Source organism: Pinus tabuliformis, chromosome 1_1 (genome assembly GCF_031772625.1).
Source record: "Pinus tabuliformis cultivar Carrire ecotype Pingquan chromosome 1_1, CPIR1, whole genome shotgun sequence".
Classification (NCBI taxonomy): Eukaryota; Viridiplantae; Streptophyta; class Pinopsida; order Pinales; family Pinaceae; genus Pinus; species Pinus tabuliformis.
In genome coordinates this window covers 36,207,302-36,784,017 of record NC_142297.1, presented here as the reverse complement: position 1 = coordinate 36,784,017, position 576,716 = coordinate 36,207,302, and the positions used below count along the sequence as shown (strand labels likewise).

Here is a 576,716-nt window from a genome sequence, read left to right as displayed (position 1 = left end):
AACCGAACTTTGACCATCTTCTTGGGATTCTCGCCTTATCCTTCGCCGTTTCCCCATGGTTGCTGATTTAGTAAACCCGTGCTATTTCTGATATTTTAGCAACTGTGTTTTGCCCTTTTTGGACAGTTGCTGATCATGCTGCGTTAGCGCGGAATTCCGGCGATCTTCAGATAGTTTCCGTTTGTTATTTCCAATTGTTGCAAAATAGCATTCCCCTGCTTTAGATAGTTGTTGTTGCTAGTTGTAGCAATTGCGTAGTTGCTGCTTCTGGTGTTGCAGCAACTACGTAGTTGCTGTTTCTGGTGTTATAGCAACTGCGAATTGTAATTCCTGCAGACTTTAGACAGTTCCACGGTTACTTGGCACTTAGTTAGCTTTTCCAAAGATAAATATAAAGATAATCATGAACATGTAATGAACAATTAAACATATAGATATGCGAAGAATTATTTCATACCTTGGGGTGATTAAGTCATCATGTAATCAAAGCTTACAACTATTGAACTGAAAAAGGATAATATTATGGCCAAAATATAAGGTCAAAAATGGTCAATTCTGAATCCTAACATCCCCCCCAACTGAAGAGATTGCATGTCCTCATGCAATGCTTACTCTGAGTCTGAATCGGAGTACTGGGATGAACAGTGTAGATTACTGAGACAATAGTTATAGGAAGTGACATCAAACTTATCTCTGAACCCACAGACAGTCTGTATTTGCCTCCATGCTGCTGCTTCTTCCTTTTTGGATGATCCAAATTGACCCCTGTATTGTTCACCAGATAACCATAGAAGTGGAAATTTAAATCTGTATCCAATCCAATTCTCAGCACAGTATTGCATGCATCTAACATAGTAAGGTACCCTTGAGAGTGTTGCCTGTAAATTAGGTGGATTATAAGGGTGGTATTCCTGCCTCTCCTTGGGGCAGTTTTCCCAGAACAAGTTATTTGCCTTCACAGCCAATGGTGCCTTAGTTTTCACATAATGTTGACAGTCTCTCAGGACCACTGCTTGTAGTTGCCTGACGTGGTCCTTCATTTCAGGATCACTTATCATTCTTTGATGTTGTGTAATGAAGGTGGCTACGTTTTGAGGTTCAGCCCTAATCCACAGAAGGCAATTCTGTTCATTATGTTGAGCTGAGGTAAAAGCGTTCTGCCATGTAAGTTGGTTTGCTAAAAACGAGATGAAAGCTCTCAGCTATATGTCGCCAACCACAGGTAGCATATTCATGTTTCTTTCTTCGGTCATGGCTTCATTATGGAGATAAAGCTCACATAACAGATTTTGATCATTTTTAGGTGCCTCAGCAAAGGTTTGCATAAATTGCTCTGATGTAACCACCTGATGAGGTCTACCTTCCTTAACAGCCTTTATCTGTAAGAATTTCAGTCTTTCCCTAAAAAATGTTGCATAATTGAAAGAGGGTTTCCTTGTGGCAAGTATTCTCTGGAATAATTCAAACATTTGGGACAATCTGGCTTTTAGTTCCTTAATTTCTTTGTACTGAGCTCTACACTGCTCAAGTGCTTCCCAGTTCTTATATGCATAATTGAACCAGGTCCCCTTTTGCTGTTGGAATGCTTTGCCTTGTGACAGCTCAAATTCCCTCCACCATTTTCCTTTTAGTTCTTGAAAACTATCTGTTTCTGTGCATGCATCACTAACAGAGGGAAGTTCTGTTTGTGTAAAGGCATCAACAAGGGTAATCTGCTCTGTGATAATTGGAGTAGGCCGGGATGATCCAATGTCTCCCTTTCCATTTCCAGCTACTGTTTCTTTTTCATGTTCTATATTCTGTACTGATTCTTGTGTATCTGCTTCCTCTTCTTGTTCTGTGGCAATTTGGGTAGGCCGGGGTGAATCTATGCCTTTTTCCTCATTTCCTCCTGTTTCCTGTGTAACTGCTTCCTCTTCTTGTTCTATGGTGATTTGGGTAGGTCGGGGTGAGTCTATGCCTTTTTCTTGATTTCCTGCTGTAACTTCTTTTTCTTCTTGTTTTATGGCGATTTGGGTAGGCCGGGGTGAGTCTATGCCTTTTTCCTCATTTCCTTCTGTAACTATTTCTTGCTTTTGGGTAGGCCGGGGTGAGTCTATGCCTTTTTCTTCGTTTCCTCCAGTAACTTCTTTTTCTTCTTGTTCCATGGCAGTTTGAGTAGGCCGGGGTGAATCTATATTTTCTTCTTCATTTTCTTCTGTAACCATTTCTTCCTTTTGGGTAGGCCAGGGTGAGTCTATGCCTTTTTCCTCTTCTTTATTCTCTGTTACCTCCTGCATAGTTTCTGGAGAACTTGCTGGTTCTTGTGTTTCAACAAGTTCTTCTATTTGCTCTGGTGCAGTTTTTGGAGAACTTACTGGTTCTTGTGTGTCAGCAAGTTCTTCTGTTTGGTCTGGTGTAGTTTCTGGAGAACTTACTGGTTCTTGTGTGTCAGCAAGTTCTTCTGTTTGCTGTGGTGCAGTTTCTGGAGAACTTACTGGTTCTTGTGTGTCAGCAAGTTCCTCTGTTTGCTCTTGGTGCAGTTTCTAGAGAGCCTATTGGTTCTTGTGTGACAACAGGTTCCTCTATCTGCTTCTGCACCATTTCTGGAGAGCCTGTTGGTTCTTGTGTGACAACACATTCCTTTGTTTCAACCACAACAACAGGGACTTCCTTCATTGGTTCTACCACTACCTTGTATCCTGCTTGAGTATATATGTCACCACAACTAGTACACACATATTCATTATCCTTACTCTTCTCTGCTGCAGATGCTACTCGTGCTAAAATATGCAGGCTAAATTCATTTTGATAGGCTTCCTTGACCCTTATAATTTCCTCCTGGTAGTCCTGAATTTGAGCTTTTAGAAATTCAATTTCTTCCTGCAGAGCAGATATGGTGGGCTGAGCTTGTGGAGCAGGAGGTTCCAGTGGAGGCAAAGGTTGTGCTTTAACATTGATTTGATCCCTTATACCTTCAACAGGTGGTTCTTGTGTGTCACCTAGGGTAGTGGATTTTTCTTGTGTTGCAGCTTCTTGGCCAATATTACCTTGGGTGTCGGTAGCTGGTTCTTGTGTGTCAGCTGCCTTAAAATATGATGTCACGAAACTGTGAACACTCTGCATCTCAGCCTCCGAGGGTGAGGGAGAGGAGTTTCGAGGGTTGGTGGGAATGCGGGTTTTTAAGGTAATGGGTGGTGAACTGGGAGGGGTGTGGCTAGGAGATTCAACTATTGCAGACGATCGAGTCCTTTGCTTGGGTAGAGAAGCAGGGAATTCACGCATTTTTCTTTTCAGACTGGCTTTCTTTAAGATAGGGACAGTGGTAGAAGTAACAGCTGCTTTAGCCGAAGCCCCAGTTCTTCTTCTTTTTGGTGGGGTTTCTATTTTCCTCTACATTTTCCGTTTGAGCAAGGTAATAGGGATGTTATCATCAGAGTCGTCAGTAGAAATAACAAGTATAGGAATGGATGGATTGGTTCTGTTAGGGGATGGAGTTGTTTCCGTGGGTATTTCTACTGCTGATTGCTCATTTTCAGCAACTTGTGGGGGTGTTTGCTGGAGGACTTCTTTAGGAATGTCGTCTGCTTGCTGAGGGATTTCTTCGGGTATTTGCTCAGGAATGTTCTCTGTTTGCTGAGGGATTTCTTCGGGTATTTGCTCAGGAATGTTCTCTGTTTGCTTAGGGATCTCTACATCTGGCTAAGGTACGTCTTCAGCTTGGTGAAGAATTTCCTCTTCCTGATGAGGAATTTTCTGTTCCGGCTGTGGAATTTCTGCCTCTTGATGGGGATTAATGGGGGGTGGAGGGTTATTTAAGGCGAGGCCTCTATTTATCAGCAATTGAGCTAAACGGTGATGTTTCAAGGAAAGAAGCGGACGCTTTGCATTAACAGTGTAACGTGACATATTTTTAAGACATCCCAATAAATAATATGGCATGTTTATCAACTGACGATTTCTCAAATGATTCAACAAGACGAAATCGTGCTAGTAAATTACTTGGTACCGACCTTCGCACGTCAGGTATTGCTTCACAAATTCGGCAACTTTCGGCCACGGTTGAGGCAATGACTGAAGTGCTACACCTCTACCCTTCGGTTCCACCTGCTCGCCTGGTTGAAGAAAATCCTGCTGCGCATTAAGGATCAAGTGCTTCCTACTAAACCACCGTATGCCATTAGCTGGTAGCTCGGTAACTTGGGCTATGACTTCCTCCGTTACTGGGATTTGGACTCCTTGAACAACAGAGAATCCTTCTCTTAAATTGCATGCAAATTCGAGGACTTGCTGCGCGTCGAAGTCTGGAAGTCTCCTGAAATAATCTAGCCATCCCGCTTGCTGAAAAATTTGTAAACTTCGGGATAGAGCTCAAGAAGTGTTGTTGTGCCAGGTTCATATGTGATGAGATTTCCTCCCATAGCTGTTGTTTCAGTGAATTTCACAGTTCAGAGCCGAGTTTCTAAATTCAGTTCAGAGTAAACCGTTGCAAATGGTAACATGCCGTGATAAGGTGACTTTTACATATTACCAGGAGAGTTAAGGGTGGCGACAGTTGGCGTAGTATGCAATTATGAGAGCGCTTTGGTAATCCCCCCCCCCTTATGTGTAAGTGATATGATTGGAAGTACAATTATTTGGTAGTCCTATCAGCTTCTCCACATTAACTATCATTTAATGTCCATACATAATCATGCGTACCTTTATGTTTTACCTTTTTGGTTGCTGCATCAAAAAGTCTTGTCTTATCTTTTGCTGGATCATAATGATTACCGCGGGTCTAAGAGCATGAGAATACCAGCGATTTTTGATAATAATGACGGGAAGTGATATTGGAGTATCGTAATCATCACAAGGAGTGGTGTATTTTATAAAAAATTCGTTTCTTGGGGCTGAAGTGGAGAGACTGGTGTTTTTATAAATGAGAGAATTGCTAGAAAGGTATTACGGGATCGGGAAGTGGTGTTGCAGCAACGGGGCTTGGTGTTGCGGCTACGGGAAGTGATGTTACATCATCGGGAAAAGATGTTGTAGTAACGTGAAAAGGTATTGCAGCGACGGGAATTGGTGTTGCAGCAACAGGAATTGGTGTTGCAGCAACGGGAGTTGGTGTTGCAGCAACGAGAATTGGTGTTGCAGCAACAGGAGTTGGTGTTGCAGCAACGGGAATTCCAAGTCCGCAAAGTGATTCCTTTAAAGCTTTCATTCTCATCTATTTTCCACAGCTCAAATCTGCAAAATACTGAAATATAATATGGTAACCCTTGGCATGGATTATTAGTAATTAAAAAGAATATCTATCCTAAAAAAAAATGCATAAATAAACAGAAATTTAAGTGCTTTGAGGAACAGCAAGTTCCCCTGGAAAAGAATACTGTTTAATTGCCATGCAAGTGGCTTTAAAATCTTCTTTAGAAACAGGCCTTTGATATAAACGGAGTCGATAGCCATTCACTAGTAGTGGTGTTCTGCTTCCATCAATTGTTAAAAGTCTAACTGTCCCATTTGGAAAAACAACATCTACTTCATAAGGCCCTAACCACCTTGTTCTTAACTTACCTTGGAAATTCTCGAAACGGGAATCATAAAGTAGAGCCCAGTTACCTTTCTGGAACTGCTTTTGCTTGATGGTTCTGTCATGCCACTTGCTTCTTTGTTGCTGTATCATGGTTGTTTGATGGATGGCATCCAGTCTTTTCTCGTCCAATTCTTGAAGTTGCTGTAACCTGGCTGTCTGTGCATCAGTCAAATCAAGGTTAACAGCTAAAGCAGCTCTTAAAGTTTTGATCTCAAACTCTACAGGGAAAATAGCATTCTTTCCAAAAACTAATTCATAGGGTGAAAAGCCTGTAGTATTCCTCCAAGTAGTTCTATAGGCCCATAATGCCTCGGGAAACCTTTGAAACCAGTCCCTTCTATTCTCCTTTATTGTTTTTGTTAGGATGGCTTCTATGACTTTATTGGTGCTTTCTACCTGCCCATTTGCTTGGGGGTGATAAGGTGTAGTCATTTTGTGCTTAATATGATATTTCTGAAGCGTATTTTTGAAGCCATGAGAGTTGAAAGGAGGTCCTCCATCTGTGACTAATTCTCTAGGCAATCCAAATCTAACAAAGATTTATTCAAATAAAAATGTTAGTACTGCTTCTTCATTAGCTTTAAGGAGTGCCTTAGCTTCTACCCATTTAGTCATGTAATCTGTGCATACTAATATGTACACTTTTTGATTGGATGGAGGATTAATGGGACCTATAAAATCTAATGCCCATTTCTCAAAAGGTTCAAGAATTACCTGGGAATTGAGTGGCATTTCATCCCTGTGATTAGGCTGGCCCATTCTTTGATAGCTATCACAGGCCTTGACATATTTTCTAGCATCTTTGAAGAGTGATGGCCAATAATAACCCATTCTAAGTACCTTGTGTGCTGTTCTTTTATCTGCAAAATGTCCTCCACAAGGGCCATCATGACAAGCTTTTAGTACATCATAAATTTCATCTTCACCAATGCACCTTCGGATTTCCTGATCGATTCCTGTATGGAAAAGACACCTGCTTATCCAGCTGTACCTAGCACTTTGCTGAATGATCTTTCTTCTTTCCCTGTGTGATAGGTGTGATGGTAATTTTCCTGCAACTAGATAATTGGCAATGTCTGCATACCAAGGTGAGTGAGCAGATACTGCAAATAAATATTCATCAGGAAAAGAATCATCTACTGGAGCATTTTCATCAGTTTTTAATCAAGAAAGGAAATCAACAACTACATTTTCTTTTCCTGGCCTATCTACAATTGTGATGTCAAATTCTTGTAATAATAACAACCATCTGGTGACTCGGGCATTTGTAACTGATTTATTCATCAGATATTTAATGGCCGAGTGATCAGTATGCACAAAAGTAGTGTAGCCAGTGATATAATGTCAAAATTTATTGATAGCATAAATAACTGCTAGGAATTCCTTCTCAGTGACTGTATAATTCAATTCAGCTGGTGTCATATTCTTACTGATAAAATAAATGGCATAGGGAAGACTATTTTCTTCCTGACCCAAGATAGCTCCAATTGCAGTGTCTGAGGCATCAGAGGATATATGAAAGGGGAGTGCCCAATCAGGTCCTCTCAAAATGGGAGCTGCAGCCAAGTGATGTTTGAGTTCATTAAATGCTTTTTCACAATCATCAGTCCACTTAAATTCAGCATTCTTTGTTAATAACACAAATAGGGGAGAAGCTATTTTGGAAAAATTCTTAATAAATCTTCTATAGTATCCAGCATGTCCTAAAAAGCTTCTTACATCAGTTTGTGTTTTAGGGATAGGGAGGGTCTGAATTACCTGTATTTTAGCTGGATCGACTTGAATTCCTAGGAATGAGACAAAGTGACCCAATACAATACCTTGATTCATCATCATATGACACTTTTTAGTGCTTAAGGCAAGGTGTGCTTCTATACACCGCTTAAGTACTTTTTCAAGATTCTGCAGTGCATCCTCAAAAGTCACTCCATAAGGAGTAAAGCCATCCATAAATATTTCTAATGAATCATTTAGCATATCAGAAAAAATCCCTATCACTGCTCTTTGAAATGTTGCTGGAGCATTACATAGTCCAAATGGAAGTACCATGTAAGCAAAGGTCCCCCATGGGCTAGTAAACGCGGTCTTGTCTTGGTCTTGGGGTGCAATCTTAATTTGATTATATCCACTAAACCCGTCCAAGAATGAAAAGAATTTCTTACCTGCCAAATTATCCAATACCTGATCAATGAATGGTAAAGGAAAATGGTCTTTCTGGGTGGCTTTATTCAGTGCTCTGTAATCCACACATACTCTCCATTTGCCATTTTTCTTGGGTACAATCACAAGTGGGGAAACCCACTCACTATCAGATATAGGATATATAAATCCCGCATTCAAGAGTTTTTGAAGTTCCTCCTTCACAATTTCCCTTAGATTGGGATTCATTCGCCGCTGGGGTTGACAGACTGGCCGGGATCCCTCTTTAATATAAATACGGTGAGTGCATAGCTCAGGGGAGATCCCTTTCATATCTGTATAGTCCCATGCAAATGCTTCTTTATTTTCCTGGAGTAACTTTATTAACTACTGTTTTTCATTATCAGTTAAGTTATGATTTATATTTAATGTTTTTCCAGGCTTAATTTCTATTGTTGTACTTTTGGAGGGGCTGCCTACTGTTGTCTGAAATAAACTTTTATCTTTCAGGTTCTGCTGAGATTCAGATTCTAAAATTGCAGTGAAGTGATTATACATTTCTGGGCTGACCGAAGAAGGTTCAGAAATGAAACTGCTGATTAATTCATCTTCGGTAGAGTCTTTGAAGGTTAAGGCTTGTTCGATAGTCAATATAGGTTGGGTCTCTTCATCCTCATAATCTACCCATACAGAATTATCATTATTAATCATGGGTGTAGCATGAGGATAAAGGGTAAGCTGTTTGGTTTCCTGCCCATTAGAGATGGTCATTGATCTTGATCTACAGCTGATGAAAGCATCTGCTATAGCCAGCCAAGGTCTTCCTAGAATCAGTGGATGACCCCCCAACTTTGTTTTAGTTTGTAACACCACAAAGTCAGCTGTGTAATTCCAGGATTCTACAGAAATTATTAAATCTTCAATGACCCCTTCCAGTTTAATTGTAGAGCGATCAGCCAATTCTAGGATGGTTGGAGTTTCCCTAATAAAGTTTTTTAACTGAAGAAATTGTGTTGTTTCAAGTGTCATAATATTTATTGCAGCACCTAAATCTACTAGAACCTTAGAGACAAAAGTTTTTCCAACCTGGACTGTTACTGTAGGGTGACTAGGGTCACCATATTTCACAGGATGATCTTTTTCTGTCATTAAAGCAGTCAGTTCTCCCATCACATGAACTATGGGGGGGTCCTTAGCTTTTCTTCCAGGTTTTTTTATGCAAATATCTCTAACAGTCCTAGCATAAATGGGAACATCTCTTAATGCTTGCAATAATGGGATTTTAACGTATAAATTCTGTAGCTCGCCTAGAAGGTTAAAAGCAGGTTGCTCAAGTGTTTTAGTGAGGGCTAACCGTTCAGGAAATGGTGGATCTGCTGTTTGATCATGGTTGTTCGATGCTGCCTCTACTGTTTCAGCATTAGCTGATTTTTCTTTTGTAACTTCCTCTCTATCAGAGTCAGTAATGTCATCAATGATTGGTTCAACGATTCTCCCTGAGCGAAGGTGGATATCGTTACATTGCATGGGGGAGACAGACTGATTTTGAATATCAATTGCTTGCAAGGCTTTATTATTATTTGGGTTAGGATTGGGTTGCACAGGCAGCTGCGGTCTAATTGCCTGGTTATTTGAAGGAGTATTGGATGGTAAGGAAAGAGACTGTTGATGTTGAGGAAATGAGATCTGTTGGGCTGCCCAGCCTGGGTTCCATTGATTAAGATATGGTTGCTGGGGAGCCCAAGGATTCCATATTGTAGGATCAGGAAAAGGAAGATTTGGTTGCTGCATAGGTGGAAAATTCATTGTGTTAAAGGGTGGGTACTGCATTTGGTTCATAGGTGGGTAATTTGTTTGAAAAGGAGAGTGATTATTCCAACGACTAAATGTTGTGTTAGAATTCATACCTTGTCTTTGTGGCCACTGCCTCCTTTGTGTCATCAAGTACACTGCTTCAACCTCTTCTTCAGTTGACTGCAATGCTGATTTAATTCCAGGCAGGGAAGGGCATTGCTGGGTCTCATGGTCCTTTTCACAGATTGTACAGATTGGTACCTTATCTAGTGGGCATTCCCTGAGTGGGTGTTTTTCTCTGCATTTGGAACAAAAAATAGCTAGGGCAGCTTCTGCTTCAGCCTGTTTCTTTTTTACCTGCAGAGCATCAATTTGTGAAGCAAAAGAACTTAACATTTCAGTTTTAAATTCTTCTAATAAATTACCTATTTCAACCCTTGTTCCTCCTCCACTTGCTGACTTCTGAACTCTTGAATATACATAGTCCCTGCTTTTTGATCTGCTCACTGCTCCTCTTGAACATCTCATGCAGAGGTTAACAATTTCATCAAATGGCTCTTTAGAAATATCTCCTTTTCCTAACATATTCAACATGTCCAAGCAGTCATCTCGGACCCCTTTCAGCAATATTGTTTTCAGAATATCCTTACTCATGTTAGGGTGGTCAGACCGCTGTAAATTATACTGCAGTCTTTCCACAAAGTCTTCCAGATTCTCATCCTCCTTCTGAACCATTTTAAACAATTCTTCTTTCCTTTCTCTTGTCCGGCAGTAATCCTGATATTTGGCCAGAAAGCTTTCTTTCATCTAATCCCAGGTAGTGATTTCCTGAGCTCCTAAGCTCATAAACCACCTTAACGCATTTCCTTTCAGTGTTGCTGGGAACAGTTTTAGTTTCTGATTAGGGTTCACATAATCATAACTTCTACATAGTATATCGAATTCAAAGAGGAATTCATCTGGGTCTTCAGAGGATAACCCATGAAAGTTGGGTAATGCTGAGAGTGGAATGTTCTTCATGGGGTTTGCTCCTCTTGGGAGCTCCCCAATAGGGAATTCCAGGGTAGAGAGTGAATTTTCCCCTCTTCCTTCTGTTCTGTTATCCTCCATTGGTCTTTTCCCCGAATCACTTGCTTTATCTTCTGTATCTTCTGTTTCTTCAGGTTCTTCTACCGGTTCCTCAGTATATTCTGGTACTTCCAACTTTCTTTCAGGTCCTAGTACATCCTCTGTCTGTCGATCTGTTTGTGAGGAATGCTGGATCTGAGGCCTTCGGGAACTCGTCCTCTGTGATGTCTCCGCCTTGGAGATAATTTCGTCAATAAAGGTTTTTCTTCCTCCTCCGCCCTTGCCGCTTGTGAAATTAGGTTTCCTGCGTCCTCTCATGCACATGTTATTCTCAAAAAGAAACCATCAATGCTTTTAGAAATCTCTAGTCGCCTTCCCCGGCAACGGCGCCAAAATGTTGGCTAGTTGATTTGTTTATTGATTAACAATCAAGTACCACATTAAATTGTCAACCTGGGAAAGTCTTTTATTTCAAAGGCTACCGCGTACTGTATGTACTTAACTCTAAAAGCATTAAAAAGCTGTAGTATACATAATTCTCACGTTATGTGATAACAGTGTACTGTAAAGATAAAATGGAAGCAATTAATTTAAGATGACAAATCTGAAAAGAAAAGTGATGGATGCTCTGTTATCAGAGGATCAGGACCCTATCCTCCAAACAAGGACGTTCAACACCTGCCCCTGTAACCAGATTGCTAATCAAGGAAAATTTTAAGGATGGAAATTTTTTTTGAAGTTTAAAATATTGGCGAATCTCACTAATCCCTAATATGCAAATTATAAATGTTTATTGATATATTTGTAAAATTAATCAAATTTATAATTATTTTATATATAGTCTCTCTATAATGTTGGCAATTTTTAAGGTAAAATAATTTTATATTCTAAAATTTGGGCGAATCGTCTTTTATAAAATTGGAAATTGGCGAATCTTTTTTGTGGAAAAATCATGGAAAATTAGCCCACTGGGCGAACATTAGCCCCTAAAATTTTCCATGTTGCTAATACACACTGTAATTCTAATTCACCGGTGAAGTACAGTTCAAATGATTAACAAAACAGAGTGCCAACAAAAAGGAAACTATTAGAGATAATGCTACAGAATCCAAAACAGAGTACTAGCATAAAGAAATTACCAAACACACTTACACACTTGACAGAAAAGTAAATGGGTGAATCTTGTGAGGAAGGTGGGCCCAGTCCCTCTCACAAGATTCCCCAGAACACAAATGCTAAATTAGATGCTCAGAGCAATCTTCTATTCATCTACCAAAAGATCTAATTACAATGAGAGTTCAGACTTTGCTATTGTCTTTCAAAATTCCCTTTACAAAACTATTTTCCCCCTCTTCTCCAATGTAGATGTCTCCTCTTTATAGAGGAGACATCTATTACAATAGATTATCACAGTTCATTCAGTTAGATATTTCTGTCAAAAATAAGAGTTACAGGATACTCTTACAATAATGTATTCTTTCTTGGGCTTCTTGCTGTTACACGGCTGGTAACCGAACTTTGACCGTCTTCTTGGGATTCTCGCCTTATCCTTCGCTGTTTCCCCATGGTTGCTGATTTAGTAAACCCGTGCTGTTTCTGATATTTTAGCAACTGTGTTTTCCCCTTTTTGGACAGTTGCTGATCATGCTGCGTTAGCGTGGAATTCTGGCGATCTTCAGATAGTTGCCGTTTGTTATTTCCAGTTGTTGCAAAATAGCATTCCCCTGCTTTAGATAGTTGCCGTTGTTGGTTGTAGCAACTGCGTAGTTGCTGCTTCTGGTGTTGCAGCAACTGCGTAGTTGCTGTTTCTGGTGTTACAGCAACTGCGAATTGTAATTCCTGCAGACTTTAGACAGTTCCACGGTTACTTGGCACTTAGTTAGCTTTTCCAAAGATAAATATAAAGATAATCATGAACATGTAATGAACAATTAAACATATAGATATGCAGAGAATTATTTCATACCTTGGGGTGATTAAGTCATCATGTAATCAAAGCTTACAGCTATTGAACTGAAAAAGGATAATATTATGGCCAAAATATAAGGTCAAAAATGGTCAATTCTGAATCCTAACAATATGGATAGATCAGACTAGTGAGGAGCTAAGGAGAGCAAGAGAGTCTCAAGAATTCTCCTTAAATAGATAAAAACATGAAAATTTAAACAAATTCAAAGGCAGAGCATAACAGTTATGGATTCTACCTTAAACAATCATTTGTTCAAATTCCGAAGAAGAAGCTCGAAAATGATACACATAACACTAGTAAACTTACAATTCCTTAGAGAAACACACCATCAAAAACATAAAGCCGCATGGATCCCAAACAGTGTTGCAAAACCCTGGTCTTTCCTTAGCCAAAAATGCAGAAGTGAATGTACAATAGAGTGCCAAACCTTTCATAAGAGTCCAACCTTGAAAATGACTTAGGAATTACATGACATAGACTAGCCCAACCCATTCCCTTACCTCTATGGGTCGAGCTCATCATTCTAGGAGCTGTTTGAACTAATTCTAAACAAGGAACTGAAATCTAGGTAGTCAAACAACTTACCCCTATATGGTAGGAAACTGATTCATTCACTCACATTTGACCTTTTGGTGAATGAATCTTCTAGAACAAGTAAAAATGTGCCAATATTACATCATGGTTGTCAAATTAAATCATGACAAGTCAAGAATAAATTCAAGAAGAAAAACTGGTCAAAACTGGGCGAATTGCTGAGCTGAACAGTGAAAAACAAGCCAAAATTCTCTGTGCGCCACGCCAATTTCTCTGTGTGTCGCCCCACTTTGAGGTTGAGCTTGAGGCACTTTCTAAAGTCCAAATTGAGCCTAAGTATGCTTGTTGGTGTTGGGTGTGGAGCCTGATTATCTTCTATATTCAAAGGTATCGCCACATAGGTCCCCAGCTCGAAATGGGGGCGGCAACGTCGCCCGTAACATGTTCGCTGCAGGGGGGGTCCAGGGGGGGCGGCTGCCTTGTAAAAGTATAGTAATTTCTAGTCAATCTGGGCCGTTCATTAGGCGGATGATCTGACGGTAGAACTTATGTTTATTTTAGGGTTTTTTGCCCTAGAAGGCAACCCCTCTCTTTGTATGAGGGTATTGTATTTGAGGTTGTGTGATAGATGTGTATTCTGTGAGCGAGAAACAGAGAGGTGAGACTGTGAGAGAAAACAGAGGATATCACAGCGGATTTGTTGTAGGTTGTGTCTCTTCATTTTGCTAGATAATAGAAAGGAAGGACTGGCTGTTCGGGGTGGACGTAGCCCAAACTGGGTGAACCACGTATATCTGTGTCTCTCTTGTTTTGTGCGTTTTCTGTGTTTATATTTCTGCAATATTTTATGTGTTCCATTGCTCCATAATATATAATTTTCTAACAACTGTTATCAGAGCTGAAGGTCTATTTGGCTGATAAACTCGCAGGAAAGAAGGGTTCCTGGTTCGAGTGGGAGCAATGGCGGAAGATGGTAAGTTTAGGGTCGAGAAATTTAACGGCCAAAACTTCTCGCTGTGGAAGATGCATATGGAAGATTATCTGTATCAGAAAGATCTATACCTACCATTGGGCGGAAAAACAAAGATGCCGACGGGTATGAAAGACGAAGAATGGAACCTTCTCGATAGAAAGGCACTCAGAACAATACGGTTGTGCCTTTCTGCATCAGTCGCCTTCAACATTTCGAAGGAAACCACGACAGAGGGTTTGATGCAGACGTTGTCGAAACTATATGAAAAAACCTCGGCCTCAAACAAGGTATTTCTTATGAAACGATTATTTAATATGAATATGTTGGAAGGTGGATATGTTGCAAACCATTTAAATGATTTTAATACAGTTACAAGTCAGTTAAGTTCTGTAGGGGTAAACTTTGATGATGAAGTTAGAGCTCTGTTATTCTTGTGCTCATTACCAGAAAGTTGGAATGGTTTGGTAATGGCCATTAGTAACTCCGTTTCTGGATCTACTACTTTAAAGTTTGATGATGTTGTCGGTGCTATCCTTAGCGAGGAAATGCGACGGAAAAGCTCCGGTGAGACATCGAGAAATGCTTTGAGTGCAGAGTCTAGAGGAAGAAAAATGGAAAGAGGAAAGAGCTCAGGATATCGCAGTAAATCAAGGAAAGGCAGATCCAAGTCCAGATCGGGGATAGTGTGCTGGAAATGTGGAAAGAAAGGACACCTAAAGAAAGACTGTAGATCTCAGAAGGGAAAAGAAGGAGATGCACAACAAGAAAACAATCATGAAGCAAATGTGACAGGTGAGGTGTTACAAGATGCTTTGATTCTTTCTTTTGAAAATATTACTGATTCCTCGGTGGTAGATTCAGGGGCTTCATTCCATGCCACACCTGATAAGAAATACTTTCATGACTATGTTCAAGGAGATTTTGGACAAGTTCGTCTGGGTGATGATAAACCCTGTAAAATCGTTGGAATGGGTAAGGTTCTTGTAAAACAGCAGAATGGAAACCAATGGCTATTAAAGGAGGTAAGGCATGTTCCAGATCTAAAGAAAAATCTGATTTCAACAGGGCAGTTAGGCGGTGAAGGTTGTGTGACAACTTTCACAGATAAAGCTTGGAAGGTCACCAAAGGAGCCCTGGTAATAGCAAAAGGCGAAAAGGTTGGTACATTGTATTTATGCAATGGTATTTCTAACTCTGTTAATGCTTTAACTTCCAAAGGAGCAGATGCAGCATTATGGCATCATAGGCTCGGACACATGAGTGAAAATGGGATGAAGATTCTTCACTCAAGGAATTTGTTGTCGGGTTTGAAGAATGTTGATTTGGACTTCTGTGAGAATTGCATTTATGGAAAACAGAAGAGAGTCAGATTTCTCAGAGTTGGGAAAGAAAAGAAGAATGAAAAATTAGAGCTTGTGCATACAGATGTATGGGGACCTGCTCAGGTATCATCTCTTGGTGGCTCTCGTTATTATCTTACTTTTATTGATGATGCAACTAGAAAAACTTGGATTTATTGTATTAAGAATAAATCTGATGTATTTGATACTTTCAAGAAATGGAAAGCTTTGGTTGAGATTGAGACGAGGAAAGAAATTGAAGTGTCTTAGATCAGACAATGGAGGTGAATATTGCAGCAAAGAGTTTGATAGGTACTGTTCAGAGCATGGAATTCGCAGAGAGAAGACAGTTCCAAGAACACCACAAGAAAATGGTGTGTCAGAAAGGATGAACAGAACAATCATGGAGCGTGCAAGGTGCATGAGATTGCATGCAGGATTGCCTTTACAGTTTTGGGCAGATGCTGTAGATACTATTGTTTATCTAATAAACAGAGGGCCTTCAAGTTTCTTGGATGGTGGTGTTCCAGAGGAAGCATGGACAGGTAAAAAGGTAAACTACTCTATTTTAAAGCCTTTTGGTTGTGAGGCCTTTGTCCATATTGATAAAGAAAATAGAACAAAGCTTGACGCAAAGTCAAAGAAATGTACCTTTATTGGATATGGTGTTAATGATTTTGGTTATCGCTTATATGATTACGAAAATCACAAAATCATTAGGAGCAGAGATGTAATATTCAATGAAAAGGTCTTGTATAAGAATCAGTTGCAGGAAAAGAAACAGGAAAAGGAAAACAAGGAATACGCAGTTTTTGATGAAATCACTGAAAAAGTAAAGGTGCCTGAAAATAATAATAATCAACAACCACAACAACAGCAACCACCACAACAACAACAGGCACCCGAAACACCTGAAAGTGGTGTTAGAAGATCTACCAGGATAAGTAGACCCCCTGAACGATACTCTCCTTCATTATATTATTTATTGCTGACTGATTCCGGTGAACCCGAATGTTATGAAGAAGCAATGCAGGTTGAAAGCAGGAAGAAGTGGGAGGTAGCCATGGAAGAAGATATGGACTCCTTAATGCATAACCAGACTTGGGATTTAGTCAGGTTGCCTGTAGGAAAAATGACATTGAAGAATAAATGGGTTTACAGGCTGAAGGAAGAAGATGGAGGAAAACAGAGGTATAAAGCTAGACTTGTGGTGAAGGGGTTTGCACAGAAGAAAGGTATTGATTTTGATGAAATATTTTCTCCTGTTGTTAAAATGACTTCAATCAGAATTATTTTAAGTCTTGTAGCAGCTGAAGATTTGCATCTTGAGCAGTTAGGTGTAAAGACAGCCTTTCTCCATGGGGATTTGGAGGAAGAGATATATTTGCAGCAGCCACAAGGATATGAGGTGAAAGGGAAGGAGAAACTAGTGTGCAGGTTGAAGAAGAGCTTGTATGGCTTAAAACAGGCTCCAAGGCAGTGGTATCTAAAATTTGACAAGTTTATGTCTGAACAAGGTTATACTAGATGTCACTCTGATCATTGTGTTTATTTGAAAAAGCAAAATGATGTCAGCTATATTATATTGTTATTATATGTAGATGACATGCTTATCGTAGGATCTAACATGCAGGAAATAAATTTGCTCAAAAGAAAATTGGCAAATTCATTTGCAATGAAGGATTTGGGAGCTGCAAAACAAATCCTTGGTATGAGAATAACTAGAGACAGGAAAAATCGTAAATTAACATTGTCTCAAAATGAGTACATACAAAAGGTGTTGAAAAGATTTAACATGCACAATGCAAAACCAGTTAGTACACCTTTTGCTAGCCATTTCAAACTTAGCAAGGAAATGTGCCCAAAGACCCAAGAAGACATGGATTATATGTCTAAAGTTCCATATGCATCAGCAGTTGGAAGCTTAATGTATGCAATGGTCTGCATAAGGCCTGATATTGCACATGCAGTGGGAGTTGTAAGCAGGTACATGAACAATCCAGGAAAGGAACATTGGATGGCAGTGAAATGGATTCTCAGATATTTGAAAGGTACCACAAATCAAGCATTATGATTTGGTGGTTCAAACATCTCCCTACAAGGATATGTTGATGCAGATATGGCAGGTGATAGAGATAACAGGAGGAGCACTACAGGATATGTATTTACTGTTGGAGGAACAGCTGTCAGTTGGGTTTCAAAAATCCAAAGTGTTGTTGCACTTTCAACAACAGAAGCAGAGTATGTTGCTGCTACAAAGGCTAGTAAAGAAATGATTTGGTTACAAAGGTTTATGGGTGAATTGGGTAAGGAGCATGATATGGGCACGTTATACAGTGATAGCCAAAGTGCCATTCATCTTACAAAGAACTCAGTGTTTCATTCTAGGACTAAACACATACAGCTCAAGTATCATTTCATACGATCAGTGTTGGAAGATGGAGAGTTGAAGCTGAAAAAGATACACACTAGCCAAAATCCTGCAGATATGCTAACAAAAGTTGTAACCAGGGAGAAACTGAGAATATGCTCAGTTTCAGTTGGTCTTCAAGGATGACGATGAAGATGAGAAATAGCCAGGTCCAAAGAGGAGTCATTGTCCAGCAAATGGAGCAGCGGTGGAGTTGCTACAATCAGTCTCCAAGTGGGAGATTGTTGGGTGTGGAGCCTGATTATCTTCTATATTCAAAGGTATCACCACATAGGACCCCAGCTCGAAATGGGGGCGGCAACGCCGCCCGTAAAATGTTCGCTGCAGGGGGGGTCCAGGGGGGGCGGCTGCCTTGTAAAAGTATAGTAATTTCTAGTCAATCTGGGCCGTTCATTAGGCGGATGATCTGACGGTAGAACTTATGTTTAGTTTAGGGTTTTTTTCCCTAGAAGGCAACCCCTCTCTTTGTATGAGGGTATTGTATTTGAGGCTGTGTGATAGATGTGTATTCTGTGAGCGAGAAACAGAGAGGTGAGACTGTGAGAGAAAACAGAGGATATTACAGCGGATTTGCTGTAGGTTGTGTCTCTTCATTTTGCTGGATAATAGAAAGGAAGGACTGGCTGTTCGGGGTGGACGTAGCCCAAACTGGGTGAACCACGTATATCTGTGTCTCTCTTGTTTTGTGCGTTTTCTATGTTTATATTTCTGCAATATTTTATGTGCTCCATTGCTCCGTAATATATAATTTTCTAACAGTTGGAAATACCTGCCTGTCTACTTGCCAGCCCAAGTGGAATTGCTGAATTTGATGCCCATGTGCCCCTCCAAAACCTCAATCTCCCAAGACTGCTTCCTGTGTGTGAAATTAGGGGCAGAGAGGTCATTTTTAGGGTGTTTTGACCTCCTGAGGACTCAAAGCTTACCCAAACTTCTTGGCCATGCACCAACAGTCATGATTTTTCTTGAAAAATCCAAAAATAAAAAAGTTTTTGTATTTGGACCCTCCTATCATAAGAACGCACTACGTGGCGTGGCACACAGGGAGAAGGCGCAACGCACTGGGCTTGAGGCGCGGCACATAGAGCTTGTGCGTGGCACGTTTTGCAGGAGCGTTTTGGAGGCCTTCTCGGTGTCCATATTGGGCACAGGATAGCGCGTTGGAAAGGTGTTTGAGTCTAATTTCCAACCCAACTATAATTTTTCAATTTTGAGTTCATTTTCCTTGTAAAAAATCAAATCTCCCAAGACTGGTCAAAATGTGCCAAATGAGGTTGCCTAAAGGCAGAGTGCTGTTACAGTCAACGTTTGAATGCCTTCCTCAACTCCAAATTGAGCTCATGATAGCTCATTGGAAAAATATTTGTGTCTAGTTATCCTTTGACTCATCATGCAAGTCATTTGGCCAACCAAGCTAGGAGAAAACGAGATTTTCCAAAGGTCACTTCAGAGGTGCATCAATTCTCCCAAGGCGACTGTATTTTTGACATTTATCCTAAACCATGACACCTGTGTAAAAATTGAAGGAGTTTTTTATTCCTTGGCCTGTTTTGGAAAAAAATCTCTCTCGGTGTTTCCAAAATCATCTTTTATTGCTCAAAAACATCATTGAAGTAAAACCTATCCCGATGTGTGGAACAGGAGATTTGTCAAAATGAAGCGAAATGAAGGGGATAAGGGGCTTCTAAGTTCTTGAGGAAATTTTGAGAAGTAGGGAGGGATGTTAGGAAGTAGGGGAAAGTGGAATCTCATAAATTTAGTGAGGGGAAGGGGTCCAAAAGGGCAAAACACAGGCCCAGCCTAGAAACGAGGGTTTATGTGAAAATGAGGAATTTGAGGGATCTCAGTGATTGGAAGTGTTTAATAAGGTACATTCAGGATAGGTAAAGGTGTATGAACATTAGGATACAAGTTTTGCCGATGATTTGACCATTTAAGAGAAATTGCTTTCAAAACCCTAGGAGAGGGAAATGGCCTTACCTAGGCGCAACTGAAGCATGAACAAGGTGTAAAATGACCCATTCGAACCTGAAACGATGATGAAAACCCTCTGAATGATGGTACACTCAGCTGAATGGTGACATGGACCAACATTTGGACAAATTTGGAAGGAGAGAAAGAAAACCCTAGACCTAATACCTAGTGACCAAATTTTGCTTGAAGACTCACTGAAATGACAAAATTTGACCTTGACACTTCAAAATCACTTTGTAAGAGCATGTTTGATCACTGAAGGAAGGCTGCAAAGACTGACACTAACAAAATAAAGGGTAGGTAGAAGAAAGGTTGCAAATGTACAAGGTCACTGAGTCAAAAACACATTTATTATGCTTAATCCTATGTTTCATGTGTAGGAGCATTTGTGAGAAAGAAAAGATGTTTACAAGTTGCTTTAAATAATTTTCCCTCATTTCACTATGCCCCCACATGCTTATTTGCTAATTTCCCCATTATCCCTTTATCATTTATAAGTCCCCTTTTCCCCTCATTTTGACCCTTACCCCTTGGTTTCACACATTTCCCTAGTAATTACCCTTCAAAAATCACCCCTTACCCAGAACCCCTTTTCCCTAGTGTGAAACCCATTTCCCATTGCAAATATTACCCTCCCCCCTTATTAATTTCCCTATTTCCCTTCAAAAACCCATAAACCCCCTTATCCTAAGTTTTTATCCCCTCGCATTATTTAATTAACTCCCCACTTCATAATTCCCCTGACAAACCCTTTTAACCCACCAAACCTTGGTACAGTTAAAAAACCCCACCACATAACCCCTGGTCCCACTTTATTAAACTCGCTGCTTATATTTAATCCCTACCTTATTTACTAATTAATTGCAATTATTTGTAATTAAACCCTGGGCCCCACAAATTCCTTTCCTGATTTCCTCCGTGCATCTTAACCATGCGACAGCTGTTCGTTCTCTTACCCCCAGATCTGATGGTGCACATCCATATCATGTCGGTTCACTGCCCAACCAATAGCAGCTCGAGAGCACACGAGATTCCCAGTTTTTCCTGGTCACTATTTTGCTACGTGGCAACCCCAGGTGAGATCGCATGGTCATGAAAAATACCACTTGCCCTCCAAAAGCGGTGCGATGGCCCAAAAAAACACCTCCACACCCAGACCAAAAACTGCCCACTATTCATTTATATTTTCCGCGCCAAAATGTTACCGTTTCCTGTTAATAGGACAGAAAAGCCCCAATTCACTCTTTTCGCTCATTTTCAATGTAACTGCTGCTTAAGCCATTCTGTGACACCCTGAACCTCTGCGACCAAATTGACCACCATCTACCACTTGAAGAAGCTCCAGACACCTAATTCAAGCAACTAGTTGACAATTCAAGCTACTGTACCCTCTGCATTCACCATTGAACCCAGTTTGCAAGCCAGACCGCCAAATTCTAGGTATTCTTGAGAAAAATCGAAATGAACCTCTCAATTTGAAAACGTACAGTCCAATTGAAAGCTTAATTGATTCAAATTAATTAATAAACTTGCCTAAATTGAAGAGAAATTTACTTCTATACCCCAAACCCTTCTTTTACAGACTATAACTACCATCCCACTGTTCCAGGGTTTCCAAACCTCACTTCTACAACCACTACAGGCCTAATTCATATCCATAAACTCAGTCATGGCTTCCCAGACCTCTCTGGACATGAGACCTCTGTCAACCCCTCACCTGGACATCGACCACCTAGCATTAGTAGATAGATATTTTTAGATAAAGGATACTGCTTCCCCAGCTTACCTTCTAAAGCTCCACTGCTAGAGTAAGGACAAATTCCTAAACTAGAATGATGACATCCACCTTTGGGAATCTAATTTACCCAAATATTTATTCCCAGAAGTACACTCTTTCCCATACATCATCCATTTCTGTCATGCTTGTTACATTCTTAGCCAAAGGGCTATTATCACCCCTAACCCGTAGTTGTTATTTACCATCACTGCAAAATCTATCAACCAAATGCTGCAGGTCCAACCAAGCCCTAATGAGACCCCACTGTCTATTGGTGACTTGCTAGACCTATATGTTAAGTTAGACCTAGCCAAATAACCCAAATATTCCAGACTTTCATTATATAGGACCACCATACTCCCACAGATAGTCCCCCTTATGCTGCCACAATATTTTCAGAGAGAGGCAGACATATTATTACCATGCTCTATTGCATCCTAGGATATACCTCAGATGAGCATGTGGATGAAGCTGTCTTGGACTTTCTTTCCATCTTTAGCACAGGCAAGCCTCCTGATGTCATTTACAACTATGCTTAGTTCATTGCAGACAGGATGCATGAACAATTCACAAGACTAACAACTGAGAGAGTCTTCAAGTACTCCTCTGTGTTATTTCATATGTTTTTATATTGTCAATCAGACAAATTAGCATCCAAAAGTTGGATACCAAAGGGAATCCAAGGTCAATTATTTATTGGACACCCTTGATACAGGAATACTCCACTGCATTCACCTATAAGGACTTCATAGATTCATTTTTCCATTCAGTCATGAACATGCTGACCAGTAGCCCTTAGCCCAGAATCAGCTAAGAAATCAAAAGGGTGTTACAATTTGCCAATAATAGTAAGGTGGGAGACTAGTATCTGTACCAGAACCACACAGAGATTATAATTTATAGATGCCAACGAGAGCGATGTCATATGCCTTTCATGATATTAAACAAATCGTTCCACCTTATTTAGATGACTTACCAACTCATTCTGTGAAGCATCGTGACCATCCTGACCACCTTTGAGCAATCTTTCTACGTTGTCGACACTATAATATTCATCTCAATCCACATAAATGTGTTTTCTTCATCAAATTTGGTTAGCTCTTGGGTTTTTTTTTGTCCAAAGAAGGAATATGAATAGATCCTCTGAAAGTCAATGCTATTGTAAATATACCCCTTCCTTCATCCCTGGACCAATTGCAGAGTTTGCAAGGGAAGGCCAATTTTCTTGGTCACTTTGTCCCTAATTATTTTGAGCTTGCCAAGGGATTAATCACTTACTTTAGAAGGGGATCCCATTACTTTGGGGTGAAATTTAACAACAATATTTCAATGCTCTAAAGCAAACACTCATTAGTGCTTCTTTATTGCATCCCCTCTATTACCACAACGATTATTTCTTGTACTTGGATGCGACTGATAATACCATTGCCATGGTACTAGTTTAGGATGATGACAATGGCCATGAACATGAGGTTTATTATTTGAGTTGAAATATTATTAACATAGAAAATCAATATGCTCATGTCGAGAAGCTTGCCTTGGCAACAATCCCTGTTGTTCAATAATTTCGCCATTATATTATTCTACAGAAGACCATGGTGATTTCTGACTGTAACCCCATGACTTATATTCTGACTCATTAGTTACTTGGGGGGAAATACTTTAAATGGATCGTTATCATGCAAGAGTTTGATTTGGAGTTTACCACTGCCAAATGAAAGAAGCCACTATTTTTTACTGAATTGATATGTGCCCTTCCTTCTACATGTTGGGTTTTGTTATATTATTTCCATGACTACCCCACGCATAGGGGGTGGTATCCCCCCCTGCACGTTGTGTCGGGCACTGCCAGAGGGTCACAGGGCGGCAGTAGTCCCCCTGCATGAGGTCTGGGGCAACGCCCTAGCGAAAATATTTTGGACCCTATATTAGGTGGGTGGACCTACCTATGATATTTTGCATGGATTTAGCACATCGTTTTGGGCATGATGGTTTTCTTTCCATGGTATTTTGTAGATCCGGTCAAGGGAACTATGATTATGTTCTAATCCAAGGTTAATGGATTGGGGTTTATGGATGCTTCGACATGTATATATATGTATTGTAATATTGAAAGGAATATAATTAAAAGTCAATCTGGTAGTCCTGGTTTTTGGGGGAAATATCTATGTATATATGTTTTATGTTTTATGCTCTCTCCATTGTTTATTTTCTGTTTTTAGAATTCGTATGCAAGTAATTTCTATGCAGGGTTTAAACCTACATTTGGTATCAGAGTTGTTTTGGCTTCAAGGGGACGCCTTTGCTGCTGAGGGATTTTTTTCTCAGACCTGTGGTAGACCCTTTTCAGTGGGAGATCTACGTGATTGATTCTTGTGGTGAAAGAAGATGGCGAGAAGTGGAAAGATAGAGATTTAGAAATTTAATGGTCAGAGTTTTGAGTTGTGGAAAATCAATATGGAGGATCTGCTGGTGGATAAAGATCACTGGATTATAGTAGATCCAGGTACTAAAACAACAACAATGTTAACTGAAGACTAGGTGAAGTTGGATCGGAAGGCAAAGAGCACAATACGATTGTGTGTCTCAGATTCAGTATTGTTGAATGTATCAAGGGAATCTTCGGCGAATGCTTTGTGGGACAAGTTAGGGACTTTGTACCAATCTAAGTCTTTCATGAATAAATTGTTCCTACGGAAAAAGTTGTATAACTTGAGAATGAAAGATGGATACTCAGTGATAGAGCATCTAAACACATTTAATATTGTGGTAAGCCAATTATTATCTATTGATATTGAAATTTCAGATGAAGATAACTACATCAGTTTGTTGTGTTCTTTACTAGATTCATGGGATAGTTTGGTTGTTGCAATAGGTAGCAATGTAACTGCCTTGGAGTTTGATGAAATAGTTTCATCCTTGTTATTGCAGGAGATGAGACGGAAAAATATGGAGGGCCAGAATGGTGATGCCTTGTCTATAAGAGGAGAACAAAAACAAAAATAAGTCCTCGAGTGGGAGATCTAAATCTAGAGGGAGATCTAAATCTTCAGGAAATCCTGTAAAGGTGTGCTGGAAATGTAGAAAGGAAGGGCACTTCAAAAGGAACTATAAATCTAAAGCTTCTAAGAAAGGAAAGGGATTTGATGATACTCCTTCTTTAGAGGTGAAAATGACCTTAGATGAAGGTGGGGATGTGTAATTGTCTTCTTCTTCAAGTACACATGTTGATCATGAGGCATGGTTGATTGAATTAGGTGCATTCTTTCACTTCACTCCCCATAGAGAGTGGTTACGCGAGTATGATAAATATGATGGTGGTGAGATCTTCTTAGTGATGAAAGGAAGAATAGAATCATTGGTCGCGAAAAATTCGAGATGAAGTTGCAAGGTGGAAGGATTAGAACACTTCTGGGTGTTTTGCATATTCCTTCATTGGCCATAAATCTAATTTCTGTAAGCATGCTAGATGATGCAGGTGTAAAAACAGTGTTTGAGAAATATACCTGCAAAATGGTTCAGGTAGCATAGGTATTGATGCAAGGAGTTCAGATTGGAACTCTATACAAGCTTTAAGGTATCACTGCTATTGATGGGTGCAATATTCCTATGGTTCCTGAAAGTGGAGCAGAAAATCTATTGGTATCTAGAGAAAAGACAATGCTATGACATCAAATGCTTGGACATATTTGAGAGAAGGGCCTTCAAATACTTCATGGTAATGGTATGATAGAAGGAATGTCTTTCTCTTTTGATTTTGATTTTTGTGAAAATTGTGTATATGGGAAGCAAAATCTGGTGAGTTTCCCCTCTGGTGCTAAGAGGGCAAAACAAATATTAGAGCTTGTGCACAGTAATGTGTTTGGACCTGTGTCGATTCCATCACTCGGTAGGTTTGTGTACTATGTATCATTTATAGATGACTTCTTTAGGAATACATGGATATATTTCCGCAGGAAGAAATCTAAAGTCTTGGACAGGTTCAAAGAATTTAAGGCTCTAGTGGAAAACTAGACAGAGAAAAAGATAAAGGTTTTGAGGATAGATAACGATGGAGAATTTTGCAAGAAGGAATTTGAAGAGTTCTGTAAGAAGTGTGGTATAGCATGGTAGAATACTACTCCATACACACCTCAGAAAAATGGAGTTGTAGAAAGAATGAACAAGACATTGATGTAAAAGGAAAGAGGCACGCTCAGTGGTGCGAGGTTAGGACAAGAATTCTGGGAAGAGGTGATGGAGACTTCATGTTACCTGGTCAACAGATCACCTTCATCAATGTTGGATGATGAGACTCCACAAGAGGTATGGAATGGTAAGAAACCTTCTCTTTCACAGTTGAGGGCATTTGGATGTGATGCATATGTACATGTTCTAAAGGAGAAAAGAACAATGTTGGATAGTAAATCTAAAAAGTGTATCTTTATTGGGTATAACGATGGTTTAAAAGGTTATAAGATTTGGAACCCAAAAACAAGGAAGGTTGTGTAAAACCAAGATGTGGTGTTTAGAGAGGTGAAAGATGTTACTAAACATGAAGTCCTACCAAAGGAACATGAGAAGATAGAGTTTGAGCTAAAGGAGGAAGAATCAAACTCAACAGCAGAAGATGAAGAGCCACAAACTTCGGCTGTGAGAAGATTAGTTCGAGAAAGAAGGCATCCAAAAAGGTATAGTCCATCTACTTTCTGTTCAAATTTTCCTTTATCTAGTACTTATGATGATCCTGAAACTATGAGGGATGCAGTAGATTCAAAGGATGGAAAACTTTGGAAAGAGGCCATGGTTGATGAAATGGCATCTTTGCACAAAAATGAGGCTTGGGATCTGGTGGAGTTGTCGAATGGAAGGAAACCCATTGGCATAAAATGGGTGTTTAAGAAGAAGATGAATGCAGAAGGAAAGGTGGAGAAATACAAAGCTCAGTTGGTAATAAAAGGTTATTCCCAGGTGTCGGCAATTGATTTTGGTGATATTTTTTCTCTTGTTGCCAAGGTAGCTTCTATTAGATTACTTTTATCTATTGCTGCTACTTTTGATTTTGATGTAGAATAGATGGATGTGAAGACACCATTTCTTCACGGGGCTCTGGAAGAAGAGATCTACATGAAACAACGTGAAGGCTTTGTGGTGAAGTGTAAAAAAGAACTCATATGAAAGTTAAAAAAAATATTTGTATGGTTTAAAACAATCACCAAGTATGTGGTATCAGAAATTTGATACATTTATATGGGGAATTGGCTTCACTAGAAGCAAATAAAATCACTGTGTGTATTTTAAATTAATTGGTGACCATGTTATTTATTTGGTCTTATATGTGGATGATATGTTGCTGGTTGGAAATGACAAAGAAATTATCTAGGATTTGAAGACCCCAATTGTGCTCCAAATACGACATGAAAGATCTTGGTATTGCAAACTATATTTTAGGCATGGGAATTAAACGATATCAGGTAAAGAGGAAGCTTTGGTTAAACCAGAGGAAGTATGTTGAGACAATACTACAAAGGTTTAATATGTAGGATAGTAAACCGGTGAAGGTTGCTATTCTTGTAGGTGTAAAGTTATCTATTGAACAGTGTCCCAAGACACAAGAAGAGGAAGAGGACATGTCCCATGTTCCATATGCAAGTGTAGTCAGTAGCCTGATGTATGTAATGGTCTGTACTAGACCAGACATTTCACATGCAGTGGGAGTATTGAGCAGGTTTATGTCAAAATCAGGGAAGGAGCATTGGACAATAGTGAAGCAAGTTTTCAGGTATTTGCGTGGAACTAGTGATTATGGTTTGTACTATCAAGGAAGATCAAGATTGGACAGGGTTTTGGACATCCATGACTTTGTTGATGTAGATTGGCCCATAGATCTGGATCAGAGAAGATCTACAAGTGGGTATGTGTTTAAGCTATTTGGAGGTGTAGTTAGTTGGATGAGTAAGAGACAGTCTGTAGTGGCACTTTCAACTACAAAGGTAGAATATATGGCACCCACTCATGCAAGCAAGGAAGCAATTTGGTTGTAGAGATTGTGTTCAAGTATGGGGTTAGTACAATGAGTTATAAGGATATACTATGACATCCAAAATGAAATTTCCTTGGCAAAGAACCCTGCTTATCATTCAAAGATAAAGCACATTAATGTTTAGTATCACTTTATGAGGGATATGGTTGAGTACAAAAAGGTGTTGCTGGTAAAGGTGGACACTTTGAAGAATATTACATATGCATTGAAAAAGTCTATGAGCACTAAGAATTTCTCTTGGTGTAGAGAAACAATGGTCGTTCCAGGGCTGGATCGATGACTAAGCTCTCCTGTGGCCCCCTACAGAAATAAAACATCAAATGGTAGAATGTTGGGTTTTATTATATTGTTTCCATGACTACCCCACGCTTTAATTATACATTACGATGGGCGCTGTTGAGGGGTTAGCAAGGGGCGGGAGCTCCCCTGCTCGGGGTCCAGGGTAACACCCTGGGAAATGTTTTTTGGACCCTATATTAGGTGGGAATACCTACCTATGGTTCTTTGCATGTATTTTGCACATGGTTTTGGGCATGATGGTTTTCTGTCCATGGTATTTTGTAGATATGGTCAAGACAACTATGGTTATGTTCTAATCTAGGGTTTATGGATGCTTCATCATGTATATATATGTATTGTAACATTGAAAGGAATATAATGAAAAATCAATCTGGTAGTCCCAGTTTTGGGATCTAGGGGACTATATCTGTGTATATATGTCCTATGTTTTATGCTCACGCCATTGTTTATTTTATGGTTTTGGAATTTGTATGTAGGCAATTTTTGTACATGGTTAAAACCTACACTGCAAACACCTCCACTAATTTTACTGAGTATATTCCTGATGAAACTTTGTTTCTCATCAGCACTTTTGACCCATGGTATGGAGATATTATTATTTATCTTCATACCCAAACTTTTTGATCTAAGTTGTCTTGATCTGACCATCATCGCATCTGAAATTAGTCTCAACCTTATTAGATTATTGGTGATACAGTGGACTGAGTTAGTGTTGATTTTGTTCTTCACATATGTTTAACACTTGAAGAAGTTGAATGAGTCTTAAATGATTGTCACTCCAGGGCATGTGGTGGTCACATGTCAGGCTCTGGCACTGCTTAGAAGATCCTTCGTGCCAGTTATTTCTAGCCTTCTATTTTCAAAGATTGTATTTTGGTAGTTCAAAAGTTCCATGAATGTCAGATTTATAACCGTAAATAACGCACCCCATAAGCACCCTTACACCCAGTTGTTACCATTGGCCCATTCGCTAAATGGGGAATTGATTTCATGACCTCTAACCCTCGCTCGACCAGGGTGCATGGCTATATCATCGTCATCATCGACTATTTTACTAAATGGGATGAGGCGATGCCCACATATAATCTAACAATACAACTTTTGCTGGGTTCCTCTTTAACCATGTCATAGCCGGGTTTCATGTCCCTTAGGCCATTGTCACTGATCACAGATCACATCATGAGTACATGATGGCAGACCTTACTACTTAGTTGGGTCTTCACCATGACCGCTCAAGTCCTTACTACCCACAGGCCAATGGCCAAGTTGAAGTGATTAATAAAGTCTTAATTACTGTGCTTCAACGTACCATTGAAAAGCATAAAAAGGATTTGCATTTCATCTTGTTCTCGGCTCTTTGAACTTACTGAACCTTAGTTAAGACAACCATTGGTTTCACTCCATTCCAGTTCGTATATGGTTTAAAGGTGACACTCCCTATCGAGTGTGACATTCTTTCATTAAAACTATCTATCGAGCTACTCCCCGATACCTCACCTAGAGAGGAATGGTTACTTTATCTTGAGAGGCTTGATGAAACCCATGGTATTGATGCGATGGTTATTGAAGCACAGAAAAAATGAGTTAAATTTCATTATGATCAAACTATTTCTCCTTGATTTTTCACTGAAGGTGGCAATCTTGCTGTATGACCAAGCCGATGATATATAAGTTGGGAGCTGGGAAGTTCAAACCTATGTGGCATGGGTCATACGTCGTTAAATGTGCCTTGCAAAAAGGCGCATATGAGTTGGTTGATTACAAAGATAATGCGTTATCATAGCCCCGCAATGAGCTTTATCTAAAAAAGTATTATGCGTGAACTCCATGTAAATACTTTTGTACATTAGTGTGTGAACTCATTAGTGTGCATTTTTTATTTTTTCGTGGGATTGTTTGCTTTGCAGACATGTTTCCTCTGCTTACCTTGTGTTCCACTCGGTTCATAGATTTCATCAAACCATTATGTTGGTTTTGCTAATGGTGCTTGTCATAGCACATAGAAACTATCTTCTGCAGCTTGTGCATTTTTCACCCTTGATGGTGAGTTCATCAATTTACAAGGTATTTCCTGGGACGAACAACGAATAATATTTCCCAATATAGTGTAGTTATTGAACTGTTATCAGAAGTAGTTTCTCTCAAAATTAGAAATTTAGTTGTTAAGCTAGATTCACAACTCATTGTGCTACAATTAAATGGTCATTATTCAGTAAGAAATCCACACTTTTTTTACATTAATCTACGTGTTTGATTACTGGAAAGAAACTTTGATTACATTACATATCAACACATTCCATGAAATTTGAATACATTAACAGATGCATTAGAAGTTTATGTTTTAGATAGACATTTGCGTCACTTATAAAAAACCGAACACATAATCATGACATATGAACACATAAGTAGACAATAGAAACATTCATGTGTATATATATATCGAGTCTGTCAAAATTTGTTATATCAAAATATAAAAAATAGTGTTCTAAGACACATGGCTTTCAAAGCTTAGAATAGTGCAGATAACACAATTAGGAACAGGCTATTCGCCCACATGATGTTCATGATAGCACGAGACCACTCTGATCAGTCAGCCTAACAACCGATGTAGTCGCGCGGATACTCCTATTGTATGCCTCTGGTACCGTAGTGCCACGTCATCTATAGTCAAGTATTCTGGGATCCCCTGAGTAATCACTTCCATATTTCGCTCCATTTCCACTATAGAATCTTCTCCTTCCTCGTATGGAGCATCTTCCTCTATCTGGCATGCTACTCATCGTGCTATTGGGTACATTCCAGGAGGTCTTTCTGGTCCCACATCTGCAAAATTTTCACAAGTAAACTCTCAAATACGCTTCAAAAAAACATCTTAAAACTTGAAAATTCCAAGAAACAAGTTTTACCTGCATCGGTCCACTATGCACCAGGTGGTAAATGAAGATTTGGATCTCCTCTGAAGTTTATGTCAGCATAAGCATAGTCATCCACGACGATCATTTGTTGGTATAGCCAACCAAATAATGGCGGAGGGAAATGCATCCATTGACCTCCTCCCCCTTGAGGCATGATCTCACTCCATCTAAGCAATCTCATATCTCATGGAGTTGGATCATCCACCTCTACCCAATGGTATCGAAATAGGGGCACACGCTCCAAAAAAAATGTAACCAAAATCGATCCAAACCCGAACTACTTCAAGAATCCTAATTTACCCTTGGTCAGCTATCTTTTCATGTTGACTAATAGTCCTTTGCACCAGTTAAATATTGTTGGAGCAAGGCAATCCACTGCATATTGGAATTGTGATTTCGTTGCCTCATGCAATTCCTATGCCCTAGCTATATGGGCCATGGTGTGTAGAATCATCCTCAAGGGAAGGTTTTCGATGGTTTCTATCTTCACGTTCTTGCTCATAGTTTTCTATGCACCCAGGAAATGCCCTCTAATCAAGGTATTAGTGCTCTCTCCTCTGGTACGAGCTCCAAAGAGTTGGACCCTCTCCCCTCTTCTGGACAATCCAATGATGAAGTAGATTTCTGCTACTTCTAGTTCGAGTTCTTGATCTATAATGATGAAGATCTCAGAATCAACATCCCATAGTCCAATGAGATACTCTAAGATCTTATTATGAGCTTTGAGTCTCGGGGTTTGGAAGAACTTCAGTAATCCACAGTCCCTCAAAACATTGAAATATTCATCTCTTTGGGCATCGTGGTGAACTTATGCCTCATGGCCTCTTTCTTTCCATTCGATGGCCATGTCTATCGAAATCTCCTGCAAATAAACCATAAACCATCTTTAGAAGCCTTTCCATAGATCAAAATTTCGAAAAAAACAATTGAGAAAGAGGATTTTTCATTTTATTTTTTCGCTCTGCACCAAGCGCGACTACTGAAATTATTTCCGCGTTGGAAGCACGAGGGCCTTTTGGGCTAAGGGGTGATCAACACATATCCAATGATCAGGCTTGCACTAATTGCCCCCGATTATAAAAATGAAAATATTCCCCTTCAACAACTAAAAATCATATGAAATGGAGTGAAAATAGTATGAAAATCAAGAGAAAAGGAAGATCTCTTACCTACAGCTGACAATTCGTGAAATGGTGCCCTAGATCTCCCACACCACTTGCCTGAAGAATCAAGAAAAATAGGGTAAAATGCACTCTCCAAATTACTCACAGTGAAATGGTAAAATGTTTTTTACTTTTTGTCTACTTATAAGTTTTTAAACACATTTTTACCAATATTTTATTATATTTATTGATATCAATGATGTGTGGTTGTCTTTGTCCAATTACAGGATCTTTTGGTGGCAACGATGATCATTTTTTACCGATTCAACTAGTTTTTGTTTTATTTATTTTTTGGACTCATTAAAAATAAACAAAAAAGGAACCCCCTTGGAGTCATCTTTAAGCTCTTTTATGACTCTCGAAATATGAAAAGATTGTCGAGTACTTGTATCTTTGAACTCATTAAATTAAACAAATTGACGTCATCTCAGTATACGTTTACCCCTTTTTGAGGTTGGGATTGACTATTTACAAAAAAGGAACACCTTGGTCAACATGGTCAAGAGGTTCTCTCGAATATTGTTTTTGACCTTTTCAGGTTCGAGAGACAAATTACGAAGAGGGACCTAATGTTTTTTTCTTTTTTGTCTCTTTTTCAAACTCTCTAAATATGAAAAAGACACCGAGTTACTCTTCAATCAGACTTATAAAAGATTAAACAACGAAAGACTTGTCACCATGACGAGACTGAGTTTCTCCTTCCTAGGACTTGTAAAACTTACTATGAGGGATTCATTCAAATAATGAACTTATACAACAAGCATATGCATCCCGTTTAAGCTTATGATTAAAAATAATTGGGGTACTCGCTAGAAATAGTGGGTAAAAATGAAAGTGAAACATCTCTTGTACAGGAAACATGTCGCTCTTGAACATGACACTCATTTGTTTCTTGTGTCAGGTTTGGGATATCCTCACTCAATCACTTGTCCTTCCGAGTTTGGGTGATCCATTTTGCCTCTCATCTAACTATTCCACTTCATCCTCATGACCCATGGTCCTATGTTGAGTCAAGTGTTGCCGCACTCCAGATTCGTGTCGTAGATATGTTCAAGAGAAGTCCTATTTGCAATTTACTACCTATACATTATCTAACCTTTTTCCATAGTCCTCAATCGTACTCATTTATTCCACTTTATTCCTTGTTTCATGTCTATGATGAGGGAGTCATTATTGACCTCCTTTGACAGGTCACTTCCTATCGAATTCAGCTCATTATCCAGGAATATGACTTAGAGACTCCCTTTTAGTACCTTACAGCTTGCATGCCTTAATGGCAAGTTCTTCTCATTCGATGACAGGTTTTCATCATTGGCCTTCAATCGAATGATTCCACAAGTGTTTGACTTCAGCTTCATTTTCACATTCATGGATTGTATTGTCGTACCTTGAGGGCCATTGTCATTATTGGTAGTTTCCCTTATGCCTGTTAAAATTCCACATCATTGGTCGGTAATCAGGTGGTTTTCTAGCATGTTCAACTTTGACACATTAATTCACATGCTATAATTCGTACTTTGATGGGGTTGGGATGGAGCGTAAGACCCTGAGTTTTTTCTGATATAACTTAGGCTACATTGAGTTATGTATTATTCATGATTGTATACATGTTGCCTCTATACAGATGGTTGTGACCATACTATGGGACCTTATATCTATAATGATGATGATCCTTCTACTTCGATTAGCTGCATCCATACCTTGGATCTTAGAATTCCAGGCGATCCTTTTCACTCGGACAGTTGTGCCTTGTTGAAGCCTCAGATTTTTGCTACTCCAACATGGGGGATAACCAACCAGTCTGGACCTTAAGACAACTCCTTTTCTGTTTGAAGTGGTGGCTCTGACTGGGGATAATGGGACTAGTTTCCCAGTGTGGGTTTTAAAATTAGAGTGGCTGGTTTTCAAGTGATTACAGTAAGGATAATGATAACTAAATGGCCTATTCTATCATGCAAATCTCTAGCTAACTTAATCTAATATAAACACGGTATTTCTATGTGATATGCGATCTAAAAAGATATCTATTTGACATGTGATAATTAAGATCAATCACGCTTTAAATAGAGGTGATAACGTGTAAAGATAATTTCTTTGACTAAATAGTTAGTCAGAGAAATGTATAAAATATATCACATATATCTGATGATTATATATGAAAATAAACAATTTCAGCTAGGCATCATACAATAGTGCAATTAACGTGTAACAGAAAGAATATATCTCATATACAATTCATGAAAATGAAGTGTTATCACTAATTAAAAAGAAACATAACTAATCATACAAGCTAGAAGTACCATATGTGTGAATTTATGCTAGAAGTAGATAGATCAACTCCTTTCTTCAGATCAAATTATCTTCCAAGTATACAATAGTGCATCAACAAAGGAAAGTAGTCTGATATTTAAAAGAAATGACCATGTTCCATAATTTCATCAAGGAATTCACAAACTTATGTTCGGTGCGGGACCCCCGAAGGCAGGTTTTGGGGCTTAAAGCCCAAGTTTTGACTAAGTCCGATGTAAAGACTCTGTGAATTATGGGCGTGGAGCATGAAGTTTTAATTGAATCATAGGGTTGTCCACCCTTACTCTTGTAATGTAATGTCAGCTTGAGAATTCTACCCATGGTCCATGGACCATGGGATTGTATAAATAGAGTGAGGCTCTAAGTGTAAAGGGAGATATATCCATGTAAGATCTAATGATGAAGCATTGAGTCTTGGTAGAAGTGTAAAGTTGTGTTTTGGGTCGTAGAGTAAGAGAAGGCTCTGTAGCTGAGTGCGTAGAGGCCTAGTACTCTGCAATTGAGTGCACAGACCCCTGTAGCTGAGTGTGCAGGTGAGTCGAGTCTGTAATTGTTGGAGAAATTAATAAAGAGAATTTTCTTATTGTTATATGTGTCTTTTTTCCTGTTTTATGTATTGAAGTATATTGGGTATGAATTGCAAGTTTATTGTTTATTTGTTGTGTGAAATTATATGAATGTGTTGAATAAGCGAATATAAGATAATCATCAATTTATGCGAAGTTAATTAATAGTCATAAGAAGATAAGTAAGATCCATAGTGTAACTAAGGAAAAGAGCATAGATTGCTGCTTTAGCAATGTGAAATCACCTCAGCCCCTGATTAGGGCTGTGTGAAGGCGAGTATAATAGAGAGCGAAGGCCTCATAGGCTAGGAAAGTGCACGAAGTGACTTGCACAAAGGTATCCACAGTTGGACTAACCTGACCCCTCATACATTTGAAGGGTGCGGAAAATTGGTTCAACCATCCCCCCATACTGCTTCGGGTGAGACCTTTGTCTGCGATCCATGGGCTATTTCCGAAAGGGCTAGTAGTACAAGGATTTGTTTGGCTAATTAACTCTGAACCTGGGTCAGGCCCCCTCAAGCCAACAACTTATAGAAGTGCATTCTTTGCAAATGTTTTTGGTAAAATTTTGGACCAGTAGTACAGGGATTTGTTTGGCTAATTAACTCTGAACCACATGCAAGAAACTGACAGGACAAATGCCTTTTATATTGTTCTATGGGGTGGAAGCTATAATGCTGACGGAGTATATCATGCCTAGTCTGCGCATAGCAGCGCTCATAGGTATGACGAACTGCAGAAACCTGGAGGACAGGCTTGCGTATCTGGAGGAACTTGAAGAAGAACGATTTTTGCAGGATTCCATCAGCAGGTACAAAAGCAACATGAAAAGGAATGGCACGATCGACGTATCAAGATGCGTGCTTTTAAGGTGAATGATTTGGTGCTGTTATACAACAACAAGTTTGATAAACTCCCAGGGAAATTCCAAATGCATTGGATGGGACCATATATTATTAAGGAAGTCACAAATGGTGGTGAGGTGCAGTTGGTGAAACTGAATGGTGAACTCTTCCCAGGAAAAGCAAACTGTAGTCTATTGAAGCCTTACACAAGTGGCCCAACCATCTGACTAGCCATAGGAATTCTAGTAGGCAATGGCTCTATGTGCTACCAACCTCGCAGTGGTCTGAGCAAAGTTGGGAGGTCTCCATGCAAATATCTCCGCACCGACAGAGTGACTCGAGGGCAAGTCACAATGTTTGTGTGGGGGGCCTGTTGGGTGAAAGATCCCCCAAGGCACGTTTTGGGGCTTAAAGCCCAAGTTTTGACTAAGCCTAATGTAAAGACTCTACAAATTGTGGGCACAGAGCGTGAAGTTGTAATTGATTCATAAGGTTGTTCGTCCTTACTTTTGTAATGTAATGTCGGCTTAAGAATTCTACCCATGGTCCACAGACCATGGGATTGTATAAATAGAGCGAGGTTGCAAGTGTAAAGGGAGATATATCCATGTAAGATCTAATGATGAAGCATTGAGTCTTGGTGGAAGTGTAAAGTCATGTTTTGGGTCATAGAGTAGGAGAAGGCTTTGCAGCTGAATGCACAGAGGCCTAGTAGTCCACTGCTGAGTATGTAAGGTGAGTTGAGTTTGTAACCATTGGAGAAATTAATAAAGAGAAGTTTCTTATCATTATATGTGTCTTTTTTCTTGTTTTATACATTGAAGTATATTGGGTATGAATTGTAAGTTTACTATTTATTTGCTATGTGAACTTATATGAATGTGTTGAATAATTGAATATAAGATAAGCATCTGTTTACATGAAGTTAATTAACAGTTATAAGAAGATAAGTAAGATCCGCGGTGTAACTTAGGAAAAGAGCATAGATCGCTACCTTAGCAACGCGAAATCACCTCAGCCCCTGATTAGGGCTGCGCAAAGGTGAGTATAATAGAGTGCGAAGGCCTCATAGGCTAGGAAAGTGCGCGAAGTTACCTGCGTGAACGTATCCACAGTTGGACTAACCTGACCCCTCAGACATCTCAAGGGTGCGAAAACTTGGTTCCAGCATCCCCCCATACTGCTTTGGGTGAGACCTCAGTCCACGCTCCATGGGCTGTTGCCAAAAGGGCCAATAGTACAGGAATTTGTTTGGCTAATTAACTCCGAACCTAGGTCAGGCCCCCTCCAGCAAGGAAATGGTTTTGTTGCTGGGACCAGAATTTGCATATAGATGTCTGATGTCGCATCATTGGAATCCAACTAAGAAGGAAATTGAAGGGTGGTTGGACAGGAAAATTCACGAATTCGTGGCACAGGAGAACAGGAACCCACGACTATTGAAGGAAGAGTCATTAGACTGCTACCTATGCACATAGATCCACAAAATTTTCTTCGCATCTTTCCCCACTAAGATGTATGAGTAGATTGCAAAGGCAGATAGCTAAGGAAGGTGGAAGCTCGATGGACCTATTGTGTGGACCCCAGAGTTGGTGCACAAATTGGAAGCATTGGAGGATAAGATTGCGTGTGCTATTGATCACTAGCTTGGTCGGATTATAGGAGGATTCATTACTGAGTTCGCAGTAGATACTTCGATCAACTATAGCGAGTCAGAGCGACATTTTCTCAAGGGACCGCGAGGTAAGTACGTAAATTTTTTGAACACTTTGACTAAAATTCTATTGTTTGAAAAGAGAATTATGCAGCTACATTGATGTTCGGGGCTACGTGAAGTGGGAGAATTTACAGAAACAAAGGAAGTGCGGGACTAGAGACTAGCCCCTTGATTTCACCTCTGCGAGGGGACGAGGAAGAGATCACGAAGGTATCTCTGCGAAGTGCGATCCATTTGATAAGGTAGAAGATTCCACGCATACCACCTCCACCCACACCACGTCCAGTTTCACCGTCATCACCTCTATATTTACCTATACCACCTCCGCCACCACTGCATTTTAAGATGGCAAGCTCGATAAAGTTACCTGTGTTCAAGGGAGTAGGAAATGTAGATCCATACCAATTTTGGTTCGTTGTAAAAGCTGTATGGGAATCGCAGGGAGTTATAGATGATAACATCAAGAAAGTGACATTGGTTAGTGCTCTGCAGGATCACGCGTTAACCTGGTACATCAAGCACTCAAGTGATAATCCGAATGTGGGAATCACGGTTATCCAAGCTGCGCTAACTAGGGAATTTAGCAGGCCGAAGTCAAAAGTGTAGTCGATCATTGGTTTCAAAGAGATCCCAGGTGAGACTCCTTGGGAGCTGGATCAAAGGCTGAACTGCATGATTCGCGAGGCTAACATGACTCTAACAGATGGACAACACTGCGAATGGTTTGTAGCATCACTATCGCCGCATTTGAGGAATGCGCTATCGCAACAAAGGTTAACAACTTAGGTAGAGGCTTTAGATATCATGGTGAGGCTGCATGAAACCCCAATACAAGATCCTAACTTGGGAGTTTAGTAGATCCATGCGCAGTTGAGAAAATTATGCCTCGAGATGCAGAGTCTAAAATAGGACAGAACAGTCCAACCAGAAGCACATGAAGAGGTGTGGGGTGTGAAATGCAAAGGTCAGGGAAATGATAAAGACCATTGCTTGGTATTCGTGAATTACCTCGCAGGAGGGGGACCAATGCCGTTAAGACCAGAAGCACAAGTAGAACCAAGCGCAGCACCTAATCTGTGGCACACGATTTGTAAAATAGGGGGAAAGCATGCTACATACAACTGCCATTTGTTGCAAAAGTACATGCAAAAGTCGCAACAATTGTTCTGTAATTTTTGTAGATCGGTGGGACATGATGAGAGAACATGTAGAAGTTATGAGCTAATGATGGATAGAACTCCCACCTACAGGGTTCAAGCTGAAACATGGCCCCTATACCAAGGAGCAGGGATGGCGTGAACTATATTCCAGGGGCGTAGATGAGGCCGAGGTGGATGAGGACGTGGGAGAGGTCGTGGACAACTGATATGTTATAATTGTGGAGGGCCAGGACATTATGCCCATGATTGTATGAATCTAATGCGTCCATCATCTCTGTACTCTACCTTGTTTAATCATGAGACAGAGGATTTTCCTACGCTGATAGCTAGGCTACGTGACAAGGGAGCACTACCACCTCCCCCGACTCAGAACCTGCAAATGATGAGGTCTGAGCCATGCAAGGATTTTCCAAATGTGAATATTGTGCTCCAAAGTGGAATTATGACGAGGGATGATAAGGGCAAACAGCCTGAAGGAAGTATTTGGGTTCGCAAAGCTACAGTGAAAGAAGTGGAGTTTGATTTGGAGTGCACTCGAGAAACCTTTAAGGAAGCTAAGAAGAGCTCCACTGATGCCTCCACTTCAGGAAGCAAAGATAGAATGGACCCAGAAATGGACCCATTGATGCTCAAAACATTCCTGGAAATGTGCATTAACCTACTACGTGACAGTAAGGTTGTAAAGGGATTACAAGAACTCATTAACAGATGCGCGGGGACCGCGGAAGGAGAACTGCGCGTAGTTCGAAAGATTGGAAAACACAAGACAAGAATAGGAAGAGAAATGAGGTTAACCGCGTAGATTGGAGAATATGAGATGGACCAAGTAATTTTAGATTTAGGGTTGGACACGAATGTGCTGCTCAAGTAGACATGGGAGCGCATGGGGAGGCCTACGCTGTAGTGGTCTCTTATTCAGTTGCGCATGGAAAACCAACAAAAGATAATACCCCTGGGGCGACTGTAGGGAACCACTGTGGATATTGAGGGAGGGAGCATGCTAGCAGAATTTGAAGTGATAAAGATTGTTGATGACAACAATCCCTACCCCGTGCTCCTAGGAATTGATTGGGCGACTGTCATGAATGGGGTGATTAATCTAAAAAAGCGCAAGATGATTTTCGAAAAGAAATCTCTGCACATAGTAATACCGTTGGACCCTACTGAGGGACTGCGCTACACTGAGGCAGTGCGCGACTATGAAAGTGATGACAATTTGGACTGCATCTACAAGATAACCGCGTGAGAGCAAGACTGGATAAATCCCACCGCAGATGGATGAATTTCATGGGAGCGCAAAAGCTCTTGTACTTCAAATTCAGATGAGGAGATAGAGCGATGGCAGAACCAGTTACATGAGGTAACCACATTGAACTATAACATGATGACAAGATCGTTGCACTATGTATCAACAGAAATGAGAGATTTACCTACTTACGATGGATTAGGAGAGGTAGATGCTTTCCTTGACCAATTTCAGAGGGAGGTACCAGAAAAACAATGATTTGAAGCCCTAAATTGGGTACTACGCACTACACCTACGAGGTGCTGGGGTACGCACAAAAGAAAATTTTATGACTGGTGCACATATAGGAGAATGATGCGCACAAGGTTTGGGAAGCCTAGAGTGTGATTAACAGAAAAATACAATGGGAAAGATGATTTGTGCATGCATCTGGCTAAATGGACACATGCCTATGGGGAAAAGCCACAACCTTAGTGGATGCATCTATTCTGTCACACCATGGATGTTATACCAATGAAATGGTATATAGAAACAGAGCTCTGCCATGAAAGAAATGAGTGGGATGTCCTACGCGAAGGGTTCATGCTGACTTTCAACATTGAGGATGGATGGGATAGTATTGATGAAGCACTACAAGAATTAAAAGTAGCCATCTTTAGGATCCCACAGGAGTTAGTAGACATGATTCAGCCTGACTGGGCTACTCAGCTAAGTTGTGCATTAGAGTGTTATAATGTAACTACTGAGGAAGAAGATGAAGGTCTGAGGAACATCGGTATTCCAGAGACAGAAGGCCAGTGCGAGGTTCAAGGAACATAGATCGAGAACCCCAACATAACCATGCCAGTAAAGACCAAGCAGCTAAATATTGGTACAGAGGCAGAACCTAAATTCACGAAAATTGGGGACTACTGGGAGATCGCAACAATGGATAAAGTCGCTAAACTACTCCGCAAGTATCAGGACTTATTCCCAACCAAGTTCATGGACATAAAGGGAATAATCTAAGACTTAGGGGTAATGAAGATCACGTTAAAACCTGACGCGAAGCCAGTAAAGCAGAGTCCGAATCGTCTAAACCTAAAATACAAGGAGAAGGTCCATGTAGAACTAGATAAGACACTTGCCACAAGCATTATCGAGCCTGTCGAGGAATCCGATTGGGTATGTCCAATGGTGGTACAAGAAAAGAAGTAGAAGGATGAAATAAGAATATGTGTGGATCTCAGGAAGTTGAATGATGCATGTGTACATGATCCATTCCCAACTCCATTCACCAATGAGGTGTTGGACAATGTAGGCGGTCAGGAAGCATATTCTTTCACCGATGGGTTCTCAGGGTACCACAAAATCAGAATTGTATCGGAGGATAGGAGTAAGACAACCTTCACAACATAGTGGGGTTTCTTTCAATACACTGTTATGCTGTTTGGATTAAAGAATGTGCCAGCTATCTTCTCCCACGTAGCTGTTGCAGTGTTCAGGGAATATATTCATAAATTCTTGGAGGTCTATTTTGATGATTGGACTACCTTTGGGTTGGCTAGGAACCATGTAGCGAACCTATGCTTGATGTTGGATACATGTCGAAGATATCAAATCGTGCTCAACCTCAAGAAATGTAAGTTCCTCGTTCCTTTTGGGAACCTGCTGAGGCATGTGGTTTATAAACAAGGTCTCATAATAGACCCTGCAAAAATTACAGTAATTCTAAATTTGGAAGGATCGTGCAGTGTGAAGCAGCTACGTGCTACCTTGGGACATATAGGGTACTACAAAAAGTTTATTAAGAGTTATGCCCAAATCACCGTGCCGACGAAAAGATACTAAAGAAGGATGTCATGTTCTGCTGGGACGATGATTCTAAGAAGAGCCTAGATATATTGAAGCAAAAGATGGTTGTTGTGCCAATTATTGTCTTCCCTAACTGGAAGAAAGAATTTCATGTTCATGTTGATGCATCGTGCATTGTGTTGGGAGCAGTTCTCACATAGGACGGTGGAGAAGGCTTGGATCACCCTATCGCATTCGCGAGTCGTATCTTATCTAAAGTAGAAAAGAACTATTCTACCACTGAACATGAAGGAATAGCTATGGTGTATGTCCTCCAGAGATATTGACACTATTTGCTAGGGGAACACTTCAAGATGTATATAGATCACTCAATGCTAAAATACTTGGTCAATAAGCCTATGTTGGGGGGGCGCATATGCAAGTGGCTCTTATTGTTCCAAGAATATGATTTTGAAGTTGTTGTGAATCCCGGGCGATTGAATGGGGGATCAGATCACTTGTCGTGCATTGAGATAGGGGAGGAACCTACTAGTTTGGAGGAAGGACTACCCGACGCGCAACTTTTCAAGGTGCGCATAGCAGATGGAAACTTTGAAGATATAATCCACTTTCTAACAACTGGAACTGCGCTAGAAGGTTACTCTGTCTAGCAGAAGAAGGAACTAGTGGTGCATGCAGTAGACTTTTCTATGATTGCAGGGAATTTATACAAAATGGGAACTCATGAGATACTGCGAAGGTATGTACTAGAATTTGAATGAAGTAGCATCCTCGCGGACACTCATGGGGGCCCCACAGGAGGTCATTATGTAGGGAGAGCAACTACATATAAGATTCGTCACGCAGGGTTGTGGTGGTCAACCCTTCATCAGGATTCAAAAGCACATTACAAGGCTTGTGATGTATGTTAAAGAATGGGCAAGCCATCGTAGAGGGATGAGATGCCTTTGAATCTACAAATGACATTGCAGCCCTTCAAAAAGTGGGCAATCGACTTTGTAGGACCTATAAAACCTCAAGGAAAGACAGGTGCGAGATATATTATTACTATGAAAGAATACCTAACATGATGGGTAGAAGCGCAGCCAGTAAAATATTTCACAGCAGCAATAGCTGCAAAGCTCCTATTTGAACACAGACTGACATGATTCAGCTTTCCAAAGATCTTGATGAGTGATCATGGTACACATTTCTTGAATGAAACGATCAGCATGTTACCTGAATAGTTTCAGGTGTATCATCAGAAAAGCATGCTGTATTGTCCACAGGCTAATAGGACTGTAGAAGAATCTAACAAAGTGTTGGAGACTGTGCTGACAAAAGTATGAAACACACAGCGAAACGATTGGGACCTGTGCGTCCCTGCAATATTATGGGCTTATAGGACCACATGCAAGAAACTGACAGGACAAATGCCTTTTATGTTGGTCTATGGGGTGGAAGCCATAATGCCAATGGAGTATATCATGCCTAGTCTATGCATAACAGCGCTCACATGTATGACAGACTACTGAACCCTTGAGGAGAGACTCACGCAGCTGGAGGAACTCGAAGAAGAATGGTTTTTGGCAGGATTCCATCAGTAGGTACAAAATTAGCGTGAAAAGGCATGGCATGATCGACATATCAAGCTACACACTTTTAAGGTGAATGATTTGGTGCTGTTATATGACAGCAAGTTTGATAAATTCCGAGGGAAACTCCAAATGCATTGGATGGGACCATATGTTATTAAGGAAGTCACATATGGTGGTGTGGTAGAGTTGGTGAAACTAAATGGTAGTTGATTGAAGCCTTACATAGGTGGCCTGACCATCTGACTAGCCACAGGAAGTCTAGCAGCCAGTGGCTTTGCATGTTACCGACCTCGCAGTGGTCTGAGCAGAGTTGGGAGATATCCGCGTGAAGATCATTGCACAAACAGAGTGACTCGAGGGCGAGTCACGATGTTTGTGTTGGGGACCTATTAGGGGTAGGATCCCCCAAGGCAAGTTTTGGCGCTTAAAGCCCAAGTTTTGACTAAGTCTAATGTAAAGTCTTCGTGAATTGTGGGTGCGGAGCGTGAAGTTGTAATTGTGTCATAGGGTTGTCCACCCTTACTTTTGTAATGTAATGTCGGCTTAAGAATTCTACCCATGGTTCGCGGACCATGGGATTGTATAAAAAGAGCGAGGCTGTAAGTGTAGAGGGAGATATATCCATGTAAGATCTAATGATGAAGAATTGAGTCTTGGTGGAAGTGTAAAGTCATGTTTTGGGTTTTAGAGTAGGATAAGGCTCTGTAGCTAAGTGCGTAGAGGCCTAGTAGTCCGTAGCTGAGTGCGCGGACCCTTGCAGCTGAGTGCGCAGAGAGAGTCGGGTCTGTAACCGTTTGAGAAATTAGTAAAGAGAAGTTTCTTATCATTATATTTGTATTTTTTCCTATTTTATGCATTGAAGTATATTGGGTATGAATTGGAAGTTTACCATTTATTTGTTGCACGAACTTATATGAATGTGTTGAATAAGAGAATATAAGAAAAGCATCTATTTACGCAAAGTTAATTAACAATTATAAGAAGATAAGCAAGACTGTAGTGTAACTTAGGGAAAGAGTACAGGTCGTTGCCTTAGCAGCGCGAAATCACCTCAGCCCCTAATTAGGGTTGTACGAGGGTGAGTATAATAGAGCGCGAAGGCCTTGCAGGCTAGGAAACTGGATGAAGTGACCTACATAAAGGTATCCATAGTTGGACTAACCCGACCCCTCAGACATCTCAAGGGTGCAGAAACTTAGTTCCAGCATCCCCCCATACTACTTTGGGTGAGACCTCAATTTGCGCTCTGCGGGCTATTGCCGAAAGGGCCAGTAGTAGAAGGATTTGTTTGGCTAATTAACTCTGAACCTTAGTCAGGCCCCCTCAAGCCAACAACTTATAGAAGTTCATTCTTTGCAAATGTTTTTGATAAAATTTTGGACCCTTCTCTAAATGCATGACAAGGCTATAAATATTATTCTAACTAATGTTCAAAAATAGACTATACAAAAATTTGAGGAGGTTTCAAACAACCGTCCTCCTAACTAGTCAACTAACTCTAAAAGTAAAAGTGGCTTGATGAGCAGAGGCTATGATGATGACTTTTTGTCTCCCAACTTCTATTTTAAATCACGTATATCGACCATCGGTTTCACTTGAGGAGGTGCCCAAAACTGTGTTCTGACCTGTCCTGTGAAAATAACATCTGTGAGAGGTGGCATCATCCACTGAGTTGAATGGAGTGAGTAGTTGAGGGTCATGATTTGGCTGTGTGGCTTGACAAGGTATTGCCAATATGCCTCCGAGTCAGTCTTTGTTAACTTTGCAATTACTTCCCTTTGGATTTCCGCTCTTTCCTTCTAGCATTTATGCAAGTCATTTAAATCAGGGAATATTTTTGAGTTACCTTATTTCACCAGGTTGGTGGCATGAAAAGTGTGGTTTACCACTTTTACTGTGTTCTTTGACACCCTTGCTACTCTTGCCACTGCCCATTCAACTTGCTTGATCCGTGCATCCCAATATGTGAATAGAATGTCCTTATGTGTCTCCTCAATCTCGGGCGGATTATATCTCCTTCCCTCTTCTGTTTCTTTCCACTCGATGAATTATGAGATCCTTGTGTTTAGATCAGTAAATTTAGTTCTTTGGTCAACCGCCTTATCTGTGAGTTGGTCACTGGTGATTAGATAAGAAGCGATATGTGACATATTTTGGAAAAAATATTCTTTCTGATTCGATAGGAGGGAGTTTAGCTCTAGTGCCTCTTTGATGAATTCCTCGATATTAGGGACATATTCATATTTTTCCATGGCCTCTTGCAATTCTTGAACTTGCATGTTCTTCACAGAAATGTCTGCTTCATGGCTTATCTTTAACACTTCCATATTCTATTGCAATTGAGCAATTTGTTCAGCAGCTTGCTGGTTCACATTTGCTTTTTCAACTTGCAGTTGTTGCTTGAGCTGCGCTATCTTCTTGTCCTTTTCCCTTAACAAAATAGATATCTCGGTAGCTTTATCCATGGTGGCAGTTGCATATGCCCCTGTAAATTGCGGCAATATGGTCAAGTTTTCAGTTGGATTGGAAGGAATATCCTTACAAACTATGTCCGTCGGCTCATTCCCAAGTGGGATCTCGGGTGTCTCTACCCTCCTTCTTTTCCTCTGTCTCCTTATTACAACCTTGTGAAGTGGGCTTTAGAACACATCTAAAGGAGGAATTTTAGTCACGTTTAGGACAATTTTTAATGTGGGCAAAGCAGGAATTATTTCTGTCTGCTGTTATCACTAAACAAATTTCAAAGGAAAAGGGTAAGGTAATAAAGATTTGGTCTTGGTTCTTGTCATGCTCCTTTCATGCATAAGAAGCACTTGGCAAACTCAGGGTCAGCATACATAAAAGTTCTTTGAAGGCTCAAGCAAGGCAAGCAAGTTTCAAGGCAGATGAGAAGGACATTTCAAGATAAAGAATCTCAAGACAGTCAAATTTGGCATGTAAGCTGTGTTTTTGAAATTACACAGCAGTTTCGTAGCACGCTACGAAACTGCTGTAAGTGATGCCTAATGCACAACAGTTTCGTAGTGCGCTACGAAACTGCTGTAGCTACATATTGTGATTTGATGGACCATTTTTGTAAGAAAAAGGGAAATATTATTTGAAGAGGAGGGTCTGAAAGGGAGCATTCATGAAGTATAAGTGTCTAGCAAAGGCAAAACAAGGAAAGGAAAGACTTTTATGAACTCCAAAGTTTTATGTTATGAAAAGAGAAGTCGACTTCAAAGGGGATTAACAAGCAGTTAAAAAATCATCTCTGAAAAGTGAAAGAGGTTTTCATTCCTAAGATTCTGAAGTACAAAAACCTCTTCCACTTTCTTCAAATCCATTATTATTTGAGAGAAATGAATGATAAAACTTGCGCTACGAAACTGTTGTAGGTGCAGTTTTTCACAAGCATATTTTTACACCTGTTTTTCAAAGACTCATTCTGGGCGGTAGGAAATATGTTTCAAAAAACCAAGAGAGGTTTTTGTTCAGAATGGATTGGTTCAAAAAAGCGTCCTTCAGTTTTTCGAAATACATTTTTTATGAGAAGTTATGAGCTCTATCCCAAGACCTATTTTTCAGCCAGAACAGAGCAAGGGACAGTCTCCTAGTTTCTAGGAACAACAAAAGGATGAGTCATCAAGGGCCAGCTGGAAGGTTATGAGCACCATCAAATTCGAATTCATGGAGTTTTAGGTGTCAAATAATGTTTTAAATGTTTAGATAAGGTTGTTGTAATCATAATAAGGAGTTACACTCCTAGTTGTATTAGGTCTCTAGGACTCCTAGTTAGCTGTCCTTTGTATTAAATAGTTAGTTTTAAGTGTCAATAGGTGTCAAATTAGGAGGAATTCGAATTCCCCTCATGCTGGAGGAAGGAATCTACATGAACTCTATATATGGGAGAAGAAATAATGTATTAGGGGTTGGAAAATTTATGGAAAAGCTTGTATTTGGCCTATGTAAGACTCATTTTCAGTAATACATGCTTGACTTTACTTCTCAGGATTCATGAAGGATTTTTTATGTTCAGAATATGTGATGTTGTCCTTTTCTTAATTCTTACAGTGGTATGGATGTATAATCACTCAGAATTCACTGAATGTGCTCTGACTTCCTGTATACATTTATAAACTGTGTGGTCCCATATGAGTTTATGTTCTGAATGTTTAAATGCTGAATGCCCTGACTTCCATGTAAGGTTGAGTTTATTGTTATATTGAGGTGTTGTTGACTCCATAAGCCCAATGGATAGTTGTTTAATGTGTTTCCACCATTCATATTTTTCACAGTTGTTCTATAAGAGTTAGCCATCGTATCTTTAATCAAAATCATTAATCCATCAAGAGAGAGCCCTCTCAGGTTGAGGAGGCTAAGCCTCAGCCTAAAGTAGGTTGAAATAGTTACTTAGAGTCAACCTGACCAACAGCCTATCAGGATATGATTTTGAGATAACATTTTGGTGCGTCTGCCGGGAGCCTGAAGTCTATTCATTCCCGAAATTAAGAGACTGAACTTCTGAAGGTAGCAAGAGCTCAAACATCTTTTTGAGGCTGCAAAACTACCTTGGCGACTCCACACATCAAATAAGAAATTGGAAGGTGACTCCACTGCTAGAAGATCAGTAGCTTGATGAAGTTTCAAGATGAGTTCCACTGCAAGAATGAATGCCAGGTATGCTCCTATGAATCGGTCTCATATCCCTGGCTTTCCAAATCCTATGCCAAAGGTTGATTGGTTAGATGATCTTACAATATTCAAAGATGAAAAGAAGGACAATGCTGCTCTTCATTTGGTTAGGTTCCATATGCATGTACACAGTCTTAAGGTTCATTTCCCTGAAGATTGTCTCATGAAGATGTTTATGACCACTTTAGAAGGAAAGGCATGGTCTTGGTATAAAGGTTTGGAAAATGGTTCAATATATTCGCTTGCTAATTTTCATGATGAATTCTATGAGATGTATAAATAATGTCATCCTTCCTTATTGTTGCTCAAAGATTGCTGTAGACATTCTTTAAGTCTTATTCAGTACTTGGAGGATTTTTATGATGATGATGAATTTATGGATGAAGAAATTTTAGAGGCTCTTCATAACAATGCATTTCAACACCAAGAAGAAAGTATAACATCTCATGAAATGCAGCATGAAGATCAACAGGGGTTTACTTATGAAAATCATATTAAATCCTCTGAGATTGATGTAGAGATGCAGCAGATTTGTCAGGCTTCAGATCATTATGAGTATGAAATTGATTGCAAACAGCAAGAAGAAGTACTGGAAAATAGCTTTTATAGCCCTCAGGCAGAGGAAAAGGTTGTTCAATTTTGTAATTCCTTGCAGCAGCTTACTTCAAAGAATGATCACAATAGTGAGGAAAATTACATTGTCTATGAGAATCATGCAGAAAGGCAGTTGGATAGCACATCAAAGGAATTTTGTGTGGCTGAGGATCAGTTGTCTGAAGAGATAGAATGTTATGATGATTATCAAAATAACCATGTTTTCTTTGACCCTATAAATGAATACATGGCAAAGTTTTGCACATCAGTATTTCATTTTCATTTGCATTATGAAGATCATATACATTATAAGTTGATTTGGTCATCTCACTATCATGGTTATTTTGAGGTTGAATGCAATCAAGAGCCTCCAATATCAGAAAGGACAATTGATTGGCTTTATTGGAAATATCATGTTGCTTGACCTAAACTGGAAATTGCAGCTAGTAGGTAGGTAGGAAAATGCAAATAAGCTCAAAGTTGACTGAGCATTTTTTCAGTAAATATAGATTTCTTTCTCCTACAGTGGTCATCAAGCTTAAGCCCGAGGTGAAGGCTCAAGAAGCTTAAAGGGAACACTTGTCAAGCAAATTTTAGTTTGTCATAAAAGGATAAAGCACTGGACCTGCGAGTTCTTAGTGTACTACAGGAGCACACTATCCCAAGTGGAGCCACTGTTATCACTAAACAAATTTCAAAGGAAAAGGGTAAGGTAAGAAAGATTTGGTCTTGGTTATTGTCATGCTCCTTTCATGCATAAGAAGCACTTGGCAAACTCAGGGTCAGCATACATAAAAGTTCTTTGAAGGCTCAAGCAAGGCAAGCAAGTTTCAAGGCAGATGAGAAGGAAATTTCAAGATAAAGAAGCTCAAGACAGTCAAATTTGGCATGTAAGCTGTGTTTTTGAAATTACACAGCAGTTTCGTAGCACGCTACGAAACTGCTGTAAGTGATGCCTAATGCACAACAGTTTCGTAGTGCGCTACGAAACTGCTGTAGCTACATATTGTGATTTGATGGACCATTTTTGTAAGAAAAAGGGAAATATTATTTGAAGAGGAGGGTCTGAAAGGGAGCATTCACGAAGTATAAGTGTCTAGCAAAGGCAAAACAAGGAAAGGAAAGACTTTTATGAACTCCAAAGTTTTACGTTATGAAAAGAGCAGTCGACTTCGAAGGGGATTAACAAGCAGTTAAAAACTCATCTCTGAAAAGTGAAAGATGTTTTCATTCCTAAGATTCTGAAGTAAAAAAACCTCTTCCACTTTCTTCAAATCCATTATTATTTGAGAGAAATGAATGATCAAACTTGCGCTACGAAACTGCTATAGGTGCAGTTTTTCACAAGCATATTTTTACACCTATTTTTCAAAGACTCATTCTGGGCGGTAGGAAAGATGTTTCAAAAACCCAAGAGAGGTTTTTGTTCAGCATGGATTGGTTCAAAAAATTGTCCTTCAGTTTTTCGAAATACATTTTTTATGAGAAGTTATGAGCTCTGTCCAAAGACCTATTTTTCAGCCAGAACAGAGCAAGGGACAGTCTCCTAGTTTCTAGGAACAGCAAAAGGATGAGTCATCAAGGGCCAGCTGGAAGGTTATGAGCACCATCAAATTCGAATTCATGGAGTTTTAGGTGTCAAATAATGTTTTAAATGTTTAGATAAGGTTGTTGTAATCATAATAAGGAGTTACACTCCTAGTTGTATTAGGTCTCTAGGACTCCTAGTTAGCTCTCCTTTGTATTAAATAGTTAGTTTTAAGTGTCAATAGGTGTCAAATTAGGAAGAATTCGAATTCCCCTCATGCTGGAGGAAGGAATCTACATGAACTCTATATATGGGAGAAGAAATAATGTATTAGGGGTTGGAAAATTTATGGAAAAGCTTGTATTTGGCCTATGTAAGACTCATTTTCAGTAATACATGCTTGACTTTACTTCTCAGGATTCATGAAGGATTTTTTATGTTCAGAATATGTGATGTTGTCCTTTTCTTAATTCTTACAGTGGTATGGATGTATAATCACTCAGAATTCACTGAATGTGCTCTAACTTCCTGTATACATTTATAAACTGTGTGGTCCCATATGAGTTTATGTTCTGAATGTTTAAATGCTGAATGCCCTGACTTCCATGTAAGGTTGAGTTTATTGTTATATTGAGGTGTTGTTGACTCCATAAGCCCAATGGATAGTTGTTTAATGTGTTTCCACCATTCATATTTTTCACAGTTGTTCTATAAGAGTTAGCCATCTTATCTTTAATCAAAATCATTAATCCATCAAGAGAGAGCCCTCTCAGGTTGAGGAGGCTAAGCCTCAGCCTAAAGTAGGTTGAAATAGTTACTTAGAGTCAACCTGAACAGCAGCCTATCAGGATCTGATTTTGAGATAACATCTGCTACGAAGTTGTCCCTTGCTTATCCATCGGCTCAGACTCTGTAATTTTCTAGGTATGCAGAGGAGTGTCATATTCCATGACTTCCTGGGCATCTGTTGTCTTAGGAGTGTCTTGTAGTTTTTTATTAAATTGGTCCCACTCCTGCTCCAAACTGCTGCTTTTGATATCAGAAATGATATCTTTAGTTAGGTCACTTATAACTTGCTTTTCGGCTAACCTCCTGTTGGATTCTGTTGTATTCTTGGTGTCTTGGGCTTTCCATGTACCTAGTGCTTTCCTTGTGTCCACTTCAGACTCTATGCGAGAATTTGGTCCCTCGTTCTTGATAGTCACACTACGTGTAGGCTTGTCCTCGGTTTTTAACAAATGCAGTGGAATTATTTCAAACCTTTTGTTTCTGAATTCCTAAAAGCTTTCAAAATATTTAGGACTCATATTTTCCCTTGTGCACTCGAACACTTGTGTGAAGTATTCAGCTGATTGTTTTATCAAATTTGAACTTGTTCTCTAGTACCCTCCATCCCTAGATCATCTTGAAAGGTTCTTCATTTTTTTTTGCAAAGTTGGCTAGGTATATGGTACATTTGCTTTAGGTCTTCAAATTTGAATGACCCCATGAGCTCCATCCTCAAGTTCATGAATTTCCTGTCTTCAATGTTGAGATTTTACACCACCCACCTAATCATATCAGTATATGGGAGTATTTTTGCTCTCACTCCTATTCAATGAAAGAAGGAACATGCAACATCTTTGAATTCGACTCCCGAAGGTTTTATTGAGTCATTCATTGCCTTTATGACAATAATTTTGGGACGCTTCTCCTCAAGCCTATTGTATATGACTTCCCATGATGTCACTGCCCCATTTATGCTGCAAACTGTATCAGAGAATATAATCGACATTTTTGATAGCTCAGACTCTGTAGTGCTCTACTTTTTCTCCTTTTTCATCACCTTTTGGAATGACAAGTCTTTTAAAGCTTGCTTGGAATGGAAGTGTTGGGCACGAGATCACCCAAGGGAAGTTTTGGGGCTTAGAGCCCAGATTTTGGTCCAATTTTGTAATTCCAATGCAAAGACTCTACATTTTGTGGGCGTGGAGCGCGTAGTTGTTAAAGAGTCATAGGGTTGTCTGCCCTTATTTTGATCATGTAATGTTGGCTATAGAAGATCTACCCATGGTCCGCGGACCATGGGATTGTATAAATAGAGCTAAGATCTAAGTAGTTTGAGATCATAATCAACAATGGCTAAGCAATGAGGATATATGCGAGATAGCTCTGAAGTGTAAGTGTAGTTTTGGGTCATAGTGTAGGTAGAGGCTCTGCAGCTAAATGCATAGAGGCCTAGTAGTCCAGAGCTAAGTGCGTGGACCCCTGTAGCTAAGTGCACAGGGAGAGTCGAGTCTGTAACCATTGGGAATCATTAATAAAGAGAAGTTTTCTATCATTCTATGTATTTATTTCTTGTTTATATGTCTATTATATTGGGTATGAATTTCACTTATAATACTTAAATGATGCGTGAATGTGTATAAATATATTGGTTAAGTGAACGTAAGTAAGAACATCTGTTTACGTGAAGCTAACTAATATATGTTAATAAGATAAGTAAGATACTTAACCTAGGGTGGGAAATAGCACAGTTTGCTGCCCTAACAGTGTGAAAGGACTTAAGCCCCTGGGTAGGGCTGCATGGAAGCCGAGTGTAACGTTTCGCAAAGGTACTAAAGGGTAGAATAGAGTGCAAAGCAACCTGTGAAAAGGCAGGTATAGTTGGAACAAACTGACATCACAACCATTTCAAGGGTGAAAAAACTTGGTTCTAGCATCCCCGCATAATACTTTGGGTGATACATCAGTCCGCGCTTCGCGGGCTGATGCCGAAAGGGCCAGTAGTGTAGGGATTTGTTTCTCTAACTAAAGTTGAACCTGGGTCAGGCCCCCTCAAGCCAACAAATGGTTCGGTTGCTAGGACTAGAACCTGCATAGAGAGGTGTGATGTTGTATCCTTGGAATCCAACTAAGAAAGAAATTGAAGGCTGGTTGGATAGAAGAATTCACAAGTTCGTGGCACAAGAAAACAGAAACTCGCGATAGTCAAATAATAGTGATTAGATAGCTACCTTTATACGGAGATCCACAAAATATTTTTCGCTTCCTTCCCTATTGAGCTATACGAGTGGATCACGAATCTAGCAGATAGCCAAGGAAGGTGGAAACTTGACGGTCCTATTGTGTGGACCCCAGAGCTAGTCCAAAGGTTGGAAGGATCAGAGGATAAGATCACACGCATCGTCGATCCTTCACTTGATCTCATTATAGGAGGATTTGTTACTGAGTTCGTGGTTGACACCTCAATTAGCTATAGCGAGGCAGAGCGAAACTTTCTCAAAGGACCATGAGGTAAGTACATAAAATATTTGAATACTTGGGTTAAAATGTTGTTTTGCAAAAAGTGGGTTATGTAGTTACCTTGATGTTTGGGGCTACATGAAGCAGAAAGGTTTATAGGAATGAAGGAAATAAGGATCCAAAGAACAGCCCCTTGATTTCACCTCCGCAAGGGAACGAAGAAGGGCTCATGAAGGTCTCTCTACGAAGTGCTATTCATCTAATAAGACAAGTATTTTTGTGAATACCACCCCCACCCACACCACCACCGGCTTCACCTCTATCACCTCTAACTTCACTCGTACCACCTCCACCACCACCACGATTCTTTATGCCAAACATAGTGAAGTTGCCTTTGTTCGAAGGCTTGGAAAATGAGGACTCGGACCAATTATGGTTCGTAGTGAAGGTTGTATGGGAAACTCAAGGTGTTACAGATGACCATATAAAGAAATGAACACTGGTTAGCACCTTGCAGGATCACGTGCTGACCTGGTATATTAAGTACTCCAATGATAAACCGAATGCAAGAGTAGAGGATATTGGAGCAACACTGAATAGGGAATTTAGCAGGCTTAAATCTGAAGCACAGTCGATCATTAGATTCAAAGAAATCACGATGCTACTAGGAGAGATGCCTTGGGAGTTAGATTAGAGGCTGAAATGTACTATCCATGGAGCCAACATGAATTTAACAGATGGACATCATCGCGAGTGGTTTGTGGATTCACTACTACCACACTTAAGATGTGCGTTGTCGTAGTAGAAGATAATGACTCAGACAGAAGCCTTGGAGATTTCCATGAGCTACATGAGACCCTGATGCAAGATCCTAATCTAGGACATCAGTAGATCCACACGCAGCTAAAGAATATGTGCCTTGAGATGCAAAGATTGAAGCAAGATAGGATGGTTCGACCAGAAGTGCGTGAAGAAATATGATGCTTGAAATGCAAGAGTCATGGTCATGACAAGGACCACTACCTAGTCTTTAAAAATTACCTTGCAGGAGGAGGACCAATGCCTCTAAGGCCAAATACTCAACCAAGACCTAGCACAGTGCCTGCCTTGTGGTGCGATATTTGTCAAGTAACCGAAAAACATGCCACAGATAACTGCCACTTGTTACAAAAGTATATACAAACTCTGCAACAGTTGTTCTGTAACTTTTGTAGGTCGGTGGGACATGACGAGCTTACTTGTAGGAGTTATGAATTGATGATGGATAGAACTCCCGCGTGCAGGGTTCAGGCCAAAATGCGGTCGCTTGACCAGAATGTAGGGCTGGTGCAAATAGTATTCCAGGGGCACGAAGGAGGCTGAGGTGAAGGAGGACCCGGTAGAGGTCACAGACAATTGATTTGCTACAATTGTGGAGGGCCAGGGCACTATGTCCGTGATTGCACTAATCCAACGTGTATGTCGTGCAAGTATTACACACTGTTTTATCATGAGAAAAAATATTTTCCTACGTTGATAGCTAGGATCCATGACAAAGGAGCGTTACTACCTCCCCCAACTCAGAACCTGTAGATGATGAGGTCTAAGCTGTGTGAGGAAGATCCAAACGTAAATATCGTGTTTCAAAGTGGAATCGCAACAGGAGAGGACAAGGGGAAACAACTGGAAGGCAGTACTTGGGTTCACAAAGCCCCAATGAAGGAAGTTGAGTTTGATTTGGAGAATGCTTGGGAAACCTTCATTGAAGCTAAGAATAGCTTTGCTCAAGCCTCCACTTCAGGAAGCAACTACACTGGAGATGGACCCCTCCATGCTCACAACTTTCCTGGAAACCTGTATGAAGTTACTGTGCGAAAGTAAGGCTATGAAAGGGTTATAGGAACTCATCAACAAATGCGCTGGGACTGCACCAGGAGAACCGTGCGTAGTCTGGAAGATCAGAAAACATGAAACAAGGACAGGGCATGAAATGAGACTCACCACACAAATCAGAGAATACGAGATGGATCAAGCCATTCTGGATTTGGGATCAGATACGAATGTTCTACTGAAATATACATGGGATTGAATGGGAAGACCTGCACTAAAATGGTCTCTGATTCAGCTGAGAATGGAAAACCAGCAAAAAATCATACCCATGGAGCGATTGCAGGGAATAACCATGGATATTGAGGGAGCGAGCGCACTAGTAGATTTTGAAGTAATAGAAATTATTGATGACAACAATCCCTACCCCATTCTCCTAAGAATTGACTGGGCCATTGATATGAACGGGGTAATCAATCTGAAGAAGCGAAAGATGATATTTGAGAATAAATCCTTGCGTGTAATAGTACCCCCGGATCCTACTGAAGGATTGTGCTATACGGAACCAATCTGTGACTGTGAGAGTGATGATGATCTAAACTGCATCTACAAGATAACAACGCGAGACAAAGACTAGGTAAATCCCACCGCAGATGGGCGGATTACATGGGAGCGCAAGAGTTCCTACACTTCAAATTCCAATGAAGAAGTAGAACGCTGGAAGAATCGGTTACACGAGGTAACTACGCTGAATTGCAATATGATGACCCGGTCACTACATTGTGTGTCGTCAGAAGAAAGAAATCTAACTACTTATGATGGTCCAAATGAGGTAGATACCTTCTTGGATGCATTTGAAAGGGAGGTTCTGGAAAAGCAATTCCTCCAGGCCTTGGATTGGGTGTTGCATGTGTTACACAAAAATATCATCACCATGATTATTTGCAGTCAGTATGGGTCTATCATCACTTGTACTATCCTCCTAAGCAAGTCTCAGACCTCAGCTCTTCAAGTCAAGCTTTGAAAATGAGAGAAAGACATTGAAAATCAACAAAACTCTGGTTCCGCACTTTCTCTCACTGTTGCCTACGGTCCCGCACCTCCTGTTTACAAAAACTGCAGACCTGCCCGCTCTGTCCCTAAAGGTGTGGGTGCGGACCCCTGTGAAAGTAAAAAAGGCGCAAGTTTATTCTAAAAACTCACTTTGGGTTAATTCTAGATGATTCTAGAAGGAATTTTGACGTGGATTGGCCGCTCTTAGGTGGTTCATGCATCCCAAAAGAGAAGGAGCTAATCCCTTGATGAGAGGAGCTATCCCTTTGAAGGAGGGCTTTATCCCTTTGAAGGAGGACCTAGTAACTTCCCTCCATTACACTATAAATTAAGGCATTGGGCTGGTTGCTAGGGAGGTTATAAGCGAAACAGTTTTAAGGGTAAATGCTGGTGAAATTAAGACTTCCTAGTTGAGATTAAGAGGAGAGATCACATACCTTTTTGGCTTCATTGGGAAGAGAGTGAAACTTGTCAAAGTAGAGGAGACTTCTTGCTGGACCCTGGGAGGAACTTGTACAGCGTCAAGGCACAGGTTGTAAAATTCTTCTTGATTTGAATTAATACAATCAGAGTCATTTTTCTCAACAAATTGTCTTATGTCATTTGTTTCATGAATTCCTTGACTTTCATGTTAAATATGTTTTATGATATTAGCTTTTCAGGTGCTATTTAATTTGTTTGCTTGTTTATGTTTGCAAATTCGCGACAAGGGAGCTCATTTGGACCGAAGGAGCGAAGGCTTCCACAAACTTGCGTTGGACCTAAGGTAGGCCTAAAACACTTGTTTGCCTTTGTTTATAAAAGCATATTTAGAGAAAGATAGTGTGTGATTGGTTTGTTTGTCATTAGGTCTTCGTTAGATTCTCGGAAGGTCTATCTTGTCCGCAAGATCGACTCATTCCTTGTGACAAAATGGAGACCATACTGGGGATTTAGAACTATAACATCCACATTGTTGAGCGGCTCAGAACTATAACATCCACATTGTTGAGCGGCTCAGAATCCACATGTGAGAGCGGCTCAGAACTATAACATTGTTGAGGATTTAGCTGTTTCACCCTCAGCAATGTTGGCTTTGGAAGTGTTGTAGTCATGTCCAGCACAGCATAAATTACTTTTGTCGGCTATAGGAGCTGTTGACGTTCAAGACTCGAACCTAATAATTTTCGATCTAGAAAATAGTACACCATGCTTACCTCATCAAATGGCTTTCCAGATTCCAGTGATAGTAAAAAACAGGCCTATTCATCGGACTGTGATTGATGAGGGAGCCTCAACGTGTATTATGTCGATACAGCGTTGGAGATCGCTTGGTTCTCCTTCGCTAAATCAATCCCCGATGATTCTAAAGGCCTTTGATGGCCGTGGATTTCATCCTTTTGGCATTCTATAGGATTTGCCCATAGGGGTTGAAGGAAAAACCGTTAATATAGATGTGGAAGTGGTTGATGCCCCTCTAGATTACAACCTTCTCTTAGGTCGAAGTTGGTCTTATGCTATGACAGCTGTCATTTCATCGGTCTTTCGGGTTATAAAGTTTCCTCATAATGGAAAGATCATAACAATAGACCAGTTGGCTTACTTTTCATCCGACCCAACCTCTTCTGAAAGTATTCAGCATGTCGGTAAAACGACTATCCCGTATAAGGATGTTGGAGTAGGACTAGTTAAAGATGCCGGTTTACTGGGAACTTTTCCTTTTCCTCCGATCAATGCATCGCCTTCATTTGCAACCATTCATATGATTACGTCAGACACCATTGTTTACGATGATCCTTGGATTGTTCCTTCTGAATCTAAGATAGACTCATTTGGTGATGTCATGCCTTTGAGTCCATATGAAATTGCGTATGAGGCCGTGCAATCGTTTACCGACCCATCTTCAACCGAATTGACTTAATGAATGTGGTCCATGAAGAATCACTTTTCACATCAAGCTCGGATTTAGTTACATCTTCTGAACTTGTTCACTCTGATGAGAAAATTCGTGAAATCCTATGTGTAGATGATTTACCATGGGAAGATCTCCATCACAGATCTTTGTTTTTACCCGAGAATGATCGTTTTGAAAATGATTTTTCATCAATCTTTACGACTGAATATGTCAAGGAACCTCAGAATCCAATGAAACATCCTGATTCAGAGTTAAATTTGGGAAACATCTCTCGAACTATTCCTATTGACATTTCGGTTAAGCCTGGAATTGTTGAGAACATTCATATAGGTGCCTCATGCACAGAAAATGAAATTCAAATATATAAGGCCCTATTTCAAGAATTCTGCGATGTGTTTGCCTGGTCCTATGAGGAAATGCCAGGAATTGATCCTGCAGTTGTTGTTCATGAAATAAAGACTTACCCGGACGCTAAACACGTCCGGCAACGTTTGCGTTAGATTCACCCAAGAAAAGCTGCTGCAATTAAAGCAGAAGTTGAAAAATTACTCAAAGCAGGTTTCATTTATCCGATCCCTTTAATGGATTGGGTATCGAATATTGTTCCGGTTAACAAAAAGTAAGGAACAATAAGAATATGCATCGATTATAGGGACATTAATCGAGCCTGTCCAAAGGACAATTACCAAACTCCCTATATCGATCAAATCACTGATGATTGTGTTGGCAGCGAAATATTCTCCTTCATGGATGGTTTTTCTGGATACAATCAAATCAATATTCTACCTGCCGATCAACCAAAAACGACTTTCATTTGTCCACGGGGGACATTTTCTTATTGCAAATTACCTTTTGGACTCAAGAATGATGGAGAAACTTTTCAAAGGGCCATGTCTTATGCGTTTCATGACATCAAGCACAATGTGCAACCCTATCTCGATGATTTGCCTGCTCATTCATTACATCGAGCTGATCACCTCGTCCATTTACGAGCAATATTTATGAGGTGTAGGCATTATCGGATTAGGTTAAATCCACACAATTGTGTTTTCTGTATAGAAACGGGTTGATTGCTGGGGTTTGTAGTTTCGAAAGCCGGCATTCACGTCGATCCCTCGAAGGTCGAAGCTATTGTCAAATTGCCTCCTCCTTCGAGTTTTCGCCAACTCCAAAGTTTGCAAGGGAAAGCAAACTTTTTACGACGATTCATTCCTAACTACGCCGAGGTTACAAAGGGTTTTACCTGGTTGTTGAAATAGAATACTCCTTTCTATTGGGATGAGATAACTCAGAAATATTTTGATGCATTAAAACATGCGTTGACCCATGCACCGTTGTTGCATCCTCCCAACTACAACCAGGATTACTTCTTGTATCTCGCCGCCTCTCATTCCACCATCGGAATGGTCTTAGTTCAGGAAGATGAATTTGGTACTGAGCATATGATATATTACCTTAGTCGCACTTTAAATCCAACTGAGCTAAAATACTCACATGTGGAGAAATTGGCACTGGCAACTGTTCAAGCTGTCCAACGTTTTCGTCACTACATTTTACTACGTAAAACTACTGTAATTTTGGATTGCAACCCTATGATCTACATTTTGACCAAGCAATTGCTAGGGGGCAAGTACTCTAAATGGATTGTTATCCTGCAGGAGTTCAACTTAGAATTTGAAAAATCTAAGTCTAAGAAATCTTTAGTTTTTGCGGAGTTAATGTGTGACTTCCCGCGTGCTGACACGGAGACTGTGGCGGAAGAGCCCATTGCGGATGAATCCTTGTTTCTAATCAACACTTTAGATCCATGGTATGGGGATATAATCATTTATCTCCAGACCCACTCCTTTCGGCCAGAAATTTCAAGGTCAGAACGTCGGAAAATACGATTCCAGTCCCAACAATTCAGGATTATTGGAGATACGCTTTATCACTGTGGGGCTGACTATGTTTTTCGACATTGCTTAACTCACGAGGAATCTGAAAGGGTTCTAAATGACTGTCACTCTGGAGCGTGTGGCGGTCATATGTCTGGGTATGCCACAGCCCAAAAGATATTGCGTGCTGGCTACTTTTGGTCGTCTTTGTTTAAAGATTGTGTTACTGCGGTCCGAAAATGTCACAACTGCCAAATTTTTGATCGAAAGATGCATGCTCCACCTGCTCCTCTCCACCCTATAATTTCCGTTGGTCCTTTTTCCAAATGTGGTATCGATTTTATTACATGTAACCCTCTCTCGGCCGGGGGGCATGCGTATATCATCCTTGCGGTAGATTATTTTACCAAGTGGGCCGAGGCGATGCCTACATTTGAGGCAGACGACAAGACAGCTGCAATTTTCGTGTTCAGTCATATAATTTCTAGGTTTGGTGTCCCACAAGCAATTATCACTGATCATGGGCGTCATTTTTGAAACGTTATGATGACCGAACTTACAGGCCAGCTTGGGTTGCATCACGATAGTTCAACTCCTTATTATCCACAAGCTAATGGTCTGGTTGAATCCATCAACAAAGTTTTAGTCATCATGATCCGACGAATCATTGGGATTCATCGGTCGAATTGGCATAACATGCTATTTTCAGCGCTTTGAGCGTATCGAACTTCAGTAAAAACATCAACAGGGTTCACTCCTTTCCAACTAGTTTATGGTCTAGAAGCTGTGTTACCCATTGAATGCGAAATCCCGTCATTGCAAATGGCCATCGAGTTACTTCCAGCCACTTCCGAAGAGGAAAAGCGTTTGTTATACTTGGCTCAATTAGATGAGAATCGACGTGATGTTGCATTGGTGATTGAGACTCACGCAAAACATATGAAAGCTCAGTATGATCGAAATGTGACCCCTCAAAATTTTTCGGAAGGAGATCTAGTCTTAGTTTATGATCAAGCTAATGATAAATTAGGCACTGGAAAATTCGTTCCTATGTGGCATGGTCCCTATGTTGTCAAGCAAAAGCTAGCAAAAGGGGCCTATGAATTGGTAGACTTTGACGGGGACTCTTTAGGTAAACCCAGAAATGGTCTTTACCTGAAGACGTATTATGCTTAAAGAATGGGTATGGAGATTTTTAGTTAGGATAGTTTTTTCTTTCTAGCTGGTGTGTTTTAGTTTAAACAATGTGCTTAGCTTAGAGAGTGTTTTTCGTCATTATTCCTACTTATCTTGGTTTTACTCTTAATATTGCAGATGTCGATGCCTCTCCAAACATACATTGGTTTCGCTGATGGTGCTTGTCGTAATACATAGAACATTTCTTCCGCAGCTTGGGTTATCTATTCGCCCTCTGACGAGTTGGTATCTATGCATGGGGTAAGCCTCGGTCAAACAACGAACAACATTGCCAAATAGTGCAGTGATTGAGTTATTATCTGAATCTATTTCATTTGGGATTCGGAGTTTGATAGTGAGGTTAGATTGTGAACTCGTTGTATTACAGCTTAATAGAGTGTATGCCATTAGAAATCCAGTGTTATTGAGATTATTTTTGAGAGTGCGTCTCTTGGAACGTGAATTTGATTATATTGAATATTAACATATTCCAAGATCTTTAAATACATTAGCAGATGCAATTGCTTCTCAAATGTTAAGTAGACATTTGCAATAATCATACATGTAAATTTAAAACCATTCCATTACATGATTTACAAGATAAGCCAGTAATAGTGATATATATATATATATATATATATATATATATATATATATATATATATATATATATATATATATATATATATATATAGGAGTGTGTCAAAAAATACATCGTCCTCGATCATAGGTTGAAAAATATCTTATGATCAGCAAAAATGATAAGTGCAAAAAACAAAAATGTCATATGTGCCCACAATAGGCAATCATCCTATCCCTGGTGATGATCTCGATAAGAAACCACTGCATGGGCCACCTTGCAAAGGAACCTCCTAAAAGGTCCTGGGACCCCAATCACATAGCGCTGAAGTCGACAAGGAATGTCATCTATAGTGGTCTCTGGAATATCTCCTATCAAGCGCTCTAGATGACCCTTCAACTTGGCCAAAACCTCTGTTGATTCGTCCTGTGGGGCTAGTGCGGATGCAACTGGTTGTTTCCTCTCGTAAGGCCGGAGAGCGGCTGGTCGCTGTGGACCCACATCTGCATTTGAAACTTTTACTATCAGTTTTGGGACGATAGAAAAAAAAATAAAATTAAAAAATTAAAATAGGAAAAATGTTGAAATGATTTTACCTGAGTCATCCCATTGCTCTCCTAGTGGAAGAGCCATGTCTTGGTCACCACGAAAATCTACCCCAGTGTAAGGGAAGTCCTGAATAGAAAAAACCTGATTTTCCAACCATTGGAAATACTCAGGTTTGAATTGAACAACCTCTGTCCCCTCGTCCGGATGACGGGCCATAACTGCGACCCATCGCATAAGTTTGGGCTCTCGAGGAAGCCTAGCTCTAACAGTAAGGTGCTGCGGGATCAACATGGGAACCCTCTTCAGACCAAAACTCACAACCAAAGCCCCATAACCAAAGGTCTTTAGTTGTCCATTCTTGGCTCTGGTTAGTTGGCCTTTCACATTGGCCAACACAGCATCGCACCAGTTGAAGATGGTGCCTCGAAAGCAGTCAACTGCCATCCGCATCTGGGATCCGGTGGCAATATGTAATGCGGCACTCCCACAAAATCTGGTGACAGTAAACGCGATCACCATGAGTTCAGGAATGGATATGGTTTTTATGTCTATCCCTTTGTCTCTAGCCTGGCTGTTGCAGAACTCTAGCCGGAGGCTATCTACAGACTGGCCACCTGGCCTGGCCCTGAATAGAGTCAAGTCTTCACCTCTCTTAGGCAAACCAGTCAAGAAATATCTGTCTTCCGGCTCAATTTCGAGCTGGTGGCAACCAATGAAGAAGCACCGGTCCTGTATGCTCCATCTGTCAACCAGCCACTGTAAGAAATCCACCTGGGCCCTCATGCCAGGTATGGCCCAGAATTTGTACAAGCCGTAGGCCTTCAATGCATTGATCAAAGGTTGGTGATTCAACGTGGCTAGATCCACATCCTCATGCTCTCGTTCACGCCAATCTAGCATGATGTACTCTCTGCATTAAGTAAAAAGATAAATTAGAATGCTAGAAATTAATTTGTTTGGGCCAAATTTGAGAATTTTTGGATTAAAAACCCTTGCGGCGGGGACCGCACCCTCTGGGTTAGACACAGTGCGTGGCTCCACACCTTGCCTACATGGAAGGTGCGGAACCCTGACTTTTTCCCCATTGAGAAAAAGTCGGGGTCCGCGGCTGGCAGTGTTGCACCTGCGGGCCCCCGTGCACGGGTTTTAAGCCTAAAAACCCTCCAAAAAATGAAATAAAAGCCTAAAACAAGAAATAAAACGGTTAAAAATGAAGAGTGGGACGATGCGGATTACCTGGAGAAGACGGCGTTCGATTCCGACGGTTGGATTTTCCGCAATCTTCACGGAAAGTTTTCTAAACAAAAGCACTATTTTCTCACCCAAAACTCAAACGGTAAAAATGAATTGACGAAATCCCTTTTTATAAGTTTTTTGAGTAAATAAATTGCAAATTTGTTTATGTTTCACTTTGGAAAGGTATTTTTGCAACATTTTTATCCATTTCAAACAGGTATGAGTAATGTTTGCGTTTTGTTCAGGATAATAGATTATTCAGGCAAAATCAATCATTTTCGACGGAAAAACATTTAGAGTCACCTTTAAGCTCTTTTCTGACTCTTGAAACATGAAAAGATTGCCGAGTTTTTCTTTTAAACTCGTTAAAGAGGAACTAAAAGATAATCCACTTACAGCTCTTTTCTGACCGTAAAAACATGAAAAGATTGCCGGATTTTTGTCGTTTCAAATTCGATATTGGTTATAAAACGACGTGTCGTTGATCACTTTTTTTAATTTTTCGGATCAGGGGCACTAATTACAAAAAGTACTACTTGGTCGTAAAGATCAAGCGATTCCCTCAAGTATTATTTTATACTTTTTCGGGCTTGGGAGACACAAATTTACGAAAAAGGTCAACCCTGGAGTCTTCTTAAGTTTTTTCAGACTCTCTAAAATTAAAAAATGTCGAGTTTCTCCTATACTGGACTCGTTAAAATTTCACAGTAAAGGACTTGTTCAATTACAAACAGGAACGAACCACTCCTTCTTAGGGTTCGAATTTAAACTAAGTTGGACTCATCCGACGGATGAGCTTATAATCAAGCAAATTTTATCCTCCTCAAGCTTGTCAAAAATAAAGAGGTACTTGCCAGAAATAGTGGGGGAAAAGAGAGAAAAATGAGCCTGTTTGTCATACTTTGTAACTACTCTTGAACACCACACTTTTATTCACCTGGGTTGGGAAATCCTTTGCCTAACAGTTGATCAAACCACATTGAAAGTCTTTAGCCGGTTTCTGGGTATTAACTTTGGGTCAATTATCACCAAGCCATCTGTCGTGTCGTTATGTGTTCAAGAGGTCACTGCCAATAAGCCATTCATTTGCAAATGTCTGTCATCGATTTTGACCATCCCTGAGTCAGTCCTTGCAACTAAATTTCTTCAACTTGATCTATGATTTCGTGTTGTGGGCTTGCCTGCGACGGATCACTTTCTATCGACTTCAGCTTATTATCTAGAAATATGATCTAGAAATCGTCAGTACCTTGGGATCTGCATGCCTCAATGGCAGGTTTCTCGCCTTTGATGATAGGTTGCATCATTGACCTTCGATCAAGGGATTCCGTGAAATGTTCGACATCAACACATTTATTCACATCTCATGGATTGTACTGGGTACTTTGAGAGCCATTGACATCACTGGTGGTTTCTCTCACACTTGTTAACATTTTACATCATTGACTAGTAATCAAGTGGTTTCTACCATGTTCGACATCAACACATTCACTCTCATGGATAGAATCGTACTGTTTCGGGAAGTAGAAATTAAGACCCTGGATCTAGTTTCCACAATCCAGGCTGCGAGGAATTTTGTATTCATTATATAATGGACTATTCATAAACAGATGGCTGCATCCATACTGTGTCGACATGAGTCTATACTTGTGATTTATTACAAGATCATTCCTGTATCAGAGTAGTATTTAGTTTTCTAAGTTAGTTTTGATCTGAGTATGGGAATGCCTACCTCAGCGATGATATGATCTCATATATATATCTTTCATTGAATGCTTTTACAGGTTCAAACCAGGCTCTCCACAAGATGATCCTCGAAATGATAAATTACTTCACTCTTCCTAAATGATAAATGAAATCCTCATCTACTACAGACTTCACACTTTAGGGGGCAATCTGTTACACAAAAATATCGTCACCATGATTATTTGCAGTCAGTATGGGTCTATCATCACTTGTACTGTCCTCCTAAGCAAGTCTCAGACCTCAGCTCTTCAAGTCAAGCTTTGAAAATGAGAGAAAGACATTGAAAATCAACAAAACTCTGGTTCCTCACTTTCTCTCATTGTTGCCTGCGGTCCCGCACCTCCTGTTTACAAAAACTGTGGACCTGCCCGCTCTGTCCCTAAAGGTGTGGGTGTGGACCCCTGTGAAAGTAAAAAAGGCGCAAGTTTATTCTAAAAAACCCACTTTGGGTTAATTCTAGATGATTCTACAAGGAATTTTGACGTGGATTGGCCGCTCTTAGGTGGTTCATGCATCCCAAAAGAGAAGGAGCTAATCCCTTGATGAGAGGAGCTATCCCTTTGAAGGAGGGCTTTATCCCTGTTACACAGTAATTTGTCACCATTTGTCACCATCCCTGTTACCCCTCATCCACACACTGGAGGACTCATTCCGGGACCTGTGAGAAGTGACATGACCTGAAACCACTTGCATCATATTCCTCTAAGTATGAGCTTCATATGCCCTGAAGACATCTCCTACAAAAAATTCATGAAAACAACGCTTTTTGCGTTACCGCGGGTCCGCAGTGTAATGCCCGCGCCAATGAGGGAAATCCTCTAAAGAGGGCGCTCTGTCTCAGAGTCGCACTCGCGCAAGTCAACTTGAGTAAATTTTTTAACCAACAAGCTTCCGAAGGTTCTCTTCAACCCATTCACCAACTGAATCTATGTTGAGCTAGGATGGTTTGGCTTCGAATCTCCATAGAAGGGAAGTGGTTTGCCACCTTTCATGGAAGTTTCCAAGTGATAAAGCCAATCCCATGAATAATGTGGTTGATCCTATCTCTTTCCTCTCCTATCTATAAAAGATTGCCTCTATGCCTTGAGCAAGCTGGTCAGTGATTCCAGGAGTTCAAGAGTTTGAAGCTGCAAGAGCCTTCTTTGCACCCATAAGGCCAAATCTAAGTAAGGAGATTCTTGTCACCCAAAGAGAGAGAGGCTTGTTCCCATCCCAACAAGCTTTGCAAGACTTGTGTAGCTGACGACCCAGCCAAAGGAGGATTTGACGTCAGAACAATGGTTGTATTCTTCTTTGTTATTTATTAATAATAGATGACTATCATTATGGTTCCACTCTCATTATCCTATGTTTGATGTTGATTTATATCTTTTCTGACCGATATATAATTGCATCTACTAGATTTTATGCTTGTATTCGTGTTGTTCTTTGCATGTGCAGGTGTCCAATCACGGAGGTCATGGGGATCGTGACCGGCCGAGGCAAAGGAATGAGAGCGACGTCTCTTCTATGAACATTAGCGTTGGAATCCAAGTAGGTTCTCACCATCCACTTTTTATTTGAAATTAGGAACTTGCGTGATAGCATTGTGTGATTGTTGCTAGACCCGGTCTGGGCTAGTAGGGATCGTCTCTGTCCGCAGAGAGGATTTACCTCCACAACAATCCCTTTGAAGGAGGACCTAGTAACTTCCCTCCATTGCACTATAAATTCAAGCATTGGGCTGGTTGCTAGGGAGGTTAGACGTTGAACATTTTTGAGGGTAAATGCTAGTGAAATTAAGACTTCCTAGTTGAGCTTAAGAGGAGAGATCACATACCTTTTTGGCTTCATTGGGAAGAGAGTGAAACTTGTCAAAGTAGAGGAGACTTCTTGCTGGACCCTGGGAGGAGCTTGTACAACGTCAAGGCACAAGTTGTAAAGTTCTTCTTGATTTGAATTAATACAATCAGAGTCATTTTTCTCAACAAATTGTCTTATGTCATTTGTTTCATGAATTCCTTGACTTTCATGTTAAATATGTTTTATGATATTGCCTTTTCAGGTGCTATTTAATTTGTTTGCTTGTTTGTGTTTGCAGATTTGCGACAAGGGAGCTCATTTGGATCGAAGGAGCGAAGGCTTCCACAAACTTGCATTGGACCTAAGGTAGGCCTAAAACACTTGTTTGCCTTTGTTTATAAAAGCATATGTAGAGAAAGATAGTGTGATTGGTTTGCTTGTCATTAGGTCTTCTTTAGATTCTAGGAAGGTCTATCTTGTCCACAAGATCGACTCATTCCATGTGAGAGCATGCTACGCCCGCAAGATGGTGGGGTACTGACAAAGGAAGCTTTGATGATTGGCGTGAATGTAGGAGAATGATGTGAGTACGATTTGGGAAGCCTAAGATGCAATTGATAGACAAGTATGATGGGCAGGATGATCCACGCGCATCTAGCCAAGTGGAAGCAGGCCTATGGAGAAAAGCCACAACCTCAGTGGGTGCACCTATTCTATCATACCCTAGATGTTATACCAATGAATCGGTATATAGAAAGAGAACTCCACTGTGGGATAGGTGAATGGGATATCCTATGTGAAGGATTCATGATGACCTTCAGTTTTGAGGATGGGTAGGACAGTATCGATGAAACACTACAAGAGGTAAAAGCAAGCATCTTCAGGATACCACAGGAGCCTTTAGACCTGATTCAGCTTGAATGGGCTACTCAGCTGAGTCACACGCTAGAATGTTATAATGTAACTATTGAAGAGGAGGATGAGGATCTGCGAAATATTAATATTCCAGAAACAAAAGGCCACTGCGAGGTTCAAGGACCACAGATGGAGAACCCTGATATAACCTTGTCGGTGAAAACTTAACAGGTGAACATTGGTATGGAGGTAGAACCCAAATTAGCGAACATCAGAGACTACTTGGATGACGCGACGTTGGATAAGGTCATTGAATTACTGCGCGAGTATTAGGACTTATTCCCAACCAAGTTTACGGATTTGAAAGGAATAGTTAGAGATCTAGGTGTAATGAAGATCACGATAAATCCCGACGTGAAGCCAGTTAAGCAGAGGCCTTACCGCTTAAATATGAAATACAAGGAAAAGGTCCACATAGAACTAGACAAAATTCTTACAGCAGGCATCATTGAGCCTATGGAAGAATATGATTGGGTAAGTTCGATGGTGGTACAAGAGAAGATGTAGAAGGATGAGATAAGTATATTTCTGGATCTCAGTAAATTTAATGACGCCTGTGTGCATGATCCTTTCCCAACTCCATTCACGGATGAAGTGTTGGACAACGTAGATGGTTAGGAAGCGTATTCTTTCACTTATGGGTTCTCTAGGTACCACTAGATCAAAATTGCACTGGAAGATAGGAGCAAGACAACCTTCACGATTGAGTGGGGTTGCTTTCATTATATTGTCCTGTTGTTTGGATTGAAGAATACACCTGCTATCTTTTCGCGCGTGGTTGTTGCGGTATTCAAGGAATATATTCATAAGTTCTTGGAGGTCTATTTTGATGACTGGACTATATTTGGGCTAGTTTAGCACCATGTTGCAAGCTTGCGCTTGATGCTAGATACCTGTTGAAGATACCAAATTGCGCTCAACCTCAAGAAGTGTCGGTTTCTTGTTCCTTTTGGGAACCTATTGGGGCATGTGGTTTGCAGAAAAGGGTTGATGGTAGACCCCGTGAAGATCGTGGTGATTCTGAACTTGGAAGCACCAAGAAGTGTGAAATAGTTGCACGCTACTCTGGGACATACGGGTTATTACAGAAAATTTATCAAAGGCTCTGCCCAGATCAACACGCCGATGGAAAAATTGTTGAAGAAGGATGTGACGTTTTGCTGGAACGATGACTGTAAGAAAAGCCTGGATATATTGAAAGAAAATATGGTTACTGCGCCAATTGCTGTCTTCCAAAACTGGAAGAAAGAGTTTCATGTACATGTCAATGCGTCATGTATAGCACTGGGGGTAGTACTAACACAGGATGGTAGAGAAGGCTTGGATCACTCCATCGCGTTCACAAGTTGCAGATTATCCAAAGAAGAGAAGAACTATTCCACCATTGAGCGCAAGGGGCTAGCTATGGTATATGCGCTCCAAAAGTATCGACACTACTTGCTAGGAGGCCAATTTAAGATGTATATAGATCACTCCATGCTTAATTACCTAGTCAATAAGCCTGTGTTGGTGGGGCACATCTGCAAATGAATTTTATTGTTCCAAGACTACGATTCCAAAGTTGTCATGAAGCCTGGACGATTGAATGCTGGACTAGGCCACCTATCACGCATCGAGATAGGGGAGGAACCTACTAGTTTATAGGATGGATTACCTAACACACGGCTCTTTGTGGGGTGCATCACAGATGGACATTTCAAAGACATCATACACTTTTTAATCACTGGAACTGCACTGGAAGGATACTCTATCCAACTAAAGAAGGAATTAGTGGTGCATGTGACAGACTTCTCTCTCATTGCTAGGCATCTATACAAGATGGGGAATGATGAAATACTACAAAGGTATGTACCTAAGTTTGAACTAAACAACATCCTCATGGAATCTGATGGGGGCATCGGGGGAGGACAATATGCAGGAATAGCAACCATGCAGAAGATTCTACGCACTCAGTTGTGCTGGCCAACCTTTCATCAGGATTCAAAAGCATATTGCAAGGAATGTGATGTATGTCAGCAGACAAGAAGGCCATCGCGGAGGGATGAAATGCCTTTGAATCCATAAATGGAATTACAACCTTTTAAAAGTTGGCAATAGATTTTGTAGGATCCATTAAAACTCAAGGAAAGACAAGCGTGAGGTAGTGACGGAGTACTTGACCTATTGGGTAGAAGCACAGTCGATGAAGGATTGCACGGGCATGACTGTCACGAAGTTTCTATTTGAACATGTACTGATGCGGTTTGGATGCCCGAAGATCTTGATGATCGATTGTGGTACACACTTCCTGAACGAGATGATCAACAAACTAATGGAGGAATTTCAGGTGTATCAGCAGAAGAGCACACATTATTACCCGTAGGCTAACGGGACAGTGGAGGCATTCAACAAAGTGCTTGGAAACATGCTGACCAAGGTATGCAATATGCAGTGAAGTGATTGGGACCTATGCATACCTGTAGTTTTATGGGCTTATCGAATGACATGTAAGAAACTAACGGGACAGACACCTTTTAGGCTTGTCTATGGAGTGGAAGCCGTAATGCCTATGGAATACATCATGCCTAGTCTGCGCATAAGAGTGCTCATAGGTATGATGGATTGCGGAGCCCTAGAGGAGAGGCTCGTGCAGTTTCATGAGCTCGAAGAAGAATAATTTTTGGATGGATTTCACTAGTAAGTCCAAAAGCAGCGTGAAAAGGCATGACATGATCGACACATTAAGCTGCGCACATTCAAGGTAAATGATTTGGTTTTGTTGTATGATAGTAAGTTTGATAAATTCAACAGAAAGTTCAAGATGCATTGGTTAAGGCTGTATATTATTAAGGAGATTACCGACGGAGGCGCGGTACAGTTGGTCAAGTTAAATGGAGAACCCTTCCCAGGAAAGGTGAATGGCAGTCGCTTGAAGCCATACATCGGTGATCCAACAATGTGACTAAATGGAAGTAGCACAGTCTCAGTGCTCTAGGCAATTGAAAGGAGGCGCGGGACTATAAACTACTTTTCCTGGTAACTATGCGATGTCAGGAGTACACGCAGTAGCGAAGTGTCACAGGGTCCACGATAGTGCGAAGACAGTTGCGCTGGCACGCAGGTTTACAAAACATTAATCGTTAAAGTCACTATTCGTGATTTGATGGTTAGTTTGAGGAAAAATGGAGTGGGCGACAGACATTTAAGGCAAAATTTATGGGCTAGATCCTTGAAAATATGTCACTAATCTAATATTAATGGACCCAATGTGGGGGGAACGGTTGAATTCAAATTCAAAAGGCACTATAAATTACAAGTGGTTTTCCAACAAACAACACTTGAAAACTTGAGAATTGAGTTGTTGCATACTAAAGTATTCATAAACCAAGACTTATTCGAGATTGTTAGTGCCTAGATTTACCTCAGGCGGAAAAGGTAGGATCCAAGTCCAACATCAAACCATGCTTAGCCTCGTAGCTAGCCCTACGAGGACAGGAGAGGGCTCTCTTCGGGTCAATCTCAGCAAATGATGATCTATGGGGCTTGAGATGACTGAAATATCTTCTGATTTTAGGCTAGGTATCTGTGCAAGAGAGTTTGATTTGATTTTTTAGGGGTTTTGTTGGAATCAAAGGAAAGGCAGATTTTGGGGTGCGGGGATTGAGGCTCAGTTTTGCAGAGATCTCAATGGGGCAAGGTAGGAAATTTTTTTGGCACTCAAATTTAAGTGAGATGGAGGGAAAAGATAGGTGAGGTGTTGAAGAGGGCAAGGGAAATCAAGAATCCTCCCCAAACAGCTGAAAACATCAAACAACTAAAGCAAACTTCAAGTAGAGCATTGCATTTTCAATGAATTCTACTTACACTCTTGTTTGTTTAGTTAAGAAGAAATAAGAAAGATGATGGATACATAAACAAAATTCAAAATTAAAAAGAGAAGCACTGTCCCAATACATATTGCCACATGAATCCCAAAGAGTGTTGCAAATCCTGGTCTTAATTCCTTAGCCAAAATACTGATAATGAATGTACAATGAAGCTCAAGGCTTTCTCAAGAGTCCAACCATGCTAATGACTGAAAAACAACATAATATAGACAAACATATCTCATCCTTGTCTATAGGGGTCAAGCGCATGAGTTTAGGAGCTGATCCAACTTATTCTAAACTGAGAACTAGAAACTAGGCAAGATAACATCATGCCTCTAAAAACAAGGGAACTGATTCATTTAGTTTGAAACAACCTCTAAAATGATGAATCTAACTCTACAAGTGAAAACCAAACATATTTACATTATAATACATCAATGTTCATCAAATTACATCATAAATTTTCCATTAGGAAAGTGAAAAAGTCAAACTAGGCAAAACTGGGCGAAAAACAAAGCAAAACTTGGTCAAACTGGCAATTTTTCCTCTATGCGCCACGCCTGATTCTCTATGCGTAGCACCTATTTGGATCCACTTTTGAAGGCCTTCCCTATGTCCAAATGAGCTCCAGGTGTGCTTGCTGGAAAGGTCTACTTGTGTACTTTCTAACCCAAGTGGAATTTTTCAATTTGGCCTCCATTTGCCCACCCCCTCCCCCCCAACCCCAAAAGTCCATTCTCCCAACACTGCTTCCTGTGTGTCAAAATAGGGGCAGTGAGGTTATTTTTTGAGTGTTTTTTGACCTTTTGGGGCTCAAAACCTGCCCAAATTTCTTGGCCATAGGTAAGCAAGCATAACTTTCCATGAAAAATCTAGAAATACAACGTTTTTGTGATTTAGAGCCCTCTAGCAAAAGCGAGCGCCATGTGGCACGGTACATAGGGAGGAAAACTCTGTTTTTTGTGCCAAAAACTTTCAAAAATACAAAAATTGCTCCAAATTTCTTGAAATTTGTGCTGAGTCATCTATATCAAGTGTTGTGATGGGCCAATGAAGCCTTAGCCACGATTTGAAGTCCTTCATCCACTTTTTGCCTCTTTGATGCTCTCTTTAGCTTTGCTTTCAAATTCCTGATTTTTTCTTGGTATACCAAGTTTCGGGACTGTTACACAAAAATATCATCACCATGATTATTTGCAGTCAGTATGGGTCTAACATCACTTGTACTGTCCTCCTAAGCAAGTCTCAGACCTCAGCTCTTCAAATCAAGCTTTGGAAATGAGAGAAAGACATTAAAAATCAATGTAACTTTGGTTCCGCACTTTCTCTCATGGTCACCTACGGTCCCGCACCTTCTGTGTACAAAAACTGCGGACCTGCCCGCTCTTTCCCTAACGGTGTAGGTGCGGACCCCTGTGAAAGTCAAAAGGTGCAAGTTTTATCTTAAAAATCTCACTTTGGGTTAATTCTAGAGGTTTCTAGAAGGAATTTTGACGTGGATTGTTCGCTCTGAGGTGGTTCATGCATCCCAAAAGAGAAGGAGCTAATCCCTTGATGAGAGGAGCTATCCCTTTGAAGGAGGGCTTTATCCCTTTGAAGGAGGACCTAGTAACCTCCCTCCATTGCACTATAAATACAGGCATTAGGCTGGTTGCTAGGGAGGTTATAAGCTGAACATTTTTTAGGGTAAATGCTGGTGAAATCAAGACTTCCTAGTTGAGCTTAAGAGGAGAGATCACACATCTTTTTGGCTTCATTGGGGAGTGAGTGAAACTTGTCAAAGTAGAGGAGACTTCTTGCTGGACCATGTGAGGAGCTTGTACAACATCAAGGCAAAGGTTGTAAGGTTCTTCTTCTTTTGAATTAATACAATCAAACTCATTTTTCTCAAAAAGTATCTTATGTTATTTGTTTCATGGACTCCTTGACTTTCATGTTAAATATATTTTATGCAATTGGCTTTTCAGGTGCTATTTAATTTGTTTGCCTTGTTTTTGTTTGCAGATTCGCGAAACAGAGCTCATTTGGATCGAAGGAGCAAGGGAATTCACAAGCTAACGTTGGACCTAAGGTAGGCCCTAAAAACACTTATTTGCTATTGTTTATCAAAGCATATTTAGAGAAAGATAGTGTCTGGTTGGTTTGCTTGTCATTAGGTCTTCTTTAGATTCTAGGAAGGTCTATCTTGTCCGCAAGATCGACTTATTCCATGTGACAAAATGGCGACTTCCTTGGGGAGCATGCGTATATCATCCTTGCGGTAGATTATTTTACTAAGTGGGCCGAGGCGATGCCTACATTCGAGGCAGGCGGCAAGACAGCTGCAATTTTCGTGTTCAATCATATAATTGCTAGGTTTGGTGTCCCGCAAGCAATAATCACTAATCATGGGCATCATTTTCAAAACATTATGATGACCGAACTTACAGGCCAGCTTAGTTTACGTCACGATAGTTCAACCTCTTATTATCCACAAGCGAATGGTCTGGTTGAGTCCATCAACAAAGTTTTAGTTATCGTGATCCGACGAATCATTGGGATTCATCGGTCGAATTGGCACAACATGCTATTTTCAGCGCTTTGGGCGTACCGAACTTCAGTAAAAACATCAACAAGGTTCACTCCTTTCCAACTAGTCTATGGTTTGGAAGTCGTGTTACCCATTGAATGCGAAATCCCGTCACTGCAAATGGCCATCGAGTTACTTCCAGCCACTTCCGAAGAGGAAAAGCGTTTGTTATACTTGGATCAATTAGATGAGAATCGACGTGATGTTGCATTGGCAATAGAGACTCACGCAAAACGAATGAAAGCTCAGTATGATCGAAATGTGACCCCTCGAAATTTTTCGGAAGGAGATCTAGTCTTAGTTTATGATCAAGCTAATGATAAATTAGGCGCTGCAAAATTTGTTCCTATGTGGCATGGTCCCTATGTTGTCAAGCGAAAGCTAGCCAAAGGGGCTTATGAATTGGTAGACTTTGATGGGGACTCTTTGGGTAAACCCAGAAATGGCCTTTACTTGAAGAGGTATTATGCTTAAAAGAATGGGTATGGAGATTTTTAGTTAGGATAGTTTTTCTTTCTAGCTGGTGTGTTTTAGTTTAAACAGTGTGCTTAGCTTAGAGAGTGTTTTTTCGTCATTATTCCTGCTTATCTTGGTTTTACTCTTGATATTGCAGATGTCGATGCCTCTCCAAACATACATTGGTTTCGCTGATGGTGCTTGTCGTAATACACGGAACATCTCTTCTGCAGCTTGGGTTATCTATTCGCCCTCTGATGAGTTAGTATCTATGCATGGGGTAAGCCTCGGTCAAACAACAAACAACATTGCCAAGTATAGTGCAGTGATTGAGTTATTGTCTGAATCTATTTCATTTGGGATTCGGAGTTTGATAGTGAGGTTAGATTCTGAACTCGTTGTATTACAGCTTAATAGAGTGTATGCCATTAGAAATCCAGTGTTATTAAGATTATTTTTGAGAGTGCGTCTCTTGGAACGTGAATTTGATTACATTTAATATCAGCATATTCCGAGATCTTTAAATACATTAGCAGATGCAATTTCTTCTCGAATGTTAAATAGACATTTGCAATAATCATACATGTAAATTTAAAATCATTCCATAACATGATTTACAAGATAAGCCGGTAATAGTGATATATATATATATATATATATATATATATATATAAGAGTGTGTCAAAAAATACATCGTCCTCGATCATAGGTTGAAAAACACCTTATGATTGGAAAAAATAATAAGTACAAAAAACAAAAATGTCACATGTGCCCACAATAGGTGATCATCCTATCACTGGTGATGATCTCTATAAGAAACCACTACACGGGCCACCTTGCAAAGGAACCTCCTAAAGGGTCCCGGGACTCCAATCACATAGCGTTGAAGTCGACGAGGAATGTCGTCTATAGTGGTCTCAGGAATATCTCCTGTCAAGTGCTCGAGATGACCCTCCAACTCGGCCAAAACCTCTGTTGATTCGTCCTATGGAGTTAGCGCGGGTGCAACTGGTTGCCTCCTCTCGAAAGGCCGGAGAGTGGTTGGTCGCTGTGGACCCACATCCGCATTTTAAAATTTTTACTATCAGTTTTGAGACGATGGAAAAATAAAAATAAAAATAAATTAAAATAGGAAAATGTTGAAAAGGATTTTACCTGACTCGTCCCACTGCTCTCCTGGTGGAAGAACCATGTCTGGGTCACCACGAAAATCTATCCCAGCATAAGGGAAGTCCTGAATAGAAAAGACCTGGTTTTCCAGCCATTGGAAATACTCAGTTTGAATCGAGCAACCTCTGTCCTCTCGTCCAGGTGACGGGCCATGACTGCGACCCATCGCATCAGTTTGGGCTCTCGAGGAAGCCCAACTCCAACAGTAAGGTGCTGTGGGATCAGCATAGGAACCCTCTCTAGGCCAAAACTCACAACCAAAGCCCCATAACCAAAGGTCTTTAGTCATCCGTTCTTGGCCCTGGTCAGTTGGCCTTTCACATTGGCCAACACGGCATCGCACCAGTTGAAGATGGTGCCTCGAAAGCAATCAACTGCCATACGCATCTAGGATCCTGTGGCAATATGTAATGCGGTAGCTCCGCAAAGTCTGGTGACAGTAAACGCAATCACCATGAGTTCAGGATGGGATATGGTATTTATGTCTATCCCTTTGTCTCTAGCCTGGATGTTGCAGTACTCTAGCCAGAGGCTATCGACAGACTGGCCACCTGGCCTAGTCCCGTGCAGAGTCAAGTCTTCGCCTCTCTTAGGCAAACCAGTCAAGAAATATATGTCCGCCGGCTCGATTTCGAGCTGGTGGCCGCCAATGAAGAAGCACTGGTCCTGTATGCTCCATATGTCAACTAGCCACTGTAAGAAATCCACCTGAGCCCTCATGCTAGGAATGGCCCAGAATTTGTACAGTCCGCACTCCCTCAAAGCATCAAGTGAAGGCTGATGATTCCATGCGGCAGCATCCACGTCCTCATGCTCTCGTTCATGCCAATCTAGCATGATGTACTCTCTGCATCAAGTATTAAGATTAATTAAATTGCTAGAAAATATTTTGATTGGTCCATTTTTTAGAATTTTTGGGTTCCTATGCTAATTATTCAAGTGAAATCTATCATTTTCGACAGAAAAACATGTCGAGTCATCTTTAAGCTCTTTTCTGACTCCTAAAACATGAAAAGATTGCCAAGTGTTTCTTTTAAACTCGTTAAAACGAAATTAATAGACGGTCCACTTACAACTCTTTTTTGACCGTAAAAACATGAAAAGATTGCCGGATTTTTGTCGTTTAAAATTCGATATGGGTTATAAAACGACGTGTCATTGATCACTTTTTTACTTTTTTTCGGGTCAAAGGCACTAATGATGAAAATTACTCCTTGGTCGTAAAAGATCAAGCGATTCTCTCAAGTATTATTTTATACTTTTTCGGGCTTGGGAGACACAAATTTACGAAAAAGGTCAACCTTGGAGTCTTTGTTGGGCCATTAATATGCCATTATTATTATCACTTTTGAACACTTATTCCACCCATTTCTATTATTCTTCATCATGTCATTTATTATAATTTATTATATAAATCCATTTTATAAATGATTTATGCTCTTATGGATGAATATTATTTATTCTCTTTTATTTATAATAAATTGATGATTATGCATGATTTTATCAATGATAGTTTTAATAAATCAGTTGTAACATTATTCACCATTTTTAGCCTCCAAGATAATTGTCAGATTGAAGATTTGATCATTAAAAGTGCCAACTCAGAAATTCGCCGGAATAAGAAGTGACAGTTTTCCGGTTGAGATTTTGAGCAAATGAAGATGAATCTAGAAAATCTGGAACATGGGTTTTGTCCAGAACGGACCCAATTAACTTAATTAAATAATGGTTTGCCCAAATTCGGCTTGTACTGAGAGAAACGCAGGGTTCTTTGAGCAGGATTTTCTGAGATTTGTTGTTGCGGCCGTCCTCCAAATCTCAGCTGCAAAGCCAAAATTCATCTTGCTCTTGTTGAAAGCTGGATGGAAATATATCTTCTTGTTTATCAATTGGTTGGAAACAATCCAATTTTTTAATGTAAATCATGTTGTAGTTATCTCTATTGTAACTGCTCTCTGATCTCTCTCTATTTAAATGAAAACAGAGATCAGAGATGGGATGATTTATAGGATTTATGGGATGATTTTTGGGGATGAAAAATGATGGAAAAATGATGAAGAATGATGGTGGATTATTCATGATAGGATAGGGATTGTTGCATGTTGTAATTCGTAAGCTTTTGTTGTTGTAATGATTCCACAATTGGCTGATTAATACATGATTTGGGAGTTGTTGTTCGTTCTTTTCATTTTGAAGTAACCCAGCATCATCTGCTGGCGGCTAAGGGCCCAGCCTCTGGTGGAGTACGCTGCTGCTGCTGTGTATCATATCTTTACAATTGCTTTCGTGTGATGGCTTGATGTCTTTTTCATTTCTTTAAATTGTTTTGTTCAGTAATCTTTTGTTTATGAACATTTCGTTGAAATCATAATTGGATTGCGTCAGTGATAGAATTATTAATTATAACTTGAAATGTCCTGTTGATAATTCTGATCTAATGTTGTGCTATATAATTAAGACTATGGTTCATTTAATTGCTGCTCATTTATAATTGCAATGGTTGTTCAATTAAGTTACTATTCAATTATAACTACGATTGCTGTTGCTTCAATAACTGCGATTAATGTTCATGCTGATAGGTTGCTGATTCAATTACATTTATAGTTGCTGTGTCTTTCTAATTACTTAGTTTTGTTGTTCGGTTCCATTCAAGATTGCTGATTTGTTGTTTCATTTACTTGCCATTTCTTAAAGACAGACTCAGGCTGTAGTGAGTGTCAGCTTCTGCTATTAGGCTCCTAGACCTCTGATTTGCTCCCATCAGTTATGAAAGGGATAGGTTATTGCCACCAAACCCTTGGCTGATGTGTTGTTCTATTTCATTGTTATTTCCTTTACTTGCCATTTCATTTATATTCATCAAGGATGATCTCAGGCTGTAGTGAGCCCCAGCATCTGCTACCTAGCTCCCAAACCTCGGATTTGTTCTCATCAGTTATGAAAAGGATGGGTTATTGCTACCGAACCTTCGACTGATGCAATGCTTGGTGTGATTTAGCCTTTTGAAGTAGTTAAGTTGTAGACATGCACCCATTTACTTTGTTGTTCATTTCTATTGATTAATTGTACTAGTTGCTTTTAAAGAGTTTTCCTAGTTTACTTTCAATGGCAGCTTTAGTTCAAGTTCGATTTCCTTTTGATTGCTTTAAAGCAGGACTGTCAACTATAGAGAACATTGGTTATTGCTTCCTCGTTCCCAGATTGATTGTCTTGTTCCAGTTTGATTTCAATTGCATCAATCTCTAGAGGAATGAGTTATTGCTACTGTATCCTCAATTGATGTTTGCTGAGTGAATAGTTGGATTTCAGAGCATTTGAGTTTATGTTATTGTTAGATTTCTTCTTCAAGCATTCATTTACTTTTGTAGCTTTTAAGCACTATACTGCAAAACATTACTCTTGAGTAAATAGCCGCCTCAGACTGAGTACACTCTTGAAATAAAAAGTCGTCCCTGGGTTGATAATTAATGTGAAGGTAATTAGGAGTTCAAAAGACACCTTTTTATCGCTCCACATTTTGGCACCGTTGCCGGGGAGAGTGTAGCCATTTCTAAAGAGTAGTGTGAATCTGATGAGTGCCTGCTAGGGAAGAGTTGGATCTTAAAAACGGAAGGTAAGAACCTGCGTGCGGAGCATGTAAAAGCCCTGCTCCATTGTCCGCTTTCCTAACAGATTTGCTGTTGCTTTGTTGGGTAGAAATAGATGTTTGAATTTTTGTGTGAATGACTTAAAAGAAAAAAAAAATAGAAATTTTGAAAAACAAATCTCATGATTTCTTTCAAGTGGTGATGTAAGCACCACCCATTTCATTAACCGATTGACATGAACATTTGAAGAAGGAGCCTCGAAGAAACACATGAAGAACATCTTCTATTATGGTAGGAAATGGCTCACATTTTTACTTTTGAATTTCCTATCAAAGATCTAGGAGGAGCGACAAAAATGCACATAATTTCCCCATCTTTACCAATTTTTCATGGTTTAGCAAATGAAGATCCAGATACATTCTTATTTGAGTTCGAAATACTTTGTAGAGGATATGATTATTGTAATAATGATCAAAGATTGAAAGTGTTCCCTCTTACTCTAAAAGGAGCAGCTCTCCGATGGTTCATGAGCCTAGGTGGGAATTGCATCCAATCATGGGAGGACATGAAGAACATATTCTTGAAGAAGTACCAAGACTATTGCAAACCCAATGAAGATATTTTCGGTATGATACAAGGGGAAGATGAAAGTTTGGAGGACTATGTAGATCGATTTCAATACAACCTTCAAAAATCAAAATATAAGCATTTGGAAAAAGAGATCTTAAAAACACTCATTCTTAAAGGAATCAAAGATAAATTTTTAGAACTCTTAAATCTGATAGGAAAAGGTGATGTTTTTCAATTATCATATGATGATGTTTTTGATTTGTGCATAAGGTATTCAAGAGGAATCTCCAAGGCTGGTAAGAATTCTAGAGATGTTTGTTCTTTCTTTTCCAAATCTGCTACAAGAATAGGAGACATAAGAGCTGAAATCAATGATTTACTTGAACATTTTAAAGTTGATTTTATTACCTCTCTAAGCTCAAAATTGGATGCTTTGCAGGTTCATAAAAATCAAGAATTTGATGAAGTGTTTTTCACTCATAACCGAAAGGAGCATACCATAGATGGTTACTCTTCCTTATCTAGGATGGAAGTATCATATCAAAGAGGTGAGGAAGCTGCAACAAGGTCAAAACCATGGAAATCATGGCCTACAGGTATGGTTCAAAACACTTCTTCTCCATTCTCTTACTTGCATAATCCATTATGGAATACTCATGTTCTAGGGCAGCCATGTCAATTTCAATATAACCACCAATCTTATTTACAAGCTTGGCATGGTTCACCTTATGATTGCATGACTACTCTCCCTCACCTTGTAGCACAAACACATTCTCCATATTCTCCACCAGCTCTTCCACAACATCCTCCTTGCATATCAAATTTATCCACTCAACCCAACCAACCACATCATCACAATGCTCCATTCCTTACACATTTTCCTGCTCAACTAATTCCACACCCTCACCACAATAAACCAGTACAACATGCTTACAATGTTGAACTGCCAAATTTACCCACCCTTCCCACCCATTCTATCTCACATGCGCCATTAGAGAAAACTTACAATGAGATTCAGAATGTTTCAAATTCAAAAATTGTAGAAGCTATGGAAGAAAATGAGGTTTCTTATAGTATGTATCAACAAGCTATTTTAAAAGCTCAAGAACTTCATGATCTGATGGATATGAGAAATCAAGAAAGTAACGGATACATTGAAGATTGGTTTCACTCCATCATTTGTTTGCAACATCACTCTATGCTTCAACAATTTTTGATATCATTTTTTCAAGGGAAGTTGGCTTCTCATACCCTAATATCCATTAACATGCATTTTTCAAATTTGGGTATGTGCATACATGAAGCCCTATTTCGAAAATGGTTCCATTGGAAGTACTCCTATATGTAGTCATATTCATTTTTCAAATCAAAATAGGTTAGTGTAGAAAATAAAATAAATAAGGGAATAAATAAATGCATTTTGTTTTTTTTTTTGTAAAACTAGTTGTTTCTTTTGTTGCAACATGCTATTGAAATCAACATCGATGATAAATGTTTCAATTCATTTGTGTATGTAGATGATTTATAATAGAAATAAAAATTCTACAAACACTTATATTCATCTTTATCATCAATATGAAAAAATGGTTGAATATCATTTTTTTGGCTTGCGGGCTTGATAAGATTTCTGGAAAAACAGTCGGGACAGTCATGTTTTGAGGGACCAAAAGTGAATATTTTTAAAACCTGTTTCTACCCTAAGTAGCCCTTGATTTCTACTTTCTAACCCAATTTGAACCACTCAATTTGGATTTGAAACGAAAAAGTTAGAGCCAAAACATTGACTGGATGTCTAGCGGGCAGCTCAGGAACAGAGTTGGGACAGTCGGTTTTTGGAGGCCTAAATGAATAAATTTTTAAAACCTGCTTCTATGGTAGATTCCACTATGAATCTGGTCTACAATGCAATTGGAATCACTCATTTTCGATATCATATGGGGAATTTATGATCAAAATACTGACTGTCTATCATAAATCAGCACTCTTAAAACTCTGTCTTTTCGGCTGTTCCTTACAATATTTGACCTATCAATTCTTCTTGTCTTCAAAACCTGTTTCTATTGGAGATAAATAAAATAATCTATTTTCATTTCCAATTTGGATCATTCAAATCTGACATCAAACGAAAAAGTTACGCTTGAAATATCAACTGTTGGTCTAAGCCGGGTAATCAACAATGACTCTATTATGCAGGTTGTTCTAACTAAAATTGACATATCATATCATTGAATCTTTAAAACCTGTTTCTACTGGAGATAAACCTTTGAATTAGCTCTCATTTGGCTTTGGAATCACTCAATTTCGACGAAAAACAAAGAAGTTGTGATTAAAACACTGCAGGTTAGTATGATTGGCCACTGCTCTCCCGCAGGTAACAAATAAATTTTACTTTGTTATTTTCTCTGTGGATTTGTTCTACAGAGTAACTACTTGTTAGTTTTTTTACATAATTCTTGGATTAGGGGAGCCCGCGCACCTCTCTTTCTCCATGATTTAATGTTTTATTGCAGGTAGATACTCGTTTTTTGTAGGTCTTGGGAAAATAAAGAAGGTCAATTTATGGACGAGTGATTTTTGAAAGAAACTTTAAATGAAAAAAAGGAATTTCATCCAACTCATTACCCAATGGATTCATAATAGAAGAAATGAAGAATTGATTTCCATTTGAAGATTCATGTCTTGTCACTGTTGCCAAAACATTTTTCAAAGAGATCATTTTTTTTACATAACATCATAGCTGTTGTAACTTAATTTACTTATTTACATACTATTTTTTAAATAAAATGTTGTTTCCTTTCTGATTTCTCTTATATTTTGTGTTTCAGGTGTTGCTTCATTCAAACTGTGACCCATCCTCAGCATCAATACAGTGAACAACTAATTCATTCTTTGCGTGCTTGCATTTCATGCTTGTGCATTTTGCCGTTCCTTTTCCACCGTTCATTTTGCCGTTCCTTTTCCACGGTTCATTTTGCCGTTCCTTTTCCATGGTTCATTTTTGCTGTTCCTTTCCAAATGGAACAACACTTCTACACTTTCACGTTTTGTTGTTCCTTTCCGAATGGAACAACACTTCTGCACTTTCACTTTTTGCTGTTCCTTTCCAAATGGAACAACACTTTCACGTTTTGTTGTTCCTTTCCGAATGGAACAACACTTTTGCACTTTCACGTTTTGCTGTTCCTTTCTGAATGGAACAACACTTTTGCACTTTCACGTTTTGTTGTTCCTTTCCGAATGGAACAACACTTTTGCACTTTCACGCGTTGCTGTTCCTTTCTGAATGGAACAACACTTTTGCACTTTCACGTTTTGCTATTCCTTTCCGAATGGAACAACACTTTTGCACTTTCACATTTTGTTGTTACTTTCCGAATGGAACAACACTTTTGCACTTTCACGTTTTGCTGTTACTTTCCGAATGGAACATCACTTTTGCACTTTCACGTTTTGTTGTTCCTTTCTGAATGGAACCAGGGAAAATTTTAAGGATATAAATTTATCTTAAAGATTAGAAACCTTGGCGAATCCTACTAGTCCATAATATGAAATCTATAAAATGTTTGGAGATATTTTTGTAAAAATATTCAAATTTATAATATTTTTATATAGTCTATATATAATGTTTTGGCGATATTTAGGGTAAAATAATTTCATTTTATAAAATTTAGGCGAATCATTTTTACAAAAAAATGGAAATTAGCGAATCTTTTTTTTAGAAAAAATATAGAAAATTAGCCCATGGGCGAATATTAGCCCTTAAAATTTTCCTTGAATGGAACAGCACTTTTGCACTTTCACGTTTTGTTGTTCCTTTCTGAATGGAACAACACTTCTGCACTTTCACGTTTTGTTGTTCCTTTCTGAATGGAACAACACTTCTGCACTTTCACGTTTTGTTGTTCCTTTTTTAATGGAACAACACTTCTGCACTTTCACGTTTTGCTGTTCCTTTCCGAATGGAACAACACTTCTGCACTTTCACCTTTTGTTGTTCCTTTTCTAATGGAACAACACTTCTGCACTTTTCATTTTTGCTGTTCCTTTTCCAAAGGAACGACACTTGCGTTTCTGCTATTCCTTTTCCAAAGGAACGACACTTTTTATTTTTGCTGTTCCTTTTCTAAAGGAACAACACTTTTAGTTTTTGCTGTTCCTTTTTCCAAAGGAACGACATTTCCATTTTCACACTTTTTTGTGTGTATTTTTGCTTTTTTTGTGTGTATTTCCTTTGTTGTTCCCTACAAGGAATAACACTTTTTTGAGTGTTTTTGCTGTTCATTCAAAAGAGCAACACTTTGGTAATATTTTTGAGAGCAACCCTTTCCTTCCTCTTGTAGGATTACTCCTAGTTCATCTCAACCACATTTTACTGATTCCTTTTCATGGCATGAAGTACACTACTTTTATGAGGACAAGAATTATGGATTCTTTTGAAGCAAGTTAATATCATTCACGTTATGATCTTTAACAGGACAACTCCTTGATGATAGCTTATTTTCAAAAGGGACACAATTATTTATATACTACTTTACTGCATTGTTTTCTGTTGAAAATGATATTGATTGATCATCTTAATACCATGCTGGTTCCACCCTTCCTGGTTATAATCCTCTCTGTCTGTAATAAATGAGATTATGGGTATAATTTTCTATTGACTTGTTCAACTTCTTCCACCATCTCTACTCTTAAGGAGTACTGAGCCTCCCTCATTTTATCATAAAAATATGTAATAACAACAAAATTTTGTTCGCAGATGAAGGATAGGGGGTCTCATTACGAGCCAGCCTACCATGTTCATAAGGTTGTAACAAAGTGACATTCCCATTATGGCCACCACACCAGGGTTATGATCCATTGGATAGCCAAATTATCCTTGGAACAGGAGGTCTCATCACGAGCCGGCCTGATCACTTTTGCTACATCCCAGTGAATGGCAGTATGATTATCTGGTTACCACGCCAGCACACTGATCTCTTCTGTAGAACAACACTGTAACTCTCCATTTATAAATTGAGGATCCTGGCTCATATGGGTTAAAAAACAACCCTGCTGAGGCTATGGACGCCTGCTGGCAGCAGCGGCTCTGCTTATGGTATTGAAGTTATATCTTATCGTCAATTATTATTATAATACCCTTTTCTTATTTTTTCTTTTTATCAGAGAATTTATTTCCTTAATTTTCCCTGTTTTGAACCTTTATGCATGAGAAATTGTTTTATGATCATTCACATCATTTTCAGCTAGAATATCGTCAGCAAAGCATCTTTTTAGCATATTGTTGTCCTTTTTCGTTTTGCATAAACTATCATCAATCCAAAGTGTCCTATCTCTTATTCATAACTATCTTTACACACTTTGCTCTCAATATAACCATAACTTTCGCCGTCCTATTATTGATAAGTGTACTCTGCTTCATTTACTGATATATTGTTCATTCCATTGCCTTGCCTCAGCACCACCCCTTTCATATGCTTTATGGTTATGGAACCCATTTTCCAATTAGAGGGGGGAATGTATGCATTATGGGATTGCATGCGATATGATTACTGCACTTTTCCATACCTTGTTGATTTGACAACATATTAGTATTGCATGTATACATAAGTTTTTCTAATTAAAATTTTGCATGCATCTTATCTGTTGCTATTCAAAGCTAACACTATGGATTCAAGAACATTGTATGCAAACTAGTGCTTTATTTACAGGAGAACAACAAGTATGGGCAGAATTCAATTCGTCGCATGACCACACTATTGCACTTAACAGAAGAGGCTCGCGAACGTGAACAATTCTTCAGACATGATGTGCTTACCTGGATCCCACCTTTTGCATCACTTTTCGCACCAACTCAGCTTCAACAACTGCCAATCCATATATGTCATTTCACATTTTTCTTTTTGGAGGTAAAACTCGAGGTAAAATAGCATAATTTTCTAATTTATTACGAATTTAGGAGAATTTAATGAAAATCCATTTTGAGCATTATTTATCATCCTTCATTCCACATCTTTACCACTTCCCCTTTTTCAGCAACATATCATTTTCGAGTGTGGGAGAGTGTTCCTTCATATCTTTCTTATGACCACGTCATTCATATTATTTATCATCCATTGCTATTCTTATTAATTCTCAACACCTCCCTTATTCCATGTTGTTTTACACCAAGCATAGAATTCAACCAATAGTAGCTACCACCTCTATTTGTTTTCTAGCATCGCATGAGGGCATGCTAATTTTTCAAAGAGGGGGAGGAATTGCTACGCATGATGGATGTTTTCTATTTTCTTTCTCATTTAAGGCATACAATTTCAGTGTAGAAATTGATTTCCATAATATTTTTAAAACTATGAACTCAATTCTTGTGATCTCTAGGAAACACAGACATACTATTAAAATACACATACCGAGATAAATTCAAGATAAATTGGTTCATATAATTTCGGAAATCATGCACTCTCACCTACAGCCATTTTGTTTATATCTTATGATCCGTGCATCAAAACAGTCTGATTTTTTGGATTATAAAGGAATTCATATATTATAAATTTACTTGCCAAATTTCAACAAAAGTTGGTTTGTAGTTTTTGAGAAAATGGTTAATGAAGTTTGCTGTTACTTATATCATATTTTGTTGCAACTTCATATATACATATAGTTGAATGTCAATGTAAAAATTGTTATGCCTTCATCAAGATTACTAAAAGTGAATATTCATTAATTAAGGAAGAATTCATTTGTTCTATCCATTTCATGAGCTGAGATGAACATATTTTTTTTTATTGCTTGGTTAACACGGGTTTTTGTCTTTGGGTTGCATGAGGACATGCAATATATTCAGTTTTCGTTGCATGAGGACATGCAACATATTGAGTGTGGGGGTATGTTGGGTCGTTAATATGCCATTATTATTATCACTTTTGAACACTTATTCCACCCATTTCTATTATTCTTCATCATGTCATTAATTATAATTTATTATATAAATCCATTTTATAAATGATTTATGCTCTTATGGATGAATATTATTTATTCTCCTTTATTTATAATAAATTGATGATTATGCATGATTTTATCAATGATAGTTTTAATAAATCAGTTGTAACATTATTCACCATTTTTAGCCTCCAAGATAATTGCCAGATTGAAGATTTGATCATTAAAAGTGCCAACTCAGAAATTCACTGGAATAAGAAGTGACAGTTTTGTGGTTGAGATTCTGAGCAAATGAAGATGAATCTAGAAAATCCGGAACATGGGTTTTGTCCAGAACGGACCCAATTAACTTTAACAAAGAACGGTTTGCCCAAATTCGGCTTGTACTGAGAGAAACGCAGGGTTCTTTGAGCACGATTTTTTGAGATTTGTTGTTGCGGCCGTCCTCCAAATCTCAGCGGCAAAGCCAAAATTCGTCTTGCTCTTGTTGAAAGCTGAATGGAAATATATCTTCTTGTTTATCAATTGGTTGGAAACAATCCAATTTTTTAATGTAAATCATGTTGTAGTTATCTCTATTGTAACTGCTCTCTGATCTCTCTCTATTTAAATGAAAACAAAGATCAGAGATGGGATGATTTATAGGATTTATGGAATGATTTTTGGGGATGAAAAATGATGGAAAAATGATGAAGAATGATGGTGGATTATTCATAATAGGATAGGGATTGTTGCATGCTGTAATTCTTAAGCTTTTGTTGTTGTAATGATTCCACAATTGGCTGATTAATACATGATTTGGGAGTTGTTGTTCGTTCTTTTCATTCTGAAGTAACCCAGTAGCATCCGCTGGTGGCTAAGGGCCCAGCCTCTGGTGGAGTACGCTGCTGCTGCTGTGTATCATATCTTTACAATTTCTTTCATGTGATGGTTTGATGTCTTTTTCATTTCTTTAAATTGTTTTGTTCAGTAATCTTTTGTTTATGAACATTTCGTTGAAATCATAATTGGATTACGTCAGTGATAGAATTATTAATTATAACTTGAAATGTCCTACTGATAATTCTGATCTAATGTTGCGCTATCTAATTAAGACTATGGTTCATTTAATTGCTGCTCATTTATAATTGCAATGGCTGTTCAATTAAGTTACTATTCAATTATAACTACGATTGTTGTTGCTTCAATAACTGCGATTAATGTTCATGCTGATAGGTTGCTGATTCAATTACATTTATAGTTGTTGTGTCTTTCTAATTACTTAGTTTTGTTGTTCGGTTCCATTCAAGATTTCTGATTTGTTGTTTCATTTACTTGCCATTTCTTAAGGACAGACTTAGGCTGTAGTGAGTGTCAGCTTCTGCTATTAGGCTCCTAGACCTCTGATCTGCTCCCATCAGTTATGAAAGGGCTAGGTTATTGCCACCAAACCCTTGGTTGATGTGTTGTTCTATTTCATTGTTATTTCCTTTACTTGCCATCTCATTTATATTCATCAAGGACGATCTCAGGCTGTAGTGAGCCCCAGCATCTGCTACCTAGCTCCCAGACCTCGGATTTGTTCTCATCAATTATGAAAAGGATGGGTTATTGCTACCGAACCTTCGACTGATGCAATGCTTGGTGTGATTTAGCCTTTTGAAGTAGTTAAGTTGTAGACATGCACCCATTTACTTTATTGTTCATTTCTATTGATTAATTGTACTAGTTGCTTTTAAAGAGTTTTCCTAGTTTACTTTCAATGGCAGCTTTAGTTCAAGTTAGATTTCCTTCTGATTGCTTTAAAGCAGGACTGTCAACTGTAGAGAACATTGGTTATTGCTTCCTTGTTCCCAGATTGATTGTCTTGTTCCGGTTTGATTTCAATTGCATCAATCTTTAGAGGAATGAGTTATTGCTACTGTGTCCTCAATTGATGTTTGCTGAGTGAATAGTTGGATTTCAGAGCATTTGAGTTTATGTTATTATTAGATTTCTTCTTCAAGCATTCATTTACTTTTGTATCTTTTAAGCACTATACTACAAAACATTACTCTTGAGTAAATAGCCGCCTCAGACTGAGTACACTCTTGAAATAAAAAGTCGTCCCTGGGTTGATAATTAATGTGAAGGTAATTAGGAGTTCAAAAGACACCTTTTTATTGCTCCACAGTCTTCTTAAGTTTTTTCAGACTCTCTAAAATTGAAAAACGCCGAGTTTCTCCTATACTGGACTCGTTAAAATTTCACAGTAAAGGACCTGTTCAATTACAAACAGGAACGAACCACTCCTTCTTAGGGTTCGAATTTAAACTAAGTTGGACTCATCCAAAGGATGAGCTTATAATCAAGCAAATGTTATCCTCCTCAAGCTTGTCAAAAATGAAGAGGTACTTGCCAGAAATGGTGGGGGAAAAGAGAGAAAAATGAGCATGTTTGTCATACTTTGTAACCACTCTTGAACACGACACTTTTATTCACCTGGGTTGGGAAATCCTTTGCCTAACAGTTGATCAAACCACATTGAAAGTCTTCAGCCGGTTTCTGGGTATTAACTTTGGGTCAATTGTCACCAAACCATCTGTCGTGTCGTTATGTGTTCAAGAGGTCACTACTAATAAGCCATTCATCTGCAAAATATATGTCATCCATCTTGACCATCCCTGAGTCAGTTCTTGCAACTAAATTTCTTCAACTTGATCTATGATTTCGTGTTGTGGGCTTGCCTACGACGGATCACTTTCTATCGACATCAGCTCATTATCTAGAAATATGATCTAGGAATCGTCAATACCTTGAGATCTGCATGCATCAATGGTAGGTTTCTCGCCTTTGACGACAGTTTACATCATTGACTTTCGATCAAAGGATTCCGTGACATGCTCGACATCAACACATTTATTCACATCTCATGGATTGTACTGGGTACTTTGAGAGCCATTGACATCACTAGTGGTTTCTCTCACACTTGTTAACAGTTTACATCATTGACTGGTAATCAAGTGGTTTCTACCATGTTCGACATCAACACATTCATTCGCATGGATAGAATCGTACTGTTTCGGGAAGTAGAAATGAAGACCTTGGATCTAGTTTCCACAATCCAGGCTGTGAGGAATTTTGTATTCTTTATATAATGGAATATTCATAAACAGATGGCTGCGCCCATACTGTGTCCACATGAGTCTATACTTGTGATGTTTTACAAGATCATTCTTGTATCAGAGCAGTAGTTAGTTTTTCTAGTCAGTTTTGATCTGAGCATGGGAATGCCTACCTCCGATGATATGATAAGAAATCGTCATCTACTACAGACTTCGCACTTTAGGGGGCAATCTGTTACACAAAAATATCGTCACCATGATTATTTGCAGTCAGTATGGGTCTATCATCACTTGTACTGTCCTCCTAAGCAAGTCTTAGGTCTTAGCTCTTGAAATCAAGCTTTGGAAATAAGAGAAAGAAACTAAAAATCAATGTAACTTTGGTTCCGCACTTTCTCTCATGGTCACCTGCAGTCCCACACCTTCTATGTACAAAAACTGCGGACCTGCCCGCTCTGTCCCTAATGGTGTAGGTGCGGACCCCTGTGAAAGTCAAAAGGCGCAAGTTTTTTCTTAAAAAACTCACTTTGGGTTAATTCTAGAGGTTTCTAGAAGGAATTTTGACGTGGATTGTTTGCTCTGAGGTGGTTCATGCATCCCAAAAGAGAATGAGCTAATCCCTTGATGAGAGGAGCTATCTCTTTGAAGGAGGGCTTTATCCCTTTGAAGGAGGACCTATTAACCTCCCTCCATTGCACTATAAATACAGGCATTGGGCTGGTTGCTAGGGAGGTTAGAAGCTGAACATTTTTGAGGGTAAATGCTGGTGAAATCAAGACTTCCTAGTTGAGCTTAAGAGGAGAGATCACACATATTTTTGGCTTCATTGCGGAGTGATTGAAACTTGTCAAAGTAGAGGAGACTTCTTGCTGGACCTTGGGAGGAGCTTGTACAACGTCAAGGCAAAGGTTGTAAGGTTCTTCTTCTTTTGAATTAATACAATCAAACTCATTTTTCTCAACAAGTATCTTATATTATTTGTTTCATGGACTCCTTAACTTTCATGTTAAATATGTTTTATGCAATTGGATTTTCAGGTGCTATTTAATTTGTTTGCCTTGTTTGTGTTTGCAGATTCGCGAAAAGGAGCTCATTTGGATCGAAGGAGCGAGGGCATTCACAAGCTAGCGTTGGACCTAAGGTAGGCCCTAAAAACACTTGTTTGCTATTGTTTATCAAAGCATATTTAGAGAAAGATAATGTCTGGTTGGTTTGCTTGTCATTAGGTCTTCTTTAGATTCTAGGAAGGTATATCTTGTCCGCAAGATCGAATTATTCCGTGTGACAGGGACAAATAATGATATGACAAGTTTCTAAGAATATTCTTCTCATTTATTGCCTTCTCCGACTTCCTCTCCAAGTGGATATTGACTCTCTCGAGCCATGACTCCCTATTGGCATTAATCTCTTGCTCCAAGGAAGTGAACTCTATCCTCCTCCTTTGGGCACTTTAGCGGTTTTGCAAAATGTTCTATAACTCCATCACCACCTACTGATCCTTGAGCTGCTTGTTCCTCTGCTCCAAATACTGTATAGTCCACTGGGCTCTATCCAAGTTGGTGGACGAGGCATCAATGTCCGCCTGCTGCTCCTGAATGATCTCTCTAAGTTTTGCACTCAGTGGGCCCATGTCAGTGTCATCACTCTCAATAAGGATGAAATTAGTCTCTTGCTCACCTGATGGTCCTTCCTCCTATAGAGGCCTCTTGCCTCTGTCCTGAACCTGCTGTGCTGATGAAGGAAGCGAGGCCCCTTCCACCCCAGGTGGAGATAAAACTTGCTTTGTTGCTGCGAACAAATGTCTAGTGCCCCTCTGATATGTGATGAATACCGGCACACTAGCAGTCTCATGGCCCTCATACTGATGAGAAGGTCCACCTGTCTCATGTTTAACCTCTGATGGTCCTTGTGAAGCTCTAAAAAACTCACGTGAGATGAAGTCATCCCAAGTGATGCCCTATAATCGAAGCTGATGAACAACCACAATCTTGATGAGAGCAAAATGATAAACATTGTTAAGCTGCTGCTGAGGGGTCTTGTGCTACACAAGAGTGGTCATCCTTTCTATGTTTTGGCATATAAAATAAGGAATATTCATTATCCGTACCCAAGTGAAATGCATTAGCAGCTTGATGTGATAAGCATACAAGTGGGAGAACCAACCCTCACAGGTGAAATACTTCATGATGAGTTTCAGTAAAGGATCATACTCATCCTTAAGAAACCGAAAAGGAAACACTCTCCTAAGATGCCTCAGAAAACCAGGTTTGATGTATGGTTCATATTGTTGTCGGTCAATCTTTTGTCTCTTATTCCATGGTTCTCCAATGTTTGGTATACCGGTTGCCAATGAAATGGTTTCTGTTGTTAATATGAAAGCAACACCAGCAAGAGAGGCTTGATCACCATGCAAATGCAACACAAATAAGTGGGCCAACTCACGATGAAACTGAATATGAGCAACCTTCTCGCAAAATTCATAGCATGACCAATGCTGGAAACAAAACATGGCAAGAGGACAGGCCTGCAACTCGGTAAGAGTGGTAGGTTATTCTCTCATATGTCTGCCACCTCTATGATGTCTCCTAGGTGCATGTCCCACCGTGTGTGAGTCACTTTGGGTCTCCTCTTCATAATCATATGAAGGATCTGATGCCATAACTGTTGGTGGACAAACTGCCTTGAAGGCATAGGTGTTGATATGTCAAACTGTGTTTGGATTGCCTTTGAAGATTATTTGACCTCTGCTACCAAGGGAAAATAGTGAAACAAGGGACTGTTAGGAGAGGGAAAAATAATGGGAATTTAGGGACTGTTGGGACAGAGTTAGCTAGGGAAAAATGGGATATTATGGGAGTTTTGTATAGGGTTCGGGTTTGGGATTTTATAATAGGAAATTTGGGAAAGGGAACTTGGGATAGGGGATTAGTGAATTTATGGGGTAGGGGAACTTAGGGAACCATGAAAACAGGGAAAAAAGTGGTAAGGGAATGAGATGAACTTGGTAGCAAAATATTTGATCAAACCCTAGGCAACAATTTTGTTTAACAGTTTTGAAATGGTAGGGTTTGATTATTTTTTAAAAAACTCACCACATCAACCATCGTAACATAAACACCAAACTTTGTTAAACAGTAGAGGTGATGCTCAACCTACTTGGAACAAGGTGAACTCATGCGATTTTGGCGATTAGAGGTCGTTCTGGTGTTTTTTGGGCTTCCTGGCTGTATGCACCATGGAGCACGCCCAATGCGCCACACCCCACCAGTGCGCCGCGCCCGTGCAAAAATACACTATGTCCTGAGGCCCAGTGCGCCGCGCCTCACCGATGTGCCACATCAGTCGAGTTGGAGCAAATTTCACCCAAAATTCCCACAATCACTTTGATTTATTTTCTCTTGGCTCTTGGAGTGCAAATGAGTTTCAAACGCTTGAAGGAATGACTTATACATAAGCTTTTCAAATTTAATTTGCCCAAAACCCACTTTCATAATGTTTTGCATTTGACTTTATTTACAAACTCTGTTTTTGGACATTTTTCACTGCTTTTTGACTTTGTGATGAATTTAATGACCTGAGATTGCTTGTTTTTGCAGGTGTTGGAGCTTCTGGGCTAAGGAAAGAAACCAGGATGCTGATGAATGGATTTACAATGAGGAAAACAGAAACTTTGATGATTTGTACAATAAATGCTAAATACTCTGGAAACACATTTTCAAATGCTTGATGATAAAATTTATTGATGTTGAATCATCCTCATGGCCTACTAGCAATTATTGAACACTCTGACACATTTTTTGATGAAACCCTAATAAAACCCTAGACCTAAGTGACCATAAAACCCTAAAGACAACTTTTGCAATTTTCAAGATAAAAAGACGGTATATGTTTCTAAATGAACAAACATGAGCCAGCAGGTAGATAACATGAGGGAAACTGGAGGAACGCCACTGCCATCAGATGAGCTATGCACCTAATGGAATGCAAATGACTGGGCGGGACACCTAACATGAAATGCAACAAGAGGATTTGATCTCTGACAGAGGGATGACAACACCGACTCTAACATTGGCTCCAATAGGGATGGTAGCTCCTTGGAGGTGCCAAGAACTATAGATCTCTGGGAAAGCAGGCAGTGCCTTCGTCCATTGGGCTATGGAGTCAATAATTTCGAGAAAACAAATCAGAACTCTTGACTGAAAGACTCAATTTCAGGACTGAAAGTGACTCAAATTGACTCGTTTTCAAGACTCGAATTGACCAAAAGACTTAACTCAAACAAACCAAACCAAAACTGAAAACAAACTTTAGCTTTATAGCCTTCACCTCGGGCCCCAAGCTGAAGGATGAGGACAACACATTCTTGCAATGGAATTTAAACGAACCGGTATGTACAATGATGATAGGACAAAAGAAAACAGTTTACACAATATACCGTTTGAGAAGCTGACCATTGATCGGCCCACCAGGATAGTCTTCACCATTCAGCTCTTGCAAAAGGAAAGCATTCTGGCCCCGATGTGCAGCAATCTTGTACGGCCCTTTCCAAAGATTTTCAAATTTGTCGTGCTTACCCTTCTCTTCATTCCTTGCATCCCATTTCAACACTATATCTCCAATTTCAAACCTGTCCGCCTTTCCTTTCCGGTCATATATCCTCTTAATTCTTTCCTGCAGCTTGGAAGTATGCTGAAATACCTCTTCTCTAGTTTGTTGCAGATGTATCATTTGGTTGATTCTCCACTGCAAACCATCCTCCTTACCTCCAGCTTCTTGCAACAATTTCACCACCGGGACAGCCAAAGAGGTCGGGAAGACTGTATCCACACCGTATATAAGCTCAAAAGGAGACATGCCAATGGATTTCTTTTGACTTACCCTATCTGCCCAAAGTGCATTGATCAGCTTTTTGTGCCAGCTCTTCTTGTTAGTTTCCAGTAGCTTTTTGATGATGTTGACAAGAGATTTGTTGGAGGATTCTGCCAAACCATTACCTTGTGGGTAATAGGCTGTCGAATGCCCCAAATTGATTTGATACTTATGACAAAAATCAATCATTTGTTTGGATTTAAAAGCTGCTGCTTTTTCAGTGATCAACTTATTTGGACATCCAAAGCGAGACAAAATGTTGTTTTCAAGAAATGAAATAATTGTCGAATCGGTTGTTTGCCTTGTTGGAATTGCCTCAATCCATTTGGTGAAATAATCCGTCGCAGTGAGAATCCACTTATGTTGAGCCGAAGAAGAAGGATGGATATCACCAATAAAATCCAAACCCCGCTGCTGAAATGGAGTGCTCACCTCAATGGGCTTGAGTCGTAAAGGTTGCAACTTCTGCTTACCTTGGAAAATTTTACATTCGTGACAGCTGGCCACTTTTTTGTACACATCAGAAAATAGACTTGGCCAATAATACCCCGTTCTCAAGATTTTATTGGCTTTTATTTTCCAAAAAAGATGGCCTCCACAATCTCCTTTGTGAAAATCTTCCATTGCTTGTTTCACCTCTTCTTCTACCAAATAATTTAGCTGGACACCACCGGGATATTTCCAATAAAGTGCACCATTCATGATACAAAACTTTGCAGCCTTCAACTTCAATGTACTACTTTTGTTCTTGGCCATTCTGGGAGGTGATGACAAATTTTGGAGTACATAAATGATGTCCGAATACCAAGGAGAAAGGAGGAAAATTTCTGATACCTGAGTGGGCAGATTTTCTTCATCTTCCTCAGACATAGCAGCAATTAAATTAATGTCCAAAGCATGCAGATTTTACTTAGCCATAATTTTTTCCAGCCCCTGTCCTTTAATGAGCTTTGTCGATTTGATTTCCACATCATATTCCAGCAAGGGAGCAATCCATTTGCCTCGCTGTTCCTCCGGATCTATTTGCACTAGGACATCTTTGACAGCAGCATTAGGAACATAAGCAAGAATGTGAGAGTGCAAAATATAAACCCAAAAATATTTCAATGCTTTAACCAATGCAAGGGCCTGTTTCTCAATAATATTACACTTCAATACCGCATCCCTTATGGTTTTGCTAAAGAATGCAATTGGTTTTTCGAGCTGGTCTCTCTTCTGCATCAAGACCGCTGCCATAGTATGATCCGAGGCAAAGGAAAACAAAATAAAATCCTGAGTATAGTCCAGACTGGTCAAAACCAGAGCTAAAGAAAGAGATAATTTCACCAAATTAAAATACTTAACCGCTTCCTTGGTCCACCTTATTGCACTATCCTTTTACATCATGTTTGTGATCTCTCTTAAGTGTTCTGCAAGATTGGGAACAAAGCGACGTAGGAAATTTATCTTACCATTGAAGGATTGGATTTCTTTCTTACTTCGTGGGAGATCAATCTTTTGAATGGCCTCCACCTATGCTGGATCAATTCGGATGCCCTCCTTTGAGATTATATGCCCGAGAAGTTTGCCTTCATCCATGGAAAACAAACTTTTCTTTGGGCTGAGCGAGATGCCATACTTCCTACACCGTTGAAAGACAATCTTCAAATGATAGAGGTGCTCTTCATCTGTATTGGAGAAAATTGTTAAGTCATCAAGATAAACAACTAGAAAACATCTTTTTCATTGGCAAACGCTATATCCATTGCTCGCTGAAAGGTTGCACCAACAATTTTCAATCTAAACAGCGTCTTTGCATAATGAAAAGTTCCCCACAGAGTGGTGAACGTTGTCTTGTCATGATCATCCTCATGGACCAAAATTTGGTTATAACCTAAATAACCATCGAGTAGTGACATACGTGATGCTCCAACTACTCGCTGAAGTATGTGATCCATCTTGGGCAATGGATAATTGTCTTTCAAGGAAACTTTGTTCAGATTTCTAAAATCAATGCATAACCGAATCTCACCTGTCTTCTTGCGGACGAGAACCAAGTTTGAAATCCAATCTGAAAATCTGATAGGGACTATGATACCAGATTTATGCAACCTGTTCACCTCCTTTTCGATTGAGGGTTGTAGCTTTGGATTTATTCTTCTTAGCTTTTGGCGAAAAGGCTTTTGTTTTGGCTTGATCGGGATCACATGCTAAATTGTGCTCGTGTCATAAGGCTTCAAATATAAATAATCCCAAGAAAATACATTAGTAAAAGAGGATAAAAAACTGATATATTTTGCCTTTACCTGTGGGGGCAACGCCTTCGATAATTTTACCATCTTGGGATTTTCAGCTGATCCAATGTTCACCTCTTCAACTCCCTTTTCGGTTGGCATCAAGGTCGGTTTTTTAGCCACATCGTCCTGATCAAAGAGCTCCTCTAAAGGTATCAGACCATTTGGAATGATGTTGTCTTTGAGCTGCAAAACTTCCATTTGATTGACTTCCATATTCTCATCACCATCATCATACTCCATGTCAATAGAAATGTCCTTGAATTTACCTTTGTTTTGCAGAAATTCATCGATCTCATCATCATCTTGGAACACTTGCCAATACCTTTGATTGTCGGGGATAGCCGGGCGATGCTTCACGTGAATCTCAAACTTGTTGTTTGAGTTCATAGGAATCTTCAAATTTCTTTCTGCTATTGCAAGTGAGTCTGCAATGACATTCTGAGCACGGGGCACACAAGTGATAGTATAATCAGGAAATACCTTCAAGATATCCAACATTGCATTTCGGTAGGCCCGCATTCGAGGATTCTTAGCTTGATATTCGCCTTGATGACTAACTCAGAGTCACCATACACTGAAATCCTCTTAGCATTTAATTTCCTAAGCACTTTCAAACCAGCAATCAACGCTTTATATTCAGCCTCATTGTTTGAACAGTCAAAAGCTAATTTATAAGAGCAGACCCTTACATTACTCGACACTTTGTTTGGAGTGAAAACCGGGCTACGTATCCAAATGCCAATTCCAGCACCTTCCCTTCCTATAGCGCCATCAAAGTCCATACTCCATACGCCTGTTTCATCTTCTTCTAAATGCTGAAACTCTTTTTCCTTACCTTGTTGTCCATCATTATGTTGTTGCTATCGGACTGCTGATTTTTCAGTGGTGCCATCAAGTCTTTGCCGCTCTTGTCTCAAGACTTCTCTAAAATTTTCAGTAATCTCAGGTATGTCTTCTACTTCCACTAGCTGACTATTTACATCATTAAAACTATCTGAATACAAAAAAAATGACTCTAGATCAGTATGTACATAGTTGATCGAATGATTTACCGGTTTCTCCTTGTTAGTAATCATGTACTTCATTTTCTTTTCCCAGTATAATTTCCTCAACTGACCGAACATGAGAATCGTAGCATAGGAGAAGTCAAGTTGCATTGTCCCTTTAATCTTTGCTCCTTAAGATCTGGAAAGAAGCATGCCAAATCTAGGAGGTATATCCACCACCACCACGTCCATCAAAACATTTTTAGCCAGAATCTGATCCAAATTGACCACCAAATCTTTGATGAGCCTAATGCACCTTACTCTACCGGAATCAAAAGAGTAAAGGTCATGCTATTTTCTAGTGATTTCCAATCCCAATTTCTCCATAATGGCTTTCGGCATAATATTATGAGAAGCTCCGGAATCAAACATAGCATTATGCAAACAAAGTCATGCACCTTGAGACTAATATAGAAAGGAGCAACATCAATATCTTGGGACTGACCTTCCAACGCTAGCCCAAAGATCAACTCGGGACTGTCATCCTCCACATTAATGATGTCTGATGATGGATCTAAGCTCAAAATTTTAGACACCTGACCTTTATAATTGTTGTTCTTCATCAACTCGGTCAAAGGAATGGATATTTTCAACTTAGCAATTTCATTTTCTAAGTTAAAAAATGAAACCTTTTCTACCTCTTTTGTTGGAACATCCTTCTTTTCCATTTTCTCCTTTGACACATTGGGCTGGGTTGGTCTTTCATTCATTGATGTTGTTTTGCTGCTGCTAGGATCAGCTGTCTCTTTTCCCTTTTTCTGCACATTAGGAGGATCATTCTTTGACGCTGCTGCCTCCTTCCATTTCTGAATTGGATTTACATGCACATCTCTATTTCGAAGTGAATATTTCCACTGCTGAAATGAAAAAGCATTCATATATCCTCTTTGGTAATCATCGGACTCTTCCTCAAGCACTGTCTCATTTGCCAAAATAAAATTTTCATCCCCTCATTCATCCGGATTCTCGGAGTACTCCTCATCTTCAATGATGTAAATTGGCATGTCATCGAGCGTAAAAAAATTATTTTCTTCTCCAATAACATTCTCCTCCTCTTTTGATTCTTCTGTAAAGGTGTTTGCACTTGTTTCTGCGTTATTTGATCTTGGGCTCGCTACTCTCTTTGTTTGATCCTATATTGGGGTTGCTGCTGGCCATGAAAGTTAGGATTTTAGATCTGTGGTTTAGGCTTGTCAAGTTTCAGTCGATCCAGCATATGTTCCACCTTTTGAAGCACTTGATCTGATGAGGAAGACTCTTCTTTAATTGTGACCTTCTTTTCAGCTCTTGCTCTAGCTCTTTTGGCCAGCAGATTTGCTTCAACGTTGACCGAAATCTTTTGCATGTCTTCTAAAGTAGTTGGATCTCTTTCTCGTAATTGGTAAGCCATATCAGTGTCAAAACCATCCGAAAACTTAATCAAGGCTAGCCCCATGGGTGGCTTTATGTGATTAGGGATTGCATTGTAAACTAAATTAAATCTAATGCAATAATCCTGAACAGACTCACCGGCGTTCCGCTTGATGTGCTCATACTCGAAAAGGATCTGCAAAGGATTTTTCTTCACTTCCCAGCGATTTAAGAATTGTCTCTGCAGATCATCCAATGAAGTGACGCTTGCAGCCAGCAAGGCTCTGAACCATTTCCTTAATTCACCACCAATTTTTTGTACAAATAGTCTCATGGTTACATTTTTTGCATCAATCTCATGAAGATCGCAGAAATCTATCATTTTGTCCACATGTTGCTGAGCTATGACACCATGAGGAGTGCCATCAAACAAAGGAATTTTTCTTTGATAGTCAGCCAGCGTATCATCCAGATTTTGAGGTAGCACAAGAGGTGCAAAATGAGCAGCCATTGCTCTTGGTGGATTTGTAATCGGTCTTGGTGGTGCTGGGGGATTAGGTGGGGCTGATGTATGGGGAGTATGAGGAGGTGTATGTAATGGTGAGGAAATCCTGGCTATTTTAGGAGTAGAATGAGTGGATGGAGGGGATACAATTGCAGAATTTTGATCAGAGATAGTAGGCTGTGGGGGAAGGGTAGGAATGAAAGGCGGTTCAGTGGGAATTCTTGAACTAGATGCAATTGTGGATGACCCAAGGGTTGCAGAAGCAGTCTCTAAGAAATCGGCAATATTAGAAGCCACAATTGAAGTCTGGAGCTAGTTCAAAATATAATCATCAATGGATTTATTAGCCCTCTCAGTTTCAAGATTTCGAACAAACTCAGGATTTAAGGCAGTCGAAGCAACAACACTTTCAGATTTGGTTTCAAACAAAGACAACTCAAACTACTCATCAAACTCAAGATCTTCGATGTACTCGAAACCAACAGGACATGATTGAGCTTTGAAAATTGGAATGATAGAACTTCCTTGGGAAATGATTCTTGGAATCAGATTGGGATTTTCATAGACAAGAGGAGGATCAGTATCTGGATTTGCTCTGTTGTGTCTTCTGGAACCCAGTGTGCTATTATTTCCAAGAAATCAAAAGGACATTAACAACTTGTTCAACCTATCAAATCCTAAACTTATCATCCAAAAGCTTAGAATTCTCAGATGTACTAGGGTGATATGTAAGTTAGATACTCTGTTTATAAGACTAGACTGGAGATTGATTGAAGTAGCATTTATCCACTTGTGCGGATGCAAAGCAAAAGCATTTCGAAGGCTACCTGGCTAATCTTCAGGCTCCGTTTTTAGTTTATAAAATGAAGAATACCAACAAACAAATAATTTAGTTCCCCAGTATGGTCACCACTATGTTAGTGCCTAGATTTACCTCAGGTTGAAAAGGTAGGATCCAGGTCCAACATCAAACCATGCTCAGCCTCGTAGCTATCCCTACGAGGACAGGAGAGGGCTCTCTCTGGGTCAATCTTAGAAAATGATGAACTATGGGGCTTAAGATGACTGAAATATCTTCTGATTTTAGGCTAGGTATTTGTGCAAGAGAGTTTGATTTGATTTTTTAGGGGTTTTGTTGGAATCAAGGGAAAGGCAGATTTTAGGGTGCAGGGATTGAGGCTCAGTTCTGTAGAGATCTCAATGGGGCAAGGTAGGAAATTGTTTTAGCACTCAAATTTAAGTGATATGGAGAGAAACGATAGGTGAGGTGTTGAAGAGGGCAAGGGAAATCAAGAATCCTCCCCAAACAGCTGAAAACATCAAACAACTAAAGCAAACTTCAAGTAGAGCATCACATTTTCAATGAATTCTACTTACACTCTTGTTTGTTTAGTTCAAAAGAAATAAAAAGATGATGGATACATAAAAAAAATTCACAATTACAAAGAGAAGCACTGTAACAATACATATTTCCACATGAATCCCAAAGAGTGCTGCAAATCCTGGTCTCAATTCCTTAGCCAAAATACTGATAATGAATGTACAATGAAGCTCAAGGCTTTCTCAAGAGTCCAACCATGCTAATGACTGAAAAACAACATAATATAGACAAGCATATCTCATCCTTGTCTCTAGGGGTCGAGCTCATGAGTTTAGGAGCTGATCCAACTGATTCTAAACTGAGAACTAGAAACTAGGAAAGGTAATAGCATGCCTCTAAAAACAAGGGAATTGATTCATTCAGTTTGAAACAACCTCTAAACTGATGAATCTACCTCTACAAGTGATAATCAAACATATTTAAATTATAATCCATCAATTTTCATCAAATTACATCATAAATTTTCCATTAGGAAAGCGAAAAAGTCAAACTAGGCAAAACTGGGCAAAAAACAGAGCAAAACTTGGTCAAACTGGCAATTTTTCCTCTATGCGCCGCGTCTGATTCTCTATGCGTAGAGCCTGTTTGGACCCACTTTTGAAGGCCTTCCCAATGTCCAAATGAGCTCCAGATGTGCTTGATGGAAATTTTTACCTATCTACTTTCCAACCCAAGTGGAATTTTTCACTTTGGCCTCCATTTGCCCCCCTAAAAGTCCATTCTCCCAACACTGCTTCCTGTGTGTCAAAATAGGGCAGTGAGGTCATTTTTTGAGTGTTTTTTGACCTTTTGGGGGCTCAAAACCTTCCCAAATTCCTTGGCCATAGTTAATCAAGCATAACTTTCCATGACTCTAGAAATGCAAAGTTTTTGTGATTTAGAGCCCTCTAGCAAAAGCGAGCACCACGTGGCGCGACGCATAGGGAGGAAAACTCTGTTTTTTGTGCCAAAAATTTTCAAAAATACAAAAATTGCTCCAAATTTCTTGAAATTTGGGCTGACTCATCTCTATCAAGTGTTGTGATGGGACAAGGAAGCCTCAGCCAAGATTTGAAGTCCTTCATCCACTTTTTGCCTCTTTGATGCTTTCTTTATCTTTGCTTTCAAATTCCTGATTTTTTCTTGGCATACCAAGTTTCGGGACAAATAATGATATGAAAAGTTTCTAAGCATATTATTCTCATTTATTTCCTTCTCCAGCTTCCTCTCCAAGTGGATATTGACTCTCTTGAGCCATGACTCCCTATCAGCATTGATCTATTTCTCCAAGGAAGTGAACTCTATCCTCCTCCCTCGGGCACTTTGGCAGTTTTGCCAAATGTTCTGTAACTCCATCACCACCTGCTGATCCTCAAGCTGCTTGTTCCTCTGCTCCAAATACTATATAGTCCACTGGGACCTATCCAAGTTGGTGGACAAGGTATCAATGTCCGCTTGCTGCTCCCGAATGATCTCTCTAAGTTTTGCACTCGGTGGGCCCATGTCAGTATCATCACCCTCAATAAGGATGAAATCAGTCTCTAACTCACCTGATGGTCCTTCCTCCTATAGAGGCCTCTTGCCTCGGTCCTGAACCTGCTGTGCTGATGAAGGAAGCGAGGCCCCTTCCACCCCGGGTGGAGATAACACTCACTTTGCTGTTGCGAACAAATGTTTAGTGCCCCTTTGATATGTGATGAATACCAGCACACTAGTGGTCTCATGGCCCTCATACTGATGAGAAGGTCCACCTATCTCATGTTTAACCTCTGATGGTCCCTGTGAAGCTCTGAAAAACTCACGTTAGATGAAGTCATCCCAAGTGATGCCCTGTAATCCAAGCTGATGAACAACCACAATCTTGATGAGAGCAAAATGATAAACACTGTTAAGCTGCTGCTAAGGGGTCTTGTGCTGCACAAGAGTGGTCATCCTTTCTACGTTTCAGCATATAAAATAAGAAATATTTATCATCCGTTCTCGAGTGAAATGCATCAGCAGCCTGATGATAAGCATACAAGCGGGAGAACCAGCCCTCACAGGTGAAATACTTCATGATGAGTTTCATTAAAGGAGCATACTCATCCTTGAGAAACCGAAAAGGAAACACTCTCCTAAGTTGCCTCAGAAAACTATGTTTGATGTATGGCTCATAGTGTTGTCGGTCAATCTTCTGTCCCTTATTCCATGGTTCTCCAATGTTTGGTATACCAGTTTCCAATGAAATGGTTTTTGTTGTTAATGTGAAAGAAACACTAGCAAGAGAGGCTTGATCACCATGCAAATGCAACACAAATAAGCGGGCCAACTCACGATGAAACTGAATATGAGCAACATTCTCACAAAATTCATAGCATGACTGATGTTGGAAACAAAACATGGTAAGAGGACATGCCTGCAACTCGGTAAGAGTGGTATGTTCTTCTCTGATATGTCTGCCACCTCTATGATGTCTCCTAGGTGCATGTCCCTCCGTGGGTGAGTCACTTTGGGTCTCCTCTTCATAATCATATGAAGGATCTGATGCCATAACTTCTGGTGGACAAACTGCCTTGAAGGAATAGGTGCTGATATTTCAAACTATGTTTGGACTGCCTTGAAGATTATTTGATCTCTAACCAAGGGAAAACAGTGAAACAAGGGATTGTTAGGAGAGGGAAAAGTAATGGGAATTTAGGGACTTTTGGGACAGAGTTAGCTAGGGAAAAATGGGATATTATGGGAGTTTTGTATAGGGTTAGGGTTTGGGATTTTATAATAGGAAATTTGGGAAAGGGAACTTGGGATAGGCGATTAGTGAATTTAGGGGGTAGGGGAACTTAGGGAACCATGAAAACAGGGAAAAAAGTGGTAAGGGAATGAGATGAACTTGGTAGCAAAATATTTGATCAAACCCTAGGCAGCAATTTTGTTTAACAGTTTTGAAATGGTAGGGTTTGATTATTTGTTAAAACACTCACCACATCAACCATCATAAGATAAACACCAAACTTGGATAAACAACAAAGGTGATACTCAACCTACTTGGAACAAGGTGAACTCGTGCGATTTTGGCAATTGGAGGTCGTTCTAGTGTTTTTCGGGCTTCCTGGTTGTATGCGTTGTGCAGCATGCCCAATGCACCATGCCCCACTAGTGTGCCACGCCCGTGAAAAAATACACTGTGTTCTGAGGCTCAGTGCGTCACGCCTCACCGATGCGCCCCGCCTCCTGCCCAGTGTGCCGCGCCTATTGAGTTGGAGCGAATTTCACCCAAAACTCCCATAATCACTTTGCTTTATTTTCTCTTGGCTCTTGGAGTGCAAATGAGTTTCAAACACTTGAAGGAATGACTTATACATGAGCTTTTCATATTTAATTTTCCCAAAACCCACTTTCATAATGTTTTGTAGTTGACTTTATTTAGAAACTCTGTTTTTGGACATTTTTCACTGCTTTTTCACTTTGTGATGAATTTAATGACCTCAGCTTACTTGTTTTTGCAAGTGTTGGAGCTTCTGGGCTAAGGAAAGAAACCAGGATGTAGATGAATGGATTTACAATGAGGAAAACAAAAACTTTCATGATTTGTACAATAAATGCTAAATACTCTGTTTTTTCCTCAAAACAGAGTTTTGAGGAAAAACACATTTTCAAATTCTTGATGATAAAATTTATTGATGTTGAAACATCCTCATGGCTTGTTGGCAATTATTGAACACTCTGACACACTTTTTGACGAAACCCTAATAAAACCCTAGACCTAAGTGACCATGAAACCCTAAAGACAACTTTTGCAATTTTCAAGATAAAAGGACGGTATATGTTTTTTAAATGAACAAACATGAGCCAGTAGGTAGATAACATGAGGGAAACTGGAGGAACGCCACTGCCATCAGATGATCTATGCGCCTAATGGAATGCAAATGACTGGGCAGGACACCTAACATGAAATGCAACAAGAGTATTTGATATCTGACGGAGGGATCACAATACCGACTCTAACAGAGACTCTGAAAGTGAATTCGTTGTTTGAGCAACTACTAGAGACACTGAAAGAACTATGGAGTAGCGCTATGTCAGCACCTGAAGAAGCCATGGATACAGGAGTAGTGGCAGTCGAGGAAGCCGTGTAGGAAATTGTGGAAGTGGAAGCCCCAGAGAGCATCAGAATAATCATTGAGGTCCCTAAATCACCGCCAACACTGAGACCCAAGAAGGATAAGCAGACCATGATTCCGATGCGTGTCGCACCCCAAAATCAACTAAGGACCAAGTTCACATTGTAGGAAAAGGGGAAGTCCATTTATCTGGAGGTCGATGAGGAGGAAGAGTTTGAAGAAATCCTGGTGGAGGAGGAGGATGTAGAGATGGACGTTGAAACCCAGCTTGCAAACCCTATTACCTGGTTACTTGAATATGTTCCTCCACGAAAGGATAAAGCCAAGGTGTTGAAGGGTATAGATGAAAACAAGAGATCTTTGTAAACTCTGTTGCTCCCAGACGATATTATTTTTGAGGGAGCGCACTTGGGATGCGTTCCCGTGTTGAAATTTGAAGATTGGGACCTCGCAGACCATGAGAAGTTCCCGCACTTAGTGACTACAAAGCTAATGCACCAAAATATGGATGCGAAAACTAGAATGATTGAATTGGATCTGCGTAAATGGCTCAGAGGTGTAGAGAAGGCAAGGTTTCTAAACCTGCTCTGGGTGCCACATTACCACCACGCCCTAGTGATTGTTTTCGTCATCAGGCAGCTGCTTTGCTTTGTGCATGATGGGTGCTTGTGGCTGAAGGAGCCCATTTCCATCACAAACCATCTGATTCACTGGATTACATAGCTACCTTGCTCAGAGGAGGATCCAGTAAAAATTTCAGAGGGAAAGGGTGGCGAGTTGGCCTTTGCAGAGGCAACGAAGAAAACATTTAAATTGGAGAAGAAGAAGCGAGGATATGCCATCTCCAGCATCAAATACCTTCCAGTTAAGGTCGCGACACAAATATTGGCAGGGAAGGTGATGCGGAAGTGCCACGCAGATGAGGTGCTTGCGCTAGTGGTTGCACTAGCGACACAATGTGTAGAAGGAGTCTAGTTCAACTGGGCGAACTATATATGCATCGAGTTCCTTGCAAATTGTCACAAGGCACAAGAGCATGAAAAAAAATTTCATTACGCATGGCTCTTGTTGTCGATAGTACTGGTGGCATGGGAGTTTCCTAAATATAGCAAGTTCCCCTCGGTCACGCAGGACCGTCCAGAGGTAGCGAAGTATGCTTCACTATGGGTAACCAGGGACGCGTAGTGGATCATAGAAAGCAAGATATTTTGGGTGCTAATGGAAATGAACATCCGGATGGGGATCAATCATAAGCCATGGTTATCGCTCATAGTCTAAAACAATTTGCAGAGCTTTGCAGAGTTCAAAATAGATTTCCACCATGTCTTCATCAAGGCGTGGAAGTACCTTATGAAGAAGTGGCATGATTTGTCATATTTGGTGACTGACGATGTGATATTCATAGTCCTTGAGTCTTGGCGACTGGAGTGGCATGCTCCAGCTGGCTCCGTGGTTGAAACAGAGAAGTTTGTCATGCAATGCAAGAAGGAATAGACAAAACTTCGGATGGCACAGCTGGCGAAAAAGCACAGGAAAGAAGAAGCATTGGCTAAGGCCTAGGCAGCGCGCGATGCTGTGAAGTTGGTGAAGTAGCAGAAAATAAAAAATGAAGAGCACGATGGACAAATGTCACCTTCACCCGAATAAGAGATAGACACAGAACAAGGTGGTGTGGACCTATAGATGACACCCACCCAACTCAAGCATCCATGACCACAAGGGCAGACAGAGCCACGAAAGAAGACAAAAGCCTCAAAGACTTCTTTTAACCCAATCACCCTCACTGAGGGGGATTTACATGATATCGGTGAAACAGTGAGGGATGTCACCGCGGAGGCCCTCAAACAATTTGAAGAACGACAACAACTGATATTGGGGGCTCTTTAGACAGAGTTGCAGCAGTTGCAGGTTCACAATCCATAGGCTAGCACAATGTCCACCAACCTCAAAGTCAGCACTTTAGCTGCCGACAAAATGTTGCGCGCGAGGGTGACCAACATGATAGTGCTACCAAATGGGGCACTTACTACAGAGAAGGTGGTCGACAGACCCACGGTGAGTAGTTTGAAATGGGTATGGTTGAACATGGCTACACTCCCTCAAGAGACACTCTACCTCTTGTAGGATGGGGTCACCGCATAGCTTCAAGCCAGGGCGAGTCGCACATTGTCGTTGTTCAATGTCACATTGAACAGTTGTGCCTGCAGCGCAATGAGGCACTAGAGCAGAACAAACAGATAATGCAAGTTATGGAGGAAGCCTGCCAGATGGTCCTAGAGTTGGCCATTCAAGCATAGGAACTGGTGGAGGCGCGCATCCGCAATTAGCCACAGTGGTGCACGACTCAAGAGAAGAAAGGGCCAAGGTTCAGCTGGAGTTGAACCTGCAGATCGCAGAACTGTAGTTGAAGGCACATCCCTCAACTCCACCAGAAATCAGGGAACAACAAACCACTGTTGTTACAACAGCAACAGTGGTGGTTGATAGCGTAGTGGCAAACTACATGTAGCTGTTCGAGCAGTCATTCGAGGTCCTAACCACCCTGGAGGAGGACCCGAATGTAGAGCACCTAGAGACAGAGGCACGCGAGCTACAACAGAAGTATGACAAAGTAAAAGTGATCGTGCAGATGATTTCCCTTACACAATAAAATGTAAGGATACAGGATGCAAAGGCACTCAAGGAACTGGTGGGTGCCGCTCAGCATAAGGAAGCAGTCTTAAAAGCAAGCCTACAGCCATGGATCGATGAGGCTTATATAATGATAGCCTCCATTGAAGAAAAGCTTGCGCAACCACAAGCAACTCAGCAGAGGATTTAGGGCAACAATTCAGTAGCAGTAGTCATCGACTAGCGCGTGGAAGAAGTCCAGCAGGTTCCCGCTCAGTGTGTTATCGAATTTGCAGGGATCCAAACAAATCTTGGAGGTCTTCGCACTAAGATCTCTGCACCTGCAGAGTGACTTGAAGGTGGGTCACGATGTTTGTGTTGGGGGCCTATTGGGCGTGGGATCCCCCAAGGGCAGTTTTTGGGCTTAGAGCCCAGATTTTTATCCAATTTTGTAATTCCAATGTAAATACTCTGCATTTTGTGGGCGCGTAGTCGTTAAAGAGTCATAGTGTTGTCTGCCCTTATTTTGATAATGTAATGTCGGCTGTAGAATATCTACCCATGGTCCGTGAACCATGGGATTGTAGAAATAGAGCTAAGCTCTAAGTAGTTTGAGATCATAATCAACAATGGCTAAGCAATGAAGATGTATACGAGATAGATCTAAAGTGTAAGTCTAGTTTTGGGTCGTAGCGTAGGTAGAGGCTCTACAGTTGAGTGCGTAGAGGCCTAGTAGTCTGCAACTGAGTGCATGGACCCCTGCAGCTAAGTGCGCAGGGCAAGTCGAGTCTGTAACCGTTGGGAATCATTAATAAAGAGAAGTTTTCTATCATTCTGTGTATTTATTTCCTATTTATGCATCTATTATATTGGGTATGAATTTCACTTCTAATGCTTATATGATGCGTGAATGTGTATAAATATATTGGTTAAGTGAACACAAGTAAGAACGTCTATTTATGCAAAGCTAACTAAGATCTGTTAATAAGATAAGTAAGATACATAACCTACAGTGGGAAATAGCATAGTTCACTACCCTAACAATGCAAAAGGACTTCAGCCCCTGGGTAGGGCTGTGCGGAAGCTGAGTGTAACGTTTTGTGAAGGTACTGAAGGGTAGAACATGTTAGCCTCCTGTTGCAACAGGTATTCATCTTTCATGATTGACAGTTTTACATGCCAAATATGTCATACTTTGCATATTGCAATGCTCCATATTTCTTAAAGAGGCCAAAGAAGAGGCCATGAAAATGTGCCAGTCTAAATGCCACTGTTGTATTCCAATTTTGATGACTTAACCATTTTTGAAGAATGTTCTGTAAAAGGGAAGTCCAAACAGCTTAATCTTGGCTTCCTTAGGTTTCAATTTCTTGTTTTAGAATGTAGAGAATTGATATATGTCCAAACAGTTTAATCTTGGCAGATTTGTAGATAGGTAGAGAACCAAAGGAGCCCAACTGCTTAATTTGGGCCCTTGGCAAAAATAAGTGTAGATTTAGATAGGAGGGCAGTCAAAAGAAAAATTGTAAAGCAGGGTCTGCAAGTCTAAGTGCACCCAAACCAAAAAGAAGAAAAAATGCTAGGTAAGTAGGCTGGGTAGGTAGTTTTTGAGGTTGCAGAATGTTGATATGTGATCAATTTTGTGTTTTAAAGTGATATTGTACTTCAGATCACATGTACAAGGCAGCTTTCATTTGGAGGAGCTCAAACTGGACATCTCTAACCTCCCCTTCTTCCCCTTCCCCCAAATCACTCACTAATTTCCCTGAAGAGGTCAAGATCTACTTCATTCCTCTTAGTTTCATCATTTTCCATATCATTTTCCTGGTGAAGATCTGCTTCACTCAAAGATTTCCATTCTTCCTCTATCAGTCACTTTTCCCCCTTTGATAGCCTAAGATCCACATACTTAGCGCTTTCTTGTCATTTCCATATTAACTACTGACTCTATTATGTAAATCCCTATCTGTGTTCCCCTTCCCCTACTAAAATTATGTTAATAGCTCCCCTATATACTTATCCCCTCCCCCTAGTTGAAACATAACCATAAGTTCATTGGGAATTGCTAAGTTTATCTGATACTCAGCAAGAACCCTCATCTCCACCCTCAAACTATCTTTTCATGCATATTACTCCATCACACAGCATAAAATTCCTTTCATGTGTATATAAACCATCTTAATTGACTTATTTTCACCTCCCAAGGCATAAACCCCTTGTTTTGCCTTAAAACCCTTCTCAAACGGCATAAATCCATCTTTCTAGGCTTTCGGACCCCTCCCGATGCCTTTAAAAATCTGTTATAACCCATAAACCCGCATTTCTAATGTTTAAAACCCCCCTGCGTTTAATAAATCATTCAAAAGGCACCGTGGGCCCCGTCCCTTATCCTTCAGCCGCCTTGTCCGCCCTACCAACCGTCAGATCTGGCGCGCCCAAGATCTACGGTGGGCGGGTGTTTTCACGCCCGAACATGCTGACGGTTAGCATCCGGGAGATCGACGGTTTTCCCGTCGTACTCCCGCCATGCGTCACCTCCTCGGCTGTGGCAGAGCCCCCTCCTCCCAAACCACCCAGGTGCTAAAGCGGTGCGCCATGAAACCGCTTACCGCCCTCGCCTGCATGACATCAGCGCCATGTTCCACCACACATCACCTTTCGCGCCTCCACTGCTGTTCCACGATTGCTGCCACCTCATCCCTCACAGCCCCTCGCCCTGCCACCATGTCCTTGCCACGTAGCTGCCTCCGTACCGCCACGTCACCTGGTCGTACTGCTGATGTCATCCTACCACGTCACTGTCGTACTAGGACCCGCTGCTGACGTCATCGTCAAAAAGTGCGAAAGGCGCAAATCGCAGCCTAGGAAGCCCGGAATCAGAATTTGAGGCAGTTTTTCATGCGCGATTAGTGCTAGGCGCTAATCGCGCATGGCTACAGGAAATAGGTCAAAATGGAAAGCCCCTCACTGCGCGGCCCCCAGCAAGCCCAAAAGGCGCAGAATGACCCGATTTTCTTCGCGAAGCATTGAGAAAGTGGAAAACACGGTTTTTAAAGCAACAAAGGGCCGAACAACTGCCAAAAACTCCAGGATCAGCGCCAAAGAGTATCAGAGGGAAGATGAAGCGGAAAAGAGTATCAGTTCAGCAACATCAAAGTAGGTGAAAATTAAAAACCTTCATCAAAGTCAGCAAAGCAGTTAAGGCCATTTAAAAGCCTATCTAGTCGAGATTAGTGCACATTAATGCCAGCAAATAGCAACAAAACCAAGTTAGAGGTGGAGATAAAGAACAAATCACAGTTATTACAGGAGGATTGCACCGAGCCAACCAGGAGAAGCATTAACTTAGTTTTGATACAGCTTCCCTCAGCGCAGCTCAAAGATATTTTCATGCATTTATTTCTGGATAAGATTAGGTTAAAGTAATCATTTTCTTTCAGACCTGTTTAGGTCGGCTGTAATAGATTAATTTTTGGATAATTTTCCCTATTTATACTGACCCTCTGTATTGTTTAAAGGGTTGGTTGGTTGATAATCCTCATTAGAGACTCGCACTGGATATCTGAGATGTTTTACTTAATCAAAGATTGTTGAAAAGCTTTGGAGGAATGACTGTCTACTCTGTGTCTAATGGTTTGAAGAATTGAATGCGGAATTCTTGTGCTGCTATATGAATCAATAAGTTTTCCTTACCTCTGTTATTTCAATTTCACATATGCTCAAGTCACAGAACAAAGGATTGGTTTAGAATTTGCTTGGTTGCACTCTATGCTCAGTTTCTGTGGCTTCTTAATGTTTTCCTCTTGAATTAGGCATAAATATGAATTCTGTTATGGCTCATGTTTGACCTATTTTCACATATGAATGACTGTTATCTAGGAATTCTTAACTTCTCCTAGATAGGGCTCATTTTTCTTCTCTCTGCTAACCTGAATGAGAGATTCTTAATTTCCCCTCATTCCTTAGCCTTTAATCCATCTCTTTTACCTTGAATGATTGTTTCATATGCAGCTAGCTTGCTCCATATTCCTTCTTGTGACCAAAAAAACGCACCAGCAGTCCTACTCCTTGACTCCGCCCAATGGTTCTAAAACTTTCATGCTATCCCTGCCTCTTTACTTGAAAGTGTTAGCCTCCTATAATAATAGGTTCTCATCTCTCATGATTGACAGTGGAAGTGCCAAAAATGTCTACCTTCCATGCTGCTAAGGTTCCATTTTTGTGAAAGAAACAGACAATTTAAAAAATGTAAAGAGGGTATGCCTTAAAAGAAAAATCAAAGGGCAAGAAAATGAATTGGTCAAAGAAAAAATAAAAGAAATGAACCCCAAACAAAGACCATGAAAGTGGCTATTTCAAATTGCCACTGCTACTTTGATGGGTGGCCCAACAACTCAAGCTGGGCCTCTCCATGTTTTAAATTTTATGTTGTAGACTAGAGAAGAAGTACCTATTCAAACAATTCAAGCTTGACATATGACTAGGTTGATAGAGAAACAAAGGAGCCCAACTGCTTAATCTGGGCCCTTGGAAGTCATAAGGGTAGACTTAGATAGGAGGGCAGCAAAAAGAAAGAAAATTATCAGGGTTTGCAAGACCAAGTGCACCCATACAAAGTAAAGAAAAAATGTTAGGCATAGTAGACAGGGTAGGCAGTTGAAGGTTGCAGAAAGCAAAATCCAAGCACATCACTTGGAGCAAATCAAAGTGGCCATCAGCAGGAAAGGCAAGAGCAATGGCCTATATGGCAAAGTGCCAAATCATCACTAACTTCCCTCATCCCCTTCAAAGTTTCTCACTAACCTCCCATGGGCACTGCAGGATCTGCCTGGTCCGTCCTCTTTATACTCTTCATTTGTACAAATTTTATGTCATAAATGACTTCTTTCTTTGAAAAGAAGCCACATTTCTTGTGTAAAAATTCTTTTCATTTTGATCTACTTCCTAACTAAGTTTGATTCGTGAAAAGCTTAGTAACTACCACTTCCCATTCTCATTCCCCCCCCAGTACTAACTACTAACTGTATTTACATCAAATCCCCTATGTTTCCCTTTCCCCTACTATTATAACACCATGGTGTATAAACCCCAAGAAATGTATAAATATCCCCCCCTTTAGCACTATAGCTAAATAAGTTTCTCTAAGGGAGACATTAGTCCACCAGGGACTATGGTCAACCCTGCTTTGGGATTTCTCTAACCTCTGGTCAGAGTGATAACCTACCCTAAACCCTCATTTCCCCTTTTTTCCTAAAAAATTTCACAAAAAACCCCTTTCCCTCTGCTCAAACCTAATTCTAACCCTTTTTCCCCCGACAGATTAATTCAAAAACCCTCGAAAACCCCCTAACCCAAAGTTCCGACCCCAAATATTAAACGAAATATTTTAATCCGCTGGCGGGTCCCCCCCCAACATGCACGACAAGTTGCAGCCGCCCGCCAGCCGTCCATCATCCGCCGCCCCCGATCCAATGGTGGGCGGTCTTTTTCAGATCTCGACCCATCTCCCTTTAACGTCCGGGGAGATAGTGGTATTGGTTCCCGTACACGGGATGCGTGGCGATCGGCGGGGTTGTTCGGAGCCCCCCTCCCCGATACCGCCTTCGCCCAAAGGTGGTGCGGGGAGACCGCTTACCACCTCCCCGATACCGCCCCTCTGGCACCACGTCACCCACACGTCATCATGACGTCGTGCCGCCTCCGCCCGCCCCCGTGTCCAGCCACGCTGGCCTCCAGCTCAGCGTCCACGTCACCCTCCGTACCCCGGGCCCGCCATGACGTCATGCTGACGTCATCGGCGGAAAAGCGCCAATGACCCTTTTTGTCCAAATTTGTTATTAAAAAGCGCGGTTTTGACCGTTTTATGTCATTTTTGAGCGAAAGTGACCGAGCCGTTGTTGCCTCTTCATCGCAAAATTGCCTCCCAACCTCCAAATTCTCAGTTGCAGCCGTCACAACTCGTCAATTCAGCTGTATTGAGCACCCACTGTTCAACCCGAAGGCTTTCCGTGCTGTTTATCCAGGTATTCACCATAATTCTCTTGTTTTGCCCCTATGAATGTCATTCTCTGCAAATTCTCCATTAAGTACTTGTCAAATCCCAAAATTGAAGCTGTCTACTTCTTAAATTTGAACTAAAGTAACCTGCATTGCCCCAACATCATAAATTTGATATTAAACGATAAACTCACGGCCTAAAGTCACAAATTTATCCTTGAGCTACCTGGCATTGTTCCTTTTGCCGGGTGCATGCCCAAAGCTGCATTTCACCAGCTTGAATCCTACATACCCTCTGCAATTCATCTTCATCAATTCACAATCTCTGTAAATTGACCCAAGCAAAGCAGAGACAGTCCTGCATAGCCTGCCTATTCCATTTGGAGAGAATTTCTAGCATCATCTACATTGAGTCTGTCACTTGAATTTGGAGGATCCTTGCAAGCTATTACACTTACCTTATTCAATTCAAACTACATAATGGCTTCTCCTGCACCCACAGCCCTCAGTGTTGCTCCCATAAATGCACCAAATAAAGACCTGGAGTCCTTGCCTCTTGCTGATAGGGACTACCTCATCCAAGACTTTGTGGGTAACAAGGACCATTTGCAGACCTTCAGGAAATTGAGAGATGACTACCTGAATGGCAAGGATACATATGGGATATGGGAGTCAAATCTGCCATACTACTGTCTCCCCTCTGTCAACATTTTTCCAGAGATTATTCGCCTATGTGCTGAAAATTATGATGTGCAGCACAGAGCTGTTAAGTCTCCATTTGGGAGCATCCTCTTTCACATTAATGCTGAATCCATCAACCAGATGCTTAACTTCAATCAAACTGAGCTGTTGTTCCCTTTCTCCATGAACTATCTGCTGGACACAGGTGCCAAGATGTCCAGTGAAGACATTCAGAAAATCACCAAGATATTTATGAGGCCTGACTGCCAGCCCACAGGGCCACCTCCCTACTTGGATGTCTATTTTACTGATATAGGCAGACTTCTGTTGGACATGATTGCTTATGTGTTGGGATACAGAACTAGTGAGCATCTGGATGAAACAATGCTTGTATTTTTAGCTGCTTATAGCCCAGGCCAACCCCCTGCCCGCAAATATAATTTTGCCAAATTCATAGCTAACAAGATTCATGATCAGCTGTGCAAAGTAGACAGAGAGGGCATCTTCAAGTATTCATCTTATATCTACCACCTTTTCATGTACTATCAGTCCGAGGCTTTTCCATGCTACATCAAAAAGCTGGACTCTAAAGGGGAAAGAAGATCTGTTATCTTCTGGACATCTGTCTATCATCAAGTGCAAAAGTCACCATATTCATATTGTGAATTCATTGATCAGTTTGTTTATCCAGTCTCTTGTTTATTAATGAGGTCCCCTCCTCCCAGAATATCATTTGAAATACAAAAGGTCCTGCAGCTCTCCAAGAATTACAAAATAGGTTATTGGTACCTATATGAGGATCATACAGTCATCAGAGTCTATGGCTGTGAGCTCTATCCATACAGGCTCCCAAAATATGTGCCCATGAGGCTATTTGCCTTGGAGTATTATAGGCAGCTAATTCACTCTGACCTCACTCACTTTCACAGCTCCAAAAAGAAAGCCCATCTCAAGTTCAAGCACCACCTGGGCCCCTTCATAATGAATAAAAAAGCGGGATTGCAAGATGCTGAGCTAATCCTTAAAGATAAGTACATGCTCTCAAAAAGCTTCCGTTGGGTCCCCTATGACCCTGAAGGCTTCATCACTGCAAGAAGAGTTAAGTACAGGCAGTTAGGCTATGAGCATTGCAAGTACCCACATATTGAAAAATATGCCAATCAGCAAGAATGGCTGCAAGACACTTTAATTGAAAAATTAACTGAAGAAGAGATAATGCAAAAGAATGTCAAGGATTTGGAAAAGACTCTTGACTTGGATTCTGTGCAGCAGGTAATCTTCAAGCGACCACACCCAGTGGGAGAAGGAACCTCGGGCACAACAACTGCACCAACAACACAGACATCTTCCACAGCAGCACCAGGTACAGACAAGGGTAAAGGAATAATGGGTGCTGAAGAACAAACAGTCAAAGAACAGCCTGCCTCCTCAATAGGGCAGCAACAAGAGCACACCCCTCCTCCACAAACTGAGCCACCAGCAGCACCAATTTTGCAGACCCCAGCACATGAGGAGAGGGGTATGAAAAGAGACAGAGAAGAGTCCACTCCTGCTAGTGGATCCTCCCAGCAACCCCAGGCCAAGAGGCAAAGGGTTGATTCTCCAGAGATAGAAGAAATCAGTGAAGAAGTCCTTGACAGTTCAAGGAAAGATGGAGAAGGCAGCCAACATATAGGTACAAGCTCCTTTCAGCAGGAGCAGGGATTACAACTTGGTTTGGAGGTGTCCTCCTCCTCTCAGCAGAGCAAGAAGCCCAAAAGCACTAAGGCTTCTTTCAAGCAAATCAAGGCCCAAAACAACTTGCTGAGAGTAGAAGTATATAAGCAGTTTCTAAAGGCAACACCAGCCAAACAAGAAAGACTGATGTCTGTATATGACATCCAAGAGGAGAAGATGATCCTCAGTCATTTCAAACCCAAGGTGTCGCAGCCTCAATCAGCTGCGGATTATGTGAGGACAAGGGTGGAAGTCATGGCAAAAGACATTCACCCCATGGACCAAATAGAACTCCACAAGCAGACTGGAGAAATGGTCTATGCCACCTTGGTGGACAGGGCATCCATGGCCCATGAATTAAAAGAATCATTGAAAAATACCAACATTCAGTTGGATTTTGAGAGAATGTCCTCCATGGCCAAAGATAACAGGATCAAGTCATTAGAGGACATCATTATTGATCTGGGACATGATCCCTAGGACCCAAAGGGCATGAGGGCCCTCATGAAGAAAAAGGAAGATGACCTAAATGCATTGAAGAAAAGATTAAAGCTGCTGCCCACCGAACACCCTCAAACAACAGAGTTACAGAAGGAAAAGGAAGCCAATGAGCAGCTGGATCTTATAATGCAGCTCAACCAGAAGGTCCTTGATTTAGAGAAAAAGCTTGAAGGCTTACTACAAGATAAGCAGGGAGAATCTACATCCCAAGCTCCTCCAACCACTTCAACCACTACAACAACTACAGAGGCAGCAGTAGCCCCTGTAACAACAATACCAACAACAGAAGCAGCAAAAACAACAGCTCCAGACTCCAGCACAAGCATGGAAGAACTGACTAAGGCCATTAAAGAAATGGAGCTCCAGGCAAATGAGATAAAGCAGGCCAAGGAAAAGTTGGCAGAACTAGATGCCAAATATGATAAATAAAAAATGACTGTGGCAGAACAAGGCAGAGAAATAAAGGCCTTGAAAGAGAAAATAAAGACTTTGGAAAAGGAGCTCAAACTAGAGACTGCTATGACAGAAATCAAAAGAATTTTGTGGGCCCGCATTGACCAATCGATCACCAAGCAATGGAAATAAATTAAGACTGTGCATAAGCAGATGGATTTGATTGGCCAAGCACAGACAGAGATTCAAAGGGCTAGAATAGTGCTGGGAAACAGGCTGGAGCTGGCCAATAGATTGATAGGTTTTTTGAACAGGCAGACAAAGGAAGAACTGGAAGCCATCAATATTGTCAACAGAACAGAGGCTGTCCTTACAGTTAAAAAGGTACTCACTTTCAGAAATTATGTACAAACTGTGGAGAGGGAGTGCTATGAAATTCAGGCTGAGGTGGATGAGTACAAGGCCAAAATGGGAGCACTGCAAGCCAAGGGACTGCCTAGCCTACTAAACAGCACGGGAAGACTGCTCCCCCATGAGCAATATGCAAACAGGATGTCCACCTTTGTGGAAAATCAAATTACTGCATCTGGCAGTACTTCTGAGGAGACAAGGCCTCCAACAGGGCAGAATCGTCTACAGAAACTTGAGAATATATTTTTTATTGAAAATGAAATCCACCACCTTTTTGAGGTTCCTCCAAATTTTTACAGATATACTGAAGCAGATGAGACTTTGGTGAAGATCCGAAGACACCAAATGCCCAAGGAGGATTGGTGGCAAGAAATGCTTCAAATTTTGCCACAATAACTTCAGATGTTCCATCCCAGTCAGCTACAGCTCAGCAAAAGTCAAACAACATTAAAGACATCATTAAAGGCAGCTGGAAGGTGACTCAGCAAAAGACGGTGGCAGCAAGCAAAGAATAAGATATACGCACTTTTTGGACAGCATATCCTCAACCGACTCCAACCAGCCACAAAGTCAACACCTTCTGACCATTTTGGACAGCTAAGGCACTGAAGAGTTACTACAGCATTTACTCCCTCAGGTACAATGCTCCAGGAGTTGGCATGACATTAATGAAGCATTTACTCTTCAGCTAGATATTTTTCTTATATAAATTGTGTATATATACCTCCCCTAGCAACGTATGAGGGGTTGGTGATTTTCACTCTGAGGCAAATGTATTGTATATTTTCAGATTATCTAATGCAAAGGGCTGGAAAAGCTCAGTGATTTCCTGAATATTTGATGTCTTGCTGATGCCATGCGTGCTGTTGCAGAATTCTTGTGCTGTCTGATGGAATAATAAGTTTTTCTCAAATCTCTGTTTTGTCTTCTTATGTTTATTAAATCATACTCATGTTTCACTGATCTAGCAGTAGAGAAAAGGAATAGTGCAGGATATGTTTGGTTACACCTTGTGCTCAATCTTTACTGCTATAAATGTTTTCTTCAGAATTAATCATGGACATGAATTCTTGATTGCTCATGTTTTCACTAATTCTATAAATATGAATGTTATCTAGAAATTCTTCACTGCTTCTAAATAATATTCTCACTATTTCTCCATATCAGTTTATTGGAAGATTCTTATTTTCCTTTCATAGCCTGGATACATCACACTTAATCACAATTTCAAAATATTGTTTCTCAGACACTTATTTGGCTCTGCAGCATCACTACTGTATCAACACAGCATATCAAACAACTAAAGGACCACTGACTCCATGCCCAATGGCCTAGAACACTCTGGTGAGCACATATATATCTTGACTGAAGTCATCATCCAGCAAATTCCAAAAACAAAACCTTGAGCATCATAGCTAGCCTAAAATACTATACAAACAAAGCTAAAACATAAAGAGAGAGCCCTCTCTGGTCATAGGTAGGCTAGAACCTGTGACCCAAAGATTGGTTAGTGGTTACCTCGGCCGTATTCCCTTGGGAGTCAAAGGGAACAACTTGAGTGGTAACATAACTGGCGACTCCACTGGGGAGAGAGCGTATTTTTCAACTGTTGTCTGTCATTAGACAGTGGTTCCAGAAGCTTGAGCAGTCCCTTAAAATAAGTTCTAAAAATATCTTCAAAAATACCAAAAAGAAGTTCTGAAGCTGGCTCCTAAGAAGAAAACTAGGCATACCAGGTCAAATCCTGACCCAAATCCTCCTCCTGTTTTCGAAAACCCCAATTTGATCCATAAAACTCATAAGAGCCAAAAGGAACCAGAGCAATCTCCTGAATCTAGCCCTGAGGCAGTTCAACATAGTTTTATTCCCACCCCTTCTAAGCCAACCGTTCACCTTCATACAACTCATTCTTCCCCCTCTTCATCATCCACTTCACAAAACATATTGTCAACACCTAACACACAAACTACTATTGTTGTCCCTGTTGTTCCCGTTGTTCCAGTTGTCCCACTTATCCCACCAAATATGGCTAATCGTTATGCACCCCTTCAGTTGCCTAACAATCCTGGGGCCATGCCTCAGGATTACCAAGGCAAAATAACTTATTTTGATGGAACCAGTACATACACTGCCTTACAGCATACTAAGAAAATGCAAGACTACTTCGAGAACTATGAGATAGATGATGATGATGTAAGGATGAAAATCTTTGTCCAAAGTCTGACAGGTGAAGTGAGAACATGGTTCAGGGCACTGGTTGCAAACTCTATAGCTAATTCGGGTGCCCTGTATCAGTCCTTCCTGAACAGATGGGAAAAGAAAAAGGACCCTCTACACATTCTATCTGAATATAATACCATAAAAAGAGGTCCACAAGAAACTGTCTTGGACTATTGCACCAGATTTAACACTATTTACAATGCCATTCCTCAAAATCTTAGACCCCCGCCTGATTTAGCATTGATTAAATTCCCTGATGGATTTGATGCTGATATGGCATATCAGCTAAGAGAAAGAGCCCCTGCAACTCTAGCAGACATGCAAAACATAGCTATGAGTGTAGAGGAAAATCTAATTGCAAAAAGGAACCAGGAAAGAACTGAACGGAGAACTACTTTCAAAGAAGAACCCTCATCATTTGAGCAAAATCTAGATGCAATCATCAAGGGGATGGATAGACTTGGAGATAGGGTGGAAACCATAGAAAGAAAATCATCTTGGGAAGGTCAAACAAGCAATATTAGAAACACAAACTTCAGAAAGAATCAAAATCCTAATGTTGGAAGGACTGATCCTGACCAACATGTCAGACCTCCTTTTCAAGAGAATTATGCTGAGGCTTCAACATCTAGTGAACCTAGTGAGGACCCTCACATCAATCTAATGGGTTTGGATGGTGAAAATCAAGTCTTTTTGACACAGGAAGACCAAGAGGTTTACAATGACAGTCAATTCCACACTAAGACAGGTGAATCATTTGACTTTAAAGAAGGTTATGATGCAGCTGTGTACGAAGTACATAAACAATATAAACTGAGAACTAGAACCATAGATGTACCTCTACTTCCTAAACCAAAGGACAGCAAACAACCAAAAAAGATCAATGAAAATGCTACTCCTCAACCATCAGCTGGCAGCTCGAACCCACCTAACACAGAAGTGAATGTGGAAGATATTTCAGAACAACAGTCCTCTCAAAATCAGCCAAGTACACCCCATCTATTAAAGACAAAGGCCAATGCTCCCCTAGGAAACAAACAGGGCACCAGTTTTATTCAAAATAGACCCAATTATGAACAAAGGACCCCTGATAATACAGCTGAAAAGGAAAAAACTGTTGCAATGAATGCCAAAATTCAGATGGAAAAGCCTTTTAACATGGAAACAGAGATAAGCAAGTTAAATATATCAGTTCCTCTTTCGGAATTAGCCAAACATGACATTTATAGACAACAGATAAATAGATCACTCCAAATATCAGACAATAAAGATGCTGTGAATGTCCTAGATGACCAACCAGAACTGTTGTTTGGGCCTGAGGTTAATGGAAAAACAGAGAACGGAGGGATACCACCCTTTTATGTCAGTCTGAACATTCATGACAAGGTCCTACATAATGCAATGTTTGATTCTGGTGCCTCACACAACTTAATGCCCAAATCTGTAATGGAAAAACTTGACTTAGACATCACAAGACCCTACAAGGATCTATTTTCATTTGATTCAAGCCAAGTCAGATGTTTAGGTCTGATTAAAGACTTATGTGTCTCCCTAGTCCAATATCCAACCAAAACTATCTTAATGGATGTAGTCGTAGCTGACATACCCCCTAAGTATGGCATGCTCTTGTCCAGATCCTGGGGGGCCAAACTTCAAGGATCTCTGTAATTGGACATGTCCTATGCAACTATTTCAGTCTTTGGACAACCAAAGAGATTGTACCGGGAAACTCTGATGAAATATGTGGTAACCAGTCAAGACAAGCCCCAAAACTTTCCGATCTATTCCATACACTCAAACATGGATTCATTCATTCTCTACAATGCTGACATATGTCACAAAGCTTATTCTGAATTTTTAATGACAGTAGAGATCAAGGAGTCAGATGAACAATCTACCTACAAAGACCAAGGGACCATGGTGATGGCTAATAACAAGATAGAAGGAAATGATGTGCCTAACAACTTCCAAAAGGCAAATATGCCCATCATCCAAGTCACTAAAAATTTTAATCCGGATCTTGATCATGAAACTTTATGGTATCTAGAATTTGATGGCTCTGTAAACAAGCTGGGAGCTGGGGCAGGAGTATGGATCCACAATATGCACAACGACCAAGCTGAGGGCCATGCATATAGACTAAACTTCCGATGCACAAACAACATGGCTGAATATGAAGCACTTCTGTTAGGATTGAAACTCCTAAAAAATCTAGGTGCAACCAAAATCTCAATTTTAGGAGATTCAGACTTGGTCATACAACAAATGAAGGGAAATTTCACCACAAATGATCTAAGGTTGAGATCATACAAGGGGGCAGCTATTCAAATACTTGATAGCTTCTCACAATCACAATTGACTAAGATTTCCAAAGAACTCAACCTACATGCTCACAGATTGGCAACCTTTGCCAGCACTTGTAAACTACCTTTCAAAACCGATCATACATTCACAGCTGAAATCAAACACAAACCTTCAGTCCCGGATAACATCAAGAATTGGCAAGTCTTTGACAGTAACAAACAGATAAAAAACTTTCTCACTTTAAAGGAAGAATTTTCGGGCATGAACATTGACACTAGTACCAGAGAGGATCAACCAAAAATATGCACAGTTACACAGAAAATATCAGCTGAAGCAGCTGATCTGGTTTTACATCCGACCACCTTTGACAGTGAAACTATATGGGGGTTGAAACAATCAGAAAACGCAGAGGAAATGGCTGAAGCAGAAGATGAGGTAATTGAGCTAAAGGATAATTTTCTGCCCATAGGTCTAACCCCTTTGGAGGATCTGTTTGACTCAAATGATATCTCAAGAAAGCCAAAAATCCAACCACTCAACGCTGAAATAGAGGATTGTAACATTGGGACCCCTAAACATCCCAAAATGGTTAAATTATCCAAAGCATTACCTCCTGAACAGAAACTAAAATACATTGAGTTATTTAAAGAATTTCAAGATGTCTTTGCCTGGAGCTATGAGGACTTGAAGTCTTATGATACATCAGTCATCCAGCACACAATACCGTTAAAAGAAAATCAGAAGCCTTTTAAGCAGAAACTCAGGAGAATCAATCCAGTCCTCCTCCCCCTCATTGAAAAAGAAGTCAAACGTATGTATGAAGCAGGGATCATTGCACCAATCAGATTCTCAGAGTGGATTTCAAACCTAGTACCTACTAGGAAAAAGACAGGAGAAATCAGATTGTGTGTTGACCTTAGGAATCTGAACAAAGTATCTCTCAAGGACCATTATCCTTTACCAAAAATGGATCATATCTTGCAAAGGGTGGTGGGAGCCTCAAGGATCTCCTTACTAGATGGTTTCTCAGGATTTAATCAGATTCTAGTACACCCGGATGACCAAGACAAAATGGCCTTCGCAACACCTTGGGGAACATTCAAATATGTTAAGATGCCTTTTGGGCTTAAAAATGCAGGGGCTACATTCCAAAGAGCAATGGATATCGCCTTTGCCAAGGAACTTCATGATTTCCTAGTAGTCTATCTTGATGATCTAACCGCCTTTTCAAAATCAGATCAAGAGCACTTAGAACACTTAAGGCAGGTTTTCACAATTTGTAGAAAATATGGCATATCTTTGAACCCAAAGAAATCATTGTTTGGATTGGAGGAAGGCAAACTCCTGGGGCATATAATCTCAAAAGATGGTATTAGGATTGATCCTGACAGAATTCAATCTATCCTACAAGTACCACATCCAAGAAACATCAAAGAATTACAAAGTTTTCTAGGGAAGATCAATTTCTTGAGGAGATTCATTCCCAATCCGGCTGAACTCATTAGACTGCTAAACAATATGCTGAAAAAGGATTCCAAGGTCAAATGGACTATGGAAGCTAAACAAGCCTTTGAGGATATCAAAAGAGCATTGACAAACACACCAGTTCTAACAAGCCCTAGATTTGATCAAGATTTTATCATATTCTCTTTTGCTTCTGAGCATACAATTGCTGTTGTTTTGCTACAAAAGGATGATCAAGGCTGTGAGAAACCCATTGCATTCTTCAGCAGAGCACTTAGGGATGCTCCCCTGAAATATCAGATCATGGAAAAACAAGCTTATGCATTGGTAAAAGCCATCAAGGATTTCAGAATCTACATTCTTTACTCTCATATAATTGCCTATGTTCCTAATGCAGTGGTCAAAGATATTCTAACCCAAGAGGGCCTTGAAGGAAAGAGAGGCAAGTGGATTGCTAACATCCTAGAATATGACATTGAGATCAAACCGACCAAACTGATAAAAGGACAAGGCCTAGCCAAATTAATGACTGAAACCAATTTCCAAGCCCTTGACATTAATGAACTGGACGACGAACAGGAGATGGCGACTCCACAGATCAAACAAGCCTTTATGCAATCCCCATGGTATGCTGATATATGTTTTGTATTACTAAACCTGCAAGCTCCTCCAGGGTTGTCCAGAACTAAGAAAAGATTCTTGAAAATGAAAGCATCAAAGTTTTGTATTATTGACAATGTTTTGTTTTGGAGAAATCATGAGGGAATATTACTCAATTGCTTGACCTTAGAAGAAACTGACAATGTCCTCAAAGAATTTCATGCAGGTGACTGTGGAGGACATTTGTACTAGAAGTCCACAGCTGATAAAATCCTAAGGGCTGGATTTTATTGGCCCTCCTTGTTTACTGATGTAAGGAAATTTGTAATGTCTTGCCATAAATGTCAAATTTTTGAGGGCAAGAGGAAGCTGCTGCCTTTACCACTCAAACCAATTTCAATTGAGAGACCATTTCAGCAATGGGGTTTAGACTTCATTGGTGAAATTCACCCTTCATCCTCTGGCCAGCATAGGTGGATTCTCACTGCTATAGACTATTTTACCAAATGGATAGAGGCCATCCCTTGTAGGCAAGCCAATGACTCCATTATTATACAATTTCTAGAAACCAATATCTTGTCCAGGTTTGGCTGTCCAGACAAAATCATCACAGAGAATGCCGCAGCTTTCAAGTCCAAGAAAATGATCAATTTTTGTCACAAGTATCACATGACCCTAGGTCATTCCACTGCCTATTATCCTCAAGGTAATGGCCTAGCTGAATCTTCCAATAAAAGTCTCATCAACATCATTAAAAAAGTTTTGGAAGAAAACAAAAAGAACTGGCATAAAAAGCTGGTAAATGCACTGTGGGCAGATAGGTTGACCACCAAAAGATCAATTGGCATGAGTACATATTAATTGGTTTATGGGCTAGAAGCAAAGTTTCCTACATCTCTAGGAATTCCTGTGATTAAGTTGCTGCAAGAAATACAAGCTGAGCCCAATGACATCCAAAGAAGAATTAATCAAACAATTCATTTACAGCAAACAAGAGAAGAAGTCTATCAAAGAACTCAAGTTCTACAAGAAAAGATCAAAAGAATATTTGACAAAAGAACCAAAGCTGAAGATTTATTTATTGGAAATAAAGTGTTAAGATGGGATTCCAGAAGAGAGGACAAAGGCAAACATGGTAAGTTTGATTTTCTATGGAAGGGACCCTATGTCATTTATGCCATACAAGGAAATAATACTTATTTTTTGAGAAGTGTGGATGGTTCAGACACTGAGGAAGGCCCAGTTAATGGGAGAATGCTCAAGCATTATTTTGACTCCCTTGATTAAACACTAAACAGGCATGTATTGTACATAAATATTTGTATTCCCAGTATTTTCAATTACAGCAAATAAATAAAGAAGCAAGTGCATCACATTTTTTAGAAGACCAGGATGCTATACTATGATATTTTTAGGAAATATGGATCCTGGCATTTGGGCAGCAAGGAAAGCAAAGGGTAACTATCAAATCATGAAAAGAAAGCTTGAGAAACAGATGAAAAACAGATCTAAAAATTCACAGCAAATCAGCTCACTGGGTGCTGCCTGCAAACATCCAGGATCCTAAGCATTGGTCTCCAACAAACACAAAAATTCAGCCAGCAACAGGGAAGCAAATTCAGGCAATCTGACCTGCTGTTCTTGGCTTTTCACCTGGAAAAGCCATCCCCAAGTGGAGCCACTGTTAGCCTCCTATACCAATAGGTTCTCATCTCTCATGATTGACAGTGGAAGTGCCAAAAATGTCTACCTTCCATGCTGCTAAGGTTCCATTTTTGTGAAAGAAACAGACAATTTAAAAAATGTAAAGAGGGTATGCCTTAAAAGAAAAATCAAAGGGCAAGAAAATGAATTGGTCAAAGAAAAAATAAAAGAAATGAACCCCAAACAAAGACCATGAAAGTGGCTATTTCAAATTGCCACTGCTACTTTGATGGGTGGCCCAACAGCTCAAGCTGGGCCTCTCCATGTTTTAAATTTTATGTTGTAGACTAGAGAAGAAGTACCTGTTCAAACAGTTCAAGCTTGACAGATGACTAGGTTGATAGAGAAACAAAGGAGCCCAACTGCTTAATCCGGGCCCTTGGAAGTCATAAGGGTAGACTTAGATAGGAGGGCAGCAAAAATAAAAGAAAATTATCAGGGTTTGCAAGAGCAAGTGCACCCATACAAAGTAAAGAAAAAATGTTAGGCATAGTAGACAGGGTAGGCAGTTGAAGGTTGCAGAAAGCAAAATCCAAGCACATCACTTGGAGCAAATCAAAGTGGCCATCAGCAGGAAAGGCAAGAGCAATGGCCTCTATGGCAAAGTGCCAAATCATCACTAACTTCCCTCATCCCCTTCAAAGTTTCTCACTAACCTCCCATTGGCACTGCAGGATCTGCCTGGTCTGTCCTCTTTATACTCTTCATTTGTACAAATTTTATGTCATAAATGACTTCTTTCTTTGAAAAGAAGCCACATTTCTTGTGTAAAAATTCTTTTCATTTTGATCTACTTCCTAACTAAGTTTGATTCGTGAAAAGCTTAGTAACTACCACTTCCCATTCTCATTCCCCCCCAGTACTAACTACTAACTGTATTTACATCAAATCCCCTATGTTTCCCTTTCCCCTACTATTATAACACCATGGTGTATAAACCCCAAGCAATGTATAAATATCCCCCCCTTTAGCACTATAGCTAAATAAGTTTGTCTAAGGGAGACATTAGTCCACCAGGGACTATGGTCAACCCTGCTTTGGGATTTCTCTAACCTCTGGTCAGAGTGATAACCTACCCTAAACCCTCATTTCCCCTTTTTTCCTAAAAAATTTCACAAAAAACCCCTTTCCCTCTGCTCAAACCTAATTCTAACCCTTTTTCCCCCGACAGATTAATTCAAAAACCCTCGAAAACCCCCTAACCCAAAGTTCCGACCCCAAATATTAAACGGAATATTTTAATCCGCTGGCGGGTCCCCCCCCCAACATGCATGACAAGTTGCAGCCGCCCGCCATCCATCCATCATCTGCTGCCCCCGATCCAACTGTGGGCGGTCTTTTTAAGATCTCGACCCGTCTCCCTTTAACATCCAGGGAGATAGTGGTATTGGTTCTCGTACACGGGACGCGTGGCGATCTGCGGGGTTGTTCGGAGCCCCCCTCCCCGATACTGCCTTCGCCCAAAGGTGGTGCGGGGAGACCGCTTACCACCTCCCCGATATCGCCCCTCTAGCACCACGTCACCCACACGTCATCATGACGTCGTGCTGCCTCCGCCTGCCCCCGTGCCCAGCCACGCTGGCCTCCAGCTCAGCGTCCACGTCACCCTCCGTACCCCGGGCCTGCCATGACGTCATGCTGACGTCATCGGCGGAAAAGCGCCAATGACCCTTTTTGTCCAAATTTGTTATTAAAAAGCGTGGTTTTGACCGTTTTATGTCATTTTCGAGCGAAAGTGACCGAGCCGTTGTTGCCTCTTCATCGCAAAATTCCCTCCCAACCGCCAAATTCTCAGTTGCAGCCGTCACAACTCGTCAATTCAGCTGTATTGAGCACCCATTGTTCAACCCGAAGGCTTTTCGTGCTGTTTATCCAGGTATTCACCATAATTCTCTTGTTTTACCCCTATGCATGTCATTCTCTGCAAATTCTCCATTAAGTACCTGTCAAATCCCAAAATTGAAGCTGTCTACGTCTTAAATTTGAACTAAAGTAACCTACATTGCCCCAACATCATAAATTTGATATTAAACGATAAACTCATAGCCTAAAGTCACAAATTTATCCTTGAGCTACCTGGCATTGTTCCTTTTGCCGGGTGCATGCGCAAAGCTGCATTTCACCAGCTTGAATCCTACATACCCTCTGCAATTCATCTTCATCAATTCACAATCTCTGTAAATTGACCCAAGCAAAGCAGAGACAGTCCTGCATAGCCTGCCTATTCCATTTGGAGAGAATTTCTAGCATCATCTACATTGAGTCTGTCACTTGAATTTGGAGGATCCTTGCAAGTTATTACACTTACCTTATTCAATTCAGACTACATAATGGCTGCTCCTGCACCCATAGCCCTCAGTGTTGCTCCCATAAATGCACCAAATAAAGACCTGGAGTCCTTGCCTCTTGCTGACAGGGACTACCTCATCCAAGACTTTGTGGGTAACAGGGACCATTTGCAGACCTTCAGGCAATTGAGAGATGACTACCTGAATGGCAAGGATACATATGGGATATGGGAGTCAAATCTGCCATACTATTGTCTCCCCTCTGTCAACATTTTTCCAGAGATTATTCGCCTATGTGCTGAAAATTATGATGTGCAGCACAGAGCTGTTAAGTCTCCATCTGGGAGCATCCTCTTTCACATTAATGCTGAATCCATCAACCAGATGCTTAACTTCAATCAAACTGAGCTGCTGTTCCCTTTCTCCATGAACTATCTGCTGGACACAGGTGCCAAGATGTCCAGTGAAGACATTCAGAAAATCACCAAGATATTTATGAGGCCTGACTGCCAGCCCACAGGGCCACCTCCCTACTTGGATGTCTATTTTACTGATATAGGCAAACTTCTGTTGGACATGATTGCTTATGTGCTGGGATACAGAACCAGTGAGCATGTGGATGAAACAATGCTGGTATTTTTAGCTGCTTATAGCCCAGGCCAAACCCCCTGCCCGCAAATATAATTTTGAAAAATTCATAGCTAACAAGATTCATGATCAGTTGTGCAAAGTAGACAGAGAGGGCATCTTCAAGTATTCATCTTATATCTACCACCTTTTCATGTACTATCAGTCCGAGGCTTTTCCATGCTACATCAAAAAGCTGGACTCTAAAGGGGAAAGAAGATCTGTTATCTTCTGGACATCTGTCTATCATCAAGTGCAAAAGTCACCATATTCATATTGTGAATTCATTGATCAGTTTGTTTATCCAGTCTCTTTTTTATTAATGAGGTCCCCACCTCCCAGAATATCATTTGAAATACAGAAGGTCCTGCAGCTCTCCAATAATTACAAAATAGGTGATTGGTACCTATATGAGGATCATACAGTCGTCAGAGTCTATGGCTGTGATCTCTGTCCATACAGGCTCCCAAAATATGTGCCCATGAGGCTATTTTCCTTGGAGTATTATAGGTAGCTAATTCACTCTGACCTCACTCACTTTCACAGCTCCAAAAAGAAAGCCCATCTCAAGTTCAAGCACCACCTGGGCCCCTTCATAATGAATAAAAAAGAGGGATGGAAAGATGCTGAGCTAATCCTTAAAGATAAGTACATGCTCTCAAAAAGCTTCTGTTGGGTCCCCTATGACCCTTAAGGCTTCATCACTGCTAGAAGAGTTAAGAACAGGCTGTTAGGCTATGAGCATTGCAAGTACCCACATATTGAAAAATATGCCAATCAGCAAGAATGGCTGCAAGACACTTTAATTGAAAAATTAACTGAAGAAGAGATAATGCAAAAGAATGTCAAGGATTTGGAAAAGACTCTTGACTTGGATTCTGTGCAGCAGGTAATCTTCAAGCGACCACAACCAGTGGGAGAAGGAACCTCGGGCATAACAACTACACCAACAACACAAACATCTTCCACAGCAGCACCAGGTACAGACAAGGGTAAAGGAATAATGGGTGCTGAAGAACAAACAGTCAAAGAACAGCCTGCCTCCTCAATAGGGCAGCAACAAGAGCACACCCCTCCTCCACAAACTGAGCCACCAGCAGCACCAATTTTGCAGACCCCAGCACATGAGGAGAGGGGTATGAAAAGAGACAGAGAAGAGTCCACTCCTGCTAGTGGATCCTCCCAGCAACCCCAGGCCAAGAGGCAAAGGGTTGATTCTCCAGAGATAGAAAAATCAGTGAAGAAGTCCTTGACAGTTCAAGGAAAGATGGAGAAGGCAGCCAACATATAGGTACAAGCTCCTTTCAGCAGGAGCAGGGATTACAACTTGGTTTGGAGGTTTCCTCCTCCTCTCAGCAGAGCAAGAAGCCCAAAAGCACTAAGGCTTCTTTCAAGCAAATCAAGGCCCAAAACGACTTGCTGAGAGTAGAAGTATATAAGCAGTTTCTAAAGGCAACACCAACCAAACAAGAAACATTGATGTCTGTATATGACATCCAAGAGGAGAAGATGATCCTCAGTCATTTCAAACCCAAGGTGCCACAGCCTCAATCAGCTGCGGATTATGTGAGGACAAGGGTGGAAGTCATGGCAAAAGACATTCACCCCATGGACCAAATAGAACTCCACAAGCAGACTGGAGAAATGGTCTATGCCACCTTGGTGGACAGGGTATCCATGGCCCATGAATTAAAAGAGTAATTGAAAAATACCAACATTCAGTTGGATTTTGAGAGAATGTCCTCCATGGCCAAAGATAATAGGATCAAGTCATTAGAGGACATCATTATTGATCTGGGACATGATCCCCAGGATCCAAAGGGCGTGAGGGCCCTCATGAAGAAAAAGGAAGATGACCTAAATGCATTGAAGAAAAGACTAAAGCTGCTGCCCACCGAACACCCTCAAACAGCAGAGTTACAGAAGGAAAAGGAAGCCGATGAGCAGCTGGATCTTATAATGCAGCTCAACCAGAAGGTCCTTGATTTAGAGAAAGAGCTTGAAGGCTTACTACAAGATAAGCAGGGAGAATCTACATCCCAAGCTCCTCCAACCACTTCAACCACTACAACAACTACAGAGGTAGCAGTAGCCCCTGTAACAACAACACCAACAACAGAAGCAGCAAAAGCAACAGCTCCAGACTCCAGCACAAGCATGGAAGAACTAACTAAGGCCATTAAAGAAATGGAGCTCCAGGCAAATGAGATAAAGCAGGCCAAGGAAAAGTTGGCAGAACTAGATGCCAAATATGATAAATCAAAAATGACTGTGGCAGAACAAGGCAGAGAAATAAAGGCCTTGAAAGAGAAAATAAAGACTTTGGAAAAGGAGCTCAAACTAGAGACTGCTATGGCAGAAATCAAAAGAATTTTGAGGGCCCGCATTGACCAATCCATCACCAAGCAATGGAAATCAATTAATATTGTGCATGAGCATATGGATTTGATTGGCCAAGCACAGACAGAGATTCAAAGGGCCAGAATAGTGTTGGGAAACAGGCCGGAGCTGGCCAATAGATTGATAGATTTTTTGAACAGGCAGACAAAGGAAGAACTGGCAGCCATCAATATTGTCAATAGAACAGAGGCTGTCCTTATAGTTAAAAAGGTACTCACTCTTAGAAATTATGTACAAACTGTGGAGAGGAAGTGCTATGAAATTCAGGCTGAGGTGGATGAGTACAAGGCCAAAATGGGAGCACTACAAGCCAAGGGACTGCCTAGCCTACTAAACAGCACGGGAAGACTGCTCCCCCGTGAGCAATATGCAAACAGGATGTCCACCTTTGTGGAAAATCAAATTACTACATCTGGCAGTACTTCTGAGGAGACAGGGCCTCCAACAGGGCAGAATCTTCTACAGAAACTTGAGAATATATTTTTTATTGAAAATGAAATCCACCACCTTTTTGAGGTTCCTCCAAATTTTTACAGATATACTGAAGCAGATGAGACTTTGGTGAAGATCCAAAGACACCAAATGCCCAAGGAGGATTGGTGGCAAGCAATGCTTCAAATTTTGCCACAATAACTTCAGATGTTCCATCCCAGTCAGCTACAGCTCAGCAAAAGTCAAACAACATTAAAGACATCATTAAAGGCAGCTGGAAGGTGACTCAGCAAAAGACAGCGGCAGCAAGCAAAGAATAAGATATACGCACTTTTTGGACAGCGTATCCTCAACCGACTCCAACCAGCCACAAAGCCAACATCTTCTGACCATTTTGGACAGCTAAGGCACTGAAGAGTTACTACAACATTTACTCCCTCAGCTACAACGCTCCAGGAGTTGGCATGACATTAATGAAGCATTTACTCTTCAGCTAGATATTTTTCTTATGTAAATTGTGTATATATACCTCCCCTAGCAACGTATTAGGGGTTGGTGATTTTCACTCTAAGGCAAATGTATTGTATATTTTTCAGATTATCTAATGCAAAGGGCTGGAAAAGCTCAGTGATTTCCTGAATGTTTGATGTCTTGCTGATGCCATGCTTGCTGTTGCAGAATTCTTGTGCTGTCTGATGGAATAATAAGTTTTTCTCAAATCTCTTTCTTGTCTTCTTATGTTTATTAAATCATACTCATGTTTCACTGATCTAGCAGTAGAGAAAAGGAATAGTGCAGGATATGTTTGGTTACACCTTGTGCTCAATCTTTACTGCTGTAAATGTTTTCTTCAGAATTAATCATGGACATGAATTCTTGATTGCTCATGTTTTCATTAATTCTATAAATATGAATGTTATCTAGAAATTCTTCACTGCTTCTAAATAATATTCTCACTGTTTCTCCATATCAGTTTATTGGAAGATTCTTAATTGCCTTTCATAGCCTGGATACATTACACTTAATCACAATTTCAAAATATTGTTTCTCAGACACTTATTTGGCTCTGCAGCATCACTACTGTATCAACACAGCATATCAAACAACTAAAGGACCACTGACTGCATGCCCAATGGCCTAGAACACTCTGGTGAGCACATATATATCTTGACTGAAGTCATCATCCAGCAAATTCCAAAAACAAAACCTTGAGCATCATCGCTAGCCTAAAATACTATACAAACAAAGCTAAAACATAAAGAGAGAGCCCTCTCTGGTCATAGGTAGGCTAGAACTTGTGACCCAAAGATTGGTTAGTGGTTACCTCGGCCGTATTCCCTTGGGAGTCAAAGGGAACAACCTGAGTGATAACAGAAAGCATCATCCTTCCCACCAAAAATCAAAACAAAACCCCTTGAACTCAATAACTAGCCTAAAAAACCTTATCAACAAAGCTAAATCAGAAAGAGAGAGCCCTCACTGATTGCAGGTGGGCTAGAACCTGCAGTCCAAAGATTGGTCTATGGTTACCTCGGCCATATCCTTTTGAGTCGACCAGAAGGACAACCTGAGTGATAACATAATGGTGACTCCACTGGGGACATCCTCAGATATTTTCACAAATCAAGTTGGAAAACTCCATAGGAACAAAAATCAGTGCTGTCTATTCCTTAAAACTACAGATGAAGTCTGAATGTCGGCCAGGAAGCCTTTGAAATTGTTCTTGCTTTGCAGTTACAAGAGTAAATAAATGTTGCTTCATTCAATCTTCATGCTAGTTTTAAACTACAGATAGTTGTCCCAGAAATTTGATCAGTTCCTTGCTAATTCTAAAAACATTCGCAGAAAATACCAAAACAAATTCAGAATCTGGCTCCCAAAAAGAATTCTCGTTATACTATGTCAAATCCAGACCCAAATCCACCAGCTGATTTTGAAAATCCAAACTTAATCCCAAAAATCTTTAGGAAGCAAGAACAAAGAGAAGATTTTGCTGATAATAGTTCTGAAGCAGTTCACCCAAGCAGTGTTCCAACCCCTGTCAAAGTTTTATTTCGTTCAACCCCTGCTTCCCCTTGTTCATCATCTACTTCCCAAAGCACTCCTTCCACACCTCCATTCACTGCACATACTACCATTACCACTACTGTTGTTCCAGTTGTCCCAGTTGTTCCACTTATCCCTGTTGTTCCGGTCGTCCCTGTAAACATGGCCAATAGATATGCACCCCTGCAATTACCTGCAAACCCTGTGGCTATGCCTCAGGATTATCAAACTAAAATCACATATTTTGATGGAACTGGTACTTGCACAACCCTTCAACATACAAAGAAGATGCAAGACTACTTTGAGAACTACGAAATAGATGATGATAGTGTGAGAATGAAAATTTTTGTTCAAAGTTTAACAGGTGATGTAAGAACTTGGTTCAGATCACTTGCTGCAAATTCCATAACCACTCCGGATGAGCTTTACCAATCCTTTACCAACAGATGGGAGAAAAAGAAATACCCCTTGCACATACTTGCTGAATACGATACAATAAAAAGAGGCCCTCAAGAGTCTGTCCTAGATTACTATGCAAGATTCAATAATGTTTATAATGCAATACCACAGAACCTAAGACCTCCACCTGACCTTGCCTTGTATAAATTCCTTGATGGATTCGACCCAGATATGGCCTACCAGTTAAAAGAAAGAGCCCCTCAAACCCTTGCAGACATGCAAAATGTTGCTGTTAGCATAGAGGCCAACCTAATTGCCAAAAGAAATAGAGCTAGAATGGAGAGAAGAACCACTTTCAAAGAAGAACCCTCAGCCTTAGATCAGAAACTTGATGCTATTATCAATGGCATGAAAAGGCTGGGAGACGGAGTAGAAAGTGTCGAGAGGAAATCATCATGGGAAGGACAACAATCCAATACTATAAGGAACCCAAATTTCAGGAAAACGCAGAACACAAATGCTGGTAGGTCTAGTCCAGACCATGATATAAGACCACCTTTTCATGAAAATTATGCGGAAGCATCTACATCTAGTGAACCCCCAAAGGACACTCACATGAACCTGGTGGATTCGAGGGTTGAGCAACAAATTTTCCTAACTCAACAAGACCAAGATGAGCATGACTTTAATCAATTTCAGACTAAGTCTGGTGAGTCTTTTGATTTTAAACAAGGCTATGATACTGCTGTGTATGAGGTCCACAAACAATATAAGCTGAGAGCTAGGACCATTGACATTGTTATATACCTAGGGGGGATAATATGGGGTACCAAGGGAGGTACCCAAGGTAATAATGTAATAATGGGATGGGCCATAGTAATAAATAAGATGGTTAACCCATGTCATGTAAGGGACCACAAGTAGTTAATAATAATGTAATGGGCCCATGGTATTAGTTTGATGGTATGAGGGAACCATGGTAATGATCCATGGTATTGTATGTATGAGGCCTATATAGAGGCTAGAGACTCCACATGGGAGAGAGTCAAGGATTATTGTATGAATAGGCATATGGCTTGTGGAGTGCTCTCCTTCCTTAAGGAGTGAATGTATGGTGTTGCCCTACCATAAGGGTTTTGATTAATAAAGAATCATTTCTATCTATTTCTCTCTTATTGTTTATGGGTTATTTCTATTATCATAATATCTTTCGGTTAGAGCTATAACAAGTGGTATCGGAGCTATAACAGACATTCCTGAACCTAACAAACCAAAGGATGGAAAACAACCCAACAAGATTAAAGGCAAGGCTGTCATAACAGAACCAGCTGATATACCTGTCGCAAACCCGCATCAAGTGACTGTAGAGGACATAACACAAATGCATCCTTCTATTGACCAGCCTCTACCACCTTCTTCCTCGAAAGAAAATTTGAATAGCATTCCAAAAAGCCCTCCTAAAACAGAAAAACTGCAATCAAACACTTCCCATAACACTGATAGACAAGACCAAGTTGCTGATACTCCAATGGAAAAAGGGAAACCTACCTCTCACATTATTAAAACCCAATCTGAAAAATCATTTGACTTAGAGGTAGAAATAGGTAAATTGAAGATATCCATCCCCTTATCCGAACTGGCCAAACATGATGTGTATAGGCAACAAATTCAAAGGTCACTTCAAATGCTGGAGGTAAAGGATGATGTGAATGTTCTTGATGATCAACCTGAGCCGTTGTTTGGTCCAGAAGTTAATGGAAAATCAACATATGGATCTGTCTTTCCCTTTTATGTCAGTTTACATATACATGACAAAGTCCTCCACAATGCCATGTTTGACTCAGGTGCCTCACACAACCTTATGCCCAAAGCTGTAATGGAAAAGCTGAACCTTGATGTTACAAGACCCTACAAATATCTATTCTCCTTTAACTCAAGTCAAGTCAAGTGTTTAGGCCTCATCAAAGACCTATGTGTTTCCTTAGTCCAATTTCCTAACAAGACAATCCTCATGGATGTGGTGGTTGCTGACATTCCACCAAAGTATGGCATGTTATTGTCAAGATCTTGGGGAGAAAAACTCCAAGGATCCCTCCAATTAGACCTCTCTTATGCCACTATATCTGTCTTTGGGAAACCAAAGATACTGTATAGAGAAACACTGATGAAATATGTGGTAACTAGTGAGAGCAAGCCTGAAAATTTTCCCATTTACTTAATCCATTCTGATATGGATTCTTTTATTTTATTTAATGATGAAATAAGTCCTCCCATTGATGACAAGTCGTTGGCTTTAGAACTGAACACACACATCAATGAAGAATCGGTTGCCCATACTGATAAAACTGTCAAAACAATCAAGGCAACCAGCTTACAAGAAGAACCTCCTCAAACAGAAAATTCAAATCTGTCCGCTGCAAGAATGATTGAAACTCTTGACACTAACCACAAGCAAGAAATCACATGGTATTTAGAGTTTGATGGCTCTGTCAACAAGTTAGGAGCAGGGGCAGGTGTCTGGATTCACAATACACATAATAATGATGTAGAAGGCCATGCCTACAGACTAAATTTCAAATGCACTAATAACATGGCAGACTATGAGGCTCTCCTCTTAGGCCTTAAACTGCTCAAAGCTCTAGGAGCTACAAAAGTATCCATTTTAGGTGACTCTGATTTAATCATACAACAAATGAAAGGTAATTTTGTTACCAATGACAATAGAATGAGGGCCTATAGGACTGCTGCCACTACTATACTCAATACATTCACTAAATCCAAGCTTGCCAAAATTTCAAGAGAGTATAACATTCATGCACACAGCCTAGCCACTTTTTCTAGTACATGCAAGCTTCCCTTTGAGCCAAATCATCATTTTACTGCTGAGATAAAACACAGGCCTGCTGTCCCGAATAATGTTAAAGATTCGCAAGTTTTCAAGAATGATGTCCAGATTAACAATTTCCTCACTCTTGAGCATGAGTTTTCAAATATTAACATTGACATGGATGCTATGACGGATGAACAACAACAAACGAATGAAAATCAGCAGGCTGCAACACCTATAATGGCCAAACGAATGTTGAACCCAACTGTTTTTGATAATACAAATATAGAAGAGCTGAAACTGATGCATTTGGAGGAAATAGCCGAAACAGAGGCCGAGATCGTTGATCTGAAAGATAACTTACTCCCTGCTAGCCTCACTCCATTGGAAGACATGTTTGATGCTAATGATGTTCCCAAGAAACCAAAAATGCAACCCCTAAATGCTGTTATAGAAGAACATAACATCGGGACAACAGAGAAGCCCAAAATGATCAGATTATCCAAAAAATTTCCACCTGATCAGAAGTCCAAATATGTTGATTTGTTCAAATAATTCCAAGATGTATTTGCTTGGAGTTATGAGGACTTAAAGTCCTATGACACCTCAGTAATCCAACACACCATTCCCTTAAAACCAAACTAAATGCCCTTCAAACAGAGACTGAGGAGGATCAATCCTATGCTTCTCCCTTTGATTGAAAAGGAAGTGAAAATAATGTTTGAAGCAGGTATCATAGCACCCATCATATTTTCTGAATGGGTATCCAATATTGTTCCTACAAGAAAAAAGACAGGTGAGATTAGGCTATGCATAGAACTAAGAAATTTAAACCAAGTCTCCCTAAAAGACCACTACCCATTGCCCAAAGTGGATCATATTCTGTAGAGAGTAGTGGGATCATCTAGAATTTCTTTGCTAGATGGCTTTTCAGGTTTCAATCAAATACTGGTTCACCCAGATGACCAAGACAAGACAGCCTTTACCACACCGTGGGGAACATTTAAGTATTTGAAGATGCCATTCTGACTTAAAAGCGCTGGTGCTACCTTTCAAAGGGCAATGGATATTGCATTTGCCAAAGAAATACATGATTTCCTAGTTGTATATCTAGATGATCTAACCCCTTTCTCTAAATCTGATCAAGAGCACCTGAAACATTTGAGGAAAATATTCATGACATTTAGGAAATATGGCATTTCCTTGAACCCCAAGAAATCCCTCTTTGGCCTTGAAGAAGGCAAACTCCTTGGCCATATCATATCAAAGGACGGGATTAGAATTGATCCTGAAAGAATCCAAGCCATCCTCCAAATCCCATATCCAAGAAATATAAAAGAGTTGAAAGCATTCCTGGGAAAGATCAACTTCCTAAGGAGATTTATTGCAAATCTAGTTGAGCTGATAAGACTGTTAAGCAACATGTTAAAAAGGGATGCCAAGGTAAGATGGTCTCTTGAAACCAAACAAGCCTTTTAGGGCATAAAATCTGCCTTAACCCAAGCCCCTATCCTCACAAGTCCACAATTTGATAGGGACTTTATCATATTTTCTTTTCCATCTGATCACACCATAGCTGTTGTTCTTTTGCAAAAGGATGATCAGGGAGCTGAAAATCCAATTGCATTTTTCAGCCGAGCCTTAAGAGATGCCCCTTTGAAGTACCCAATCATGGAGAAGCAGGCCTATGCCCTGGTCAAAGCAATCAAAGATTTCCGAGTGTACATTTTATATTCACATGTGATTGCCTATGTCCTAAATGCTGTTGTAAAAGACATATTAACCCAAGAGGGATTAGAGGGCAAAAGAGGCAAATGGATTTCAAATATCCTTGAGTATGACATAGATAAAAACCAACCAAGCTCATAAAGGCACAAGGTTTAGCCAAACTGATGTCCGAAACAAACTTTCAAGCCTTAGACATTAACCAATTGGACAATGAATAGGAGCTGGCGACTCCACAGATCAGTGAAACCTTTTTGCAATCCCCATGGTATGCTGATATATGCTTTGTATTGTTAAACCTGTTTGCTCCCCCAGGATTGTCTAGAACTAAGAAAAGATTTTTAAGAATGAAGGCTTCAAAGTTTTTTGTCATAGATGGTGCTTTATTTTGGAAAAATCATGAAGGTATATTGCTTAATTGTTTAATCATGAATGAAACTAACAATGTCATGAAAGAATTCCATGCAGGTGACTGTGGAGGGCATCTCCATTGGAAGTCCACTGCTGATAAAATTCTAAGGGCTGGTTTCTGTTGGCCCTCTCTTTTTGTAGATGTAAAGAAGTTTTCCATTTCATGTCACAAATGCCAAATCTTTAGGGCAAAAGAAAGATGTTGCCCCTACCCCTTAAACCCATCTCAACTGAAAAGACGTTTCAACAATGGGGTCTTGACTTCATTGGAGAAATCCATCCCTCTTCCTCAGGCCAGCACAAATGGAGTTTAACAGCCACCGATTATTTCACCAAGTGGGTTGAGGCCATCCCATGCAGACAAGCCAATGACACCATCATTATCCAATTCCTTGAGTGCAACATCCTTTCTAGATTTGGCTGCCCTGAGAAGATCACTACTGATAATGTCGTTGCTTTTAAATCCAAAAAAATGATCAAATTTTGCCACAAATTTCACATCACCTTGGGGCGTTCCACATCCTATTACCCCCAAGGTAATGGCTTCGCTGAGTCATCTAATAAGAGCCTGATTAATATCATAAAGAAAGTGTTAAAAGAAAACAAGAAGAACTGGCATAGAAAGCTCACAAATGCCCTATGGGCAGACAGACTTTCAACAAAGAAATCCATTGGGATGAGCCCTTATGAGCTAGTATATGGCATGGAAGCCAGGTTTCCTTGATCTTTGGGCATCCCTACTATCAGACTATTACAGGAGATTCGGGCTGAACCAAACGACATTCAACGAAGAATCAACCAAACCATTCATCTTCAGCAAACCAGAGAGCAAGTTTATGACAGAGCTCAGATTTTGCAAGAAAAGCTCAAAAAGATGTTTGACAAGAGAGCTAAGACTGAGGATTTCTATATTGGTGACAAAGTTCTAAGGTGGGATTCACGAAGAGAAGACAAGGGAAAACATGCAAAATTTGATTTTTTATGGAAAGGGCCATTCGTTATTTCTATTGTTCAGGGAAATAACACATATTTTCTCAAATCTGTAGAGGGCAGCACGACTGAAGAAGGCCCTGTAAATGGTCGAATGCTGAAGCATTACCATGATCCCTTTTAAAGGGATATAATCCAGCTCTGTACATATCTCTTTGTACATTGATATTTGTATATATCAGCACTTTGTTTTTAGTTTTTGTATAAGCAGTCTGAGTGTTAGAGGAGCAGCAGCAATGTTTGTGAAGACACAGCCAATTGCCAGTATTCCATTTTTAAAGCTCTGTCTCTGCATTACTCTCGGTAAAACAACAATAGTAGCATTGTTATATCACAGAAATTCATGGTAAAAGCAAACAGTGGGCAGCTTGCAGTCTTCAGTCAAACAGTATCAATAAGAGCGGAGCATTTTTTAATTTCACATCAGCAACTGTTTCTAGACCAGAGCTAAAGGAAACACATCAGTTTTGATCTATGTTTTTCAAAGGCACAATGCTCAAGCAATACTTTACATAACATCAAGCACGCAGAAGAAAGCAGGTGATGCTATACAGTTCACAGTAATTCAGTTGAGGAGGGAGCTGTTCATATTTCAAAGTTTCACACTTTAACAGCCAGCATAAAGAAGTTTTTCAATCTACAGCAACAATAGAAGTGTTTTCAGGAAAAGTGTCTATTCAGAATGACCCTATCCCACAGCGTTGTGACAGTGACCTCAGAAACAAACAAGGAAAACTACTCTTGTATTCTTCTTTATGAACTATAAACGAAGATGATTAAGATGAACCGACCTGTGTCTTGCGCCAGTTGTTCGATCCAATCTATCCTCTCTTTGCCAGCTTCCACTGATCTGCTCCCTCACTCACCCAGCGTCATCAAGTTCCTGCAAGTTCACAGAAGAGAGAAACTACACAAAGACATAGATTTATGTTCATAAAAAGCTTAGGATCAGATTTAAGCTAAACATACAAATATAACATACATCAGATATACAAGCATGTAGGAGAAACTCAAGTAGTTTTATTGATAAAACAAGAAGATTCAGGAGGAGTTACAATCGATGAGTCCTGATCCAGCATCAGCCTCCCAACATAGAATCCCTTCTTCACCTCCAACAAAGCATAAATCACCCAATACTCTGATATCAATCACAAAACCAACAGCAATTCTCTGCAATGTACAAAATTCCAGCCTCCCTGGATCTCTTGGTGAGGGATCCATATATAGATGTATGCAAAGGGGATGAGTCATCCCATGAGTTGATTAGTGGCTTCTCTTTGTCAGTTCTTGCTTCCACTTGGAGACTGAGAGCCTCTTACTCATCACTGGTCGAATTCAGTGAGGCAAGTGTCATTGGAGAAGATTCTGGAAGCTTCGATTGTCTCTCCACCTCGTTGAATGACTCTGCCACTTGTCATTTCCCGCTCAACGCACCCTGGTAGTGCATTCAAGTGCGTTGCAACGCACCTAGCCAGTGTATTTGGGTTCTTTGCAATGCAGGCAGCTAGTGGAGCATCTGAATTGATCCTGATTTGACTAGTTTTGAGCAGTTTTTGGTGGAGAACTTTTGGGAGAAGCTGTAATTTGTTGACCTTGTTTCTTTAGGAGCTGGAACAACATCTTTAGGGACTTAGGATCCCTTGGTTTATGGACATTTCATGCTTATAGCTGTAAGGCACAAAAATGTCTATAACAGTTGCCCCCTAAAGTATGAGGCCGTTTATCGGGTGAAATGCTTTATTAGGAGGATCCGAAGTTCTTCTAATGCTGGAGAGGAGACCTGTAATGAGATACAATACAATACATTATTTTCATACTGTTTTCATGATCTAGCTGAGGCGGGCATTCCCATGCTCAGCTTTATAAATTCATTTTCATGTACATAGGACAGACAATCGTCTGATGGTAGACTGATGATTCTGGTGAAGTCATCATCCTTTTGGTAGGATGATTATCTGTGCTGCAATGCTGTACATTTCAATGTCTTTATTTTTTTTTAATATATATCGCAGCCCGGATGGATGAAACTAGATCCGGGGTCTTCAATCTCGTCCGATCTTCACTCTAAGTACAAGTTGATCCATGTGAGAAATGTTTTGAAGTCGAACATGGAAAGACATCGCTTGATTACCAGTCAATGATGTAAACTGTTAACAAGCGCGAGAGGAATCACCGATAATGATAATGACCCTCAAGGTACTGCAGTATAATTCACGTGGTGTGAATAAAGGACTTGGCGTTGAACACCACGCAAAATCTTTCGGTCGAAGGTCATTGATGTATACCTGTCGCCGGAAGTGAGAAACTTGCCATTGAGGCATGCAAGCTTCAAAGTACTGAAGGGGTGTTCCTAGATAAACTGCTTGGATAATGATCTGATGTCGACAAGAAGCGATCCATCAAAGGAGGGCCTTAATGAATCCCACATCAATGACATGGAACGGAGCAAATGATTTTGACGGAGGTGAAAACGATCTGGTGACATACGGTTCAGGGTGGCGGCCATGAAAGAGTGAAGTATAATGTATGGTAGTGGATGGGACATGGGTGACTTCTCTGGATGACTTCTCTTGAACATGTCGGCGACACTTATGTGATGGATCGATAGCATTTACCCCAAATGTGGATGGTATGGCGTGACCATGGTGATGTGACCGGTGAATGAAACAACCCAACCCGACTCTGGCATGGAGTGGAAGTGTCATGTTCAAGAGCGACTTGCTACTAATAAAGTTTCTTTGAGTTTTCTTCCCAATTTTTCCCCAGTCATTTCTGACCAGTACCTCTTTATTTTTGTCAAGCTTGAGGAGGATAACATATTCTTGTTCTATAATTTGCCCTTCGGGCAAACCCATCGCTATGTTTTAACGAGCCTAGCGATAGTGAAACTCGTTCTCGTCTAAAGACAAGTTCGTCGCTATTAATCTTTTTAACGAGCCTAACGACAAAGATAACTCGGTCCTTTTCCTTTTTAGGGAGTCTGAAAAGGTACGTAAAGATAACTCTGGAATTCCTTTTTCGTCATCTAATCCCTTAAGTCCGAAAAAGTATAAAACAATACAGAAGGGATGAATTTTCGATAGTTTTAACAAGCCGAACAAAACAAGCGCTCGATCTTTTTGTGCAATAATCCCTCAGGTCCAAAAAGATTAAAATCTAGAGGAGGGATAGCACTTCCGGTCGCTTTAACGAGCTGGAAGGCCAAAACTCGGCAATCTTTTCATATTTTACGAGTTAGATGAAAAGAGCTTAAAGAAGACTCGTCTTTTGAGGAACAAGTGATAAAATGGGTAGCAGGTGATTCCAGGTAAGGTTTGGAATTCTCCAATCATGGCAGTGTCACAAGGATGGCTAGTGAAATCACTCTTCGCAGCTGTTCCTCAAAATGGGTAAACAATCAAATGGAGGTGAATGATCAGCCAATGAAAAGTGGAGGTGACTGTGCAAACACGACCAAGGCTTTAATGGCTGATAATGCTTCATCCACGGTGGTTATTTACCGGAGGATATTTCATTTTTTAACGAGCTTAAACACGGGTTGAAACATTTGCTCGATCTTATGTTTATTTTTTAACGAGCATGAACTATGCGCTAAAACTGCTCGATGATAAGTTTGCATGCCCCCAGCATAATAACGTAAATCGAGGTGCATGCCCCCCAAGCTTCAATGCATTCAACTCGGTGGTTGGAATGAAGGTTTACCTTTGAGATTTGGAAAGGGGATTTGTTTCATTTTTTAATGAGGTTGACATAGTAAAAGAACTATCCTCATGACTCCTTGTTTCATTTTTTAACGAGGTCGACACGAGATAAGAACCGTCCTTGGAGTCCAAATCCATTAAATATAGAAGGTTTCATATTCCACTGTGGCCACTTCCGTCAGATTACTCGGAGGCGGTAGGGCAAAAGTACCCATTAAGGCAGGGTCTTTTAGGAGACCTACTCCGATATTTTGGAGCGAATGATTGCTTCCATGGATCATTGGAATGCTTCCAGTAATCCCTCCTTGAAAGGGAAATGCAATCTTTCTGAAATAGGTCGACACAACAGCTGCCATGGCATATATCCATGGTCTTCCTAGTAGGATGTTGTAATCAAGATTCCCATCTATGACTTCAACATCTATTTCTACTGTTTTCCCTCCTAGTTCAACTTTCAAGTTATTTAGGATACGATATGGGGTATATGTCCTTTCGTCAAATGCTTTTAACGTTGTTGCAGACCGTGACAAGGTTGGAGATCCTAAAGTTTTCCAGCAACTCATTGACATAATACATGTAGATGCCCCCTCATCAATAATTGTTTGATGAACAGTTTTGTTGAGGGATTTCACTTGAATAAGGAAAGCTAGTTGAGCTGGTAACTGAGGGTCATATCCTTTATGATTAAAGGCCACAAGATTGGAATCCATTGGGTCAATCCCACCTATTGTTGATAATAAAGCTTGCTCTTGGGAGAGGCAATTTTGCGGTACCTCAAGTGTTGACATAGCGGACGGCGATTGGGCCAGGTCCTCTATTATATTATAATTCTATGCTATTTTTGCACGAGGATTAAATGTCGATTTGTGCACTACTCCCTTTGGACACTTTATCATTTGTTCAGGAATGATGGGTGGCACAACTTTGGTCAAAGTTGTTGTCGAACTACTAGGTTGTTCGTTAGCCTTGTTATTCGACATCTGTGGATTCCCGTATTTTTTTTTCCTTGCCAAAGCATCATTTTGCTGCTTTGAGATAGACAACATAAGCACTTGGGATCGGGAAGCATTTTGATTAGCAACCAGTTTGGTTCCCGGGCTTGGAAACGTATCAGTCAATACTGCTGAGGTTTTTGAACTCTTAAAGAGTTTCTTAACTTCAGCTTTATGTGGACAATCTCTCGTCCGATGATCCTCATCGCATATATTACACCCCGCAGGGGGTTTCCTTTGCCCAGAAGGGTTTGTAGAAGGCTTTTCAGGAGATGACTCATCATGCTTCCTTTTTCTCCCTTTCTTTTTCTTCTTGCCCCCTGGTTGCTTCAGTTGTTTTCCCTTGTCAGTCGACACGGCATTTACTTCCGAGGCAAGAACTTCCTCATTTGCATTTTGACTAGAAATCTTACAGTCCTTTTTAGATGTAGCCTTTGTCGATTTCGTGTCTGTCGCGCCAATCACACCATCGATGGCATGAGAGTCATTGTTTGATTTAGGAGGAGGAGGAACTGAGAATTCCGGTCTAGGGGCGTCAGGTATTTTATCATAGAGCGTGCCGGACTGAGTGTAAATCAAGTCCAAATATTGCGCACGAGCAATAACTTGCTCTTCTGTGATGACTCCCCCTTTTGCCACATCATCCGTAATGGAAGGTAGTAATGACTTAATAAACCATTCAGCTAAAAGCTGATCGGGAACATACATTTTCACCATTCTACGACGACATCGCCATTCATGTATATGATCAGATATGTGAGTGGCCGTCGTTTGTTTGAAGTTGGTAAGATGTTTGGTTCCCGTTTCGTACCTTATCGGTAACTGAAAATGGGTTAAAAATGTTGTGGCTAGGGTACTGAGGTTGTCGAATGAAGCTCTAGGAAATTCGATATACCATTTTGCTGCCGGACTAGTTAACGTCCTCTGAAAAAGGCGAAGCCTAATCGAATCATCGTTTAGGGTGTTTGATGAACACCACAAATGAAATGTCATCACATGATTCGATGGATCTTCACCTGGATTTCCATTAAATTTAGGAATATCTGACGGAAGTTTATGCGGAATCACTGGCCACCAAGGGGCATAAGCAATTGGATCATTCGTCAGCCGGTTTAGATCTGGTAATTCTAGAGTTGCTACAAAGGGCAACTGTTGATTCAGGTTAGGCGAAGCATACCCAAGATAAGATGGAATCGCCTGAGCAATGGGTCTTTGCATACCAGCATCATTTATTTGACGTTGGCAACTTTGACAAGGTTGATGGGCATAACCACTATAATATGGTTGTTGATAACCGCTTTGGAAATGTGGTTTCCCATTACTTACAAAGACTTGTTGCTCAGGTCCTTGATATGATTGTTTGAATGGCAGTTGTTGAGATTGAACCAGCCCTGGTTGTTGGACCATTTGCTGTTGTCCAATACTGGATGATTGACCAAGATGAGGAGTCATAGTACTTGTTTGAGCCTGAGTCGCTCCAGATAAGGAGGCACTAACCTGAGGTTGTGATTGAGTCATTGAGACAAGAGGTTGTTGTATTGCAACCTGAGAAACTTGGGGTTGACATACAACAGGTAATGCTTGTACTTGTGATGCAGTCACCATAGCAGGTATAGTGGGAATATCCGACACAAGGTGGACTGGTTGCATTGAATATACAACCCTTGGTTGTTGAGGCAGTATTGGTACCCAACCACTGGACGTAATTCCAGTTTGACCTGAATTTCGTTGTAAACTCCCACATGGTTGTTCTCCGGGAGGGAACAATGAAAAGGCATACTGCCCTCCATATGGTGGCAATCCAGTACTTAAAGGGTAGATTGGCCTTTGAAGACACATTGGATCAATTTGTTGAGTTTCAACATAAGAAATATTAGATGATAATCCGGATGAAGAAATAGGAACTAACCATGTCGTCGAAGCAGTCCCTGATTGGACTCCGGCTTGTTGTTGATAACTTGCCGGGACAGATGGTATACCATTGAACATCATTGGAGTAGTAGTAGGAGGCTGTGCCACTGCTGTATCGGACGACACAGTCCTGGATGTCGACGGTTGTTCAGACATATCTAGTCTATCCAAAATATTTTCTAGCGATTCTACAAGAACTTGCGATGAAGTGAGACTAACTTCAAAGATCAACGAGGGAAAGGTGATGATTATTCCGTTTAAAATAAATTTTAGACGCTTTGACACAACTTGTTTTTTCAGTTTTTAAGAGTCGAGAAAAAACAAAAGATGACTCTAGTCTCCTTTAATTTTTAATGAGCCTGAAGTGACAAGTGCTCAGATGGACCTTTTCCGTTAAGGAGTCTGAAAAGGAACGAAAGGGACTGCTCTGGAGATCTAGGTAGAGGGTGTGCCAAACCTATCGCAAAACCGCAGAATGCTTTTTAGGGTACGGGTGGTCAATCTTCCCGAATGTTGTGTTCAGTGCATTGCGATCAGTAGGGCGGCCGACACGGCTTCTTATGGATAAAGGTTTTATGCCTATAGGGGTCTCCCAATATATACTCGACGGTACGTGGGAGCACAATCTGTACTGGCACTTATCGTCTCACAGTGGAGGAATCACCCAACCAACAGTGAGGACAATAGTTACCAGGCTTTACAACGCCGGAACACGTCTCTAGCCTAGACCTCTATGTTGTGCGTTAAGTTACAAAGCGTTGTTAAGTTCATTCAATTTATTTTAGGTTGATCTTTCTTAGAAGTTTTCCTTTTTGGATCAGCACGAGATGTAGATGTAATTCCTAAATGCAGTCTAAAGATGATAAGCAAGCTTTTATCTCTTTTCCACAATGAAAATCCTAGCTACAAGGGGAAAAGAAAGACATAATCTTTTCTCAAAGAGCAAAGAGCACACTGTAAATGCACTTTTCCTAAATCAAGCCATACAAACTATCAATATGCAAATGCACTTGTGCATGTATTTGTTTTTCACTTTCTTAATATTGATGCCTAAAAAGAAAGTTGTCGTACAAATTTGAATTCGATTTCAAGTGAAAAACACAAACAAGCTTCTTTTCGAAATCAAAAAAGTAGAGACGATTACGACACTTTATGATTTTGAAGTAAACACTTGTTTCGACACTAGAAATTCACAAATTCAAACCAAAAGGAAAAAGTAAAAGCGCAATCAACTGTCAACAACAAATAAACTTTCTCCTAAGATCAAAACGACACTTACGACAGATCTAGATCTAAGGGCGACAGTATGATTAGTTTACTTTTGCAATGGGAATTTACTGTAAATGACGTAACAAATACACAAAAACAAATACAGTTTCTTTTATACAACCAAGGTAGAATTAAGGCAAAGAAAAGGGGTTTTCAGATAGGTACACACACTGATAACAGGTTGCAAAAATCAGAGGCAAAACTGGAAAAAGTGAGCAAAGAACCTCAGCTAGGCAGGGCTAGGCTGATCAACACACCTGCCACACAGAGAAACTGAATTGCAACGCAGGTAGCCCTCTCGGGAACTGTGCTGAAATGTAGAGTCTCTTCACAGAGCCTGCGCTGAAGCAGAAACGAGAATTTATTTTGGGTTCTGGGTCACGGTTTGCAGTTTAATCTACGGTTTTTGGCCGAATAAAAGCAATCAAATGTGCACAATCAGAGGGTTGATTTACAAGAGGTTTGAGAGCTATCACAAAGGGTAATCAGATCATTTGTGAGTCAATGGTTCAGATCATAAACAGGCCCAGTGAATGGAATAGAGTAGCAGATCTCTACTTTGCATTTGTAAATTCCAAATGTAGTTTGATTCGCCACTCCTGAGTTTATGAGATGAACAACAATAGAAACACAAATAAACTAACTAGACACGATCCCCAGTGGAGTCGCCATTTTGTTTTCGGGAAAAGTGTCTATTCAGAACGACCCTATCCCACAGGGTTGTGACAGTGACCTCAGAAACAAACAAGGAAAACTACTCTTGTATTCTTATTTATGAACTATAAACGAAGATGATTAAGATGAACCGACATGTGTCTTGCGCCAGTTGTTCGATCCAATCTATGCTCTTTTTGCCAGCTTCCACTGATCTGCTCCCTCACTCACCCAGCGTCATCAAGTTCCTGCAAGTTCACAGAAGAGAGAAACTACACAAAGACATAGATTTATGTTCATAAAAAGCTTAGGATCAGATTTAAGCTAAACATACAAATATAACATACATCAGATATACAAGCATGTAGGAGAAACTCAAGTAGTTTTATTGATAAAACAAGAAGATCCAGGAGGAGTTACAACCGATGAGTCTGATCCAGCATCAGCCTCCCAGCACAGAATCCCTTCTTCACCTTCAACAAAGCATAAATCACCCAATACTCTGATATCAATCACAAAACCAACAGCAATTCTCTGCAATGTACAAAATTCCAGCCTCCCTGGATCTCTTGGTGAGGGATCCATATATAGATGTATGCAAAGGGGATGAGTCATCCCATGAGTTGATTAGTGGCTTCTCTCTGTCAGTTCTTGCTTCCACTTGGAGACTGAGAGCCTCTTACTCATCACTGGTCGAATTCAGTGAGGCAAGTGTCATTGGAGAAGATTCTGGAAGCTTCCATTGTCTCTCCACCTTGTTGAATGACTCTGCCACTTGTCATTTCCTGCTCAACGCACCGTGGTAGTGCATTCAAGTGCGTTTCAACGCACCTAGCCAATGTATTTGGGTGCTTTGCAACGCAGGCAGCTAGTGGAGCATCTGAATTGATCCTGATTTGACTAGTTTTGAGCAGTTTCTGGTGGAGAACTTCTGGGAGAAGCTGTAATTTGTTGACCTTGTTTCTTTAGGAGCTGGAACAACATCTTTAGGGACTTAGGATCCCTTGGTTTATGGACATTTCATGCTTATAGCTGTAAGGCACAAAAATGTCTATAACAAGAAGATCAAGGCAGTCTGACCTGCTGTTCTTGGCTTTTCACAAGGAAAAGCCATCCCCAAGTGGAGCCACTGTTAGCCTCATGTTGCAACAGGTATTCATCTTTCAAGATTGATATTTTTACATGCCAAATATGTCATACTTTTCATACTGCAATGCTCCATATTTCTTAAAGAGTCCAAAGAAGAGGCCATGAAAATGTTCCAGTCTATATGCCACTGTTGTATTCCAATTTTGATGACTTAACCATTTTTGCAGAATGTTCTGTAAAAGGGAAGTCCAAACAGCCTAATCTTGGCTTCCTTAGGTTTCAATTTGTTGTTTTAGAAAGTAGAGAATTGATATTTGTCCAAACAGTTTAATCTTGGCAGATTTGTAGATAGGTAGAGAATCAAAGGAGCCCAACTGCTTAATCTGGGCCTTTGGAAGAAATAAGTGTAGATTTAGATAGGAGGGCAGTCAAAAGAAAAATTGTAAAGAAGGGTCTACAAGTCTAAGTGCACCCAAACCAAAAATAAGAAAAAATGCTAGGTAAGTAGGCTGGGTAGGTAGTTTTTGAGGTTGCAGAATGTTGATATGTGATCAATTTTGTGTTTCAAAGTGATATTGTACTTCAGATCACATGTACAAGGCAGTTTTCATTTGGAGGAGCTCAAACTGGACATCTCTAACCTCCCCTTCTTCTTCTTCCCCCAAATCACTCACTAACTTCCCTGAAGAGGTCAAGATCTGCTTCATTCCTCTTAGTTTCATCATTTTCCATATCATTTTCCTGGTGAAGATCTGCTTCACTCAAAGATTTCCATTCTTCCTCTATGAGTCACTTTTCCCCCTTTGATAGCCTAAGATTCACATACTTAGAGCTTTCTTGTCATTTCCATATTAACTATTGACTCTATTATGTAAATCCCTATCTGTGTTCCCCTTCCCCTACTAAAATTATGTTAATAGCTCCCCTATATACTTATCCCCTCCCCTTGGTTGAAACATAACCATAAGTTCATTGGGAATTGCTAAGTTTATCTGAAACTCAGCAAGAACCCTCATCTCCACCCTCAAACTATCTTTTCATGCATATTACTCCATCACACAACATAAAATTCCTTTCATGTGTATATAAACCAACTTAATTGACTTATTTTCACCCTCCCAAGGCATAAACCCCTCGTTTTGCTTTAAAACCCTTCTGAAACGGCATAAATCCATCTTTTCAGGCTTTCGGACCCCTCCCGATGCCTTTAAAAATATGTTATAACCCATAAACCCGCATTTCTAATGTTTAAAACCCCCCTCCGTTTAATAAATCATTCAAAAGGCGCCGCGGGCCCCGTCCCTTTTCCTTCCGCCGCCTTGTCTGCCCCGTCAGCCGTCAGATATGGCGCGCCCAAGATCTACAGTGGGCAGGTGTTTTCACACCCGAACATGCCGAGGGTTAGCGTCTGGGAGATCGGCGGTTTTCCCGTCGTACTCCGGCCACACGTCAGCTCCTCGGCTATGGTGGAGCCCCCTCCTCCCAAACCACCCAGGCGCTAAAGTGTTGTGCCATGAAACCGCTTACCGCCCTCGCCTGCATGACATCAGTGCCACGTTCCACCACGCATCACCTTCCGTGCCTCCACTGCTATGCCATGATTGCCGCCACCTCATCCCTCACCTCCCCTCTCCCTGCCACCGTGTCCTTGCCATGTAGCTGCCTCCATACCACCACGTCACCCGGTCGTCTTGCTGACATCATCTTGCCACGTCACCACCGTACAAGGACCCACTGCTGACGTCATCGTCAAAAAGTGCGAAAGGCGCAAATCGCAGCCTAGGAAGCCCGGAATCAGAATCTGAGGCAGTTTTTCATGCGCGATTAGCGCCTAGCGCTAATCGCGCATGGCTACGGGAAATAGGCCAAAATGGAAAGCCCCTCACTGCGCGGCCCCCAGCAAGCCCAAAAGGTGCAGAATGACCCGATTTTCTTCGCGAAGCATTCAGAAAGGGGCAAACACAGTTTTTAAAGCAACAGAGGCACGAACAACTGACATGAAAGATCGATGGGACAGTCTAAACCACTCAGAAGATATTAAAGACTCCAGGATCAACACCAAAGAGTATCAGAGGGAAGATGAAGCGGCAAAGAGTATTAGTTCAGCAACATCAAAGTAGGTGAAAATTAAAAACCTTCATCAAAGTCAGCAAAGCAGTTAAGGCCATTTAAAAGCCTATCTGGTCGGGATTAGTGCACATTAATGCCAGCAAACAGCAGCAAAACCAAGTTAGAGGTGAAGATAAAGAACAAATCATAGTTATTACAGGAGGATTGCACCGAAACACCTAGGACAGGCATTAACTTAGTTTTGATACAGCTGCCCTCAGCGCAGCTCAAAGATATTTTCATGCATTTATTTCTGGATAAGATTAGGTTAAAGTAATCATTTTCTTTCAGACCTGTTTAGGTCGGCTGTAATAGATTAATTTTTGGATAATTTTCCCTATTTATACCGACCCTCTGTATTATTTAAAGGGTTGGTTGGTTGATAATCCTCATTAGAGACTCGCACTGGATATCTGAGATGTTTTACTTAATCAAATATTGTTGAAAAGCTTTGGAGGAATGACTGTCTACTCTGTGTCTAATGGTTTGAAGAATTGAATGCGGAATTCTTGTGCTGCTATATGAATCAATAAGTTTTCCTTACCTCTGTTATTTCGATTTCACATATGCTCAAGTCACAGAGCAAAGGATTGGTTTAGAATTTGCTTGGTTGCACTCTATGCTCAGTTTCTATAGCTTCTTAATGTTTTCCTATTGAATTAGGCATAAATATGAATTTTGTTATGGCTCATGTTTGACCTATTTTCACATATGAATGACTGTTATCTAGGAATTCTTAACTGGCTCCTAGATAGGGCTCATTTTTCTTCTCTCTGCTAACCTGAATGAGAGATTCTTAATTGCCCCTCGTTCCTTATCCTTTAATCCATATCTTTTACCTTGAATGATTGTTTCATATGCAGCTAGCTTGCTCCATATTCCTTCTTGTGACCAAGAAAACGCACCATCAGTCCTACTCCTTGACTCCACGCCCAATGGTTCTAAAACTTTCATGCTATCCCTGCCTCTTTACTTTAAAGCATCATCCTTCCCACCAAAAATCAAAACAAAACCCCTTGAACTCAATAACTAGCCTAAAAAACCTTATCAACAAAGCTAAATCAGAAAGAGAGAGCCCTCTCTGATTGCAGGTGGGCTAGAACCTGCAGTCCAAATATTGGTCTGTGGTCACCTCGACCGTATCCTTTTGAGCCGACCAGAAGGACAACCTGAGTGATAACAGAACAGAGCGTGAAACGACCTGCACGAACGCAGCTATAGTTGGAGCAAATCGACATCACAATGATCTCAAGGGTGTGGAAACCTGGTTCCAACACCCTCCCATACTGCTTCGGGTGAGACTTCAGTCTACGATTCACAGGTTGATGCCAAAAGGGCTAGTAGTGTAGGGATTTGTTTGGCTAACTAATGCTGAAACTGGGTTAGGCACCCTCAAGCCAATAGGAAGAGATATATCAACATAGACGATATATGGTAATTAAGGCTGAAAGCTCTCTGAAATGAATTTTAATCATTGGAGGATTTCAAATGAGATATTCAGCGTTAACTAGCCATAACTTGAAACATCATTACCTCTCTTGGGGATACTAAACATTAATTACCTTGTCAAATCATTAATTATCATATTAAAACATAGTAACTTAAGACGCTTGGTGCTTTATTCGTGGATCACAACTTTTAAATTTTGTAATCTAGCATTTCATGCATTTGATACAAAATATGATTTTGAAAATCGCAATAACGCATTTTGCAAATCGTTAAATGATGACACAATGACATGCCTTATTTATTTGCGACTCTGGGAAGTGTGATTGCGAGTTCTCAAGGTGTTCTGATCATAATATCCTAGCATGGGGTTTCATCGCATATCACAATTTGGGATTTACTTAAAGATGTTTATAATTATCACATGGGAAAATTGCGAAATGCGATTTGCGACAAAGATCCTAAACTTGGGTTTTTTTCTAAGAGTTTTCAAGGCAATTTCTTAGAGTTAGGATTTATTTTTCAAAGACTAAAAAATTTAGAAAAGGGTCCCCATTTATATGTCAAATATCAACTATTATTTCTATAAATGGGGGGGGGGGAGGGTGGTTGTTACATAGTAAAATAATTTGCGATCCACTTGGGAGAACCACCTATCTCTGATTGATCTTTTGAAATTTCTAAAAACTTTTAAAATAAGAAACGTTATAGGGATGATAATTACAAGAGTTATAACTTCAATAATATTTCTCTGAAATCATATTCACTTACTAAATCTATCTATTCAACTACTTTACTCTTGTAGTGATAAAAATAGAAATGTTTGCATGAGTCAATTCTAATATTTTAAAGAGATATAGCATGTGCCTTCTACAGATTAGTTTTTTGGTTTTCTCATTTATCACAGGTAGAGCCTCTACTACCAGTAGGTTTTCATAGCCTCAATAGGGTTACCTTTTAACCAACTATGATTCATTGTCCCATTTGAATACTTTTTCAAAATTCAAAATGATATTCATTTGATTTTTCTTTTTCCTTAGGACCTTTCTTTTGTTTTCATGTAATTTTCTTTTGAAATTTAAAAGACGTTGTCTATGTTTGGTAACCCAATAATGACAATGCCATTCACCAGTTGTAACTAAACTAAACAAGCTAGCTCTTGATGAGATCCCTTGTCCTTTAATTGATTAGATCATTGGCTCTTATCTTGTTTTATTATGCAGTTTTGGTAATATCAGTTTAATTATTCCCCTATGAACATGGTAAACAAGCTTGTGATGAGACTTATTATCTTTTAAGTTCTGTATATTTTAGAATTACACTGTGAAAAAAGGAAAGTCTTATCTGATGGGGTGAATCATTGGCCCTTTTAGAGAGTTTTGGATGATAATATAGAGTTTTGAGATACTCATCTGTAGAAGGTCCTTACGAGGTTAAAGATTATTTTCTTTGACTGATAACAAGACATCTATACTTTATAAAGATAAGAGCTTGTTCATTGAACAAATGCTTTTAGCAAGGTCAAGTTTTTTTTCAAAGAAATAAGGTTCATTTTGATACTCAAATGCTCTAATTATTTCTTTAGCTTTTCCTACTTATAGAAGCGAAAAATCAAAATACTATCACAGATTTTATTTTGAGAAGAAAAAAGTAAATACTACATTAACATTTATTTTCCTAAGAATCTTAAAGGCAATATGATACAAAAAATAGAAGAGGTTGTCTTTTAGGAAAAGTATTTTTTCAGAATTTTCCCATTAACAGGAAAGGAATCCACTTTACCTGACAAATCTTGTAGAAGAAATGTTGATTGACCAATTTTCTCAATGATTTGGAATGGTCCAAACCATAGTCTTTGGAACTTGGTATGCTTAGCTTTTTCTTCATGTGTTTTGTCCCATTTCAAAACCAGATCACCTGCTTCAAAAGTTTTATGACTGACAAAGGTTGTATCAAAAGAGGCTTTGACTAACTGTTGATGATGGGAATGGGTAGCTTTAGCCTTTTCTCTTTCTTCTTCGAGTTTGAGGATTTGGAACTGTCTTGCTTAAAGAGAATAGGAAGGATTTTCATTAATAAACTGCACTAGGGCGAGAGATGGGATTGTTATGTTTGTGGGGAGAATTGCTTCTTTTCCATAAACTAAAGCATAAGGAGAAGAAACAATTGAGGCCTTCTATGTTATTCTATCTTCCCAAAGAGCAAATGTCAGTGCTTTGTGCCAATTCCTATGATTTAGGTCTATAGTCCTCTTTTATTATTCTTATAAGGTTTTTGTTTCTTTATTTGCCTAATCCATTACCTTGTGGATAATAGTTGGATGAATACTTCAAATTGAAACCTCTTTTCAAAGAAAATTCTACCATAGTATTTCCAGAAAAATAAGATGCAATATCAAACATTAAAGTTGTGGGTAAGGCAAACCTGGTAATTATGTACTGATCAATCAAAGTTGTAATACTTTCTGTATTAGCTACCTTTAGTGGGATAGCCTCTACCCATTTTGTGAAATAATCAGTATTTGTAAGGATGTACTTGTGTTGCTTGGAAGAGTTAGGAACAATCCCACCAATTATATCTAATCCCCATTGTTCAAATGGTTGTTGGATATTGACTGGATGTAAAGGGAATGTTGGTTTCTTTTCTCTTCCAGCTGTAGTTTGAAAATTTTTGCATTTTATTACATAGTCAAGTGCATCCTTGAAAAGTGTTGACCAATAATAACTTGCATGTAGGATTTTATGGGTTGTGGTGTTTCCTACGAAATGACCTCCAACTAGTCCATCATGTAACTCCTACATAACCTTTTCAGCTTCAGGTTTCTCAAGGCATCTTAATAACACTAAATCATAATACTAGTGACTCCCCCATTACTATTTTCATTATAGCCCTTATTGTTATTATTGTGCCCCTATTGTCCCCATGTTGTTATTAGTGTGCCCCATAGAAACCCACTATTGTTATTGTTGTGCCCTTATGTTATTACTGTTATGTCAACTTGATTATATTGTGACCCCTTAGACTCCTATATATAGAAGGGAGGTTTAGTCATTTGTATCATCCAAGAATTGTTCATTTGTGTAACGTAAAGGAAGTTGCCCCCTCGAAGAATCTAAAGTCTAAGGCGTTGATATATATTTTCTATATTTTTGTGAGTTGGTTTCATAACATTTGGTATCAGAGCTTTGGATTCTAGGGTTTCGCTACTCCAAACAGGTCATTGTGGGATTTTCGCTATAACATTTTTTCTGCAAGGTTTCAAAAGCTAAAAAAAACCCCCATTTGAGCTGAAATCGTTTTGAACTTTGGGTCTAGATTTTCGAGCTTGTCACACTATATTTTTGGAGATATGATCTGAGCATGTTAGGGTTTTTGCAGACTCCCGAATTACATTCCAAACAGGTGATCTGGGGAAAATCGTCATAACTTTTGTTCTAAGCATCAGATTGAAATTTCATAAGTTTGAGAAAGAGGATGGCCTGTAGTTTTCTATATATCAGTTTTAGGTACTAAGGTCGAAATAGTGACACGTGGAACTTCATACAAGTTCGCTCTACTGAACTGGTCTATAATCAGGTCACCGTGGGATATTTGGCATAACTCTTCCTTGGAGAATCCAATATTTATTAGACTTGTGGGGTTGGAAATAGGACTCAAATTACTACTGCAAGACATGATTCTAGATATTTGAGATCCATAATTACAAAGATACAACAGATTCAATATCGAGCTCTTACAAAGTAAACAAAAGGTGTGTAGTTTTTTTTTTTAAGTTTTCATAAGATTGGTTTGAAAAATTAGTTTGAAGGAATTCAAAGGGAATAGTGAAGAATTATTAGCATTAATTGATTCCCAAAAGAAAGAAAATGGAAACACCTAATAAGTGATCTAAAATCTCTAGCATGACTCATGAAGAAGAGGAAGAAATGCAACATAATATATCAAAATTACAAGACCAAGTACAACAAATTTCACTCTTACAAAAGGTAACTAAAGCTAATACGGATGGCATGGAAGCCAAGATGAATGGCATAGATGCTAATATGAATGCCATGGATGCTAATATGGAAGAATTGAAGATAAATTTGAATACGTTTATACAACAAATGGTTACTAATGGTGAAAGGGTAGTAAAGGAAACACATGGTGAGAACAAAAGAAATTTTAATCATGATTTCATAGACTCTAATGTTGGATTGAAGACCCACCATGTTCCAGAAATCGATATGAGGAAGTTTGATGGCAAGGATCCCGGAACATGTATACTACAGATGGAGCAATTTTCTGAGTGTGCAAAACACACAAAAGGTACGTATTGCAACTTTATATTTGGAACCAAATCAGTTTGTATGGTATCAATGGCTTTTCGCTCGTAAAGAAATTGTCACTTAGGCAATTTTTATGGAAGAAATGATAGCACAGTATGAGAACACAAAAAGCAACACCTTTTCTAGCTAATTGATAAATCTCAAACAAAGGGGTTCAATGATGGAGCACATCGAGGACTTCCAAAAATTGAACATAAGGGTAAACGATATTCCAGAGGAGCATAGGGTTGATGTTTTCATAGGGACTTTAAAGAATAATATCCAACATGATGTTTTCATGAGGTTAGCAAGAAAAATGGAAATCAAAATTATGGCAACTAGGAACCTTACCACTCACAACTATAAACATGGAACTATTGTTGCCCCTAGTCTTCCACAACCTACAAGGTTGACACCACAACAATTGGAAGAAAAAAGAGAAAAATGGATTTGTTATAGTTGTGATAGAAAATACACTAAAGGTCATAAGTGTGTTGAGAAGAAATTATTCTACATAGATTGTGAAGAGGAGGAAGAAAAGGAACAAGAAATGTCAAAAGAAGAGGATATACTCCAGGAACAAACCCTAGATAAAGAAGAAATGAATCTGACCATATCTTGTAATGCATTTGCTGGAATTACCACTCCTCAAACTATCAATATAGAAGGACATATCAAGAAGAAAAAGGTAATATTGTTGATTGATTCGGGAGTACCCATAATTTTATTCATTGTAAGATAGCCAAGGAATTGAATTGCTTCTTATATCCAGCACCAAAGTGTCAAGTGATCGTTACAAGTGGAGGAACCATAAATTTCTCTGGAAAGTGCCATAATATCAAGCTATCCATGGGAGAATATGTATTGAATAGCCCAATGCTTTCCATTCCAATGGGTGGTGTTGATGTTGTACTAGGAGTCCAATGGCTACAATCTTTGGGTACAATAGCTTTTAATTTTCAAGAACCTTAATGGCAGAAGTGTCCTCAGACACGTAATTTTATTAATCAGAAAAAAACAATTACATAATTGATTTGCAAGAGTTTACACCCGAACAACAAAACACTCTTGCAATGAGCTATTTATAAGCTCCATGTCCTAACTACCTCTAATTATGGATCACTTACAAGTGTCTATTTACAATAAATGCTATTCAAACCAACTAGCTAACTAATCTCCTATAATAGAGCCTAAGATACGACACATTTGGAGAGTCATATCTAGTTACAACAATATGCTAATTCTAAAAATCTCCATTAAATAATTAAACATTCTAGAATAATAATTATTAATTTAATATCTTAAATTAATAATTATTTTATTCTAATTTTATAACCTATGATAAAAATTGTATTTTTGGATCATCTAACATTCCCCCCTATGATCCAAAGATACATTACAACAAATACCAAGTTCATCCCTGAACTTAGTAAATTTTATTCTGCCAAGCGGTTTGGTGAAAATGTCGGAGATCTGATCTTCGGAAGGACAATAAATTGGTTTGAGGACATCTTTGGCAATGAGCGACCTGATATGATGATACTTGGTGTCCACATGCTTTGTCTTTGAATGAAAAACTGGGTTCTTGGCAAGTTTGATGGCTGACTGGCTGTCAATGAACAATGATGTAGCGTCTCCCTGAGAAATGCCCAAGTCCTGCAAAATTCGGCGCAACCAAACAATTTCACATGCTGCTTCCCATGCTGAAATGTACTCTGCTTCTGCTGAAGAAGTGGCCACTGTAGCTTGTTTTTTACAACTCCAAGATACTGCTGCTGACCCCATATTCATTAAATAACCTGATGTTGATGCTCGATCATCAATACTCCCAGCAAAGTCGGCATCAGAATATCCACCAAGTACAAAATTTTTAGTCTTTGTGTAAAGAAGACCAAAACCTTTTGTTCCTTGGATATATCGAAGAACTCTTTTGGCTGCATTCCAGTGGCTGTCTCGTGGTTCCTGCATAAAACGTGAAAGAATACTGACTGCATAAGATAGATCAAGACGAGTATTGGTCAAATAAATCAAGCTGCCAATCAACTGCCTGTAAGTTGTACTGTCCACCTTTCCCCCCCCTTCAAATTTTGAAAGTTTCAAGTTTTGCTCCATGGGGGTGAGAACGGGCTTGCAATCTTGCATGCCAAATCGCTGAAGAACCTCTGTGGCATACTTGCTCTGAGAAATGAAAATATGATGTGGATGTTGGAAGACTTCAACTCCAAGATAGTAGTGAAGTAATCCCAAATCTGTCATCTTAAAACCTACATGTAACTCCTTTTTTACCTGCGCAATATGATCATCATGATTGCCAGTGATGATCAAATCATCTACATACATAACAAGAATGACCAAATATTTTCCCTGTTGTCGCACATAGAAAGTATCATCAGATTCACTGCGATGAAAACCAACTTTCTTAAGGTAATCATCCATCTTTGCATACCAGGCTCGGGGAGCTTGTTTTAACCCATATAAAGCCTTGATCAATTTGCAGACTTTATGTTCTTGTCCTTCCACTTCAAAACCGGGTGGTTGGGTCATATACACGTCCTCCTGTAAATCCCCGTTGAGAAAAGCACTTTTCACATCCATTTGATGAACTTTCCATCCTTTTTGAGCGGCCAATGCAAGTGTTAATCGGATGGTGTTCCATTTAGCTGTTGGAGCAAAAGTTTCTTCATAATCAATGCCTTCCTGCTGCGCAAAACCCTTTGCGACAAGTCGTGCTTTATACTTATCAAGTTCACCCTTCTGATTATACTTGATTCTGTAAACCCATTTGCATCCTATGGGTTTAACATTTGCTGGACAATCAACAAGTTTCCAAGTGTTGTTATCAATTACTGTTTTATATTCGTCAACCATAGCCTGTTGCCATTCTTTATGTTTTACTGCCTCTTTGTATGTGGAAGGTTCAGTAAAATCATTTGCTATCAAGGCAAAATTGCCTTCACTTCTATGTGCCCTTCGGGTGCCAGTTTTATTCTGTTCATCAGGCTTTACATCTTTCAAAAGTTGAACTGCCCATTTCGGAAGTTGGTGCTCACTTGTTTGCACTTCTGTAAAGTCCCCATCATTGTAAAGAGGATTAATATAAACTGATGTTCGTCGTTCAGGTGAAGAATGTGGAGACTCACTGTCTGAAGAACTGCTACTGCTTGGAGATGAGGATGAACTGCTAGAAGACCCAGATGATGTTGTTGATGTAGATGGACTGGTTGACTCATCTTTAGAGGAAGGAAAATCAAGTTCATACCAATTTGGTGAAGTTGGTTGACTTTGCATTTTGCCATTTCTTTTACTTCCCTTAGTTTCTAATTTGTAAAGAAGACTTTCAATTTCTTCAGCACTCTTACTCTCTGTTTCATCAAAAATGACATCCCTGCTCACAATGAATTTTCCATTGGTCAAAAGACGATACCCTTTCTTCTCATCAGAATAGCCAATCATTGTGCATTTTAAACTTCTTGAGTCAAGCTTAGTTCGTTTTTCTTTCGGAACTAAGGCATAACACACTGACCCAAAAACTCTAAGATGTTTAACTCGAGGTTTGAAACCAAACCAAGCTTCATAAGGTGTGATTCCGTCTAAAGAAGCAGTTGGAGATCTGTTTCTTAAGTAGACAGCTGTATGTATTTCTTCCGCCCAATATGTTGGACTTAACCTCTTGAAGGTTAACATGGATCTCGCCATTCCTAACAAAGTGCGATTCATTCTTTCTTTCGACTACTCCATTTTGCTGTGGAGTGTAAACATTAGTAAGATGTCGTCTTATGCCATTTTCACTGCAATAATTTTTGAATTCATTTGAAGTGAATTCTCCCCCATTATCCGTCCTGCGAGTACCTATCTTTTCTTTGACTTCATTTTCAACAAGTTGGCGAAAAATTTTAAACTTATCAAATGCTTCTGACTTGTTCTTCAAGAAGTAAACCCAAGTCATTCTGCTGAAATCATCAATGAATAGTAAGAAATATTTGCAACCACCAAATGAAGTTTGTAGTGGACCACAAACATCACTGTGAACTAGTTGAAGCCGCCTGTTTGCTCGCCATGAACTTGTTGGAAAACTTTCTCGGTTTTGTTTGCCATAAATGCAAGCTTCACATTTTGCATTTTCCTTTTTGAATGTGGGAAGTCCTTTAACCATTCCTTGTTTCTGCAATTGAGAAAGACTCTCAAAATTCAAATGTCCATATCTTACATGCCATAGTCTGAGAGGTGAAATACCTGTAGTCACTGCCCCTGCAAAATCAGAATTCCTTGGAATAACTGTCCCTTTCATCCGTAACAGTTTTCCATCTTCATAACCTGTCATAACTGTTTTCAAGTTCTGTTTCACTGAATTAATCTTCACTAAACCATCTTCCATAATCACCTGATGTTCTGCTTGTCGAATCGTGACTAAAGAGAGCAAATTTTTCTTGAAACTGGGTACATACCATACATTGGAAATCAACTTTTCTCCAATGTCAGGGAGAAAAACTTTTACGACTCCTTTTCCATAAGGAGTATGTTTTGTATCATCAGCAAGAAAAATGGAATTAAGTTGGCATTCTTGAAAATTCCAGAAAAAATCACGTCGACAAGTCATGTGCTGAGTTGCCCCAGAATCCAAGATCCAGGCATCTTCATAGTCACTTCTAAGATGAGATGAAATTTGTGATGCTGGTGAGGAAGTAAAGACATATTCTGAGTTATCTTCATCTTGATCATTTGCAAATTGTGCTGAATGCTGCTGAAACTTGGGAATTCTACTAAGTGAAGTTCGACAATCTTCAGCATAATGGCCAACTTTGCTGCATCTTCGACACACAATTTGACTAAAGTCTCTTCCTCGTCCTGAAGATTTTCCTCTACCTCTGCTTTGACCTCTATTTGGATATTGTCCTCTACCTTGACTATTATATCCTTGCGCTTGAAAATTGCCTCTTCCTTGGTTGTTTCCTCTACCTTGAAAATTATTTCTTCCTCCTCTGTTAAAATTGTTGCCTCTACTTTGGCTTCGACCTCGATTTTGTGTTGCTTGATTGTGATTCCATCGGCCTCTTCCTCGAGAACTATCTGCTGAAGACTTACTTGTGCTAGCTTCTGTGAGAAAAACATCTTCACCAACTTTCTTCTTCTTCCCAAAAGTTTTATCATGCTGACTTAACATTTCACAAAGTTCATCAAACTTTAGTTTTTCTAATTTCCCAGTTACTTGTAAAGTTTCTAAAAAATGCGTATAGGAAGAAGGAAGCCCAGCAATTACAATTGTGACCATAAAGCTATCATCAATTGCGGGAAAACCAGCATTAATAATTTCCTGCTTAATATTCTTAAGTCTGGAGAGATATTCAAGAATATCACCATCTTCAGTTAATTTTTGTTGCAACAATTTTAACTGTAGATCAACCTTCTTTGATTCAGGCTGAGTATCAAAGAGGTCTTTAAAAGTTTTTAAAGCAGTCCATGCATCTGTGGCATTCTCTATATGTACATACATTTCATCATTCACAGACGATTTAATAAGAGCTAAGGCTTTAGCATTCTTGATTTCCCATTTTGCCAGTGGATTTGCATCTGTGGGTTTATTCGGCTTTACATCTCCATCACATATTCCTTGCCATAATTCATTGTAAATGAGTGTGCTTTCAATAAGACGATGCCACGTTTTATAAGATTTAGTGCCCTCAAGTTTGTCGGAATCAGAAAATAAGTTAATCAACTTAGACATTTTTAGCAGTGAAGAGACGCACCAAGAAGCAGAACAGAAAGGACAAGATAGTCAACACAACACACCACGCAAAAAAACACGATCTATCGGGGCTTGTCCTTGACCCTCGAATATTCGTCAAAACAGGAGAATATTGACTGAGCTTTGCACTTGGCTCTAGTCAATTTCTCAAATTTTTACAAGGCAACTTTCAAAATTTGACTTTTTACAAGGGTGCTTTTGCACAATCTGGTAAAAAAAATTTACCCCCCCTCAAAGTAAAATTACTTTGAGTTACAAATATGATGATCCCAATTAAAAAATAGCTTCAAATTATCAAACACACCTTATCTCTCCAAGTTACAAATAAAACTCCTTATTACTCCAAAAATCATAAATTTCAAAACACCATCCTTATTACTCCATGACATGACTTTAAAAAAAATACTTTTAAAAACCTCACTTATCACTCTATTACAAAGCTTTTAAAAAAACACTTTTCTCCACACCTTATTTCTCCACACCTTACATACTCCCCAATTTCTTCACACCTTATCGCTCCATTAAAAGACCTTTATAATCACTTTTATATACTCCCCATGAAAACAAATTAATATTTTTTTATTAAATTACTTTATAAAAGTAATTTAACCAGCGTTAAAGTTTTTAAAACATGTATGTATGTAAAAGTGACATTTTTATGTTCTCACGGTAGTGAGTGTGGAAGAATTTTGCAGCGATAACCATACAAAGTTGTGAACCAAAGGGGCTGGCAAAGTTGTGAACCACGGCGTTCGGCTTACGTTTCTCCCACGTTCCTCGATGTTTCTCGGTCCATTCCACTCGCTGGATCCAGCCCTGTGATGACTGAATGCTGTAAAAAGACAACGAGCAAAACAAGAAACAGACAGATGACTTCAGTTTGAGGCTGCTGCGAATCAACAGCACACTGCCCACGGTGTAGAAGTTAGGCCAAGACTTGCACGGGCTGGCATCTTTGGAATGGTGCAAGCGACAGTGCCCCCATTGTTTTTATAAGCCAGATTTTCCATCTCTCACTGGCAAAAGCTTGACACCAAAACTCAGCACAGGAAAACAGTCATTTGGATCGTCATCGTCACGTCAACTATCAGCTGGTTCTGTCAAATTCCAATACCGTAGACTCCCACTTACACATACCTTTATTACAAAGTCAGCAAAAATCTCGCTCTGACTACAACGCCCAAGACTGACAATGAAACGGTCTCATCGAAAGCACACTGGTTTTATGGTACAAATTACAGTGCCAATCCGACTGGAGCCAGAAACAGAACCCAGACCTCTAGCAACCGATGCCGTTGATGTTGATGAAGCCAGAATGCTCAACGCAGGGTATTTGAGCATAAACAGATGTCAACCATTCTCATAAAAAATGCAGAATCGATTTGCAGAATCGATTGAATGTTTGGAAACAATTAAAAAAAAATCAAATATACAGCGCTATCATACAGATTTGCATTTGCAGTTTTTTTAATTTTTTTTTTTAAATGATTTTAGAATTGGCAGATCTAAAATCAATAAAAAAAATTGTTGCAAATTTCATACCAATTTTTGTTGATCACTTCTTTTTCCACGATCTGATAGAGCTGGAATCTCCTCCTCAAATCAACTGCTGGAATCTCTTCCTCAAATCAACTGCAGCATTACCATAGCTCTGATACCACAATAATGGCAGAAGTGTCCTCAGACACGTAATTTTATTAATCAGAAAAAAACAATTACATAATTGATTTGCAAGAGTTTACACCCGAACAACAAAACACTCTTGCAATGGGCTATTTATAAGCTCCATGTCCTAACTACCTCTAATTATGGATCACTTACAAGTGTCCATTTACAATAAATGCTATTCAAACCAACTAGCTAACTAATCTCCTATAATAGAGCCTAAGATACGACACATTTGGAGAGTCATATCTAGTTACAACAATATGCTAATTCTAAAAATCTCCATTAAATAATTAAACATTCTAGAATAATAATTATTAATTTAATATCTTAAATTAATAATTATTTTATTCTAATTTTATAACCTATGATAAAAATTGTATTTTTGGATCATCTAACAAACCTTTCATGAAATTTTGTGCGGAAGGAAGGGAAGTTGAATTAAGGGGTAGTGTAGGGAAATCAGGAAAGATAATTAGCTCTAACGGTATGACAAAGCTTCTAAAGAAGGAAAAATGAGGCGTAATTGCACAATTATGTTCGCTAGAGGTTCACACATCGAAATCATCTATTTCTACAGATCTCAAAAAATTCTTGGACAATCATTCCAAGGTATTTGAGACTCCCAAAGGCCTCCCACCTATTCGTGACCATGATCATGCTATTCATTTGATTCCAGGAAGTGTTCCTCCAAACATCAGGCCGTATGATATCCCTATGCCCAAAAGAGCGAAATTGAATGTATGGTTGTAGAAATGCTATGATATCCCTATGCCCAAAAGAGTGAAATTGAATGTATGGTTGGTATAACTCAACCTAGTCAAAGTTCTTTCTCTGCTCCAGTAGTATTGGTGCACAAGAAGGATGGATCATGGTGCATGTGTCCAAATTATAGGGAGTTCAACAAGCTCACTATTAAAGAGAAATTTCCCATACCTGTCATTGATGAATTATTGGATGAATTGCATGGATCAATTTACTTCACCAAGTTGGATCTTCATTCAGGATATCATCAAATCAGAATGAAGATTGAAGACATTCCAAAAATAGCATTTAGAACTGATGAGGATCATTATGGATTTTTGGTCATGCCTTTTGGCCTTACCAATGCACCTTCTACATTTCAAGGTTTGATGAATTCCATTTTCAAGCCCTTCCTTAGAAAATTTTTGTTAGTATTTTTTGATGATATACTAATCTACAACAAGTCTTGGAAGGATCATGTTCAACATGTTGACAGGTTGCTCAAACTATTGGAGGAGAAACAATTATATGCAAAAAGCTCAAAATGTTTCTTTGGAGTACAAGAGGTGGAATATCTGGGTCATATTGTGTCTCATGAAGGTGTTAAGGTGGACCCTAGCAAAATTAAAGCCATTAAGTAATGGAAAATCCCCACATCCATAAAGCATCTGTGAGGATTTCTTAGGTTGACAGAGTATTATTGCAATTTTGTTAAGAATTATGGGAGAATAGCAGCACCTATAACAACATTTTTGAAGAAAGATGCATTTTCATGGACTCCAGAAGCAACAAAGGCCTTCGAACATCTTAAATAAGAAATGTACCAAGCACCAGTCTTAGCCATGCCAGACTTCACAAAAAACTTTATTGTGGAATGTGATTCTCCAGGAAATGGAATTGGCATTGTTTTAATGCAAGATGAAAGACCCATTGCTTTCGAAAGTCGTCCAATCAAAGGAAAGTATTTAGACAAAGCTATTTATGAGAAGGAAATGTTGGAAATACTACATGCACTTAAGAAATGGTGACCCTACCTAATGGGAAGACACTTCAAGGTAAAAATGGATCATGATAGTCTTAAATACTTTTTAGAACAAAGATTATCCTCTAAAGAGAAACAAAAATGGGTCATAAAGATGTTGGGTTATGACTTTGAAATCATCTACAAAAAAGGGAAGGAAAAAGTTGTGGTAGATGCACTCTCAAGAAAGGATGAGGATGTGGAAGAATTTATGTGCGTCATTCCTATTATCCAACCAGATTAGGTAAATGAAGCAAGGGATGAATGGAAGAATGACGAAGAAGTATGGGCACTCATTAAAAAGTTACAACAAGATCCAAGTACATCTAATATATTTAGCTGGAAAAATGATTCGTTATATTAAAAAGATCACTTATACCTATGTAAGAATTCCCAACTCAAACAAAATATTCTTATGGAATTGCACACTTGTCCCTTAGGAGGGAACTCTAGATTTTTAAAAACTTACCACATGATTAAGAAGGAGTTTTTTTGGGATGGCCTTAAATTGGATATTCAAAATTTTGTGGTAGAATGTTTGGTTTTCCAACAAAATAAACTTGAAACAATTAAGACCCCAGGTCTATTACAACCTTTATCCATTCCAAGCCAATGTTGGGAGGAGGTTTCAATGGATTTTATTACAGGTTTACCCAAGTCCGAAGGAAAGAGTGTCATCATGGTGTTAGTTCACAGACTTACCAAGTATGCACACTTTTGTGCATTATCACATCCATTTAAAGCCAGTACAATTTCCACTACATCTATGGAAACAATTCAAAAGCTACATGGAAACCCAAAGATTATTGTAAGCAATAGAGATCCCATTTTCACTGGAAATTTTTGGAAAGAATTATTTTCTTGTCTCAGTACTCAGTTAGCTCATAGCTCATCTTATCATCCTCAATCTGATGGGAAAGTTGTGATAGTCAAAAAAAAAATTGGAAGGATATATTTGTTACTTTGTATTTGATAAATAGACACAATGTGTCAAATGGTTGCCTCTAGCTGAATGGTGGTATAACACTTCCTTCCATACTACAGCAAAAATGACCCCATTTATGGCACTTTATGGATATCATCCACCCTCCATCACATCATATTTAAGAGAAAATTCTAAGGTTCAAGCAATGGAACATCACATCAAGCATCAACAACAAGTTCTCCAACTCTTAAAGGATAACCTCACGTTGGCTCAAAATAGAATGAAACAACAGGAAAATCAACATCACAACGAAAGAAGTTTTAATGTAGGTGACTGGGTATTCCTACGGCTACAACCATATAAACAAATGTCCCTCAAGCAAGTTAAGAAGGATAATAAGTTATCACCAAAGTATTATGGTCCATATAAGGTGTTGCAAAATATTGGTACTATGGCATGCAAATTGGAGCTTCCTTCATAGTCTTTGAGTGCACCTAGTTTTCCATGTTTCATGTTTAAAGAAGGTTATAGGTGACAAGCTCCTAGTTCAAACAATATTGCCAGAATGTGATGAGGAATGAAAAATCATATTGGAACTAGACATATTCAAAGAAAAAAGAACTCGACAACTACAAAATCGATCAATTTCGGAGTATATCATCAAGTGGAAGAACTTATTCGTTGAAGATTCCACATGGGAGAATGAGAATTTCATACATAAGCATCCGGAACTACTCAAGCATTGAGGACCATGCTTTTCGGAAGGAGAGGGGCATGTTAGGTCCCCATAATACTAGTGATTGCCCCATTACTATTGTCATTGTATCCCTTATTGTTATAATTGTGCCCCTATTGTCCCCATATTGTTATTAGTGTGCCCCATAGAAACCCACTATTGTTATTGTTGTGCCCTTATGTTATTATTGTTATGTCGGATTGATTATATTGTGACCCCTTAGACTCCTATATATGGAAGGGAGGTTTAGTCATTTGTATCATCCAAGAATTATTCATTTGTGTAATGTAAAGGAGGTTGCCCCCTCGAAGAGGCTGAATTCTAAGGCATTGATCTATCTTTTCTATCTTTTTGTGAGTTGGTTTCATAACATAATACATCATCAACCAATTGATACAGATTTGATTTCAACCTTAAAGCACGTTTTGTTTTTTGTAATTGAGATGCATAGGAGCATATCGATTCTTCAAATATAACTTCAAATTAGCATACTGTGATTGTGCATTGTTGAGGCTTACCTCTGATATTTGTACTTAATTACCTTGGTATTATTCTATTGGTAAGTGGGAAGCTCCAGTTAGAATCCTGCAAAAACCTTGACCCCTAACAATTTTATCTGGTCAGATTTCTACATCGTATTCTTGAAGTACAGTGACCCAATTGGCTCTTTTCTCCCACACTTCTCTTTGAATCAATAGTTTCCTTACTGTGGGGTAAGGTACTATTATTTTTGTATGAGTTTTGAGGAGAAAAGGTCTTCATTTTTTCAAGGTTCTGAAAATAGCAGAATCTTGTTTCTCGACAGTTGAGCAGTTTAACTCGACACCTTGTAGATTTGAAATGAAAAAAGAGATAGGTGCTTCTATGTTTTGATCGTTTAACTATGTTAAAACTACCACATATGATGTATCAGATGAAAACGTGTACAACACAAAAGGTTTGAGAAAGTCTCAAGTGGTTAAAGAAGGAGAATTGATGATGGCCTTTTTGATTAACTCAAATGACTCTCTTTCATTCTTACCCCATTTTAAGACTACATTTTTTCTTATCAATGATTGAAGGGGTAAAACAATCTATGAGAAATCTTGAACAAATAGTTTTACAAAATTGATCTGGCCTAGGAATGATTGCATGATCCTTTTGTTATGTGGGAGAGGAATCTTTTCAATTTCTTGGATTCTATCACGATCAATATAAATTCCTTTCTTAGACACTATAAACCCAAGGAGCTTGCCTTTTGCTAAAGCAAAGTATGAATTTTTGGGATTCAAATAAATGCCATATTTATTGCATATTTCAAAGATATGCTTTAGGTTATTCAAATGATTATTTATTTCCTAGAGTAGGCTATGATGTCATGTAGGTAAATAACAATTGATTTATTAATTAGACATTTACAAGAAATATCCATGGCATGTTGGAATGTAGCACCTGCATTGATAAGTCCAAAAGGCATCTTCTGATAAGAATATGTCCCCCACTTGGTCTTGAATGTTGTCTTTAACCTATCATCTGGATGTACAAGGATCTAATTGTATCCTCAACATCCATCTAGAAAATACATTAACTCAGAACTTGCAACTGATTGCAGTATTTTCTCCATGGTAGGCAAAGGGGAGCTATCCTTTTGACAATCTCTATTCAGGTTTCTAAAATCAATACAAATCCTAATATCGCCATTCTTTTTTTTGACTGGAACCATATTTGATACCCATTTTGAGTGTCTAACATGAAATATTATATTTGATTTTAGAAGTTTGTTGAGCTCATATTTGATTTGACTTTCAAGGTTTGGATGAATCTTCCTCAGCTTCTGTTGGACTGGTTTCTCATTAGAAGTCATTGGTATAGTATGTTGAATTACAGAGGAATCATAGGTCTTGAGATCTGAATAATCCTAGGCAAAGACACTTTTATATGTTTTCAACAACTTGATGAATGATATCCTTTGTTCGAGTGACAAACCAAGACCTAGGTTGACATTTTGAGGTTTCTTAGTTGTACCTAGGTTTACCACTTCAAATTTCAGAGTAGAACTCTGAGTCTTGGAGTTGGTAATCTTATTAAATCTATCTTTAAAATCATAGAGATCTTCCATCTAGACTACAAATTTTGGAATTGGGTTTTGATCTTGTTTATTGTTGATTTGCAAGTCATGCTCGTGTTCATCTATGATTTTTTCCTCATAAGATCCTTCTGATGTAAGGAAATCAATTATATCAGCATCATTATTAAACACTCTCCAATTTATTACATTATCAGGAATGGATGGTCTAAAATCTAACTATATGGAAATCTATCTCGAATAAATTATTTTGAAGGTATAAGTCTGGATGCTACATTGGCAAGTAAGTCAGCACTTGTAGTTTGTAATCTTGGGACTGAAGAAATGTTAAAAGCAGTGAAATAAGAAGTAAGATTCTGGGCTAAAGATTGATAATGTTTGAGATGCCCAGACACACAATGGATTGTGTTTCTTACCTGTTTAATAACAATTTATGAGTCTCCATATACTTGCAAATAATTGACATTAATGTCAATGGCTTTGTACAGCCCTTGAATCTAAGCTTCATATTATGCAGTATTGTTAGTGCATTGAAATTCAAGCCTGCAAGCTAACATGGTTTTTCCTCCTTGCAGGTTGATTAAGATGCATCCTGCACTTGCATCATCTTCAGACTTGGAACCATCAAAATAACGAGTCCAAAATAGTGAATCATTTATAACTTTATCAACTACATTTACACACTCAGAAGCATATGTTTGTGAAAAAATTTCTTTTTGAGATATTATAGCATTATCTATAAATGGAGACTTTTGAGCATTAAAGGATCCCAAGAATGACTCAGTCAAGTAGTTTCCATAATGTTATTGGTGAAAGATACAGGTTTGTTGCTTCCTTCGAGATCAGTGACTATGTACTTCATGAATTTTTCATGATCTACTCTAATTTGGTTTGGTTTTCCATTATGTGGCAACCACGTGTGAGACCAATCAGTTGCAAAGTATCTATGTAAATTTTCAAACCAATCCCTACTTATAATTAAACCATAAAATTTAGGTATATCAGCCACTAGAATATCGATTATATGCGAAAATTTTGGATTAGAGGAAAGCCTGATTGAAACTGATTCTATCTCTCCAAGTACCTCTAATTTAGTTCTATCCAGTTAAAATATATGTACAACATGTTTTTGAGTTGTAATATTCAATTTGGTGCACACAGTTCTTGGCATAATATTTGAAGAGGCTCTTGAATCAACATGGCAATTATGGACATTTCCGTTGAAAATATCATATGTAAGAAGAAATGGATGTGTATGAGAGATAGATCTATCACCTATCAAAACTAAATCTGAGGGATTTACTTTGTTTTAAGATGAAGGAGGCTTTCCCATATCCTAAGTAGCTTGAGTGACCACGATGGATGGCAGAGGGGCTACAGGAACTGCTTTTAAGTCTCCAAGTAGAATTTTTTGTTGTTGTTTGAGTTTAGTTAGATCATATAATGAAGTATTTTCTCTCGTATTTTTCATATCTTCGACTATGTTATATTATATTATATCCGAGATTACTAACGTTTTGGAAGCAGTCAAAGGATATAGTGGAATAGAATCAGTTTGAGTAGTCTTTGATTTCTTACTTACTGTCTTCTACTTTATAGAGCTAGTAGTCTTCTGTTTCTGAATTATTGTAGACATATTAGGAGATTTTTTACTTCTTGTAGTTACTGGAATAGCTTGTGCTTCCTCTTCAGTGGGAAGAATGAAGTCCCACATTCCGTTTAACTCGAGTTCTTCTTAAGTTTCAACTTCCTTTTCGGTTGGTGAGTCTTCTTGTGTTTCTGAATCAGACTTAACATTAGAAATAGCACTTGGTGGCTGAGGTGTAGAAGAAGGATTTCTTTTAAATGAGTGAAATGGTTTCTTGGGAGCAGATGATTCCGCAACCTATTTCTTGATTTTTACCATTTCATTGGATATGGTCTTTAACACTTTCTGAAGGCCTTCAAGGTCAAAAGGGTCCTTTGGAGTTTTCTTTCTTGAATCATCCTTGAATGTTACTTTCTTTGATTTCCTTTCATCTGTCTATGACCTCTTTTCTAAATCAATGATTCTTCTTTCTATAGACAAATCTTCCTTCATGTTTTCTACAAGGGTAGCCTTATTGGATGTATCTACAACAATTGGATTATTAGAAGGGAGGGAGGATATGTACCATTCTATTTGTACATCCACTACAGGTTTTGAGGCAATTGGTATTTTGTTTAGTAATTTGTTAAATATGGAGTTGAAGTATTTGATCCTTTCATCTGAATTTGATTTTAAGTTGGAAATATCATTGATTAAGGATGCTATAGTCCTGTCATCACAAAATTTTGCAATAAATACTTCTTGAAAAGTATCCCAGTCTCTTACTGAGCCTGCTGGAAGGGAAAAATACCAAGATTCGACAGATATTTGGAAAGTATAAGGAAAAATTCTGATTACAAAATCTTCATGTGCAACTCCATTAATATTCATGGCTAGCATAAAGTTATTTAGATGTTCTTCAATAGGAAGCCCATCATCTGGATTATACTTTGGTAACCATTTTTCTGAGTTTGATGGGAGAGAATTTGGATTAGGAACTAGAACAACACCAAGATTTGTCCAAGGTTGAGCGGGTTGATTGGCCATAAGTTGAGTCAGAAACTAGGAAGATGGGAAGGCTTGTCCAGAAGTAGGTATAGATGGTGAAGAGCTTACTATTGGGTTAGTACTACTAGTAGCAGTACTAGTTGGAGAAGTGGATTTTTGAGAAGAGGTGGATTGAGTAGAAGTGAATGGAGAAGTGAATGGATAGAAAGGTGAAGGATATCGCTAGTATATGTCTTAGATCTTGATGTGATAACTTTCTTACATCGTGGAGGAATGGGAAACTCAAAAGGAGTTACTCCAAGTCTTTCACTTTGTAATCTAGTTAACACACCAGTTTCTCGTAATAAGGAAGTGACACTTTCTTCAAAAGCTTTGGGCCTCTCTCATTTCTCAGAAAAAATGAATATATGTTCCAATTTCTGTATCAAAGAGTGAACTTCGGGAGACTCGGGAGTGTAATTTGAAGGAGGTGGTTGTATTACTACATTAGGAGACAAGGAAGATGTTTCTACAACTTCATATTTCTGATCTAGAGATTTTGAATGAGATATAGAAGGTGTATAAGTTGTGGAGGTGTTTTGACTCTTATGAATGTTTTTCAATTGATATTTAGGTTTATATTCCATTCATAGTTGGATGGCCCTCCTTCTAGTGCCAAAATGTTGAAGCATCATATTTCTACTGCTCAAACATGGGGGATAACCACCCAGTCTGGAACTTAAGACATCTCCTTTTCCATTTGAGTTGGTGGCTTTGACTCGGGATAATGGGACCAGTTTCCCAGTGTGGGTTTTAAAATGAGAGTGGGTGGATTTCAAGCAATTACAGTAAGGATAGTGATAACTAAATGGACTATTCTATCATGCAGATCTATAGCTAACTTAATCTAATATAAACCCAGTTATTTCTGTGTGATATGCGATTTAAGAAGATATCTATTTGACATGTGATAATAAAGATCAATCATGAATTAAAAAAAGGTGATAATGAGTAAAGATAATTTATTTGACTAAATAGTTAGTCAAATAAATGTATAAATTATATCTCTTATATCTAATGATTATATATGAAAATAAATAATTTCAACTAGGCATCATACAATAGTGTAATTAACGCTTAATAGAAATAACATATCTCATATACAATTCATGAAAATGAAGTGTTATCACTAATTAAACAGAAACATAACTAATCTTACAAGATAGAAGTACCATATGTGTGAAGTTATTCTCATTTAACTAATGGCATAGATCAACACGTTTCTTCAGATCAAATATCTTCCAAGTATACAATAGTGCATCAACAAAGGAATATAGTCTAATATTTAAAAGAAATGACCATGTTCCATAATTTCATCAAGGCATTCACAAACTTACAGAAGTGCATTCTTTGCAAATGTTTTTGATAAAATTTTGGACCCTTCACTAAATTCATGAGAAGAGTATAAATATTATTCTAACTAATGTTCAAAAATCGATTATACAACAATTTGAGGAGGTTTCAAACAACCTTCCTCCTAACTAGTCAACTAAATCTATAAATAAAAGTGACTTGATGAGTAGAGGCTATGATGATGAATTGTTGTCTGCCATCTTCTCTTTTAAATCACATATATCGACCATCGGTTTGACTTAAGGAGTGCCCCAAATTGTGTTTTGACTTGTCCTACGAAAATAGCATCTGTGAGAGGTGGCATCATCCGCTGAGTTGAATGGAGTGAGAAGTTGAGGGTCATGATTTGGTTATGTCGCTTGATAAGGTATTGCCAATACGCCTCCTAGTCAGTCTTTGCTAACTTTGTGATTGCTTCCCTTTGGATTTCCACTCTTTCCTTCCAACTTTTATGCAAGTCATTTAAATAGGGGAATATTTTTGGGTTACCTTCTTTCACCGTGTTGGTGGCATGAAAAGTGTGGTTTACCACTTTTACTATGTTCTTCAACACCCCTATTGCTCTTGCCACTGCTAATTAAACTTGCTTTATCCGCGCATCCCAATCCATGAATAGAATGTCCTTATGTGTCTCCTAAATCACGAGCAGATTATCTCTCCTTCCCTATTTTTTTTCTTGCCACTCGATGAATTCTGAGATCCTTGTGTTTAGATCTATAAATTTAGTTCTTTGGTCAATCACATTATCTGTTAGCTAGTCACTGGTGATTAGATAAGGAGTGATATGTGACATGTTTTGGAAAAATTATTCTTGTTATTTTGATAAGAGGGAATTTAGCTCTAGTGCCTCTTTGATGAATTCCTCAGCAGTAGGGACATCTTCATATGTTTCCATGGCCTCTTGTAATTCTTCAACTTACATGTTCTTCGCAACAACGTCTACTTTATGGATTATCTTTAACACTTCCATATTCTGCTGCATTTGAGTGATTTGTTCAGCAATTTGATCGTTCACATTTTCTTTTTCAGCTCGCTGCTGTTGCTCGAGCTGTGTTATCTTCTCATTCTTTTTCCTTAACAAAATAGATATCTCAGTAGCTTTATCCATGGTGGCAGTTGCATATGCCCTTGTAAACTGTGACAATCTGGTCAAGTTTTTAGCTGGATTGGAAGGAATATCCTTCCAGATTATGTCCATTGGCTCATTCCAAGGTGGGATCTCGGGTGTCTCTACCCTCCTTCTTTTCCTCTATCTCCTTACTACAACCTTGTGAAGTGGGATGTAGAACACATCTAAAGGAGGAATTTCAGTCACCTTTAGGACAATTTCTGATGTGGGCAAAGTAGGAATGATTTCTATCTGTTGTGAGGTTGTCCCTTCCTCATCCATTGGCTCAGACTCTGTAATTTTTTGGGTATGCAGAGGAGTGCGATATTTCGTGGTTTCCTAGGCATCTATTGTCATAGAAGTGTCTTGTATTTTTTTATTGAATTAGTCCCACTCCTGCTCCAAACTGCTTCTTTTGATTTCAAAACTGATATCTTTAGTCAAGTCACTTATAACTTGCTTTTCAGCTGACCTCCTGCTGGATTCCGTTGCATTCTTGGTGTCTTAGGCTTTCCCTGTATCTAGTGATTTCCCTATGTATACTTGTATAGAAGAAGGAAGAGACCTGGAGACTTTTTATTGACTATCAAACAATGAGCAAGATCACTATCCAGAATAGGTATCCAATCCCATAATTGATGACCTTCTGGACCATCTCAAGGGGGCCAAATATTTCACCAAGATTGACTTAAAGTCTGGTTATCACAATTACCTATCGAACCCTCTGATGTGTGGAAGACTACCTTCAAATCCATGGAGGGCCTGTTCGAATGGTTGGTCATGCCTTTTGGTGACGAATTCCCCTGCAACCTTCCTAAGGTTGATGGACGACATCTTGCAACCCTTCACCAAATCATTTTTGGTGGTGTATTTGGATGAAATTTTGATATTTAGCCAAATTTGGGAAGAGCACCTCCACCATATTTGACAGATCCTCCAAACCTTGCAGCAACACAAGTTCTGTGCCAATTTGGAGAAATGCACTTTTCGTATGACCCAGGTTCAATAGGTCGGGTACATCATTGATGAGCGAGGTGTGCATGTGTAGCCAACCAAGATATATGTCATTTGGGATTGGCCATCCCCAACCACTCTAATAGAGCTCCACATATTTCTGGGTCTTGCCAACTTCTATTGCAGGTTCGTGTTGGGGTTCTCTCATATCACTTGGCCTTTGAGTCAAGTCACCAAGGGAGGGACAAAATAAATGTTCTTTTGGTGTGAATCCTAATAGAAGTCATTTTTCGAGTTGAAGCATCGCCTCTGCTCTACATCAGTGCTCACAATTACTAGACCTACAATAACCATTTGAGATTGAGACATATGCCTCTAACTATGTTATTGGTGCAGTTCTTACTTAGCAAGGGCTTCTAGTGAAATATCATAGTGAGACACTTTCATACACAGTCTGAAAGTATCCCACCTATGACAAAGAGATGTATTCCATTATGCAATCCTTCCGAAAATGGAAGCATTACATTCTGTGGAAGGAAATAGTCGTCCACATAGACCATCGACCCCTACAATTCATACAGACACAAGGGAAGTTAAAGAACGAATTCCATCTGAAATGGTCCAATACCTACAAAAATTCCATTTGAACATTGATTACAAGAATGGAAGCACCAAAAATGTTGCAAACTACCTCAACCGATAGTCAATCATGGCTCTAACCACTATGCTCAACTCTTGTGCGCAAGAGACTGCGGGGTGGCCGCATATTTACAAGAGTAATCCAGAATTTTTCAACACATACTAGACACTCCTCGAAGGCAAGCAAGTTCCAAATTTTCACCTCGAGGATACACTATTATGCCACCTGGGACACCTCTATGTTCCTTCAAGCAATCATGCCAAGATGATTTGGGAGGTGCACTATAGTCTAGTCCCTAGACATTTCATGGTATATAAAACAATGACAGTGTTTCAAAAGCATTTTTATTGGCCAAACCTTCGACAAGATGTTGGGAAGTACATCAGATCCTACACTGCTTGCTCCATTTCCAAACCGACCATCAAGAATCAAGGTATATATACTCCTTTGGCTACTCCTAGTCGACCTTAGGAATCCATCTCCATGGATTACATGTTGGGCCTGCCTTGTACAAAGCCTCAGGGGCCTCACTCAATGAACCTCTGACATATCATGTGCATTCATCAAATATTAAACAATATCCTTAATTTGACTATATATTGGAAAATACCTCTAAAAATCACATTATTTAAACCCCTACCAATACGAACTCAATACACCTTCCCAATTTAAAAAACCCCTACTTTCACTAGATATTGTAGGTATCCATTTTTTCATTAACATTTTTAATACCCCTTTATATTTTTTCATTAACTTTGAACTCCATTTTTTATACCTACAAATATAAAAACTCTTTACCCCCTATATATATGCCCCAATATATTATGTCATTTTTTCTTCAATATATATCCCCCAAGATGAACCCACGTGATATGGTATTTTTACCCCAGTGAAGCCCATGTGTACTCATCATGGCAATGATTGCATTTTCGTGGTCGTTGATAGATTCTCTAAGATGGCCATTCTAGTGGCCTGCAAGAAGAGTATCATAGCAGAAGGCACCGCTAAGCTCTTATTTGAATGAGTGTAGGTACACTTTGGGATCCGATAGTCCATTATCTTATATCAAGATAGTAGATTCCCAAGTACATTTTGGTCAAGTCTCTGGTCGATGTTGGATACCAAGCTCACTAAGTCCACAAATTTTCACCCCAAAACTGATGGCCAAATAGAGGTCGTCAACAAGATGATCATACACATTCTGCGCATGTACAACTCGAAGCATCCACGCACATGGGATGAAAGCATCCCCTATGTCCAGCATAGCTACAACAAAGCTCTCCATAGCTCAACTGGCCACAACCTCTTTTAGGTGGGATTGGGGTTCCGACCACTATGTCCATTGATGTGGTCATACCATTTGTAGCTACTTACGCAGATTCGTCTCATGTCCAATATGAAGTTGACAGGGCTAACAAATTCATTGAGTGAATTCATCACATTCGCGAGTAGGTCCATGACATATTGGACAAAGCCAATGCAAAGTAAAAGTAGTGACATGATCAACATCGGGTGCCAAACAAGTTCGAGGTGGGTGACAAAGGTTGGCTACATCTACAGAAGGAATGCCTCGTTGGGCCCCACCACAAGCATCACCCACTCTCATATGGGCCATACAACATCACCAAGGCTATAAGTGACAATGATTTCAAGCTTAGCATTCCATCATTCCTCGGCCTACACCCAGTATTCAAGGTGGACCACCTTCGGCGATACTTTCCACCATTGTTGGACACATTCGACATTGTAGAACCACTCACACTAATGAAGCTAAAACCAGACTGCATGGATGAGGCCACAATTGATTAGATCATGTACATGTAGATCAAGAACACTCGCCAATAGAGGATCCATCTATATTGAGTTGTCAAAGATGGCCAACTCCTTCACTAAGGCAAGTGGTTCACAAGGGACCAAGTTCAATAGAAATGTCCTCCCGTCATGGAGGGTCTGAATGCAATAGGGACCATTATTTCCTAAGGAGGGAGGAATGATCTAAGTGAATATTGGTGACCACCTATCTATTCCACCTAGACCTCCAGTTGGTTCCATCAGTTTCCTTTTTTATAGGAGCATTTACTATTTTTAGCAGTTTTTCGACTCTTGAACTTTCAGATCCATTTTGAATCCTTAAACAACATTTTTTTGAGGTTCACAATAGGCCTATAGCGATTGGCATGGTCCTATGGCAAATCATGTAGTAATGAGAGAGATATTTACAATGAGGTATTGTACACACCAAACATAGATAATATGACCAAGTTACGATCTCGAGAAGTTGGCTACCCAACTAACCCCAACGGGCCCACAAACTCTTAGCGTTCCATCTCTTGGGGTTTGGGTTTTGGTTGTTTATGTTTTTCCCTTGTTGTTCAATAATAAAAACACCCTTGAGCCTCATCACAAAATAGTTTAGAGGCATGTAGCCACCACATCTCTTCTCAGAGATAAGCTACCATCACCCGAGCTAGTTTATTTCCATTTATGTATGTAAGCATATTTCAGTTCTTTGATATTAATGAAATGAAGTTTTATTTTTGTTGCATCTTTGTGTTTATGTGTATATATGTATTTTGTTGCATTCCTGCATAAGTCTGGATCAAAGAAGGTGAGAAAGGTTAGGAGCAATTTAAAGAAATCAACAAGGTATTTCATGATGATTTTATAAATTTCATTGTAGAGTGAATTAATCTAAAATCTAATTATGTCCTTAGCTTTATTCTCTCTGGGGACAAGGGTAAAGAAGGTAGAATTAAGAAATGGTAAAATTGTTGCAATTTTGCAAGAATATTCAACTAGCCTTGATCGATAATATGCTATCTTGCATATAAGAAGTAAAAAATAAATCCATCGAGCACAAGGCCTTTTCCTTTTAGAATATCCATAATTTATTTCTCTATGTCAATGAAATTCCCTAAGGAGGGCATTATTATTCTCTAGAGTTATCAATCCAGGCATGTGTTGCATTATCTTATGTATAGCTTCCCCACTATCAAGTTATTTTTCTGAGAATAGATATCAATAATAGTTCACCAATTCATGCTCAATATCTTCATGGTTTGCTATTTTATTCCCTTTACCATCCTTCATAACAATTTTGAATCATATTTTTATGAAAGAACTTAGTTGTTATTTTCACTCCCTTTCAATGATCTTGTATGGGTTTTTTGCTTCCATAATAGCTCTTCTTGTCCATTCCAAATCTCTATTCGAGTATGAAGCAGTTCTTCATCCTCCTCTAGGAGGATATTAGTTCTCCCTTCCAAGATTATCCTTTGTTGAACTTGCTCCATTCTGTCTTCTAACTCACATTGGGCTTTGAAAATATCACCAAACTCTTCCTGGTTCTAGTTTTTGAATCTTCATTTGAGATGTTTTAATCATTTTTGAAAATTGAACATCAATGAGCCTATTCCAATTTTTTCTTCCCTCCACCAAGTTGCTATGTTGTCCTAAAAATATGGTTGATCACCCAAAAAGCTTCAAAGAAAAATGGATGATTTTTGGGGCTACCTTGCATATTTATTTCTAGGAATATTTGCTAGTGATATGAACCTATGGTTGGCACTATGTTTGCTTCAAATGTGAGTCCTAACACCATAAGGAGTCTAAAAGGGAAAATTAAGTGATTCAAAATAGATGCTAGCTAGTGGTTGCTGCTACACTTGTTGTTCCAGGTATGCAGACCATTACTAGTGTCCAAGTCAATTAAATTTAGATGTTGAATAGTTTCCTTGAAGTGAGTTGAGTCTAGATCTAATTAGTGCATCCCTCCTTGGCTTTTCTCTAAATATCCAATCATGTTAAAATACACTTCCATTATCCAAAAACAATCATTGAGGATTGTGTTGATGCCCTGTAGAGAGTACAAAAAAATGATCTTTTATATAGTAGAGTGCAACTTGTAGACATTAACTATAAAGCTTGTCTCATATGAGCCAATCAATTGAAATTTTGCTCATAGTGTTCTTTGAGTTGAAAATAAGTTAGAAGGAAAATTTACAAACATCTGCAAAGCAATGCTAGTCCTCCTATTGTTTATTGAGCATTGAGAGAAATTGATTGACATCATTTCCAAATGGAAGAGGCTATATTAGAGAGTAATTCATTGGAGCATTTAGTCTCCTTGATCATAAGAATACTCGGTTGTTCCTTAAGAATATCTTTCCAGAGAAGCTTGTGCTTTCTTTTCTTGTTCAAGCCTCTAATTTTCCAATAAATAATCTCCATTTAGAACTTGGGGGAATGGGTTGAAACTTATTCATCATTAGGGCGATTCTCCATAAATTTACCAACAATTTTCCTATCTCTTGAAAAATTTGCTTATTGCTTCTTCATCCCCTTTTCTTTTCCTCTCTAGAAACTTTGGAGATTTATTTTTGGATATTTTCCTGAACTCCTAGGGATGAAGATGAAATATTTACATTTGGTCAATGGATCTTGCAATCCATGACTTTTCGAAGATTAATTTTCAAGACTTGCAATTGTTGATACAGTATGGGTTAAGGATATTGCTTCTCCCAAGCTAAGATTATTAATTGTAGATCTAGATCTAGAATCTCCATATCATCAACATATTTTGATTTTCCTTGATCCCTATCATTCAAGATCATTTCCCCATCACCATCCTCTTGGTTTTAATGACCTACTCATCCATTTTCACCACTTAGACTATTTTTTTGAGTCCTTCAAGTTTTCAAGAATGTTAAGTTGGGGTCTTTTAGACCATTTTGTACCCTCCACATTACTTAGGCCCTCTTTAGTATTCTATGTAAGAATGTCATAACTATTGAGATTCTATACACCAATAGAGTATTGTTGAGCAGTTGGCTTTTTCCAAGCTATTTCTTAGAAGAATCCTCTCAAATCCCTCTAGACCAGTCTCCATATGGGGCTTAGGAGGAGGAAGGAGTGAGTTAACTAGGAAGTCTCTGAAAAGATACCCATGCTCTTGGGATTTATGGCACATAAAGAGGATATGCTTATAGTCAATAGTCGAGGGCCAATTTGAATCTCTAAGACTTCAATAATGGAAGTCCGAAAATATTCAAATTGACTCAAATTGTGCATAAGAGGTGTATAGAGCCTGCCTAGTGACTCTTGAGATCTTGACAAAGGATCCCAAGGTATTGCCAATTCCTTCCAAGATTTCGGTATCTCAAAACTCTTGGGGCATTGAATATAAACCATCCACACAAGGGCCATTGTGAAGCCCTCCTTCTTGAGAGTAAATTTCATCATCCATATGTGGAGGTTGAGTCCCCTTAAGTTGAAGAAGTATGGGCACTTTTCAAAAACACACTCTTGGTCTTTTGTAAAAAATTCTATGAAGCTTAGTTTTAGACCAACATGTTCGTTTTTCTTCTAATATGCTTTTATTCACCAAATCAATGCTCATCCAGTTGGGCAAATGCCCATGAATTTTCCAATGATCACATGATTTGCACATATTTTATGTATTAGCTTACTTTTGTGGAAGCTATTTTGGATTTGGGAGTTGTGGTTGCCTTGGAATGCATTTTCCAATTTATGCTCTAAGATTCCCTACCCCTCTTAATAAGCCATAATAGTTGGTTTGAAATGGACGTAAATCTACCAATATAATTTCTTCAGAAATTAGTTTCAAATATAAAAAAAAAAATCTTCAAGTAATTTAGCTTATTCTATACATAGCCTCAAATACAAAATACAATGGTGCATTGTTTCGATCACCACATTATTGAAGCAAGAAACAAAGCTCCCCTAATAAACCACCATAGCTTAACCTCAATCACCATAATTTAATCTCAATCAAAACCTTAAAGAGATATCTATAATTCAAATCTTATGCCACCAACTTAATAATTTATTACAAAATTATTATTAAAATGTTAGAAAAAATATGTTTTTGATTTATTGAGAAGAACTTGAATAATGGTTGCACACTTAATTTTTTTAAAGTTAAGAAATGAATAAAGTTTTGTTAAACTTCTTAGGGATGAGAAAACACAGTGTTGTGGATTATAATATTATTTCAGATGTGGAATTTTACTAAACTAAATTGATTGAGAAAATCAAATTGGATGCCATTAAAATTGATTTTTTTAAGGAAGTGGGTTGGCTCAAATTTCGAAATACCAAAGTTTTTTTGACGATCATTTCGATGCACCACGTATTAAGTAAATGGTTGGTTTCATACCCTTTCACGTATAGGTATTAGCTACCTCTCTCTCTTCCCATTACCATTAGTCTACACCAACACATTTGAACTTTGATGTGACTTGGTTTTACTGTTAAAAATATTAAATATAATTGGAGCCGGTACAAGATGTAATTTGATTGTACACTTCAATATATAAATTTTAATTGGAGCAGTGCCATAATGGAATTGTTGTAGATTTCTTGCCGAACATGATTTGAATAGAGAAAAAAATATCTTTATCTTTCTTCTACGCGTAAACATGATCATACCTGGTCCTCTCAGCAGTTGAAACCTTCCCCACAAGGTTTGGATGGAGTAAACCAATCCTCTTTCACTCACCAATCAAATAGGTATACAGCTGAATTTTTGAGAAAAAATGATTGAGAAAATTTATTTTCTCGACTGCCATTTGGATTACAGTTGGCGCTGAGTTGGATTCTAGCTGGAGTGGATTCTTGCGCACATGATCTCCATCAAGAAAAATATCTTACTTCTACGCCTCTTGGAATTTCCAGACCATCTCTCCAACAGCAACTTCATCTTCCATTTGCTAACAGTGAGAGCCATGGCCTATAAAATGAGAGGGCTCCTTTTCTGGATTCATTCAACCCAAAATTTCAGGACCTCCTGGATGAGCCAATCTGTAAAGTTTCATTCTGTCTGCCAAGCCAGGAGGTCCAGAAAATTTACTTTACTTTTCTCTTAGTCAATTCCATTGAGAGGAAGAACAGGATGGAGAAGGATCATATAAGGCTGGCTGTTGGACTCCTTGGTATTTGTTTCACCCTGCTCTGTGTTTTCTTAGTAATAAAGCAAACAGAAAGCCATGTTTTTTCAATATCCAGTTGTTTGTTTTCACTGAATAAATATGAACATCTCAAAATATATGTTGCAGGAAACGCTACCTCTCTACTTCTGTATGGAACACCTGTGTAAGTGATTATATATTCATTATCTTGCCTACAGGTTACTTCAATTAGCATTACGGTATTATAAAGTATGATATAAATCATGAAATTTAATGTTCAAATTCCTATCGAGCTATATATATATATATATATATATATATTTTTTTTTTTTCAGCCATCAATGGCTTTCTGAAATGCTGAAATTATTTATTTGCTCCATGCAGACTTACATTCATTACAGTGATAAAAGAGAAGTCAGTGGGGCAGTACTCGTGCACCCCATACATAATTGCTCTCTTCAACTGTTTAACCTATACGTGGTATGGATTCCCTGTTGTTAGTAATGGTTGGGAGAACTTCCTGGTCTCCACTGTTAACGGCGTCGGAATTGTTCCAGAGTGTTTCGCCATTTGCACTTACATTGTTTATGCCGCACCCAAGTTGAAGGTATATTTCAGAAGAGAGTTTCTTATTTACTACTACTCAGATTTTGTAACAATTTTGTAATTATATTCCATTCAGAGTGAATTTCTCTTTTGATTATTTTTTATATTCTTTAACATTACATATCGCTAACTTACCTCAACGTCTTGTGCAAGTCTCGTTCATTTAAAATATTGTTTATTCATGATTTCAGCAAAAGGTGGCAAGCATGGTTGTGTGTGTCCTGGTGTTGTTCGGTGTAATGGCAGCAATATCTTTCTTTGCTCTTCATGACCATGAGAGTCGCAAGTTCATGGTAGGAATCGTGGGAATACTGTCCTCTGTTGCTTTGTATGGTGCTCCATTTGTTGCTATGGTGAGTAATATATTAACGTTTGAATTGAGGTTTTTGTGATCGATAATAGTTGAAAGAATAATTTTGGGGTAAATTACATGTAGATAAACATTTGTTGACTATGAACTACACTAGTTGGTTGGAAACTCCTCTACTAATGTTTATCTACATGTGATTTACGCCCAAATTATTCTTTCAAATATATTAATGTTGTTGAACATATTTTATATAATACATTTCATGCATCCTCGTAGCTCAGGTTTGATCTTATGTAGGTTGCAGATTTTGAATATTTATATGTGGATGGCAGATTCATGAATATTTTTATTTGGATTGCAGATTCTGAATATCTTTATGTCTATGGCAGATTCTTGGATATCTTTATGTGAATTGCAGATTCTTCACTAAATTAAAAACTTGAAGCAAATAAAACACGTGAATTTAATTAAATAACTTTAATGATTCTATGCAGAAACTGGTGATCCAGACAAAAAGTGTGGAGTTCATGCCTTTCTACTTGTCATTTTTTGCTTTTATGAACTGCAGTGTGTGGATGACCTATGCTGCTCTGGGCCGAGATATCGTCCTTGCGGTAAGGACCAATTTGTATTATCCTGCAATATCAGCTACTATATATCTCTTTCAAAATCTTATATTTCATATGGTGGCTGTGATTGCAGACTCCAAATGTGATCGGTTTTCCCTTGGCATTGGCTCAGCTAATAGTGTACTGCATATATAGAAAGAAAACAAGTATACAGAACGAGAATAATCTGGATCCAGAGGAAGGAGTGCAAATCAATGGGGGACAACCAAAAAGTGGAGGGGTAGTAGACATTAAAGCCGCAGAAATCAAGACCATCCTGGTCAGCTGATAAATTTTAGTTGGCAGAATTCAGCAAGTGTGCTATTTTTCAAACAAGTTTTGAAAAAAACACTATATGTTTCTCATTTATTTCGCAATTAATTTGACCGAAGTAATTGCAACGCAAAATATCGTTTAAAAACTAATTCACGTAAGACAAGTTCTCTCACACTAATTGCCAAATTCCATACCTCAGAACTTATCGAAGGTTGAATATGATATAATTTTAGGGTTGGATTATCTCAAAGACAGGGGTTTACACACTTGAACTTTTTTGAATGGAATATAATCACAAGGTTTGAATTATATTAGATATGGTGGGTGGGAAATTATGTTGAACTATGTTAGAGATGGTGGGTTAGAAATGGGTTGAAAATGACGTTTAACTATGATGAAGGTTGAAGTTTCGAAATAAAGTGATGGAGATTGGTAGGTTGGAAATAAAGTAAAATTCTATATTTAACTAAAATAAGTTATTTTTCAAAATTAAATAAATAAATAAATGAAATTGTAATTTTTGTAATTATGAAGCTATATTAATAGGGCAGGAGTGACTATTTAGGAGTGTATTTTTCAGAACACTATTTATTCAATGAGCTTTGAACCAATAAATAATTTTTAGAATTATTAATAAATAAAATTAAAATATAAAATTTTAAATATAATAAAATATAATTATTTGAAAGAAAATAAAAAACAAAAACAAACATTAACATCTAAACTAAAAATAAAAATAAAAATCAAATAAAATAAAATTTCAAAGCAATTTTGTTGTGCATTACTCATTATAAGATATTTTGTAAATTACATGGCATACCTATAGTAATTATGAATAAGAACTTTAAATAAACTATAATATTTATGAAGGAAAATCAAAATATTATTTTTTTGTCAAGTTGTTTGAGTTAGGTTTGATCTATGGCTTGAGAAACCACAACTTAAGGGGTATCTAAGCAGTCAAAATAACCCAAGATGGCACCCAGCCTAGTCCACAACAACTTCATGTAACCTTCACACCAGGCAAGACTTAACAGTACACCCCATCATCATGTAACCTTCACATCACCCATAGACTTAACATCATCGTCTATTCTACTCAAGTGGGCCAAAATATTATTATTTTTCATATTTTTAAATATAATATGTATTTTTAAACTTCTAAAATAAAAATTAACTATATAAAGTAGTTTTAAAATAAAATGAAAAAATTGTAAATAATTTTAAATATAATAAATATTTATTATAAATGTATGCAATTTAATTCATGAAAAATTTCAATTAATTTTGATAGATATCAAGATAAATAATTGGTTGGATTGTGGTTGTTGCCTTTAAGCTTCTAACACCTTTGGAACCACTTAAGGACCCATCCAAGGTCCTCTAAGCATTTTTCCACATAATTTCATAGCATAGAAAATAACACATTTCAACATAATAAGTTTCTTTCATTTTTTTTACAATAACATATAAAAAATATATAACATAATTGATTTACAATAATTTACATAATTCAAATAAAAATAAAAAAAGTGCATGGTACTATGGTTTTGTTGGGACCACGTGAGTGAATATGCCACCCTACAAACTAGGTAGTTTATTTAACTTCCTAGCCCAAGGAACGACCACAAGTTTCCTAGCCCTCTGATCCCAAGTCCAACCATAGTTGCAATGTGTCTGAAACTATTCTAACACCCTCCCAACTACAAACTCCACCATCCAAGTCAAAGTTCTCCCTCTTCCAGTTTCCTCCCTTCATTTCTCCCTTCTCTTGACTCCCCTCTTCCCCTTCCTTGTGCATGACCCAAAATCAAAACGAAAAAAAATAATCCCCCTTAACCTCCCCACTTCCTACACACTTATGCCTCCCCTCAAAACAAATTCCAATCACCCTAATAATTATCACCCACTTCATTTATTTTATAACCCTCCCCCCATGCCTCTCCTCAAGCCCCTCCCACTACCCCTTATCCTTGAATTAATTCGAGGAACAACCTTCTAATGCCCGAGAAATAATAATAATAATAATAATAAATCATGTCATTCAAGCTTATGTATTCATAAGTATCCAATCAATTAAATATTAAATAATAATGTTAAATATAATTTATTAATTATAAGTCAACATTAAGGGTTAAGTAATCACTAATCAAACTTAAGGCTAACCATAAGCATGATCATTAATTAGGATTAAGGTTAATCATAGCTTATTCACTAATCAAGCTTAACCATTAATTAATTATCTAGCATAATAAGCTACAAGATGCTTGTGTATTTTTGTGAGGTGTGGGTATGTAGCTAGCATATGCATACCTCATACATATACTAATAATACTTATTGAAATCAAGCACAAATAAAAATCATTTAGATGGTAGGTTATTAACACATGTAAGATAATAGGATCAGGTAGGGGCATTACATACACCCCTTCTTTAAGAAAAATTCATCCTGAAGTTAGAGTCAAGAGGATATAAGCACTAAGGAAACATTATGCAAATAAAGCATGGAAAATAAGGAGAAAGATGTAGTAGTCAAATTAAGTAAGTCATGCGAGGATACCACTTACAATTTAGAGTCTTCATCTAACCTATAACCTCATATCCCCCCTAACCTACTTTCGCTCCCATCATATTCATCCTTTGTTGCAATATACTACATATGGCATCAACTATACATATCTAACCATTGATAGAACCAATATGGTAGAAGCATCAACTATATCAACCTAACTTCCCCAACAAGAAACTAGCAATTGTCATCACATGTCTAGGGGAGCATGTCCATCACTCACCTCCCACGAAACTAGGCTTCGAGATCACATGGTGGGAAATGCCTCCCCTCCTCAAAGAACTAGGGTCAATAGTCTAACATGGACCACACTACAACATGGTTTTGATGATTTTCACCAAATAATCCAACTCAAAAATCACATCACCTAGAATCTCCATGTTACTCCATGTCATAATAGTGCATATCAAGTAGATAAAAAATATAATAGAAAAATATACATCATACCATTCCTCCTTGGATGTCTCGACATCCTCTAGTCACTAGCATGGAACTTTGCTATCACATAGTCCCTTCCAATCTATAGGTTAGTTCTCATCCAATCATATACATAATAACAAAAAATATATAAACACGAGGATCATAATCGTCACATTTTTAGGTTTGGTATCCACGTAGCCTATGTTTTTTCAATTTATATTGGCATGCTAGAAGTAAATCATAAATATGATAAGTAATAACTAGATACATCATAACACATAAGCCACACAACAGATAAATCATACATGAGATAATTCATGCATTGAATACTTTAATAATAAAAAATGTAATCCATCAAGTGTTTTATATTACTAAGTTCATCTTTCCAACTAAAATGCATCAATAATATTACATAGTAGTCATAGACAAAACAACATGAAAATACAAATAGGGCCTCAATATAGGTAGCTATCTAAGTCAAAATGGGCATCATAAATGGTCAAAAAGTGAGGGGTAGTCACAACGTGTAGTCTCTACATCCTCTCAAGTAGTAGACTCTAAGCTATACTTGTCCCATTGGACCTTAACAAGTGATGCATGAGTTATCGAACCCTACAATCCAATATGCATAATGGTTCAACCATTATGGTTCCCACGTCTGAGACTTGCAATTCCCTCCAATTTAGTTTGTGAGATTCATTAGAAGCATAATTTTGTAGAACATCTACATGAAAAATTACATAGCATTCATAAACAAAGCAACATGAAAATAAAAGTTGGACCTCAACATAGGTAGCTATCTAGGTTAAAATGGGCATCATAAATGGTTAAAAATTAAGGGGTAGTCATGGCATGTAGTCTTTGCATCCTCTTAGGTAGAAAATTTCGAGCTATACTTGTCCCACTAGGCCTTAACGTGACCCAAAAAGTGATGACTAAGTAGTCAAACCCTATAGTCCAATATGTGTAATGGTTCAACCATTATGGTTCCCACATATGAGACCTGAAATTCCCACCAATTGAGTTTGTGAGATTGAATAGAAGCATACTGTTGTAGAACAGATACATGAAAACAATCATGAGTTTTATGCAAGTGGGGTGGTAGTACAAGACGATCGAAAATTGGTTGAATTTTCTCTCTAATTCTAAAAGGACCTATAAATCAAGATGAAAAATGCATCCCTTTCTCGAACCTAATGGTTCTCTTGTTGGGTCATATACAAATAAAAACTTGGTGTCCCACTTCATAACTTCGATCACTCTTACATGCATCAACGTGACTATTTTTTCTACATTGTGCTTCCTTTAACCTTTTTCAAATCTATCTTACCCATTATTCCATTTATTATACTAATTCTGACCCTACGATTACTCTATCCTCCAACCTTTACTAACTCAAGGATGTCCTGCATGGCCTCCCATATAGAGCTTGATAATGAGGCATCCCAATCAAAATGTGGTAATTATTATTATAGGAAAACTCTACCAATGGTAGCTACCTTTCGCACTAAGTTTGGTTGTCCATAACATACATTCTAAGCATGTATTAAATAACTTGATTTACTCTTTTACTCTTCCGATCTATTTCGAGATGATATGTAGTGCTAAAGTTCGACTTAGTCCCCAACACTAACTCTAGACTTATCCAAAACATAGATGTAAAGCGAAAGTCTCTATAAAAAAAATTATCTTTATGGGTAACCCATGTATCTAGATAACTTTTCTTATAAACAATTGTGCCACATTGGTAACATTGTAAGTGTCTGTCACAATAACCCATGTATCTAGATAACTTTTCTTATAAACAATTGTGCCACATTGGTAACATTGTAAGTGTCTGTCACAAGGATCAAATGGGCACTTTTGGTCAATTTATCAAATATAACCAAGATGGTTTTGTGCCTCTGTGATGTGAGTGACAAACCCACCATAAAATCCATAGAAATGACATTCCATTTAGACATAGGGATGTCATGCTCTGATGTCACATGTGAGGACTCATCATGTGGTCTTCTAACCCTTTTCATAATTCCATAGCATTAAGAAAACACATTTCAACATAATATTTTTCTTTTCTTTTTTTCCTTTGTTTTTAACAATAGCATATAAAAAATATGTAACTCATTTGATTTACAATGTAATTTACATAATTTAAATGACAATAAGAAGAGGATATAGTATGGTGGCTTGGTTTTGGTTCTCCTATTGGGACCATCCAACTAAATATGCCACCCTTCCAATTAGGTAGTCTATCTAACTTCCTACCCAAGGGAACCTCCGCAAGTTCCCTAGTTGTTTGAGCCCAAGTCCAATTGCAACCTTAGTGTGTCTGAGACAAATCCAACACCCTCCATACTACCAATTGCATCATCTTAGTCCAAGTTTTCCCTCTCCTGATTTCCTCCCTTCTCTTGGATCCCTCTCTCCCCCTTCCTAGTGCATGACCAAAAATCCCAAAAAAAAAAAATTCCAACTTAACCTCCCCACTTCCACTACACTTATGCCTCCCGTAGATATAAATGACACCCACCATAATAATTGTCACCCACTTTATTTATGCCATAGATCTCTTCCCATTCCTCTCCTCAAGCCCATCTCACTCTCCCTTATCTTCAAATTAATTGGAGGGAACAACCTTGTTAGAACCAACAAGGAATACATAGTAAAATAATAATAATAAAATATTAGTAAAATATCAATAATTAATCATGTTAGTCAACCTTATGGATTCACATGAATCCAATCAATTAAATATTAAATAATCACGTTTAAATATAATTTATTAATTATAAGTCAAGATTAAGGGTTAAGTAAGCAATAATACGGTTTAACTATTAAGAAAGATTAAGGTTAACCATAAGCTTAAACATTAATCAAGCTTAGGGTTAATTGTGGCTTATTCACTAATCAAGCTTAACTAGTAATTATTTGTCTAACATAATAGGCTATATGATACTAGTGTATTCATGTGAGGTGTGAGTATGTAGCTAGCATAAGCATACCTCGTATATATGGGCCCTAATAGTACTGATCTGTAGGTTGGGGTTGATGTGCTCAAATGGATTTGTAACAGTTGCCCCCTAAAGCATGAAGTCATAAATATGTATGTCGAGTGAAATGCTTTATCATGTGGAGAGGAGGTTTCGAAGCAGAAGGTGACATGCATCAATTACAATACATATATCATGATAATTTGATTTTTTCTCATGAACTTACTAAGGGAAGGCATACCCATGCTCAGTTTATAAACTTTCATTACATGTACAAATATAGTCGTCTACAGATATAGACCCATGAATGGATGACCATGAATGTAAGGCCATTATACATTTGATTTAGTACTACATCGTTCAATATTTCGCTCAAGTACAACTCTAACCATGTGAATAGATGATCTGAAGTCAAACATGGGAAGACATAGTCTGATTACCGACCAAGGATGTAAGTCGTTAACAGATGCGAGAGGAATCACCGATAATGATAATGACCCTCACAGTACTACAGTACATTTGGCATGGTGTGAATAAATGATTTGATGTCGAACACCATACAAAGTCTTTCGGTCGAAGGCCACTGATGTCAACCTATCACCGAAAGCGAGAAACCGGCCATTGATGTATGCAAGACTTAAGGTACTGAAGGGGTGTTACTAAGTCAACTTCTTGGATGATGTGCTGATGTCGACAAGAAGCGACTCGTTGCAGGAGGGCCTTGATGTATCTGACATCAATCACATGAAACGAGGTAAATTATTTTGGAGATGAAAAATCGATTGATGACAAAAGGTTCAGGAATGGCGGTCATGAAAATGAAGGTTTACAGTATTACAAAGGATGAAGTTTGAACTCAATGACTTCTCTTGAACATGTCGGCAACACTAAGATGAATTGGTAGCATTGACTCAAAATAAAGTAATGGATGGTATGATAGACCAACGGTGTGATAACCATCAAGGTTAATGACCCAACCCACATTGTTATAAATCTAACCCATAAATATTATAGATCTGATATAAAAATATAAGACAATGCAAATAAACCCAGAAATAATATGAAATGATTCTTTATTGATCAAACCCTTAAGGTAGGGAAACACCATACATTCACTCCTTAAGGAAGGAGAACACTCCACAAGCCATATGCCTGTTCATACAATAATCCTTGAAACTCTCCATGTAGAGTCTCTATCCTCTATATAGATCTCATACATACAATACCATGGATCATTACCATGGTTTCCTCATACCATCGAACTAATACCATGGGCCCATTACATTATTACTAACTACTTGTGGTCCCTTACATGATATGGGTTAACGACCTTATTTATTATTATTTCCCATCCCATTATTACATTATTACCTTGGGTACCTCCCTTTGTACTCCATATTATCCCCCCTAGGTATATAACATTCCACCCCCCTTAGCATGTTTCGTCCCCGAAATATGGGAAGAACACAAATAATAAGATCTACTCAAAAGAGTAGTCCACTGGTACCATGAACGTGCATCTAGCCATCCAAGAGAAAGGTGAACCCTCAATCTCGCTGGTGCCTCTCTTGCTTGAGATGGAAGTTGACCGTGGCAGCTCTTCTGTGTTGATGTGTAGTAGGTGGATCGTCGCTCCTCGCTATCCGTCATACGGGGATTGTTGTTCTTGTGGCTAATTGGTTGCCATCTTGTTGGTTGTTTTCTTGCGGGGTGATGTAGGTGATGATATGTTGAAGTTTTAACCCACAATATCTTTTTCTTTAATTCACCCTACTGTGGTGCCTGTTGTGGTGTCTTCGTTTCCAATATGACTTCAACCACTGAACCCTCATCAGATGTGTTCGCACCTGTTACCTTTTCGGCTTCAGCCTCGGTTTGTGTTTGATTTTCGACCATCATCTGCTCATCATCTGATATGTCAGTCCCTGGAACATCTTCTGCGTCAACCTCCGTGGACTCTACATGTTTATTGATGGAAATATCCTGTAATGTAATTTTTTTCTTTTTATACCAGAGCTTCAGGAATTTCTTCTGCACATTAATATTTATAGTACCCACTGATTCCATCCAAGGGTATCTCAAAACAACATCCATGTTATCCATATCTGAAGCATAAAAATCACCATGAAACACATACTTATCCATAGAAAGCTTCAAATCCTTATAAATTTGAACATCCTTATCATCAACCTGTGTATTTTCAATTTGTTTTGCTGGAACTTGCATTTTTTTGCCAAGTTGATATTTATGAGATTTTGCTTGCAACTCGGATTTATAGACACAATGATTTTCTCCTTCTGAATCAATCCCTGAACCTGCAATACGGAGATACTAGCAAAAAATAACCCTTTTGGTTCCTTGGTTTCCTTCTTTCCTGTAAAAATAAAATCTTTTCTAGGCTGTGTGTCTGTCTGTGTGAGCTTATCCACAAGATTAGATTTATGGTCAAAGCGCTCTATAAGGCTTTTTTGAAGGTATCCCAAGTCAAAAACCTTCCATTGGAATGTTGATGCTCTTGCCTCCATTGTCGTCTTTCATTGTCCAAGTACATGCTTCCCACCATAAGCTGAGTCTCATTATCATAGACGTAATCCAAATATTTCTCCATTTGTGCTAGCCATCTAGCTGGATGAGAGCCATCAAATTTATACAAGTCCCTCAAATTTTGATCTAGGCCTGCCATCACAAAAAATATTGGCGAAAATTTGAAATGGTCACAATTCTGTCAATATTGCTCAGAATCCCTATTATAACCTGTTTTTAGAAATGGAACAATCATTCTTCATCTGCCCATGTGCTAGAAATCTAGATCCAGGCACTTGGAATTTTAGATTTGTGCTGCAACTCTCTTGTCGTCACCACAATTTCTGCAAAAAAGCACTAATTTTAAATCAGCGATATCTCCTTTATCCGGACTCCGATTCGACTGATTTTTTTTTGAATTTGGATATTTTTTCACAAAGAATCTAGATCTACAATTAGATTTTGCATATGTTGCACTAGGACGTCCAGATCTGCGCCGCAAACTCGCTGCCCTAAAAATTGTCTACAACCCTACTGATTTTTAGATCAACGATATCTCCTTCATCCGGACTCCGATTCAACTGATTTTTTTTTTTTGAAATCGGCTATTTTTTCACAAAAAATACAGATTTGCAATTAGATTTTGCAGATCTAGCACCAAAACATACATATCTTATCTGCAACTCGTTGCCCCCGAAACCCTGCAAAAAATAATAAAAAAAAAATCTCCACTTTTTCCCAAGAAAGTGCTCTGATACCACTTGGTATAGCTCTAATACCACTTGTTATAGATCTAACCCAGAAATATTATAGATCTGATATAAAAATGTAAGACACTACAAATAAACCCAGAAATAATATGAAATGATTCTTTATTGATCAAACCCTTAAGGTATGGCAACACCATACATTCACTCCTTAAGGAAGGAGAACACTCCACAAGCCATATGCCTGTTCATACAATAATCCTTGAAACTCTCCATGTAGAGTCTCTAGCCTCTATATAGACCTCAAACATACAATACCATGGATCATTACCATGGTTTCCTCATACCATCGAACTAATACCATGGGCCCATTACATTATTACTAACTACTTGTGGTCCCTTACATGATATGGGTTAACCACCTTATTTATTACTATGGCCCATCCCATTATTACATTATTACCTTGGGTACCTCCCTTTGTACCCCATATTATCCCCCCTAGGTATATAACACACATAGTCACAGTGATGAGGTGAAAGTGTCATGTTTAAGAGCGACTTGCTACCATAAAGTGATTTCCCCTTTTTCCAATTTTCCCCAGTCATTACTAACCAATACCTCTTTATTTAACAAGCTTGAGGAGGATAACATATTATTTTTGTACAATTTAACCCTTCACGTGAATCCATCACTATTTTATGCTTTAACAAGTCTAGCGAAGGTGAAACTTGGTCTTGTCTAGATGGACAAGTTTGTCGCTATTTGATGTTTTTAACGAGTTTAACGACAAATATAACTTGGTGCTTTTCATATTTAGAGATTTTGAAAAGGGACGAAAAGGAAACTCCATAAGTTCTTTTTCATAAATTAATCTCTCAAATCCAAAAATGCATTAAATAATACAAGAGAGATATCATTTCCAATCCATTAATGAGCTAGAAAGGATAAGTGCTCGAAAATCTTTTCTTATTTAGAGAGTCCAAAAAGAGCTTAAAGAGGACTCCATTTTGAGGAACGAGTGGTGTCTAGGATAGCAACAGGTTCCGGTGATGTTGGAACTTCTCATAGATTTATGGGAATAGGTTGTCTAATAAGACCACTCATTGCAACTATTCCTCAAAAAGGGTAAAACAACCAAGTGAAAGAATGGGATGAAAACAACCAAGGCTCGTCTAACAGAAGAGGCTAATAAAATGGCAATCACAAGGGTTAAAAAAAATGGAAATGGGTTTATTTTTACACAAGCTTGAACCATAGGGAACTATGCTTGGGTTCAATTTCATGTTTACACAATCTTGAAATGAAAAACTATGCTTGATTTCAGTTTCATTTTTACACAAGCTTGAAATGAAGAACTATGCTTGAGATTCGTTTACATGTCCCCAGCATGATGAAAGGGAGAGTCTCTTGTAACCAGATGGAAATCGTTGCGATGAAGCAGGACAATTATCCAACACATTTTTGGCTTCGTCCAGATAGGGACAAAGGTGAATGGAGTGATTCCCTTCACATGACCTACAGGGAAACTTAACTTTACCACTAGGTGCATGCCCGCCAAGCTTCATTACATTCACCTAAGTAGACTACTTGTGGCTATCAGGTGGATGGAATGAAGGTTCATTTACGAGATCAAGTGTAAGACTCGACTAGGATTTTACGAGATCTAATCAAAGACTTGACTTAGAACTTGGGACCTTGTTTCATTTTTTAATGAGCTTCACACAAGACAAGGAACTCTGTTCAGAGTCCTTGTTTCATTTTTTATCGAGCTTGACACAAGACAAGGAACTATGCTCATGGGACTGTTTCATTTTTTAACGAGGTTGACATAGTAAAAGAACTATCCTCATAGACCCTTGTTTCATTTTTTAACGAGGTTGACACAAGACCAAGAACTATCTTCGTACTCTTTGTTTCATTTTTTAACGAGGTTGACACAACACCGGGAATTGTCCTCGTACTCCTTGTTTCATTTTTTAACAAGGTTGACACAAGACAAATAACAATCCTCATAGACCCTTGTTTCATTTTTTAATGAGGTTAACACAAGACCATGAACTATCCTCATGGACTTGTTTCATTTTTTTAACGAGGTTGACACAAGACCAGGAACCGTCCTTGTATACCTGTTTCATTTTTTAACGAGGTTGACGCGGTAAAAGAACTATCCTCATAGACCCTAGATCAAAACTCATAAGAAGTCATGAAGGAGAGATCCAGTTCCAATGCCCCCAATACATGATGTACAACATCACTGAATTGATCGTCAGTTGATGTAGGTATGGAACGGGTTGCCACATAATTAACACGTGGCAGGGATGATACCATTGGTACAAAAGGAGCATTTAGGGAAGATGGTTGACTAGGAGCCATATTTGGACAAGGAAATGAAAGTTGGTCAACAGTGACAATCCTTCCTTCATGTGGGAAACAAATCACTCGAAAGAGTGTTGAAACAATAGCTCCCATGTCATAAACATAGTCACGCCCTAGAAGTAAATTGTAATCTAAAGGGCCTGGGACTACCATCACGTTCAGATAAACGATTTTTCCTCCCAAAGTAATAGGTAACTGAGGGAGGATCCCTAATGGTTGACTGTGTTGTAACATGATTATTTTTTATAATTTAAATTTTCTGATATAATAGGTTTTAATAGTTTAGAAATAATAAATGGGTATGGAAGAGTAAATGTGCCCTCAAAATGTAAATTTAAGTTTCCTTAGCTAGTTGATTTAGTTAATCATGCATTTAAACATGATTAAGATGATGTAATAAAGTAAATTCAAACATGGTTTACAAACCTATGAGAACAAATTTTCACAAAATGAAAGAGGTTTTTGTTGATAACATCCTCATGTACAAAAACGTCTCTCAGTTTTGTAACATCTATTAGGGATTGGGAGATGCAAATGCATATTTAAAGGAATGTTTTAGAGAAATTTCATGTTTTAGTCACCTTTTTGGAGAGGATAGTGTGACTAAAAAAAGATGAATATTTGGAAACTGGAAGAGGTTTTGGTTCATAAAGTACCAGAATAGAAAAGCTTATCTCACTTTTCACACAGGTGTTAGGGGTTGGTATATGGACTCTCATCATGTTTAGCCTATTTTTTTGACTGTGTAATGTCCTGTTTAAGCCACCTTTTTGCAGAAAATATTGTGGATAATCATAGATGATTCTTGGAAAATGGAAGGAGGTTTGTGTTCCTAAGATGCTAAATTAAAATAACCTACCTCATATTTTAATCAGATATTGCATAATAATATATACAAGTACATCTTCACAACCTATTGTTCGGACAATGTAAATTCCTTTTTAGACATCTTTTTGCAGAAAGTAGTGTGAACAGCTGGAGATGAATTTTGAGAAACGGAGAGAGGTTTATCTCAAGAATATATTCATCTACAATGAACTCTCCCAAGTTTTATAGAACCATCTCGGATTTAGATATACAAAGGCATGAATGGACCCTATTTTGCAGGATTTCGGGAGGAAAATGCTCAAAGACAGTTTGGCCACCTCATCAACTAAGAGTTGCAATTCAATTCAAATTTATATTTTTTGTAAATAGCAATGCATAATTATAGTGCCAAGTAGATACATTACTTTTTAATGTTTTATATTTCAGTTCTATTTGTGTAAAACAATTTAAGATATTTGTAAACAAATCTTGATATTCTTTCAAAATATTTTAGTTTAGAATTTGTATAAATACTTCATCAATTGAAGTAATTGGTGTTGGATTTTGATGCTAAGAATTTTCAATCTGTAATAAGGCTTATGTTGTAGTTTTTCTAATGAAATCCTTACAGCTCTAGTTTTGACAAAATTTTGTGCTTCGAGTATGTTTTTCCAGTTTTTCATATCTTATTTCTACACATGATAAAAGTGTTTATAGGAAGGTCTACAAAATCATTATCTTTAGAAAGAGATTTGTTTATTGGATTGTTTGTTCATCATAACTCCTCTTTAACTGTTTTTTAATTGTGTTTTCTAACAGCCATTAAAAGTGATTAGCTTATTGGACTATTTTTTTGAAATAGCTCCTCTTAGAATTGGTTTAAGTTTGGCCTTATTGAATACTCTGAATATGTTTTGTTGGGCTATAGAAATATTCTACATGCATCCAAATTTCCCTAGTTGTAAAGTAGTTAGTTTGACTGCTCAATTATTAGGAATCCCCTTACATTCTTCTACCATAATTCTTGAAAAATCTAAGTCATTCTATCAGGCTGGAAGCTGACACTTTCAGAAGGGACCTTGTGAGAGAGGCTTTTAATCATGATTAGGGATTTTCATTGATCACCAACCACCCCCAATTAAAACCAGAAATCTGGCCATTGTGCTTCAAAGTTTGTTGTTCAGTGACAGGCGAATAGCGTTAAACAAAGCCCCGTAACAACTAAGGGAGCCCCCTCTGGTTCAAGGGCCAGCTTGAACCTAAAGGTTGGTTGAGTTGGTTTCCTGGCGTAGTTTTTCAACTAAGGACTACCTACAGGAAACAGGTACAACATTTGGCGCCGTTGCCGGGGAGCAAAGTAACAAAGATCTTTCTCCAGGGAATGATAAATTTTAGATCTATTTCTTGCTGGTGAACAAGGAATAGGAATTTGTATTGGTTGCATTATTTTCACCTAGCAACTCCACTTTGTCGGATGGTGATTCCACTAGATTATCGATCCCACTCTTGTTTTGAAATTTCAACTGCCTTTATTTCTATGCAAGGTTCATTGAAACTTGCAATCAGAAGTATATATATTTCCCTCTACAGAGGATGCAGCTTTTAAAGTACATCTATGAGTATAACTTTTCCATGGGATTTCATGTTCACATTGTATATATTCTTCAAATTTTTAGCTGCTAGCAACTTGGCTTTTCAATAAATCCACTCCGCACTTGGTTACATTGTAAATAATATTACACCTAATAATGTAAAGTTTTTCAGTTCAGTTAGATAGAGGTGTGGGATTGATTAGCTAGATTTAGATTCAAGTTGTAGTAGATCTATAATTGTTTCAGTTATATTTCAGATTGTAGTATTAAGTTTGGTTTGGTTGAGTGTAATGAATTCCAAGGGATTAGCTGATTAACTCCATAGCTCGTGAATTAGGCACTCTTGTGCTTATTTCCACTTACATTGTCAGTTGTTTCACTTTAGCAGTGTTCAATTTTCAGATTCCAGTGTGAAAGAGTATCTGAATTAGTGCAGGCATATGGTTGCATTTTACAGTTGTAGGTTGCAGTGTGCAGTAGTAGAGTATTCAAATGACAACATTGATCCATGGGGATTGGCTATATTTATACATAACATGGAAAATCAATGGTTGGTGGTTTTATGGTGTGACTCCATGCCCAACACTAAAGGCAACTAGTCTACTAGCTCTCTGCATCCCATAGGGGGAAGCAGTCCCCATTGGAGCTGATGTTGTAACATGATTAGTTTTGATAATTTAAATTTGTTGATATAATAGGTATTAGTAGTTTATAAATAACAAATGGGTTTGCAAGAGTAAATGCACCCTCAAAATTTAAATTTAAGTTTCATTAGCTAGTTGATTTAGTTAATCATGCATTTAACATGATTAAAATGATGTAATAAATTAAATTCAAACCTGGTTTACAAAACTCTGAGAACAAAGTTTCAAAAAATGAAAGAGGTTTTTGTTGATAACATCCTCATGTACAAAAACCTCTCTCCATTCTGTAACAACTATTGTGTATTCGGAGATGCAAATGCATCTTTGAAGAAATGTTTTCCAGAAATTTCCTCTTTTAGTCACCTTTTTGTAGAGGATAGTGTGACTAAACAAAGATGAATATTTGGAAAATGGAAGAGGTTTTGGTTCATAAGATTCCAGAATACAAAAGCCTATCTCACTTTTCACACAAGTGTCAGGGGTTGGTATATACACTCTCATCATGTTTAAACTATTTTTCCGACTGTGTAATGTCTTGTTTAAGCCACCTTTTTGTAGAAACTATTGTTGATAATCAAAGATGATTCTTGCGAAACGGAAGGAGGTTTTTGTTCCTAATATGCTAAAGTACAATAAAATACTTCATATTTTACTCATCTATTACATAATCAGGTATACAAGTACATCTTCACAACCTATTGTTTGGACTGTGTAAATTCCTTTGTAGACATCTTTTTGCATAAAGTATTGTGAACCGCCGGAGACGAATTTTGAGAGACGGAGAGAGGTTAATCTCAAGAACCTATTCATCTACAACAACCTCTCTCAATTTTTATAGAACCATCTCAAATTGAGATATAAAAAGGCACGAATGGACCCTATTTTGCAGGATTTCAGGAGGAAAATGCTCAAAGACAGTTAGGCCACCTCATCAACTAAGAGTTGCAATTAAATTCGAATTTCTCTTTTTTGTGAACATAAATGCATAATTATAGCACCAATTAGATACATTAGTTTTTAATGTCTTATATTTCAGTTCTATTTGTGTGAAATAGTTTAAGATATCTGTAAACAAATCTTGATATTTTTTCAATGTATTTTAGTTTAAAATTTGTATAAATACTTCATCAATTGAAGTAATTGGTGTTGGCTTTTGATTCCAAGACTCTTCACTCTATAATAAGGCTTATGTTGTAGCTTTTCTAATGAAATCCTTACGGATCTAGTTTTGACATAATTTTTCACTTTGAGTATGTTTTTCCAGTTTTTCATATCTTATTTCTACACATGATAAAAGTGTTTATAGGAAGGTCTGCAAAATCATTATCTTTAGAAAGAGATTTGTTAATTGGATTTTTTATTCATCATAACTCCTCTTTAACTGGTTTAGTTCTATGCTTTCTAATAGCCATTAAAATAGATTAGCTTATCAGACAATCTGTCTGAAATAGCTCCTCTTAGAATATGTTTCAATTTGGCCTTCTTGAATACTCTGAATATGTTTTTTTGGGCTGTAGAAGTCTTCTACATGCATCCAAATTTCCCTAGTCGTTAAGTAGTCAGTTTGACTACTCAATTATTAGGAATCCCCTTACATTCTTCTACCATAATTCTTGAAAAAGCTAAGTCATTATGTCAAGCTGGAAGCTGACACTTTCAGAAGGGACCCTGTGAGAGAGGCCTTTAATCATGAATATGGATTTTCATTGATCGCCAACCACCCCCAATTGAAACCATAAATCTAGCCATTGTGCTTCAAAGGCTATTTTTCAGTGATAGGTGAATAGCGTTAAACAATGCCTCGTAACAATTGAGGGATTCCCCTCTGGTTCAAGGGCCAGCTTGAACCTAAAGGATGGTTGAGTTGGTTTCCTAGCGTAGTTTTTTCAGCCAAGGACTGCCTACGGGAAACATGTACAACATTTGGCGTCATTGCCAGGGAGTGAAGTAACAAAGATCTTTCTCTGAGGAACGATAAAGTTGAGATCTATTTCTTGCTAGTGAACAAAGAATAGGCATTTGTATTGGTTGCATTATTTTCACTTGGAAACTCCACTTTGTCAAATGGCGATTCCACTGGATTACCGATCCCACTCTTGGTTTGAAATTTCAGCTGCCTTTACTACTATGCAAGGTTCATTGATACTTGCAATCAGCAGTATATATCTTTCCCTCTCAGCCATGGTCAGAAATCTAAAATGTCTACAGAGGATGCAGATTTTAAAGTACACCTATGAGTATAAGTTTTCCATGGGATTTCATGTTCATATTGTATATATTCTTCAGATTTTCAACTGCTAGCAACTTTGTTTTTCAATAAATCCACTCCACACTTGGTTACATTGGAAAGAACATTACACCTAACAATGTAAAGTTTTTCAGTTCAGTTAGATAGAGGTGTGGGATTGATTAGCTACTTTTAGATTCAGGGTGCCATAGATCTACAATTGTTTCAGTTATATTTCAAGATTGCAGTATTAAGTTTGGATTGGTTGAGTGCAATGACTTCCAAGGGATTAGCTGATTAACTCCATAGCCTGTGAATTAGGCACTCTAGTGCTTATTTCCACTTACATTGTCAGTTGTTTCACTTTAGCAGTTTTCAAGTTTCAGATTTCAGTGTGAAAGAGTATCTGAATTAGTGCAGGCATATGGTTTCATTTTACAGTTGTAGGTTGCAATGTGTAGTACCAGAGTATTCAAATGACAAAATTGATCCATGGGGATTGGTTATATTTCTACATAATATGGAAAATCAGTGGTTGGTGGTTTTATGTTATGACTCCATGCCCAACACTAAAGGCAACTAGTCTACTAGTTCTCTGCATCCCACAAGGGGAAGCAGTCCCCATTGGAGCCGATGTTGTAACATGATTAGTTTTGATAATTTAAATTTGTTGATATGATAGGTTTTAGTAGTTTATAAATAATAAATGGGTTTTCAAGAGTAAGTGCACCCTCAAAATGTAAATTTAATTTTCATGAGCTAGTTGATTTAGTTAATCATGCATTTAAACATGATTAAAATAATGTAATAAAGTAAATTCAAACATGGTTTACAAATTGCTGAGAACTAATTTTCAAACAATGAAAGAGGTTTTTGTTGATAACATCCTCATGTACAAAAACCTCTCTCAGTTTTGTAACATCGATTATGGATTGGGAGTTGCAAATGCATATTTGAAGGAAGGTTTTCCAGAAATTTCCTGTTTTAGTCACCTTTTTGCAGAGGATAGTGTGACTAAACAAAGATGAATATTTGGAAGCTGGAAGATATTGTGGTCCATAATATTCTAGAATAAAAAAGCCTATCTCACTATTCACACAGGTGTCAAGGGTTGGTATATACACTCTCATCATGTTTAGCCTATTTTTCTGTGTAATGTCCTGTTTAAGCCACCCTTTTACAGAAACTATTATGGATAATCAGAGATGATTCTTATTAAATTGAAGGAGGTTTGTGTTCCTACGATTCTGTAGTACAAGAAAATACTTCATATTTTACTCAACTATTACATAATTGGAGATACAAGTACATCTTCACAGCCTATGTTTCGGACTGTGTAAATTCCTTTTTAGACATCTCTTTGCAGAACATATTGTGAATAGCTAGAGATGAATTTTGAGAAAAAAAGAGATCTTTATCTCAAGAAAATATTTGTCTACAATAACGTCTCTTAATTTTTACAGAACCATCTCGGATTGAGATATAGAAAGGCATGAATGGACCCTATTTTGTAGGATTTCGGGAGCAAAATGCTCAAAGACAGTGAGGCCACCTCATTAACTAAGAGTTGCAATTCAATTCGAATTTCTCTTTTTTGTAAACATCAATGCATAATTATAGTGCCAAGTAGATATATTAGTTTTTAATGTCCTATATTTCAATTCTATTTGTGTAAAACAATTTAAGATATTTGTAAACAAATCTTGATATTTTTTCAAGATATTTTAGTTTAGAATTTGTATAAATACTTCATCAATCGAAGTAATTGTTGTTGGCTTTTGATGCCAAGACTCTTCACTCTATAATAAGGCTTCTGTTGTAGTTTTTCTAATGAAATCCTTATGACTCTAGTTTTGACAGAATTTTGTGCTTCGAGTATGTTTTTCTAGTTTTTCATATCTTATTTCTACACATGATAAAAGTGTTTGTAGGAAGTTCTACAAAATCATTATCATTAGAAAGAGAGTTGTTTATTGGATTCTTTGTTCATCATAACTCCTCTATAACAGGGTTTGTTGTTTTCTTTATGATAGCCATTAAAAGAGATTAGCTTATTGGACTATCTGTCTAAAATAGCTCCTCTTAGAATTGGTTTCAGTTTGGCCTTCTTGAATACTCTGAATATGTTTTGTTGGGATGTAGAAATCTTCTACATGCATCCTGTTAGTTCCAGTCTTCGCAGCCTGTCACCAGGGATCAACATGAGCTCTTACTATGTCTGGTTTTGTTATATGTTTTGCACATGATGTTCAACACAAAACATGTCACAAGTGTTTCTATCAGAAGGATCTCGGAAAAATCTTTCCAACGGCATATCACACTCCTGTAACCAGTTCCTGGATTAGAAGAAATGAATGAGTGATTCTTGGTTATGCATGTTTTGAGGTCAGTTGCTGCACACAATGATAAGTTTAGTTCAAAATCAGTTTCTAAAAGAATAGTAAGGAATTTTTTAAAATTGAGAGAGGTTTTTGTTCATCATATACCAAATAAAAAAAACCTCCTTCAGTTTATGCCCAGGTGCTACTATGTGGGAGATATACAGTGATATTTGGATCTTATAATAAAACAAAGCAAATTTTTCATATTTTTTACTGTTTTAGTCATTTTAGTGCGGGACCATTTTACAGCCGATGGAAAATAATTTTGCAAAACCCAAGGAATTTTTTGTTAAAAACGAGCCATATAACAAAAACCTCTTTCATTTTATCCATAGGTGTCATGGATTGGGATGTGTGACTAGATCGTTACAGCTCATTTTCACAGAATTAAATTTTTAATGATTTTCTGTTTTAGAGATGATTTTGTGGAACAGATTATGAGCTAATGGAAACGAATTTCCCAAATTTGAGAGAATTTTTTCTCCAACACTACCTTATATACAAAAAACTCTTTCATTTTTGCAAGAGGTGTTATGTTTTAGGAGATACGAGTTCATCTTCAGCACCTATTTTCAGAAATTCGGCCCAAGTTTAATGTAACTAATTCTATTTTGAAGAAAATGTTTGAGCTCAATCCCTTAGTACAAGGATGAGAAAATGTATATATTCTATGAATTTCATAGTGTAGGGGTTGGATTTTGGTAGAGTGTTGGACTCTTGGGAAGATTTTGGCACATTATTGTACATATTTTTCATATTTTGGCTAAGGAAAGATTAGAGGTTTTGCAACACCTGTTGGGATTCTTGTGGCTTTCAGTTCTTGATGGTGTTATCTCTCAGTTATTGTAAGTTTATTCATGTTTAAATGTATGCCATTCCCTTCTTATACTTCTGAAACTAAATGAATGAGTAAATGAGGTTGAATTCATTGTTTACAGTGCTCTTCCTTTAAATTGTTTAGTTTTACATGTTTTCGCCAGTTTGGAGAGGATCCATGTTCTCCTTTGCCCTCTTCAGCTCCTTATCGTTCTGATCCATCCATACACCTGATTAAAAGCATCAAGACTACTTCCTACCTCACCCCAACTCGAATTATGCAAAGATTTGACCTCAATCCCCGGACCCAAAATTGGTTTTCCCTTTTCTCCAACAAAAAAAACTCAAAAATTTAAATCAAACTTTCATATCTCTTTACTAGCCTAAAATCATTATTAATTTTGAGTCATCTCAACCCCTTGAAGACCTTTTACTGAGATAGACCCAGAGAGAGCCCTCTCCTGTCCTTGTAGGGCTAGCTACGAGGCTAAGCTTGGTTTGATGTGGCCTTGAGTTTTGCCTTCCTTAGCCTGAGGCAGATTTGAGCGCTAACACATCCAAATTTCCTTAGTTGTTAAGTAGTCAGTTTGACTGCTCAATTATTAGGAATCCCCTTACATTCTTCTACCATAATTCGTGAAAAAGCTAAGTCATTCTGTCAGGCTGGAAGCTGATACTTTCGGAAGGGATCCTGTGAAAGAGGCCTTTAATCATGATTAGGGATTGTCATTGATCACCAACCACCCCCAATTAAAACCATAAATTTGGCCATGTGCTTCAAAGGCTGTTGTTCAGTGACAAGTGAATAGCGTTAAACAAAGCCTTAGAACAACTGAGGGAGACCCCTCTGGTTCAAGGGCCAGCTTGAACCTAAAGGCTGGTTGAGTTGGTTTCCTGGCATAGTTTTGCAGCCAAGGACTGCCTATGGGAAACAGGCACAACAGACTGGTTCCTCTATTAAAACCTAATAGTTTTTGGGTAACAGACACAAGAGGCGGCGAACTAAGCACTTGCTAAGTAGTTGACAAATGAATACTCACTAATGCACCTTCATCTATAACAGCCCTAGATACAATCATATTACAAACTTGTATTATGATTTGGAAAGGCACATAAGAAGGAAGATGGAATCTAGCCAATCGATTTTAATCAAAGGCAATGACTAGACTACTTGGAGGGGGTACCGTAGAAACAGGAGAATTAAACCCTTAAGTTATGAGAACTGGAGGATTTTCCTCTTGTCTTGATGGAACAAGAGGACTGCCCCCAAGCTCATTAGAATCTGAAGAAACAAAAAGAACTTGAGTGGTATCATATTCACTCTCTTCGGGAAAGGTACAATTAACTGAAGGTGAAATTGGGTCAACTGTTACCTCGACCTGTTGATTTGGGTCAAGTATAGACTCATAGGATTCACTTTCAAAGAGAGTGGTTTCGACCGACGGTTGATTTTGGTCAGTCAATTCATCAACTAGTGAAGGATTTAGGGAGAGTTTCTTGTAACCAGATGGAAGTCGCTGCGGTGAAGCAGGACAGTTATCCAACACTTTTTTGGCTTCATCCAGATAGGGACAAAGGTGAATGGGGTGATTCCCTTCACATAACCTACATGGAAACTTAACTTTACCCTTATTTTCATGAACTTTACTACCACTAGTTGATGGTGTGTGACCAACATAATCTATAGAAGTTGATGACACAGGATGATGTGAACGAGAGACCATTCCTCTAAGATTTGAGGAATATCAAGAAAATTTCTAAGAACATGGTCTCCCACACAAAGTTTGCATGGATATCAAACTTTGTGAGGCTTGATGGATGGTTTCTCATCTGATGTTGCATTCAAAGGAATGGTTGCATGGTTGCCCCTCCATTGAATTTTCTTCTTCTTCTTCTTCTTCCCTTTCTTCTTCTTCTTAGCCACCTGGTTACTAGTACCAACACTTTCACCAGGCGAAGAGGAAGAAGCGGAGGAAGAAACAACCGAGGAAAAAGGCAAAGGGTCAACTTTAGGATCAACTGGAGGTCGATTTTGTCCAATTGGAGGTGTAGTCGATTGCGGAGAAATCATGAAATTTTGAACCAAGGAGTTTGAAAACAACCATATTTCCAAACCAATGGTAAGTCTCGAAAGGGACAATGTAGCCATATAAGGAGCACCAATATTTCGGAAAGAAGGAAAAGGACTAGGATTACCATCAAAAGGAATTCCTTGATCGACGGGCTTTGGATTTGTCGCCATATGCTTCAACCTAATATCAACTAAAGAGTGAGCATGAAGGATGTTATTCGTGGTAAATTAATTTAATTTTAATCAAAACAAAATAAAAGAGGGATGTTCTAGGAATAAGGATTACCAAGTAATTGTGAACTGCAGAATACCTCCTGGCGAACCAAGAAGTACGGGTAGGCAATTTCCCCGAATGCTGCGTTCGGTGTATCATAGTGTATAAGGTGGCTGACTTGGTTACTTAAGGATGGATAGCGACCTAGTGTTGTCCTCCCATATATACCCGAAAGTACGTGGAGGCCCAATCCATATAAGCATTGTCTAATGGAAAACCGCACAGTGAGAGCATTCCTATATACTTTATGTACTGTAACACTACCCTATATACCTGAAGGGACGTGGACGAGCTATGATATACTCATGTACGTGGAACGAGGTATCACATTCGGAATGTATTGTAGACAAGTTAGTAATAGCTGCTTTGTTTTACGACGCCGGAACACATATCTAGCCTAGACCTCTAAATGTCTTTCGTTAGGTGACAATGGTCCATTAGGTAAATTCAGATAAATTTTAAGTTGATCTTCTTTAGGATTTTCCTTTCAAGGTTCACCACATGATGTATTTTTGCAATTCCTAAAATGCAAATAATATGATAAGAATTCTTTCCATTCAATTTAACAATGAAAATCCTTAGCTAGTAGGGATAGAGCAATTAGATATTTGACAAAGAGCAAAGAGCACATCTAATGCAATTTCCCTAGCTATTCCTTTCAAGCATTCACAAACTACAATATCTATAATGAAAAATGCATGTATTTCTTTTTGATTTCCCTTAATGTGAATGAACAAAAAGGAAAACTAATGCACAATCGATCAATAAACTTTTTTTATAAAAGTGACAATTTTGCAACAATTTTTTTTCAAGGAAAGGAAGACTTTACGACACTTTTGTTTTGAAAGAAATGAGGAATTATGACACTTTAAATGAAAATACTAATCATATGCATACATCAATCAATCGATCTTTCATGAATGAAGATTTGACGACAATTCAATTTTCGAAGGAAAAGACGATTTAATGACACTTTCTTTTGGTAAGATCAATCGACCAAAAACTAACTTCCAACTATAGATTGAAAATGACAAAGTAAATACATAAGAAACATTTATTAATCCTAGTCTAAGTAGGACCAGGTAAGGAGATGAGACACTATTTTCAAAGACAATACCCCATTAACATTCAACAAATCATTCAAATAGGAGAAAATTAGCTCAAAAACTTTAGCTCCTAGATGGGAAATTGACCCTCAAGGGATTAGCGTAGGAAGCAGTGAGATACAGTGCACTGAAGCACACTGGATCTATGCAAGAAGTGAATTGCAGTGCATTGTGTCCTTCATTGGGCTGCACTAGTGACAGTAAGTAATTTTGAAGGCAATTTGGCACAGTTTTGGCTCAATTTTCAATGAAAGAAGATTGAAATTCAATCAACGACCACAAGTACAATATGTAGAAATGTCTTAAGAGCCTGATAAGCTACTAAGATGGATGATCGCTCCCCAGTATGGTCGCCAATTTGTTTTGGGAAGTTTTAGTGTCTACGGATAAACACTTAAACCCCTAGACTAGTAGCTATGTCTAGAACAACAGTGCAAAGCAGTCTTTACTTTTTCTATGACCAATAGATTAAATAAGAGGTAAAGAGGCCTACCTGTAGCTTTCACTTACTCCTTATCTCCCTTGACCAATTTTGTCGCTCCTATCCATACTTAATTCTCTTGAAGAGTACCTACACACAGACAGAAGAAAAAAACCGATCAAAGCATATGATAATGATCTATTGATTAAACATAGCATGGAATCAAGTACATAGTACACATATGAAAGCATCAATGAATAATGCAAGCATATGGAAAAGGCTTTGAACAATTTATTAGTGAAAGGAAGAGTTACAACCAAATTTGCTTGATTCAGCATCACTCCTCCAGTTCAATCCCATCCTATCATCATAATAAGCAAGACATTTTGACATCATTGCAATACTTGAAATCAACTCAAGTCTCATACTAACAACATCTCCCTATAATTCAATAATTTCCAGCCCCTGATCACTTAGATAAGTGATCTTTTTATAGGTGAATGAAGGAAGTTATGCCATAAATGATGATAGTGAATTCCATCCCAAACTTAGGATTTAGTTCCATGGAGGAAGGGATAAAGGGATTGATGTTCCTTAACTCCCTTCCTCATCCAAATTTGAGCTCAAAGGAGTAGATAAACTTGGGAAACTTCTAGATGTATCCAATGGATAAGAATATTCCCAAACCCCAATGCAATTTCGCTCAAATACGCCCAGCGCAGGCCAAAGAGGGTTCAAGTGTGTTGCATAGCACCATATAAATGTATGGTCTACATTGCAACACACCCTAATGAAGGCCTGCCTATGCTGATCTTCTTAAAGGAAATTTTTGGATTATTTCAGTCATGGAACTTCCTGGGAAGCTAGGCATTCTGATGGTTGACTTCTTTAGGGCATGTAACAACTGAATTAGAGTTTGATGGGCCCTAATAGTACTAATCTGTAGGTTGGGATTGATGTACCCAAATGGATTTGTAACATATGGGAAGCACAAGGCGTCGTGGATGAAAATATTAAAAAGGTTATGGTGGTGAGCATGCTGCAAGATCACACATTAACGTGGTATATGAAGCATTCTAATGACCACCGAAATGCAGGAATTGCAGAAATCCAAGTCATGCTAAATAGGGAATTTAGCAGGCCAAAATTAGAAACCCAATCAATCATCGGGTTTAAGGAGATCGTGATGCTCCCAGGTGAAACCCCCTGGGATCTGGACCAAAGGCTGAAGAGTATGATCCATGAAGCCAATATGATCTTAACAGATGCACAACATCATGCATGGTTTGTGGCCTCACTTACGCCACACTTAAGGACGACGTTGTCACAACAAAAACTTTCCACCCAGGCTAAAGCATTGGAGATGGCAATGAGATTGCATGAGACCCCTATACAAGACCCTGGGTTTGGAGTCCAACAAATCCATGCACAACTGCAGAATCTGTGTCTGGAAATGAAAAGTTTGAAACATGACAGGACACCTCAACCAGAGGTACGCGAGGAAGTATGGTGCATAAAATGCAAAGGCCAAGGGCAAGACAAGGACCATTGTCGAGTATTCGCAAACTACGTGGTAGGAGGAGGGCTGATGCCACTAAGACCGGAGGCACAGGCAGGACCAAGAGCAGCATCTACTTTATGGTGCACGATCTGCTAGATAGGAGGAAAACACACCATGGATAATTGTCATATGTTGCAGAAGTATACGCAGACGTCCAAACAATTGTTTTGTAATTTCTACAGGTCAATAGGCCATGACAAATGCACCTTCTTAAGCTATGAACTAATGATAGATCGGACTCCTGCCTACAGGGTGTAGACTAAAACACGAGCCCTTGACCCAAATGCAGGAATGGCGCGAGCTGGGTTTCAGGGGCGCGGTCGAGGTCGGGGTGGAATAGGACTAGGAAGGGGTTGCGTACAAATAATTCGTTACAATTGCAGAGGGCCAGGGCACTATGCTCGTGATTGTACAAGCCTGAAAAGAATATCATGTTGTTACTGTACTTAGTTTGATCATGAGGCAAAAGAATTCCCTTCGTTGATAGTGAGGATGTGCGAAAGGGGGTACTCTAGCCACCTCCGACTCAGAATTTACAAATGATGAGGTTTGAGTTGCGCGAAGAAGACTCGAATGTAAACATGATGCTCAGGAGCGGTATGACCATGGGAGATGATAAAGAAGAATCCAGACGAAAGTGCGTAGGTTCTTAAGGCTCCTACAAAGGAACCCGTGTTTGATTTAGAACACGAGAAGGAGAAATTCATGGAAGCTAAGAAGAGCTTCATGGAGGCCTCCACTTCAGGTAGTAAGGATCAACTAGAACGAGGGATAGATCCTTCAGTGCTCACTACCTTTTTGGAGACATGCATGAAATTGCTGCATGACAGTAACGCAGTCAAAGGATACAGGAACTTATCACTAGGTGCACAGGGTTAGGAGAAGCATGCGTAGTCTAGAAACTTGGAAATCATGCATTGCGCACAGGAAGGGAAATGAGGTTGACTGCACAAATAGGTGACTACGAAATGGATCAGGTAATCCTAGATATGGGTTCGGATGCGAATGTACTACCAAAGCAAACATGGGAACACATGGGCAAACCCACGTTACAATGGTCCCCTATTCAGTTATGAATGGCAAACCAACAAAACATTTTGCCCATGGGAAGATTGCAAGGGGTAACAGTCGATATTGAAGGTGCGAGCATGTAGGCAGATCTTGAAGTGATAGAGATTGTCGATGACAACAATCGCTATCCCACGCTACTAGGAATAGACTAGGCCACTGATATGAATAGAGTCATAAATCTGAAGAAGCGCAAAATTATCTTTGAGAAAAAGTCACTACACATGGTTGTACCGCTAGATCCAGCCGAAGGAGTGCGATACACTGAACCGATGTGCGATGAAAATAGTGATGACAATCTCGATTGCATTTACAAGATAACTGCACGAGAAGAAGATTGGGTGAATCTGACTGCAGATGGAAGGATTTCATGGGAGTGTGAAAGCTCCTACACTTCAGATTCAGACGAAGAGATAGAGCAATGGCAGAATCGGCTGCACGAAGTAACAACGCTTAATTGCAACATGATGGTTAGATCACTATGTTACGTGACAACAGAGGTAAGGGAGTTGTCGACATATGATGGATTGTTAGCGGTAGATGAATTTCTGAGAAAATTTGAAAGCACAGTACCAGAACAGAAGCAGTTCAATGCCCTAAAGTGGGCAATGTGTGCAACACCCGCACGATGGTGGGGTACGCATCAAGGAAATTTTGAGGACTGGGGTGAATGCAGAAGGATGATACACCGACGTTTTGGAAAACCCCAGCTGATTTTATATATTTTGAAGTCCGGCTTGGTTGGATTTTCCGTTGTTTTTAGAGTATTTCCTGTGTATTTATCTGTGTAAACAGAGAAGCGATTCTTTGGGATTTTCACCCACGCTGATCCTTTCCATTTGAAAACAGGTGGCCACCATACCTTAGAGCATTTTGCAATGATTGTTTAACTTTCAATAGGGATTTGAATGAACAGCGGCTGAGAGCCAGAAAGCCCAAGAATGGTGCTGAATAGACAATGCTGATAAGCTTAAAAATCCATACCATAATAGAACAGAGACAAGTAAGAGGTTAGAGATAGAGGGGATATAAAGAGTCAGAGAAACCACACAGCTACGAACAGTTGATCAGAAGCACTGAGAGGAAAAGTCTGTACTCTATAGACTCGAGGTTTTCGAGTGGAATCCTTGTGTAATATCAATGTTGTTGTGTTATGGCTCTGATTGAGCTCACACTTGTAAAATTTGTTCATGAAGACATAATATAGAGATCAGCACTGAAAGCGGGACTAGGAGACATAGGCAGGATGTCTGGTGAACTCCTTGATTATTTTTTTTGCTGATGTGTGTGTCTGTTATGTTTTCTAACTGTTAATTGTCTATATTATTCGCAATCTTTTCAATCCATTATATTAAGTAATATAGGCATTCCTACACATGAGTCTGTAATACCTTAATATTGATTAAGATCTCATTTTCAGATCATGTGGTATTAGAGCTTAAGGTTTTGTTAAGGTTAGACAAGCTTGTGTTGGATATTGAGTGTTAACTAGATTAAAGATCAGACTAGGAGAAGGAGAACTTGTTGAGGCTAATCCAGAGATTGGAAGAGTCTATTCTCAGAGGAGAATGGCAGAAGAAACTCCATTGGGATTAGAATCTCAATTTATAGAGAGTTTTAAGACACTCCAAGCCATGGTGGAAGCGAGGTATCTGGAGTTTAAGAAGGGTCGAGGTGAAAGCACTTGAACATCGAAACCAAACAAAGGAGCAGAGGAACATTTTCTAGTTGCCCCTCTAAAAGTCAAAGGGAGAGGGGAAATGCCTCCTCCACCATCTCCTCCATCATCACCTTCATCATCCTCATCATATTCTAACTCTTCTAAGAAGAAGAAGAGAACTTCCTTAACCAAATTATATGTGAAGTTTGATTTGCCAATTTATGATGGAGAACTCAATGTAGAAAGCTAGATAATTGGATAATACAAATTGATGTATATTGCAGGGTATAGAACGTTGATTTAGAAAGGAAGAAGATTCAGCTGGCTAGCCTTCGACTTGGAGGAACTGCACTAGTATGGTGGGAAGGCAAGACACAAGCTAATCTGCAAAAACATGGTAAAATCATTTCTACCTGGAATGAATTTGTTTCTACTATCAAAAATAAATTCTATCCTTTAGCTTACATGTAGCAGGCAATGATGAGTTGGCAAACTCTTCGTCAATTGAAGGGTCAAAGTGTACAAAGTTATACTCAGGAATTCAGAAAGAGAGCTTTAACTCTAGGTATATCATTAGATTCACCTGAGACTTTATTGAAGTATATAGGTGGTCTTCATAGCTATTTAAAGCATACTATTCTCATGTTTAATCCCACTAGCCTAGATGATGTATCAGTTCAAGCCACACATATAGAAGCTAGAGGTAAGAATGTAAACCCAGAGCTTGGGGGATCATCTAAATATTCTGTAAGAAAGAGCAAGGAAAATAAGAAACTAAAATGGAAGGAGAGGAAAGCAAACATTGTAAAGAAGGATAAACCTTCATGCACTCATTGTAAAAAAGAAGGACACAATGAGGCACACTGCTAGTTTTTGTATCCAGAACTGAAACCTAAGGAGTTCGGTGGTAAGAAGAAAAAGAATGCTGCTGCTATTCAGCGGGACTTGGGATCAAATTCAGGCAATGAAACAACAGTTACAGCCACAAGTATTAAAGGTAAAGATTCTGAAGCATCAACAAGTAATTATGCACAATTTGTTGTTAATGAAAGTAATGAGAGGGAAATAAATGAGCTTTTTCGTATTAGAGTAATTTCTAAGAACAATAAGATTGATACTTTGTTGGATAGTGGATCACAAGTAAATTTGATTTTTGAATAATTGTAAAGAGGTTGGGATTACAAACAAAACCTCATGAGAAGCCATATCCATTAGGTTGTGGTCCGAATTGGATCCTAAAACACTCTTAAAAGTTTCGTGAAATCTATAAAACTCATACGAAAGTTTCAAAATGCTATGGATGTCGAGCTTATTAGAAATAACCTCTAAACAATAGAAATTTGTGGTCAGCGCGAGCAACGAGGACCCTTGGTTAAAGTGCGCAGTCCGTTGGCCCATGGTAACTGCGTGCTAGCTCAAACTGGAAAAATGGGAAGTTAGATCCAGAAACGGAGGCAGTTTTTGAAACGAGATTAAGGCTAAGTGCTAATCGCGTATCGCAGGGTGTCCCCCTTAGTGAAGGAATGCCCTGAGTGCTTGGTCATGGGGAAAGGCATAAAACCGTATGGAAATCACCGATTCCATTAGAAGGCGGGCCCTGCACTAAAACCAGCATGATATCGAAAGGACCTCACGCGGTAAGCAGGTTCGATCGCGTCCCACTCGATTCCATACAACGGGTGACACGTGTCCAACGGATGAGAGAGAAAACTGCTCTCATCGTGTGAGTAAAGGTCATGCTACTTACCCACGCGATATGGATGGAAACCGTAGGATCTAGAGGCCCCAGATCAATGGCAGAGAAGCAATCCGATGGGTGACTGGATTCAACAGGGAAATAGGTTGAGGTGGATAAGATTTGAGATCTGGCATGACCAATGAGTTGGCAGTGGAAGCAGTTTCGAGGGAAATCTTCGAGCAACGGAAAAAACGACTATTCAACAAGTGTTGACACTCAGTTCGTGAGGAAACAGGTGGCCACCTCTCTATGAAGCATTACAGTGATGATGACACAGAGCATGAGAATTCCAGCGGATAGAGGCAGGAGATATAGAGAGCTGAGAAGTAGAAACAAACAGTCAGGGAGCAAATTGGCTTTAAGCCACAAACGGACAGAGAAAGCGGAGGGAGGAAGAAGCAGTAAAAGAGAGTAGAGAGAGAGAGAAGCAAAAATTATAGAGAACAGAGAAGTTGAGCTAACTTGCAGAGCAAAGGCAACATCGAGCAGACAGAGACAGAGAGAGCCCGAGATTCTGTGAACTCCAAAGAAGGCTTGAGAGGTTCAAGCAACTCCTCTATGTTTACCTGTCAGGTATTGAGTGCCAAATTGGACTCATACCACTGAGACCAGTTGAGGTCAAGTTTCAGTAAGGGGAGTCTATGTACTCTAGAGACTTGGGGGATCCAAGTATAGCCCTTAATCATTATCTATTAAGTGAGACTCAATTTTAGCTCACTGTTGTAAAACTCTGCTTTTGAAGACACAATAGAAAGGCCACCACTGAAGGCTGGACTAGGAGATGTAGCCCAGGAGAATTGGGTGAATTCCTTATTAAATTTGTTGTTTTTATGTGTTTTCTTACTGTGTTCTCTTACTATTTCAGTGTCTGTGTATTTCACAATCTTATTGATCCGTTGCATAAAATAACATAGGCACACCCCAGCACTTGAGTTTGTAATATCTTCATTAATTAACTAATATCATTCACGAGTGATTTCAGATCAAGTGGTATTAGAGCTCTAGGTTGTTTAAGGTTGGACAAGATTGTGCTAGATTTTTTTATTGAATGCTAACTAGATCAAAGCTTAAATTAGGAGGAGAGTTGGTCAAAACTAACTCGGAAATTGGAAGAGTCTATCCTAAGAAGAAAATGTCAGAAGAAAGTCCCTTGGGACCAGAACCCTAATTCATAGCTAGTTTCCTGGCCATGAGGTCCATGGTAGGGGAAATGTACAGGGAGTTTAAGAAAGGTAAATATGAAGATTCATCACACTACAAAGAAAAAGGAGAAGAAGAATCTCTCCTCTATGACCACTCAAAAGGAAAAGGGAAAGAAGAAAACTTTCTCACACCTCCTAATAGCCTTGAACATAACAAGAAGACATATTTGATTAAATTATATGTTAAATTTGATTTACCAATATATGATGGAGAGTTGAATGCAGAGAAGCTGGATAATTGGATCAGACAAATTGATGTTTATTGTAGAGTGCAAAATATCGACTCAGACAAGAGTAAGATTCAGCTGGCCAACCTACGCCTCGAAGGCACTGCCCTGGTATGGTGGGAAGGTAGGACACAAGCTGACATGAAGAAACATGCTAAGATTCTTTCTTTATAGAGTGAATTTGTTTCTGCAATAAAAAAGCAGTTCTATCCACTAGCTTACATGCAGCAAGCCATGATGAGCTGGCAAACTCTTCACCAATTGAAGGGGAAAAGTGTACAAGGTTACACCCAAGAATTTAGGAAGAGAGCTTTGATTCTAGGAATTTCATTAGACTCACCTGAGACTCTTTTGAAGTACATAGGTGGTATACACAGCTACATGAGGCACACTATCCTCATGTTTAATCCCACTAGTATAGATGAGATATCTGTGCAAGCTACACATCTAGAAGCTAGAGGAAAGAATGGGAACCCAAAACTTGGGGGATCATCCAAACCCGCTACAAGCAAGAATAAGGAGAAAAGAAAACAGAAATGGAAAGAGAGGAAGGCCAACACTGCATAGAAAAGCAAGTCTTCATGCACTCACTGTAAGAAGGATGGGCATGATGATGAGCACTACTAGATTCTGCATCCGGAGTTGAGACCTAAGAACTTCGATGGCAAGAAGAAGAAGACTGTTGCAGCTATTTGGAAAGATTTGGGGTCGGACTCAGGAGATGAAACAACCATTGCAGCCACAGGTATAAAAGGTAAAAATTCTGAAGCATCTATTAGTAATTCTACACAATCTATTAATGATGAAGAAGAGAGAAAAAGACACGAGCTTTTCCATATTCGAGTTATTTCCAAACATCAAAAGATTGATACTTTGTTTGATAGTGGCTCACAAGTAAATTTAATTTCTGAAGCAATTGTAAAGAAGTTGGGATTACTGACTACACCTCACAAGAAACCATACCCATTAAGTTGGTTAAGTGATAAAGCACAACTACAAGTGACTAGACAATGTAAACTTAATTTTTCTTTTGGGTCAGCATTTGTAGATGAGGTTGAGTTAGATATAGTTCCTTTGGATATCTGTGGAATTGTTTTGGGAAGTCCCTACTTGTATGATAGAAAAGCTATTTTCTATAGAGCTGAGAACAAGTATCTACTGGCTAAAGATGGAATCGAATACTTTGTAAAGGCTCATAAGCTCAAGAATAATTATACTCTCAAAAACTTAGGGCGGATGAAATGAATTGTAAATTCATGCAAACAATTTTTACTGATGGTTGTAAAGGAAAAGAAACCTGATAAAACCAATGTATTTGAGGGCTGTGATGCTAAACAACAAGCTAATTTAGAAAAAGATGTTTTAGAATATGATATCTTGTTTCAAGAACCTAAAGGTCTGCCACCCAAAAAGGAAATAGTTCATGATATTAATTTGCAGCAAGATGCTCCATTGCCTAACATCGAAATGTAAAGGTTGTCCACTTTAGAGAATGAAAAAATCAAGAAGCAGGTGAAGGAGTTGCTCGAGAATGGGTTCTTCAGACCTAGCACATCACCATGCGGGTCTCCGATTGTTTTGGTAAGAAAGAAAGATGGCTCATGGAGAATGTGCATTGATTACTGAGCACTGAATAAGATAACAATAAAAAATCGTTATCCCCTTCCTCGCATAGATGATATATTAGATCAATTGAAAGAAGTTGTTTATTTTTCCAAGTTAGACTTGCATAGTGGATATCATCAAGTTAGAGTTTTAGAAAAAGATGCATGGAAGACTGCTTTCAAAACAAAGTAGGGATTGCATGAGTGGTTGGTTATGCCTTTTGGCTTAAGTAATGCTCATGCTACTTTCATGAGAATAATGAATGATGTACTCAGACCTTTTCTTGATGATTTTGTTATTGTATATCTAGATGACATTCTTATATTTAGTAGAACGTGGGAAGAACATTCAAAGCATGTTAAGTAGACACTAGATTTTTTGAGGACAGAAAAACTTTATGTTAAACTCTCAAAATGTGAATTTGGAAAAACATCTTTGAATTATCTGGGACATATAGTAGGGGGTGGTGAATTGAAGATAGATCCCTCTAAGGTGCCAGTCATTGTAAACTGACCTAAACCCAAATCTGCTATAGAAGTTAGAAGCTTATTAGGAGCAGCGCAATATTGGAGAAAGTTCATTTCTAACTTTTCCTTAATTGTAGCTCCCTTACATGCTTTAATAGGATTGAGCAAGGTGTTTTAGTGGGGAGGAAAACAATAGAAAGCCTTCAACACCTTGAAAGAAATGATTAGTACAGCACTAGTACTAGCATTGCCTAATCTTCAAAGACCATTTGAGATCCAAATGGATGCCAGTGACCATGGGAGCAGTGTTGATACAACACAGTATACCCATATGTTATCATTCTGAGACATTTAATTATACAGTAGTAAAATAACCCACATATGATAAAGAATTGTATGCATTAGTACAGAGTGTGAAAAAGTGGAAGAATTACTTAATGGGCAAAGAGATAGTTATACATACTGACCATCAACCACTTCAATATCTACACTCCCAAAGTAAGTTGCAGCCATCAAGACACTATAGATGGATGGGTTTTCTACAACAATGTCATTTAGTCATCAGATATAAAAAGGTCATACACAATAAAGTTGCAGATATGTTATCTAGACCCATTATAAATGCATCCACTATACTTAAGCATAATTCAGTACTGCATGAGAGCTACATTGAACAATATGCTCAACATATAGATTTTAGAGATGTATATGCAACTTTAAGTCAAGGCAAACGAGTAGAAGAATTGGATTATCACATTAAGGACCAACTCTTGTATCATTGTGGGAAGCTATGCATTCCACAAACTAAAAGAGTAAAGATAATTTGAGAAGCACACACTTGTCTAATATCAAGTCATTTTGGGGTAAGTAAAACAATTTCATAGCTGCAAAGGTTTTGTTATTGGCCAAAAATGAATGAGACATTTTCTAGATATATAAGAGGGTGTACCATGTGTGCTAAAAGCAAGCCTAGCAATAGAAAACTACGCTTGTACACTCCACTTCCAGTTCCTTCTCATCCTTCGGAAAGTGTTTCCATGGACTTTGTTGGAGGATTGCCTAAATCTAGGAAAGGTCATGACTCTTTATATGTTGTTGTGGATAGGTTCAGCAAAATGTCTATTTTGATACCTTGTAATAAACAGATTACAGTTGAACAAACTGCAAAGTTGTTCTTTCAGCATGTATGGGTTCATTTTGGATTACCCACTTCCATTGTATCTAATCGAGACACCTAATTTGTTGGGAATTTTTGTTTGAGTTTGTGGGAACTGATGGACACCATACTAAAGAAAATCACAACCTTTCATCCACAAACAGATGGCCAGACATAAGTGGTCAACAAGACAGTGATCCAGTTGCTCAGAGGCTATTGTAGCAAGCATCCCAAACTTTGGGATGAAAATTTATGTTATGTGCAGCATGCTTACAATAGAGCAAAACATTCTTCTACACAAAAATCTCCTTTTGAGACCTGTTTTGGTTTCACACCAAGGTCTCCCTTGGATTTTGTCTTTGGTAAAGACATATCAGTTGATGGACACAGTAATGTGGACAAGGAAACCAATTTCATTGAACAAATCCAAGAGATTCACCAGGCAATACAAGGACAACTAGAAAAGAGCCAAGCCAAATACAAGGCAAGGCATGACAAGCATCAGATGGAGCATAGTTTCCAAGTTGGTGATCAAGTATGGTTGTATATTAGTAAAGACATAATGCAAGGTGAAGGTAAAAAGCTAAAGCCAATAAGGTATGAACCTTTCAAGATACTTCAGAAATTTGGTGAGAATGCTTTTCACCTTGATTTACCAGCTTACATGCACATCTACTCAGTCGTTAATGTAGACAGCTTGAGACTATTTGAACCTTCATTAATTGAAGATCCCAAAGAGTAGAGTAAATTGCCTTGTATTGATGATTTGTTACCTGAATATCTCAATGAATTTCCAGAAGATACAATTCTGGATAGGAAGTTGAGGACGACACGTAGGATAGATGTCGAGTACCTCAAGATTGGACTCAAGGGTTCAAAGCCAAGTAGTGCAAAATGGATAGAGATTGGACAAGTGAGACAACTATACCCTAACTTAGTCGATGCTTGAAAAACAACTTTTGGTGGTCCAAAAGCTTTTTTAGTGGGAAGGTGTTATAGACATTTTTGGGCACTGCAACCCCAATTAAACATTTCCATAAATCAAGGGCTCCTATGTCCCTAAAAGTGTTGTTCCATCCCCTAAAAGAATAAGGTCAGCTGATTACATCATCTCCTAGAAGTTCTCCATGAAAAATTACTCAGAATTGGTCAAAACTGGACCATCTCACCTGCTCCATGGTCAAAGTGTGATGAATCCCACCTAAATGCACACGGGAGGTGCGATGCATACTAAAAAGCCCTTCTATGGGGTGCGATGGGTGAGAGTGGACAAATGGAAGAGATAGTTTGCGAGGTGGATGATCATGGAATCTTCCAGAAACTTCTCCTGTGACACTTGCCTCTCTAAATTCACCCAGGGATGAGTAAGAGATCATCAATCTCCAAGTGGAATCAAGAACTATCAGAGAGAGGACACTAATAAAATCCCAGAATCTGACTCATCGCCCTACAATCATCTATATATGGATCCCTCATCCCAGAGATCCGGAGGCTGGAATTTTGTATCTTGTAAGGAAGTGTTGTTGGTTTCTTGTTGGACTATGATAGTGTTGGGTGATCTAAGCTTTTCATGAGGTGAAAGAAGGGCTTTCATGCTGGAGGATGACACTGGGTCAGAACAATTGGTTGTAATCCTCTTTTATATTCTTGACATTAATAAATCTATTCAAGTTTTCCTCTACATTCTTGTATATTTTATGATATACGCATTTGTGTGGTCAATATTCTGGTTCTATATTGTTTATGATTGTAGATCTTTGTTCTTCGATAGTATTATGCTGCTTTGATTCCACAGGTGCTTTTTGAAGCTAGGCAGATGAAGGAGAAGCAACAAGGATCTGTCAGAAGGGAGAGGAATCGAGCAAGGAACCAAGCGCAAGACTGAGGTTGGTGTCCTTCATTCCACTCTTATCTACTTCTCATAAAGGAAAACGAAAGTAGTTTTAGTTTGTTTGTTTCTAAGATAGCTACCAGTCTTAGTGGGACTAGCAGCTCCGAGTGGACACTAGATTTCCCAATAACAAAATGGCAACTCCACTGGGGAGAAAATAGATTGTTTGTTTGTTTTATAAACTTACAGACAGAGCCTGAAGTCAAGCCAGCTAGCCTTTGAACTGCATTTTCTATGCAAGTGCAAAGTAGATCAATGCTACTTCAGTCTATCTCCGAGTTTTGTTTATAAACTGAACAATTGATTTGAAAACCTTCTAATTGCCCTAGTGGTGGCTCTAGTAACCTCATTAGATCAGCCCCTGTGATTTCTATTTACTGTACATCATTTGCTCGGCCTAAATCCCTGAACTGAGTTGCAAACTATGACTAAGAACCAAGTAAAGTCTCATCCTGGTGCCATCGCACCCTCTCTTCAAGGAAATCTGGATGCATCACACTTCCTGTGTGCAGTAGGTGGGATGCATCCCTGTTTCCCTGTGTTACAGGTGTGATGATCTGGAAAAGACTAATTTTGCCTCCAGGTCTTGGTTTTTCTTCACTCTTTTCAGCTCTATTATGGAGTTTTGTTGTCTGTGATCAGTATACCATTGTGGAAACCACCTTCCTTTCCATCATTCCACCTCCATTGTACAAAGAACTGTGAATGTTTTACGTATTTTCCGCCATTTTCAGTTCTCTTTTGCAAAGTAGTAGCATAGTCGAACTGTCGTCTTTTGATTTGAAAGTGTCGCAAGTGTCGTTTTCAGTCAAAGAAAGGAATTCTATTATTCTTGATGGTCGATTATACAGTTACTCTTGTATTTCATTTGAATTAATAGTTTTTCAAGTGTCGAAAGTAGTTTTCAATTCGAAATAGTAAAGTGTCGTCATTATCTTCTTTTCGTTTTGAAGAGAAATTTGTTAGTATTGTCGCTTAGAAAAGATAATTCAGATTTGTACTTAGCATTCTTCTTGTCATCCACACATTAAGAAAGCTGAAAACAAATACATGCATGTGCATTTGCATTTAGATTGCTTGTTGGTTTGATATAGGACAGTGCATCTAGTGTGTGCTCTCTGCTCTATGTTGAAAGAATATCATCTCTCTTTCTTTAGTAGCTAGGATTTTCATTGCAAAAAGAAGATTAAACGATTGTTTATCATCTTAGATTGCATTTTAGGAATTGTACATCTACATCACGTGGTGAACCTGAAATAAAAATTTCTTAAGAAAGATCAACTGTAAAATAAATTTAATGAACATAAAAATGCTTTGGAACCTAATGCACAACATCTAGAAATCTAGGCTAGAGACGTATTCCGGCATTGTAAAACCTGGTAACTATCGCTTTCACTGTTGGTTGGGTGATTCCTCCTCTTTGAGACGACAAGTGCCAGTACAGACTTGTGCTCCCATGTACCATTGAGTATATATTGGGAGACCACAATAGGCTATATCCTTTATCCATAGGAATCTGTGTCTGTCGCCCTATCGATCACAATGCACTGAACACAGCATTTGGGAAGATTGGCTGCCGTACCGTAAAAAGTATTTTGCAGTTTTGCGATTGGTTTGGTAATCCCTGTCTAGATTTCCAGAGCAGTATCTTTCGTTCCTTTTCAGACTCCTTAAAGGAAAAGGTTCATCTGAGCACTTGTCACTTCAGGCTCATTAAAAATCGAAGGCGACTAGAGTCATCTTTTGTTTTTTCTCGACTCTTAAAAATTGAAAAAACAAGTTGTGTCAAAGCGTCTAAAATTTATTTTAATTGGAATAACACCACCTTTCCTAAGTTGGTCTTAGGTTGAGGAAAATGGAGTCCACCAACCAAGGAGTTCCCCTTGGAGGAAATCCTAGTCCCTTCTCCTCTTGGGGAGATTCTAGTGCACCTCACATGGTCACATTGTCACTTCGAGGATTGACAATTGGCTTGCCCGTATGGCTCTTCTCGACCTCCGTCATTCAGAATACCGCGATTCCTAAACAATCAAGTTAGTAACTAGATGATACTAAAGTTACCCCCAAACCTTCTACTTCACCCGATTCTCCCTCTCCTCTTTCCTCTTCACTTGATAAAGCCAGTAAGGCCCAAAACCAAGTAACTAAAAAGAAGTAGGAGAAGAAGAAGAAAGAGAAGAAGAAGAAGGAGCCAAATGCAAAAGGGGGCAACCATGCATCATCTAGCGAAAATCCACACACTGCACCATCCGGGCCTAAATCGCCATGTGCCATTTACAAAGGAGACCATTGCCACCAAGATTGTCCCTGCATCCCTTGGATCTTAAGGGACTGGTCTCCTCGTTTGCAAAACTCGGTGTCATCAACCTCTGAGGACCATGTTGAAAGTACACCATCAACTAGTGAAAGCGAAGCACCTGGAAAAAAAGGAAAATGTAAATTTCCTTGTAGACTGTGTGAAGGCAATCATGCCCTCCACCATTGTCCCTTCCTGGACGAAGCTAAAAGAGTTTTGGATTACCGTCCGGTTTCACCCTTACAGCTTCCTCCTGGATATAAGAAACTCTTGCCAAGTCCATCACTGGTTGAAAATCTGACTGGCACGCCATTGTTTTCAGTCAAAGCATCTGTCATTGAAGATAAACCTGTCGAACCCATACCAGACGAAAGTCAAAAGGTTGAGGTGGCAATCGACCTGGTCTTGTCTTCGGAAGGTCCATCTTCAGATGACACAATCACCGAAGAGAATGAGAATGATACCGTCCAAATTCTTTTCATAAACACAAACTCTGATGAACATGAGGGTAGTTTACCCATTCCTTTACTGCAGGAAGGAAGTTCGTCAGAGTCATATCCAGCCGTCTATTTGGTCCCACCTCCAAGCAACCTAGTTGTTTCCTTCGATTGGAACCTACTAGGCAGACCCAATTTACCGGCTAGTGTACCATTCCGAATCATTACACAAATATACAGGATGGTCATGGCCGGTACCATCATAGATGAAGGGGCTTCTGTGAGTATCCTTTCCTCGACTGCTTTGAAAGTGCTTTGTTCGCCATCGCTTCTACCTGAGATGAGAAATTTGATAGGCTTTGACAAAGGAACCAGTAGACTGTTAGGGATCCTTCCCAATATGTCGATAACATTGAGAAGGAAAACCGTTCGCATGAATGTAATGGTAGTCCAAGGACCACTGGATTATAATATACTCCTTGGGCGTGACTATATTTATTGCATGGGAACCATTGTCTCCTCACTCTTTAGAGTAATGTGTTTTCCGCACAAAGGCAGAGTGGTCAAGCTCGTAGACCAGCTGTCGTTTCCCGGCTCACACATGGAAAATAGTCAAATACCATCCCTAAGTGGTCTTTTCACACAAGGAATGTCTCATCAATCTCTAGTCCATCCACCTGATGAGTGCGAGTGATTTGGGAGGACATGACTGAAACCCAGGGGCATGCACCCTGGTCTGTTTCGGCAGGAAAACCTTGGTTATAGGGCAAGTTTCCGCGGAGGATATATGACTAGTCTGACACACCCGTCCGTTTAGGAAAATGGGATTAGAATGGAATAAGATTCCCTCAGCAAAGTTATGTGAGTGGAGGCGACTACGCCACTCGCCTTTGTCTATTTTGGTAGACATCGCCAAGGGAGTGTTTTGTCTGCGACGCAGATGGAAAGCTTTCATATGGTAGCTTGGAAATTTTTCGCTATACCTAGGGGCATGCAAACCTTTTCGCATGCAAGCGAAGAGTGACCACTTATTTTCTTAGTTTGTAGTTTCTCAACCCTTTACACTCGTAGGATTGGTCATTCCTAACTTGCATAAAGAAAGGATCTGGGGCAAAGCTTTGTAAGGTGCAAGCTCCTTAAAAAATGGCATCTTAGATGAGACATCCTTATTATACGATTGGCACAAGAATTTTTATCGTGGAATTCAAGCTCGTTAAAAAATAAACATAAGCAATGAGCAAGCGTTCCCCAGAGTTTAAGCTCATTAAAAAATGAACTAATTTCTGGTAAATAACCATTGTGAACGCATTATCATCAATTTTTAAGCCTTGGTCGTGTTCTCATCATCACCTCCACTCTGTTTAGCCGATCATTCACCTCCATTTGATTGTTTACCGCTTTTGAGGAATAGCTGCGAAGAGTGATCCTGTTAGCCATCCTCGTGACACTGCCATGATTGGAAAGTTCCAAACCTTACTTGGAATCAGCTACTACCCAAAAATTATCACTCGTTCCTCAAAAAACGAGTCTCCTTTAAGCTCTTTTCAACTGACTCATAAAATATGAAAATATTGTAGAGCGATTGGCCTCTCCAGCTCGTTAAAGCAACCGGAAGTGTTATCCCTCCTCTAGATTTTAATATTTTCCAATCTGAGGGATTATTACACAAAAAGATCGAGCACTTGTCTAATGTTCGGCTCGTTAAAATTACCGAAAATTCATCCCTTTTGTATTATTTTATACTTTTTTGGACTTAAGGGATTATATGACGAAAAAGGATCACTAGATTTTCCTTTACGTCCCTTTTTAGACTCTCTAAAATTGAAAAGGACCGAGTTATCTTTGTCATTAAACTTGTTAAAACCGAATAGCGACAAACTTCTCCATACAGACGAGAATGAGTTTCACTGTCGCTAGGCTCGTTAAAATATAGCGACGGGTTTGCCCGAAGGGAAAATTATAGAAAAAGCATATGTTATCCTCCTCAAGCTTGACAAAAATAAAGAGGTACTGGTCAGCAATGACTGGGGAAAAATTGGGAAGAAAACTTGAAGAAACTTTATTGGTAGCAAGTCGCTCTTGAACGTGACACTTTCGCTCCGCATCCGAGTCGGGTTGGGTTGTTCCGTTCACTGGTCATATTACCATTGGTCCATCACACCATCCACATTTAGGGTTAACGCTACCAATCCATCATTTCAATGTCACCAGTATGTTCAAGAGAAGTCGCTTAGAGAATTCGCCTGTGTCTCATCCGCTGCAATACATTCATGCTCCATTCTTTCATGACCGCCACCCTGAACCCTGTATCATCAGATCGTTTTCACCTCCAAAATCATTTACTCCATTCCATGTTGTAGATGTGGTATTCATTAAGGCCCTCCTATGACGGGTCACTTCTTGTCGACATCAACTCATTATCCAAGAAGTCGACTTAGGAACAACCCTTTCAGTACTTTGCAGCTTGCATGCCTCAATGGCAAGTTTCTCACTTTCGGCGACAGGTTTACATCAATGACCTTCGACCGAAAGATTTTGTGTGGTGTTTGACGCCAAGTCCCTTATTCACACCATGTGAATTGTACTGTAGTACCTTGAGGGTCATCATCATCATCGGTGATTCCTCTCGCGCCTGTTAACAGCTTACATCATTGGTTGGTAATCAGGCGATGCCTTTCCATGTTCGACTCCAAAACGTCTCCTCACTCAGCACAACATACCGATGCATTGTCAAAATCAAGCAAAAGTTCAAACAAAATAAGCGAGACTTTGGATCTGCAAATCCGAAGCCCAAAGGACAAAGCCAAGGCAGGGTGACCAAAGACAACCCCTCGAAGCCGCGAGAAAAGAACAACACCATGAAGCTAAAGAAGGACACAGGAAAGTGGTGTGAGTTCCACAAGAGTCCCACTCATAACACAAGTCCTCGGAGATATCTTTCCAATGGGCTATCATGCGTGTCAAACGGAGATAATATGACCAATTCGCGACCCCAGGAAGTTGGTTGTCCAACTCACCCCAAAACGGGGCCCACAATTTGGCGTTTCATCTTCTAGGGTTAGGTTTTGGGATGTGAAGGGTTTTCCATTGTTTATCAATAATAAATAGGCCTTTGAGTCTCATTGTAACACAGTTCAGAGGCATGTAGCCACCACATATCTTCTCAGAGATAAACTACCATCGCCCTAGCTGGTTTATTTCCATTTCTGGTTGTAAGCATGTTTCAGTATTTTCCATTAATGAAATGAAGTATTATTTCCGCTGCATCTTTGTGTATATGGTTATCTCTGTATTTTGTTGTATTCCTATTTAAATCCAGATCACAGTTAGTCCTACTGAAGTCAATTACGTGGAAATTGTTTCGGCCTCAAGTTACGTATCCTCTTATTTTCTTCTTTCGAGGTCTTCTCTCGATACGTATTCTCATCCCCATGGCTTGGCAGTTCAGAATCTCCTGACCCCCTAGCCAAGAATTTTCTTGTTAACGAGAGTATCATGGAAGTAATTTCTTTGGAGGAACCACCTTGGAATGATACTCATCATCATTCCTCGTTCCTGCCTAGCCCGACAATCATATCTACTTTTCTTGAGGAGTTCTCTTCTCAGTTTCCTTCCCTACTACTTCAGGTGTTAATCATGAAGCATGAAGTATGGTCGGAAGGAAATTTGGGTAATATTACCCAAACGATGCCAATTGATATTTTTGGCCAGCCTGGTGTCATTGAAAATGTCCATATCGGGGTAACTTGTTCTTTGGATGAGATCAAGATCTATACTTGTCTTCTTCAAGAATTATGTGATGTGTTTGCATGGTGATATGAGGAAATGGCTGGCATTGTTCCTAACATTTTCGTACATGAAATACCAACTTATCCTCACACGAAGCCTATTCGCCAACGGCTCCACCCAATGCACCCTAGGAAAGTCACCGCTACCAAGGGTGAAGTTGAAAAACTTCTCAAAGTTGGATTCATTTATTTGATCCCTCTCACATGTTGGGTGTCAAATATTGTATCAGTGACAAAGAAACAAGGCACAGTCCGCGTTTGCATCGATTACCATGATCTCAATCGTTCCTATCCTAGGGATAACTATCCCACTCCCTTCATTGATCAGATCATTGATGAATGCATTGGGAGTGAAATGTTTTCCTTTATGGATGATTTTTCTGGTTACGACTAGATTAACATTACATCGGTTGATCAAGAAAAGACATCTTTTATTCATCCATGGTGTTCTTTCGTGTACAAAAATCTCCCTTTTGGCCTAAAACATGTTGGGGCTACATTTTAGAGGGCGATGTCCTATGCATTTCACAGCATTCAGAACATCGTTCAACGTTACTTAGATGACCTTCCCGCTAATTCTCATAAGCGACACGATCAACCTGACCATCTTCAACATATTTTGCTTCACGATAGACACTATAGCATTCAGTTAAACCCACATAAATGTGTTTTCTACGTCGAATCTAGATGACTCCTCGATTTTATCATTTCCAAATATGGTATTTGCCTTGATCACCTTAAAGTTGAGGCCATCATTAATTTACCCCCCCCCCCCCCCCCCCCCCGCCATCTTCATTGCACCAACTGCATAGCCTACAGGGAAGAGCAAATTTCCTCTGTCATTTCATAGCCAATTATGGTGGGCTAGCTTCAGGATTTACCTAGTTTCTCAAGCAAGGAATGCCCTTTGTTTGGGATGAGGTTGCCCAAAAGTCTTTCCATGACCTTAAGGCTTTCCTCATAAATGCTCCTTTGTTGCATACCCTGATTATCATCGCGATTACTTCCTTTAGCTAGATACAGCCCCTAGAACCATTGTTATGGTCTTAGTAAAATACCATGATGAATGCAATGAACATGTTAACTACTACCTCCGTCGCAATCTCCTTGACATTGAAATGTGTTATGCCCATGTTGAGAAGTTAGCTTTGGCTGTCGTACATCTTTTTCAATGCTTTCGGCACTACATTTTCTTATGCAATACTACTGTGATTTTTGAATGCAACCCCATGACCTACATCCTGACCTGTCCTTTACTGGGGGGAAAGTACTCTAAATGGATTTTCATCCTTCAATAATTCGATTTGGTGTTTGCTACTGTCAAATCTAAGAAATCACTAGTTTTTTCCGAATTGATTTGCTCTCTTCCTTCTATGTCTCTCCCCACTGGTGCAGATGAACACCTTCCGGATGAGACTCTTTTCCTGATAAGCACCCTTGACTCGTGGTACGGTGATACCATCGTGTATCTCCAGACATCCACATTACGGTCCGCGTTGAGTAAGGATGATCTTTGATGCATGCGGCATCACTCCCAACCCTACTGTATTATTGGAGATACTTTATACCGAGTCAGTGTCGATTAAGTGCTTCGCCGATGCCTCACTCTTGAAGAGGCTGAGGGAGTTCTCAATGACTTCCATTCTAGGGCATGTGGTGGTCATATGTCTAGCTATGCTACTACTCAAAAAATCCTTCGCGCTGGTTATTTTTGGCCGTCCATTTTTAAGGATTGCATCCTTGTTGTTTGTAAGTGCCATGAATTCCAAATTTACGAGTGCAAGATGCACGCCCAACCCACTCACCTACACCCCATCATTACCATTGTTCCTTTTGCCAAACGGGGCATTGACTACATGACATGTAACCATTGTTCAGTCTGGGGGCATGGTTATATTATCGTTACTATGGATTATTTCACCAAATGGGTAGAAGCGATGCCTACATATTCTGCAGACAGTAAAATAGCAGCTCAATTTCTATTCAATCACGTTATTTCCAGGTTCAGCGTACCTCAAGCCATTATCACTGACCATGGCTCCCATTTTTGAGATTAAATGATGGATGAGCTAACCTCTACATTGGGTTTGTGCCACAATGGCTCAACCCATATTACCCTCAGGCCAGCGGTCAAGCTGAAGTTGTGAACAAATTTTTGGTTACAATGCTTCAACATACTATTGGGATGCACAAGTCCAATTGGCATCTCACGCTCTTTTGAGCTCTATGGGCTTACCGAACCTTCACCAAGGACACAATTAGTTTCACACCATTCCAGCTTGTCTATGGTCTAGAAGAAACGTTACCGATTGAGTACAAAATTCCTTCACTAAAGCTAGATGTCGAACTTCTCCTCAAAACCTCACCTCAAGAAGAGCACCTCTTGTATTTGGAATGGCTAGATGAGACTCGTCATCTCGCTGTTTTGGTCATCGAAGCACAAAAGAATCGAGTCAAGTCCCATTTCTATCGGTCGGTCTCCCATCGCGCATTCTCCAAGGATGATTTGGTTTTACTATACGGTCAAGTTAATGATAATCTGCGGGTAGGCAAGTTTGAACCCATGTGGCATGGGCCCTACTTTGTTAAACAAGTGCTGCAAAAAGGGGCCTATGAGCTAATTGATTATGAAGGAAATCCTTTAGACAAGCCCCGAAATGGGCTCTATCTCGAAAAGTACTATGCTTAGGTCATCTTGTACGGTTACTTGTGTACATTAGTGTGTCATTCATTTTTGTGCAGTGTGGTTTGGTATGTTAGTTTTCAAACAACTTCCCTGTTTACTATGCTTTTCCCTACTTTGCAGATGTTTGTGACTCCTCACATCGGTTTCACTGATGATGCTTGTTGTAGTACCCGGAATCTATCCTCCACAGCATGGGCCATTAGTAACCCTCATGGTGAGTTGATTGATCTTCAAGATATTTGTTTAGGTCTCACAACTAATAACATTGTTGAATACAGCGCAGTCATCAAATTGTTGTCAGTAGAAATCGCTCTTAACATTGGGAATTGGTTGTCAACCTGGATTCACAGCTTGTTGTCCTTCAACTCAACAGGAAATATTCCATCAGAAACCCTCATATATTGAGAATGTATCTACGTATTCATCTACTGGAAAGAAATATTAATTATATTACATATCCTCATATTCCTAGATGCATGACTACATTGACAGATGCATTAGCTAATTATATGTTGGTGATAATACAACATATATATATATATATATATATATATATATATATATATATATATATATATATATATATATATATATATATATATATATATACATATATATATATATATATATATATAGATAGATATATATGGTGATAATGTTTGATACATCAAAACCCCAAAAAATAATATGTGTGTTGAAATAACATTGGCAGCTTGCAAGCCTCATATATCCATGGCACGCAGGCCTCAAAAAAGTAAATTCTAGACCTAGGAACTAATCATCATGGTGATCGTGGTAACATGAAACTTCTCATGCAACATGAGTAAGCAATCGGTGAATTCGATCTGATACTTCCACTGTATGCCTCTGGTACTGGCGTGGGATGTCTCCCACCCAGGCATACTCTAGGATACCACGAGTAAACCCCTCAAGGTTCCTTGCGATATCCTCCTCATTGTCAATCCCCTCTTGATAAGGAGTGACATCAAATTGGCGAGCAATGCACCTGGCTATCGAGGACATCCCAATAGGACACTCTGGTCCAACATCTGAATTGATAATACAAAATGTTATAAACACATATATATCAAAAACAATTGAAAAATAAAAAAATTAACAATTGATTGTTTACCTTCATCATCAAAATCCTCCCCATCTGGAAGTGGCATATCCGGATCTCCACGGAAGTCGGTACTGTTGTATGGCCAATCCTCCACTACTATCAGTTTTTGTCGTAGCCATGAAAAGGTGGACTTGTAGGACATATGCTAGCTCCCATTGATCCTAGGCATCAAACGACTCCAACAGGCCATCTGTGAGTCTCGTGGCATCAGCGGATCTACCTCAATCAGCTGGTACTGGAACAGTGGAACCCCTTCCAAGAAAAAAGTCACTACTATAGATATGAAGAAAATTTGCTTCAAATTCCCTGCCTTAGCTTTTGACAGCTAGCGTTCCATGTTGATGTTCATGCCTTCCACCCACTTGAAGATCGTCGGTGTTGTATATCCGATAGCATAGAGAAATTTTTACTTGTTAGACTGGGACCCAACCACTCTGTTGATAGTCAATAGTATCACTCTGAGTGTCAGATCTCACACAATGTCAATCTCAATCTTGTCACTCTTGGATTTGAGGGCTTCTTGGCAATGTTCGGCAAGTATCATAGATATGCGTGCCCCAATCGACCATGACCCATATAGGTTGACTGGTTCCCCTCTCTGGGATAGTCTTGTGATGAAATAGATGTCTGAAGTTTCCAACTCCAACTCCTGGTCACCAATGATAAATATTTCCCGATTTATGTCCCAGAGACTAATCAGGCATCGAAGTAGCTTAGGTTGAGCCTACATCCCCAGTGTGAGAAAGAACTTGAGGAGCCCATAATTCCTCAAGGTGTCCAAGAAGTTTGGATCATTCATTGCCTGGGTGTCCACATCTTCGTGCTCACGTTCTTTCCAGTCTACCATTTTCGATGATTCTTTCCTGCAAAAACCATGTATTCAAGTCAATAATCATTTTTGGCAAGTAAAATTTGGATTCAAATGGTGGATTTGAGAGGAAAATGGATTTTTTTTTATTCATGGCATCAGAATAGTTGGGCATTTTAACAACCCTCGGCCAACGTGATTCCATGCCCAAAAATCGCACCGACTGAGGGCAATTTTTTTTTTGCCAAAACCTACCTCAGAAATCCAAAAAATGGATAAAAAATGGAGCTTAGCGAGTTGGCTTTTACCTGCAAGTGGTAGCTCAGCAAATGGCCTCCTGATCTCCCACAATATGCTTTCAAAAAATTAGGGAAAAAGTGGGTGAAATTTTTTTCACAATAAGGTAAAACAGTAAATGGTAAAAAATATTTACTTTTCTCTCCTTTTACTCAGCTTTTCATGAAATATTAGGGTTTTTTAAGTATTTTTGACCTATATTTCCTCAAGAATTGGATAATTCACATTACCCTTTTTGCACAGCGAGAGGTGATGGATGTTCGATGATGGTGTCAAGTCACATTTTAGCTCTTTTCTCGACACGTAAAACTCAAATGAAAAGATTGCCGAATATTTTTCTCTTTTGACTCGTAAAGAGAATAAAATGGGGGGTCCGCTTTCAAGCTCTTTTCCGACCCTTTAAACACGAAAAGATTGTCAAGCTCTTGTCATTTTGAACTCATTAACAGATGTGAAACATCTTGCGCCCAATATATTTTTACCCCCTTTACGGACTAGGATGCACTATTTACAAAAAAGGTACTCCTTGACTGAAATGGTCAAGTGGTTTTCTCAAGTTTTGTTTTCTACCTTTTCGGGCTCGAGAGACACAAATGTACGAAAAGGGACCATGTGGAGTTTTCTTTTCCATGTCATTTTCAAACTATCTAAACATTTAGAAGATACCAAGTGCACCTTTGTCAGACTCATTAAAATATGAAATGACATCAGATTCATCACCATGACGAACATGAGCTTCTCCTTCCTAGGGCTCGTTAAACCTACTAGGTTGGATTCGTCTGAAGAATGAACTTACAGTGCAAGCATATGCTATCCCCTTCAAGCTTGCGATTAAAAAATAATTTGGGTACCTGCCAGAAATGGTGGGGGAAGGAAATTCAATCACTTGTGTCGACAGCTCACTCTTGAACATGACACCTTCTACTTCATGTCGGATTGGGATATCCTCACTTCATCTGCGACCTTCATGGGTTGGGCCATTTATTTTTTTCCTTCCATTTGATCTTTGTCACATTATCATGACCATTGATCCTCTGGATCCAAACACTGCTAACTTCCAGTAGTGTCGCTGATATGTTCAAGAGTTGTCCTTCTGCAGTTACACTTACCTCTAATTCTTTGTATCATCCAAAATAATTTTTCATCCATTTGTCTCGTGTCGATGAGATGGGATACATTATGGCTCTCCTTTGACACAATTTTTTCCTGTCAACTTCAGCTCATTATCTGGGAATTCGACCGATAGACTCCCTTCCAGTGCCTTAGAGCTTGCATGCCCTAATGGCAAGTTCTTTGCACTCGACGACAAGTCCACAACATTAGCTTTCCATCGAGTGATTTCACGGGTGTTTGACTTCAGTTCCTTTATTCACATTCCATGAATTGTGTTGATAGTACCTTGAGTTCCATTGTCATTAAATGTGTTTTCTCTCACACTTATTAATAGTTTACATCATTAGTTGGTAATCAAGCGATTTTCTAGCATGTTCAATATCAATACATATATTCACATGTTAGAATTTGTACTTTGATCGGGTCGTGTTGGAGCGCAAGACCCTAGGCTCAGATTACAAAAGTCTAGGTTTCAAGGTGATGTGACATGATCATTTTGATATACATGTCTCTCTTTTTGATAGGTATGGCTACAACCATACCATGAGTTGTCATATGTGATCCTTCTCATTGTTGGATGGTTGCGACCATACCTTGGTTTGAATATGATCCTCTTTATCGGATAGCTGCACCCATACCTAGATCCATTTGCATGATCTTTCTATGGATGGTTGTGTCCATCCCATGATTCATTTATCATTTTCCAGAGTTTTCAGTTATGTATATGTTTTTGTATTTGATTACAGGTTTTTCGACAATATACTCTGGTTCCCCGCACTGATTCATATAGCATTTCATCCCTCACTCTAGTTCGGCCTTCATGCTTTAGGGGGCATCTGGTACATAGTATTCTGTCATTATCCCTATACTCCCCATTCCATGATCCTACAGGACCTCTACAGTGAACCTTACATGATTTACCTTCATGAAGAAACTCCCATTGTGTCCCTCTGCATGAGCTAAACAATTCCCATTTGCATCATTTCCCAAAAAATTCTATTTTTCTCAGTTTACAAGACTGGAGCTAATGACTAGTGTCCTCCTCGCACTGATATGGAGGGATTAAAATTGTCCCTAGCACCAACGGAAGCAACTAAGCCTTGTTCCATTCATGCCAATCCTCTTTTGGAAAGTTTTTTAAACGAGTCGAAGCTTCCAGCTCTAGAAGCTTCGTAACAAAAGTTTGGTAAATGGTTGGGCCGGATGGAGTCGAGGATGTCAGTTTGGGATCCTTTCCCCTATTAATATGGAACTACCTCAAGAGATAAATCCTTATCCCATGAGAAGAGGAACCATCTCCCATCCATTCATGCTATATAAACCTCCCATTTTCCCAAGCACAAGCTAGTGTTAGTGTTGGTGTGCTAGTGCTAATTAAGTTTGGAGTAATCAACAAGTTACTCATAGTTGTAGCTCTCTAGTTGTGTGTGAGGGAGAAGTGTGGATTTGTTTTACTATGAAGACTAAAGGGAAGAGCCTTAAAACTATCATTATCGAGGCCATCGTGGAATGCTAACGGACGTGTGTGGGAACCCATATTTGTCGGAGGAGAACAACAACGTCAAGACAACAGTTGTAATATCTTCTTGATTTAATATATATGAAACTATCGGTTCATTTCCTACATAATGTGTCATCTCATATGTTTATGGTTTAATGCTTCTTGACTTGTTAAGTATGTTGAATTAGAATTTGTCTACTATCACGGTTGTTGTTTTATGTTGTTTACTTGTTTCAGGTGTTTGAAGAAGGAAACGAGAGATAGCTGGAGCAAGCAAGCAAGTTCATCGCCAAACGGGATAAGTGCACTAAGAGGTAGGCCCTCTTAATTGATTCTAACCTAAGGAAATATTCCATAGAATTTCTTGTTTGTGGCTAGACTTGCTATCAATCTAGAGGAATTGTTTGTGTCCGGACTTAGAATTTTACTTCACCATAGAAGGCATAGGCTGGGAGGATTGTGGTGCATACTGCACTTGCGGCTGCATGGTTTGCTGCAACTATTGTGAGGGCTTCCCCTGTGGTTGTTGCATTTGTCCTTGCTGTGGCATCATTTAGCCTTGCTACTGCATGAATGGCCCTTGATGCAACGAAGGTTTCCCTTGCTGTTGCAAAAGTTGTCCTTACTGCTGCAAAGGTACTTGAAAAGTTCCCAGAATGACACCCTGAAAGCACTCGAACTGTATCTTGCCATACCCACCAGGCATGATGGATGGACTGGGTTGGACATAAGGTCTAGGCTAAGGGATGTAGGGTAGATTAACCATCACTTGTGAACCATATGGAAAATAAGGAGGTTGGTACTGAACCTGAGCCATATTAGGTTTTGACTCAGTTACTGGAGAATCCACAGTATGAACCATTTTCTGTCAACGTTTCAAATCCCAATCGAGATCCATCATCAGCACTTTATGAATGAAGATATTAGAAGAGCTTAATTGAAGGATATAAATAGTTATGAGGAGAGTAGATTTAAGGATCAGCTGAGTGTCATCTTGTTTTAATAGGATTAGGTTGTTGGTACTGGATGTTACTCGACCCGGATAGACCAACAGGGTTCGGTTGTTGGTACTGGACAATGCTCGATCCAGCAGGACCAAAAAGGTTTAAAATGGCACCTGAAGAGGGCTGGTTCATTCCAGCCATGTCAAGTTGTATACCACTCACATTGGTTGTACTAGCCATCATAGACACATTCATACTTTTCCCACTAGGCAATGGCATAACCTGTCCACTTATAGGAGGGATTGAAGAACTGACAACGACATGACTCGAGATTGTCGGTTGAACTAGACGGGTTACTTGCATTGATGAAACAAGAGGATTTGGAATGGTGGGTTGCACCAAGATTGAAGTAACTGCAGAAATCACTGCATGTTGGGAGGTCAGGTTCTAAATAAACGAACCTGTGGTAGGAGGTCGGGTTCTAAATAAATGAACCTGTGGTAGACATAGTTCCAAATGCCCAAATAGGGTTGTGATATAGTGATGAGGTAGTAGGCATGCCTAAAACCAACTGAGCTAAAGACACGTAATTATTCGGTAACTTAGGATGAACACTGGTCATAATACTTCCCATGTAAGGGAAACCTTTAGGAGGGAAAGGATATCAAGATCCTCGACTATGCATGGAGTGGAAACCTCCAAGTGACCCGGAGAGGAGACTAGGATTTCACTTTCTGATTCCATGGGTGAAAGCAAGTGACAACAGATGACCAAAGATGTTTGAGGGGATAATTCCAAAATAATACCTAGCTGATTGTACGGACTGTATGGACGTTGAGGTGATATCACAATAGGATCAAACAAAGGATTCGGAGGATAACAACTAGTCCAAGTTGACCTTCAAAAGTCAATGGAATCTCGAGAGTCTGGATAGGATTATCCGGAGATTCCATGCCAATGTTAGAAAGTGACCGAGTATCTAAAGGGGGAGGATGAGATGACAAAGGTTGAATACTTAAAAGAATTCCAAGATCAACACCTTGGTCCTCAAGTGACTGTAGCAATTATAGAAAAGACTCATCAGACAATCTTTCAGACAGAGGAGAGGAAGAGGAACTAGGCAAACCAGTTGGTTCAACCATGATGATTTTGTCTCAAATAACCACAAGAGAGATTGATTTCAAGGCTTTAAAATGCCTTTATAGGTATACTCATGATGTCTTCTAGAAAAATACCTAACAGGAATGTTATAAGATCATGGGCAACAATTTTTTAAGACGCAAAAACAAATTGGTGTGCTTTCATGTTTTAAGAGTCGAGAAAGAAGCAAAGGTGACTCTATCACTTTTGGTTTCAAATGAGCTTTAAAGGACAGGTGCTCAAGTGATCTTTTATATTTAGGGAGTCAAAAAGATCAAAATTTCCACTTAGGATGATCTAGGCAAAAAGGATTACCAGGTAACTGTGAATTGTAGAATACCTCCCGGTGAACCGAGAAGTATGGGTAGGCAATCTCCCTGAATGTTGTGTTCGGTGTATCACGTTAGCAGGCATCAAACTCAGCTTCCTATGGATAAAGGATTGCAACCTAGTTTGGTCTTCCTTTATATACTCGACGGTACGGGGAGCACAAGTCTGTACTAGCATTGTCTAGTGCTGATGCAAATGACGACTGCTAGGTTTAAAGACGTCGGAACACATCTCTACCCTAGACCTTCTAAAATGTGATCGTTAGGTTTCAAATTCACCTTAGGTTAATTGAATACATTTTATAGTTTATCTTTAAATTATTTCTTGGTTTTCCGGCCTTATCAATGTGACTCAAAAAACACCTATATGCAGCTAAATGAGACAAGACCCTTTCAATCAATGAATTTTCTACACTAATGAGAGTAGAAAACACACTCAAGTGCAACAAAACAAGCAATCAAAAGAAAAATGGCATTTTCACTATTTCTCTTTTGAAAAAAAAATGATGAAAAACCTCTTTCCAATTCCTATCTTTCCTATCAAACACACTTCAAGTAGTCCTTTCATTATTAAAGAAGATTCATTTCTTTTCCAATGCAAATGACGATGCAACTCTAGTCTTCATTGATGCTAACTAATGTAACATATTGATTCTGCAAACTAGAATTATGTATTTTTCAATGAAATGACGGAATGAATCTTTAACAAACACTTCTCACTTCAATGAAACATTTTCCAATACAGTTAATCACAAGCAAATGCAAAGCACAAAAGAGAATTCCTTTCAAACTAGTGAATAAAAGACTCAACCAAAAACAAGATGTGCAATGTGATCTATGCCCGAAAAGAGACGCTTAAACAACAAACAAAACTTAAGTATGGGGGATTTACGCAGTGCATTATTAGATATCATTTTGGGATTCAACTGCGTTAAGTAAGTCATTAACGTATGACCATTTCCATGAGAGGTAGTCGTAACTGACTAATTTCTCATGATTTTTGAATAGTTCACTTAGCACTCATTGCATCGGGTGATGCTCACAGGGGTGAAGAAGTGGGATTGAAACTAGTGAAATGTGGAGAACGAATCACATAGCATCAATCATCACTTCCGGGGCTTGCACCCGGTAACCAGGACTTCCCAGGAGGTCACCCATCCCAGAACTCCTCTGGCTCAAGCGCGCTTAACTGTGGAGTTTTTCCACAATCAAGCCCACTTAGCTTGCTACCCCATTTGCAAAACCTTAGCAAGTATTGTGCCTCATGAACCATTCAAGTAGAGATCCCTTGACTCTTTTTGAATTTAAGTATGGGGGATTTACGCAGTGCATTATTAGATATCATTTTGGGATTCAACTGCGTTAAGTAAGTCATTAACGTATGACCATTTCCATGAGAGGTAGTCGTAACTGACTAATTTCTCATGATTTTTGAATAGTTCACTTAGCACTCATTGCATCGGGTGATGCTCACAGGGGTGAAGAAGTGGGATTGAAACTAGTGAAATGTGGAGAACGAATCACATAGCATCAATCATCACTTCCGGGGCTTGCACCCGGTAACCAGGACTTCCCAGGAGGTCACCCATCCCAGAACTCCTCTGGCTCAAGCGCGCTTAACTGTGGAGTTTTTCCACAATCAAGCCCACTTAGCTTGCTACCCCATTTGCAAAACCTTAGCAAGTATTGTGCCTCATGAACCATTCAAGTAGAGATCCCTTGACTCTTTTTGAATTTAAGTATGGGGGATTTACGCAGTGCATTATTAGATATCATTTTGGGATTCAACTGCGTTAAGTAAGTCATTAACGTATGACCATTTCCATGAGAGGTAGTCGTAACTGACTAATTTATCATGATTTTTGAATAGTTCACTTAGCACTCATTGCATCGGGTGATGCTCACAGGGGTGAAGAAGTGGGATTGAAACTAGTGAAATGTGGAGAACGAATCACATAGCATCAATCATCACTTCCGGGGCTTGCACCCGGTAACCAGGACTTCCCAGGAGGTCACCCATCCCAGAACTCCTCTGGCTCAAGCGCGCTTAACTGTGGAGTTTTTCCACAATCAAGCCCACTTAGCTTGCTACCCCATTTGCAAAACCTTAGCAAGTATTGTGCCTCATGAACCATTCAAGTAGAGATCCCTTGACTCTTTTTGAATTTAAGTATGGGGGATTTACGCAGTGCATTATTAGATATCATTTTGGGATTCAACTGCGTTAAGTAAGTCATTAACGTATGACCATTTCCATGAGAGGTAGTCGTAACTGACTAATTTCTCATGATTTTTGAATAGTTCACTTAGCACTCATTGCATTGGGTGATGCTCACAGGGGTGAAGAAGTGGGATTGAAACTAGTGAAATGTGGAGAACGAATCACATAGCATCAATCATCACTTCCGGGGCTTGCACCCGGTAACCAGGACTTCCCAGGAGGTCACCCATCCCAGAACTCCTCTGGCTCAAGCGCGCTTAACTGTGGAGTTTTTCCACAATCAAGCCCACTTAGCTTGCTACCCCATTTGCAAAACCTTAGCAAGTATTGTGCCTCATGAACCATTCAAGTAGAGATCCCTTGACTCTTTTTGAATTTAAGTATGGGGGATTTACGCAGTGCATTATTAGATATCATTTTGGGATTTAACTGCGTTAAGTAAGTCATTAACGTATGACCATTTCCATGAGAGGTAGTCGTAACTGACTAATTTCTCATGATTTTTGAATAGTTCACTTAGCACTCATTGCATCGGGTGATGCTCACAGGGGTGAAGAAGTGGGATTGAAACTAGTGAAATGTGGAGAACGAATCACATAGCATCAATCATCACTTCCGGGGCTTGCACCCGGTAACCAGGACTTCCCAGGAGGTCACCCATCCCAGAACTCCTCTGGCTCAAGCGCGCTTAACTGTGGAGTTTTTCCACAATCAAGCCCACTTAGCTTGCTACCCCATTTGCAAAACCTTAGCAAGTATTGTGCCTCATGAACCATTCAAGTAGAGATCCCTTGACTCTTTTTGAATTTAAGTATGGGGGATTTACGCAGTGCATTATTAGATATCATTTTGGGATTCAACTGCGTTAAGTAAGTCATTAACGTATGACCATTTCCATGAGAGGTAGTCGTAACTGACTAATTTCTCATGATTTTTGAATAGTTCACTTAGCACTCATTGCATCGGGTGATGCTCACAGGGGTGAAGAAGTGGGATTGAAACTAGTGAAATGTGGAGAACGAATCACATAGCATCAATCATCACTTCCGGGGCTTGCACCCGATAACCAGGACTTCCCAGGAGGTCACCCATCCCAGAACTCCTCTGGCTCAAGCGCGCTTAACTGTGGAGTTTTTCCACAATCAAGCCCACTTAGCTTGCTACCCCATTTGCAAAACCTTAGCAAGTATTGTGCCTCATGAACCATTCAAGTAGAGATCCCTTGACTCTTTTTGAATTTAAGTATGGGGGATTTACGCAGTGCATTATTAGATATCATTTTGGGATTCAACTGCGTTAAGTAAGTCATTAACGTATGACCATTTCCATGAGAGGTAGTCGTAACTGACTAATTTATCATGATTTTTGAATAGTTCACTTAGCACTCATTGCATCGGGTGATGCTCACAGGGGTGAAGAAGTGGGATTGAAACTAGTGAAATGTGGAGAACGAATCACATAGCATCAATCATCACTTCCGGGGCTTGCACCCGGTAACCAGGACTTCCCAGGAGGTCACCCATCCCAGAACTCCTCTGGCTCAAGCGCGCTTAACTGTGGAGTTTTTCCACAATCAAGCCCACTTAGCTTGCTACCCCATTTGCAAAACCTTAGCAAGTATTGTGCCTCATGAACCATTCAAGTAGAGATCCCTTGACTCTTTTTGAATTTAAGTATGGGGGATTTACGCTAAGAGGATTGCCTACCCATATCAAGAATAGCAAAGAGGATTACAACCAATTGTTTTGACCCAGCATCATCCTCTTAGCATGAAAGCCCTTCTTCACCTCATGAAATTAGATCACCCAACACTATGATATTCCACAAAGAAACCAACAACACTTCCTTACAACATACAAAATTCCAGCCTCTGGATCTCTGGGATGAGGGATCCATATATAGATGATTGCAGGGGGGTGAGTTAGCTTCTGGGATTTTGATTAGTGTCCTCTCTCTGATAGTCCTTGATTCCACTTGGAGATTGATGATCTCTTACTCATTCTTGGCCGAATTCAGAGAGGCAAGTGTCACAGGAGAAGTTTCTGGAAGATTCCATGACGATCCACCTTGCAAACTATCTCTGCCATTTGTCTACTCTTGCCCATCGCACCCTACAGAAGGGATTTCCAGTATGCATCGCACCCTTTTCACTGAGCAAGTGAGATGCATCGCACCCTCTGCACTAGGCAGTCTGTATGGTCTAGCTTTGACTAATTCTGAGCAATTTTCTGTGGAGAACTTCTGGGAGATGATGTAATTAGTTGACCTTGTTCCTTTAGGGTGTGAAGCAACACTTTTAGGGACTTAGGAGCCCTTGGTTTACGGACATTTATGATTGGGGTTGTAGTGCCCAAAAATGTCTATAATAGTTGCCCCCTAAAGCATGAGGTCGTTAATCTTTTGATGTTGGGTGAAATGCTTTGTCATGAGGATCCGAAGTTTTTTCGAGCTGGAAGGCGACCTGTAATAAGATACAATACAATACATTATCTTCATAATATTTTTCATGATCTATCTGAGGAGGGCATTCCCATGCTCAGCTTTATAAATTCATTTTCATGTACATAAGACAGACAACCGTCTGTGTGGTAGACTGATGATTATGATAGAGCCATCATCCTTTGATTCGGATGATCATCTGTGCAGCAATGATGTACATTTGATGTCTTTATTTCCCTGAATATATCATAGCTCGGATGGATGAGACTAGATCTGGGGTCTTCAAACTTGTCCAATATTCACTCGGATCACAAGTCGATCCATGTGAAATATGTTCTGGAGTCGAACATGGAAAGACATCGCCTGATTACCAGCCAATGATGTAAGCTGTTAACAGGCACGAGAGGAATCACCGATAATGATGATGACCCTCATGGTACTACAGTACAATTCGTGTGGTGTGAAAAAGGGACTTGGCATCAAACACCATGCAAAATATTTCAGTCGAAGGCCATTGATGTAACCTGTCGTCGGAAGTGAGAAACTTGCCATTGAGGCATGCAAGCTTCAAAGTACTGAAAGGGTTGTTCCTAGGTCGACTTCTTGGATAATGAGCTGATGTCGACAAGAAGCGACCCATCATAGGAGGGCCTTAATGAATCCCACATCTACGACACGGAACGGAGTAAATAATTTTGGAGGTGAAAATGATCTGATGATACAAAGTTCAGGGTGGCGGTCATGAAAGAATGGAGCGTGAATGTATTGCAGCGGATGAGACACAAGTGAATTCTCTGAGTGACTTCTCTTGAACATACCGGTGACACTGACATGGATTGGTAGCGTTAACCCCAAATATGGATGGTGCGATGGACCAATGGTGATATGACCGATGAACGGAATAACCCAACCTGACTCGGACATGGAGTGAAAGTGTCATGTTCAAGAGCAACTTGCTACCAATAAAGTTTCTTCAAGTTTTCTTCCCAATTTTTCCCCAGCCATTGCTAACCAATACCTCTTTATTTTTATCAAGCTTGAGGAGGATAACATATGCTTGTTCTATAATTTTCCCTTCGGCAAACCCATCGCTATGTTTTAACAAGCCTAGCGACAGTGAAACTCATTCTTGTTTGTATGGACAAGTTTGTCGCTATTCGGTTTTAACGAGTTTAACGACAAAGATAACTTGGTCCTTTTCAATTTTAGAGAGTCTGAAAGGGACGTAAAGGAAACTCCAATAATCCTTTTTCGTCATATAATCCCTTAAGTCTGAAAAAGTATAAAATAATATGAAATCGATGATTTTTTGGTAATTTTAATGAGCCGAACAAAACAAGCGCTCGATCTTTTTGTGTAATAATCCCTCAGGTCCAAAAAGATTAAAATCTAGAGGAGGGATAGCTCTTCTGGTCGTTTTAACGAGCTGGAGAGGCATCTCGCTCGGAAATCTTTTCATATTTTACGAGTCAGGTGAAAAGAGCTTAAAGGAGACTCGTTTTTTGAGGAATGAGTGATAATTTCGGGTAGCAGCTGATTCCAGGTAAGGTTTGGAATTTTCAAGTACAGTGCTAGGGATAGTTTTAATCTCTGCGAGTTTGCGAGAGGAGGAAATTGGTCGATAGCGCCAGTCTTGTAAATTGGGATAAAAGGAAGATTCTTGGAAAATGATGTAAAGGGGAGCTATTCTGCTCATAAAGAGGGACATACTAGGAGCTTCTTCATGATGGGAAAGCATGTCGGGTTCACTGTAGAGGTCCTCCAAGATCATCAACAGGGAGTACAGGGACAGTGAAAAAATGTTGTGTAACAGTGCCACTACAGTCTGCACTAAGTAGATTGTTGCCAAAAGGGCCGATAGTGTAGGGTTTTTTTGGTTAGCGTAGCTAACTCTGAACCCGGATCCAAGCCCCCTCAAGCCAACAAATGGTTCCATTTCTCAACTATGCTGTAAGTTTTATTTCTAATAAATTTGTCGCCTTTTCCATGCCCATTGTAGTCAGTAATATTATGAGGAAGTGTAGGACAGGCGAGGTGCTAGCCCCAACAATTCAGTTGGTTGTGCAACGCAACCAAGGGGTGCAGTTCAATTGGGAAGGATACCTTTGCAAACAGTTTTTGGATGATTGTCGCGAAGCGAAGGAAGATTAGAAATGCTTCCATTATGCATGGCTATTAATTTGATTTCTTTGATAGCCAGGAGAACCTTTACGAGTCGTAATTCCCTACAAACTTATGCAAAGTTGTGAGGTATGCTTTGCTATGGGCATCAAAGGATCCAAGTTGGTTGGTAGAGAATAAATTATTTTTGGTGTTGTTTGAGATGGATCTGCATATCGTGGTTAGCTAGAAGCCAGGGCTATCACCAGTATTACTTACCTAATATTATGGAATGGTGAAATTCAAAGAAAACTTCCACAACATATATATATATATATATAGGCAAAGAAAGATGCAGAAAGCTTATGGTATGAATTGCCTTATTTGGTCACAAAGTAGGACATTTTTTCAATAATATCTCACTAGTCAAGCATGTGGTTGGACCCCAACAAGGAAGCCACAGGTGAGTAGGTAGGTACCAGTAAAACAATGAAGGCGACAGGAGATGCGCCGAAGGAAGACACAAAGAAGGTGCCTCAAAATGTCATTGTGACCCTTTGGAAGAATACAACACAGGAGCCAAAGTGTGTGTAAGAAGAGGAGTCAGACATGGAGGAACCAGAGCAGGGTGGAGTAGACCCTTTTAAGGAGACAAAAGATATTGAGTCTCCTTTCATCCTAAAGAAGAGGAAGAAACCCACCACTGGAGGTGCGCAAAAGAAGCAAAAGTCTGACAAGACCTCCAACATTGAATCGATGGTCCTCACTAAGGGGGACATCAATGAGATCGGTGACACTATGTGCTCAGTCACCAAGGACATGTGGGGACATATAGAGGATCAGTACAAGTCAGTATTGACACAGGTCCAACAGGGCCTCAAAGAGCTACAGGTACAAGTGAGCATGGTTCAGGTGAGAGAGAATCAAGCAAGCGTGGAAATGTCAAGTGTGAAACTGACATTACCTTCGATGTTGGTGGTAACCACAGAGGTCTGCACAATGCCCATTCTAGGAGGGTCGCCGCACTTTATTACCAAGGCGGATCAGGCAGCAGTGCCATATGGGAGGAATTTGACGCTAAAATTAGCGGTGCTGCCCATTCAATAATTGCATGAACTCCAATAGGGATTGTGTTTGGAGCGGGTCCCCTAGGATCATTTTTGGGACTAAAAGCCTAAGTTTGGGGTAGAAAGACTAAATTTTGTACAAAGGAACGAAGAGTCTCCACATTTTGTGGTTGCTGAGCATGAAGATAGAAAGAATCAAAAAGGGTTTCCACCCTTAGTTTAGATAGCTTGTGTCAGATTTAGAGATCTACCCTTGGTCCGCGAACCATGGGATTGTATAAAAAGGGAGTCTTAGAAGTAGAGTGGGAAGTAAGTTTTAAGTGCTTGATGACTCCGTGAAGAGCTAAGAGTGAGAGTCTTAGTGTAGGAAGAAGCTCTTCAGATGAGTGTGCAAAGGCCTAGGGTAGAAGTCTACAGCTAAGTGCACGGAACCCTGCAGCTATGTGCGCAGGGCAAATAGAGTTTCTATTGAAAATCTGAATCATCAATAAAGAGAAGTATTACGAAATTACTGTGTTTTTTCTCTCTGTGGATCACTTGTGATTATTTTATGTTAAGTTTGGGTTTATGTTATAATGGTAATTTGATATGCAAATGTATATGTTTCTACCTGTTATATGAATGCAAATAAGGATATATGTTTACGTGGAGATAATCTTAATTGCATGGTAAAGTTGGCGAACACTTGAGATAATTCAAGAAATTATACAATAACGCAATAAAAAATGTGCGTAATTACTTGAGCCACTGGTTAGGGTTACATGAAGGACGATTGTATACCTTCGTGGGGATACTGAGAGACGGAAGAGAAAGTGCATAGATAAGCCCTAAAGGCTTATTGATCTGTGTGAAGGAAGGGTTTAAGGTATAAAACTGACATCACAACCATCTCAGGGTGCGAAAACTTGGTTCCTGCATCCCCCCATACTGCTTCAGGTGAGACTTCAGCCTATGCTCCATAGACTAATGCCGAAAGGGCTAGTAATGTAGGGATTCGCTTGGTTGACTAACACTAAACCTGGGTCAGGGCCCATAAAGACAACAAATGGCTCTGTTGGTAGGACCAGGATCTGCATAACGAGATTTGTGATGTCACATCATTGGAATCCAACTAAAGATTGGTTGAATAGGAAGATCCACGAATTTGCGGCACAAGAAAACAGGAATCTGCGATTGACAAAGGAACAGTGGTTGGACAGACATCTATACACAAAAATTCAAGAAATATTCTTCTATTCTTTCCCGGTTGAATTATACGAGTGGATAGCGAAGTTGGCAGATGGCCAGGGTAGGTGGAGGCTTGACAATCCACTTATCTAGACCCTGGAGTTAGTGTGGAGATAGGAAGCCTCTGAAGGTAAGATCACGCGTGTTTTCGATCACTGGCTCGACCGTATCATAGGAGGGTTTGTGACAGAGTTTGCAGTTGATACTTTGGTCAGCTACAGTGAAGCAGAGCACCACTTCTTCAAAGGGCCGTGAGGTAAGTATTTGAAATCACTAAATACTTGGATTAAGATGCTCTTGTGTGAAAAGCGGGTCATGCAGTTACCTTGATGTTTGGAGCTACGTGAAGTGGAAGGTCTTTCAGGATGAAGGAAGAAAAGGTATTGAGTATAGCCCACTGATTAAGCCTCCTTTGAGTGACAATGAACGAACAGCGTAGGCTTCGTTGGTAAGTGCTATTCAATTGATATGACAAGGGTTTTCACGAATACCTAAACTACCTCCATCCTCATCCCATCCATCCACACCGCCTCCATCCTCACCTCCATCACTTACCCTATCGCCCACTGCTATGGGGTAAAATGCACGGGATGAAAAATACCCTCGAAAGTCTTCCCAGGACCTTCAACAGACCGTAAGGTTATCTGTAAAAGCTAATTGTTACACACATGTTCATCTATCATCCATATATTGATAGAGTATGGAAAGAGGATCACATCTGGTTCTTTCTAGATTCACTTGGGGATCTCTGTGCGGTAAGAAAAACTCCTCCTAACTGGCTCCAAGACGATTCCTGCACAAAAGAACAAAGAAAATCAATCATAGCATACACATCTGACAATTAATGCAAGAATCCGTAACAAACATGTATAAATGTATAACTTATCTACTCAACACAACAAGCATCGAGATGAAGAAATGAATGCACAATATCACTGACACTTTCGAGTAGCGAACACAATCGCAGTCCTATATTCAGAATGAAAGAGTGATTACAACAACCCTGTTGCATCAGTCTTCCTTATCTCTTCTTCCTCTCTCTCTCTCCTTTCAGCTAGCTCCTTCAAGAATATGACAGTTTCACAGCAGCACTATGGGCTATCCTTCCAAATGCTCTGACATTTTTGCAATGGCCCTCTCGTTGTTTATGTAGTAATCGATTTAGGGCTTCCAAACTCCACCTGTACTTCATTATGGCAAAAACCATGAACTTTCCTTTTTTACAAGAGTTTTCCCATTTGCCTCTGTTCTCGAAATAGAATTTCTCCAAATATCTTGATTTTTGGAGTTTCCCTGCTTTTCTTGCATAAATACAGGGGTTTAATATCTAGATATTTATTGGAAGATTCGTTGGCAGAACCTCTTTGAACATCACTTAAGTTCACTAATGCTCCCCCTAGTCTAACAAGAAGAGTTAGCAGGTTGACTAACACTCCTTTATGCTTGGTAACAATCTTTATAAAGTAGGTTGTTAGTGAACAGGGAGTGTTAGTGTGGATTCCGGGCCTACAACTGTGGTCATGGATCCAGTCATCTTGTCTTTCTCCTCTGAGTTGATTAGGAGGTCAATTTTTCCTATAATAGATGCCCCCTAAAGTATGAGATCAGAGGTAGAGACGATGGCCGAAATACTTTATGAAAAAACACTGTAATTCACTTTCAAAATCTTTGTAGAGAGAGAGAGAAGTTTTGTGTGATAAGGATAACCTAATACAACAAAAGTACATATATATAAACTGCTAAAATCATGTACTGAGTCGGGCATTCCCATGCTCAGTAGCTATGTCAGAGTAACTTTCTCCTCGGAGATATAACAATTCTGGCTGCCAATATGGCACAGGGCGGATCTAGTGTCATAATAGATCATCCTGAAATAGTTGTCTCCAAAGAACAATATCGCAGCTTGGGAGAGGAAACAAGGTTGAATGATGCAAGCCTCTACCCAAGGTCTTGAATCCTGCTTAAACAAACAACATAGATCAGTACATGTGATAAAATGAGTTGACGTCAAACATGCACGAAATCATCTGACACCTGCATAGCCAATATAATAAATCATATTCATCATGGTGATTAAGGAATCCATGAAATAAACCATAAGAGACAGCTTATTGAGAAAAATAAACTTGATTGTATTAACTTTAAACAAAGAAGAACTTTACAACCTTGGTGCCTTGATGTTGTACAAGCTCCTCCCAGGGTCCAAGCAAGAATCTCCTCTACTTTGACAAGCTTCACACTCTTCCCAATAAGATTAAAAGGTATGTAATCTCTCCTCTCAAGCTCAATTAGGAAGTCTAAATTCCAATAGCGTTTACCCTCAAAAATATTCAGTTTTCAACCTCCCTAGTAACCAACCCAATGCCTCATTTTATAGTGTAGATGGAGGAAGTTACAGGTCCACCTTCAAAGGGATAGAGTCCTTCTTCAAAGGGATAATCTCCTCACATCAAGGGGTTAGCTCCTTTAGTTATGGGAGGCATGAACCACCTAGGAGCGAACTTGCCACCTCAAGATTCCTTCTATAAGCGTCCAACATTAACCCAAAGTGAGTTTTTAAGAATAAAATTGCGCCTTTTTTTACTTTTACATGGGTCCTCACCCTTTACACAGAAACAGAGTGGGCAGGTCCGCAGGGGACATGACCAGGGGGTGCGGGACCATAGGTAATGCTAAGAGAAAGTGCAGAACCAGAGTTTTAGATATTTTCAAGGATGTTCTCTCATTTTTAAAGGCTTGACATGAAGAGCTGAGGTTTAAGACTTGCATAGGAGGAAAGTATGAGTGATGAAAGACTCACACTTACTGCAGAATGTCATACTGACAATATTTTGTGTAACAGATTGCCCTGTAAAGTGCGAAGTCTGTAATAGATAAGGATTTCATTTATCATCTAAGAAGAGTGAAGTAATTTATCATTTCGAGGATCATCTTGTGGAGAGCATGGTTAGAACCTATAAAAAACGTTCAATACAAAATATATATATGTGATCATATCATCTCTGAGGTAGGCATTCCCATACTTAGATCAAAACTGACTAGAAAACTAACTAAACTGCTCTGATATAGGAATGATCTTGTAATACATTACAAGTATAGACATATGTAGACACGGTATGGGCACAACCATCTGTTTATGAATAGTCACCTGTATAATGAATAAAATAATTCCTCGCAGCCGGGATGGTGGAAACTAGATCTAGGGTCTTGATTTCTACTTCTCGAAATAGTATGAATCTATCCATGTGAATGAATGTATCGAAGTCAAACATGGTAGAAACCACTTGATTACCAGTCGATGATGTAAAATGTTAACAAGTGTGAGAAAAACCACCAGTAATGTCAATGGCTCTCAAAGTACTCAGTACAATCCATGAAATGTGAATAGATGAGTTGATGTCGAACATGTCATGGAATCCTTTGATCGAAGGTCAATGATGCAACTTGTAGTCGAAGGTGAGAAACCTGCCATTGAGGCATGCAGATTCTAAGGTACTGACAATTTCTAGATCATATTTCTAGATAATGAGTTGAAGTCAATAGAAATCAATCCGTCATAGGCAAGCCCACAACACAAAATCATAGATCAAGTTTGAAGAAATATGTTTGCAAGGACTGACTCGGGGATGGTCAAGATGGATGACATATTTTGCAAATGAATGGTTTATTTACACTGACCTCTTGAACACATAACGACACTGCAGATGCTTTAGTGAAAATTAACCCAAAGCTAATACCCAAAAACAAGTTGAAGACTTTCAATATGGTTTGATTAACTGTTAGGCAAAGGATTTCCCAACCTAGGTGAACAAAAAGTGTCGTGTTCAAGAGTGGTTGAATGCTTTTCTAGGACACAAATTATGAAAAACGGGTTCATTTTTCTCTCTTTTCCACCACCATTTCTGGCAATTACGTCTTTATTTTTGACAAGCTTGAGGAGGATAACATTTGCTTGGTTATAAGCTTATCCTCCGGATGAGTCCAACTTAGTTTAAAATTTGAACCCTAAGAAAGAGTGGTCTGTTCCTGTTTGTAATTGAACAGGTCCTTTACTGTTAAATTTTAACGAGTCTAGTATAGGAGAAACTAGGTGTTTCTCAATTTTAGGGAGTCAGAAGAAAAACTTAAGAAAACTCCACGGTTGTCCTTTTTCGTAAATTTGTGTCTCCCAAGCCCGAAAAAGTATAAAATAATACTTGAGAGAACCACTTGACCATTACGATCAAGGAGTACTTTTCATAATTAGTGTCTCTGATCCGAAAAAGTAAAAAAGTGATCAACGACACGTTGTTTTATAACTAATATCGAATTTGAAACGACAAAAAACAACAATCTTTTCATGTTTATGTAGTCAGAAAAGAGCTGTAAGTGGACCATCTTTTTAATTCCATTTTAACGAGCTTAAAAAGAAAAACTCGGCAATCTTTTCATATTTTAGGAGTTAGAAAAGAGCTTAAAGATGAATCTAATGTTTTTTGTTGAAAATGATCAATTTTGCATGAAAAATCCGATATTCTGCACAAAAACTCAAACATTATTCATACCTGTTTAAAACAAATAAAAATGCATCAAAAAGTTACCTTTTTAAAGTAAAAAATAAACAAATTAAAAACTCATTTATTCAAAAAATCTTATAAAAAGGGCTTTTGTAAATTCATTTTTACCATTTGACTTCAGAGTGAGAAAAGAGAGCTTTTGGGTAAGAAACTTCCTGTGAAGATTGTTGAAAATCCATCCATTGGAATCGAGAGTTGTCACCTCCAGGTAAACCACATCACTTTAATCTCGCATGTCAACCTTTGAATTTTGTTTTTAGGCTTCTATTTTGATTTTTGGGAAAAATTTAGTTTAAGAGACCGCTCGCAGGGGTCTGCAGGCGCGGCATGCAAAACTTGCGGACCCCGACTTTTTCCCACAAAGGAAAGAGCCAGGGGCCCGCACCTGCTATTTAGGTAGAGTGTCGACCTATGCACTATCTCTAACTGGAGAGTGCGTACCCCGCAACATAGGTTTTACAACTTCAATTTTTTCAATTTTCGCCCAAAAAGCTTTAAATTAAAATGTTCTAATCCGCTTTTCTTTCAATGTAGGATATACGTAATGCTGAGTTGGCGGGAACAGGAGCACGAAGATATGGACCTAGCCGCAATTAATCATCAACTTTCAATAGGTGCATTGAAGGCATGCAGGCTATTCAAATTCTCGGCCATACCTGGCATGAGGGCCCAAGTAGACTTTTTGTAGTGGCTGGTGGACAGATGGATATACAGGACCAGTGTTTCATTATTGGTGTCCACCAGCTCGAAATGGAGCCAGAGGAAATTTACTTCTTGATTGGTTTTCCCAAGAGAGGTGAACAATTGACTCTATTCGGGACCAGGCTAGGTGGCCAGTCTGTCGATAGTCTCCGGCTAGAGTTTTGTAACGACTAAAGCAAGTATAAAGGGATTGATATCAAAACCATCTCCCGTCCTAAACTCAAATTGATTGCATTTACTATCACTAGACTCTACGAAAGTGCAACAATACATGTAGCCATTGGATCCCAAATGCGTATGGCAGTAGATTGTTATCGAGGCACCATCTTCAACTGGTGCGAAGCTGTGTTGGCTAATGTAAAAGGCCAACTGACTAGAGCAAAGAATAGAAAACTAAAAAACTTTGGATATGGTTTCTTAGTTGTGAGCTTTGGTCTAGAGAGGGTCCCGATGTTGGTCCCACAGCATCTTTCCGTTGGAGCTGGACTTCCCCGAGAGCCCAAGCTGATGCGTTGGGTTGCAGTTATGGCCCATCATCCTGAGAAGGGTTCCAAGGTTGTTCGATTTCCTCTTAAGTATTTTCATTGGTTGGAGAACCAAGTTCTCACGATTCAGGATTTTCCTTGTGCTGGGATGGATTATCGTGGTGACCCAGACATGGCTCTTCCACCAAGAGAGCAATGGGATGACTCAGGTAAAATCATTCTCAACATTTTCTAATTTAATTTTTTTTTTGTTTTTAAATCATCCAAAACTGATAGTAAAAAGTTTCAAATGCAAATGTGGGTCCACGGTGACCAGCCATTCTCTGGCGCTATGAGAGGAGACACCCAGCTGCAGCAGTACTAGCCCCACGGGACGAATCTACAGAGACCTTGGCCAAACTGGAAAATCATCTAGAGAGTTTGACAGCAGACATTCCAGAGACTAGCATAGATGACATTCCTCTTAGGTTACAACGCTATGTGATTGGGGTCCCAGGAGCTTTCAGGAGGTTCCTTTGTAGGGTGGCCCGAGTAGTGGTTTCTTATCGTGATCATCACCAGTGATAGGATGATCGCTTTTGTAGACTTGATATGACATTTTTACTTTTTGTGCTATCATTTTTGCCGATCATAAGGTGTTTTTCAACCTATGGTCGAAGACGATGTATATTTGACACACTTCTATGCTATGCTATATCACTATTACTAGATATCTTGTAAAACATATTATGGAATGTTTTTAAATTTACTATTTGATTATTGCAAATGTCTACTTAACATTCGAGAACCAATTGCATCTTCTAATGTATTTAAATATCTTGGAATGTGTTGATATTCAATATAGTCAAATTCACGTTCCAAGAGACGAACTCTCAAAAATAATCTTAATAACACTGGATTTCTAATGGCATAAACTCTATTAAGCTGCAATACAATGAGTTCAAAATCTAACCTCACTATCAAACTCCGAATCCCAAATGCACTGCACTATACTCTACAATGTTGTTCATTGTTTGACCGAGGCTTACCCCATGCATAGATACCAAGTCATCAGAGGGTGAATAGATAACCCAAGTTGCGGAAGAAATGTTTCATGTATTACGACAAGCACCATCAGCGAAACCAATGTATGTTTCAAGAGATGTCGACATCTGCAATATCAAGAGTAAAATCAAGATAAGCAAGAATAATGACAAAAACACTCTCTAAACTAAGCACACTTTTCTAATCTAAAACACACCAGCTAGAAAGAAAACTAATCTAACTAAAATCTTGACACCCAGATTTAAGCGTAATATTTCTTCAAATAAATACCATTTCTGGGTTTAGCTAAAGAGACACCATCAAAATCTACCAATTCATAGGCCCCTTTTGCCAGCTTTCACTTAACAACATAAGGAACATGCCACATGGGTACGAATTTTCCAGCCCCTAGCTTATTGTTTGCTTGATCGTAAAGTAAGACTAGATCTCCTTCCGAAAAATTACGGGGTGTAACATTTCGATCGTAGTGAGCTTTAATTCGTTTGGCATGAGTTTCAGTTGCTAGTGCAGCATCACGTCGATTCTCATCTAGCTGAGCTAAGTACAACAAACATTTCTCCTCTTCCGAAGTGGCTAGAAGTAACTCTATGGCTATTTGCAATGACGGGATTTCACATTCAATGGGTAACATAGCTTCCAAACCGTAAACTAGTTGGAAAGGAGTGAAACCAGTTGATGTTTTTACTGAGGTTTGATATGCCCCAAGAGCTGAAAATAATATGTTATGACAGTTCGACCTATGAATACCAATGATTCATCGGATCATAATGACTAGAACTTTGTTGATGGCTTCAAGCAGACCATTAGCCCATGGGTAATATGGATTAGAACCATCGTGACACAGGCCAAGTTGATCTGTTAGTTCAGTCATCATGATGTTTCAAAAATGACGCCCATGATTAGTGATAATCACTTGTTGAACACCGAATCTATCAATTATATGATTGAAAATGAAAATTGCAGCAGTTTGGTAGTCTGCCAAAAATGTAGGCATCGCCTCTGCCCACTTGGTAAAATAATCTACCGCAAGGATAATATACGCATGCCCCCCGGCCGAATGAGGGTTACATGTAATAAAGTCAATACCCCACTTTGCAAAAGGACCGACAACAATTATAGGGTGGAGAGGAGCAGGTGGAGCACGCATCTTTCGATCAAAATTTCGACAATTGTGGCATTTTCGGACCACGTAAATACAATCTTTAAACAAAGACGGCCAGAAATAGCCAACGCACAATATCTTTTGGGCTGTGGCATACCCAGACATATGACCGCCACACGCTCCAGAGTGACAGTCATTTAGAACCTTTTCAGCTTCTTCATGAGTTAAACAATGTCGGAAAACAGAGGTCGCCCCACGACGATAGAGTGTATCTCCAATGATTTTATATTGTTGGGATTGGAAACGTATTTTCTGATGCTGAGATCATGAAATTTTAGGCCGAAAAGATTGGATTTGGAGATAAACAATGATATCTCCATACCATGGATCAAGAGTGTTGATAAGAAACAAGGATTCTTCTGCAATGGGCTCTTCGACCACAGTTTCAGTATCAGCATGCGGGAAGTCACACATCAACTCCGCAAAAACTAAAGATTTCTTTGACTTAGATTTTTCAAATTCTAAATCAAATTCCTACAGGATAACAATCCATTTGGAATACTTTCCCCCTAGCAATTGTTTCGTCAAAATATAGATCATAGGGTTACAGTCAGAAATTACAATAGTTTTGCGTAGTAAGATGTAATGACGAAATCTTTGGACAGCTTGAACAGCTGCCAAGGCCAATTTCTCCACATGTGAATATTTTAACTCAATTGGATTCAAAGTTCAACTAAGATAGTAAAACACATGTTCACTACCAAATTCATCTTCCTGAACTAACACCATTCCAATGGTGGAATGAGAAGTGCCGAGATATAAGAAGTAATCCTGGTTGTAGTTGGGAGGATGCAACAACAGTGCATGGGTCAACACATGTTTAAGTGCATCAAAATATTTGTCAGCTATCTCATCCCAAAAGAATGGAGTATTCTGTTTCAACAACCTGGTAAAACCCTTTGTTATCTCGGCGTAGTTAGGAATGAATCAACGTAAAAAGTTTGTTTTCCCTTGCAAACTTTGGAGTTGGCGAAGAGTCGAAGGAGGAGACAATTTGACAATAGCTTCAACCTTCGAGGGATCGACACAAATTCTGGCTTTTGAAACAACAAATCCCAGTAAACGACCCATTTCTATACAGAAAACACATTTGTGTGGATTCAACCTAATTCAATAATGCCTACATCTCATAAAGATTGCTCATAAATGAGTGAGATGATCGGCTCTACATGATGAATGGGTAGGAAAATCATCGAGATAAGGTTGCACAATGTGCTTGATGTCATGAAACGGGTAAGACATAGCTCTTTGAAAAGTTGCTCTAGCATTCTTCAACCCAAAAGGTAATTTTCAATACACAAATGTCCCCCATGGACAAATGAAAGTCGTTTTTGGTTGATCAACATGTAGAATGTTGATTTGATTGTAACCGGGAAAACCATCCATAAAGGGTAAAATTTCACTACCAGCACAATCATCAATGATTTGATCGATATAGGGAGTTGGGTAATTATCTTAGGGAAAGGCTCGATTAATATCCCTATAATCGATACATATTCTTATCATTCCTTTCTTTTTGTTAACAGGAACAATATTCGATACCCAACCTGTTAAGGGAATTGGATAACTGAAACCTGCTTTAAGTAATTTCTCAATTTCTGCTTTAATAGTAGCAGCTTTTCGTGGGTGGATCTGACGCAAACGTTGTTGGACGGGTTTAGCATCTGAGTAAGTTTTGATTTCATGAACAACAATTTCTAGATCAATTTCTGGCATTTCTTCATATAACCAGGAAAACACATCACGGAATTCTTGAAATAGGGCCTTATAGGTTTGGAGTTCATTTTCCATACAGGAAGCACGTATATGAATGTTTTCAACAATTCCAAGCTTAACTGAAATGTCAATAGGAACCGTTCAAGAAATATTTCCTAAATTCAACTCAGAATCAGGATGTTGCAATGGATTCTGCGGTTCTTTAACATAATCAGTAGTAAAAATAGATGAAAAATCATTTTCAAAATGATCAATCTCAGGTAAAAGCGAAGATTGATGATGAAGATCTTCCCATGGTAAATCATCAACAGACAAAATTTCACGAATCTGCTCATCAGTTTGAACAAACTCAGAAAAAGTTGTTGAATCTGAGTTTGATGTTGAAAGTGATTCTCCATGGACCACATTCATTAGATCAATTTCGATTGAACAAGGGTTGGAAAAAGACTATACAGCTTGATACGCAATTTCATAGGGACTCAAAGACATCGCATCACCAAATGAATCTGCCTCAGATTCAGAAGGTACGATCCAAGGATCATCATAAAGAATAGTGTACGATGAAATCATATGAATGGTTGCAATAGAAGGCGATACGTTAGGAGGAGGAAAGGAAAAAGTTCCTAGTAAACCAGAATCTTTAATCAATCCTACCCCAACATCCTTGTAAGGGATAGTTGTCTTACCAACATGTTGTATACTTTCAGAAGAGGCTGGGTCAGATGAAAAGTAAGTTAGTTGTTCTATAGTTACGATCTTTCCATTATGAGGAAACTTTATAAGCCGAAAGACCGATGAAACAACAACAGTCATAGCGTAAGACCAACTACGACCCAAGAGAAGGTTGTAATCTAGAGGGGCATCAACCACTTCCACATCTAGATTAACAGTTTTTCCTTCAACCCCTATAGGTAAATCCTGTAGAATGCCAAAAGATGGAACCCACAGCCATCGAAAGCCTTTAGAATCGTCGGGGATTGATTGAGTGGAGGAGAACCAAGCGATCTCCAACACTCGATCGACATAATACACATTGAAGCTCCCTCATCAATCACAGTCCTAAAGTAAGGTCTGTTTTCGACTAACACTGGAATCTGGAAAGCCATTTGATGAGGTAAGCAAGGTGTACTATTTTCTAAATCGAAGATTATAAGGTTCGAGTCCTAAATATCAATAGCTATGATAGCCAACAATATCAATTTACGTTGTGCTGGACATGATTGCAACACCTCCAAAGCCGACATTGCTGAAGGGGAAATAGCTAAGTCTTCAACAATGTTATAGTTTTGAGCAGCTCTCGCATGTAGATTGAAAGCTGACTTTCAAAGTATACCTTTAGCAAGCGGTTTGATCACTAAGTCTAGGTTAGGTTTCTCGATCTGTAGTGGATCGGAACCAGGAGTTAAAGTTGCTGGGTTTGAATTAGAAGATTCTGCTTCCTTACCACCAACAGGACTTTTACTTCCATAATATTGCGATCGTGTCGCAATCCTAACATGGGACATCATCACTATGGGTTCTTCTGAGGCATTTGAGGAAGAACCTATCATCTTACTATCTTGACTAGGAAAAGGATACTTCAAGATAACAGGTGTTTGAGAACCTTTGACGATTTTCACAACCTCGGCACGATGAGGGTAGTCTCTTGTAAAATGCTCTTCGTCACAAACGAGACAAGGATAACAAGGTTTAAGTTTCTCATCAGTAGATTTAGTTTTATCTGATTTCTCTTTCGAATTTTTACCTGATTTATTTTTCTTCTTCCCCTTCTTCTTACCGCCAGATTTTGATTTGGCTGTGGATAATTCTACGAGATGAATATCAGCAGGAATTTCAGCGGAAGAGTCTCCTGTCGGGGAATATGGTAAAGTTATAATAGGAGAAGAATTCTTTGAAGATTTCTTCTTACTTTTGGTATTAACTGAACCAATCATACCATCAGCGGCATGAGATTTCGAAGGAGCTGCAGTTATTGATTTTGCTTCGGAAGGTCGGGGATTTTCTCATGTAAAGTACCCGACTGCGTATAAACGAGGTCAAGGTACTGAGCTTGAGCAATTACTTGCTCTTCAGTAACAACTCCTGCCTTAGCTACATCCTCAGTGATATTAGGTAATAATGATTTAACAAACCATTATGCTAAAATTTGAGTCGGAATATAAAATTTCACTAAACGTCGTCAACGTCTCCATTCATGAATATGATCTGAAATATAAGTGGATGTTAACTGTTTTAATGAAGTTAATAATTCTGTGCCATTTTCTTATCTGACAGGCAACTGAAAATGAGTTAAGAAAGAAGTAGCTAGCTGACTAAAGTTATAAAAAGAGGCTCGCGGTAACTCAATGTACCACTTGGCCACAAAACCAATCAGAGTGCGTTGAAAAAGACGTAAACGAATTGAATCATCTATGATGGAGTTAGATGCACACTAGAGGTGATAAGTCATCACATGGTTTGACGGATCCTCTGCTGGTTTACCTTCAAACTTAGGGATATCACTGGGCAACTTATTCGGCATTGGTAGCCAAAGCAAAATATAGTTAACTGGATCGTTCGTAAGGCACGACAAATCAAGCAAGTCGAAAGTTGGAATGAATGGTAATTGACGATTAGGGTCTCGAAAACCCTGGGTCATAAGACCAGCCCCAGGAGGAGGATATCTAGGATAACTTGGAATTGGAATTGCATTTGGGAGATTATATCCTCCCGGAAAACCAGGATTAACTGGACCATATAGGGGTTGTTGAGGTTGTTGATAAGTATATCCAGGGTACGATTGATACTGATAGACTGGGTTCTACATAGTAGGACTGAATTGGTACTGTCCTTGGTACGGTTGATAAGTAAATTGAGGTTGACTTGTGACAACAGTACTTGGACCAGGTTGTCCTGCAGGCATCTGAACCGCATTTTGAATTGTGGGTCTAGACTAAGGTAAAGATGCTTGAGGAGTTGATGCAGGAACAGTAGAAACTAGAGCTACCGATACTCCAGAAGTAGGTGGGGTAGATTGAACAGATGTTGCAGTAGTTGCCGCAGTTGTTTGAGGTGTAGTACGAGGTGTACTAGGCCCAGGCTGAAAAACTACACCAGGTGCAGAAGTTTGAATAGTAGTCTGGACGGGTGCTGGGTCAAACGAGAAACTAAAGGTTGTCCAGATTGAGATGACAACTACACATTAGGTTGCAAGATCTGTTGAGTTTGATATGGATCCCACACCATGTTCATTCCGGGGTATGGACCATAGAAGGTTGAACATATTGAGGACCATAACCAGGTTGAGGGTAGGTTTGATAATTCAAGTACATTTCCAGCTCCTTGGACAAATTATTGACTTGAAGGTGGTTGGAAACCTTGGGTTGGGTACTGACCTTGAGGTCGATAACCTTGAGGCACGTACTGAAACTGGGGTTAACCTTGAGGTACATATTGATACTGGGGTTGACCTTGAGGTAAATATTGAGTCTGGGGTTGACCTTTAGGAATGTATTATCCCGAAGGTATGTATTGTCCTTGAGGTTGCCCCCTAGGCAATAACTGGGTACCTTGAGGTTGCCCCCCAGGTGATAATTGAGAACCTTGAGGTTGCCCCCCAGGCGGTAACTGACTACCTTGAGGTTGCAGATTTAGAATGGTACCTGACATCATAACAATATCTTCTACACTCAACGGTTTAGTTTTGTTATTACCAGGTGATAACCCATGTTCAATGGGTTGAGGATATTCTCCTGAAAAAGTACCAGTGAGTGATTGATACCCAGAAGGAACAGAAGGACCGCCATACAAAAATGTTTCCGGTGATTGAGAAGACATGGATGACTCTCTTGACATATTCAAAGGAGGATAATAACCTCTAGGTGTTGGATGAAAAGGAACTCGAGGTGGTGAAAAACTAAGACTCGGATTTTCTAAAAAGTTGGTCAATGAAAGATACCAAGCGTCCCTCCCAGGTGGACTATAAAAGATCGATTCACGCTCCCTAAGTTCTATAGTTGGTTGATTTTCAGGGATGGTTATACCTTCTTCCGGATTAACAAGTTCTTCAATAGAAATAAGTCCAGAAGGAAGATTTTGGGTAATGATCCTCCCTACCCTGGGTGAACCAGGACCACTGGAAGTTGGAGAAGCAAATCCTGATGATGGAGTAGCAGCAGGTTCAGTTTCAGGGTCAGAAATTTCAGGTTCTTCGGCTAATTCACTAGTAGAAGGAAAACTACCAGTAACTTCAGAAAATTAAATTGGTTCAAAAATATACCTTGTTGCTTGAACTTCATAATCAGGATGAACAACTAAAGAAGATTCTCCTTCTTCTAGTTACCCAACTCTACTGTAACTAGGAGTTACAAGAGCTCGTATCCCTTCAAGTTGGCTTGGTGAATACTCGGGAGGTTGCCCCCGAAGTCTACGGGAATGTCTTGGTAATTCAGCCACGATTAAATATTTTAATTACTTCACACGCAAACAATGAAAAAGAACTCAATAAAACTGCCTAAAGTATCTAAAGAACCAAACAATTTGAATCATCCACCTAAAAATCTAGGAGTTCAAACCACACACAAACAGTAACTTTCTGTACCGAAAACACTAGTTGGTGATGAAATCCAACGTTGCAGAATTCAATACATAAATGGCAGTTGGAACAGTTACCCCGACAAACTACTTAATGAAATAGACTGGCACAAGTTTCTTCACTAAGCCGTCTCGAGTGAAGAGAACCCCGCCAGAGAGTCCAAGTGAGTCTAGTCGACGTCTGCTCCAGGTACAGTGGGATCTTCCCTCCATCGTCACCTTAGGAAATAATCCTATAGATTATGGTCACTATGGTTACCAACAGAAACAAATATACCTGGGGCAACAGTCTGTGATCTGATACACATGCAAGGGCAGAGTAGCAAATCTCAATCCCCTTAAAGGCTCCTTGACATAATCCAAGGTTTACCAACAAGTGACCCCAGGCTCCTCGACAATGGTCAATCCGAGGTTTACCATTTTTAATACGTGTATATCTTCTATCGTTCCCAATGAGGAAGGATTGATTACTCCACTAGTTTGGATATGATCTCTTGCTTGACTCCTTTAAGAGGAGCTTCCCAGAGCATATATGTAACAATTGGAATTTATCTCCTACCGCAAGATATAGCTACTTGTTTATTTTAACTATATTGGAGAGTTAATTACTCCCTACTCCAAGATACTAGCCTAAGCTATGTTGGTGATAAAGAGCCCTAGAAATAAAAGGATTGCTAGATAAATTTTACTTTAAGCGTTATTTTTATTGGTTGTTCCTTAGGTGAAAAGGTATGGAGATGAAACTTTATGGTGTGAAGACTCGACTCCACTAAAAATGCACCTAAGATGGTAAACAATCCTTTTTCTTCAATGAATTTCTAGCTAAAGAAAGAGTTGAGAATGCAATTGCTTGAAAAACAAATCTTTCCTTAACATATAAATGAAAAGAAAAATCTTTTTTGTCTTTTCCAACAAACTCAAAACGAGACTACTAATTACGCTCACGAAAAAATCCTTTTTCTTTTTCAAAACTCAAAAAGTACAGAAAACAAATTCTTTCAAAAGAGATTCTAAAAATTTCTAGAAAACACTCAAAACTATGAAAAATCTAATCTTGAGATCTACAACTTCTAAAAACCTAATTGAAGTAAAAGCTTAAAAAATTTGTTTTTGAGGATGTTTTACTTAGTTCTCAGCAAACTAAGGACTAATTCGTTCAGAATAACAAGTTAATCAAAAAACAACCAGCTTATGTTTTCTTTTAAAAAATGAAATTCAAAACTTTCAAAACAAGTTCAATCAAAGCTTTGCAAAGAGAAAAATGAGATCTATTCCTCACCAAACACAGATTTCACAAATCAGTCAAGCTCAACAAGAAGACCAAAAATACCAGGGTAATCTGAGGTTTCTTAGGCTTCTAATCTCTGAGTTACTACAAAGACCAAGTGAAAATCAAACCAGGCATGAAAAACTTATAGAAATTCACCTAAAACCAAAATGCCAATGGAATTCACTCACAAGAAGTTTATGACAAGACACATGCAGATCTAGGTAGAAGCTAAAAAATGTAAACAAATCCTAAGCTTATCTAGATGAAAATATTTTAGGTTTTTTTTAAAATTTGTCAAGGTCTTCAGGCCCCCAGTATAACCAGGTGCGGTACCACTCTGTGTAGTAAAGCAACGGTGTGGGGATGTCCGCATGTGTTACAAATAGAACATGTGGTCCTCTTTCAGAAGCGTGAAAAACAAAAACCAATTCAGAATCTAAAAAACTACCCAATCCCACAGACATCAAGCAAAAACTAGAAATAGAGAAAAAGTTTCTCAAGTCAAAGTAAAAGTAAAGGAAAAAAACCAAAATTCAAGTCCCCAGTGGAGTCGCCATTTTGTTGGCCGAATAAATCATTCTTGCGAACAAGACTGATCTCCCTAGTATCAACTGATATCTAGTGACAAGCAGAACAAGCAAATCTACCTTTGTCTAAATATTGCGATTTATAAATAAAAACGAAGAGGTGTTTTAGACCCTACCTTAAATCCAACGCTAGTTTGTGGCAGCCACGCTTCGACCATCCGAATGAGGTTCCTTTTAAGAACCTGCAAACACAAACAAGCACACATCAAATAACACCTGCATAGCCAATATAATAAATCATATTCATCATGGTGATCAAGGAATCCATGAAATAAACCATAAGGGACATCTTATTGAGAAAAATAAACTTGATTGCATTAACTTTAAACAAAGAAGAACTTTACAACCTTGGTGCCTTGATGTTGTACAAGCTCCTCCCAGGGTCCAAGAAAGAATCTCCTCTACTTTGACAAGCTTCACACTCTTCCCATTAAGATTAAAAGTTATGTAATATCTCCTCTCAAGCTCAATTAGGAAGTCTAAATTCCAACAGCATTTACCCTAAAAAATATTCAGCTTTCAACCTCACTAGTAACCAGCACAATGCCTCATTTTATAGTGCAGAGGAAGGAAGTTACAGGTCCACCTTCAAAGGGATAGAGTCCTTCTTCAAAGGGATAAGCTCCTCACATCAAGGGGTTAGCTCCTTTAGTTATGGGATGCATGAACCACCTAGGAGCGAACTTGCCACCTCAAGATTCCTTCTATAAGCATTCAGCATTAACCCAAAGTGAGTTTTTAAGACTTGCGCCTTTTTTACTTTTACAGGGGTCCGCACCCTTTACACAGAAACAGAGTAGGCAGGTCTGCAGGGGACATGACTAGGGGGTGCGAGACCACAGGTAATGCTAAGAGAAAGTGCGAAACTATAGTTTTAGAGATTTTCAAGGACTTTCTCTCATTTTTCAAGGCTTGACATGAAGAGCTAAGGTTTAAGACTTGCATAGGAGGAAAGTATGAGTGGTGATAGACTGACACTTACTACAGAATGTCATAGTGACAATATTTTGTGTAACACCTAGTGGAGTCACCAATTCTACTATGGGGTAAAATGAACGAGATGAAAACTACCCTCGAAAGTCTTCTCAGGACCTTCGATAGACTATAAGTTTATCTGCAAAAGCTACCTATTACACAAATGTTCATCTATCATGCATATATTGAAAGAGTATGGAAAGAAGATCACCTTTAGTTCTTTCTAGATTTGCTTGGGGATCTTCGTGCTGTAAGAAGAACTCCCCCTAACCAGCTCCAAGATGATTCCTACACAAAATAACAAAGCAAACGAATCACAGCATACACTTCTGACAATTAATGCAAGAATTCGTAACAAACATGTATAAATGTATAACTTATCTACTCAACACAACAAGCATCAGAATGAACAAATGAATGCACAATATCACCGACACTTTGGAGTAGGGAACACAATCATAGTCCTATATTCAAAATGAAAGAGTGATTACAACAACCCTGTTGCATCAGCCTTCCTTATCCCTTCTTCCTCTCTCTCTCTCCCCTTCTTTTAGCTAGCTCCTTCAAGAATATGACAGTTTCACAACAACACTATGGGCTATCCTTCTATATGCTATAACCTTTTTGCAATGGCCCTCTCGTTGCTTATGTAGCAATTGATTTAGGGATACCAAACTCCACCTGTAGTTCATTATGGCAAAAACCATGAACCTACCTTATTTACAAGATTTTTCCCATTTGCCTCTGTTCTCGGAATAGAATTTCTCTAAATATATTTATTTTTGGAGTTTCCTTGCTTTTCTTGCATAAATATAGGGATTTAATATCTAGATATTTATTGGAAGATTCATTGGTAGAACCTGTTTGAACATCACTTAAGTTCACTAACGCTCCCCCTGGTCTAACAAGAAGAGTTAGCAGGTTGACTAACGCTCCTTTATGCTTGGTAACAAGCTTTATAAAGCAAGTTTTCAATGTACAGGGAGCGTTAGTGTGGATCCTAGGCCTGCAACTGTGGTCATGGACCCAGTCATCTTGTCTTTCTCCTCTGAGTTGATTAGGAGGTAAATTTTTCCTATAACACCCACACCACTACCACCTCCACCACTGTTCAATATGGCGAACTCCATAAAGCTACCTGTATTCAAGGGCGTAGGAAATGAAGATCCGGACTAGCTTTAGTTCACCACGAAGGTTGTATGGGAAGGTCAACGTATCACGGACGATCAAGTGAAGAAATCAATGGTGGTTAGCGCTTTGTAGGACTGCGCACCAACATGGTACATTAAGTACAGTACTAATAACCCAACATAGGCATTGGCATATATCCAAACTATGCTGAATAGGGAATATAGTAGACCTAAGTCTCAAGCGCAATCAATTGTGAGATTATGGAAGATCATGATGAAGCCTAGGGAGACACCCTAGGATTTGGATCAAAGATTGAAGTGTACAATCCGTGAAGCCAATATGAACCTAAATTATAGGCAGCACCACGAATGGTTCGTGGCCTCGCTCCTCCCCCACCTCAGGGTTGTGTTATCACAACAAAAGATTGGGACCTAGGGAGAAGCTCTGGAAATTACGATGAGATTACATGAGACACCAATGTAGGATGCTAATCTGGGAGTTCAGCAAATTCACGCGTAGTTGCAGAACCTTTTCCTCGAAATGCAAAGTCTGAAGAAAGACATAACAACTCCGCCGGAGGGGCGTGAAGAATTCTGGTGCCTGAAATACAAAGGTCAGGCACATGACAAGGATCATTGTCTCGTCTTTGCAAACTATATTGTAGCAGGGGGACCAATGCCTCTAAGATCATATACTATGGCAGGGCCAAGTGCAGGGCCCACGCTATGCTTCACTATATGCTAAGTAGCTAGGGAACATCCAACCGACAATTGTCATTTGCTGCAGAAATTCGCACAGACACCACAACAACTCTTTTGCAATTTCTGTCAATCAGTAAGTCATGATGAGCGCAATTGCCATAGTTACAAATTAATGGTGGATATGACACTTGCATACAAGTTGTAGGCAGGAACACAGCCTCCTGACCAAGGCGTTGGGGGAGCGCGAGGTGGGTATCAGGGGCGCAGCCAAAGCCGAGGTGGAGGGTGGCCTGGTAGAGGCCGAGGGAATCTTATTTGTTACAATTGTGAAGGACCATGACACTACATGAGAGACTTCCCGAATCCGACATGACTGCCATCCCACTACTATACTCAGTACCATGCGACTGAGGATTGGCCTATATTGTTGGCTAAGATTTGAAAAAAGGGAGCAAAACCGATGCAGAACCTCCAAGTGAAAGATGATATTTGAAAAGAAATCACTCTACGTAGTGGTTCCACTAGATCCTACAGAAGGACCGTGCTATATAGAATTGGTTCGCGATTATGAAAGTGATGATGATTTGGACTAGATTTACAAGGTAACGACATGAGACCAGGATTGGGTAAATCCGACAGTAAACGGATGTATTTCATGCAATCGTGAGAGCTCCTACACTTCAGATTCAGATGAAGAACTAGAACACTAGCTGAATTGGCTACATGAAGTATCTACGCTGTATTTTAATATGGTGACAAAGTCATTGCATTGCGTATCATCAGAGGTAAGGAATCTGCCTCACTATGATGGGCTAACTGACATTGATCGCTTTTTGGATGCATTTGAAAGGGAAGTACCTAAGAAGCTTGCTTCCAAGCATTAGATTGGGCACTACGAGCTACACATGCAAGATGGTGGGGTACGCACAAGGGTAGTTTTGATGATTAGCGCGAATATAGGAGGATAATGAGGATATGCTTTCGCCACCCAAAGGTACAGCTAAGAGAAAATTATGATGGAAGGAATGACCTGCATGATCATTTGCCCAAATTGACTGAAGCATATGGAGTAAAGCCTCAGCCGAAGTGGGTCCATCTATTTTTTCATACCTTGGAGGTTATACCAATGAATTTGTACTTGGAGATAGAACTTCATCATGGCACTGAAGAATGGGATGTTTTACGCTAAGGATTCTTGATGACGTTCAATTTTGAGGATGGACTTGAGTCCATCAATGAAACGTTGCAGGAGGTTAGAACAACCATATTTAAGATACCGCAGGATCCTCTAGAACTGATTCAACCTGATTGGACTACCCAGCTGAGCCACGTGCTGGAATGTTACAATGTAACAACAAAAGAAGAAGATGAAGACCCAAGGAAGGTTAATATCCCAAAGAATGAAGGTCACTGTGGAGTTGAGGGACCACTGTTGGGTAGCAAAGGCCCTACGTAATGGTTTTGGGGCTCAAAGCCCATAATTTTGGCAATAGTATGGTAAAGGCTCCGTGATATGCACGGAGCATGAATTGTAATAAGTCAAGTCAAAGGGTCGTCTGCCCGAAAATAATGTAAGAAAATATAAAGTGAGTCAACTTGCCCATGGTCCATGGACCATGGGAATGTATAAATAGAGCAACGCTCTAAGGTTAGAAGTCAATTTTCGGTTTGATCTTAAATGTTACGGGTTTATGAAGGCAATATTCTCTCTGTGTTGGTAAGTCTAAGTCAAGGGTGTCGGTAGATAGATAGAGGCTTTGTAGCTTTGTGTGCAGAGGCTTGGTAGAGTCCGTATCTATGTTCGTGGACCCCTGCAGCTGAGTGTGCAAGGCAGATCTGGTTTTACTGGGAAAGAGATCAATAAAGACAAGAATTTCCGAATCATTGTGTGTTTTATCGTGAATCTATCTGTTGTTTATGTTCTGAGTTTATGCATATTCTTGCGCGCAATAGGTATTATTGTTAAATGTTTGCTTAAAGACCCTAAGAAGTATATTATATCTATAATAAACTCATAATAACAAGAATGCATTGGTGCGGATCTACGCGAAAGACTGATAATAGTACAGAGTAGTGCAAGTGTATAGAACGGTGCACAATCCCATCTAGACCACATCACGACATCCCAAGGGTGCGGAAACCTGGTTCTAGCACCCTCCCCTACTACCTCAAGTGAGAATTCAATCCGTTCTCTGCAGACTGTTGACACCTAATCCTTGTGATTGGGTGAATTATTGTAAATAGATAAATAGGAAATATGAACAGTCATCGGGAGACGAACTGAAAAGTCTCTCCCTCATGTATATAATTAGGACCTACCTGATGGAATAATACAGTCAAATTATTTCTACCTTATGGAGTTACTGCCTGGCTTGACATGGCCTCAGAGACAACTCCTTTTTTAGCTTTTATGCTCCTTGTAACTCCTCTGTCTGCCATATTCCTTTACCTGCACCCTCTGTCTGCCATATTCCATTCTCTATGCTCTGTCTGCCATATTCCTTTACCTGCACTCTCTATCTGCCGGAAGGCAACTGTCCATAAACATTTGATGTTCTGACATGGTAACAGAAGCGCTATTCTATCATGGTAACAGAAGCGTTGTCCTGACACGGTTATTCTCACTACAGTTTTCCTGTACGCAAAAGAAACTCAATCCTACAAAATCCCAAGAATATCATCCTCTCAATACAAGTGGTACTCTTTTTCTGCAACTTTTACTTTTGTGCTACCATATTCAGGAAGCAGAACATGGTCACCCTCCTTGACACTAACAAGAATAGTGTTTCCACCCTTTCTACGAAAACTAGGCCCAACTGACATGACCTTTCTTGAGTTCAACTTTCCAGTGCTCTGCGGAAGAAAAATGCCGCCAGCGGTCTTGCTCAGCGCAACAACTTTCTCTATCAAAACCCTGTTAAGAAAGGGGATAATCTTTTTCGCCATCAGTTTGATACTGTAAGGGAAGAAACCCTTATAGCCAGAGGCCTTTTATATAGAGACCCTACAATTGCAAAATCCTTCTACCTCCAATTTCACATAGGCAATGCACAACATTCGGCGTCTGTGGAGACTTGCGTTCGAACGCCATTGTTCTTTGACTTTTGTGTGGCTAAACGAGACAAGGCGCATCCAAAAGAGGGCCAAGCTCCCGATGGAAGAAGCCCTGCCACTACACGATCTTAAGAGACCATGCACCGCTGCTCCTCTCCCGTGGGAAATCACCTCTGCTACAATGGTTTGAATGCTTGGCACAACTGCATGGATGACTCTTTGACTCCGGGACGTTTCCCTGCGAATTTAATTTAAGCACGCCTGCATGCTTCATTGTATGAAGGCATTCAATCATATCCATGGTGGGAATAATTCTCACTAGCAAGGAGAACTATCCAAAATGGTCCCGGAAGATAAAACACACCCTCATTTTCAATGAGTTGTGGAAGGGAGTGTGTGTCAGAGAAGGAGATAATGACCTAGTACAGCCTACCTCAGACAAAGAGCTCGTCATTTGGGAAAAAAATATAGCAAAGCTTATGCATTAATCACAGCATCTATAAATGAAGAGGTGAGTGGCCATGTTTTGTCATATTCAACTGCCTTTGAAGCCTTACAAAAGCTGAAAGAACTCTATGACTCACATTCTGCACTTGAAGTTGTTCAACTCATGATTAAAATATTCACTCTTGAACTGCAAAATAATGATCCTCTTGCTCTTGCATCTAAAGTAAAGTCTATAGTGCATGATATCAAATCCACTAAGGTTGAATTGGATATTCCTCTTATTTCTTTTCTCAAGGCGCTTTATCCTACTTACTCCAATTATCTTGAGTCATTGCAAGCAAATGGAAATCTCAAAGATATAACCTTTGACTCTCTTGTGAAAAAGTTTGCTGAAAGAGAGAAATCTTTTGGAAAGAAGACAGCCCCTGAATCTTCTAAAGAGGCTGTGTGCCTTTCTCATAAAGAAAAACTTCCTAATCAAGATTCTACAAGAGGAAGAGGTGGTCGAAGAGGAAGAGGAATATATTTCAGAGGCGGGGGGGCAGACATTCTCAAGGAGAAAAGGTAGATTTGCACTACATACGCTGCAAAAGAAATGGATCACATGATGCCTCTACATGCAAGCTACCATGGGAAAAAATTGAGCAGAAAAGAAACCAACAGAAAGGTGAAAATGATGATACAGACAAAGGTAAAGCACTTGAATCCACTCACTATGTTGTGGCACAATGTAACATTGGAGTAAATGAAGATTTATTTAATGCTTCACTTGCTTCTTGGAAAATTGATTGGTTTCTTGATTCAGGAGCAACCTGCCACATGACTCATAGAAAATATTTTTTTGAAGATTTCACTGACAATGTTGATGGAGCAGTATACTTTGCAGATCAATCAAAAATTAAGCCATCAAGGCTTGGCACAATCAGGCTTAAACTACCCGGTCTTCCAGAATTTCTTCTGCATCATTTTCTATATCTCCCACAACTCAAGAGAAACTTGCTGTCCTTGGTCCACATCCACCAGCAAGATCACTCCATTCATATGTTTGATGGAAAGCTTGAGGTAAGAAAAGCATCTGACCACTCACTTGTCATGAGGGGACTAGAAGAAGAAAGGCTTATCAAGCTGCAAGGAACCTCTGCTCATGCACAACATTCTCATACAATTCTCACCATGAAGAAAGTACACTTTCATCAAAGTTATTATGACATGCTAGATTTTGACATTTGAACTATGACAGTCTCCGCTTGTTGAAGAAAAATGGTGTTGCTGGTTTGCCTACAATTCCTAGGAAACTTAAGAAATGTGATGCTTGCATTCTAGGAAAGAATAGAAAATAGTCTTTTCATGATTCACATTCAAGATAACATAGAAAACTTGAACTCATTAATTCAGATTTATGTGGTCTAATGTCTATTCCTTCTGCAAATGGAAATGGATATATCATGACATTTATTGATGAATACACCAGAATGTGTTGGGTTTATTTATTGAAGAACAAATCTGATGCTTTTCAAACATTCAAGAATTTTCATAAATGGATTGAAAATGATGCACAATCTCATATTGGGTCTATTCACACTGATAATGGAAAAGAATACACATCAAATTATTTTGAAAACTATCTTCGCCAACATAGGATCAAACATCAAACAATTGTGCCTTATAATCCCCAACAGAATGGTGTAGCTGGAAGAATGAATAGGACAATCCTAAATATGGTACGATCCATGATCTTCTTCAAAAATGTAAAGATAATGTTTTGGGCTGATGCTATTCTATGTGCTACATATATAAAGAATAGATGTCCATCTAATGCTATAAGAAACAAGACTCCTTATGAAATGTGGTATGGACATGTTCCTTTGGTAAAGCATCTCAGGGTCTTTGGTTCCACCTGCTATGCCTTGATACCAAAGGTACATAGAAACAAACTTGGTGCTAGAAGTTGTAAGTGTATCTTCCTGGGGTATTCAAACACCTCCAAAGCATACCACCTCTATGATGAAGTAAATAAGAAATTTGTTGTATCTAGAGATGTAATTTTCCTTGAATCATCCAAAACTGACAATGTTGTTGAGCGGCAACTTGATCGCTTGGATAGATTCGCAAAAGCAAAATCATTTCAAGAATTTGATAATCAGATTCCACATCTTGAAGGGGAGATTCCTATACTAGATCAACATGTGGAATCTTCTTCTGAAGAACACTCTCCCCCACATCAAACTCCAACAACGGATGATGCTTTAAGTGATGTAATTGATAGAATTGGGAGACTTAATCTTGATTCAGTCCTAACTCAATCAACGGAGCAGCCTGGACCATCTGAGAAAGGTCCCCCAAAGTGGTTGACAAAGACACTTGAAAGTGTTCATCCTGATGAAGTTGGAAAGACAGGAACCAGAAATTCAAACTGGAAAAATGGAGGTGATGTAGATGACTCTAATTCACCTATTGATATGGATGTTTCTTATGATTGTGAATTGAACTTGTCTACAGATTTTGAACCAAATTCCTTCAAAGAAGTTGCTTCTCATGATGAATGGAAAGAAGCAATGCAAAAGGATTATGATGCCCTCATAAAGAACGACACTTGGAAGCTGGTTGATCCTCCATTAGGAACCAAACCAATTGGCTGCAAGTGGGTCTACAAGAACAAGTATAAAGCTAATGGCTCACTTGACAGGCACAAATCTAGGCTTGTGGCAAAAGGTTTTGCACAGAAGGAAGGGGTCTATTATGAGGAGACTTTTGCCCGCACAGCAAAATGGGCTACCATCTAGACACTCTTTGCACTAGCAGCTCAGAACGGTTGGAAATTCCATAAAATGGATGTAAAAACTACTTTCTTGAATGGAGATCTAAAAGAGAATGTTTTTATGTCCCAGCCTGAAGGATTTGCTGTGAAAGGACATGAACATAAAGTATGAAAACTTGTGACGTCCTTGTATGGCCTCAAACAAGCACCGTGAGCCTAGTATGAAAAACTAACTGAGCATCTTCTGAAACTCAATTTCAAACATTTTAATCTTGATGATGCAACTTTATTTGTCAAGAAAGTTGGAAAAATAGTTGTATATCTTGTGGTATATGTAGATTATCTTTTGATGACAGGGAACAATGAAAGATACATTGCATCCATAAAGAAGGAATTGGGGAAAAGTTTGAAATGACTAATTTGGGCTATGTTCATTACTATCTTGGCCTTGAAATAACCCAACATCCAAAGGCCATATTTCTTTCACAACGCCGAGTTTCTCCTATACTGGACTCGTTAAAATTTCACAGTAAAGGACCTGTTCGATTACAAACAGGAACGAACCACTCCTTCTTAGGGTTCGAATCTAAACTAAGTTGGACTCATCCGAAGGATGAGCTTATAATCAAGCATATGTTATCCTCCTCAAGCTTGTAAAAAATAAAGAGGTACTTTCCAGAAATGGTGGGGGAAAAGAGAGAAGAATGAACCTATTTGTTATCCTTTGTCACAAAAGAACCTTATTACCACTCTTGAACACGACACTTTTCATTCACCTGGGTTGGGAAATCCCTTGTCTTAAAGTTGATTAAACCACTTTTGAAAGTCTTCAACCATCTCTGGGTATTAACTTTGGGTCAATCGTCGCCAAGCCATCTGTCGTGTCGTTATGTGTTCAAGAGGTCTCTGCAAATAAACCATTCATATGCAAAATACTTGTCATCCATCTTGACCATCCCTAAGTCAGTCCTTACAGCAACATTTCTTCAACTTGAGCTATGATTTCGTGTTGTGGGCTTGCCTACAACGGGTCGCTTTCTATCGACATTAGCACATTATCTAGAGAGATGACTTAGAAATTGTCAGTACCTTGAAGTCTGCATGCATCAATGGCAGGTTTCTCGCCTTTGAAGACAATTTACATCATTGACTTTCGATCGAAGGATTCCATGACCTATTCGACATCGACTCATTCATTCACATCTCATGGATTGTACTGGTGGTCTCTCTCACACTTGTTAATGGTTTACATCATTGACTGGTAATCAAGTGGTTTCTACCATGTTCGACATCAACTCATTTATTCGCATGGATAGAATCGTACCAATTCGGGAAGTGGAAATGAAGACCCTGGATCTAGTTTCCACCATCTAGGCTGCGAGGAGTTTTTTATTCATTATATAAGTAGACTAACTGTAAACAGATGGCTGCGTCCATACTGTGTCTACAAGAGTCTATGATTATGATGTATTGCAAAATCATTCCTGTAACAGAGCAGTAGTTAGATTGTTAGTTAAAGTTTTCAATCTGAGTATGGTAATGCCTACCTCAGTGATGATATCATCTTATATATGTATTTTTTGTTGAATATTTGTAGGTTCTAACCAGGCTCTCCGCAAGATAATCCTTGAAATGATAAAGTACTTCACCCTTCCTAGATGATTTGAAACCCCAAATCTACTTCAGGCTTCGCACTTTAGGGGGCAATCTGATACACTAAAAAATGTAACCATGACTATTTGTAGTTTGTATGGCTCCATCAACTGTCATACTATCCTCCTTGGCAAGTCTCATACCTTTGCTTTCCATGTCAAACTCAAAGAAAGAGAGAAAAGTCATTTAAAGTCAAGTTATCTCTGGTACGCAGTTTCTCTCAGCCTTACCTGCGGGTACGCAATCCCAGTTCACAATCCCTGCGTACTTGTACGCTCTGTCTGTAAACCAATGGGTGCGTACTCCTGTAAAGCTCAATAAGCGCAAGTTTCACTCCAAAAAAGTTACTTGTGGTTATTTCTAGAGCATTCTAGAAGCTTGTTTGATGTGTATGGAGCGCCTCAAGATGGTTCATGTATCCCTATAGAAGAGGAACTTATCCCATAAATAGGGGAGCTAACCCACCCAAAAGAGGGGCTTATCCCATTGATGGTGGACCTGATTAACCTCCTCTACAACACTATAAATACAGGCATTGGGCCAGAGGGAGGAGAGGTTGAAAGCTGAAAATTCCTAAGGGTAGATGCTGCTGAGATTAGGACTTCCTTGTAGAAGCTTGTGAGGAGAGATTGTCATCCTTTCTTGTTTCATTTGGAAGTGGGTGAGCTGATCAAAGTAAAGGAAAACTCTTGCCGGACCCTGGGAGGAACTTGCACAACACCAAGGCTCAGGTTGTAATGGTTTCTTTTGTTTCCTATTAATACAAATAAGTCCATTCTTCTCAACAATTTGTTATTTATGAGTTGTTTCATATACTCCTTGGTCTGTATGTTAAATATGTTTTGTTTTATGAGATATTCAGGTGCTATTTAATCGTTTGATTGTTAGTGAATGCAGGTTTCGAAGAGAAGGAGGAGCTCATCCGGATCGACGAGGCTGGACTACTACAACAGCGTTGGGTTACAGGTAGGATCTAAACACTTTATTTCTTGTATGATAAATGCATATTTAGAGAAGGATTGCTCTTAATTGTCTTGTTTGTCACTAGAAAGCCTTAAGCTTATAGGGAGGTTGGTTGTGTCCGCACTATCGACTCTTTCCGCATGACAGAAGGAAAAGAATTTGAGGATGAAGCAAAGTATAGACAACTTGTAGGAAGTCTCAACTACTTAGCTACTACCAGACCAGACATTTCGTTTGTTGTTGGAACCCTCTCTAGGTTTATGCAAAAGCCTTGTGATGGACATTGGTCTGCTGCAAAAAGTTTTCTAAGGTACTTGTAGGGAACTCAAAACTTTGGAATCAAGTATACACAGGTGGATGACTTCAACTTGATTGGATACTCTGATTCAGACTTCGATGGAGACAAAGAAACTGGGGTATCTACTTCAGGATATGCTATGAGTCTTGGATCGGGAGCTGTCTCCTGGAGATCACGCAAACAATCAGTGTCAGCAGATTCCACAATAGAAGAAGAATATGTGGCAGCAGCTGAAGAAACATAAGAAATTGTGTGGCTCAAGAAAATTCTTAAAGATTTGCAGGTAAAACAAGTACAATCAACTCCACTCATGATTGACAACACCTCTGCAATAAATTTGGCCAAGAACCCAAAGTTCCATGATCGAACGAAGCACATCAATACTAAATATCATCTGATTCGACATCATGTTGAGGCCAAAACAATCCATCTCCGTCATTGTTCCACAAATGAGCAGATTGCAGACATCTTCACCAAAGCACTTGGAAGGGAAAAGCTTGAATGATTCAGAATGATGCTTGGACTCACTAACATCCCTTCAGATTAAGGGGGGGAATGTTGACACCTAATCCTTGTGATTGGGTGAATTATTGTAAATAGATAAATAGGAAATATGAACAGTCATCAGGAGACGAACTAAATAGTCTCTCCCTCATGTATATAATGAGGACGTACCTGATGGAATAATAGAGTCAAATTATTTCTACCTTATGGAGTTACTGCCTGGCCTGACATGGATTGTTGCCAAAGGGCGAGTAGCACGGGATTTGTTTGGCTAATAACTCTTCCAAACCTGGGTCAGGCCCCAATAAGCCAACAAATGGTTCCATTGCCGAGACCGGGATCTGCCTAAGGGATGTCTGATGTCGAAACACTGGAACCCTATGAAGAAAGAAATTGAAGAGTGGTTGGATCAGATCTTCTTCATGTCCTTCTCGACAGAACTGCATGAGTGGATCGCGAGGCTAGCTGATAGTGTAGGAAGGTGTAGACTTGATCACCCAATAGTGTGTACTCCTGAGTTGGTATGCAGGCTAGAGGCGTTTGAAGATAAAATCGCATGGGTAGTAGATCATTAGCTGGATCGAATAATAGGAGGATTTATCACCAAATTCGAGATAGACACAACTGTGAGTTACAATGATTCAAAAAGGTGATTTCTCCAAGGACCATGAGGTAGGTACATCAAATCATTGAATACTTGGATTAAAATGTTGTTATGTGAAAAATGGGTTATGTGCATCCATTGATGTCTAGGGTAACGAGGAGCAGAAGAGGCTATCGAGGGACTGAAGGATTAGAAGGCAGCCCTCTAATTTCACTTTCGTGAGAAAGCCAGAAGGAGCTCGCAAGTTTCTCTCTGAGAAGCACAGTCTAATTGATGAATTAGTGCATTCCAATCATACCCCCACCGTTCACACCATCCCCTACTTCACCTACATCAAACCCATCTTCACCGACCCTACCTCCGCCACCACCAAGGCATAGGAAATGGGGAACCACGTCAGTTTTGGTTCGTGGTAAAGGTTGTATGGGAAGCCCAAGGCATAATGGATGATAACATCAAAAAGGCTACTTTTGTTAGCGCGTTGCAGGACCGTGCATTGACGTGGTATATAAAGTACTCAGGCAATCACCTAAATGTGAGAATAGCGGCGATCCAGGATGCCTTGAACAAAGAATTTAGTCGGCCAAAATCAGAGACGTAGTTGATCATCGGGTTCAAGGAGATTGTGATGTTACCTGGTGAAACCCCGTGGGATCTGGATCAGAGATTGAAGAGTACAATCTGTGAAGCTAACATGACGTTGATGGATGCGCAGCACTACGCATGGTTTGTTGCGTCTTTGACACCACATCTGAGGTCAACACTGTCACAACAAAAGATCTCAACCCAAGTTGAAGCATTAGAGACAACGATGAGGTTGCATGAAACTCCAATACAACATTTAGGGTTGGGAGTTGTTGAAGAGTTAAATCCCCTCTGTGGACAGAGGTGATCCCTACTAGCCCAGACCGGGTCTAGCAGCAATCGTCTAACGCTATAGCGCAAGTCCCTAGTTGCAAATAAACAGACCAGCGATGAAATCCTACCTAGATTCCAACGCTATTGTTCGTAGAAGAGGTGGTGCTCTCATTCCTTTGCTTCGGTAGTGTTGGTAAGGTAAATCCCCTCTGCGGACAGAGGCGATCCCACTAGCCTATCACAGAACTAGCCACAAACAAACCACGCTGCTACGCAAGTTCCTAGTTATGTATCAAAGGTGAATCAAGAAGACTAACCTGGAGTCCAACGCTATGATTGAAGCAGAGTTGATATCCTCGCTCCCTTGCTCCAACAGATCATGAACGAACACCTGCACATGCAAAGGAAGAGACAGATACCAACATAAAAACTACCAAGGCACAACTATATTTCAGTCAGAAAGGAAATAAATCAACATATCACAATGATAGATAATGAGATTGGAACTATAATAGCAGTCCCTCATCAATTAATAAACAGGAAAAGTTACAACCATTGTTCTGACGTCGACCCTTCTCCTGGCTGGGCGAATAACTATATGTGTCTTGACATGCATCTCCTCTCCGGCAGCATAACCTCTCTAGCACTCACTAGCATTCCTCCCAGAACTCAACATCTAACACTCCATGACCAATAATCATCACTACTATCACTCAATCACCAAATCACTAGCACTAACACTAACACCAACACTAGCTTGTCCAATGCATAATGACAAGCTTATATAGATGGAGAAGGGAGGAGGATGTGATGAACCGGGACACCTTTCGCGGATTAGAAAAAGCCATAAAGATGGATAAAGCTCGACAAAAGACTGATTTTTTATCCTCAGAAAAGCTCCATGTAATGAAGGAAACAACAGTCGGACGTGCATTAAGGAAAAAAGCACGACTAAATTTGGTTGGCGTGACTGTTGCTCTAAGACAGAGCGCCAATGGTCGCACCCTCTTTTGAGGATCTCCATCATTGGCGCGGGTAGGATATTGTGGACTTGCGCCAATGGAAAAAGAGCACTTTTTAGGGATGATCTGCAGAAGGTGTCTTTAGGGAACATGGAGTACATACTCAGGGGGACATAATGCAAGTGTTTTTAGACTTTGTCACTTCTTATAACTCCCGGAATGAGTCCTCCAAGGTACGACAAGAGGAGTAACAGGGATGGTGACAAATTACTGTGTAACAGATGCCCCCTAAAGCATGAAGTCCGAGAGGTGGAGAGGGGTGAAATGCTTTACAAGAACACACATAAGAGCACATATAAGAGCACATATAAGAGCACATATAGTTATTGCCGCCGAGGAGCTGTATTAAGAGACATGACTGATAGTTTAATTACATGATGTACGTGGTATGATCGCAGCCATCCATAAGAGAGTACATAAATAATCTAGATCCATATCATGGACGCAGCCATTTGGTTAGGATCAATGAACTGACTCGGGTATGGTCGCAGCCATCCAGTGAATGAGTCAAGTATCACGCCTGGATTACAACAGACCCAATCCAGGGTCTTGCGCTCCTATCTCGACCCGAACAAGAGTGCAAGTCCAAGCATGTGAATATATGAGCTGAAGTCGAACATGCATGAACATCGTCTGATTACCAGTCAATAGTGGAAACTGTTAACAGACGCGAGAGGTACCACCAATAATGACAATGGCCCTCAAGGTACTATAGGTACAATCTACGGCATGTGAATCAATGGTCTGAAGTCGAACACCCATAGAATCATTCGATCGGAGGCCAATGATGAAAACCTCACGTAGAACATGAAGAACCTGCCATTGAGGCATGCAGGCTCCAAGGCACCGGAAGGGAGTCTCTAGGTCAATTTCCTGGATAATGAGCTGACGTCGACAGGGAGTGACCTTGATCGAAGGTGGGCCATAATGTTTCCCACATCATCGACACGAGACAGAGAGATAATGTCGTGAATCAAGATTGTGCGAACTATCAGAGGGAGGTTGTTTTGCAGAGGTCCTTCTCTTGAACATATCAGCGGCACGTTAACAGAATCGGCAGTATTCGACATCAAGGTATCGAAGGTCATGATAACGAGGCAATGAATGGATGAGAGGTCAAATAAGGTACCCAAGTCCATGGAAGCAAGTGAAAGATATGAGATGAAATATCCCCACCCTGGACACGAAAGTGAAAAGTGCCATATTCAAGAGCGACATACTGCCGTTACGGTAATAATTATGGTTCAAAAATTTTCTTTTCCCCCGCCATTTCTGGCGAGTACCCCAGTTATTTTTAACAAGCTTGATGGGGATAGCATATGCTTGTGTTGTGACAAAATCTGATGTCATTAAGTTTTAACGAGTCTGACAAAGGAAGAACTCGGCGTCTTTTCATGTTTAGAGAGTTTGAAAAGACAGCAGAAAAGGAAACTCCAGGGATGTCCTTTTTCGTAAAGTTGTGTCTTTCGGGCCCGAAAAAGTATAAAATAATACCCAAAAGAACCGCCCGATCATTACGATCGAGGAGTACTTTTCATGATTAGTGACTTCGACCTGAAAAAGTAAAAAAGCGGTCAAAACCATGTCGTTTCGTAACCATTAACGAGTTTGAAACGACAAAAACCTGGTAATCTTTTTATGTTTTAATGGTCGACAAAAGAACTTAAAACGACCACCCCTTATTACCGTTTAACGAGTCAAGAGGAGCGACTCGGCAATATTTTCCTCTTTAAATCGTCAGAAAAGAGCTGAAAGCATACCTCCATTTTTATTCTCTTTAACGAGTCAAAAAGGAAAAATACTCGGCAACTTTTCATATTTTACGAGTCAGAAAAGAGCGTAAAGGCGACTCGTCCTGAAGGAACGAGTGGTATAAAGGGTAGCAACTGGTTCCGGTAATGGTGGAACTGCTCACAACATGTAAAGGTCAAGAGGCTGGCTAACAAAACCACTTATCGCTGCGGTTCCTCAGGAAAGGATAAACAACCAAGTGAAAGCATATGATCGGCCAAAGAGATGGTGGCGATGAAATGAAACAACCAAGGCTCATATAGCAGAATTTAGCAGATAAAAGGCAATCACGGGATGTAAATCAGGTATGGGTTCATTTTTACACAAGCTTGAACCATGGAGAACTTTGCTTGGATTCGGTTTCATGTTTACACAAGCTTGAAACGAAAAACTATGCTTATTAAATTTTTGCATGCCCCCAGCATGATAATGCAAATCGAGGTACATGCCCCCCAAGCTTCATGGAATTCACAGAGTGGATGGAATGAAGGTTCACTCTCGAGATCTGTGAAAGACTCGACTTGTATTTTACGAGATCTTAATCAAAAGACTCGATTTGGAAAGGAGGAGATGTTTCATTTTTTAATGAGGTTGACACAATAAAAGAACTATCCTCATAACCCTTGTTTCATTTTTAAATGAGCTTGACACGAGATCAGGAACTATGCTCGGCTAGACCTAGTTTCATTTTTTAAGGAGCTTGACATAGGAAAACGAACTATGCTCCGCCAACTAATTTCATTTTTTAAGGAGCTTGACACAGGAAAACGAACTGTGCTCCGCCCGAACTTCATCATAATGAACAGGAAGTCGGGGCTTCCAAGAGTGCCACTCCCGGTGGAAGGACAACATCTCAGAAGTCAGGACCCAATGCCCCCAGGACACTATGCATGACGGTGGAATCGCTGGATACAGGCACGGGATAGGTGGCCACGTACTTGACTTGCGGTGAGGCAGATGCAACTGGTGGATGAACACCAGGAGGGGATGACGACGGCGCAGGGGGGACCCGTGGACTAACGAACGATAATTGATCGATAGTCACAATTCGTCCATTGTGTGGAAAGCAAACCACATGGAAAAGTGAAGAAATAAGGGCACCCATGGCATAAACATAGTCACGACCAAGGAGAAGATTGAAATCTAAAGCACCTTGGGTAACAGATACGTCTATATAGACGGTCTTGCCTCCCAAAGTAATAGGGAACTTTGGAAGGATCCCTAATGGTTGGCTAGTTCCTCTGTCAAAAGCAGTTAGATTCGATGCTACGGGCATAAGATGTGGGGAACCAAAAGCTTGCCAAGTAGTAGCAGACATAAGACTAACAGATGCACCCTCATCCAAAACAGTGTCAGGTATTGCCTTGTCATAGGCGTGTACCATGACCCAAAAAGGCACATGAGATGGGAGGCGGAAGGTAGTCAAACGTCTCCAGTCGAAGGAAGCGAATGAACTACTTGGTGGGGGAATCGTATGATTGCCCCCCTGCTCGGGGGAGAGCGCAGTAGGACTCTCAGATGTAGGGGTATTTCCAGATGTAGGAGAATTTGAGGAGACGAGAAGAACATGAGTTTGATGCTCTTCTGAAATAGAGTGGTTGGCGGGTGGTGAACTCGAGTCGACGCTCTTTCCGACCAATGGTTGGTCTGGAACAGGCTTGGCAGAGCCAGATTCAGGAAGAGGAGGCTGGACAAGAGAGGAATCTTGGTTGATTTCTTTGTCAGCAGGGGAACGTTCTGCAATTGCAAAAAGACGTTGATAACCAGTAGGAAGTTGGGTTGAGGGAGCTATAAGACTTTCCAATACAATAGAGGCTCTATCCATGAATGGACAAAGGTGAAGGGGATGATTGCCTTCACAAAGTTTACAAGGGATTCGAATCTTCTCTTTTCCCTTACCGTTTCCAGGTGATAAGGTAACATCGCCACGATCTACCGAGGACGATGCAGGGCGGTCCGAATCATGAGACCATACTTCTAAAACCCTGGGAATGCCAGGACTATCGCGGAGAAGGTGGTCTTCCTTGCACAACTTACAAGGAAATTTGACCTTCCGCGGAGGAGCACAAGGTGGCTCGACTTGGGTTATACCTTTAACCTCTGGTTTAGGAGTCTTCTTCTTCTTGGTCTTCTTCTTCTTTTTCTTCTTAGCCACCTGGTTACTTGAATCCAGAGTTTCACAAGGCAAAGTAGAAGATGAGGACGCAGCAGTAGGCGAAGAAGGGGAAGGGTCCACCTTGGAATCAGCAAGACGTTGTTCAGGTGGAGGAGGTGGTGGTGGACCTGAACTGAACGGAGGAGCACTAGAGGGTATCTCAGGCTCCTTCCCGGTAGATGGCGGGTAATCTTTTGTTTGAATACTGATATTGATGGGTATCGTTCCAGCCATAAACACTTGAGAACCAAAGGAAGAGGGAGGCTGAGATGGGTCAGCCACCATTTGAGTTTTTTGAGTTTGCTGTGAGGGAAAGGGTTCTTTAAGCACCCCAGGAGTCCCGGGAGTGCCTTTCAACAAACGACTAACTTCGGACCGCCTGGGGCAGTCCTTTGTATAGTGATCCTCATCACAGATAAGACAAGGATACCTGGGTTTGCGTTTGGCACCATCCTCGGACGGAGGGTTAGGGGCTTCTTGATTGGGTTGATCTGGCTTATTCTTCGGTTTCCCTTTCTTCTTTACTTTCGAGGCTTTGTTTGCCGTGGTGGATTGGACGGAATTGACCTCGGAAGTAACATTCGAAGTGGGTATTACCTGGGAGGTGGGTTCATTCAGAGCAGAAGTTATCACACTCGAGACCACCGAGGTTGAAAACAACCATACGGGCAAACCGATGGTTAACCCAGGCAAAGACAAAGTTTCCATATACGGAGCACCGACATTTCCAACAAAAGGAAATGGACTAGGGTTTCCATCAGGGGGAACACCTTGGCTGGTGGGCTCAGGGAAGGATGCCATTGAATGAGAAAGAATCCTACTCAAGCTAACGCAAACAAAATCTAATTGGGTAGATGTTATCGTGGCCAATAAATTTTAAGACACTGAACTTAACCTTTTCATTTTTTAAGAGTCGAGAAAAGGGTAAAAGATGACTCTAGTCTCCTTCGAATATTTAATGAGCACGAAGTGACAAGACGCTCACAGGCACCTTTTCGTTTAGGGAGTCCGAAAAGGATCAAAAGTGACTGCTCTCGAATTCTAGGTAGAGGGTGTGCCAAACTTTTCGCAAAACCACAGAATATTTTTTAGGGTACGGGTGGTCGATCTTCGTGAATGTTGTGTTCACTGCATTGCAAATCGTAGGGCGGCTGACACGGCTTCCTATGGATAAAGGCTTTATTCCTATAGGGGTCTCCCAATATATACTCGACGGTACGTGGGAGCACAGTCTGTATTGGCAGCTACCGTTTCACCGTGGAGGAATCACCCAACCACTCGACGATAAACTACCAGGTTTAACGACACCGGAACATGTCTCTAACCTAGACCTCTAGAGTGTTTGTGTTATGTTCCAATGCGTTGTTATGTTCATTGGGTTCATTTTAAAGTTTATCTTTGATTATGTTTCAGTTTTTTGGTTCTACCGTATGTGATATCTCGAAAACTTCTTACATGCAAACTATATGCCGAAATTAAATCATTTGATTTGATGAATTCTATCTACAGGAGGGTTGAGATCTTTTTCACAAACGAAACGATCACTTCAACAAACAACAAAGATCCTAATGCAGCTAATAAAAAGAAACAAAATTTTGTCTTTTTCTTTTTAATAGCAACAAATAACAACAAATGCTAACTACTATGATGCAAGAGATTTTTTTTGTTTTTCTTTCCTTTAAGATGGCATGATGCATGTAAACAAATTCTAAGAGATATGCACAATCCAAGTTCAGTCAATGAAATAGAACCAATCCTAAAACACAAAATGAACCATGCAAGCAAGGAAAAACAAAAAGACTAGTGAAATCCAAAGAAGCTAGAAGTGAAGTATTCAGAGTATAGAAGATCAAGCTTTAACAAATCACTGAATAAGTGCAGAACACAATCAACAAGCTGACTGGATAATCAAGAGACCGAAACTTCCCACAGAAGGCTAAACATGCAAAGTCACTGGAAATAAGCAAACAGCTGAGGGATACAGGCTAAGACCAGTCAATCAGAGGTTAACCACAGTTCCAGAGGCTGAAAGAGATATATAAAGAGACTGAATGAGCTTTCCACCCACACACAGGCAAAATTTACAGAGCTGGCGTGACTGTCAGCCTGCAAATTGCGCTACCACAGAATTGGCGCGAGTTGCTTTTGAGCAACGTGCGCCAACTGGCGCGACTGTCAGAGAAATAACCGCGCCAATTAAGCTTGCCAACTAAAAAGATAAATTATACGACCTCAGGTCGGGTTAACAGTGCTCAGATGGGTCAAACAGTAAAGAATCAACTCAAAACTGACTCAGGAAGCTCACGCACTCAAGCAAGCAGAAGAAAATTAACATGCAAGACAGAAATCAAAGAGTTACTCCCCAGTGGAGTCGCCAATTTGTTGGTAAGGTAAATCCCCTCTGCGGACAGAGGCAATCCCACTAGCCTATCACAGAACTAGCCACAAACAAACCACGCTGCTACGCAAGTTCCTAGTTATGCATCAAAGGTGAATCAAGAAGAATAACCTGGAGTCCAACGCTATGATTGAAGCAGAGTTGATATCCTCGCTCCCTTGCTCCAACAGATCATGAACGAACCAACATAAAAACTACCAAGGAACAACTATATTTCAGTCAGAAAAGAAATAAATCAACATATCACCATGATAGATAATGAGATTGGAACTATAATAGCAGTCGCTCATCAATTAATAAACAGGAAAAGTTACAACCATTGTTCTGACGTCGACCCTTCTCCTGGCTGGGCGAATAACTATATGTGTCTTGACATGCATCTCCTCTCCGGCAGCATAACCTCTCTAGCACTCACTAGCATTCCTCCAAGAACTCAACATCTAACACTCCATGACCAATAATCATCACTACTATCACTCAATCACCAAATCACTAGCACTAACACTAACACCAACACTAGCTTGTCCAATGCATAATGACAAGCTTATATAGATGGAGAAGGGAGGAGGATGTGATGAACCGGGACACCTTTCGCGGATTAGCAAAAGCCATAAAGATGGATAAAGCTTGACAAAAGACTGATTTTTTATCCTCAGAAAAGCTCCATGTAATGAAGGAAACAACAGTCGGACGTGCATTAAGGCAAAAAGCACGACTAAATTTGGTTGGCGCGACTGTTGCTCTAAGACAGAGCGCCAATGGTCGCGCCCTCTTTTGAGGATCTCCATCATTGGCGCGGGTAGGATATTGTGGACTTGCGCCAATGGAAAAAGAGCACTTTTTAGGGATGATCTGCAGAAGGTGTCTTTAGGGAACATGGAGTACATACTTAGGGGGACATAATGCAAGTGTTTTTAGACTTTGTCACTTCTTATAACTCCCGGAATGAGTCCTCCAAGGTATGACAAGAGGAGAAACAGGGATGGTGACAAATTACTGTGTAACAGGTAGATCACAATCCTCACGATCTCCGTGAATGGACACCTGCACATGCAAGAAACAATACCAATTCAAGCATAAAATCTAGTATACGCAACTATATGTCAGTCAGAAAAGGCATAACTCATCATCATCATAAATAATAACAAGAGTGGAACCATAACCAATAGTCATTCATTGATAATCAACAAAAGGAGAGTACAACCAATGTTCTGACGTTGGATTCTCCGCCATTTAGTTTTAAAAAAACACCTCTTAATATGGTTGGTGTGGGTGAGGCTCTTTGACAGAGTGCTAATTGGCGCACCCTATTTGGAGGATTTGCCCCTTTGGCATGACGTATGAACTATGGAACCGCGCCAATGGAAAAAGAGCTATTTTTAGGGTTTTTTAGCAGGAGATGTCTTTAGGGCAAACAAAGCTCATGCTCAGAGGAATGTAATGCAAGTGTTTTTAGGCCATGTCACTTCTCATAGGTCCTGGAATGAGTCCTCCAAGATATGAGACAAGGGTAGCAGGGACGGTGACAAATTGTTGTGTAACAGATGCCCACTAAAGCATGAGGCCTGAGAGAGAGAGAGGGGTGAAATGCTTTACAAGAACATGTCCAACTGAAAACACTGCCACCTGGAAAACTTGCATGGAGAAGTACAACCTTTATCTCAAATACACGATATGTGTGGTATGGGTGCAGCCATCCATAGCAGAGTACATAATAATCCAGATCCAAGGTATCGGTGCAGCCATCCAGCGAGGATCGATAAATAGACTCGGGCATGGTCACATCCATCTAGTAAATGAGTCATGTAACAATCATAGTAATCCACAAAATCGCAGCCTAGATTCCAACAGACAAAATCCAGGGTCTTGCGCTCCATCTTGACCTGAACAAAGTACAAGTTCAAGCATGCGAATATATGAGCTGAAGTCGAACATGCAGGAACATCGTCTGATTACCAGCCAATGATAGAAGTTGTTAACAGACACGAGAGGTACCACCAATAATGACAATGGCCCTCAAGGTACTACAGGTTCAATCTATGGTGCATGAATCAGTGAGCTAGCGTTGAACACTCGTAGAATCATCCAATCGGAGGCCAATGATGAAAACCTCGCGTCAAATGCGAAGAACCTGCCATTGAGGCATGCAAGCTCCAAGGCACCAGAAGGGAGTCTCTGGATCAGCTTCCCGAATAATGAGCTGAAGTCGACAGGAAGTGACTTTGACCGAAGGTGGGCCATAGTGTTTCCCACATCATCGATGTGAGACAGAGGAAGCTAATGTTTTTGTGAATCAGGATCATATGAGTTATCATAGGGAGGTTGATATTTTGCAGAGGTCAACTTATCTTGAACATATCGGTGGCATGACAGCGGACTTGGTAGTATTTGACATCAATCAATCAGAGGTCATGGTGACAAGGAAAAGAGCAAATGAGAGGTCAAACAGGATCTCCCAAACCCACAGATGCAAGTGAAAAACGAGATGAGATATCCCCACCCTGACACGAATGCAGACAAGTGCCACGCTCAAGAGCGACATATTGCCGACACGACAATGATTCTAGTTCCATTTTCCCCACCATTTTGGTGAGTACCCCGATTATTTTTATTCACAAGCTTGAAGGGGATAGCATATGCTTGTAATATCAGGTCACCCTTCGGGCGAATCCATCCCAGTACATTTAACGAGCCCTAGGAAGGAGAGACTCGAGTAACGTCATTTCAACTGAATCCAATGTCATCAGAGTTTAACGAGTCTGACAAAGGGAGAACTCAGCGTCTTTTCATGTTTAGAGAGTTTGAAAAGACAGCAGAAAAGAAAACTCCAAGGGGGTCCTTTTTCGTAGAGTTGTGTCTCTCGAGCCCGAAAAAGTATAGAAAGATACTCGAAAGAACCGCGCAACCATTACGATCGAGGAGTACTTTTCGTAAGTAGTAACTTCGACCCGAAAAAGTAAAAAAGTGGTCAGAAGCACATCGTTTCGTAACCAGTAACGAGCCTGAAATGACAAAAACCCAGCGATCGTTTTATGTTTAAATGGTCGAAAAAGAGCTTAAAGGCGACCGCCTCTCGTTTCTTTTAACGAGTCAAGAGGGAAACTCAACCATCTTTTCATGTTTCAAGTCGGAAAAGAGCTCAAAGATGACTTTTCAGGATCAAGTGCATATAAAAATGTCGTAATTCCACTATCTGAGATCCTGCACAAAGAACACATCACACGTAAACTTGTTCAAGATAATATGAACAATGCATATAAGAAAATTGTTAAAAACCATATTTTGACCATGCATATAGCAAAAACCATGAGAAAAACCCAAATTTATGAAATGTAATATTTAATTTCAAAAAATTACCATAAATAGGGAGGTTAAACCATAATTTTTTACCATTGTTACCATTCAGTCACTATGGAGCAACTTGGAGCATTGAGGTTGGCGAGCGAAATTCGGCCCCGTACGTGAATCATTCATCCCGAAGCCAGTTCCAGGTAGACACACATTGCCCTGCGCTTTGATTTAATGTCTTTTTAGCTGCATTTGACGGTGGAATGTGTGAATCTGGGCTGATTTTTAATTTGCATTCTGCTCTCGGTCAGCACGGGTTTGGCTATCGGATCCGTGATGACTAATAAAATTTTACAGAGACTGCGCCCCGATCATCGTGGAAAAGTGATGTACTTCCGTGATGACCAGGGAAAAATAACACTGGCGCCCCATGATCATCGCGTCTGTTTTAGAAACAGACGCGATGATGCCGCACAACCATTTTTAAATAAAATTCACGTATAAAACATTATAACCAAGGCCCTAATGGAATTTTTCATCATGCAGGGTTATAATGGCATTCGTCTGGCAAGAACGCGCACATGATAACAATGATATAGAATCTTTTGTCGATGCGGGGTGTCGAAACGCATTACGGGGATGTGGATTGCTCAAAATTTTCCTAACTCCACGCTTATGGGCACAACCTAACTTGCTGGAGCTATTGATCAAGGCCTGGAATCCCATAGATGGGAAATTTATCATCCGAGGCCGGGATATCAAGTTCGATTCTACAGACATCTATTTTTTGACTGGGCTGTCTCGTCAAGGTGAGAGGCCCATTCTGGAGGGGTAGTGACCTGGGGGTGATACCTTAGATATGCTGATGGCTCAAGTGTGCCCACAAGCACGCAAGTCAAGGAGTGGGAAGGTGGCAATCCCAACAGTAGAGGACATAATCCTTCGTGCTATGCTTTTCATGGTGACACGAGCAGCAGGCTCCTAAGCCCAACATGAGGCTTCGAAGACCCATCTCCGACTTGCTCTCGAGTGTCTCAATCCCACCATGTTTAACGGGCAGAGGCAGTAACAGAAAGCATGAAGAGGAAACTCACCAACTTTCGTCGAGGAGAGATGAAGCAGTTTGGTTATGGATCGATCTTAGTCCCGCTCATGCTGGAGCGGGTGCCGGCATTGTAGTTGCAAGACATGGCTTTGGACGCACCCATGCCACGCGAGATGAGGGCCATGCAATGGGCTCACGTCATGCCACGAGGAGGTGGCGAACGACTAGTGGCGTGGGGGACATTTTTCCGAGAGTGGCTGGAGCGACAGACAATCTTCATGGAGGATTGGCCGTACGCTGGCATGGATTTTCACGGAGATCCTGACATGCAGCTGCCTGCTGGAGAGCAGTGGGATGACGGTGGTAAGACACTTGATCCCATTTTTTGATTTTTTTATTTTTATGATGTTTTTGATTTTTTCATGTACATGTCCTAATGACGAATGCTATGGTATGTAGATATAGGAGCAGAGAGACCTGCCGGTATTTCTTCCATTTCATGGAGAACTCAGCCCACAGCTGAACTTCAGGCATAGAGTGCCGAGGGAGGAGAGTTGATCCAAAACCTCGAGGGGATCACCCGGGGGATTCCAGATTATGCCCGGCTGGAAAATGTTCAACTGGCATACCAGAGACATACAATGGGAGTGCCTAGTCACCTCCACCGTCTTCTGAGATGCCTAGTGCATGCAGTAACTTGTTATCATGAGCACCATGTAGATTAGACACCTAGCGTTTATTTTCATGCATATTTTTGAGAGACATGTCATATCCGGATGTATTTAAGACGAACATGTATATTTTTTATCTATGTGATGCACGTTGTGCAAACATTTCGACACACACACACACACACACACACACACACACACACACACACACACACACACACACACACACATATATATATATATATATATATATATCTATATATATATATGCCTATTTTGGATGGATCTTTTACATGTGATGATGTTTTTATATGCCATGTAGATGTCTAACACAAATGTAATCTAATGTATCAGTTGCATAACAAACGACCCAATGTGAAATGTATTTAATCACATATTTTATTTTTTTACAAGCTTAAAAACACACATGACAGCACATATGCAAACTATGCTTGGAAATGAATTTTATTTTTGATGCAATCTCAAAAGCACGCACATGCAAACTATGCTTGAAAAGAAAGGAAACGGGCATGCCCTCCAGCATGATGTCTCAATTCGAGGTACATGCCCACCAAGCTTTAGTCCTTTGAAAATGGAGTGAAGGTTGACAATAGTTTGATCGCACTCGAATTGAATGAGCTCATGTTTCATTATTTTAATGAGGCTGACACACTTAAAAGAACTATCCTCATGACACCTAGTTTCATTTGTTAAGGAGCTTAACACAGGAAAGGAACTATGCTCCGACCAGACCCAGTTTCATTTTTTAAGGAGCTTGACATAGGAAAGAGAACTATGCTCCGCACGAACTTCATCATAATGAACAGGAAGTCGTTGCTTCCAAGAGTGCCACTCCCGGTGGAAGGACAACATCTTGGAAGTCAAGACCCAATGCCCCCAGGACACTATGCACGACAGCATCATCACTGGAGACAAGCATGGGATAAGTAGCCATGTAGTTGACCTGCGGTGGGGCAGATACAACCGGTGGAGAAAAACCAAGAGGGGATGCGAGCTGTGCAGGAGGCACCGGGGGACCAAAGAACGATAACTGATCGATGGCCATGATTCTTCCAGCGTGTGGAAAGTGGACCACATGAAAAAGTGAACAGACAAGGGCCGCTATGGCATAAATATAGTCATGGCCAAGGAGAAAACTGAAATTCGCACCTTGGACAACCATGATGTCGATATAGACGGTTTTTCCCCCCCAAAGTAATAGGAAGCTTGGGGAGGACTCCTCCAGGTTGACAGGCTCCTCCGTCGAAGGCCAACAGATTTTGCGTGACCGGCACAAGCTGTGGGAAACCCAAAGCTTGCCAAGCAGTGGACGGCATAAGACTAACCGATGCACCCTCATCTAGAACAGTGCCAGGTAGTGCCTTATCATAGGCATGTACCATGATCTCAAAAGGCACATAGGTGGGGAGGCGTAAAGTAGCCAAGTGACTCCAGTTGAAGGAAGCGACCAAACTACATGGTGGGGGAATCATATGATTGCCCCCATGCTCTACAAGAACTGAAGAAGGACTCTCTGGATCATCTAAGACAGGAGAGCCATTTTCGGACTCTGGAGAATCTGATGAGACGAGAAGGACATGAGCATGATGCTCTTCCGAAATAGAGTGATCAATGGGTGGGGAACCCAAGTTGATACTCTCACAGACCAACGATTGGTCTGGACCAGGCTTAGCACAGCCAGGTTCGGGAAGAGGAGCCCGGAAAAGAGAAGAATCTAAGTCAATCACTCTGTCGACAGGGAGACAATCTGAAGAGAGACTTTGATAACCAATGGGAACTTGGGGTGAGGAAGCTGTAAGACTTTCCAAAACAGCAGAAGCTTTATCCATGAGCAGAAAAAGGTGAAGGGGATGGTTGCCTTCACATAGTCTACAAGGGATTCGAATCTTCCCTTTCTCTTGAATGTTGTTAGTTGATAGGGTGGCATCACCATGAGCTTCAGAGGATGATGAGGGGCAAGCCGAATTGTGAGACCATGCTTCTAAGACCCTAGGAATGCCAGGACAATCATGAAGAAGATGGTCTCCCTTGCATAATTGACAAGCAAACTTAACCTTTCGCGAAGGAGCAGAAGGAATTCCGAATTGAGATGTACTCGAAGCAGTAGGTGCATAGGTGGCTGATGAGCCCCAAAAATGGATAATTATTTGGGCTCATTCAACCTCCTAATTTGACTTAATCCACCATTCTCATTAGTTTATTGCATGTTTTTTATTATACTTATGCTAATAGAGTGAATTTGGTTAGTCATTATGCCAACAAGTCTAATGGGTGCTTTGTGTAGCCTTTTTGGTCAATTTGGAGACAAAATTGAAGGTCTTAATGAGCACTTGGCAGCCAAATTCGTGGGAGAACAAGGGAGAGGATTTGTAGGAAGGTGTCCCCTTCATTTATGGGCCCTTACCTCGAATTCTCCACCATCATCTCGGAGTTCAAGGGCCACCAAATCAATTAGCACAAGGGCAGCCAAGCAAGTCAAGTAGGACTGTTGTTAACTACAAGTCTTGGGCAGTCGAGTCCCTAAAGTTTAGGAGGACTGTTGGGGTCCTCAATTTGTATAAATAAGAAGGCTTAGGGCCTCATTTTGGTTAGCTAGTAGTTAGCCAGTAGTTAGTCATTTTGTAGTTCGATTTTTAGGCAATAGATTAGCTTTGCTTTCAGCTCATTTTCAAGTTCTCCTTGTGGACAGTTTTTGGAATGTAACATTTATTTTGATCAATAAAGATGAATCCAGGTTTGCACCAGCTCTAAATCTCTCTTAGGAGGTTGTAGCTCTTGGGGTTGGGCCCATCTCAAGTGCACAATACCTCCTTTGTTTACTTTCATGTGTCTTTCTTGCATTCTTAGAATAAAATCTGCTATTTAGATTTAAATATTGTCTTGTTGTTTAGGTTGCTTTTGATGATTAAAAAGGTTTTTCATGTTCAGATGTGCTTGATAGGTTAATCATAGGGAAGATCTTTAGAAAAAGGCAACCAAACACCTTGGATCTCATCTCCCCCTCAGTGGAATCATGAGCTGGGACCAATGTGACTTTGCTGCCAACAAAAATGCTATTTTGCTTTGCCATGCAATTCTTAGTGTTGGAATCCTCTTTTGTAGATGCTGATATTAGTAGTTTTTAAATGCTTCAGTTGATGATTTCGTAGTGGCATAAGTTAGTTCATGCATTTCATTTCGAATAAACTATTGTTCATTTCCTTTTGTTGTTACTTAGGTCAGAATAGAGTAAAGTAACTAGGTCATAGGGTTTATAAGTGTTTGTTTGTCCAGTTTGAAAAACCACTTGCAGAGTACCTATTACCCTTCCTTACCTGCACATACTCCATCCAACCTACCTGTTTCATCCTTCACTTAGAACCCTTACCTTACATTTTCCTCATTCGCTTACTTTGCCATGATTCTCATCTTCTTGTGCAACATCGTTTCATCCCTCCTTGAACAAATCTCACCATCTGCGCCACTCCTCAACTCCATCCTCCAAGTCTTGAACTCCCCTACACCCCTATTTCACCTCCATACTCGTTCCTCCACCTTTTTCCCTCCATCCATTCTCCAAAATCCTCTTTTCAGAACATCTTGTAGAAAATTACAGAACATCCTGTAGAAATCTCTGAACATCCTGTAGAACCCCTGCAGACTTCCTGTAGAAGCTCACAAATGAGGTTTCTTGATAGCCAAACTTTGTGAAACTCTCCGGAAGGGTGTTAGGGACCCCTTAGACCCTCTCTGAACCTTCCCAACCTTTCCCAAGCATTTCTCCTCCTTGATCCACCTCTGCACAGTCAAAAATAGTTAGAAGCACATGCATGATAATCCCAACAACTTAAACAAAAATACAAAAAGATGTTTTCTTCAGATAGAGGTAGTCTAGACACATGTGTTTTACCTTCATATAAGTAATGGCATCTCTTTTAGTAGTTTGCATGCTCTCCTTTGCATCAGTAGGACTAGCTGGTAGAATTAGGGTTTGCTAGGGTTTGTGTTTCTTTTTGGCTTTCAGTTTCTTTTTGCAATTAGATTAGCTTCCTTCGAGTTAGCTTTCATCCATCAATTAAAAATCTTCTTCTAAGAGCTCATAGAAGTTGGCTTAAGCTCCTAGTGGACTTGTGCCAGCTGACCAAGTGACAGCTGCGGCAAGAGCTAGTACTTGTGCATACAACACCGTCGCTTCCAAGTTTGTTACGAACTACCGGGTTGATAAAATTAAAGAAGGGAGTTCCAGGAGTTGTAGCATTATTGCTACAATACTGGAGCCCGCCATCTTTTTGGCGTTGTTGCCGGGGAAGCGTCAGAGTATTGGTGATTGCCGTTTTCTTCTATTTTCTACTACAATCTTCTGCTAAGTAGTTTATTTCATTTCCATTTTGAAATTTCATTTCCGTAAAAGTAGCGTAGACATTTCCCGCTTTCATAGATTAGCATTTCAATTCCGCAATTTAATTTTTGCAAGCGTAGGGTAGCATTTCAATTCCGCAAGCGTAGCCTAGCATTTCATTCTTGCAATTTGATTTGAGCAAAATAGATTAGTTCTTTCATGCTTTCATTTCAATTCCGCATTTTCGTTTCAGCAAGATAGTTAGTTGCAGTTCAACCTATTTTAGTTTTGCAGGTACAAGAAGAAAAATGAAAAAATCAACCAAAAATATTTCATTTCATGCCTTGTAGGAGTAGAGATAAGTTAGAAAAATGATTGCACAACGCCCCCACTGCATCACACAGCCAACATTCTCTCTTCTTCGATGGCTGTGATTAAAGAACCCTTAGGTGGACAACAAGACATATTTGAAGAACCTCAAGGGAAGAAGAAGAAGAAACCATTCCTCTGGAGCAAATGGCTACAAGCAGAAATGTTGGGAGCAGTCCCTTGTCCAAAGACGAATTTGAAGATCAGATAGAAGATTTCAAGAGTGATATGAGGCAGTTTCTTGCCATGCAACTGGATACCTTGCAGATCCAAAAGAAGCAAGAAGAAGCCAAGAGGGCTTTGGCCATTTTTTGTCCTAGGTGTACTAGAAAGCATCCTAGGAACGAATGTCCATTGTACTCCATAGAAGTGTGTTTTGTCTGTGAAGAATGCCATCCTACATATCAGTGCCCTTCTTTACCCAGAATTAAAGTTGCATATCAGAGAGCCAAAGGAGCCACTGAATCACTCTATTATATGAATCAAAGGAGGCCGCATGGACCTAGATCTTACCAACAAGAACTGCAAGGGACACCCGAGACCTATTATGACCCTTATCAAGCCACTTTCATGCCTTTTTGGGGTCCCCCTGCTCATCCTTCCTGGTTCACACCTCCTCCTTGTTCCTTCACAGACCCATATTATGCCCAACCAGTTGCTCATTCGTTTCACTCTTATGCTCAGCCACAGCCTCAGTGGAATGCACCTTATCAGGGGTGGAGGCCCCAATACAACTCTCATCTCGCTCATTTTCCTCCACCACCAGCTCATCCGCAACCATCGCCTCCTTCTCCACCAAGGCAACCCCAAATGCCTGCTCAACCACAACCCCATCCACATCCATCTCAAATATACACCCCCACTCAGCTACCCGTACCACCATTTCCAAAACCATACAATGGAGTAGCTCAACCCAATTGCAAAGCTGAGGCACAACATGTGCAAATGACTCCTTTTGAGCTCAATGATGTTCACCAAAGCTCAGGAAGAGTGCTGCAAAACAGAGATTATATTGACAACATTGAAGGACCAAAGGAAAAAGAAGATTCCAAAGAGGAGATCAAAGAACCATGGGCTGCACTTGATGAAGAGAAGAGATCATAATCAGAGATCGAGAGAGTTCCTTCATGGTTACCATCAAATCCTCCATGTACTCAAGAGAAAGATCAACAAAAAGAGGAAGATGAGAAGGTCATGATAGAAGGTGACATGAAGAATGATCCAGATCAGCAAAAGGACCAAGGATATCAAAGCTATATTGAGATATGGTTTCAGAAGGTGACTAAGTTGCAGCGGTACTCTCTTCCTCAGCTATGTGTGATCCCTTCAAAGTCAGATCATTTGGTCTCTAAAGTCCGGATAGTTGTCCAAGCATGCATTTCAAGCCTTCACATCATTTTTTCTTTAATCTCGATGTGCACATGGCTCCATTGGAAGTATTCTTATACTTGAAAATGATTTTGTTTTTCAAGTAGGGTAGGGTAGAAAAAAAAAAAAGAGAGAGAAAATGAAAATAAGAAGAAAATAAAAATCTAAGGTGAAAACCTCCTCAGAGGCGCCTTAGATTGGATCATTGATTGAAAACCTCCATGAGGCGGTCAATGGGTTGGAAAGAAGAGAAAATAAAAGGGAATAAGATCCTTGGGTGAAAACCTCCCTTGGAGGCGCCCAAGGCAGGCAATTAGGGTGAAAACCTCCATGAGGCGCCCTAGTTGTTTTTCAAAAAAAAAAAAAAAGGAGGAGAAAAAGAAAAAGAGAAATAAAACTAATTTCCATTGGCTAATTTCAGGTTGCAGCAAGGACATTGCAGGGCAGGAGGATCACTCACAACCAAGTCCAAGGGATTTTTGTGCCTTCTACAGGAAGTTCTGTATTTCTACAGGAAACATCCTGTAGAACCTTCAAGCGAGCCAGATTCGATTTTGGAAGGGAATCTAAAGCTTGGAATCTATTGGTTATGCCTGCAAGCATCCATGTTTCCATCCCTCACCCATTTTCCATCATTTTTTTTTCATGTCATTGTGCTTCTATCCTCAAAACTGTGTTTTCTACAGGAAGTTCCTGTAGGAACTACAAGAAGTTAAAAATGGATTGAAAAAAGTGGTTTGGTGAACATGGTAGCTTCCTCAAGGGTTCAGAAGTCCTCATGCAATCTTCCAACTCCTCCTCCATCATCTCCATACCTGCATCACAGCCCAAATTCATTTTTCATACCATGCAACAAAAATGCAAAATGCCTTGAAGCAAAAATACCTAGAACAAAATTTGTTTTTGCCATAACTTGAAAACCATGCATCCATTTGAAAAACCGTTTTATGGGGAATTGTACAAGGGTGATGGCAACATGCCTGAGTAGTTTTAGCCAATTCTGGTCCATGGTTTCCAAGAAATTAGCCTCCATCTCCATCAGCCATTTTTGCATTTTCTCCATATCCGTGCATCTGTTTCAAAACCTGTTTCATGGGGATATTCATATGAGTGATGGTAACCTACCCAAGTAGTTTCAACCGATTCTGACGCACGATTTCTGAGAAATCTATCTCTGAAATCTTCAACCATTTTCCATTTTTCTCGAAATCCGTGCATCCATTGATCACGATTTTGCTATGGGAGGTGCATAATGATGATAGGAACATGCTCAGCAAGTTTCAGATCGATCCGGTTTACCGTTTGGGAGCAATGGCGAAAATAAGTTCTGGTCTGGTGAAAATTAAGCAGCAGCAGCTTCAAGGTGCAGATCTGAGCGTGGAAATGGACTCCTGCAGCATGCATCTGGCTAGAGGACACCTGCACAAGGAAAACAACAAAAAATTATCATCCAAGCCACATGCAATCAGAAAAACCAATGCATGTAGCAAATGACAGGCCATAGCAGCCATTTGACTTCAGGTACGTGACTAAAACTTGTTCCTCTGTTGCATGAATCTAATTGAAGAAATGCTTAAACAAATGGAATGGTGGAATTAAGGCAAGAATATGGCAACATTGAGCTGATAGTTCCTTTTACAATTCTCTAGCAATCAGCCAAGAATCATGCAGCGTACGTGTTAGTCAACTTACGTGAAAATTAAAAATAAAAATAAAACAGACAGTGGTAGAGGCTTTAACTCCAGTGTAACTGATCAACAAGAAGAGGACATGCAGCTCATCACAACACTGCTTTTGCATGTGTCCATGTACACTTGGCCACTTCACTCTCTCACGCAAATCACGTAGCAATTAAAGGCGGCTCAGCTAAAACGTATGAATTGTTGTTCATCTGCACTTTCCACATCCTCAACTGAAGTGTGCACAATCGGTTAATTGGTTCTCTAGCATCAACTCATTGATGGTTGTTTTATTTCTCTCAAAAATGGTTGCAATGATCATGATGCGAACATTGAACTGTGGAAGTTTAATGACAGCTATGCTGCTATTATGGGTGTTTATGGGTTTCTTTGTAGGGTATGCATTGTCACGTCTATATCAGATGTTCAAGGGCACAGAACAGAGGAGGAACACGCTGAAGACAACATTCTTGTTTCCAGGCATTTCCTTTTGCATTTTCTTTATTCTCAATGCACTGTTATGGGGGAAAAAATCAGCTGGCGTAGTTCCTTTCGAGACTATGTTTTCCTCGGTCCTTTTTATGGTTCGGAATTTCTGTGCCATTGGTCTTTGTGGGTAGTTACTTTGGCTACAAGGAACCTACAATTGAAGATCCAGCGAAGACCAATCAAATCCCCAGGCAGATTCCAGAGCAAGCTTGGTATATGCAGCCCATTTTCTCAATACCAATTGGAGGCATTTTGCCTTTTGGAGCTATATCCATTGGACTGTTCTTCAAATTAACTTCAATATGGCTGCATCAGTTCTACTGTATATTTGGGTTCCTGTTCATTGTCTTTGTGATCCTCATTGTTACATGTGCAGAGATCACCATTGTCTAGTGCCACTTTGAATTGTGCAGTGAAGATTACAACTGGTGGTGGAGATCTTATTTGACTGTTTCTATGCATGCCTTTGGTTTGTGCGGACAATATACTTATCAGTGAAGATTGACTGAGGCTCTGCACTCTGTCTATGGGAGCTTAATTCCCTTTTGACAGTCGATTTTGGGCAGCAAAAGCATTATAACCAGGGAATTGGTATAGCAATATATATGTCTTTGATAGAAATCTGTCCTTTTTTTATGTGCCCACCTAATACATTTTATCCTCTACATCGGTGATAAAAGCACCATTCTGATTTAAACTATGGATGTATTCCTACCATTCTGTTCCCCAACTACTTGTTAGCCCCAAATCCTTTGCATTTTGCCATACTCATGTACCCAGATTGATGTTTAGACTGACACACCTGAGAAATCCTATCCTGAGGATCAAAAGAGGAAGACATAAAACAACAGTCCCTTTCTGCTCGAAGCATTGAAACAGGGCACTCTCGCCAAGCCAGACCAACCAGCTTACATCCTTTTTGGAGCAAGTTGAGTGTGGCACAAAATTGAAGAAAGGAAACACGCGGAGGCAAGAGAGAAATGCAGTGGTAAGAAGACCCAGGATAGGCCATCACAGGAAAAGCCACAAGAACAACAAAAGGAAAAGCAGAAAAAGGGCCAAATTGTTGAGGCCAAAACTGTGGGAGGAATGAAGGCACAAACACCAAGGGAGAAATGGTTTCAAACACGGGCAGAGAGGACTAAAAATGTCAAAACAAGTAGGGACAAACCCAAGGCAACCACAGCACAGGTCAAGGAGAAGGCATCTTCAGTCAAGCAGGCAAAAACATTGAAGACTGTTTCTACAGGAAGCCAGAACTCAGCTACAGGACTTTCTACACGAAGTTTGGAAAAAGGGCAGCAAAAGGAGAAATCGGTCGAGATTTTAGCTAAGGAGGCAGCACCTGTGTTGGCCACCCTAAGCACATCCATCCCCTCCATGAACACTCATTCTTTTCAGGGTTCGGACACAATTTAGTCATGGTTCAACTTTCTACAGGAAGTTCTGTACTTTTACCAGAAACATACTGTAGACAACTTTGGGTAGGCTAGAATCAATTATGGAGAGGGATTTGAAGCTTGAAGACTGTTGAGGAGACATGCAACCACTCTTTTCTTCCATCCTCCACTGGTTTCATCTCCTTTTTCCACCATTGCTGCCATCAGATTGAATATACTTGCACACTCATACCAAGGCTGAGAATTCACTAGGAAAAGGAACAGGCAGTGGGAAGAAGCAAAGAAGCATGGTTTCATGACAGAAAAGAGGACATCACTTCAGAAGCTTGGCATGACAAGGAGGCCACCAGGGCCATCAAAGATGAGGAGAGAGATTGGTTGCTCAGAGGATGAGCAACACTTTCAGTAGGGGGGTGATGATGAGCCCCAAAAATGGATAATTATTTGGGCTCATTCAACCTCCTAATTTGACTTAATCCACCATTCTCATTAGTTTATTGCATGTTTTTTATTATATTTATGCTAATAGAGTGAATTTGGTTAGTCATTATGCCAACAAGTCTAATGGGTGCTTTGTGTAGCCTTTTTGGTCAATTTGGAGACAAAATTGAAGGTCTTAATGAGCACTTGGCAGCCAAATTCGTGGGAGAACAAGGGAGAGGATTTGTAGGAAGGTGTCCCCTTCATTTATGGACCCTTGCCTCGAATTCTCCACCATCAGCTCGGAGTTCAAGGGCCACCAAATCAATTAGCACAAGGGCAGCCAAGCAAGTCAAGTAGGACTGTTGTTAACTACAAGTCTTGGGCAGCCGAGTCCCTAAAGTTTAGGAGGACTGTTGGGGTCCTCAATTTGTATAAATAAGAAGGCTTAGGGCCTCATTTTGGTTAGCTAGTAGTTAGCCAGTAGTTAGTCATTTTGTAGTTCGATTTTTAGGCAATAGATTAGCTTTGCTTTCAGCTCATTTTCAAGTTCTCCTTGTGGACAGTTTTTGGAATGTAACATTTATTTTGATCAATAAAGATGAATCCATCTTTGCACCAGCTCTAAATTTCTCTTAGGAGGCTGTAGCTCTTGGGGTTGGGCCCATCTCAAGTGCCCAATACCTCCTTTGTTTACTTTCATGTGTCTTTGCTGCATTCTTAGAATAAAATCTGCTATTTAGATTTAAATATTGTGTTGTTGTTTAGGTTGCTTTTGATGATTAAAAAGGTTTTTCATGTTCAGATTTGCTTGATAGGTTAATCGTAGGGAAGATCTTCAGAAAAAGGCAACCAAACACCTTGGATCTCATCTCCCCCTCAGTGGAATCATGAACTGGGACCAATGTGACTTTGCTGCCAACAAAAATGCTATTTTGCTTTGCCATGCAATTCTTAGTGTTGGAATCCTCTTTTGTAGATGCTGATATTAGTAGTTTTTAAATGCTTCAGTTGATGATTTCGTAGTGGCATAAGTTAGTTCATGCATTTCATTTCGAATAAACTATTGTTCATTTCCTTGTGTTGTTACTTAGGTCAGAATAGAGTAAAGTAACTAGGTCATAGGGTTTATAAGTGTTTGTTTGTTCAGTTTGAAAAACCACTTGCAGAGTACCTATTACCCTTCCTTACCTGCACATACTCCATCCAACCTACCTGTTTCATCCTTCACTTAGAACCCTTACCTTACATTTTCCTCATTCGCTTACTTTTCCATGATTCTCATCTTTTTGTGCAACATCGTTTCATCCCTCCTTGAACAAATCTCACCATTTGCGCCACTCCTCAACTCCATCCTCCAAGTCTTGAACTCCCCTACACCCCTATTTCACCTCCATACTCGTTCCTCCACATTTTTCCCTCCATCCATTCTACAAAATCCTCTTTTCAGAACATCCTGTAGAAAATTACAGAACATCCTGTAGAAATCTCTGAACATCATGTAGAACCCTTGCAGACTTCCTGTAGAAGCTCACAAATGAGGTTTCTTGATAGCCAAACTTTGTGAAACTCTCCAGAAGGGTGTTAGGGACCCCTTAGACCCTCTCTAAACCTTCCCAACCTTTCCCAAGCATTTCTCCTCCTTGATCCACCTCTGCACAGTCAAAAATAGTTAGAAGCACATGCATAATAATCCCAACAACTTAAACAAAAATACAAAAAGATGTTTTCTTCAGATAGAGGTAGTCTAGACACATGTGTTTTACCTTCATATAAGTAATGGCATCTCTTTTAGTAGTTTTCATGCTCTCCTTTGCGTCAGTAGGACTAGCTGGTAGAATTAGGGTTTGCGTTTTTTTTTGGCTTTCAGTTTCTTTTTGCAATTAGATTAGCTTCCTTCGAGTTAGCTTTCATCCATCAATTAAAAATCTTCTTCTAAGAGCTCATAGAAGTTGGCTTAAGCTCCTAGTGGACTTGTGCCAGCTGACCAAGTGACAGTTGCGGCAAGAGCTAGTACTTGTGCATACAGCACCGTCGCTTCCAAGTTTGTTACGAACTACCGGGTTGATCAAATTAAAGAAGGGAGTTCCAGGAGTTGTAGCATTATTGCTACAATACTGGAGCCCACCAGTGGCCTCAAATTTATCAGACTTCTTCTTATTCTTCTTCTTATTCTTAGTCACCTGGTTACTTGAATCCAGACTTTCATCAGGCGAAGTAGAAGATGAGGACGTAGAAACAGGCGAAGAAGGGGAGAGATCCATCTTGGAATCAACATGATGTTGTTCAGGTGGAGGAACTGATTAACGAGTAGTTGAGACATTAGGGACTACAAAGGTTGAGAACAACCAAACAGGCTACCCAACAGCTAACCCAGGAAGGGACAACGTTACCATGTAAGGAGCACCAACATTTCCAAAAAGAGGAAAATGACCAGGATTCCCGTCAGAGGGGATTCCTGGGTTGGTGAACTCTGGAAAAGTTGCCATCAAGAACTGAAAACCGCACATGGGGTTGAAAAAGAGTCAAGACACACAATCAAACAGCCAACAAGCAGAATCGAACAGTGTGTGTGATCACGGGCGATTTAATTTTTACCACATTGAAATTAAGAAACTTCACCGTTTCATATTTTAAGAGTCAAGAAATGGATAAAAGGTGACTTTATCACTTTCATATTTGAAGCAAGCATGAAAGGACAAGCGCTTGGTGATCCTTTCAAATTTAGGGAGTCAGAAAATATCGAATGACTGCTTAGGGATACTAGGCGAAGAGGGTGTACCAAATAACCGTGAACTGCAATATACACCTTGGTTTTAGAAATGAAAGAGAAATCAACCAAGGACTTTCCATATGTGCAGGCAATCTCCCCGAATGCTGTGTTCGGTGTATCATGGGTATAGGGCGGCAGACTTGGCTTCCTATGGATGAAGGATGATAACCTAGTGGGGTCTCCCCATATACTTGATGGTACGTGGGAGCACAATTCTGTACTAGACCACTATTGAGTCACAAAAGGAGGAATCACCCAACCTTGAGTGGAAACAAAAGTGACTAGGTTTAACGACGCTGGAGCACGTCTCTAGCCTAGACCTCTAAATATGTTTCATTAAATTCCAATGCTGCCTTAGTGTAAATTGAGTAGATTTTAATGTTTATCTTTAGTTACGTTTCAGTTTTCAGGCCCTAGCGAATGTAGTATCTCAAAATCTCCTAAATGCAAGATATATGCCACAGTATATCATTTTATTCGATGAATGCTAACTATAAGAGAGTTGAGAGCCGTCACACAAACAAAATGATCAGAAAACAACCCACGACATCTCTAATGTAGCTAATGGAAATCAAAAAGCTCTTCTTCAAAGTCACTAATCACTAATAACAATGAAAAGCTCTAATTCACATTAACTAATGAAAAGCAAAAGACATTTTTTTGTTTTCTATGTTAAGGGCAAGATGCACTAAACAAACTGAAAAAGTATGAAAAAAGAGCAATATGAGAAATGATGATAAGAGAGCAAAAACAAGAAACTTCCACTCAATGCAAGCACAATCAGATCCCTGAATTGACAAAGTAGTCCTTCAAAACCAAGAAAAATCCCAAAGACACAAACGAGCCGTGTAATCTAGGCCCAAAGCGAAACAAGGCGGAATTCAAGTGAAAAAGAGATTAGTCACTCAAACAATGCAATGAAATGATCAACAACTACTAAAAAAATGTAGGGGAGCAATCAGAAAGTTGACTGGACCAATAAAAGACCAAAAACTCCTAAGGAGGGCTCGACACACAAAGCCACTAGATGCCCTAGGGCTAAAAACGTGAAATCGATGGAAAATGGCAAACAACCAAAGGATGAAGGTTAAAACCAATCAACCAGGACTCCAACACACTCAAGCAGTCGAGAAAATTTAACCAAAATCAAAGACCCGGCTTAGAAGTCTTAAAAACAAGCAAACCACAGCAGTCCCCAGTCCTGGCGCGACTGTCAGGCTAAAACTAGCGCCTTTTAAGAATTGGCGCGAGTGATATATTGACAACTGGCGCCAATTGGCGCGAATGTCACGCGAAAAAACGTACTAGTCAAGTTTGCTGTGTCAAAATGAAAAATAAGCAATCCAAAACTAGAACAATGATAACCAGGCAAACCAAGAAGCAAAAACAGAAAAAGAGCCCAACCCAAGAGGCTGACCAAGCAAGCAAAATCAAGAAACAACCGAAAAGGCAAGACAAGCTCCAAGTTGTTCAGTGCGTAAACCAAACTGGAGATTGACTGAAGTGGCATTCATCTACTTTGCTAATGCAGAGCAATAGCGTTTCGAAGCCTACCTGGCCATACTTCAGGCTCTCTCTACAGTTTATAAATCAAACAACAAGCTGAGCTCCCCAGTGGAGTCGCCAAATTGTTGAAGAGGTAAATCCCCTCTACGGACAGAGGCAATCCCTACTAGCCAAGACCGGGTCTAGCAACAATCGTCAAATGCTATAATGCAAGTCCCTAGTTGCAAATAAACAGACCAGCGATGAAAGCCTACATGGATTCCAACGCTATTGTTCATAGAAGAGGTGGTGCTCTCGTTCCTTTGCTTCGGCAAATCACAATCCTCACGATCTCCGCGAATGGACACCTGTACATGCAAGAAACAATACAAACGCAAGCATAAAATCCATTATACGCAACTATATGTCAGTCAGAAAAGACATAACTCATCATCATCATAAACAATAACAAGAGTGGAACCATAACCAATAGTCGTTCATTGATAATCAATCAAAGGAAAGTACAACCAATGTTCTGACGCTAGATTCTCCTTTGGCAGGTTGTCAGCAGAACATGTCTCCCAAAGCCTGTCGGGAATAAGGACAAAACTCTCTCTTCGGATCTGGACAATAGTCTCCTTGCTTGGATTTGGCCTTAAGGGAATCAAGAAGGCTCTTGCAGCATGAAGCTCTTGGGAATTTGGGAATTCTGGAACTCTAGAACCAACTTGCAAAGGAAATGGGCAAGATTTTATAGATGGAGGAACGGGAGTTGGGATCATAACCAATAATCATGGGATTGGCCATATCATCAAGGAAGCTCCCATGAGAGGTGGAAAACCACTTCCTCTCTATGGAAATCCGTAGCCAAACCACCCAACTCAAGATAGATAGCAGTCCAGGAATTTGTTAGGACGAAGCTTCCACCATTTATTTTTAAAAAACACCTCTTAATATGGTTGGTGCGGGTGAGGCTCTATGACAGAGTGCTAATTGGCGCACCCTATTTGGAGGATTTGCCCCCTTGGCGCGAGGTATGAACTATGGAACTGCGCCAATTGAAAAAGAGTTATTTTTAGGGTTTTTCAGCAAGAGATGTCTTCAGGCCAAACAAAGCTCATGCTCAGAGGAATGTAATGCAAGTGTTTTTAGGCCATGTCACTTCTCATAGGTCCCAGAATGAGTCCTCCAAGATACGGGAAAAGGTTAGCAGGGATGGTTACAAATTTCTGTGTAACAGGAGTTCAGCAAATCCACACACAACTACAAAACCTATGCCTAGAGATGCAAAGTTTGAAATAAGATAAGGCACCCCAGTCAGAGACGGGCGTAGAGGTAAGGTGCATAAAGTGTAAAGGCCAGGGTCATGATAAGGATCATTATGTGATATTCGCGAACTATTAGGCAGGAGGGGGACCAATGCCATTGCAGCCAGAGGCATAAGTGGGGCCAAGAACGTCACCCGCACTCTGGTGTGCGATCTGCCAGGTGGGAGGAAATCACACCACAGACAACTGTCATCTATTGCAAAAACTTATACAACCCCCCCGGCAGCTATTTTTCAATTTTTGTAGATTGATGGGCCATGACGAATGAAATTTTTGAAGTTATGAATTGCTGATGGATCGAACACCTGCTTATAGGATGCAGATTGAATTGCGAGGTCAGGATCTCGTTGCAGCAATAGCACGAGGCAGATTCCAGGGACGCAAATGGGGATGAGGAGGAATGGGACCCAAATGATGGTGAGGACAATTAATCTGCTACAATTTTGGAGGACCGGGGCACTACGCACGTGATTGCATGAATCCAACTAGAACATGTTGCCCGTATTGTTACCAATTTGATCATGAAGTAGTAGGGTGCCCCACACTAATTGCACAGATGCGGGAAAAAGGGGTGCTCCCGGCTACTCCCACTCAGAACGTCCAAATGATGAAGACTGAGCCGCGCAAGGAGGATCCTAACATGAACATGATGCTCAGAAGTGGTGCAAATATAAGAGAAAATAAGGGCAAGCAACTTGAGGAGGATGCATGGGTTCGCAAGGCCCCTACAAAGCAACCTGAATTTGATTTGGAGCGTCCGAAGGAAACATTTATGGAAGCTAATAAGAGCTTCGTGGAGGCTTCTACTTTAGGTAGCAAGGATCACATTGAGCCGGAGATGGATACTTCTATGCTAACTGTTACACAGTAATTTGTCACTGTCTCCCTGTCAGTTACCCTACTGTGTCAAGAATTCACAATAATCAAGTTCCTGCCTTCTGACCTGGCCCAAAACCCACTTTTCCAAAGTTTTCCTCATCAGCGCGTCTGTTTCTCAAATATCTGCGCTGACTGGCGGCTCGTAGTGTATTCAGTGCGCTTCCAGCGCGGAAGCACATCACATTTCCGCGCTGGTCGTATTTTATGAGCCAGCGCACCTCTCCTTTGTATTGGGTTGCGTTGACATGACTTTCCCAGTTATTGAGGCGCGACGTCAGCGCGTTAGTCACCTTATAATCTGCGTTGATCCTGTTTGGGCGAGTTTGTTCCAACAGCCAACCTTCCAGATAACTCCAGGTTTGGTTGTTGGCTTTGTGAGTATCGACTCCCTTCTATGGCATGTCTGTTCGACCCTTTGCAACCACTTCCCTCAAGGATAAGCTCATCCTTCCACCCTTTTAGGAGGCTCCTTCTCCTATATAAACTTCCACCATTACCATGAGCAGCGAGTTTGGAATAGCTTGGATTGTGTAGAGTTTATAGTGCTCAGATTGCTGCTACTATAGGTATTTGGTGTGCTAAGTGTGGAAGTGATTGATAGCTTAGGGAAGGTTGTTTTGTGTTGCTTGTGTGAGAGAGAGTTTCTTATCTTGGGAGAATCATTTCCAAAGGTGAATGCTTGAGACGCTTGTTGACTGGCCCCTCCTGAGAAGGATACCGACGTCAGAACATTTGGTTGTACTCTTCTCTATTTTGATTAATAATAGATGACTGCTATTATTGTTCCATTCTCATTTGTCTATGCAATGGTTAAATGTGAATTACATCTTTTCTGACTGATGTACGGTTGCTTTTACTAGATTTCACGCTTGTGTTTGTTTCCTCTTCGTGTGTGCAGGTATCTATTCGCGGGGATCGCGGAGGATTGTGACCAGCCAAAGCGAAGGAGCGAAGGCAGAATCTCTTCATCAAACGATAGTGCTGGAATCCAAGTAGGTGCTCTTTACCTCTTGTTTAATTGTAATTAGGAACATGCATAGCAGCATTGTTTGATTGTTGCTAGACCCTTGCTGGGCTAGTAGGGATTGCCTCTATCCGTAGAGGGGATTTACCTCTCCAACAATTTGGCGACTCCGCTGGGGATCAGCCTTTTTGTCTCTTGTGTCCACTCTTTGTGCTTGAATTTGATTTTTCTCTCTTTTCGAGTTTTGGGGATTGTTTTTCCTGCTTGTAGCCTTCCTGGAGCCATCTGGGAAGTGTCTTGACTGTTAAAAGACTTTCTACCTTTGGTTTGGGAGTCTTCTGCCTTGATACTACGCGTTTTCACCATCGTCACGGTTTTATTCAGAACAGACGTGCTGACGTCGCACCCCTGTTTCTTTGTTATCCTTGTCATCGCGCCTGTGCGTTTAATAGTCGCGCTGACCTCGTTTTTAGAGACAGCGCGCTTTATCCGTGTGCTTCCGCGCTGACGTCTCACACCTGCTTCTTTGTTCTCCCTGTCATCGCGCCTGTGTGATTAATAGTCGCGCTGACCTCGTTTCTCTGAGACAACGTGCTTTATCCGTGTATTTCCACGCTGACGTCGCAAAGTTGCTACAGGCCTCTTCCTGTCAGCGCCAAGTTGCTGAAGGCCACCCGCGCTGATCCTGTAGAATTCATTTTTGCCCAGATTAGCCTCCTGAACTTGTTGCTTTAGCTTTCCCCCCTTCTCTCCACTTGGTTTGTGACTTGTTTTTCATTATCTGAACTCTGAGCTGCTTGCTTGCGAAGTCTTGTTCCACAGGGTTTCGTTTTTGCTCATTTTTCGGTTTTGCAAATACCTTCCTTTTCGCTTTTGCTACTTGGTTTTTTTTTCCGCCATCACTTTTACAACTGCTGGATTGTGTTGGATCTCTATTTGACTGGTTGGGACTCTTATCCTCCGGGTGTTTGCTTTTCTCCATTGATTTCGCACTCTAGCCCTAGGGCATCTAGTGGCCGTGTGTGTGTCAAGCCTTCCGTAGGGATTTTGTTTTCTTGTTTGACCAGACAACTTCAGATTTGTTTATACACTTGTTCAATGATTGTTGAAGTGTTTTTGGTTGTGTTTCCGAGTGGTTTTCGCTTCCTCCTTGCTTGAATCCTTGCTTGTCGTGCCGAGCTTAGATCACATAGCTCGTGCGGAATTTGGTTTTCCTTTCGATTTGGAAATCTTTGTTGGGTGTTTTGGGAACTTTGTGTGCTTTCACTAAGTGATTGGCTTGGTGTTCTCGTTCCTCCAAATTCATTTAGATGCTTTGTGTCGTTGAAAGAAAATCAAACTAGTAGCTTTGCTTTTGAGAATTGAAAAGGAAAAGAACATTTCATTGATTCGCATTTTCAAAGAAAAGTTTACTTTCCTCGCTTTTAGCTGCATTAGGCTGCTTGATTGTTTGATTTCATTTTGTTTGTTTGAAAATTCTTCACCTTCTCATAGCTAGAATTCATCGAACAAAATGGTTTTCTTTGGCATGTAGTTTGCATCTAGGTAATTGTGAGAGAACATACGATAGAGCCTGAAATCGAAACTTAACTCAAGATTAACCATAAAATGAACCGAATGAATCTAAAAACGCATTGGAACTAAACGCAAACATCTAGAGGTCTAGGTTAGAGACGTGTTCCGGCGTCTTTAAACATAGTCACTGTTGTTTCACATTATGGTTGGGTGATTCCTCCTTCTGTGACTCGATAGTGGTCTAACACGGACTGCGCTCCCACGTACCGTCGCGTATATAGGGAGACCCCACTAGGCTTTTATCCTTTATCCATAGGAAGCCGAGCCTGCCGCCTTGTGAACCGTAACGCACCGAACACAACATTCGGGAAGATTGACTACAGCACGGAAAGTCCTTGGCTCTCATATGATTGCTAAGGTGTATAAGCAGTTTTACGGGTCGCTTGGTAAACCCTTGTACCTAGAGTCTCCAGAGCAGTCACTTTTGATCCTTTTCGGACTCCCTAAATGAAAAGGTGCCTGTGAGCGTCTTGTCACTTCGTGCTCATTAAACATTCGAAGGAGACTAGAGTCATCTTTTCATCCTTTTCTCGACTCTCGAAACATGAAAAGGTCAAGTTTGGTTCTTGTGTCTTAAAATTAATTCGGCCACGATAACATCACCGGTTTTAGATCTTGTGTGCGATAGTTTTGAGTAGGGTTTTTATCGTTAGTTTGCTTTAGGTTTTCTGAGGGGTCTTATCATCCTGGCTGACCCGTCAACTCCCGGTCCGAGTGATCAAATTTTTCCATCTTCTGTTGCTCCAGAGGTACGAGTTGTAAGCGATACTCTTCCCATTGTCCCGAGTATCTAGCCTATCAACGTACGTGCCCCGGGCGACGAAGATTACATAGAAGATTGGAATGTTATCTGGGAGCCTGACAGCGACACTACCCCCCGTACTCCTTTCGATATGTCGTCTCCGATGTCTACTTCCCCCATGGATGAGACATCTTCCAGCACGGGTGAAACACCTGTCGTGACAGATATTGAAACTCCGATCCCAGCCTCCTCCCCACTCCCTCCGCGATATTCATCAGTGAGGGACAGGATAGCCGCTAGAACTACTTCTACGACTATATGGGATCCTAGTCTTATTGCCACCACAGGGCCCTTTGTTTCGCAATCTCTCAGTACACCTCTTACTTCAGGTCTTACTACGCCTGTTACCTCAGTTCCCACCAGACCCACCCTTTGTGTAGCACGTTCGACTCCGGTCGTCAGTGTTGTACCGGCATCCTCATCTACAAACCCTGAAGCTGGTCCCTCTTCTGGTGGCATTCCAGGAGCAGGGTCGTATGATGCTCATGGGCAACCCATTACGGACCCAGATTACGAAGGTCCCCTCTTTTATTATGATGCGAACGGTGAGTACCTCGAGAACATTCCGGTCCTTCCTCATCGTCCTTTCGAAGAGAACCAAGAACCGTTAGATATTACATATGATCCCGCTACTCACGTTTTTCATGGGTCCCGGAATCCTTCCAGACAGCCCCAAGGACCACCCAATCAAGGCCAGCCACTCTATGTGCAAACCCCTCAGGGGCAACCATTTCATGGCCCGCCTTACCCAGGACAATCTGGGGGCCCACAGGGACAACCCTACCAGGGACAACCCTCGGGCATTGGAGTTCCATCGTATTCATATCAAGGTCAACCTACTGGATATCCAGGGCAACCTGGTACCCAGCAAGGTTACCCAACTGGACAACCCGGGCAGCCTTACATTCAACAAGGCGAATCCGGCTTCCAGCAAGGGTACCCATCTGGACAAACTGGGTCAGTCTATAATCCTCAAAATCAACCAGCAGTCCAGCAGGGATATCCTCTTGGGTAGGGGGGGCAACCCTACTTACAACAGGGCCAACCTACTGCCCAGTCTGGTCATCTTTCTAGGCAGAGTGGGCAACCCTATGTTCAGCAGGGTCAACCCACTGCTCAATCCATGAACCCTTCTGGGCAAGGGGGGCAGCCTGCTATACAGCAAGGCCAACCCACCGCTCAGCCTATGCACCAAGGAGGGCAGCCCGCTACACAGCAAGCCCAGCCCTCTGCTCAGTCTGTGCACCCTGGGGGGCAGACGGGCCAACCTTCTATGCAGCAAGGTCGACCCGCTGTCCGCCCTATTCGTTTATCTGGACAAACTGGCCGACCTCAGGGTCGACCAGCTGTTCAGCCGGCTCAGTCATCTGTTCCGCAAGGACAACCCTCGGTGGTCCACGGACAACCAGGCACCCAGCAAGTTCATCCTGCTGGCCAGCCAGGCCCGTCTCAGATCCAACCAAGTCAACCTTCGGGCCAGATGATCCAAGCCCCGCCAGTTCAAGGACATTACTCTGGGCCTCAAACTCAAACGGGTTATCAAATGCAAGGTGGGCCACAGCCTCAACCTTCCTACCAGACGCAGCCTCCCTATCAGGCTCAGTATGGGGCCCAGCAACCATATGGCTACCAGCAACCCCAGGGGCAAGCTCACTTTGCTCCTTACCAAAATTTCCAACAGCCACAGGTCACTCCTTACCAAAACTATCAATATGGTGCACCTGTAGGGCAAGTTGGTAATACTTGGGGAGCTGGGGGGCAGACACAGGGACAGTCGTCCGCATATGGCCAGAATCCGTATGGACAGAACCCCTACAGACAAGCTCCCTATGCGCCAGGCCCCTTTGGGCCAGGTCCATCGGGACAAAGTTCTTACGCGCCAGGCCCTTTCGGGCCAGGTCCGTCCGGACAGAGTTCGTGGGGGCAACCACCATCTGGTTGGAACCCCAATGTCGCCTCGAATCCGCAGCCACAGATGTCCTTTAACCCGCAGTTACCATTCTTAGCAACGTTGGAACTGCCTGATGTGTCAAAGTTAACAAATGATCCTATTTTGCATAATCCATATTGGCTACCAGTTCCGAATAAAATACCAGGTGATTGCCCAAAGTTTGATGGCAAAGCTGGTGAAGACCCTTAGGCCCATGTAATGACTTATCACCTTTGGTGCTCATCGAACTCATGGCTTGATGATTCTATCCGGCTACGCCTCTTTCAGAGGACTCTCACTGGTTCAGCTGCTAAGTGGTACATCGAACTGAATCGCGGCATGTTCCAAGATTTCAACTCATTGGCTATGGCCTTTTTGACTCACTTTCAGTTACCCATTCGGTACGAGACTGGGACTCACCTTCTCACGTCTCTCAAACAGGATATGGCTACGCACATCTCTGATCATATACATGAATGGAGAAGGCGTCGTCGCTTGATTAAATTTTGGATCCCTGATCAACTCCTGACCGACTGGTTCACGACTTCCTTTGTCCCTAAGATTGCAAAAGACATCGCAATGGGAGCGTGTGTAACTGAAGAGCAAGCGATCGCGCGAGCTCAGTACCTTGACTTAGTGTATTCTCAGTCAGGTACTTTGTATGAGTATTTGCCAGATGCCCCGAGGCATGGACAGCCCAAAGCTCCACCAAAGCCTTCTGTTTATGGAGTCATTGGTTCTGTGAATGCACCATCAAAGAAATCGGCCACGAACCCTGGGAAGCAGAAGCAGAATACCTCTAGCGAAAACGCTCCTCAGAGCCAATCAATTTCTGGGAGTACCTCCGAGGTAGACGCCTTTCAGTCCACCGCGGTGGAAAAATCCTCGAAAGGGAAAAAGAAAGGGAAAGCTAAAGATAAATCTGGACAGCCCAAGCAGGACCCTCCTAAGCCTCCTTCCGAGGAAGGAGCTAAACAGAAACCTAAGTATCCTTGTCTCATCTGCGATGAGGATCACTATACCAAGGACTGCCCAAGGCGGTCCGAGGTTAGTCGACTCTTAAAAGGTGCTCCGGGACCCCCTGCTGTGCTAAAAGAGCCTTTCCCTTCCCAGCAGACGCATCAGGTGGCAGATCCCTCTCAATCCTCTTCCTCGTTCGGTTCTCAAGTGTTCATGGCTGGAACGATCCCCATCCATGTTTCAACTCGAGCGAAAGATTATCCATCTCCAGCCGGGAAAGAGCCGGAGGTTACCTCCAGCGCTCCTCCGTCCAGTTCTGGTCCCCTTCACATCGAACGGCCCAGCCCTGAGACGATCCCCCGACCCCCTCCCAAAGGTGTACTCAGGAAGTCATCTTATAACCCCAATGCTCGTGCTGCCCAGCACTATAGCATTGTCGAGGACTTAGCTCAGGCTCCGTCTGCTATGTCCGCATTAGAAGTCCTCCAGAGCTGCCCCTCCCAGAGGAAGTCCTTGCTATCAGCGATTGGTGGCATAGACCCGGCAGATTCGGATTTAATTTCTTTTGATCTCGAGGGTTTCACACAGAGACTGCCTCATCAGGTGGCTTTCCTTATACAGGTTCTCATCAACGGCAAAACGATCCATCGTACAGTCATTGATGAAGGTGCCTCAACCTGCATCATGTCAGTTGCTTGCTGGAAGGCTATTGGTTCTCCTGCTCTGAGCCAGTCTCCTACGACCCTGGAGGCTTTCGATGGAAGAGAATCTCGTCCATATGGTATCCTCCCACGATTGCCTATCTCTTTAGAAGGGAAAACCATAGAAGTAGAGGTTGAAGTTGTTGACGCTAATCTCACTTACAACCTCCTCCTTGGACGAAGCTGGACATATGCCATGCAAGCCGTGGCTTCCTCCTTATTCCGTGTCGTTCGCTTCCCCCATCAAGGAAGAATCGTCACGGTGGACCAGCTATCCTTTTTTGCTTCCTCTTCTGAAGGAAATGTGCCATTCATAGAGCATACCTCCAAGTCGTTAGTGAGTGTGGGTGCTGGATTATTCAAAGATCACTCCTTGATGGGAGTCTTTCCCCTCCCACCCCCGAATGTCGCCCCTGTTAATATGATTTCAGCGCGTTCTGATCCATGGGTTCTTCCTCCCTTGAGTCAGGAACACTCTTGGGGTGATATGATGCCATTGAGTCCTGCCGAGCTCAACTACATCGAGATTGACGCTGCATCGGCTCCCCCTCCTGAACCTGCTTTTCCAAGCAGCGTTCCCAATTCATATGATCACTTCCCTTGGCTGGGAGATGAGGCCACTTCGGATCCCCTGAAGGAATCATTTCCCTTCGATGAGGCTATCATTGAGACTATGTCTCTCAAGGAGCTCCCTTGGTTAGATCACCACCATCGCTCTTCGTTTCTCCCTCCGCATTCGGAAATGGTCGCATGTCTCGAGCGGTTTGCTTCATGTGTCCCGTCTCCGCCTCTCCAAACACCTGTTCAGCTATATCAAGTGTCTTCGGAAGGCAATATGGGTAACATCACGCAAACCCAGGCTATCGACATCTCTGTCAAACCAGGGATTGTCGAGAATATTTTCATTGGAGTCACATGCACTCCTGAGGAAGTTCAACTTTATACCGTTTTATTTCGTGAATTCCGCGATGTCTTCGCATGGTCTTACAAGGAAATGCCCGGCATCGACCCTAGTATTGTGGTGCACGATATACCTACTTATCCAGGTGCTAAGCCTGTTCGTTAGCGCTTACGTCCAGTGCACCCTCGAAAGGCTGCCGCCATCAAGGCCGAAGTTGAAAAGCTCCTTCGAGCTGGTTTCATCTATGCCATTCCCCTCACGGAGTGGGTATCCAATATAGTCCCTGTGAATAAAAAGCAGGGCACTATCCGGGTCTGTGTTGACTACCGCGATATTAATCGTGCCTGTCCAAAAGATAACTTTCCTACGCCTTTTATTGATCAGCTTATTGATGACTGCGTAGGAAGCAAGATTTATTCGTTTATGGACGGCTTCTCTAGTTATAACCAGATCAACATAGCCCCTGCAGACCAGCATAAGACAGCTTTCATTTGTCCTTGGGGCACCTTCGCTTATAAGAAGCTACCTTTCAGTCTCAAAAATGCCGGTGCCACTTTCCAGCGTGCGATGTCGTATGCTTTTCATGATATCCGACACATCGTACAGCCTTACCTGGATGACCTCCCAGCTCATTCAGCTAAACGTCAAGGCCATCCATCTAATTTACGTGAAATTTTTCTCTGTTGTCGACACTACCGTATTCGACTCAATCCGCATAAGTGTGTCTTCTGCGTAGAATCTGGCCGACTGCTCGGGTTCATCGTCTCCCGGGAGGGCATCCGTCTGGATCCCCTCAAAGTCGAGGCCATTTTGAATCTTCCTCCCCCTGCCTCTTTGCAACAATTGCAGAGCTTGCAGGGTAAAGCTAATTTTCTCAGACGATTCATCCCGAATTATGCCGAAGTGGCTAAAGGTTTCACACGGTTGTTAAAGCGAGACACGCCCTTTCGTTGGGACGCCATCTCCCAGGAATCTTTCGAGCGTCTCAAAGACCTTCTTGTCTCAGCTCCGCTCTTAAGACCTCCGAATTACCACCGTGATTACACTCTCTATCTTTCTGCCACAGACACCACCATCGGCATGGTTCTAGTGCAGGATGATGATGCCGGCACCGAGCACGTTGTTTATTATCTTAGTCACAACCTTTTGGATACGGAAACTCGCTACGCATATGTCGAGAAGTTGGCTTTGGCAGCTGTCTGCGCCGTCCAACGATTCCGCCATTATATCTAGTTGCGCACAACAACCGTGATCTCTGATTGCAACCCCATGACCTACATCTTGTCACGTCAGCTGCTGGGGGGCAAGTACTCGAAGTGGATTGTCATCCTCCAAGAGTTCGACTTGGAATTCACTGCAGCCAAGTCTAAGAAATCTCTGGTCTTTGCTGAACTGCTCTGTTCCTTACCATCTCACTCCGCACCATCTCGCTCAGAGGAACATATTCCAGATGAAACACTGTTTCTCATCAACACCCTCGACCCGTGGTACAGGGACATTATCGTATATTTACAGACGTCTTCCTTCCGTCCGAATGTATCGAAAGATGCTCGACGGTGAATTTGTCACCAAGCTCAACCCTATCGCATTTTGGGCGATACCCTGTACCGCCTCGGCGTTGATTCTGTTCTCCGTCGTTGCTTGACTCTCGAGGAGGCTGAGCGGGTGTTGAATGACTGCCACTCCGGCGCTTGTGGCAGCCATATGTCCGGATATGCTACCGCCCAGAAGATCCTCCGTGCTGGTTATTTCTGGCCTTCCATCTTCAAGGATTGCATCCTTGCTGTACGAGCATGTCATGAATGCCAGGTTTACCACCGGAAGATGCGTGCACCTGTTGCACCACTGCACCCTGTTGTCACCGTAGGTCCATTTTCCAAATGGGGCATCGATTACACGTCCTGTAACCCTCGTTCGGCCGGGGGGCATGGGTACATCATCATTGCCGTGGACTATTTCACCAAGTGGGCCGAAGAAATGCCTACATTGAACGAAGACGGTTACACAGCGGCGCAGTTTTTATTCAATCATGTCATTACTCATTTCGGAGTCCCTCAGGCTATCGTCACGGATCACGAAAAGCATTTCTGTAATCACATGATGACGGAACTAACGACCCAACTAGGCTTGCGTCAGGATAGTTCGACAACGTACTATCCACAATCTAATGGACAAGTCGAGGCCGTGAACAAAGTTTTGATCACTATGCTTCAACGCACCATCAATATGCACAAGTCTAATTGGCATCTGATGCTGTTCCCAGCCTTGTGGGCCTACCGGACTTCTGTGAAGGATGCCACCGGTTTCACTCCGTTTCAGTTGGTTTATGGACTGGAGGCCACCCTTCCCGTCGAATGTGAAATTCCTTCGTTGAAATTAGCTGTCGAGTTGCTCCCCAACACCACCCCAGTGGAGGAACTGTCGTGGCGGAAAAAGTCGTTTGTGCGGACACAACTGACCTCCCTAGGAGTCTAAACTCTCTAGCGACAAACAAGACAAAATGGAGTGATCTTTCTCTAAATATACCTTTTACAACATGAAAACTACGAGTGTTTAGGCTTACCTTATTCCAAAACGTTGTTGTTGTAGTCCGTCCTTGCCGATCCGGATGAGCTCCTCCTTCATGTCAATTCCTACAACCACAAACAATCAAACAATTACCAAGCACTTGTATTTCATATAATAAAACATATATTCAACATGCAGACCAAGGAACACATGAAATAACTCATTAACACAAGCTATTGAGAAAAATAAACCAGTTTGTATTAATAACGAAACAAAGAAACTCTTACAACCTGGCCTTGGTGTTGTGCAAGTTCCTCCCAGGGTCCATCAAGGGTTTTCCTCTACTTTGACAAAGCTCACCCACTTCCAAGTAGAATCAAGCAAAGACAATCTCTCCTCACAAGGCTCTAAATGGGAGTCCTAATTCCTGCAGCGTTTACCCAAAGAAAATGTATAGCTCTAACCTCTCCTCCCTCTGGCTCAATGTCTTTATTTATAGTGCTGTAAAGAGGTTATTCAGGTCCACTATCAATGGGATAATCCCCCTCTTTGGGTGGGATAGCTCCCTTATTGATGGGATAAGTTCCCCCTTAATAGAGATACATGAACCAACTGGAGGCGCATCCATTTCATCAAACCGACCTCTAGAAGGTTCTAGAAGTAACCACAAGTAACTTTTTTAAGATGAAACTCGCTCATTTTTCCTTTTACAGAAGGACGCACCTGTCCCTTAACATACAGAGCGTCCATGGACGCAGCTTTTATGAACATGGTAAGCGTCCCCGCAGGTAAGGCTAGAGAGAACCTGCGACCCCAGAGATAAACACATTTTTTACAAGACTTTCTCTCTTCTTTGAGTTTGAGATGGATAGCAAAGGCATAAGACTTGCCTAAGAGGGTAGCATGACTGTTGATTTGAGCCATACTAACTGTAAGTGGTCATGGTGACATTTTTTAGTGTAACAGGAACGGCTTCTGTACCTAGAACGGTTAGACGAGACTCGTCGTTTAGCTTCTCTGGCTATCGAAGCACAAAAGAAGAGAGTCAAAGCCCACTTCGACCAGAACATTCATCCTCGTTCCTTCGTTGAGGGAGATCTAGTACTGCTCTACGATCAAGCTAAAGATAAGCTGGGGGCAGGAAAACTCGAGTCCATGTGGCTAGGTCCCTATATCGTGAAAAGAGTTTTACAAAAGGGTGCATATGAGTTGATTGATTACGAAGGAAATCCTCTTGACAAGCCCCGCAACGGGCTGTATCTGAAGAAATATTATGCATGACTTCGTGCACTCAGTTTGTACATACGCGTGTTTAGTGTGTTTTGTGTGCATGATTTCATGTTTTGCTTTGGTGTGAAGGCGTGTTTGCCTCTTATCGTGTTTTCTTCTTCTTGTGCAGATGTCTAGTGCACCTTATGTTGGTTTCGCTGATGGCGCCTGCCGTAGTACCTGCAATCTGTCTTCTGCGGCATGGGCGATCTACGATCCTCACGGAGAGTTGCTAGATCTTCAAGGAGTCTGTCTCGGTCGTACCACTAATAATGTTGCTGAATACAGTGCCGTAATTGAGCTACTAGCCGAAGCAGTTGATCTCGGCATTCGAGCAATGATGGTAAACCTGGACTCCCAACTGGTCGTTCATCAACTTAACGGGCGATATTCCGTCAGAGACCAACGTATCCTAAGGTTGTATCTACGTGTCAGATTGTTAGAAAGGAATTTTGACTATATCACATATCAACATATTCCGAGACGATTAAACACGTTGACTGATGCATTGGCAAATCATGTGTTAGACAGACATTTGCGAAATAGATAACATCATACAAGAAGACATAGAAAGCATAATAGAGTAAAGCATATGTAAATATTTTCTCAAGCATAGTTTGCATGCGTGCTGTGTGTGCTTTTAAGCTTGCATTAAAAACATTAAAATACATGGGTCATGTGTTGTGCAATTCATACATAAGATCACATTTGTACTGAACATTTGCATAACATAAGCAAAAACATCATCATATGTAAACGAGATCCATCCAAAAATCGGTATGTATATGTATATATATCGTGTGGCGCACTGAGGTGCTCAAAAATAAGCATATATGTCAAAAATAAGAGTCACTGTGCTCCATACATTCGAGACATATGTCTCTCAAAATATCAAAAAGAAACCTAGGTGACTACTGTGCTGGGTTGTGCTCTCTGTAGCACACAGCCGCTCGTGCCACCCGCCTCAACAAGTGGTGCACCCTGGGTGCCACCCCCACTGTATGGATCTGGTGCTCTATGGGAACCTCCTCGACTCCCTGATAGTCTGGCACACCCTCCAGCAACCCCTCAAGGTTGCGAGCTATGGTCTCTGAAGTATCAACTCCTGGAGGGACCAAGGCAAGGACATCGGCCCCTTGCCCCTCTCTCCGTGCCTCTGGGGCTAAGCCGATGGGTCTAACAGGTCCCACATCTGCACACAGCGACATTTATCAAGACATATACATTAAAATCAAAAAACATTAAAAAACTCAGAAAAATCAAAGTGTCATACCTCCATCATCCCAATGGTCTCCCGCGGGCAGTGGCATGTCAGGATCGTTGCGGAAGTCCATACCCGCGTACGGCCAGTCCTCAACGAAAACGATCTGCTGCTCCAACCACTCTCGAAAGATCACTCCCCAAGTAGCTGGCCGGCCACCACCTCCGCGTGGCATAATGCGAGCCCACCGAGTGGCCCTCATCTCCCGAGGACCTCTAGGAGGATCCACGGCCATAGTCTGCAGCCGCATGGCTGGCACCCGCTCCAGAATGAGTGGGAGTAAGAGCGACCCATAGCCAAAATGTTTTGACTCTCCGCATCGACAGTTGCTGAGTTGCCTCTTCATGCTGTTGGTCACCGCAGTGGCCCAGTCAAACACAGTAGGGTGTAGGCAATCAAGAGCTAGCAGCAGCTGGGTCTTCGAGGCCTCGTGGTTGGCCAAGTTTCCCGCTGCCCGGGTCACCATAAAAAGGATGGTGCGCAGGACTATATCTCTCACCGTGGGAATTGACACCTTCCCACTCCGCGATTTCTCCGCCCCTAGACATACTCGAGCCATGAGTTGGTCGAGAGTCTCGCCGCTGGGCCGCTGCCCCTCCAGAATGGGCCTCGCACCCCGGCGCGACAATCCAGTTAAGAAATATATGTCCATGTGGTCGAACTCAATGTCTTTACCGTGGATGGTAAATTTTTCGTCTATTGGATTCCATGACCGGATCAGGAACTCAAGTAAGTCATGATGAGCTCTCAAGCGTGGAGTCAGGAAGAATTTTAGGAATCCACATGCCCGCATGGCATCTTGGCAATCCGCTCTTGCAAAAGCGGCTATGTCCTCAACATCGTGAGCCCTCTCTTGCCACTGGAAGGCCATTGCGTCCTGCATGAACATTAAAAGCAATTAGAATGCTGGCTAATGAGAATTTCACGTTCAAAATATAAAAAATGAAATTTGACTGCGCCAGCGCGGCTGTTTTTAAAACAGCCGCGCTGACAATGGCGGATCCTTTGTATTTTCTTCAGGTCAGCGCGGAAGAACACGGGTTTTCCGCGCTGACCCGAAATCTGGTACGTGTAATTTTCATCGGTCAGCGCGGTCCCGAGTGGGAAACCCACGCTGACCGAGAGCGCACCAATGGCTCAAAAAATTGCCCAATTGGGCCAATCCCACCGCCAAAATGCTTACAAAAAGACTCAAAAAGGGGCGCATGGCAAGAGGAACCTACCTGGAGCAAGCCGTTCGCCGAATGGTGTCCGCACGAGGAAGAATTGGCTCCGTCAACTTCACAGCTTCACAACGTTCTCAAAGGCTCAATTTGGTAACAATGGTGAAAATGACTATTTACCTTTCTATTTATAGTAAAAATGGCTTAATTGACTATAATTTTTACGAATATGGGTTTTTGGTCATACTTTTACCATGGATTTAGCACTTCTGTCAATGTCTTATACATGTTTCCATATGTTTTTAACATGTCGAACATATTTATGCGGGTATTTTTATTGTGCAGGTCCTCCGAAACGGTGAAAATCATAATGATCCTAAAAAAATCACTTGATCCCCAACGATGTCGTCTTTGAGCCCTTTTCCGACACGAAACAAGAAAAGATAGCCGAGCCTCCTTTCAGCTCGTTAAAGGGAACGAGAGGCGGTCATTTTAAGCTCTTTTTCCGACCGTGTAACTTAAAAAGATTGTCGGGTGTTTGTCGTTTCGCACTCGTTATCGGCTCTAAAACGACGTGTTTCCGACCGCTTTTTTACTTTTTCGGGTCGAAATCACTATTTACGAAAAGTACTCCTCGATCGTAATGGTCGGGCGGTTCTTTCGGGCATCGTTTTATACTTTTTCGGGCTCGAGAGACACAACTGTACGAAAAAGGACCCCCCTGGAGTCTCCTTTTCCGTTGTCTTTTCAGACTCTCTAAGCAAGAAAAGACGCCGAGTTTTTCCTTTGTCAGACTCGTTAAACACTTGATGACATCGGGCATTGTCGAAATGACACTCTTCAAGCATATGTTATCCCCGTCAAGCTTGTCATCCAAAAATAATCGGGGTACCTGCCAGAAATGGTGGGGAAAATGGAACTGCAATCGTTGCGTCGGCAGTATGTCGCTCTTGAACATGGCACTCCTCTGCTTCGTGTCTGGGTGGGCCCATCTCATCTTGTTCTTTCACTGGCCTCCGTGGGTTTGGGTTATCCTATTTGACCTCTCATCTGCTCATTGCCATCATCACCATACCTTTTTCTCATTCGATGTCAAATACTGCCAAATCCGTTATGGTGCCGCCGATATGTTCAAGAGAAGTTGACCTCTGCAATAATACAACCTCCTCTGCTATCTCACACAAATCATGTTACCTCTGTCTCGCGTCGGTGATGTGGGAATCATTATGGCCCACCTTCGATCAAGGTCACTTCCTGTCGACTTCAGCTCATTATCCGGGAAGGTGACTTAGAGACTCCCTTCAAGTGCCTTAGAGCCTGCATGCCCTAATGGCGGGTTCTTCGTGTTCGACGCGAGGTTTACGTCATTGGCCTCCGATCGAATGATTCCGTGGGTGTTCGACACCAGCTCATTGAATCACACGCTGCGGATTGTACCTATAGTACCTTGAGGTCCATTGTCATTATTGGTGGTACCTCTCGCGTCTGTTAACAGTTTTCATTATTGACTGGTAATCAGACGATGTTCATGCGTGTTCGACTCCAGCTCATGTATTCACACGTTTGAACTTGTACTTTGTTCGGGTTGGGACGGAGCGCAAGACCCTGGATCCCTGTCTGTTATGGTCCAGGTTGCGATTTTGTGGATGATCATTACATGACTCATTGATGGATGGCTGCGCCCATACCTGAGTCTTCATGGATGGCTGCGACCATACCTTATCATTATTCTGGTCTCTTTAGTTGGGTGGTTGCGTCCACCCCACAGACCTTTTCGCATGTCTTTTGGATGGCTGCGCCCATGCCTAGACTGCATGTACTTGATTATCAGAGATATTCGGTCCTTCCTGGTGGTGTTCCAGTTCGGTAAAGTGTTGTAAAGCATTTCACCCCTCCCACTCTCTCGGTCTTCATGCTTTAGGGGGCATCTGTTACACAGTAATTTGTCACTGTCTCCCTGTCAGTTACCCTACTGTGTCAGGAATTCACAATAATCAAGTTCCTGCCTTTTGACCTGGCCCAAAACCCACTTTTCCAAATTTTTCCTCATCAGCGCGTCTGTTTCTCAAATATCCGCGCTGACTGGCGGCTCGTAGTATATTCAGTGCGCTGCCAGCGCGGAAGCACATCACTTTTCCGTGCTGGTCGTATTTTATGAGCCAGCGCACCTCTCCTTTGTATTGGGTCGCGCTGACATGACTTTCCCAGTTATTGAGGCGCGACGTCAGCGCGTCAGTCACCTTATAATCCACGTTGATCCTGTTTGGGCGAATTTGTTCCAACAGCCAGCCTTCCAGATAACTCTAGGTTTGGTTGTTGGCTTTGTGAGTATCGACTCCCTTCTATGGCATGTCTGTTCGACCCTTTGCAACCACTTCCCTCAAGGATAAGCTCATCCTTCCACCCTTTTAGGAGGCTCCTTCTCTTATATAAACTTCCACCATTACCATGAGCAGCGAGTTTGGAATAGCTTGGATTGTGTAGAGTTTATAGTGCTCAGATTGCTACTACTATAGGTATTTGGTGTGCTAAGTGTGGAAGTGATTGATAGCTTAGGGAAGGTTGTTTTGTGTTGCTTGTGTGAGAGAGAGTTTCTTGTCTTGGGAGAATCATTTCCAAAGGTGAATGCTTGAGACGCTTGCTGACTGGCCCCTCCTGAGAAGGATACCGACGTCAGAACATTTGGTTGTACTCTTCTCTGTTTTGATTAATAATAGATGACTGCTATTATTGTTCCATTCTCATTTGTCTATGCAATGGTTAAATGTGAATTACATCTTTTCTGACTGATGTACGGTTGCTTTTACTAGATTTCACACTTGTGTTTGTTTCCTCTTCGTGTGTGCAGGTATCTATTCGCGGGGATCGCGGAGGATTGTGACCAGCCAAAGCGAAGGAGCGAAGGCAGCATCTCTTCATCAAACGACAGCGCTGGAATCCAAGTAGGTGCTCTTTACCTCTTGTTTAATTGTAATTAGGAACATGCATAGCAACATTGTTTGATTGTTGCTAGACCCTTGCTGGGCTAGTAGGGATCGCCTCTATCCGTAGAAGGGATTTACCTCTCCAACACTAACTACCTTTTTATAAACATGCATGAACCTACTATGGGACACTAAAGCAGTGAAGGGATTGAAAGAGTTGATAACTAGGTGCATAGTGTCGTACAAACCGTGCATGGTCCGGAAACTAGGCAAACATGCTTTGCGCACTGGGCACGAAATGTGGTTGACTGCCTAGATTGGTGACTATGAGATGGATCAGGTCGTTCTGGATTTGGGGTGAAATGCAAATGTCCTACCTAAACATACCTGGGAGCGCATGGGTAGGCCCACACTATAATGTTCTCCTATCCAATTACAAATGGCAAACCAACAAAAGATCCTGCCTATGGGGAGACTGCAAGGAGTCACAATGGAAATCGAAGGTGCAAGCACAGAGACCGATTTTGAGGTAATAGAAATTGGGGATGATAGTAATCCTTACCTCGCATTATTAGGGATATATTGGGCCATGGACATGAATGGTGTCATCAACCTGAAGAGACAAAAAATGATATTCGAGAAAAATTCTCTCCACTTAGTGGTTCCACTGGATCCAGCTGAAGGGGCACGCTACGCTGAGCCTGTGTGTGATGAGGACAATGAAGATGAATTGGACTGCATCTACCAAATCACAATGCAGGATCAAGATCGGGTGAGCCCGACAGCAGACGATAGAATCTCATGGGAATGTGACAGTTCCTGCACATGAGACTCAGATGAAGAGATTGAGTAATGGTAGAACCGGTTACATGAGGTTACAACACTAAATTGTAATGTGATGGTTAGATCACTACGCCGCGTAATGATAGAAGCAAGGGAGTTACCAACAGACACAACGCATACGGAGGAACTAGTAGACCGCTGCAAAAAGGAATTTTTGGAAAAAATGCAGCAAGGTGTGCATTCGAGGGCACTATGCGAAACAACTACATAAGGGTGGAAGACACACCAAAAGATGAGGAGAACATGGCGTAGACATAGAAGGTAGGTGAATGTACGTGTTGGAGGCCAAAGCAGGGGGAGCATCCGTTGGCGGTGTAGAATACAGGTGTATATGGTGCACACGTTGAACCGACTAAGAATCAAGAATCAGAATTCTCCACAACGATGCATTTTTCCAGCTGATCGCGACAAAGCTAGTATGAAAACTTGGGGGAACAAGAACAGTGTCCATCTGATAAGACGACCCAATAAGAATCTATGGATACCAAGGGTTTGATGGGCCTCTAAACTCAACAGTGAAAGGTGGGGGACGAAGGTGATGGATATAACCGCTCAGACCACAAAATCCATAGTTCACGAGGTCCTAGGCAAAGAAATTCAGTGGTTGTAGGAAGCTATTCAGCATGGCAATAGTAGGCTTTGCGAAATTGAGGAAGAACAAGAATGACTGAGGAGGAAAAGCACAATGTTGGAAGAATATATTAGCAAAATAAAAGCCGGTGTTGCACAAGTGGGCAGCATGAATCTGCAAAGAAGGGAACCAGGCCTGGTTGGGTCTAGCTTGGTACTAGAATGAGCTGCGACCCTACTATCATGGCTGCGACTGCACCAACGAAGAAGTGTACCATATAAAGCAGTGCCCGATATGATAACAAATATGAAGGCACTCAAAAGGTGCTCATGGCCCAAGCTAGTAGGGAAGTGAAAATCTCACACCTGGGGTGCGACCACTTGACTAGCGGTGGAAAGCACAATCTCAATGCTCCAAGCAGTTGAAAGGAAGCGTGGGACTATAAACAAGTCTAAAGGAGGCCTGCGCGGAAGGAGGGTTCCATGCAAGGCCAGTCAGTTAGCAAGATCACGGTCACGCCGAGGGGGCTGCGCTACCGTATGGACAGGTTTGGAGGTGACCATTGCCATCACTATTCATGACAAGAAGTTCAAGTTACGGCAGAGAAGAGTGGGTAGTGGTTCATTAAGACTAGGGCCACGAACTAGATACAGAAAGATCTGTCGCCCAGAAGATATTAATGAAGTGAAAAAGGAGAGAAGGGTTCCATTCAAATTTATGCGCTCATTTAAAAACCCTTGGACAACACTGGGAGATTTGAGATTGGAGCCAATACAGAATAGCGAACATCCAGCTACTAGGCCCCCATGAGTACCATGGGTAGAACCCGAACATGGTTCACGACAGAGCTGTATCTGACCCGGGAAGAGCCAGAAGAAGCGGCCGCCAACCCCAATGTTCGAAAGTCCCCACGCACACCACGACCCCAGAAAAGCAAGCAAACTATGGGACCCATCCAGACATCACCGTGATTTAGTAAATTATCAGTGGCCGCAAAGGGAAAAGCAATCACCACTGAAATGGATGAGGACGAGGAAGACTTGCAGGCTGTGATTGCTCAGATTGAAGCACAGGATGAGGAAGAAGAGGATGCTTTCCAAATGCCTTCACTACCACCATATATCTCTCCATGGAATGGGACGGCCAAGATACCGAAGGACCTGGATGCTACAAAGAGTACCCTTCAGACCCCGCTCCTTCAGGATGAAATAAGGTTTGACAGTTTGCCAATGGGCTGAGTACCGAGTATAAAGTTCGAAGATTGGGATCTTGGCTTTTCCAGCTATATATAAGCTGGAAAAAAAAAAACGTGGGTATGTAATAGCAAGCATCAAAGATCGAGGGGTGCGAGTCACTACCTAGCTACTAGCTAGTAAATTCATGAGGAAATGTCACGCCGATGAGGTGCCAGACCCTTTCATTGCGCTTGCAGAGCAGTGTGCTTCTCATAGCTTAATGCCTAAATCTGTAATGGAGAGACTAAACCTTTACATCACCAGGCCATATAAAGACCTTTTCTCTTTTGATTCAAGTCAGGTCAAATGTTTGGGTTTAATCAAAGACTTATGTGTGTCACTAGTCCAATATCCTGCCAAAACCATCTTAATGGAGATAGTAGTAGCTAATATTCCACCAAAGTATGGCATGTTATTGTCTAGATCTTGGGGTGAAAATATTCAAGGATCTCTACAGTTAGACATGTCTTACACTACTATTTTAGTGTTTGGTCAACCCAAAAGACTATATAGAGAAACCTTAATGAAGTATGTAGTAAGTAGTCAAGAGAAACCTCAAAATTTCCCTATCTACTCAGTACATTCATATATGGATTCTTTTATCCTTTACAATGATGAAATTGATCCCCCACATGAAATAAAAGTTTTAGCAGATGAGTCAGAGCAAATTACAAACGAAAGGTCTAGTGTCTGAATCCAAGAAATTTATGAAAATCATGAAACATCAGATAAACCAGAGGAAACTAAAAAACCGAATCTCCCTATTAAACAGATTCCTGAAACTCTAGATACTAATTATGAAAATGAGATCCTTTGGTACTTAGAATTTGATGGTTCTATGAACAAATTAGGAGTAGGAGCAGGAGTCTCGGTGCACAATCTTGAAAACAATCATGCTGAAGACCATGCCTATAGATTAAACTTTAGATGCACTAATAATATGGCTGAATATGAAGCTCTATTGCTAGGTCTTAAACTGGTCAAGAAATTGGGAGCAACTAGAGTGTCAGTCCTAGGAGATTCTGATTTAATAATTCAACAGATAAACGGGAAGTTCAACAAATGATCCCAAATTAAGAGAGTACAGAAGAACAACTATAGAGATCCTTAATACATTTCTAGAAACTCAGCTTGCCAAAATCCCGAGAAAACATAACTTGCAAGCTCATAGCCTGGCAATGTTTTCCAGCACCTTTAAATTACCATTTGAACCAAATCATCAATTTACAGCAGAAATTAGACACATGCCAGCCATACCTGATAATGTAAAGAACTAGAAAGTGTTTGACAGTGATAATTATATCAACCATTTTTTAACCCTAGAAGAATAATTTTCTAGCACTAACATAGATGTAGATAGAGTTAGTGAGTTTGATCCAACAAATCAGATAGAAACGGACATTTCAACAGAAAATGCAACTCAAGTTATTCATCCAACAAAATTTACCAAAAAGAAAATACAGGATCTTAAAGAAATAGACATTAATGATATTATTGAAGGATAATCTGAAGTTATCAATTTGAAAGACAATCATTTGCCCAAAGGATTAACTCCTTTGGCAGATCTCTTTAATTTCAACAATATTCCAAAGAAACCCAAGATGGAACCCCTAAAAGCAGACATTGAAGACTACAACATAGGAACTGAAGAAAAGCCAAAAATGGTAAAATTATCCAAATCTTTGCCCCCTGATCAAAAACTTAAGTATGTTGAATTGATCAAAGAATTCCAGGATGTTTTTTCCTAGAGCTATGAAGACCTGAAATCTTATGACACCTCTGTAATTCAACATACAATACCCCTCAAAGAAAATCAAAAACCATTCAAACAAAAGCTCAGAATAATTAACCCTATACTGCTTCCTTCAATTGAAAAAGAAATCAAACGAATGCATGATGCAGGGATAATTGCTCCAACCAAATTTTGAGAGTGGGTGTCTAATTTAGTGCCTACAAGGAAGAAAACAGGAGAAATCAAATTATGTGTTGACTTAAGAAATGTAAACAAGGTTTCTTTGAAAGACAATTACCCTTTACCTAAGATGGATCATATTTTACAAAGCATAGTAGATGCTTCTAGGATTTCACTTTTGGATGGGTTTTCAGGTTATAATCAGATTCTAGTTCATCCTGATGACCAGGAAAAGACTGCATTTACAACACCATGGGGTACATTCAAATATGTTAAAATGCCATTCGAACTTAAGAATGCAGGTGAAACCTTTCAACGAGAAATGGACATAGCTTTTGCAAAAGAAATTCATGATTTTCTGGTTATATATCTAGATGACTTGACTGTATTTTCCAAATCAAATCAGCAACATTTAGATCATTTGAGACAAGTGTTTTTAGAATGCAGAAAGTATGGTATTTCACTAAATCCTAAAAGGTCTTTGTTTGGTCTAGAAGAAGGCAAGCTGTTAGGCCATATCATCTCCAAAGATTGCATCAGAATTGATCCTGCTATAATAGAATCTATTTTGCAAATACCCCACCCTAGAAATGTCAAAGAACTTCAATCTTTCCTAGAAAAGATTAACTTTTTAAGAAGATTCATAACTAATTTGGTTGAATTAAGTAGATTGCTGAACAATATGTTAAAAAAGGATTCAAAGGTTAAATGGACAGTAGAAGACAAACAAGCATTTGAAGAAATTAAAATGGCTTTGACCAGAACACCAGTTCTTACAAGTCCAAAGTTCGATAGAGACTTCATAATTTTTTCATTTGCATCAGAGCACACTATAACAATTTTTTAAAAACATGATCAAGGATGTGAAAAACCCATAGCCTTTTTCAGTAAAGCACTTAGAGATGCACCTCTAAATTACAAAATCATGGAAAAATTGGCTTTTGCACTTGTGAAAGCTATTAAAGACAGAGTCTATATATTGTACTCCCATGTAATAGCTTATGTACCAAATGTTGTTGTCAAAGAAATCCTGACCCAAGATGGAATTGAAGGCAAATGAGGTAAATAGATAGCTAATATATTGGAGTATGATATTGAGATAATACCCACAAAGCTTATAAAAGGACAGGGATTGGCTAAAGTCATGACTGAAACAAACTTTCAAGCCCTGGATATTAATGAACTAGATAATGAACAGGAGATGGTGACTCCACAAATCAGCCAGGCATTCCTAGAATCACCTTGGTATGCTGATATAACTCATGTATTATTAAACCTGTGGGCTCCTCCATGGTTATCCTGAACAAAGAAAAGGTTTTTAAAGATGAAAGCTTTAAAATTTTGTATTTTAGATATTGCTCTGTTTTGGAAAAATCATGGAGGTATTCTATTGAATTGTTTAATAAAAGAAGAAGTTCACAAGGTTCTCAAAGAATTTCATGCAGTGGACTACGGTGGATACCTTTACTGGAAATCAACTGCAAACAAAATCCTAAGGGCTGGATTTTATTGGCCAACCTTGTTCGTTGATGTAAATAAGTTTTTCACTACTTGCCACAAATGCCAAATTTTTGAAGGCAAAAGGAAACTGTTACCATTACCCTTGAAACCAATTTCCACCGAAAAGCCCTTTCAACAATGGGGTTTGGACTTCCTTGGAGAAATCCATCCTCGCTCTTCTGGCCAACATAAATAGATCCTCACTGCCATAGACTATTTCACCAAATGGATAGAAGCCATTCCTTCTAGACAAGCCAGTGATACAGTGATTATAGGATTCTTAGAAACCAACATATTGTCTAGATTTGGCTGTCCTGAAAAGATCATAACCGATAATGCTGTTACCTTCAAGTCCAAGAAAATGATAAATTTCTGTAACAAATACCATATCACTTTAGGCCATTCCACAGCCTATTAGCCTCAAGGTAATGGTCTAGCTAAAACTTCCAATAAAATCCTGATTAATATTATTAAGAAATTGTTGGAAGAGAACAAGAAAAACTGGCACAAGAAACTTACAAATGCACTATGGGCAGACAGACTTACTACAAAGAGATCTATTGGAACTAGCCCTTATGAGTTAGTTTATGGCATGGAGGCTGTATTTCCTTCATCTTTAGGAGTTCCTGTAATGAAATTACTGCAAGAAGCTCAGGTGGAACCCAATGACATTCAAAGGAGAGTAAATCAGACCATCCATTTGCAACAAACCAGAGAAGAAGTGCACCAAAGATCCCAAGTGTTACAAGAAAAACTCAAGAAAATATTTGATAAAAGGACCAAAGCAGAAGACTTCTACCTTGGAGACAAAGTTCTAAGGTGGGATTCCAGGAGAGAAGACAAAGGAAAACATGGGAAGTTTGAATTCCTATGGAAAGGTCCATTTATCATCCAGGCATTGCAAGGGAACAATACTTACTTTCTGAAGAGCCTGGATGGCACAGAAGCATAATAAGGACTAGTGAATGGTCGAATGCTAAAACATTACTTTGATCCAGTTTTTTAATGTATTCTGACTCTAACATGTACATACTATATCCTTAATAATGTCACGGTTTGGATTGGATAGTAACTTGTTGCAGTTGAAGCCTGAAGAGAAGGCCCTAAGGTTCACAAGTGTGCTGTCATATATACATTAAAGCAACCAACAGAAGGAAATTTTAGAGCAAAGTCAGAGTTATTCAGAAGGCCATTTGACCTGTTGTTCTTGACTTTCCACTAGGGAAAGCCATCCCCAAGTGGAGCCACTATGATACTCCTATACCAATAGGTGTCATATTTCATGATTGACTTGTTGAGCTCTATAATATATTCATTCCTTTCCTTATTGCAAAGTTTTCCATATTATCAAAAATAAAAAATTGTATAAATTGTAAAGATGGTATACCCTAAAATAAAAATCAAAGGGTGAAAATAAATAAAATGGTAAAAAAAGTGAAAGAAATGAACCCCAAACAAAGAAATACCAGGAAAGGGTGCAAGTCCAAAATTCCTCTACTTTTTATTTTCTTTAATAAGCATTTTGTGCAGCTTGTTAATTTATGCCACAATTGATGAATGGCCAAACAGCTTAATCTTGGCTAGTTCATATTTGAATTTCCTGTTTTAGAGATAGAGAATAAAATCTGACCAAACTTTTTAATCTTGGAATATAAGTAGATAGGTAATGTAAGTAAAAATGAGCTCAACAGTTAAATCTGAGCCCTTGGATGTAATAAGTGCAGACGTAGGTAGGCTTACCATGAAAAGAAAAGGAAAGTTGATAAGGGTTTGCCAGTGTAGGTGCACCCAAATAAAGAAGAAAAAATGTTAGGCCACAGTAGGCAGGGTAGGTAGATGGTGTTGCAGAATGATACTTGTGATAGAGTATATTTCTAAAAATGTTAATCTTTATCTCTATCACTAGTGCAAAGGCGGACATTATACTTGAAGCATCTCAAGCAAGACAAGATACAATAACTAACTACCCTTCATACTTTTCCCTAATCATTCACTAATTTCCCCAAAGTATTAATATCTGTTCTTATTATCATTCATAAATCACTCATCTCATTTCATAAAGATTTCCTAAGTAAAACCCTATTTTACTTAGGAAAATGGCTACATTTCTCATATAAACCCTTATTCCCACTTTAGCCTAAGTTTAAATATATGTAAAGTATTTAAACTTGGCACTTTCATTTCGTAATTCATATTAATTTTTAACTCTTATTATATAAATCCCAAAAATTGTTACCCTTCCCATATTATATAACCATATAAAACCCCGAAGTAATACATATTCCCGCCCCGGTTGAAATATAACCATACACACAGTCTAAACAAGGGTTAATAAGTTGATCCGCAGTTTATTAAAAAACCTTCCAGTTACACAAAATATTGTCACCTGACTATTTGCAGTCAGTATGGGTCTATCATCATTCATACTGTCCTCCTAAGCAAGTCTCAAACCTCAGATCTTCATTTCAAGCTTTGAAAATGAGAGAAAGACTTTGAAAATCAATAAAGCTCTGGTTTCACACTTTCTCTCACTATTTCCTGCGGTCACGCACCCCCTATTCATGTTACCTGCGGACCTGCCCGCTTTGTCTCTAAAGGAATGGGTGTGGACCCCTGTGAAAGTCAAAAAGGCGCAATTTTATTCTTAAAAACTCACTTTGAGTTAATTCTAGATGATTCTAGAAGGAATCTTGATGTGGATGGTTCGCTCCTAGGTGGTTCATGCATCCCAAAAGTGAAGGAGCTAATCCCTTGATGAGAGGAGCTTATCCCTTTGAAGGATGGCTTTATCCCTTTGAAGGAGGACCTAGTAACTTCTCTCCATTTCACTATAAATTAAGGCATTGGGCTAGTTGTTGGGGAGGTTAGAAGCTGAACATTTTTTAGGGTAAATGCTGTTGGAATTGAGACTTCCTAGTTAATCTTGAGAGGAGAGATCACATACCTTTTGGCTTCATTGGGAAGAGAGTGAAACTTGTCAAAGTAGAGGAGACTTCTTGCTGGACCCTGGGAGGAGCTTGTATAACATCAAGGCATAAGGTTGTAAAGTTCTTCTTTGATTTAAGTTAATACAATTAGATTCATTTTTCTCAACAAATTGTCTTATGTGATTTGTTTCATGAATTCCTTGATCATCATGATAAGTATGCTTTATTATATTGGGTTTTCAGGTGCTATTTAATTTGTGTGCTTGTTTGTGTTTGCAGATTCTCTACAAGGGATCTCATTTGGATCAACGGAGCGAGGCTTCCACAAAATTGCATTGGACCTAAGGTATGCCTAAAACACTTGTTTGCCTTTATTTACAAATTGCATATTTAGAGAAAGATAGAATTTGTTTGGTTTGCTTGTCACTAGATATCATTAGATACTAGGGAGGTCGGTCTTGTCCGCAAGAATGACTTATCCAGCCGACAAAATGGCGACTCCACTAGGGATTTTATTTTTTTATTTGCTTTTACTTTGACTTGAGAAACTGTGTTTTTGTTTCTTTTTTTGGCTTGATGTGTGTGGGATTGGGTAGGTTTAGTAGATCTTGAATTATTTTTTGTTTTTCATACTTTTAGGAGAGGACCGCACCCTCTGCTTATAACACAGTGCGGACCTATCCGCACTTTTGTTTTACACACAGAGCGGTCCCACACCTGTGTGAACTGCTGGCCTACGGACCCTGTCAAAATTTTGAAAAACTTAAGATTTTCTCTTTCAGTCAGCTTAGGGTTTGTTTAGGTGTTTTTATCCTCTACTTAGATCTACACGTGACTTGTCAGAAACTTTTCTCAGGTTGATTCCATTGGCATTAGGGTTTTAGGTGAAATTCCTAGAAGTTTTGGTTGTCGGGCTTGATTTTCATTTTGGTCTTGTAGTAGCTCAGAGCTTAGAAGCCTTAGAAGCCTCAGATCACCTTGGTTTTTACTGGCCTTCTTATGAGTCTGACCGTTTGCAAAATCTGCCTCTGTTGAGGAATCCATCTTGTGTTTCTCTTTGCGAAACTTCGAAAGGACTTGTGTTGAAAGTTTTGGATTTCATTTTTAGAAAAGAAAACAAAAGTTAGTTGTTTTTTGACTGATTTGTGATTCTGGACAAATTAGTCCTTAGTTTGCTCATAGCTAAGTAAAACATCCTTGAAAAGAAATCTTGCAAGCTTTTACTTCAAATAGTTTTTTAGAATTTATAGATCTCAAGATTAGATTTTTACATAGTTTTGAGTGTTTTATAAAAATAAAAATATATCTTTTGGAAAAGTTTGTTTTTGTAGTATTTGAGTGTTTGAAAGAAAAGGGAAATTTTCATGAGCATAACTAGTTGTCTCGTTTTTTAGTGTGTTGGAAAAGACAAAAAGCTCTTCTTTTGATTTGTTTGTTAAGGAAAGTTTTTTTTTTACAAGCACTTCCCGCCGTGACAAAGGGATTAATTAACCATTGGGTTAATTAATAACCATTACCCGACCAATAAAATTTCACCGGAAACATTTAAAAAACACAATTTATTAGGACTGGGCCCGCACAGTTAACTCCCCGCCAAGTCACCTGCCCGTCCATCGTCTGATCCCCACTCGCTCATCCGACAGTTGACATACATATCGCGACCCCCTCTCGACCGAGCGTTAACTTGCTATTTAAAAAGAAATTAACTCAAACAAATTACAGAAAAACACACATAAAAACCAGACATAAAATATTGGCGGAAAAATGTTGAAGCCTCATGCTTCCTCAAGAATTCTCACTCTCATTCTCATTCATTTTAAAATAATTGAATATAGTGTTACAAATAAATAGATGAGAGACAGTGTTCTCAAGATAGTGCGTGCTATCTTAGACACTTTTGGTTGAGATAATTTCTCCTTTGGTTGAGATAATTTCTCACCAGACACACACCAATATAGGAGTTACCTAAACTAACTCCTATTTTAGAGGAACAACCCAAGAGTTAGGCACAAATTCCTAACTTGGAATATTTAATTTATTTATTTATTTTTGGATTTATTATTGTTTTATGAGAGAGGCTAACATTCCCCCCTTCAATGATAAATCCAAAATAAGAATGAGGAACCATCTTCCAAGTTCTCATGTTGATCCTCAAAAATATTGCCTGAAAAAACCGCCAAATCTGGATGCTGAAGAAACTGTAATATGAAGAGAACATGAATCAGCTGCATGCCTGATTCATCTCTGAATGATGCTTGACAATTCTATCATGTGCCAAGCCACAAAAGGATCCAACTATCCTTTGCTTGAAAATAGCATTCGGTGTCCACTGACACAATTTGATGAATGCCCACTGGCGTATTTGCTGATGATGATCGCCCACTGGCTGAAGATGTCGAAAAACAACTCAATGTTGCTTTTGCTATGGTGAAAGCTGCTCACTGTTGCTTTGGTTATCGATCGCCCACTGGCGAATTTGCTGATGTTGTCGAGACTTTCAGTCTGACAACCACTTGTCAATTTCATTAGCATTTTCCCCCCTTTGTCAGCTGAAAGGAGAGACAATATTCTCCAAACTATATTTGAACTCCCCCCCTTCAGGTGTAGGAGAGTTTCACTGTTGTACTCCCTCGTTCAACTGCATGAGAGTACCATCAACGATTCACTGCTGGCTGCACTATGTGTGATTGTAGTCGGTTGTAGAACTGAGACAATCTTTTGACTGTAGATGACCATTCCCAAGGATCGATCCATTCATAATGTATCTTCAATCTGGCTGATTTTTGTTGGTTGCTACATTTTTCTGAGGAATGATTGGGCTTGCCACAATGGCAACAAGGATGGAGATCAAAACATTGATCTTCTATATGACCGGTTCTTTGACAATGAGAACATTTCAGTTCGACATTAACTTCAGGTTGCGTGCAATTCTATTTGTCTGCAATTTTCTCAGAACCTACTGAGATGAGTTGCTCAAGAAATCCTGCACTCACAAACTTAATTGGCTTGGAATAATCTAGGATATGTAAGTTGGTGTCATCAGTGGCATATCCTAAGCCTCATTGAATCTGGTTATTTTGAAGCTCTTCCCAGGGCTTGATGATGGGTTTGGAAGAAATTTGAATTTGATCATAAACAACTTCGACACTTGAAGTTGTTTGGATGAGTGATTTGGAATCAACATTTTTATCCTCATCTGTATGGTTGAATGACTTGGAAGAAACACTCTTTTGTTTCAGCTCATCTCTTTGTAGTTGCGACTCTAGTTGAAGGAACTCATTTGTTTCATGTGTTTGTCCTAGATGCCGTGAAATATCAGCAAGAGTTTCTTTGCTGATGTGCACCATGTCTTCATCACTAGAGATGATCAAACTGTGAAGAATGTTTAACAACTGAATATGTTGCGCCATCTGAACTTGCTCACTTGAAATCAGGCTCTCTTTTCATAGATGTCGTGCTTTGAACTGTTGCACTTGATTTTGTTACTTGGATAACAGGCTCGCTTGCTATGGGACTTGAATGGCACGCTCGCTTGTTGCTTATTGTACTTGCTGAGAACACTTGCTAGAGTTGTAGAACTTTCTTTCTTAAACTCTGGAATTCACGCTCGCTTGATGACGATTGTGTTTGTGTGAATGCTCACTTTCCTTACTTGATGACTCCACGCTCACGCTCACTTGAAGGAATAGCTACGCTCACTTGATGTTGATCTCAACTTGCTTGATTGGTGCTAGAGTTGAACTTGTTTGGCTTCTTTGATGGTTGTTGCAATGATCTTCACTCTGGCTCACTTGAAGGTTTTGTGAGCCTCCTATACCAATAGGGTTTCATATTTCATGATTGACAATGGAAATACTAAAAATGATCACCTTTGATGAAACAAAGTTTCCATTTTTGGTGAACAAAGCAAAAAGTTAAAAAATGTAAAGAGGGTATGCCTTAAAAGAATAATCAAAGGGCAAGAAAATGAAAGAAAGACCAAGAAAGTGGCCAATCAAAATGCCACTGCTATCTTGATGGATGGCTCAACAGTTCAAGCTGGGCCATACCATGTTTTAAATTGCTTGTTTTAGAGTAGGTAATGAGTACCTGTTCAAACAGTTCAAGCTTGACAGATGACTAGCTGGATAGAGAAAGAAAGGAGCCCACTAGCTTAATCTGGGCCCTTGGAAGATATAAGGGTAGATTTAGATAGGAGGGCAGCAAAAAGAAAAGAGCATATGAGGGTTTGCAAGTCTAAATGCACCCTCCCTGAAGTAACAAAAAATGCTAGGTTCTAAGTTGGGTAGGTAGCCAGAAGTTGCAGAATCCTGATCCTATTTAGTTTTGGCCTTGATCAAGAAAGCATATGGTGGCAGTTGCAAAGGTATCTATGCAGCATTTTGAAGGCAGAAATATAGAAGCATGTCTAACTGCCCTGTGTTCCCCCAAAGACTCTCTTTCTAACATCCCATGAAGGACTTCAGGACTTTCCTAAACAATCCTCCTTGTATTTCTTCTTGGAAATTTCATGACAAATTTTAACTTTCTTCTCCGAAAAGAAGCCACATTTCTTATGTAAAATCATTTCCCATCTACTTCTAAAAAATCTAAGTTTAATCAGCAAACTTAGTTTTCTATTCCTCACTTCCAAATCTCTCATATCCCCAATTCACATTGACTTCTAACCCTATTATTTAACTCCCTATGTTCCCCTTTTCCCCTACTACTATATCACTATTGTGAAAAAAGCCCACAAAATATGTAAATACCCCCCCCCCCCCCCTTTTTTGGCATTATAGCCATATGTTCAATATTTGGAGAATCATGCAGAATCAAAAGTTTTGTTATATTTGGTTCGTTTGAAGTCAGGGATTAAACTAACATTTGGTTAGCTTAATAACCTATTCCTACCCTTATCCCCTTTACAAACCCATCATAGTGCATTACACGCGCCATTTGCACAAAACCTTGTTAAAAACCCACTTTTTCCGCTTTTCCAAAGGTTGTGTTTCGGCGCGCTCACCGCAAAAAACAAAAAAAAATATTATTAAAATCCCCGCCGAGGCCCGCCGTATCCATCCATCACCTCCGCAGCCCATCGACCGTCGAATACGGGCCCTCCCATCCGACGGCCCACAACAATATCGGACCACCCCCGATGCCTGAACATTAGCGCCCGAAATCTGTTAGAGGGTGACGCCAGGGCTCGGACGCATGTCGCTCCTGGGTTGTGTCGGGCAACCTCCTGCCAAAACCACACTCATACCATGAGCGGTCCGATATTACTGCTTACCTCCCTCCTGTTTCCGCCATATGTCACTCCTACGTCACCCCTGCGTCATTGTTGCTTCAGCATCGCATTACCACCCCATCTGCCATTGCTCCGAGCTGTCTGCCATGTCACCCGTCCATGCAGAGTCGCTCACTGGCCGTCACGTCATCATTCCGTACCCGACCCCACCTATGATGTCATGCTAACATCATCCAACAAAAGGCGCCAAAGGCCAAATTTTCCCTATTTTGCCCAAAAAACTCATTTTTTTCGCATTATTTACAAAAAGTACTCACTGTACTCCTGCATGAGTGGTTACGTTGTCTTCCCACCAACTCTCAAGACTACTTCCTTGCTGCTGGCACCTTGAATTCACCTTTATATCAACACCATTGTCCAATTGCACCAGGTATTTATCAGTTTCCCCCTCTGCGCCTTGGTTTTTGCATAATTCACCGAACAAACAACAAAAGAGAGAAAACTCAGTAATTACCAGGAATCCTCACTGACCAGTGTCTCTTTTCCACACTGTAATCCCAAGTTCACCCACAGAGGTCCCCCATTGTGCCAAATTTCCACAAATTCACAGCTTGTTTGCACATTTGCAAATCTAAACCTCTGCTAGATAAATCCACCGGGAAAGCAACTCTCAAATCCCAGCATTTGCTCATTGAATCTCCCAGGAGCATTTCCACTTAGTTTCTCTCCTATTTGCCTCGTCCCCTCTGCAAATTTCCCTGCTCATTCAAAATCCACTGCTCTATATTGTTGTGCCCAAGAAACAAATTCAAATATAATTCCAAATATCAATTGACCATGGAGACCCCTGTGGCATTAAACATTGCCCCATTAAATGCCCCACACAAGAACCTGGAGTGGTTAGCCCTTGCTGACAGAGATTATCAGATGAGAGAAACTGTAGAAAGGTGCAACACATACCATATAGAAACAATTTGTGAGTTGAGAAAGAAGCACAGAGATGGTACAGACCTCCAAGGAATCTGGAAATCCAATTTACCAATCTACTATCTCCCTCAGGTCAATGAATTCCCTGACTTGATTCACCAATGCTGCACAAACTATGACCCCAATCAAAGAGTTGTTATGAGTCCTTCAGGCTCTGTCTTGTTCCATATTACTCCTAAAGCCATAAACCAAATGCTGCAGTTCCAACCTACAAGGCCACTGGTCCCTCTTTCCATGCAGCTTTTATTAGAGCAGGGTGCCAAGCTCTCCAACTCACAAATTACAAGAATTGGCCAATTATTTATGCGCCCAGAGTACCAGCCCCTACAGCCTCCCCCTTATCTGCATGACTTGTTCAATGACATAGGGAGACTGCTGGTGGACATTATATCTTCCATCCTAGGGTTCAAGACCAATGAGTTTGTAGATGAGACAACACTGGTGGTGCTATCCATTTTTACCCCAGGACAGCCCCCTGCTGTCCAGTATGACTATGCCTCATTTATAGCCAACAAAATTCATGAACAGTTCATAAACTTGGAGAGAGAGAGGGTGTTCAAGTACACCTCCTACATATATCATCTGCTATTGCACAATCAGCCTGACAGCTTCCTTGTCTCCCTCAAGAAATTAGATGCAAAGGGAAACAGAAGATCTGTAATATTCTGGACATCAGTCTGTCATCACATTCATTATTCACCGTACAACTACTGTGAGTTTATTGACCTATTCATTCATCCAGCCTTGTCACTACTGCAGAGTTCCCCTCCTCCTAGACTCACTGATGATATGCAGAAAATCCTCCAGCTGTCCAAGAACTATAGCATTGGGGATTGGTACTTTTACCAAGACCACACAGTGATCAGGATATATGGCTGTGAGTTAGCACCATACAGGCTACCAAAATATGTTCCCATGAGACTCTTTGCACTAGAATACTTCAGGCAGTTCGCCAATGCAGATATGATTCACTTCCATAGCAAAAACAAGAAAGCACAACTGAAAATTAAGCATCAATTGGGTCCATTCATCTTTAATAAGAGAGAAGAAGCTTGGGATGAGGTAGACCAAATGCTAAAAGCCCTCTAGCTCAAGACAAGCTTCTATTGGGCACCCTATGACCCTAACCATTTCATAAGCCTCAAAAGAATCAAGCATAGGCTTGCTACATATGACCACATTAGCATTCCAGAAGTTGAAAAATATGCTAATCAAATAGAGTGGAAAAAAGGCACATTAGTGGAAGATTATACTGAAGAAGAAATAGCAGAGAAAGCCATTAAAACTTTAGAAAAGCCAGTTGACTTGGAATATTTTGGACAGGTTTGGTCTTCAGGCACTCAGCATCGTGGAGAAGCTGCCTCTTCATCCACCGTTCCCCAACAGCCTGCCAGAACAGCTGGATATGGCTAAAGGCAAAACAGTGCAGCAAGAAGAATCACCTCCAAATGTGGAGCAGCAAGTAGAGCAGCAGGAAGGCAGGGCCAAACAACCTGCCTCCACATAACAGCAAACACATGAGCAAATTCCTCCAAGGCAGGAGGTAACAATTGAGTTCTCTATTTTACAAACACCTGCTAATGAGGACAGGACAAGGAAAAGGGATAGGCAAGAGGACACTCCTCTTACTACCTCTACGGACCAGCAAGGAGAAAAGAGACAGAGGTTGAACCCTTTTTCTGAGGAGGAATTACCAGAGAGGCCAATTCACAATATGCCCCCTCCTAGTATCGAAACATCGACCAGTTCTTTACAGCAAGGACAGGACATCCCACATGGGGCAGAGGTGAGCTCTTCAAGGCAGAAATCTAAGGTGAACTCTAGCATCAAGCAGCAGTTCATAGAAATCAAGAAAAGGAATGAGCCCCTCAAACACCAAATCTACAACCATCTCCTGAAAATGGCGCCAACTAATCAGCAGAGATTAATGTCTGCTTATGACATTCAAGAACAAAAAATGACTCTTAGTCATTTCAGGCCTACCATGCAGCAACCTCAAACTGCTGCCGATTATATCAAAACTAATCTAGAAATTTTTGCCAGAGACATCCACCCCTTGGATCAAATTGAGCTACACAGGCAAACCGGGGAAATGATATATTCCACATTAGCTGATAAGACCCTGTTGGCACACCAATTACAAAATTCTCTACACAACATTGCTGCTCAACTAGAATTGGAGAAGGCATCATCTCTGGCCAAGGACAACAGAATCAAGTCCTTGGAAGAGATCATTATATAATTGGGTCATGATCCAAAGGACCCTAAGGGTGTGCAGGTATTGTTAAAGAAAAGAGATGAAGACATAGCAGCTATGAGAAAGCATATCAAGCTACCAGCTAGCCTTCACCCTCAAACTGGAGAGGTGGCAGAGCAGAAGAAGGATCAGGATGTAGTTGCTCTACTCCTGAGTTTATACAAGAGATTGATCGAAACAGAGAGTGCACTAGAGGCAACACTGAAATCAAGACAAGGTGAGGCACCAATGCAGCCAACACAGACATCTGCATCCACTGAAGGTGTGCCACTTTCTACTACTACAGCAGCTCCTCCCACAGGACAAACATCAGAGGCCGGTCCTTCAACATCAGCGCCAGCAACAGCACCAGATCAGGGACCCAGCCTAAGTATGCAGAACATGATGAAGGAGCTGGAAGCTTTAGAAGCACATATGGCTGAGCTGCAAGAGACCAAGGATAAATTGGCTGCCCTTGAGGAAAAGTATGATAAATCAAAGAAAAGTGTAGCTGAAAAAACAAGAGAGGTAAGGGCTCTTGAGAAGAAAATAAAGGAACTAGAGAAGGAGCTCTCTCTTGATAAAGTTGTAGTTGAAATTAAGAAGATCCTGTGGGCCAATATTGGTCAATCTTTTACAGACCAGTGGCAATATATTGAAACTATCCATGAACATATGGATCTCATAGGCAGGGCCCAAAAAGAAAGTCAAAGAGCAAGAGCATCTCTAGGCAATATACCTGAAATAGCTAATAGGATGATCAATGTCCTTAACAACCGCACTGGCCCTCAGCTGGCAACAATGGGTATCACTAACAGAACTGATACCATTTTACTAGTGAAGAGAGTGCTCACTTTGAGAAATCATGTACAAACATTGGATAGAAGGTGTCAAGAAATGCAGACAGAGGTGAACAGATTCATTGAGAAAATTACAGCATTGCATAACAGAGGCCTTCCCAGCTTAGTGACCAGTGCAAGAAGGTTACTATCTCATGAAAACTATGCCAAGAGGGTCAATACATATGCCACAAATCAGATCACTGCAGCAGCAAGTGTCCTAGAGGAAACAGGGCCTCCTTCTGGGCAGAGTCTCTATGACAAACTAGAGAATTTGTTTTTTATTGTGAATGAGATCAGACATCTTTTTGAAGTACCTCCAAACTATTACAAATATACTGAGGCAGATGAAACCTTAGGCATAATCTTAAGACACCAATTGCCTACTCAGGAATGGTGGACGGGCATGATACAAACACTGCTGTGAAGAAACAGGTTGTTCGCCATATTTTTGTATTTTTATCACAAATCAGCATTTTCATAAAGTTAATATATTTTGCTTTGACTGGGAAAGCAATTGAAAGGGCCAACTCAGCAATCCAGTTTAACCACCAAAGCAGATGCCTACAGATACAGATGACGGGGCTGCAATATCCGCGCCACGACAAAGCAATAAAGGGCGTATTACTCAGAATCAATACGAAGCACCCAACCGACCCAGTTGCCTCCAAAAGTCAAAGAATTTCTGACAGAGCTGAAAAGTCATTCATTGTCCATTTAAAGTAGCAATAACTATTGTATCTGCTATTTTTTGAAAGTTGGTAAAGACAGTTATTGAGCAAATGACTCATCGTTAAGATATTTTGTAAAACGATTGTATATATATCCCCACGCATAAACTTATTGGGGTTGTTGATTTTTCTTCTGGAGAAGCTATGCTGTAATTTCAGACTTTTAATACAGGAAGCTAATGGAATTTCTGAAGTTCTGAGTTGTTTGAGGTGTTGTGGTGTGCTTGCTTGCTGCTACAGGATTCCTACGCTATTTCGTGTTACAATAAGTTTTCCGAACCATCTTATTATGTATTTCTTTCTTTCATAATCCACTTATGTTGTATATTTCACAGGTTTAGCAGTAAAGAAAAAGAATAGTTCAGGATTTGTTCATTGAACACCCTAAACTCAATCTATGCTGCTATGAATGTTTTCTTCAGAATTAGTTATGGATGTGTAATTCTTGATTGCTCACCTTCATACTAAATCTTACATAGTAAATACTGTTCAGGAATTCTAATCTGCTCCTGAGTGATATTTCCTTTCTCCACATCACCAGCTTAGTGAAAGATTCTTAGTTGCCTCTCACTGGCTGGAAATAGTCCATATTCCACAATTTGAAGTTTGTTTCATGAGTATCTATATGGCCCTGCAGTTTCATCACTCTTACTCAATACCTCAAACAACACATAATCACAGACTCCATTGCCCAATGGACTGAACCTCCTGAAGATCACATCTCAGCTACTAGAAGACATCATTCAACCAAAACTTTAAACAAAATTCAGTACATCATAACTAGCCTAAACATTATCAAAACAAAGCTAAATCCTAAAGAGAGAGCCCTCTCTGATTGCAGGTAGGCTAGGACCTGTGATCCAAAGATTGGTCTGTGGTTACCTCGGCCGTATTCCCTTAGGAGTCAAAGGGAACAACCTGAGTGATAACATAACTGGCGACTCCACTGGGGAAGAACTAATGTTTCAACTGTTGTCTGCTCTAGATAGTGGTTCCAAAATTTAAGCATTCCCTTGACCATTCTAAAAATATTCTCAAAATTACCAAAAACAAGTTCAGAAGCTGGCTCCTAAAAAGAGAACTAGGCATACCAGGTCAAATCCTGACCCAAATCCTCCACCTATTTTCGATAACCCTAATTTGATTCCTAAGACTCTCAGGAACCAAAAGGAACCAGAAGAATCTGCTGAGTCCAGCCCTGAGGCAGTTCAACAAAGTTATATCCCAACCCCTGCTAAACCATCAGTTCACCTTCATATAACCCATTCTTCCCCCTCTTCCTCATCCACTTCCCAAAACATATTGTCTACACCCCCACCCAATACACAAACTGCTATTGTTGTCCCTGTTGTTCCAGTTGTTCCCCTTCTACCTGTTGTCCCACTTATTCCTCCAAATATGGCTAATCGTTATGCTCCCCTTCAGTTACCTGGTAATCCGGGGGCTATGCCTCAGGACTACCAAAGTAAGATCACTTATTTTGATGGAACCAGTACATACACTGCCTTACAGCATACCAAGAAAATGCAAGATTACTTTGAAAATTATGAGATAGATGATGATGATGTGAGAATGAAAATTTTTGTGCAAAGTCTGACAGGTGAAGTAAGAACTTGGTTTAGAGCACTTGCTGCAAATTCTATACCTGATTCAGGCGCTCTTTATCAGTCCTTCCTGAACAGATGGGAAAAGAAAAAGGATCCTCTACACATTTTATCTGAATATGACACCATAAGGAGAGGCCCTCAAGAAACTGTCTTGGACTATTGCACTAGATTCAACACTATCTATAATGCCATTCCTCAAAATCTTAGACCTCCACCTGATCTTGCCTTAATCAAATTTCCGGATGGGTTTGATGCTGATATGGCATATCAATTAAGAGAAAGAGCCCCTGCAACCCTGGCAGACATGCAAAACATAGCTGTAAGTGTAGAGGCAAATCTGATTGCTAAGAGAAACCGGGCAAGAACTGAAAGAAGAACCACTTTTAAGGAAGAACCCTCATCATTTGAGCAAAAGCTAGATGCAATCATCAAAGGTATGGATAGACTTGGGGACAGGGTGGAAACCATAGAAAGAAAATCATCATGGGAAGGTCAAACAAGCAATATTAGAAACCCAAACTTTAGAAAGAATCAAAATCCTAATGTTGGAAGGACTGATCCTGACCAGCATGTCAGACCTCCTTTCCAAGAAAATTATGCTGAGGCTTCAACATCTAGTGAACCTAATGAGGACCCTCACATCAACCTAATGGGTTTGGACAGTGAACATCAAGTCTTCTTAACACAAGAAGATCAAGAGGTTTATAATGACAATCAATTTCACACTAAATCAGGAGAATCATTTGATTTCAAAGAAGGTTATGATGCAGCTGTGTATGAGGTACACAAACAGTATAAACTAAGGACCAGAACGATAGATGTACCTGAACCTCTTAAACCAAAGGACAATAAGCAGCCAAAAAAGATCAATGATAAGACTACTCTCCCACAATCAGCTGGAAATTCAAACCCACACTCCTCAGAAGTCACTGTGGAGGATATTTCAGAACAACAGACATCTGAAAACCAGCCAGTCCCACTCCTTCCAGCAAAAATAAAGTCAGATAACACCCCTGGAAACAAACATGGTACCAATTTTACTCAAAACCATACCAACCATGAACAAAAGATCATTGATAACCCAGCTGAAAAAGAAAAACCTGCTGCACTTAATGCCAAGATGCAAATTGAAAAGCCCTTTAACTTGGAGACAGAAATAAGTAAGCTCAAGATATCAGTTCCTCTTTCGGAATTAGCCAAACATGAAGTATACAGACAGCAGATTAACAAGTCACTCCAAGTATCAGACAATAAAGATGTTGTGAATGTCCTAGATGACCAACCAGAGTTGCTGTTCGGCCCTGAGGTTAATGGAAAAACAGAAAATGGAGGGGTTCCACCCTTCTATGTCAGTTTAAACATTCATGATAAGGTTCTACACAATGCAATGTTTGATTCCGGCTTCTCACACAACTTAATGCCCAAATCTGTAATGGAAAAACTCGACTTAGACATCACAAGACCTTATAAAGATCTATTCTCATTTGATTCAAGCCAAGTCAGGTGCTTAGGATTGATTAAAGATTTATGTGTCTCCCTGGTCCAATACCCAACCAAAACAATCTTGATGGATGTGGTGGTAGCTGACATACCCCCTAAGTATGGTATGCTCTTGTCCAGATCCTGGGGGGCCAAACTCCAAGGATCTTTGCAATTAGATATGTCCTATGCAACCATTTCAGTCTTTGGGCAGCCAAAGAGATTATACCGTGAAACTTTGATGAAATATGTGGTAAGCAGTCAAGAGAAACCCCAAAACTTCCCAATCTATTCAATACACTCTGACATGGATTCATTTATTCTCTACAATGCTGACATCTGCAGCAAGGCTTATTCTGAACTATTAATAGCAGCAGAGGTAGAGAAATTAAATGAACAATATGCTCCCCAAGACCAAAGGACTGTAGGAATAGCTGAGGTAACAACAGAACACAATGTATCAACCAATCTGCAGGAAATAAATCTGCCCATGATTCAACTCTCTAAAAATCTCAATCCAAGTCTTGAACATGAAACCTTATGGTACTTAGAATTTGATGGCTCTGTAAACAAGTTAGGAGCTGGGGCAGGAATCTGGATCCATAATATGCACAATGACCAGGCTGAGGGTCATGCATACAGGTTAAACTTCCGATGTACAAACAACATGGCTGAGTATGAGGCCCTTTTGCTAGGTCTCAAACTCATAAAAAATTTGGGTGCAACCAAAGTTTCAATCTTAGGGGATTCAGATCTAATCATACAACAAATCAAAGGAAACTTTACCACAAATGATCTAAGGTTGAGAGCATATAAGGCAGCAGCTATTCAGGTACTTGATACCTTTTCACAATCACAGTTGACTAAAATTTCCAGAGAACTCAATCTACATGCTCACAGCTTGGCAACCTTTGCCAGCACTTGTAAGCTGCCTTTCAAACCCAATCATACTTTTACTGCTGAAATCAAACACAGGCCTGCAGTTCCAGACAACATCAAAAACTGGCAAGTCTTTGAGAGTGATACTCAGATAAATAATTTCCTCACTCTAAAAGAGGAATTCTCTGGCATTAACATTGACTCAATCACTGGAGATGATCAACCACAAGCACACACAAATACACAGAAAATATCAGCTGAAACAGTTAATCTGGTTTTGCACCCTACCACCTTCAATAACGAAAGTATACAAAAGTTGAGTCAAATAGATGAAGATGAACTGGCTGAAACAGAAGCAGAGGTAATTGAGTTAAAAGATAATTTTCTGCCCACAGGTTTAACCCCTTTGGAGGATCTGTTTGATTCAAATGATATCTCAAGAAAACCAAAAATGCAACCATTGAATGCTGAAATTGAAGATTGTAACATTGGGACTACAGAAAATCCCAAAATGGTAAAGTTATCCAAAGCATTACCACCTGAGCAGAAACTGAAATACATTGAGTTATTTAAAGAGTTCCAAGATGTCTTTGCCTGGAGCTATGAGGACCTCAAGTCTTATGATACCTCAGTCATCCAGCACACTATACCTTTAAAAGAAAACCAAAAGCCTTTTAAACAAAAACTTAGAAGAGTGAACCCGGTGCTCCTTCCTCTCATTGAAAAGGAGGTGAAACGTATGTATCAAGCAGGAATCATTGCTCCAATCAGATTCTCAGAATGGATTTCAAACCTAGTGCCTACTAGGAAAAAGACAGGAGAAATCAGACTGTGTGTTGACCTAAGAAATTTAAACAAAGTCTCTCTCAAAGACCATTACCCCTTACCAAAAATGGATCATATCCTGCAAAGGGTAGTGGGAGCCTCTAGGATCTCATTATTAGATGGTTTCTCAGGATTCAATCAGATTCTAGTACACCCAGATGACCAAGACAAAACTGCCTTCACAACACCTTGGGGAACTTTTAAATATGTCAAAATGCCTTTTGGGCTTAAGAATGCAGGGGCCACCTTCCAAAGAGCAATGGATATAGCCTTTGCCAAGGAAATTCATGATTTTCTAGTGGTCTACCTGGATGATCTAACTGCCTTCTCAAAATCAGACCAAGAACATTTAGAACACTTGAGGCAAGTTTTCACAATTTGTAGAAAATATGGCATATCTTTAAATCCAAAGAAATCACTGTTTGGGCTAGAGGAAGGTAAACTCTTAGGACATATAATCTCAAAAGATGGTATTAGGATCGATCCAGACAGAATTCAAGCCATCCTACAAGTACCACATCCAAGAAACATCAAGGAACTCCAAAGCTTTCTAGGAAAAATCAACTTCTTGAGAAGGTTCATTCCAAATTTGGCTGAGCTCACAAGACTGTTAAACAACATGCTAAAAAAGGACTCCAAGGTCAAATGGACCTTAGAAGCTAGACAAGCCTTTGAGGATATTAAAAGAGCATTGACAAACACACCAGTCCTAACAAGCCCTAGATTTGATAGAGATTTCATCATTTTTTCTTTTTCTTCTGAGCATACAATTGTTGTTGTTCTGCTACAAAAAGATGACCAAGGCTGTGAAAAACCTATTGCATTCTTTAGCAGAGCTCTTAGGGATGCCCCCTTGAAATATCAGATCATGGAAAAACAAGCCTATGCACTGGTGAAAGCAATCAAGGACTTTAGAATCTATATCCTGTACTCCCACATCATTTCCTATGTCCCAAATGCAGTAGTGAAAGACATTTTGACCCAAGAAGGAATTGAAGGTAGGAGGGGCAAATGGATCACCAAAATCTTAGAATATGACATGGAAATCAAGCCTACCAAACTGATAAAAGGACAGGGTCTAGCCAAGTTGATGGCTGAAACCAATTTCCAAGCCCTTGACATTAATGAACTGGACAATGAACAGGAGATGGCGACTCCACAGATCAACCAAGCCTTTATGCAATCCCCCTGGTATACTGATATATGTTTTGTATTGTTAAACCTGCAAGCTCCTCCAGGGTTGTCCAGAACTAAGAAAAGGTTCTTGAAAATGAAAGCATCAAAATTTTGTATTATTGACAGTGATTTGTTTTGGAGAAATCATGAAGGGATCTTACTTAATTGCTTAACATTGGATGAAACTGACAATGTCCTCAAAGAATTTCATGCAGGTGACTGTGGAGGACACTTATACTGGAAATCCACAGCTGATAAAATCCTAAGGGCTGGTTTTTATTGGCCCTCCTTGTTTACTGATGTGAGAAAATTTGTAATGTCTTGTCACAAATGTCAAATCTTTGAAGGGAAGAGAAAGTTGTTGCCTTTACCACTCAAACCTGTTTCAACTGAGAGACCATTCCAGCAATGGGGTTTAGACTTTATTGGTGAAATTCACCCCCCATCCTCTGGCCAGCATAGGTCCCCTGTAGGTAGGCCAATGACTCCATTATCATACAATTTCTAGAGACCAACATCTTGTCCAGGTTTGGCTGTCCAGACAAAATTATCACAGACAATGTTGCCGCTTTCAAGTCCAAAAAAATGATCAACTTTTGCCACAAATATCATATGACCTTAGGTCATTCCACAGCTTATTATCCTCAAGGCAATGGCCTAGCTGAGTCTTCCAATAAAAGCCTAATCAACATCATCAAAAAAGTTTTGGAAGAAAACAAAAAGAATTGGCATAAGAAGTTAATGAATGCTCTATGGGCAGATAGACTAACCACCAAAAGATCCATTGGTACAAGTCCATATGAACTAGTTTATGGAATGGAAGCAAGGTTTCCTTCATCTTTAGGTGTCCCTGTAATCAAGTTGCTGCAAGAAATACAAGCTGAGCCAAATGACATTCAGAGAAGGATCAATCAGACAATTCACCTGCAGCAAACAAGGGAGGAAGTCTATGAAAGAACCCAAGTACTGCAAGAAAAGCTCAAAAGAATATTTGACAAAAGAACCAAAGCTGAAGACTTCTCTATAGGAAACAAAGTGCTAAGATGGGATTCCAGGAGGGAGGACAAAGGAAAACATGGGAAATTTGACTTCTTATGGAAGGGACCTTATGTAATTTATGTTGTACAAGGTAATAACACTTATTTTCTAAAGAGCTTGGATGGCTCAAACACTGAGGAAGGCCCAGTCAATGGGAGGATGCTTAAGCATTACTTTGATCCCCTCTGATCAAGCACTGCTCAATTGTATATTGTACATAAATTTGTATTTTCAGTATGTTTATTTTCAGCGGATAGATAGAGCTCCAAATGAAGCAGATTTTGAGAAAAACTAAGGTGCTGCACTATTTTGATGAATATTATTCACTTTGGCATGGGAAAATGAGAGAAAGTACTTGGAAACTATCTGGGAGATGAGAAAAAATCAGAGAAGCAAGGCAAAAATAGGGTTGTAATTTCACAACAGATCAGCTTAAGGAGTATTGCATGCAAGTTTCATGGATTCAGATGTTCAGTCTTCAACAAAAGGAAAGGTTAAACTGCAGAAGGGTGGAAAAAGAAGGCAATCTGACCTGCTGATCTTGACTTTTCATCTGGAAAAGTCATCCCCAAGTGGAGCCACTGTTAGCCTCCTATACCAATAGGGTTTCATATTTCATGATTGACAGTGGAAATGCTAAAAATGATCATCTTTGATGAAACAAAGGTTCCATTTTTGGTGAACAAAGAAAAAAGTTAAAAAATGTAAAGAGGGTATGCCTTAAAAGAATAATCAAAGGGCAAGAAAATGAAATGGTCAAAAGAAAAAAGAATTGAAATGAACCCCAAAGAAAGACCAAGAAAGTGGCCAATCAAAATGCCACTGCTATCTTGATGGATGGCTCAACAGTTCAAGCTGGGCCATGCCATGTTTTAAATTGCTTGTTTTAGAGTAGGTAATGAGTACCTGTTCAAACAGTTCAAGCTTGACAGATGACTAGCTGGATAGAGAAAGAAAGGAGCCCACTAGCTTAATCTGGGCCCTTGGAAGATATAAGGGTAGATTTAGATAGGAGGGCAGCAAAAAGAAAAGAGCATATGAGGGTTTGCAAGTCTAAATGCACCCTCCCTGAAGTAACAAAAAATGCTAGGTTCTAAGTTGGGTAGGTAGCCAGAAGTTGCAGAATCCTGATCCTATTCAGTTTTGGCCTTGATCAAGAAGGCATATGTTGGCAGTTGCAAAGGTATCTATGCAGCATTTTGAAGGCAAAATATAGAAGCATGTCTAACTCCCCTGTTTTCCCCAAAGACTCTCTTTCTAACATCCCATGGAGGACTTCAGGACTTTCCTAAACAATCCTCCTTGTATTTCTTCTTGGAAATTTCATGACAAGTTTTAACTTTCTTCTCCGAAAAGAAGCCACATTTCTTGTGTAAAATCATTTCCCATCTACTTCTAAAAAATCTAAGTTTAATCACCAAACTTAGTTTTCTATTCCTCACTTCCAAATCTCTCATATCCCCAATTCACATTGACTTCTAACCCTATTATTTAACTCCCTATGTTCCCCTTTTCCCCTACTACTATATCACTATTGTGAAAAAAGCCCACAAAATATGTAAATACCCCCCCCTTTTTTGGCATTATAGCCATATGTTCAATATTTGGAGAATCATGCAGAATCAAAAGTTTTGTTGTATTTGGTTCGTTTGAAGTCAGGGATTAAACTAACATTTGGTTAGTTTAATAACCTATTCCTACCCTTATCCCCTTTACAAACCCATCATAGTGCATTACCCGCGCCATTTGCATAAAACCTTGTTAAAAACCCACTTTTTCCGCTTTTCCAAAGTTTATGTTTCGGCGCGCTCACCGCAAAAAACAAAAAAAAATATTATTAAAATCCCCGGGACCCGCCGTATCCATCCATCACCTCCGCAGCCCGTCGACCGTCGGATCCGGGCCCTCCCATCCGACGGCCCACAACAATATCAGACCACCCTAGATGCCTGAACATTAGCGCCCGAAATCTGTCAGAGGGTGACGTCAGGGCTCGGACGCGTGTCGCTCCTAGGTTGTGTCAGGCGGCCTCCTGCCAAAACCACACCCGTACCATGAGCGTTCTGATATTACCACTTACCGCCCTCCTGTTTCTGCCATACGTCACCCCTGCGTCATTGCCGCTTCAGCATCGCATTACCACCCCATCCGCCATTGCTCTGAGCTGTCTGCCATGTCACCCGTCCACGTAGAGTCGCTCACTGGCCGCCATGTCATCATTCTGTACCCGACCCCACCTATGACGTCATCCAACAAAAGGCGCCAAAGGCCAAATTTTCCCTATTTTGCCCAAAAAACTCATTTTTTCGCATTATTTGCAAAAAGTACTCACTGTACTCCTGCATGAGCGGTTACGTTGTTTGCCCACCAACTCTCAAGACTACTTCCTTGCTGTTGGCGCCTTGAATTCACCTGTATATCAACACCATTGTCCGATTGCACCAGGTATTTATCAGTTTCCCCCTCCGCGCCTTGGTTTTTGCATAATTCACCGAACAAACAAGAAAAGAGAGAAAACACAGTAATTACCAGGAATCCTCACTGACCAGTGTTTCTTTTCCACACTGTAATCCCAAGTTCACCCACAGAGGTCCCCCATTGTGCCAAATTGCCACAAATTCACAGCTTGTTTGCACATTCGCAAATCTAAACCTCTGCTAGATAAATCCACCGGGAAAGCAACTCTCAAATCCCAGCATTTGCTCATTGAATCTCCCAGGAGCATTTCAACTCAGTTTCTCCCCTATTTGCCTCGTCCCCTCTGCAAATTTCCCTGCTCATTCAAAATCCACTGCTCTATATTGCTGTGCCCAAGAAACAATTTCAAATATAATTCCAAATATCAATTGACCATGGAGACCCCTGTGGCATTAAACATTGCCCCATTAAATGCCCCACACAAGAACCTGGAGTGGTTAGCCCTTGCTGACAGAGATTATCAGATGAGAGAAACTGTAGAGAGGTGCAACACATACCATATAGAAACAGTTTGTGAGTTGAGAAAGAAGCACAGAGATGGTACAGACCTCCTGGGAATCTGGAAATCCAATTTGCCAATTTACTATCTCCCTCAGGTCAATGAATTCCCTGACTTGATTCACCAATGCTGCACAAACTATGACCCCAATCAAAGAGTTGTTCTGAGTCCTTCAGGCTCTGTCTTGTTCCATATTACTCCTGAAGCCATAAACCAAATGCTGCAGTTCCAACCTACAAGGCCACTGGTCCCTCTTTCCATGCAGCTTTTATTAGAGCAAGGTGCCAAGCTCTCCAACTCACAAATTACAAGAATTGGCCAATTATTTATGCGCCCAGAGTACCAGCCCCTACAGCCTCCCCCTTATCTGCATGACTGGTTCAATGACATAGGGAGACTGCTGGTGGACATTATATCTTCCATCCTAGGGTTCAAGACCAGTGAGTTTGTAGATGAGACAACACTGGTGGTGCTATCCATTTTTACCCCAGGACAGCCCCCTGCTGTCCAGTATGACTATGCTGCATTTATAGCCAACAAAATTCATGAACAGTTCATGAACTTGGAGAGAGAGAGGGTATTCAAGTACACCTCCTACATATATCATCTGCTATTGCACAATCAGCCTGACAGCTTCCTTGTCTCCCTCAAGAAATTAGATGCAAAGGGAAACAGAAGATCTGTAATATTCTGGACATCAGTCTGTCATCACATTCATTATTCACCGTACAACTACTGTGAGTTTATTGACCTATTCATTCATCCAGCCTTGTCACTGCTGCAGAGTTCCCCTCCTCCTAGACTCACTGATGATATGCAGAAAATCCTCCAGCTGTCCAAGAACTATAGCATTGGGGATTGGTACTTTTACCAAGACCACACAGTGATCAGGATATATGGCTGTGAGTTAGCACCATACAGGCTACCAAAATATGTTCCCATGAGACTCTTTGCACTAGAATACTTCAGGCAGTTCGGCAATGCAGATATGATTCACTTCCATAGCAAAAACAAGAAGGCACAGCTGAAAATTAAGCATCAATTGGGTCCATTCATCTTTAATAAGAGAGAAGAAGCTTGGGATGAGGCAGACCAAATGCTAAAAGCCCTCCAGCTCAAGACAAGCTTCTATTGGGCACCCTATGACCCTAACCATTTCATAAGCCTCAGAAGAATCAAGCATAGGCTTGCTACATATGACCACATTAGCATTCCAGAAGTTGAAAAATATGCTAATCAAATAGAGTGGAAAAAAGGCACATTAGTGGAAGATTATACTGAAGAAGAAATAGCAGAGAAAGCCATTAAAACTTTAGAAAAGGCAGTTGACTTGGAATATTTTGGACAGGTTTGGTCTTCAGGCACTCAGCATCGTGGAGAAGCTGCCTCTTCATCCACCGTTCCCCAGCAGCCTGCCAAAACAGCTGATCCAGCAGCAGACATGGCTAAAGGCAAAACAGTGCAGCAAGAAGAATCACCTCCAAATGTGGAGCAGCAAGTAGAGCAGCAGGAAGGCAGGGCCAAACAACCTGCCTCCACAGAACAGCAAACACATGAGAAAATTCCTCCAAGGCAGGAGGTAACAGTTGAGTCCTCTGTTTTACAAACACCTGCTAATGAGGACAGGACAAGGAAAAGGGATAGGCAAGAGGACACTCCTCTTACTACCTCTACGGACCAGCAAGGAGAAAAGAGACAGAGGTTAAACCCTTTTTCTGAGGAGGAATTACCAGAGAGGCCAATTGACAATATGCCCCCTCCTAGTATCGAAACATCGACCAGTTCTTTACAGCAAGGACAGGACATCCCACATGGGGCAGAGGTGAGCTCTTCAAGGCAGAAATCTAAGGCGGACTCTAGCATCAAGCAGCAGTTCATAGATATCAAGAAAAGGAATGAGCCCCTCAAACACCAAATCTACAACCATCTCCTGAAAATGGCGCCAACTAATCAGCAGAGATTAATGTCTGCTTATGACATTCAAGAACAAAAAATGACTCTTAGTCATTTCAGGCCTACCATGCAGCAACCTCAAACAGCTGCCGATTATATCAGAACTAATCTGGAAATTTTTGCCAGAGACATCCACCCCTTGGATCAAATTGAGCTACACAGGCAAACCGGGGAAATGATATATTCCACATTAGCTGATAAGACCCTGCTGGCACACCAATTACAAAATTCTCTACACAACACTGCTGCTCAACTGGAATTGGAGAAGGCATCATCTCAGGCCAAGGACAACAGAATCAAGTCCTTGGAAGAGATCATTATAGAATTGGGTCATGATCCAAAGGACCCTAAGGGTGTGCAGGCATTATTAAAGAAAAGAGATGAAGACATAGCAGCTATGAGAAAGCATATCAAGCTGCCAGCTAGCCTTCACCCTCAAACTGGAGAGGTGGCAGAGCAGAAGAAGGATCAGGATGTAGTTGCTCTACTCCTGAGTTTATACAAGAGATTGATGGAAACAGAGAGTGCACTAGAGGTAGCACTGAAATCAAGACAAGGTGAGGCACCAATGCAGCCAACACAGACATCTGCATCCACTGAAGGTGTGCCACTTTCTACTACTACAGCAGCTCCTCCCACAGGACAAACATCAGAGGTCGGTCCTTCAACATCAGCGCCAGCAACAGCACCAGATCAGGGACCCAGCCTAAGTATGCAGAACATGATGAAGGAGCTGGAAGCTTTAGAAGCACAAATGGCTGAGCTGCAAGAGACCAAGGATAAATTGGCTGCCATTGAGGAAAAGTATGATAAATCAAAGCAAAGTGTAGCTGAAAAAACAAGAGAGGTAAGGGCTCTTGAGAAGAAAATAAAGGAACTAGAGAAGGAGCTCTCTCTTGATAAAGTTGTAGTTGAAATTAAGAAGATCCTGTGGGCCAATATTGGTCAATCTATTACAGACCAGTGGCAATATATTGAAACTATCCATGAACATATGGATCTCATAGGCAGGGCCCAAAAAGAAAGTCAAAGAGCAAGAGCATCTCTAGGCAATATGCCTGAAATAGCCAATAGGATGATCAATGTCCTTAACAACCGCACTGGCCCTCAGCTGGCAGCAATGGGTATCACTAACAGAACTGATACCATTTTACTAGTGAAGAGAGTGCTCACTTTGAGAAATCATGTACAAACATTGGACAGAAGGTGTCAAGAAATGCAGACAGAGGTGAACAGATTCATTGAGAAAATTACAGCATTGCATAACAGAGGCCTTCCCAGCTTAGTAACCAGTGCAGGAAGGTTACTATCTCATGAAAACTATGCCAAGAGGGTCAATACATATGCCACAAATCAGATCACTGCAGCAGCAAGTGTCCCAGAGGAAACAGGGCCTCCTTCTGGGCAGAGTCTCTATGACAAACTAGAGAATTTGTTTTTTATTGTGAATGAGATCAGACATCTTTTTGAAGTGCCTCCAAACTACTACAAATATACTGAGGCAGATGAAACCTTAGGCATAATCTTAAGACACCAATTGCCTACTCAGGAATGGTGGACGGGCATGATACAAACACTGCTGTGAAGAAACAGGTTGTTCACCATATTTTTGTATTTTTATCACAAATCAGCATTTTCAGAAAATTAATATATTTGCTCTGACTGGGAAAGCAATTGAAAGGGCCAACTCAGCAATCCAGTTTGACCACCAAAGCAGATGCCTACAGATGCAGATGACAGGGCTGAGATAGTCGCGCCATGACAAAGCAATAAAGGGCGTATTACTCAGAATCAATACGAAGCACCCAACCGACCCAATTGCCTCCAAAAGTCAAAGAATTTCTGACATAGGTGAAAAGTCATTCATTGTCCATTTAAAGTAGCAATAATTATTCTATCTGCTATTTTTGAAAGTTGGTAAAGACAGTTATTGAGAAAATGACTCATCGTTAAGATATTTTGTAAAACGATTGTATATATATCCCCACGCATAAACTTATTGGGGTTGTTGATTTTTCTTCTGGAGAAGCTATGCTGTAATTTCAGACTTTTAATACAGGAAGCTAATGGAATTTCTGAAGTTCTGAGTTGTTTGAGGTGTTGTGGTGTGCTTGCTTGCTGCTACAGGATTCCTACGCTATTTCATGTCACAATAAGTTTTCTGAACCATCTTATTATGTATTTCGTTCTTTCATAATCCACTTATGTTGTATGTTTCACAGGTTTAGCAGTACAGAAAAAGAATAGTTCAGGATTTGTTCATTGAACACCCTAAACTCAATCTATGCTGCTATGAATGTTTTCTTCAGAATTAGTTATGGATGTGTAATTCTTGATTGCTCACCTTCATACTAAATCTTACATAGTAAATACTGTTCAGGAATTCTAATCTGCTCCTGAGTGATATTTCCTTTCTCCACATCACCAGCTTAGTGAAAGATTCTTAGTTGCCTCTAACTGGCTGGAGATAATCCATATTCCACAATTTGAAGTTTGTTTCATGAGTATCTACATGGCCCTGCAGCATCATCACTCTTACTCAATACCTCAAACAACACATAATCACAGACTCCATTGCCCAATGGACTGAAACTCCTGAAGATCACATCTCAGCTGCTAGAAAATATCATTCAACCAAAACTTTAAACAAAATTCAGTACATCATAACTAGCCTAAACATTATCAAAACAAAGCTAAATCCTAAAGAGAGAGCCCTCTCTAATTGCAGGTAGGCTAGGACTTGTGATCCAAAGATTGTTCTGTGGTTACCTCAGTTGTATTCCCTTAGGAGTCAAATGGAACAACCTGAGTGATAACATAACTGGCGACTCCACTGGGGAAGAACTAATGTTTCAATTGCTGTCTGCTCTAGATAGTGGTTCCAAAATTTAAGCATTCCCTTGACCATTCTAAAAATATTCTCAAAATTACCAAAAACAAGTTCAGAAGCTGGCTCCTAAAAAGCGAACTAGGCATACCAGGTCAAATCATGACCCAAATCCTCCACCTGTTTTCGATAACCCTAATTTGATTCCTAAGACTCTCAGGAACCAAAAGGAACCAGAAGAATCTGCTAAGTCCAGCCCTGAGGCAGTTCAACAAAGTTATATCCCAACCCCTGCTAAACCATCAGTTCACCTTCATATAACCCATTCTTCCCCCTCTTCCTCATCCACTTCCCAATACATACTGTCTACACCCCCACCCAATACACAAACTGCTATTGTTGTCCATGTTGTTCCAGTTGTTCCCCTTCTACCTGTTGTCCCACTTATTCCTCCAAATATGGCTAATCGTTATGCTCCCATTCAGTTACATGGTAATTTGGGGGCTATGCCTCAGGACTACCAAAGTAAGATCACTTATTTTGATGGAACCAGTACATACATTGCCTTACAGCATACCAAGAAAATGCAAGATTACTTTGAAAATTATGAGATAGATGATGATGATGTGAGAATGAAAATTTTTGTGCAAAGTCTGACAGGTGAAGTAAGAACTTGGTTTAGAGCACTTGCTGCAAATTCTATACCTGATTCAGGCGCTCTTTATCATTCCTTCCTGAACAGATGGGAAAAGAAAAAGGTTCCTCTACACATTTTATCTGAATACGACACCATAAGGAGAGGCCCTCAAGAAACTGTCTTGGACTATTGCACCAGATTCAACACTATCTATAATGCCATTCCTCAAAATCTTAGACCTGCACCTGATCTTGCCTTAATCAAATTTCCTCATGGGTTTGATGCTGATATGGCATATCAATTAAGAGAAAGAGCCCCTATAGCCCTGGCAGACATGAAAAACATAGCTGTAAGTGTAGAGGAAAATCTGATTGCTAAGAGAAACCGGGCAAGAACTGAAAGAAGAACAACTTTTAAGGAAGAACCCTCATCATTTGAGCAAAAGCTAGATGCAATCATCAAAGGTATGGATAGACTTGGGGACAGGGTGGAAACGATAGAGAGAAAATCATCATGGGAAAGTCAAACAAGCAATATTAGAAACCCAAACTTTAGAAAGAATCAAAATCCTAATGTTGGAAGGACTGATCCTGACCAGCATGTCAGACCTCCTTTCCAAGAAAATTATGTTGAGGCTTCAACATCTAGTGAACCTAATGAGGACCCTCACATCAACCTAATGGGTTTGGACAGTGAACATCAAGTCTTCTTAACACAATAAGATCAAGAGGTTTATAATGACAATCAATTTCACACTAAATCAGAAGAATCATTTGATTTCAAAGAAGGTTATGATGCAGCTGTGTATGAGGTACACAAACAATATAAACTAAGAACCAGAACGATAGATGTACCTGAACCTCTTAAACCAAAGGACAACAAGCAGCCAAAAAAGATCAATGATAAGACTACTCTCCCACAATCAGCTGGCAATTCCAACCCACGCTCCTCAGAAGTCATTGTGGAAGATATTTCAGAACAAAAGACATCTGAAAACCAGCCAGTACCACTCCTTCCAGCAAAATTAAAGTCAGATAACACCCCTGGAAACAAACATGGTATCATTTTTACTCAAAACCATACCAACCATGAACAAAATATCATTGATAACCCAGCTGAAAAAGAAAAACCTGCTGCACTTAATGCCAAGATGCAAATTGAAAAGCCCTTTAACTTGGAGACAGAAATAAGTAAGCTCAATATATCAGTTCCTCTTTCGGAATTAACCAAACATGAAGTATACAGACAACAAATTAACAAGTCACTCCAAGTATCAGGCAATATAGATGCTATGAATGTCCTAGATGACCAATCAGAGTTGTTGTTCGGCCCTGAGGTTAATAGAAAAACCGAAAATGGAGGGGTTCCACCCTTCTATGTCAGTTTAAACATTCATGATAAGGTTCTACACAATGCAATGTTTGATTCTGGGGCCTCACACAACTTAATGCCCAAATCTGTAATGGAAAAACTCGACTTAGACATCACAAGACCGTATAAAGATCTATTCTCATTTGATTCAAGCCAAGTCAGGTGCTTAGGATTGATTAAAGATTTATGTGTCTCCTTGGTCAAATACCTAACCAAAACAATCTTGATGGATGTGGTGGTAGCTGACATACCCCCTAAGTATGGCATGCTCTTGTCCAGATCCTGGGGGGCCAAACTCCAAGGATCTTTGCAATTAGATATGTCCTATGCAACCATTTCAGCCTTTGGGCAGCCAAAGAGATTATACCGCGAAATTTTGATGAAATATGTGGTAAGCAGTCAAGAGAAACCCCAAACTTCCCAATCCATTCAATACACTCTGACATGGATTCATTTATTCTCTACAATGCTGACATCTGCAGCAAGGCTTATTTTGAACTATTAATAGCAGCAGAGGTAGAGAAATTAAATGAACAATATGCTCCCAAGACCAAAGGACTGTAGGAATACCTGAGGTAACAACAGAACACAATCTATCAACCAATCTGCGGGAAATAAATCTGCCCATGATTCAACTCTCTAAAAATCTCAATCCAAATCTTAAACATGAAACCTTATGGTACTTAGAATTTGATGGCTCTGTAAACAGGTTAGGAGCTGGGGCAAGAATTTGGGTCCATAATATGTACAATGACCAGGCTGAGGGTCATGCATACAGGTTAAACTTCCGATGTACAAACAACATGGCTGAGTATGAGGCCCTTTTGCTAGGTCTCAAACTCATAAAAAATTTGGGTGCAACCAAAGTTTCAATCTTAGGGGATTCAGACCTAATCATACAACAAATCAAAGGAAACTTTACCACAAATGATCTAAGGTTCAGAGGATATAAGGCAGCAGCTATTTAGGTACTTGATACCTTTTCACAATCACAGTTGACTAAAATTTCCAGAGAACTCAATCTACATGCTCATAGCTTGGCAACCTTTGCCAGCACTTGTAAGCTGCCTTTCAAACCCAATCATATTTTTACCGCTGAAATCAAACACAGGCCTGCAGTTCCAGACAACATCAAAAACTGGCAAGTATTTGAGAGTGATACTCAGATAAACAATTTCCTCACTCTAAAAGAGGAATTCTCTGGCATTAACATTGACTCAATCACTGGAGATGATCAACCACAAGCATACACAAATACACAGAAAATATCAGCTGAAACAGTTAATCTGGTTTTGCACCCTACCACCTTCAATAACGAAAGTATACAAAAGTTGAGTCAAATAGATGAAGATGAACTGGCTGAAACAGAAGTAGAGGTAATTGAGTTAAAAGATAATTTTCTGCCCACAGGTTTAACCCCTTTGGATGATCTGTTTGATTCAAATGATATTTCAAGAAAACAAAAAATGCAACCATTGAATGCTGAAATTGAAGATTGTAACATTGGGACTACAGAAAATCCCAAAATGGTAAAGTTATCCAAAGCACTACCACCTGAACAGAAACTGAGATACATTGAGTTATTTAAAGAGTTCCAAGATGTCTTTGCCTGGAGCTATGAGGACCTCAAGTCTTATGATACCTCAGTCATCCAGCACACTATACCTTTAAAAGAAAACCAAAAGCCTTTTAAACAAAAACTTAGAAGAGTGAACCCAGTGCTCCTTCCTCTCATTGAAAAGGAGGTGAAACGTAGGTATCAAGCAGGAATCATTGCTCCAATCAGATTCTCAGAATGGATTTCAAACCTAGTGCCTACTAGGAAAAAGACAGGAGAAATCAGACTGTGTGTTGACCTAAGAAATTTAAACAAAGTCTCTCTCAAAGACCATTACCCCTTACCAAAAATGGATCATATCCTGCAAAGGGTAGTGGGAGCCTCTAGGATCTCATTATTAGATGGTTTCTCAGGATTCAGTAAGATTCTAGTACACCCAGATGACCAAGACAAAACTGCCTTCATAACACCTTGGGGAACTTTTAAATATGTCAAAATGCCTTTTGGGCTTAAGAATGCAGGGGCCACCTTCCAAAGAGCAATGGATATAGCCTTTGCCAAGGAAATTCATGATTTTCTAGTGGTCTACCTGGATGATCTAACTGCCTTCTCTAAATCAGACCAAGAACATTTAGAACACCTGAGGCAAGTTTTCACAATTTGTAGAAAATATGGCATATCTTTAAATCCAAAGAAATCATTGTTTGGGCTAGAGGAAGGTAAACTCTTAGGACATATAATCTCAAAAGATGGTATTAGGATCGATCCAGACAGAATTCAAGCCATCCTACAAGTACCACATCCAAGAAACATCAAGGAACTCCAAAGCTTTCTAGGAAAAATCAACTTCTTGAGAAGGTTCATTCCAAATTTGGCTGAGCTCACAAGACTGTTAAACAACATGCTAAAAAAGGAGTCCAAGGTCAAATGGACCTTAGAAGCTAGACAAGCCTTTGAGGATATTAAAAGAGCATTGACAAACACACCAGTCCTAACAAGCCCTAGATTTGATAGAGATTTCATCATTTTTTCTTTTTCTTCTGAGCGTACAATTGTTGTTGTTCTACTACAAAAAGATGACCAAGGCTGTGAAAAACCCATTGCATTCTTTAGCAGAGCTCTTAGGGATGCCCCCTTGAAATATCAAATCATGGAAAAACAAGCCTATGCACTGGTGAAAGCAATCAAGGACCTTAGAATCTATATCCTGTACTCCCACATCATTTCCTATGTCCCAAACGCAGTAGTGAAAGACATTTTGATCCAAGAAGGAATTGAAGGTAGGAGGGGCAAATGGATCACCGAAATCTTAGAATATGACATGGAAATCAAGCCTACCAAACTGATAAAAGGACAGGGTCTAGCCAAGTTGATGGCTGAAACCAATTTCCAAGCCCTTGACATTAATGAACTGGACAATGAACAGGAGATGGCGACTCCACAGATCAACCAAGCCTTTATACAATCCCCCTGGTATACTGATATGTTTTGTATTGTTCAACCTGCAAGCTCCTCCAGGGTTGTCTAGAACTAAGAAAAGGTTCTTGAAAATGAAAGCATCAAAATTTTGTATTATTGACAGTGACTTGTTTTGGAGAAATCATGAAGGGATCTTACTTAATTGCTTAATATTGGATGAAACTAACAATGTCCTAAAAGAATTTCATGCAGGTGACTGTGTAGGACACTTATACTGGAAATCCACAGTTGATAAAATCCTAAGGGCTGGTTTTTATTGGTCCTCCTTGTTTACTGATGTGAGAAAATTTGTAATGTCTTGTCACAAATGTCAAATCTTTGAAAGGAAGAGAAAGTTGTTGCCTTTACCACTCAAACCTGTTTCAACTGAGAGACCATTCCAGCAATGGGGTTTAGACTTTATTGGTGAAATTCACCCCCCATCCTCTAGCCAGCATAGGTGGATTCTGACTACTACAGATTATTTCACCAAATGGATAGAAGTTGTCCCCTGTAGGCAGGCCAATGACTCCATTATCATACAATTTCTAGAGACCAACATCTTGTCCAGGTTTGGCTGTCCAGACAAAATTATCACAGACAATGTTGTCGCTTTCAAGTCCAAAAAAATGATCAACTTTTGCCACAAATATCATATGACCTTAGTTCATTCCACAGCTTATTATCCTCATGGCAATGGCCTAGCTGAGTCTTCCAATAAAAGCCTAATCAACATCATCAAAAAAGTTTTGGAAGAAAACAAAAAGAATTGGCATAAGTTAATGAATGCTCTATGGGCAGATAGACTAACCACCAAAAGATCCATTGGTACAAGTCCATATGAAGTAGTTTATGGAATGGAAGCAAGGTTTCCTTCATCTTTAAGTGTCTCTGTAATCAAGTTGCTGCAAGAAATACAAGCTGAGCCAAATAACATTTAGAGAAGGATCAATCAGACAATTCACCTGCAGCAAACAAGGGAGGAAGTCTATGAAAGAACCCAAGTACTGCAAGAAAAGCTCAAAAGAATATTTGACAAAAGAACCAAAGCTGAAGACTTCTCTATAGGAAACAAAGTGCTAAGATGGGATTCCAGGAGGGAGGACAAAGGAAAACATGGGAAATTTGACTTCTTATGGAAGGGACCTTATGTAATTTATGTTGTACAAGGTAATAACACTTATTTTCTAAAGAGCTTGGATGGCTCAAACACTGAGGAAGGCAAAGTCAATGGGAGGATGCTTAAGCATTACTTTGATCCCCTCTGATCAAGCACTGCTTAAATTGTATATTGTACATAAATTGGTATTTTTAGTATGTTTATTTTCAGCGGATAGATAGAGATCCAAATGAAGCAGATTTTGAGAAAAAAACTAAGGAGATGCACTACTTTGATGAATATTATTCACTTTGGCATGCGAAAATGAGAGAAAGTACTTGGAAACTATCTGGGAGATGAGAAACAAGCAGAGAAGCAAGGCAAAACCAGGGCTGTAATTTCACAGCAGATCAGCTTAAGGAGTATTGCATGCAAGTTTCATGGATTCAGATGTTCAGTCTTCAATGAAAGGAAAGGTTAAACTGCAGAAGGGTGGAAAAATAAGGCAATCTGACCTGCTCATCTTGACTTTTCATGTTAGGCCCCTATACTACTAGTGTAACCCCTTATTGTTATTAGTATAACCCACTTATTATATTGATGTACCCATGTAGTGCCCATATTGTTACTATTGTGCCCATAGAAGCCCACTATTGTTATTATTGTGCCCTTACATTATTATTGTTATGTCGGCTCTGATTATGTTATGACCCCTTAGACTCCTATATATAGAAAGGAGGTCTTTTCATTTGTATCATCCAAGAATTGTTCATTTATGTAATGTAAAGGAGGTTGCCCCCTCGAAGAGGCTGAATTCTAAGGCGTTGATCTATCTTTTCTATCTTTTCTTGAGCTGGTTTCATAACATTTGGTATCAGAGCTTTGGATTCTAGGGTTTCGCTGCTCCAAACAGGTCATCGTGGCATTGTCGCTATAACTTTTTTTTTGTGACGTTTCAGAAGTCCCAAAAAAAACCCATCTGAGAAGAAATCGCGCTAAACCTTGGGTCCAAACGTCAGATCTTTTCACGCGATATTTGCGGAGATATGCTCTGAGGAAGTTGGTCTTTTTGCAGACTCCTGAATTACATTCAAAACAGGTGACCTAGGGAAAATCGTCATAACTTTCTCTCTGGGGATTGGATTGAAATTTCGTAAGAAGGTACAGAAAGAGGATGGAATTTAGTTTACTGTATGCATTTTTTATATCGAAAGGTTGAAATAGTGACTCGTGGCACGTCGTACATGTTCGCTCTACTGAACTAGTCTATAATCAGGTCATCTTGGGAGATTGTGCATAACTCTTTCTTGGAGAATCCAATTTGGATCAGACTGGTGGCATTGGAAAGAGGACATAGAGGGCTACTACAGGTCACAATTTTAGAACTTAAATATCTGAAAGTATAAAGTTACAGTCGTTTCAAGGTAGAGCTCCTAAAATCAAGAAAAAGCAAGATGAGGAAGTTTGATGGCAAGGATCCGGTAAATTGGATACTTCAGATGGAGCAATATTTTGATATACATGGTGTACAACTGTTACAAAAGGTATGTATTGCATCTTCATATTTAGAACCAGATCAATTTTTATGGTACAAAGGGCTTTGTTCTCGTAAACAACTTGTTACGTGGTCAATTTTCACGGAAGAAATGATAGCACATTATGAGGATACAAAGAGAAACACCTTCTTTAGAACAACACCACAACAATTGGAAAGAGTAAAAGGGCTTTGTGACATAGTGGAAAGAAAAATTATGGAAACCAGGAAGTGTACCCCTCACAACTATAAAGATGGAAGTGTTGTTTCTCCTAGCCTTCCACAACCTACAAGGGTTACACCACAACAATTGGAAGAAAAAAGATAAAAAGAGCTTTGTTACAATTGTGATAGCAAATGCACTAAAGGTCATAAGTGTGCTGAGAAGAAATTATTTTACATAGAATATGAAGAGGAGGAAGAAAAGGATCAAGAAACAGCAAAAGAAGAAGATATACGCCAGGACCCCACCCCAGAGAAGAAGAAATGAATCAGACCATATCTTGTAAAGCATTGGCAAGAATTACCACTCCTCAAACTCTCAAGATAGAAGGACATATCAAGAAGAAAAAGGTGCAAGAAGTGAAAGATCACATCGAGAAAGAAGAAATGTATCCAACCATATCTTGTAATTCATTGTTCGAAATTACCACTCCTCAAACTATCAAGATAGAAGGACATATAAAGAAGAAAAATGTTCAAGAAGTGAAAGATCAAATCGAGCATCAAGAAATAAATCCGACCATATCTTGTAAAGGATTGGAAGAAATTACCACTCCTCAAACTCTAGAGATAGAAGGACATATCAAGAAGAAAAAGGTTCAAGCAGTGAAAGATCACATCGAGCATCAACAACAAGTTCTCCAACTTTTAAAGGATAATGCCACTTCGGTGCAAAATCAAACGAAACAACATGCACTTAAAAAATGGCGACCTTATCAAATGGGAAGACTCTTCAAGGATGAGGATGTGGAAGCATTGTTTTATGCTATTTATATTATCCAACCAAATTGGATAAATGAAGCAAGGGATGAATGGAAGAAGGACGAAGAAGTATGGCCACTTATTCAAAAGTTGCAAAAGATCCCAATTCAAACAATATTGCCATAAATTAAAGAGGAAGGAAAAATCATATTGGAACCTGGAGCAGTCACAGAAACAAGAACCCGACAGCTACGAAATCGATCAATTTCAGAGTATCTCATCAAGTGGAAGAACTTACCCGCTGAGTATTCCACATGGGAGGACAAGAATTTTATACAGAAGCATCAAGAACTACTCAAGCGTTGACGACAACGCTTTTTGAAGGAGAGGGGCATGTTAGGCCCCTATACTACTAGTGTAACCCCTTATTGTTATTAGTATAACCCACTTATTATATTGATGTACCCATGTAGTGCCCATATTGTTACTATTGTGCCCCATAGAAGCCCACTATTGTTATTATCGTGTCGTTACATTATTATTGTTATGTCGGCTCTGATTATGTTATGACCCCTTAGACTCCTATATATAGAAAGGAGGTCTTTTCATTTGTATCATCCAAGAATTGTTCATTTATGTAATGTAAAGGAGGTTTCCCCCTCGAAGAGGCTGAATTCTAAGGCGTTGATCTATCTTTTCTATCTTTTCTTGAGCTGGTTTCATAACATTTCATCTGGAAAAGTCATCCCCAAGTGGAGCCACTGTTAGCCTCCTATACCAATAGGGTTTCATATTTCATGATTGACAGTGGAAATACTAAAAATGATCATCTTTGATGAAACAAAGGTTCCATTTTTGGTGAACAAAGCAAAAAGTTAAAAAATGTAAAGAGGGTATGCCTTAAAAGAATAATCAAAGGGCAAGAAAATGAAATGGTCAAAAGAAAAAAGAATTGAAATGAACCCCAAAAAGAAAGACCAAGAAAGTGGCCAATCAAAATGCCACTTCTATCTTGATGGATGGCTCAACAATTCAACCTGGGCCATACCATGTTTTAAATTGCTTGTTTTAGAGTAGGTAATGAGTACCTGTTCAAACAGTTCAAGCTTGACAGATGACTAGCAGGATAGAGAAAGAAAGGAGCCCACTAGCTTAATCTGGGCCCTTGGAAGATATAAGGGTAGATTTAGATAGGGGGGCAGCAAAAAGAAAAGAGCATATGAGGGTTTGCAACTCTAAATGCACCCTCCCTGAAGTAACAAAAAATGCTAGGTTCTAAGTTGGGTAGGTAGCCAGAAGTTGCAGAATCCTTATCCTATTCAGTTTTGGCCTTGATCAAGAAAGCATATGTTGGTAGTTGCAAAGGTATCTATGCAACATTTTGAAGGCAGAAATATAGAAGCATGTCTAACTCCCCTGTGTTCCCCCAAAGACTCTCTTTCTAACATCCCATGAAGGACTTCGGGACTTTCCTAAACAATCCTCCTTGTATTTCTTCTTGGAAATTTCATGACAAATTTTAACTTTCTTCTCCGAAAAGAAGCCACATTTCTTGTGTAAAATCATTTCCCATCTACTTCTAAAAAATCTAAGTTTAATCACCAAACTTAGTTTTCTATTCCTCACTTCCAAATCTCTCATATCCCCAATTCACATTGACTTCTGACCCTATTATTTAACTCCCTATGTTCCCCTTTTCCCCTACTACTATATCACTATTGTGAAAAAATCCCACAAAATATGTAAATACCCCCCCCCTTTTTTGGCATTATAGCCATATGTTCAATATTTGGAGAATCGTGCAGAATCAAAAGTTTTGTATATTTGGTTCGTTTGAAGTCAAGGATTAAACTAACATTTGGTTAGTTTAATAACCTATTCCTACCCTTATCCCCTTTACAAACCCATCATAGTGCATTACACGCGCCATTTGCACAAAACCTTGTTAAAAACCCACTTTTTTCGCTTTTCCAAAGGTTGTGTTTCGGCGCGCTCACCGCAAAAAACAAAAAAAATATTATTAAAATCCCTATCGGGACCCGCCGTATCCATCCATCACCTCCGCAGCCCGTCAACCGTCGGATCCGGGCCCTCCCATCCGACGGCCCACAACAATATCGGACCACCCCCGATGCCTGAACATTAGCGCCCGAAATCTGTCAGAGGGTGATGTCAGGGCTCGGACGCGTGTCGCTCCTGGGTTGTGTCAGGCGGCCTCCTACCAAAACCACACCCGTACCATGAGCGGTCCGATATTACCGCTTACCGCCCTCCTGTTTCCGCCATACGTCACCCCTGCGTCATTGCCGCTTCAGCATCGCATTACCGCCCCATCCGCCATTGCTCCGAGCTGTCTGCCATGTCACCCGTCCACGTAGAGTCGCTCACTGGCCGCCACGTCATCATTCCGTACCCGACCCCACCTATGACATCATCCAAAAAAAGGCGCCAAAGGCCAAATTTTCCCTATTTTGCCCAAAAAACTCGTTTTTTCACATTATTTGCAAAAAGTACTCACTGTACTCCTGCATGAGCGGTTACGTTGTTTGCCCACCAACTCTCAAGACTACTTCCTTGTTGCTGGCGCCTTGAATTCACCTGTATATCAACACCATTGTCCGATTGCACCAGGTATTTATCAGTTTCCCCCTCCGCGCCTTGGTTTTTGCATAATTCATCGAACAAACAACAAAAGAGAGAAAACTCAGTAATTAGCAGGAATCCTCACTGACCAGTGTCTCTTTTCCACACTGTAATCCCAAGTTCACCCACATAGGTCCCCCATTGTGCCAAATTGCCACAAATTCACAGCTTGTTTTCACATTCGCAAATCTAAACCTCTGCTAGATAAATCCACCGGGAAAGTAACTCTCAAATCCCAGCATTTGCTCATTGAATCTCCCAGGAGCATTTCCACTCAGTTTCTCCCCTATTTGCCTCGTCCCCTCTGCAAATTGCCCTGCTCATTCAAAATCCACTGCTCTATATTGTTGTTCCCAAGAAACAAATTCAAATATAATTCCAAATATCAATTGACCATGGAGACCCCTGTGGCATTAAACATTGCCCCATTAAATGCCCCACACAAGAACTTGGAGTGGTTAGCCCTTCCTGACAGAGATTATCATATGAGAGAAACTGTAGAAAGGTGCAACACATACCAGATAGAAACATTTTTTGAGTTGAGAAAGAAGCACAGAGATGGTACAAACCTCCTGGGAATCTGGAAATCCAATTTTCCAATCTACTATCTCCCTCAGGTCAATGAATTCCCTGACTTGATTCACCAATGCTGCACAAACTATGACCCCAATCAAAGAGCTGTTCTGAGTCCTTTACGCTCTGTCTTGTTCCATATTACTCCTGAAGCCATAAACCAAATGCTTCAGTTCCAACCTACAAGGCCACTGGTCCCTCTTTCCATGCAGCTTTTATTAGAGCAAGGTGCCAAGCTCTCCAACTCACAAATTACAAGAATTGGCCAATTATTTATGCGCCCAGAGTACCAGCCCCTACAGCCTCCCCCTTATCTGCATGATTGGTTCAATGACATATGGAGACTGCTGGTGGACATTATATCTTCCATCCTAGGGTTCAAGACCAATGAGTTTTTAGATGAGACAACACTGGTGGTGCTATCCATTTTTACCCCAGGACAGCCCCCTGTTGTCCAGTATGACTATGCCTCATTTATAGCCAACAAAATTCATGAACAGTTCATAAACTTGGAGAGAGAGAGGGTGTTCAAGTACACCTCCTATATATATCATCTGCTATTGCACAATCAGTCTGACAGCTTCCCTGTCTCCCTCAAGAAATTAGATGCAAAGGGAAACAGAAGATCTGAAATATTCTGGACATCAGTCTGTCATCACATTCATTATTCACCGTACAACTACTGTGATTTTATTGACCTATTCATTCATCCAGCCTTGTCACTGCTGCAGAGTTCCCCTCCTCCTAGACTCACTGATGATATGCAGAAAATCCTCCAGTTGTCCAAGAACTATAGCATTTGGGATTGGTACTTTTACCAAGACCACACAGTGATCAGGATATATGGCTGTGAGTTAGCACCATACAGGCTACCAAAATATGTTCCCATGAGACTCTTTGCACTAGAATACTTCAGGCAGTTCGGCAATGCAGATATGATTCACTTCCATAGCAAAAACAAGAAAGCATAGCTGAAAATTAAGCATCAATTGGGTCCATTCATCTTTAATAAGAGAGAAGAAGCTTGGGATGAGGAAGACCAAATGCTAAAAGCCCTCCAGCTCAAGACAAGCTTCTATTGGGCACCCTATAACCCTAACCATTTCATAAGCCTCAGAAGAATCAAGCATAGGCTTGCTACATATGACCACATTAGCATTCTAGAAGTTGAAAAATATGCTAATCAAATAGAGTGGAAAAAGGCGCATTAGTGGAAGATTATACTGAAGAAGAAATAGCAGAAAAATCCATTAAAACTTTAGAAAAGGCAGTTGACTTGGAATATTTTGGACAGGTTTTGTCTTCAGGCACTCAACATTGTGGAGAAGCTGCCTCTTCATCCACCGTTCCCCAGCAGCCTGCCAGAACGGCTGATCCAACAGCAGATATGGCTAAAGGCAAAACAGTGCAGCAAGAAGAATCACCTCCAAATGTGGAGCAGCAAGTAGAGCAGCAGGAAGGCAGGGCCAAACAACCTGCCTCCACAGAACAGAAAACACATGAGCAAATTCCTCCAAGGCAGGAGGTAACAGTTGAGTTCTCTATTTTACAAACACCTACTAATGAGGACAGGACAAGGAAAAGGGATAGGCAAGAGGACACTCCTCTTACTACCTCTACGGACCAGCAAGGAGAAAAGAGACAGAGGTTGAACCCTTTTTCTGAGGAGGAATTACCAGAGAGGCCAATTGACAATATGCCCCCTCCTAGTATCGAAACATCGACCAGTTCTTTACAGCAAGGATAGGACATCCCACATGGGGCAGAGTTGAGCTCTTCAAGGCAGAAATCTAAGGCAAACTCTAGCATCAAGCAGCAGTTCATAGATATCAAGAAAAGGAATGAGCCCCTCAAACACCAAATCTACAACCATCTCCTGAAAATGGCGCCAACTAATCAGGAGAGATTAATGTCTGCTTATGACATTCACGAACAAAAAATGACTCTTAGTCATTTCAGGCCTACCATGCAGCAACCTCAAACAGCTGCCGATTATATCAGAACTAATCTGGAAATTTTTGCCAGAGACATCCACCCCTTGGATCAAATTGAGCTACACAGGCAAACCGGGGAAATGATATATTCCACATTAGCTGATAAGACCCTATTGGCACACCAAGTACAAAATTCTCTACACAACATTGTTGCTCAACTAGAATTGGAGAAGGCATCATCTCAGGCCAAGGACAACAGAATCAAGTCCTTGGAAGAGATCATTATACAATTGGGTCATGATCCAAAGGACCCTAAGGGTGTGCAGGCATTGTTAAAGAAAAGAGATGAAGACATAGCAGCTATGAGAAAGCATATCAAGCTGCCAGCTAGCCTTCACCCTCAAACTGGAGAGGTGGCAGAGCAGAAGAAGGATCAGGATGTAGTTGCTCTACTCCTGAGTTTATACAAGAGATTAATGGAAACAGAGAGTGCACTAGGGGTAGCACTGAAATCAAGACAAGGTGAGGCACCAATGCAACCAACACAGACATCTGCATCCACTGAAGGTGTGCCACTTTCTACTACTACAACAGCTACTCCCACAGGACAAACATCAGAGGCCGGTCCTTCAACATCAGCGCCAGCAACAGCACCAGATCAGAGACCTAGCCTAAGTATGCAGAACATGATGAAGGAGCTGGAAGCTTTAGAAGCACAGATGGCTGAGCTACAAGAGACCAAGGATAAATTGGCTGCCATTGAGGAAAAGTATGATAAATCAAAGCAAAGTGTAGCTAAGAAAACAAGAGAGGTAAGGGCTCTTGAGAAGAAAATAAAGGAACTAGAGAAGGAGCTCTCTCTTGATAAAGTTGTAGTTGAAATTAAGAAGATCCTGTGGGCCAATATTGGTCAATCTATTACAGACCAATGGCAATATATTGAAACTATCCATGAACATATGGATCTCATAGGCAGGGCCCAAAAAGAAAGTCAAAGAGCAAGAGCATCTCTAGGCAATATGCCTGAAATAGCCAATGGGATGATCAATGTCCTTAACAACCGCACTGGCCCTCAGCTGGCAGCAATGGGTATCACTAACAGAACTGATACCATTTTACTAGTGAAGAGAGTGCTCACTTTGAGAAATCATGTACAAACGTTGGACAGAAGGTGTCAAGAAATGCAGACAGAGGTGAACAGATTCATTGAGAAAATTACAGCATTGCATAACAGAGGCCATCCCAGCTTAGTGACCAATGCAGGAAGGTTACTATCTCATGAAAACTATGCCAAGAGGGTCAATACATATGCCACAAATCAGATCACTACAGCAGCAAGTGTCCCAGAGGAAACAGGGCCTCCTTCTGGGCAGAGTCTCTATGACAAACTAGAGAATTTGTTTTTTATTGTGAATGAGATCAGACATCTTTTTGAAGTACCTCCAAACTACTACAAATATACTGAGGCAGCTAAAACCTTAGGCATAATCTTAAGACACCAATTGCCTACTCAGGAATGGTGGACGGGCATGATACAAACACTGCTGTGAAGAAACAGGTTGTTCACCATATTTTTGTATTTTTATCACAAATCAGGATTTTCAGAAAATTAATATATTTTGCTCTGACTGGGAAATCAATTGAAAGGGCCAACTCAGCAATCCAGTTTAACCACCAAAGCAGATGCCTACAGATACAGATGACGGGGCTGAGATAGCCGCACCACGACAAAGCAATAAAGGGCGTATTACTCAGAATCAATACGAAGCACCCAACCGACCCAGTTGCCTCCAAAAGTCAAAGAATTTCTGACAGAGCTGAAAAGTCATTCATTGTCCATTTAAAGTAGCAATAACTATTGTATCTGCTATTTTTTGAAAGTTGGTAAAGACATTTATTGAGCAAACGGCTCATCGTTAAGATATTTTGTAAAACGATTGTATATATATCCCCACGCATAAACTTATTGGGGTTGTTGATTTTTCTTCTGGAGAAGCTATGCTGTAATTTCAGACTTTTAATACAGGAAGCTAATGGAATTTCTGAAGTTCTGAGTTGTTTGAGGTGTTGTGGTGTGCTTGCTTGCTGCTACAGGATTCCTATGCTATTTCGTGTTACAATAAGTCTTCTGAACCATCTTATTATGTATTTCGTTCTTTCATAATCCACTTATGCTGTATGTTTCACTGGTTTAGCAGTAAAGAAAAAGAATAGTTCAGGATTTGTTCAGTGAACACCCTAAACTCAATCTATGCTGCTATGAATGTTTTCTTCAGAATTGGTTATGGATGTGTAATTCTTGATTGCTCACCTTCATACTAAATCTTACATAGTAAATACTGTTTAGGAATTCTAATCTGCTCCTGAGTGATATTTCCTTTCTTCACATCACCAGCTTAGTGAAAGATTCTTAGTTGCCTCTCACTGGCTGGAGATAATCCATATTCCGCAATTTGAAGTTTGTTTCATGAGTATCTACATGGCCCTACAGCATCATCACTCTTACTCAATACCTCAAACAACACATAATCACAGACTCCATTGCCCAATGGACTGAAACTCCTGAAGATCACATCTCAGTTGCTAGAAGATATCATTCAACCAAAACTTTAAACAAAATTCAGTACATCATAACTAGCCTAAACATTATCAAAACAAATCTAAATCCTAAAGAGAGAGCCCTCTCTGATTGCAGGTAGGCTAGGACCTGTGATCCAAAGATTGGTCCGTGGTTACCTCGGCCGTCTTCCCTTAGGAGTCAAAGGGAACAACCTGAGTGATAACAGGTTTGAACCTTGTACAGTTTTGACACAAGTTGCTTGAATGAATACTCACGCTCACTTGCAGGAGATGTGAACTTGTTGCTTGTTTGCGTTAGAGTTAAAATCCGTGCATTCACTTGATTCTGCTTAAAGGAAGGGTGTCGAACACTGTCGAAAATGCACCCAAAAAACGTTTAATGATTTTAATGACTCAATACAATGAATTCAATTTGACTCAATTCAAGACTTGGGTGTCGGTTTCAACCGAGAATGCACCCTTACAATTCAATGTGATTTGAGTTTGATTATAAGTTCAATAATGTTGACGTAGACTGTGCTCTGAGACATTGAAATTTACATATTCATTAACTTGATTGTAGTGATGTAGACTTTGCTTTGAAATGCTGGAGTTTGCAAATTCATGAACTTGATTGTATTGAGTGAAATTCTTTGTTGAGGTAGAATGTTGATGTTGAAAACTTTGATTATTTGTTGTAGTGTTGATCTTGCAGCTATGTGTTGTGCTTGCTTTATGTATTGAACTTTATGTGTGTTAAATGAGATCATTTATGTGTCAAAACTAGACACAAATCAAAAAACAACAACATGAAGCATACACCGTCATCAACACACTCTTCGTGTACCTAAGATCCCCTTATTCAATTCCGAGCGGATCTAGGAAACAATCACCACAAAAATGATATCTTTATTAAACTTTGGAGTACATAATCGCTCAGCTTCACAACATCTTCATGGAATCAAAGTTCTAGAACTTTTTGAAAGAAAAAATGTCTTCAAAAAATTACTTGCACTCACTCACTCTCAAAATCTCTCAAAGTAAAATACTACTTTGGATTACAAAAAAAGATTTCTCTCAAAGAATTCCACTTATCACTCCAAATAAAAAATCACTTCTTACTTAAAAAAAACTTTATCACTCCAAAATATTAAAACATGCTCTCATTATCACAAACCACTCTTATTCCTCCAAAAACTTTACTTCAATATCACTTTATAAAAAGTGAAAACATCACTTCAAACTTTGTGTTCAAACATGCACCATACGGTTCGTTCTGTTGTAATGGAATAATAAAATATTCCAAAAAAAAATTTATGCATGTGAAGACAACCATATACCTTTCATAAAAATCCACATGACTCATTTTATGAAGTTACTTTTTCACTTTCTTGAAATTATCCAAGTGAACCTTACTCTTAAAAAGAATGAGTGGAAAACGCATATGGAAAATTATTTACATATGCAAAGAAAATACTTGCAGGCACAACATAAGCTCAAACTTACCTCTGAACAAAGTAGAGCCTTGCGGATTCGAATCAATGATTTTTGGTTGGAATAGTTAATATCAATGGGAAAATCACACCTTTCACTCCAATTTCTTCTTGATGTTCATGTGGCAGAAACTCCTTCAGTGCAGCAATGTGAAGAGCCACGCAAGGATCATTCAACTGAAATATTCATGCTGTCTCGATTTTCACCTTCAATCACAAGAAACTAGAATCTGTAGCCTTGGTCTCTACCAGATCCATCCAGTCTCTACTTTCATTTTCAATCACATGCGCAAAGCTATATATCACATACAAGGAAGGAAATTCAATGTGGAATTTAAATATGGGTTATGAAATTTATTGCACAACAATCTGCCAGCCTTCGAATCTCGTTGCCACACAAATTCAGTGGTGGTGATGAGGAAATCAATTTCTTGGACCGTATTTTAGGCGACACAATGATTTTCCTATCTCGCAACCGCAGAATTGGGGCATCTGAAATTCTGTAATTGACACGCTGATAGTTCACTCCGGCCCTTGAAACAACTTGCCCTCGAGGTCTTTTTAAACTTGGAGCTGGAACAATGTTAAATATTTTAGAGGTTTCCCACTTGATGCAGAGCTGGTTCTTTTTTCTCACTCTAAAATTTCAAATCTAAAAATTTAACTTTGGAAATTATCTCTGAATTTCGTCATCTGCGGGAAAATACCAATTTAAGATTTTAACTCTGTTAAGGGCTCTCCATTTGCTTCCAAATATGTGCCTTCAACAATGGATCCATCAGTATTCAACTAACCCCAATGCAGATTATGTTCTGAATCATTCCAAGCGCAACGCCTCAGAAGGAAAACCATCAACTACCATCCAACTGGCGATCTCACTTCTTTATTTATTACGGTGGGCACAATTCTCTACTGAATGCATCTTCAAAGCTCTTCTTTCCAGCGATTTACCTTCACATGCAGATCATATGGCCCTCATTTGATTTGGCAATGATGGAATCTTAGGCATATTACTGACGTTCTATTACAGCTATAAACAAACTGTAACCCAATAGCAAATCTTTAACTGTCATAAATCTCGAACGCAGTATCAAACCAGGCCAAAAAGAGAGAAAAATTCACCATCCCGTGGCTTTAAAATACTGAACACATATTTAAAGCAATTCAATAAAACAATTCGAGAAGAAGTTCAATTGTTGACCTTGTTCTATTTGTGCTATGATCCAAGCTCTAATTCCTTCACGCAGGTTACCATGATCCAAGCTTCTTCGACGCACGCAGCTACTCATGCAATTGCCCAATGATGGCGAATCTGGACCAGTCCTCAAGCAATAAGAAAATAAACTGATCTGAACTTTGGTGGCTCTGATACCACATAATACATATTAAAACAACTCAGAAACATATTGCAGTTATTTCCACAACAGGCTACCGCTCCGATACCACATATTGAAAAAGAAATTAACTCAAACAAATTACAGAAAAACACACATAAAAACCAGACATAAAATATTGGCGGAAAAAGGTTGAAGCCTCATGCTTCCTCAAGAATTCTCACTCTCATTATCATTCATTTTAAAATAATTGAATATAGTGTTACAAATAAATAGATGAGAGACAGTGTTCTCAAGATAGTGTGTGCTATCTTAGACACTTTTGGTTGAGATAATTTCTCACCAGACACACACCAATATAGGAGTTACCTAAACTAACTCCTATCTTAGAGGAACAACCCAAGAGTTAGGCACAAATTCCTAACTTGGAATATTTAATTTATTTATTTATTTTTGGATTTATTATTGTTTTATGAGAGAGGCTAACACTTGCGGGGGCCTGGTGGTTTTCTGCCGTACCAAAGCCACGTGTCGCCCATTCAGCCTGCTCGCTCACCCTCCGTCTGAAACCACTCAGCCCCAAAAGCGATGCGGGCAAAACCGCGTACCACCCTTTGCTAACATCATCTGTTGATGTCATCTGCCCACGTCATCTGTCCTTTGCTGACATCATCTATCCTCCGCTGACTTCATCTACTGTACTGCTCACGTCATCCACCCAATGAAAAAAATCCCGCCAAACTTCGTTTTGTCAAATAAAACCGATAAAACACCATTTTTGCTACAGTTTGATGCATACCGTGCTCTTATGCAAGCAACGTCCTGCTCTAGTTTTTTAGCTACCACTTGACCAAAAAGACTACAACGATGAGCTCGCAGCCACTCATACCATTAGATAGTTTCCTCCTCAATTATAGGTACCTTTTCAGCTATCTCAGAGGCTAGAAATTTGTGCACCAATTGCTAGAATCTCCACAAGAAACTAGTGCAATCTCCACAGAAAGTTCTAAAGGGAAGCAGAAGGCTCAAAACAACCTCCAATGTCCCAACCACCGATGGAGTAGTTTTCCAGATTGAGCTATTTACCAGATAGATGAAACAGGGTAAGTAGGTCAAAGTGTATCAGATCATGATTAAAGAGTATCAGTGAAAATAGAGCAGCCAGCACAAAGTCACTGAAGAAGACAGCTGCCAACCGAATTATAGGGCCTCCCTCCAGCGCATTCAACAAAAATAGGACCAGCACAACATCAATTCATCTTTTCCCTATTTTCAAGGCTAGCTGTTTCTATTTCTTGTAAACTATTATTAGTCATCCTAGATATTATCTCGCTGAGATATTTTTTGTATCATTTTCTGCATAAATACCCCCTCAAATAGAGTACTGAGGGTGGATTCCTAGACTTTGCTGTAATATTGAATTTTTGGAATAAAGAGCTATTGGAATCAACTATTGCATGGCTTATTGGATGAGGAATTGAAACAGAGGACTTGTCACAGACTTCTTGAATCAACCACCGGATCATTAAGTCCTCTATATCTTGTGTTTTAAAGTTTTCTTGTTTATTATATCATCTGTGTTTCACAATCTAAATGATAAATAAAGGACTTAATTTCAGAATATGCTTGATTGCACTCTATTTTCAATCATTATTATTCTCTATGCTTTCTTCAGAATTAGGATAAACAGTGAAATCTTAATTGCTCTTGTTTCCTAATTCTTTCATGTCAATTATTTACTAAAGAATACTTAACTGCTCCTTATCAGTAATCATCCAATTTCCCTCTTTAAATAGGCTGAAGGATTCTTAACTACCCTCCACCCCATTTGAGCCCATTCCATCTGTTTCAGTCTTTATTTGTTCCGTGTTTGACCACATTGCTCTGTGAAGCCATTCTCTGTTAAGAAACCAAATCCAAAAAGCCATCTTCTTTGGCTCCATTATCCCAATGGATTGAACTACTCTGTTTTACCTCTCTGCTCTATTGAATCTCACCACCCAAACTCAAACAAAACTCTTGAACCTCATAACTAGCCTAATACCTTTAAAAACAAAGCTAAATCATAAAGAGAGAGCCCTCTCTAGATACAGATTGGCTAGATTTTGTATCTAAAAGATTGGTTAGTGGTTACCTTGTCCTCCTTTCCCTTTCTTACAACTTTTGGGAAAACTTGAGTGATAACAGAGGGTCCAAAGAACAAGAAAGGAAAGCAGGCCATGACATTACAGTCGGTGCGTGCATCACCTAGAAAGCACCCACAGAAGGATAAGCCCACCGTGCAGGAAAATGGAAAGGTGATTGACTTAGAGCTGGTAGAAGAGGTTGAAGAAATCCCCATGGATGATGAGGATATTGCAATGGAAACCGAGGATGTTGAGGTTGAGGGGTCTGACCCCATTTCTAAGCTACCTGAGTACATTCCTCCACGTAGGGGTAAAACGAAGGTGTTGAAGGATATTGATGAGAGTAAGGTCACCCTGCACACACCCCTACTACCAGAGAAAATTATCTTTGAGGGACCATGCTTGGGGCGTGTCCCCCTTTTAAAATTGGAAGACTGGGATTTAGCTGACACGAAGTGTTTCCCTCATTTAGCGACAAACCAACTTATGCACTGTCTCTTCCATAAAACACTGGAGTGACTACTTTGGAGCTGGGGAAGTGGCTGAAAGGCATCGACAAGGTATGCCTGCTAAACCTGTTGTAGGTGTTGCATTACAACCGCATGCCCATCACGATGACTATGATCAAGCATATGTTGTGCTTGGTGCATGATGGGTTTCTGTGTCTAGAGGAGCCAATACCCATCACTGACATGCTGATCCATAGGGTCACGCGACTGCCGCACTCAAGAGAAAATCTGGCCATGATGTTTGGCAGAAAGGTCGGCGAGCATGCCCTTGCTGAGGTGATGAAGGAAAAATTCAAGCTAGTAAAGAAGTCACGTAGCTATGCTATCAAGAGTATCTGTGACCCCATGGTCAAAGTGGTGACACAAATCTTGGCAGGAAAGGAGGTAAGGCATGTTCCAGATCTAAAGAAAAATCTGATTTCAACAGGGCAGTTAGGCGGTGAAGGTTGTGTGACAACTTTCATAGATAAAGCTTGGAAGGTCACCAAAGGAGCCCTGGTAATAGAAAAAGGCGAAAAGGTTGGTACATTGTATTTATGCAATGGTATTTCTAACTCTGTTAATGCTTTAACTTCCAAAGGAGCAGATGCAGCATTATGGCATCATAGGCTCGGACACATGAGTGAAAAGGGGATGAAGATTCTTCACTCAAGGAATTTGTTCCCGGGTTTGAATTATGTTGATTTGGACTTCTATGAGAACTGCATTTATGGAAAACAGAAGAGAGTCAGATTTCTCAGAGTTGGGAAAGAAAAGAAGAACGAAAAATTAAATCTTGTGCATACAAACGTATGGGGACCTGCTCAGGTATCATCTCTTGGTGGCTCTCGTTATTATGTTACCTTTATTGATGATGCAACTAGAAAAACTTGGATTTATTGTATTAAGAATAAATCTGATGTATTTGATACTTTCAAGAAATGGAAAGCTTTGGTTGAGATTGAGACAGGAAAGAAATTGAAGTGTCTTAGATCAGACAATGGAGGTGAATATTGCAGCAAAAAGTTTGATAGGTACTATTCAGAACATGGAATTCACAGAGAGAAGACAGTTCCAAGAACACCACAAGAAAATGGTGTGTCAGAAAGGATGAATAGAACAACCATGGAGCGTGCAAGGTGCATGAGATTGCATGCAGGATTGCCTTTACAGTTTTGGGCAGATGTTGTAGATATTGTTGTTTATCTAATAAACAGAGGGCCTTCAAGTTCCTTGGATGGTGGTGTTCCGGAGGAAGCATGGACAGGTAAAAAGGTAAACTACTCTTTTTTAAAGCCTTTTGGTTGTGAGGCCTTTGTCCATATTGATAAAGAAAATAGAACAAAGCTTGAGGCAAAGTCAAAGAAATGTACTTTTATTGGATATGGTGTTAATGATTTTGGTTATCGCTTATATGATTAAGAAAATCAAAAAATCATTAGGAGCAGAGATGTAATATTCAATGAAAAGGTCTTGTATAAGAATCAGTTGCAGGAAAAGAAGAAAGAAAACGAAAACAAGGAATACGCAGTTCTTGATGACATCACTGAAAAGGTAAAGGTGCCTGAAAATAATAATAATCAACAACAGCAACAAGCACCCCAAACACCTGAAAGCGGTGTTAGAAGATCTACCAGGATAAGTAGACCCCCTGAACGATACTCTCCTTCATTATATTATTTATTGTTGACTGATTCTGGTGAACCCGAATGTTATGAAGAAGCAATGCAGGTTGAAAGCAGGAAGAAGTGGGAGGTAGCCATGGAAGAAGAGATGGGCTCCTTAATGCATAACCAGACTTGGGATTTAGTCAGGTTGCCTGCAAAAAAAACTACATTGAAGAATAAATGGGTTTACAGGCTGAAGGAAGAAGATGGAGGAAAACAGAGGTACAAAGCTATACTTGTGGTGAAGGGGTTTGCATAGAAGAAAGGTATTGATTTTGATGAAATATTTTCTCCTGTTGTTAAAATGACTTCAATCAGAACTATTTTAAGTCTTGTAGCAGCTGAAGATTTGCATCTTGAGCAGTTAGATGTAAAGACAGCCTTTCTCCATGGGGATTTGGAGGAAGAGATATATATGCAGCAGCCACAAGGATATGAGGTGAAAGGGAAGGAGAAACTAGTGTGCAGGTTGAAGAAGATCTTGTGTGGCTTAAAACAGGCTCCAAGGCAGTGGTATCTAAAATTTGACAAGTTTATGTCTGAACAAGGTTATACTAGATGTCACTCTGATCATTGTGTTTATCTGAAAAAGCAAAATGATGGCAGCTATATTATATTGTTATTGTGTGTGGATGACATGCTTGTTTCAGGATCTAACATGCAGGAAATAAATGTACTCAAAAGAAAATTGGCAAATTTATTTGCAATGAAGGATTTGGGAGCTACAAAACAAATCCTTGGTATGAGAATAACTAGAGACAGGAAAAATTGCAAATTAACATTGTCTCAGAATGAGTACATACAAAAGGTGTTGAAAAGATTTAATATGCAAAATTCAAAACCAGTTAGTACATCTTTTGCTAGCCATTTCAAAATTAGCAAGGAAATGTGCCCAAAGACCCAAGAAGACATGGATTATATGTCTAAAGTTCCATATGCATCAGCAGTTGGAAGCTTAATGTATGCAATGGTCTGCACAAGGCCTGATATTGCACATGCAGTGGGAGTTGTAAGCAGGTACATGAATAATCCAGGAAAGGAACATTGGATGGCAGTGAAATGGATTCTCAGATATTTGAAAGGTACCACAAATCAAGCATTATGCTTTGGTGGTTCAAACATTTCTCTACAGGGATATGTTGATGCAGATATGGCAGGTGACAGAGATAATAGGAGGAGCACTACAGGATATGTATTTACAGTTGGAGGAACAGTTGTCAGTTGGGTTTCAAAAATCTAAAGTGTTGTTGCACTTTCAACAACAGAAGTAGAGTATGTTGCTGCTACAGAGGCTAGTAAAGAAATGATTTGGTTACAAAGGTTTATGGGTGAATTGGGTAAGGAGCATGATAAGGGCACGTTATACAGTGATAGCCAAAGTGCCATTCATCTTGCAAAGAACTCAGCATTTCATTCCAGGACTAAACACATACAGCTCAAGTACCATTTCATACGATCAGTGTTGGAAGATGGAGAGTTGAAGCTGGAAAAGATACACACAGCCAGAATCCTGCAGATATGCTAACAAAAGTTGTAACCAGGGAGAAATTGGGAATATGCTCAGTTTCAATTGGTCTTCAAGGATGACGATGAAGATGAGGAACAGCCAGGTCCAAAGAGGAGTCATTGTCCAGAAAATGAAGCAGCGGTGGAGTTTCTACAATCATTCTCCAAGTGGGAGATTGTTGTGTGTGGAGCATGATTGTTCAGAGGTCTTTGTTTCAGCCGGATGTATACCCTAGGAAGTTTGTACACCCCTCCACGCGGGGGGGTGCGGGGGGGACTTGGCCCCCCCACGAGAGTTCGGGGGGGCCCATCCCCCCCAGCTGGGGGGTTCGGGGGCCAATAGTCCCCCAGCGGGGGCTCGGGGGTAGTGCCCCCGAAGCTACAAAAAGCTGTAAAATTGCCTTGTAAAAGTATAGTAATTTCTAGTCAATCTAGGCCGTTCATTAGGCAGATGATCTGACAGTAGAACTTATGTTTAGTTTAGGGTTTTTTTCCCTAGAAGGCAACCCCTCTCTTTGTATGAGGGTATTGTATTTGAGGCTGTGTGATAGATGTGTATTCTGTGAGCGAAAAACAGAGAGGTGAGTCTGTGAGAGAAAACAGAGGATATTACAGCGGATTTTCTGTAGGTTGTGTCTCTTCATTTTGCTGGATAATAGAAAGGAAGGACTGGATGTTCGGGGTGGACGTAGCCCAAACTAGGTGAACCACGTATATCTATGTCTCTCTTGTTTTGTGTGTTTTCTGTGTTTATATTTCTGCAATATTTTATGTGTTCCATTGCTTCGTAATATATAGTTTTCTAACAAAGGCCAAGGCAGAGTGCGTTGCCGCGCAACAGAGAGGTGGGAAACCAGAGAAAAAGGAGTGCGACTCTAACTGGAGTCAAAAGTCACCTTCCCCGGAGCTAGAAGAAGAGGATGAATAGACAGAGCAGGGAGGAGCGGACCTGGAGACGACTATGTTCCACACCAAGCGCACCAGTGATCTAGAGAAAGTAAGGCCACGGAAGAAGTCCAATGCTAGCAAGACGTCTCTCAACATGATCACCCTAACTGAGGGGGAATTGAATGACATAGGTGATACGGTGAGGGATTCCACGGCGGAATTGTTGCAGCAGTTCAAACAGTAACAGCAACAAGATTGGGGTGCTATCTAGATGCGCTTGCTTGAGCTACAAATCCATGCATCATAGGTACAGACCGGTGTGGTGTCATCCATTTTGGCACCTGGCACCTCTGAAGCCACAGGGATGCTGCACACACGAGATCCCTGAGCAATAGTGCTGTCGGATGGAGCGCTGACTATAGAGCTAGAAGCTAACAGGCCTGGTGTCATTACCATCAAGGGAGTTGGACTTAACTTGGCCACACTTCCTAGTGAGGCGGTTCACCTTTTGCAGGATGGAGTGATCGCAGAATTGTGGGCACGCGAAAAGCACGCATTATAGGTCATTAATGAGTAGAAGATCAACAACGCCCAAATGGTTGTACATCGAGACTCCACCATTGACCCCGTGAAAGACCTTACGGACAAGAGTCAATGCATGGCTAAGGTCATGGCTGAGGCGTGCAGATCTGTCCCGGAGCTGGAAATTCCTGAGGCTAAGCTAGTAGATGTGTAGGTTCGGAAGCACACTACTGAAGTACGCGATGCACACACAGAATTGGCAAAGGTCTAATTGAAACTGAACCTCAAAATTAGAGAATTACAGTTGAAGGCCCATCCTTTGACTCCACCAAAAATTAGAGAACAACACGAGTCAGCTGTGAAAGACGCCATAGCAGCAGTAGATAATGCAGTAAAGCATTGTACAACACTCTTCGAGTAGTCACTTGAGGTTCTCACCAGCCTGCAAGAATACCCCATTGTTCAGAGGTTGGAAATAGAAGTGCGAGAGCTGCAGCAGCACTACAACGAAGTTAAAGCAATGGCGTGCATTGTCGTCATCACGCAATGACTGGAAAATCTGTAGGAGGCCAAGGCTTTGAAAGAGCAGGTAGATGCAGCTCAGCACAAAGAAGCAGTGTTGAAATCTCGCTTACAGCCTTGGCTGGACAAGGCCTATTTGATCACGGCCACAATTGAAGGTAAGTTGGCTAGTCTGCAGAAGACTCAGCAGAAGATTCAGTCAGATGGTGCAGGGCCAGCAACGGATCCGTTGATCGAAGAGATGAAGCAAGGGGTAGCACAATGTACCACTAAAGTTGCAGTAGTCCAATTCAAGCTAGGAGGTCTTTGTGACAAGATCTCCATGCCAGCTGAGTGACTTGAGGGCGAGTCACCATGTTTGTGCTGGGCACCTATTGGGAGCGAGTCCCCTAGGGTCATTTTTGAGACTAAAATCCTAAGTTTGGGGTAGAAAGCCCGAATTTTGTACAATGGAATGTAAATTCTCTGCATTTTGTGGTTGTGGAGTGCAAAGATAGCAGGAATCAAAAAGGGTTTCCGCCCTTAGTTTAGATATCTTGTGTTAGCTTTATAGATCTACCCTTGGTCTGCGGATGATGGGATTGTCTAAAAAAGGAGTCTTAGAAGTAGAGTGGGAAGTAAGTTTTAAGTGCTTGATGAATCTGTGAAGAGCTAAGAGTGAGAGTCTTAGCATAGGAAGAGGCTTTGCAACTGAGTGTGCATAGGCCTAGGGTAGAATTCTATAGCTGAGTGCGGGGACCCCTACAGTTGTGTGCACATGGAAGATAGAGTTTGTATTGAAAATTTGAATCATCAATAAAGAGAAGTATTCTAAAAATGTTGTGTATTTTTCCTTTGTGGATCACTTATGATTATGTTATGTTAAGTCTGGGTTTATGTTATAATGCTAATTTGATGCACGAATGGATATGTTTCTACCTATTATATGAATGCAAATAAGGATATATGTTTACACGAAGATAATCTTAAATGCATGGTAAATTTGGTGAACACTGATAATTTAGGAAATTATACAATAACGCAGTAACAAAGGCATGTAAGTACTTGAGCCATTGGTTAGGGTTGCGTGAAGGATGATCATATACCTTCACAGGGGTTCTAAGAGACAGAAGAGAAAGTACATCGATGAGCCCTAAAGGCTTACCGATCTACGCGAAGGAAGGGTTTGAGGTATAAAACTGACATCACAACCATCTCAAGGTGCGGAAACTTGGTTCCTGCATCCCCCCATATTGCTTCAGGTGAGACTTCGGTCTACACTCTGTAGACTAATGCCAAAAGGGCCAGCAGTGTAGAGATTTGCTTGGATGACTAATGTTGAACCTGGTTCAGGACCCATCAAGCCAACAGAGTGGCTGCCGAATTGAAAATCTGGGGCGAGTGACCGCTCTTCGTGATCAAATACATCAAGATCCACAATGAGCAGTTAATTGAGGAAGCTGCTGAGGCCATCTAGGATATAAACACAGCGGTTGTGCATAGGCAGGAGCTAAAGGACTGTTGAAGCCCCGACAATCGGGTCGACAACAAGGGGGATACCCACCCGGTCCAGACCTTGGTTGGCAGCTCCTTATCCGTTTGGTATAGCGGGTCCGACTGGGGATAATGGGACCAGTTTCCCAATCTAAGGGTGTGTGTGTGTGTGTGCAGAGTTGGATGTTGCTGATCTAAGAATACTTAAAGCTAATCTAATTCAAACTTTTAAATTAACTCTATGCTATTGTAATCTAATGAAAAACAGCACATCTAATCTATGCTAACCCGGGGTGTATTTCTTCTATTATGCGATCTAAAGAGATTTCAAACAATAACTGGTAATAAAGATCATTCAGCTATCATAAGAATGGAAATCAATTAAGATAAACCACTTTGCATAAAAAGTTAGGCAAAACAGTTGTGAACAGTATATCGCATAATAAGTTATTCATATATCAGACATAAATAAATGGCTCCACCATACAAAAGTGCCAAATGGTAACTCACACATTCATGCAATGACATATAAACAACAAAAATTGTATATCACTTTAAGAATATAAGCAGAAATGGCCAAGAGATAAAAGTACCATTTATGACTGGTCCTACTGATAAGCTTCAAGCAAAAATGATTTATCTCTACTTGTTCTAACATCTACTAAGAGTACAAAAGTGCAACATCAGTAGCAAACATCAAATGCAAACATTAATAAACCTCAATCCATCCATTCATCAAAACCTCCTCTGAGGGTGCAGAAGTGCATGTTCTGAGGACAAGTTTTTGACAAATTTCTGGACCCTTCTCCAAATGCATGAGAAGGGTTAAAATACTACTTCCTAATTCTAATAATAGTTTATTTTCAAAATTTAGGATGCGGTTTTCAAATGACCATCCTTTTTCTAATCTAATTTTAAAGAAAAAACAACAACATTCTAAATAAGGCTACTTCTGAATCTGATCTTTAAAGCTGCAAGTGTTCATCATGGGCTTGAGGAGAGTCGGCTGGCTGACTTCTGCTTTGAGCTGGGCTGAGAAAACAGAATCTATGAGAGCTGGCACCACTTTCTCGGCCGCATTTACGATACATTTCACCGTCATCCACTGACTATGCGGCTTCACCAAGTATGCCCAGTAACACTCCCAATTTAACCTGTTTAGTGCTTGGATCGCTTTTCCCTTTTCCCGCGCCTTCTGCTTCCAGTTGTAGTTTATTTGGTAGATACCCCGGGGTGGTCTCTTCGATTAAATTTGCTCTGTGCAAATTCTCATTTACACAGTCGATAAGAATGCTTGCTTGCGTGGCCGCTGTTTCCGCTGCTTGTTCCGCCTCTCTGATCTGATTGTCCCACTTGTTGAAGAGCAGCTCTTTATGATTCTCGTTTATTCTGGGTGCACTTGCTCTTTTTCCCTTGTATTCATCCTACCAAGCCAAGTACTCCATCACTCGTTTGTCAATCTGATCATAGTCAGCTCGCAAGTCTACCACTTGATTGGTGATTTTATCACTCAGTTCGCAATAATGACTCCACTGTGATATCTTCCGTCCCAACTCTTCCTGTTGCTACTGTTATAGACATTTTTGTGCCTTACAACTCCAAGCATGAAATGTTCATAAACCAAGGGCTCCTAATTCCCTAAAAGTGTCGTTTTAACCCCTAAAGGAACAAGGTCAACAAATTACAGCTTCTCCCAGAAGTTCTCCACCAGAAACTGCTCAGAATAAGTCAAAACAAGATCATTTCAGCTGCTCCACTGGGTAAGTGCGTTGCATAGCACCTAAATCCACTGGCTAGGTGTGTTGCAACGCACCTAAATGCACTATGAGGGTGCGTTGGGCGAGAAATGACAAATGGCAATGTCATTCCGCGAGGTGGAGAGACAATGGAAGCTTCCAGAATCTTCTCCTATGACACTTGCCTCACTAAATTCGACCAGGATGAGTAAGAGGCCTTCAGTCTCCAAGTGGAAGCAAGAACTGACAAAGAGAAGATACTAATCAAATCACAAGCTGACTCATCCTCCTTACACACATCTATATATGGATCCCTCATCCCAGAGATCCAGGGGTTGGAATTTTGCACATTGTAAGGAATTGTTGTTGGCTTTGAGACAAACATCAGAGAATTGGGTGATCTATGCTTTGTTGGAGGTGAAGAGGGGCTTCTTTGCTGGGAGGTTGACGCTGGGTCAGGAATCATCGGTTGTAACTCCTCCTGGATCTTCTTGTTTATCAATAAAACTATTTGAGTTTCTCCTCCATGCTTTTGTATCATTGATGCTTGTTACATTTGTATGGTTAACTTAAATCTGATCCTAAGTTGTTTATGAATATAGATCCATGTCTTTGTATAGTTTTCTTCTTCTATGATCTTACAGGTACTTGGTGAAGCTGGGCAAGTAAGGGAGCAGGTAGCTGGAAGCTGTCAAAGAAGAGAGGGATTGGATCAAAGGATTAGCGCAAGACACAGGTTGGTTCTTTCTATTCCTCTCTATCTATAGTTCATAAAGGAAATACAAAAGTAGTTTTCTCTGTTTGTTTCTAAGGCAGCTGTCACACCTTAGTGGGATAGAGCAGTTCTAAATAGACACTTTTCCCGGTAACAAAATGGCGACTCCACTGGGGACATTGTCTAATTAATTTGTTTGTGTATCTCTTGTTGTTTGTTTCATAAACTTATAAGTAGCATTCGAACTGCATTTGCCATAACAAATGCAAAGTAGACATCTGCTGCTTCAATCCATTCACTGGATAAGTTTATGATTTGAACAGCTGATTCACAGACTATCTGATTGCCCTTGTGATAGCTCTTAGACCCTCCTTAGATCTACCCCTGATTGTGCATTACTGATTGCTTTTACTCAGCCAAAAACCAAAGACTAAACTGCAAACTGTGACCCAGAACCCAGACAGATTCTCGTTTCTGGCCCAGCGCAGGTACTGTGAAGAGATCTTGCATTTCAACACACTTCCCGAAAGGGAAACCTGCACTGCAATGCAGTTTCTCTGTGTTACAGGTGCACTGATCAGCCTAGCCCTGTGCAGCTGAGGTTCTTGTGCTTCATTCTTTCCAGTTTTGTCTCTAAATTTTGTAGCCTTTGATCAGTATATGTCTGTTTAAAACCCCTTTTCCTTACTGATATTCCGCCTCATTTGTACAAAAGAATTGTAGATGTTTTGTGTGTTTGTTGAGTCGTTTACAGTTTTCCATTGTAAAAGTAGAATAATCGTACTGTCGTCCTTTGATTTAGATCTGTCACAAGTGTCGATTTCAATCATAGGAGAAAGTTTAATTGTTGTTGATGGTCGATTATACTTTTACTATTGCCTTTGGTCTGAATTTGTGATTTTCTAGTGTCAAAACGAGTATTCATTTCAAAATCGTAAAGTGTCGTAATCATCTCTATCTTTTGATTTCGAAAAGAAGCTTGTTTGTGTTTGTCGCTTGAAAGCAAATTCAGATTTGTACAACAACTTTCTTTTTAGCATCAATACTAAGAAAGTGGAAAACAAATACATGCATGTGCATTTGCATATAGACAATCTGTTTGGCTTGATTTATGAAAGTTCATTTACAGTGTGCTCTTTGCTCTTTGTGAAAAGATGGTGTCTTTCTTTTCCCCTAGTAGCTAGGATTTTCATTGCAGAAAAGAGATAAAAGTTTTTTTATCATCTTTAGATTGCATTTTAGGAATTACATCTACATCCCATGGTGAACCCAAAAGGCAAACTTCATAAGCAAGATCAACTTAAAATAAATTCAATGAATCTAACAACGCTTCGGAACTTAACGCAAAACATTTAGAGGTCTAGGCTAGAGACGTATTCCGGCGTCGTAAAGCCTGGTAACTGTTGTCCTCACTGATGGCTGGGTGATTCCTCCACTTTGAGATGATAAGTGCCAGTATGGACTTGTGCTCCCACGTACCGTCGAGTATATTTTGGGAGACCCCTATAGGCTTAAATCCTTTATCCATAGGAAGCCGTGTCTGTCGCCTTATCGATCGCAATGCATTGAACACAACATTCGGTAAGATTGACTGCTGTACCGTAAAAAGTATTCTGCAGTTTTGCGATTGGTTTGGTACTCCCTCTACCTAGACCTCCAGAGCAGTCCCTTTCGTTCCTTTTCAGACTCCTTAACGGAAAAGGTCCATCTGAGCACTTGTCACTTCAGGCTCATTAAAAATCGAAGGAGACTAGAGTCATCTTTTGTTTTTTCTCGACTCTTAAAAACTGAAAAAACAAGTTGTGTCAAAGCGTATAAAAATTTATTTTAAACGGAATATTCATTACCCTTTCCTACGTTGATCTTGGGTTGAGAAAATGGAGTCTACCAACCAAGGAATTCTCCTTGGAGGAAATCCTAGTCCCTTCTCCTCTTGGGGAGATGTTGGTGCGCCCCATATGGCCACATTGTCGCTTCCAAGGCTAACAATTGTTTTGCCTGTATGGCTCTTCTCAACCTCTGTCGTTCAGAACACCACTATTCCTGAACAATCGAATCAGCAGTTAGACGAGTCCAGAGTTGCCCACCCGTCTTCTACTTCCTCTAATTCTTCCTCTCCTCCTTCCTCTTTGCTTGATGGGGCTGGTAAAGCCAAAGGTCAAGTTCCTAACGAGAAAAAGGAAAAGAAGAAGAAAGAGAAGAAGAAGAAGGAGCCAAAGGCGAATGGGGGAAAACGAGTGTCGTCTAACGAAAATCCACACACTGCACCGACCAGGCCTAAACTGCCATGTGTCATTTGCAAAGGAGACCACTTTCACAGAGATTGTCCTTGCATCCCTCGGATATTAAGGGACTGGTCTCCTCGTTTGCACCACCCGGTGTCATCAACCTCTGATGATCATGTTGAAAGCACACCATCAACTAGTGAAAGTGAAGCCCCAGGACAAAAAGGGAAATGTAGATTTCCTTGTAAACTGTGCGAAGGCGATCATGTCGTCCACCGCTGTCCCTTCTTAGACGAAGCTAAAAGAGTTTTGGATGATCGTCCGGTTTCACCGTTACGACTTCCTCCTAGATATAAAAAACTCTTGCCGAGTCCGTCATTAGTTGAAAATCCGGCTGGCCCACTCAGGTGGTCGGCTGAAGCACCTATCATTGAAGATAAACCATCCGGATCCATACCAAACGAAATTCAAAAGGTCGAGGCGGCAGTTGACCTGGTCTTGCCTTCAGAGGTTTTATCTTCAGATGATACAGTCACTGAAGAGAACAAGGATGGCACCGTCCAAATTCTCTTCATAAACACAGACTCCGACGAACATGGGGGAAATTTACCCATTCCTTTACCGCAGGAAGGAAGTTCGTCAGAGGCCATACCCGGCCGTCTATTCGGTCCCACCTCCAAGCAACCTAGTTGTCTCCTTTGACTGGAATAAACTAGGCAGACCCCGTTTAGCAGCAAGTGTACCATTCCGAATCATCGTTCAAATATATAGAATGGTTATGGCTGGTACCATCATAGATGAGGGGGCTTCTGTGAGTATCCTTTCCTCAACTGCTTGGAAAGTGCTTGGTTCGCCACTGCTTTTGCCTGAGATGAGAAATATGATGGGCTTTGATAAAGGAACCAGTCGACCTTTAGGGATCCTTCCCGATGTGCCCATAACATTGAGAAGGAAAACAGTTCGCATGAACGTAATGGTAGTTCAAGGACCCATGGATTACAATCTACTCCTTAGACGAGACTATATTCATTGCATGGAAGCAATTATCTCCTCACTCTTTAGCATAATGTGTTTTCCGCACGAAGGAAGAGTGGTCAAGCTCGTGGACCAGCTTTCATTTCCTGGATCATACAGAGCAAATAGTCATATACCATCCCTGAATGGTCTTTTCACGCAAGAAATGTCCCAATCTCCAGTCTGTCCTCCCGATGAGCACGAGTAATTCGGAGGGATATGACTGAAACCCAGGGGGCATGCATCCTGGTCTGCTTCGGTAGGAAAACTTCGGGTATAGGGTAGGTTTCCGCGGGAGAATATGACTATTCTGTACCCCATCGATGAGTGGAAAAGAGGGTTATTCTAGAACAAGATTCTCTTGTCAAAGTTATGTGAGTTGGCGAGCACCGCCACTCACCTTTGTTTATTTCGATAGACATTGCCAAAGAAGTGTTTTGTTTGCGCCGCGAATAGAACAATCTTTGGGTAACCTGTAAGAGGTAGGCCTCTCTCAGTAAAACAAATGTTTTGGCAGATGGAAGTAGAGGTAACCTTGAAACTCTGTTTTATACCTGGGGGCATGCAAACCTTTTTGAGTGCAAGCAAAGGGCGACTATTTATTTTTTTAAATTTTTAGGAACTCGAACCCTTTAAACTCATAGGATTGGTCGTCTCCTAACTTGCATGAAGAAAGGATGTGGGGCAAAACTCTAAAAGTTGTCGTTTTTATATGAGACATTCTTATCATATGACTGGATTAATCGAGCAGTGTTACCACAAGGTTCAAGCTCGTTAAAAAATAAACCCGCACCGAGCAAATGTTTCCACCCGCGTTTAATCTCGTTAAAAAATGAACTATTCCCTGGTAAATAACCACTGTGAATGTAGTACTTCAGCCATTAAATCCTTGGTCGTGTTTGCACCGTCACCTCCACTTTTTCATTGGCCGATCATTCACCTCCATTTGATTGTTTACCCATTTTGAGGAACAGCTGCGAAGAGTGATTTCACTAGCCATCCTTGTGACACTGCCGTGATTGGAAAATTCCAAACCTTACCTGGAATCAGCTGCTACCCATTTTATAACTCGTTCCTCAAAAGACGAGTCTTCTTTAAGCTCTTTTCAACTGACTCGTAAAATATGAAAAGATTGCCGAGTTCTTGGCCTTCCAGCTCGTTAAAGGGACAGGAAGTGCTATCCCTCATCTAGATTTTAATCTTTTCGGACCTGAGGGATTATTGCACAAAAAGATCGAGCGCTTGTTTTGTTCGGCTGATTAAAACTATTGAAAATTCATCCCTTCTGTATTGTTTTATACTTTTTCGGACTTAAGGGATTAGATGACGAAAAAGGAATTTTTGAGTTACCTTTACGTACCTTTTAAGACTCTCTAAAAATGAAAAGGACCGAGTTATCTTTGTCGTTAAACTCATTAAAAATATTAATAGCGACAAACTTGTCTTTAGACGAGAACGAGTTTCACTATTGCTAGGCTCGTTAAAACATAGCGATGGGTTTGCCCGAAGGGAAAATTATAGAACAAGCATATGTTATACTCCTCAAGCTTGACAAAAATAAAGAGGTACTGGTCAGCAATGACTAGGGAAAAATTGGGAAGAAAACTCAAAGAATCTTTATTGGTAGCAAGTCGCTCTTGAACATGACACTTCCACTCCGTGTCCGAGTCGGGTTGGGTTGTTTCATTCACCGGTCACATCACCATGGTCACACCATACCATCCACATTTGGGGTTAATGCTACCAATCCATCACATTAGTGTCGCCGACATGTTCAAGAGAAGTCATCCAGAAAGGCCACCTATGTCCCACCCACTACCATACATTATAATCCATTCTTTCATGACCGCCACCCTGAACCGTATATCATCAGATCATTTTCACCTCCATCAAAATCATTTGCTCCGTTCCGTGTCATTGATGTGGGATTCATTAAGGCCCTCCTATGACGGATCACTTCTTGTCGACATCAGCTCATTATCCAAGAAGTTGGTCTAGGAACACCCCATTCAGTACTTTGAAGCTTGCATGCCTCAATGGCAAGTTTCTCACTTCCGGCGACAGGTTTACATCAATGACCTTCAACCGAAAGATTTTGCGTGGTGTTCGACGCCAAGTCCTTTATTCACACCACGTGAATTGTACTGCAGTACCTTGAGGATCATTATTGTCAGGCCAGGGTAACTCCAGAATAGGCAGAAGAAAACTGATTGCATAATTCATTAGCTAACTATCATTTATATACATAAATAGGACGGATCAGTTCATCTTCTTGATGACTGATCGCGTTCTAGTTCACCCATCCGTTGAGGATTAGGTGTCAACATTCCCCCCCTTAATCTGAAGGGATGTTGGTGAGTCCAAGCATCGTTCTGAATCTTTCAAGCTTTTCTCTTCCAAGCGCTTTGGTGAAGATGTTTGCAATTTGCTCGTTTGTGGAACAATGACGGAGATGGATTGTTTTGGCCTCAACATGATGTCGGATCAGATGATATTTAGTATTGATGTGCTTAGTACGATCATGGAACTTTGGGTTCTTGGCCAACTTTATTGCAGAGGTGTTATCAATCATGAGTGGAGTTGATTGTATTTGTCTTACCTGCAAATCTTCAAGAATTTTCCTAAGCCACACAATTCCTTTCGTTGCTTCAGCTGCTGCCACATATTATGCTTTTGTTGTGGAATCTTCTAGTACTGATTGTTTGCATGATCTCCAGGAGACAGCTCCAGATCCAAGACTCATAGCATATCCTGAAGTAGATACCCCAGTTTCTTTGTCTCCATCGAAGTCTGAATCAGAGTATCCAATCAAGTTGAAGTCGTCCACCTGTGTATACTTGATTCCAAGGTCTTGAGTTCCCTTCAAGTACCTTAGAACCCTTTTTGCAGCAGACCAATGTCCCTCACAAGGCTTTTTGCATAAACCTGGTAGTAGTGAGGTAGATGAGACTTCCTATAAGCTGTCTATACTTTGTTGCATCCTCAAATTCCTTTCCTTCAATAGATGTGAGCTTCAAGTTTTGTTCCATTGGAGTAGAAAGAGGATTGCACTCTGTCATGCCAAATCTGTTTAACAAATCTCCAATGTATTTCTTTTGAGAAAGAAATATGGATTTTGGATGTTGGGTTACTTCAATGCCAAGATAGTAATGAACATAGCCCAAATCAGTCATTTCAAAAAAAATTCCTAATTCTTTCTTTATGGATGCAATATAGCTTTCATTGTTCCCTGTCATTAAAAGATCATCTACATATACCACAAGATATACAACTGTTTTGCCAACTTTATTGACAAATAAAGTTGCATCATCAAGATCAAAATGATTGAAGTTGAGTTTCAAAAGATGCTCAGTTAGTTTTTCATACCAGGCTCGTGGTGCTTGTTTGAGGCCATACAAGGACTTCACAAGTTTGCATACTTTATTTTCATGTCCTTTCACAGCAAATCCTTCAGGCTGGGACATAAAAACATTCTCTTTTAGATCTCCATTCAAGAATGCAGTTTTTACATCCATTTGATGGACTTTCCAACCGTTCTGAGCAGCTAGTGCAAAGAGTGTCCGGATGGTGGCCCATTTTGCTGTGGGGGAAAAAGTTTCCTCATAATCGACCCCTTCCTTCTGTGCAAAACCTTTTGCCACAAGCCTAGCTTTGTGCTTGTCAAGTGAGCCATCAGCTTTGTATTTGTTCTTGTAGACCCACTTGCAGCCACTTGGTTTTGTTCCAAATGGAGGATCAACCAGCTTCCAAGTGCCATTCTTTATGAGGGCATCATACTCCTTCTGCATCGCTTCTTTCCATTCATCATGAGAAGCAGCTTCTTTGAAGGAAGTTGGTTCAAAATCTGTAGACAAGTTCAATTCACAATCATAAGTAACATCCATATCAACAAGTGAATTAGAGTTATCTACATCACCTCCATCTTGTCGGTTTGTATTTCTGGTTCCTGTTTTTCCAATTTCATCAGGATGAACACTTTCAAGTGTCTTTGTCAGCCATTTTGGGGGACCTTTCTGAGATGGTCCAGGCTGCTTTGTTGATTGAGATGAGTCTGAATCAAGATTGAGTCTCCCAATTCTATCAATTACATCACTTAAAGCATCATCCGTTGTTGGAGTGTCATGCAGGGGAGATTGTTCTTCAGAAGAAGATTCCACATGTTGATCTAGTATAGGAATCCCCCCTTCAAGATGTGGAATCTGATTATCAAACTCTTGAAATGATTTTGGTTTTGTGAATCTATCCAAGCGATCAAGTTGCCGCTCAACAACACTGTCAGATTTGGATGATTCAAGAAAAATGACATCTCTAGATACAACAAACTTTTTATTTACTTCATCATAGAGACGGTATGCTTTAGATGTGTTTGAATACCCCAGGAAGATACACTTATGACTTCTAGCACCAAGTTTGTTTCTATGTACCTTTGGTATTAAAGCATAATAGGTGGAACCAAAGATCCTGAGATGTTTTACCGAAGGAACATGTCCATACCGCAATTCATAAGGAGTCTTGTTTCTTATAGCACTAGATGGACATCTATTCTTTATATATGCAGCACATAGAACAGCATCAGCCCAAAACATTATCTTTACATTTTTGAAGAAAAGCATGGATCGTACCATATTCAAAATTGTTCTGTTCATTCTTTCAGCTACAACATTATGTTGAGGATTATAAGGAACAGTTGTTTGATGTTTAATCCCATGTTGGCGAAGATAGTGTTCAAATTCATTTGATGTATATTCTTTTCCATTATCACTGCGAATAGACCCAATATGAGATTGTGCATCATTTTCAATCCATTTATGAAAATTCTTGAATGTTTGAAAAGCATCAGATTTGTTCTTCAATAAATAAACCCAACACATTCTGGTGTAATCATCAATAAATGTCATGATATATTTATTTCCATTTGCAGAAGGAACAGGCATTGGACCACATAAATCTGAATGAATGAGTTCAAGCTTCCTATGTGCTCTTAAATGTGAATCATGAAAAGACTGTTTGCTATGATTTCCTAGAATGCAAGCATCACATTGCTTATGTTTTCTAGGAATTGTAGGCAAACCAGCAACACCATTTTTCTTCAACAAGCGGAGACTATCATAGTTTAAATGTCCAAATCTAGCATGCCATAATAAACTTGATGGAAGTGTACCTTCTTCATGATGAGAAATATATGAGAAATGTTGTGCATGAGCAGAGGTTCCTTGCAGTTTAAGAAGTCTTTCTTCTTCTATACCCCTCATGCTTACCTCAAGTTTTCCATCAAACATATGAATGGAGTGACCTTGCTGGCGGATGTGGACCAGGGAGAGCAAGTTTCTCTTGAGCTGTGGGAGATATAGAACATGATCCAGAAGAAATTCTGGAAGACCAGGCAATTTAAGCCTAATTGTGCCAAGCCCTGATGGCTTGATTTTTGACTGATCTGCAAAGTATACTGCTCCATCAACATTTTCAGTAAAATCTTCAAAAAAATCTTTCCTATGAGTCATATGACAAGTTGCTCCTGAATCAAGCAGCCAATCATTTTTCGAAGAAGCAAGTGAAGCATTAAAAAAATCTTCATTTACTCCAATGTTACATTGTGCCTCAATATAGTGAGTGGATTCAGCTGCTTTACCTTTGTCTGTGTCATCAGTTTTACCTTTCTGCTCGTTTCTTCTCTGCTCAATTTTGTCCCGTGGTAGCTTGCATGTAGAAGCATCATGTGATCCATTTCGTTTGTAGCGAATGCAATGCAGATCTGCCTTTTCTTCTTGAGAATGTCTGCCCCCCCTGCCTCTGAAGTATCTTCCTCTTCCTCTTCGTCCACCTCTTCCTCTTGTAGAATCTTGAGCAGGATGCTTTTCTTTATGAGCAAGGCAAAGAATCTCTTCATAAGATTTAGGGATTGTTTTCTTTCCAAAGGCTTTCTCTCTTTCAGCAAACTTTTTCACAAGAGACTCAAAGGTTATGTCTTTAGGATTTCCATTTGCTTGTAAAGACTCAAGATAATTGGAGTAGGTAGGATAGAGTGCTTTGAGAAAGGCAATAAGAGAGATATCCAGCTCAACCTTAGTGGATTTAATATCATGCATTATAGACTTTATTTCAGATGCAAGAGCAAGAGGATCATTATTTTTCAGTTCAAGAGTGAAGAGTTTAATCATGAGCTAAACAACTTCAAGTGCAGAATGTGAATCATAGAGTTCTTTCAGCTTTTGTAAAGCTTCAAAGGCAGTGGAATAGGATGAAATATGACGACTTACTTCTTCATTTACAGATGTTGCGATCAATGCATAGGCTTTGTTGTTCTTGTTTTCCCAAATGACAAGTTCTTTATCTGATGTAGGCTGCACAGGGTTTTTGTCTTCTTCTCCGACACACACTCCTTTCCACAACTCATTGTAGATGATGGTGTGTTTTACCATCCGAGACCATTCTTCTCCTTGCCAGTGAGAACTATTCCTACCATAGAAATGATTGAATGCATTCTGTAAAAAAATACTCTTGCGAAAAAAGCTTCTGCTGATAAGAAATTTCTGCTGATAAAAAACCTTTTACTGATGTACAGTGAAATTGTACTAAAAAAAAAGCAAATGCTTTACTGTTTCTTCAAAGCCCTCCAAAGATCCTCACCATATTACATATGTATAGACTTACGCATTCAAAACTCAAACGCTGGTTGATATATATATGTTGTTCAAAAACACTGGCTGGTTAATATATATATATGTCAAGGTACTTTCACAAATAATGCTTTTAGCCGCTAGCATTTTTTTTTTTGTTACATGGAAATCAGCTCAAATTTTCACAACTCAAGCTACACAAGTGGGAGTCTTTATTTATACCAGTAAAGTTTACTCTTTGTATTATTCATCGTACCAAATGTACCAAAAGGGGCTGAAGTTTCATGCCACAGAAACTCTCCAAAAATCCACAGATCTGGTGCAAAAAAGCCTCGGGAAAGGGGCCCAGATCAGATCATAATTTTCCACAGAAAATACCAGAATTTGTTCTAGGGTATGCCCAAAAGGACTTCTGCCCAGAACTCAGACTCACCTTAAAGATGCCACAAAAATGCCTTCGTAAAAGTTTGCGTTAGAGTCCAGAGGCTCTATTAGAAATAGGACCAAAAAAGGTGCTCAGAAACACTGTTCAAACAAAACCCAGCGGAAACCGTCCATCAAGAAAAAATAATTAAACCCAATATGCGCCTCAAATCTCGGCCCTCTTCAAGAAAAAAGAATTAAACCCAATCTGTCTTGCCTTGCAACAGGATGCGATCAACTAAAAATCGCTGGATGATTTACGACTTGAACAAACAAAGTGTCTTCTGTCTCAGCTTCAAACCCAAACACACAGGAAGGCCCTATTAACGCAACACTAGGCCTCAATAAAACTGCACAAACCCGCGTTCCAATCTCTCTGAGGGTAAAAGGACGAAAGAAACTTTGATAAAGTCGGAACGAGCTCAAAAAAAGGTACGAACAGACTGCAACAATGACAGATTTCTTCACGCTAGTGAGAAAAAAGAACCAAGAGTAATTTGGCCTCGATTTCAGATACGATAATCAGCGATGGAGCTACGCATAGCCTCCTGGATGAAAAATCGATCACTAAGACCAGAGCCGAGGCGCAGAGCGGATTGGTAGAAGGTGTCAGGCCAGACAAACGTTCCAGGCAGAGGTCAGACAAACGTTCCAGGCAGAGGCGTTATTGCCAGGCAAACATTTCAGGCAGAGGCGCCAGGGAAACGTTCAGGCAAAGGTAGTGGCAGAACGACAGAGGACAACAACAGAAATGAAGGATTTACGGCTATTTTAAGAACCTGGGACCTGTGCTCTAATACCATATCAGGCCAGGGTAACTCCAGAATAGGCAGAAGAAAATTGATTGCCTAATTCATTAGCTAACTATCATTTATATACAGAAATAGGACGGATCAGTTCATCTTCTTGATGAATGATCGCGTTCCAGTTCACCCATCCGTTGAGGATTAAGTGTCAACAATTATCATTATCGGTGATTCCTCTCGCGCTTGTTAACAGTTTACATCATTGACTGGTAATCAAGCGATGTCTTTCCATGTTCGACTTCAAAACATTTCTCACATGGATCGACTTGTACTTCGAGTAAAGATCGGACGAGATTGAAGACCCCGGATCTAGTTTCATCCATCCGGGCTGCGATATATATTCAGGAAAATAAAGACATTAAAATGTACAACATTGCAGCACAGATAATCATCCTACCAAAAGGATGATGGCTCTATCAGAATCATCAGTCTACAATCAGACGATTGTCTATCCTATGTACATGAAAATGAATTTATAAAGCTGAGCATGGGAATGCCCGCCTCAGCTAGATCATGAAAACAGTATGAAGATAATTTATTGTATTGTATCTTATTACAGGTCTCCTCCCAGCATTGAAAGAACTTCGGATCCTCATAATAAAGCATTTCACCCGATTAACGGCCTCATACTTTAGGGGGCAACTGTTATAGACATTTTTGTGCCTTACAACTCCAAGCATGAAATGTCCATAAACCAAGGGCTCCTAAGTCCCTAAAAGTGTTGTTCTAACCCCTAAAGGAACAAGGTCAACAAATTACAGCTTCTCCCAGAAGTTCTCCACCAGAAACTGTTCAGAATAAGTCAAAACAGGATCATTTCAGCTGCTCCACTGGGTAAGTGCATTGCATAGCACCTAAATCCACTGGCTAGGTGCATTGCAACACACCTAAATGCACTATGAGGGTGCGTTGGGTGAGAAATGACAAATGGCAGTGTCATTCCGCGAGGTGGAGAGAGAATGGAAGATTCCAGAATCTTCTCCTATGACACTTGCCTCACTGAATTCGACCAGGGATGAGTAAGAGGCCTTCAATCTCCAAGTGGAAGCAAGAACTGACAGAGAGAAGACACTAATCAAATCACAAGCTGACTCATCCTCCTTACACACATCTATATATGGATCCCTCATCCCAGAGATCCAGGGGCTGGAATTTTGCACATTGTAAGGAATTGTTGTTGGTTTTGAGACAAACATCAGAGAATTGGGTGATCTATGCTTTGTTGGAGGTGAAGAGGGGCTTCTTTGCTGGGAGGTTGATGTTGGGTCAGGAATCATCGGTTGTAACTCCTCCTGGATCTTCTTGTTTATCAATAAAAACTATTTGAGTTTCTCCTCCATGCTTTTGTATCATTGATGCTTGTTACATTTGTATGGTTAACTTAAATCTGATCCTAAGTTGTTTATGAATATAGATCCATGTCTTTGTATAGTTTTCTTCTTCTGTGATCTTACAGGTACTTGGTGAAGTTGGGAAAGTAAGGGAGCAGGTAGCTGGAAGCTGTCAAAGAAGAGAGGGATTGGATCAAAGGATTAGCGCAAGACACAGGTTGGTTCTTTCTATTCCTCTCTATCTATAGTTCATAAAGGAAATGCAAAAGTAGTTTTCTCTGTTTGTTTCTAAGGCAGCTGTCACACCTTAGTGGGATAGAGCAGTTCTAAATAGACACTTTTCCCGGTAACAGCTGCAGTAGTTGTTTATTTAAGCCAATAGACTCTGAAATAAATTCTATAAGCTTAAGCTCATCTTTGTGCATTTCTTGTAAAATTTGTAATTGTTTTCCTTTCTCGTCTAGACTTCTTTGATAGCCTATCTGCATCTGCTGAAAGTCTTCCTGCAACTTCTCGAGCTGTTTGTGAACTTCAATATTAGCATTGGCTTGTTACAATTGTCGCTATAGTAGCTGTATTTGATCTTCTTGTTCTTTCAACAGTTGTTGAACTTCCGATGCCTTGTCAATAGTTGCAGAAGCATATGCTCCTGCGATCTGAGACAATTTAGTGAGATTTTCAGTTGGGTTATTGTTGGGGTCTTTCCATAAGACGTCCAATTGTTCAGCATCTTGTGACAGTGTATTTTCTAGTTTTCTTTTCTTTCTTTGTCTTCTTACAACTGCTTTATGTTGGGGACTATAGAATACGTCTAGTGGGGGAATTTCTTCTACATTAAGTAGAAGCTTAGAAGGTGGAGCGATAGGAATGTGCTCCGTTTCTGTGACACTGCTGACTATGGTCGAAACCACTTCTTGTGCTACCTGTGTATTGTTCACAGGCGTTCTTGGGTCTTGTCCTTCAAGATTGATCAGCTCATTGAAGGTTTCCCATTCTTTGTCTTATTCTGTCGTGACGGGTGGTGCTTCAATGACGAGAGGGGGGACATCTCTTGGCGGGGAGGTGATAACCTGTTGTTGCGACATTGCACTTGACTGAGCCGTGTCCTTAGCTGTTTTTCGTTCTTTCCTTGGTCGCTTCTGTTGGCATTATGATTCAAGTGTTGTCCTTGATGGCAACTCACTCAGAGGTTGGTACAGATGCTCAGAGGTTGGTACAAGTGATGGCAACTCAATCAGAGGACAGATCTTAGTACAGCATGCCAAGAAAGTTCATACACGCAGGTTCGTTAAGCCCAAGTCGCGTATACAAGCAGGTTCACTATATACCAAGTCACGTATACGCAGGTTCTCTATATATCAAGTCGCGTGTACACGCTGGTTGGCTTCAGTAAAAGCGCGTGTATGTGGAAAACTTATCTTTGGTCCACGGCGGTTATTCCTTGGAAGTTGTGCCTATGGTTTTGGACCTTGATGTCTCGACGAACGTGTTGATCCCTAGTTTTGAAGCTGATGGTATTGGGTTACTATGGTTTTGGACCGTGGTATTGTAAAGGGCCTAAGGCTATATAAGGAGAAGATCATTAGGCAAGTGAGTGTAAGAATTGTGTGTCTGACGAAGTGAGAATATCTGGTATCACTGTTTATCTGTTCAGGATGCTTGGCAAGGGTCGGATCTGACAGCGAAGGCATAAGTAATTATTTCTAGATCTGCACGCGAGTTGTCTTTGGAGAAAGCGCGTATACACGTGGTTTTGGTACAGTGAAGTAGCGTATGCATAATAAGATTTGATATTTCAGGTTGCTGTTGATTCTGGTGGTTGTTGCAGAGTTTTGGGCTCTGGTTTGGGTTCTGTGTTCTTGATGACAGGGTTTCAGTGATTCAGTATTGGGTTGTTTAATGAATTATGATGCAAGTATAAGTTGATGATTGTATTGCTATAATGTTTGTTTTGTACTCTTGGATCCAGTCTGAAAATTGATGAAACGTGGTCCCTAAAGGAAAGAAGGTTGTAGGGTCAGCACCTACGTACTAGTAAATGGATCGGCTAGTACAAGAGCTGAGGGGGTTGTAGCTCCCTTCCAGAAGTAGTTGGAAAATGAGAGAGGGTTGTAGCCCTCTGCAGGTTGTAGCCTGCGTACTGGTAAAGGACTGCACCAGTACATTGTAAAAGAAGTTTCATTAAAGAAGAAAGAGACGAATTGCAGCAGGTGGTTTTCACCCACATTGGGTTTCCACCTTATATCATGGTGTTCATGTGTGTGGCTCTTGTGTGATGTTCTGTTCTGTTATACTGCACCTATTTACTGTTAATATGCTTAATAATGTTCTGATGCATTTACTGAAGTTTAAGCTAAACTGAATTATAAGATCTCTAGATATACGCTGGTTGCATTAGACACAGTAGCGTGTACACGCGGGTTCACTTAATTGAAGTAGCGTATATGTTTCTGAGTATGAAATTGGAAAGGTTTTACTGATCTGATAATACTGATTCACCCCCCCTCTCAGTATTATTTCCAACAATTGGTATCAGAGCAGGTCCTTCAGAGGAAGCTTCGCTTGAAGGAAAAGATCCATCAGAATGGCTAATCCAGAAAGAGAGGCACACATCAGGCCACCAGTCTTTGACGGGAACAATTTTACTCACTGGAAGATAAGAACCACTGCATATCTACAATCACTTGGAGCAGAAATTTGGGGAATCGTAGAAGGAGGATACAAATTCCCATCAGCAACTCCTACAGATCCAGCAGAGAAAAAGAAATATAAGCTCAATGCCAAAGCTGTTACTGTTCTATTGAGTAGTTTGACACAATCAGAAATTATGAAGATCATGCATTTCAAATCAGCTAAGGAAATATGGGACAAAATCGTCACAAGCTACGAAGGAGATGATCAGGTAAAAAGAGCAAAGCTTCAAACTCTCAGAATCCGGTATGAAACTCTTAAGATGCATAGTAATGAAAGCATAGCTAATTATTTCCTGCGTATGGATGAGATTGGGAATTGTATGAGGGATCTGGGTGAAGAATTTGAGGAAGTTGTCTTAGTTGAAAAGGTTTTGAGATCTCTGTCTGCTAAATTTGATTCTAAAGTATCTGCCATAGAAGAAAAGGAGAATGTGCAGAAAATCACCATGTCACAGCTTCACGGGATCTTAACTGCTTTTGAAATGCGACAAGAGGTACCACCAGAAGCCGCATTCGAAGTGTCAGAGGAAGAAGATGAGATAAATTTTGTCAAGAATCTTGAACGGGGAACTGGACGGTTCAAAGGTAAGCTACCTTTCAAATGTTTTCTATGTGGTAGAGTTGGTCACTATGCTGCTAGATGCCCTCATAACAAAGGAAAGATATCTGAAGAAGATGGTAGAAGCTATTATACCCATATTACAAGTCCATTCAATGATAGTGAAGACATTAGAAGTCTCATGGCACATGAAAAGAAGAATTCTTCATCCAATAATAGCAAAGATATTAAAAGTCTCATGGCACATGAAAAGAAGAATGCAGAAACTGAAGAAGTTACCAAATTAAATGAACAATTGGAGACAGTAACCAGGGTAAGGGAGAAATTGCAGGATGTAGTAAAGGATCAGAGCATAATTATTCAAAGGCTTGAATCAAAGATCCTCTCTCTAAAAGAAGATCTTAAAAAATCAAGAGAACAGAACAAAGAAGCTCTTGAAGATCAAGAACATGAAGTGATCAAACTAAAGCGACAAGTGGAAGAAGGAAGAAAAGCTGAAGAAGACCTAAGGAATCAGTATCTGATAAAGGAAGAACAACATCAAGTTGAGGTAAATATCTTGAAAGGTAAACTAGAAGAAAAGGATAAGCTTTTACGATTTCAAGATAGTACTAAAGTCTTGGATAATATTCTTAATAGCCAAAGGTCTCCTGCTATCAAAACTGGTCTTGGTTTTCATGAATATGTTGAAGGTGAATCTAGTTCACAAGGTGAGGCAAGAAACTCTAATGAGAAATCTGAAATGCTCAACAAGGAACAACCAAGGAAAGAAATTCCTCAAGGAAGATCCTTTACTCCTAACTATGGACGTGATAGACGATTATTCCCTCCACTGAATAATGTTGAATGTTATGTATGTCATAATCTTGGACATGTTGCAGCCAGATGTAGAAGTAGAATGGTTCAAGAAAGATCATCGCATCCCAGGTATTTCAGAGGATATTTCTTTGTCTCCAATGCATATGGACACAAAGCAATTGATTGTGATAAAAGGAACATGAAAAATGTAAGGTGCTATACATGAAACAACTATGGGCATAAAGCAAGGGAATGCAGGAGTAGATTTCAAAATTCAAAACAAGAGGACCATACATCATCAGAGTTCCAGGAACTGAAGAAGACAGAGACAGAAAGGTGTGGCATAATTCAGACAGCTGACATAACAGACACAGGGGAATCTGAAAGTGATGAAATTCAGTATTCCATCCTGCATACGCTGATATAATGAAGACAAGTCGCGTATATACGCGAGTTACAGGCTACAAAGTCGCGTATATGAAGAAAGGGCAGCAGAACAGACCCAGGTTCAGTCATGGTTGGCTCAAGCTCAGGGGGAGCAGAACAGACTCAGGAAATGGTTCAGTCATGGTTGGTTCACACTCAGGGGGAGCATATACTTCAAATCATTCATTGTTGGCATTATGGTTAGAAGTTGCTGATGAAACTAAATGATACATCTTGTTGTTTGATCAAAGGAATAGTATTGCAGGATGATGCTTATGGTACAGATCTGAATGGCTGGTCTTAGAACCTGCATCTGCTCAGGGGGAGCATGGATGGATTGATACAACTTGGCATATACAAAGGGGGAGCCAAATCAGAAACTTCAGCATGTACTCAGCGGGAGTATGGACAGCAGTATGGACAGTAAAAGGTATACCAAAGAAGAGAATATCTTGGTCCGCCCTTTGCCCTTGATGTCAAAGGGGGAGAGTGACTTGGTGTGGTGGTTGCCATCAAGTCCAAAGGGGGAGATTGTTGGCATTATGATTCAAGTGTTGTCCTTGATGGCAACTCACTCAGAGGTTGGTACAGATGCTCATAGGTTGGTACAGGTGATGGAAACTTAATCAGAGGACAGATCTTAGTACAGCATGCCAAGAAAGTTCATACACGCAGGTTCGTTAAGCCCAAGTCGCGTATACAAGCAGGTTCACTATATACCAAGTCACGTATACGCAGGTTCTCTATATATCAAGTCGCGTGTACACGCTGGTTGGCTTCAGTAAAAGCGCGTGTATGTGGAAAACTTATCTTTGGTCCACGGCGGTTATTCCTTGGAAGTTGTGCCTATGGTTTTGGACCTTGATGTCTCGACGAACGTGTTGATCCCTAGTTTTGAAGCTGATGGTATTGGGTTACTATGGTTTTGGACCGTGGTATTGTAAAGGGCCTAAGGCTATATAAGGAGAAGATCATTAGGCAAGTGAGTGTAAGCATTGTGTGTCTGACGAAGTGAGAATATCTGGTATCATTGTTTATCTGTTCAGGACGCTTGGCAAGGGTCGGATTTGACAGCGAAGGCATAAGTAATTATTTCTAGATCTGCACGCGAGTTGCCTTTGGAGAAAGCACGTATACACGCGGTTTTGGTACAGTGAAGTAGCGTATGCATAATAAGATTTGATATTTCAGGTTGCTGTTGATTCTGGTGGTTGTTGCAGAGTTTTGGGCTCTGGTTTGGGTTCTGTGTTCTTGATGACAGGGTTTCAGTGATTCAGTATTGGGTTGTTTAATGAATTATGATGCAAGTATAAGTTGATGATTGTATTGCTATAATGTTTGTTTTGTACTCTTGGATCCAGTCTGAAAATTGATGAAACATGGTCCCTGAAGGAAAGAAGGTTGTAGGGTCAGCACCTATGTACTAGTAAATGGATCGGCTAGTACAAGAGCTGAGGGGGTTGTAGCTCCCTTCCAGAAGTAGTTGGAAAACGAGAGAGGGTTGTAGCCCTCTGCAGGTTGTAGCCTGCATACTGGTAAAGGACTGCACCAGTACATTGTAAAAGAAGTTTCTTATTAAAGAAGAAAGAGACGAATTGCAGCAGGTGGTTTTCACCCACATTGGGTTTCCACCTTATATCATGGTGTTCATGTGTGTGGCTCTTGTGTGATGTTCTGTTATGTTATACTGCACCTATTTACTGTTAATATGCTTAATAATGTTCTGATGCATTTACTGAAGTTTAAGCTAAACTGAATTATAAGATCTCTAGATATACGCTGGTTGCATTAGACACAGTAGCGTGTACACGCGGGTTCACTTAATTGAAGTAGCGTATATGTTTCAGAGTATGAAATTGGAAAGGTTTTACTAATCTGATAATACTGATTCACCCCCCCTCTCAGTATTATTTCCAACAGCTTCCAGACCCTTTACAATGTTCAGGTACTCCTTGCGCAGTGTTAGATTTAGATCTGGAAGTGCTTGAGTTCCAACTGAGGCTAACGCTTGGAGTTGGTTCTCTGGCAGGCAGTCGCAGCTTTTCTAGACGAACACTGGGTAGTCTTCTTTCCCTGTATAACATGAATCTTTGGAGGTCATCTGGAGACAATTTTTACTGAGCTTCCCGCAAAATTTCCTGGAGTGAGCTTTTATTCTGAAATAAATCATCAAATAAATCTTTCTTTCCAACGAATACTTTTATTTTGACGTTCGTTGTGAAATCTTGGGCAAATTCATTTGGGTCAAATGGCCTTGTCGGGAATTTAAATAATTGCAGACACGTCACCTTATCCACTTCGATGAAAGCGTGACCTACATCGAACAATGAAAAGGCCCCACAAGCTATAGGAAACTGAGGCCATATGGCCTTCTTTTTGTCTTTTAGGTCTTTAGTTAGGCCGCCTTCTGAACAGGTTTGATATGAAATTTCTCGAGCCAATAGTCTGTCAGGAATATACAAAGGCAGGACATGAGGAGGGACGGTGCTTCCAAATACTCTAATATAGGTGAACCATTCTTCCCCGAACCATCTTGCGATGGGGATGATATCTATCTGTGCCTCGGGTGAGCACCTCAACGGGTCTTCATCATACATCATTATATACAAGGTTAAGATAAGCCCGTGACAAATCTGGTAGAAATGTGGGATGAACTGAGAAACCCATAATATCTTATGATAAACATGGATAGGTAATGGGTCCTGGGTAGTCCCTTTCCAACCCATAATGGAAAATTTAGACACATAACAAATAGAATCCATAACATATGTGGATAGATAAAAAGGAGGATAGATCCTTTGAGACAAGGATCTTTTAGACCGGTAATTGATAATAGCCGTGTATAGATTATCATAAAAGATCTTGGCCCAATCCATAATATCGGCATTTGTGGCAGCATCTATTAATGGTAACCATTCAGACGAAAACTTATTGATATCTGGCATCCCAAATAATCTACAAAGCATGGCCGCAGCAAAACAATACGGAGAGGTGAGGGAACCAGTGATGTACATACCGTTTTTGTCTTTCTTGAGCGGTTCCTCTTTTATGGACCAATCTTTGGTGGTCTCTGATAGATTTGGGTTCTCCGCCACAAATTTCTTAACGAATTGTGCATTGTAAGTCACCTACGGTTCAGGGAGATGATACATAAGCTTTAAATCTTGTGCAATGAATGATCCGATGAGCCCATGTCCTTGAATCTTGAATTGTTTGTTGTTCATCTGTGCATTGTCAAGTATCCACTTGATCATATCCATATATGGTAGAATTTTGGGCCTTGCTGCTATCCGATGAAGAAATGAGCATGCTAGCTCTTCTAAGGATGCTTTGAAAGAGCGTTGTGAGCCTACGACAGCAGTAACCTTCATTATTCTGGGATTCTCTTCTTCAAGCAGTCTGTACATGCTTTCCCACGTCGATATCCCTGCGTCTCTGTTGCATGTTGTGTCTGTATACAAAGGCGCCATTTCCTTCGCCTTCTCCTTCATCTCAGAGCCCTGAGCTTTATTTTTCTTTCCCATTTCTTCCTGCGTTTGGCTTTGAATCGTCCTTCGTTCTTCGTTCCTGCAGCTCACAAGTGAAATGGAAATGACTGATCAAGAAAGGTGATGGGAGAGTTTTAAATGCAATAGATATATCAAATATGCCACCTTACGTGAATTAATTCTTTATAGAAGCACGCGTCTACATTTCATTAATAGCTGACAACTAATTCCTTTACTATTATTAAAAGCGCATGATCTTGAGTCAGATTATGGTAAGTGGCTTTTCTCGACTAGCGTGCCCGAAGGATTCGTGATGAAGTGATTTTATGATTTGCTTACGTAACATCACAGATCGCGCCATCGCAAATCGCACCATCGAAGATTGTGCAAACACACGAATATAACATCGCAGCGTTGGTCTGGCTTAATATCGCAACCATCATTTTATCGTGATATCGCAACATCGCAGATCGCAAAAATTTTATGCTTGCCAAATCTTGTTAGCTCATTTTCTGCGATATGCAATCTTGCGATCGGTGTTATCACAGATCGGTAAATCTTGAAGTTTTTCCCTTATGAGTATTACTTTATTGCGATGCGATATATTGCTTAGCATGAGAGTCTTGTACATACCGGGATTATAGCGAAATGGAGGCAACTTCCTATCTTTTTTGCAACGCGGCTTTAAATATTTTTTCCTTATCATAAACTTAGGTCTTAAAGTATTCAAAAGGTCTTCCTAAGTTTACGATGGTAACCTTATTCTGAAGAATGGAAACTCTTTCTTTTCCTGAATTTTAACTAAGGGTCCCCATTCATTTAGCATTTTGGATAACACTTAAATGAAAGGGGGGGGGGGGGGGTTGTTGCTGGCCACAACAAGGACACAATCACCTAGACTTGCATTGAGCTGCCAAAGCTCCTCATACAGACTGAAGAAGCTTCCGAAGAGAAGCTCCACAAGCTGGTAGTTGCAATAAAGGAGTCCAAAGCTAAGGTTGAACAAGTAAAGTTCAAGATCCAGATGCAGGTCACAGAGTTGCAGATGAAGCTACAACCAACAACACCTCCAAAAGTTTGAGAGTAGCACGAGGCTGCTATTAAGGCAAACATGGACATACTGGAAGCTGCAGTTAATGACTACAGCCAGAATTTTTAGAACACCGTGGATATGTGGGCCTCAATACAGGAGGACCCACATGTATAGAAGATTGAAGCTTACATACAAGAAAAAAACTACAGTTCGATGAAATCAGGGCAATAGCATAGACCTTATCACCTGTGCAATGGTTCACCAAACTCCAAAAAGGGAAAGTTATTTAGACTCAGATAGACGAGTTACGATGCAAAGAATCCATCATTTCAGCCAGAGCACAACCTTGGGCCAACGAAGCTAGTCAACTCTCTTAGGTTGTAGAGAGTAAACTACAAGGTTTGAAACATACATAGAGGACCATTGGCTTAGCAGTAGAGGGGCCAACTACTGAGATGTTGGTCGAGGAGGTTCGGTAGGTTGTTGCGCAGTGCACAACAGAGCTTCAAGCATTGAAGATAGAGTTCGCCTTAAAGCACATGTCGAGGATGTACCAGTAAAGTGACTCAAGACGATTCACGTCTTTTTGTTGGGGGCCTGTTATGATGGGGTCCCCCGGGCCTAAGTTTGGTCTAAATTTTGGGTCAATTTTGATGTAATTTTTTTAAACTCTCCGCATTTTTAGGAGCAGATGACGAATAGCGCATAATGTTAAGAGTCAAAGGGGCTTTAGCTAGGTCAAAGCCCCTTATTTTGTAAAGGGATGGTATTTTTTGATTAAACAATGAGATTCTCCCATGGTTCACGACCATGGTAATGTAATGTGAAAACTATAAAACGAAGTCATATAGGAGTCATTAAGAAACTTTTGGAAAGTGCATGAAAAAGATTTTGAATCTATAAATATGTATTATGGCAAAAGGAAAGGCTTCCATAGCTGAGTGCACAAATAGCTTGGTAAGTTTGCAGCTGAGTGTGTGGGCATCTGAGGCTGAGTGCACAGATACCTTAGTAAGTTTGCAGCTGAGTGTGTGGGCCCCTGAGGCTGAGTGCGCAGGGTCAGAAGAAGTGTATTAATTGAAGATCTAAAGTAATAAAGACTATTTGAGGCAATTCCACACATTCTTTGTATATTATATGTTTTTGTATTTATTCTCAGTTATGATTTGATTCTCTATAATATGTTTTAATTGCATCCTGAAGGTCCAGATCTACTATTGTAGGATAACTTATGCATGTTAGAAAAATTAGGAGAAGTTCATAGATTTGATTGAGTAGAAATCGCTTAATTCTATGATTTTGAAGATAAGGGTTCAGGAAGGTCAAGTCGGGCCCTAGATTAAGGAAATGCCTTGTTGATACGTCATATAGCCTTCTGGATGCACAAAACTGGTTCTAGCATCCCCCAATTCTACTTCAAGTGAGATTTCATTCTGCACCAAGCGGAATGTTGACAAAAGGGTCGATAGTGTAGGGTTTTTTTGGTTAGTGTAGCTAACTCTGAATCTGGGTCCAAGCCCCGTCAAGCCAACAATGTGTGAAGAATTTTTGACTTTTAAATCAACCTTGCACTCCGAGAGTGTCCCCTGCAAGTTGTGAGGTTTTTTTTTAGTTTTGCATTATTGTTAGCATTAACATTTTTTAGAGTTTACTTGTAGCTTTGCTTTTCGTTATAGTCATTTCTTTTACAAGGTACTCATAAACCAAAAATACCAAAAAGAGTTTACTTATGCTATGCATTTTGATATCATTTTTTAGTTGTTTTAGCATTCAATTTCAACTTCTCTTAGTCATTTCCTCATTCACATTTAATTTCTGATATGCTAAATAGAGTACACTTTAGAGGTTGATGCGCACATTAGTAACCAGTCTTGAGTTAATATTTCACATTTTAGATTTCATTGTCATTCTCTTTTGAAGCAACTTTATCTTTTGAAATCTAGATTTTGTTATTATTTACTCTCAGTATTATTCAAAATAGGTTTTTCATATTTGTAAATTAGCTTAAAGATTTATTTTTAGCAACTAGTGCAGAATGAGTTTGATTCCATAGCAGTAGAGTTAAATCATTTTCTTTCATGTTCAATTTTCAAGCATTTCCTTTTGACAGTTAGAATTAAGTGTGGATTTCTGCAATATAGATAAGATCTTTTATTTTCAAAGCTCAACTTAGTTAGGACTCTAGATTGAAAGAACATGTGCATTGATTTTCTCCAAATTGTATAAAAAGCATTCATTCATTTTTAAAATTAGTTTCATTCTTATATCACTTAATTTATAGAAGAAATCCTAGCATATATAGTGCACATACATTTCACAAGTACACGAATCCTGGTTGACATTTAATGAAGTAAATTAAAGACAATTAATTTACCAAACACCTACCATGAATGATTTCCGCTTACTGAGGCTATCATGCCATGCCTTTTGCCTCTACCTTTTGATCATTTGATGGAAATATGCCATGAGCCTAGCCTCATCCATTTACTAAAGTTCCTCAAACCTCTTCTGAACTAACTCTTCCTCCATCATATGAGTGACTTGTCAAATAAAAATGTTGGCAATAGCAAATTCAGTGGGTACCACAACCTCCAATCCATATACTAAATGGAAAGGAGTATTGTTGGCTTAGTGGGTCCTGACCCAGGTTAAGAGTTAAGTTTTCCAAACAAATCCCTACACTATTGGCCCTTTTGGCATCAACTCACGAAGTGTAGACCGAAGTCTCACCCAAAGCAGTATGAGGGGATGTTGGAACCAAGTTTCCACACTCAGAGATGAGTGTGATGTCATTTTATGCCCTAACTGTGCCTTTGCGTAGATCGATAAGCCCTTAGGGCTTATCGATATAACTTCCCTTAATCATATTCTATACCTCTGCAATCGTTCACGAGTGTCTTTCGTGGACCCTCAACATGTGAATCAACCACTCACGCACCTCTGTGATTACTGATAATTCCTTATTTACCAAGATCATCTTAAGTGTTTGATAACTTTAACATGCAACAAGATATGCTTTGCGTAAACAATTATTATTAGTTGCATTCATATGAAAATATAAATCATGTAAAATCACACAAAAATGTAGTATTAATTCACAAACCCACCATTCATCATAAAATAATAGTGCATTCTTTCATAACAGAAATAAGTAGACAAAACACAAGAATTGCTGGAATAATCTCTTTACTGATGCTTCAGTTCTTCTTATAGACTCAAGACCTCCCTGTGCACACAGCTGCAATGATCCGTGCACTCAACTGTATACTCTACTCTAGGCCTCTACGCACACATATGCAAAGCCTCTCTTCTACTCTAAGACTTCTTTGCTCTTACTTCTAATTACCCATTACATCTTCATTGATCTCTTCTATTATTATGCCTTAGACTCTCTAAGGCTCTCCTTTTTATACAATCCCATGGGTCACATGGGTCATGGACCATGGGTAGATCTACCAAAGACAACACAATTTACATAACATAAGGGTAAAACCCTTTATGAAACTTTACTATCCATGTGCTCCGCGACCACATCTTGTGGAGACTTTACATTCTTTATAACAAAACTTGGTCTTTTTGCCCAAAAACTTGGGCTTTTGCCCCAAAATTGACCCTAGGGGACCCTGTCCCAATAGGCCCCCAACACAAATATCATGACTCGCCCCCGAGTCACTCTACGGGTGCGGAGATCTTACTGCGGAGACCACCCAGCTCAACTTGTGCTACTGCTACTTCATCCGTGCTCTATGTGGATGGTTATTTGATATGCTCCACAAGCTACTCTGTTGTTGGTCATGCACTGTCTTCCTTTATCTTCTATTGTGCTCTCTATAGGATCGCCAACTTCTCCTTAATGGTGGTAGCGATAACATAGGCCTCATCTAGCAAAGGCCCCAATCTAGCCTTGAGGACCGCCTCTTTCCTTTACACTGCCTCCACCTATTCGAGCAACTATTTTGCCTCATGCAGCTTAGCCAATAGTTGTGATATAGTGATGGTGCACGTTGTCTCTCTTGCTTCAACATCCTTCTGCTGCAATTCACGAGCTCTTTTGTTTAACCTATGCCAGTTAGGATCTTCTTGGAGCTTTGTGACTACCTCGATGGACTGCTCAAAGAGCATGGTGCAATCTGCCACTGTGGAATCTATTGTTGCGACTCCATCCTTTATAGCTGCTTCACGATATTCTCTAACCTTTGGTGGAGTTGGAGGTTGTGACTTCAACTCGATCTCTATTATCTTCAGGTTCAGTTCAAACTAAACCTTGGCCCTTCTGTTTTTGCTTTGTGAACACTTGCAGCCAACTTCCTGACCTTGGCATCCACCGGCGCTTCCTTCGGTATATGCATTTCAAGGACCGTTTGCATGCCTCAGCCACCACGGCTACATTTTTCTTGTTATGTGCCTGAACTTCCTTCCATGCTTCTAGTGTGACTGTCTTCTCCATGAACATATGTTCATTTTTTACCTTGTATTCATTGATCATGCTCAGCGTGCGTTGTTGTCCGGCCTTAAGCTCTGCGATCACACCTGCTTGCAATGTGTGAAGGAACTCACTGGGAATCACGGGAAAGTTGAGGCCCACATTCTTCATAGTGATGAAAATGGCCTTGTCAGTAGTTGCCTCTGCATTCAAAGCTCCATCAGGCAACACGACTGCCCGGAGATCCATCGATCGAACCATATTTGTTGCTTGAGTGGTCCCTAGTGCCAAACTGGTTGATGCAGCACTGCTCTATCCTACACCTACCTGAAGTCTAGTTATTTGGATCTGCAGCTCGCACAAACCCGTCTATATGGTGACTAGTGCTTGCTTCTACTCCTACTCAAACTACTGCAGCAATTTTATTTTTGTGTCCTGCACCTTATCTCCAATATCATCCAAGTCACCCTCTGTCAAGGTAATTGGATCTAGCGACGACTTGGTGGCTTTTTTCTTTTTGCACGGACCTTCCTTTTCCTACTCCATGTACTACATTAAATGAAAGGAAATTCTTTCCTATTGATCCTCGTTGCCCTGCTCTGACTGTTCTTCCTCCTCCGTTTGGGGTGAAGCAGACTTCTAACTCCTTTCAGAGTTGTGCTCTTCCTACTCTGCCTATTCTTTTGCGGCATGCTCCGCGTCTATCCGGGCCTTCTCCTCGGCCTCTTTCTTCCTATTTTCATCTAACAACTGAAACTTATATTTGGCTCCTTCCTTTTTCTTTTTCTCCATGGAATTGCTAGTCTCAATGGCCTCATCGGATGCAACATGCCAATCTGTTTGCCAAAACTTGATGACTTCTGCAATCGCGTCATCTGTGGCGAGGTAGGGTAAGTCAAACCATTTCTAGTCGGGGGCCTTGCACGCTAGGATGTAAATATGGTGGAAGTCTTCCTTGAACTCTACGTACCCCGATAACTACTAAAACATGGTTGGTGACAACCGTGGCTTTTGGTTGATGGCCATGCGAATACTCGCCTCCATCAGCACCCTGAAGACTTTTCTTTCAGTTACCCACGCAGCAACTTTCGTGGCCCAAAGAGACGTGAACTTTGTTGCTTCTAGTAAATCCTTCTCCACAAGAGGAAATTTCTATCCTCCAGCAAGTCCCACACGACCAGCACTATTGAGAGTAATAGCCACGAATAGTGAAAGGTCTTACTATCATTCTATGCCTCTTTGTAGTTCATGAGGAACTCGCTACATAGGTAGCATGCCTAGTTGAATTGTATGCCCTCCGCACACTGAGCTACTAATGAAACTACTGGTGTCGACACCTTATACGCACAACACTTCCTCATCACCTTGCCAGCCAAAATTTGGGTGGAAATCTTGACTGCAAGGTCAGTAGTGCTGGTAATAGAATACTCGCATGGCTTCTTGAAAAATTTTAACTTGTCCTTCATCTTCTCAGCGAGGTCACACTCGCTCGTCTTTCCACCAGATGCCTTAGCCAGATTCAATCCAGAGTGCAGTAATAATGTGATCCTATGGATCAAAATATCTGTGATATGGATCGACTCATTTAACCATAAGCACGCATCATGGACTAGGCAGAGCAACTTCTTAATGATAATTAGGTTGATGTTTGACCGATGATAGTGTGACACCCATAACAAGTTTAGCAGCCCTGACTTGTTGACTCCGTGAATCCATTCCGCTGGCTCCAGCACAGTGACACCAGATTCTTTATAGAAAACCCTATGCATGAAGGTGTCAGCAGAAAGGTGGGGGAACTGCTCGTGGTCTGCCAAATCCCAGTCTTCAAGCTTCAATTGTGGGACCCACGCCAAGCACAAACCTTCAAAGGTAATATTCTCCGGTAACAGGGGACTGTTGAGGGAGAATTGTCTGGCATCAGGGTCCTTCAGAACCTTCACCTTACCCTTTCGTGGAGGGATATGCTCCAACAACTTTGAAATGGGGTCTATTCCTTCAATATCTATGTCTTTCGTGCCCTCCTCCGCTTCTAGTTCTACCACCTTCGCACTCAGCTTTTATTTTCATTGCGCTTGGGTAGCTGCATGTTTCCTCGGTGACTCACACACCATCATCAACTTCTTCTGCCTATCCTTCTACGGCCTAGGGACCTCTCTTGTCGGTGTACGCTTCAGCCTAAGCGACCTCGGCACCGTAGGCACTGTTGCTAGAACCTCCATACTCACAACCTCAGGGGTTAAACCCTCAGAGGCAATAGTCTCTCCAGTGCTTACAGTTTCTTTGAGACCTGGTCCTAGCATGATGTCATGGATTAGCTTCCTGTTTGACTCAGAATACTGAGCGAACACGGGGCTTGCGATAAAATCCTCAAAGAACTCTCGGTTCATTCAAAACAGACAACACAACTCAAGAATTCTCAGAATGTAAAGTGTTTCTCATTGGATGAGCACCTGTAATTTATAGGCAAGTTCGAATTCAAATTCGACCGTTCCCCCCAAAATCCATCCATAAATGCAAGATTGGCGGCAGATTCCAAATATTTCACTCTTGATTTCAGCCTTAAATGCCTTAAATTCCGGCCTCCCGCTCCTATTAACCGTCTTCTAGTAGTCAAATCATGAACAATGATGGTAACGGTCACTTTCTAGTTACACTGCACGGTCTCCACCCCTATAGTCTAGCTCCCTTCATGCTTCTTTTGGTATTGTGACATCCTCTTGTTTCGTACAGACTTTTGATCATGCAACTCTACAACCCGAGCAGTGTAGTTTATATTCCCTTGCCTCATTGTAGCTTCCAGGAGTGTTAAGACTGTGCTACCGTCATGTAGTGATCGAGTCGGATCCCCGGTGTATGGCTTCAATCTGATGCCATTTACCTTTCCTGGAAATTGATCTCCATTTAATTTCACAAGCTGAATTGCTCCACCATCAGTAATCTCTTTAATCACATATGGCCCCAGCCAATGCATCTAAAATTTTCCTAGAAATTTATCAAATGCGTTGTCATATAATAAAACCAAATCATTTACTTTCAAGGTGCACAGTTTGATGTGTCAATCGTGCCATGTCTTTTCACGTTCCTTTTGAACCTGTTGATGGAATCTAGCCATAAACCTGTCTTCCTTGAGCTCTTCCAACTATGTGAGCCTCTCTTCTAAGGCTTTGAAGTCTGCCATGCCTGTGAATTCCGCTATGCATATACTAGGCATGATATACTCCATAGGCATCACAGCCTCTATGCCATAGACGAACCTAAATGGTGTCTGACTAGTAAGCTTCTTACAAGTAGTTCTATAGGCCCATAACACAGCTGGTACGCACATGTCCCAATCATTCCTTTGCGCATTGCAAACCTTTGTCAACGCGTTCTCCAATATCTTATTAAATTCTTCAACCATCCCATTGGCCTAAGGGTGATATGGCATACTCTTCTGATGACAAATTTGGAATTCTTATGTCAGAGTGCTGATCATTTCATTAAGGAAGTGCATACCACAATCACTCATTAAAATCATCGGGCAACCAAACCTGGTCAACACATACTCAAATAGAAATTTCACTATTTTTTCCATGGTACAGTCATTTATAGGCTGAGCCTCCGCCCACCTGGTCAAATACTTTGTCATGGCGATGATATACCACGCACCTGTCTTCTTTCCTGGAGACTGAATCGATCCTACAAAATCAATTGCCCACTTCTCAAATGGCTGCTATGGTACCTTTGGATTCAAAGGTAGTTCATCCCTCCATGATGGCATGTTGGTTCTCTGACATGCGTCACATGCCCTACAATATGTTTTTGGAATCCTTATGTAATGTTGGCCACCACAACCTAGCACTTCAAATCTTCTCCACTGTTGCTTTTCCTGCATAATGGCCTCCTACATCCCCTCCATGGGCTTTGGCTACGATACTGCTTCATTCAAAATTGAGCACATAGCATCGCAGTATCTCATCTGATCCCATATCATACAAGTGACGTGCAATAACAGAAAAATTTGCGCGCACACTACCAATTCCTTCTTCTATTGACTAGTGTATCCTTCTGGAACCATTCCTATGGTTAGGAAGTGGATAATGTCTACAAAATGAATGTTTGCTATGTGCATCGCAAAGAGCTGCTCGTCAGGCAACCCTTCCTCTAAATTGGTAGGCTCCTCTCTTGTTTCAATGCGCGACAGATGATCTGGCCCTGTGCTCAAGTTCCATGGCTTCACAATTACTTTGAAATCATACTCCTGAAACAACAGTGGCCATCTGCATATTCCCCCACCCCCCCCAACACAAGATTTTTGACTAGGTACTTTAATGCGGAATGGTCTCTATACATCTTAAATTGCCCACCTATCAAGTAATGTCTAAATTTATGGAGCACGAACACCATATCCAACCTTTGTTCTTTGTCATCGAGTAATTATTTTTAGCCTTATACAACTTCCTGCTCAAAAATGTTATAGGGTGATCCAATTAACCTTCACTAGCTTGCATCAGTACTGCCCCCGACGCAATGCATGACGCATCTACATGCACATGAAATTACTTCTTCCAATCTAAGAAGACTAGGATCGGCGTGGTGAACATCTTCTCCTTTAACACATCCAGGCTCCTTTGACATTCTTCATTCCAACATAATGTAGCATCCTTCTTCAATGACTTTTTCATCGGGGCGGTACTCTAAGCGTAACTCTTGATGAACTTTCAATAATATCCAGTATGACCCAGCGTTGCACGCAGCTGTTTAACACTCCTTGGCACCTCCAAATTAATTATTATCATGATCTTAGTAGGGTCCACCATTAATCCTTTTCTACACACCACATGACCCAGAAAGATTCTGAAAGGGACATAAAATAAGCACTTCTTCAAATTTAGTGTGATCTGATACCTCCGTCATGTATCCAGCATCAAGCACAAACTACATGGAATTTCACCAGTCTAAACACCATCCAATAATCAAAGTATACCTCCCAAAATTTGTGAATGAACTCCTTGAATGTCGCAATGACTACACGCGAGAAGATTGTCGATGCATTTTTGATCCCAAAAGGCATAATCGTATACTGAAAGCACCCCCACTCAGTCACGAAGGTCATATTTCTCCTATCTTCTGGCACAATCTTTATCTGATGGCATCCAAAGAACCCATTAGTAAACAAATAGGCCTCCTGCCTGCCAACATTATCCAGTACTTCATCTGTGAATGGATTTGGGAAAGGATCATGAACGCAAGCATCGTTCAGCTTCCTGAGATCTACACAAATTCTTCTCTCATCCTTCTGCTTCTTTTCCTAAACTACCATTGGACTCACCCAATCAGATTCCTCCACTAGTTCGATAATACCCACTGCCAACAATTTTTTCCAACTCCAGGTGGACCTTTTCCTTGTACTTAGGATTAAGGCGATATGGCCTCTTCTTAACAGGGTTCACGTCTGGTTTCAATGTTATTTTCATCACTCCTAAATTGCCTATGATGCCCTTTAAGTCTAAAAACTTTATGGGGAACAAATCCTAATATTCACAGAGAAACGAAATGACCTTATCCACCATAGCATCATCCCAATAGTCTCTTATCTTTGCAAACTTAGGCTCTACCTCTGTTCCAATGTTTACTTGTCTAGTTTTCAGCGGCGCAGTGATATCTGGATTCTCTAGCTATGGTCCCTCAACTTCATAGTGACCTTCTACCTCTAGGATGTTAATGTTTCTTGGATCCTCATCTTCTTCTTCAGCAGTCACATTATAGCACTCCAGTGCATGGCGCAGGTAGGTGGTCCAATCTAGTTGAATCAAATCCAAGGGATCCTATGGTAATCTGAAGATTGTTGCCTTGAGCTTCTGCAATGCTTCATCGATGCACTTGAATCCATATTCAAATTTGAATGTCATTAGGAATCCCTGTCTCAAAATATCCCATTTGTCTGTGCCATGGAAAAGTTTTGTTTCCAAGTACCAATTCATTGGTATTACAACCAAAGTGTGACAAAACAAATGCACCCACTCTAGTTGTGGCTCGGCTCCATAAGCATTACTCCATTTTTATAAGTGATCGCGCGGATCACTCCTCCCATCATATTTCTCTATCAATCACACTTTTGGGTGACCAAACTGCAACCTCATCATTCTTCTATATTCACGCCATCGATCAAAATTATCTTTATGCGTACCCCACCATCTTTTGGGCGTAGCACGCAACGCTAAATCCAGTGCTTGGAAGTGATGCTTCTCAGGCACTTCCATTCCAAATGCATCCAAAAATTTATCTATGTCAGTTAAATCATCATAATAAGGAAAACTCCTTACTCTGATGATACACATTGCAACTATTTAGTCATCATGTTACAACACAACGTAGATACTTCATGCAACCTATTCTGCCAATGTTCCAACTCCTCATCTGAATCTGATGTACAGGAACTTTCATGGTCCTATGTAATGCGTCCATATGCTATCAAATTTTCCCAATATTGGTCTCGCGCTGTTATTTTGTAAAGCTAATCCAAATCATTGTCACTTTCATAATCGCGAACTAGCTCAGTATATCATGGTCCTTCTGCAAGGTCCAAAGGTACTACTACATGGAGCGATTTCCTCTAAAATGAAATCATCTGCGTCTTCAAATTGATCACCCAATTCATGTCAGTATCCCAGTTGATCCCGAGGAGCACGGAATAGGGATTGATGTCATTGACAATCTCTATCACTTTGAAATAAGCCAACGCGCTCGTGCCTTCAATATCTACTATCACTCCCTACAATATTCCCATGGGGATAACCTTTTACTGATTCACCATCCTCAATTGAATCGGAGACCACTTCAGTGTAGGTATCCCCATCCTCTCCCATGTTTTTTTAGGCAAAACATTCGCATCTGACCCAAGATCCAGAATAACTTGGTCCATTTCATATTCTCCTATTTGTGCAGTGAGTCTCATCTCACGCCCTGTTCTTGCCTTATGCTTACTAATTTTTCCGACCTCATGAGGTCCTTCAAGAGCATTTTCTTTTCCGGCACACTTATTTATCAACTCCTGTAATCCTTTCACAACCTTTCTATCACGAAGCAACTTCATACATGTCTCCAAGAACGTGGTAAGCATGGAGGGGTCCATTTCTTCAGATAGCTTATCCAGGCTTCTTAAGGTAGAGGCTTCAGCGAAGCTTTTCTTCGCTTCCATGAAAGTTTCTTTTACACGCTCCAAATCAAACCCAACTTATTTTTTTGGAGCCTTGCACACCCATTCACTCTCTTTAGGTTGCTTTCCCTTATCCTCACTAATCATCATTCCACTTTGTAACACAATATTAATCTGCAGGTTTTGGGTAGGCTATTGAGGTTGCATCCCCTTTTCCCGCATCTTAGTTATTAATACAGGGTAGTATTTTGTTGTGTGGTCAAACTAAGTGCAGTATCAGCATGACAAGTGTGTCAAGTTCATACACTCCTGGGCGTAGTTTCCTGGCACTCCACAATTGTAGCAAATGACTTGTCCCCGACCTCTCGCAGGTCCTCCTCTGCCTCGACCTCGTCTGCGCCCCTGATATCCTCCTCGTACTCTCATAGCACCTTGATTCAGAGGCTGATTTTTGGTCTACATCTGATACGTGGCCGTTATCTCCATCATTAAATCATAGATACGACAGTGGTGCTCATCGTGACCCACTGATTTGTGGAAGTTGTAGAAGAGTTGTTGCAGTGTCTGTAGAAATTTATGTAGCAATTGACAATTTTATGTCACATGTTTTCCAACTACCTAAAAGATAACACACCACAGTGCAAACCATGTACTTGACCCTGCTTAAGCCTTCGGCCTCAAAGGCATCAGCCCTCCTCCCGCCACATAATTCACGAAGACAGGGTAGTGATCCTTATCATGCCCCTGCCTCTTACACTTCATGCACCAACCTTCTTCGCACACCTCTGCCTGAGCTGCTCTATCTTTCTTCAGACTTTGGAAATCTAGGCAAAGATTCTGCAAATCCGTGTGAACCTGCTAAACTCCCAAAATAGCATCTTGAATCAGTGTCTCATGCAATCTCATTGCGATCTCGAGGGCTTCCTCCTGGGTCCCAATCTTTTGTTGCGATAAAGCAACCCTTAGGTGAGGAAAGAGCGAAGCCACAAACCATTCGCAGTGTTGTCAATCCATAAGATTCATGTTAGCTTCGAGGATCTTGCATTTCAATTGATGATATAGCTCCCATGGTGTTTCGCCAGGCTTCAACATGATTTCCTTGAATCCAATGATTTATTGCACTATAGACTTGGGCCTACTAAATTCCTTATTCAACGCAGTTTGAATGTCTGCCAACACAGTCGTTAGGTTATTGGTCCAGTACTTAATGTACCACATTAGTGCACGATCCTGTAAAGCAGCAACTAACATTTATTTCTTCATCTAATCTTCTGTAATATACTGGGTTTTCCACATGGCCTTCGCGACGAACTAAAACTGGTCTGGGTCCTCATTTCACAAGCCCTTGAAAATGAGCAACTTCACTGCATTCGCCATATTAAAGGGTGGAGGAGTTGGTGGTGATGTGGGCGAAGGTGTATGTTGTGGACGTGAAGATGGAGGTGGTGTGGGCGGATGGGGCATTCGCGGAAACCCTTGCCTTATTAACTAGACAACGCTCTATGGCGATGCCTGTGCTTCTCCTTCGTCGTCACTCAGAGGAGGCTCAATCAACGGGCTATATTCAGGGCATGTTCTCCCTCTATCCTTGAATAAGTTTCCACTTCACGTAGCTCCAAACATCAAAGTAATTGCATAAATTCTTTTCACACAAGAGCATGTTAATCCAAGTATTCAAATATCTTAAATAATTACCGCGCAGTCCTTTGAAGAAGCATCGCTTTGCTTCACTGTAGCTAACCAAGGTATTGACCGTGAATTCTATCACAAAACCTTTGATGACACGATCAAGCCAGTGATTGACAATGTGTACGATCTTATCTTCAGAGGCTTCCAATCTCCGCACTAGCTCCAGGGTCCACACTATTGGACTGTCAACCCTCCACCTTCCCTAGCCATCTGCTAATTTAGCGATCCACTTGTATAGCTCGATCGGAAAAGAACATAAGAAAATTTCATGTATCTCTGTGTATAGATACCTGTCCAACCATTGTTCTTTCATCAATCGAGGATTCATGCTTTCTTGCACCATGAATTCGTGGATCTTTCTATCCAACCACTCCTCAATTTCTTTCTTTGTTGGATTCCAGTTATGCAACATCACACATCTCTTTATGCAGATCTCAATCCCAACAATGGAACCATTTGTTGGCTTAGTGGGTCCTCACCCACATTCAGAGTTAAGTTTGCCAAACAAATCCCTACACTATTGGCCCTTTCGGCATCAACCCGTGGAGTGTGGACTGAAGTCTTACCCAAAGCAGTATGGGGGGATGATGGAACCAAGTTTTCGCACCCAGAGATGAGCATGATGTCGTTTTATTCCCTAATCCTACCTTTGCATAGATCAATAAGCCCTTAGGGCTTATCGATATAAGCTCCCTTAATCATATTCGATACCTATGCGATCATTCACGACTGTCTTTCGCGGACCCTCAACAGGTGAACCAACCACTTACATGCCTTTGTGATTACTCCTAATTCCTTATTTACCCAAAATGACTTAAGTGTTTGATAAATTTAACATGCAACAGGATATGCTTCGCTTAAACAATTATTATTACTTGCGTTCAAATGACAATATAAATCATGTAAAATCATGGAAAAATACAGTATTAATTCACAAACCCATCATTCATCATAACATAATAACGTATCCATTCATAACAGAAATAAATAGACAAAACACAGGAATTTCTGGAATAATCTATTTATTGATGCTTCAGTTCTTCTTACATACTAAATACTTCCCTACACACACAGCTGCAGGGTTCCACGCACTCAACTACAGACTCTACTCTAGGCCTCTGCGCACACAGCTGCAGGGGTCCATGCACTTAGCTACGGACTCTACTCTATTCCTCCGCGCACACAGCTGCAGAGCCTCTCTTCTACTCCAAGACTTCTTCGCTCTTACTTCTAATGACCCATTACATCTTCATTTATCTCTACTATTCTTATGCCTTAGACTCTCTAAGACTCTCCTTTTCATACAATCCCATGGTCCACAGACCATGGGTATATCTACTAAAGCTGACACAACTTACATAACAGAAGGGTAAAACCGTTTATGAAACTTTACTATCCACGTGCTCCATGACCACATCTTGCAGAGAATTTACTTTCTTTACAACAAAACTTGGGCTTTTTCCCCAAAATTGACCCTAGGGGACCCTATCCCAACAAGTATGCTTATGTAAGAATTTAATAATTGTGCGAGAGGCCCACAAAGGCACTGGCACCTGCTCATCCCAATCATCCATGTTGGTTGAGCATATCTTGGTTAGGCCCTTTTCTAAGATCTTATTGAAAGCTTCCACCATTCCATTTGTTTGAGGGTTATACGGGTTGCTCCAATGGTGTTGTATCATGAAGTTTTGAAGTAATGAGGAAATTATTTCATTTATGAAATGGGTCCCATGATCACTAGTGAGACTTCGGGCGCACCCAAATCTTGAGATGATGTTCTCAAAGATAAATCTGGCGGTAGTGTCTACAGTATAGTCCTTAACTGGTGTGGTCTCCACCCATTAGGTAAGGTACTATGTGGCAGTGATGATATATCTAGCATGGGAGTGGTGTGCTAGCGAATTGATAGGTCCTATAAAGTTGACTACCCATTTCTCATAGTGAGCGTACTAGTTTCAAGTGAAGTTCATCTCAGTGTGATGATCTTCCTACCCTTTGGAAAACATCATAGCTTCTAGCATATTCCTTCGTATCCTTGAAAACCATGGCCCACCATAGCCTTGTCTACAGTACTTTCCTTATGGTGGCATTTTTTCCAACATGTCCTCCTACAACCCATGAATGATACTCACATAATACATCTTATCTCTCATGGTTGACAACCCATCTGCGCAACAGTTGATCAAGGCCCAATTTTTAAAGTTGTGCTACAATCAATTGATAATCTTTAGCTTGGATGACCATATGCCTATGTTGTGTTGTTGTGTATTCCTTTGGACATTTACTTGTAGCTATAAATGTTATTATATCCTCCAAGTATTCTAGTGTCGCTTAAATTCCAAATAGATTAGTGTCTGATAGCTGATCATTAAAGGATCCTCCACTTTCACCTGACTCTAATCGCGAGAGGTGCTCGAGCCCCAAATTCAATTGGCTAGGCTTAACAATTACCTCCCAACAAGTAACGTCCAAACTTTTGGAGTGAATATACCATCGCAAGTGCCTCACGCTCAGTTATGGTATAGTTTTTCTCTGTCTTAGATAACTTTCTACTAGAAAAATAAATGGAGTGATCGAGGTTCCCTTCCCTTAGTTGAGATAGAACCACTCCCAAAGCAATACCTGAGGCATCAATGTGGACATGGAATTGCATTTTCTAGTTTGGGTAAACTAGGATCGGTGCACCTGATAATTTTTTTTTTTTTTTTTTTTTTTTTTTTTTTTTTTTTTTTTTTTTTCAGTATATTAAGTGCAGCATCACATTCTTTTGACCATATGAACCGTTCAACTTTCTTTAACAACTTCTCCATTGGTGCAGTAATCATAGAATAGTTGCAAATAAACCTTATGTAGTACCTTGTGTGGCCCAAGGTGGACCTGAGTTGTTTTACTCTTCTAGATGGATCCATTTCCAAAATTTGATCAGTAATTGATCTAAGACAAAACAATAAGGTATTACAGACTCATGTGCATGGATGTGCCTATGTTATTTATGCAATGGATTGATAAGATTACAAAATACATAGGCAATGAAGCAGTTAAGGAAAACAAAATAAGCAACACATATAAACACAACAAGTTTAATAAGGAGTTCACCCAACACTCCTGGGCTACGTCTCTTGGTCTAGCCTTCAGTGGTGGCCTCTCGATTACGTTTTCGAAGCAGAGTTTTTACAATGGTGAGCTCAATTTGAGTCTCACTCAACAAGTATAAATTGGTAAGACTATACTTGGATCCCCCAAGTCTCTAGAGTACACAGACTCTCCTTACTGACTCTTGACCTCTATTGGTCATAGTAGTATGAGCCCAAACTGAGACTCATACATGACATGCATTACAGAGGAGTGCGCTTGAACTTCTCAAGCCTCTTCTGTAGTACACAGACTCTCTAACCCTCTCTGTCTCTATCCTAATTTTGGCTCGATGCCACCTTTGCTTCTGTAGGTCATCTCGGCTTCTTCTCTCTGCTTTCGACTTATGGCCATTAACTTAACTTTCTTCTCTCTCTGTTAGTTTGTGGATTTTAAGCCAATTTGCTTCCTGATTGTTTGTTTCTGGTTCCCAGCTATCTGGTTCCCTTGCCTCTGTCCATTTGAATCCCTTTGTCCTGTGTAATCAATCACTGTATAGCACCTCACAAGGAGGTGGCCACCTATTTCATAACGGATGAGTGTCAGTTCTCTTGGACATATTTGAAATAGTTGTTTTTTTCGTTAACTCCAAGAATTCTCGTGAAACACAACCTTCTGCCAACGTATTGTCCATATCGGACTTCAAATCCGGTCATCCATCGGAACGCATCTCTGCCATTGATCTCGGGGCCTGAGATCCTACGATTTTCGTTCATATCAGGCGGGTGAGTAGCATGATGTTTACCCATCCAATGTGAGCGGTTCTCTCTCTCTTCCCCGAGCTGCATGGAAATCGTTGTATGGCATCGAACAGAACTCGGTTGAAACCACTTACCACTCGAAGACCCTCTGATATTCTGCCGGTTTTGTGGAATCCCGCTTGTGATGCAGGAAAGTGTTCCCTCTGCGGACAGAGGCAACCGCTCTAGCCCTAGAGTGGGTCTAGTCACAAACAAGGACAAATCAAAAATAGTTCAAGTTGGAGGCCTACCTCAACCGGTGGTCGATGGAGTTCCATTGCACTGCTCCAGCTTCCGCTTCCTTCTCCTAATGAGTTATCAACCTGAAACAATGCAAAGGAAATACAACAAAGCACGTAACTGGAACAACAATGATATATTTACTCATAGAGTCAAGAAGTCATGAGCTATCTAGTACATTGCATACAAGACATAGGAAAACATCATTGATTGCATTAATTATGAAATAGAGTAAGCTTACAACCAAGGTCTTGACGTCACAAGCCTTCTCAGAGGGATCCAGCCAGCATGTTCCTCAAGCATTCACTCTTGAAAGTGGATCTCCCAATACACAAGTCTCTCTCACTCACAAGTTTTACACAAGATCAAAGGCACTTCACAACCTTCCTCAAGCTATCAACAAACCCACACTTGTCACACTCACACCAGCTATCTAGCAAACTCACAGTACTATCAGCAACACTCCAAAAACTAAGAATTACCAACTAGTAGCCCATAGCAATGGTGAGAGTTTAAATAGGAGAAGGAGTCTCCATGAAAGGTGGGAGGATGAGATTATCTCCAAGGAAGGTAGCACAAGTGACAGAACAGCCATGCCAGAGAAAGGAGGGTGACATAAACAAGGCCAACAACCAGGTCTAGAGTCATCTGGAACAAATTCGCCCAATCTAGATCATCGCGGGCACATAACTGGTATGTCATGCTGACATCGCTTCTGAATAACATAGATAGTCAGGTCAACGCGGGAAACTACAAACGATAGTAGCGCTGGCACATGAAATTTGACCATCATGGGAATCACATGTACTTCCGCGATGGCAGCGCTTCTGGACTATTTTGGAGCGCTCATCAGCGCGTTTATTTGGCCAATAGACGCGATGATGTAGAAACCTTTGGAAAAGTGGGTCATTTGGCAACATCATAGAGCATTTTTCTAACATGAGCATGTATGACTTGGACACATGACACAGTAGGAAGACTGAATTGAAGATAATGACAAATTATTATGTAACAGATGCCCCCTAAGGTATGAAGCCTGAGAGAGAGGGAGGGGTGAAATTCTTTACGAAATTGACTGAACTAGAACACCATCTAGAAGAACCTGCACGCAAGTACAACTGATATCTATGATAATGAAGTACATGTAGTCTAGGCATGGGCATAGCCATCCAAAAGACATACGAAATAGGTCTGTGGTATGGACACAGCCATCCAGCTAATGATACCATGATGATGACAAAGGTATGGTCGCATCCATCCATGAAGACTCAGGTATGGTCGCAGCCATGCATCAACGAGTCATGTAATCATAAAACTAATCCACGCAGCCCGAACATGTGTAATCTGAGTTCGGGGTCTTGAATCCATCCGATCATAGTACAAATCCTAACATGTGAATAGACGTGTTGAGGTCGAGCATGATAGAGCATCGCTTGATTACCAGTCAATGATGAAAACCATTAACAAGCACGAGAGAAACCACCAATAATGCCAATGGCTCTCAAGGTATTATCCAGCACAATCCATGAAGTGTGAAAAAGGAGCTAAAGTCGAACACCCGTGGAATCACCCAATCGACGACCAATGATGAAAGTCGACCGTCAGGTGCGAAGAACTTGCCATTGAGGCATGCAAGCTCTAAGGTACCAAAAGGGATCTCTAGGTAAATCTCTTGGATAATGAGCCGATGTCGACAGGAGACGACCAGTTGCAGGAGGTCCATAGTGTTTCCCCCATCAACGACGTGAGATAAGGAACAAGAGGTAGATGGCGAAACAAAGAATCAAAGGAAAATGCGAGGGTGTAAACTACAGAAGGATTGTACTCTTGAACATGTCGGCGACACGATTCCGGAGGGAGGTGGCAGCATTCAAGCACCAAGGGATCAGAGGCTCGATGGAGACGGCATGAATCGAATGGAATGAGGCTAGAATGATAACCCAAACCCGCGGAAGGCCAAATGACGATGTATGGATGTCCTAACCCGACAAAAAGCAAAGTGTCGATGTTCAAGAGTGACTAGCTACCATAGACAATCAATGATAAACCTGTTGTTGAATCCAACCTAGTAATAGTTTAACGAGCCCTAGGAAGGAGAAGCTCGAGCCTCATCATGGTGACGAGTCCAATGTCGTCAGGGTTTAACGAGTCTGACATAGGTAAAACACGTAGTCTTTTTCATGTTTAGAGAGTTTGACAAATACACAGAAAGGAAAACTCCAAGGGGGTCCTTTTTCATAGAGTTGTGTCTCTTGAGCCCGAAAAAGTATAAAACAATACTCAAAAGAATCGCTCGACCATTACGATCAAGGAGTACTTTTCGTAAGTAGTAACTTCGACCCAAAAAAAGTAAAAAAGCGGTCAGAAGTACGTCGTTCGTAACCAATAACGAGCCTGAAACAACAAAAGCCTGGCGATCTTTTTTGTGTTTAAACAGTCGAAAAAAGAGCTTAAAGGTGACCACCTCTCGTTTCTTTTAACGATTCAAGAGGGAAACTCGGCAATCTCTTCATTCTTCATGTTGGAAAAGAGCTTAAAGACGACTTTCCGAGATCAAGTGTATATCAAACCATCATAATTCCACCACCTGAAGCTCTACACAAAAACACATCACACGTAAACCCACTCGAACTAAAATGAACAATATTCATAAAAACATAGTTAAAAAACATATTTTGACTCTGCATATGGTAAAACTATGAGAAAAAACCCACATTTATAAAATGCAACTTTTAAATTTGCAAAAATCACTATAAAAAGGAATTAACCCATTCATTTTTACCATAGCACTTGTTCAATTTACCATGGAGCAACTTGGAACACTGAAGTTGGCGAGTGAAATTTGGCCCCATCCGTGCATCATTCATCCCGAAACTGGTTCCAGGTAAACAGGCGTTGCCATGCACTTCATTTTAATTCTTTTTTCATGTTTTTTGAATGTTCCAAGTGTTAGTTTAGGCGGATTTTCAAACTGCCGCTCGGTCATCATGGGTTTACCCTATTGGGTCCGCGATGGCCGAAAATATTTTACACAAGGCGCACCCCGATCATCGCAGAAAGTGAAAATCCATTATCGGGAGGAATTGCATCAAAGAGATAAGAATCAAAGAGCACTAAATCATACCACACAGAAGCCTAATTGCAACATGTCATAATTGCTTGTAAATGAAAGACTACTTAGATACACATATATAAAAATTTTAAAGAATCGGATAATCAATTGACTAACACACAATTGTTCCAATAATTGTTCTTCATCATTAATCTATGCAAAACATCATTACATTGGGCTCAAGAGCCTCTCTCCCATAGTACAGACTCACAAGATAGATCAATACACAATCATACAAAATAGCAGACACAGAGCGGCTCTACTAGCTCCGCAATAATATTCCAAACTCCAATACCCTTCCTCTCTCTGCCTTCTCACTCATCCCTCCTTATCTTTACGTGCAAGCCTAGACTGCCAGTTCTTTCTTGGGGTCATTTGCTTCTTCCTTGCTCGGTTGTTCCTATTGCTTGGTTGTTATTGTTCTTTTCTTGCTCGGTTGTGGTTGCTTCTTTCCGACTTTCCTCCACAACTGTCAGTCCTCAATGAGTTCCTTCCTCTTTCCCGACTATCTCTCCCGCAACTTTCCAATGGCTATCTTTGCCACTTGTCATTGGCCTCCTAGCTTATCACTAAAACTCCTTAGTTCCTCAGAAACAAAGGCCCCAACAAAAATCAAGTGCAAAACATTTCAACTCATCAACAGAACTTAGACAAGACCCAATACTGAGAAGTATACATCAAAACACCAGTTCACAAACACTCTCCAAGTATAACAAGTAAAGTGTATGCAATTGCAACCAAAAGTGTCGTTTTGTGACTAGGAAATATGTTATGACTATGAAGTGCACTATAGATGTTCTCGATGGCCCGATGACACTTAAGAAAGAACAAGGATGCTTGAAACATGTGTAATAACATGAAACGACACTTGATGACCAAAAGCAACAATCAGTACGACAATATGTAGGTTCCAAAATTTGAATGTGGCGCAATTTTGGAGGGACCTGTTCTAGCAGCGACAACGACATAATATGAGATCATCTAGTGCATTAGGTAAGTGACTTATATGTTGGCTCTTCCAACCCATTCCAAGATTCGTCAAGTGTTTCATACGTCATATTCGAAGAAGGTCATGGAATTAAAGTGCAAGGTGAAAACCAACTCACTAAAACTTAATGAAGAAAGATCCACTTGGAACTAGTTGGAAATAGTGTTGGATACTAAAGAGCACGAATTATACCAATGCATGGTCCATGAAGTATTGATCTAGTGGAAAGATATGTAACCCAAAGATGCCACTTAGGAATCAACCACAATTCTATAGCAATTTCCTTATCTTTAGCCTTGAGGACAACATTGCTTTTGAAGGGAAAATGCATGTTAGAGTTCTACTCTAGCCTTCCTACTTTAAGTTACCTGGGAATTAGTAGAATGTTATATGCAACCATGCTCTTTGAATAAGGCCCATTAGATAGTAGTGAATAGTTATTTAATGTATCATCTTTATATGGTCACTAAGTAGTTGGTGTACCCATTAGTGATGGGACCACAAGTAATTTGAATTTTACTATTGAAAATCTATGTAAATAGATAAATAGGTATGGAATGTTTGTTATTTCTTTATACTTTTGTTGAATGAAAATTCATCCCACTTTAAAATATAAATGAACAACACATTTTTTTTATTATAATATATATATATATTTCATTTAATTCTTATATTTGAATTTCAAATTATTTTTTAAGCACATGAGAAACCAGGCTTATTATTGTGTTACTCCATTTTGTTAGACAACCTTTGCTTGGTGTTATGTCCACTCTAGGGACCAAATTAAATGATAGTCCAGAAGTACCACGTTCAAGTAGGTAAAAGGTGACAACCCTTCTATGGGTGCAAGTTGGGAAGCACGAGGGTTGACTTGAATGGGAGGGTGGTTGCGTAGGGTACACGTTTATGTGAACATTTGACGAGTTACACCGATTAGAAGGACAAGGTTTACCACAAGTTGCGCCTAAACGCCCTAAATGTCGAACCCTTTCGGCCTTCACAGGGGGTGGTTTTGGCGCAACGTAGAGGTCGTGGTTATTAACTCGTGGCATCCACTCACTGTAGGAAAAGGACGTCGCGCTATTTCAGAGATTTGTAGCGGAGCAATGATGGATTGGATCCACCCGTCACGTTTTCATTGGGCATAAACATCGGAGCCCTCGTTTCACTGCAGCGCATTACTGGAAAATCAACGGCTGGAAATGGACAAGCCGGGCCGCCTCCGGAATCTTGCCTTGTAGCCGCCTTCACTGTAGCAACGATTTAAATATGAATCCTGTACTGCTTTTTAACCAGTGACATGAAGACTTCGATAAAGAAGGGTAAAATATGTCGGTAATAACGTTGGAGAATACGTTACGGCCAAAAGGAGCGAAAATTGGCAGAAGTGCTTGTAGAATGTTTGGTATTATCTCGCTACGGCAAAAAGCCTGGTAATACTCGTCCTTTTTGAAAAAAAAATTGAAATTTCGATTAATTCCAGTGGAGTGCAAATTACTTTTGAGAAACCGCAAGGACTGACATTATATGAAGGGTTTAAATGCCGGGAATATTTTGGAACTGCAGATACACTGAAAGAGCACCGGAAAGCTTGCTATTTCTTTGTTTTTTCTATTATATTTTAGAAAGCGCGGACCGGAATCGTACTAAATATGCTCTAGAAGTGTCCTTACAGGAAATAATTTTTTTAATATGGTAGATATTGGACAAAAGCGGCAGAGGAGTGGTTGAAATGATATTATTTTGTCTTTAAATATGTCCAAACCTTTCCTTTCGAAGGACTGGAGCATACAAGAGCACCTACCGTGAGTTCTTGTCTTAAAAGTGATGATAAAATAATAGGAATCTTCCTCCTGTATTGCTCACGCGATTACTGCTTTGAAGCCTTTCAAAGCTTATCTCGGCTTTTCACGCTGAAAGGTTGAGGTAGACGGCACTGGCCGCGGAAAAAGGTTAAGCATACCGTTATTCTTAGTTAATTTTAATTTCGGAGTTCTTTAAGCGTTTTGAGTTAGCTTATTGGACAATACTCGTCTCGGCATTCGATGCCAGCAGTGCGATGTAAATGACAGCAGTCCTGTGTGCAAGGATGCCAGGAGTCGGCGGGTTCGATCTGCGTGCCAGAGCTCGGATAGAATTCGGTTTATCCTGAGAACCATATCGTCCGGACCTTTGCGTTCCTAATCTGTTAAGGGATCCAGTCCTTCGAGGCCCGGAGATCGACCACAACATTTATCACCGTAACGGTTAGTAGATTCCTAATGCTTTAGGGAGTATCACGAATGAATGTTTAGCAGTTTGAAAATTTGAGGAAAGCTCTGTGAATATTTAAATAAAATCTCCAGAAGCCATGTCTCTGTGCACCTGGGCTACTGTAGTCTCCACAGTCCCGTCACAGAGCGTCGGTAGCGTCGAGACTTCGTCCTCAGAGAACTTTTCCGGAAATCTTCCAGATAAAAGAGGTAAAATGGCGTTCCCTTCAAGATTTTGCTTATTTTCACGGTTATTCTTAATGCTAATCATTCGCCGTTTAATTAATTAGATGCAGAACCGGTTCCTTTGCCGACCTTCCTGTCCTTTCTTGAACTTCTTGAAGAGTTGAACCGCTTTGAAAACGATAGCAATGCCAAGGACTTCTTTGGTCGAGAGACCTTTTATTCATCTTCAAACTTCAACAGCACTCTCGGCGATGTTGAGCCCAAGAATGACTTCGACCTTGATAGCTTGTTAAATGACGACATTCTCGACTGTGAACCTACAATCTCTGGCATAGAAACCTTTTCTTGCTCTACGCCAGAGTGGATTTCCGAACCCGCTCTGTCCTATTTAAATTCTGGCTTCTACGCTGCGGACTTTTCAGACGACTTCGCCGTCGAGTTTCAAGAGACAAAGCAAGATTTCGACGCCAGCAAAATCTTTATTGAGAAGGGCTTCTGCGACTGGTCTCCGGAACTTTTCGAGGAGGTTGAACACAATAATCCTCCATTAAATGAAACAACCGGCGCTGAAGCTCGGGACCATGAATCCAAGGAAATTTGCATTGCTGCCTCTGGCAAGCGGAAAGCTTGTACAAGAAAAGAACCCGTCAAACCGAACAGGAAAAGAAAGAGTAAGTATTATCTAGCATTAGATGCCAGGATGTGACGAATTACACAAACTTTCTTTCTTAGGTAACATTATATGAATCTATGATACAGTGCTTATTATCTCTGTTGCCGTGGGCAGGCACGAATGATTTTTCAGCGTCAGAAATCTCGATTAAGTCGCTTGGTAGGACATATAAGCCGGTGAAGTACTGAGACTTGAGGAACTCGGCAAGCAAACCACCTACTCAGATATCAAGGTATCATCTGAAGCTTTTCTTTACCAGTGGTACAGTCTAATCATGCTGTACAAGTTCCGGCGCACTTGCGTCTCTTTTCACACGGATCTTTTCCCTTATATTTTTCTCCAGTTCTTTGAACTTTGTACAGAATACGGTTACATCCCGTTCACGTTTGCCGTCAAGCATACGGATTTTTATGTACGATCGATGCAAGAACAATTTTGATTTCTCATCCTGATCCAACCATTGCACCTGCATTCCAAAATTTTCCTCTCAAGTTAAATGAATCAAATTGCTTGCCAGCTTTGAGACTTCAAAGTCCAAACGCATCTGGACCTTTCTGACGCTTGAATTTGAAAACTTGCTGTAACAGAAGTCTAGCTTTACCGGATGCTACGATTACGACCATGTAAAGGGTTTGATTAATGATGAGTTTCCGTTTTTGTGTTGTCTTGAACGTGGTTGCTTGGTTAAGATGTCACAATCAAATAGGTGAATGGCAGTGCACGGATGAAAGTGTGTAGGGATGAAATTGAAACTGAGTGCAGATAGTCCTTCCTAGAAAGGACCGAATTATTCCACGTGTTCATATGAGAGAGGTTGGCCAGATTTTCACGAAAGTATAGTGTTCTCAGAGGTGGAATTTTCCAAGGGATGGAATCTTGATAAACATTTAACTTCAAACAATTTTTAGTAATGGGAATTTTTAAAAATCTCAATCTGTGTGTTATATAGTTGTTTTTAGTAACTTTTTTGGGATGAGAGTTTTTGCTACCAAAATCAAATCTTTATTATTTTGTATTTACTTTTAGTAATGGGATTTGTTTTTAAATTTCAATTGAAATGGGTTATATAGTTATTAACTTTTTGTCCGTGTTTTATATAGTTGTTAACTTTTTATTATTGATAGGTTTTTTTTTTTTTTTTATAATAAATTAACGTTGAAATGTATTATATATTATTTTGTGAGTTATTTAAAATATGTTTTATAGTGGATTGAATCTGTACTTAGTTAAAATATGACTACGTAGTTAGATGTAAACTAGTTACAATCGATGAGATGAGTTGGTGTTATAGAGTGTTATAGAAATAAATAAAATATGTTATTTTATTTTAAATTAAAAACTAGTTACAATCGATGAGATGAGTTGGTGTTATAGAAATAAATAAAACATGTTATTTTATTTTAAATTAAAATAATAATAAAATTAAAAGAAGCAAATAAAATATGTTAGTTTAGATAATGGAAGAGATGAGTTGGTGTAACAGAAATAAATAAAACATTTTATTTTATTTTAAATAAAATTAAAAGAAGCAAATAAAATATGTTAGTTTATCTAGTATTGGTAATCTAGATGTGACATCTCACATTTTTGAATATTCTTATGCTTTATTGACTCAAGTGTATAATGTAATTTTCGCAAAATATAAAGATAATTTTAATGGATTAGAAGTTAAAAATGCATAATATCGATTAGAAGTTAAAAATCATAATATCGTTTGGAATCTAGATGCTCTAGCATTCACTAGTATAGTATACTCGTGCCTTCTTGAAATAGGGTATATAAATTAACTTTCACACAATATAAAGAGAATTTTAATTTATTAAAATTTTAACATGTTTATTTTACTTCGGATTATCTAATAATATTTATCTGGTGTAAGAATGATATTTTGTATAAAAGATAATTGGTTCATCTCATTAACATTAAATGTAATTTGCAATATATATTTGATTAACAATGTATATTGTTTTATTTATTTACTAAATGTAAATTTAATTATTTATTGTTTAAGTGGGAAAATAAATTTATTATAATATTTAAAGTTGGTTAATTATTTATTAAGTAGAGAAATTGGCATGGTATTCATATTTTTATTATCAAAATTCAGTTTTTTTTCTTTTTCCTTGGTAAGTTTGGATTTCAAAATATTATTCAAGGAATGAGTGATGTTAGGGACAATTTCATAGAGTGATGATTAGTTGAGAATAGATTAATTTGAGTTAGTAGGCTCACATGATTGCCTATTCCTTATTTTGGACCCTTACCTTAGCTACTTCTTCAAAGATTTTAGGTGATTGTGATTTCGTGAACCATTCATGAACTAGCTTATTAGGGAACGTAGATCTAAACAAACTTCATCTTCACCTCCATTCATATATATGATCATAGATGTACATGGAGGTGTCATGACAAAATTTGGTGAGTATGTCCATTCTTGTTTCATACCTAACAAGAAGTTGATAATGGTTGGCAAAAGCCTATGCTAAAGTCATGAAATTATCATAGGCGACACTTTTGAGATTGATGTACCTTTTGGCAACACTAGTAGTAAGAGTCCTTTGGAAAATTCATAGTCGAATATTATCATCCATGAAATAAGTTAGATGAGCACCATGGCTGATAGGTGGTTATATGTGTTGCAAGGACTTCTTCAGGTTTGCCATCGAATGTAGGAATGTTAATGGGAAAATTGGGGGGGCCATAAGCCATACAAGAATATGTTTCATGGGATCATTCATTAACTTCAGTAGATTAGGCAATGCAAGGGTTTCTAAGCAAGGTTAGTTGAATGATGTATGGGAAGGCGTTGGTGACCCCTACATCCCATATGGATTGGGTGATCGTCTCATAGCATGGATTCCAAAAGTGTAAGGGGTACTTGAAGAAGCAGGGTTACTAGAGGATTTAGCTCCAACACCCATGGTAGTATCTTAAGGGTTATTTGCCCCCAAGGGGTGGACCCCCACTAGCAAAGGGACTTTGAAAAGGTTGTTGACCTCTAGGATGAAAGGGTGCACTAAGAAGAAAGCCTCGTAGACTAAAATTTTGTCCAAAGAAATTGATACACAAATGATAGAATGTGTTATCAAGGATGTTTACCCCACCCACTTGGGCATTCCAAGCAAATTGAATATTACCTTCAAAAGCTTAGCTCCCTAAAGGTTAACTTCCTCAGGGATATGTGAACCCACTAGAAATGTGTGTGCCCCCAACTGCGATAGGGAATGGCATGGAGCTAGTGTTAGTATTCCAACAAAAAGGGAACCCAACATTGGGTGTGAACAAACTACCTATAGAGATACCAAGACAAAGGGATGGACATGTAGACCTAGATGTAGATGTAGGGTTTGAAACTCTAATAGTGGACGTAGGTATGATTCTCATTATGGAAATAGAGCCTCCATTAGATGTGAATGGAGGGAATGCAATCGAGGCACCTATGCTAGATGTACCAAATGGAGGAAAAAATGATCTTGGATTAGTTTACCAGCAGGAGGAGACAATTTTCGTTGGCATGGTGGAGACAGGACCTATGGTAGTCAAAGAGGTATAGAAGGGACCTCTAGGGCAACTTCGGTGACACTAGGTGTGGACACTAGGTTCTACATCTAGTGAACATCAGCTGAAATTGACTCTCGTTAATGATCATGACTAAACTAATCTGGTCAAATCTACGCCCCCATGACCTAGGAATATGGGTGACAAAATGGGGGTCGTAGGGAAATGGTAATGAGGTGGAGGAATTTCATCGACCACTTCTTGAATGATAGGTTCGACACCCTAAGAACCACCTAAAGTGTCCCCTAAGGTAGGTACGTCTATGTCAATATTGGGGTTAATCCTACATATATGAATGGGAGTACCCTCCTCCTCAAGTGGAAGGGCTCGAGATGTCGAGAACAACGTGCACTAATCTTGGCTATGGTAGCAATGAAAGATGTACGCATGTAAAACGAGAAACACCTAGGGCCAATAAACTCAACCAAAAATCACACCCCTAGCAAATCTAGGGAGAAAAAAAGCAAACTAGTAGATCAAAGGTGTCTTCCCTTGGTCCGAACTTGGTTAATTAGGTCCCAAGTTAACCACAAATAATGGATGAGATAGCTACTGTGGCGTCATGCTTAATGACTCAACGCCTGGTTCATGTATCCTTAGTTATGTGTGAGCACCCTTTAGGGGATCTGAGTGAGTACTGACCAATGTCCATCCCAGGTATAACAAGCATGCCCCACTTGCCATGACTTGTAAGGTCCTTAAGATTATGGCCACTATGGTTACCACCTACAACCAAATAACCTAGGGGAATAGGTGTGGGTTAGGTTGACACAGAAAGGAAGGGTCTCATGCCCAAAGTCTCCGAAAAGAGACCTTCATATGAACATAGACCACACCACCAAGACCAAATGAATCAAGGTTATCACTTCCTCATATGTGCATAGACCACACCACCAAGACCAAATGAATCAAACTTATCACTCCACCAATCCTAGTGTGACCTAGTGCTTGACCCTTGTGTTAGAAGGGCTTACCACACAATGTATAATTGAAATTGATTGCACTCCCTAACTAAAGATTCTAAAGTTTGTTTTGATGGCCTTGGAGAGTGTCCTCTCCAACCTATTCCAAGGCCCTAAAATCCTAAGCTAAGATTGATGTGCTACCAAAGAAAAGAAAAATGTGTGATTAATTTTATTATTAGTTGCTTTTAATGGTTGTTATTTAAGTGAAGGGTATATGGAATGAATATTATGGTGTTATTGACTTGTTTCCAAAGAAAGAGATGCAAAATATGAGCATGCAATTCTTACTTTCAATGAAAACTAACTAGAGTAGATTTAGATCGTTTCAATGCAATATGAATGCAATCTTCACCACTCTCTCCTTTATAAATCTAACATGCCCTAGTCAAATCTTAATCGAATCACTCAAAAAATCAAAGAAAAACCAAAGAAGGCAAGAAGAAAATTCACCCAAAACCTAAGACCCTACCTGAAAGCAAGCATGCATCAAAAGAATTCAACACATTCACTACAATAGGAAGAAAAATAAGGGTGACGGGACAATGGTGATAGAGTTATAACTAGCCCCAATGTCAGTGCCAAGAATCAAACCCAAGAGGATTCAACACCCTAAGAAAATACTATGAATATGCCTATCTGAAGTGACTTTTAGGGTGATTTGAATGAGAAGAAGCTCTAATGGATCATATATAAGAACAAAATATGCCATGGGCTTGTTGATGGTGCTGGAAATCTGTCAACCAAGGGGATCTCCCCGATGTGAAGTCTCAACTAGACCTCACACCATTTGGTGTAGGAGTCCCATCCGGTATAAAAGCATGTTTTCCATATACTTAGAGATATGCCTTGGCTCTGGCTGTCAGCACATGAGAGTGTTCGACTGGCATCTTCAAACGACAAGGTACGTGTGCCTAGTGAGTGCGTAATGTAACTGTGTCAAGGTTCTCTTACTGCAAAATGGGAAGAAAAGTTAGCCTCTAAGTGACAGGTAGTAGTATCACCTAGGAAGAGACACATGCGAACCAAGAATGGTATGTTCAACATACAACAAAATAGTCCACAGCGGATGTGACAATCCCTAAAACCAAAGTACAAGGGAAAACATGTACACCATCCAATAGAGTAGTCCACATGGATGTGACAGTTGTTATAACCAGTAAACAAGATAGGTCTGTCTAATGTCCTGCGGAGTAGTCCACAAGGACGAGACAACAATGATAAGCAATACAACACATCTTCAACAATGTAAGTACTAAAACAACCAAAGTAGTTCAACTATCTTAGTACAGGTTAAGAAAACATGCATTACAAATGTTTAAAGAGTAGTCTTACAAACATCTACAAAACATGCGTGAAAACGTGCTAGCCTTAACAGGCTTCTAAATTAAGCAAAAGTCCCAAGACACATTTATACACCATACATCACTAGTCCCAGTAGTGGGACATTGGAGCCACTCCTAGCTCCTCAAAGAACAACCTATAGAATCTCAAGGCTATGTGAGAGGAGCCAAGGTGAAAATTCCTTGCTCATACAATGGGAGGGGTATATATAGCCAAGGGTGGTGCTTGAACCTTGTGACTCTTGGACGAGCCTCATGACTTTTCAACTTCCAATGAATTTTCAACTGACGTGACTCTTCAACTTGTGTGCGTTCATTGGACTTTCACTTTACATTAAATTGAGTTACAAAGGATATGGCCCATCATGGTGATGTGGCCAAGACAACTCATGACACAACTCGACATGACACTATTGATATGTACTGACTGACTATGGTGTCTGTGTCCAGTTGCTACGCTGCTTAGTGATGGATGTACTCTTGGTGTGCTTTGTCTTATCTTCCACATGGCATAATGTTATGGGGTCTTTAATGGTCTTGATCTTGCATGATGGTTCAATACATATGTTCCTTTCATTTGTTGCTTGATGTCCTTGGTACGTCTGTCCAGCTACAAGCAAGTATTCTAGCATGTGTGTTCCTTCTTCATCCCATTCGTTGTCTTGCCATGATTTATCAGTGTAGTTGTTCCTACAATTCACTTGTGACGGGACAACATCAAATCTAAAATCTCCTAATCTAGCATGATGCATTGTTATTGTGTTCCAGGCGACAGGGAGGGAGGATAACTCACTGATACAACGCAGAGCGCAACTCAGGCTGGAATGAGGAACTCCGGGAGGAAAACTTGCACTGTCAAGGAAAACTGTGCAGTGACCACTAGGAGGTAAAATTGCGCAGTGAAGGACACCGGTGGCAGCTGCAAGGTGGGACCTGAGGGGCACTTTTGCATGGTTCTTGGAGGGAAGGAAAAACAGGGCTGTAGGGGACCTGCTGGGTAGTTTTGTACTGAGAATGACTGTGTAGTTTTGGAGAACAAGGCATGACAGGAAGTAGAGGGCTTGCTAGGCATGACTCAGTTTTGGAGAATAGTGTAGGATAGATAGTAGAGGGCCTGTTAGACATGTCTGCCTAGTTTCTGAAGGCAGTTCAGAGCAAGGCAGTAGAGGACCAGTAGGACACGTCTGCGCAGTTTTGGAGATCAGTGTAGACTTAGGTCTTGGTGTAGTGTAGGGTTTCGGTAGAGCAGAAGGAGGCTTGATGACTGTGCTTGAGAAATGCACAGTTCAGTTTGAACATGGAGGCAATTTTTGCATAGTTCTGGGAGGCAGACAGGCTACTCACCTCTTAAATTGCGCAGTGCAACTGACCTAGAGGGCAACCTCAAGAAATACACAGTTCTGGGCAACAGAGCAAGGTCACTGAGGGCTGAGATTGCGCAATGCAACTCCGTCGGGATCCGATGGAAGAGGGTTGTCCGTTCGGACAACTTTTCAGGAAAATGGCTAAGTGTTGAAAGTAAGTGAACTTGTGTAGACTTAACATTGTGATGATACACTTAGCATACTTCAACGACGAGAAAACATAGACCACCAGTACAACAAGACAAAATATGCCCTCGGTGAGACTGCCTTAGAGCTAAAAGCGATAAGCGCGACACTTGAGATAGACCTTCGGACAACCGTGACAACACTTGAGCAACAATGCTTACAACTTTGTGTATGAGTATGACGGATGTTAACATAGCAAAGACAAAACTTCAAACTCATTAGAACAAGATCGAAAGCATGAAAAAGCAATCAATATGCCAAAAGATGATCATTGGTCGAATAAGCAAAAGGGTGAAAATACTTCATGAGAGCTCATGGGGTGAGCTCGAGTGTTTACAACCATCAAAAGAAAAACCAAGGAAGGCTCTAAAGTTTGGATGTAAGCCAAAATTTTGGAGGGTGTTGCAGCCACTATAACACTTGGCAACACACTAGTTGAATATCAGCTTCTCTGCTTTGGTTTGTTTACAGTCAGGGTCTTGGCTTTTTGGGGAGTATTGATTCGTTGTGCAGATCACTTTGGCTTCCCCACCTACCCCGTGGACAAACATGGTTCACCTTGTACCGACTCAATTGAACACAACAAAAGATTAAGCCAGATCACAATATTTTGAATTGGGAAGGGTAGTTTAGCTTGTGAGCTTAAGATTTTCAAAGTATAGATTTTCATCTCTGGTGTTGCTCCGCTGCCAGCAACCCTGGATAGTACCCCGACAAAGTCACGCAGGAACACAAGCATTGTGTTACACAAAATATTGTCACCATGACTATTTGCAGTCAGTATGGGTCTATCATCATTCATATTGTCCTCATAAGCAAGTCTCAAACCTCAGCTCTTAATGTCAAGCTTTGAAAAGGAGAGAAAGACCTTAAAAATCAATAAAGCTTTGGTTCTGCACTTTCTCTCACTGTTGCCTGCGGTCCCGCACCCCCTGTACATGTTACCTGCGGACCTGCTCGCTCTGTTTCTAAAGGAGTGGGTGCAGACCCCTGTGAAAGTAAAAAAGGCGCAAGTTTATTCTTAAAAAACTCACTTTGGGTTAATTCTAGATGATTCTAGAAGGAATCTTGACGTGGATGGTTCGCTCCTAGGTGGTTCATGCATCTCAAAAGTGAAGGAGCTAATCCCTTGATGAGAGGAGCTTATCCCTTTGAAGGAGGGCTTTATCCGTTTGAAGGAGGACCTAGTAACTTCTCTCCATTGCACTATAAATTAAGGCATTGGGCTGGTTGCTAGGGAGGTTAGAAGCTGAACATTTTTTAGGGTAAATGCTGTTGGAATTGAGACTTCCTAGTTAAGCTTGAGAGGAGAGATCACATACCTTTTGGCTTCATTGGGAAGAGAGTGAAACTTGTCAAAGTAGAGGAGACTTCTTGATGGACCATAGGAGGATCAAAGTTCTTCTTTGATTTAAATTAATACAATCAGATTCATTTTTCTCAACAAATTGTCTTATGTGATTTGTTTCATGAATTCCTTGATCATCATGATAAGTATGCTTTATTATATTGGCTTTTCAGGTGCTATTTAATTTGTGTGCTTGTTTGTGTTTGCAGATTCTCTACAAGGGAGCTCATTTGGATCAATGGAGCGAGGCTTCCAAAAACTTGCATTGGACCCAAGGTAGGCCTAAAACACTTGTTTGCCTTTATTTATAAATTTCATATTTAGAGAAAGGTAGAATTTGATTGGTTTATTTGTCGCTAGATATCATTAGATACTAGGGAGGTCAGTCTTGTCCGCAAGAACGACTCATTTCGTGTGACAAAATGGCGACTCCGCTGGGGACTTGATTTTTTGATTTGCTTTTACTTTGACTTGAGAAACTGTGTTTTTGTTTCTGTTTTTGGCTTGATGTGTGTGGGATTGGGTAAGTTTAGTTAATATTCAATTATTTTTTGTTTTTCATACTTTTGGGAGAGGACGACACCCTCTGCTTGTAACACAGTGCGGACGTATCCGCACTTTTGCTTTACACACAGAGCGGTACCGCACCTGTGTGGACTGTGGGCCTGCGGACCCTGTCAAAAAATTTGAAAAAATTAAGATTTTCTCTTTCAGTCAGCTTAGGATTTGTTTAGGTGTTTTTTTCCTCTGCCTAGACCTGCATATGACTTGTCAGGAACTTTTCTTAGGTTAATTCCATTGGCATTAGTGTTTTAGGTGAAATTCCTAGAAGTTTTGGTTGTCGGGCTTGGTTTTCATTTTGGTCTTGTAGTAGCTCAGAGCTTAAGCCTTAGAAGCCTCAGATCACCTTGGTTTTTACTGGCCTTCTTATGAGTCTGACCGTTTGCAAAATCTGTGTTTGTTGAGGAATCCATCTTGTGTTTCTCTTTGCGAAACTTCGAAAGGGCTTGTGTTAAAAGTTTTGGATTTCATTTTTAGAAAAGAAAACAAAAATTGGTTGTTTTTTGACTGATTTGTGATTCTGGACAAATTAGTCCTTAGTTTGCTCATAGCTAAGTAAAACATCCTTGAAAAGAAATCTTGTAAGCTTTTACTTCAAATAGTTTTTTAAGATTTATAGATCTCAAGATTAGATTTATCCATAGTTTTGAGTGTTTTATAAAAAATAAAAAAAAAATCTCTTTTGGAAAAAGTTTGTTTTTGTAGTATTTGAGTGTTTGAAAGAAAAGTGAAATTTTCGTGAGCATAACTAGTTGTCTCGTTTTTGAGTGTATTGGAAAAGACAAAAAGCTCTTCCTTTGATTTGTTTGTTAAGAAAGATTTGTTTTTACAAGCATTTTCATTCTCAACTCTTTCCTAGCTAGAAATTCATTGAAGGAAAAAGATTGCTTATCATCTTAAAGTGCATTTTTTTAATGATTTGGAGTCGAATCTTCACACCATAAGTTTCATCTCCGCACCTTTTGACTTAAGAAAAAACCAATAAAAATAATGCTTAAAGGAAAATCTATCTAGTAATATTTTTATTTCTAGGGCTCTATATCACCAACATAGCTTAGGTTAGTATCTTGGAGTAGGGAGTAATTAACTCTCCAAGATAGTAAAACAAACAAGTAGCTGTATCTTGCGGTAGGAGGTAAAATCCAATTGTTATATCTATGCTCTGGGAAAGCTCCTCTTAAAGGAGAAGCACGAGATCATATCTGAACCAGTGTGGGAATCAATCCTTCCTCATTGGGAACGATAGAAGATATTCAAGTATTAAAAACGACAAATCTCGGATTAACCATTGTCGAGGAGCCTGGGGTCACTTGTTGGTAAACCTTGGATTATGTCAAGGAGCCTTCAAGGGGATTGAGCTTGTTACTCTGCCCTTGCGTGTGTATCGGATCGTCGACTGTTCCCCCAGGTATATTTTTTTCCGTTGGTAACCATAGTGACCATATTCTATAGGATTCTTTCCTAAGGTGACGGTGGAGGGAAGATCCCACTGTACTTGGGGCAGACGTCGGCGAAACTCACTTGGATTTTCTCGGGGGTTCTCTTCACTCGAGACGGTTTAGTGGAGAAACTTGTGCCAATCTATTCATTAAGCAGGTTGCCGGGGTAACTGTTCCAACCGCCATTTCTGTATTGAACTCTGCGACGTTGGATTTCATCACCAACTAGTGTTTTCAGTGCGGAAAGTTACTGTTTGTGTGTGGTTTGATCTCCTAGATTCTTTAGGCGTGTGATTTAGAATTGTTTGGTTCTTTAGAGGCTTTAGGTGGTTTTCATTGAGATTTTTCTTTGTTTGCATGTGAAGTAGTTAAAATATTTAATCGTGGTTCAATTACCGAGGAAGTCCCGTAGACTTCGGGGCCAACCTCCTGAGTTTTCACCGAGCCAGACTGAAGGGTTACGAGCCCTTGTAACTTCTAGAGACAGTAGAGTTGGGTCACATAAAGAAGGAGAGTCTTCGTTGGTTGTACATCCTGATTATCAAGCTTTAGTAACAGATTATAATCCACAATCTATTTCTTTTTCTGAAATTACTGGTAGTTTTTCATCTACTAGTGATTTAGGTGAGGAACCTGAAATATCTGAACCTGAAACTGAATTTGCTACTACTCCAACATTAGGATTTGCCTCTCCAACTTCTAGTGGTCCTGGTTCACCCAGGGTAGAAAGAGTAATTACCCAAAATATTCCTTCTGGACTTATAGCTATTGAAGAACTTGCTTCTCTGGAAGAAGGTATCACTGCCCCTGAAAATCAACCAACTATAGAACCTAGGGAGCGTGAATCAATCTTTTACAGTCCACCTAGGAGCAACGCTTGGTATCTTTCATTGACAAATTTTTTGGAAAACCCGGGACTAATTTTTTCACCACCTCGCATTCCTTTTCACCCAACACCTAGGGGTTATTATCCTCCGTTAAATATGTCAAGACAGTCATCCATGTTTTCTCAATCTCCAGAAACCTTTTTATACGGCGGTCCTTCTATTCCCTCTGGGTATCAGTCACTTACTGGTACTTTTTCGGGAGCATCTCCTCAACCTATTGAACAAGGGTTATTAACTGGAAATAATGGAACTAAGCCATTGAGTGTAGAAGATATTCTTATGATGTCAGGTACTATTCCTAATCCTCAACCTCAAGGTGGCCAGTTACCGCCTGGGGGGCAGCCTCAAAGTCCTCAATTATCGCCTGGGGGGCAACCTCAAGGTACCCAATTTCCGCCTGGGGGGCAACCTCAAGGACAATACATACCTACGGGACAATACGTTCCTCAAGGTCAAACCCAGGCTCAGTATGTACCTCAAGGTCAACCCCAGTATCAATATGTACCTCAAGGTTATCAACCTCAAGGTCAGTACCCAACCCAAGGTTTCCAACCACCTTCCGGTCAATCATTTGTCCAAGGAGCTGGAAATGTACCTTTGAATTATCGACCCTACCCTCAACCCGATTATGGTCCTCAATATTCTCAACCTGTTATGGGTCCATACCCCAGAATGAATTTAGTGTGGGATCCATCTCAATCTCAACAGATCTTGCAACCGAATGTGCAGTTTTCATCTCAAACTAGACAACCCTTGGTTTCTGGTTCACCCCAGCAACCTGTCCAGTCTACTATTCAAACTTTGGCACCTTCTGTAGTTTCTCAGTTTGGGCCTAGTACACCTCGTACTCCGCCTCAAACGACTGCTACAACTGCTGCAACATCTGTTCAATCTACCCCACCTACTTCTAGAGTATCGACAGCTCCGGTTTCAACTGTTCCTGTATCAATTCCTCAGACATCTTTACCTCAGTCTGGATCCACAATTCAGACTTCGGTTCAAATTCCTGTAGGACAACCTGGTCCAAGTACGGTTGTCACAAGTCAACATCAATTTACTTATCAACCATACCAGGGACAATACCAATTCGATCCCGCTGTACAGCAGCCAGTCTATCAGTATCAACCATACCCTAGGTATACATATCAACAACCTCAACAACTCCAGTACGGTCCGGTTAATCCTGGTTTTCCGGGAGGATATAATATCCCAAATGCAATTCCAATTCCTATTTATCTTGGATATCCTCCTCTTGGGGCTGGTCTCATGACCCAGGGTTTCAGGGACCCTAATCGTCAGTTACCGTTTATTGCAACTTTGGACTTGCCTGACTTGTCACGCCTTACGAACGATCCAATTAACTATCTTCTGTTTTGGCTGCCAATGCCGAATAAGTTACCTAGTGATATTCCTAAGTTTGAAGGCAAATCAGGAGAGGACCCGTCGAACCATGTGATGACTTATCACCTCTGGTGTGCATCTAATTCCATTTCAGATGATTCAATCCGTTTAAGGCTTTTTCAGCACACTCTAATTGGTCTTGCGGCCAAGTGGTACATTGAGTTACCGCGAGCCACTTTTTATAACTTTAATCAGTTAGCTACTTCGTTTTTAACTCATTTTCAGTTGCCAGTCAGATATGACAATGGCACGGAATTATTAACTTCATTAAAGTAGTCAATGTCCACTTACATTTTAGATCACATTCATGAATGGAGACGTCGATGGCGTTTAGTGAAAGTTTTTATTCCGGATCAGATCTTAGCTGAATGGTTTGTAAAATCTTTATTACTGAAGATCACTGAGGATGTAGCTAAGGTAGGAGTCGTTACTGAAGAGCAAGTAATTGCTCAAGCTCAGTACCTTGACTTAGTTTATACGCAGTCAGGTACGTTACACGAGAAAATCCTTGACCTTCCTAAACAAAATCAAATAACTGCACCTCTTTTAGGGTCTCATGCCGCTGATGGTATGATTGGTACGGTTAATACCAAAAGTAAGAAGAAATCTTCCAAGAATTTTTCTCCTATCATAACTTTACCAGATTCCTTGACAGGAGATTTTTCCGTAGAAATCTCCGTCGATATTCATGTTGTAGAGTCATCTACAGCCAAATCAAAATCCGGCGGTAAGAAGAAAGGGAAGAAGAAAAATAAAACAGGTAAAAATTTGAAAGAGAAACCAAAAAAAATGGAATCAACTGATGAGAAACGCAAACCTTGTTATCCTTGTCTCATTTGTGACGAAGAGCATTTTACAAGAGACTGCCCTCATCGTGCAGATGTTGTGAAAATTGTCAAAGGTTCCCAAACGCCTGCTATTTTGAAGGATCCTTTTCCTAGTCAAGACAGTAAGATGATAGGTTCTTCCTCAAATGCCTCCGAAGAACCCATAATGATGATGTCCCATGTTAGGATTGCGACTCGATCGCAAGATTATGGAAGTAAAGTCCTGTTGATGGTAAGGAAGCAGAATCTTCTCTTTCGAACCCATCAAATTCAACTCTCGGTTCCGATCCACTACAGATCGAGAAACCTAACCCAGACTTAGTAATCAAACCGCCCGCCAAGGGTATACTTTGAAAGTCAGCTTTCAATCCACATGCGAGAGCGGCTCAGAACTATAACATTGTTGAAGATTTGGCTATTTCACCTTCAACAATGTCGGCTTTGGAAGTGCTGCAATCATGTCCAGCACAACGTAAATTGCTATTGTCGGTTATAGGAGCTACTGATGTTCAGGACTCAAACCTTATAATTTTCGATCTAGAAAATAGTACATCACGCTTACCTCATCAAATGGCTTTCCAGATCCCAGTGTTAGTAAAAACCAAACCTTGTTATAGGATTGTGATTGATGAGGGAGCCTCAACGTGTATTATGTCAATACAGTGTTGGAGATCACTTGGTTCTCCTACACTAAATTAATCCCCGACGATTCTAAAGGCCTTTGATGGCCATGGGTTTCATCCTTTTGGCATTCTATAGGATTTACTTATAGGGGTTGAAGGCAAAACTGTTAATCTAGATGTGGAGGTGGTTGATGCCCCTCTAGATTACAACCTTCTCTTGGGTCATAGTTGGTCTTACGCTATGACAGCTGTCATTTCGTCGGTCTTTCGGCTTATAAAGTTCCTTCATAATGGAAAGATCGTAACTATAGACCAGCTGACTTACTTTTCATCCGACCTAGCTGTAGAGCTGTAACAAGGGCCTTTTTCACCTCTAGTTATCTCACATTACAAGTCAATCCGGGAGCGTTTTGTTATTGTAAAAGGTATCTCAATTTGAGGCTATTTGTCAGAGTAATGCTTAGTAGTATAGGTCTAATAGTAAACGGATGCTAAGCTATGGCTAAATTACTTTTGCATAAAGAAATCACACACAGCAACTTTACCAGTCAAGGGTACGGAAATAATAACCCATCCCTCTAGAAACTGATGAAGGAAAAGGAATTAGAGTATGGATCATGGATCTGGGAGCATAATAGCGTCTGCTGTGTCTCACGACAGCCTTGATCCTCCTCCCACACCAAACCAATAAATGCAAGTAAAAAGGAACAGCAAGAAAGCAGAATGGAACGGCAATTCAGAAATGGAACAACAGTAAAAGGAACGGCAGTAAAGAAACTAAATCTCGCGAGTTCAACACTCTCAATTCTTGGCATCAACTTACATACAAAGAAAGAGCAATCTTTTGTACAAGTAGATAGCTTAATCAAATGGAACAACAAACCACCATAAACAGGAAACGTCAATCATATACAAAAGTAGACAGCTGAATCAAATAAACAGGAAACGTCAATCATATGTACACATAATCTGAAATGATCACCAGTAGTCCACACACAACGTTAATTCCATCTTCTTATGATCGTCACTCCAACCATATGTAGCCAAAACATTCCACTTATAAATTCTGTAACAGAAGTGAACAACTCATAACAATGTTATGTGATTAATTCTGGAAATATGATGTAAACTTGTTACAAAGGTTTACAAAAGGAAAAACTACTGATGAACGAGTATGGAATAGCATGTAAGTATATCAGATTATTAAGAACAATAAACAAACCACACAAAGCCAAACTGTAATGATACAATCAGCCAGTGTCCGTTGGAGCCGGGCCCTTAGCTTCCAATGGCACACTGCCGTTGCTTACTTCAGATGCAGAGAGAAGGTAACACCAAATATATTATATTAACGCATCAATGATAATACAGCAAAATTAAGTCTCAAAGAGACTCGATAGTCTGAGTTTAACCAACTGTGAAGTCTGTAAACAGAAAGTAAAGATACAAGATAATCAAAAAGTCCCTGAAGTCTTCGATGCTGCCCCTTTTTATACAAGTAATGGTGGAGTTAACTAGACAACAAAATAATTGAAAGTAACGATCCCTCAGGATCAAAGATCCTGAGGGATCTGTTAAACTGTTAACTCCTCTCTTTTCTTTGCCTAGTCTTCCGAACTGACAGTCCTTCATCTCGTCCCGGATTGATCTGCCGTGATTTACTCGCCCTGGTCTAGATTTTATTTGGTTTTGGAGGGACAGCCGTTATCTCCTCATGGAACTCTTGTTTTGCACCGCGCCTTCCTCCTTTTGTCTTTTCCTGCATAGAGAAGATAACTATTAGTAATTGGGTCATTCGTGCTCATTTTCATTACATTCTCCTTATTTTATAACAAAGAAAAGGTTACAACTATTGCTTGAAACACCACTAAGTTACTCGTTAAAACATACCTTTCCAATGCTCTACACACCCCCTGGCTTACTCTGTTTCATGGCCTCATGAAAACGTTATAATTAACATGGAGAGCGGTAAGAGAATAGGCGGGAGAGGGCACCTCGTGAGGAGGTCTGCAACCATGGTGAGCAACCAGATTATCAAAGAATTGATTCAATTGATCTGCAAGCATATCATACAAGACCTGGTACCCAGGTGCAGGGTGCCAAATAATTGGGATACGGAACCGGTATCCTAACCAAGACGACCCAGCTTGGAGAATGCGCTGGCCATAAAGGCTCAACCGTTCAGCAGCCAGCTCAAAATTCTCGTATTTGAATGGCTCCCTGAGCTGGATGCTTGGGGTAGAAGTCCGATAGTGGAATTTGGCAGCATCCTTAATAGCCAGAAACTATTCCAAGCTATTTCGGATCAAGTCCTCATGCATGGGTCTTAGCAGTTCTATGATGCCCGAGGTTCTCATAAGGCTTTTGTGTGATTGCCATAGGTGGACTGGGTTTCTAGGCTCGGCCCTGACCCATAGATCTAGGCTGTTCTCCTGCCTCTGAAAGGCATTGTAAGCCCTGAGCCACTTTTATTGATTAACCCCAAATGAAACAAAGGATTGTAGCTGTATATCTCCCACGAAAGGGCCAGGGTTTAAATCAGTTTCCTGCTCAAGCACCATGTTGTGCAAATAGAATTCACATAGTAACCGTTGGACCTTAACCCCATAATGTTTGCAACAATCAATAAAATCATTAACAGTATTAATCTGAATAGGGGCACCTGCCCTGACAGCTTTTATTTTCAATCTTAAGTATCTTTCAAGGAGAAATAAAGCATAATTCTTTGCAGGGGCCCTGCAAGTCAAAACATCATTATACAGCGAACATACATTGTCCAATTGTTTAATAACAGCATCTAGTCAACGTGTTACCTTGGCAACCTTTTCCTGTTCCTTCTGCCATCCTTCAAAGGCCTGACTCTCTGGTTGACTTATGTTCCGCAGTTGCTGCTGCAGTTCTTCATATTTTTCCCGAGGGATCATTTGTTCCTTTAACTGCTCAGCTTCCTGATGCAACTCCTCGTATTTTTCCCGAGGGATCATTTGTTCCCTTAGCTGGTCAGCCTCCTGTCGGGCTTGCTTCATCTTGTGGTGCAAGGCCTTGGTTTTTGGATCCTTTTTCCATGATTTCTCAGAGGCAGGGAGTTTTACCTGGACCTTCACGTTTCACTGCCTGGAATTCGTATCTCGAATTATCCCTAAAGGTGGTGCCTCAGTTTGGACTGCTTTGTTTTCCCTTTCTTTCTTAACATGAATAAAGGGGTACGATGGCCCCTTTGTAAATGGAATGTCGTCGTGCGGCTCAGTTTTGATTGGAACGGCAGTTGGTCCCAATGGGCTATTTGGAACAACAGTCTGTTCCTCAGCGTCAATAGGAACGACATTCTGATGTTCCATATCAGATGGAACGGCATTTTGTTCCTTAGTGCTGGTTGGAACAGTCGTAGGTCTATCAGCGGAGTATTGACCTACGAGATGCCTATAAGCCCCTTGCCTTCTCTTCTGATAGGACCCTGCTGCATTTGTCCTTCTCTTTCTCCTTATGGTCCTTCTTATTCTCAGACTGGCTTTCAAACTTCGAATTTTCTGCCGAAGCTGGGCTATAATATTCAGCAGTCTCTGCTGTTTCTTTCTCAATTTCTTAATTTCTCTTGCCTCGGCAGTGGGTGCATGAGTGGCCCTCAGTTCTGCTCCTCTTTCATCGAGGGTTTCTTCTGGCATTCTGGGAACGGACTGTTCCCGATAAGCGTTTTCATTCCCCACGTCATCAGCAGGTGGGTTTTCTTCTGGTGTCTTGGGAACGGATTGTTCCCGGTTGGTATTTACATTTTCTTTGTCAACAACAGGGAGGTTTTCTCCTCCTGCCATTTCTTCATGCAATTCTTCATGCGTCTCTTCCCCAGAGGGTCCTTCAGGAGGGTTTGCTGGACTGGAAGGTGAAGCATAATCTCCCAGGCTGGCCAAGATAGTGGCCAGCTCTTCTTCCTCCACGGCGACCTGTGGAGGGTTGTCCCCCAATTGTTCCATCTCCTCCTCCTGAATTGGCTGCTTAGTGGCTGCCTTCGTATAGCCGGCTTCGGCCTCAGAGTCAGAATGTTCATTTCCTTCCTCGGCTTCTGCTTCGCTCTCAATTTGTTCCACTTTTTCCCTCAAGGGTTCCTGTTCTGGCACTGGTGGCTCATCTGTTATTTCGATCGGCTGGTCAATGGTTAGCTGGATTTTCTCCAGCCTGCCTCTTATTCTTGCCAACCGAGCTGACTTCCTAGGCCTCTCGGGCTGTTCAGGTGTGCTGGCCACCTGTTCTTCCACCACCACCTTTCTGCGTTTCTCAGATTGTTCTGGCGTGCCAGAGGAATGCCTACGTTTCGAGGCAGCACGCTCTTCTGTGGCCCGTTCCTTATGTTTTTCTGCATGTCCAGATGCTCTAGAGGAACGTTTTCGTTTTACTGACTCCGTGCGTTTCTTGGGTTGCTCGGGTGTATCCGAGGGATGCTTGGGTTTTGGTGATTCTCTGGGCTCCTTGGGTGCTTCAGAGGTACTAGCGGGATGGTGATGCCACTCCCCCTCCAATTGCTGTAATAAGCTCCCCCCAGCTACTCTGCTGCTGAGTGAGACTGTAGCTCACTATCAGGCGAATCAACCCATGGTGGCTAACCACTGCGTCTTCATGGTGTGCCTTTTTCAGGCTCCGAGAGGCATCATGTAGTAATGAATTTAACAATGCAGGGAGGTTCACAGAACATTTTCCTTTTAACACAGCCAGGAGCTTAAGGTGACGCGGTCTTACCACATCTTTTCGCCCTTCGCAGGTGATGTAGCTCTGCACCACCTTTGCCAATTCGCTCCAGGGTTCTCCTAGCGTTGCCGGCAGCACTCCTTTTCCCTTCACTGTTAGGTTCTGTCCTTCATCTTGGAAAATTTCTATGATCTTTTGCAAACTCTCTTTCTTTATCGTCCATATTGGTCCTGAGGCTGGTAATCCTGTTACTTCCGCGATTATTTCCTCCGTGACCATTATCTGCTTCCCACCCACTACGGAGTGTTCTTCCTGCAAATTCTGCAGGAATTCCATGGCCACAGTTTCATTTGATTCACGCAGGCGGCTAAAATAAGTTAGCCACCCCGCCCTTTCTAGGATTTCCCGAGCAGCTTCGGAGACTACTAGCTCACTAGGCTCGCTTCTGATAGCCTTGCCTCCCATGGTTCTGTTTCGAGATCCTAGATGGAACAACAATTACCTGTCGCAAAGAACGTAATCGCGACAGGAAAAAAACACAGAGCATGCATGAAAATTGATTGTAAATAACAACTTATTGCAAAAATAGCATTGTCATGCCGTTAACCCATATCGTACCTTCGTACCATATCATCTCCGAATGATGTGCTAACACGTGGCCGGCGGAATAATGAGGTCACCTCTCCCCTCCCAATATGATAGGCTATCCCAGCCGTCAAATGGAGGAGGAGCCACCGTCCCGTCACCAAGTCATAAAGGAACAGCATATAGAGTTTTGCCATGATTCAGATTAGACAAAGAAATACCGAGATCGAGGCGAAAGGTAGATCGCGTTTTGCATAAGCCTGCGTGATGTGATGCAAAACAGGAGGATAGGACATCTGGCACTCATATAAGGTCTGAGGTAGTCATAGTCAATACCTTTGCCATGATTGGTGGTGATAGATATTCATGCGACGTATCCATCAAAGTGTAAGATATAATTATTACAAGGATAGAAAGAAGTATTTGATATGATCCAAATTGGTGTATATATTACGACTCCGATACCATTAACAGAGCTCTGCTGCCGACAGGTGTTCATAACCTTGGCAGAGTTGTTTATTTCACCCTGGAACCATGGTCCTTTGTGTATTTTTGAAGAGCAATTCTTTGTCAAAATGCAGGCCATCATGCTGGCTTGGTAACCAGATAACCATGATGCCATTCACCAGAGAGGCGCGAAACGTGGGCAGGCCGGCTCGTAATGAGACCCCCTGTTCCAAGGTTTGTAGTGAACCCGTTGGACCATATCCCTGGTGTGGTGGCCATGATGGGAATGCCACTTCGCTTCCAATCCTATGATCATAGTAGGCTGGTTCTTTAATGAAACCCCCTATCCTGCATTTGACAAGTAATTTGTTTTTATTTTGCTTTTGCCTTTTTTTTTTTTTTTAAACAGACTTTGCTCTTGTATAATTACACATAAGGGTGGTTCAGCCCTCCTTAAGAGTGGGAATGGCGGAAGAAGTCTTGTCATCCCAATAGGAAGATATAAATCTTCTGTTCTTATTTCCAAGTAATAATAGAGAAAGTTGTAGGAACTCAACATGATGAAATTTTCCAACAAGGCAGAGGAGGTGAGACCATGACATCAAAATGATGAGTGTGTGGATCCTTCATTTGTTGTTGCATCAATACTAGGGCTGTTAAAGATAGCGATTTATGATATGCTGATCTCGATATATCCTGACTTTTATATTCATTGCATAAATGTATAGCTGCTACTTATGGCCTTGGAAAGAGGATGGACAACACATCCCTTATATGAAAGGGACAAGAGCATACTACTCCTTTTTGAAAGGGAGGGTGAGGAGGAGTTCATCTGATGTATTGCCTTAAAAAAAGGCAGCAAAAGCACACAAATGCTGTTTCCTTTGAAAAAGGAACAACAAAAAATACTCAAGTGCTGTTCCTTTTGAAAAGGAACAGCAAGAACACACAAGTGTTGTTCCTTTTGAAAAGGAACAACAAAAACACACAAGTGCTGTTCTTTTTGAAAAGGAACAACAAAAACACACAAGTGCTATTCCTTTTGAAAATGGACAGCAAAAACACACAAGTGCTGTTCCTTTTGAAAAGGAACAACAAACACACAAGTGCTGTTCCTTTTGAAAAGGAACAACAAAAACCCAAAAGTGCTGTTTCTTTTGAAAAGGAACAGCAAAAACACACAAGTGCTGTTCCTTTTGAAAAGGGACAGCAAAAACACACAAGTGTTGTTCCTTTTGAAAAGGAACAGCAAAACACACAGGTGCTGTTCCTTTTGAAAAGGAACAGCAAAAACCCAAAAGTGCTGTTCCTTTTGAAAAGGAACAGCAAAAACACACAAGTGTTGTTCCTTTTGAAAAGGAACAGCAAAAACACACAAGTGCTATTCCTTTTGAAAAGGAACAACAAAAACACACAAGTGTTGTTCCTTTTGAAAAGGAACAACAAAAACACACAAATGTTGTTCCTTTTGAAAAGGAACAACAAAAACACTCAAGTGCTGTTCCTTTTGAAAGGAACAACAAAAACACTCAAGTGCTGTTCCTTTTGAAAAGGAACAGCAAAAACACACAAGTGCTGTTCCTTTTGAAAAGGAACAACAAAAACACTCAAGTGTTGTTCCTTTTGAAAAGGAACAGCAAAAACACACAACTGCTGTTCCTTTTGAAAAGGAACAGCAAAAACACTCAAATGCTGTTCCTTTTGAAAAGGAACAGCAAAAACACTCAAGTGCTGTTCCTTTTGAAAAGGAACAGCAAAAACACACAAGTGTTGTTCCTTTTGAAAAGGAACAACAAAAACCCAAAAGTGCTGTTCCTTTTGAAAAGGAACAGAAAAACACACAAGTGTTGTTTCTTTTGAAAAGGAACAGCACGCACAAATACTAAAAACATATATACAAAATTTACAATCTTATATACAAGATGTGGTAGTAAAAGATGAATTTCTTATTGATCTATAGGTGAGGAAGTTTTTGCTTCCTCGCCCATAATCTCAATGTTAGTGTCTTGGCGTAACTGCTGACAAAAAGATTCCCGAGTGAGCGGTTTGCGATACAGACGAACTCGGTGGCCGTTTACCTTAAATGTATATCCAGACCCATCGATTGTGATCAGAGTAAGGGTCCCATTGTCATGGATTTTTTGAATCTCGTATGGTCCCAACCAACGAGTCTGAAGCTTCCCCGGGAAATCCTGAAATCTAGAATCATATAACACAGCCCAGTCTCCTTCATGAAATATCTTGTTTTTGATAAGCGCATCATGCCATTTGGCTCGCTGCTGTTGAATGAGTGTTGTATTATGTAATGCAGAGAGCCTTATTTCATCTAATTCATTAATTTGCTGTAATCGATTTTTTTGTGCTTCACTTAAATCCAATCCGACTTCTTGGGCCGTTCGCAGCGTTTGGATCTCGAATTCTATAGGAAAAATGGGCTGCTTTCCAAACACTAAGTGATATGGTGAATAGCCGGTGGTGCTTCTCCATGTGGTTTGATAAGCCCACAGTGCCTCGGGGTAGTCGGGCGGCCCAATCACGCCGATGTGAGGCAACAGTTTTTGTCAAAATAGACTCTATTACCTTATTGCTGCTCTCCACTTGCCCATTTGCCTGAGGATGGTATGGGGTAGTAATTTTATGCTGGACATGATAGTTTTTGAGTGTTGCAGCTAATTGATGCCCCACAAATTGTGGTCCTCCGTCTGTAATTACTTCCCTCGGAAGACCGTAACGTACAAACAAATGGAACAAGAACTGTATTACTGAATCTTCTGTGGCTCTAGGCAATGCCTCCGCTTCAACCCATTTGGTAACATATTCAGTTGCCACCAAAATGTAGGTTCTTTGGTTTGATGGCGGGCTGATGGGTCCGACGAAGTCCAGAGCCCAGCGTTCGAAAGGTTCGATCACTAATTGAGGCCGCAAAGGCATTTCGTCGGTTGGACCAGGTCGTCCTGCACGCTGACAGCTATCACAGGCTTAGACAAATTTTTTCGCATCCTTGAAAATTGTAGGCCAGTAATATCCCGTTTGTAATACTTTATGTGCTGTTCTTCGATCAGCAAAATGTCCTCCACATGGCCCGTCATGGCAGGCTTTCAAGATATCAAAGATTTCGTCTTCTCGAATACATCTTCTGATTTCCATATCTGCTCCTGTGTGAAACAAATAGCCCCCAACCCACGAAAATCGATTGCTTCTCTGAACAATCTGCTTCCGTTCATTGGGGGTTAAATGTTTTGGAAGCTTACCTACTGCAAGATAGTTAGCAACATCAGCGTACCAGGGAGTCTGAACAGTGACAGCAAATAAGTGTTCGTCTGGAAATTGGTCCTCGACTGCTGCCGCTTCAACTGATTTTGGTATTCGTGAGAGGAAATCCGCTACAAGGTTCTCCTTCCCCGGTCGATCTCTGATTGTAATATCAAACTCCTACAACAGGATCAACCACCTGGTTATTCTTCCATTTGTAACAGGCTTATTTGCTAAATACTTAATAGCAGAATGGTCTGTATACAAAATAACGGGATAGCCTGTAATATAGTGTCTAAATTTATTAACAGCATGTATCACAGCTAAAAATTCCTTTTCGGTGACAGTGTAATTTAATTCAGCCGGAGCCAAATTTTTGCTGATGTAATAGATGGCGTATGGTCTTTTATCCTCTTCTTGGCCCAAAACTGCACCGATTGCTGTGTCTGAGGCGTCAGTTGAAATTTGGAATGGTAAATTCCAATTAGGTCCTCGGAGAACTGGAGCTGTAGATAGCAGCTTCTTTAATTCTTTGAAGGCTCGATCACATTTCTCTGTCCATAAGAAGTCAACATTTCCAGTTAATGCATGTAAAGGTGCGGCAATATGTGAATAATGTTGTATGAATCGTCTATAATACCCAGAAAAACCAAGAAAACTGCGTACCTCTGTTTGATTAGTGGGGGTTGGAATAAGCAAAAGTATTTGAATTTTAGCCGGGTCTACCTGAATACCAGCTGCTGAAATATAGTGTCCCAGAATGAGTCCTTCGGTCATCATCATGTAACACTTTTCGTGGCTCAAGCAAAGTCTGGTAGCGATGCAGCGCTGTAGGACTTTTTCGAGAGTATCTAGAGCTGGATCAAAGTCATCTCCATATGGCGTGAAGTCATCCATGTATACTTCCAATCCATCATTGATTAAATCTGCAAAGATGCTAAGAACAACCCTTTGGAATGTGGCTGGAGCATTACATAAACCAAAAGGTAAGACTCGATAAGCGAACGTTCCCCAGGGACAAGTAAAGGTAGTCTTATCCTGGTCTTCAGGGGCACTCTGAATCTGATTGTATCCGCTGAAGCCATCCAAGAAAGAAAAGAATTTCTTGCCTGCTAAGGTGTCCAGTACCTGATCTATGAATGGAAGAGGGAAGTGATCTTTTTGTGTGGCTTTGTTTAATTCTCTATAATCCACACAGATCCTCCATTTCCCGTTCTTTTTAGGTACTACCACAAGTGGAGAGACCCATTTGCTGTCAGAAATAGGATAAATAAAATCAACATCTAAAAGTTTCTGAAGCTCAGCTTTTACAACATCTTTTAAATGGGGGTTGAGTCTTCTTTGCGGTTGTCGAACAGGTCTTGCATCTTTTTCGATATAAATATGATGTGTGCATAGCTGGGGATCAATCCCTTTCATATCGAGATAGTCCCATGCAAATGCCTCTTGATACTTTCGTAACAGCTGGATGAGTTTCGTCTCTTGATCTGGTGTCAGATTAGTGTTAATGTTTAAAGTTTTCCCCGGTTCAATTTGTACTACTTTGCTATTAGCGACAGAAGTCACAGGTATAATTTGGTCATGTTCATCTTTCAGAGGATCCTCGTCTAATTCGTTATCAAATGCCGCTTTTACCATAAAACATTGCGTATACGATGTTGATTCTGTTTGATTAATGAATTTATTGATGGCATCGTCTTCCGTTTGATCTTTGAAATCTAGCGCTTCCTGGACTGTTAATGGGGGTCTAATATTGTCAGTGATATATGAGGCAGGGCGCAGGTTGGTTCTCATCATCGTGATGCTTGGCTGCGCTGGAGGGTACAAGATTAAATTTTTGATATCCGGCCCTCTGGTTATGGTCATGTTTCCCTGCCGGCAACCAATGTAGGCGTCAGCAGTAGCGAGCCATGGTCTACCTAGAATTAGCGGATGTCCATCTAGTCGGGTTTTCGGATTAATTATCAGGAAATCGGTCGGGTATTCCCAGGAATCCACTGAAACCATGACATCATACAAGGTGTCTTCTGGTCTAATTACTGATCGGTCAGCTAGTTCTAACAAAGTGGAAGTAGGTTCTACCGATGTAATTCCGAGCTTCTGGCAAGTCGATGTTGTCAGGATGTTAATTGCAGCCCCTAGATCAACTAAGACGTTGGTCAAGGTCTGCCCATAAATTTGAACAGTGACAATTGGATTTCCAGGGTCCTCGTATTTAACTGGTGTTTCTTTTCCTGATAGGAGGTCGGATAAGGTTCCGACTACCTGGACTCTTGGGTTAGAGGTTACATTTCTTTTTGATTTTCTGCTACACAGGTCTTTTATGGTTTTTGCATATATGGGGATATCCTGTATAGCTTGAAGGAATGGAATTCTTATATACAAGTTTTGTAGTTCTCCCAGAATATCAAAATCTGGATATTGTGTTGGTCGCGGAATGGCCAATCGTTCTGGGAAAGGTGGAGGAGATGTAATTACTTGCTGATGAGCCTGGTCTTTATTTACATCTTCCTGTTGTGAAGACTGTTCTATAGGTAACTGATCTTCAATGTGAGTTGTTCTATGTCCCTCAGTTTCTATTATTCGCCCAGATCTTAACTGAAGATTGTTGCACTCCCGCAGATCAGATTCAATCTTTGAGGATTCTATAATTTGAAGAGATTGAACTGGTCTATTATTTGGATTAGGGTTGGGTTGGGCTGGGAGCTGCGGTCTCAAATTAGGCTGGGGATTTTGTTGTAAGGCCGGTAGAGCTGGTTGAGGGAGTGGAATTGATCCTGCTGGCTGATATGTCGATTTTGGCCAGCTTGTCTGCCAGGGTGAACCTTGCGAAGTAGAAGGGGTCCACTGCGGAGGATATGAATTATTCTGCCAATATGGTGGGGGATAAGGGAAGTTTGGCCAACCAAATTGGGTCATCCAAGGATTCGGAGTAGGAAACATTTGAGGTGACCAATTCGAAAACGGGGGCTGAGGCTGGTTTTGCCACATATTCTGTTGCTGAGAATTGAACTGCGGGGATTGAAAAGAAGAGGAGGGGTCTGAAAACATACCAGATTGCCTAGGCTGCCATTGACGACGCTGGTTAATAAAATATGCTGATTCTGGCTCCTCTTCTGCTTCTTTGTATACTGCCTTCAAACCAGGAAGTGAGGGGCAACTTTCAGTCAGGTGGTCCTTGGTACAGATAACACATATTTGGACTGTATCCAGCGGGCATTCCTTGTGGCTATGTTTTTTTCTGCATCGAGGGCAGAAAACCGCTAGATTCTGTTCCGCCTCTGCTTGCTTCTGTTTAGCCTGCACAATATCAAGCTGTGTAGTTAATGTCCCCAGGATATCAGTTTTAAAATTTTCTAGCAAATTTCCAAGTTCCACACGTGTTACTCCCTCTGTTGATGTTCTGTTATCTCTGGTAAAGCGATCATATTCTGCTGGTTTTATCCTCGTGCTGCCTCTTGAGCTCTTGATACACAGATCAATGATATCAGCAAAATTTTCCTGATAAATGTCTCCTTTCCCCATAATATTCAACGTTTCAATCCATTTTTCTTTCATACCTCTAATTAATGCGGTTTTCAACACGTTATCAGGCAGAGGTAACGATGCATAGGGAGATCTCTGCAAGTTATATTGGAAACGTTCCACATATTCTTCTAGAGTTTCGTTTGGTCTGGCTGACATTTGAAAGATTTCATCTTTTAGTTCTCTTGACCTACAGTAATCCTGATATTTCTTTAAAAAGGCTTCTTTCATTTGATCCCAATTGTTAATAACCCCACCACCTAAGCCCATAAACCATCTTAAAGCGGCCCCTTTTAATGTGGAGGGGAACAATTTTAATTTCTGGGGATCGGTGGTGTAATCGTATCCTCTAAATAATACATCAAATTCGAACAAGAATGCATCCAGATCTTCTGATGTAAGCCCATGAAATGTGGGGATATGCTAGAGAGGGATAGCTTTCATGGGCGCATTTGCTGCAGAATCTACTATAGGATATTGCAATGTGGAGGTCTGGGCGTTTGGCTGATTCTGCACCATGGGATCGAATATATGTCAGTAATCTTCAGGAATTTCCAAGAGAGTGTTCCTTGGTTGAGAAGGGGTAGTCTTAACAGGAATTGTTTTGACAACACTTCCTTTATCAGGGATGATGATGGTCCCAACTGTCTGAGGTGAATGAATTCCTTCAACGAGGATTTTTACAGTGCTTCCTTTATCCGGGCTATTTAAAGGCTGGTTTGGTTCAATAGGAGATCTAGGTTCCCCGATTTCCCCCGTTTCTCCTCCTCCTTCGCAAAGGTTACTAAGATTCCCTTCGTGCAATAGTCCAGGAGTCAAATTTTCAATTTCTTGAAAGTCCTGCTCCTCTGTTTGACTGTGCACTTCAGCAAAGGCTTCAGATGGTGATCCCGAGGCCTGAAGGGAACTAGTAGGCTGTTTAAAAGTTTTCCTATAACCTACTGATGGCTGAGAGTCGGCTTTCTTATAGATTTCGTCTATGAAGGTCGTTCGTCCAAAGGTCACCGGCTCCTTGGCTTTGGATGGAGGCTTTTGATCTTTCTCTGGCTTTTTCTGCTTAGTCATGCACTCCAATTAAACTGCTAAATCCTATTTAACCAATCAATTCTGCTAGGAAAGCGAACGGTGGAGCAGGGCTTTTACATGCTCCGTACGCAGGTTCTTACCTTCTGTTTTTAAAATCCAACTCTCCCCTAGCAGATTCGTACACTACCCTGTTTAAAAGACAAATGGCTATACCCTTTCCCCGACAACGGCGCCAAAATGTAGAGCTGTAACAAGGGCCTTTTTCACCTCTAGTTATCTCACATTACAAGTCAATCCGGGAGCGTTTTGTTATTGTAAAGGGTATCTCAATTTGAGGCTATTTGTTAGAGTAATGCTTAGTAGTATAGGTCTAAGAAATACAAGAGTAAACGGATGCTAAGCTATGGCTAAATTACTTTTGCATAAAGAAATCACACACAACAACTTTACCAGTCAAGGGTACGGAAATAATAACCCATCCCTCTAGAAACTGATGAAGGAAAAGGAATTAGAGTATGGATCATGGATCTGGGAGCATAATAGCGTCTGCTGTGTCTCACGACAGCCTTGATCCTCCTCCCACACCAAACCAATAAATGCAAGTAAAAAGGAACAACAAGAAAGCAGAATGGAACGGCAATTCAGAAATGGAACAGCAATAAAAGGAACGGCAGTAAAGAAACTAAATCTCGCGAGTTCAACACTCTCAATTCTTGGCATCAACTTACATACAAATAAAGAGCAATATTTTGTACAAGTAGATAGCTTAATCAAATGGAACAGCAAACCACCATAAACAGGAAACGCCAATCATATACAAAAGTAGACAGCTGAATCAAATAAACAGGAAACGTCAATCATATGTACACATAATCTGAAATGATCACCAGTAGTCCACACACAACGTTAATTCCATCTTCTTATGATCGTCACTCCAAACATATGTAGCCAAAACATTCCACTTATAAATTCTGTAACAGAAGTGAACAACTCATAACAATGTTATGTGATTAATTCTGGAAATATGATGTAAACTTTTTACAAAGGTTTACAAAAGGAAAAACTACTGATGAACGACTATGGAACAACATGTAAGTATATCAGATTATTAAGAACAATAAACAAACCACACAAAGCCAAACTGTAATGATACAATCAGCCAGTGTCCGTTGGAGCCGGGCCCTTAGCTTCCAATGGCACACTGCCGTAGCTTACTTCAGATGCAGAGAGAAGGTAACACCAAATATATTATATTAACGCATCAATGATAATACAACAAAACTAAGTCTCAAAGAGACTCGATAGTCTGAGTTTAACCAACTGTGAAGTCTGTAAACAGAAAGTAAAGATACAAGATAATCAAAAAGTCCCTGAAGTCTTCAATGCTGCCCCTTTTTATACAAGTAATGGAGGAGTTAACTACACAACAAAATAATTGAAAGTAACGATCCCTCAGGATCAAAGATCCTGAGGGATCTGTTAAACTGTTAACTCCTCTCTTTTCTTTGCCTAGTCTTCCGAACTGACAATCCTTCATCTCGTCCCGAATTGATCTGCCGTGATTTACTCGCCGTGGTCTGGATTTTATTTGGTTTTGGAGGGACAGCCGTTATCTCCTCATGGAACTCTCGTTTTGCACCGCGCCTTCCTCCTTTTGTCTTTTCCTGCATAGAGAAGATAACTATTAGTAATTGGGTCATTCGTGCTCATTTTCATTACATTCTCCTTATTTTATAACAAAGAAAAGGTTACAACTATTGCTTGAAACACCACTAAGTTACTCGTTAAAACATACCTTTCCAATGCTCTACACTAGCCTCTTCGGAAAGTATTCAACATGTCGGCAAAACAACTATCCCGTATAAGGATGTTGGAGTAGGACTAGTTAACAATTCTGGTTTACTAGGAACTTTTCCTTTTTCTCCTATCACTGCATTGCCTTCTATTGCAACCATTCATATGATTTTGTCAGACACTATTGTTTATGATAATCCTTGGATCGTATCTTCCGAATCTGAGATAGACTCATTTGGTGATGTTATGCCTTTGAGTCCATATGAAATTGCGTATCAGGCCGTGCAATCGTTTTCCGACCCTTCTTCAACCAAAATCGACTTAATGAATGTGGTCCATGAGGAATCATTTTCAACGTCAAACTCAGATTCAACAACGTTTTCCAAACTTGTTCACATTGATGAGAAAATTCGTGAAATCCTATGTGTCGATGATTTACCATGGGAAGATCTTCATCATAGATCTTCGTTTTTACCTGAGATTGATCGCTTTGAAAATGATTTTTCATCTATTTTTACGACTGAATATGTCAAGGAACCTCAGAATCCCATGAAAAATCTTGATTTTGAGTTAAATTTGGGAAACATTTCTCGAACTATTCCTATTGATATTTCGGTTAAGCTTGGAATTGTTGAAAACATTCATATAGGTGCCTCTTGTACGGAAGATGAAATTCAAACATATAAGGCCCTATTTCAAGAATTCCGTGACGTGTTTGCCTGGTCATATGAGGAAATGCCAGGAATTGACCCCGTAATTGTTGTTCACGAAATCAAAACTTACCCGGATGCTAAACCCTTCTGACAACGTTTGTGTCAGATCCACCCGCGAAAAGTTGTTGCCATTAAAGCTGAAGTTGAAAAATTACTCAAAGCAGGTTTCATTTATTCGATTCCGTTAACGGATTGGGTATCGAATATTGTTCCTGTTAACAAAAAGAAAGGAACAATAAGAATATGTATCGACTATAGGGACATTAATCGAGCCTGTCCAAAAGACAATTACCCAACTCCCTATATCGATCAAATTATTGATGATTGTGCCGGTAGTGAAATATTCTCCTTCATGGATGGTTTTTCCGGATACAATCAAATAAATATTCTACCTGCTGATCAACCAAAAACGGCTTTCATTTGTCCGTGGGGGACATTTGCTTATTGCAAATTACCTTTTGGGCTCAAGAACGCCGGGGAAACTTTTCAAAGAGCCATGTCTTACGTGTTTCATGACATCAAGCACATTGTGCAACCCTATCTCAATGATTTACCTGCTCATTCATTACATCGAGCTGATCATCTCATCCATTTAAGAGCAATCTTTATGAGGTGTAGGCATTACCGAATTAGGTTGAATCCACACAAGTGTGTTTTCTGTATAGAAACGGGTCGGTTACTGGGGTTTGTTGTTTCGAAAGCCGGCATTCGCGTCGCTCCCTCGAAGGTTGAAGCTATTTTCTAATTGCCTCCTCCTACGAGTCTTCGCCAACTCCAAAGTTTTCAGGGGAAAGCAAACTTTTTACGTCGATTCATTCCTAAATATGCCAAGATCACAAAGGGTTTTACCCGGTCGTTGAAACAGAATACTCCATTCTTTTGGGTTGAGATAGCTGATAAATCTTTTGATGCACTAAAACACGCGTTGACCCATGCACCGTTATTGCATCCTCCCGACTACAACCCGGACTACTTCTTATATCTCGTCGCCTCGCATTCCACCATTGGAATGGTGTTAGTTTAGGAAGATGAATTTTGCACTGAACATGTGATATATTACCTTAGTCGCATTTTAAATCCTACTGAGCTAAAATACTCAAATGTGGAGAAATTGGCATTGGCAGCTGTTCCAGCTGTCCAACGTTTTCGTCATTACATTTTACTACGCAAAACTACAGTAATTTCCGATTGCAACCCTATGATCTATATTTTGACCAAACAATTGCTAGGGGGAAAGTACTCCAAATGGATTGTAATCCTGCAAGAGTTCGACTTGGAATTTGAAAAATCTAAGTCGAAGAAATATTTAGTTTTTGCGGAGTTGATGTGTGACTTCTCGCGTGTTGATACGGAAACTATGGCGGAGGAGCCCATTGCGGACGAATCCTTGTTTCAAATCAGTGCTTTAGATCCATGGTATGGGGATATCATAGTTTATCTCCAGACCCAATCCTCTCGGCCAGAAATTTCAAGGTCAGAACGTCAAAAAATACGATTCCAGACCCAACAATTCAAAATTATTGGAGATACACTTTATCGTCGTGGGGCGGACTCTGTTTTTTGACGTTGTTTAACTCATGAGGAAGCTGAAAGGGTTCTAAATGACTGTCACTCTGGAGCGTGTGGCGGTCATATGTCTGGGTTTTCCACAACCCAAAAAATATTGCGTGCTGGCTATTTCTGGCCATCTTTGTTTAAAGATTGTATTAACGCGGTCCGAAAATGCCACAACTGCCAAATTTTTGATCGAAAGATGCGCGCTCCACCTGCTCCTCTCCACCCTATAATTGCCGTTGGTCCTTTTGCAAAATGGGGTATCGATTTTATTACATGTGACCCTCACTCGGTCGGGGGGCATGCGTATATCATCCTTGTGGTAGATTATTTACCAAGTGGGCCGAGACAGTGCCTACATTTGAGGCAGACGACAAAACCACTGCGATTTTCGTGTTCAATCATATAATTGTTACGTTTGGTGTTCCACAAGCGATTATCACTGATCATGGGCGTCATTTTCGAAACATTATGATGACTGAACTTACAGACCAACTTGGCTTGCATCATGACAGTTCAAATTCATATTATCCACAGGCTAATGGTTTGGTTGAAGCCATTAACAAAGTTCTAGTAATCATGATCCGACGAATCATTGGGATTCATAGGTCGAATTGGCATAACATGCTATTTTCAGCACTTTGGGCGTATCGAACCTCAGTAAAAACGTCAATCGGGTTCACTCCTTTCCAACTAGTTTATGGTTTGGAAACTGTTTTATCCATTAAATGCGAAATCCCGTCATTGCAAATGGCCATTGAATTACTTCCAGCCACTTCCGAAGAGGAAAAACGCTTGTTATACTTGGCTCAACTAGATGAGAATTGACGTGATGCTGCATTAGCAATCGAAACTCATGCCAAACGTATTAAAGTTCAGTATGATCGAAATGTTACCTCTCGAAATTTTTCGGAAGGAGACCTAGTCTTATTGTACGATCAAGCAAATGATAAATTAGGCGCTAGAAAATTCATACCCATGTGGCATGGTCCTTATGTTGTTAAGTGAAAGCTAGAAAAAGGGGCCTATGAATTAGTAGACTTTGACGGGGACTCTTTAGGTAAACCCAGAAATGGTCTTTACCTGAAGAGGTATTATGCTTAAATCTGGGTATGGAGATTTTTAATTAGGTTAGTTTTCTTTCTAGCTGGTGTGTTTTAGTTTAAAAAGTGTGCTTAGCTTAGAGAGTGTTTTTCGTCATTATTCCTGCTTATCTTGGTTTTACTCTTGATATTGCAGATGTCGACGCCTCTCCAAACATACATTGGTTTCGCTGATGGTGCTTGTCGTAATGCACGGAACATTTCTTTCGCAGCTTGGGTTATCTATTCGCCCTCTGACGAGTTGGTATCTATGCATGGGGCAAGTCTCGGTCAAACAACGAACAACATTGCCGAGTATAGTGCAGTGATTGAGTTACTATATGAATCTATTTCATTTGGGATTCAGAGTTTGATAGTGAGGTTAGATTCTGAACTCGTTGTATTACAGCTTAATAGAGTATATGCCATTTGAAATCCAGTGTTATTAATATTATTTTTGAGAGTTCATCTCTTGGAACGTGAATTTGAATATATTGAATATCAACATATTCCAAGATATTTAAATACATTAGCAGATGCAATTGCTTCTCGGATGTTAAGTAGACATTTGCAATAATCATACAAGTAAATTTAAAAACATTCCATAACATGTTTTACAAAATAAGCCGGTAATAGTGATATAGTATAGCATAGGAGTGTGTCAAATATACATCGCCTTCGATCATAGGTTGAAAAACACCTTATGATCGGCAAAAATGATAGTACAAAAAGCAAAAAATGTCATATGTGTCTACAATAGGCGATCATCCTATCGCTAGTGATGATCACGATAAGAAACCACTATATGGGCCACCTTACAAAGGAACCTCTTGAAAGGTCCTGGGACCCCAATCACATAGCGCTGTAACCTAAGAGGAATGTCATCTATGCTGGTCTTCGGAATGTCTACTGTCAAACGCTCTAGATGACTCTCCAATTCGGCCAAAGTCTCTGTGGATTCGTCCTGTGGGGCTGGTGCTGCTGTAGCTGGTTGTTTCCTCTCATAGGGCTGGAGAGTGGTTGGTCGCCATGGACCTACATTTGCATTTAAAACTTTTACTATCAATTTTGGGACGAGATAAAAACACAAAAAAAAATTAAATTAGAAAATGTTGAAAATGATTTTACCTGAGTTATCCCATTGCTCTCCCGGTGGAAGAGCCATGTTTGGGTCACCACAATAATCTACCCCAGCATAAGGAAAGTCCTGAATAGCAAAAAATTTGTTCTCCAACCAATGGAAATACTCAGGAGTGAATCAAACGACCTTTGTCCCCCCTCAGGATGACGGGCCATAACTGCAACCCAACACATCAGTTTGGGCTCTCGAGGAAGTCCGACTCCGATAGTGAGATGCTGTGGGACCAACATTGGGACCCTCTCTAGACCAAAGCTCACGACTAAAGCACCATATCCAAAGGTCTTCAGTTGTCCGTTCTTTGCTCTAGTCAGTTGGCCTTTTATATTAGCCAACACAACATAGCACCAGTTGAAGATGGTGCCTCGAAAGTAGTCTACTGCCATCCGCATTTGGGATCCAGTGGCTATATGTAGTGCTGCGCTTCCGCAAAACCTGGTAACAATAAACGCAATCAATTTGATCTCAGGAAGGGTTATGGTTTTGATATCTATCCCTTTGTCTCTAGTCTGGTCGTTGCAAAACTCTAGCCGGAGGCTATCGACAGATTGGCCACCTAGCCTAGTCTCGAATAGAGTCAAGTGTTCACCTCTCTTAGGCAAACCAGTCAAGAAGTAAATGTCTTCTGGCTCCATTTCGAGCTGGTGACCACCAATAAAGAAGCACTGGTCCTGTATGCTCCACCTGTCTACCAACCACTGCAAAAAGTCCACCTAGGCCCTCATGCCAGGTATGGCCCAGAATTTGTATAAGACGCATTACTTCAATGCATCAATCGAAGGTTGATGAGTTATCGCGGCGAGATCTATATCCTTGTGCTCCCATTCTCGCCAATCAAGCATGATGTATACCCTACATTCAATAAAAAGGCGAATTAGAATATCTAAAAGAAAAATATTTGGGTGAAATTTGAGAAATTTAGGTTTAAAAACCCTTGTTGCGGGGATCGCATCCTCTCTGTTAGAGACAGTGCGTGGGTCTACACTTTGCCTTCACGGCAGGTGTGGACCCCTGACTTTTTTCCTTTTATGAAAAAGTCGGGGTCCGCAGGTTACCTGTGCAATGCCTGCAGACCCCCGCGCGTGGGTTTCTAACCTAAAAATCCCTTAAAAAATGAAATCAAAGCCTAAAAACAAATTTGAAACGGATGAAATTAAAGAGTAGGATGATGTAGATTACCTGGAGGAGACGACGTTCGATTCCAACAGAGGGATTTTCCACAATCTTCAAGGGAAGTTTCTAACCAAAAGCTCTCTTTTCTCACTCTGAAGTCAAACAGTAAAAATGAATTTACAAAAGCCCTTTTTATAAGTTTTTTGAATAAATGAGTTTTTAATTTGTTTATGTTTCACTTTAAAGAGACAACTTTTGAAGCATTTTTATCCATTTTAAACAGGTATGAGTAATGTTTGAGTTTTTGTTCAGAATAACGGATTTTTCAGGCGAAATAAGTCATTTTCGACGAAAAAACATTAGAGTCACCTTTAAGCTCTTTTCTGACTCCTAAAACATGAAAAGATCGCCGAGTTTTTCTTTTTAAACTCGTTAAAACGGAACTAAAAAGACGGTCCACTTACAACTCTTTTATGACCGTAAAAACATGAAAAGATTGCCAGATTTTTGTCGTTTCAAATTCGATATTGGTTATAAACAACATGTCATTGATCGCATTTTTACTTTTTCGGATCAGAGGCACTAATTATGAAAAGTACTCCTTGGTCGTAATGATCAAGCGGTTCTCTCAAGTATTATTTTATACTTTTTCAGGTTTGGGAGACACAAATTTACGAAAAAGGACAACCATGGAGTTTTCTTAAGTTTTTCAGACTCTTTAAATTGAAAAATGCCGAGTTTCTCCTATATTGGACTCGTTAAAATTTAATAGTAAAGGACCTGTTCAATTACAAACAGGAATGGACCACTCCTTCTTAGGGTTCGAATTTAAACTAAGTTGGACTCATCCGAAGGATGAGCTTATAATCAAGCAAATGATATCGTCCTCAAGCTCGTCAAAAATAAAGAGGTACTTGCCAGAAATGGTGGGGGAAAAGAGAGAAAAATGAGCCTGTTTTTCATACTTTGTAACCACTCTTGAACACGACACTTTTATTCACCTGGGTTGGGAAATCCTTTGCCTAACAGTTGATCAAACCATATTGAAAGTCTTCAACTGGTTTCTGGGTATTAACTTTGGGTCAATTGTCACCAAACCATCTGCTGTGTCGTTATGTGTTCAAGAGGTCAGTGCAAATAAGCCATTCATCTGCGAAATATCTGTCATCCATTTTCACCATCCCTGAGTCAGTCCTTGCAACTAAATTTCTTCAAACTTGATCTATGATTTCATGTTGTGGGCTTGCCTATGACGGATCACTTTCTATCGACTTCAGCTCATTATCTAGAAAGATCTAGAAATCGTCAATACCTTGGGATCTGCATGCCTCAATGGCAGGTTTCTCGCCTTTGACGATAGGTTGCATCATTGACCTTCGATCAAAGGATTCTGTGATATGTTCGACATCAACACATCTATTCACATTTCATGGATTGTACTGAGTACTTTGAGAGTCATTGACATTACTGGTGGTTTCTCTCACACTTGTTAACAATTTACATCATTGACTGGTAATCAAGTGGTTTCTACCATGTTCGACTTCAACACATTTATTCACATGGTTAGAATCGTACTATTTCGGGAAGTAGAAATTAAGACCCTGGATCTAGTTTCCACCATCCAAGCTGCGATGAATTTTGTATTCATTATATAGTGGACTATTCATAAACAGATGGTTGCGTCCATACTGTGTCTACATGTGTCTATATTTGTGATGTATTACAAGATCATTCCTATATCAGAGAAGTAGTTAGTTTTCTGGTCAGTCTTGATCTGAGTATGGGAATGCCTACCTCAGCGATGATATGATCTCATATATATATTTTGCATTGAATGTTTTTATAGGTTCCAACCGGGCTCTCCACAAGATGATCCTCGAAATGATAAAGTACTTCACTCTTCTTAGATGATAAATGAAATCCTCATCTACTACAGACTTCGCACTTTAGGGGGCAATCTGTTACACAAAATATTGTCACCATGACTATTTGCAGTCAGTATGGGTCTATCATCATTCATACTGTCCTCCTAAGCAAGTCTCAAACCTCAGCTCTTCATGTCAAGATTTGAAAATGAGAGAAAGACCTTAAAAATCAATAAAGCTCTGGTTCCACACTTTCTCTCACTGTTGCCTGCGGTCTCGCACCCCCTGTACATGTTACTTGCAGACCTGCCCGTTCTGTCTCTAAAGGAGTGGGTGCAAACCCCTGTGAAAGTAAAAAAGACGCAAGTTTATTCTTAAAAAACTCACTTTGGGTTAATTCTAGATGATTCTAGAAGGAATCTTGACGTGGATGGTTCGCTCCTAGGTGGTTCATGCATCCCAATAGTGAAGGAGCTAATCCCTTGATGATAGGAGCTTATCCCTTTGAAGGAGGGCTTTATCCCTTTGAAGGAGGACCTAGTAACTTCCCTCCATTGCACTATAAATTAAGGCATTGGGCTGGTTGCTAGGGAGGTTAGAAGCTGAACATTTTTGAGGGTAAATTCTGTTGGAATTGAGACTTCCTAGTTAAGCTTGAGAGGAGAGATCACATACCTTTGGCTTCATTGGGAAGAGAGTGAAACTTGTCAAAGTAGAGGAGACTTCTTGATGGACCATGGGAGGAGCTTGTACAGCATCAAGGCACAGGTTGTAAAGTTCCTCTTTGATTTAAATTAATACAATCATATTCATTTTTCTCAACAAATTGTCTTATGTGATTTGTTTCATGAATTCTTTGATCATCATGATAAGTATGCTTTATTATATTGGCTTTTCAGGTGCTATTTAATTTGTGTGCTTGTTTGTGTTTGCAGATTCTCTACAAGGGAGCTCATTTGGATCAACAGAGCGAGGCTTCCACAAACTTGCATTGGACCCAAGGTAGGCCTAAAACACTTGTTTGCCTTTATTTATAAATTGCATATTTAGAGAAAGATAGAATTTGATTGGTTTGTTTGTCGCTAGATATCATTAGATACTAGGGAGGTCGGTCTTGTCGCAAGAACGACTCATTCCGTGTGACACATTGTTCCACTGCCAATGAGCCTGGTGTTGTCGTGGCTACAACCACCCTCCAAAATTTTGCCTTAGCTTCATTTTGGAGCCTCCCTACCAACCATCCTTAGCAGCATGTCTTGCATTGTCAAGTACATAAGCTTCATTTGATTTTTAGCGGCTTGCCAACCTGTGCATGTTAGTTTGCTTCACTCTCCTCACAGGCAGTCATTCCAGAATTAAGCTAGTTATTGGTTGAGCAGCTCCCTCAGAAAATTGTGCAATTTTGGAGGGGAACCAACCTTCCCTCCAGAAATTACACAAATTTGCTGGGCTCAGAAATTGTGGAATGCAGTCAGACAGGCTTCCTTGAGAAAATTGTGCAATCTGGCCCAACATTGAAACTTAGCCTAGAAATTGCGCAATCTTGGGTAGAAGTCACCTGCTGACCCCAAAAATTACGCAATCCCTCTGGGACAACCAACCCAAGTCAACTCAGAAATTGCGTAAATCCCTCTCTTAGTCTTGCAAGCTATTGCATGTGCCTTCAAGTTGACCGGTTCCACCTGGGACCCCGCAAACTTGATTTGCATTGCATGGGATGTTTTTAGAAACTTCCCTCCAAGTGTCATTTTTCCCTAGATTTGTGGCATGCACCTCATGAGCCTCAAACTTATTTATTCAATGCTTCAAAGTTCATTCTTCACATCGATCTTGGAGATCTGACATCCCACAACACATATAGGAGTCTTTAACACATCCAACTCAGTTATTTCCAGGTAAGTCCGCTTTACTTGTCGTTTGCAATATTTCTGTCGTTTTTTGTGTTTTGGCTTGTATGAGTGTTGTCTACTTGATTTTTGTGAAAACTTGTTGTCGTTTGCATGCATGTTAGCCTTTACAAGCACCGTTTCAGTTTTCATTTGCATCTCACTACTGTCGCATGCATGACACTATTTTGCATGGACAGTTGCTGATTTGGCGACTTGTTTCACACACATGCATGTTTTTTCATTTTCTAAATCTTACATTCACTATTTTCATGCATGATCATACACTCTTGCCTACACTTAGTTTTGACATGCATTCAAATCTTCATATGTTTTCAGTCACCTCTCGGCATGTCTAAGCAACATTGGCCCGGTCCCTGCCTTGCCCAGACATCATTGCACATTTCTGAGAGGCAAGGATTGCCTTCCTCCCAGAAAATGAAAAAATCTGGCTAGACACTATCCTCGAGGATTGCTTTGCGTAATTTTGAGAGGTAGTGATCTGCGGGCCCAGAAAATTATGCAATGTAGTCCGTGGGCCTGTATGCCTTATTGACTGAAATTACGCATTGCACAATCTTAGCCCCCAATAGGACAGCCTGGATTGTGCATTGTGCAGTAGTCAACCAGCCTCTTGACAGTCTGAACTACTTTTTACATGGTTCCAATAGTCAGTCTCCCGGCCTCCCAGTGAAAATTGTGCAATCCTTGCCATCAGTCTCCTGGGTATGTTGCATGTCAGTCCTCAAGTTTGCTTTGGTTTTCAATTGACAGATTTCTTTCCATACATTTCTCAATGTATCTAGGTATAGCAGGTGTGCGTCTGTCTCTAAACAGTTCAAGATCAATGGCGCCCAAGAGAGTAGGGTCAAAGGACATTGATGAAAGCGTAATTGGAGAAGCAGTTGAGCGAGTGTCTATGAGTTTGTTGATTTTCAAAGACACCAAGTTGATCGTAGACAAAGACATCAAGTTAAAATGATAGGATATCAATGATACATTCTCAGGCACATTTGAGGAAGATCTTGAATACTGCAGTGTCTATGTGAACATTCACAAGTCTGACTTGTATCGGATTGCATGCAGGTATCCCACATTTCCATTCGCGGACACTGATCTCAAGACGATGGTCACAAAGAGCTTGCTACATTCAGGGCACAAGACTATCAGCAGATGTAACACTTGTAGAAGCCAATGATGACAATGGAGACACCCTTTAGCATACCCAACAACAATGTAAACTCCAAGGATATTTTGAAGAGATGTGTGAAGGATCCAGCCAAGTTCAGGAAGACACCCAACCAGATTTATAAGACAAAGATACTGGGGAAGTCATACTAGTACTTGGTCATCTTTTCATGCTGCTTGTACGAACAAGAGAGCATGGAGACCTTCCCATAGAGTTGGTTAATTTCCTTGGACCAACTGGCTAGTGAAGGAAAAGCATGCAACTAGTTCGACATGTTGGCTCACAGGTTGAAGGAACACGTAACAGGAGCTCGATAGCTGCCCAAAGTTTAGCAAGAAGAAATCTACATGTCCGTAGACATCTTGGATGCAATCTGTGCCCATCTGATGTTCTTGGGCTTGAAGTGGGCATGGACATCAACGGAAACCTCTATGAACACTTATTGTAAATTATTTTCCGAATGCAACTTCCGTGGAGTCATCACACAGTTGTTAGACCATTTTGTCACCCTGGTGTACAAGATCATATTTGAGCAGGATCCACCTTGCATGTTGAAGGTAGCAATGGAGACAGTGATCGACATAACTGATTGGTATGCCTTACCTTTTGGCACCTTCATACAGATGTACAACGCAAAGAAGCCTCCACATGTTTTGCCAAAGTTTTCCATGGACAAAATTATCATGCAAGAAGTGTTGTACCACATCTCGCAGGATTGTTAGCTAGACTGCATCCAAAGAAGACGGCATCCTGGCCCACTCTTCTATTGTAGATTAGGATGTAGGAGATACAAAATCTAAAGCATACTAATGCCGAGAAGGAAGAGTTCCAAAGATTTACTTTTGGAACCAGAAGCTTCAATCTGTATGACCTACATTGCTTTGTGAAGGATCACTGCGTGAGAATGTAATTTCCTTGGATCCACAGCGTGTGTCATTGGGCTGAGAAAGACCCATGGAGATATTGTCACAGCATCTCGAGACCCAATGAACCGGTCAACATCGCTGTGGAATGGTTAGCGAAGAAATGTGAAGCAACATCTAGGAGAGTAGAAACGACAACAACAGCGGAGGGTAACATACCTACACGTGAGAAAGGCAAGAAAAAGATTGTAGACAACGCAGAGGTAGAACAAATATGCAAGCCTAGAGAAAACCCACTTGTGGAGAAAGAAGCTTTGGAGACAGAGGCAAAGAGGAAAAAACGCAACAAGAAGAATGCACAAAGGTAGAGAGATAATCAAAGGATGGAGGAAACAGTGAAGGAGTTGCAACAGTTGAAGGAGAAACTCTAGAAAGAACAGGAATTGCGTAGATAGGAGAAGGAAGTGCAATAAGGACGGAAACAACAGGTGGCACAACATGCACAGATTGATGAAATTGTGCCCATACAGGTGGTAGATTCATCTGAATAGTTGTCACAAAGCAGACAAGGTGAGAAGTCATAGGAGTAAGATTTCGCTCAAGAGATTGAACGAGTACTTGAGTAGATGGATATAGAGATGGAGCAGCCAGAGTTAGAACAAGACATCAACCTCATGCCTTACCACCAAGAGACCGACCCACTGGCTCCACTAGATCTGGAAATAGAGCAAGTCCTGAGCGACCAAGGAGATACTGAGATCCTTGGAGACAATTCGGAAGAAGAGATGCACAACATATGAGCAAATGGCACAACATATGAGATGCCAAAGACGCTAGTTCGAGTGTTTTCTTTTTGATAGCAAAAAATGAGCGAATGGCTAAGGATTTAGAGATGACCAAGAAGGGAGGAGAAGTAGTTACATCATCTGCTAGAGCAGAGTTGAAGAAGGCGACACTAGATGAAGTATCGTCCATTGAGACAATTATACAGACCTTATATTCCAGATTTAGTACTTTGCATAAGGTAGTTGTCCATCTCAATGGTTGGCAGTAGCGCTGTGCTAGGAGAGCACGTATCTTTTCAAACTTGCATACTGTTGTCGACCACATGCAAACATGGACAATGAGATACAAGGGAGCCCTATTACACTTGCCCAAGATGATGAAGCCCATGGCGGTTGAGTTGAAGGCACGCATCTAGAGTCAGATCCAGAACTATGAGGAACTCCCACAACTCATCACTAGTTTGTAGGCTTCCCATGCATGGGTGTTCAAAAGCATGGATGTTGTTGTGCATGCACATGCGATCCCATCTATTGGGACACTCATTGAGGCAAAGACAAAGAATCAAGTTCGATGGGAGCTGGACTCGTACTTTGACGAGTTGATGCGCATAGCCACCAGTACAGACTTGGTGACTAGTGAAGACACTGTGCATCAGTATGTCGCTGGTCTGGACGCACTAAAGAGAATGATGCGCATGTTATCAGATGAGTTGGACAGAGGAGCCAAATCAGTGTACTCGGATCAACAGAGGCAAGAGTTCATTTCCAGAGAGATGTCACCACATAGTACACAGACACCATCACGGACTACCAAGCTTGGCATCAGCTCACCACCTTCGACCATTGTGAGATGTCGAAGAGTTGGTCTTCCCACAATTGTCTGAGTCTTAGTGATGTCTTGCATGGCTTGTTCAAGCCTATTTTGTCTCACATGGGTACATGTGTAGATTGTATGTAACATCTTGTATAGTAGAAGTTCAAGTGTCAATAGTTGAATGTAATAGTCATAAAGTAGTTGAAGAGTCATGAGGGTAGGTGAATAGTCACAAAGGGAAATGTCAAGGGTCACCCCACCCTTTGCTATTTATAGTAACTTATAACTTATTATAGAGGTTTTTGGTCAGCCAAGCTTTCGATAGGAGTATCTTAGAGAAAGCATGGAGAGTATTGTAACGAGGCTTGTCTTCTCTATAATGTAGAGTTGGGACATCTCTCTGGAGGAGTAGGTGGCAGTGATTGTAATATTCCATTATCAGGACCAGTGGTTGGGCATGGTTGTACTGTATGATTAGAACTTTCACTTATTAATATAACAAAGCCAACACGTTTAATGCATATGTTGTTATTGTATTTCAGTTAACTTGTTTACTCTAATGATATATGTATCTATTTTCTTATGCATGTATGTATAGACCCTTTCTGTATATGTATGTATGAATCTTATTGAGATGTGTTGTTGGTTTAACCATCACTTTGGATTGTTGGTTCACCTCCCTTCCAGTTTGTGATGTATCTTTTCTCGTGTGTTCCCTTCCAAGTTATGTGTTTACACAGGATTCCAAGGGGCTCACTCATTCCACCTTCCATGTTTCGAACCATTCATGCACCTTCCTTGGCTTACTGCGCATGTCACATCCTTGCTACCAACAAGGACATATTGCTTACCTGTGTGCACAACTGTGGTAAAGGCGATACCGTATGACCCATTGTTGGAACTCCTAAACCAAACGATATGAGGTCTAAATGGAACTTCGTACCAGGGAGATCTCCTAACATGTTGGCGGGTCCAACACCATCAACATTTCTAGTGATAGAATGAAGGCCATATGACAAGTTGTGTCCTCTTATCCTATTTTTAATCTTCGCACATCTATCATGGATATTGTCACACTCATCCCTCCGTGATGATTTTCGCATGTCGAACCTCTTGACATCACGAGGGGGTTTTCTGATCTTTTGTTTGAATTCACATACGATGGTGAAGGCGAAGTGGCCTGGCCTGTGTACTTACAAGACTTCTATGAATTTCTTGATAATGCAGATGAATTCTCTAATGAAGAGGCCAACCTGTTGCTTGCATACACACTTCGCGAATCCCCACAATGGTGGTGCTGGAGTTTGCCGCTTGGAAGCATGCACTCACTTGAGCATTTCTGTGATCTCATTGAATCTACTTTCCATCATTTTGATCCAAAACCTCTTGACCAAAAAAAATTACAACAATGGAAGACCCTGTAAGAATCACCTATGGATTTTTGGGACCGCTTTCGTTTGTTGCAGTTTCAAGTTCCGAAAAGTCAGAGGAAATTCCGTTATCTCATGGACATATTTGAATATTGTCTTACCAATTCTGTCAATCCTAAGAAAAAGTTCAAGCCCAAGCCCCGCTCAGAATACTTCGGTGATGGAGCTGTGCAATCATAGACGAACACGGTTGCTGTCACAAGTGACTGTCTTCCATCCCCTCATGAAACAACTCCACCACTACAGACTATGTAGGAGAGCATGCACACACATCCGTTCAACTATCACATCCTCCCAACATCACTTCTCTCAATTTTCGCACATATTTGGTTGTGAAGCCCATGGGTTGTCACATGCATGTCTTACCTCAACCTCCGTCTTCGTGTTCTGCTGATCCTCCTGTTGTCGCACAGAATGTCTAGGCACCACGAAAATGCTCAGATCGAGGGCTATCACCCTGATCCCCAATCTCTACTATCTCCCTACAGTAGGCTAAGGGGGGTAGGCTCTATGAAAAAATGGAATGAAGAAGAACTATTTGGGAACGAACCAGCTCGGGAGACACAGTGAGGTGATCAAGTACTTGATTAAGATTTAGAAAGACTTAGGATTTGATTAGATTTTAAACAATTGATACCAGTGCCTTATGGAGTCAACAATCTTGCTAGGGAAATTAAGATCAAGTAATCAATTAACAACTGCTACTTAGATGAATGACTATCTTATGTGAAATGCAGATTCTAAAACTAATGTGAGATGCAAGAATATTGGTTAATTTTAGTTAAATGCCTACTTAAATTATGAATCCTTCAATCGTTTCTATGTTGAGCCTGATTTCGTAGTAACTGGCAGAGAGAAGATCAAGAGAAGCACACTAAGGTGTGATTAACAATACCTCTCCTGAACTTCTAACATACCCGGTGCCTCTGGCGCTGCAGAGAACTGTGGCTCTGATGACTGCAAGGTCACCGTTTTAAGTACTATTAAAATATACTTCTCAGGAAAAGATGGATGGAGATCTATCTGTCTATCGATCAATCTTATGCTTGGAAGTAAATTTTATCTATGAAAATTTAACTTATATGCAAATGTACCGGAAGATGAGATAAATAAACTCGAGGATGGGAAAACACTTGCGTCGCAAAAGCCTTCAATCACCAAAATTAAATGCTCGCTTTTTTAGATGAAAACTTAGAAAATAAACTCTTGACGATATTATAATTAAAACACCAGCTTATTTCAAATCTTCTTGATACAATTGAGCTCAAAGAGAACAAAAACAACTTTGCAATTCGATATCAATGTCAACAGATGCTCAAAAGACATACTTAGCTAAGGAGATAAAGATGCAAAATCTATTATAATTCCATGACAAAATTATTTAGAAAATGCTTGAAATATTTGCCAAATGTCTAACATGTAATGAGCATTAAATAATTCAAGCAATGGCAATAGATACATGCAAGATATTCAACAGACGCACAATGTTCTAGCAATTAAATTTCAAGGGATCCAAATACTTTAAACAACCAAAAAATTTAAATGCTAACCAATTTAGATCCTAGAATTGAAAGATTTATGCTTAGTAACCCAGATCTAGGAAAATTTACCACTTTCCTATAGTTAATCTTATATATGAAAATTTAAGCACATTTAACTATAGAGAAAAAGAAATGCTGATACCCCAAAAAATTCTCCCTTAAATTTTATCCTTACAAATTTGATTAGTCCTTAGGAAAACGTTTTTTCAATATGCTAAGCAAGACTTAATGTGGTAAATGATTAATTAATTATTATTATTATTATTTTTAAATGTGACCCAAATAAATCAAAAGATTCAATAATTTTTTAAAATTTTTAATGGGCGAAAGGCCACATAAAAAATAATCTTTAAATGCGAAAAATGCTTTTGATTTAAATTTTTTAGGAAGTCCCAAAATCACATAAAACAAATGAAGCCGCTTCCTTTTTTTAAATAAAAAAAATAAAATGTCAAAATAATTTTTTTATATATTTTTTATTTTTGAAATATTTAGGACATTAAGATTCTTTTTAAATTTATTAGATTTTTAGGACTATTTTTTTAATGTTTTTAGATTTTTAACATAAAATTGAAATCATAAATAAATAAAATAAAAAGCAATAAAAAGAAAAAATAAAAATAGAAATGGAACCAAAAAAACTAAATCGAAATTTATTATTTTTAATGAAACCTAACCTAAGTTTTAATGAAATAAAAAATATATACACCCTAACTATATACAAACTTAAAAGTAAATAAAAAAATAATTAACAAAATAAATAACCAAACTTAAACCCTAAACGTAAAGTATGTATATACAAATAAAAAAAATCAAAAGCTTGTTTTGCTGTTGTGTGCAGGTTAATACACAGAGAGTGTAGGAGGAGGAATACACAACAAGGAGAAAATTGGATGAGCGAAGGGAGAAGAATGGGATAGGCTAGCTAGACAATGGAATGGAGATCGAGGGCATGAGATGAGAGTGGAGATAGACGTGGAATCGAGCGATGGGCTCACGAAGGGACAAACAACAAAGTTGCAGGTCCACAGATTTATGCAAGGACGGTGGGTTAAGAGCAACGAATGGAGTAGATGTTTGAAGAATGCACATGGGTATTTCGTGTTGTAGGTTTGTGTGGAGAGAAAAGACAGCATGTAGGGATAGGAAGGAGCTGGCCAGTATGCAGAATTTTTTTATAAGGGTAACTGCAAGTAGAGAGATGACAGCAAGGAGTTGTGCAGAGAGAAAAAAAATAAATTGAAAATGCACAATGAACCCAAAAACTAGGCAGCAAACAAATCAACAAAATGGTGGCCCACAAATTCCACTAGAACCTCTAAATTTTTTCCAGAAACCTTACTTAAAATTTTAAATCTCTCTGCCTCAGATTTCCTTGAAACCCTTATAAAATTTCTAGATTTGAAAATAAATAAATTTAAACCCTTGGACTTTGAAATCTGGATACGATCCCTTCCAAAATGATGTTGATGGACCCTTAGAGATCCAGATCTTACCCTCCAGGGCCTAGATCTGGACTCTACACGACTTTCAGCTTCAGATCTGCAGCTACAGGATGACAAGAAACACCCAAACGATATATACAATGACCCAAAAAAATTAAAACCCTGAAAACCCAAGTCAGAAATCTAAAAACAATTACAAATCTATGTAAATAAATGGTAGATCTATCAGATCTAGGGAGAGTGAGTCTGACTCCGCTCCTAGATCTGATGATATGAGGCTCTCAACAGCCAGATCTATCGATTTAGCACAGAATTTTATTTTATTTTATTATTTATTTTTTTATTTGAATTTTAAAGGAGGTACTAAGCTCAAAACTCTTCATGCATCACCTATAAAAAGTATCTTATGCTAAGTCCGGGATCAAATTCAAGATGGGCTCTTTAGAAAACACAGATCAGGAGTTGGGTGGTTCAGCGGAGAACTTCCCTGAATGCACGATGATCTAATAATCATGGATTTCCTGCAAAAAACTCAATTTAACCATTAACATAGAGTGAAAAAACGATAATAAAATTCAGATAAATAGAGATACATTCTATTATATTCAAAACTTAAATTACCATTCAAACCCTAGCGACTGAGCAAGATACCTGTACTCAAGTCACTCTTCAGAAATCTATTATCAATGGCTAAAAAGAAATCTATGCATGAAAATGATACATCTTACAATATTTCCACGAAGAGTAACACCAACGGAAATTAACCCCAAAGTCTTTCTTTATTTCTCATAAAAAGATTACAAGAGAGATTTTTGCTTAGTACACGATCAAAAGATCGGATGATACTGACTGAAAAATGACCTCCTATTTAAAGATAAATCTTCCAACGGCTAGTTCAAGTGATCCTTATTAAAGCAATTTTGACTGTTGATGAGGATCAAAATTTCTTTTAATCTCATCCGTCAAAATTTTAAATATTGAGGAAATTTCAAAACTTTCAATTAAATGTATTTTAATTAATTCAAAAATTAAATTTTTGAATTAATTTCCTCAAAATTTTGACTTTGACTTAACCCCAGGGATCAAAGGCATAAAATTTAGCAAAATAATCAATTAACCTTAGTCCCTAGACCTCTTAAAATTTAATTTTTTAAAGGACTCACGAATTTTTCCTTTGGAAAATTTAAATTCGCTTAGGACCTATAATTAATCAAATTTTGGCTTAGGATTTTAATTAATTTTGGCTAGAAAATTTAATTAATTAACCTATGAGGGGATAAATTATTTTTCTAACCCTCAAGACACTTTATATCATGATTGTTACATTTTTTACATCTCAAGGAGAAAAACCCATTTACAAAAGACCCTCACAGACTACCAAGTTCTGCGACACAAATATAATCTAGCAGATCAAGCAATTTGTAATAAAATAACCTAACCAAATAGTTAGGATTATTTCCAAATCACTTTTACATAGGCTCGATCTAAAACACTAGGACTCCCCTAAGATCCTAGTGACAATATCCATTCCAGCTTTGGGGTAAGGTTGAAGGAAAACTATGCCGACCATCCGAGAATGGATTGGCGAGACAAAAAACCTCTTAAAATGTAGATCGTCACCAGAAAAGTAGGTTTACCTAAGTGATTACATACATGACACGGATCTGTTGAGATTATTTACATTATACACATGCAGACTTGGTTTACATTATAAGATGATTCTCAAGCTGATGATGATAGCTGAATGGTAAGAACACATCGATTAGGTGCTATCCATTTTGCAAAAAAGCGGGTGTACTACTATGGGTCGTTGACACGTAGTGGTCAACACCTCCAAATTGCACTATCTTTTGTTCTTCCATTCTAGACTCTACATTTGTTGTGAACAAGGACCAAGCTATTGACGAAGTTGGTGTTGAACTACCAACCTGTACTATCATTCATGAAGATTATGACTAGGAGCTTGAGCATAAACCTGTGGCAAAGGATGAATCCCTTTTGTCTGCATCTCCTCCGTTCTTCCCTGACATCTTTGGTGATTCTTCCATTTCTCATTTCACCTGTGCATCTTCGTATACAGATGCACCCATTGTTGATCATTTGCAGAACACACTGGATGTCAGTCCTTCATTCGAAAACGGAGAGGACAAGTCATTCTTTGAAAATCCACTTGATTTTTCATCTACCTTTTCCAGAAACGTAGAGGGTGAATTTTTCTGCTTCTCATCCACCCCTCTGTTCGATTCACCAAATCATGAGGATGTCGATGAAATAATTGATTTTGTTGATCATAGATGTCATGATCTATTTACCCCCATATTCAATCATGATGATGATTCTATCGCAGTTGATTTTTTGAAGCCACCTATTTATGATGATTTATCTGTTGACGAAGTTGAAACCCTGTAGACTATCAAGGCACTTTAGCCTGAGTTGATGGTTATGTTAAGCCCTCGCTGTCCCGAGGTTGGTTTCACTTCCGCTCAAGAAATTGTTGAAACACCCAAGGCTTGTCATCACTCATCTATATGCATTGAAGATCAATCTCACACACAGATTATTTTTCCTCCACTCGAATTACACGATCCCATTGCTCATGCATTAGAGGAATCTTACATAGAAAACACACTTGCATGATGCAAGTTGTCTTTCTTTCTTTCGTTTTCTTGCATGTCACAGTCAAGAGTATGTGTATTCTTAACATCTTCACGTAGTGTCACACGACACCATGGTAAGTCCACGGGTTGCATGTCATGCACTTGCACTCACTTATGTTCTGTGGACACGTTTAAACTCACAGTGTGTCTGTTTTCATTGTTATATCTTTCATGTTTGTTGGTTCACACAACCGTGTTGTTAGTGAACCATACCTTCACCGACATGGTTCGACCAATGCGTCGATGGTTGCATTGGTAGTATCACTTCACATGAGTAGACCCATGCACCATTAACTTAGGAGGAGTAGTGTTTGCTTGCATGTATGTTTACTTCTTACCTTGCATGTTTGTTTGTTTGCCTGCTTGTTTGCTTACTCTCTTTGCTTACACATTTAATTCTGCTTTTTCTTTGTTTTGTTGTTTGTTTGCTTATTTACGTTTGTAGGTTAGTTTTGCATGAAACCGTGTGCGACTCTTGAAACAAGCTGGGTAAAGTACAAGAGGACTTGTGTAGTTATCAATACTTGGTTATCTGTCGTCCTGCCTCTGCATGAAGAACTTGTTTTCTTCAGTCCATGATACATCAATGGAAAATACATGTTGTTCAAAGTGAAGCTTAGTGAAAACACAATGCTTATGCACTAACTAGTATCACCTACTCTAGTCGGTTGTTTTTTTGGGTTAATCCTTGTCAGCTTAGTCAGGTAGAGTAAGGTGAGGGGAAAAACCTTAACAAGCACGTCAGAGGTATATATAAACTACTTCTCTAAAGGAACAACCTCTTTTTCTCTCAATAAGTCGGGATCCCTTTTCTGCCTCTGAAATGAATAAGTTCTATGCATAGTTACGAAAATGACAAAAAAATGAAAATGTAAAAAAAAAATCCAAAAAAAATGAAAAATGAATAAGGCAAAAGAGGAGAAAGGCTTCCTGTGTAGAGAGGTGATGCAAGTAACTCCATCGAGGTACTGACTAGGATTGCTGGCAGCAGAGCGATGCTTGTGTTCCTGTGTGACTTCATCGGGGTACTGTCCAAGCCTGTTGGTAGCGGAGCAATACCAAAGATGAAACCAAAACTCTAACGACCATATGGCTTGTGTACCAATATACCTCTCATACCCAATCGAAACCACTGTGTTGGCTTGTCTTGGAATGTGTGTTGACTGACCAAGAGCTTGGCAAATGCTACATCTTACAATCAAGCAAGTGTGGAAACCAAGACAAACAGAGCACTGAACAATACTTCCAGAGGTGTTAGACTTGTTTTTCATGAACAAGGTCCATTCCGAGAGCTAGATTTCTACCAGTGTGTCGCCAAGTATTGTAGCGGCTACAACCACCCTCCAAAATTTTTCCTTAGATTTGTTTTGGAGCCTCCCTACCAACCATTTTTAGTAGCATATCTTTCATTGTCAAGTACAAAGGATTCATTTGATCTTCAGTGGCTTGCAAGCCTATGCATGTAAATTTGGTTCATTCCCCTCACAGGCTACCATTTCGGACTTAAGCTAGTTTTTGGCTGAGCAGCCCCCTCAGAAAATTGTGCAATTATGGAGGGGAATGAACCTTCCCTCTAGAAATTGCGCGAATCTATTGGGCAGCCTACGGGGCTCAGAAATTGCGCAATGCAATCAGACGGGCTTCCTTGAGAAAATTGCGCAATCTGGCCCAACATTGCAACTCAGTGTAGAAATTGCACAATTCTAGGTAGTTGTCACCTACTGACCCGAGAAATTGTGCAATCCCTCTAGGACAACCAATCCAACTCAATTTAGAAATTTCACAAATTCCTCTCTCAGTCTTGTAGGCTGTTGCATGTGCCTTCAGATTGACTGGTTCCACCTGAGACCCAGCAAACTTGATTTGCATGCATGGGATGCTTTTCCCAAAATAGAGAAAAACAACATGAAAAAAGTATCCCTAGATTTTATGGATCTATTTTTAGCAGCTGGAGGTTACATGCAAAGATCGTTTTAGAAACTTCCCTCCAAGTGTATTTTTTCCTAAATTTGTGGCATGTGCATCATGAGCCTCAAACTTATTTATTCCGTGCTTCAAAGTTCATTCTTCACAATGATCTTATAGGCCTGACATCCCACAACACCTCTAGGAGTCTTCGCCATATCCAGCTGATCTGAAAATGGGGCACTTAGGCTTCTTGTCTAACTTACAAGAACCTCTCCCACTCCCAAAGCTTAAATTATTCCCAAGTATTTATGATTAACTAGTGCGGAATTAAATATGTGCTTGAAAAAAAGGTGTATGCTGGTATTATTTATTAAAATTGTTTATGTGCTACAATTTAATGTGCTCAAACTGATATAAAATACATATAACAGTAAATAAGCAGCAAAGACAATGAAACAAGAACACACACAGAAAAACAATATTAATTTGGATTTCACCCAAAACCCCTGGGCTATGTCTTCGTGAACTTTAGTCAACTCGACTAGGCTCTCTAGGATTATGGAAACAATATTTTTACAAACTCTTTGGCTCAACTCCATGATTTACACAGAAACAATGGGTTTAGAATGCCATTCGGTCCCCAGCTCTAAAGCTCTCGACCTTCTGGCTTTCGACTCTCGCTTTGGCTCTTGGCTTTGGCTCTTAGCTCTGGCTCTTGGCTCTGACTTTGGCTCTTTATTAGTTTACAACCCTCTAGCCTTCCACTTGAACTCCAAGTGACTCCCTTGGCTACGTGTGATTCTGCTTTTGCTTTCTGCGCTGCTTGTTTTGCTGTTGCCTTTTTGTGCTGCTCTCTTATGCCTTAGCTTCCTGCTTTGGCTTCACTTCCTACTTATGCTCGGTTTCAGCAACAACTCCAACAACAACTGCCAACTCCTAGCCACTCTCCCCGCCATTCAGCTCTCAAGCTTTCTTTGAGGCATTTCTGGCCTTTCAACTTCCTCAACCATTCCTCTATCAACCATGATCATGAGGAATCATTCCTCTTCCTGGCTTTACCCCTTCATGCTTCAAAACACATCCCTATTGCAGAAATGCCTGTCTGCAGTGTGGCACAGGGAATGATCACTGTTTTCCCATGGAAAATGAACTGACGGCCTCCTTTCAAGTGAAAATCCATGAAACACTGTGTTTCAGGCTTGAAATGGAAATACACAAGAAAAGCACTATCAGGCGTGAAACTTGGACGTGAAAGTCCATTAAATCGCCCCTAAAATCCCTATCAGGTTCGCCTTCCATCGCATATCACTTCGGCAGCATGGCCAATGGAAAAAAATCGTTTAAATGGGAAATTCAAAGGAAAATCCAAATTTCCAGATTTAAAATTTTATGAAATCAGGTTTTAAACACCATCGGGTCCGGTCTTGATCGCAATCACAAGTCGCAACGGCCCGGGGGCTTCCCCTTTGGTATCGCTGACGCTGATCCACCGATATCGCCGATCACAATTGCAAGTCGCATGGCTTGGGGGTCCTTCCATTTTGGGATCACCGACAATGATCCGCCGATATTGGCGATTGCAGTCACACATCGCACGACCTGGGGGTCCTTCCCTTTTGGGATCACCGACAGCAATCCGCCGATATCGGCGATCGTAGTCGCACTATCACATCGCCCTGGGGCCTTTGCCTTATGTGCGCATATGCTTGCCTCCGACCCGATCTATCGATCCGATCATCGGAGATCACTGATCGGGGGTCCCTTTCACCCGACCTTAAGTCCTCATCTTTGCCTTAGGCGATGCGATTTCCTCAAATAGCCTTTTAGGCCATTTTTAATGGAATTTTCCCCTTTTTCAAAGGATAAAGGGAAACTTCTTCCTGCGATAAATTCTTTGTCTGAAGTTCGTTTTCGCCCATTCAAGTTGTAATAGATTCAGAAGGAGACGATCTCTGCAATGCAACTATTTCTGAGAGCACCTTGTGACTTTCATTTTCCTCTGATTTACAAAGGATTTGTGCCATTTGGCATCTTTTACCTCTTATATGAAGTCTTTTAGACTTAGAGGTTTATCCAGGATCCATTTTTGGATCACGCCTTCCCACTAAAAGAAATTTTGGTCTCCAAAACACTAATATATTGATCTGAACAGTAAATGAGAGTGACCCATCCTATTCTTTCAACCTCCCCACACTTGCTTTGCATAGTGCCTCTGAACCAAAGTTTTTGACCACTTCCCTTCTTGGATGGGCTGGCCTTGCGGGAAGAACTGTCTTCCTCCTTGCCTTCCTGCAGAACTCCTGCTGAAATGGTTATAGAAGGTAGTTTGGGCTTCTCTGCCTTGATCATTGATCCAAGGTGGCTCAAACCAATGGGAGGTACACCTGCTCCATAAAACTTTCATTTGTACCTATTTGAGAAGCTTCCAACAACAACTGTTAACAACAATAGCCATACAGACAACAACTGGATGGAATAAACTCCTGCTTCAACAAAAGAAATAGATTTCACATCTTGTGAACACCTCCATGTCTTACATTTTCATACAAATGATGGACTAGACAACAGGCCCACAAAACATGCCTTTAAAACAAATGACCCTTTAAGTCAAGCATGTAGAAAAATACCATTAGGGTTCTTTTCAAAAGATGAAACACTTCATCATTATCTCCATTTAGAGACCAAGTTAACTTCTCCCAAGTCAACATGGAATCACATGCATCTCAAAGCAATCAATCCTGCAAGTTAATTACACATACATGTTCAAAAATAAGGAAATCATCAACATCCCTGTGTTCATGCATCTCATGCTCATGCATGCATTTCATCCTTCAACTTTCACTTAAGCACACTGTACTTTTGAAGCTTAAATGAAATATAATGTTGCAGTAAAAAAGTGAGTCTCCCACTCAATCTTTTCCATTCACCATCTTCGTAGAAACCTGCAACTTACATCTCATCAACAAGAAATGCAAATAGATGCATCAATAGACATGCAATCCTTAATTGGAAAAGAACTCTAAACATTTCTTAATAGTCTGTTTCAAAGGACTTGCCTTTGTCTGCACATCAGCATCAACATGTGAATCATTTTGAAGCATATCATCCATGGAAACTTCATTTCCCTTTCTGCCATCTTCCCTTTCCACTTTCTTCAGCTTTTGTGGAAGCATTGCTGGATTCAGAGTCCAACACCTTTCAGAAAGATGCCCTTGCTTATGGTAGTAAGTGCACTACATATGCATCCTCTTGACAACATAATTTGCCTTTTCCAATGGACCTTTGGATTCTTGCTTCTTTTCCTTCAAAAGTTTCCTGTATGTGGCCATTCTCTTCCAACATCTAGAAACATGATGGTTATCCAAACTACAAAAGGAACATGCAATTCTGTTCCCATGCTTCTGTAGAAATTTACCATGCTTTGCAAAATCAAAAGGAATATGATTAGAACCAGATTTATACTTGCCTCTTTTACCTTTATTGCCTTTATGAGGAGGTGAATTGAGTGAAGAAGTAGCTCCATTTGGAACACCACCAATCTCTTCAGGGTTATTAGAGTTTCCACAACTCTTTGGTTCAAGCGTGTGCTTATAAACACCTGCATCCTGAAAATGATGTTCCAAGCCATTTTATTCCTCTTGAACACAATCCTCACACTTTGCAATGCAACCCCTTCTTAGAGCTGTTTCAATGGCCTTCATGGCAGCTTTGGAACTCTCTCCATAAGACTGTCCATAGCCGAGACCCAAATACATAGGCCTTTCTTCAACCATTATTGGTTCAAAAATACCTTGTGCATGCTTTCCCAAGCCCTTTCCTTCATAGCCCATCTTGGCCATTAGCCTGAAACCTATGCCTCTAGTATGTTTTTCAAAAGAACCAATATAAGAATTCTTAGAAGAATTTGAAGACAAACTAGAATGGTTTACCTCCTCTTCAAGCTGATACTTTACCAAGGCTTCTTTGGCAACAAGGAGTTGTGACTCCAACTCATGCATCCTATTTAGGTTCATATTTGAAATATGAAGTTGCCTCTCCATTTCCTGTAATTTATCAGAAAGCATCTGCTTCTCTTCCTTCATGGAGTTCAACTGCTCTCTAAGTATGCTACTCTTTCTCCCATCCTCATTTATTTCTCTCACCTTGTCCATCATGATGAACAAGCCCTGCTTCAAGTCTCCATCAAAGAGTCTTGTGATGAAGAAGGAAGAATTCGAGGATACACTTGAGGAAGTTGTCACCATGTCAATGAACAAAGAACTTCCAACATGATTAGTAAAGAGCTTATTTCAGCAACCTTTTACAACAAACCTCTTGTGCTCCAAGGATTGCCTTGAGGTCCTTTGGGATAGAAGAATGCCTTAAGCCCTTCTTCCTATTTGTCATTCTTGGACTGAACTATCAGTAGCTTTTCCTTCACCTCTGCAAACTCAGAAAATAGTCAGTCTGCAAAACAAGCATACAATTAGCCTCTTGCTGTTCAAACACCTTTCAGACAAGCAGTCTTTGCTTTGTCAATCAAGCATTCTGATATAACCTTCTTAAAGGTGTGGTTAACCAAACTTAGGCTTTGATACCACCTGATCTGAAAATGGGGCACTTAGGCTTCTTGTCTAACTTACAAGAACCTCTCCCACTCCCAAAGCTTAAATTATTCCCAAGTTTTTATGATTAACCAGTGCGGAATTAAATATGTGCTTGAACAGAAGGTGTATGCAGGTGTTGTTTATTAAAACTGTTTATGTGCTGTAATTTATTTTGCTCAAACTGATATATAAATACATATAATAGTAAATAAGCAACATAGACAATGCAACAATAACACACACAGAACAACAATATTAATTTGGAGTTCACCCAAAACCCCTAGGCTTTGTCTCCGTGAGCTTTAGTGAACTCGACTAGGCTCTCTAGGATTACGACAACAATATTTTTACAAGCTCTCTGGCTCAACACCACGGTTTACAAAGAAACAATGGGTTTAGAATGCCATTCGGTCCCTAGCTCTGTAGCTCTCGGCCTTCTAGCTATCGGCCCTGACTCTAGCTCTTAGCTCTGGCTCTGGCTCTATGTTAGTTTACAGCCCTCTGGCTTTCCACTTGAACTCCAAGTGACTCACTTGGTTGTGTGCACTTCCGCTTTTGCTTTCTGTGTTGCTTGTTTTGTTGCTGCCTTTTTGCACTGCTCTCTTATGCCTTAGCTCCCTGCTTTGGCTTCACTTTATGCTTATGCTCGATTTCAGCAACAATTCCAATAACAACTGCCAACTCCTGCCCACTCTCCCCGCGATTCAGCTCTCAGGATTTCTTTAGGCATTTTTGGATTTTCGGCTTCCTCAGCCATTCCTCTGTCAACCGTGATCATGAGGAATCATTCCTCTTCCTGGCTCTGCCGCTTTGCACTTCAAAACGCATCCCTGTTGCTGAAACGCCCTCCTGCAATGTGGCATAGGGAATGATGGCTATTTTCCCATGGAAAATAAACCAATGACCTCCTTTCAAGCGAAAATCCACGAAATACTACGTTTTAGGCTTGAAATGGAAATACACATGAAAAGAACTATCGGGTGCGAAACCCGGATGCGAAAGTCAATTAAATCGCCCCTAAAATCCCTATTGGGTCTGCCTTCCATCACATATCGTAATCGCTTCGGCAGCATGGCCAATGGCCAAAAATCCATTAAACGGGAAATACAAAGGAAAATTTGAATTTCTGAATTTGAAATTTTATGAAATCGGGCTTTTAAATCCCATTGGGTTTGGTCCTTATTGCAATCGCAAGTCGCAATGGCCCGGGGGCTTCCCCTTTGGTATCGCCGACACCGATCTGCCGATATTGGCGATTGCAGTTGCAAGTCGCGCGGCCTGAGGGTCCTTCCATTTTGGGATCACTGACAACAATTCACTGATATCGACGATCGTAGTCGTACATCGCATGGCCTGGGGGTCGCACGTCGCATGGCCCTTGGTCATAGCCTGTGGTTATATGAATAAAATAGAGATAAGGGTGCTACACCAAAGGGGGGCTTAAAGGGAAGTCACAACGCACTTGTTTCATGTTATTCATGTGTTAAAGGCCTACATTACAAGGACCCCCAGGTACACCATGAAACACGACACCAGGATTTTCAGGGCACCGATAGTATTTAACGAAGATTTAAAGGGTGTGATGGGTCAGAAACTATGGTTTTAAGAAGAGAAGGTGGTGCATTCAAGGAACATAATGCGCTAATCCAGAAAAATTCCAGTGTGACACATATCTTGAAGTTGGCACCGATTGAAATAAAGGCAGAAATGATAGAGTTAGTCCCAACAACAGATTTGAAAATAAATCATGGGGGATGGCGCATTCAAAATAGGTGTGGGCGCATTCATGAGAAAACTATTCTGCAACATGCCTCTATAGTCATCCTGAAAACATCTAAAGGAGAATAGATAGTAAACATGCCAAGCAGCATGGGAAGCACATTGTGACAGAGACAAGGCTTGATCTGAAGCTTTCACAGGGACAACAAAGGACCCCTTCCTCCATTCTTCTTCCCACATTGTGACAGAGACAAGGCTTGATCTGAAGCTTTCACAGGGACAACAAAGGACCCCTTCCTCCATTCTTCCTCCTGTTCCTTTTTGAATTTCAGTAGTTTCCTATTTCTAAGAAGGGATTTGGTTCGAATTGTAATATTTGGGTAGAAGAGCCTTACATTGGTTGAGGTAGCTAGTCTAGCAGACAGTTGGTGCTTTGGATTAGATATTTTGTGATTGTAACTAAAGCTCCCCCCCTTTCCTTATAAATAGGGGGAAGCAATATTATAGAGAGGTTTCAAAATTTCTCACCCGTAGGGTCTGAGTTTTGTGATTCCATTTGGTTCTAATATGTTTGTTCATGGGGGCTTCAATGATATCGTATTGAATGTATGGAATAGTTATTTGGACCCTTTGAGATATATGGTTTTTCCATGTTGATTCCAAGCAGTATTAATATGCAGCATATTCCTCTCGGTAATCTCATTTCATCTGTGTTTTTCTTTCTTTGAAATAGTATAATGAATGCCATTGGTTCCTCTTCAATCTATGGATTTATATTAGCTGCTCATAAGAGACAATACCTGTGCTTATCATAGACCTATATGTGTTATTCACTAGCATTACAATACCTGTAAATTGATAGATTTACTTATGCATTTGATTGACCTGTAGGACCTGTATTAGTCCAGATCTACATTATCTTTTGGCAAAGAATGACACCCATGTCACGTTTGATATGAAATCTTCTTTTGCACTCCTCTATTTCTATCATTTCACGAGAAAACCATGGTTTATGATTCTGTGCTATTTACAACCCTATCCATTGAATTCCACTTTATGCTAGAAACTTGTTGCCTAGGATTCTGTTTGTTACATCCCTATGCATCTATTTCCCTCCTTCCTCTCCTTCTCTCCACCATTACTACAACTTCAGTTTTAAGCTGTCTCATTTTCATGTATCGACAACTAGAGGAAGAGGCCATTTCTCTTAGAGATTACCTCAATATACCCCCAGCATTTGGATCCATGAGTTTTCTTGAATCTACCTTAATGAAGGCTTATTGAACCAAGCCCCTCATATTACCTTTTTACGTGAGAACTGGAGTGCTGATAACCTCTCACATATAACCTTACAAGCACTCCTCTATTTAAGATGTCCTAGGAATTGGTCTACAATCAACCCAGAGGCTTTCTCTAGGGTGATTTCTTTATATCTTGTTGGACTTGTGCTGCAGGTTCAAGATTTAACTACAACATCTTTCTGGCACCGTTGCCTGGGAGTAGATTAGAATATCTTTCCCCGGGTACCACAAAGTATTACATTTCCTCTATCAGGTGAGCAAAGAAACTGTGGGTTGAAGATCTCTTTCCTTGGCGACTCCAATTTCAATTTTATGGTAAATTTCTTGGCGATCCACTGTCCATGTCTTCGTTTGATCACCCTGGCTTTCAATCATCCCCATACTCACTCAGATGCTACATCAACCCAAAACTCTCCCTACTTTCGAAGCTAAAATCAATCATATAGGGAGGTTTTCAAGATGCCCATCCTTGCATTTCTGGCCAGAAAATTTGCCCCACTAAATTTTGCTTCCATTGCTAGTTATCCTAACCATGTTCCTTTGTTTCATGAATGGGATACCTACTTGCCTAAATTTAGTGGGAACATAGAGTGAAGGCCTGACCAACACCTTAAATATTTTCATGAATGCATGGAGAAACAAGTTATTTCTCTTGAAGATGTAAAAATGAAGTTGTTCATGTATTCGTTAAAGGAAGGTGGAAGAGTTTGGTACATAACACTACCTCGTGGAGGAATATCTTCCTTAAGAAGTTTTCATAAAGCTTTCAATCACTATTGCAAAGAATTATACCCATCGAATTCTTTATTTGAATATTGTTGGACACCTCTTAATGGTGAAGGAATTCCTGGGGTTAATGAACATGTTGAAGATGTATGTGAGAGCCCATTCTAAGAAGATATCCACTCACATCAAGATGCATCACCCCATGATCAAGAAAGAGAAGAAGGAAACATCATTGAGCTACAAATAAACTCTCAAAGGGTTTATTTAGTTGATTCTGATGTTTCCCCTTCTTCTGATGAATATGACTCTGATGGAGATTCAAGTGAGGTAGAGCTACCACACTATCAGTTATGGGAAGCTGAACAAGAATAAGAGTCCCATTAGGAGGTCAACAAAGAGGCTCCAATCCATGAAGCATATCTTTCACATGGAGAGTAGGATCAAGGATCTCCTCCAATTTTTGATTCATATTATTTAGAGGAGAAGGAAATGGTCATGGAGGTGCAGAGGGAGTTGTTTACCAGCAAGTAGATACAAAGCTCCTAGCATCAGGATTTTCTTGAAAAGGCAAAGCTGAACAGTTGGATAATGTTTATGGTTTCCGTGACCCAAAATACATATGCCAATAGACTGTATGTGAAGAAGAGGTTGCTGCAAATTGATGAGCCCCAGAAATGGGTAATTATATGGGCTCATTTTGCTTCTTATTTCGAATTAATCCACCATTCTCATTAGTTTATTGCATGTTTTTCAATATATTTATGCTAATAGAGTGGATTGGGTTAGTCATTTTTCGATGTAGTCTAGTGTGTGCTTTATGCATATTTTTTGGCCAATTTTGGACAAATTCAAGAGATTTATGAGCAAATGGTAGCCAAAACTTGAGGAAAACAGGGAAGAAGATTTGTAGGGGGGTGTCTCCTTCATTTATGACCCCTTTCCTCGAATCCTCTGTCAACAACTCGGAGCACAAAGGTCCACCTTCCAAGGGGCAGCCGACCAACTAAATAAGGACTGTTGTTTATCTCCAGTTCTAGGAGGCTGAGTTCCTTGATTTTAGGAGGAATGTTGGAGGAATCCATTTGCATAAATAATGGGGCTTAGAGCCTTAGTATTTTAGCTAGTCATTAGTAGAATTTTCGCACTTTTGTGCAGCACATTGTTCAACTTATTTTCAAGTTCCTTTTTGAGAACAGTTCATGTAATGTGACTATTATTTTTGGTAATGAAGATGAAATAGTTTTTGAGACAACACTAATCTCTTTCAGAGGGCTGATGCTCTTGGGTTAGGGCCCAAATTAAGCTACCCAACACCTCTTACTATGTACTTATATGTTTTTTCTTCAGTTCATGAGTTAATTTCTGTTACATAGATTCATTTTACTTTGTTAGATTAGGTTGCTTTTGATGGTTTGCATAGTTGTTTTGTGTTTCAGTTGCTGAAGTAGGTTGCTGCAGTGATAGAATAAGATTCAAAAATGCCAAGAATAGGTCTTGATCTCCTTTCTCCTTTCCTGGGATTATGATTTGAGGTCAAGGCACTTCTGCTGCCACGAAAAACACAGTTTTTTCTCTTCCATACAACTGCTAGTGTGATAACTTGATTTGGAAAGATTGATATATTGGTTCAGATTTAGTTGCTTAGATCATTTCCTCCTCTTTTACCATATATTTATTTGCGTGCTTTTCTGTTCACAGGTTATTGTTCAACATTTTCTGTTTGTAGGTCAGAAATTAGGTCAAGTTAGAAAAAGTTCTGTTTTCATGGTAAAGTTAGTCCTTTCTTTGATCAGTTTTCGTAAGTAGATGTGCAGATCTCTTGCAGGATACCTCAGCTCACCACAGATCCATAAAGTAGCCAACACCAGCTCACTTCTCATAGATTTCCCAAGTCATTCGCAACATTTCGCCAATCTGCTCTAATTTCTGCGTTTTTCTCCATAGGCTTCTTTCTTGCCATTTGAACAAATCCAACCATCATGTTATTTCTTGAACTTTCTTGACAAGCTCCAGACACCTCAACACCTTCATCTAGCCTTTAGTTACCCTTTTTCGTCATTTTTCTGCCTTCAAAACTCCAAAAATAGCTCGTGGCCTATTATGAAACCAGCTCAAGAAAAGATAGAAAAGATAGATCAACGCCTTAGAATTGAGCCTCTTCGAGGGGGCAACCTCCTTTACATTACATAAATGAACAATTCTTGGATGATTCAAATGAAAAAACCTCCTTTCTATATATAGGAGTCTAAGGAGTCATAATATAACCCAACCGACCTAACAATAATAATATAAAGCCACAAAAATAACAATAGAGGGATTCTATGGGGCACAGTAATAACAATATGGGGATAATAGGGGCACAAAAATATTAATAAGGGGTACAACTACAATAGTAATGGGGTAATCAATAGTATTATAGGGACCCAACATGCCCCTCTCCTTAAAAAAGTGTTGTCCTCAATGCTTGAGAAGTTCTGGATGCTTCTGTATAAAATTCTCATCCTCCCATGTGGAATCTTCAGCGGATAAGTTCTTCCACTTGATAAGATACTCCGAAATTGATCGATTTCATAACTGTCGAGTTCTTGTTTCTATGACTGCTTCCAGTTCCAATATAATTTTTCCTTCCTCGTCAAGTTTTAGCAATATTGTTTGAACTAGGAGCTTGTCGCTTATAACCTTCTTTAAACATGAAACATGGAAAACTGGGTGCAATCGAGAAGCTGCAGGAAGCTCCAATTTGTAAGCCATAGTACCAATCTTTTGCAACACCTTGTATGGACCATAATACTTTGATGATAATTTATTATCCTTCTTAGCTTGCTTGAGGGACATTTTCTTATATGGTTGTAGCCGTAGGAATGCCCAATCACCTACATCAAAACTTCTTTCGCTACGATGTTGATCTGCCTGGTGTTTCATTCTATTCTGTGCCAACACGAGGTTATCCTTTAAGAGTTGGAGGACTTGTTGTTGATGTTCGATGTGATGTTCCACTGCTTGAACCTTAGAATTTTGTCTTAAATATGATTTGATGGATGGTGGCTGATACCCATAAAGTGCCATAAATGGGGTCTTTTTTGTTGCTGTATGGAAGGAAGTGTTATACCACCATTCCGCCAGAGGCAACCATTTGACCCACTGTGTCTGTTTATCAGATACAAAGCAATGAAGATATCCTTCCAAACATTTGTTTACTATCTCAATTTTCCCATCAGATTGAGGATGATAAGATGAGCTATGAGCTAACTGAGTACCAAGACAAGAAAATAATTCTGTCCAAAAATTTCCGGTGAAAATGGGATCTCTGTGACTTACAATATTCTTTGGGTTTCCATGTGGCTTTTGAATTGTTTCCATAAATGCAGTAGAAACTATATTGGCTTTAAATGGATGTGATAATGCACAAAAGTGTGCATACTTGGTAAGTTTGTCAACTACCACCATGATGACACTCTTTCCCTCAGACTTGGGTAAACCTATGATAAAATCCATTGAAACCTCCTCCCAACGTTGGCTTGGAATGGATAAAGGTTGTAATAGACTCGGTGTCTTAATTGTTTCAACTTTATTTTGTTGGCAAACCAAACATTCCGCCACAAACTTTTGAATATCTGATTTAAGGCCATCCCAAAAAAATTCCTTCTTAACCCTGTGGTAAGTTTTTAAAAATCCTGAGTGCCCTCCTAAGGGAGAAGTGTGCAATTCCATAAGAATATTTTGTTTTAGCTGGGAATTCTTACAGAGGTATAATCGATATTTGTACCACAACGAATCATTTTGCCAGCTAAATGTATCACACGTACTGGAATCTTGTTGTAACTTTCGAATAAGTGCCCACACTTCTTCGTCATTCTTCCATTCCTCCCTTGATTCGTTTATCCAATCTGGTTGGATAATAGAAATGGCGCACAACAATGCTTCCACATCCTCATCCTTTCTTGAGAGTGCATCTGCCACCACATTTTGCTTCCATTTTTTGTAGATGATTTCAAAGTCATAACCCAACATCTTTGTGACCCACTTTTGCTACTCTTCAGAGAATAATCTTTGTTCTAAAAAGTATTTAAGGCTATCATGATCCGTTTTTATCTTGAAGTGTCTTCCCATTAGGTAGGGTCGCCATTTCTTAAGTGCATGGAGTATTGCCAACATTTCCTTCTCATAAATAGCTTTGTGTAAAAACTTTCCCTTGATTGGATGACTCTCAAAAGCAATGGGTCTTTCATGTTGCATTAAAACAACACCAATTCCATTTCCTGAAGCATCACATTCCACAATAAAGGTTTTTGTGAAGTCCGGTGTAGCTAAGATTGGTGCTTGGCACATTGCCTCTTTAAGATGTTCGAATGCCTTTGTTTCTTTTGGAGTCCATGAAAATGCATCTTTCTTCAATAATGTTGTTAGAGGTGCTGCTATTCTCCCATAATTCTTAACAAACTTGCGATAATACCCTGTCAACCCGAGAAATCCTCGTAGATGCTTTATGGAAGTGGGAAATTTCCATTCCTTAATGGCTTTAATTTTGCTAGGGTCTACCTTAACTCCTTCATGAGATACAATATTACCCAGATATCCCACCTCTTGTACTCCAAAGGAACATTTGGTTCTTTTTGCATATAATTGTTTCTCCTCCAATAGTTGTAGCACCTTGTCAACATGTTCAACATGATCCTTCCAAGACTTGTTGTAGATTAGTATATCATCAAAAAATACTAACACAACTTTTCTAAGGAATGGTTTGAAAATTGAATTCATCAAACCTTGAAATGTTGAAGGTGCATTGGTAAGGCCAAAAGGCATGACAAAAAATTCATAATGACCCTCATGAGTTCTAAATGTCGTTTTCAGAATGTTTTCAATCTTCATTCTGATTTGATGATATCCTGAACGAAGATCCAACTTGGTCAAGTAAATTGATCCATGCAATTCATCCAGTAATTCATCAATGACAGGAATGGGAAACTTATCTTTAATAGTGAGCTTGTTGAGCTCCCTATAATCCAGACACATGCGCCATGATCCATCCTTCTTGTGCACCAATATGACTGGAGCAGAGAAAGAACTTTGACTTGGTTGAATTATACCAGCCTCTAGCATTTCTGCAACCATACGTTCAATTTCACTCTTTTGGGCATAGGGATATCTGTACGGCCTGATGTTTGGAGGAACACTTCCTGGAATCAGATGAATAGCATGATCATGATCACGAATAGGTGGGAGACCTTTGGGAGTCTCAAATACCTTGGAATGATTGTCCAAGACTTTTTGGAGATCTGGAGAAATAGATGATTCCACTGTGGTCACATCTAGAGAACATAATTTTGCAATTACACCTCTTTGTTCCTTTTTTAGAAGCTTTGTCATACCGTTAGAGCTGATTATCTTTCCTGGTTTCCTTGCAATACCCCTTAATTCAACTTCCTTTCCTTCCACAGAAAATTTCATGAAAAGTTCTTGAAAATTAAAAGCTATTGTACCCAAGGATTGTAGCCATTGGACTCCTAGTACAACATCAGCACCTCCCATTGGAATGGAAAGCATTGGGCTAGTCAATACATATTCTCCCATGGATAGCTTGATATTATGGCACTTTCCCGAGCAATTTATTGTTCCTCCATTTGCAACCATCACTTGACACTCTGGTGCTGGATATAAGAAGCAATTCAATTCTCTTGCTACCTTACAATGAATAAAATTGTGGGTACTTCCTGAATCAATCAACACTATTACCTTTTTCTTCTTGATTTGTCCTTCTATCTTGATGGTTTGAGGAGTGGTAATTCCCGCCAATGTATTACAAGATATGGTTGGATTCATTTCTTCTTTATCTAGGCTTTGTTCCTAGAGCATATCCTCTTCTTTTGACCTTTCTTGCTCCTTTTCTTCTTCCTCTTCACAATCTATGTAGAATAATTTCATCTCAGCACACTTATGACCTTTAGTGTATTTGCTATCACAACTGTAACAAAGCCCTTTTGCTCTTTTTTCTTCCAATTGTTGTGGTGTCAACGTTATAGGTTGTAGAAGACTAGCGGCAACAACACTTCCGTCTTTATAGTTGTGAGTGGTATGCTTCCTAGTTGCCATAATTTTGCTTTCCATTTTTCTTGCTAACCTGAATGCCTTCTCTAATGAATCAGGTTCCCAAAGGCGAACATCATGTTGGATATTATCCTTTAAAGACCCTATGAATGCATCAATCCTATGCTGCTCTGGAATATCTTTTACCCTTATGTTCAATTTTTGGAACTCCTCAATGTGCTCCATTATTGAACCCTTTTGTTTGAGACTTATCAGTTGGATAAAAAAAGTGTTGCTTTTTGTATCCTCATAATGTGCTATCAATTCTTCCATAAAAATTGCCCAAGTGATAAATTGTTTACGAGAGAAAAGCCATTGATACCATACAAACTGATTTGGTTCCAAATATAAAGTTGCAATACTTACCTTTTGTGTGTTTTGCACATTATTGAGATCGAAAAATTGCTCCATCTGTAATATCCATGTTGCGGGATCCTTGCCATCAAACTTCCTCATATCGATTTTTGGAATATGGTGGGTCTTTGATCCAACATTAGAGTCTATGGAATCATGATTAACATTTCTTTTGTTCTCATCATGAGTTTCCTTTACTACCCTTTCATCATTAGTGACCATTTCTTGTAGCAAGTTATTCATATTTATCTTCAATTCTTCCATGTCTGTCTTCAAATCTATCTTCAAATCATCCATCTTAGCTTCTACACCTTTCTTTAAACAATCCATCTTAGCTTCTATGCCTTTCTTTAAACCATCCATCTTAGATTTTGTTCCTTTTTGTGCAAGGGACAATTGTTGCACTTGGTCTTGTAATTTTGATATATCATGTTGCATTTCTTCCTCTTCTTCATGAGTCATGCTAGAGATTTCAGGTTCCTTACTAGGTGTTTGCATTTTCTTTCCTCAGGGCATCAGTTACCGATAAAAATTCTCTACTATGCCCTTTGAATTCCTTCAAAATAAATTTTCAAACCAAGCTTAAGCAAAAATTTAAGAAAATCTACACACCTTTTTTCACTTTGTAGGAGCTCGATATTGCCTCTGATGTATCTCTGTACTTTCCAATCATCTAGATCTGAATTTGTGACCTGCAGTAGCCATCTGTGTCCTCTTTCCAATTCCACAAGTCTGACCCAAATTGAATTCTCCAAGGAAGAGTTATGCGAAATCTCCCACAATGACTTGATTATAGACTAGTTCAGTAGAGATAACTTTTATGATGTGCCACGAGTCACTGTTTGGACCTTTGGATATGAAAAATGCATACAAGAAACTACAGTGCATCCTCTTTCTGTACCTTGTGACAAAATTTCAATATGATCCCCAAAGAGAAAGTTATGACGCTTTTCCCCAGGTCACCTATTTGGAATGTAATTCAGGAGTCTGCAAAAAGACCAACTTCCTCAGATCATATCTCCGAAAATATAGCGCGAACAGATTTGATATTCGGACCCGAGGTTCAGCGCGATTTCTTCTCAAATGGATATTTTTTTGCAACTTCTGAAACATCGTAGAAAAAACGTTATAGCGAAAATGCCACGATGACCTGTTTGGAGCAGCGAAACCCTAGAATCCAAAGCTCTGATACCAAATGTTATGAAAGCAGCTCAAGAAAAGATAGATCAACGCCTTAGAATTCAACCTATTAGAGGGGGAAACCTCCTTTACATTACATAAATGAACAATTCTTGGATGATTCAAATGAAAAAACCTCCTTTCTATAGATAGGAGCCTAAGGAGTCACAATATCACCCAGCCGACCTAACAATAATAATATAAAGCCACAAAAATAACAATAGAGGGATTCTATGGGGCGTAGTAATAAAAATATGGGGATAATAGGGGCACAACAATATTAATAAGGGGTACAACTACAATAGTAATGGGGTAATCACTAGTATTATAGGGACCCAACATGGCCTCCTCCTGTAGATCCCCTGCAGCCTCCTGTAGAATTTACTGTGAGTGATTTTTCAAAGTCTGATCGCTATGAAAGTCTTCAGAAGGGTACTAGGGGCTTCTTAGGACCTCTCCACACATTCATCCACCTCTACAAAAACCAACTCCACCTTCCTTCACCACTAAACCTCTACACAATCACAACCAGATAAATCACAAGCATAATAATTTCACTTAAAAACACTCAAAAGCACAAAAATATGTTTTCTTCTCATTTCTTTTCAGAAGTAGCTTGAATAAATGAAATTTACCTTTCCAGTAGTCAATGGCACTCATTTCATCAGTTTTCATCTCTTTTCTTGCAAAAGTAGGGTTAATAGGTAAATTAGGGTTTGCATTACAATAGTACTATAGTTAGCAGACCGCTCCACCGTGACCCCTGAAGGGATTGTGGAAAATGTAATGGTCTCCATTAATTCTTGGGAGTACCCTACTAATTTCCTAGTTCTCCAACCAAAGGCAAAGCTTACTGGGTATCTTCTCATCTTGGGAAGACCTTGGTTGGCTACTGCAGATGCCTACATCAGTTGTCGAGTAGGGAACATGACAATCAAGAATGGGCATATGTTCAAATAGCTATTCCTATAACCTCTTTCCCAACCTTTGTTAGAACATGATTTACCTGTTTGGTTGGAGAAGGAAGATGATGATGAAGTCTATTCCGCACCACTGTGTGCAGTGGAAGCTACCATGGGGGGGGGGGGGGGGGGCACAAACTGAGGATGATCTTATTGAAAACTTGATTCAGAATCCATCCCCTAGTGTGTTGCGATTAGAAGAGCTGGTGGAAGAAACCCAAGCCAATCCTTTAGTTGATCTCCGTGTGGCTGATTTGACCTCTCTCCGAGTTAAGAATGTGGAATTCAGCTCAGGAAGAACCTTGAAGATCAACTCATCCCTATCCACCTCTCAGGAGAGATAACTGTGTAACTTATTAAGAAACCACTTGGATGCTTTTGCTTGGAGCTATAAGGAGATGAAGGGAGTGCACCCTTCAGGCTATACTCATCACATTTACATTAAGGAAGATTGCAAACCAGTCAGGCAACCTCAAAGGAGGATGAATCCAGCCCTTAAGAACATTGTCAAAGAAGAACTAAAAAAGTTACTGGATGCAGGATTCATCTACCCTATCTCTGACAGCGAATGGGTCTCTCCTTTGGTGCTAGTGCCAAAGAAAAATGGGAAGTGGAGAATCTGTGTCGATTATTGGGAACTAAACAAGGCCACCAAGAAGGACCATTTTCATTTGCCTTTCATAGATCAAGTGTTAGATGGCTTGGCAGGGAAGAAGTTCTTTTCCTTCCTAGGTGGGTTTAGCGGGTACAACTAGATCCAAATCAGCACGAAAGACCAAGATAAGACTACTTTCACTTGTCCTTGGGGTACCTTTGCATACTGGGTCCTTCCTTTTGGATTGTGTAATGCTCCCGCCACTTCCCAGAGAGCAGTACTGAGTATATTTGCTGAACTGGTTCATGATGCAGTGGAAATCTATATGGATGACTTTACCCCTTATGGTTCCAACTTCCAGGAAGCTTTGGCTAACCTAAGAAAAGTTTTGAACAAGTGTATTGAAATGAACTTGTCCCTTAGTCCTGAAAAATGTGAATTCCTGATGACTAAAGGGACTGTGCTAGGTCATGCAATCTATTTGCAAGGATTACAGGTGGACCCCAACAAAATTGCCATCATCTAAAAGGTCCCACCTCCTCAAAAGGTAAGAGATGTTCGAAGTTTCCCAGGTTTAGCAGGGTATTATAGAAGATTCATTAAGGATTTCAGTAAGCTAGCCTCTCCATTGTTTGGTATTTTGGGAAAAGATGCTGAGTTCATATGGACTGGAAACTGTCAAGAGGCTCTGGATACCTTGAAAAGTAAACTGGTGACTGTTCCAATTTTGAGAGGTCCAAATTGGGCCCTACCTTTCCACATTCATACAGATGCCTCGAACAAAGTGATAGGAGCAGCCTTAGGGCAAATTGATGAGAAGCTGCCTTATGACATATATTTTGTAAGTAAACACTTGTCGAAGGTAGAACTAAACTACACTGTAACCGAAAAGGAGCTCCTAGCTATAGTCCATTCCCTAAATAAGTTCAAACACTATATCGCTGACTATCAAACATTTGTACACACTGATCATGCTGAAATTAGGTATTTAATGAACAAACCAGATGTAAATGCTTGTATTATTAGATGGTTACTTTTATTGTAGAAATTTGATTTAACCATTGTTGATAAGCTGGGTAAGGAAAATGTGGTTGCTGATTTTTTGTCTAGAATAGATCTACCTACAGGTGAAGAAGGAATGGTGGATGATCAAATGCTAGATGAACACCTATTTTCTATCTCAGTACTCTTTCCATGGTTTGCTAATATAGCAAATTACTTGGTTTCAGCACAGTTCCCGCTACATCTGTCCTCAAAATAGAAGAGTAAGATTGTGAGAAAAAGTGCCCCTTTCACTTGGATTGGGGGCAATCTCTTCAAACTTGGCCCAAATAAGGTTTTGAGGAGATGTGTCAGGGAGGAGGAAGTTTTTGACATTCTCCTAACTTGTCATGATGGGCCCTGTGGGGGCCATTTTGCAACAAAGAGAACTGCTTTCAAAATCCTACAAGCGGGTTACTATTGGCCCACTCTTCATCAAGATATAAGGAGATATATAAGCCAATGTGACTGATGTCAAAGGATTGGGAAACCTACTCCAAGGGATGAGATGCCCCTGTAACCTCAAGTGACTTTTGAGCCATTTGAGAAGTGGGGCACGAAATTTGTAGGTAATGTCAACCATCCTTCAAAGCAGAAATCTTACATAATTGTGTGCATTGATTATCTGACAAAATGGGCAGAAACAAAGACGATAAAGGTACCAACAGAAGAAAAAGTAGCTGAGTTTTTGAGAGAGAATATCTTCTACAAGTTTGGATATCCGAAAGAATTAGTCACAAATCAAGGGAGTCAGTTTACCTCCAATATGATTGAAGACCTGCTCACACATCACAAAATTAAGCATAGAATTTCCATCCCTTATCATCTGCAAGAAAATGGATAGGTGGAAGTCACTAAGAGAGCTTTGGAAGGGATTTTGACCAAGGTAGTGAGCAACAACATGAAAGATTGGGCAGATTGATTAGTTGAGGCCACCTGGCCTATAACACCACCTGGAAGACCACCACAGGGTTCACACCCTATGAGCTGGTCTATGGGAAGAAGGCTTTGCTGTTAATAGAATTTGAATATAACACACTAAGGATGGCAGCTCAGCTGGACCTAGATCTTAGCCATGCACAAAAGGAAAGGTTACTTCAGCTAAATGGATTGGATGAACAGAGATTACAGGCCCTTCTCCACTCAGAGGTAGTTCAGCTTCAATCGAAAATATGTCATGACAGACACTTCAAAGAGAAACAATTCCAGGAAGGATATTGGGCGCTGCTATATGATTCAAGGTATAAAGATTTCAAGGGAAAACTGAGGACAAGATCGTTGGGACCGTACACAGTAGAAAGGTGCAATGACAATGGTTTAGTTCTGATCTGGACCATCGATGAAGAATCCATCCCCATGCTTGTCAATGGGCATAGGCTGAAAATCTACAGGAAGCCCCTCTCCAAGCAAGAATTCATTGAGAATCTGAGTAAAACACTGTTGGTAGTGGAGCAAGTCTCTGCCTCCACTCCACCCACACCTTAAAAAAAAAAGAAAAAAAAAAGAGAAAAAATAGAAAAGAAAAAAGAGAATAAAAGATCCCTTGGTGAAAACCTCCCCTTGGAGGTGCCCAAGGCAGATAGTGAGGGTGAAAAGCTCTTGGAGGCACCCCAACTGTCTCATAAAAAAAGGAAAAAAAAGGAAAAAAACAAGAACCAAAAAATTTAACTTCTTTTGAATGCATTGCAGATTTCAGGAGGGCTACAGAAGAAAAAGGGACATGGATAGGCCGAGTACACATTTGATAGATCATTTTTCCATCATCATTGTCTTTTCCCAGTCCCTGGTCCCACTTGTTCTAGAAATTATGCATCTTACAAGAAGCTCTGTGCATTCCACAGGAGGCTCCTGTAGAAACCGCAAGAAGCTCGAAATCAAGTCCAAAAAAGGATCAAAGGGCTAGAAACTTGTCTGGAAGACCTGTGGACCCCCTGCCACCATTCATCCTCCTAACTCACCATTCCACACTTGCACCACTGCATTTCCACTCGCTTCTTTCTTCCTTACACAAAAAAAAACAAAAATCCTGTTTCTTTTGTTTAAAAAAAAAATGAAGAATAAACAACAACATCCTTAACTTATTTCTTACCTAGTGCATACCAGCTACTTTTCCTTTCCCTTAAGAACCTTCCTCAATGATCTCTCTAGTCCCTGCTCAAGCCTCAGCCATAAGCTTTTGAGGGATAAGCAGTTACAGGAAATCTTGTAGGATTCCTGTAACAACTGATCCCCTTAAAAATCGAGCTCCAGAGGCAGGGTCAGTGCAGCCACAGATGATAAAATGCGTGAGGAACTAGTCTTGATTGAATATCACCAGCATGAGGTAGCCAAGCCACCAATTCAGAAGCCACAGGAACCAACAGTAGCAATCCATGAATAGAATGCCAAAGTCTGAGCATGCAACAACACGGTAGCGACTAACAGGTAAGTGAATAAACCTGTTCCTCTGTTGCATGAGTATATTTTAGAAACTGCATGGACAAGTGAGATGGTTGCGATTAAACGATATCGGTGGCCAGCTAACTGGCCACCCTCGTCCAGTTCAAAAAACATGCCTCGTCCAGTTCAAACAACACCCTCGTCCAGTTCAAACAGCATGCCTCGTCCAGTTCAAACAGTGCTTAGTGGGTGCAATCGGCACGTGTGTTCAGTCAACTTGGGAAGAAAAATCAAAATAGGTAGTGGTGGCGGAGTATAATGAGAATGATGGAAGTGATTGCAGGCAGGCGGCATGAATATTCATAATGGCATTGAAGTAGGGACCAACGGTCTAGATGTGGGTAATGTACCCTTCTTGCCACCTCACCTCGTCACCACAAAACACACCCGTAAGCTTAAGTATGCTGCAGTCGACCACCTCCACCACCTTTGTTTGCATTTGTATCAATGAGATGTCGGCTGTAGCAACCCACCTACCACCTCCAGAGCATCGAAACAGTCACTCAATCAGTTTTAGAACCCTTCCGCTTATCGGGCTCTACAGGAGCATTATCACACTCTACAAGAGCGGAAACACAGTCCTACAGGAGCCCTTCTACAGGAGGGCTTGTGAGCAGTATCGCAAAGGAAAATTCAGGATTTTGTGGCAAATTCGAGCTCGAAACGGTAGGCTTAGTAGAACCCACTCTACATTTCATATATCTACAAAAGGTGGTGGGATTTGAAGCGAATTATTGAGTTGAAAAGAAAGGAAAAGTGAGAACAGAAGTCTGCCTGTGTTTTTTAGAAATATATACAGTTTCTCCATTTACTCTCTACACTGAAATTTTGTTTCTTTCTCCTCCATGGTATTCTCCTGTGTAAAGAGATGATGCAAATATAGAAAATTAATCTTGTAAAAAAATGAATTTGCATTGGGTAGTCATTTATTTTTTGGAGGAAAAAACCAATGTCCTGTATACTCTCTCTATTTTTCAAGATATTGTTTCCCTCAAACAACCTGAGGAGTAAATTAAGTTTGAGAATAGAATTTGAAGGGAAGGAAAGTTGAAATTTGTTTTTGTTAAAAAGAAAGAACATGAAAAACTCTCTCTCTGGTTCAAGAAAAAAATCTTGAGCTGTTCCTCTGTTTTTAGGTTTGAAATTCGCTGCCTTCATGCTCACCTGAAACATTCTAGTAGTCTCTGAACATCTGGACATGGGGTTTTATGAAGAAGGAGCCTTTGAATTCAACTAAGCTACATGAAAATCCAGAAGTGGTAGCCATCTTTACCAGGGCAAATTGGATGCCTTTCTTTGAAAAATTTCATGGATATGATGAGGAAGTCACAGAGGAATTTTTATTGTCTTTAAAACCTCACTCAAAAACCCATGCCACCATCAGTTTCAGGGGTTTAACAATAGAACTTACACAAGAGTTCATAAGTAGGATTACAAGTCTCCCACTTGGACTCCCCCGGAGCAAAGAAGAAAAACCACTAGGTCAAGTTGATAAGAAGAAATTTTTCCAGTCTAATGAACATCTTGTGGAGGATAAGAATGGCATTAGGAGGACAAGTATACCTTATCCATGGGATGAGGTTAGCTATCAGATCATGAAGTATATCTCCTGTGAAGGAAGATATAGTATAGTTTATGGGTATCATTTCAGACTGTTACATGAACTAAGATATGGCATGGACCTTCTTGCATCCATAAAACTTAGTATTCCATATTTTCTCCTCCAATCTTTAATAGAGTCTAGCACCAAACTGAAGGCAGGGGTTCCAGACCAATTGGCCCACCATGGGCTAATTAAATTGCTGGTAGAAGATGTCCTCCACACTTACACAATTCCCATAGCCCAGGAGATTTTCAGGAACATGACTAAAGACAATGATATAAAAACTCTCACTGATGATCTTAGTCCATTTGGAAGTGAAGAGGAGGAACAGAAAGAGGAAGCTAAGAAGGAAATCCATGAAGAAGAACAAAACATTAAATTGGAAGAAGAGGAACCCCACACTGAAAAATAAGAAAAACAGAGAGGAGAGGAGAAACGTGACATGACCACAGATAAGCCTAAAACAAAGAATAAGACAACATCAAAAGCAGAAAAAGGGAAAACCACAGCAAAGAAAAAGAGGAGGCCAAGAACTCAAAAGAAGAAGCCTAAGTCAGCTCAGAAAAAGGTTGCCATAGGAAAGGCAGAAACTCAACAAGTAGAGGAGAAAACAAAGTCAGAGACAGTAGAAACAGGAAAAAAAATAGATGAAAAAGAAGAAGCACAACAAGAAGTGTCTCCTGAGACACTAGCAAGAGAAGCAACAACTGTTCTTGCTGCACTTAGTTCTCCAGCCAAGCCCAAAGGAAAAAGGAAGAGACAACCATCTATGTATTTCAAGGCTCGAAAGAGCACCAGAATAAAGATGGGGAAGCTTCAGCCACCTTCAAAGGAGCCCATCATCATTGAGGATGTCCCTTCTACAACAAAGAAGGAATCTCCCTCCAAAACTCCCATCACTTACTGTTGGCATTATGACACAGGTTTGGCGCTATGGCACAGGTATTGTCTGTGATGGCAACTCACTCTGGTGACAGGTCTCAGTTCAGGCTCTTAGAATGAAGGAAAAATATGTATATGCAGGTTCATCATGACCAAGCTATGTATACACGCGGGTTAGACGTTCCAAAGACGCGTATGCGTATACACACACTTTCACGCAAGGAAAAGCGCGTACATGTGGGAGAACTTATGTTTGGTCCATGGTAGTTAGTTCTTGGTATTTGAACCTATGGTTTTGGACCATGGTATCTCGTTCAAAGTGTTGATCCCAAGTATTGGGTCCATGGTATTGATTTGTTATGGTTTTGGACCGTGGTATTGTGAAAGCCCTAAGACTATAAAAGAGGAAGGAGATCATTAGGCAAGGTCACGATTTGAATTATTGAATATCTGATAAAGTGCTAGATCTGGAATACTGGTCATTGGGTTATGGTGCAGAGCTGGATTTGATCGAAGGAGGAACCTAAGCGCAAGGAAAAGGATAAGTTCTATTGATGGGTCAAAATCTTAAGGCTTGAATAATAGTATCTTTGTATGATTTTGATCTATTATATGTGGTGCACACTTGATCTATAAATCTGATAATTTGGGTTAACTAATGTCTGAATATTTGAAGGAGTGAATTATCTTTATAGATCTGTATGCAGGTTCAGTGAAGCAAAGGCACGCATACACGCTATTTCTGTAAGTCAAAAGTGCGTATGCGTAGGTTGGTCTTAACACAGAAGTGTATGCACGCAGGTTTCTGAATATTGAAGTAGCATACGTCTCTTAAATTATGTTCTAGCTGCTTCTGTTGATTACTGCAGTGATCTGGGTTCAGAATTGGTGTATGGTTACTGTTACTGTGTTCTGGGTACAACTGTCAGAGAAGTATCTATTTGATTCAGTTTTGATTAGTGAAAAGGAGATTGTTTGATGCAGAAATTCTTGATGTTTGATTGATGTTATTCATGGATCCAGTCTGAAAATTTATGAAACGTGGTCCCTGGAAGAAAAGAGAAGGTTGTAGCCTTCTGCAGGTAGTAGCCTGTGTACTAGTACCTCAGCTAGTACAAGAGATAAGGGGATTGTAACTCCCTTCCAGGTGAAGTTGGAGAACGAGAGAAGGTTGGAGCCTTCTACAGGTAGTAGCCTGCGTACTAGTATAAGACTGCACCAATACAAAAACATTGTAAAAAGAAGTTTCTAATTGAAAGAAGATAGAGACGAATTGCAGCAGGTGGTTTTCACCCACATTAGGTTTCCACCTTATATCTTGTGTTCTTGTGAGTGACTGTCTGCACTATTTTTTTGTTCCTGGTTGATGTCTATATGGTTCTGACACACAAATTTAAGATTAAAATCTGAAGAATAACTAAATTACAAGTCTGTGAGTTATATGCTATTTTCCTTATCTGAAGTTGCGTATATACGTTGGTTTCTCTAACTAAAGTAGCGTATACAAATCTGTGGTTGAATTGAAAAATAATTGACTTGATAATACTGATTCACCCCCCCTCTCAGTATTATTTCCAACACTTACGAGAGAGAAAGTATTAAGACCTCTACCTGGAAAGAAAGGATCAAACTAATGGACTCTAAAACAGTCCTACGGGAGGCACAGACCTATCTACAGGAGACATTGGCAAAGTTCCAATAGACTGAAAAACTTGAAAAGAAGGTAGAAGAGCAGATCAATTGGGGAAGACAAGGTAAAAGAGATACTAGAGTCTGGACCTCAGCCTAACTTAGGCTCTTACTACAACCTTTTGGAAGGTGGGAAGATCATCCCACAAAAGTTTGCATTCCCTCTTTTCTTCGAGCTGGAAAAGGAAAGAGTCAGGACCCATACATGGATGCAGATTCCAAAATCAAAAGGGGTGGAAGACAATGGGCACATGGAAAAAAATTTGAGGGAGATGGGCAAAGAATTGAGCATGGTTAGTGTCGAGCAATAAAAATGTGTCTTTTTAACTCCTAATTACCTTCACATTAATTGTCAACCCAGGGACAACTTTTTTATTTCAAGAGTGTACTCAGTCTGAGGGGACTATTTATTCAAGAGAAATGTTTTGCAGTATAGTGCTTAAAATCCAAAAGTAAATGAAAGCTGGAAATAAAATATAATCCGAATAGCAAGAAAATCAAACGCTCTGCAACTAAATCATTCACTCAAACAACCATCAATCGAGGATACAGTAGCAATAACTCATTCATCTAGAGATTGATGCAATTGAAAAGGCACTCAAAAGAAAGATCATTAAACTGGGAACTAGACAACATATGTCAATGTTCACTACAGTCTCAGACCTTCTGCACACCAAAGAAAAGATAATGCGAATAACAGGAAATGGAACATCAGCTAGGAAATGTAACAACAACTGAATTCAATAAGCAACAACACCTTAGTATACAAGAATAAATGCAACAATCGTGTTCTGTAGAAATCAAATGGCAATCCCATATCTTTAAAGATGAATCGAATAGCACACGGTAAATAGAACAACACTGATTAATGATAAAATATGGAACAACGCTTGAAAGCCAAACATAAATACATAGCAACGTAACACACAACACACCTTAATGGTAATCTGATCTTGGTAATCCACTTATCAGTCTTAGTTATAAAGAATACGACTGTATTTTATAATGGAACAACAACGTCAATAGATTCAATAATCGCAAGGAAATATAATCTCTAAGATGAATTCAGTAATACCAATTAAAGAGGGTGTTAGGGTCCCACCCTAACCCCCTTATTTATGTAATGGGATCACGTCATAGTCAAGAGTCAATAAAGCCCATATTAATAATTTTAAGTGGTTAATCCGCAATTAATGACGGAACCACAGTTAGTTGCAAATGGGCGTAGTATTAGATAGATGGTATTAATAAAACCCACAGTATTGGCCCGTGGTATTGCATGTATGAGTCATATATAAAGGATAGAGACTCCCTGCGAGGAGCATCGTGTCTTATTTTGTAGTCGAGCTCTGCTCTATTGGAGGTTGCCCCCTCGAAGAGGCAAGTGAACATTACTCTCTGAATAATAAAATCATTGCTATTATGTGTTCTGGGTATCTTTTCTTCGCATATTCTCTATTTGGGTATCATTTTGTAGGTTAAGAGCATAACAAGTGGTATCAGAGCACTTTCTAGGGCCGGTGGGATCTCCATTTCTTAGCAATTTTTTTTTGGCTAGAGACGTGTTCCGGCGTCTTTAAACCACGGATCTGTCGTTGAGCGCATAAACCTGCGGATTTGGGGAGGAACGCATGCAGGAAATACAAGAGGTGGTCACGTCTGTTGGACTCCCTTGTAACCCCTGTGGGTACCCCTACGAGTAGTAGCGCATTAGACAGAACCGTGCACGGGCTGTCTTCCACGTACCCTCTGGGTATATCAGAAGCCCCCTAGGCTCCCTTGAAACCTCGCCATAGATAAACCGTCGGTCGTCTTGCGGCTATAGTACACCGAGAACAACACTCGGAGAGATTACTCGCCCGTACGATAGGGTAGTTGGGTTGTACGGCTAAGGGTACGGTCGATCCTCCTTAGTTAGAGCCCTGAAACATTGGGCCGAGTACTACTGCCAGACCCTTATGTATATTGCGATCTGTAGCACCTGACACTCCTCAAGACCATAGTTCCCTTTTCTATCGGGGGATCACACATCATCTCTTCTAGATCCGCTTGTGCAAAGGAGTGCAGCAGTAGCAGACATCAGTCCCGTAGTCTCGAGTTTGCAGATCAGCCATTCCGATCTATTAGATTCATCAGATCCGTAGAAACAGTGTGTTTCGCCGCCCAGAGCTATCAGATCTGCCATTCAGATCTCTCAGATCCACCAGATCGGAGTTGTTGTGAAGGGTTCCTATACCGGGGTATAATTTTTGTAGGACTTTTGGCCGCATTGACATTTTGAGGATTTGGCCACTACAGTATTGATAAGGAAGGAGTAAAACTCCATTAGGAGTTTTCAAAAAAAAAAAGTCTGAGATCTTTCGGGGCGCTTATTGGTGATCTAGCCCATCAGAATCAGGACGACGAGCTGAGCACGATGGTACCATTCACTTCTTAGTGAATTTTTTTTTAGGCGGTCCCAATTTTAAAAAAAATCAGGTTGGTGTATGGTAGAAACTAGAGCTCAAACGATGGCCAATGAAAGGATGGACAAACTTGAAGAATCAGTGCAATCCCTCCACATTCAGCTTAGCGGACTATGTAGCATGGTCGAGAAAATAGTCTCGAAGGGAAAGGAGCAAGCCCATGAGGAGGCGTATAATGGCAATGAACACAATGAGGGTGAGTCTAGCCACTCTCCTCACGTCTGGCACACCCACCAACAACCCAGTCAGCGACCTCCCAAGTTGGATATGCATAAATTTGACGGTTCTCACCCATCGGCATGGATAGCACAAATGGAGCAGTATTTCAAACTGAATCACATCTTCGATGCTGCGACTCAGCTTATGTTGGGGAGCATTTACTTGGACAATGAAAGGTGGCAATGGTGGGAATGGCATCAACGTTGCACTAGACCTTTTACGATTTGGACCAAATTCACCAAAGCTCTTCAAGACCGCTTTGACCAGGAATCATCTTTTTTGGGTCGTCTTACTAAGCTCTGACAAACTGGTACAGTGGATGAAGATATTACAGCTTTTGAAGCCTTATCCTTCCGCACTTGGGGTCTCTCAGATGTGTTCTACATGGAATGTTTTATCAGTGGTCTTAAAGAAGCTATCAAAGCCCAAGTCCTACTGCACCACCCTCCCACATGGACAGAGGCTTGCAAGGTAGCTTGTAACGTGGAACGTGCATTAGCAGCCCAATACAGTCGCCCAAATTTCTCCGCTAAAGGTCGCCCCCTAGAGGCTCACAACATGACTCAAACACTTAAGGTCCAAAAGGTGTCACTTGCAGAAATGGCCGAAAGAAGAAAGCAAGGCCTATGTTACTACTGTGATGAAAAATACTCCCCAGGTCATAAATGCAAGGAGCCCAAATTTTTTCAAATTGATGCCACTGACTATAACTCAACAGAGGAAGATCGACCACTGGAGGAACATGAGCCCCTAGAAGAAGACAACCAAAAGGACAATGTCTCTGACGAACCAGTTATTTCGTTGCATGCTTTGGCAGGAATTTCTTCCCCTCAAACTCTCAAAATCAGTGGTTTTACTAAACATCGCCCAGTAGTAGTCTTGATTGATAGTGGAAGTACACATAATTTCATCCATCAAAAAGTTGCAGAAGCAGTGCATTGTTTTGTACGAGTAGTTTCTAACTTCCAAGTTCAAATTGTGGATGGAGGCACAATGAAATGTGAAGGCCGCTGTGAAAATGTCAAACTTCAAATGGGGGATTCTTAGTTGAAAACCCACATGTTTACCATACACATGGGGGGTTGCGACATTGTCCTCGGCGCTGAATGGCTCCGCACTCTTGGGCCAATCACAATGGATTTCCAGGAGTTATATATGAGTTTTTAGCAGAACAACTACACACATACCCTCTGTGGACTCCAGGCGGGAGCCCCCTCTATCATCAGCTCGCATAGGATGGAAAAATTGTTAAAAAAGAGCAAGTCGAAACCAAGCCTCTGCCAATTCATCCTGAGATGCAACAGATTTTAAATAACCATCTGCCGGTCTTTGACAAGCCTCATGAGATTCCACCCTCGCGAGGGGAACATGATCATAGCATCACCTTGGTTCCAGGGGCCCAACCCCCAAATGTGCGCCCATACAGATATCCGTTCACCCAAAAGAATGAAATAGAAAAAATCATCAAGGAACTTTTGGAAGCAGGTGTCATTCGTCCCAGCATTAGTCCTTATTCATCCCTAGTGGTCATGGTGCTCAAGAAAGATGGGGAGTGGCGGATGTGTCCCGACTTCAAGGCCCTCAATAAGTTGACAGTCAAAGATAAATTTTCCATCCTGGTGGTTGATGATTTGCTGGATGAACTCAATGGGGCTCAATTCTTCACTAAGTTGGATCTTCGCTCAGGCTACCACCAAATTCGCATGAAGGAAGTCGACATCCCCAAGACTGCTTTCAGAACTCATGAAGGCCATTATGAATTCCTAGTCATGCCATTTGGTCTTTGTAATGCCCCCTCTACTTTTCAGAGCCTTATGAACCACATTCTCAAACCATATCTCAGGAAATTTGTCCTTGTCTTCTTCGATGACATCCTCATCTATAGTTGCACTTGGGCGCACATCTTTAGCATGTAGATCTACTCTTGCAACTGCTCCGCAAGCATAAATTATTTGTTAAGATGTCCAAGTGTCGTTTGGCATGGCAGAAGTAGAGTATTTGGGCCACATTGTGGGGCGTGAAGGTGTCAAGGTGGACCCCAAAAAGATCCAAGCAATGCAGGAATGGCATCAACCTAAGACCTTGAAGAGCTTGAGAGGATTTTTGGGTCTCACAGGCTATTATCATAAATTTGTCCACAACTATGGTCGCATAGCGAAGCCCCTCACCCAAATCCTAAAGAAAAATTCATTCTTCTGGAATGAGGAAGCACAACAGGCCTTTACAGCTCTAAAAAAAGCCATGTGTTCCACTCCAGTCTTAGCACTACCTGACTTCACCAAATCTTTTGTCATTGAATGTGATGCTTCGGGTACAGGTATTGGGGTGGTCTTAATGCAGGAAGGGCGACCGTTGGCATTCACAAGCCAACAACTCAGTGGGAGGAATCTGGGCCAATCTACCTACGAGAAGGAAATGATGGCCATCTTACATGCAGTCGAGACCTGGAGACCTTACTTATTGGGGCAATGTTTCCAAATCTGCACAGATCATCACAGTCTTAAATATTTCTTGGAGCAACGCCTATCCTCCCCACAAAAAAATAAATGGCTAGCCAAAATGCTGGGATATGATTATGAGATCATTTACAAGAAAGGTAAAGACAATAGTGTAGCAGATGCATTATCTCGCCAATTTGGGGAGGAAAGTACTCTGCTAGCAATTTCCTTCCCCATTCCAGAATGGATTGAAGAGGCTCGCGGGGAATGGTTTTCACACCCCGGGCTCTCCCAACTCATTTCTCAATTGCAGGTAGATCCAAATTCCACCAAGGGCTACTCGTGGCAGGATGATATTCTTCGCTACAAGGACAAAGTCATAATATCACCAACATCCACCCTCAAAAGTCACATTTTGGTAGAATTGCACTTATCTGCCATTGCAGGACATTCAGGCTTTCAGAAGATGTATGCTTGCACCAGAAGATCATTTTTTTGGAGAGGCATGAAAAAGGACATCCTTACTTTCGTAGCAGAATGCGATTTCTGTCAATGCCACAAAAGGGAAACCATCAACACACCAGGCACATTACAACCATTGCCCATTCTGGCATCAATTTGGACGGAGGTTTCTATGGATTTCATTACAGGTCTTCCAAAGTCAGGGAACAAGTTAGTCATCATGGTGGTTGTGGACCAACTGTCGAAGTATGCTCATTTCTGCGCCCTACCCCACCCGTTTACACCAACTTTGGTTGCTCAATCTTTCATGGATTAGATCTTCAAATTGCATGGCATGCCCACTTCTATTGTGTCCGACCGCGACCCGATCTTCACCAGTAATTTTTGGCAGGAACTCTTCAGAATACAAGGCACTCAATTAAAACTCAGTACTTCCTATCATCCACAAACAGATGGTCAAACCGAAGCCATCAACAAATGTCTAGAAACCTACCTTAGGTGTTTCACTTCAGAAAAGAAACACCTTTGGGTATAGTGGTTACCTCTGGCTGAATGGTGGTATAATACCAACTATCATGCCACCACCAAAATGACTCCCTATGAAGCAGTATATGGTCAACTCCTGCCTTCACCTACTTCGTATCTCAAGGGATGCTGAAAAGTACAAGCAGTGGATCAACTCCTACAACACCGCGCAACCATGCTCACCCATCTTCGAGAGAATCTTCATCAAGCTCAGAACCGCATGAAGCAACAGGTAGACCAGCATCACTCAGAGCGCCAATTTGAAGAAGGGGATCAGGTCTTTTTATGGCTACAACCATATAAGCAAACATCACTCGAAGATAAGGGGTGTCAGAAACTCTCTCCCAAATTCTACAGACCATATCAAGTACTTCAGCGCATTGGAGAAGTAGCCTACAAGTTGGCCTTGCCACCTACTGCAAAAATCCATCCAGATTTCCATGTCTCATGCCTCAAGAAAGTGATTGGGAACAATTGCAGAATTCAGACCAGTCTACCTGAATTGGACGAAAAAGGGTCCATCTGGCTTCAACTTGAACAGGTCCTAGACACACGAGACAAGTAACTGCGCGACCGCATCATTAAGGAAGTCCTCGTCAAATGGAAAGATACCTTTCCGGAAGATGCAACTTGGGAACCAGCCACTATTCTTCAGCAGTTTCCGCAGCTTCAGCCTTGAGGACAAGGGTAGTCTTAAGCGGGAGGGCATGTTAGGGTCCCACCCTAACCCCCTTATTTATGTAATGGGATCACGTCATAGTCAAGAGTCAATAAAGCCCATATTCATAATTGTAAGTGGTTAATCTGCAATTAATGATGGAACCACAGTTAGTTGCAAATGGGCCGTAGTATTAGATAGATGGTATTAATAAAACCCACGGTATTGGCCCATGGTATTGCATGTATGAGTCATATATAAAGGATAGAGACTTCCTGCGAGGAGCATCATGTCTTATTTTGTAGTCGAGATCTGCTCTATTGGAGGTTGCCCCCTCGAAGAGGCAAGTGAACATTACTCTCTATTCTGTGTTCTGGGTATCTTTTCTTCGCATATTCTGTATTTGGGTATCATTTTGCAGGTTATAAGCATAACAGAGGGTTACAACACGGTTACACTGTAATTGAATAGCAATACATTCTGTAAGGATCAACAATGTTATATTAATGATTAAAAGAACAGCAATGTGTTACCAAGTCAAGATGAATCAATACGACATTCCTATCATAGAGAACGATATTACTCAATTGAACATAAATTAGATATAACAGAACCGTGATGTAAAATAATAGAGCATACCAGATTACCGAATAAAGCTGATAAGCAAAACCACACATAAACCAAAAAGATAATATACAACAGCACCACAATCCACCAGAGGTTGGGCCCTTAGCCGCCAGCGGATGCTACTGGGCTACTTTAGATGAGAGGAATGAACAACAACTCCCAAATCATATATTAATCATCAAATTGTGAAATCATTACAATAGCAAAAGCTTGAGAATTACAACATGCAACAATCCCTTCTTCCTCCTATCCTATCATGAATAATCCATCATCATTCTTGAATTTCTAATTCTGAATCCTTAATTCTCCATCTTCATTTTTCCATCCTTTTTCCATCCCTTTTCCATCTCTATCTCTGATCTCTGTTTTCATTTAAATAGAGAGAGATCAGAGAGAAGTTACAATAGAGATAATTACACCATGATTTCTATTACAAAATTGGATTGTTTCTGAGCAATTGATCAACAAGAAAATATATTTCCATCTATGTTTCAACAAGAGCAAGACGAATTTGGCTTTGCAGCTAAGATTTGGGAAACGGCCACACAACAAATCTAAGAAAATCATGCTCAAAGAACCTTGCGTTTCTCTCAATACAAGCCGAATTTTGGCAAACCATTTTTTAGCAAAGTTAACTTGGTCCAATCTGAACAAAACCCATGTTCCGGATTTTCCAGATTCTTCTTCATTTTCCCAGAATCTCAACTGCAAAACTGTCACTCCTTATTCCAGCGAATTGCTGAGTTGGAATATTTAATGTTCAGATCTTCAATCTGGAAATTGTATTGGAGGCTAAAAATGGTGAATAATGTTACAACCAATTTATTAAAACTATCATTGATAAAATCATTCATAATCATCAATTTATTAGAAATAAAGGAGAATAAATAATATTCATTCATAAGAACATAAATCATTATAAAATGGATTTATGTAATAAATTATAATAAATGACCCGATAAAGAATAGTAGAAATGGGTGGAATAAGCATTCAAAAGTGATAATAATAATGACATATTAACGACCCAACATACCCCCACACTCAATATGTTTCATGTCCTGATGCAACAAAAACTGAATATATTGCATGTCTTCATGCAACCCAAAGACAAAACCCATGTGTTAACCAAGCAATAAAAATTTATTCATCCCAGCTCATGAAATGGATAAAACAAATGAATTCTTCCTTAATTAATGAATATTCAATTTTAGCAATCTCAATGAAGGCATAACAATTTTTACATTGATGTTCAAGTTATGTGCATATGAAGTTGCAACAAAATATGATATAAGTGACAACAACCTTCATTAACCATTTTCCTAAAAACTACAAACCAGATTTTGTTGAAATGTTGCAAGTAAATTTATAATATATGAATGCCTCTATGATCCAAAAATCAGATCGTTTTGATGCACGGATCATGAGATATAAACAAAATGGCTGTAGGTGATAGTGCATGATTTCCGAAATTTTATGAACTAATATAACTTGAAATTGTCTGGGTTTGTATATTTTAATGATACGTCTGTGTTTTCCAGAAATCACAAGAATTGAGTTCATAGTTTTAAAAATATTATGGAAATCAATTTCTTCACTGAAATTGTATGCCTTAAATGAGAAAGAAATTAGAAAACATCTATCATGCGTAGCAATTCCTCCCTCTCTCTAAATAATTAGCATGCCCTCATGCAATGCTAGCAAAAAAAATTGAGGTGGTTGCTACCATCTATTGAATTCTATGCTTGGTGTAAAACAACATGGAATAAGGGAGGTGTTGAGAATGAACAAGAATAGCAATGGATGATAAGGATTATGAATAACATGGTCATAAGAAAGAAATGAAGGAAAGCAACATTCCTCCAAACTGAAAGATTATATGTCGCTGAAAGAAAGGAAGTGGTAAAGATGTGGAATGAAGGATGATAAATAATGCTCAAAATAGATTTTCATTAAATTCTCCTAAATTCGTAATAAATAAAAAAATTATGCTATTTTACCTCAAGTTTTATCTCTAAAAAGAAAAATGTGGAATGACATATATGTACTGGCAGTTGTTGAAACTGATGTAGGCAGAGTTGGTGCTGAAAGTGATGCAAAAGGTGGAAACCAGGCAAACACATCATGTCTGAACAATTGTTCACGTCCGCGAGTTGCTCAAGCCTCTTTTGTTAGTTGCAATAGTGTGGTCATTGATGAGCCCCAACAATGTACAATTATTTGGGCTCATTCAACTTCCTAATTTGACTTAATCCACCATTCTCATTAGTTTATTGCATGTTTTTTATTATATTTGTGTTAATAGAGTGAATTTGGTTAGTCATTATGCCAACAAGTCTAATGGGTGCTTTGTGTAGCCTTTTTGGTCAACTTGGAGACAAAATTGAAGGTCTTAATGAGCACTTGGCAGCCAAATTCGTGGGAGAACAAGCTAGAGGATTTGTAGGAAGGTGTCCCCCTCATTTATGGGCCCTTACCTCGAATTCTCCACCATCAACTCGGAGTTCAAAGGCCACCAAATCAATGAGCACAAGAGCAGCCAAGCAAGTCAAGTAGGACTGCTGTTAACTACAAGTCTTGGGCAGCCAAGTCCCTAACTTTTAGGAGGACTGTTGGGTCCTAAAATTGTATAAATAAGAGGGATTGGGGCCTCATTTTGGTTAGCTAGTGGTTAGTCATTTTGTAGCCAGTTAGTCATTTTGTTTTAGCCATTAGTTAGCTAGTCTGTAGTTCGATTTTTATGCAGTAGATTAGCTTTGCTTTCAGCTCATGCTCAAGTTCTTCTTGTGGACAATTTTGATGTAACTTTTCATTTCTTGATTAATAAAGATGGATCCAGCTTTGCACCAGCTCTAAATCACTCTTGGGAGGCTGTAGTTCTTGGGGTTGGGCCCATCTCAAGCGCCCAGTACCTCCCTTGTTTATATTTATGTGTTTGCTGCGTTCTTGATATAAAATCTGCTCTTGAGATCTTGCTTTGTTATTGTAGTTGGTTTTGATGGGTAACATAGCTTTTTATGCTTAGAATCGATTCGTAGGAGTTTGTATGCATTTAGATCTTTTGGCATGTTCTTGCTTACGTGATGTATATGGTTCTCTTTTCAAACAAGGCTGCTGTTTATTCATTCATTAACAGTTGGATTGAGTTAGCTAGGACTTGATTTGTTTGCAAGAATTCATTGATTTGTTTGAATAAGCATTGTGCAGGGCATCTCTATCACCTTCATCACCTCCTCGTTCATCTGAGCCTCGTTCAGGTCAGCTCCTCCATCACCAAGTTTGTTTCTTCATCTCCCATCTGCTCTTTTGCCACGTAACCCTACCTTCTTGCTTTTCCATTGCCTCAACCTTCGTTGATGCAAGTCAGCCTTCCACATCATCTCACCACTCCATCCATCAGTTCCTAGGTCACTTCAGACCCCCATCCTACCTCCATAACCATCCATGCATCTTCCATCAACCATCCATCCTCAAAAATCCAATTCGTAAACATCCTGTAGAAGAATTATAGAACATCCTGTAGAAACTTCCTGTAGAAGCCCCTGCAGACTTCCTGTAGAAGTTCATGAACACAGTTGCATGTCATCCAGACTTTGTGAAACTCTTAGAAAGAATACTGGGGATCCCTTAGACCCTCTCTGTACCATCCCAACCTTTCCCAAAGCATTTCATCCCTTGATCCATCCTTGCACAGTGGAAAACTAGTTAGAAGCACATGCATGATAATTTCAACAACTTAATAAAAAATACAAAAAGATGTTTTCTTCAGATAGTGATAACTTGGACACATGCATTTTACCTTCCTAGAAGTAATGGCATCTCTTTTTGTTGTTTGCATTCTTTCCTCTGCATCAGTAGGACTAGCTGGTGGAATTAGGGTTGGCTAGGGTTTGTGTTTCCTTTTGGCTTTCAGTTTCTTTTCGCAAGTAGATTAACTTCCTTTGAGTTAGCTTTCGTCCATCAGTTAAAAAGCTTCTTCTGAGAGCATATAGAAGTTGGCTTGAGCCCTAGCAGACTTGTGCCAGCTGACCAAGTGACAGCTGCGACAAGAGCTAGTACTTGTGCATACAACACCGTCGCTTCCAAGTTTGTACGAACTACCGGGTTGATAAAATTAGAGATAGGGAGCTCCAGGAGTTGTAGCATTATTGCTACAATACTGGAGCCCACCATCTTTTTGGCGTCGTTGCCGGGGAAGCGGCAGAGTATTGGTGATTGTTGCTATTCTTCTATTTTCTTACTCTTGCCTTCTGCTCAGTAGTTTATTTCATTTCCATTCTGCAAAAGTAGCATAGACATTTCCTGCTTTCATAGATTAGTATTTCCCGCTTTCCTAGATTAGCCTTTCAATTCCGCAATTTCATTTCTGCAAGCGTAGATTAGCATTTCAATTTCGCAAGCGTAGCCTAGCATTTCATTCCTGCAATTTCATTTGAGCAAAATAGATTAGTCCTTTCCTGCTTTCATTTCAATTCCGCATTTTCATTTCAGCAAGATAGTTAGTTGCAGTTCAATCTATTTTAGTTTTTCAGGTAGAAGTAGAAAAAACAAAAAAATCAACCAAAAATATTTCATTTCATGCTTTGTAGGAGTAGAGATAAGTTAGAAAAATGATTGCACAACACCCCCACTGCTTCACACAACCAACGTTCTTCTTCGATGGCTGTGATGAAAGAACCCCTGGGTGGACATCAAGACATATCTGAAGAACCTCTAGGGGAGAAGAAGAAAGAAACATTCCTCTGGAGCAAATGGCTACAAGTAGAGATGTTGGGAGCAACATCTTGTCCAAAGATGAATTTGAAAATCAGATCAAAGATTTCAAGAGTGATATGAGACAGTTTCTTGCCATGCAACTGGATACCTTGCGGATCCAAAAGAAGCAAGAAGAAGCCAAGAGGGCTTTGGTCATTTTTTGTCCTAGGTGCCTTAAAAAGCATCCTAGGAACGAATGTCCAATGCACTCCCTAGAAGTGTGTTTTGTATGTGAAGAATACCATCCTACAGATCAGTGCCCTTCCTTGCCCAAAATTAAAGCTGCATATCAAAGAGCCAAGGGAGCCACTGGATCACTCTATTATATGAACCAAAGGAGGCCACATGGACCTAGATCTTACCAGCAGGAACTGCAAGGGATACCTGAGACCTATTATGACCCTTATCAAGCCACTTTCATGCCTTCTTGGGATCGCCCTGCTCATCCTTCCTGGTCTACACCTCCTCCTTGGTCATATCCTCCTTGTTCCTTCACAGATCCATATTATGCCCAACCAGTTGCTCATTCATTTCACTCTTATGCTCAGCCACAGCCTCAGTGGAATGCACCTTATCAGGAGTGGAGGCCCCAATACAACTCTCATCCCGCTCATTTTCCTCCACCACCTGCTCATCCACAACCATCGCCTCCTCCTCCACCAAGGCAACCTCAAATTCCTACCCAACCACAATGCCATCCATCTCCATCTCAATTTCACACCTCCACTCAAATACCCGTACCATTTCCAAAGCCATACAATGGAGCAACTCAACCCCATTGCAAATCTGAGGCACAACATGTGCAAATGACTCATCTTGAGCCCAATGATCTTCACCAAAGCTCAGGAAGAGTGTTGCAAACCAGAGATTCTATTGACAACATTGAAGGACCAAAAGCAAAAGAAGAGTCCAAAGAGGAGATCAAAGAACCATGGGCTGCACTTGATGAAGAAAAGAGATCAGAATCAGAGATCGAGAGAGTTCCCTCATGGTTATCATCAAATCCTCCATGTACTCAAGAGAAAGATCAACAAAAAGAGGAAGATCAGAAGGTCATGATAGAAGGTGACATGAAGAATGATCCACATCAGCAAGATGACCAAGGATATCAAAGCTATATTGAGATATGGTTTCAGAAGGTCACTAAGTTGCAGCAGTACTTTCTTCCTCAGCTATGTTTTGTACCTTCAAAGCCAGATCATTTGGTCACTGAGATCTGGGTACCTGTCAAAGCATGCATTTCGAGCCTTCACATCATTTTGTCTCTAATCTCGATGTGCACATGGCTCCATTGGAAGTATTCTTATACTTGAGAATGAATTTGTTTTTCAAGTAGGGTAAGGTAGAAAAAAAAGAAAAAGAAAAAAAGAGAAAAAAGAAAAAGTAGAGAAATGAAAAAATGAAAATAAGAGAAAAATAAAAATCTAAGGTGAAAACCTCCTTGGAGGTGCCTTAGATTGGCTTATTGATTGAAAACCTCCATGAGGCGGTCAATGGGTTGGAAAAAAGAGAAAAGAGAATAAGATCTCTGGGTGAAAACCTCCCTTGGAGGCGCCCAGGCCAGGCAATTAGGGTGAAAACCTCCATGAGGCGCCCTAGTTGTTTTTCAAAAAAAAAAAAAAAAAAAAGAGAAAAAGAAAAAAGAACAAATAAAACTAATTTCCATTGGCTAATTGCAGGTTGCAAGAAGGACATTGTAGGTCAGGTGGATCACTCAAAACAAAGACAAAGAAGTTTTTGTGCCTTCTACAGGAAGTTTCGTATCTTCTACAAGAAGCTTACAAAAAAAAAAAAGCCAAATTGATCTCCGAGGAGGACCTGAAGGCTTGGAATATGTCCATGAGGCCTACCCACATCCATGTTTCCATTCCTCACCCCTTTTCCATCATTTTTTTCATGTCATTATGCTTCTTTCCTCAAAACTGTGTCTTCTACAGGAAGCTCTATATTTCTACAGGAAACATCCTGTAGAACCTTTGGACGAGCCAAATCCAATTTCAAAAGTGAACCTAATGGTGGGAATCTGTTGATTAGGTCTACAAGCACTTCTGTGTCCATCCCTTGCCTTCATCCATCATTTTTTCACCTCCTTGTGCTTCTCATTGTGCTTCTACAGGAACTTCCTGTAGAAATTGTGGGAAACTAGGCATGCACTTCAAAAAATGGTTTGGCGAACGTGGTAGCTTCCTCAAGGGTTCAAAAGTCCTCATGCAATCTTCCAACTCCTCCTCCATCATCTCCATACCTGCATCACAGCCAAAATTCATTTTGTCATACCATGCAAACACATGCAAAGTGCCTTGAAGCAAAAATCCATAGAGCAAAATTTGTTTTTGCCATAACTTGAAAACCATGCATCCATTTGACAAACCGTTTTGTGGGGAATTGTACAAGGTTGATGAAAACATGCTTGAGCAGTTTCATGCAATTCCGGTGCACGGTTTCCAAGAAATCGGCCTCCATCACCATCAGCCATTTTTGCATTTTCTCCATAAGCGTGCATCCGTTTCAAAACTTGTTTCATGGGGAGATGCACATGGGTGATAGTAACCTACCCAAGCAGTTTCAACTGATTCCGATGCACGGTTTCCGAGAAATCGACCTCTGAAATCTTCAGCCATTTTCCATTTTTCTCGAAATCCGTGCATCCATTGATCACGAATTTTCTATGGGAGATGCATAATGATGGTAGGAACATACTCACCGAGTTTCAGATCAAACCGATCTACCGTTTCGTAGAAATGGCAAAAAGAAGTTCTGGTTGTGACCATGCAGCAGCAGCAGCTTGAACAGGCAGAGTTGAACGTGGAAATGAACGCATGCAGCTTAGATCCGTCCAGAGGGCACCTGCACAAGAAAAAACAGCCATAAATCATCAGTCAAGCCACCATACCTGCAGCAAATGAAGATCAACACATGCATGCAGCAACACGCTTCACAATCAGCCGTTTAACTTTCAGGTACGTGACTTAACCTTGTTCATCTATTTGCATAGATCTAATCTAAAGCAATGCATGAATGAATGAGATGAGTGGATTCAGCCAAGAAGGGAGCCACGTTCAATTGCACTCAGCAAGGCAAAAATCACGCATGCATGGATCAGCCATTCACGTGAAGTTCAAAAACAAAACACAGTCAGTTGGGGATATTCTAAACTCTAAGTGCAACTAATGGAATTGAGTACAAGCAGAGAACAAATAAATAACAACAGCAGTTCATGACACAACTGCAGTTCATGCACAATTGCATGGGCCAGCACGTCTTTTCCACCTCACTCCTACAGCAGTCAACGCAGACCAGCAAGAGACAATACGCAGTGGTCATTTAAATGAGGATTTATCACAGCAATCAAAACTTTGGTTTGGTGGCAGTTTACGACAACAAATTGATGGGAGTTAAACTCCTCCTTATCTCCACTCATACTCACACCTAGCAGTAAAAATATGGCACGTTAATCTTCAAGAGAAACACGCATAGCAGATCAACCTCTACGCTGGCTGCTATACACAGATTTGATTGGCAGCATTGGCATTTGGTTGCAGACGTGTCAAATCACAGGTTTTAGTTGAAGATTTGGGTGGGAGTTTGTCTCCCGTTTACGTTAGTTATACACATGCACTTGGCAGCCATAAAGAATATGCACAAACAGTTGGATGAACGCTGATTTTCAAGGGAGATATACACAGCGAGTTAGGGAGCAGTTTACAACAGTGATCTCCAGCTATTTCCAAAACATGTCTCGGGATGACAATATCAGAGTTTTGGCCAAAGATATCAGTCCTTCTAACAGCTGAAGGAAGTTTGCAGGGCCCTGAAAGTGGATCTGACCAAGAAATTGATCAATCACAGGTTAAGTGAAGGCTCATTACAAATGGGGACGGTATGAATGTCATGTATGCATTCTCTAATGAACAGTCATGTTATTCACCAATGATGGTCTGTGTTCGTTTTTTCTATAATGTTCAGCAGATGCAATTTTTAACATTGTTGTCAAAGCTGATGAGTCAATCGAGTCTCCTGTTGAATCTGGAGCACAAACAACAGAATACATGATCAGCCTGTGATCTTATGCAAGAGATTCGCTGTCTTGGTCCAGGTCAAACAATAGAGGCAGAGTTGTATGTTTCTTCTCATCATCAGTTAGTGCCTCTCAAGTTGGGTGCCTGTTGGATAAGCCAACAAGAGGGAAAAAGAAGATTGTTTCGTTGCAGGAAGATGTTGCAGATCTGAATATGCAACTTAACCAAGCATTGCAGAGCAAGTAGATGGATCTTTGACATTATCAACTGAACAAAAAGTTGATGGTGAAAGTTCCAGAGAAGAGGAAAAAGCAGTTTCATATTTGAATGATGCAGTGTCTGAGTCCAATCCCTCTGGTGAAACTATCAGTGTACCTGTGAATGTAAGCTTTCAGCAAGCCACTAAAACAGAACAAGTTGAGACAATACCGCAGGCAAAATCAGAGAAAATTGTTTCTACAGGATGTCGTCTACAGGAAAGGCAGAGAACAGCTCTGCGGAAGGAAAACGCTGAAAGATTCAGTTGGCTTTGTGCAACACCTTCTTGATAAGTATGAAAACATTATTAGCATGGCATTTAGCAATGATAAAACTTTCCAAAATGCTTTGAATTCATCATTTGAATTCTTTATGAATTTGAATACAATGTCACCAGAATATATTTCTTTGTTTGTTGATGATAACCGTCGGAAGGATCCAATGAAATCCGCGAAGAACCTACTTTGGCCGTGCAAGTTCTCACAACAGATTCATGGCCAACAGAGCTAGGTGCATGTTGTAACCCGCCCACAGAAATCTGGGCTGTGTGTGAACTTAATGTTTCCACTTATCAGATGTGTATTCTAATGCTGTTTGAACAGGCAACAGATATCCTAGCTGCATATCTGAAAAGGTAAATTGATATCTCTCAATGGGTATTTGAATTCCACGGTTGCAATCACAGTTTAGACACACATGGAGATCTAACCTTCAGGTAGACTTCATATGATAAAGAAGCAACAGTGAGGATCTCAATGATGATGTAATAATGGTGCAATAATGAGGACAACCTCAGTCTCAGCGCTGGAAGTATGGGCATAACTACATTCATGGCAAGATCAAGATCTCAATGAAGCAGTGATGAATGATGATGAAAAATGTGACACTGTCACCCGGGTATTCTCACCATGCCTAGCAGCACAGTTCAAGAAGAAGGCACCCTCAGTCGCGCAGACCCAAACAGTGAAGACTGTTTCTACAGGAAGACAGAGGCTGTTTCTACAGGAAGACAGAGGACTGTTTCTACAGGAAGCCAGCGAACAGTTTCTACAGGAAAGTTTGAAAAGAGGGAAGACAAAGGCGAAATCGGCCGAGATGCTAGCAAAGGAAGCCACCAGGGCCATCAAAGACAAGGGGAGAGATTTGGTTGCTCAGAGGATGAGCAACACTTTCAGTAGGGGGGTGATGATGAGCCCCAACAATGTACAATTATTTGGGCTCATTCAACTTCCTAATTTGACTTAATCCACCATTCTCATTAGTTTATTGCATGTTTTTGATTATATTTGTGTTAATAGTGTGAATTTGGTTAGTCATTATGCCAACAAGTCTAATGGGTGCTTTGTGTAGCCTTTTTGGTCAACTTGGAGACAAAATTGAAGGTCTTAATGAGCACTTGGCAGCCAAATTCGTGGGAGAACAAGCTAGAGGATTTGTAGGAAGGTGTCCCCCTCATTTATGGGCCCTTACCTCGAATTCTCCACCATTAGCTCGGAGTTCAAAGGCCACCAAATCAATGAGCACAAGAGCAGCCAAGCAAGTCAAGTAGGACTACTGTTAACTACAAGTCTTGGGCAGCCAAGTCCCTAACTTTTAGGAGGACTGTTGGGTCCTAAAATTGTATAAATAAGAGGGCTTGGGGCCTCATTTTGGTTAGCTAGTGGTTAGTCATTTTGTAGCCAGTTAGTCATTTTGTTTTAGCCATTAGTTAGCTAGTTTGTAGTTCAATTTTTATGCAGTAGATTAGCTTTGCTTTCAGCTCATGCTCAAGTTCTTCTTGTGGACAGTTTTGATGTAACTTTTCATTTCTTGATTAATAAAGATGGATACAGCTTTGCACCAGCTCTAAATCGCTCTTGGGAGGCTGTAGTTCTTGGGGTTGGGCCCATCTCAAGCGCCCAGTACCTCCCTTGTTTATATTTATGTGTTTGTTGCGTTCTTGAAATAAAATATGCTCTTGAGATCTTGCTTTGTTATTGTAGTTGGTTTTGATGGGTAACGTAGCTTTTTATGCTTAGAATCGATTGGTAGGAGTTTGTATGCATTTAGATCTTTTGGCATGTTCTTGGTCACGTGATGTATATGGTTCTCTTTTCAAACAAGGCTGCTGTTTATTCATTCATTAACAGTTGGATTGAGTTAGCTAGGACTTGATTTGTTTGCAAGAATTCATTGATTTGTTTGAATAAGCATTTTGCAGGGCATCTCTATCACCTTCATCACCTTCTCGTTCATCTGAGCCTCGTTCAGGTCAGCTCCTTGTTGTGGGGGAAATTATCCAACTCGGAATGACCCTAACCCACTCTAAGGGTGACAGTTCCTTAGCAACAGCTGAAAGCAAAGCTATCTAAAGTTTCTTCTTTATGACATGCAAGAGATAAAAGGGATAGATCCACTTACCGATGTCTTGCGCAAATGGTCGATCCTATCTCCTTTATTTGCCGCTTGCTCCCAGCTCCAAGTCTTTTCACGGGCCCAGCTACACGAGATCCTGCAAATAAGACAAAGAAAAGGAAACTACAAGAAGCATGCATGCATAAATGATTCAAGGATTAGTATAAATCAAAAACGCAAGTAAGACAATTCACCATTGAAACACATGCGAATAGAAGAACCTCAAATGCTTTATTAATATATGGAAGTAAGGTTCAGGCGATGATACAACCATGAGAGGTCCAATCCAGCATCACCTTCCCGACGGAGAGAAATCTCTTCTTCACCTCCCTCAAGCAATCACCCAATACTTCACAACTGTAAACCAACAACGATTCTTTGCACTGAATTCCCCCCTCCAGATCCCATGGGATGAGATCCTTATATAGAGTTTTGGAGTGAAGATAAGCCAACTTGATGTGTGACTTGTTGTCCTCTTCAACCCCAGTTGTTCTTCAATTCTTCACTTGGAGTTTCTGTCTTCCACTTGGAGTTTTAGAAGCTCTTAACTCATCATTAGGCGAATCTTATGATCAAGTGTCTTTTTAGAAGCTTCCTGGGCACTGGCACTTTGAGAAAAAGATTCCTCCACATGTCCAAGTACGCTCAGCGCAGGCAACCTTTGTTCTACCTGCTATGCATAGCAGGTATCCTTTGTTGCACCTGCTATGCAGCGCAGGTGGCCTTTGGAGCAGCTGCTTTGATCTAGAATTGACCTGTTTTTGAGTGTTTTTCAGTGGAGAACTGAACTGTAGTGCTGTGGTTTGCTAACCTTGTTCTTCTAAGGGTAAGAACAACATGTTTAGGGACTTTGGATCCCTTAGATTATTGACATTTCATGCTCTATGCTGTAAGGCACAAAAATGTCTATAACAGTTGCCCCCTAAAGTATGAGGTCGTTCATCGGGTGAAATGCTTTATTAGGAGGATCCGAAGTTCATTCAATTGTCGGGAGGTGACCTGTAACAAAATACAATACAATACATTATCTTTTCATACTTTCTTTTCATGATCTAGCTGAGGCGGGCATTTCCCATGCTCAGCTTTATAAATACATTTGCTGTACATAAACAGACGATCGTCTAATAATAGACTGATAATTCTCTGCTTTTAATTATCATCCTTTTTTAGTAGGATGATCATCTGCTGCACATGTCTTGTTTTTATCTCCTGAATATATATCGCAGCCCGGATGGATGAAACTAGGTCCGGGGTCTTCAAACTTGTCCGATCTTCACTTTAGTACAAGTTGATCCATGTGAGAATTTCTTGAAGTCGAACATGGAAAGACATCGCTTGATTACCAGTCAATAATGTAAAATGTTAACAAGCGCGAGAGGAATCACCGATAATGATGATGACCCTCAAGGTACTGCAGCACAATTCACGTGGTGTGAACATAGGATTTGACGTCGAACACCACGCAAAGTCTCCTGGTCGAAGGTCATTAATGTATACCTATCGCCGGGAGTGAGAAACTTGCCATTGAGGCATGCAAGCTTCAAAGTACTGAGGGGGTGTTCCTAGATCAACTTCTTGGATAGTGAGCTGATGTCGACAAGAAGTGATCCGTCAAAGGAGGGCCTTAATGAATCCCACATCAGTGACACGGAACGGAGCTAGTGATGATTGGTGAAAACGATCTGTGAAATATGATTCAGGGTGGCGGTCATGGAAGGATGAAAGATGATGTACGGTAGTGGATGGGACCTGGTTGACACTTTCTGAATGACATCTCTTGAACATATAACGACACTGATGTGATGGATCGGTAGCATTACCCCATGTATGGATGGTATGGCGAGACCATGGTGAAGGGACCGGTGAATGATAATAACCCAACCCGATATTTACGGAGGCAAAAGTGTCATGTTCAAGAGCGACTTGCTACCATTAAGCTTTGAGGTTCTTCCCAATTTTTCCCCAGTCATTTCTGACCAGTACCTCTTTATTTTTTGACAAGCTTGAGGAGGATAACATATGCTTGATCTATAACCTGCCCTTCAGGCAAGCCCATCGCTATGTTTTTAATGAGCCTATCGATAGGGAAACTCGTTCTCGTCTAAAGACAAGTTTGTCGCTATCTAATATTTTTAACGAGCCCAGCGACAAAGACAACTCGGTCCTTTTCATTTTTAGAGAATCTGAAAAGGGTACATAAAGTGGACTCCAGGGGTCCTTTTTCGTCATCTAATCCCTTAAGTCCGAAAAAGTATAAAACAATACAGAAGGGATGAATGTTCGATATATTTATCGAGTCGAACCAGACAAGCGCTCGATCTTTTTGTGCAATAATCCCTCAGGTCCAAAAAGATTAAAATCTAGAGGAGGGATAGCTCTTCCGGTCCTTTTAACGAGCTGGAAGGCCAAAACTCGACAAACTTTTCATTTTTTACGAGTCAGTGAAAAGAGCTCAAAGAAGACTCGTCTTTTGAGGAACGAGTGATAAACAGGGATAGCAGCAGATTCCAGGTACAGGTTGGAATTTTCCAATCATGGCAGTGTCACAAGGATGGCTAGGTGAAATCACTCTTCGCAGCTGTTCCTCAAAATAGGTAAACAATCAAGTGGATGTGAATGATCGGCCAAATGAAAAGTGGAGATGACGGTGCAAAAACACGACCAAGGCTTTTATGGCTGATGAATTTATGGTCTCAAATGGTTATTTACTGGTTCATTTTTTCTGAGTGAGCTTGAACACTGGGGGAAGCCTGCTCACAAGCTTACGTTGATTTTTTAACGAGCATGAATTTCCGCATTAAAACTGCTCGGATCTTGCGTTTATTTTTTAACGAGCATGAACTTTGCCAAAACTGCTCGTTTTTACCAGTCATAAAGTAGTAAGGTCTCATGGAAGATTTCTATTTTTTAAGGAGCTTCATCTCCCTACGCTTTGCTCCATATCCTCTCTTCATGCAAGCTGGGTATCGGCCTATCCTACGGGTTAGAGGGGTTAGTCCTACCTAAAACTAAAAATCCGCCCGTGCTTGCCTTCCAAGAGGTTTGCCTGCCCCCAGGTGTAAGTCTAATTTCAAGGTTACCCCTCAATTTGCAGGTAAAACATTTGTTTTACCGGGAGAGGCCTACCTCTTTCTGGTTACCCAAAGATTGTTCTGTTAATTCTTTTAAACAGAATCTTTCTTCGGCGATGTCTATCATTAGGTCATCCAAAGATGGTTACAATTTGTTGCAGCAATAGAATCTCTTTCTTTGGAGGCTGCCCCTACTTATCCTCTAAAACATTTGTTTTAATGGGTGAGGCTTGCCTTTTATCCAAAGATGGTTACTACTTGCTGCCGCAAACGGATCCCCCTCTTTGGTAGAGCCTACCTATCTAGACAAAGGTGAATGACCTTTGTCAAACAAGTAACCTTGACAGAAGAATCCTATTCTAGAACAACCCCACTCCTAACAACCCCTTCTGAGATTCCCAGTCTCTCTTTGACTTCTTGTCCTTCTTCTCCACGAAGATGGCTCAGAGGAAGATTCACAAAGATGAAGGAGGGGATGGGGTACGGACTAGTCATATTCTCCCGCGGAAATTCTACTTTACACCCAAGGTTTCTTCTGCCTCCAGAGCAGACCAGGATGCATGCCCCCTGGGTTCCGGCCTTCTTTTCCTGAATCACTCGCCTTCATCGGGAAGAAGAACCGGAGGTAGAGACCTTTCTTGATCAAACAGACCATTCAGGATAGGTATGTGACTATTTGCGATGCGTGATCCCGGAAATGAAAGTTGGTCTACGAGCTTGACCATTCTTCCTTCGTATGGAAAACACATTATTCGAAAGAGTGAGGAGACTATCGCTTCCATGCAATATATGTAGTCTCGTCCAAGGAGTAGGTTATAATCCAAGGGTCCTTGGACGACCATCAAATTCATCTTGACGGCCTTCCCTTTCAAGGTAATAGGCACATTAGGTAGAATCCCTAATGGTCGACTGGTTCCCCTGTCAAAACCTGAGAGACGCCTTGTCTCGGGCAAAAGTGTCGGGAAACCCAGTGCTTTCCAAGCAATAGAGGACAGAATACTCACAGATTCCCCTTCATCAATGATAGTTCCAGCCATCACCATTTGGTATATTTGGACTATAATTCTAAATGGTATACTGGCTGGTAACCGGGGTCTGCCTAGTTGGTTCCAATCAAAGGACGCAACTAGGTTGCTTGGTGGTGGGACCGAATATACGGCCGGATATGATCCTGACGATGCTCCTTCCTGTGATAAAGGAGTGGGCGCATTGCCCAGATGCTCGTCAGAATCGGTGTTGACGAAAAGAATATGGACGGTGTCATCCTTACTCTCTCCGGTAGGGGTGTCAACTGAAGATGAATCCTCAGTGACTTTGGTATGTGAAGATGAAACTTCTGAAGGGAGAACCGGGTCAACTGCCGTTTCGACCTTTGGACTTTCGTCCGGTCCGGATTCAGTAGGTTCACTTTCAGCGACTGACACTTCAGCTGGACCTATGAGCGGGGCAGCTGTATTTTCGACCGACGAAGGACTTGGCGTGAGTTTTTGGTATCCAGGAGGAAGTAGCAACGGTGCAACTGGTTGATCTTCCAAAACTCTCTTTGCTTCGTCTAAAAAGGGACAACGGCGAAGGGTGTGATCGCCTTCACACAATTCGCAGGGGAATCTCATTCCCCTTCGTTGTCTGGGACCTTCACTTTCACTGGTCGACGGTAAGCATTCAACCTGGTTGTCAGAGGTTGACGCTTCCGAATCGTGCAAACGAGGGGACCAGTCCCTTAGTATCCGGGGAATACTGGGACAATCACGGTGGAAGTGGTCTCCTCTACATATGACACATGGTGATTTGGGCCCGGTCCGTGCTGTGTGTGGATTTTCGTTAGATACCTTCTGCTTGCCCCCAGGCGCCTTTGGCTCCTTCTGCTTCTTTTCTTTCTTCTTCTTTTCCTTTTTCTTTTCTATGGGCGCTCCGCTTTCGGCGGCTTGACCTTTCGAAGAAGAAGGATCGGAGGAAGGCGTATAAGAAGTGGAAGGCTAGAGGGTGGCTCTAGATGGGTCTAACTGTCGACTCGACTGTTCAGGAATCGTGGTGGTCTGAACTACAGCGGTTGAGAATAGCCAAACCGGCAGGCCAATCGTCAGTCCTGGAAGCGACAATGTAGCCATGTGGGGCGCACCAACTTCTCCCCAAGAGGAGAAAGGGCTAGGGTTCCCATCACATGGAATCCCTTTGTTGGTGTGTTCCATGTTCTCGACTTTAAGATCAATGTAGGAATCAGGGGTAATTATGTTCCGTTTAAGATGAATTTTATATGACGACGCTTTTTTAAGACATAACTTGCTTTTTCACTTTTTAAGAGTCGAGAAAAAGCTAAAGATGACTCTAGTCTCCTTCGATGTATTAACGAGCCCGAAGTGACAAATGCTCGGATGGACTTTTTCAGTTATAGAGTTTGAAAAAGGCCAAAAGAAACTACTCTGGAGTTCTAGGCAAGGGTGTGCCAAACCTTTCGCGAAACCACAGAATACGTTTTACGGTACGAGTGGTCAATCTTCGTGAATGCTGTGTTCACTGCATCGCGATCAGTAGGGCGGCCGACACAGCTTCCTATGGATAAAGGCTTTGTTCCTATAGGGGTCCCCCAATATACGCGATGGTACGCGGGGGCACAAGTCCGTATTAGTGCTATCGTCCCTCAGGAGGAATCACCCACCTTCGTAGAGATCGACAGTCACTATGTTTAACGACGCCGGTTCACGTCTCTACCTAGACCTCTGTTGTGTTTCGTTATGTTTCAAAGCGTTGTTAGATAAATTCAGTTCTTTTTAGGTTGATCTTGTTTAGCAGTTTGCATTTATGGATCACCACGTGATGTATTATGCAACTCCTAAATGTAGTCTAAGAATGATAAGCAAGCTTTTTCAATTCTTTCAACTTATGAAAACCTTAACTACTGAAGGAAAAGAAAGACATCATCTTTTCAAATAGATCATAGAGCACACACTAATGCACTTTTCCTAAAACGACATGCAAACTGTCAAAATGCACATGCACAATGCAAGTATTTCTTTTCTTCTTTGTTAATGTTGATGTATACAAAAAGAAAGTTGTTGTATAATTTCGAATTCGATTCCAAGCGTAAGCAAACAAGTTTTTGTCCAATAATCAAAAGAACACCTTAAGATTCACTCGTTTCAACACAAGAAATACTGAAATTCGAACCATATAATGAAAGCAAATGCTCAAGCAGCTATGAACAACAATAAACTAGCTCTTAGAATCACAACGACACTTTCTCACAGGTCTAGATCCAAGAGGTCATAGCAAGACTAGTTCGCTTTCGCTATGGGAAACAGTGAATGACAGCAAGAAATACAATAAGAACAATCACGGTTTCTTCATACAACTGAGGGGGGAATGAAGGCAAAGAGAAGTGGTTTCAGCTGGGTATACAGGTTGACAACAGGCTGCAAAAACAATACTGAAAACTGGGCAACAGACAGTGGAGAATCCAAGTTGCACAAGGCAAAACTGGATCAGCGCAGGTGCTGCACTGTCAATCTGCGATGCAGCGCAGGTAGCCCCTTCGGGACCTGCGATGTCAGTGCAGGTAGCCTTTGTGGCAGCTGCACTGATGAGACAAGTTACGTCTCTCTCAGATTTCGGCTCACAGTTTGCTCAAAAATGAGCGGTTTTTGGCCAAATCAGAGGCTGTCAGTCAAGTATACTCTAGAGGATGATTAAAGGAAGATGAACACTATCACAAAGAGCTAAAAAGAGTCCTTGTGGATCAGCTCTTCAAATCATAAACATGCCCAGCACTGGGCTAGAGTAGCTGCCCTCTACTTTGCATTCGAAGGACTCGCATGCAGTTCGATTCGGTACTCTTTTGTTTAAGAAATGAATAGCAAGAAACACAAGCTACCAACAAGACACGATCCCCAGCGGAGTCGCCAGTCTGTTGTGGGGGAAAGTATCCAACTCGGAATGACCCTAACCCACTCTAAGGGTGACAGTTCCTTAGCAACAGCTGAAAGCAAAGCTATCTAAAGTTTCTTCTTTATGACATGCAAGAGATAAAACGGATAGATCCACTTATCGATGTCTTGCGCAAATGGTCAATCCTATCTCCTTTGTTTGCCGCTTGCTCCCAGCTCCAAGTCTTTTCACGGGCCCAGCTACGCGAGATCCTGCAAATAAGACAAAGAAAAGGAAACTACAAGAAGCATGCATGCATAAATGATTCAAGGATTAGTATAAATCAAAAACGCAAGTAAGACAATTCACCATTGAAACACATGCGAATAGAAGAACCTCAAATGCTTTATTAATATATGGAAGTAAGGTTCAGGCAGTGATACAACCATGAGAGGTCCAATCCAGCATCACCTTCCCGACGGAGAGAAATCTCTTCTTCACCTCCCTCAAGCAATCACCCAATACTTCACAACTGTAAACCAACAGCGATTCTTTGCACTGAATTCCCCCCTCCAGATCCCATGGGATGAGATCCTTATATAGAGTTTTGGAGTGAAGATAAGCCAGCTTGATGTGTGACTTGTTGTCCTCTTCAACCCCAGTTGTTCTTCAGTTCTTCACTTGGAGTTTCTGTCTTCCACTTGGAGTTTTAGAAGCTCTTAACTCATCATTAGGCGAATCTTATGATCAAGTGTCTTTTTAGAAGCTTCCTGGGCACTGGCGCTTTGAGAAAAAGATTCCTCCACATGTCCAAGTACGCTCAGCGCAGGCAGCCTTTGTTCTACCTGCTATGCATAGCAGGTAGCCTTTGTTGCACCTGCTATGCAGCACAGGTGGCCTTTGGAGCAGCTGCTTTGATCTAGAATTGACCTGTTTTTGAGTGTTTTTCAGTGGAGAACTGAACTGTAGTGATGTGGTTTGCTGACCTTGTTCTTCTAAGGGTAAGAACAACATGTTTAGGGACTTTGGATCCCTTAGATTATTGACATTTCATGCTCTATGCTGTAAGGCACAAAAATGTCTATAACACTCCTCCATCACCAAGTCTGTTTCTTCATCTCCCATCTGTTCTTTTGCCACATAACCATACCTTCTTGCTTTTCCATTGCCTCAACCTTCGTTGATGCAAGTCAGCCTTCCACATCATCTCACCACTCCATCCATTAGTTCCTAGGTCACTTCAGACCCCCATCCTACCTCCATAACCATCCATGCATCTTCCATCAACCATCCATACTCAAAAATCCAATTCGTAAACATCCTGTAGAAGAATTACAGAACATCCTGTAGAAACTTCCTGTAGAAGCCCCTACAGACTTCCTGTAGAAGTTCATGAACACAACTGCATGTCATCCAGAATTTGTGAAACTTTTAGAAAGAATACTGGGGATCCCTTAGACCCTCTCTGTACCATCCCAACCTTTCCCAAAGCATTTCATCCCTTGATCCATCCCTGCACAGTGGAAAACTAGTTAGAAGCACATGCATGATAATTTCAACAACTTAATCAAAAATACAAAAAGATGTTTTCTTCGGATAGTGATAACTTGGACACATGCATTTTACCTTCCTAGAAGTAATGGCATCTCTTTTCGTTGTTTGCATTCTTTCCTCTGCATCAGTAGGACTAGCTGGTGGAATTAGGGTTTGCCAGGGTTTGTGTTTCCTTTTGGCTTTCAGTTTCTTTTCGCAAGTAGATTAACTTCCTTTGAGTCAGCTTTCGTCCATCAGTTAAAAAGTTTCTTCTGAGAGCATATAGAAGTTGGCTTGAGCCCTAGCAGACTTGTGCCAGCTGACCAAGTGACAACTGCGACAAGAGCTAGTACTTGTGCATACAGCACCGTCGCTTCCAAGTTTGTACGAACTACCGGGTTGATAAAATTAGAGATAGGGAGCTCCAGGAGTTGTAGCATTATTGCTACAATACTGGAGCCCACCAGTCATGCTTCGAATAGAGTTCTGCCCATAGTTGTTATTTTCCCGAAAAAAAATCACTATTTTGCATACAATGTTCTTGAATCCACAGTGTTAGTTTTGAATAGCAACAGATTAAGATGCATGCAAAAATTTCAATAAGAAAAACTTTTGGATATATGCAATACTAATATTTTGTCAAATCGACAAGTTATGTGAAAATGCATTAATCATATCACATGCTATCCCATAATACATACATTCCCCCCTCCAATTGGAAAATGGATTCCATGACCATAAAGCCTATGAAAGGTGTTATGCTGACATCAAGGCAAGGGAATGAACAATACAATAGCAGTAAATGAAGTAAAGTACACATATTAATGATAGGACGACGAGAGTTATGGTTAGAATGAGAGCAGAGTGTGTAAAGATAGTTATGAATAAAAGATAGGACGCTTTGGATTGATGAAAAGTTATGAGAAAGAAAAAGGACAGCAATATACCAAAAAGATGCTTTACTACAATATTCTAGCTAAAAATGATGCGATTGATCATAAAACAATTTCTCATGCATAAAGGTTCAAAACAGGGAAAAAAGTTAAGGAAATAATTTCTTCGATAAAAAGAAGAAAATAAGAAAAGGGTATCATAGTAATAATTGACGATAAGATATAACTTCAATACCATAAGCAGAGCCTCTGCTACCAGCAGGCATCCATAGCCTCGACAGGGTTGCTTTTTAACCCATATGAGCCAGGATCCTCAATTTATAAATGGAGAGTTACATTTTTGTTCTACAAAAGAGATCTGTGTGCTAGCGTGGTAACCAGATAACCACACTGCCATTCACTAGGATGTAGCAAAAGTGATCAGGCCAGCTCGTGATGAGACCTCCTATTCCAAGGATAATTTGGCTATCCAATGGATCATAACCCTGGTGTGGTGGCCATAATGGGAATGTCACTTTGTTACAGCCTTATGAACATGGTAGGTTGGCTCATAATGAGACCCCCTATCCTCCATCTACGAACATAATTTTGTTGTTATAACAATTTTTATGATAAAAAGAGGGAGGCTCAGTACTCCTTAAGAGCAAGGATGGTGGAAGAAGTTGAACGTGTCAATAGAAAAAATATACCCATAATCTCATTTATTATAGACAAAGAAGATTATAACCAGGAAGGGTGGAACCAGCATGGTATTAAGATGATCAATCAGTATCATGTACAACAAAAAACAATGCAGTAAAGTAGTATATAAATAATTGCATCTCTTTTGAAAATAATATATCATCAAGGAGTTGTCCTGTTAAAAATCATAACGTGAAAGATATTAACTTGCTTCAATAGAATCCATAATTTTTGGCCTCATAAAAGTAGTGTACTTCATGCCATGAAAGGGAGTCAGTAAGATGTGGTTGAGATGAACTAGGAATAATCCAACAAGAGGAAGAAAAGGTTGCTCTCTAAAATATTCTCAAAGTGTTGCTTTTTTTAAGGAACAACAAAAACACTAAAAAAAAAAGTGGTGTTCTGTGTAGGGAACAACAAAGAAAATGCACACCAAAAACCAAAAATGCACACAAAAAAGGTGTTGTTCCCTACAGGGAACAACAAAAAAATGCATGTGAAAAAGTGTTGTTCCTTAAGAGGAACAAAAAAATGCGAAAATGTTGTTCCTTTGAAAAGGAATAACAAAAATGTGAAAGTGTTGTTCCTTTGGAAAGGAACAACAAAAATGTGAAAGTGCAGAAGTGTTGTTCCATTCGGAAAGGAACAACAAAACGTGAAAGTGCAGAAGTGTTGTTTCATTCAGAAAGGAACAACAAAACGTGAAAGTGCAGAAGCGTTGTTCCATTCGGAAAGGAACAACAAAAAGTGAAAGTGCAGAGGTACTGTTCCATTCGGAAAGGAAAAACAAAACGTGAAAGTGCAGAAATGCTGTTCCATTCGGAAAGGAATAACAAAAAGTGAAAGTGTAGAAGTGCTGTCCCATTCGGAAAGGAACAACAAAACGTGAAAGTGCAGAAGTGCTGTTCCATTCGCAAAGGAACAACAAAACATAAAAAGGAACAACAAAATGAACCGTGGAAAAGGAACAACAAAATGAACCGCGGGAAAGGAACAACAAAATGAGCCGTGGAAAAGGAACGACAAAATGAACCATGGAAAAGGAACAACAAAATGAAATTGTTGTCCCTTTGGTAAAGGAACAACAGAAACAACAAAAGTGCACACAAATGATGTCCCTTCAGAAAAGGAACAGCGAAATGCACAAGCATAAAATGCAAGCACAAAGAATGAATTAGTTGTTCACTGTATTGATGCTGAGGATGGGTTACAGTTTGAATGAAGCAACACCTGAAACACAAAGTATAAGAGAAATTAGGAAATAAACAACATTTTATTTAAAAAATAGTATGTAAATTAAGTTACAACAACTATGATATTATAAAAAAATGATCTCTTTGAAAAATGTTTTGGCAACAGTGACAAGACATGAATCTTCAAATGGAAATCAATTCTTCATTTCTTCTATTATGAATCTGTTGGGTAATGAGTTAGATGAAATTACTTTGTTTCATTAAAATTTATTTCAAGAATTACTTGTCCATAAATTGACCTTCTTTTTTTCCTAGGACCTGCAAAAAATGAGTATCTACCTGCAATAAAACATTAAGTCATGGAGAAAAAGAGGTGCGTAGGCTCCCCTAATCTAAGAATTATGAAAAAAAACAACAAGTAGTTACTTTGTAAAACAAAGCCACGGAGAAAATAACAAAGTAACATTTATTTGTCACTTGCGGGAGAGCAGTGACCAATCATGCTAACCTGCAGTGTTTTGATCACAACTTCTTTGTTTTTTATCCAAATTGAGTGATTCCAAATCCAAATGAGAGATAATTCAAAGGTTTATCTCCAGTAGGAACAGGTTTTAAAAATTCAATGATATGATATATCAATTTTAGTTAGAACAACCTGCATAACAGTCATTTTCGATTACCCAGCTTAGACCAACAATTGATATTTCAAGCATAAATTTTTCGTTTGATGTCAAATTCATATGATTAAAATTGGAAATAAAAGTAGATTCATTTATTTTTTTCCAATAGAAACAAGTTTTGAAGACAAAAATAAATGGTAGGTCAAATACTGTAAGGAACAACCGGAAATACATAGTTTTAAGGGTGCTGATTTACGATAGACAGTCAGTATTTTGATCATAACTTCCCCATACGATATCGAAAATGAGTGATTCCAATTGCCTTGTAAATTAGATTCATAGAGGAATCTACCATAGTAACAGGTTTTAAAAATTCAAACATTTAGGCCTCCAAAAACGGACTGTCCCAACTCTGTTCTTGAGCTGCCCGCTAGACACCCTGTCAATGTTTTGTTTCTAAATTTTTCATTTCAAATCCAAATTGAGTGATTCAAATTGGATTGGAAAGTATACATCAAGGGATACTTAGGATAGAAACAGGTTTTAAAAATATTCACTTTTGGTCCCTCAAAATATGACTTTTCTGACTGTTTTTCTAGAAATTTCATCAAGCTTGCAAGCAAAAAAAAATGATATTCAAGCATTTTTTCAAATTGGTGATAAAAATGAAAATGAATGTTTGTAGAACTATTATTTCCATTATAAATCATCTACATACACAAATGGATTGAAACATTTATCACTGATGTTGATTTTGATAGCGCGTTGCAACAAAAAAAACAACTAATTTTACAAAAATAAAAAATATGTTTGTTTTATTTCTTTATTTATTTTATTTTCTCCACTATCCTACTCTTCTTTGAGAATTGAATATGTTTATGTATAAGAGTATTTCTAGTGGAACCATTTTAGAAATAAGGCTTCTAGTATGTACTGTTATAGCTCCGATACCACTTGGTATAGCTCTGATACCACTTGTTATAGATCTAACCCAAAGATATTATGATAATAGAAATAACCCAAAAATAACAAGATAGAAATAGATAGAAATGCTTCTTTATTGATATTAAACCCTTAAGGTAGGGCAACACCATACATTCACTCCTTAAGGAAGGAGAACACTCCACAAGCCATATGCCTGTTCATACAATGATCCTTCACTATATTCCTTGACATGGAGTCTCTAGCCTCTATATAGGCCTCATACATACAATACCATGGGTCATTACCATGGTTCCCTCATACCATCAACTAATACCATGGGCCCATTACATTATTATTAACTACTTGTGGTCCCTTATATGATATGGGTTAACCACCTTATTTATTACTATGGCCCATCTCATTATTACATTATTACCTTGGGTACCTCCCTTGGTACCCCATATTATCCCCCCTAGGTATATAACACTCCACCCCCTTAGCATGTTTCATCCCTGAAACATGGGAAGAACACAAATAATAAGATATACTCAAAAGAGTAGTCCACTGGTACCATGCATGTGCATCTAGCCATCCAAGAGAAAGGTGAACCCTCGATCTCGCTGGTGCCTCGCTCACTTGAGATGGAAGTTGACCATGACAGCTCTTCTGTGTTGATGTGTAGTAGGTGGATCTTCACTCCTCACTAGCCGTCATACGGGGGTTGTTGTCCTTGTGGCTAATTGGTTGCCATCTTGCTGGTTGTTTTCTTGCGGGGTGATGTGGGTGATGATATGTTGAATTTTTAACTCACGGTGTCTTTTTCTTTAATTCACCCCGCTGTGGTTCCTGTTGTGATATCTTCTTTTCCAATATGACTTTAACCACTGAGCCCTCCTCTGATGTATCAGCACCTGTAACCTTTTCTGCTTCTGCCTCTGTTTGTGTTTGATTGTCTATCATCACTGGCTCATCATCTAATATGTCAGACCCTGGATCATCTTCTGCTTCAACATCCTTGGACTCTACCTGTTTATTAATGGAAATATCCTGTAATGTAATTTTCTTCTTTTTATACCAGAGCTTCAGGAATTTCTTTTGCACATTAATATTGACCGTACCCACAAATTCCATCCAAGGATATCCCAAAATAACATCCATGTTATCGATATCTGAGGTATAAAAGTCACAATGCAACACATACTTATCCATAGAAAGCTTCAAATCTTTATAAACTTGAACATCCTCATTATCAACCTGTATATTTTCAATGTGTTTTGTTGGAACTTGCAATTTTTTTGCCAAATTAACATTGATAAAATTATGCTTACAACTAGGATTTATAAACACAACGATCTTCTCCTTCTGAATCAATCCATGAACCTGCAATAAGGAGACACCCGTAGCAATTAACCCCTTATGTGTCTCATTCTCCTTTTTTCTAGCCCGAGACCATTTGTCCAAAAAGACTTTTTCAAATTCTGCATCTGAAAGTTTAAGCAACTGCTTTAAGTCAAGTGATAAATTCCACTTTTGAGCCTCATCTCTCATATTAAGCATCATTGGAATCTTCCAATATGTCCCATGTGTGGACTTGTATCTTTGTATGAATTCTTCAATAGTAGGACCATCATCTTTACCTGTAAAATATAGAATCGCCATGAAGAGGGTTTGAGAAAAATTCACTTACTTGGCGAAAATTTGAAATTGTCACAGTTTCGTCAATATTGCTAAGAATCCATATTATGACATGTTTTCAGAAATGGAATAATCATTCTGCATCTACCCATGCGATAGAAATCTTGATCCCGACACTTAAAATTTCAGATCTACGCTGCAACTCTCCCGTCGTCACCAAAATTTCTGCAAAAATCGCTGACTTTAAATTAGCGATATCTCTCTCATCCGAACTCCGATTTGACCGATTTTTTTTTTAAATCGGGTATTTTTTCACATAGAATCCAGACCTGCAATTATATTTTTTAGATCTTGTACCAGGACGTCTAGATCTGCGCCGCAAAATTGCTGCCCTGAAAATTGTCTGCAACCCCACTGATTTTTAGATCAGTGATATTTCCTTCATCCGAACTCTGATTCAACCGATTTTTTTTGAAATCGGTTATTTTTTCACCAATAATCCAGATTTGCAATTAGATTTAGTGGATCTTGCACCAAAACGTACAGATCTGATCTGCGAACTCGCCGCCCCCGAAATCCTGCAAAAAATAAAAAAAAATTCTCCACTTTTGTGCCCAAGAAAGTGCTCTGATACCACTTGTTATAACTCCGATACCACTTGGTATAGCTCTGATACCACTTGTTATAGCTCCGATACCACTTGGTATAGCTCTGATACCACTTGTTATAGATCTAACCCAAAGATATTATGATAATAGAAATAACCCAAAAATAACAAGATAGAAATATATAGAAATGCTTCTTTATTGATATCAAACACTTATGGTAGGGCAACACCATACATTCACTCCTTAATGAAGGAGAACAACCACAAGCCATATGCCTGTTCATACAATAATCCTTTCCTATATTCCTTGACATGGAGTCTCTAGCCTCTATATAGGCCTCATACATACAATACCATGGGTCATTACCATGGTTCCCTCATACCATCAACTAATACCATGGGTCCATTACATTATTATTAACTACTTGTGGTCCCTTACATGATATGGGTTAACCACCTTATTTATTACTATGGCCCATCTCATTATTACATTATTACCTTGAGTACCTCCCTTGGTACCCCATATTATCCCCCTTAGGTATATATTTGAAAAATACAAGTTGATAAAAATTAGGGTATGAGAAGCCATCTTCCCTTGAAAAATGGTGTCAAAAATTATTAAAGTATGGAGTGATGTTGTAAACAAATGATGGAGTGAAACCAATCTGCAATATATTCTTTACTTTCTTGATTTCCCATAGCCATCATACCATGAAGTTCTTGAGCTTTTAAAATGGCTTGTTGATGCAAACTAAAAGAAACCTCATTTTTTCCCATAACTTCTACAATTTTTGAATTTGAAACATTCTGAATCTCATTGTAAGTTTTCTCTAATGGTGCATGTGATATAGAATGGGTGAGAAGGGTGCGTAAATTTTGCAGTTCAACATTGTAAGCATGTTGTACTGGTTTATTGTGGTGAGGGTGTGGAATTAGTTGAGCAGGAAATTGTGTATGGAATGGAGCATTTTGATGATGTGGTTGATTGGGTTGAGTGGATGAATTTGATATGCAAGCAGGATGTTGTGGAAGAGCTGGTGAAAAATATGGAGAATATGTTTGTGCTACAAGATGAAGGAGAGTAGTTATGCAATCATAAGGTGAATCATGCCAACTTGTAGACAATATTGGTGGTTATATTGAAATTGACATGGCTGCCCTAACACATTAGTATTCCATAATAGATCATGCAAGTAAGAGAATGGAGAAGAAGTGTTTTGAACCATACCTATAGGCCATGATTTCCATGGTTTTGACTTTGTTGCAGATTCCTCTTCTCTTTGATATGATACTTCCATCCTAGATAAGGAAGAACAACTATCTATGGGATGCTCCTTTCGGACATGAGGGCAAAACACTTCATCAATTTCTTGATTTTTATGAACCTGCAAAACATCCAATTTTGAATTTAAAGAGCTAATAAAATCAACTTTAAAATTTTCAAATAAAGCATTGATTTCAGTTATTATGTCTCCTATTCTTGTAGCAGATTTGGAAAAGAAAGAACAAACATCTCTAGAATTTTTACCAGCCTTCGAGATTCCTCTTGAATACCTTATGCACAATTCACGAACATCATCACATGACAACTGAAAAAAATCACCTTTTCCTATCAGATTTAAGAGTTCTAGAAATTCATCTTTGATTCCTTTAAGAAGGAGTGTTTTTAAGATCTCTTTTTCCGAATGCTTATATTTTGATTTTTGAAGGTTATAATGAAATCGATCTACATAGTCCTCCAAGCTTTCATCTTCCCCTTGTATCATATCGATGTCTTCATTGGCCTTGCAATAGTCTTGGTACTTCTTCAAGAATATGTTCTTCATGTCCTCCCATGTTTGGATGCAGTTCCCACCTAGGCTCATGAACCATCGGAGAGCTTCTCCTTTTATAGTAAGAGGAAACACTTTCAACCTTTGATCATTAGTACAATAATCATATCCTCTACAAAGTATTTCGAACTCAAATAAAAATGTATCTGGATCTTCATTTGCTAAACCATGAAAATTTGGTAGCGAAGATGGGGGAATCATGTGCATTTGTGTCACTTCTTCTAGATCTTGATAGGAAATTCAAAAGTAGAAATGTGAGCCATTTCTTACCATAACAGAAGATGTTCTTCATGTGTTTCTTCGATGCTCCTTCTTCCAATGTTCCTGTCAATTAGTTAGTGAAATGGGTGGTGCTTACATCACCACTTGAGCGAAATCATGTGATTCATTTTTCAAAATTTCTATTTTTTTTCTAGTCATTCACACAAAAATTGAAACATCTATTTCTACTCTAGGTTCTTTAACAGTTCTGTTGAAAAGTGGGCGGGGGAGCAGGGCTTCTACATGCTCCGTACGCAGGTTCTTACCTTCTGTTTAATACCCAATTCTTTCCTAACAGGCATTCATCAGATGCACACTACTCTTTAAAAATGGCTGCACTCTTCTCGGCAACGGTGCCAAAATGTCGAGTGATAAAAATGTGTCTTTTTAACTCCTAATTACCTTCACATTAATTGTCAACACAAGGACGACTTTTTATTTCAAGAGTGTACTCAGTTTGAGGCGGCTATTTATTCAAGAGCAATGTTTTGCAGTATAGTGCTTAAAATCTAAAAGTAAATGAAAGCTGGAAATAAAATATAATCGGAATAGCAAGAAAATCAAACGCTCTACAACTAAATCATTCACTCAAACAACCATCAATCAAGGATATAGTAGCAATAACTCATTCCTCTAGAGATTGATGCAATTGAAAAGGCACTCAAAAGAAAAATCATCAAACTGGGAACTAGATAGCATATGCCAATGTTCACTATAGTCTCAGACCTTCTGCACACCAAAGCAAAGATAATGTGAATAACAAGAAATGGAACAGTAGCTAGGAAATGTAACAACAATTGAATTCAATAAGCAACAACACCTTAGTCTACAAGAATAAATGCAACAATTGTGTTCTATAGAAATCAAATGGCAATCCCCTATCTTTAAAGATGAATTGAATAGCACACGGTAAATAGAACAACATTGATTAATGATAGAATATGGAACATCGCTTGAAAGCCAAACATAAATACACAGCAACATAACCCACATCACACCTTAATGGTAATCTGATCTTGGTAATCCACTTATCAGTCTTAGTTATAAAGAATACGATTGTATTTTATAATGGAATGACAACGTCAATAGATTCAACAATCGCAAGGAAATATAATCTCTAAGATGAATTCAGTAATACCAATTAAAGAGGGTTACAACACGGTTACGCTGTAATTGAATAGAAATACATTCTGTAAGGATCAGCAACGTTATATCAATGATTAAAAGAACAACAATGCGTTACCAAGTCAAGATGAATCAATACGACATTACTGTCATAGAGAATGATATTACTCAATTGAACATAAATCAGATATAACAAAACCGTGATGTAAAATAATAGAACATACCAGATTACCGAATAAAGTTGATAAGAAAAACCACACAAACCAAAAAGATAATATACAGCAGCAGCACAATCCACCAGAGGCTAGGCCCTTAGCCGCCAGCAGATGCTGCTGGGCTACTTCAGATGAGAGGAATGAACAACAACTCCCAAATCATATATTAATCATCAAATTGTGAAATCATTACAACAACAAAAGCTTGAGAATTACAACATTCAACAATCCCTTTTTCCTCCTATCCTATCATGAATAATCCATCATCATTCTTGAATTTCTAATTCTGAATCCTTAATTCTCCATCTTCATTTTTCCATCCTTTTTCCATCCCTTTTCCATCCCTATCTCTGATCTCTGTTCTCATTTAAATAGAGAGAGATTAGAGAGAAGTTACAATAGAGATAATTACAACATGATTTCTATTACAAGATTGAATTGTTTCTAACCAATTGATCAACAACGAAATATATTTCCATCTATCTTTCAACAAGAGCAAGGCGAATTTGGCTTTGCAACTGAGATTTGGGAAATGGCCACACAATAAATTTGAGAAAATTGTTCTCAAAGTACCTTGCGTTTCTCTCAATACAAGCCGAATTTGGGCAAACCATTCTTTGTTGAAGTTAATTTGTTCCTTTCTGGACAAAACCCATGTTCCAGATTTTCCAGATTCTTCTTCATTTTCCCAGAATCTCAATCGTAAAACTGTCACTCCTTATTCTAGCAAATTGCTGAGTTGGAATATTTAATGTTCAGATCTTCAATCTGGAAATTATATTGGAGGCTGAAAATGGTGAATAATGTTACAACCAATTTATTAAAACTATCATTGATAAAATCATTCATAATCATCAATTTATTAGAAATAAAGGAGAATAAATAATATTCATTCATAAGAGCATAAATCATTATAAAATGGATTTATGTAATAAATTATAATATATGACCTGATAAAAAAAGTAGAAATGGGTGGAATAACCATTCAAAAGTGATAATAACAATGACATATTAACGGCCCAACAGTTAGGCATATAGAAAGCATCAGAAGAGCTCAATTAGAGGCAGAAAATGAAATATTAAAGAAGCAGTTGCGAGAAAGGGAACCTCAAGGCGGAAATGAGCTGTCAATCTTGAAAAGACAGCAACAAGAAGATGAACCCCAGGCAAACAGTGAGACAATAATAAAATAGCAACAGGAAAGGGAATCCCAGACAGAAAATGAGGTGTTGATTTTGGGAAGGCAACTACAGGAAAGGGAATCCTAGTTAGCCTGCATGGCTAGCGGGGCTATGGAGGCATTACAGTGTAGGTAGCTAGCCAAATCATATGCAATGTATCTTAAGGATTAGTGGCTCCAATTTCAGATTAAGACACTGGCCCAGAGGGGCACAATACCTTTTCAGGATTATAGCTAATTCATGCATCTATGTGATCACAGTTCAACTAAGGACAAAGCGAAGCTAGCAGAGTTTTACTTGCACAACATGGCACCTACTGACATGAACTTATGGGATCCAAATGCTGTGTTGGGAGACTTGTAGTTGATGGCCATGGCCTCTTGGATGAGCCATGAAGAGAATAGGGTAGTGGAAATCCATAAAATTATGGCAAAAGAACTGAATGAACCCCTGATGATTAGAGCAGAACCAACATAAACCCTGGCTCTCATCTATGCCCACCAACACCTTACAGCTAATCCTCAAGTTGTCCCAAACTATGTTGATAAGCAGGCCCAGGATATTGTTCACTTCGAGGACATGGAGAGATTATTTGGAGATGACAGCATTCATGCCTGCATGAGGAGGTGGAATACATTGCGACACAGCCTACGAATCAGGGAGTATCACTCCCCAAACAGGATGAGGGAAGCCATGAGGAGAGTGCCCTTGTATAAGCACTCAATGCAAAGTTTGAAGGCCAATTGGATTGGCCTTAAATTCAGTCCTCCACTGCTGGAAGGAGTAAAAGAGGAGGAAGAATAAAAACAGTGGGAAGAGGTGGATAGGAAGGTAGGTTTCCATGACAAAGAGGAAGATATCACATCAGAGGCATGGGATGTCAGGGAATCTGTCAGAGCCACCAAGGATGAAGAGTTAGATTAGTTTCTCAGAGGATGAGCAACCCATTCAGTAAGGGGGTGATGATGAGCCCCAGAAATGGGTAATTATATGGGCTCATTTTGCCTCTTATTTCAACTTAATCCACCATTCTCATTAGTTTATTGCCTTTTTTTGAATATATTTATGCTAATAGAGTGAATTGAGTTAGTCATTTTGCCATGTAGTCTAATGTGTGCTTTATGCAGATTTTTTGGCCAATTTTGGACAAAGTCAAGGGATTTATGAGCAAATGGCAACCAAAACTTGAGGAAAATAAGGAAGAGGATTTGTAGGGGGTGTCTCTTTCATTTATGACCTCTTTTCTTGAATCCTCCATCAGCAACTCAGAGCACAAAGGTCCACCTTCCAAGGGGCAACCGAGCAAGTAAAGAAGGACTGTTATTTATCTCCAGTTCTAGGAAGCCGAGTTCCTTGATTTTAGGAGGACTGTTGGAGGACTCCATTTGTATAAATAAGGGGGCTTAGAGCCTCAGTATTTTAGCCAGTCATTAGTAGAATTTTTTCACTTTTGTGTAGCACATTGTTCAGCTTATTTTCGAGTTCCTTTTTTAGAACAGTTCATGTAATGTGACTATTATTTTTGGTAATGAAGATGAAACAATTTTTGAGCCAGCACTAATCTCTTTTAGAGGGCTAATGCTCTTGGGTTAGGGCCCAACCCAAGTTGCCCAACACCTCTTACTGTGTACTTATATGTTTTTGCTTCAGTTCATGAGTTAATTTCTGTTACATAGATTCATTTTACTTCGTTAGATTAGGTTGCTTGTGATGGTTTGCATCGTTGTTTTGTGTTTCAGTTGCTCAAGTAGGTTTCTACAATGATAGAATAAGATTCAAAAAGGCCAACAATAGGCCCTGATCTCCTTTCTCCTTTCTTGGGATTATGATTTGAAGTCAAGGCACTTCTACTGCCACCAAAAACATAGTTTTTGCTCTTCCATACAATTGCTAGTGTGATAACTTGATTTGGAAAGATTGATATATTGGTCCAGATTCAATTGCTTAGATCATTTCCTGCTATTTTAGCATAGATCTCTCAGTGTGCTTTTCTGTTCACAGATTACTGTTCAACATTTTCTGTTTGTAGGTCAGAAATTAGGTCAAGCTAGAAAAAGTTCTGCTTTCATGGTACAGTTAGTCCTTTCTTTGATCATTTTTCATAAGTAGATGTGTAGATCTCTTGCAGGAAACCTTAGCTCACCATACATCCATAAAGTAGCCAGCACCAGCTCACTTCTCATAGATTTCCCAAGTCATTCACAAGATTTCGCCAATTTGCCCTAATTTCTGCGTTTTTCTCCATAAGCTTCTTTCTTTCCATTTGAACAAATCCAACCATCATGTTATTTCTTGATCTTCCTTGACAAGCTCTAGACACCTCAACACCTTCATTTAGCATTCAGTTGCCCTTTTCCATCATTTTTACACATTCAAAACTCCAAAAATAGCTTGCGGCCTCTCCTATAGATCCTCCTGTAGATCCCCTGCAGTCTCCTGTAGAATTTCCCGTGAGTGATTTTTCGAAGTCTGATCGCTATGATAGTCTTTAGAATGGTACTAGGGGCTTCTTAGGATGTCTCCACACCTTCCTCCACCTCTTCAAAAACCAACTACACCTTCCTTCGCCACCAAACCTCTACACAATCACAACTAGATAAATCACAAGCATAATAATTTCACATAAAAATACTCAAAAGCACAAAAAGATGTTTTCTTCTCATTTCTTTTCAGAAGTAGCTTGAACAAATGCAATTTACCTTTTAAATAGTCAATGGCACTCATTTCATCAATTTTCATCTCTTTTTTTTTGCAGAGGTAAGGTTAATAGGTAAATTAGGGTTTGCTAGGGTTTGCGTTACATTTCAGTTTTCATTCTCTTTCTGTAAATAAAGTAGCCTCTGTAGAGTTAGCTTTCTTTCATTACAACTAAAAGCTTCTTCTAAGAATTCATAGAAGTTGGCTTGAGCTTCTAGTGAACTTGCGTCAGCTGACCAAGTGACAACCTATAGTAAGAGCTAGTACTTGTGCATACAACACTGTCGCTTCCAAGTTTGTTACGAACTACCGGGTTGATAAAAGTAAAATAGGGAGCCCTAGGAGTTGTAACATTATTGCTAAAATATTGGTGTTGACCACAAACATTCCTTGGCTATTCCATGACCTTGTGGCTGAGTACATGAGCCTATTCTTAAGTCAACACCAGAGATCATTTTAAGATCATGTATCAAGTTCCTTGCTTGAAATTTTTTCATGGTGCATGCTTGTCTTAATCCTTCTTTTTCAACGGTGTGAAGGCATATGGTGCATTACTCTAATGATGGCCTGGCTCCATTGGAAGGTTGAACACACTTAGCTGAATTAAGTAATGTGCATAAGTAGGAATGTACATAAATAAGCTCACCTGTTAAGCATTTACTTTCTAGTTCTTAGAGTTTTTATTTTTGCATTTTAGATTGAGGAAAGTCCCATGAAGATTTTGTTGATTACAAAGATTCATTTATTACTGACTCAATGCTCAATGGTGAAGGATACTGGTCTACAAGTTCTAAACACCTTGTCAGCAAGGCACTGTCACCAGTAGGAGCCAATGTTGTCACTCACTGCCTTATCAGTCTTAAATTGCCTCTAGTACACAAAATTAGTGAAGTTTTATGCCAATATTTTAGGCCAAAAAATCTATCAAAACCAAATCAGGTTCTCCCCATTGCGTAGTGCTCGGAAAGATATTTCCAATGGTGTATAAAAGTCCAAAACAATGACTCCTGGATCAGAAGTTAGAGCCTATTGAAGATTTCCTTTGGAAAACCCAGAAAACCAGGAAAAAGAATTAAAGGGACAAAGGAAAATCACACTGGAGGGCCTCGCAATCCTGTAGTACCGCAATCCCACAGTTCTTGCATCCCGCATGTTGGCGACCCCGCATTCCGTAGGTCGGCAACCCCGCATCTCGCAGGTCTAACATCCTGCATGTCTGTGACCATACATCCCATAGGCCCCATATCCCACAGGCCCCGCATCCCGTATGTTAGCATCTCCGCAATCCCATAGGTCCTACATCCTGTAAATCAACAGATCGGTCAGGTTTTGAACTTAAAAGACCTGTGAACTGTAGTTCTCGCTATATAGTGGTACATTGTCGGGGAGGTCGAAAATTTGTTTATAAAGGAAATGCTTAACAAAACAAAGGTCGGGTTGCACCCCTTCTCTCTCCTCCACGTGGCATCGGTGCACCATCATATCGGTGAAGTCTTGCATATCAATGAGCTATGGGGTTTTCATTGTAAAGACTGTGCAGGGGCTGATTCTATGATACAGTGTAAAAGTTCCGGGGAGGGCCGAGATTCATTAACAAAGGAAATGTACGCGAAAATAGGGCCGTGTATGCTTTTTTCTCTCTCCTCTATGTGGCCACGTAGTGACATATTATTAGTCCTTAGAGCTGACATGGCAGCTAACATCATCAATGATGTGGCAGGGTACATGTGTCACTCAATTAAAGCATTTTCAGGGGTCCTATTGGGCCATTTCTGGGTGAGATGTGTCACCACTCATAGGGTGACACATGGAAATGATGGCATCATATTGCATATCATAGATCACACAAAATGAAAATCCTTCCCTCCGTCGATGCTCCTCACTGTCTATAATTGCGATAAGGAAGAAGCCCCCAAATGCGATATTTCATAAGCTCTATTTGATAAATATTTCACATCTGGACTTTGGGTGATGCGGTGTAAAAGGAAATAAAAGGGCATTTTTCATTATAAAAGAACAAGGTCCCCAGACACAGGTTTAAAGGCTTTAGTGCGTGAAAGGTTAAGCCCTTGGTCTTTGTTGGGTTGTGTTATATTCTTTCCATGACTAGCACACCTAGTTAACTGGGGGGTTAGAGGGGGGTAGAGCCCCCACTTCGTTTCGTCGATTGCGCAGTGGGGGGGGCCAACGACCCCCCCCTGTCTAGGGAGTTTGAGGGGGGTGAGTAGCCCCCCTCTACAGGGTCTAGGGCAGTGCCCTGGGGAATTTTTTTTTGGACCCTATGTTAGGTTGGGTGGACCTACCTATGGTTTTGTGCATGGTTTTCACACATGGTTTTGGATGCGATGTGTTTTTGGTCCATGGTATTGGATGCTTCGACATTTATATATATGTATTATAACATTGAAAGGAACATAATGAAAAATCAAGTTGGTAGTCTCGGTTTTGGGATCCAGGGGAAATCTCTATGTATATTTGTTTTTATGTTATGCTCTCACCTTTGTTTATTTTCTGTTTTATAGAATTCGTATGCAGTTAATTTCCATATGGGGTTAAAACCTACATTTGGTATCAGAGCTGTTTTGGCTTTAAGGGGATGCCTTTGTTGCTGAGCGGTTTCACTCAGGCCTGTGGTAGATCCTGTTCTGCGGGATCGATTTTGGTGGTAAAAGAAGATGGCAAGAAGTGGAAAGATAGAGATCGAGAAATTTAATGGTCAGAGTTTTGAGTTATGGAAACTAAATATGGAGGATCTGTTGGTAGATAAAGATCAGTGGATCACAGTAGATCTGGGTACTAAACCAATGGGAGTGTCTGATGAAGAATGGAAGAAGTTGGATCAGAAGGCAAAGAGCACAATACGATTGTGTGTCTCAGATTCAGTGCTGCTAAATGTATCAGGGGAAGCTACGACTAAGGCTTTATGGGAGAAGTTAGGGAATTTGTACCAATCTAAGTCTTTCGTGAAAAGACTGTTGCTACGGAGAAAGCTGTATAGCCTGAGGATGAAAAATGGAGACTCAGTGACAAATCTGAATGCATTTACTATTGTGGTAAGTTAGTTATTTGTCTATTGATATTAAAATTTCAGATGAAGATAAGTGCATCAGTTTGTTGTGTTCTCTACCAGATTCATGGGATAGTCTAGTTATTGCAATATGTAGCAATGCAACTGCCTTGGAGTTTGATGAAAGAGTCTCATCCTTTCTAATGGAGGAGATGAGGCAAAAAAATATGGAGAGCCAGAATGGTGATACCTTCTCTGTACGAGGACGGTCCCATAATAGAAAAAAAAATAAGTCATCGAGTGGGAGATCTAAATCTAGAGGGAGATCTAAATCTCTAAGAAAGCCTGTAAAGGTGGTGTGTTGAAAATGTGGAAAGGAAGGGCACTACAAAAGGGACTGTAAATCTAAAGTTCCTGACAAAGGAAAGGGATCTGATGATGCTCCTTTTTCAGAGGTGAAAACCACCTCAAATGAAGGTGGCGATGAGTACTTGGCTTCTTCAAGTACACATGTAGATCATGAAGCATGGTTGATTGACTCAGGTGCATCCTTTCACTTCACTCTCCATAGAGAGTGGTTCTGCGAGTATGAGAAATACAATGGTGGTGATGTATTCTTACGGGATGATAGGAAGGCTAGAATTGTTGGTCATGGAAAAGTAAAGTTGAAGTTGCAAGGTGGAAGGGTTAGAACACTTCCGGGTGTTTTTCATATTCCTACATTGGCCAAAAATCTAATTTCTATAAGCAAGCTGGATGATGCAGGTGTAAAAACAGTGTTCGAGAAAGATACCTGCAAGATGGTTTGGGGAGCACTAGTATTGATGTGGGGAGTTCAGATTGGAACTCTATACAAGCTGCAAGGTAACACTATTTTGATGGGTGCAATAGTTCTATGGTTCCTGAATGTGGAGTAGAAAATCTAGTGGTCTATGGAGAAAAGACCATGCTATGGAATCAAAGGTTTGGACATATTGGAGAGAAAGGCCTTCAAATACTTGATGGTAAAGGTATGGTAAAAGGTATGAGTAATAGCTCTCTAGATTTTGATTTTTGTGAAAATTGTGTATACGGGAAGAAGAATGGGGTGAGTTTCCTTTCTGGCAGTAAGAGGGCGAAAAAAATATTAGTGCTTGTGCACAGTGATGTGTTTGGACCTGTGAAGGTTCCATCACTGGGTAAGTCTCTATATTATGTATCATTTATAGATGACTTCTCAAGGAATACATGGATATATTTCCTCAAGAAGAAATTTGAAGTCTTTGATAGGTTTAAAGAATTTAAGGCTCTGGTGGAAAACCAGACAGAGAAGAAGATAAAGGTGTTGAGGACAGATAACGTTAGAGAGTTTTGAAACAAGGAATTTGAAGAATTCTGTAAGAATTGTGGTATAGCATGAAATAAGACTACTCCATACACACCTGAGCAAAATGGAGTTGCAAAAGGAATGAACAAGACATTGATGGAAAGGGCAAGGAGCATGCTTAGTGGTGCCGGGTTAGGATAGGAATTTTGGGCAGAGGTAGTGGAGATAACATGTTACTTGGTCAATAGATCACCTTCATTAGCATTGGAGGATAAGACTCCACAAGAGGCATGGACTGGTAAGGAACCCTCTCTTTCACATCTGAGGGTATTTGGATGTGATGCATATGTACACGTTCCAAAGGAGAAAAGAACAAAGTTGGATAGTAAATCTGGAAAGTGCATCTTTATTGGGTATAAGAGTGGTTTAAAGGGTTATAAGCTTTGGAACCTAGTAACAAGGAATGTTGTGTACAACCGAGATGTGGTTTTTAGAGAGGTGGAAAATGTTATTAAATATGAAGTCCCACCAAAGGAACCTAAAAAGATAGAGTTTGAGCTTAAGGAGGAAGAATCAGACTCTACAGTAGAAGAGAGATCAAAAGATGAAGAGCCACAAACTCCAGTTGTGTGAAGATCAGTGGGATAAAGAAGGAAACTAGAATGGTATATTCCATCTACTTTCTATTCAAATTTTTCTTTATCTATTACTGATGATGATCCCAAAACTGTGAAGGAAGCAATAGATTCAGCGAATGGCAAACTCTAGAAAGAGGCCATGGTTTGGAATGGAATCTTTGCACAAAAATGATGCTTGGGATCTGGTGGAGTTGCTGGTTGGAAGGAAACCCATTGGAAACGAATGGGTGTTCAAGAAGAAGACAAACACAGATGGAAAGGTGGAGAAATACAAAACTTGGTTGGTAGCAAAAGGTTATTCTGAGATGCTAGGAATTGATTTTGGTGATATTTTTTCTCCTGTTTCCAAGGTAGCTTCTATTAGATTAATGTTATATGTTGTTGCTGCTTTTGATTTTGAGGTAGAACAGATGGATGTGAAGACAACCTTTCTTCATGAGGATCTGGAAGAGGATATCTACATGAAGCAACTTGAAGGCTTTGCGGTGAAGGGCAAGAAAGAACTAGTATGCAAGTTAAAGAAGTCTCTTTATGTGTTAAAATAGTCACCAAGGATGTGGTATCATAAATTTGATACATTTATATGGGGACTTGGCTTCACTAGAAGCAAAGAAGATCACTGTGTGTATTTTAAATTAATTGGTGACCATATTATCTATCTGGTCTTGTATGTGGACGATATGTTGCTGGTTTTGAAGAGACAATTTTCCTCCAAATTCGACATGAAAGATCTTGGTGCTGCAAACTATATTTTTGGCATGGAAGTTAAAAGAGATCGGGCAAAGAGGAAGCTCTAGTTAAACCAGAGGAAGTATTTCGAGACAATACTGCAAAGGTTTAATATGTAGGAGAGTAAACCAGTGAAGGTTCCTATTCTTATAGGTGTAAAGTTATCCGCTGAACAGTGTCCCAAGAAGAAGAGGAAGATGACATGTCTCGTGTTCCATATGCTAGTGTAGTCAGTAGCCTGATGTATGCAATGGTCTGTACTAGACCAAACATTGCACATGCAGTGGGAGTATTGAGCGGGTTTATGTCAAAACTAGGGAAGGAGCATTGGATAACATTGAAGTAGGTTTTCAGGTATTTTCATGGCACTAGTGATTATGGTTTGTGATACCAAGGAAGACCAGGATTGGACAAAGTTTTGGATATTCATGGCTTTGTTGATGTAGACTGGGCTGGAGATCTGGATCAGAGAAGGTCTACAAGTGGGTATGTGTTTAACCTATTTGGAGGTGCAATCAGTTGGATGAGTAAGAAACAATCTGTAGTGGCACTATCATGTACAGAGGCAGAATACATGGCAGCCACTCATGCAAGCAAGGAAGCAGTTTGGTTGCAGAGATTGTGTTCAAGTATGGGGTTAGTACAGGGAGCTATAAGGATAGACTGTGATAGCCAAAGTGCAATTTTCTTAGCAAAGAACCCTACTTACCATTCAAAGACAAAGCACATTGATGTTCAGTATCACTTTGTGAGGGACATGATAGAAGACAAAAAGGTGTTTCTAGTAAATGTGGACACTTTGAAGAATACTGCAGATGCATTGACAAAATCTGTGAGCTATGAGAAGTTCTCTTGGTGTAGAGAAACAATGGGCATTGCAGGGCTAGATAAATGACTAAGCTTTCCTATGGCCTCGTCTGGAAAGAAAACAACTAGTGGGAGAATGTTGTGTTGTGTGGAAAGAAATGTTTTTTGGACCCTATATTAGGTTGAGCGGACCTACCTATGGTTTTGTGCATGGTTTTTGCACATGGTTTTGGATGTGATGGTTTTTTCAGTCCATGGTATTGGATGCTTCGGCATTTATATATGTATTGTAACATTGAAAGGAACACAATGAAAAACCAAACTAGTAGTCCCAATTTGGCAGGGAAAAATCTTTGAGTATATTTGTTTTATATGTTATGCTCTCGCCTTTGTTTATTTTATGTTTTATAGAATTCGTATACAAGTAATTTTTGTATGGGGTTAAAACCTACAGTCTTAGCTCGTGGTTATATGAAGAAAACTGAGATAAGGGTGCTACACCAAAGGGGGTTTAAAGGGAAGTCCATCACACTTGTTTTGTGTTATTCCTATGTTAAAGGCCCACGTTCAAAGGACTCCTGGGTATACCATGAAACATGACACCAGGCTTTTCAGGGCACTGATAATGTTTAATAGATATTTAAAATGTGTAATGGGTCAGAAACTATGGTTTTAAGAAGAGCAGCTGGTGCATTCAAGGCACAGGATGGGATGATCTAGAAAAATTTGTCTGTGACACAAATATGGAAGTTGGAACCAAATGAAATAAAGGAAAAAATGACAGAGTTGGTCCCAACAACAACTTTGACAGTAAATCATGGGGGATAGAGCATTCAAACTGTGTGGGCTCATTCATGAGAAAAATATTCTACAACATGCCTCCAGAGTCGGTGCCAAAAGCATCTAAAGGAGAATAGACAGTAAACATGCAAAGCAGCATGGGAAGCACACTATGAAAAAGACAGGATATGATTTGAATCTTTCACAGGGACAACAAAGGACCCCTTCCTCCATTCTTCCTCCTATTTGTTTTTGAATTTTTGTAGTTTCCTATTTCCAAGAAGGGATTCGATCCTAGTTGTAATATTTAGGTAGCAGAGCCTTACACTAGTCAAGACAGTTAGTCTGGCGGAGAACTGGTGCTCTAGCTTAGATATTTTGTGATTGTAACTCAAGCTTCCCCCTTTCCTTATAAATAGGGGGAAGCAATATTATAGGGAGGTTTCAGAATTTCTCACCTATAGGGTATGAGTTCTATGATTCCATTTGGTTCTAATATGTTTACTCATGGGGGCTTCACTAATATCGTGTTCAATGTATGGACTGGTTATTTTTATCCTTTGAGATAAATGGTGTTTCCCCATTGATTCCAAGTAGAATTAATGTGTAGAATGCTCCTCTTGGTAAGCTTCAATGAATTATGATCTTGACACCTTTGCAGAAGCTTCAGGCCATCCAGATTGGGAAGCAGCTATGAATGAAGAATATCATTCATTATTGGCAAATGATACATGGGATCTTGTTCCTCTACCAAAGGGATGAAAACTTGTTAGATGCAAATGGGTTTACAGAACCAAGTATGGACCAGATGGGAAAGTTGATAAACATAAAGCTCGTCTTGTTGCTAAGGGTTTTTCACAAGTTGAAGGCATTGACTATACTGAAACCTTCTCCCCTGTTGCCAAAATGAACTCTATCCACCTTGTTCTTTCCCTTGCTGCCTCTTTCAAATGGGAAGTCCATCAGATGGATGTTAAATCCGCCTTCTTGCATGGGGACTTGCATGAAGAAATATATATGGAACAACCTATTGGATTTATACAAACAGACTCCAGCCTTGTATGTCAGCTTAAGAAATCCCTTTATGATCTCAAGCAAGCTCCTCGAGCTTGGTATGCCAAAATGGATAACTTTATTTTAGAAAATGGCTTTTCTAGGTGTCATTCTGACAATACTGTCTACACCAAGAAAGTGGGCAAGTCTCTTATCATTCTTGTTCTTTATGTTGATGATCTTATCCTGACTGGTAGTGATCCCAACCTTATAAACCATGTGAAGTCTAGCCTTAAAAGGATGTTTGAAATGACAGACTTAGGACACTTACATTATTTTCTTGGTCTTCAAGTCTTGCAATCCAAGGAAGGTATTTCCCTTTCTCAGTCCAAGTATGCCTGTGATATTCTACGCCATCTTCACATGGAAGACTATAAGCCAGCCCCTTCTCCCTTTCAGTCTGGAGTCAAACTTTCAGTCACTTGTACTTCTCCTAAAGTTGATGCTACCTTATACCGTCAACTTGTAGGAAAATTTTTGTATCTAACCCATACTCGTCCTGACCTTTCCTTTGCTGTTGGCCTTGTTGCTCGGTTTATGCAAAACCCACGTGAAAGTCATTGGAAAGCAGCTAAAAGAATACTTCGTTATGTTCGAGGTACAGTTCAGTTCGGGATTCATTACAGTGCCGAAGCAGCTCCTCTATTGGTTGGTTTCACTGATTCCGATTGGGCTGGTCACCCTGATGATCGGAAGTCTACTGTAGGTTATGTGTTCACTCTTGGTTGAGGACCTATTACATGGGCTTGCAAGAAACAAGGTGCCATTTCTGTTTCTTCAGCAGAAGTAGAGTATCGTGGTGCCGTAGAAGCTTAGTAAGGAAGCCTTGTGGCTTCGTCAGATCCTGTCAGAGTTTGGATTTTAGCAGCAACATCCAACTACACTTTGGTGTGATAATCAGAGTGCCATTCGGCTATGAAAAGATCCAGTCCAACATCAGCGCAGAAAACACATTGAACTGCACATGCACTTCATCAGAAAGCTCATTCACGACCATGTTCTTGAAGTGCAATATTGTTCAACATATGATCAAGTTGCAGACATCTTTACAAAGGCTCTCACAGAGGCGAATTTCACTAAACTTCGATTTACGGTTGGAGTTCAGGAAGTTGTCACTAAGGGAGGATAGGCTCTAGTTCCTCCTTCCTTCTCCTATTGTGTCATATTTGTAAATCCTTCAATCCTATCCCAAGTTGTTCTTAAGGGGTGATGTTAGGATATTCCGACACATAGGAAATAGTTAAGTACAACTTGGTCTAGTATAGAGTTAGGTAAAGTGTGTTTCTTTACTATGTACATTTTTTAACTTACAATCCGACAGTCACGATATGTAGTGATCCGACGGTTCATTCTCTCCTAGGTATTACCGACACTTGATCCATGGCTTAGCACCCGATTGGTCCATGATCTCTATTTAAAGAGCATGGAGGGTCATTTGTAGGGTAATCCGTCTATGAGAGAAGCATATGTAAATTTTCATTCTTTTATTAATAAATTCCCTGAAGTGGTCACGTTGGCTCACTTTTGAGGGTTTTAACCACGTCAAAATAATGGTGTATTGATCTGTGATCTGTTTGTGAGCGGTGTCCTTTGGTGTTCTGTTTGAGGAACTTACCCTGTAAATTCCTACAATGAATGCCTTTGGTTCCTCTTCAATATATGTATTTATCTTAGCTTCTCATAGGAGACAATACCCATGCTTATCACAAACCTATATATCTTATTCACTAGCATTGCAGTACCTGTAAAATTACAGATTTACTTGTGCATTTGATTAACCTGTAGGACCTGTATTAGTCCAGATCTATGTTAGCTTTTGGAAGAGAATGATACCCATGTCATGTTTGATCTGAAACATTCTTTTGCACTCCTCTATTTCTATCATTTCACTGGAAAACCATGGTTTAGGATTCTGTGTTGTTTACAACCCTATCCATCGAATTCCACTTTCTGTTGGAACATTGCTGCCTAGGATTCTATTTGTTACAACCCTATGCATCTATTTCCCTCCTTCCTCTCCTTCTCTCCACCATTACTACAACTTCAGTTTTAAGTTGTCTCATTTCCATGTGTCAGCCACCAGAGGAAGAGGCCATTTCTCTTAGAGATCACCCCAATATACCCCCAACATTTGGATCCATGAGTTGGCTTGAATCTACCTTAATGAAGGCTTATTGAACCAAGCCCCTCCTATTACCTTTTTATGTGACAATTGGAGTTCTAATAACCCCTAAAATATAATCTTACAAGCACTACTCTATTTAAGATGTCCTAAGCATTGAGCTACAATCAATCCAGAGGTTGTCTCTAGGGAGCTTTCTTTGTCTCCTGTTGCGCTTATGCTACAGGTGCAAGATTTAGGTACAATAGGTTGGATAAAGATGACACAGTTAGAAATGGTAGATTCTTGGATACACCCAAAAGACGAGGCAATGGACATGGGATTTACTCTATCTTTGGTTTAGACTTGTATCATGGTCATCATTCATGTCACCCTTACAAGAGGAGTGACAGGGGATATTTTCCAGATGAGTTCAAGAAAGGAAAGCCACCTACATTTGATGGGGAAATGAAGAAGTCATAGGATTTCCAAGCATGGTTTGTTGGGATGAATAATTTCTTCAGGTTGCATGATTACTTAGTGAACATGAAGGCCATAATAGCTACATTCAATCTTAAAGTTAAAGAAAATATATGGTGGGAATATGTAAAGAATGTCAGAGGTATTCATGAAGAGGAGTTGACTTGGAGTGAGTTCGAGAGTCTATTCAAGAAGAAGTACCTATCTAAGAGATACTATGATGGTAGGAAAAAGTAGTTATGTGAATTGAAGATGGGATCTATGATCGATGAGGAATAAACTAGAAGATTCTTGGAGCTATTAAGGTATGTGTCTTACCTCGAGGAGAAGGCCAAGATCCAGCTATTCATCATTCAGTTTCTCATATCATTCAAAGAAATGATAGAGTTTGATGAGCCTAGATCATTGGAGAAGGCCATCCGAAAGCTAAAGCTTTGTTTTGAGCAAGCAAATAGCATATATGAGAGTAATTGAGATTGGAAAGGTAATGCAAAGAATAAAGGAAAATGGGACAAGAAGCGAACAAGTCATCAAGATACAAGTAACAAATAGAATGCAACACAGTCTGAGAAGTTCAATGCATATAATAGAGGACAAGTATTTTGGTTTGAGGAGAAGAACAAGGGTGTAGATTAGAAACCCTTACAGTGTTAGACTTGTGGTGGAGAACATCATATGAGAGATTGTCCACAACATCAAGGTGGTAGAACACTGATCTACACTGCACATGAGGAACAAACAGTGGGGGCCGTTGGACAGAGTATTCCACGAATCTACACAACATTGGAGAACAGGCACGCAAATCACCAAGTGTTTATTATCGAGATGGACTGTAAGATTTGTCATCAATTTGTTTCTATTTTTATTGACCCTAGATCTAATTATAGTTATGTTAATCTTGATTTGGTGGATAAGTGTGGTTTGAATAAAGAAATGCATGCATAATATTGGTTAATGGAGTTGGCTATAGGTACAAAGAAGAGAGCTCATCACTTGTTAAGATCTTGTGCATTTTATTTAAATGGTATGTCTACTTTAGCACATTTGAATGTACTACCACTGGGATCATACAATATGTTGTTGGGTATGGACTAGTTGTATCTTCATAGAACCAAGGGGAATTGTTATGACAAGGCTATACAAAGAGTCTTATAGGGTAAGAAGAAGGCAACAATAGTTAGAATGGTGATAACTATGCAAGAAAAACACAATGGTAGGAAAGGGTGTATGTTATTCACAATGCATATTTCCAGTGACAAAGGTAAGGAAGTTGAGGATGCATATGTCTTGAGAATGTACCCGTTTTTACAATAGTTTCAAGATGTGTTTCCAATAGATATTTTAGAGTTTCTACCTCACAAGGAAGTGGACTTTTTTATTGAGTTGGTACCAGAGGCAACACCAACATCAAAGGCACCATACATGATGAGCAAATCAGGTTTGGTGGAATTGAAGTTGTAGTTGAAGGTGATGCTTGATAAGGGATACATTAGGCCAAGTGTATCGCCTTGGGGTGAACTAGTGTTGTTTGTGAAGAAGAAGGATGGTACTCTTAGGTTATGCATTGATTATAGATAGTTGAAAAAATTGATCATTAAGAATGGGTATCTATTGCCAAGGGATGGGAAATCCTACTCCAAAGGATGAAATGCCTCTGCAACCTCAAGTGTCTTTCGAGCCATTTGACAAGTGGGGCATGTATTTAATTGGACCTATCGACTTTCCTTCCAAGCAAAATAAGTACATCATTATGTGCACTGACTATCTAACTAAATGGGAGGAAACCAAGGAAATCAAGGTAGCAACAGAGGAGAAGATGGTTGAGTTCTCAAGGGAAAATGTCTTTTACAAGTTTTCTTACCCTAGAGAACTGGTCAATGATCAAGGCAGTCAGTTTACATCCAACATGATTGAATACTTGTTAAGCCAACATGAGATCAAGCATAGGACCTCCACTCCCTATCACCCACAAGCTAATGGGAAAGTGGAGGTGACCAACAGAGTGTTGGAGGGCATCTTGACCAAAGTTTTTAGCAACAACAAAAAAGATTGGGCAGATAAATTAGTTGAGGGCACCTCGGCCTACTATACCACCTAGAAGATGACCATTCGATTCACACCCTATGAGTTGGTCTATGGGAAAAAGGCTCTGTTGTCCATTTAATTTGATTACAATACATTGAGGATGGAAGCCCAACTAGATCTAGATCTCAGCAGTGCACAAACTGAGAGATTGCTCCAGTTGAATGGGTTAGATGAGTTCAAAATGTAGGCCCTCCTACACACAGAGGTAACTCAAATTCAGAGGAAGATTTGGCATGATAAGAACATCAAGAACAAGAAATTTCAAGAAGGTGATTGGGCCTTGTTATATGATTCCATATATAAATACTTTAAGGGAAAGTTAAGGACTAGATGGTTAGGGCCTTATGTCATAGAGAAATGTCATGATAATAGTTTAGTGCAGATCAGAACCATAGATGTAGAGGCGATTCCTTTACTTGTTAATGGGAACATATTGAAAGTTTACAAATTGTCATTGTCAAAGCAAGAGTTCATTGATGGTATCAACAAAATAGTGATGGTGGTGAAGCAAGTCTCAACTCCTACCTCATCAAGTCACTAAGAAAAAAGAAAAAAAGAAAAGAAAAAAAAGGAAACTCAGGTGAAAACCTCCATGAGGCATTTGAGTCCTACTATTGGGTTGAAAACCTCTTGAGGCAGCCCATTGGTTTCAAAAAAGAGAGAGAGAGAGAGAAATAAAATTATCCCTGGGTGAAAGCCTCTCTTGAGGCACCTAGGGCAAGAAGCTAGGATGAAAACCTCTGGGAGGCAAACTAGTTGTTTTTCAAAAAAAAAGTATAAACAAAAAGGAGAAAAGAAAAATTATGAAAATATTGTTTGCAGGTCAGCAGAAGGATGATCAGAGCAACAATGGAGAATAAAAAGGGACCTATTTAGGTAATATTTCTATTTCCACATTCATTATCCTTCATCATTCCACCATTCCTTTCATTTTTTTTCACTCATTTGCCTCAGTTTGCAAGGGTTATGTGTTTTCTATAGGATTCCCTGTAAACCTACATGATTCCCTGAGAACCTACAGGATGATCGTGTAGGAATTACAGTGGCTTGAGAATCCTAAAGGAGTGACCCTAGAGCAAGGAAATTTCCTGCCCATGTCAAAGAAATAAATTCCTACATCACCATCTCATTACCATACCTCTTTCCACCATGATCGCCCCCTGCATTCAACAAAAAAAATCAGTTTCAAAAAACTTATAGTTTTGTGTAGTTTTGTCTTCCACATTAATCACATCCATGATTTTGTTGTATCGATGTTTCGAACCAACCTCTGTGGTTCATCATCAAGATCAGAAGGATTAGATGCATGAAAAAGTCAGATTATAATGGGGTAATAAATATGGGATGGAGATGAATGGAGCCGACATGTTTGATAATGTCCAAAAAATAAATTTGGTTTAATTGATTAAATGTTATTATTAAATGTTTATATTTTTATTGATGATTATTGGTTTATTTGTTATTTGTGTGTTTTATATTTTTATGTTGATGATTAATTGATTATTAGTTTATATTTTTATGTTGATTATTAGTTTATTATTTAATACTAGATTTATTAATGTTAAATTTATGTGTTTTAACATTAATATTTTCATTGTTACAAATATCCTAATAAGGTATTTTCTATATTAATTAATTGCATGCTTGTTATATTTCTTTTTATTAATTAATATTTAGAAATTAATTAATATTATTATGATGTTCCATAATGCTCTAATATTTTACATGCTATAATGTTATAAATCTAGTATTAAATCTATTATTTAATACTAGATTTATTAATGTTAAATTTATTTTGTTTTATCATTAATGTTTTCATTGATTTAATATTAGATTTATTAATGTTAAATTTATTTTGTTTTATCATTAATGTTTTCATTGTTACAAGATAATTAAAACAACTAATTTTATAATATCATCTAATTAAGTATTCCATATATTAACTAATTGCATGTTTGTTATATTTCTTTTTATTAATTAACATTTAGAAATTAATTAATATTATTATGATGTTCTATAATGTTCTAATGTTTTACATGCTATAATGTTATAAATCTGTTAACCAAAATTTTTAGTATTGATTAGTTCGTTGAAATATTAGTGTTAATTTTTATTTTGTATTAACATTAATGTTTTTATTATTGCAAGATTAGTTAAAACTTTCAATTATTATAATTCAACCAATTAGGTTTTCAATTAGTAATAAATAGAAAGCGTAATTGGTTAAATTATAATAATTAAAAGTTTTAACTAATCTTGCAACAATAAAAACATTAATGTTAATATAAAATAAAAATTAACACTAATATTTCAACGAACTAATCAATACTAAAAATTTTGGTTAATAGATTTATAACATTATAGCATGTAAAACATTAAAACATTATACAACATCATAATAATATTAATTAATTTCTAAATGTTAATTAATAAAAAAAATATATAACAAATTAGTTAATATATGGAATACCTAATTAGGTTATATTAAAAAATTAGTTGTTTTAATTATCTTGTAACAATGAAAACATTAATGCTAAAACAAAATAAATTTAACATTAATAAATCTAGTATTAAATAATAGATTTAATACTAGATTTATAACATTATAGCATGTAAAACATTAAAGAATAATGGAACATCATAATAATATTAATTAATTTCTAAGTATTAATTAATAAAAAGAAATATAACAAACATGCAATTAATTAATATAGAAAATACCTTATTAGGTTATTTGTAACAATGAAAACATTAATGTTAAAACAAATAAATTTAACATTAATAAATCTAGTATCAAATAATAAACTAATAATCAACATAAAAAATAAAACAAACAAATAACAAATAAACCAATAATTATCAATAAAAATATAAACATTTAGTAATAACATTTAATCAATTAAACCAAATTTATTTTTTGGACATTATCGAACATGTCGGCTCCATTCATCTCCATCCCATATTTATTACCCCATTATAATCTAACTTTTTCACACATCTGATCCTTCTGATCTCGATGATGAACCACAGAGGTTGGTTTGAAACGTCGATACAACAAAATCATCGATGCGATTAATCTAGAAGAAAAAATTACACAAAATGAAGATCACAAAAACCTCAAATCTATAAAATTATAGTTTAAAAAAAAACACAAAGAAACAAATATGAAGATAGAGAGCAAGGGGATAGCACCTAAAGGTTATTTTTCATCATTCACAAACCACTAGACCTCCTCTTTACCCATGCTAATCATCCTTAGATCCTAGCAGTAGAATATGATTAAAATGTTTGAGGGAGAAGCAACTATAGGACATCCTGTAGGAAATCTTGTAGCAGCCTATCCCACAGAACAAAAATCATAGGTTGCAACAAGTTTCAAGCATGGAGATCCAAAGGTAGGAGAAGCTCCTCCAGAGCCTAGTAGCAGCCGCAACATCATCATCATCAACACAAAATACCTGCAAATCAAGGACAATCATTAAAGGGCAATATAAAAAAAAAGAGGAGAAATCACATGCAGCCAACACACAACAAAAACCTCATTTTTTCAACAAACTGCAGCAAGTTATTGTTACCAAAGGTAAGTATCTCGCTTCCACTCTCATTTTCATAATGTGATCAAAAGATGTAAAGATTGTGAATGAGTTGGTTTATAAGCGAAAGGTTGCGAGTTAACTTGGCCACCTTCGTTTAGTCAGCGAGGAAAAAATAGTTAGTCCTCACACATGTGGCAACAGTGAAGTCAAAGAAAAGGAGGATGAGGTCGAAAGAAGTTAAGATATAGATGCTTGAAGTGGGAGTTTATTACGATGTGAGGAGAATGATGATGTGGTAGTGGGACCAATGGTCCAAAAATAGATCTTCGTACCTCGGCTGCCAACACACCACCTCACTCAAATCAACCATAAGAGGAAATAAACATTGATCCCCATGCATAGATGCATTCACATTTCCAAGGATCACACTAGAAAAGTCACTCTCGGCTCTCAAGCAACCTGCAAGAGAGGTAAATTTCAGTTTTTTTCCTGCGCATGACCACTTATAGGATCCTACAGGATCCTACCGGATCCCACAGGAATCCTACATGATACAGTCAGGCAGTCTACAGAATTGGTAGTGAACAAGTTTAGAGGGAGAAAAACAGGGGTTGGCTACATCAAGCATTGTAAGGAGGTAGGCTCTACATTTCCTCCTATTTTTCCAAGTGAAAGGAACAAAAAATCCTGTAGTTTGTTGAAATTGATTGCAGTAAAAGAGAATTGTATCCACATAAATTTCCTCCATTAAAATTTTGGTTCAGACATCTCTACTCCTCCATCCATTAGACAAAAGGACAGGGGGGTTTAATATAAGTGGGCCCATCAACACTGTGAGGATTCACCAACAACCCCCTATGCTGGAAATATTCACAAGGCATAACTGGATGGGTTTCTTTGAGAAATTGAGCGGGTATGATGATGAAGTAGCCAGAGTTTTTGCTCTTTCCCTCATTCCACTGACTAGGACCCATGCCACTGTTGTGGTGAGAGGCCTCTCCATCGAGTTCAACCCTGAACTCATAAGTAGAATTACCACACTCCCCTTGGGAGTGCCTTGGAGAAAGGAAGACAAGGGAAATAACTAGACCGTAGAGAAGAAATTCTTTTTAGAGGGAGAGGAGGCCATGGAAGACAAAAATGGAGTAAGAAGAGAAAGCCTACCATACCCCTAGAATGAAATAAGCTACCACTTTATAAAGTATATATCATGTGAAGGTAGGTCTAGTGTGGTATATGGATACCACTTTAGGCTTCTTGAAGAATTGAGGTTTGGAGCAGATACACCTCCTCACCACAGACTCAGCATACCCTACTTCCTTCTTCAATCACTGATAGATATGAGCATGAAGGTGTAGGAAGGAAACTACCAATAGCTAGCCCATTGTGGGTTAATTAGAATCATCATAGAATATTCCCTCCAAAGCCTTAGAATTCCTATCACATGGGAAATTTTCAAAGACATGTAGATAGAGGAGGATATAAAAGCCCTAAAATATGACAACAACCCTACTGTCAGTGAGAGGGATGAAGAAGAAACTGAAACAGATGAAGGAGAAGCAGAGAGGGATGAAGAGGGAATATATGAGGAAGAAGAGGAAGAGGAAGAGAAAGAGAAGGAAAGTGGTGAAGAAACAGAAGAATATGCCAAGGAGGAAATTGATGAACAAGGTGAGGAACGAGATGGTAAAGAACAGGAGAAAAACAAAGATGAAAAGGGAAATGGAAAAGATGAGGAAGAAGGCAAGGAGGATTCACCCAGGGTGTCTCTAGAACCCACTAAGAAAGAGGCAACAACTGTCCTCACTATCCTTAGCACCCCTATCAAACAAAAAGGCAAAAGACAGAGACAAACTCCTTTGTACTTTAGAACAAGAAAAAGTACAAGAATAAGGTAGGGAAAACCTCAAACTCCCACCAAGTTTCCCATTGTTATTGAATACTCACCTAAACAGTAGGAGAAGATGGCTCCTCTTATAAAAACTCAAGGAGAAGGATACTCAGGACAAACCTCCCCTAAGTCTCATATCACTTATGTGAGAAGGCCTGTGACTAGATTTGCCTCATCCAAGAGAAAAGCCATCCTACATGATGCACAACAAGACCTATAGGAAGTAGAGGAAATCCTATAGGAAACTCTGCTAAACCTAAATGAAACTCAAAAATTGGATAAGGAAGGGAGTATGCAACAAGAAACAAAGAAGGAGGACCCAGAGCTAAGGGAACCTAGTCCTCAACCTAACCTTGACTCCTACTACATATTTATTGAAGGGGGTAGGGCCATTCCACAAAAAATTGTCATCCCAATATTATTTGAGCTTGAGAAAGAAAGAGCAAGAACACATAGATTTACGCAAATTTCCAAGTCCAAAGGAGTGGAGGACATAGGTCAGATGGAGGAAAATCTCAAAGAGATGGGAAGAGAACTAAGCAGCCTGAGGGACAGAGAGGCCATAATGAAATCTCAGTTGGAGGCGGAAAATGCATGGTTGAAAGGACAACTGCAAGAAAGAGAGAATCAATTAGAAACCATGGACAATCTATCCCTAAAGGCAATCCAATGCAGGATGCCAGCTAAGTCCTATGCATTATACCTTAAGGAACAATGGATGCAGTTCCAAATCAAACCCTAGCATAGAGAGGCACTATGCAATTCCAGGATTATAGACACTTCATTGATCTTTGTGATCAAAGCACACTGGAGGATATGGATAAGATGTTTGAGTTATACTTGCATAACATGGCCTTGATAGATTTGAATATATGGGACCCTAATGCAAAACTAAGGGATTTACAATTGATGGCTTTGGCATCATGGATGAACCATGAGGAAGTAAGGGCTACATAAATGAAGAAGATATTGGCAAGGGAACAAACAAATCCTCTCATGATGAGAGTTGAGCAGTCAATTCCAATGGTTGTCATCATCACACATAATTTAATCACAAATGATCCTCAACTTGCAGCCAGGTATCATGCTACCTAAGAGAAAGCAATTACACATTTTGAGGATATGTTCAAGCTATTAGGGAATGATAGCATGCAAGCTTGCCAAAGGAGATGTAATACTTTTCCATATAGTTTGAAAATAATAGAGTACCATTCTCCTCAAAGAATGAGAGAATCATTGAACAAAACACCCATGTACAAGAAAACCATCCAAAGGCTCAAAGTCAATTGGATTGGCTTGAGACTCAGTCCACCACTGCTCTTGGGGATGTTAGAAGGAAGGAAGGAAGAGGAAGAAAGAAAGTAGTGGGAGGAGATAGAAAGGAAGGTAGGATTCTATGCACAATAAGAGGAAACCATAGAGGAAGCATGGGATGTCAGGGAGGCCACTATGGCTATGAAAGATATGGATATTGATTGAGTTGCTCAGAGGATGAGCAACACTTTCAGTAGGGGGGTGATGATGAGCCTCATCATTGGGTAACTATATGGACCTTAATTCACCTCCTAGCTTAGTCAAATCAACTCTTCTCACAATTTATTACATATTTTGATTATATTTTGTTTAATGAGATGAGTCAAAGTGAGATATTATGCCTAGTGGACTAATGTGCATTGAATGCAGGTTTGTGAGAGAAAATCAGGGAATTTTGGCAAGATTAAGGGCTGAAACTCGAATGGGACAAGGAAGAGATATTGTAGGAGGTAAATATTCCTCATTTCCTCCTCCCTCATTTGAATATTCCTCCATCAATTACACTCGCTAGGAGTACAAGAAACCAGGCCATGAAGATCAAAAGGCAGCCGCGAAAGTGATAGTCGAAAAGTTAGTTTATCTCGATTTTGGGAGCTGAGCCTCCCTATATTTAACGTAGTCATTGTATACTTTAGTTGTATAAATAAAGAGGCCTAGTGCCTCATTAGGATTCGAATTGTTCTGTAAAAACACTAGTTATTTTTTAGCTCCAGACTTGTGGAAGACATTACTATGTAATTTTCTGTTTTGAAAATGAGAATGAGCATTTTCTTTATTCAGTATTGAGTTAACTTAGAGGGCTGAAGCTCTTGGGTTAGGGCCCAACCCTAATAGCAACAACTCCTCTTGTATCTGTATTATTAGATTGATTTCATAGATTCATGGTTAATCTATCCTTAGAAGTATTTAATTGCAAGAGTAGTCATCATTTCTTCCATATTCAACCTTGCAGTAGATCTCATCAATGATTCCATCTTATGCTACAAGTTTTCCTCATGCATGAAGTAGACAGATAGCTCATTAAACTCCATTTTACTAGCTTATTGAAATTCTCCTTGTTTACATGATTTTTGGGAAAATATCAATGTTTGATACAGTGCATGTGTTTCAGAAGTAAAGAGAGATCTCATAGCCAACAACCTCTTTAAAACTTCATCCATCCATGATCATCCCTTGCTTTCACTAAGGCCCTCACCAATTTCATAGTTTTATGAGGAAAGTTCTCCAAGCATGTTGAGCAAAGCCAACCCTCTCCCAACCTTGGTTTTGAGTTCAGAGTGATCCTAGGAAGTTCCTCACCTCATTCCATCCACCAACCACCTTCCCTAAGCCATCCATCACCTTCAGCACCCATCATTTTTCTCTCGGCTGTATCTTGTAAAAATACAGGGAATCATGTAGGTTTTTAGGACATCCCGTAGGTTTTTCTATAGTGGCCTGTTTTGAGGTCGAATTGAGGGAAAAGCCTCTAGGAAGCCAAACAAGGTCACCTAAGGGTCTCCCAAACCTTCCAACCATCCACCAGCATTCCTAAGCCACCTTCCACATCGCCAAAAGAGATTAGCTTTCACACTCTTCCATAAAAAGATAAGAAGAAAAACAGATTTATTCTAATCATTTACATGCACAGTAGTAATGTTTGATGTTTTGAACTTACCTGCTTAGGAAAATAGAATTTCATGCATGTTAACTTAGCATTCTTATTGAATCATAGTCTCTTAGTAGTTAGTTATGAAATGGTGTGTTTTAGCATTGGATTTCAGTCTTTTTCCTTACTACCGTAGACAAGCTTTCTCTTGGAGTAGATTTCTCTTTCCCTCATCAGTAATCAAGCTTCATTTGAATCCATAGAATTCTGGCTTGAAAAACCCTAGTGGTATCTCACCCACTGAATAGTGACAAAAGGGAAAAACCATCACTTTTACTTGTGTATACAACATTGTCACCTCCAAGTTTGTACGAACCCCAGGGTGATAAAGTAAAGCTAGTAGCCCCAGGAGTTGCAGCATTCTTGCTGCAATACTGGTGCACATCAAGCATCCACAAACATCAAAGCAGATTGATGAGATTATAAGGAGACTGGAGGAGGAATTCCAAGAAGATCCCATACAAAAAGACTCCTATTTTGAGGATTCTTGGGTAGGAGCCACCTCATCTCACTTGTATGCCAAAGAGACCAGGGAAGAATCTAAAGAGTTGTACAGTGAAGTATATCTTAAGAAAATAACAGAGCTGAAAAGTGAGCTGGAAGACAACACGATCATGGAGAGACATTTGAAAAAGGAGAACAAAATTTATAAAGAAAATAACAACAACATAATCAAGGAGAACAATAAATTGAGCAAGCATATTAAAAAGTTTGAGACTCAGAATATCCTCATCTCCAAATAAGCCTACACATGGTTAAAGGAGAAAAAGTTATGGTAGTATGAATATGAGAAACAAAAAGTGAAGACTACCATCTACAAAGAAGGGAAACATAAGGATATTGACATTCTCCTTCAAGATGCATAGGAAGAAGCTATACGATTAGGAATAGTAGGGGCATCACCACTCAAGAGATCCAAATGGAGGAGGCAAGCATGAAGACATGCTTGAACATCAGTAAGGGGGAGATGTTGGCCCTCAATTTTGGTCATCTTTGCCTATCATAAATCCATTTATTTACCACCATATTCCATCATATTTCACCTATATATGCCTCATTTTAGTCCTATTTTCAATATTCAGTTAAGTAAATTAATTTTTCCATTTTTTAGAATTTTTTGTAAAATTTTTATTTTAAGAGTAAATTTGGGTTGCATTAAAATTCCCGTAATAGCTTCATTAAAGTTATATCTGCAGGAAACCTAGGTGAGATCTCAATGCATATTTGGAATCTCTCATCATAATTTACACCTTCCTTATGAGAGAAGCCAATGAACATTTCTTTGGGAGTCTTAGAGTCTAATGCTTGGTGAGGGCAGTTAGAGTTGCCACCCAGATACTGGCTGGCAAGGTTATGTAGAAGTTGCACATGGATGAGGTGTCTGCGCCAGTGATAGAACTTACGACACAATGCACGGAGGGGGTCCAATTTAACTGGTCTGAGTACTTGTGCAAGGAGTTCCTGGAGAATTGTCACGAGGCACAAGAATAGGGGAAGACCTTCCACTATTTATGGATTCTACTATCCGTAACCTTGGTGGCTTGGGAATTGCCTCAAGACAATCGGTTCCTCCAAATTGCGCGGGATCTTCCAGAGGCAGCGAAGTACGCTTCATTGTGGGCCACTAAATATGCGCAAAGGATCCAAGACAATAAGATATTCTGGGTGTCATGGAGATGAACATCAGAATGGGTATTAACTGCAAGCCGCAATTATCACCCACTATCTATAATAGTCTACAAAGCTTCGCGTTGTTCAAGGCGAGCTTCCACCACATGTATGTCAGGGCGCGTAAGGACCCCATGAAGAAGTGGAATGAGCTAACGTACCTGGCCATGGACGATGTCATATTCGCTGTACTTGATTCATGGCCACTAGAGTGGCACGTTGCAGCCATCTCCGCGTTGGAAACAGAGAAGTCGACTACACAAAAGAAGGAGGAAAAAATGTGGATGGCTTATTTGGCAAAGAAAAGAAGAAAAGAGGCTACAACAGCAAAGGCACAAGAGGCACGGGATGTTGTGAAAGCAGCTGCAGAAGAGCAGAAGGCAGCCGCAGTACAACAACAGGCAGCAGAGAAGGAGCACAAGGACCATAAGTCGCCGTTGCCTGAGGAAGATCCCAAGATAGAGGAAGGTGGCACAGAACCACAGGTAACATCTACACAGTTGAAGTGCTAATGCTCGAGAGAGTAGGTGGGGCCGTAGAAGAAGTCAAAAGCCTCCAAGACTTCTTTCGACCTGATCACCCTCATTGAGGGGAATCTGCTTAACACAGGGGAGATGGTGCACGACATCACCGTGGAGGCCCTCCAACAATTCGCGGAGGAAAATCAGATGGCATTGGGGGCCTTTCAGGAATAGACATCGGAGTTGGAGGTGTGCGCTCCTAAGGCTGGTACTCTGTCAACCAGCCTCGTAGTAGGAACAACTGCAGCTGAGGAAATTATGTGTGCCCGCATGACCAATACTATAGTGCTACTAAAGGGGGCACTGGTTATAGAAAATGAGGTTGACAAACCTATGGTCAGTGCACTAAAAGGAGTGGGGATCAACATGGCTGCGCTCCCTTGGGAGACGCTCTATTTTTTGTAGGATGGAGTAACTGCAGAACTGCAGGCTAGGGAGGGCCGCACGCTCCAAGTAATAAGTGAGCAGTGAATTAACATGGAGCAACTGAGCCTGCAGCGTGATGAGGTCATGGTGCAGAACTGGTAGATTGTGCAGGTGGTTGAAGAAGCTTGCCAGATGGTCCCTG

At 40.1% G+C, this 576,716-nt stretch overlaps 2 protein-coding genes across 3 annotated transcripts; both read left to right on the top strand.

Moving 5' to 3' along the window:
* The first annotated feature begins 184,126 nt into the window (after nt 1-184,126).
* On the top strand, nt 184,127-186,277 carry LOC149211470 (bidirectional sugar transporter SWEET3b-like). Its single transcript, XM_089390450.1, has 6 exons — nt 184,127-184,279; nt 184,403-184,439; nt 184,640-184,862; nt 185,053-185,214; nt 185,666-185,785; nt 185,874-186,277. Exons 1-6 carry the CDS (start codon nt 184,240-184,242, stop codon nt 186,066-186,068), a joined length of 777 nt encoding a protein of 258 aa, XP_089246576.1. The 5' UTR covers nt 184,127-184,239; the 3' UTR covers nt 186,069-186,277.
* Nucleotides 186,278-432,685: 246,408 nt separating this feature from the next.
* On the top strand, nt 432,686-434,721 carry LOC149211469 (uncharacterized). Of its 2 annotated transcripts, XM_089390448.1 has the most exons (5): nt 432,686-432,811; nt 433,078-433,624; nt 433,724-433,840; nt 433,921-434,487; nt 434,604-434,721. In XM_089390448.1, the coding sequence occupies exons 3-5, from the start codon at nt 433,729-433,731 to the stop codon at nt 434,675-434,677; spliced, it is 753 nt and encodes a 250-aa protein (XP_089246574.1). In that variant the 5' UTR covers nt 432,686-432,811; nt 433,078-433,624; nt 433,724-433,728; the 3' UTR covers nt 434,678-434,721. The 2 variants fall into 2 exon arrangements, with proteins under 2 accessions (XP_089246574.1, XP_089246575.1); XM_089390449.1 differs by having other exon boundaries at nt 433,078-433,840; nt 434,622-434,721.
* Nucleotides 434,722-576,716: the final 141,995 nt, after the last annotated feature.

Bases quoted from the DNA above. Each gene is read 5' to 3' on its own strand.
- LOC149211470 (XM_089390450.1), top strand. From the start codon at position 184,240: ATGGAGAAGGATCATATAAGGCTGGCTGTTGGACTCCTTG. The intron at 184,280-184,402 runs GTATTTGTTTCA...TATATGTTGCAG, and splicing joins GCTGGCTGTTGGACTCCTTG to GAAACGCTACCTCTCTACTT. The intron at 185,786-185,873 runs GTAAGGACCAAT...CTGTGATTGCAG, and splicing joins GCCGAGATATCGTCCTTGCG to ACTCCAAATGTGATCGGTTT.
- LOC149211469 (XM_089390448.1), top strand. From the start codon at position 433,729: ATGTCTCTGTGCACCTGGGCTACTGTAGTCTCCACAGTCCCGTCACAG. The intron at 433,841-433,920 runs GTAAAATGGCGT...TTAATTAATTAG, and splicing joins AAATCTTCCAGATAAAAGAG to ATGCAGAACCGGTTCCTTTG. The intron at 434,488-434,603 runs GTAAGTATTATC...TGCCGTGGGCAG, and splicing joins ACCGAACAGGAAAAGAAAGA to GCACGAATGATTTTTCAGCG.